A 576,716-nucleotide genomic window follows, 5' to 3' on the forward strand; every position below is an offset into this window, starting at 1 on the left:
CCTTCATTTATTAGTACAATTTTACCCAGAAAATCCATTCAATTTCTGTTTTATATAATAGCAGTTTGCACAACTAATACCATTCCTATATTCTTCACAAATATATATTTAAAAATAAAACCAATCACACATATTTTTCAGGAAATTAAACACTAGGTTTCACAAAACAATAAACACATGAGGACAATGCATTTTCTATTATAGGTAACCACACAGTATCACACTTTAACAAATCAAATCTTTTTACAGCACACACATTTTCAAATCACCCAACACAAAAGAAAATATTTTTTTAAAACAAACACATTTTCATATAACCCACAAAGCACTTTAATATACACCATGAGTGATTATAAAAGCATTATAGATAAAATCACATGTCTACTGCTATGTGATCATTATTGTATTGTTAAGTGACTTCAATCCAGCAATCCAACTAAGTCAATGCTTTGGATGGGATGCCCAATGGAAGCCCTTATTTATATATTGTTATGTCAAAGTTCTTTAAATCTGGATGACAAACCCTTATATAATGCCCCTTTCCTTGAATCCCCCTCACCTCACTGAGCCAAGAAGTAGGTTTGTTTTGCAAATTAAAAGATGTATTTGAAGTATTAAACAATATATATGTCACACTTTTATGAATAAAATAATATTTGAATAGCACACTTATGAATATGGATGGTAATCAACAATGGGTAATATTACAAAATTAACAATCTCTTTAATCACTTAGGAGTATGAATATGGAGGATACTGTAGTACAGAATACTTTATGTGATTCCAGGAAATGCAATAATGGGAAAGAATGCAACACAGAAATAGACTTAATATGATTTCAATCAAAAGATAATATGGTCACTTTTTCCCCTGTGATTACTCACTCCCCCCCTATGCAATATGAAGAGATGGAAATCAGGGCACACAGGTTTCAGGAATACAATCAAGAAGGCCGTTCACTTCCAGTTCCCCTAGCAAGCTTAGAGAAACAGGTATATTGTTTAAAGCAGGCAAAAATACTTTTGAATATGATTGCAATAAAAGGAAATATGCTAAAATGATTTTAATTCACTAAAGGAGATTCAGGATAAGTGATAGTTACTTGGAATTCGTTCAGGTCAACACTAGCAATGATTCATGAATGAATATCAAATTGAAAATGAATTTCAGCAATTGAGAACAAGGAGCAGCTATTTTGACAAAAAATGAAATTGAGCCAAATTGCAATTTGCGGCAATTTTTCTGCATGCATAAATCGCGATTACAGAAAAACTATAATGAATTGGAATGTCGTTTTGGGGTTGTTGGAAAGCTTTAAAATGACAGTTAAATATTGCTTCTAGGATGTGCGGTTCAAAAGTTACAGAGGTTTTTATGAAGGTAGATTTTGCAGAAATAAAGTCAAGATTTCAAATGACAGATTGCGCGTTACATATTTGGAATCAACAGGATGGATACAAGATTCTATAATGCAGTTCTGGACGGGTTGAAATGGATGGAAGAGGATTACTTTAAACTAAGAGCTTGGTTAAGGACAGTTCTAGACTAGATACTCACTCCTAGGGTTTGGAATGGAATGGGCCTCGTCAAAGATCTGGTCAAGGGGTTTGGCTTCACTATTGCCACCTGACAGGTCTCAGGCCCTCTGGGTTCTGTGTTCAGCACTGCATGGTGATATGCGGCCTCTTGTACTGGATCTGACAGGTCTTGGATTACAGCACTGCTTTCTGGGTCTGGACCTTGGTTCTAGGACAGGGTTCTTGGCTAAAATAGAACAGCTCAGCCGAGCTGTTGAATGTGAGAATCAGGTTTGCAAAAGATTCAGAAGCCTGCTGAAAAGGATTCAGCTTTTGGTTTAGGCCTCTCTGCTTCAAGGTTCTAGAGTTTGGGTTCTAAAGTTTTGGTCTCTGGATCAAGATCTGGAGTCTGGAGTCTCTGTCTGGATATTGTCTGGATCTGGTCTGGCAGAGTGCTTTGCAGGAATCAGTGAGTAGTGGAAAAAAAAGAATGTTCCTTATCTGTCCTAAACAGTCTCTTTTTATGTGTTTCCAAAGTGGGTGGGTAGGCTGATTCTCTATGCCCAACCCCCTAAGCATTTGATAGGTTAGAGGATTCTCTGTCCCCTGACTTGGAACGAGTCAGCGTGTCACCTGGTGTCATGTTTATAGCTTAACTGAAATCCCTTCCCTTTGCTTTTACAGAGAAAATCAATTTTACCTAAAAACATATTTCCCAGATACACAAGTTGTTCATAATACATATAGACATCACACATTACTTAAGGTACATTCTTGTCCAACTCTGATCTTCCTAAGAGATCTAGTTCAGAAATTACAACTTATTCGTGCTTTTGGTGGGTTTCCCAATGTTGGTTCTGCACCAAATTTGATACATTCATGCAGTTCCTCTCTGGGCATATTACTATAAGTTCTTATGTTCATAGCAACAACACTGCATCTGTGATATTAATAATTCTATGGTTTGGTCTCAGAACATCACACGGCGTCCAGCTCAGTCTTAAATTGTGGGTGAATTTTTCATTTGAAGAATCCCAAAGTTTCATATTTTTGTCAGCTTGGTAAAATGTGTTATACACAATTTTATAAAACATATATTTGCTGGGCTACCTGAATCCACGATTGTTTGTCCCAGCCCCCAGAGCTGGCTGACTCAGAGGGTCACATGTCTTGTTTCTCCCAGAGCAGTTGCTGACCAGTCACACCCAAATCAGCATATTCTGTTCATCCCAAAGCCCCCATTGTCTCGACTGAGAGCAACATGCCAGGGTGCCTTGGCCAGTTCCTGTTCACACCAGTCTGTCAATCTCTTGGCCAAGGGCAGAAGGAAGCTTCTTTGTCTAGGGATAAGGTGTGAAGGGTTCCCATGAACGGAAGGCCTCTTGAAGTTTTAACTAAATCAGATTACCTTCTAGTCAATTGCAACATAGTTCCTTGTAAAAAAAATACATTTATAAACTCAACTTAAGCAACCTATCTATAAATCAAGTATTTTTCAACAATGAAATAACTGTGTGGCACTCTATATGGCATTTTGATGGAATTCTCTTCTTTGGCATATTTAACTTCTGAAACACGGCTCTCCTGTCATAATTATAAATCGCCAGCACCTGACAGAGGCGAGTAACGGTACTACACCCATTTTGACAGCTGTCTTTCCATCAAATATCTTTACAAGTGGATTTTGTTCTAATAACACATGATTCTTTCTGACATTGGATTTATGTGGATTATTGCAGTATAATGATGTGGAACACCCAACAAGGAAGTTGGATCTTTTAGGTGGTTTGTGAGCCATGGTTTTAGCACATTTGACACCAAATAAAAATGGATTTTTGAGACAGCTCTGTATTTCTTTTGGCAATAAGCATTGCTATTTCCAAGTGGTTTCAGGCTGCTTTGTGGGTAGCCCAATAGTGGTTTTTGGCATTGATCTCCTGTGCTCACTAAGATAGGCAAAAGTGGATGGCAGCCTATTTTTCAGGTTTTCACAGTGCATTTTCTGGTGATTTCTAGCAAGCAGCATGCTTTCCAGTGGCCATTATGAGGTTTCTGCTGCCTGCAATGCCTAGTGATGTTGCAGGGCTTGGATGAATGGGTTAAGACATCCCACAAGCCCCCCTCTTGCAATGGCCATTGAACTTTCATCGATGGAACTTCGCAAGACTGGGATGTCCGCATCATCTCTACGGATTCCACAAATGGCAAAGTTCAGCATCTTGTCCTCCATCAGGGGTGGATCGATCGGTTCTCCTCGGCAGTCCTGATGGGAGTATTTTGCGATACCCCGGGCCCCTCGGATCTTTGCTGCTGGTCCCCGGGTCGTCCTCGTTGGTCAGTCTCCATGGTATCTCTCTCCTAGAATGACAAAGCAAAAAGGCAACAACATATTCGTAGACATTTCCCCACCACTATAAATGTAGTGGGGCGGGCATATACATTTTGTAAATCAGGAGACATTTGCATTCTTATTATTGTATTTTATAGACTATATGTGGAATATTTTAGGGTTGGAATTTTATTGATCTGGAGTGGCCCCCTCTGGGTTTCCAGAGGACTCCTCCAGTTGCAGCAGAGTGTGCCTGGGATGGCAACACTTTAGCTGATTAATATGGACCCACTTATCTTCCCCCTCTGCCAAACTGCCTTTGGGGATGCAGATCTTGTAGGCGACTGGTGAGATCTTGTCTACAATTTCAAAAGGTCCCTTGCAGGTAGGCAGAAGTTTTCACTGTTTGGCCTGGTTCCTTTGGAAATTGTATAGATAGACCCGGTCTCCTACATTGTATTCTTTCCTCGTAGTCTTCAAGTCATAGTGGGTCTTCATGCTATCGGATGATCTTTCTAGATTTCGCTGAGCATAGGCAAAAGCATGTTGAAGGTGTTTTCAACATACTCATGAGTTGTGGAGGCATTGATCAATGTCTGCTCTTGGGTCCTGTAAAGCAGATGCTGGGGAAGCACCATCATGCATCCAGTCATCAACTCAAATGGTGACATTTTAGTTGCAGATGAAGGGTTGATCTGATGGCCATTAGGACAAGAGGTAGTCGGATATCCCTACTTGGCCCAGAATCTGCCACAAACTTTTTTAAGATGCTCACAATGGTTTTATTGTAACATTCCACTGCACCACTAGAGGCTATCCGGTAAGCAATATGTAGCTTCCTTTTAACCCCAATTATCTCCCACATCTTTGTCATTACTTTGCTGGTGAAATGGCTACCTCTGTCTGACTCAATCCTTTGGGGTAGTCCAAAACGTGAAAAGATGTGATTGATCATCAGGGCAGCTGCCGTTTCTGCCTTGCAGTTTGGGGCCGGGAGACATTCCACCCATTTAGTAAACAAGCATGTCACGGTCAACATGTACTTATTCCCCCTAGAGAAGCGAATCACGGGCCCGATAAAGTCGACTTGTAAATCTGACCATGGCAGTGTCATCCCCCTCTTTTCGAGAGGCGCACAATGTGTGAGGGATGTTGGCTGAAATTGTGCACACACAAGACACCCCTTCAAGTATTGGTGGAGGTCCTGCCCCATGTGTGGCCAGTATGCAACCTCTCTTAAGATATCAATTGTTGTATGAAACCCCCTATGACCGGCTGTGGCCGCATCATGGGCGTGACTTAACATCAGGCTTCGGAATGAGGTAGGAACCACCCACTGATCATAGCCAGCTAGGGATTTCCTTACCAACAGACCGTCTTGGATTCGGACATTTTAGTCAACACTCTGAGGTCCTCTTTCCCAATGTAATTGGTATCCGTCAGGGGAAAGTTCTCAGTGTCCTCAATGTGTTGGTAAAACTTACCTATTATTGTATCCCCTTTCTGAGCCGTAATCAAATCAGCATCTGGGGTCTCCTTACTCCATTGTGCAGTTGAAAGATCATTGTGAGCATTTGTCTGGGACCTAGTGATAGGAGTGACCTGGATTTCCCCAACAGGGACTCTATCTCTATTAGATCCCCTTGGATGGCACCGGTTTTGGCCAGCTGATCAGCTAAGTCATTTCCAGTTTTGTTTGGTCCCTCTACTTTGGAATGACCCATGATTTTTTCCAATAGATGGTCATCCCATTCGAGGTGACCAGATCATCAATATTTTGAATTAACTTCCCATGTTTCAAGGGTTTGTTATTAGCACATAACATGCCTCTGGTTTTCCAATTAACAAGGTGCTCCACGAACCCATTCCGTACATAATCCAAATCTGTGATTATGACCAGTTCGTGGAGTTGATGTTGGACAGCAGTGAGGATGGCTTGATGCACAGCCATCAACTCTGCCACTTGACTACTTCGCGGACCAATCTTGTACCCAGCAGAGGGTTCTGGGGACTCATTCATCCATGCATTCCTTAAGGCTGGCCACAAGTTCTTTTTCCCCGTTGTTGTCATCATGGTAAGAGGATCCATCCACATAGACAGTGGGCATTCCCTCACACTTGTCTTCTTCAAAGACTTTGTGTGGGGAATTGAGGTATGCCTCCATGTTGTCCTTGATTTTTAGACTCTCGTCCTCGAGACAGTTTTCTCTGGCACAATCATGCAAGTCAGCCAGACCTTGCGTGAGGGGACTATTCTTGATTTGGCCATATCTAACCTCCACAGGAAAGCCTTGCATTGACAGAATCCAGGAAGTAATTAGGGAATTACTCACATTTCCGGCCCAGATTCTGTCACTTTGGAGATATTGCAGAGACTGGTGTGGAGTCTCCACTATGATTTGTTCCCCCTGGATAAACAGGTGGTAATTCTTCAATGCCCACACCGTTGCCAGGAGTGCCTTCTCACAGTCGTTGAATTTTTCCTCCACAGATGATAAAGTTTTACTCACATAGGCGATTACTTTATTGACCTTGTCATGCTTTTGGTATAATACTGCAGTCAAGCATGTATTAGAGAACCCTGTCTCCAAGAAAAACTCCTTATTTCTGACAGGGTAAGCTAGGAAAGGCGCTTGTGAGAGGCTTCATTTGAGCTGTCTTACAATAAAACTGAAAAGATCAATACAGTACAACACTAGTCATGTACTTAAGTAGTTAAAGATAAAGAAAGATGAGAATAATACACACCAGTAAACATTTCATAGCCACACAATATAATATCATGAGTGAGAATACACAATCTTAAGTACATTGTATGAGGCATCTCAAACTACAGTACGATTCCTCCTTTTTTTATTGATTTTGTCAAACTGTTTTCTTCTCTTTTTTCCAAAGTCTCACATATACAAAACTCTAAAAACACAAACCCAAAATTAAATAAAACTCACAAATACCTACTGTCACTGACCATGGCCTTTGACCATGGGCAGTAATTTTTCACCCCTGACATCACTATATCTATCAAATTAACTTAAAAATAAATAAAACACTGACACCCCAAAATATATAGCTGTGGGCATGGAACTACTCCTACCCATGGATATCTGTTGTCCTTAATAGCCTCGGACATAGCTGTGAATAATTTCAAAACAGGTGAAAAGCGGTTTTTACTGACGAGCCGGCTCGTCGCTGGCATTTAAAGGGTTAAACACACGTGAAAACAGGCAGTAGGGTGCCGCCATTTTGTGATAATCTTATCACTTGCCACATCGCCCTGGCTGACCTGCTTTTGCAGCACTAAATCATATCCCCCGCCCCTGAGCCTGACATTATAAAAACATTCATATTCCCTGCCTCTCTCCGTGACGTTTCTGTGCTGCGTAGGCAAACGCACCCAGTCATCTTCTACACGACTTAACACAGAACCCGGAAACTAGCACAGATCAACTCACAACACAGCGCGCCACAATTCGGAATATGAAAGTGTACTTTAAAATCAAACAGCAACACGGTACATTTGGAAAAGTACATTTATTTGACATTAAATGTTTATAGAATATTCAGCAATTGCCATATGAACTCGGAAGGCCATTTATTTTCTTTTATCTCTATCCGCAAATCCGTAAAAGTTTATTTTGAGTCACGCGCTGTTCCTTTATTGTACACAGGGTGTTGGGTTTTGTTAAAAGAAGCACTTTGGTCACACGGTGAACCGCAAGGCTGTTCCATCAAGTAGGCACTAGGCCAGCATAAAGGTTGATACGTTGCTTCTATCCGCTAGTACCGCGTAAGGGCATATGGGCCCTTGGCGATCGTCCCATAAAATCGTCAAAGTGGTGCAGTTGTTTACAAGAAGCTGCAGCTGGCGGTTGAAAAAAACATCTGCTGGGGTCTGAAACTGGTGGCAGTAGCAGTAGGGAAGGATATACCTGTTTTGAAAACATAAAATGTATAATTAGTCTCACCAGCCGATCTTTATTAATATTATTCATTTTATTTATTACGGCCGAGCTGAAAATATTTGCTTTCAAGGATAGTGCAATGGAGTATGTTCGGCTCTAAAATCAATGCGAAAAGTAACGAAATAAATCGAGGTTAGCACACAATGAGAAACGACTGTTTGTCTACATGCGTGTGGAATGTGGACCTGCACGCCCATGTGCCCGCTAGAAGAACAATGCCACAAAAGTTTTCCTAGCTCTTCATTCATTCATTTATTCATGCTTCCATTCATTAATTCTTCATTCCGGTATAAAAGTGTCTAAAGAGTTACTTACATTATATTTACAGTTTCCAATGTGTCTCTGGGTAATGCAGTCCGTAAATCCGACTGTGCTCTTGACAATGATTTTTCGTATACTGAACTAACATGAAACTCTGTCTAGTTTCAGAATGTTCTGCCTTATCGTCTCTTACGTTATTAATAATAATAATAATAATAATAATAATAATAATAATAATAATAATAATAATTGAGCATTTATATAGCGCTACGAACCCTCAGGCATCTGAGCGCTACTTGTCATTACCCAAGGTGTGTGGTGCTCATTTATCGACCTGGAAGGATAACAGGCTGAGTTTGGCCCTCCCGCGAATCGAACCTGTGTCAGTAGGCACTGCACAGATGTCAAAGCGAGCACACTACTCACTGTGCTATCAGACCATTTCGGCATTATTGCACCCCCTCCCTTCAAATGAAGTTCTTTCGGCATGGTCCCTGTCTCTCAAGGTCAAAAAACAGTAGAACCTTATACTGCCAGTGCGAATTGTGGGCCTCTTCTGGGCGCGAGCTGAAAATCAAAGCCGCTGACCTTCACTCGAAATGAGCATACATTCTTTCTTTGCAACATCCCGTAGTAAAGCCATCTGTGAGAACTTGAAGTTTCAAATCCATCCATGTACTGCGCCTCAAGTGCAAATGCGAACTGACTTCTCTCCCATCTGCAACGGCTCGCTTGGCGCGTTCTAAGGCCCCCAATTTTGTCCTCGTTGTCTGCGAGCTTTGAAGCACCAAGAACCATAACTATTGAGACTTTAAATTTTTTGGGGAAGGTCAGGGAATGTATAAAGTACCCGAGGAGTTGAGTTGAAATTGAGATTTATTGTTTGTTTGTTTTATTATTTGCAATATGCAAGCCTCCCCTCGGTTAACAGTGCGCAGCATTTACATGAGATTGCGAAAATTTGTTACATCAACAAAAATATATACATACACATATAGACAAGGTCAGCAATATGAGGTGAATAGAGAGAGAATTCAAAGATGACACCCAGGTTGTTTGCCACCCAGGATGGTGAAGGTAGGGGTTAGGGTTAGCGTACTTTGTATGTACACTGTACAATAATATTTATTCACAAAAAGACGATCGTATTACAATTATTTAAACCAGGATTTGTACTTCACAACCAGCTCTCCTTTGGGTGGACATGGCACAGTGGCAATGTTGGGTGGCATTGGATCATTGCTCTGCACAGAAACGTTCAAAATTCCTTATCTGTGCTTCTCTAATACAGCAACAATAAGGCTTTTGACAAAGTCGAACTCCACTTCCTCATAGACTGGTTTGATCACCCATTGCTTACTTCTTTTTGAAAAGGCCTTAGTGTAGCGAGGCATCCTTACATTACCCGTAGTCCTAGATTGTTCACGGCCGAGATTCTCGTTATGGGCCAAGACGGCAAGTAGAGTCCTATGTCTCATGCCTTGTATGCTGAAATGCAAACGCTTTGGCCTGTACTTTAGGCACATATTGTGGAACACCTCCAAACCTCCTGTGTGACAGAATTCTGTCAGTCCCCTCAAATCTCTTGATAGAGTTTTATCGAAAACAATCTTCTCAATGGCTTTGTGTGTCGGTGAAGATGGATTCAACCACTTCTTCTTCCGTGTCTCCACTGGGGACAAAGGGCCATGTTCACATTGGAGGAAATTTAGGTTTTCTGACCATCGGTGCACCTTGGTACAGTGGTGCATCAGTGACCGCCATTTTTCAAGTAGTATTTCCACTGACCCTTCACAAGTTTTGGAGCTCCACCAAAGATGGTTGCTGATAGACTGGGACCACTCTGAAATACTTTCCAAACCTTTTTTTTTCCCTGCAGCCGAGATTTTCTTATTGATTGATTTAGCAAGATGCCATACGTCAAATTGATGTTTAATATGTGGGAACTGCTCTCTCATCGTCTTGGCAATTGAAACGTGTCTGTCCGTGGCTATGAGGTCGATGTGCATTCCCCTCGATTGTAGATATTCCACTGATTTTATAAATCCTAGTTTCTCCATGGCCACTGAGGATGTACATTGTGTTATCTGCACGGCCACCGAACTCACAATTTTCTTACTATCCATGTCCTGAAAGTGGTAGGTGCAGTACTTGGCAGAAAATCCAGGGCTGTCGCACTGTCCATCGCTGGCTAGCCTGAATCGTTTGCCTTCGAATGTACTTGCTAGAGACCATTGTTCAATTTTCCAAGCATCACTAATGGCCGGAAACAGATAATCATGTTGGTATTTGTAGTACTGCGTTTTTAAATGAAATGGAGTCACTAAAAAGTGATGCAGCTGCACACAGTAGATTGCCTGCTGGCAGTTTCCCAAGCATAGGTTGTGCAGACCATGAGAACGTATTATTTAATCTACAGGCGGCATGTATTGTGACGTTACTGCCTTGTTTTTGACGAGTCACATGAATCAATGGCTTCCCACATACTTTCCCTTTGACGGAATGCCCACATTTCAGCATACTTATCCATCAAACAACTGTTGAATACTATGTATTTGCCCTCTTTCATTAGACTGTCATCCTGTGTCAAAGTTGTTTCGGCCTGTGACGTTGAAGACATATCACCACATTTGAAAGAAATATCGTTGCTATCAAGTTCTGATGCGTCGGTGAATGCTGCTGCTGGTTAATTCTCTGTCATTTCAACATCTGCTACTTCACCATTGATGGGAGAACACAACAATGTCGACAGCTTTTATGGTGGCAATTTCTTGGCGGCTGTAGATTGTGTGAATTGATCTGCGACTACTTCAGAGCTATCTTCAATACATCCAGTATCATGTTGTTGTGGTGGTGCGGTCGCACTGTAGCAATGGTCCTTTACAACTTTACTGGATTCTCCGGACACATTAATTTCATGTTCTGGCCATTGGACATGAGCATCTCTAGTCTCAACACACACCGTCTGAATTAATAGTTCCTCCATAGTGTAAATGGTCTGGCAAGCAACATCTCTCATTCGCTTCACTGTCTGTGTATGTATAGTTCGGACACCCACGGGTAACTAGAGGATAGATTGGAAAAGGGATGTTCAGTTTAAACACAAGATAAAGTATAGTACAAATGACTGGAAAAAAACATAAAATTGTCTAAAGTGATGAACTGTTTGTAACTAACCTTTTTTCTGTTTCTTTTCTTTGCAACTTTTTTGACTCGACCTTCAACATCTGCACGCTGTTGCTCCAATTCGTATCCGCATGTCTCCCCTTCCTCTTGCGCTGCAATGCCTATATTTTCTGTATCCGCGTAGGATGAACACACAGGTACATCTCAATAGCCAAACACGATTTAAACATTGTGTGGAACAATCAAACGACAAGTATTCGAGCTCTGATGACCTAGTTCGATGGAGCTTTCAGTATCCATACCTCTGGCTCTGCATGGACTGCGACAAATGATTGTATTGAAGAGGAGGCATCAGCAATTCCCTGAAACACAGTACTTGCGTTAGTATGGTTTTCAATATTGTAAACATAACACACACTTGGGGTCGACGGCACAGGTACATATAAAGAGATAACCACAAATGTTGTCTAAAAGAATCAAGGAATATTTAAATATGATCAGATTTAATCGACTTATTTCTCTGATTTCTTTACATCTGCATCATCTAAATGGGATCTTGTGATTGTAGTGGAAGCTCCATTGTCTCCCTGAAACACAGTACTTGCGTTAATAGGGAAGAAAGTATAGCAAATGGACTCATGTTATATGATCACGCTCGATGGAGCTGTCAGTATCCGTACCTCGTGCTGCTGAAGAATATCTATGGATGTTGTAAATGTGGTGCGCGCTTCCAAAAGCTGTTGCGCTGATTCGTATCCGCATGGTCCCGCTTGCCCTGGAATTACTTGAATGTCAGGCTCCGCATCAAGTGCGTGGGTTGACGCTTCAACAACTGCCTGAAACATAGTATTTGCATTAGTAAGGATTACAATTTTGAAAACACAACACACACTTGTAGTCAATCGCACAGGTAAATCTATGGCTAACCACGAATGAAACATGGTGTAGAACAATCAAACGACAAGTGTTCCAGTCCTGATGATCACGGTCAATGGAGCTGTCAGTATCTATACCTCGTGCTGCTGAAGAACATCTAGGGCTGTTGTCAATGTGGTGGACACTTCAGCATCTCCCTGAAAGACAGTACTTGCATTAGTATGGATAACACTAATTATAACTGAAAACAAACACCAGGGGACGACAACTAAGGTGTATATCAATTGGAAAGCACTAACCAAACAATTGGTAAAATAATCACACGATACATAAAAACTATTACTTGACATGCATAAAACAAGTCTGTAGCGGAATAGCCAAGTATGATTACCTGATATGCGCTAGAAGTGGTTGATAACTGCAGGCACGTCACGGATGTAGAATGTTCTTGCTTCAGATTCAGTGGATAGTCAAGCAGTTGTAAAGGTAAATTATTGTTTGATGATGAAATGCAAATATTAAAAAATTGCCATGTAAACCGACAGAATACTTGCGAATAATGCTATTGAAAATGCGCAATATAGTACAGTTCCCTGTGCCCATATATAGATTTCCTTAGGGGGTTATAAAATCGAAAAATAATTTATTGATTAATGTCATTATTCAAAAAGCTATACACTCATATCAATATCGAAAGTATTTCAAGGGAGTATTACAAGGGACACAACACCTAAAATATCAATTAATCAATTCGGCTACCTACACACTACCGCAAGGCTTAAAGCTAAATCTGGACACTTGACTCACAAGTGGCGGAATGTGGACAAATAGAGTTGGAATAGCGTTTGCGAGCAATTTACGTGTCGTTCGCTGTTTATTCTTCTTTGTTACCCAAGATGTGGCGTACATGTTTGAGGAAAAGTGCCGGCTGCAGATGCAGTATCGATCACCCCTCTTGTCCTCTAAGACTTGTAGGACTGTACTTTCCAGCTCATCCAGTGGAAATCCGCAATGTCTGACCCATTCTCTTATTCGATCAACAGTTTTCGGGAATACATGCATTGTAGTGCCTTCAGATTTAGCATGGGTCTTCGAAGGGCAACGGCTAGTCGAACAGGCAGGCATTGTTGAAAATTCTGAAAAGTAAATATCAAGATTATTATAAAACCTTGATGAATAAAAATGTCATAAAAAAGTAAATGAACCATACCATGCTCAATGCAAGGTTTGTTTTGGTCGCCGGAACTATACCAGTTCATCATGTGCGGCTTAGTATTTGCATAAGTTACAGACATTTTTTTAATTATGTGACTAAACTCTGAACATGTGACTCATCCCTTGGATGTTCTGTCTTGCACGAAAAGGAAACATGCTTACATTATAGACTGGACCCCCGAAGGATGCAATTCGATGACAATTGATACAGATGAAAATAAATAGATCTATTGATAGCATAACAATTGAAACTCAAGTCAATAGCAATGAGACCAATGACCATAGCTCTATTGGGTACTGTAATCGCAAATAGATAGAAATGTAAAAATGACCGAAATACGAATAGGATACATGGCCTTACCTTGACCAACAAACAGTTGGATTCAGCAGGCCGAGCAGTATGTTGTAGGAGAACAGGTAGATGGCGACAGGTAGCACACTGACGAGTTTGCTCGAAGCGGTCACAGATAGCACGACGACGAGCAGATTAGCATAGATCTCAGTGCTTCTCAGGTAGAAGGTTCAGGAGTTGACTTGTAAAGCACAAAGATGTTCTCATGAGACATATCAAGTGGTTTATAAGTATTAGAAACAGGGGTGTGTTTGTGAATGAATGAATGACGTGTGTATGTCGTGGTATTATGTGGTTTGCAGGGGGGCGGCCTGCCTCAGGGGAGGCCTGCCTGGAGACACGGGGTCTGAGGAGGCCATGTGAGCGGTGGCCCCTGGGTGCGGGATGCCTTTTGAAGTGTATATGCTGTTTGGCACCTTGGCCGTTTGCGCCCGTGACAGCCCCCCATGCCAGCGCTCATCCCCGGGTGCGAACCGCCTTTGATGGAGGGTGGTGGGATGGATGGGCCTGGGGCGTGCAGATAGGGCACAGGAAGACTGCTGAATGGAGACACACTTATGTGGATTGCAGGGGGGCGGTCTGCCTCAGGGGAGGCCTGCCTGGAGACACGGTGTCTGAGGAGACCATGTGAGCGATGGCCCCTGGGTGTGGGATGCCTTTGGAAGTGTACATGCTGTTTGGCACCTTGGCCGTTTGCGCCCGTGACAGCCCCCCATGCCAGCGCTCATCCCCGGGTGTGAACCATCATTGATAGAGGGGGGTGGGATGGATGGGCCTGGGGCGTGCAGATAAGGCACAGGAAGACTGCTGAATGGAGACAAACTTATGTGGATTGCAGGGGGGAGGCCTGCCTCAGGGCAGGCCTGCCTGGAGACACGGGGTCTGAGGAGGCCATGTGAGCGATGGCCCCTTGGCGTGGGATGCCTTTTGAAGTGTACATGTTGTTTGGCACCTTGGCCGTTTGCGCCCGAGACAGCCCCCCATGCCACCGCTCATCCCCGGGTGCGAATCGCATTTGATAGAGGGGGGTGGGATGGATGGGCCGGTGGGCATGCAGGCAAGTGTGTGGGAGCGAGGGGCCATCAGGCCCCTCTCATCCTTTACTTCTCAGTAGAAACTCGGACCAAGTGCCTCCAGTAGTGGGTTCGCCCCTTGCCCTTATGTGATAACTTTGGTTGACATTCGCGTAGATGGGACCACTGAGCAGGACACGGGGCATCCATTTTTGTACCCCCTTTCCAATCCATCTTGGTGACCAAGCCTCACTGCGCACAGCACATGGCCCCCACCCTCGTTCCCACTCTGACTGGAAAACTCCAGAGGTATTTGCAACAGCTAATAAATGTTACACATCACTCTTCCTCTTCGATCACTGTCCTGCATGTGAACCAGCCTGAACTAAGCACATAGCTCGTTCATCTCCACAAACGTGTCCTCAATACCTGCATGCATTATTGAGAATATATTATGTTAGCTTAGATAGTGACCACCCTGCTTCACAGCAACCTGACCTTCACCCATTCGGATCACAGATGTCTGACGTCGATCCTTGAATGGAGACACACTTGATTCATTTAAAAAATCGAAACAACCGTTGTTAAAATATATGTGGTGTTTTATTTTGTATCTTATTTTGATGACACAAAAATACAAAACTTTACACATTGTACAGGTCAGGTTGCAGCACAGTGAGAGAAAATCCCCTGTACTGACCGCTGTCACTCGGGAACGTTTCTCTTATGGCACGAACGGCACAGGCGGGTATTACTCTTCAAACGCGGTGTCCAAGCCTCCCTTGAAGCCACCATGTAAAGGAACGATAGGCCACTAGCCTGTACCACCTATGAAAAGGAATGAAACAAACTGTTTTTAAATGACCAAGATAAGTTTAATAAACATTGTTGTCAATGACAATTCTTGTAACTAATGGCATTCTGCTCGGACAAATGCTATCTAGACACTGCACACTATTGAACGACTTTCATGCGTTACAATGATATGTATATGTAATTTTGGATATAGTAGAAGACCATGAAATAGGAGTGGCATGACAAGCAGAGCATACTTACTCGTTACTCGGATTATGAGGACGAACAGTTGCGCGAAGTTCGTGCATAAGCACCATCATTATCCTCAACACGGACCGTGTGAGGCAGGCTGCCCTGAAGTCTGGCAGCTCGGTGATGCATTGCGGTCGTGGCTCGCCTTACAAAATGTAGGCCACGCATCCCGAGTTTTCACAGCAGCAGCAGTTCTCGTCCGCGGTTGGCATTAGCTCGCACCGACTGCATGTGCACCAGGTAGATAGACCGTCCATGCGACTAGGTCCAGGCTCTTCAGCTGTTGAATCGTCCTCCCAACTGCTGTCCGAAGACCCATCATTTTCGCGTGTTTCCCATTCCAGTAGTTCCTCCTCGGTATACTCGGGCTCGTACATGTAGGGCATTATTGTAGCCATTGTGTGTTAAACAAACTAAAATAATTTATAGCGGTGGTACTGGTATCTGTTCAAACGGGCTACAAGCAACGAAGGTAGCTGACCAGAGCACAGGAAGGAATCACAGAATACTCAAAGTAACACAGAGAGAGGAATGGAATCGAAAATCTGCTGCTGTGTGTTGTGAAACGGTCTGTTTATACTTATTGAGGAAAGAGGCGTCCTGCCATTTCCATGGCGACACGTCATTAGCTGAAGAGCAGCAAATGTTGACACGAGACGTGCTTTGGCGTTGTGAAATGGGCGGTTTGCGTCCGCTGATCACAGACTCAGGGGCGGGGCATATGATTTAGTGCCGCAAAAGCAGGTCAGCCAGGGCGATGGGGGAAATGATAGGATTATCACAAAATTGCAGCTCCCTTATGCCTGTTTTCGCGTGCGTTTAATGGACGAATACTCGGGTAAGGTCCATAGGAAATGTTTCTAAAATCAAGCGACTTAGGCTTAAAAACACATGGCCGACCTGTAGGGGCAATAAACATTTTTGACCATTCCTTTAAAGATTCTTGATGGACATAGTTCACCCATACGCGAGGTAGGTTTCTTTTTCCCGATTTCACATATCTGAGCATCTGAAGTGTGCATAAAGTGAAAGAACCTCTGTAAAAGATTTCCTTTAGTTATATGTAAGGATGCATCTGTAGGCTTGAATGGACATGATGCTGGGAAGAAATCTGATTGACCTGAGAGTCAATGGTACTTTTATGTCACAGCATTTTTCGATTTAATTCATTATGAATGAGCTGACACCAATTATTATCCTTTTGAACGGCTGGTCCTGCTTGAGTTTTGCCTTCAAATTCTTTGAGGATGGTAAATAGTTCATGCGTACTGTATTTGGCAGAAGCAATCCGATTGTTATAGCTTTCAGATGTGCCTGATATAATAGCTTGCTTTAGATTAGCTGTTAGACATTTGTAGTTATGAAGACGAGAAGGGTTGGCATCTTTTCACCATTCTGTTTCCGATTTCCGTTTATCATGCCGTAGGGCAGTGATGGAATCAGCAAACCAAGAATTAGTGTTAGCTTTATTTTTTAAACTGGACTTCTTGGGTGCAAAGGAATTAATAATGTGAATAATGGTTTTAGTGAGGTGGTTTGCAAGATTATCAGAGTTGGTAAACGTGTGACTAGGTTTAAGGAAGCGCAGCAAGTGAGAAGAGAAGAGTTGAGGGGAAAGCTTTTTAAAATTTCTAACAAAGACCTGTTCTCGGGTAGTCACTTTCTGAAACGTGGAGAGACTAGGCATGCGGAAATCAAATGTAATCTGGTAGTGGTGAGACCAGGGACACTGAACAATGTTCAGGTCAATCATAGACACTTAATGAGTCAGAACCTAGTCCAATGTGTGACCAGTATTATGTGTGGGAGTGTTCACGTGTGAAACCATTGTACTTGAGAGTAGCGAGCAGGGAGGTGGCATGGGTATCGTTGGGTTCATCAGCCCATTGATTAAAATCTCCCAAAACAAGCATGGGGTTCTTAGCTTTGAGTGATTTGGTAATTAGATTAATGAGCTGTTCTTCAAAGGCAGGTGTCTCGGATGGTGGCCGATAGATAGGTAGCACAATCAGAGCGTAGTTATCATGGAGTTTAATTTTAGCCAGAAGGCTCTCTCAGCCTTCAGGAGTATCATGGAAATGTACATGTATATTTAAATGAGTAAGGCAACTCCCCCACCACGGCGATCCAGGCAATCTGCTCTAAACAGGGTGAATCCAGGGAGAAGGGCTAAAGTAGCAGCACTGTCGGTGTTAGGAGTGAGCCATGACTCAGTAATGGCCATGAGATCACATCCTTTGGTGATAAGGGAGTCTGACACTTCAGCTCCATCCTTTACCAGTGACCTGGTGTTTAAGAGTGAGATGCGCAGTTTGCAATGGGGCGAGCTAGTATTACTTTCAGTGTTCAAGGAGGTCATGCTGGTAATAATGCAAGCTCTACCTGTTTAGAGGCCAACAATGAGCTTGCTTCCACACATGGAAACAAACCGGCACTAACCGGCTTGTCCTCATGCGTCAGCACTAATGCGCCTCTTTAGCGTGTAAGAGGACACATGAAGGACTACAATTTTGCAGGGAATTGTAGTTCAGTTGCGTGCTGGGTGGAGGACTGTTTAACAGGCAAGCGTTGGAGCAGAAAATTAGTAAGGTTAATGTACAACAGTCACAATTTCCGAAAAACTTTATGTTAAAAGTAGTTTCAAATTAAATAACAAGAATAGAATCAATTCATAAAATTAACAAAATTTAAATAACTTCAAATCTATAAAGCCTAGGTTTTGCTGAGATGCTAAAATTGATCAAATTCGATTGTAGAGGATTAGGTTGTGCTAAAATACTAAAAGCAAACAGTATCTATCACACGTTGAGAGCGCTATCTGAAATAAAGAAAGAAACAGACTGGGTGTTGTTTAAATATGCCGGCACTAACCGGCTTGTCCTCACGCGCCGACGCTCAAGCGCCTGATCAGCTTATAAGAGGACACAAGAAGTTCTGTTGCATGCTGGGAGGAGGACTGTGTAACAGGCAAGCAGAGGAGCAGAAAATGAGTAAGGTTAAAGTGCAACAGTCGCAATTTTAAAAGTAGTTTCAAATTTAATAACAAGAATACAATCAATTGATGAAATTAACTAAATTTAAATAACTTCAAATCTATAAAGCCTAGGTTTTGCTGAGATGTTAAAATTGATGCTTAACTACAGGACAGCGACACCCGGCCTGTAATATGTATTTATATATACATATATTCTATAACAGCGTCTATGAACTACAAATACCCCCCGTTATTATTATACCTGTGGCTATCTCTAGTCCATACTAAACTAGGAATTGAGGTCTCTAATCCATGCAGTAACTGGCACCGACCCTGCTCAGCTTTATAGTGAGGAAGGTGCAGGCCCCCTCAGACCATGTTGCTCTAAGTGGTCTTGTAACTTGCGTTCATTTATGAGGCAACATGACTGAGTGGACTGACAACTTCCTTGCCTTGAAGCGAAGCTGGGTCGTTCCCTGTCACTGGATGGATGGGTGTTCCAGATGCCTATTTCCAGTGATGAACCACAGTTAACCTTGGCTATGTGTAGTAGTATAGCTGGGAAAAACAGATTTTTTTAGAAAAATGCATTTTTTGCCCCCCAAACCTCTCGCCAAGTGCCCCCTCCAGCCCCTCACCAAGAGCCCCCCTTCTGTGCTAGCTCGTCCCACTCCCCAGATGACCTCCTCACCTCCCCTGCCCTCTACAATTGCCCCACAACACAGTGTTTCTGTGACATAGTTTGCTTTGAGATATTGGCTATTCGTGGGAATAGCCGAGGTTAGAGAAAAGCTTTGCGTTGCAAACTCAGACACTAGACCCCCTCCAACTCCCAATGTTCAATTGGGGTTCTCTTGCCCCCCCTCCCCAGCCTGATGGCATGTGAATCTTTTTTTTACCTGTGTTTCATTTTCCAATATCCTCTACTATAGCTGCAGCTATCTCTCACATTGAGAAGAAAAAAAAAAGTTGGTGGCAGTTTCTTGGCAATTTACCTGAGAAATAGATATCTATTTTTTAAAAGGACGCACCCCCTTCTCCATCAAATATTTTAAAAAAACTTCTGGACAGAATAACCCCAAACCACAAAAAGGATGCGAGTCAACGCTTTGTGCCCAAGTCGTTTTGCACCTAGTCCAAATTCGTCCAGCGGTTTTGTCTTTGCGGTGGACCAAACATTGACCTTTTTTGTCTATGGGAAAATGAATGGGAACTAAGCCGCAATATCGTTTTTTTTGTTGTTTTTTTATTTTATTTACTTGTATATCAAAGTTATGATTTTACAAGGCTGCAAAAATCTTCTTAGTCTTTAAATAAATAAAGAAGTTCCTTAGAGCAGTGTACTTTGGGAACAGCAGCAGATACTGGGCTCAGCTGTGTCGCTTACTGGTGGGCCTGCAAAGGGGCAGGCATTTTCTTTATACTTTTTATATTTTTTAACAAATCATTCCCAAAATGAGCAGTCTGTGGGGACCAGGCATGCCTAGTTGTCTTCACAATTTCGACCAAATCCGTTGCACACGTCAAAAGTTATTAGCATTTCTTTTTTGGGGGTTTCGTATGGGAGTCAGACTCTCCTTTGCTATAGTGCGGCAACTGCCACCCTATAATATATATAAATTATATTTTAATGGACTATCCACTGCATCCTACAAGTTATTTTCACTTTTGCTTTTATATGTCATGGCCTTCAATTCCCAGCATGCACAGTACTCATAACCGAAAATCCAGGATTGCTGCACGGTGACTCTTCTGACATGGAACAAGTTGGACACAATGTCTCAGGTTCAATATTGTCCTCCATACTAGATGTCATGGAAGTCTCCATACGGGATACATTTTTTCATATATTTTTTTAGAAACGTTGTTGACTAATGGTCACTTCAGCTGCCTCCATAAAAACAATATTGGGCTTATAACTTTTTCAGCTACACAAACGTCAACGACAAACGAAAGCCCCGGAATTTAATAGCCGTGCTTTGTGTTGCTGTAGAGAAGCGATAGGCGCCCTACTCGAGCGCGCCCTCTCTACGGTTCAGCTGCGGCTCTAAACTCCAAAAAGCCGTTTGCATTCCATCTGGCGCGGGTTCGCTCGGAAGACACTTTCCTGTCAATCTCTCCCGCCACATTAAAAATCTGTCACTGCCACAACACTGCCTCATGGCTCCTGAGACTTGTGTGACTGCTTTATTGCGCCTCTCGTGTTTTTTTTCTTCTTCTCCTCGGCTGCAGCCAAGAAGGAGGAAAGAAAGGTTTGTTGTTGGAACATGGCCGCGAGGAAAGTAGGAGGCACACATCTGTCAAGGTATTACCTTTCTCCAACCAGGGATTAAGGTGTTTTACTGCCTTCGCTACTGAACAGTCACACTGAATACATTTTCACAGTGTAAAAAAAAAAGAAATTAACTCATGCGTTTGCAATTGGATCTTTTTCCTCCAAGCCAGCTCAGATAATTATATAACGGTGTTAGTGTTTGAAATTACCCACAGAAAAATAGAAGTTTGTGTTTAGGTGTGCAATATTTTAATGATCCCAGGAGCACAGGGAGCAGATCACCGGTCCTGGCAGGTGGAGAATTGCAGTGGCTGTTCACACTGCGCCCCATTGTTGTTTCTCTTGTAAAGGCAAGCTAAGAGGGCTGTGTTGTTTCGGCTCCTTTCTTTGTCATTCTTTCAGAAACAATGTGCTAACTGTCTGTTCGCAAAGGATACAGCTTCTGTGAATGTGGGTTTCCTAGTGAAAAAAAAGTCAGGCTAGGCACAAAAATAAATGAAAAACATTTTTGAAAAAACCCACATTGAGTGCACTGAAATCTAAAATGCTCAACATTTGTAATTAGTATTTTGTTCACACCGTCATGTTTCAACAATTGTTAAATATTCCCTTTAAAGTAGCTCACATTTCTTTTTGGGAAAACAACGTTGAAAAACGCCCATTATATTTTCCATTTCCGCAATTATTTCGTAAAATGTAAAGTGTTTTCCGCTTATAGTAAGCACCTATGAACAGCTATGTAAATTCAAGTCCTGTTTTTGTCTCCATGACGAGCACCGCTTGGGCAACAGCAGAACGCCTCGCCACACTGCCCGGCCAACATGGCCCAGTCAGCTCCATGTGGAGCACAGGCAGCAAAAGGGTAGCTATTTTCCCACGCCTATTCAATTCTTGACCTTTGTGTTGAGACTACCAACTGCGGGGCCACTTAGCACCAATTGTGGTGGTGGTTTTAAGGATGTAAACACCTGCCCACTGGGAACCGGACGGAGACCGCAGACTCCATCGATTCTAGGCACTGAAGGTCTGGAGGAAGAACACAGCACGGGTGCAAACAAGATATTTTATTTTGTTTGCAATAGTCAATAAATGTTTACTCTATTTGCATATACACAATGTTTATGTATATGTCATTATGCTTTGGATGTGTGAATCTTTGGAACATACCAATGGTATATAAGGCGCTATATAAATGCAAAATAACAATAACAACAATAACATGTTTGTCTATGCACATGCATATGTACACTGTGTACATACACATTATGGTCTCTAAGTAGTGACACCACAGCACATGTTACATGACACTTTACATAGGAACAAGAGAAAACATGTTCCTATGTACTATATGAATGTGTCCATCCCACGTCATCAAACTTGGCAAAGGAAGTTTATCGAAACATGCATTTCAGATTTGGTGACATGTCATGCATGTTTTCATGTTTGAAAAGGCATTGTTTTTAGAAGGTGTTTTTGCAAGGTTTTTCCCATAATCAAGGCACATATCTCAAAATGGTTTGCTCAATTTTAGACATGTTTGATGACTAGAGTAGCATGATGCATGCCACATATCGGGTCAGGTAATTCATATTTTAGTTTTCAACAGAATCGCTGAAACACAGAAAAGCATGGAATCCACATGCATAAGTACATGAAAAACAACTTCAAAGCACAAAAAACCTATGCACAATGACACAGATCCACAAACACACGAGTCAGACTTCTGGGATGACAGCACTGCAAGGCTCCAGGCCACGCTGCAAAAGTATGTTTCTTTTTCTTTTAAAAATAAAAAAAAGACACCATTAGCTCCCGCGTAGTTAACTACACGGGTGCTAATGGCGATATTACCCAAGGTGGTGGGTCGACTATGTCGGTAACAGCAACGATGTCAGTGTTAAGGGGCCCACGCTTTGCTCGGACCCTTAACATGCCCAGTAGCCCATTAGCCTTGGGTAATATCACCTCAATATAGAATCCCTTTTCTTATCCTCAAGATTACTAGGTATTCTACACCCAGCGAAGAGTCATTCAAAGCAGTTGCTTTAAGCAAGTGTGCACACATCTCTGCTTATTCATTGTAGATTAACCCAACAATGTGCAGACCACTTGGTCGCTGTAGTATAGTGGCACACCCTAAGAAGGACAAGACTGGTCAGCCTTCAATGTTTACCAGACTCTTAACAAAGCCTATCAATTCCCCCTTGCCTTGATTTGAATTGTATCTAAACCAACCTGGGTCTTTTTCAGGCTTCAGTCATTATAGCACTCACAGCCAATGGCTGCTCTACTGTGCTTAAGCCATTGTAGGTTCTGGTTATAGTCTCAGGGTCAAAACTACACTTTAGCTTTCATGACACTGCAGCCAAACATGATCTGGATTAGTAACCATAGCAGTAGAGTCTTGTACTGTTTCCCTTCAGTATCTTCCTGCTCTTTCAGCTTGAGGATCAAGGCCCCAGTAGGATATGTTCTCTATTCTCTCCTGCAAGTTTGACTCCCTCACAGTTTGGCTCATTTGGCCTGGTCACCTTTTGGTCTTTCTGTCTCTTTTGTTCTCTTCACTGATCCATGGAATGCTGCCCTAATTCCTCACAATTTTGAGGTTCCTGTCTCTTTTTATGTGTTGGCTTGGGCGTTAATTATTCCATTGAGATCTCACATTAGTCAATCTGTTTCACCTTCAGCTTGGCTTTGAGTGATTGATGCATGCATAACGGTTCCACCACCAGCCCATGTGCAAGTCCCGTTTCCAGCAATAAGTTCAGGTGTTGAAGTTTCGGAAACAATTAAACTCGGATAGTGCCCTGACCTCCACACAAATGACTCAATTAGCTGGCCTGCCATCTTGGGATCAGGATCCAGCTTTATGGTTGGCCGGAAGGCCCGCGTTCCGACTGCCAAGGCTGTACGTTTGCTTGCTTGCTCACAGTGAATTCGTACACACTTTCTACCTTTCCGCACTGTGCCTATTTCTCATTGTTCTCATTCTACGACTGTCTCCATTGCTTTTGGACCCAGGGTGGTCTTGTCAAAGAAGTCTGCTCCGCTGGAAGATTTGTGAAGGAGGCCCGCAGCTAGCAGCACTTTTCCCTGCATATACTGTAATAATGGCAAACCCTCCCTGGGGTTGATTTCATAGGTGTTTCTTCCCCTAATGCTGTTTACCTCACGTCCCTCCTACCTTATGAGATACATTTACCTTCGGATACATTATAGACCCTTCCTCGAGGAGCTGTCTACAGAGCATGTGATTGGGCGATCGAGAGGCGACTGAGGGAACCCTGGGCAATTCTCCATTTCTCCATGTACCACCTCCTGGAATCACATTACGTAGCTGCTGGTACCCAGAGATGCCCTGCCACTGTACCCTTACCACCCCCCCTGCCTCCGTGTAGTGACTATGTCACAACTGTGGAATTCAGGATGCTCTTCAGTGGGGCCAGTGGAGGGTGTTTAGATGGAAGAACCAAGGACTGCCCAATGGGTCAGAGCAAACACTCTCAGTTTACAGACAACCTCAGTGCTATTCAGCCTCTGTGTCAGGCGTTTAGCATTAGTTCAGAGCACTTACACCTGCTAGTCCCCATCTATAAGCAAAACACAATCAAGGTACTGTACACCTAGACACCGCCTAGTCATACACTTCAGCTGTAAAGCAAACACGCGCTCTGAAAAGAATGCAGTGCTACAAAACCACAGCACTAGCAGCTCTGTGCTATACAAACCACCATAGAGGTTGATCGTATAGAATTTAACATAGTCTTAATGGAGAACGATAGCTGTTAGTTATTTATTTATTTTTTGAGAACTCCAATGTCCTTTGGTGCTGAATCATTTCTTGATGGAGGAAACACAAGCAAAAACCCTCACGTAGCTGTTCCTGCTGTTTACTGTTAACAAAGCTTTGGCCTTTGCTACTTTGTCACTGCATGTGTAGGAGGTTAAGGACCAGCTCCTCACTAAGGAAGCAGTTGGCTGGCCCTGGCACTGAACTCTAAACACCAATCTTGCAAGTCGATACCATTATTGTCGCTCCATGCCTATTATCCATAGATTTTATAGAAATGTCACCCAACGTCCGCTATATCTCTGTTCATCCAAAAGAATTTATATAGCGCTTTTATCCAAAGCGTTTTACATAGAACATATTTGCATACTTTATCGTAACACAATCAGAAGTTGTGCTCACTTTATTGACCTCAGAAGGATGAAAGGCTGAGTCAATCTTGCAGGGATTTGAACCTGTGACCTCCAGATCAAACATGGATCACATCAATGAGTGATCAACCTGCTGATCTATCTCACCGGCTGTGTAAGTAGCCATGCAAACATATTCCTATGGAGTTTGAATATCCATGGGACTTCATTAATGGTTAAGCAGAAACAGTAAAAAAGGCAACATACCAAATGCAGCCTGTTTCTCCGTCCACCTTATTAAAGCAAATGAAGTGTTTATCTTATGCAGTATTCCATGGAATACCACATACAGGAATTCCTGTGTGTGTACATCTACAACGGATTTACTCCAATGTGCTCCAATGTCTATCTTTTTGTTTGCACTTTAGCTGAAGTGGTGCACCTATGCATACTTCACTATAAGAGAAAGAAATCTGCAGGCGGACCTTCAAAGTCAATCTAATGTGCAAAAGGGCAAGGATGATCCTTGTGTACGTTCGTGCACATAGTGCAATTGCAGTATGATACACCATGGTCTCCAATCAATTGTTTACCCCACAAACGGGAATGAAAATCGTTTTTTTTAAATGCTGAAAAAAATAATTGAAGGATTTTCTGAAATGCAGCATGCAGTATTTTCAGGAAGTCCACAGACTTTACAGTCAGTAAATTGGTAGAAAGCTAATCAGGGGGTATGTGGTAACAACTAATTACTCAGTAATTAGTAAATACTGCACGCAAAATTGTGGTAAAACATTCTGATATTGAGGGCTAAGGTAAGGGTTAACAACACCTTCTGCTTGGATCTAATTAGGCCTCTTACATGTGATTTAATTGAATCTAAAATAACTAATCCAATTACAACTAATACCAAAATAACGAATTCCAACATAACAAATTCCTTTTTCGTTTTTTTGGGGGGTCCCCCCTCGAAAGTCACCCTTATTTTTCCTAATACTTTTTCCCAACCCCCAAAACCACTATTCCCACCCCCAACACCTTTTTTAGTTTAGTCCAAATTCGTTATTTTGGAATTTGTTATTTTGCATGTGTTGTAATTGGCTTCATTATTTTGTGATTCGATGTAATCACTGCATACCACTTAGGCGCTATAATGCAGCGTATGCTAATTCTGGTCCTTGACCAGTTCATGAGCTGAATGTTGGAAGGCTTTTTTGACAAGTCTGCTCCTGCACATTGCTCGTTATGCCGTTTGCCCCAACTATGCTCTGGCACATTGCTCGTTATGCCGTTTGCCCCAACTATGCTCTGGCACATTGCTCGTTATGCCGTTTGCCCCAAGTCTGCTCTGGCACATTGCTCGTTATGCCGTTTGCCCCAAGTCTGCTCCGGCACATTGCTCGTTATGCCGTTTGCCCCAAGTCTGCTCCTGCACATTGCTCGTTATGCCGTTTGCCCCAAGTCTGCTCTGGCACATTGCTCGTTATGCCGTTTGCCCCAAGTATGCTCTGGCACATTGCTCGTTATGCCGTTTGCCCCAAGTCTGCTCTGGCACATTGCTCGTTATGCCGTTTGCCCAAGGAGATTTAGGGGGTTGAAGCTAAGTGAGTTCATGCTAACAGACATGATTCACCGCTGCTCAACATTGCATTTCGGCCAGAAATCTTCTTTATTCATGTATTGGGCAGGGGTCCTAGCATAGGAGTAACATTATTGGGATTTATGTTGTGTTAGTGGGTTTTTTATACAACACTATGCTGCCATTTGCATAGTCTCCGGGCACTCTGGCAGATCCAAAAGAGAGGAGGCATAGTGGGAGCGAGAGAGGGGAACCAGCAAGTTAGTTTTGCTGTTTTGTTAATGCATACAGTCTCTCTCTCTCTCTCTCTCTCTCTCTCTCCCTCTCCCTCTCCCTCCCTCCCTCCCGTAGGTATATTTTACCGTTAGTGCTACAAGGATCTAGAAACTAGTAGATGCGGGTCGAGCGCTGTCTGGAGAAACCACTTATTACCATACGCTAGGTGCAAAGGGTTCTGGGAAGCAAGAACTTGGGCAGGTCAAAGGCAACCTAGGGCCAATTGGACGGTCATGCACGTTTGTCTTTTCTGAACAAAATGGCCGTTTGTTGTGATTGGATAAGGCTGTTGGTTGTGATTGACAAGTCGGGTCAGGCAAGCTACCATGTTACTAGAGGAAATATCAAAGAGCACTCATGTTTGCAACGGGTCAGCATGGAAGCAGGTCATGGAAACGGAACAAGCGTAAATGCTCAGTTCTAATTGGCTCAGTATAGCGAAGGTAGAGCATCTGCATTCCTGTGGTATGTTCGCCAGTGAATGTTCTATTTCCATCATTTGCACATCCATCCCTAGCTTGCATAAATTATTTGTTTTTTCAATAATCTATGTGTTGGGATGGTGCAGTGTCTCTTTAATGAGTTGTGCACATGTTCAGCGTGGACATGCATTTCTAAGACACTGAGGTCCTAACTCACAGAACGTTTTCCAATGCTGTTTTTCCCATTATAAAGCGCTTCTGTGAATTAGGCGCTAAAATGACTTAATGAATGGATATGACATCTGCACTGCACACATAGGTGCACTTTGTGTGGTGTACGGCTGTATTTCTCAAACTTTATCCTGGCATCAGTACTATCATTCGTTTTTATATTCGCATACATTAAAAGGGATTACCGCATGTACACTGTTTTTTTTTTCTCTGCAGCTTGAAAGGAAAAAAAAATCACCCCATCTGGAGTCTAAAAAGAAGAAAATGAGTGATGCTTTTGAAAATTAATAACCATCTCTGCATTGTCGCATAGTCTCCAAGTCACAATGCTTTATGGAAGAGCAGCCTCTTTGAACCATGCTTCATTAATTCAGCACGAGATGCTGATTTGAGTGAGTGAGGATATGTCTAAGGCACACACATCAAGCCTAATTTGGCAACAAGCAAAAAAAGCCATCAGTCACTCCTGAAACCAAATCCCACAAAAAGAGATACAGGGAGAGAATGGTTTCCTCACTTAATGAGTTTTCTGGGGCAGGTGATAAGGGTATTGGTCTGTGTGTCATTAAGTTTCAACTAGTTCTGTTTCCCCCAGGTCTCAATGCCATGGAGACATAGCCCCGGGGAACTATGAGACAGAGTGAACCCATTAATCCTCCCATAGAATTGAATATATTTCTGTACAGTGAATCGAAACAATGGGACTACGAATCAGATGCAAAAATGGAGTCATAAAAATGATATAACGCCAGGGGGCAACCAGGGCTTCTCTACGGCTTCATACATATGAAAAGATGGACGAGGAAAGAAGCTGCCCAAAGCCCCAGTCAGCACCCTGGCTTACAGGTGAGAAGGAAGCCTAGCAGGGACTATATAGGAAGTATAAACCCGAGTTTGGGGGCGCTTACACTCTATATGGAGACCAACAGCGGCAAAAGCCTGAGACCAATCAGGTTGGACCAGCAAAGAGGGCCATACCTCATCCTCTGTCCTTGACATGCCATCCAACACTGCCAGCAAAAGCCAAGACTATCAACAAAATAGTCTTAAAGGATGGGGGTTACCATTGCAGTGACCTAATTGTACAGCTTATTAAACACATCAACAATGCAAAACATAGTTATAAACATTGCTAAAACACTCAAAACGATACAATCATAGAAGTTTTGTGATTGTCATATGAAAAGGTCTGTAACACATGGATATACAAATAATAATAATGCCAATAATTAAATAATTAAATAATTGAAATTAGTGACTTATATATACATAAGGTGGAACAAATAGAATCCTCAAAATGTATGAAGCTAACCACATTTGATCAAATTTACATTTCTAAAACTCGAACAGGTAGAATTTAGAATGGTTCGAACAGATCGAACTGTATGGGTTGTCCCTGAGGCTTGAGATACGAGGTTCCACTGAATTCAAACGTGTGTCTCTATAAAGACAGATGTGTAGAAACTCGAGGGAGTCCCCTGTTGGCATTGGAAGAGGCAGCAGTGGTTACGGGTTATTAGGCAAGAGGCTAGGAGAGTGTAGCTAAGAGAATGTGGGATAGAATAGAATTGATAATACAGCCTCAGTAGAGTCAGGGTTTTAGGTAGCGATGCTTTGGGGGCAGAGGGGGGGTTCTGAGTGCAAAATTTGTTGATGGGTGTGAGTTGTGATTGGAGGTTCAGCAAAACACACTTGCATTTTGTAGGCGTAAGAGAAGGCCAATTCAGTGAGAAGCCCACATGCATTTATGATGCATAGGAGCAGGCCAATGCAGTCCGAACTCAATGTGCATGTTGTGGGCGTAGGAAAATGTCAAACCACTGCGATTCCCACCTGAATTCATTAGGCACAGCAGATGGCCAACATTTTCCACCTACAGCATGTTAGGGAGAATTCTCCTCTATAGCTAATTTCCCTTACCTAGTGAGTCCTGCAGCAGCTTTGCTGGACTTCTGGAGTAATTTTTTTTTCTCCACTTGGTAAGAGTGAGAGCTTTTCCCGCACTCTTACCTGTGTTTTGCTATGTGTTTCTACCTGTTTTTGTGATTGTGGACTCTAAAATACACCACTTCAGTAGCCCCCTTCTTTTTGGTGTCACACTGCACCTTCAGTGCCGTGGCACAGGGTTGTCTTTGAGACTTCCCTCGACTCCATTTCGGAGGCGACTACCGTCCCCCAGAAAAGGGTAAAGTTACCATTAACTTTACTTAGTCAATCTATCACAGATCCAGTACACCCCATCTTCCATGGAGTACTGGAAAGGGTTAATTTGTATCCCTTTTTATCTGTACTTCCTAGAACATTGTTTCGCTCTTTTAACATTTAGACTTGGCAGGTGGCAGTGGTATCTACCTTAACTTTTCTACCGCAATTATATTAGACAAACGTGGTACTGTTCTTGGCTATTATATTAGCCTCGAACATAAACCCGCTTGACCAAATCGTCTTTCTTTTGGCTCAGGTTGGGTTTATTCGACATTTCTTTTTGTTAAAGCCCTTCTTGTGTTTTACTTTGTGCGGCAAACTAGGTTTGCCTTCTTTGTTCACTGTCTTTTGGCAGGCTTCTGCTCAGAAGCCCTCCTCAAGGCACCTGGTGTCTAAGTGGGCTGAATGTGAGGGAGGGGTGTAGTCACCCCCTGCACAGGGTAGCCCAAGTCACACTTTGTCATGATTGGCCAGGGTAGTTGTCCCGGCCGGACAACCCCCTGCTGGGTGATTGACAGCCAGGGTGTGTGAATGGGGTTTTTGTTTCGCATAGAAGGCAAGTCTCTTGGGCTAGAAGTCAGAGAGTTGCCACTGGAACTACAAGGAACCGAAGAGAAGCTGAGAGAACGACGGCTGCTGCAACTATCCCGTCCCGGTGAAGCCCTGCTGCAGTCCTGAGCTATCTTCCCTTCAACGACTTAGAGAAGATCCAGTCCGGAGTCTTCTTCCCTTGACCTTAGTAGGGATAACCAGCTCATCTTCTACAGCCAGAGGAACCTCTACCTTGGTCGAAATCGCTGCACGCTGATGTAGTGGTCCCGATAGCACCTGAAGAGCCTCTCCTGTTTTTAAGGAGCACCCCTTTTATTCCTCGTCGCTGCTGCCGGCTTCTTCCCTGTGTGGTGCAGACCCCCTTCAGACGTCCTCCTTCATAACAAAGCTCCAGGAGTCGTGGGTCTGCGGGAAACCAACTGGAAAAACTACCAGGGCACCAGCTGCACCATTGGAAGAAGGTACTGTGTTCTACTTGATGAAACTGGGTGACTCCCTTTTCTTCATTTCCAAGGCTTGCCTTTGTCTTCCCTCCTTCTTATAACTTGTGATTCCGAACATTGACAATATTGAAGTACTTTTGGCTACGTTGAATCATGAACTGTCTGACTGTGTGATCTTCGGCAACAGGCCTTAGTGTCTTTCGACCCTGGCTTGGGCCCTTTGACTTTTGAACTCCTGTCTCTGAGTGTTTCTTTATTCTGCCTGCCTAACCAAAATATTGCCTGTGATTTCTGCCTCCAACTCCCTCTGGGTATCTCAGGTGCTAAGTGTGTTTTTGCCCCGGTAGCATTTCATGTCACGGATACACGTTTATTTAGTAGACCGAACTGTCAAAAAATGATTGCAATCGTATTCGCGGTAACATGTTTTGTTCGTAACACTGGTTCATTCAAACACAGGGTACTTACCTTGAGACTTACTGTACAAAGTGAAATGGTTAGTTGTAGTATATTTAACATATTGTTTTTATTTAAGTTTAATAGAAGTGTTGTGTTTACAAGAATGGTTTAAAAATAAATGTACTTATATTTTTCTTCCTTGAACCTTGAGTCAGTGTTTGCTTGAGCCACAGTAATTGTGGTTCCTTTGTGTAATCTCTGCTACTGCTCACATACTCTTGAGATAAGCCTGGCTGCTCCGCCACTGCTACCACTCTGACATAGTAGTACAGGCTTGTACCAAAGGTAAAACTTGTATTGCCACCTGTAGTCTTAATTGTGTGTAGTGGTCCTGGCACTGCACAGGATTCTGCCTAACACTGGTGTACAGCGGTGAGGATTTGGAAGTAGAGTGATTACACCTAGAGTGCTGCTATTGCTTGGGTTCAACTAACCACAAGGCTAACACCACTAATTCTATTTAACTAAGAAATCATGTCAAATATGGAAAGCTACACTGAAGAGAGTGTTTTACTCTATACTGCTGAGGTTCTGAGAACCATGTGTAGGGATAAGAATATCTCTGGTAAAGGAAAACAAAATCTGAACTGGTTGCACAGTTAATGGGAAAAAGCCTGGAGAGTGGGTCAGAAGGACCTACCACTCCAGCAAATGTGGATTTTGATGTTTCAGAGTGTTAATTGTGAAGAAGTAGATGAGTCCTTTCTAGGAAACCCTGCAACTCCCTTGCCTGCTGAGAATGCACAACCTCTGTCCACAGGGACCCCCACAGGTCCTACACTTACTCCTGAGTTTATTGCACTTGAGAAAATGAGACTTGAATTGGAAGTGAAACGTATTGATGCACAAGCTGCCATGAAAAATCAAGAGTTAAGGCTCAGAGAAATGGAGCTGAACCATGAACTAGAAATCAATAAATTGTCTCTAGAAAATGCTTCTCTCCCAGAGTCCTCTAGGTCTTCCAGCCCTAAGAGACCCCGTATGCCAAAGGAAATGATTAGTATGTATGAGACTAAACTTGATATTTTGGATTGGTTAGCAATGTGTGTGTAGAATCATGGGATTCAAGGTATCTCAGGGAATCAGTTGATTCCTTGGCTTTTTTCTAGGCTCCACCCTGTTGCAAGTGATGCTGTAATGGAGTTGGGGGAGGAGGATAAACAGGATTATGAGTGTGTGAAACTAGCATTAATAACTAGGTTTGGGAAGACCCCTTCCCAGTATCTTAAGAGGATTAGAACCCTCAAAAAGCATGATGGTACCCCTTGGGCTACCTAGGTGTGTGAATGTTTGAAAAACTTAGATGGTTGGGTTAAGGGTTACAAAGTGAACACTTATGAAGGTTTGAGGAATATTGTAATGTTGGAGTCTATTTTTGATGTCTGCTTTCCTGAGCTTAGACAGCACTTGGCTGAATCGAAGGAGATAGAGCCTAAGCAGCTAGCTAAGGCTGCTGACTTGTGGGTCGCCAACAGGGCTCACAAGGATTCTGGGGCTACTCAGAAGAAGGATGAGGGGAAGCAGCCAAAGAAAGACAACAAAGAGAATTCCAATAATTCCAATCCAAAAAAGTGTCCCAAACATAACCAGGGTAAGTCACAATGTAAACCGAATCAGGCTAGTGTACTACCTTGTTCCACACCAGATGGCAAACCCCATTCCAGAGAGCATTTGGAAAATGCTTTGTTTGTGGGTTGTCTGGCCATGTGAAAGGAGATCCCAAGTGTAAGGGTAAACCTTCAGGGATCAACACTGTCTCCTTAGCCTTCTGCCAGGTGGATGAATTACCTATGACCAGTGGAAACTTTTAGCTGCTTGCTGATGAGCCCATGAGAGTCTCAGCTAGTGTTTCTTTAGTGTCCTTGGGTCTTTGGGAACAACAGAACTTAGATGTCTATAACTCAATCCCAGATAATACTAAAGAGTATTATAAAGATAGTGTTCTTGTGAATGGTCAGGAGACCCCTGCCATCAGAGAAACTGGAGCCAGCATAACTGTGGTTGATTAATGTTTTTTCAAAGTGGAGGATGTTGCTAAGGCACCCAAACACTTAACCAAGTTAGCTGGAGGCCCTGTGCAAATGGTTCCCCAGTTACCAGCTCTCATCCAGTGAAATGACATGACTGTCAGAATACCTGTAAGTGTGCAAAATAACATACCTGGGAGGGTCCTGTTGGTAAATGACCTTAAAACTATTAGAGTTGTGTCTAGCACCCCCAGACCCTCCAGCAGAAGGAAGCAGGAAATCACATGGTCTGCAAGGGAGAGAAACCTAAGAGGCTCTCCTGGGGACATGATAGAGGAATCTAACACCCCAAGTCCACAGGACTTACATACTGCTATTGCAGGACAAGAAAGGACAAAGGGGAAACCTAAGTCTGCCAGCAAGAAACCAACAAGCACTCCTGTGCACAGAAGGACATCTCTGGGACTTTCCAAAGCCACACCTGTGACTCCCACACCAGCTGAGGCTGAGTGTGAGGTTCAACCCTGTATGGTCAAACTAGATACTGAGGAATCAGATCTAGAAGAGGATCTTACCTTGGTAGGAGATCTTGACACTGTTGACCATCCTGAGCTGCAGTCTTTACTAGCAGAAGGTGGGCCCAACAATGAAGATTTCAGTAAGGGACAAAGACAGTGTCCTACCTTGGAAGGTCTTCGCCAACAGGCAGCTTCTCAGCTCAATGGGACTGAGCCTGGGAAGTATAGGTTGCACTGGGAAGATGGCCTCTTCAACAGTGAACCAACTGAGTCAACCCCTGGAGAATACAAAAGACTTGTAGTATCTCTAGTGAACCAACTCCAGTTTCTGCAGTAAGCCCATGAGGTACCTTTGGCTGGTCACTTAAGTTTTAAGAAGACCAAAGAAAGGCTATATCTGCACTTCTACAGGCCTAAGATGTGTACAGAAGTAGACAAATTCTGCAGAAGCTGCCACACTTGCCAAACCTCTGGCAAGAGTGGATCCAAGAATGTGGCACCCTTAGTGTCTCTCCCAGTGGTGGGAATTCCTTTTGGGAGGGTTGGGATTGACATTGTTGGTCCTCTTGACCCTCCCACAACTTCAGGCAGCAGGTTTATCCTGGTTGTAGTGGACCATACCACTAGATTTCCTGAAGCCATACCTATGAGGACTGTTACGGCTCCGGCTGTGGCTAAGGCCCTACTTGGTATTTTTACCGGAGTAAGTTTTCATAAGGAGGTGATATCTGACAGGGGATCAAATTTTATGTCCCACTACATGCAATCTATGTGGAAAACCTGTGGAGTCACCTACAAGTTCTCAACTGCCTACCACCCCAAACCAATGGACTGATAGAGAGTTTTAACAGAACAATGAAGAGCATGATAGGTGCTTTAGAAGAACCCCTTAGAAGAAAGTGGGACTTTCTACTGCCATGCCTTCTCTTTGCATATGGAGAAGTCCCTCAGGAGGGAGGTGGATTCAGTCCCTTCGAACTTCTCTATGGCCATCCAGTCAGAGGTCCATTGGCCCTGATTAAGGAGGGGTTGGAGAGTGTTCCTTCCCCCAAGCCAATCAGAGTGACTGACTATGTGATAGGTCCCTGGAGGAGAATGTCACACATGATGGCAGAGGCAAGTGATAACTTAAGGCTGGTCAAGCTCTGGTCAAACATTGGCATGACCAGAAGGCTAACATGGTTGAGTTTTCTCAAGACCAGCTTGTTCTTGTTATGGTCCCGACAAGGCAGAGGGCTTTGCAGGACAAATGGATAGGACCCTTCAAGGTTGTGGGTAAACTTGGAGAGGTGAACTATCTGGTGGACTTAGGCAAATTATAAGGAGGCTCCCAGAGTCTTTCACACCAACCGTTTAAAGGCTTATGTCTCTAGACCTGACATAGGAGCTTTGCTTCTAGCTTCAGCTCAGGAGGAGGAGGAGAGTGAAACTCTGCCTGACCTCCTCAGAGGCTTACCTTTAGATGAGCAAGTGGAAGGAGTTAATCTCTCTTCCAGTCTCACATCTGACCAGCAGGATGAGTGCAAGTTACTGTTAAATCAGTTTGCCTCCCTGTTCTCACTTTCACCAGGCTGGACCCCTTGGGGCCAGCATGACATACACACTGGTGACTGTTTGCCTGTCAAAAGCAGGGGGTACATCATGTCAGACAATGTCAGATCCCACATAAGGAATGAGGTCAAGAAGATACTTGAACTCGGGGAGATAGAGACCTCTACTAGAACCATGGTCTAGCCCAGTTGTGCTTGTAACAAAGGCAGGATCCAAGCAGTTGAGATTCTGCGTGGACTATAGAGCTCTAAATGCAGTCACCACGACTGTGCCCATCCTTTGCCTAGGACAGATGAGCTGATGGACAAACTTGGTGCAGCCAAGTACCTCAGCACATTTGACCTAACGTCAGACTATTGGCAAATAGCCCTGACCGACCATGCCAAGGAGAAAACTGCATTTTCCACCCCAGCTGGCCTTCACCGATTCAAGGTAATGCCTTTTGCATTAAAGAATGACCTGCTACATTTCAGAGGATGGTCAATCAAGTTCTGAATGGGATGGAGGACTTCTTCATAGCATACTTGGATGACATTGCAGTGTTCAGCCCTACATGGAAAGAACATGTTGAACACCTATGTTATGTATTGCAGGCTCTTGAACAGGCCCATCTGACCATAAAGGCAAGCAAATGTCAAATTTGTCAGAGTTCAGTGGTCTACCTTGGACATGAGGTAGGAGGAGGTGAAATAAGGCCATTGCCTAGCAAAGTACAAGCTGTATAAAACTTGGCCACCCCTACTAATCAAACCCAAGTGAGAGCCTTCCTAGGTCTCATTGCGTATTATAGGAACTTCATAGAGAACTATGGAACCATAACTTCTCCCTTGAATGTCATCTCTTTTCCCAAATTTCCTAAAAAGGTCAGGTGGAATGAGGAGTGCAATCAAGCCTTTGAAGGTCTAAAGAAAGCCCTTTGTCAAGCTCCATTCCTAAGAGCTCCTGACTATCACCAACCCTTCATTGTACAAACTGATGCTTCTAATGTAGGTATAGGTGCAGTCCTTAGTCAACTGGATGAAAAAGGTAGGGAACACCCCATTTGTTTCATCAGCAGGAAGTTAAAGGATGCTGAGACAAGGTGGACAACAATAGAAAGAGAATGATTTGCTATTGTGTGTGCACTGAATAGGTTAGGCCATACTTGCATGGATCTACCTTCACTATTCAGACTGACCACCAACCCTTTTGATGGCTGATGCAAATGAAAGGGGAAAACCCCAAATTACTCAGATGGTTAATCTGCCTGCAAGGATTTGATTTTTCCATTGAGCACAGAGCAGGAAGTCACCACCAAAATGCTGATGGTCTCTCTAGGATGTTTGTAACCGACTAGAGGTATGAGGTCCATCCAGGAGTGGATTAAATCCTCCTGTCCCTTAGTCTGGGGGGGGTGAGTGTTAGGGAGAATTTTCATCTATGGCTAATTTCCCTCACCTAGTGAGTCCCCCAGCAGCTTAGCAGCTTTGCTGGACTTCTGGAGTTTATTTTTTTTCCACTTGGTAAGAGTGAGAGCTTTTCCCCCACTCTTACCTGTGTTTTGCTATGTGTTTCTACCTGTTTTTGTGATTGTCGACTCTGAAGTACACCACTTCAGTAGCCCCCTTCTTTTTGTGTGTCACACAGCACTTTCAGTGCTGTGGCACAGGGTTGTCTTTGAGACTTCCCTCAACTTCATTTCTGAGGCGACTACCATCCCCCAGAAAAGGGTAAAGTTACCATTAACTTTACTTAGTCAATCTACCACAGTTCCAGTACACCCCATCTTCCACGGAGTACTGGAAAGGGTTAATTTGTATCCCTTTTTATCTGTACCTCCTAGAGCATTGTTTCGCTCTTTTAACATTTAGACTTGGCTGGTGGCAGTGGTATCTACCCTAACTTTTCTACCGCAATTACATTAGATAAACGTGGAACTGTTCTTGGCTTTTATATTAGCCTCGAACATAAACCCACTTGACCAAATCGTCTTTCTCTTAGCTCCAGTTGGGTTTATTCACCATTTCTTTTTGTTAAAGTCCTTATTGTGTTTTACTTTGCGCAGCAAACTAGGTTCGCCTTTTTTGTTCACTGTATTTTGGCGGGCTTCTGCTCAGAAGCACTCCTCAACGCGCCTGGGTGTCTAGGTGGGTTGAATGAGAGGGAGGGGTGTAATCGCCCCCTGCACAGGGTATCATAGGAAACCCAAGTCACACTTTTTCATGATTGGCCAGGGTAGTTGTCCGGGCTGGACAAACCCCCTGTTGGGTGATTGACAGCCAGGCTGTGTGAATGGTGGTTTTTCCATAAAAGGCAGGTCTCTTGGGCTAGAAGACAAAGAGTCACCACTGGAACTACAAGGAACCGAACAGAAGCAGAGAGAACGTCGGCTGCTGCAACTATCCCATCCCGGTGAAGCCCTGCTGCAGTCCTGAGCTATCTTCCCTTCAACGACTTAGAGAAGATCCAGCCCAGATTCATCTTCCCTTGAGCTTGGTGGGGATAACTAGCTCATCTTCTATAGCCAGAGGATCCTCTTCCTTGGTCGAAATCGCTGCACGCTGCTGTAGTGGTCCGGATAGCCATCTGAAGAGCCTCTCCTGTTTTTAAGGAGCACCCCTTTCATTCCTCGTCGCTGCTGCTGGCTTCCTCCCTGTGTGGTGCAGACCCGCTTCAGACGTCCTCCTTCACAACGAAGCTCCAGGTGTCGTGGGTCTGCGGGAAACCAACAGGAACAACTGCCAGTGCACCAGCTGCACCATTGGAACAAGGTACTGTGTTCTACTTGAGGAAACTGGGTGAATCCATTTCCTTCATTTCCAAGGCTTGCCCTTGTCTTCCCTCCTTCTTATAACCTTTGCTTCCGAACATTGACAACTTTGGCTACGTTGAATCGTGAACTGTCAGACTGTGTGATCTTCGGCAACAGGCCCGGTGTCTTTCGACCCTGGCTCCGGCCCTTTGTCTTTTGAACTCCTGTCTCTGAGTGTTTCTTGATTCTGCCTGCCTAACCAAAATATTGCCTGTGATTTTTGCCTCCAACTCCCTCTGGGTATCTCAGGTGCTAATTGTGTATTGCCCTGGTAGCATTTAATGTCACGGATACACGTTTATTTTGTAGACTGAACTGTCAAAACGTGATCGCAATCTTTTTCGCGGTAACATGTTTTGTTCGTAACACCGGTTCATTCAAACACATGGTACTTACCTTGAGACTTACTGTACAAAGTGAATTGGTTAGTTGTAGTATATTTAACGTGTGGTTTTTATTTAAGTTTAATAGAAGTGTTTTGTTTAATACGAATGGTTTAAAAATAAATGCACTTATATTTTTCTACCTGAAACCTTGAGTCAGTGTTTGCTTGAGCCACAGTAATTGTGGTCCCTTTGTGTAATCTCTGCTACTGCTCATATACTCTTGAGGTAAGCCTAGCTGCTCCGCCACTGTTACCACTCTGACACAGTAGTACAGGCTTGTACCAAAGCTAAAACTTGTATTGCCACCTGTAGTCTTAGTTGTGTATAGTGGTCCCTAAGGGCACTGCACCGGATTCTGCTTAACACAGCACAGGTCAGAATCTGCTAGTAATGTAGCTCAGCAGGTTCAGCGTTTGTATCTGAGATCTCACTGCAAACAGCAATCGCAGGTTCAAGTGTCACTACAGATAACTCACCCATTGATCAATCTGTGGTCAATATATTGAGTGACGTCCACTTAGTAGAGAATATCATATTTTGTTAATGCATTTTGAGGCTTGACCTGGCTTGAATACTGCATACAAAATGATTTTGGTATTACACACGCAGGCACAGGTGCATACCGTTACACACACAGACACTGGTGCATACCATTACACACACAGACACATGTGCATACTGTTACAGCTTTTATTTTGGAACTATCCAGAGCAGTATTTGATTTTTACAAACCTACACAAACATGTGTGCATGATTGTTTAATGCTGACCACATTCTCCTACTGTCTCAGTAGTATTGCATTGCAACTTTCTACCTTCGTTCACCCTCTTCAACCCATTAAACGTTTTTCCCCCAAGTCCCAGTTGTACTGGAGATGATAAAACAATATTTTTTTCGATTGTTCTATACATCAGATTTTATAATGAAAACCACACCAAGATCCCAATAGCGGACAATTGGCCAGCACAGCAGACCTTCTGCCTGAATAACCCACAGCAAATTAAAAGTGAAAACTGTGCTAAAGGTGCACGTATACTAAACCTTTTGTGATGATGCATAAATAAGCCTCCACAAGCTGGTAAAACAGCTTAGAGCAGTGCTGTCCAAATTTGGGCCTCAAAGGCCGGGATCCTGACAGGTTTTCAGGATATCCCTCATTAATGTTCATGAGGACAAATGTGCTTACATTTAGAATCATTGTATGCAAATGTATCTCATGAATATTAATGAGGGGTATACTGAAAACGCAGCATGGATCCGGCCCCTGAGTTGGAAACACCTGACTTATAGACCCTTCTGTGAAGCCAAAAAACTTGGTGTCATCTTAGACTCCTCTCTCTCCTCCTCTCCTCACATCATGGACCTTGCCAAGAAGGCCCACTTTCAGCTGCACCTCCTCAGAGGCATTCTCCCTTTCCTCACCTTCCCCCAGAAACTCAAAGTCTCCAGAGCTCTGGTCCTCTCCAGGCTGGACTACTGCAACAGCATCTTCGTCAATCTCCCTAACTCCTGCCTTCGCCTGCTTCAACTATTCCAATATTATATGATATGATATGATATGGCATTTTTAAAACGCTTGTATACAAGTGTTTCTAGGTGTGACAAGACAAGGAGAGGGAGAAAAAGGAAGGACAAAACAACAATCTTATTAGGCCTTGTGTCATTCAGATTGCACAAGTATAGCAAAGGGGGGAGGGTAAAAGTGCAGAAGGCGGGATGAGGATGGAGAAGTGCCGGACAACAAAAAAACAAGAGTGCAGCCAATGGGTGGGAAGTACGGGTACTTTTAAATGCAGCCAACGCCTGGCAACAAGTGCAAGAGAGGGGACTGTAGGGTTACAAAAACAGACCACAAGTGAAGAGGAGCCAAGAGAAAGGGCAGGATTGCAGCTTGACAGGCAGGGACCTGGGCCCAAGTTCAAAGGGTGACCAGTGCAAGGATCAGGCAGGTGATCAGCAAGGGAGAGGAAGAGAGAAGGCAGAAGCCAAGAGAAAGGTCTTGAGTTAGTTTCAGAATCAGAGATGGTTCTGCTCAAGTTTCATAGAGGTAGGAAGGCTGTTCCAGAGGGAGGCCCTAGCCGAAGAAAGAGATCTGTCCCAACTCTTTGCTTGGAAAAGTGACTGACCCTCAGAGAGTTGGAAGTGGATGAGTGGAGAGCTCAAGAAGGCAGATATTTGGGAAGAGAGAGTTGGAGGTAGTGTGGTCCCAGGCCCCAGAAAGCCTTCTGGACAATGGTGATGGCCTTGTTCTTGATCCTTGTTGCCACTGGGAGCCAGTGAAGAGATTTCAGAGCTGGAAATATATGATCTCTGGGCTTGAGGCTGAGGTCAAGTTTTGCAGTCCTGTCCTGGATGAGTTGTAGAGGACGGGGAATAGAAGCAGGAAGATTTAGAAAGAGGCTGTTGCATACGTCCAGTAGAAAGGACCAAAGCTCTGGAGACAGTGAGCTTCCGGGGGAAAGTGAGGAAGGGAAAAATATCTCTGAAGAGGTGAGGCTGGTAGTTTGACTTCTTAGAGACATCAGAGATGTGAGGAGAGAATGAGAGTGTGGAATCGAAGATGACCCTGAGGTTCTTAGCCTCACAGTTAGGAGCTGGAAGAGGGCCCAGTTTGGGCAGGCAGAGAGTGAGAGGAAAGGAGAGAGCTGGTGTTCCAATGAGGAGGATCTCAGACTTAATAGTATTAGGGCATAGATCATTGGCGGCACACAACTCCTGAATTGTGGAAAGGCGGTCAGGAATGAGAGAAGGAGTAGAGGCGGCTGAGGGGAGCCTGAAGGAGGGCTGAGTGTCCTCCGCATAACACTGAAAGTTGGAGCTGAGGGCAGCTTTGCAGTGGGCAAGAGGTACCAGGTATTGGTCGAACTGCCAGGGAGAAAGATGAGACCACTGGGGGACACCACAGGTAGAGAATTATATAGAAGAGAGGAAGGATTCCAGTTGGACTTGCGAGGGTCTATCAGTGAGAAAAGAGGTCAGGCAGGCCAGGGCCTGATCAGTGATACCCAGATTATCACAGAGGCAGTTGAGCAGCATGGCATGGTTGACTGTATCAAAAGCAGAGGTAAGATCGAGGAGAATGAGGACAGAAGTAAGGTTAGAATCGAGATTTGAGAGCAGGCCTTCACGGATGTTCAGGAGAGCAGTTTCAGTGTTTATTGCTGCTCTGAAGCCAGACTGATGGGCATGGAGACAGCCAACATATTCAGTGCGAAGGTTAAGCTAGGTGATGGCCAGCCTTTGCAGGAGTTTGCCCAGGAAAGGAGATCGGGCAGTAGGTGGCAGGACGGGAGGGATGAGCAGAGGGTTTCTTAAGAAGGGGGTGCAAAGGGGAATGCTTCAGAGGGGACGGGAAGATTCCAGTGGTGAAAGAGTGACTGCAGACATTGGCCAAGGCTGGAGTCAGAGTGTCAATGTGGTCCTTGATGATTTTGGAAGAAGAGGGAAGAACCTGTTCTGACAAGACTTTCATTGATCAGACCTGTCTAGAAACATTGTCAGGGGGTGAACAAAGGAAAGGAGGAGAAGGAAGGAGGAGAGACGGCTGCAGGAAGACCAGGCAAGGAGGATGAAGAGGAGGAGAGGGTGGACAGGATGTCCTGAGTTTTAGTGATGAAATGAGATGCCAGGGCCTGGGAAGGAACAGAAGAAGTAGAGACTGCAGCAGGATTGGCCAGCTCCATGCAGATTTTAAAGAGTTTGGACAAGTTGTTAGATGCCGCAGAGATGCTGGCTTGGATGTGTGCTCTCTTCTTAGCAAAGACAGAGAGTCTCCTTTGCCTTTGGAGGAGGTGACAGGCCAGTTGGTCAGAGGGTGTTCCTTTTGCCCTCCACTTCCTTTCAGCCACCTTAGACTTGAGTTTAAGGGTGACGAGATCTGAGTCATACCAATAGTTGCACTTGGATTTGGGCTTCAAGCAGCTCCTCATGGCAGGGACAAGTACATCAAGAGTGTCAGAGATCGAACAGTGAAGGTTAGAAAGGACTTTGTCAGGGTGTGAGTCAGTCAAAGGTGCAGAAGGAGGAGAGAAAGTGGCAGCAAAAGCCTGACACATGCTTCCTGGGTTGGATGACCGAGAATGTGGGTGGCAGAAATGGAGTTGGCTTGGCATGAGGGGTAGAGAGAGAGAATGAGAAAAAGGAGAAAGTGATCACTCCAGGAGACAGGAGTGGTGAGAGGGTTAGAGAGGGGGAGATCTGAGGAGATCAGAACATCCAAGATGTGCCCTGCAGAGTGAGACAGGACAGACAGCTGAATAGAGAGAGAGAGAGAATCGCATGCCCCTCTCGCAAATTATAACAATGCTAACGTGGCTCATTGCACAGCACTGCAGTGCATCAAGGCCTCTGCCTTCCCACGCCCCCTAAAAGGAGTGGTGCCCATTGGCTGGTGCCTACTTGGCCTAATGAATAATCCAACACTGATCATTTACAATTGATCATTCACTAGACTTTCTCGAACCTGGGACCCTGATACATCCAACCTTCCCTCCCCGAATACTTCTTTTACCTCTGTATTCCGAGGGCTGCAGCTTGATCTTGCGATCCTATCATTTAAACCGCTGGATCCCTTCAACAATTCGCGCCTGCTCCCCACATGCCCTTTTGCAATTGAAAATCCACTGTAATTTGCCACGATTACACTTTAGTGTAATATATTACTGTGCTTGCCACGAGGCTTGAAGCCACTCCAAATTGGCCACTCGCCATATTTCCCAATCTTCATTGCCTTGAATAACAACAACAGGCCTAAGGCACGTCCTGATTGGTCACCAGCATCTTTATTGTACCCAATAGCGAGCCGGCAGGCTGAAGCCAACCCACATTCCAAGGCACACGGAATAAGGCACCTTCCCTGTCGTGTGCTTGTCAAGTGACTAAAGTGGCCAGAGCCGGAACCCCTGCCTGTTTGTGTCCTGCTCCCCCCCTTCCTTCGCTGACATCTGATTACTGGTAAGCCACCTCCCTTTTCGGACCAACTCCTGCGCCAATACTATGGCCCATTAACAGCATCACACTGACACTCCCTTGTCTTACTCAACTCCATTTCGCACCGTTTTCAGGTGTACTCTGATAATCTTCTTGTCTTAACAGCCAGCTATCTTCCCACACGCACGGAAGTGCTACCTGACTTTAAACTTGCTTTGTATGACCTGCCAAATTCTCACTTGTTGATTTGCTTTATTGTCACACGTAATATTGCAATTTCCCTCGTGCTGCTATTTTAATGTGATCATAGCTGCTCCAATTCATAATTACTGTAAATTCATTGTATGGCGCTACCTACAGTCTTCATTACCTGTCTAAAGTCTTATATCGTATGAGAATATCGCTTCACTGCATTTGTTGTGATTGTGCCGATGTCTTTCGTTGCACCTAGCTTAAACAACCTATCTGTCTGCAGCACTATGCCCTCGGGCGGTATCCCACCATACGTGACCTTGCATCCTGTTATTTTCTAGATCCCCTCTGTTGCATTTTTGTCCTGTATTGTGTTTTTTAATGCATTCCATTCCAGTCGAACATGCCTGTGTAGCTTCACTTTTTTAACCACACAGTGACTGACATTAGCACTGTGATTGAAGCTACCCTGCCCCAGGCAACCAACGTTTACCTCAGTACCACTGCAGCCAACTGTTTACCTATGTGTGGTACAACCTGTCGATCACAACGCCTATCTGTATAACTCAAAATGTTGTCTGCTTTAGTGTAACTGGCCTTGTAACTTGAATTCTCTGCCCTAACTCTACATACCCAGTTATACCCAAAAGTTACCCAAAAGTTAACACATGCATGTGCCTCATTTTGCGCCCATTCTGAAACCGGTACATCAGCCTGTGTAGTGTACTATCTCTACTGCTCTCTCTACCCTGCATTGGGATCTTAATTCGCATATGTCTTTGCTCATCCACCACCTTTGTTACTGTATTGTACTAGCTATGATATCTGGCCACTAGCTACTTTGACACGGTCTTATACCAGCGTAATTACATATGCTGTTATTCAGTGTCCTTGGACTTACCTTTGCATTTATGCCATGGCTCTAACATGCCTCAGCACATTTACTATGTTCTATTACACTAGCACCAGCCCATGATTTTGCCAGCTACTTATTAGCTGGTACCTGCCGTTCCTATTACCTTCCTACTACATGCTGATTTGTGTGCCAACATCAGCAGCTACAACATACTCTCACCTCATCACTACCTCTATTTAATCCATGCTTAGGAGCATCCTAGTTGCTTACCACGCACGCTAATCATACACCACTATGTATTGGATCTTGACCTCTTTCATTCATATACTGCATATCAGTATTTTGACTAGCCCTGCAACTAGTACTAGTAATAGGACCTTCCAGCCTAATACATCCCCGTTCACCATCAGAACATCTATCAGGCCACATACTTTTCCTCTTACTCATACAACAGTCAGCACCCACATGCCTTGCCTTAACACAGTCACCATGTCTCGTATTTACCCCTACTTGAACGACCCTGCCCTCTGTCTTCAACATTTCACCACAAAACCAACACCCAATCAACCTGGTTCTAGCCCCATCAGAAATACTAGATTAAGATCTAGAGTTATCCCAGCAAAATGGTGCTCATGCTTGGGGACGAATAGCAGTATGCCCTCATATCATGATACCGCTAAATGTGACATTATCGTGGCTAAACCATCACCTAACCACCCTAGCACTTTCCACAGAAACTTAAGACTAGGATCTAGACTGTGCATAAAAACTCCACTCCCTCACCTACGTAAGAGAAGCAAACACCATTGCACCAATCCTACAAACATTGCCGATGCAGGTACCGCCCCTGTCACCAATGCTATGTCTGCTAGTCACCCATCCACGCTCAATACTAGCACGAAGGACTCCTTGATCAAGGCAGCCCTTATCAATGCTAGGTCCCTACCAGCCCATGCAATGGACATTGCAGACTTTATAACTACTGAGCTTGTTAGAGGATGCAAATATTATCTTAATCGATGGGCCAATAGATATTTTTACAATTTTGATAACAGTGAACATTGTTGCAAGCTGTACTCAACTAATGGCTCCCACTGCTAATGTGAATTGGGCTTGCTGATCCACTAAATAGTAAAATCCAGACATGTTTTTCCATTTTCCACAGTGAATATGCAGGAAAAATGTTGATAATCCGCAAATTTCAGTATAGGTCAATCCCCCTTTATTTGCTGGTAGTGAACACCAGATTTTCCTATGTGCCAATATGCAAAGTGAAGCTATCGTTATTACAATAGAGAGTAACCTTTTAAATCCCAATTTGCCAGGTGCCCAAAATGCTGGCCCAAAAAATGTTTTGCCACTCCGGGTTCACCAGGACGTTTGATAGGCGTAGTCTTTTTGTCTTTTGACCCCCATCCAAATTAGAAAATATATATATTTTTTTAAGGTGTATTGATATGTCCTAAGGCACATAAACTGTTAAAATGCAACAAGGCCAGTGCAAATGTGTGCATTGCATTTAAGTCCCCATGCAATGTAACCTTTCCTGGTAAACCACTAAGTCTTTCAGCCCACTTGCATGTACTTGGAACAGCTGCGACCAAGTTATAGCACAGCATGTCCCTCATCTTTTTAAACTTTTTGTCTGGAAAGTGTAGTTACTCCATCTGTGCACAATACCTATTGGCCAGAATTTTAAAGTATTTTTCTAGAATTAAAGAAATATATCGCAAGCCTCGAATTTAAGATGGATTAGCAGGAGCTAAAAGGAGCTCCTGGTTATCAAGCATTAACCAGTGCCTATGAGCTACCACTGGGGAACGAGGAACTAGAGTGTAGCATCCCCAAAATGCAACTTCCACATAAGATGCAACCATGTAACGTTGTCCATTATTTATACCCCCTTATGATGTATATGGTCTATAGATGTGTTCTAATGTTTATCTTTAGATTGTCCCAAATGTCCACAGTTAAATTCATACATGTGTGTTGGTCTGGCATTTGTGTGGCTGGGGAGCCAATCGTAGCTCCTGGTACCTTTTGCTGTCAAGCTACCCAGGCTCTTTTAGGCTGCAACCTGGAGCTAAACAACTCCCCTCTCCCCTCAATTTTGAACCCTGATATTGACATTGTGGCAAGCAATCTTGCAGACCTTCTTTGCAACATCAGTTCCATGATTTTCCATGATTAGCTACATGTATACAATTTGGGCTATCTTAGTAGAAAGCATTGTTTTATTTGAATGTCTAGCAATAACGATAAGAATGACCAAACATGTCAGATACATAAAATGAAAAACAAATGGAATACAAACCACTCACACTCAATGGGGACTGCAACATAATAGTCTCCATTGGGTCACATTTTTTGGTGGGAATCTATTGACTGATAGATTTGTTCACCCATATGATTAGGGTGGAAATACATTGGGCCTCATTACGAGTTTGGAGGTAGCCATGCCCTTAATACTGGGCCATTCCGACCTTGGAGGGCCTGGTATTTCCCCATTCAGGGGAATAGCATGCCGTTGTTAGCATGCTGGGCCGCTCGCGGGACCCGCTAAGGACGTCTGGTAAAACCAGGCATCCTGAGCGGGTCCCACGAGCGGACCCCATACCGCCAGGGTCGTAAAGAGGCCCATTGTGCTTAAAAGAATATTGTGCCTATAAAGGTGCTTCATGCACAATTCTTTTTACTTCTAGGCATTGTAATAACAGTTGTTACCATTAATGAACTCAATGGTGATCAAGTGACTGATGTGAGATGACTGAATGACAGAAACACCAACAGATTTTTCAGCAAGCACTAGACTCACTAAGCTATTTTACTGGACCAGAGCCCTTACGCAGGTCCAAGAAATGTTGTTTTAAATTCTTTCCATTTAGCAATTTGTGTGTTTGCTTATTAATAAAAAAGGATGTTTAATAGTCTCACTAGGGAAAGAAGCACCGACCAAACATGAGGCCAGGAACAGAGGGCGTGAATCAATGATCACCACCTGCGTTTGCTTCTGGCCTCTGATTCCTCCTCACCAGGCCGATCCATTTATTCACCTTCCACTCACTGGGCCCTTTTCCCTGTCCCCAAACCCCTGTTCATGGCTCTGCAAGACACAATCCTGACAATTTACCTTTAACAGCTCCTCCTCAATGCTGTCACCATGGAAATAGAAAAGGGACGTATTCCCTTTTCTGTTTTGCATGTCTGCAGCCATCTTTGTTTCTCTTTTGTTCTGGGAAATTGGAGATGAGGACTATGCACAGCATCTATTTCCTGTAAAACATACTTTATCAATATTTACAAACAAGTGAAAGTCCTGGGGTACAAATAGTGAGGAGCCTTAAGTGCTGTTACAGTTTAGAAATGCCTTTGAGACGTATCTGCAACCGCATTAGATAGTCTTTCCTGCGTCGCATAACTGATATGGAATTACCAAAGCGTGTTCCTTTGCCCTATAAAGTCACTTCAGTGGTATCAGTGCACTTAACAACAAAAAAACATTGTATTTTCATATTTATATGAAGAGAAAGGATGTCAATTTCTATCATAAATGACTTATACTACGTTTATAGAGTTCTTTGAACAATTTCTGAATAAAATGAATGAAAATATCATGATTTCGGGTGGGGATTTACCCCCACCTGAACTCTAAGGCCTTTACCCTGCCTGTCATCTCCCATGCTGGTGGGCAGTTCTATTAAATTTGGGGTTTTCACTCCTGAGCCCCTCATCCCTCCCTCGCCCTTTCCATTTTCCAAAATATACAGTCGCCTCCTCCCCCAAAATAATATACACACATACACAAGCACAGAGAAACGTACTCACTCCCCCATCCCCTTTCACCACACAGACAAAAACACACTGACACCCATCTTCTCCTGCCTCCTCCCCTTCCCTCAAGGCAAACATTCCCCTAAAACAGACACACAGACACATAGACACACACACACACTTACCTTCCTCATCAACTACTTCAGTTTCCCAGCCCACCCATGCCTGTTGGCTCCAATGTACACTCGTGTGAGGCAAGGGCCATGACAGGCCACTTTAGAAAGTCCACTCTGAGTGATCTCTAGGCAGTCTTTGTAAAGAGCCATTTTATTCCTGTTATGTTGAAAAATAAACTTTTCCTTAACACCCATTTACAGATGGCAGAGGTCTTTCTCAGAAAGGGTGCCTGTACAGTGTAGCACAAGAATGAGAGCAAGTGGTGAGCACGTTTTTGAGCGTGTGCACAAAGATGAAAACCATTAACATACCAATAGAGAGCTTGCAATGATCATTGTGGGTGGGAAGACATGTTATGACTAATGCATGGGCCCACTTTCTTAAATAACGAAATGCATTTGTGGAGCAGTTCGTTTGGCATTTTCATGGCCTCATTGCTCGGATGAGTGCTTGGGTGGGTGAGGGGTTTTTTGGCGCAAGATGGGTTATACTCAGGAAAGGTTCTAAGGGTGATAGTGTGTGTAGGGAATCTGTGTTGCCCCTTCCACAAAACTCTGAAGCAGTTGTCCTGTATGGCTGTGGGCACATGGTGGCCAGGCTGAGTGTCGCAGTTGGGGCACATATTTTTCGTCAGGTCAATCCTGTTTTGCAACCATCTTTGGTACTCAGGAGTGGTGTGTGTGACACATCTAGCAGTTGTGTTGTTTATCTGAGTGTGCTGATTCTCCGACATATTAGTGTATTGTATTGTACTTCTCATTTGTATAGCACCTCATACCATTATAATAGTTTCAATGCGCTGTTAGTGGGTACACCCTTGGAGGACCGAAGTCCAGAGTGTTGGAGGTCATGGAATACGAATAGGATGCAAGTGTACATTTGGCCAAAAAAGGCTTTGGAGGGCTGGCCAGGCTCCAGTAGAGAAACAACCCATGTGGTCACGCATGTGGATGGGTGCCGAGAGGAGTTGGGTGGCGTTAGTGCTAGCGACTCGCTATGTGCTCAGTGTTCCCGAATTTGTCATAGGTCTACGCTGCATTCTGCTGTCAGAGGTTTTGTGGCGTAGTCTGGTGTAAGTGGGCAGAGAATGATGTGAACAGCACGACCAAATGTTGTCATAGTCCTTGCTGTATACTGATATGTGTGGATAGCCATGCCCGCTGCCAGTGCAGTGGTGTATGATACGTACCTTGCCGCCATTGATGGTGTTTTGTTGTTAGGGCGTCTGCTCAGTTACTTGGCTTCTTCTGTCGGTTCTTGTAAAATTTCAATATATGCAAATCAGAATCAAAGTCACCCATGGATGGACAGATGAACTGAAATGATAAACTGCACCATGTCCAGGCATTTTTCTAAAGTGTGCAGAGCAACGTGAATAAGAGTTGGGGCCCGCGAGAAAGACCAATGGTATTTTAAGAGATAGACGAATGTTATTAGGTGCCGGGCACAGTGCGAACGTAGTGCTTGGGGATTGCGTTCCAGTCTTTAGGGCCAAGAACTGCAAAGTGTCAGCCTCTTTAAACGGCCTATCTCTCTCAGGAGACCGCTGACCTTAGTGTCGCCTCTGGGCGAGTTTTTAGAAATATAAGGGGGCCCTTCAAAAATACACTTGAAAACTCTGCACACGCCTTCCTCTGCAAACTTAAAACTTTAGAAGCATAAAATGGAAGCTCAGCCAAGCAGCACACCACCACCTATTGGCCGAGGTCAGTTTAGAGAGGTAAATATGTGTTGTTGCTGTTGCGCTCAGAAGGTGTTTCCAGAGGGAATAGTGCTTGCGAGTTGTTTATCTGCACACCGTTGATGCTGTCCTGCAGGGCATATTAAAGCCCATGAAATAATGATGAAGCAGAGGGGTAATTAAAAGCCACGGTGACATTGATCTTGCAGAAATTTCCGAGGGAGCCGGGGGCCCACAGCGAGCCTATCCATCTTGCCTCACGCAGGGCGAGCCTGATTGGCCTTCTGAGTATTGCAGATGGCTGGGAACCTCACCTGTGGCCAAAAGGGTCCCCAGTGCCGCAGCTCAACTGGATTAAGACCTTTGCAAAACAGGAGGTGTGGGCGGGGAGGGGGGGAGCTTGGTCCCAGCTGTTGCTCTCTGCCCTTTAGTAGTATTAGCAGCGTTTGATTCAAGTACTGTACAAATGGCTTTTAACTTATTTAGCTTGTGGGGCGAATGCACACATCGATCCATCATCACAAATCGACATATTTAAGCGAAGTACCTCATCTAAAGTATCTGGCCAATTACAGTTTACTTGTAACTAGGCACATTATCAAACATAGAAATATGTTTACTGTATGCAGACCCGCTGTCCATGTCTTCCCTCTTCTTGTCATTTCTTTCTCCACTCTAGCATTACACTTTCTTTTCTTTCATTCTCCTCCTCCCAGCCCCCCAACGCTTCCACACTTCATTGGTTCCTTCCTTCTTCCCTCATCTCTCCTGTGTTTCATTATGAATTCCTTTCTTTTCTTTATTCCTTTCTCTGCTCTTCCTTACATCCTTTATTTTCGTCTGTTATTTCTTTTTTATGTTTTTTTTATTTCTTCACTTTTGTTTTCTCTTTTCTCCTCCCATCTCATCTACATGTATTCTCCACTCTGCCATTTCTCTTTCATTTCGTTTCACTCTCTTTGCTTGTTCACTACAGTTCCCTTCCTCTCCCTTCGCTTTCCTTCCATTGCCTTTTCCCCATCAGTGATCTCTCTTTCTTGACTTTGTACTATATATATAGCTTCTTGTTTCGATAGGAGGCACAATGATCCGCTTAAATAAGCATGGTACTTTATTTTCTTCTGTTCGCCCACATGTCATGACTTGGCACGCGTGTGTGTGTGCGCGCGCGCGCGCCACATGGGTAGTGACTCAAGTGGCCATCTTAGTAAAATACTGCAGCTACTGTCTCCCACTTCCCTACTCGCATTTCAGCTCCCCATCCAGCCACTGTGTGCTGTTGGGTTCCTGTGCCTTCGCACACTCCTCCCCTCTTTGGTGCTGTATGGTTGGCACTGCACCCTGCACATGCTCCCTAGTTGGAAGGGCATGGATGATGAGATATGATCATTAGCTGGCTCGCCTCCCACAGCAAAGCACGACTCACACTATATTCTGCTTTCCTCTCTGTGGGAAAGATGGCTGCCTCTTTGGCAGCAGGTGGCTTCAATTTCCTGGGCAATGTTTTGCTGTTCTCTGTGAGTTTTGTGAGGTAGCTGCCCCAGTTAATCCTATCCAGCTGTTTTACAGGCACTCACTCACAAGTAAGTACTGTCACCTTCTTAGCTCCACACTTTCCTTCCCAATTTTCTACTGCTTTGGTGTCCAGCACCTATTATTCATCATAGCTTCTCTTAGAAGTATTCTTGTCCTCCATTCACGTTGTACCCTTGGGGCAATGGCCTGCAAGCTTTGACTCCCCAAATACTTTGGACTACAACACCCATCAACACCATTCAGCACAGTCAATAGTCGGAGTTCAAAAAATCCGGAGAGCCACAAGTTGCAAACCCCTGCCCTGAGGTACACCACACTGTGAAGGTTCCATGTGATAATATTCCTGCAAGAATGGCGCCATTATTTTGTGGCAATATTATCATATGGAACCTGCGGGGGACACCCCCGCAACAACCCAGATTTTTTTAAAGGGAGCATGGGACGCCCGCGCAACCCCCGCTCTCATTTACCCCATATATTGTCCCCAGATAGAATGTCACCTCTGCCGTTTTCCGGCGACTATATGTATGGCGACATTATACATGGGGACAATATTACCTGATACCACTGTGAATCCTACTGCAGGAAAGATGGTCAGGGGCATCGGGTTGGTTGGGGTTTTCTTCCCCCAGGATACATTGATCTGGCCTTTTGGCTTTTATTCTGTGTGTGGGGTCGGGGGAGAACTCTAGAATTCGACAAGTGTAGGTGCTGCATTCCCTTGAGTATTGGGTCTCTATTATTTCCTTGGCTGCCCATCAGGTTGTCCCTGAAGTCCCCATCTCCCTATGTTTTACTGATGGTACAGCAACACACTGGCCATTCCCTGAACAGTCACTGTGAATGAGCGTGGATGGATGGTGCTTCAACTTTGCAATCAGTCATCAAGCTTCATTAAGGCGTTTGCCAAAGAGTAACAAACAGATACAACAACAGACCTTCAACTTTGTAATGCGACAGCTTCATTAGTGCCCCATCCTAGAACTTCCCACCTGTGATGAACCAAAAAGCGGATTGAAGATCAAGTCGTTTGGTGGGGCTACCGTGATATTGCTCTGTTCTAGGAGACCAGACTTCTCCTGCACCCTACTCTCATAACCCATCGTCTGTGTCCTTCGGCCCACCCTTTGAGTTGCCATCGCCTCCTAGTCCACTGTCCTCTCCCTTGCACGGAGTCACACAAAGGGAGGCAACTTCTGGCATTCTGGGGGCAGTCATTCACGTTTTATAGTAGAATCTGAACATTTGATTGCACAACATATTGGGCGCATTGAGGCGTATGACTGCACTACCTGCCGTAGCGTGTGTGTAGCATGTGCGTGATTGCATTGCATAACCTAAGTTAACATAACTCTTGCAAATAGAGCACCCTCACCGATATATATGCATATTGGCACTGATAAAAGATGCTCATTGTTGCCCAACTCGTAGGTACTTATTTTATCCACCTAAAGCATTCAAACATGTGACTATAGAGTCCAGCACAGACAGATCCCTGCAGTGGATGAATGAGTTCACCAAGCCACATATCCGCTTACTACACCTGCTGTTCGACGTCAAAGCTATTTGATGACAATTACTCGGTGTTTGATCACAGTAGCTGTGCCAATGATGGATGGCCAAATGCAAGCACGCATAGGCCTCCAACAACTCTAAGTGACTAAGCTATTAGATGCCAATAAATTGTCCTCCTACAGTGAAACAATGCACCCTCACTAATCTGCCTGTCTGCTATTCCCCGATACACCACCCCTAGTGTTTGGGCATCTGGTGGCACTACCTCCATATTTGGCGAGTAAATGGGTATTTTTGGCCAATTCCTGCCATTATGTTGCAGAACCTGACCATGTATTTTAGGTATCTGGGCACTTGATGACAATACTTGCACTTTATTCCACCACCTGACCTATACCGTGAGTACCTGGGAAAGGGCAGCACAGTCTGTCAACTTATTTGAGTAATGGACATGTTGTTTTAAATATAAGGTTTAACTTATAATGTTATGTTATGATGACATTGCTTAAAGGTGGGTGGAACATAATTTGATATGATATGATAGGTTATTTATAACACGCTTAATAACCAGAGGTTTCTAAACGCGGACCCAGGGTCGAACCTGTGGTGTTCCGTGTTGTCTTGCTTCTAAGGTGAGCACGTTGCCTCTGAGCTATCACTCCGAGACTACATATGGAAGTCTGATGATCAGAAATGTCTGTGTCTAATGAAGGGTGTAAAAACAGCCTACCATTGCTTATTTGTCTAGCCACTGCATTAAGCACCATGCAGTCATGTGGCCTTAATAGTTGAAGAAATGCACCTTTGCAGGTTTTTATTATGATGCTCCCTCAAGGATTCCACGAGGAAGACCAACCCCTTCAGCTGCCCAAGGTTCTCTAACATGTCATGGGGTTCTGTGAATTGCCATGTAAAGAGTGTAGTTAATGTTTACAAGTAGATAGGGGCACGTTTCATGGGATTAATCATAATGAAAACATACGGGATCTCACTAGGCATTCAGAAAACTACTATGAACTTTGAGTCATTCACCCCACTGCTGAGACCATGCACCAGCTGACTGGGGTTCCGTATTGACAGCCATGTCTCTTTCAAAATACACTTAGCAAAGAAAAAAACCCAGACAGCTTAGTATCAACCCTCTCTTTTGCAGAGCATTATAGCCTTCCTTCGATACAAGACATCAGATCCACAGTACAGGCCCCAGTCCTTTCTCAACTAGACGGAGCAAATGCCCCCCCCCCTTGCCTTCAAGACCAGCTGCACCATTTACAAATCAAAGACTTTCTATGTGCCCTCGTACCTAGTTGGCAGGGTGCACCTTCTGACGGTCAACACTTCGCAAGAAGCCAGGACCTGGCGTAATAATAGGTTTGAAAAGCCAAATACAAAGTAAACAGGATATCGAATGTTGTGTCCCAGGCCGTGGAACCATATACCCAACACAATTTAGCTTAGAACCACTCTCATGCAATTCTGAAATTATCTCAAATCCTTCCTCTTCAAAGAGCAACTTTGTATGCACCATAGACATCCTTGAGCCCTCCCACTGGACGACCCTATCTTACCCCTGATTACTTATCTGGTTGCTTAATTGTAATGAACTACTGCTACTTCTGCACTCAATAAATACCCACAGATAAATAAAACATGTAAATACATACTTTAATGATGACTACAATTTTACCAGGAGACCTCGTGATGCCCATGCCATGCCACAAAATGTGTTGTGTTTCCCACCTAAATACGAATCTTTCGAGTTGTATATGTTTACCCCTTTTGTTATGGATTGCAAGGCTTTATTTGGTCAATTCAATGTTTAAACCATGTTAATCGCCTTTGCACGTTATCTTTGAAATCAAATTAGTCTGGAAAGAAAGTAAGGCCATCATGCTATTTGGTTACAGCAAAATTCTATGTAACCTCTGGCATATACTGAATTCTTTCATGGCTGTACCTATACATATTATAGTAGCCAGAGGATGGAGGAAAATCTTGAACAGAAGATAAAGGGGTCACCTGAGGATGTGCCAATGGGAATTTACACCATCTTAAAAATAAGGCCAATTATTTAAGCATGCAAATGGGTCTTAATAGAGAACCTTAACACTGTTAATAATTAAACATACACCGTGGAAGTGAACTGTGCTATGGATTCTAAAATTGAAAGCTGTTATCCAAAGTATTCTCATCAAATGTGCATGTTTTGCATACATTCAATCCACTTTGTAGTGCCATTCTTGTTCTTATTATATATTTTGTTTTATTGTGTAATGTATACATGATGCCAAAACAGCCTCCTTAATTCATTCCTGATTAAGTGGGGGTTCACTGACATTGAAATTCCAAAAACTGCACTCATTTATTTTTCTTTATCAGGAGCTCAAATGTCACGGGTAAAGGGTCTCATGTAGGTGAGCACTTGAACATACATATTCTTATTTATCAGGCAAGCCAATGGCTGATTGGTGAATTTGAACACATATTTTACTAAAGTTGATTTTTCTCACACCTGAAATCATAATTGCCATTTCACATAATCAATAGATTGTTCAGGAATCAAGTTCAAAATCAGATGGTGAACTTCGTTTTGCTTAATATCTGCCACACAAAATGTTTTAAAAAAAAACTTTCAGCATCACAATTAATGATCAATACATATAACAACCCACTAATATATGCAATAACACACTACAACCTGCTCAACTTTGTAACACCTAAACTACCAAACAACACTCAAACAACCAAAAGATCTCTCAGCACATAATTTTTATAAGTCCACACACGCTCTGAACACCGCACAATGTCAGGTTACTAAGTCATGAATCCACACTTCCTCAACCCACTGTTTTCAAGAATCAACACCAACACAGACTCTAGCCATCACAAAAGGCCTCAAGCAATGACTACCTCTGAGCTAATGATATGTTATTTATAACGTGCTAAATACCCAGAGGCTTCTAAGCACGAACTTGGGGATCAAACCTGTGTTGCTCTGTGTCGTTTTGCTTCAAGGCGAGGATGTTGCCCCTTAGCTATCCTCCCAAGACATAGTCAAAGCATAATCTACGGTGTTGGGGCTGTAGCACTTCCTCCCTGAAGAAACCATATCTGATTGCATCACATCCCTGGTGAAAAAAGGTCACACCTCAGTGACTGCCATCAGGGCTACATGGTGAATGTTTGTTTTGCAAATACAGGTTAACATAATAAGTATGGCTGCAACAATCATTCACATACCTAATGATATGTTTTGATGAATACTGTTTAGTTGTAATCTACCAGTTAGAAATTTCTCCTCCAAGTTATTGAGGGGCGTTTACCTGTGGTTTGACATATGTTGCAGAAAATAGCTGAAAAGTGAGAGCCAGGAGTTTGGTATTCTCACTGTAGCTCTTCCTTTTGCCAACATTTTGAATGCATTTCTGAAGTCTTTACTATGCTAGTGGCTCACCTGCTTTCCTTCATCACTTCCTATTGTCCCTTTGAGACTATGAATGCAATTCAAGACTGTTTCCCTAAAGCAAACTGATGCCAAAATAAACGTTGTGCCCATGTTGCTTCTTTTGCATGTGAAGCAGAGGGCTTAGAGTGTGGAGCATCAAAGACAAATGGAGATTGTTTCTAGTTTAAGTAAGAGAGGCACCAGAAACATGCCCAATTGTAGCTATGATTTCCACCTCTTACTCACTACCATGACAAGGTTGGCACCTAAGAGATAGAACTCAACACATGGGAATACTGCCACATACTAACCAATCCCAAGAACAACATTGGGCTTTTGAGTACATTTCACCCAAAGACTGGGGTTTTGCCAATGCCAGAATAAACACTTTGCATTCAAAGCCTCAAGGTGTCACCAATATTTCAATATAAACAGTTAAGTTCTCTCACAAATTTCAGATTGTGCAAATCTTCTATTAATACAGCAGATTTTTAAATAATGTTTTACAGTGTACATATGAAGAAAAAAATGGTTGAATTTTGGCTTGAATGACACTTGTATTATTGTCAGCCCTATATTGTGCTAACTTCAAGTCGACCTTAGTGTTAACTTGGAGAAACCTAATCCGCCCCCCCCCCCAACTTTGGGAATCTTTGGGTTGATATTCTTATAAAAACAAACTGATATATTAAGAATATGAAATATGTAGGCTTAACAGTAGATTAACATCTAGAGTGGCCATATTATCTATTTTACAACCCAACCACAAAGGAGTTTTATACATAAATCAGAAATGATTAAAAAAAGAAAAATGTGTAACTGTATCAAGCCACAGGCTAAATAGTCATGTCAGTTCTCTAGACATGCGTCTACACCAAAGGATTATAAGAATTGCAATTTCATTAAATTTAAAGATTGCTGCCATGAATTAATTTACAAAAATGTATTTGCTGGTAAAAATACTAGGAGTTGGTTTTGGCCCCCACATTTTTTGGATCACAAATATAAAAATATGAAACCCAAATGAAGATTGGGTATGTGCATTCAATGGAAGTTTGTAACTATAGGGCAGGCCAATGGAAATATCAGCCAATCACACAGTGTGACATAATTAAAGCATACGTATCAGAATATGGACACTACAAACAATGTGAGCACAGAGGAGAACATTTTAACATTGAAAAAACAGCGGGTAAGAAAGACACCTGTCCTCATTAGTCGAGATCTGAATCTGTTTACTATCTGGAGAATTGGGACTTGTTCGTTTAGGAATCTGAGCAAAAGAAGGTTCACATAGCAAGGGAACCTCCGATCCCCTGCACACTTTCACAAGCCAATAAATCAGCCAAATACACTAAGAAAAAATCTTTAGATTGTACATAAACAAGTAAAGTAATTCAATATTGAAATGTAGTCATTGTACGAGATATCTCAACCGTAGTCCACAATTTAGTTAAGTTTAGTAAGTACATTTAATGCAGTGATCCAACACGTTTTGAGAGAAAATCTTTTCTTCAGGGGTCTTGACAAGATATTGATTCTATAAATGATCAAATAAACAAAAAATGAATCAGTTTCTTTGTGATTATCAATTATTAAATAACAACAATCATTAGTAATATCATTCTTCCGTAATCAATTTCAATGAGAAAATACCTTCAAAGTCTCATAATCTTGGTCACATTGGTGCTCAAATGTAGCTCCAATCAAGAACTAAGTGATTTACGTAAGAAGCGATCATTCCCTGTTCACCTGGAAAATGATAACACTGGTATCAGGTCTGTGTTCCTCCACCTACGAAATGATAACTGAATCTAATGTACAATGCAATTTTGTAAGGTCTCATCTTAATCATGAAGAACAGAATTCTATTCATTCCACAACATGATTCAAGCTTGAGATAGGGTATTGAGTTCCTAATAAAATGTCAACCATGTGTGGATGTGATTTTCCTCCGAAAATATTGTAAATCAGGAGGTGAGGTTTCAGATTCTGGTTGAATATAAGTCACCTTATATTAAAAGATGAAATTAAAATCATGTGTACACACCCTGTGGTTGAGTTTATGTGTTTCTGGTAGAAGATATTAGATGAAAAGTGAGGTTATGTAATCCCTATTTGTCTTCTCCTATTTGAGCGTTGGATACTAGGGTATTCAGATGTGGTACCCTAGGTATTAAAAAAATGAGAATAATGGTCAGTAAGTGTAGGTTCTTAAGGGATATGTTCCCCTCTGATCGTTTAATGGTCAAAGACCAAATATAAAGAATTGACAAATGGCGAGAAGTCAAAGGTTTTACCTAATTCCTTTTGTGTCATTTACATCTTTTACACCAGGCAAGGAGCAGTCCTTGTGATCCACGGTCTCTCCCCACTGTTTGAAAAAACAGCTGGGCAAGATGGCCTCTTCAAACAGTGACGTCTGCTGGCTGATCGTGTCATGACGTCATGCCGTAATGACAGCAATGATATCACATCTGTAAATAAACCCATTGCAGGTGTGTACGATCTGTAAATGCCTGCTGATCGCATTATGATGTAATGCCGTAATGATGGCAATGATGTCATATTTGTTAATAAGCCCAAAACTGCAGCGTAACTTCCAATATTCAGTCAATACCTACATTAGTCTGCCCCATAAGTGAGGTGTAGTCTCAACATGGTTAGCGATGTATACCCCGTTAGATATCAATAATCCTAGTAACTCGATATTTTGTAGTAATTATTTCTAATCACTTGAATGGGTTCCCATCTGGACTCGGATGGTCTTAATAGAGGTATTATGTAGAGATACATTTGGGAATATAACTTTCATTTAACCCCATCCCGTGCCAGTCTGTGTCATATAATTCACTCGCTCTGACTCTTGTTGTGATATATATATATATATATATATATATTTTCTTTTTTCTTTTAAATTATATGAATACAAGTAATGAGGTCCCCCTCAGAGTGGTAGCTGCCTTTCAGTAACTTGGTATCTACATCATATGATTCTGGAATCTCTTGAGACTCCAGAATCATATTCCATCACCAGTGACATACCGAGGCAAAAGAAACATATATAACACTCTGGGTGTGTCACTATAATGCCAACCTTTATCTGGGTGTCTTGTCCTTGTCCCCTGTAGGGCGCACATTCTGTGGGTGACAACATTTCCTCTAGCAGCTGTTACATTCATTATAGCTCGAGCAGCATCCTTACATGAAGAGCTCAATCTGTTTAGATTGGTTAGGAAAATGGAATTAAAGGGTTTATTTGAGGCACTACCGAAAGTACAAGAGAGATCCATCTCTTTTGACTACTTAGATAGAAATCCAAGAGCTCCTTTCATCCCCAAATTAATCATTCAGTGATTGACATGTTCAGACGTAAAACCACAAGGGACCTGAAAAAGATCAACTATAGTCCTTATCATCATTGCACCATCAGGGGACACCAGATACAGCTTTTGAAAGAACTGGCAGAGGATATGTCTTTTATTATGAAACCAGCAAACAAGGGTGGAGCCTTGGTGATAATGGATACTCTCCTCTACCACTGAAGTTGTATGACCCTACTACAAGATCCTATGACATATCTGGTACTGGATCACAACCCTATCGGTATGATCAAAGTTGCAATTGAAGTGATTGTCAACAAGGCTAGTGATCTTGAATGGATCACACCACGTACAGCAGACTATCTAATGAAAAAACATCCAGTGACACCAGTTTTTTATGCACTTCCCAAGGTACATAAAAACCACACTAATCCACTGTTCCGTCTCATAATGGCAGGGACAGAAAGTGTCTTTGAACCAATGGTGGTATATTTGGACAAAGCTTTATGACCACTGGTCCATTAAATAAAAAAAATAGATTCTGAAGGAAATGCTCCAACCCCTGCCACAAGAAAAAAAGGTGGAGTTAGTTGTGTCTTTAGATGTCTGTTGCATCCTCACTAACTCTAAAAGACCAGACATAAAAACCATGTATTCCCCCATCCATTTCAGGGCAGCAATTCAATTCATCCATATCTAACGTTCCCATGTGTGTGTTTCCTCACTTGTAAGTTATCAGCCCCTCCATAATCCCTCTATTATCCCTCTCTAGCTGGGCTGGAACTACACCTTGAACCTTCAGAATCACGCCTCCCTAGTTATACTGCCAGACATAGCTTTTTATCATTTCGTGGTAACACTGGTAACACTGCTCACCTTGCTCTCTCTGATTACCAACAACTAGAGCAAAACTGAAGAGTGGTCACTGGAAGGTTTTGAATTAATCATAACCACAGGCATATCCCTAGTCAACCCTCCAGACCATCGTTTTTCAGCCTCCATGCCATCACAGAATAGGAAGGTTCATATGCAAACCAAGCTTGGTACTTCCCCAAGCGGTGCACCGCAAACTGCAAGGTCATATTTCTTCTGCACAGGACCCCAAGCAACCACAGATTTTATTTATAATATTTATTGAAACATTTCATGATACATATTAAAATGTTGTAGCATGAACATTATACATAGAAACATTTTACAGATATATCTTTATCAAACAGGTTTTAAACATCGGCTCCAATGAGTTTGATTGGGGAAAAATTACATACATATATCAAAAGCTCAAGTTGTCTTTGTGCAAAACCTATTGTATAAAAGTTATGATACTACATTAGTACCATCTGCAGGTGTGGCAGCCAATGAGGTTGCTTCAAACCTGCGATAAAACGTACTGGAGCAAACCCGAGTGGTTGCTGTGCCCTCTGCTGCTGTTTGCCATCCTCCCCTTCCTCTGGCCCCCAACTGTTGCCTCTCAGCACCCCTCACCCCCACCATCGCTAGCTCCGTACCTTTAATGGTCTCCTCTGGCTGGGCCGCACCATCGTTACTCAAAACCTCCTGGTTATTGCCATGTAAATGGGATAGGGGCTTCGAGCGGAGCCCCTCCTTTCATTCCCATGGCAACCCTGACTCGCCCTTGCCACTGCTGTGAATGAAGCGAAGCAGGCATTTATAAAAAAAAATAGCTGTTAGCACCTCAAAAGTTGGAGTGCTAATAGAAATAATCCCACATTCTGCGGGCTTCAACGTCCTGCAACGGCACCGGGGCACAGCGTTAAGGCCCTTGCTTCGCTCGGGCCTATCAGTGTGGTCCTGGGACGTTACCAGTCGGTGAAGCCCACAGAACGCAGGATTATTGCTTAATTCTACCATAATTAATTACCTGACTAAACAATCCTTTCAGTGATAAAATATGCAAAGAGAGAGAAAAAAGCGTCTCAGCAGTAGACAGTGGGGCTCATTATAAGTTTGCCGGTCCAGTAACTATGGTAGTGGTAAGGTTGCCGGTACCGTAGTTATCGGACCGGCAAACTATGAGTTCTGCTCGTGGGTGCGTTTACGCTCACCAGGTCTGACCGGGCGGGGGACCGGCACCTGCGAGCAGACCATGTCGGATGCACCGGTAACATTCAGAAAGGTGCCGGTGCATCCGGCCTCCCCATTCCCATTGAGCCCTAGCAGGTTCAATGGGAATGGCGAGCATTTTTTCCGGCGCCTGGGAATGGGCAATTACTTGGTCCGGCGGGGTCATAATGAACCGGTTATTGCCCGGTCTCGGGCACCGAAAATAAAATGAGGTCCAATGTTTTAAAATATTCTTCTCTTTAAAAGTCTAAACATTTACTGACTTCTAAAAGGAAAGGTGCCATTGTTAAAAAATATGAAGGAAGCATATTTGTATACGAAAAAAATACCCACATAAAAAACAACGGAATGACAAAGGATGAAAACAACTTAAACCTTATCATAAAACACAAGCATAGGCACTTCGTGCAATTATCAACATAAGCCTCCTAAAAAGCTACCTTCACCCCAAAAAGGCGTCTGAATTCTAGCCAAGATCCCAACCAGCCGGCTGTAACACAGCCTGCTTCAAAAGCTGTTCCGATAATGTCATATCCCGGGTGTTTCCCAGTATTTGCAGAAGTAGAATATCATATTACTGTGTCCATCAGCCACTCCACATACCAACGATGATTATCTGCACCATGGGAGAGACATTAAATGGATTACAGCATCTGATAACCAGGTACAGAATGAACAACAGGTCACAAATATACAGTCTCAACATGTTCACTACATCCAGTTAAGGGTCTGGAATCACCCTTAATATAATTATTTGCAGTCCTCTTTTCAATTATATTGTGCTTAGTTCAATCCATATGTCCTCATCTATGTGGAGAGGTAGTCCTGGCTACAACTTACAAAACAGACTCAGATGTAAGTGACCTGTTCCCAAGTACCAACACATTTCTTTCTGACCAATAATTTTGTTCAATAGATGTCAATAAACACCTTATGATAAATAGCGGAGACGTTTTCCATTGTCCATGATTGCAAGCAAATAGCAATAGAGCCTCATATACTTCACTCCACACTCTGGACAGTCCAACATAAGGTGTGCAGCTGATTCCTATTCTGTACAGCATTCATGTGGACAGCACGGATTGCAGGCCAATGAGCAATGAGACACAGTGCGCTTACTTGGGAGGATTTTGTGTGCAGCCTGCCAGTTCAAATCCTGGTGAGAATTCAAGAGCCTGGGGCCAGACACCATGTTCCAAGTCACCTGCACTTTCTCCAATGACATCTGTCTCACTCGGGATATTTCAGCTCTGTCAAGGACAAATAAAATCACACATTTACTTTCTTTTTAAAAATCAAGATACTGTTTGAATATATTATAGGGAAGCAAACTTTTTTAACTAGTCAGGTAAACAAAACATATAAGCACCGTAAGATCAGGACTAAACATTTTTATACTATGATAAATCCCACCCAATACATATTTTACAAAGAGGGATGCTTTGTTTTCGAACAAGAAAAAAAGTTTCAAACATCTACCCATAAAACCAACAGCATATGCAATTTGGAACACCCTTACCCCATGTTCTGTGTTCTAATGAACACAACTCTCCTTAACTTTTCAAGTTTATCGCTTCACAAAACGACACCATTTTTTGTGTAAAGTGTAAGATGTCATATCGATGGACTGGAAATACTGTTAACACATACAGTAATAGATGCGCAATTACAGACTTCAGAATTAACACATCTTCTTCATATGTCTCAAACTCCAATACCCAGCTTTTTGGCTACCTTTATAATTTTCTCAGACCAATATCTTTGAATTGATGCCAGTTCTGTCAAAATGAACCTCTGACATTGTTATACTGTCACATACAATGCTTAACTGTTTGCCCATTCCATATATCATGCATGGGCTGCTAGCCATGTTTAACTTACTACCAGATGCCTCAAAAACCACAGTTGTATGTGACAAAGACTTAGGAACAGAAAACACATCCACACAACACATTCACATCATCCACATACATTAGACCCTTAACCTAACACTATGAAGGGTTGCCATCTGTCGATGGTGTAGAAGACCTGGCTTTTTTTTATTTTTATTAAATGATAAAATAATGTGGGTAATTCTGTCTCAGAAAGGGTAGCCTGCAAACAAGGCCTCCCTTTCAGCAAACTCCATGGCAAAAACATTGTATTCAACGTGCCCTATTGAATGAGATCCTGATCTGTAGCTCCTGCTCTGAGCAGTACTGAGCAGGTTCAGGGGTCACAGATGCCCTCTTGACAGCTTCAGTGACAGCCAAGTCACCTCAGTCAGGGGCATTTTATCTGAATAGCCGTTTTTTAAGCTTCTTCTTAAACACATCTTTGCAATCTGTCTCTCTCAGATCCAGAGGGATGACATGCCATTCTTTCGGTGCAGCTGCAAAAAATGTGCACCTGCTAACATGTGTGAGCTTACATCTAGGTACCGTCAACTGACCAGTGGTGTCGGATCTCAGTGCTCTCGCAACTGGTTTTCTTTTTAGGGCCTGCACCAGATATGCTGGGTAGCACCTGCCAGGCATTTGTGAGTGATCAAGAGTAAACGATGTTCGATCCTGGCCTCTATGGGGAGCCAGTACAGTTCTCGTCTAGGATCTGAAATATGGGTTCTTTGTTTTAGGCTTGATATAATCCTTCTGGCACTATTTTGTACCAATTGTAGCCTGGTAGAGTCCTTTTTTTACAAATTCCAGTTAGGAGACTGCTGCAATAACCTATTTTAGGGCCAATAATGGCCCCAGCTACCATCTCACTATTAGCTTTTGTGGGAAAGGGCTTTACTCGCCCTAGTAGCTTCGTATAATAAAAGGATGCCGAGGCCAGACCATTCAACTGAGCCCGCATATTGAGGTTGTGATCTAGGGATATGCCTAGAGTTTTTACTTTTGTTTAAGTGGCAATTGTGCACCCGGCCACTTTTAAACACAAGTAGTCTGCTCCTAGCATAGCAATTTTATTTTCTGTGCCTCCAACCATCAGAATGGTCTTTTCATCATTGAGTGTTAATCCACAGTTGACCACCCAATCCTGTAGTAAACCACAAACATTGTTGACATTCTTGAGATCCTCCTCATCGCTGCCTGATAAGGAGATGACACATTGTGTGTCATCTGCATAATTCGAGATCCACACACCTTTTTCTACCAGCATGTTAAAAAGAGGGACTGTACAAATATTATGAGGGGACAACGAAAGACATGCCACTTGAGGAACCCCAAAATGTGACCGGGTTGGGAGAGCCTCAGCAGAGTCGCTAGATACCCTAATGAGGAAAGACTATCTAGGCTGTGGCTATATCCGAGAAGACGGCCACCTCTTTTAGCCTTGAAACCAGGAGAGGGTGGTCCACTAAATCAAAAGCCGCAGACAGGTCCAGCAACATGAGCAAAGCTGTTTGTCCTTAGGCCATTATTTGCAGCAATCTGGATATTGAATCCAGTAGCGCTGTTTCTGTTCTGTGTCCTTGGCTGAAACTTGACTGCCATTTATTTAGGATGTTCTGCTTATTCAAATATTGTATTTGATTATAAGCCACTCAATCTAATATTTTTTATCAAAAATGGCATATTGGTGATGGGCCTGTAATTTGTTGGTACCAAGGGGCTTGATCCTGTTTTTTTTTATTTTTTAAAGAGGGTTGGTCAAAGCGTTTTTTTACTGATCCGTGACAAGACTCTCCTTAAATGAGGCATTCAAAAACCTAGTCAAGGTCGGTTTGAGAGAAGGGGTACAGACGTTGATTGTTAATGCTGGACCTATATCCCTTTCACAATTTGTTGACTTTAGTCTGCCAATAATATCAAATAGCTCTGCTTCACTAATAGGGCTGAAGCGGAACGTATGCTCAGCATCTTTCTCCACAGATGCGTTAGTAGGTGGCCTAATGCCTTCCTCTGAATGTCGATATTGTGTTTGATCAAAATCACTTTCCCCACTATGACCTCTTGTATTGATGTACACCATAAAACATCTTTCTTGAGTTCACCCTGATCCTTGGGGACAGGATTTTCAAGTTCTTTTAAAATCTTGAAAAGTTTTTGGACTTTGGACCACATTACGAGAGTTATTATTCAGGTGACAGTTGTAAACTTTAAATAAAAGCCATACCTGACTTTAAGGTATGGTGTATAGTATGTCTCAAACTTTTTAATGCCACATACATTTGATATCATACATCTGTCAGCACTATGTGTCCAGCTCAGGAAGGGTGTATTCTGGTCAGACAGCCTGGCTCTGCCAGCTTGCATGGCAGGAGACCGAATGTCTGGGCCTCTCCTTTGATCCTTTGTGCTGAGTTTTTGTAAACAAAGGGAGCTCAGCATAGCTGCAGGAATATTGTACCATCTTGTTTTTCTCTACATCTCTTTTTCCTTCTGGCCCCCTCCACTTCATTTAGCACAAATAATTTTTTGGAGTGATCTCAGAAGGCAAAGACCACTTGTCTCAAGGATAGGGACTGGACCACTTATAGCAAGTCCAATCACCTGGACCACCACTTAAGGAAGAATTTATTTGGACCTCTTTTGGGAGGGTTGACCTTTCCAAAGCCCTCTTCCAATGACGTGAAGAAGGCGCAAGCTCAGCTTTCTATCCACTACCAGGGCACATGAGAGAGACTCTTGCTGAGGAACAGGACCTGGCACTTTGCACCCAGCCTCACTGAGCTGGGAGACACTCCAGTGAACTTGAACTACTGTTACATCACCCCGGTCAAACTAGCTCACTACTGCATTGTGCCAAGCAGAGGATATCACCTGTTCAGCTTGAACTACCTGCCTGCCACTGTGAAACATCTCGAAACACAGTCTCATCAAGCCTGCATCAGAGCACCAAGGTCACCTCATCGAAAAGACAGATCCTGACTTGAACTGCTGTAGCATTGCATCACACGCTGACCTGAAGGAGTGGTTAACAATATCTAGAGCCAACTCCACTCCCAATCTGACCCTTGTGAACCATTCCAAATTCCGGACCCAAACAGTGCACTCGAGATGCACCAAGTGCCTGATTTGAACCGACTAAATGTCAACTGGCTGTTTGACCCAGCGCAGCACGCCTCACCAGAACCTGGGTCAACCTGCAATGCAGTACAGCTCAAAGCCTGGTTCAATGCTGCAGCACTCTCTATGAACAAAGGAAAGGTAGTATTGGCCAATAACTGCACTGTGGTTCTTCTTTGGTGCCTATAGGCTTGTTTGGTCATATTTGCTACTTTTTCCACTAAAAGACATATCCTTAATATTCATTGTGATTGATTATTGGTTCATCCCTGTTTCATTGCCCAGAGTGCGGCATCCTTCTATCTATTGCATATTCTGTGTGCTCTCTTACAGGGGTGGGTTTTTATGGTACTGAGTCCAAAAATAGTTCTATAAAAATCAAGTACAAAAAGATTCATTTAGAAAGACCGCTCTGTGACAGCACATGGCGGTCTTTCTAAATCAAACTGTCAGCCCCTGCGAAGCACACAAGTGTGCGCAGGTGCTGACAGACACAGAGAGACTGAGTGGATGAGCCAAGAGAGTGACAGAGAAGTAAGTGTCTGTGTGTCTCTGTGTGCGTGTGTATGCGGTGGGGCATCGGGGCATGGGGTGGCAAGGAGTAAAGGGGGGCACAGGATTGAAAACCCTGCGAATTAAAACAAAAAGAATGCCTTGTTTGCAGCGCTTGTCCCTTCTCAATTGAAGACTCACAACCCCTTTGGTATGTTTATAAAGTTTAACAATGGAAACAAAAAGCTTTTTAATACACGCAAGCACTTCAACTTGCTTTAATTGCATGCATGTTACATCTCCTTTGTTCAGGAGACTTTCTCCAACAGCAAACAACTTCAGATGACTTCTACTCGCTTCTGCTATTTAGTGAGCAATTGTGGAGTTGGTAACAATTACCGGCAAGAGCTTTCGAGTGATTCTGAGTAAAGAGCTTCACTCATCGGATCTAGAAACACTGCGGTAGCAGACTGCTTCCATTTCCCAACTTTCCTTCCTCCTGCTACCACTTCAGGCACTCTTGGGACCCACACCCCTGTGCAGAATGGGTGTATGTGTGTCTCCATTCCAGCCTCGACCACAGCAAGTCTCTCTCACTCCCCAATCCCTCATCTTACTTCTGCACACAGGCCTTGGGCTGTAGCACAATTTCTGCTCTGCAATCACAGATACTAGGCGCACCTGGGAAGACCTTTTTGTCTCTCTCAGTGCAGCCATGGCCTGACAAGGTTTGTGAACTGAAAACCAACTCAGAACCTGCAGTTGAAATATGCTCTTCTCTCATCCCGGCTCTACTTAAGTGGTCACACTTCCTTGTGAATTGACAGCCTCATGCTCTTCTCCTTCTGCTACTATTGCTAGCCTCTCAGCTCCTGCACCTGCTCCTTCCTTCTGCTCCCTCCTGCTGCTGCCTTTTATTCCTTACAGGTAGGGGAATTAGTTCAGGTGCAGGCCTTTAGTGTTAATTGCCTGACCTAGGCAAAGGCTATTTGGCCTAATTGCCTGTCCTTTACTTCAACATGCCTACTGGGCCCACTTCTTTATCCCAGTGTTTGGGGCATTCTGGGGGATGTAGCTCATTTTAATGAACTTTGTTTTTTCTACTTCTTTTGATTGGCAAAAAGCCATCAAAAGGGAGGAATTATGGGGAACATTAAAAAAGGGGTTCCTGCCAGTCTTCCTGGTCTGATTATCGCCACCCCATGTGATCCATCAACAGTACACCACCCCCCAGGGTCAGGATCAGAAAGTGCGTGCCTTTTCCCGGCCACATGAGGAGGGTCCCAGACCAGGTTCCTGAGGGGGAATGCCATTGGATTCTCCACTCTGCAAACAAATTGTATATTTTTATAGTGTTGCATTCTATGACTGATGGTCCCCATTTTTTTGCAATTGAAACAATCATTCCTTACACATTCTGCTTGGCATGACCCAGAATACAATGTTGGCTACATGTCTTTGGCTTCCTGGTATAAACAAACACACCTCTATTAAAACTCAGCATGACGGATGGAGGCAAATGATTTAATACACCATAACCCTCAGGATACAAATCAAACTTAACCAAGGATTTCCATATCCCATTCCATATCTTGTCATCATCTCTGAGGGGTCAGAAACGTGAGACAGACACAAAGGTATAGTTTTCTCAATGATTGCCATTTTATTAAAATAAAAAGCATGAGATAAATGCCTATATGTCCCTATCCTAACGAGAATGTCCCTACCTAGCAAACTAAAACTAAAGAAAGATGACCTAGTGTCCAAAAAGCATCTGGCCCTCACACTAATGGATACAACACAAATATATATGTATATATATGTATAAGGAATATTTGGCTGTCTTCTGTTCGACATAACAGTGCAAAAGGTCAAACTTACAGTTTTTTATAAGGTACTCTTTGTGACTAGGGTTGGGCTCAATTTCCCTGGATCAATTCAGTAATACTCTTAGACAAGTTCTAATTCCACAAGGATCTCCTCGACAATATTCTTCTTGGAAATGCAAATATCTCTTTCACAAAACACCCGTTCATAAAACAAGGCAACTGTTTTCCTCCATACAATTGGCCTCATCAGGATTCTGGCAATATCCCAGCAATAGTACTGCAAGGATACCACTAGGGAAAATAGTGTTGCCACTACTCGGTCTGGCACTATTAGCGTCAGATCATAAGTAGCGGTACAGTGGTAAGTTCCCACTCCCCATTGGGTCCACAATGGGGTTGGGAGTGCTATTAACACAGATGGTAATTGTGCCGGCAGTAATAGCACCGAAAATGGCCAGAAATGGCCAGTAATTGGACATTTCTAGCTCCAACAAAAAGCTGGAGGTAAAACTCCCACATAACACCTGACTCATGATTGGGCTGACCCTTAACCGAGGCAGTAATAGCATTACCACTGCTTTTAAGGGCTAAGGCCCAACTCATGATGAGGCCCAATGTCTTTTTCAGGTTTCAAAGTAAATCTTGTCACAATTATTCTTTCAATGGATTGCTTTGTCAGATAGCACAACCACTACCTTTGGTGATGCAACAGTTTGTAAAAATTATATCAATGTCCCTCCACAGCACCTTTTTACCACAACCACATTTCTTTCAATCAGATGTTTCTTTCCCCGTCCATTCACCTGTCACTCTCCTGCCAGGAAAAAAACTCCTACTACTACAGTTGGTCCTTTTAGTGACAGGTTTCCCCAGGTTGACATCTAATACATGAAGAATTGTGCCCTTCCTGCACTTTCACTTCTTCTAGATAGGCTCTTGGCTGTTGGCAAAGTGGGTTACAGGTTGCCCCACGTTGACATCTCAGAAATGGGGAATTGTGCCTCTTTACATTTTGCCAATAAAGGGATTTAATTAGGCATTTATTGAACTCTCTCTGCCTCACCCTCCTTCCTTCACTTTGCTCTCGGGCTACCCGTGGCTTATTTGTGAGAGCGGAAAATGCTACGAAGCACCCAGGTGCCCTGTATCTATTCTGAGGCTCACTGGTAATGGTTGGCAGCTTTGGCAACCTCATGGTGTGCTGCATGGCACAGCAGTACTTCTCTTCAGCGTCTCTGCATCTGGGGGCCCTTCGGTTCTCTCGCTGTTTGGGTCTCTCTATCTGGGGGCCACTGCTGCTCTGCCTTCAGTGACCAACGCTCTCCCAGACTCCAGACTTCCTTGCAAACGCTGCCACATACGCTTCCTTGCCTCTCTGCACACCTGCTGCTCTGCACATGATTCAACCCCAAGCCAGAGCCTGGGAGAGTGGAGTCTCTCCTGCACCTTCCTCTTCTACCTCCATCTCCACCCAGCTGTGGTCTAATTTTAGATTTAAGTGTCCTGCTCAGGTGCCTTCCATTCAAACAACTATACTGCACATTCTCTTCAGTGGCACTTTTGATCCCAATTAACTCCTGGTCCTTCTTCCTCATCCAACTACCACAGTCATTATGGATCTTTAAGTCGATAATGGATTCAAGTGTTTTAGGTCTACTTGTTTCTGTTGGATTGTTGAACTAAATGTTATACAGGGCTGCTGAATGGAAGTGGCACACTTCAGGCTCACGCTCTGACAAACTGGCCTGCTGACTGATCCAGAGACACTACAGACTATCCATCCGTGTCAAAAAAAGAGCTGACATTCAGGCATGAGTGTCCAATGTGTCCAACAACACAGCTGAACTCTTCAAAATCTGCAGCTAACTTGCCAACCCATCTGCAGTACCTTCTGCCCCTACTCCTTCCCAGGCCCTTTGCAGTGCACTCACCTCTCACTTAAGTTCCAAAACCCAGGACATACTGAATGGGCTTGTCACACTCTCTATCATCCCTACCCTTCCCCCTCTGCCCTCCTACCACTCACCCTCCTCCTACCTCCTTCTCCTCCTTCGCTCCTGTCTCCCCTGAATAAGTCATCAGAGTTGGCAACTCCATGAAGGTCTCTTCCAAACTGATTGCCCCATGCTCTGGCAGAACCACCAACCATCCTCTCTCGCCCCTCCTCTTGCTGATCTCTGCAACCACTCCTTCACTACTCATTCTTTTTGTACCTCTCCCAAGCACTCCCTTGTGCATACCTCCTTACAAAACCTTCTGCAGACCCTTCCTGCCCAGCTAACTACTGCCCCATTTCCATAACGCCCGTCCTGGGGGAAACTGATTGAGAAGTTGGCCCTCCCCCAAATCAACTCTCATGCCGAATTTGAAGGCATTCTACATGACCACCAGTCTTGATTCTGAGTATCCAGGGGCACATAAACTGCTCTTCTGAACACCCATGAAGGACTGCTCAGAGCCTTTGAGTCCACCTCCGCATCCTCCTTTATCTGTCTTGTGCATTTAACACAGTGAACAGTTCCATCCTCATAAAAAGGCTCCATGATACCATTGGTATCTTGGAGTGGGCACTGGAATGATGTACCACCTTCCTAACTGACCATTCCTACAAACCACTGTGGGACCTTTCTCCTCCCCTACATTCTTCTCCACCTGTGGCATCCCCCAGGGCTTCATTTATTTGCCCTGGCTTTTTAGCACATACCTTTCTCTGCTGGCACGCCTCATTTCCTCCTTCTCCCTCAACTTCCAGTGCTACGCTGATGACACACACCTCTTCTTCAAACTTCCTACTGAGACCCTTCCACCTTCCTTCATCCCTGACTGCCTTTCTACCATCCAGGCCTGGGGCACTGCTAATTACCTCTGCCTCAATGCCAGTAAAACAGAGATTCTCCCCATTGGGTCCCCTCCACCCTACTTTTTCCCTTCACTCTGGCCGTCCTCCATCTTCGAGTCCTCCCTTTCCTTCTTCCCTCACATTCAGGACATTGTCAAGAAGTCTCACTTTCAGCTCTTGTCCTCACCTTCCCCCAGAGACTCAATGTGACCTGTGCTCTGGTTCTCTCCAGGCTAGACAATTGCAAAAGCCTCCTCCGTAACCTTCCTTTGTCCACTCTGCGACCCCTCCAGTTAACCCAGAATAGGGCAGCAAGATTTATCCTTGGCCTAAAGCCCAGGTACCACATCTCTCCCGTCCTACAAAGCCTTCACTTGCCCCTGGTCTCAGCACAGATTCAATCCAAATCCCTCGGTATCATACATAAGGCTATGTGGGGCCAGGGACCACTCTATCTTCAACGCTTCCTGACTAAATACTCTCCTTCTAGGCTCCTGCATTCCTCTGGCACCAACTCCCTGCATGTGAAGCGGTTTGCTAAATGGAGAGCTTGTGGTCGATCACTTTCCTCGGCAGGTTCCCTCCTGTGGAATAGCCTCACTCTCCCTCTGCGTCTTGTGCAGGACCTCCTTAAGTTCCGAAAAAGCCTCAAGACCTTTCTCATTACCTCTTCCTTCTCCTCCTCTCTTTCCTGTTAATCATACAGTAGCCTGACTGATGTGCAGGGCCATTATGTATCCTTTATTAGCACTTCACCCCGAGCACTTCTCCATGAGCACCACAACACCTATCCCATATGCCCTTTCCCTCTGTACTTGACTGTTCTCAACACTGACAAGGCACCCTGTTGCCCTGTGGGTGCTTTGAAACAGTTGTTGCTAAATGTATGAGTGCCTAACAAATGACCAATAAATAAATAAATACATAAATAAATTATTAAAGTCAGGAGATGTTATATGAGGTATGTGCGACGTACCACTAGGGCTTCTATTTCTACCTAAGGCAGAATCATGGCCGTTAGAGGATGTCACATATAATTAAGGAATTCCCAAAGCATATACCTTATTCTGCCTCAGTAACTCTTCACAAAAAGCTGTTTGGGTTTCTTCTTGAGAGGGACTTTTACAATGACAGCATGCCATTAGATATTTGGGATTACAGGACTCTCATCGTCACAGGAAGATGAATACTGCGTCCCTGCCAAAGGAGCCACCACTTTCCCCTGACAGCTGTCTCGTCCCATGTGATCCTCGCTCATAATACCACCTCAAGGGTCAGGATCAGGCAGCGACTGCCTTCCCCTGGCCGCATGGGATGGGAGGAGATCTTAGGCTGGGGTTCAGTGATGCCTCTGCAGGATTCATTGCACATCCCAGACTTTGGAAATGCTTGTTACAGATTCCACTTTTTTGCACAGTTTTCATTGAAACCTGAAATCACAACTGTGGAGAGTACACTTATTTTCTCGAGATTGAACTTTAGCAAGATTATCATGCAGAAAACACTGCTGGTGGATGGATTCTTTGTGTTTAAGTGCTTTTTAGTGACAATGCATAGGAGGCCCATTTGTATTGGTCTGTCTGAATTTGGTGGATTTTGGAACAGCTTTTAGAAGAAGAAAGGGAATTTGGATTTGAGGAAGTGTAATGTTGAATCTCTCGCTGAGTCTAGTCCAAGGTTACTGTGATAAAGATGTTTAATTAAACTTTCAGATCATGATCAGTAACTTAATCCAATACTGCAATGATATATGCTATCATTTTGATCTGTTTACTTCATCACACAACCCTGCATACTAGTACTCACGTAAACCACACCCTGCCGTCCCATCTGGTCATGTTGCCCCCACAGCATAGTAGTCTGACCTACTCCAGAACATGCTCTAAAGGTGCCTACATCCATCAAGGCTCAGGCCTGGCCCATATCTGTTGCCTAAGCCATCACCCTCTCCCTTGCCCCACGCCATTCCTGCCCAAAAAAGCAGCCTTCCCCTCCACAGTAAAAAAAAAAACACTACCGCTCCACTAACTCTCCCAACAGGCTCAGTAGTCAAAGAATTCACGCTTGCTCCCTGCCACCCCACTTTAGTAAGTTCTGCCAGCCCTAACGACACCCTCAATTTTACCACCCCATGCCTGGGATCCACGCGTCGGATGCGCCTTTGCTCAAGAACCCAAGTTCAGACCCTTGTTTTCATGAGTCCTATACTGGGGGCCACCAGGAGACTTAGACTATCCACACACACCCACCAATGCCCTCCTGTAATTTGGAACAGAGTAGCCTACCATTCAATCATCCCTGTACCTCTAACAACAACCCACACAGGATACGCAAATCCCTGACCCACAAATCAACCACTTTAGCTACCACATTTCAACCCAAACTCCAGCATTCCCACTCCATAGCCCGGCCTGCTAACACATTGCACACATATCCAACCCCACACCCAATCTACACAACTCCTCTACAAAAAAGCACCTAAAAGGGGCGCTAATAAATGTGTGATCCCTAGGTGCACATGACATTGATGTATACAACCTTATCTTGGAACACCAACTCGACCTCTTAGCAATGGCGGTAGCCTGACCCCACCTAGCCCCAGGTCCATTACTGACTCTAGCCATCCCACTGGACTACACCATTCTCGGAACTGACTGCCAAGATGCTACGGTAAGAAGAATAGCCATTATTGCCAAAACCGCTTTACAGTTCAGAGCCTGTAACACAGATAAAATAGACGGCTACGAACTTCTAGCCCTTAAATTATCTACTGACCCAAAAACAACTCTCAACTTCCTCATAGTCTATAGAGAACCTAGCTCTTCAAATCATCAGGATATAGCTATCCCCTTACTTGTTATCCCTCTCCTTAAATCTAAAACTAAATTTATACTGTTAGGAGACATAAACTTGGGTTCCAGTGACGCTCATGATCATAAAGCCTCAGCCTTCCACACTGCATTACAAGAAATGCAGCTCTTCTAAATTGTCAACGCACCTACTCACACAAAAGGCAGAATCCTAGATTGGATTTTAACCCTGAATACTAAAGTATACCTTGAAGATATCCTAAAAATCTCCTGGTCAGATCATTTGTTAGTTTGATTCATGTATCAACAACAAAAGCCCAAGAACCATCCTCACCACCACCCATTCCAATATTGGTGAGAATCTAACGTAAGTCATTAATAAACTGCTCGATGCACAGCCTAAAATGAATTTTAATCCTGACAGCATGTCCCTCTTATACCACTCCTGTTTGAAAACCGCTATCGACGAAGTAGCTCCGCTCAAGTCTAAACTACCCAGACCTAAACGAAGTAATTCCTGGTGCGATGATGATGACGAACTTATCGAACGTCTACCTAGAAAAAACCCTTCCATTGAGTCCAAAAAAGAGATTCAGTTAAACTCACAAAAATATAAACTTACAGTTATTACACACAAAGCCATTACCCGGAACGTACACATTACCAATGTTACTTCCAACAGCAAAGAACTGTTGGCAATTCTTAGAGAACTGGAAACACCCATCCCTCCTCCTAGTCCAGCTATTGCCAGCAAAACATGGTGTATGACCATACAGAATGCCCTAGCCACCAAAATTAAGTCTCTCCAAGTCAAAATCATTATGAAAAGAAAACTACTGATCCACAGCACTGACACCGCCCTAATTGTCTTGACTGATAACAAAGTATCTGCAGCCCAGTTTAACTTCACCCCAGTCACCCAAGATCAATTACTCAAGACTACCGCCTCCCTCTAACCGTCAAATTGCAAGGAGACAACTTTCCTGCCAAACTAGTTAAGACCTGTGCTCCAACTCTAGCACTGGCACCTATCATCACCAAATTCATAAACAAACCCTTCAGTATCAACTCCATTCCATCAGACATAAAAGAAGCCTGGGTCACGCCCCTACTGAAAAAACCCACTCCGGACCCCACTATTCCCACTAACTACAGACCCCAAAGTCCCTTTCCTCCTTAAAATAATTGCCAAAATTACATACACTCAAGTACACACAAACCTAGAAAACAATCACCTATTAGGCGATTATGTCTGTACATTTTCGCTTGATCCCATTTCAGTATGTCATCACCATGCAGTTTGCCTACAAGACTTTTTGGTGGGAATGCGTTATTACGTTGCCCACAAGTCCTTTAAACAGGTTCGTAAGTCTGTGACTGTTCCCATGGCAACACGATACATTGACGTTCTGGGAACGCTTTGCAGTATGGCCACGTGATTGGTTGGCACGTGCTAGTGTCATGCACTAACAATCACTTTGCCCAATAGTCCTGCATCATGCAGCCCGATCACGTGAGCCGATAGAACGTGCTATTTATACGCACAAACAATCCAGTTGGTTAGATGCGCGGCTACGGTTCCTAGAGCTAATCCGAGGAAGTCAGAGTGCCTTGTTTCCACCGCAGACCTTTATGAACACCTTGCCAGCGGTCGTCAGCTCCAGGTAAGTAATTTTCCACACAGCCATAGGGTTTGCAAACACATTAATGCTAATACAGCTTTATTTAAATGAGGCTAAAATAATATATGGCTATTTATTTACTCCTCCCCAGATGATAATGCCACCAATTGTGACATTCTCAGGTATAAGTGTTCTGGGTATAAAATGGCCTTTGTCTTTATTAACACTACCTTTGGTAGTTTTCATTAACACTACCTGTGGTTGTTTTTCTTTATTACTACATGTGGCAGTTTCCTGAAATGCAGCTAGGACCTTTTGATATGCTATTTACACTCACATAACAGCCCTTCTTTCTCAAATTGCCTCTGGGATGGAGTACAACCATTCATGAGTTTCCTCTTTGCCTCCCAGTCTTGAAATATTCAGGTTCCATTCTTCCTGAATTACGGGCTTTGCTAAAGATATCTTGTTGAGGTGCGCAATTATTTCCACCAGCACCTCCCACTATCCAGATTGCCTGGGTAAAACAACATCTCATCTTTGATTTTTTCTGATTTTCTTTCTTTCTCAACGCCTGTTTATTCAGTTCCTTTTGAAAAACATGCCCGGGCGCTACACCATGGTAATTGCTGACATTTATGTTTAAAAACTTCTCACAGATTGGAGTACCTAGCCCAACCATCTGCTACGCAGGATCCTTTTCTTTTGAACACTGCCAATTTAGATGACAGTACTTCCAGTTCCATATACAATAAACACAACAGATTAATTTCAGTTAGCTGTGCCAAAGGTCAGTGTGTAGACCCTTTAGAGGTGCTGTAATACTACACTTTTGGTTTTTACTTCATGTATGGGTTGTGTCTCTTTTCCATCTTAATGGGTTCATTCATAGCCATGATACACTTACGCCTTGCCCAGGGACACTTAATTTCTATGGTAGCATTCCCTGCTTGACACCCATGGTTTACCCCAGATATACATATTTGAGGGTATGAGCAGCAGAATATTAGACTATTCTATTTTTGATTTTGAGCACTGTTAAGTAATGTATCTGCACTCCTTCCCTTTTTCTTTCTCCCTCTTTCATTGTCCCTTCACTTATATAGGGAACTTATGGTTCAATGTTTGTATTGTTTTTTAGAAAACCAATCGTTATCTCCTGATGAAGACGTAACACAAACAACGTTAATACGTTGAAACTGGTAGAGAATTTCAGGATAAGGCCACCTGTGAAGATCTTCTAGTTTTGGCCTATCCCAATTGTGGACCACCTACAAAAACCCATTGTGGCCATGCAACTTGTTTTGTACAAAAATCTTTTTGCACAATAATTGGATTGTCAATGAATTGTTATATTTGTTAAATGGTTTTAGCTTGTACCTATTGTTGGTTTGTATGAGTGGACCGATGTATGTGGAATGGATGTGGATGAATGCTTTTGATAGTATGAATTTTATGAAATGATGATGTTTTTAAATTCATTCCTGCTATGTTAAATAAATGATTGCTTGAGTCAAGATTAAATTGTGATTAAACTCACACAGTAAAAATTGTATTAGGTATAATAAAATCCTTAATACAGCATTCCCAAATTGTTTCCTCTGGATTTTCCTTCTGAGATAACTGTTATGATAATACCCTAAATCTATAGAGTGGGGTTCCCTGTGCCTTTCAGAGACACAACATTTCGATTCAAATACAACACAGAGACAGCACTACTTGACCTAAAAAGTCAGATGGACGCTATCAGAGACTAATGTAACCTATGCATCCTACTATTACTCGACTTGTCCGCTGCGTTCGATCTAGTGGACCATGACAAACTATGCCTAGAATTATCAAAAAATGTACAATTTTCATACAACGCAACCACATGGATGAAATCATTTTTATCAGACGTACGTCCAGAGTAGTCATTGGTGAGGAGGCTGCAGATCCCATTACAGTCCCTATAGGCGTACTGCAAGGATCGTGCCATTTCTCCCACTCTCTACAATGCGTACACAAAACTTCTCTTTGCAGCATTAGATGCCATGGGAGTAATCTATACTAATTTTGCGGATGATACACAGATACTCATACAAATCACTGGCAATCAAGAACAGGACTCTATTCTCATAAACAAAATGGGGTCTAGCATCCAGAATTGGATGGCAACAAACAGACTTTGCCTTAATGGTGACAAGACCGAGATCCTCATTGTAGGTCCTCCAGCCCAATTGAAAAAATTACATCAGGACCCTACCTCTATTGTCATAGATGGTACTCCTATTCCCATCTCCAACCAAGTTAAAACCCTAGGGGTTTATGTATATTCTAGCCTCACCATGAGTAAACATATCAGTTGACTCGCCTCATCCACAGCCTACACGGTCAAACTCATTGCACTTAGTCAACAATTTCTCACTCCACAGAACTGCATCACATTAGCAAGAGCCCTTATTCTGTCTAAATTAGACTATTGCAACATACCTTTGCTAGGCACTACTAAGAAAAATCTAGCCAAATTGCAATTATTGCAAAAGAAAGCATTAAGAGCAGCACTTGGAATCAAAACAAGAGATCACATATCAACGACAGGAGAGAGGTACACTGGTTACCCACACAAGCGAGAATACTTCACAAAACACTTACCACCACTCATAAATGAATCACCCAAAATGCCCTTACCTATCTGAATCAATGTCTCACTCGAAAAATATCAACCAGATCTCTCAGATCTAACTCTAGCACTCACTTACTCATCCCCCGTTTCAAGAATTCTAGAACAGGAGGGTCCAGCTTCCTTGTAGTAGCTTCCAGAATCTGGAACTCACTCCCCTCTAACATAAGCAACACGCCTTCCCACACTCACTTTAAGAAACTTCTAAAAACGAGGTTATTCAACAAATTCTAACCTGACTGCCTCATAAGCCATGTTTGCAATCTCATGTTTTGCTAACTAACTGTAAGTGTACAATGTTGTCAACCGATTTATGTCAACTGATTTTTCTCTATAACTACCATGCCATTGTCCTAATAACCAGGCATTTTTTCTCTGTAACCAGAAAGCATTACTCTAATCCTGTAACCTACGCCGTGATACCCCTGGGTTTGAGCGTATAATGAAATGCAATAAATAAATAAAAATACATTATCTGAAAATGTGATTATTAGTGCTCTCTAAGAGACACGCTGCCCAATCTGACTAAGGCCATCAAGCTAGAACCAAACTGACTCTGCCTCATTGGGAGACATAAGTTAAGTGTAGTTTGGGTCGGTAAGCCTGGGCCTACCCTTGGAACTCTGGGAGACATAACAAAAACTGAAAGCAGGTGGCTGGAAGGTTTTCAATTAATTCTAACCATTCTCATAGTTGCTGGCAATCAACTCACCCCCACCTGTCCCACCATTACAAAAGAGGAAAGATCACAGCCAAATCAATCTTGCTCCCAATCCAAAAGGGGCAGTCCAACCCACACCACCGAGTTGTGCCTCATGCAGAAGGGATGGGACATTGTAGCCTAGGAGAGAGTTCTAACTGACCCCTTGGATTGCCAATTGATACCCTCTTGGTCTCCCTTTCCTTCCTGTCCCAAGGGCCATGAGGCAGTGGACAAGGGACCTGAATCCCCTTCCTACAGAGGCCAACATAAGACATTTCCAAGAGTCAATGGTCAAGGATTAAAGCGCAATGAACCTTGCTAAAATATTCACCATCTAGTTCTAACGGTGTGCTGCCTGGTGGTGATGTATTTATTGTTCGCTTGTTAGGCACTTATACAGCAAGTAAAATAATGTTTCAAAGTGCAAGGAACAGAACGAGTATGAGGCTTGTTTCGAAATACCAGCCTATTTGTAATGTCCTGTGTACTCTTGCTTTAGTGCAGAGTATAAAGAAAATGAGGGCATTAGTGTTTATCATGCGTTTTATAACATTGTCATACCATTTTAGTGTGTGTATGCCTTATGTTGAATAGTATGCCAACCTAATATATCATAGTGCCTTTTCATGTTTATCTAGTGTTTTATTCCATGTTGTCATTATCGTTTGGAGATGGGGTAAAACAAATGGCAGTAATTCCATGAGTGGCACTTTTCTTGGGCTGTAACGAAATGACTGCCAATTTGACTGCACCACCAAGACACTTGTTTCTCGTCGGAGTTGAGGATTTAGCTCCAGCAAAGTGCTGGAGGTGAAGCCGCCACTTTAATTCCAAAGAGTGAAGTGGGGGATTTATTTTGGGCAGAATTACCATCTGTGGTAAATCTGCAAAACGCCCAATGGATTCCAAAAATGGGGATTTACACCGACATGTTCCAGCAGCAACTCCACCGGACCGAGTGGCAGAAACTGAACTGAGTTTGGTGGTAATTGCTGCTGGGGTGTCATTATAATCAGAGTGAGGTCCATAGCCTGCTGATTAATACATTTTGACTTGATGACTTGAAATGCCACTATTTGTTTAATTGATTTAGCTAAAGATACACCATGGGACATATCCAAGGGGATGTGCCAACCTCTGTTATATTACATGTTATGTATGTTTGATTAGGTGCATGGTTGTGTCCTGTTACTGCCCGGAAGAAGATTTATCTGTTGCAGTTGGTAGTTGCAGATTAAATGGGAACACACTGATATATTTGATGTGTCCTATATTCCCATAGGGTTTCAAACACGATTCTGCCCAATTGTTTGTTATTTCAAATGACTAGGGCCATGGTCCTCACACATGAAATGTAGTATCACCAATTTCCATGCCATTTAACCATGCATTTTCTTAAGGTAAAACCTTGTCATTCAACAGCAACTTGATTTGATTAACTACGTTAATGCTAGGAGACATTCGTTTTTCTTTTCACAAAATGTAAATAGGAAATAGTTTCTAATAAACACAATAATTGCTTATTCAGCTTCAGATCACTTTGGGGAGCAGTGAGGAGTATGTACTGGCAAATGGATATTAGCAATGTATCTTGTGTCATATCTTCAGTCCAACACCAAGAGTAGATGCAAGCAGTGAACAGTCACCATCACCTACATGTATGACGATAATGAGCTGATCAACTTGTTAGGTACAGTTTATCTCATATGAGTGTCCCAGAGCATGTGCAGGGGCTGTGAAATACCTGAAGGTATCTCACATAGCAAAGATCGAGAATCCCTTATTCAGGTGGTGAACGAAGCAACGGCCCTCTCTTAATCCACCCTGAAGGCCGATGAGCAGGGAAAGATCACCTGGGTAGGGGAGTCCGGGATTATGCTCAGGGTAATGCCCAAAGGGAGACATGGTATCATACCGGGGGAGGAGGAGAGGAGGGAGAGATCCCTGAGATCTTTGTGGGCTGTACCACATCTACCCCCTTCACCCATAGAATCTCTCCTACCCAAATCTATCATCCCCTCCGTATATAACCAATCCCCTAGGATCCCACACCCTGTTCCATTTATAAACCATCTCTCTCAGAATCCCTGCCTTCCGGTTCCCTATCCGAATACTCCCAATCATTCTTTTTCATGCCCCTCTGATCATCTTGTCCCGAACACAAGGCTACTCGAACTAAAAACTACCGTTCCCACAATCCCCCCGGTTCCTTTTACAATAACAAATCCCAGTCATTTCTATCAACCTCCCCCTTCTAAGGTCATCAACCCTCCTGATACAAGGGTTGTAATTCCCTTTAACACCTTTTCCCCATCCTACCTGGGAGGATACTCTGATATTCCAACCCTTCCCTTTCCTGACCCAGACACTTATTTACACCATGGAAAACACCAGACTAATCCTAAAGCCATTTATCTGACATGTCCCGACACGAGGGTCAGGAAATTAACCTGTATCACACACACCCGAGGGCCCTTTCCTTTCCTCACAGGGGTAAAAGGTGGAGCAAGAGAGCACAGGACGAGCAAGGCAGACCACATGAAGAGACAGCTATCCAGGTCCGGCAGATCAAGAGGAGGAGAAAGGCCGCGAATATCGAGAGGCTGACAAGGAGATACACAACCATATCCTTTCTGACGCAGACCCGCCAAACCTCTGCAGAGAGAATCATAAAACTGAGGATAATAGGCCAAGTGTACTGCAACACATGTCAATGGTACACAGAGCGTGTCAACACTGATAAGCACAAGCAAGAGAAACTCCTGCTACCATGGTATCAGCCTTGTCGCCAGTTATGAGGAAAGCCAAGCGGTTCATCACAGCTGGTGAGTCGAGAGGAGAGCCGATAAGAGCCGTGCCATAGTGAATGGATGGCAAGTTGAACTAAGTTCAAAGAGACCAGCTGCAGAGGGAACCGGCACGATGTGGGTTCTAACTCGAGAGACTCTGGTCGATCCCCATCAGAGTGAAACTTCAGAATAAGAAGGCCATAGGAGAGCCACCAATTTAGGTCAAAGTGGTCATACAGGAGGTCAAGCAAAATCCCTGTACAGTCAAAAACCTTTGACCTAAGAACTGTGAGAAAGCAAGGGAAGTGTATCCCGCCAACAATTGTGTATGTGAAGCTGGCAAAAGTGTACCCGACTGAGGAATTCTGATGAGAAGGAGGCAAGTCTGAAGTCCTAAGAAACAGTGTGTTGACAAACATCAACCCGGCTGAAGGATGTCCATTATGAACTGTTTAAAAAGACATGGGGCCTCATTACGAGTCCGGCGGTAGCTGTACCTGAAAAACTGGCAGGCTGCAGCCAGCCTCCGTGATTGCTGGAATCACCAGGGCATTACAACCTGGTAATTCCGAAGGCCGAATTCCATAAATCCCCATTCCCATGGAGTCCTATAGGACTCCATGGGTATGGGGACAATGGAAACACTGGTTATCTATGACGGAGCCAGTGTTTCCATTTCCGCCTGCAGGCGAGTGGCGTAACTCCTGCCAGGTCATACCTGGCGGGAGTGACGCATCCCGCCTGCGAACTCGGAATCAGCCGGTCCGGAAACAACGGTGGCAGCGGATTTACCGCCACAGTTGTTTCTGGCCCGGCTGACTCATAATGAGGCCCATTGACAATTGAGAAGGGTCTGAGCCCGAACAAGGGTGACCCAGGGGTGAAGATATCACCCAAAGTTCATGGTAAAAAAAACAAAAACAGTCGAGAGGGATCCAAGCCAGAACAATGGAGAGCAAGGTGTGAAACCACCACCCAAGAAATATGTAGAACAGAACTTTGTGTTTGTTTGTTCTTTTGGTTATTTAAAAATCATTCAGGCCCTCAGTTCCAGGGGAAACAACCACTGAGGCCTTAATATCGATAGGAACCGGGGTCAGCACCCAAAAGAGGGGGAGCCATGGGTGAAGAATCATCACCCTAAGTTAAACCAGGAAACAAACGTTCATTTTGTTAAAGGAACTTTTATTTTTGTGATTTGAAGACACCAGGCCTTCAAAGGCAAGAGACCTCTGGTACAAGAGACTTGGCCATCGTGGCTCCTGCTAAGCTTACAGAGAACTGTTGATTCATGCTGGGAAAGCTTGAGTGTGTGCTGTGCTCCAAGATCCCAACTTGCCCTATGCTCAAAACGTGGGGAAGGGAGAACCAAGCTAATGCATCCTGACATATTATTTGAGAACACTTCTTTCTTTTATTGAAAACCAACGCACTCCCTTTTTGAATTCGTTGTAAGGTTTGGCAGTAGGTTTATTAGTATCAGCCCTTTTTATTTGACACAACACCACTAGGACTGCCTGGTTTTCATTTGATGGTCGACGCTTGCTCCCATATTAGATTTAGGTTTAGATTAGGCATTTTTCCAACCTGAATACAGTTTAATAAACACCCTTGAACTGTGATCACTTGTGTCTGTCTATGCTGTTGCCACCATGAGTTCCTTACAGGCCCTCCCAGCCAAATGGGAGGGCGAAGGGGCCTGCCAGACAATCAGTTTGCTCGGAATGTGGGCTTTACCTCATGGTAAATCTAACGTTCCAAGCCCCCCTGAGCAGCAGAAGGCTGCCATTTCCCCCAATAAGCAGCAGGTAAGTACCCTTTTCCCCACTCCTAATTTCCACATCCACTGATAACTGCCCCCTAACCCCTACCCCACTTAGGTGAAGCTGCCTGGTTCCTCGCCAGAGCCTGGAACACTATGTGTTCCGGCGCTTCCCCGCTACAGCAATGGCCTCAATAGAAAGGGAGATGAGAGTATGGGGGTCATTATGAGTTGGGCGGTAAGGGATACCGGGCACCGGTAAGGAGGCCGGTGCCGGTAATCCCTTACCGCCCAATTCCGAGGTCCCTTAGCGGGAACCGTAAAGGACGTGTGGTCTGACCACACGTCCTTTACGGGTCCTGCTAAGGGACCAGGGCGCTAATAACAGGCCTGCTATTCGCAGGCCCGTTACTAGGGCCATCCCCATTCCCATTGAGCCCTATGGGGGCTCAAATGGGAACTGGGAATGGTTTGTTTAATGGGGACTTACCGGGTCCTCCAGGGTCGGAATGACCCGATAAGTCCCCATTCAACCAGACCGGTGCCAGACCCGATATTGGAGGCAGCCATGGCGCAAATAGCACCATGGCTACCTCCAATATCGGAATGAGGGCCTATGTGTATCTCCCTTCTCCCTTGACCATGGTGGCCCTCTTAGTTTATAGTTTTATTTGTAAATTGAGTCATATTAGTACCCCATTAAGCATGTTGGGATGCTAATAGCAATTAACCCCTCCAGGCAGGGATTATTGATTAATTAATGACATAATTCCTTCATTTAAAAATAATGCTCTGTAAAAAGTTCTTTTGAAACAGCCAACGTTTAAAGATTGTTATCCTGAATCAAGTGACCAATGTAACTATCTTTGTAGCTGATTTCGATTCTCTTTATTGGGGAAGTGGAATTTCTTGGAGAGTTATGACGAGTGAAAGGAAAGAGACCAGATTGAGTTAAAGTTTTTATTTTTGTTAAAATCATACACTAATTACAAGCTATTGTAGGTCACCATCACTGTCAAAATGTATCCTCTAGGGATCAACCTTCATGTCCTCCCATGTGCACATCATTGAGTTTGAAATGTGGTCATTTGCAAATTCCCAATAAATTCTGCTGTGGAAAAAAACACAAAATACTCAAGGAGTAACCAAGTCGCATGATATGAGGAGCTCAGCAACTTAAAATACAGCTGGTCAAATATTCGACTACAAGAGAACAGACAGAGAACATTGTTCTTTGGCTATGGTTACATTTGAGCTTAGCATTTTTGCAGCCTTTTCAAAGGTCTTCAATAGGGTTACTACTGCCTACCTTCAGGATAGCATTGCACAGTATATCCCAGGATGGAGCCTTTGGTCTATGGAAGATCACAGACTGTTCATCCCTAAAACTCTGTCAGGTCAGAGGAGATAAGACGTTCATGATTATGAAGGGAGGATATGCTCATGGGCAACGCATTTATCTTGGAAGCAAGACAATGCAGAGGAACACAGGTTCGAATCCCAGCCTCATGTTCAGAGACTGATTTCCGGTATTGAGCGTGTTAGAAAAGATCAATAAATTAATGCTTGGGACCCAGGATTTGGAATAAAGCAACACAACTTTCATGACACTACAAGTTTTGTGTAGTTTCAGGCCCCTGTTGAAGTAACATCTGTTCAGGGGATAGCTCAGGGGCAACACGTTTGTCTTGGAAGCAAGACAACGCAGCGCAACACAGGTACGAATCCCGATCCTGCACTTAGAAATCGATCTCTGGTATTAAGCGCATTATAAAAGAATCATTATAATTTATTAATTATAATCTCCTTTCTGAAAAGGGAAACAGAACAATGCACAGATATACATTTCTCATTGGGGCTCTACCAAAGCAGGCCAGTTGACATTAGGCACCTTATAAATTATCCTTAAATATATTAAAAAAGACAGTTTGATTTAAACACATATACCATGAACAAGAAGAAAAAAAGCCAGCAGAAGAAATGGGGGCAATGTTGGCCTGCATCTGATGGCATGGAAAGCACACCCCTTCCCTCGTTTGTCAATGAAAAACCCTAGTCTCAGGAAGGCACGCCTTTTAAAGGGTTCACGTTTGTGCAAAAGTTGTCCTTTGGCTCACCACGTGAGGTTGTGGTTAAGGTGGCGCAGTGAACTGCAAGGCTCTGAAGGTTATAACCGCTAACTTCAATTTATATGGGGCGCTAATAGAGCCAAGGCAGAACATGCAAGTTGAGATATGGAATGGTTCGGATCATTTATGCAATCTATGTCAAATATAAGCCAAAGGTCGAACTCCTAGGGTGTAGGGAAGTATCAAAAATAATTAATACAGTTGTAATCCCTAATGTGGTCTACATAGGGATAAATCGCCAAAGTGCAATACCTGTGAACAGCCTTTAGTCTACAGTGCTGAAGAGAAGGAGCCTGTGGTGTAGCTCTAGGAAGACTTCATGCTTGGTTCAATTAAGGAGGTTCACCCACCTTGCTGAATCCTGATCCTCCATGGCCGGTAGCCACCTTTCCCGAATAGTGCCTGCGTTTTAATCGCGAGAATCGGGGAGCCATGTCCTGCGCCACTTTTTAATTATACCATATTCTTTACATCTGTCCTGCTAAATAACTCTAATTGAAATAGCACCGGCGTGAATTTTAGTAATGTTCCCCCCAAGACATCCCGAAAGTGGCTCACGCAAGAAAACAGACTGAAGTCACAGCTGGAAGCGCGTCAAGGATCATTTCCATTTTTACATGATTAATTTGAATTTAATATCTTAAATCAAAACCTGATTAATTTAAATAAAATTTTGATGGTGCCCTGCTTCTAATATACATTGCAGTAATTAGATCCGGCTTAATGTGATTTTTTTACATAATTAAAAAAGAGGGGAAGTCAAGTGGAACAGTGTAGTGTTGGTACAAATCTGTCTAAATATATAAGGGATTATTGCATGGGCCATTACCCAGGTGAAAAAAGGTTGTAAATAGGGAGATATGTGAAAGGTTAGCCATATATCATTCATTGCCTTCTGCATAATCTACTTCTAATGAAGAACATATTTTGTGATAGAACAACATGAGGCGCAGTACGAGTTGAGACTGAGTGGCTGTAATTAGTAAATGTCCAACAAAAAATTATATGATAAACAGACTACTAGTGCAAAAGGCACACATACATTGATATGACGTTTGCGTTCACAGGAAGTATGCACATTTGCAAAGGACTTACTTCAACGTCTAATTTGATATGACATAAATATGAATTTGGGCATATGCCCTAAAACCCAGAATATATATATAGATATATTTAATTATGATGATTTACATATATTTATTCAGCGCATTGGGGAAGCCATGACCAGCTTAACTCAGCGCACTCCCATTGATGTCACCCATAGTGCTATTTTGTATGTTATTGTGAATCCCTTCTCTTACAATATATATGTGCTTTTGGGCTTTGGAACGGGAACACACCGAGTTAAGCCAGTAATGACCAAAGCGTTCGATTTCAAGGGTTTTGTTGCAAAAAATATGATCAACTTAACTAAACATTAGCTACTTTTATTCAATGAATGTCAAAGCTTTTGTTATACTATAGTTGTTATCGGCCACTGGCCATGGTACAGAGAAAAAACAGTACCTGGACGCTAGCCATGGCCTTCGGCCATGTCCACTGTATTCGACCCATCGACATGTTTCTTTGGGCCACGGCCAGTGGCCATGGCTTTTGCCCGTTTCCACTGCACAAGTACCCCCTCTCTTTTGAGACTACTAGCTGGGGCCTCCCGCCCTGCCACTCTCTATTTTAAAACACAATCATGTGAAATGAGCACCTCCCCCTTCTCTAGCTCTGCCACACAGGAAGGCACAAGCAAACCTAAAAGTAGAATGGAACATTGTTGAAAGTATGTTAGTGATTCATTGTTCTGAAGGTTGCGCCACAAGCATCACAAAATCTGCTTCAATTCGCACTCCAAGCACCTCAACAAATAACCTCAGTTGACTGAATTACACATCATGTTCTCAAAATGCTGCCCGGTACTACTCTCAGGGTAATTCATGGAAATTCGCACAAAAGTGGCGCAGGCGGATGGCGCACAGTGTTCCCATGCAATAGACTGCGCCAGCCGCGTGCAATAAAATCCATTTCATCGCACAGCGTATTCATGGATTTTAGCCTCCAAAACCAGTCGTGGCGCAGAGTGGCAGAGCGACCCTGCAGCAGCGCCAGTTACGCCACCAAGAACGCCCTCGCGCAAGGAAAAGGCATCAAAATGCCCAATCCAGCGCAAAGGTCTGCGACAACCCAAAACCAGTTTACCGGACTGCCAAACAGCAAACGCCAAGCGGGGAACGTGTATTACGGGTTTCGCGGTAACTTCCACACGCGAAAGGGCCTGTGCGAGCGGGTCCATGTATAACTGGGGTTTGCGTGAAGTTTCACACACGATTGGCCTGGGTACGTGTATTTCAGGGGTGTGCGTGTGTTTTCACATGTGACTGGCCTGGGTACGTGTATTTCAGGGGTGCGCGGGTGTTTTCACACGCGATTTGCCTGGGTACGTGTATTTCAGGGGTGCGTGGGAAGTCTTACATGCTATCGGGCCTGGGGGAGCAGTGTACGTGTATTCCAGGGGTGCGCGGGAAGTCTTACACGCGATCGGGCCTGGGGGAGCAGTGTACATGTATTCCAGGGGTGCGCAGGAAGTTTTACACGTGACTGGCCTGGGTACGTGTATTTCAGGGGTGCGCGGGTGTTTTCACACGCGATTGGCCTGGGTACGTGTATTTCAGGGGTGCGCGGGAAGTTTTACACGCGAATGGGCTGAGTATGTGTATTTCATGGGTGCGCTGGAAGTTTTACACGCGATCGGGCCTGGGGGAGCGGTGTACATGTATTCCAGGGGTGCGCGGGAAGTTCTACACGCGATTGGCCTGGGTACGTGTATTTCAGGGGTGCGCGTGTGTTTTCACACGCGACTGGCCTGGGTACGCATATTTCAGGGGTGCGCGGGTGTTTTCACACGCGATTGGCCTGGGTACGTGTATTTCAGGGGTGCGCGGGAAGTCTTACATGCGATTGGGCTGGGTACGTGTATTTCAGGGGTGCGCGGGAAGTCTTACACGCGATCGGGTCTGGGGGAGCGGTGTACGTGTATTTCAGGGGTGCGCGGGTGTTTTCACACGCGATTTGCCTGGGTACGTGTATTTCAGGGGTGCGTGGGAAGTCTTACATGCTATCGGGCCTGGGGGAGCGGTGTACGTGTATTCCAGGGGTGCGCGGGAAGTCTTACACGCGATCGGGCCTGGGGGAGCAGTGTACATGTATTCCAGGGGTGCGCAGGAAGTTTTACACGTGACTGGCCTGGGTACGTGTATTTCAGGGGTGCGCGGGTGTTTTCACACGCGATTGGCCTGGGTACGTGTATTTCAGGGGTGCGCGGGAAGTTTTACACGCGAATGGGCTGAGTACGTGTATTTCATGGGTGCGCTGGAAGTTTTACACGCGATCGGGCCTGGGGGAGCGGTGTACATGTATTCCAGGGGTGCGCGGGAAATTCTACACGCGATTGGCCTGGGTACGTGTATTTCAGGGGTGCGCGTGTGTTTTCACACGCGACTGGCCTGGGTACGCATATTTCAGGGGTGCCCGGGTGTTTTCACACGCGATTGGCCTGGGTACGTGTATTTCAGGGGTGCGCGGGAAGTCTTACATGCGATTGGGCTGGGTACGTGTATTTCAGGGGTGCGCGGGAAGTCTTACACGCGATCGGGTCTGGGGGAGCGGTGTACGTGTATTCCAGGGGTGCGCGGGAAGTTCTACACGCGATTGGCCTGGGTACGTGTATTTCAGGGGTGCGCGTGTGTTTTCACACGCGACTGGCCTGGGTACGTGTATTTCAGGGGTGCGCGGGTGTTTTCACACGTGATTGGCCTGGGTACGTGTATTTCAGGGGTGCGTGGGGAGTCTTAAACGCGATCGGGACTGGGGGAGCGGTGTACGTGTATTCCAGGGGTGCACGGGAAGTTTTACACGCGATTGGGCTGGGTACGTGTATTTCAGGGGTGCGCAGGAAGTTTTAAATGCGATTGGGCTGGGTACGTGTATTTCAGGGGTGCGCAGGAAGTTTTACACGCGATCGGGCCTGGGGGAGCGGTGTACGTGTATTCCAGGAGTGCGCGGGAAGTTCTACACGCGATTGGCCTGGGTACGTGTATTTCAGGGGTGCGTGTGTGTTTTCACACGCGACTGGCCTGGGTTCATGTATTTCAGGGGTGCGCGGGTGTTTTCACACGCGATTGGCCTGGGTACGTGTATTTCAGGGGTGCGCAGGAAATTTTACACGCGATTGGGCTGGGTACATGTATTTCAGGGGTGTGCGGGAAGTTTTACACGCGATCGGGCCTGGGGGAGCGGTGTACGTGTATTCCAGGGGTGCGCGGGAAGTTCTATATGCGATTGGCCTGGGTACGTGTATTTCAGGGGTGCGCGGGAAGTTTTACACGCGATTGGGCTGGGTACGTGTATTTCAGGGGTGCGCGGGAAGTTTCATACGCGATTTCAGCAGGGTACGTGTATTTCGGGGGTGCAGGGGAGTCCTACACGTGACTTGGCAGTGTGGGTCCTCCCAGGTGTTCCCTGTACACCCTCCATGGCCCCTGCAGGCAGCCCACACCAAAGGGGACTACCCTGCATCCCTGGTCATGTCCCGCAGGCAGCCCACCCAACATGGGCATGCCCCCCTGCAAAGGCACATGTCTCCTTGCACTACTGATCACCAACTCATGTCCCCTTGCACCCCCACCCCCCAGCATTGCAGGGTACCTGCCACCAGGCCCCCACTCATGTCCCACTCATGTCCCCCTGCACCCCCACCCCCAAGCATTGCGGGGCACCTGGCCTCCACTCATGTCCCACTCATGTCCCCCTGCACTCCCACCCCCCAGTAGTCAGGGGCACCCTCCACAACGCCCCCACTCATGTCCAACTCATGTCCCCCTGCACCCCCACCCCCCAGCATTGCGGGGCACCTGCCAGCAGGCCCCCACTCATGTCCCACTCATGACCCCCTGCACCCCACCCCCCAGCATTGCGAGGCACCTGCCAGCAGGCCCCCACGCATGTCCTACTCATGTCCCCCTGCACCCCCACCCCCCAGCAGTCAGGGGCACCCTCCACCAGGCCCCCACTCATGTCCAACTCATGTCCCCCTGCACTCCCACCCCCCAGCATTGCGGGGCACCTGCCAGCAGGCCCCCACTCATGTCCCACTCATGTCCCCCTGCACCCCCACCCCCAGCATTGCGGGGCATCTGCCAGCAGGCCCCCACTCATGTCCCACTCATGTCCCCCTGCAACTCCACTCCCCAGCATTGCGGGGCACCTGCCAGCAGGCCCTGACATATCTCCCCCAGCCAACACGTCATCACAATCTAGATCCCTGGCCCTTATGGGCAGCCTCCACATGCCAAACACCCACCCAAGTATTGCATCCACCCACTTAGAAATGCCAATTACATGATACAACCCCAATGGCAAGTATGTAAATGAACACATGCCCCTCACATACACACAATGGGTGTGTGAATGTCAAAACCCATATCATGATATGCATGAAACCAATGAGATGATACTACACATTGAAGTTTGATGAAAAAAATGTATTAAAAGCAACATAAATGGAATTAAAAATAAAAAAAACGACAATGGGAATTAAAAACCAAAAGCAGCATGTCCGTAAAATAATGAAAAACCACAAATCATAATCCAAAGGAAAGGTGTCCAAAGTCACAGTTCAAAAAAGTAAATCCAAGGGAAAAACAAAACCGAAAACCATTGCTCCATGGGTAAATCCAAAAAAATACTAAAATCCAACAGTCAACTATATACAGATAAACAATCCAGGGTCCATGATCCCAACTGAAGAAATTAAACCTATCTAATAATACTACCTAATAAAAAAACTATATACAAAAATGTGGTCCATTGTCCAAAAGGTCCAAAATAAATAAAAAAGCAAAGGAAACCTAACACTAACTACATAACTATTTACAAGGGCAGCGGGCTAGTCCGACGGCTCACTGGTTGTTGTCATGGGCCAGGGCATCATCAAACTCCTGTTCAATGGCTTGGAGGCGGGCAAGTTCCCTGGCCCCAAGGTCTCGCAGGGATAATGCAGTGTCCAGCTCCAACTCCCTGCGAATACCCTCGAGGCACTCAGCCCGCCTCAGCGCCCTACGCATGGAGTTCTCCGCCCTGACCATTGTGAGCCGTTCCTCCTCTGCCCGCTGCCGCTCCGCACCTATCTGCTGGCCCAACCGCTCCCACACGGAAGACACTCCCATTCCAGGGTTCTCCTGCCCTCCGGCCGATGCCTGCCCCCCTGATGTTGATGGCCCGAGCCATGATGCCTCTCACGTCGAGCCTGCCGCTGCCTCCGACGCAACTGCCTGTGCCAGCACGACGGCATCCAGGCTGATGGAATCCACCGACGCCGTCGTGCACGTGCCCTGCCCGATGATGCCGTCACATCCTCCATCTGCTGGGGTCCAGTTGCTGGTGTGTCCACGCCTGCTGGACCTCCAACTCCCGACTGTGGCAGGGATGGGATCCCCACCGAGTTGGCTGCGTTGGTCGGGGCAGGTCCACAGGGGGCCCTGGTGGCATCTGGGCCGGAAGACGGCATGGAGAACGACTGGCGCATAGCCTCCACAGAGGAGGAGAGGGTCGCCAGAGTGCCCGACACATGTACGAAACCCCCGACCACGGCCACTCCCAACTGGGCCACGTTGGCACGGTGCTGTTCGTGATGACGTGCGTGCTCCCCCCAGGAAGCACGCACCTCATAATGAATGACACCCGTGCGCAACGCGACACCAATCAGGACCTTCTCCATACGGCCAGGGGTCCCCTCGTCCGCAGGAGGAGAGGAGTCAGATGACATGGACATCCCCCCCTACCTGTGGACGGGCCTGGGATGGGGCATCCCTGCTGGTGCATGGTGGTGCAGTCACAGTGTCAGGGACAGTGACATGCACAGGCACCTCCACGGCGACCTGTGCTGCCTCCTGCCCCTGCCCCTGGACTGCACCACTTGCACCAGCAGGGATGCCCCCACCAAGCCCCATGTGCGGCTCAGTAGCGGCCTCCTCATCCTCTGTGGAAACCACCAACCTGGATGGCTCCACCTGTCTTCCGCCATTGCAAGCCCCTGTGGGGGCTCACCCACCCCTTCCGCTGCAGCCGTGGGGGCATCCCCGCCGCTTTGCTCCACAGCGCCGTCTCCGCCCTCTTCTTCACTTTGCGCTGTGTAGAGGGAGACATAGAACACAAGCATCAGGGTACTGTACAATGGTCCCCTAGACAGGAAGCAATAGCAGATGAGTGGCACTGTCAAAGATCACTTCATCATGTCCCTCCACAACACATGGGTCAGTGCAGGCAAAACACATGCAGTAACAGGCATGGCGCATGCTATGGACATTAGCAAACATGTCCGAGGGACTCTTGAAACATACTCTTGTGTTTTTGAACTCACATGCATCATGGGTCATGCCTATCACATTCACACACTTCACCGTACTTTCATCCATCTGGACTCGTACACCCCAGACACAGTGGATGCAAGGATAACTAGGCTGCATCAGTGATTCTGAACATTGTCACGGGCATGTGTCATGCATCCATGGCATTCACAAGTCACAGACACGCAGATCAGACACACAGACATGGACACCATACATGTACATAGCATCAGCACCCATCCCTCACCCCCACCCATGTCCAAGAACAGAGACTGGCATGCTCTCATGTGTCCATTCTGCAAAGAGCTCCCCATGTTGCATTTAAACACATACACCAACCGTGTGCTTCACACATTACTGGTCTCACATGCATGACCATGATGTCCCTGCACACACACACGCGTACATGGCCTATGTCACACATGCAGGCAAGTATCAGACAACCAGCACACTGCAACATGCCCTGTCTCACACTGTCACACGCTTGGCCACTTACCGCTCGACTCCAGACGGGTCTGCCTCTCAAGGATCTGGGCATGGAGAGCTGGGCGTACGCGTTCCAGGACCCTCAGCTGGATGGTACTCATGCTGCCCCGGCCCCACTCCACGAGGCGCTGGGCCTTTATGAGGGTCCTGTACCTCAAGTCCTCCCAGCGCTTCTTGACTTGCTTGATGTTGCGGGTTGCCACCCCCTCCACGTTGATGGCAACCACAAAGTCGTCCCAGATCCTGTTCCGTCCTTCCTTGTCGGCGCGTGATGATCCGAAGAGGGCATCATAATGCCCCAGGACAAGCTCCACCAGGACACCAACTTCCTACTGACTGAAGCTGGTGGCCCTCTGCCCCTCTGGCTGGGGGTCGCCAGTGGTCTCGGATGGTGTTTGCCCCGACATGGCGACCCCCGAGGCAGGCGTGGGTGGGCAACTGGGTCCTGGGGCTGGGCTGTGGAGCGATGGTATCCCAGTTGGGAGTCTTCTGTTCCAGCAGGGGTGGACACAGCAACTGGACCCCTGCAGATGGCTGATGTGCAGGCACCAGATGGCAGGGCACGGTGGCAGCAGGCAGGCAGGCAGCAGCAGATGGCTCGTGGGAAGCTGCTTGGGGTTCTGGGGGGCAGTAATGCGGCCTTCTGGGCAGGAGCGTGGTCTTCCGTGTGCTTACGCGTGGCCAACTTGATACGGAGTGATTTGGCACGTGAAAATCCAGCACGTCTGCGTGTAATTCGAGGAAAGGGCCTTAGCGTGTAAGCGCGTCAGCACACGTACGCGAATTTATTGGCCTAAAGGCCCCCAGCGTGTAGGTGCGTCTATGACGTTACGCGCACGTGCGTTTTCCATGGTGCATAGAAAAAATAAGCACGTCATCGTGTCATAGCGTGTAATTGGTGGAAAGGGCCTCAGAGTGTATGCGCGTCTGTGACTTGCATGCACGGGCGTTTCCCTGTACACGGGTGCATGTTACACGTCCAATGACTGCACGTCAGAGTGTCAGCTCGTGTAATTGGAGGATAGGGCCTTAGCGCGTACACGCGGAAGTGACGCTGTACGTGGGCATGTTTAAAAGGTACGTGTAGAACGCCATTTCCTTGTACGTGCTTTTCGTGGAAATCGAGTGGGTGAAATCTGTACTTCTTGTCGGTTCACACCCGATTTACTTCACAACGTTCCAAGTTCGTACTCCCTGTTACCTCTGACAGCTTTTTCTTTTTTGTCTTTTTCCTGGGCCTGTTTCCTCAAACAGCGTTCACTTCTTCTTTTGTCCTGTCTCCTCAGACAGCGTACAATTCTTCTTTTGGCGGGGGTGTTGCCAACGCGCACACGTGCGTCTTTTTCCCTTCACAGATCATTCTAGGCTGCGTGTCACACGCATACGTTCATTTTTGTGTTTCTGAGTGCCACAGCGTCGTGCAGGTTTGTTTTTCCACGCACGTGGTCTAGGAGGGGTTGCGTGCACATTATCTCCCTTTTGGGGGTACCTGTGCGTTTCGTGACCCGTCATCTTCCCCCAGGGGTCACATACAGCCTTGCTAGAGCACTAGGGTACAAATTCCATCGAGTACCCTACCCCTTTCACCCCCAATTGACCAGGACAATAATTTACTGCAACTCCCATACGCACAACAACATCAGTGCCATGGTTGGGAGGCGAGCACGCGGTAAGGGTGGCAAAGGTGGCCGAGCCTCAAGAGGTGGGTGTGGTGGATACGGTAGGGGACGTGGCCGGGACTTGCAGGGTGCACCTAGCCCCCCATGTGTGGGTGACGAGTCAGGGACATCCATGCCCCCCCCTGGTTGAGGGTAACGTGGCTGACACCATCCCTGCTCAGCCCTTGTTGGACCAGCCCATTGTGGCACCAGACCTGGCACAGGGTGACTCCATGGCTGACTTCAAGGTCAGCAGGTCTAGGCCACTTGTGGCGGTGCACGTTGGTGTCACCAGGCCACCTGGATCAGGGGCAGCTATGTCATCTGCTGCCCCGAGTAGGCAGGGTGGGGAGGCTGCAGGGGCAGCTGCGGCTCCATCCACCCGAGCTCTGAGTCTCCCAGCCAGGACAGTGTCAGTCCCAGTCCATCCTGCTGACTTTCCCCCTGACTACATCACACTTCAGCTAATGCCTGCACCAAGTCCCATGGTGAGTGTTCATTCCCACACTCCTAGTCGACAGTCCACTGGGGCTCCTGCCCCTAGTGTCCAGAGCGGCGTAGGACACTCAGGATCCCCACCACCTTCCAAGCGGAAGAGGAAGAGTGCTCGTCCAGTACAGGCTGATGCCCCAGACACGGCTACACAGTCCGGCCCGCCAAGGAAGCCCAGCTTCAATCAGGCCGAACTTGATGCACTTGTGGAGTATGTGTCCGCACATGACAGCGAAATGGTGATTACTGCAGGATGCAAGACCAAATCTGCACAACGTCTGGCACACTGGCAGACCATCGCGGACATCATAAGTGCCCTTGGATTTGTGAGGCGCACAGCTAATGATTGCTACAAGCGCTGGAATGACCTGAAGCGCAGGGCAAAGAAAAAGCTGGCCTCAAGTAATGCTGCTACTCTAGTGACTGGAGGTGGGTCTCCAGCAGAGGACATTGAACTCACTCCACATCAGTATGTTGCTGGAACCTACATCACGGAGGGACAGATCCAAGGCGTGGGAGACCTGCCAGATTACGAGGCATTGTCCGGTGAGTGCACATGCATGTGTGTGTCATCCATGTGCATGGTGTGTGTGTGAGGGCTTCTGATTGAGTGCCAGGTGAGGGTGTGTGTGCCTGAGTGGTTTGGGTCACCCATGTGCTTCATCCAATACATTCTGTGCACCAGGATTTGGGTATTGAAGTATCCCTTCTGGCAACAGTAGACATTTAGCCCAACCTCACGCCAGTTGCCCTTGAAGTGTCATCTTGCCACAACATTGTTGCGTATTATTCTGTGTTCATTCAGGCTGATTGTTTGCATTCCACCACTTTCACTAGGCATTTCTCAGTCATATATTCACATGTGTGACATGGCTATGGTACATGCCATCTGTGTGATGGCATGTGTCATGTATGTGTATTGGACATGCCAATCACAGGCCAATGTGTGATGGCACTGCTAGCCAGCATGCAGCAAATGTGTTGGTCTTCCATCTTGGTGTCATCAATGTGTGCCATTTGCCTCCAATTCATACGCAGTGATGGTGCATGCATGGGAGGGTTATAGTCATGTGGGACATGTGTCAATGAAGTACTGGTTCTGTTGCTTCTCAGCCCTAATTGTGTGCCATGCTGCTAATGCCTGTTCCCATTTCTTTTCTTTCATGTCTTTGCAGGGGATGACGCACTTGATACTGCTGGGGTTGTGGAGATGGTGCAGACCCAGGAGGGGTCTCAGGCCTGACCGGGCACCGGTGAGGGACGTGGTGTGGTGATGGGTGAGAACCCACACTTGCTGCAGACCATTCTCTCAAGGGGTGTCTCTGGGTGCACCTCCCCCGAGCTCTATTCAGGTGTTGATTCGGATGATGAGACCTATGTGCGGTCGCAGGTAAGTGTTTCTGGGAGGGATTCTGTACTGTCCAACCCACCTGCATCATGGGTAGAACCCTCAATGCGGATGTCAGTGTTGGTAGGTCCGCCTTTGGTGGTTACGGATGCAGTGTCACACTCCGCAACATCTGATCCTGTTCCTGGGCCAGCAGATCAGAGGGGGAATGCAGTCCTGCAGCCTCAGGCAGTGTCGGCACAGCAAGGCGCAGTTCGCCTTGCCCCAGACAGGTGTGGTGCCCGCCGACGCGGTGGCCGTACACCACCTGGCAATGCCGCATGGGAGCAATCCATATACGGTATGGCAAACCAACAGGCAGCATCATCTGAGATGATGGCTCAGGCCATGGATAGGGTGGCCACTTCCATTGTCCCCCAAGAAAGGCTGATGGAACAACTACAGCAGGCAACAGACTCCATTTGCCAGTCACACAGGGAGGACATGTTGGCGTCCAACAGGGACAGACGGGCTGCACTGGAGACTCTGCGGAAGCCATTTCTATTGAGTCCCAGGGCCACAGGGAAGCCCTGAGGGTGGAACTCCGTCAGCTCAGGGTGACTCTTGTTGAGCTGGAGGCTTCAACTGACACGAGGACAGAACAGCAGCTGGAGCGGCTCACACATACGCTCTCAGCTGAAATGCAGGCAACTCGGGAGGAGGACCGGGCATCCCGTGAGTTGTTGCATGGGGACCGCTGCACGATTATCCTCCAGAACCAGACCTTCCACACCCGCATGCTTGCTGCCATGGAGGACCAGACTAGGGCTTTGCGTGGGCTGCCTCCCATAGTACCACCACCTCCTGATGCAGCTGCAGAGGGTGATGAGAGCGACAGCAGCGATTCTCTCACAATAGGGTAGTCGTGCAGGCCATGAGCCCATGGAGGTGTTTTTTTTTTCCCCAGAATCCACACAGGTGGGTTTTGGTGTGCACCCTGTCCTCGGACCTTCTGGGTGGCCTCCCCCACTCCCCCTGGCCCATACATGGCCATTTTTGATTTTTGATTTTTGATTTTTGATTTTTTTTACAGTGTGTTGCCTTGTGTGGCTCACGTGGGCATACGCTGTATTGTGGCTGGGCACATGCAGGCTTGTCCTGAATTTGGGTTAGATGCTTGGGTTTGTGTGACACACCCCTCGTGCTTCCCGTTTCCATGTGCTTGCAAAGGGTGTGCCCAAGTGACATTGACTTAAACAGTGACGTTGAACTCCCATTTGATGTGTGGGCAGTCTGTAGTCAATACTGTGTATACATTCCTAGTGCATATTGTTGTTGTATTGTACACTGCATGGTGTATTTATATGTGCCTCTGCATCCATCTCATCCTCCAAATTTGCAGGTCCATTCCTCATGTCTTCACAAGGTAGTCTACTTTGGAAATGGAGTCCATGTTGTAAGCAGTGCACCTACACTTTTGCGTGGCGCTAACACTGTACAGTTTGAAGTGGTCGAAGTGCTGGCATTATCAGGTAGTGAGACTACCAATTTTTTAAATCTGTACTGTCATGTTAATGGTAGGTTTGAGGTTGTGTTGTTGATTTGTATTATTGCTAAATATTTGGTAATGTGTGTTGTTGGTCCTGCATTACTGTGAGCATTTCATGTGTGGCCAGTTTCCATTAGGGATACTGTACTTTGTGACACTTGTGTCCTGTTGTGGGGATTACTTTGCTCTCACATAGCATGACATTCCATGGTGTGTTGTGTGGCAGTGCCGGGGAGGGGTTGGGTGACATGGCACTGCTCTCATGTTGTATTTTGCAAGTGGGTATTCATTTTTGCTGCATAGAAGTGTGTCTTTTGATGACACTGCATTGGTGGTGTTTGTGTAGGTAGGGATGCACACATTGTGACACTTCCAGGTGAACAATCTCAGGCTGCTATGGTTCTGACAGTTGACTGTCCCTTCATTCATCATAGATTGTCAGATGGTATGTGCCAGGGCTGTGTGCACTCCACAGGGGTGTGATTTCTATGTGAAGTAATTAGCCACCAGCTGCGTACGGGCTGCCTCACCCTGTGCCCTTTCCCCTCCCATGCGCAGCGGGCGTGCATGTGATTGGGGATGTGAGGGCACCACCATGTCCACAGCCAGGCCCCGGCGTGTTGCAACATTGTGCAGGACACATGCTGCCACTATGATCCTGCACACTACTGGGGGAGCGTATAACAGCTGCCCGCCAGAACAGTCAAGGGAGCGAAAGCGTGACTTGAACACTCCGAATGTGCGCTCCACTATGCCCCGGGTTGCAATATGGGCTGTGTTGTATCTTACCTGGGGAGGCGTGATGGGGTTCCGAATTGGCGTCATCATGTGGGTGCTCAGAGGGTAGGCACTGTCCCCTGGGGAGGTGGTGATGGGTATCATTAGTGGGGTAGTGACATTATTCTGTATCTGACATGCATGCGTGTGCTGTGGCATTTATACTCACCAAGCAGCCATGCATCGCCATGCCGCCCAGCTTCCGTGTACCGGTTTAGGGTTGACATCCTGTAAATGAAGCTGTCGTGGGTGGACCCTGGATAGTTGGCATATAGTGAGGTGATGATTCCATTGGCATCACATACTACCTGGACGTTGATGGAATGCCAGTGCTTGTGGTTTCTATAGATGTGCTCAGATGCCCTGGGGGAACGTAGAGCCACATGGATGCAATCAATGGCACCTAGCACTTTGGGGAATTGTGCCTCCCCGTAGAAATCCTGGATGACAGCCTGCCTTTCTGCAGGTGTTCTGGGCAGGTATATGTGCCTGCGGACTGATGGCCGTGCAGTGATGATGGCCAACACCTGGTGTAGGCACCGTGACTGCGTGGCCTGTGACACCCCCCCCTATGGCACTTGTCCGCTGAAATGATCCGGTAGCCAAGAAGTGCAGTACATTGAGGACCTTCTCCAGGGGCTGAGTGCTTGGGAGCACAGGGTGGGTGATGTGAGGTCATCCTCCCACTCACTGACCAGGTCGAGTATTATGTGAGGTGGAAACCTGTACCTCCCATACACCTGGTCATCAGGCATACCAAAAAGGCTGGTTCTGGGTGTAAAGATTCTGGCCCTGACTATCCTACTCCTCCTCCTGCGGTATGCCACGGCCACTGCTGCTAGGAACGGTATATTCATCCTGGCGTCTGAGCTTGTTTGTTGTTTGCGCACACTTTTATGCTGCGCGGGTCGACGTACGCCTGCTTCATGTTTCCGGATTGGACCGTCTTTTTTGCCACGTTGTAGGCGACCGTGTAAATCTTCCCGCCCACCCCAGGAATACACGTAACACGCTCTCCCAGGCCCAGTCGCGTGTAAATCTTCCCGCCCACCCCAGGAATACACGTACCCCACTCTCCCAGGCCCAGTCGCGTGTGGAAGTTCACGCGAACCCCGTAATACACGTACCCTGCTGATATCGCGTAACAAAGTTCACGAGAACCCGTAATACACATACCCTGCTGAAATCATGTGTAAAACTACCCGCGCACCCCTGAAATACACGTACCCAGGCCAATCGCACTGCTGGGGTTTGGGGGTGCATGAGTGGGGGCCTGGTGGAGGGTGCCCCTGACTGCTGGGGGGTGGGGGTGCAGGGAGACATGAGTTGGACATGAGTGGGGGCCTGATGGCAGGTCCCCCAGGATGCTGGGGGGTGGGGGTTCAGGGGGACATGAGTGGGGGCCTGGTCGAGGGTGCCCATGACTGCTGGTGGGTGGGGGTGCAGGGGGACATGAGTGGGGGCCTGGTGGAGGGTATTCCTGGATGCTGGGGGGGTGGGGGTGCTGGGAGACATGAGTGGGGGCCTGGTGGAGGGTGCCCCTGGATGCTGGGGGGTGGGGGTGCAGGGAGACATGAGTTGGACATGAGTGGGGGCCTGCTGGCAGGTGCCCCTGGATGCTGGGGGGGTGGGGGTGCAGGGGGACATGTGTGGGGGCCTGGTGGAGGGTGCCCCTGCACTGCTGGGGGGTGGGGGTGCAGGGGGACATGAGTGGGGGCATGGTGGAGGGTGCCCCTGGATGCTGGGGGGTGGGGGTGCAGGGAGACATGAGTTGGACATGAGTGGGGGCCTGGTGGAGGGTGCCCCTGGATGCTGGGGGGTGGGGGTGCTGGGAGACATGAGTTGGACATGAGTGGGGGCCTGGTGGAGGGTGCCTCTGACTGCTGGGGGTGGGGGTGCAGGGGGACATGAGTTGGACATGAGTGGGGGCCTGCTGGCAGGTGCCCTGCACTGCTGGGGGGTGCTGGGAGACATGAGTGGGGGCCTGGTGTAGGGTGCCCCTGGATGCTGGAGTGTGGGGGTGCAGGGAGACATGAGTTGGACATGAGTGGGGGCCTGGTGGAGGGTGCCCCTGGATGCTGGGGGGTGGGGGTGCAGGGAGACATGAGTTGGACATGAGTGGGGGCCTGGTGGAGGGTGCCCCTGACTGCTGGGCGGTGGGGGTGCAGGGGGACATGAGTTAGACATGAGTGGGGGCCTGCTGGTAGGTGCCCTGCACTGCTGGGGGGTGGGGGTGCTGGGAGACATGAGTGGGGGCCTGGTGGAGGGTGCCCCTGGATGCTGGGGGTTGGGGGTACATGGAGACATGAGTTGGACATGAGTGGGGGCCTGGTTGAGGGTGCCCCTGGATGCTGGGGGGGTGGGGTGCAGGGAGACATGAGTTGGACATGAGTGGGGGCCTGGTGGAGGGTATCCCTGACTGCTGGGGGGTGGGGGTGCAGGGGGACATGAGTTGGACATGAGTGGGGGCCTGCTGGCAGGTGCCCTGCACTGCTGGGGGTTGGGGGTGCTGGGAGACATGAGTGGGGGCATGGTGGAGGGTGCCCCTGACTGCTGGGGGGTGGGGGTGCAGGGAGACATGAGTTGGACATGAGTGGGGGCCTGGTGGAGGGTGCCCCTGGATGCTGGGGGGTGAGGGTGCAGGGGGACATGAGTGGGGACCTGGTGGAGGGTGCCCCTGGATGCTGGGGGATGGGGGTGCTGGGAGACATGAGTGTGGGCCTGGTGGAGGGTGCCCCTGACTGCTGGGGGATGAGGGTGCTGGGAGACATGCGTTGGTGGGCAGTAGTGCAAGGTGACATGTGGGTTGGCTGGGGGCATGGCCATGGTGGATGGGCTGCCTGCGGGACATGCGCAGGGGTGCAGGGTAGTCCCCTGTGGTGTGGGCTGCCTGCAGGGGCCATGGAGGGTGTAGAGAGAAAACCTGGGAGGACCCACACGGCCAATTCACGTGTAGTACTCCCCGGCACCCCAGAAATACACGTAGGCTGCTGGATTCGCGTGTGGAACTTCCCGTGCACCCGAAGTGCACGTACCCTGCTGAAATCGCGTGTGGAACTTCACGTGCACCCCGAAATACACGTACCCTGCAAATTCGCGTGTGAAACTTCCTGCGCACCTTGGAATACATGTACCCTGCTGAAATCGCGTGTAAAACTTCACGGGCACCACTGAAATACACGTACCCAGGCCAATCGCGTGTAAAATTTCTCGCGCACCCCTGAAATACACATACCGAGGCCAATCGCATGTAAAACTTCTCGCGCACCCCTGAAATACACGTACCCAGGAGTATCGCGTGTAAAACTTCTCGCGCACCCCTGAAATATACGTACCACGCTCCGCCAGGCCCAATCGCGTGTTAATCTTCCCGCGAGCCCCTGAAATACACGTACCCCGCTCCCCCAGGCCCGATCTCGTGTTAAACTTCCCACGAACCCCTGAAATACACATACCCCACTCCCCCAGGCCCGATCACATGTAAAACTTCCCGCGCACCCACGAAATCCACGCACACGCTATTATTCACACAGCAGGTGTCCATGTTTGTCGCGTACCCCTTTGCACGTCATTTGTCCTAGAGGGCCACAGTATGGGACTTTCATCAGAGCTGTGTATACGTGCTTTTTGTTAGCGCACATTTTGTCGCACATTTTTTTCATGCGCAGGGACGCTACCGCCTGCTTTCGTGTGGCGGACGTGTATGGGCCTGTGCGCGTCTTTGCCCGTGCACTGGTTTGCCCTATTCGATTCCATGAATACGTGTTGTAGGTCAGCGTGTGTTGTCATTCCGCGCACTTGCCTCCTGTACTTCCCCCGTGACTCCCATATTTTCACGAGTTGTTCCCCATTCCGCGTGTCACGCCCCTTGTTCCGCCTACTTTTGTTATGTGCGCCGCACTATGTGCGATTTCGCTGTGGCCGTGGCGCACGCCATTAGATGACCTGTGCGCCGGCGTGCGCCGCGAACTGTTTCAGCGCACATCCAATATTTTTCTCGCGCACGGACTTCCATGAATCGATGTGCACTGGTTTCCCTGCGATTTTCGCACTTGCACTGCGATTTTCGCTTTTTCACTGCGAATCGCACGTTTTCGCACGCATTAATTCCATGAATCGGCCTGTCTGTCTTCATAAGCATTTAAGTTGAATGTTTTCTCTCTTCGTCCTGCATTGATGCTGTTAACCCGATTGTTGCATCGTTTACTGATAAGTTATGACAGTAGGCCTTTTGGCTTATATCTATCAAAAGCTCTCTGAAGAGAGGCTTGAAGCATTAATGGGTTAAGACTATGAAGACAGGGCTTTCTAGACAAGGGCCATTGTTATTCTTTTGATCAGACAATAAAAGTTTGGGATCCATTTTCAAAGGCATCACCTTCTGTGGTTACCGCTTCCCTTTTCCCCTTGCATCACCTGCCCTAAAGCCACAGGTCACCCACATTGCACAAGGAACATGTCAATAACCTGGTTTTATTTTTCCTTTTTTTGTGGCTTACAGAAACTTTTGCAAATTGACAAGGGGGGTCCTGGGAGTCTCTCTGCCAGACATTAGTCCTGGTTACGAGAGACTTACCCAGAGTCTTTAGCTCACTATCTTTCACAGAGAAGAAATATCCCAAACATATCAGTCTTTGTCCTGCCCTGGGGCAGTCCAGCACCGAAATGCTAGGCAATTCTCCTCTGAACAAGAGTACCAACAGCATCCCCAGACACGTGTTTCGGTCTGGTTGGACCTCATCAGTAGGGAGGAGCTGTGCCTCTCTAAGAATAGTGAGCAAGGGGTCCACGTCTGGATTCCCCTAGTAACTTAGGGTGAGACCCAAAGTTACTTGAATCTCGTAACCAGGACTAATGTCTGGCAGAGAGACTCCCAGGACCCCCCTTGTCAATTTACAGAAACTTTTACCATCTAAAGATATCTGCTATAAAGTGGCAAGGTCTAAATAATAATGACAATAATAGTTCTTCTACTACTACTACTACTACTACTACTGCTTCTACTACTAATACTAATACTACTACTACTACTACTACTAATAATAATAATAATAATAATAATAATAATAATAATAATAATAATAATAATAATAAAAAATATAGTCTGGTTTGCATATAGTGTTTCCCGACCACAAAACAATTAAGGGTTGAAACATCCCTGCCGGGACTAAATAGTGACTGCAGGTCACACACAAATATCGGAAGAGTGCACTTATATCTCTGAGGTCCATTACCAGCAACTGATAGGCTCATCATCTACTACTGCCCGGCAGGTCCATGCATTGGATTATGATTGGACCACCACACGTTAATCAGGAAATGCAGACCAAGAGTAGTCAAATCCTGCAAAACTAAAGATAGAGGTGGCCATGAACATATGACCATCAACTGCACAGAATTATAAATGTTTCCAAGTCTCAGCTATTTCAATACATGATACACCTGAGGATCCAGTCATGATATCAGCAGGCTACCACAAACCCAGAGCAAGGTATGTATGCATATATTGAAATATCGCTCCCAACCTGGTCCACTTACACAGGCACCATAAAAATAACATTGGGGGTCATTACAAGGTTGGAGTTAGCCATGGTGCTAATAGCTAATAGCACCATGGCTACCCCCTTACCGCATACCGGGTCCGGTTTCCTTGAATGAGGAATCACCAGGCCATTCTAACTTTGGAGGACCCGGTAATTCCTCATTTAAGGAATCTGGACCCTGTACCTCCCCATTCCCATTTGAGCCCCTATAGGGCTAAATGGGAATGGGGAGCATGCTAATAACGGGTCCTTTAGCGGCTCCCACTAAGGGCACCTGGTAAAACCAGCCACCCTTAGTGGGACCCGCTAAAGGACCTCGTAATGCGGCGGTAAGGGGTAACAGTACCGGCACTATTATCAACGCCATTAACCCCTTACCGCCAAGGTCGGAATGAGGCCCATTGGGCCTCATTACACGGAATGTGGTAAACCATGGTGCTATTAGCACCATGGTTGTCGCCGGTACCATACCGGTACCACCATGGAGAAAAGGGGAATTACCACCCTATTCTAAGGTTGGCGTGGCGGTAATTCCCCCTTTCTCCATGGCCCTTACCCATTCCCATTTTTGCTCCATAGGGCTCAATGGGAATGAGGAAGGGGCTAATTACGGAACTGCAAATTGCGGTACCGTAATTAGCACCAAGGTCCCTTTGCGGGTCCCAACTTTAACGGCTGGTCTACACCAGCCGTTAAGGTCGGGTCCCGCAAAGGGACCTCGTAGTAAGGTGGTAAGGGTTTACTGGTACCGGTGCCCTTACCGGTACCGGCAAAGCCTTACCACCTACCGTGGAATGAGGCCCATTGGGCCTCATTCCGGGTTTGGAGCTAACCATGGAGTTATTAGCTCCATGGTTGCCTCCGAAACCGTCCCAAATCCGGCATGGTGAATGGAGTAAATAACGGTCCATTCTAGAGTTGGAGGGACCGGTAATTCCCCATTCACCTTTTGCCCTTCCCCATTCCCATTTCTGCCCCATAGGGCTCAATGGGAATGGGGAAGGAGGTAATTACGGCACCGTAAATTACGGTACCGTAATTACCTCCGAAGTACCTTTGCTGGTCCCGTACTTTACTCCTTCTAAAAACAGGAGGTAAGGAAGGATCCGCAAAGGGCCCTCGGAATATGGAGGTAAGGGATTACCGGCATCGGCACCCTTACCGGTGCCGGTAATTCCTTACCTCCAACCTCGGAATGACCCCCATTGTCTTTAAAACCAGGGGTGTTGCATAAGGAGGGATGGGGCAAAATGGCCACTTAGCTTTGCTGCATCAATCAATATATGTTGTTCACTGACTCTCTCTATTCGAAGATAATCTGAAAATCAAGCTGACGCAGACCCACAGAACAGTGAAAGGGATTGGGAAAAGAGGGGATTTTCTGGTACTCAGTACCATAGTGGGGTTGGTATCGGCATATGAGGGCCCAGTTAAGCCTGTTCTTGTCTTTCTTTCAAGATGAGCTCCATCAAATACTTTCAACAATCACATCTACACCTCTATCTGGAGTAGGATTTGGAAATTCAGTTCAGCAATAATGTGAACCGCCCGCATTCTTGGTGGCACAAGTTTTCCAGAGCGTCTCCACCTTTTTCAGGTTCATACAGAAACGTTTGAGGTTCACCCAGGGGTGAATGTTTTAGACCATGAAGGGGGGTCAGGCTAATGACATTGCCCACATGGTGTAGTGACCTACGGAGACCAGGACAACTCTCCCCAGGGCAGTGGTGGCATTTTAAACATGTGTTCTATTACCAGCACGTCATTGCTGTAAATAGGAGAAATGTGTTTGTCTCTGTGCCGGGAGACCTAGGGTGCATTTGTGGGGTCAAGATGATACTTTGGGGGTGGTTGTGGTGGCTATTTAATTCCCCCCAAAATGACTTGTGAATATTTGCATGTCACTTTCCTTTGGAGCGGGGGCTTCCCATTATCGAGTTAGTGAAATAAATTGGTGGGAGACAGGCCTTGATGGATTTCTGTCATTGTTCAGCTGAAAGTATATTGTAATGATCTGAAGTGTGTATTTATAAAGACAAACATACTTTAATGATATTACTGAATAGTACACTGCACTTAGTATGACTGGCTGTGATGTATTGGTATAGAATGCTCAGAGGTCTGGAATGCTACGGTGAGAGGACTCGAGGAACGAATGTTTGGAGGAGTGTGAGAGAGGAACATCAGATGATGGGGCTGGTGGGTGTTCATGTCTCCGACTTATCTTAAGCTGTAAACTAAATACCGAAGACACTAGAAATCAATAAAAGGTGCTTCACATAAACAGAGTTTCGATCTCGGTATGTTAAATACCCACTTCGCTACATTGGCGACAAGGATGTTGGCAGTGGCAGGCAGCGGTGACGCGGCGAGGAACTGACGAAGAGGTGTGCTGTTCTGAAGTGATCAGCGTGCGCTGCAGCAACATAACCCTAGCCGAACCGGTACGGATCCTGGAAGGGGTTGTTAGCAGTTGGGCACCTTCAGTGCGCTGCGCTGCTGATCTGGGAGGATCACTCCCAGAACACTGACTGAAAGGAAAAAGCCACATCGGAGGGTCGGAGCCGGGCAACGAGTAGCAGAACACCCACCAGCAAACCCCTGCTCCTCGGAGGCCCCAGGTGAGCGAAGGCCCGATCAGTGAGGGGTCCGATCGGTAATGACCGTGAGGCGGGCAATCGCGGGGGTGGAGTGAGACCCTCAGAAATATACACACGGTGTGTATAAGTGGAAATTAAGGCCGTGGTTGAAGTGTTACACAAGGCGTGTACGGACTGTCATGTGGACATAAGCAATGTCGCAAGACGTGACGGAGGTGGTACACAAGGCGTGTACGGGCATGAGAAGTGTTGCAGGTCGTGGCCAAGGTGGTACACAAGGCGTGTACAAATGGTACTGTCACAAGAAGTAAGGCATGAAAAGTGTTGCAGGTCGTGGCCAAGGTGGTACACAAGGCGTGTACAAATGGTACTGTCACAAGAAGTAAGGAAGTGCACAAGGCGTGTACAGGGATGTGATTACGTGAGGTGCGTACAAGTGGCAAAGGACATTTCGTACAATACACAAGGCGTGTGCGTATGAAATAAGTGTACAAGGCATGCACGCTTACAGTTGTGACAGTTGGTCCCAAGTTTCTGTGGTGTTTTCTCTGGAGTTATGATGATGTCGGCAGGAGCGCAGGAGTTGGACTTGGTCTCGAGAGACGCAGAGCAGGTCCTTTATTCTAATGAGAGGAAGTACGAGTTATCAAGGAAGCGGATGGAAAGCACAAGGAAATGGTGTTTGTGTGAAGACACAGCGGAAAAGGAGAATGTTGGGACAGCAAACGGAATCGTGGGGACAATGGGAGTCAGCGTTGACTATTTTTTGAGCTAGAAAAGGATAAGACTGGCGACGGAAGAAGCGTATGATGCAATCGGTGAAGATGAGAGGGTTTCATTAAATGGAAATCCGAATGAACGCGGAAAAGCGGAAAGGCATTTTAAGACTGAAGGAGAACATGAAGCAGTGAGGGAGGAAATGGCACAATACCCGGTGAGAGAAGTGGGTGAGGTCTGTAGTGATCAGATGGAGGACTGTAAGGGAAAGGGAGTAGCTTTGTGCAAAGGTTGTTTCAGTGCACACAACGGATTTAAGGTTCAATGGAAAGAACTTTGGGGACACTGTGGGTCCTGCGGAGAGTTGTTGAGTGAAGTGGGTGACAGCTCAGAAAAAGTTCTGGAAGAATTAGACCCGGACTTTATAAGATTTTTTTAGGAGTTTGCAAAGCTATGACAGAGAGTATTAGAGAAATTCAGTGGTGTCATGTGAGGCCTGGTGTGAATGGATGAAGCGGTAGTGAGACGTGGCCTTCATTTGATAGGGAATTTAGTGAAGTTAAGTGGTTATGTTTGTGGGATGTTTTTACCCATGCATCCAAGCCCTACCATAAAACTGTGCAGTACTGGCATGGAAAACGTCATGATGGACAGAACTCCCCAGAGAGTGCACAGGGAAAACAAGAAGAATAGGCTGCCACCCATTTTTGCCTATGTTGTGAGCACAGGAGGGCACTGCCTAAAACCACCATTGGGCTACACACACAGTAGCCTGAAACCATTGGGAATTGCAATGCTGATTGCCAAAAAGCAATTCAGAACTGTGGGGAATTCATTTTCTTAATCCCAAAAATGGTTGCATTACCAGTACTCACCACTATCAGAAAGCCGGCGTTTTAAAACCACCAGACTTTTGTGTAAAACTGAACAAATGAAACAAAACCAGGCCAAGGAAAAACTTGCTAAGAGGTGGATACAATGTAAAACTATATTCTGAAATGACTTAAAGGAAGTAATTATTTAATGTACATGTAAAAATTGTAAGTTTTGATTTAAACTGGGAAATAAAGTGACATTTAGCTGAAACCTGGCTTAATGAAACTGGATTCTGCCTGACAACTACCCCCGACAGGAGTTGAAACTGGATCAAAAGCCACTCTTCCCAGGCCTAGCTGCATCCTGCTGCCCCTTGCCAAAAGGAGTTCACCTCTCGGATTAGATTAGGGGTGGAGCACCTGGGAACTGGAAGGGACAGAACAATGCAACTTCCTTGACTCAGGCAAATGTTATATTGCGGGCGTCGTAAAATAGCTTCCCCTTGGGAGAAACTGGGGGGCAGCTGTGCCTCTGTGAACAAGCTGGCTTGGGGGAAGTGAATAAACCAGTTATTCCACCCTGTGATGTGGGAAGCCACACCCCTTTTTGACCAGAACATAATTTTAAAAAGATAGATAACTCATAGTGCGGACTTGTCAGAATTATATAAGTAATATCATTATTTTTGTGATTTTTCGGTGCACATTTCAAGAGGCGTTAGGACCCTGTGGTGTATTCCGGGGGGTTTGCTAGCGGAAAATAGGGTCTCACTCCAAATTTATGCATGTTAAAAATCTGACACTTTATCATCTGTAACCCATATCCCTGGTGCACATTTGTGTAAAATCTGGAAAGGTTTAGAGGTCGTTATCTGGATGAAAAGGGGAGAATTCTGTCATCAGAGGACACGACATCGTACAAAGACAGGGATCGGATGGTTTGGTGCTACAGAAAATATGTTAACTGGACCCATAATATTAGAAAAATGGTACATAGATAAATATGTATTTGGGTCAGAAATAAATTTGTGTGCAATCTGACAAGGGGAGGTTCCTCTGACCATAAAACCTACAGCATCACTCTGACTCACATTTCCTTCCCCCAATCAAGGGAGAGAGGAGGAATTGGCCAATGATAAGTTAGAGGGGCAGGTTTAGTTATGACCAACGCACACACCCACTTTCCAAAACACATAAAAAGAGACTGCTGGGTCAGGTAGAGACATTCAATTCCATTTGCTGCGGCGCATGCTGACCGACGACTTCAAATCCAGAGATCCAGACTTCAAATCCATCAATCTCCAGAACCTGTAGCAGAAATTAACTCCAGAATTTGTAGCAGAGTGGCCTGAATCCACCAGCTGAATCCTCTTCAGCAGGCCTCAAAACTAACCAAACTATTCAACAGCCGGGCGAGCTGTCTGAAGTTTTGCTGAGAATTTTTGCAAGAACCTGTAGCAGTTCCCAGAAAGCAGTGTTACATCCAGAATCCAGAGAGGCTAGACCAGCAGAGCAGAGCTGACCCAGATCGCTGTGAGCAGAACCGGTGCCTGATTGACCCTCCGAGCAGACAGAACCGCAGCCGGACGTGTTGACCAGATCCGTGACGAGGCCTAGTTCAAATTTATATTGTGAGTACCTAGCAGAACTGTGCAGAACCAATCTCTTAGTTAAAATAATCTAATCCAAACTATTTTAACCTAAGTAGAACTGCCTCCTAGAAATGGTGTCATCTGTCATTTTTAAAGCTGCACAACTGTCAATTCTGCAGCTGCAAGCTGTCACCTGTCATTTTGCGTTTACTTTAAATCCGAAAAACTACCTTTATTTAATCGTCCGTATCTCTGGAACCGTTTGGGCTAGGAACGAGATTTAACTTTCCTCTGAAAGCTTAGAATCTAAGCTTTCCAACAAGCCAAGAACGGACTCCTTATACTTTTTCCGCTATCACGATTTACGCACTCGCGAAATTTACCGCGATTTGCGATTTTGGCTCAATTTCTCCACTTGTCAAACTGGCAGCTCCATTCTTTCTTTTGTTAAAATCCGTTGCAACTTGGTAATAACTCATAGAGCATTGCTAAAGTGATCCTGAACTAATACCAGCACGCATCTCCCACTCACCCTGAATCTCTAGAGGGAATTAAAATCAGTTGGCACATTTTCCCATCCATTGCCGTCACATTTAAAAAGCATTTTGGGCCTGTGTTTCAAACTCCTACCTGTTTCCTCTAAGCTTGCTGGGGGGGAACTGAATTTCGTATTGTATTTGATTGCATTCCTGAGAACTGTGTGCTCCTCTTTCCATCTCCTTCCATTTCTTACATTGCATAGGGGAGGGGCGTGAATTGCCAGAGAAAAAGTGATTATCTTATCTTTTGCTAAAATCATATCAAGTATTTCTGTACTGCATTTTATTCCTCATTGCTTTTCCCTTGAAATCAGAAAAGTATTTTTGCTACTTTATCCATCCTATACTAACTCCTCATTGATTGTAAAGAAGTGTGCTAGTGCCAGATTACCCATTGTTGATCAACATCATATGTCTAAGTGTACTATCAGATATTAATTTATTATAAAGTGTGATATATATATATTGTTTAAATTCTCAAATAAACCTTTTAATTTGCAAAAAAACCTACTTCTTGGCTCAGTGGGGTCAGGGGGATTCTAAGAGGGGGGTGTTATACAAGGGTGGTCATCCAGAGTACTGAACTAGACATAAAAATACATTAATAAGGGTTTTCCTCAGCATTCCAGACTAGGCATTGACTTGGCTGTAGTGTTGATAGAATATCGCTTACAAAAGTGGGGGCTCGGAGCCGGGATATTCTAGGTTAGAATTACCACTTGTGCAGATTAATACAGTGTGCCAACTGACCAGATACACATATCTGGTTAGATCACCACGCTGTTTTACACTGTGAAAGCATCCCTCAAAGGAACGCTCTAAGGAAACGGTCTGTTTTGCAAAATAAAATACAAACTTCTGTAAGTCAGGAAGGAACTCAAATTCCAGAATGACGACCTTGGTAGATATGAAAATAGCCAGAGAGCACTTCTTACATGAGCTATTTGTGAGAGGTGAGTGGACTCATCAGGACCAAACGGTTGCAACAGGAAAAGGCGGGCCAGGATACCAGATTTCTGGCCTTGCAGAAGGAGTACCAAGAAGGTTTGGACTCCCTACTGCAGAACCAGAAAAAGCTGGAGCAACAATTAGATTTCAATAGGGCATGTGCCGAGCAGGTAGTCACACTGCAAAGCCACCTAGATAGATAGGGAGAAGGCAGAGAGCAATAAACTGATTTTGAAAGACCTGGATACCCAGGCAGAGTTTGACCAGGAGCGCCAGAAAGCTGGTGTCTTCCAAAGGCAAAGGGACGACCTGGTGGCACAGATGCAGGCTCTTAGCCAGGAAAGGGAAACCTTAGGCCAGGAAGTCTGCCACTTAAAAAGGAAAATGGAAGAAAATCACCTGGCCCTCCAGGGACTGGGCGACCTCCAAAAAGAACACCAGAACTTGTTAGAGCACACCAGGAGGGTGGAGGATGCTCTGGCAAGAAAGGAGCAGGCCAATAGGGACACAGCTCAGGAGGTAACCCTCCTGCAGCAGAAACTGGCCCAGTACTCCAGGACCAATCAGGAGGCACAGAGAGAAAATGAGGCTCTCTGTCAGCACAATGATAGGCTCCAGCAACAGGTAGCGATGCAGGAGCGACTGATAGAGTCTAGTAAGGCCTTAACTGAGGAACTGAAAGCGCAGGCTCTTGCATTGCAACAGAAAGCAGGGGCTGATAGAGACGAGGTGCGCTAGGAAAGGGAAACGCCTGAGCATAACCTCAGGAGCCCTGGTACCAGAGGCCTTCATCTCTCCCAGTCCCTGGACTCTGACACCCCCATGTCCCCTCACGCACATGAGCCCAGGGCCAAGGAGATGGCAGATTACTATCCTGCTAGAAGTATGGGGCTCATAGGCCAGTACCGCCCAGGAATGGATGGGCGGGCATCCGGGTATGGGCACCCAAGCACAGTGCAATTTAGTGGGGAACCCCAGGAGAGTAGGCCCATTAAGGGCATCCTGAAAACCTCTGCCCAGTTAGGTCAGTGGGGGGGGGTACCCATCAAATCCTGGCAGCAAGGAGCGGTCTGAAGACTCCTCTGAGCATTACAGGACACAGGAGACCAGGTCCCCACATTCTGCCAGCCATTCCCATGCTCGCAGAATCCGGGAAAACCTGGAAGTTCAGACGGGCACCTCTGGGAGCAGCGCTTCTGAGTCGGAGGATGAATGGACCAGGGTTACCCGAACCAAAAAGGCCAATAAGGCAAAAAGGGCCTTGCTTAAGGACCCATTGAAACTAATAAAGGCAATAATGAGTGTCATCACGCCTTATCATAAGAACGCCAAGTATTCTGTTTGGGAACACTTGGAGCTCTAGGAGCAAATGATGGAGACTTTCCATTTGAAGGACAGCCAAAGCTGTATTCAATATGTAAAGTGGACCTTCTCACCAGAATACTCCAGTTTCTTTGCGGGGCTGGTGGATCAAAGCCATTCAAGGTGGTCCACATACAGGGCGGCCATCTTGAAACATTTTTCTGTGCACAGAAATCCTCAAGAGGCTCGCAAGGCAGCCTACAATTTGCAATGTTGGGAGGATCAGGCCCCACAAGAGTTTGTGCAAGAATTAAAGCGTGCTTTTGCGCAGACCACCATAAGGGTGCGCACGGATAGCAGAGAATTTATCAATACGTTTTTCCATGCCTTACCCAAATACATAATGACCCAGCTCGTGAGAGATTTTCATGAGAAAAGATCTTTAGACTGGGTCATTGAACAGGCTACCCGGATCTATGAGGTGCAGAAGCCCATCGAAAATAAAAATAATGCGCAGAAAAACCCCAAAACCAACAGCACCCCTGCTGCTGCCAAGGTGGCAGAGGTAAAGGTTGCCCCCGTTTTAGATTTGGAGATGGGGGGGCCTAAAAACCTGCCTGCACCAAATGATTCACAGCCCAGAAGGCCCTCGGGCCAGTCACAGACAGGGAGTCGAGGAGGTAGTCCCACAAATGGGGTCCCCCGCTCCCCTGACTATGTAAGTCCCCGCTACAAGGGAAACCGACCCATCCTGGGTTATGTGTGGACTCCTCCAGCCCAATGGGGGGGATCCAGCCAAGCGCCTAATCTGGGGAACTTCCCTCCTAACTTCCCCCAGGAGGGCAGAAATTCACCAAATCCTGGGCAGAACTTTTTTCCCAGGTATCCACCCAATTTCCAGCCCCAAAATCATCCATCCTTCTTTCCCCAATTCCCTGAGCCCAGACAACCTAATCCGGGAGAGGGGAGGCCAAGGGTGGAGGGGTACCAAAATCTTCCCAACCATTGGGACGATACCCAGCTCATTTTCAGGCTACCCTCGGCCTCCTCCTCTCCTTCCCTCATCTCCGACTGTCTGTCTGCTATCCAGGAATGGTGTGCCGCCAATGACCTCTGCCTTAACGCCAGTAAGACCGAGATTCTACTCATCGGCACACCCACTCCCTCCTTCCCTGCAGCTCTCTGGCCGGCCTCCCTTGGCCCCCTTCCTGCCCCTACCTGCAAGGCTAAAAACCTCGGGGTCATCTTCGACTCCACACTCTCCTTCTCTCCTCATATATCTGACGTCTCTAAGAAGTCACACTACCAGCTGCACCTCCTCAGAGGTATTCTTCCCTTCCTCTCCTTCCCCCAGAAGCTCACTGTCTCCCGAGCCCTGGTTCTCTCAAGGCTGGACTACTGTAACAGCCTCTATCTTAATCTGCCTGCCTCCACTCTCCGCCCTCTGCAACTTATCCAGAACAGAACTGCGAGACTTGTCCTTGGCCTCAAGCCCAGGGACCGTATCTCTCCAGGACTGAAATCTCTTCACTGGCTCCCAGTGGCTGCGAGGATTAAGTTCAAAACCCTCTGCATTGTCCACAAGGCCTTCTGGGGCCTGGGGCCTAAATACCTTCAACTCTCTCTTCCTAAATATCTTCCTTCACGAGCCCTTCGCTCATCCGTCTCCAACTCCCTCATGGTCAGCCGCTTCTTAAAGCAACGAGCTGGGGGTAGATCTCTCTCCGCAGCAGGGGCCTCCCTCTGGAACAGCCTTCCTGCCTCCCTGAAACTTGAGGAGAACCATCTCCGGTTCCGGAAGCACCTCAAAACCTTCCTCTTCGCTTCTGCCTTCTCTCTCCCTCTCCCCTGCTAAACCTGCTTAACTCCCCACTGAATTTCTGCACTAAACCTGCATCTGGGCCACTCTCAGCGACCTTGGTCAGGGCCCAGCCACTCTCCACTTGCACTGCCTCCCTGGCTCCCCCTGCACTGTGGGACTGTCACTGTATCCCTACAGCCCCCCTCCCAGCACTTGCTCTGCACTTACCTCGCACTTGCCACCAGCTGGCCCTTTTATTTATTGTTTATTATTTATTATTTTTTTTACGCTACTTACCTTGTACTGCACTTTCCCCCCCCACCTCCCCCCCCCCAGCACTTTCTCCTTTTCCCCTTACCTCTGCACTTGCGCGATCTGAATGACACCTGGCCTAGTAGGATCGTTTGTCTGTCTTCCCCTTGTTTCCCTCCCTCCCTGCCTCGTCGCGCCTTGAAACACTTGTGTATAGGCGCGTTACAAATACCATATCATATCATATCATATCATATCATATCAGGGGTACTACCAGAGAAGGGATAGCTACCCTTCCTGGGATCAGCCCAGGGGAGAAAATAGAGCCCCGTATCGGCCTGAGCGGGTTTCACAACTTGAGCGCCAGGTCCAAAATATGGCACGAGATCTGGGTCACATACTGAGGGCTCAACAGAACCCTCAGATGAGCATGCCACCGCAGAATGCCCCAAACTCTGGACCTGGTGCTCCAGAACAATGACGGGGGCAGCACCCCGATAACCCACCGGTTCCCAGGGAGGAGGCACAAGGGGAAGAGGGGTGTAAAGCCTTGGAGGAAGCTTCCTTCCCAACTTGTAATTAGCCCCTGGAAAACCAGGAACAGGAAACAAAATCTCCTGCCCCTGAAAGCCTGCCTCCCAAGGAGCAGAGGGGGGGTTGGAGAAACCAAGGACCCAAACAGACCCACTTTGTGGAGGAGGTACAGGTCTTCCAATTTGAGGGAGAGGGATCCTCAGAAGATCCTGGGAAAAGGATCTTCTCCTTTGGAGATGGGGGAACTCCTCCCAAGGAAAAATGGGTCCCAAGGGATGCCAATTCAGACTGGGGAGATGTGGAGACTGAGCTACCGCCACCCATCATCTCATCCCAGAACCGACAATACCAAAATCCCAAGGGTCAAACCCATCCTGATGACTGCCTCCAAAAGGGGGGGGGCGGCCCAGAACCCGAAACCATTTCCAGTTGCCAACTTTTTCTTTCAGATTCCCCAGGCTCTCCACAGAATTCTGCCCAAACCTCTTCGCTAGCAATGTCCAAAACCATAAAGTTAGCCCACCAGTTGTCCAAAAATGTGCATTATCTGTGCCCCCTTGAGGAGAAGGAGGGAAGATACTATGCCCCGGTACAAGTACAGGGGCAGGGTACAATTTTGGCACTAGTGGACACTGGATCCCAAGCTACCCTTCTGTCCAAAAGGGCCTTTGAGGAACTAAATGCAGGAAGGGGGGAGAATTACCGTATTCCTCTCACCTCTCTTCCTGGACAACTGCAGAACTTTGACGGGAAAGAAATTCCTGTCGAGGGGACTGCAGATTTGGACATCAAAATTGGGCGACACAAGGTGAAACACCCGGTCATAGTAGTGACTCCAGAGGGCACCCCTTGTTTACTAGGGAATGACCTCCTGAGAAGGTTGTCACCTCTAATAGATTGCGTAAACAAGGTCCTCTGGACCCAGACTAGCCGACCAATAAAATTAAAACAGAGTGTCAACCATGCTAGTTTAAATGGCACCTGCCACATGGTTGAACAAAAATCTGAGTAGAATTTCACTTCCAGAATAGCCAGATTCCAGATGTGACAGTAATAGCAGTAGGACAACGGACTGGTGATGGGGGGTCCTCTCTATTTCTGAAAATCAACCTTCCTTCCAGTTTGAGGTGGTATTCCACACTGGAAGGAAACACCCTGAAATTCTTTACTAATCCACAATCAGAAACTCCCACTCCTATAGTCCAGAAAGATGTGAAATCAGCTCAGAGCCTGGCTGATATTCAGCAAATTGGAGAGCAGTTGTTCATCCCTGTTCAGTTAAATGATGGGAAGGACTCTGTTCTCGCTCGAGTGTGTGTGAACAACGATAAGAGCTTCATCAGCGAAGCCATGTTCCGCCAACTCCCAAAAGATCCAACCATTCCCACATTCAAACTGATAGACAAATGGGAAATGGACCTGGAAGCACCCAATTCCAAACATCTCCTGCCAAGCAGGTGTATGCTCAAAATCTCCATTGGCAACAAGAGCATAGTCCATAATTGTTGGGTCGTGCGAGACGTCACTGCCGCCTTTTACTTAGGCAGTGACATTCTCAATCGCTTTGCCATTAGTTTGGACCTAATAAACTTCAAAGCTTGATCACGATTAGCAGATAATCCCATGGGCTTTGATGATCCAGAAAAAGCATTTAGGTCAGCTCAATTGCTACCTTATGCAGTTGAAATTCAGATCAAAGAGGAAGTCACCATCCCCGAAAGAACCCGACAATTCTCCCTGGAAGTGAAAGTTAAAAGAGGACAAAAATTGAAAAACCCTGATGCTTATTTCCATCTAAATGCTTCTCTCCAACAGCAAGGGTTAGGGGTAAACCCAACACCATTAGTCAACATAGAACATGACACCATTCCAATAGAGGTGGATAACAGTGACTTAAAGAGTATTACTCTAGCCGCAGGCACCATTATTGGAATGGCGATTGATGACTGACATTTCTCCATTGATTTAGGAAATGAACTGTTAGGACCAATCCCCAAGGACTGTTTTGACAGTGACAGTAAGGACAATACAACACCAGACAGCATTTTCACCCGGCATGGGGGGAACTTCCTGGTGTACACTTCTTGCCCTTATGATAAGGAAGATGTGACTTGTGACTTCAGGAGGGATGAGGTGATTTTCCAGGTCCATGAGGGCTGCCTTTCCCACCTGAAGCCCCCAGTCCAAATCAGCACTCTGACCAGGGACTTCTCCACCCAGCTGGAGGGGGCCGCTGCGATAGCAAAACCAGAAGTCTTTCCAGGCTTCAGGCAGATGGTGGAAGAGGGAGTCAACCTAGCTGATGCCTGTGTGACTCTGGAACAGAAGCAAAAGTTGAAACAAGTTTTCTTGGATTTCCAAGATCTCTTTGCGGTAGACTCATATGACTGTGGTCGCACCGACATCCACACAACAACAATTCCCACGGACCCTGGCATGACTCCAGTGTTTGTAAAGCAATATTGTTTGCCTCTCGCATCCATGGAGTCCCTTACTGAAATAATTAAGAACCTTGAGTCCCGGGGAATAATCCGTCCAGTCCACAGCACTTTCAATAATCCGGTGCTGGGAATATTGAAGCCAAACGGCCAGTGGAGACTCTGCGCCGACCTTAGGGAGCTCAACAAACGGGTCCATACTTCCCGATGACCTCTGCCCTACATTGACTAAGGGCTGGCCCAGATTCAGGGGTCACAGGTATTCACAGCAATAGACCTGACCAATGGATACTGGACCGTGCCTGTCAGTAGGGAGGACCAATACAAACTGGCTTTTACCTTTGGGGGCCAGCAGTACACATGGACCCGGACTCCCTTCGGATACCTCAACTCCGACAATGAATTCAACATTTTCCTACATAAGGCCAGGCCCGACCTGGGTGCGAGGGGTAACCTGGCTTATGTAGATGATGTCCTCATCAAAAGTTCATCTGTGGAGGAACACATAGCGGAGATCCGTTATGTTCTGACACAGTTGAGGGACGCCGGAGAAAAACTTTCCTTTCAGAAAGCACAGTGATGTAGAACCCGTGTTAATTTCTTGGGGCATGAGATTACTCCTCAGGGTCTCTGTCCCCAAGAAAAGAAAGTGGAAGCACTCCAGAAACTGAAAGACCCCACAACTCTGCGGGAACTAAGGAGCCTCCTTGGACTGACTAATTACAGTAGAAAGTTCATTGAAGGCTACGCAGAGATCACTAGACCCCTGATTCATCTCTTAAAGGGGGGGGTCAAGTGGGAATGGGGTCCAGAACAATCCGAGGCAGTAAGACAACTCAAAAGAAGCGTTTCATAAGCGCCTTGCCTAGCTTACCCTGTCAGAAACAAGGAGTTCTTCCTGGAGACGGGGTTCTCTAATAAATGCTTGACGGCAGTATTATACCAAAAGCATGACAAGGTCAATAAAGTAATCTCCTATGCGAGCAAAACTTCTTTATCCTCTGTGGAGGAAAAATTCAACGATTGTGAGAAGGCACTCCTGGCAACGGTGTGGGCATTGAAGAATTACCGCCCGTTTATCCAGGGGGAACACATCATAGTGGAGACTCCACACCAGCCTCTGCAATATCTCCAAAGTGACAGAATCCGGGCCGGAAATGTGAGTAATTCCCGAATTACTTCCTGGATTCTGTCAATGCAAGGCTTTCCTGTGGAAGTCAGATATGGCCAAAACAAGAAGAGTCCCCTCGCGCAAGGTCTGGCTGACTTGCATGATTGTGCCAGAGAAAACTGTCTCGAGGACGAAAGTCTAAAACTCAAGGACAACATGGAGGCATACCTTAACTCCCCACACAAAGTCTTTGAAGAAGACAAGTGTGAGGGAATGCCCACTGTCTATGTGGATGGATGCTCTTACCATGTTGACAACAACGGGGAGAAAGAACTGGTGGCCGTCGTAGGGAATGCATGGGTGAAGGAGTTTCCAGAACCCTCCGCTGGATACAAAATTGGTCCCCGAAGTAGTCAGGTGGCAGAATTGATGGCTGTGCATCAGGCCATCCTCACTGCTGTCCAACATCAACTCCACGAACTGGTCATAATCACAGATTCGGATTATGTACAGAACGGGTTCGTGGAGCACCTGGTCAACTGGAAAACCAGAGTCATGTTATGCGCTAATAACAAACCCCTGAAACATGGGAAGTTAATCCATAAAACTGTGCAGTACTGGCATGGAAAACATCATGATGGCCAGAACTCCCCAGAGAGTGCACAGGGAAAACATGAAGAATAGGCTGCCACCCATTTTTGCCTATGTTGTGAGCACAGGAGGGCACTGCCTAAAACCACCATTGGGCTACACACACAGTAGCCTTAAACCATTGGGAATGGCAATGCTGATAGCCAAAAAGCAATTCAGAACTGTGGGGAATTCATTTTCTTAATCCCAAAAATGGTTGCATTACCAGTACTCACCACTATCAGAAAGCCGGCGTTTTAAAACCACCAGACTTTTGTGTAAAACTGAACAAATGAAACAAAACCAGGCCAAGGAAAAACTTGCTAAGAGGTGGATACAATGTAAAACTATATTCTGAAATGACTTGAAGGAAGTAATGATTTAATGTACCTGTAAAAATTGTAAGTTTTGATTTAAACTGGGAACTAAAGTGACATTTAGCTGAAACCTGGCTTAATGAAACTGGATTCTGCCTGACAACTACCCCCGACAGGAGTTGAAACTGGATCAACAGCCACTCTTCCCAGGCCTAGCTGCATTCTGCTGCCCCTTGCCAAAAGGAGTTCACCTCTCTGATTCGATTAGGGGTGGAGCACCTGGGAACTGGAAGGGACAGAACAATGCAACTTCCTTGACTCAGGCAAATGTTATATTGGGGGCGTCGTAAAATAGCTTCCCCTTGGGAGAAACTGGGGGGCAGCTGTGCCTCTGTGAACAAGCTGGCTTGGGGGAAGTGGATGAACCAGTTATTCCACCCTGTGATGTGGGAAGCCACACCCCTTTTTGACCAGAGCATAATTTTAAAAAGATAGATAACTCATAGTGCGGACTTGTCAGAATTATATAAGTAATATCATTATTTTTGTGATTTTTCGGTGCACATTTTAAGAGGCGTTAGGACCCTGTGGTGTATTCTGGGGGGTTGCTAGCGGAAAATAGGGTCTCACTCCAAATGTATGCATGTTAAAAATCTGACAGTTTATCATCTGTAACCCATATCCCTGGTGCACATTTGTGTAAAATCTGGAAAGGTTTAGAGGTCGTTATCTGGATGAAAAGCGGAGAATTCTGTCATCAGTGAACACGACATCGTACAAAGACAGGGATCGGATGGTTTGGTGCTACAGAAAATATGTTAACTGGACCTATAATATTAGAAAAATGGTACATAGATAAATATGTATTTGGGTCAGAAATAGATTTGTGTGCAATCTGACAAGGGGAGGTTCCTCTGACCATAAAACCTACAGCATCACTCTGACTCACATTTCCTTCCCCCAATCAAGGGAGTGAGGAGGAATTGGCCAATGATAAGTGAGAGGGGCAGGTTTAGTTATGACCAACGCACACACCCACTTTCAAAACACATAAAAAGAGACTGCTGGGAGAGGTAGAGACATTCAATTCCATTTGCTGCGGAGCATGCTGACCGACGACTTCACATTCAGAGATCCAGACTTCAAATCCATCAATCTCCAGAACCTGTAGCAGAAATTAACTCCAGAATTTGTAGCAGAGAGGCCTGAATCCACCAGATGAATCCTCTTCAGCAGGCCTCAAAACTAAACAAACTATTCAACAGCCGGGCGAGCTGTCTGAAGTTTTGCCGAGAATTTTTGCAAGAACCTGTAGCAATACCCAGAAAGCAGTGTTACATCCAGAATCCAGAGAGGCTAGACCAGCAGAGCAGAGCTGACCCAGATCGCTGTGAGCAGAACCGGTGCCTGGTTGACCCTCCGAGCAGACAGAACCGCAGCCGGACGTGTTGACCAGATCCGTGACGAGGCCTAGTTCAAATTTATATTGTCAGTACCTAGCAGAACTGTGCAGAACCAATCTCTTAGTTAAAATAATCTAATCCAAACTATTTTAACCTAAGTAGAACTGCCTCCTAGAAATCGTGTCATCCTTCATTTTTAAAGCTGCACAACTGTCAATTCTGCAGCTGCAAGCTGTCACCTGTCATTTTGAGTTTACTTTAAATCCGAAAAACTACCTTTATTTAATCGTCCGTATCTCTGGAACCATTTGGACTAGGAACGAGATTCTACTTTCCTCTGAAAGCTTACAATATGAGCTTTCCAACAAGCCTAGAACGGACTCCTTATACTTTTTCCGCTATCACGATTTACGCACTCGCGAAATTTACCGCGATTTGCGATTTTGGCTCAATTTCTCCACTTGTCAAACTAGCAGCTCCATTCTTTCTTTTGTTAAAATCCGTTGCAACTTGGTAATAACTCATAGAGCATTGCTAAAGTGATCCTGAACTAATACCAGCACGCATCTCCCACTCACCCTGAATCTCTAGAGGGAATTAAAATCAGTTGGCACATTTTCCCATCCATTGCCGTCACATTTAAAAAGCATTTTGGGCCTGCGTTTCAAACTCCTACCTGTTTCCTCTAAGCTTGCTGGAGGGGAACTGAATTTCGTATTGTATTTGATTGCCTTCCTGAGAACTGTGTGCTCCTCTTTCCATCTCCTTCCATTTCTTACATTGCATAGGGGAGGGGGGTGAATTGCCAGAGAAAAAGTGATTATTCTATCTTTTGCTAAAATCATATCAAGTATTTCTGTACTGCATTTTATTCCTCATTGCGTTTCCCTTGAAATCATGAAAGTATTTGTGCTACTTTATCCATCCTATACTAATTCCTCATTGATTGTAAAGAAGTGTGCTAGTGCCAGATTACCCATTGTTGATCAACATCATATGTCTAAGTGTACTATCAGATATTAATTTATTATAAAGTGTGATATATATATAGTTTTAATTCTCAAATAAACCTTTTAATTTGCAAAACAAACCTACTTCTTGGCTCAGTGGGGTCAGGGGGATTCTAAGAGGAGGGTGTTATACAAGGGTGGTCATCCAGAGTACTGAACTTGACATAAAAATACATTAATAAGGGTTTTCATCAGCAGCCCAGACTAGGCATTGACTTGGCTGTAGTGTTGATTGAATATCGCTTACATGTTATTATGATAAGATATCCACATGTTTTTGTGCAGATCTCGGTAGCAACCAGAAGAAATTATTCGAGCAATTCAAAGACTGTAAAGGAAACAAAGGAGAGAAGTTACGATGAGAAGTTAAAAGTGTAACAAAATTTTGCATTTCAGCTCTTCGTGAAACTCAGAGTCTTTATAGCACGGTTAAAATATATTGTAGTAGGAAATGCATAATCTCTGGGTTGTACAAAGTGTATGAATGGAAATAGTGTGGCTTATAGAGTGAAATAAAGTGAGTGTGAATGGTAGTTAATTGTGAGAAAAATAGGAAAAAAGTGCTTTGGGAGCGGACGAGTTTGTGGATCGCTTCCTTAAAGACGTTTATCTGGTTAGTTGCAGTACTGTGTTTGTTTGCTGTATTGTGATTGCTGTATTGTGATGAAAGCAATTTATTAGTTACAAGTATTGGAAAAAACAAGTAGTCAGGAGTGTAAGAGACACCACCGAGTTAAAAGAGACAATGAGATTGAGTTTCAGTTTAGTACGTACCATAAAGAGTATGGATTTGGTTTAATTTAAGGAGTTAGTTGAAGAACTTTTCAATGAGTTTTATTAGGATTTTAAAGACTGTTTAGTAGCATATGATATTTGTTGGAGTATTAGATTCAAAGAGTATTATTAAGCATTCTGGAACTAGAATGATGTTGAGGTGAATTTCACTTAGAGTACAGTGTTGATTGAAAATTAAATGTTACTGGGGTCATTGGATGTTATCCGTAGATCTCGTTGTGCCCCTTAAGTAACATGGGGGAAATCAGGATGCGAGGGCATATGAGTTTCTCCTTGGGGTTTATCACCAAGTCAAGTTTGAAACAATTATATAAGGTGGGGACAGAAGTAGTTGTGTGGTTTTGTATTGTGAAGGAGAAGGATAGAGCGGATCTCTATACAGAAATTTACTGCAGGGCCCGCAGTTTGTTGAGGGAGTTGAGGAGGATCAAATTCTATTGTGTAGGAAAGAGTTTACTTTAGGTAGAATTGATTTTAAAGGATTTCGTTTTTGTGATTCAGAAAGAAGATAAGAGTTTTGCTTTAGGTAGAATTGATTTGAAGGGATTTCATTTCTTTTATGTTTTATAAGGAAAGGAGATATGTAATGATCTGAAGTGTGTATTTATAAAGACAAACATACTTTAATGATATTACTGAATAGTACACTGCACCTAGTATGACTGGCTGTGATGTCATGGTCATGGTATAGAATGCTCAGAGGTCTGGAATGATACGGTGAGAGGACTCGAGAGACGGACGTTTGGAGGAGTGTGAGAGAGGAACATCAGATGATGGGGCTGGTGGGTGTTCATGTCTCCGACTTATCTTAAGCTGTAAACTAAATACCGAAGACACTAGAAATCAATAAAAGGTGCTTCACATAAACAGAGTTTCGATCTCGGTATGTTAAAGACCCACTTCGCTACATATATCCTGTCTAAAAGCAAACACAGCATCACACTGCATCACATCACTGCAGTGAATGTATTTATTTATTTATTGTGCATTTGTAAGGCACTTATGCAGCAAGAAATTGTGTTTCAAAGTGTCCACAGGGCACAGGAGGGTACTTGGGACAAAGGCAAAAGAATACAATAATTAACAGGATAGAGGTGGTCCTACTAGGCCTTGCGAGCATTCAGATCTTGCAAGTGCAGAGAGAGAGAGAAAGGAGGAGTGTGGAGGGAAAGTGCCAGGGAGTAAGTTGCCGGGAACCGTTAAGTGCTTGGCAGAGGTCACATAGTACAGAGTGGTCATCTGCTGACATAATAAGTGCAGTCCTATGAGGGAACACAGGCCAGTGGGGGCCCAGGGGCAAGTGCTGGGAGCAGGAGGTCTGAAGGTGATTGGGAGGAAGGCCAGGACTCAGAGGACACATAAGGGCCAAGGCCACCAATCTCAACGACTGAGGGGTTTAGCACAGGAAGGTGGAAAGAGGAGGTGAAGAGGAAAGCCTTAAGGCACTTCCGGAATTTGAGGAGATCCAGCTCAAGATGGAGAGGGAGGGGGAGGTTTGTTGCAGAGGAAGGAGCCGGCCGGGGAAAGAGATCAATGCCAGAACAATGACCGTTTTCCAGTCATCAATTTATATTTGGTTCCACACAGGATTGAATTTGAAGTTCACTTTCGAGGCAATTTTCCATAATTACATGTGGTCTAGTGCTATTCTTTAAGGTGCCGCCCATAATGATTTCAATTAATGTGATACATGAAACCACTCCTTTTTGTCATGTATTCCCTAGACTTAAACCTGTGTTCCTCTTCTTTGTGTACATGAATAACACTTGTAAGAAATAAAATACCTCATCATAAAAAGTCAGGAAGGTGTTGGTACAGCAAGCACACTAAGATTGTTTTATAGATTCCTATGAGTTGGCTGTAATTCATATACGCTCAAACATATATAAAGTTGTGATGGTGTGATGTTTTCAGCATCTTCATCAAACGTGCAAGGTGGGTGTTTTTTCTTGCATACACAGTTCACTATTGAATACCTTCCTCAAGAAGAGGTGAGATGGGTCAAAACGGAATGCTCATTAGTTGCCAGAGATATGTAATGTTATTTATTGAGCATTTGTAAGGCGCTTTATTCAACAGAATTGTGTTTGAAAGTGCCTCAAGGCTAAATGGGAAGGAAACAGAGGAAATAATAATGGCAAAACAGTAATATACAGTTGTGGTCCTACTAGGCCTTGTGAAATTCAGCCATGCAAATGCAAAGATGAGAAGTGCAGAGGAAGGGGATGCAAGGGGCAACAGAGTGAACAAGTGCTGAAGGAGTGCCTGGGAGGGAAGCGCTAAGGGGAGCCAAGGAGGTGAACCTCAGGCTAAGTGTTGGCACAGGCGACTCTCAAAAGGGGGATGTGGATCCACAAAGCAGGGGCCATCAGAGCAGTGCAATGGGGGAGAGGGGTGCTGGTATTCACTGGGAGGAAGTGCCTGGGGTCCTGTGAGATTCATGAGTATCAGGCCGCCAGTCACAGCGCCAGTGGGATAATTAGCAAGGAAGGGAGAGAGGGAAAGAGGTAGAGAAGAGCAGAGTTTTGAGCAGTTTCCAGAATTTAAGGAGGTCCAGCTCAAGTTGAGAGGAGCAGGGAGGCTGTTCCAAAGGGAGAAAGGGAGACACCAGCCGAGGAGAGAGACATGCCCCCACTCTCTGCTTGGAGAAGCGTTTGACAGTCCAAGAGTTGAAATTATAGGCTTGTAGGGCTCTAGCAGTGGAGAATTTAAAGAGAGAAAGTTGGAGATAGCATGGTCCCAGGCCCCAAAAGCCTTGTGGATGATGCAGAGGGTCTTGCATCTGATCCTTGCATCCACCAGGAGCAAGTGGAGATATTTTAGGGCTAGAGAGATGCAGTCTCTGGGCTTGAGGCAAAGGTTAAGTCTTGAAGCCCTGTTCTGGATTAGCTGCAGGGGCAAAGGGATGAAAGCGGGAGATTGAGAAAGAGGTTGTTGCTGTAGTCCAGCCTGGCGAGGACCAGAGCTCTGGAGACATTGAGCATCTGGGGGAAGATGAGAAAAGAAAGAATGCCTCTGAGGAGGTGGAGGTGGAAGTGGGACATCTTGGTAAGGTCCATGATGTAAGGGGTGAAGGATAGAGCAGAGTTGAAGATAACCCCAAGGTTTTTGGCCTCACAAGATGGTGGAGGTAGAGGGCCCAAAGAGGGTGGCCAGAGGATAGGAGGAAAAGAGGGCACAGGTGTCCCTATGAGGAGGATCTCCATCTTACTGGCATTTAGACCGAGAACATTTGCTGCACACCATGCCTGAATGGCAGAGAGACAGTTGGGAATGAGAGAGGAGGAAGAGGGGGAAGCAGAGGGAAAGTTAAAGGAAAGCTGTGTGTCATAGACATAACATGGGAAATGAGGAGAGAAGGAGGAGATCATGTGAGCAAGAGGGGCGAGATAGATTTTGAAGAGCTATGGCGATAGACTAGATCTCTGGGGATGCCACAGATAGAGAGGGTGGCGGTGTAGGAGAAAGGGCCCAGTTACAGGCAGGAAGGGCGGTTAGTGAGGAAGGAGGTGTAGGGAAATGTAATAGGGAAATGATTTTCCCTATTCTGAATTCCAACAAGGGTAGCTCCACGTTTCAAATCCACATTTTAGCAAAGGTCTAAATTCTAACTAGGGCCAAGGGTGTGAGACTCATGTGTCTGACTCATGTGTGAGACTCCGGCTGAATCTAATAGATGCCAATTTTGGGAATGCACAGAACACATGCTAGAAAATAATCACATTGCTCCATGATACCACAGTTGTGGGCTGAGTTGCACTGAAAATAAAAGTAACAGAAAACTAACATACTAATTTACCTTATCCATTTAACATATAACAGATTCCCATACTAACATTTAGTGCAATCCAGTCCATGCTGGTTACACAAACTTGGTGCAGATTGATGGAAATGCATGGTGGTTTGGAAATGAAACAAATTAAAAGTACAGGCTTAAAGCTCGCTGTGTCTGAATGGGGATGTGACAAATCACACGTGTGGAATGTGAGATCCGTTCTGCTAAAGACATCGCAATGTTCAAAAAGCTTTCAGAGCAAGAAAGACAGCACTGAGATGTAGCTATTACTTCCACTTCTAGGCAGTGAAGATGGACACATTCAGAACATTCTTCTTTTGGCTGACTGACAAAAAGGAAGGTGGTTTGAATGACACATGAGGTCTTAGAAAAAGGCTTGCAGCAGAAAGGGCTGGGTCATTCCCTCACTCACTGTCTCGGGAGCAGAACGACTAGTAGAGGTCTGGTTCCAGGCATTCTTTTCCTATGGCTGACTTCGGGAGTAGAAAGGCTGGCTCATTCGTTCCAGGCGAAAAAGGGAGTGGATGTGATAAGAATTCTCCTGTCCTGTCCAGTAGACAGAAAAAGGGAATATCGCCAGCTGAAGCAGTGAAGGGCTTCCTGTCCTTGTGGTCCGAGAATCCCCTGACCCCAATAGATCTAGGTAATTATGCAGTAATTGAGAAGCGCGTAATGTATGAAAGAAATATTTTACAGGCTGTTGTGAGATAGAAATATGTTTGTTTTCTTAAAGTAACTCACAATCTATATTTTACATTGATTCCCCATTTATGAATCAAGCTTTGGTTACGACTAGTGGCTCATAGCTGCCAAGATTGTGAAAGAAACATTCAAGCTTACAGATAGCTGCAGTAGGCCGCCAGCTCCAAATGTGTAGTTGCAGCTTATTAATAGAAAAGCTATTTACTGTGTATTAACTCTCTACTGAAAGACATGTTATTAATGTTCAAATATGTCAAATGTAGCACAGTATAATGCATCTGTTTTCTGAATTTTAACCTTTCATAAATCCACAAAAGGAAAGAACAAGTTCACTTCAGAGTTCTCATTATTTGTCTGAATTAGTGTGCTTGCACATAGATTGAGGTCCAACAGGTGGTAAACTAATCTTACTGCAGGTGGTAATTCACATTACCACATGTGGTAAAATATAAGATGAATTGATTATTGTGAATTGAGTTTTTCAGAAGTGTTATGCGTGTGTGCAAATATAACTATTTTGTGATGTGACACGATAAATGTATTTTAAAACACTGCCAATATTGTACATAAGATACCATGAGAAGATAAGTGTGTATTAAATCCAGTACTTGCTTACCATTAGTGACCCTGGTAAAATAATTATTAGGCAGTGTTCAAAAGGTAGGCTCACCACTATACCAAAAATACCACTTTACCAAAAATACCACTATACCACAAAAATACCATGAGATGTCAAAAATAGAGCCAAAAGGATCTCTATCAGAGCTCAGCCAGTCCAGTGCCTGGTCAGTGATGGTGAGGGTGTCACAGAGTAATATTATGATGATGGAATGGTTGACCATGTCAAAGACAAGGGAGAGATCAAGGAAAATTAATACAGCAGTCAAGTTTGAGTCGAGATTTGTGAGAATGGATTCACGGGTGTTCAGGAGAGCAATTTCTGTACCTCTGGATGCCTGGAATACAAATTGATTGTCATGAAGGCAACAAACAAGATCAGTGTGGGGGGTCAGTTGGGAGAGGACCAACTTCTCTAACAGTTTAACCACCTTCTCTCGAAAAATACACTGGGTATGCCACTATTGACTCCCAAGTGGGGTACTAAAACAACTGTATATTTAGAGACATTTTTGACCAAAGAGAATGATCAAACTTTTGGTGATAAAGGCCAGGTTCACAAATATGTATTCATCTGATCTAGAGACTCACAACTGATACACAAGAGTAGACTACTTAATTATGTCTAAGCAGGACTTTCAGTAGTACCACAGACTTGAATACCAACCAATATTGCTTTCAATTACTGGTACTAGCCCATGTGTTCATGATCCATTTGTTCAAGTTTTTTTTACACATTTTGATGCAAATGTAGATGGTGTTAGGTTTAGGTATGTATTTAGGTGAGGGATGTGGGGGGCTACAGGGGGTCTCCGTGCATTATTTTGCAATGAAACGTGTAAAGAAAGAAAAAGAATTTGAGCTAGTGGGCCTCAAAGAAAATTTCTTGAAGAAACATCATAGAACCAATTCATGCACCGCTTTCCTAGGAGTATAATATCAAATGTAAGACTAGACGAGATACAGCTATGGAATGCCATGCATGTGCTCTGTGGGACCTGGCCCTTCCTCATGTGTTAAGGGATCATGTGACACATTTTCTGAATGTAATACAGTTTGACCACGAGAATGAAACTGCTCTGGGAATTCTTTCAGATCTTTGTCCATTGCAAATGTGTAATCCAAAGAAAAAGCAATTTGTAGAAAGTTAGAAAGAAGGATTAGGCACATTGAGGAAGGCTGCCCGGCTTGTCAGTGAGACAGGAACACAGAGGTCTGGAAGTTGATAAGGGAGGGATGAACTTCATACACCGTTTATATGCCTCACTCTGTAACTAAGCAACATATATACCTCACTGTAACAGCGCCGGGAGGCCTAAGGGCTGTTTTGTGCTCTATACAAATGTAAAATATAAATAAAATAAAATGGAACAGCTGATGGGTAAATATATCAGTACTGCAGGCCATCTTGCTGTTAATACCCATTTGACTACCATTTTGAGGGGCTAAATCTACTCATTAATTATTAGAGGGTACCAACTCATATAGTGGAAATTGTGGATTAGAACTGCAAACAATTACTCAAACAAAAATACCTTAACAACCAATTACAGGCATATTGTCAAAAGCCACATGGTCTGAATGGAGGGGAAGACATGGTCACATGGAGGAATTATTGAAAGAGGTGCAGATAATAACGGTTGACCCTAATATTAACCAGATGCAGATGATACAGAGCTGGAAACGCTTAATAATAATTTGCAATCTTGTACAGCGGTTCATGCCAGATTCATCACACTTCTAAGTGCTGTAATAATTCTATGAAAAAATCTCATTTAAAATATAGAAAACAAATTGATATAGAAAGACCATTTAGAGACTGCTCAGAGTGGTCTTTCTATTTTGAATTGCTGTGCCCTTCACTGCATCCAGTGTGCACAGTGAGTGACAGGCGTGGGAGAGTGTGAGACCGGATAGGAGATCGGCTTTCAGGGTGGTTGGGAGGAGAGCCTCTGCACCCCTCTGCTGGTCTAGAAAATACCTTACCATGGCATGGACGATATATTATGTTGGCCGTAAACCAACCGCATCATATGACTAGCATCGTCAGTACAGAATTGTCAGCATAACCATAGAGCGTCCATTTTAGAATTCACCATTTTGCAATTTCGCTTCGTCCTCGCTTCTGTTCAAGTGCTTTGCTAAGAGTGAATTCTATTTTGTTCTGTTCATGTACAGAGCAAGGCCACAAGTTACATGTTGAGAGGCTAGCCCAGACAGCGATGCACTGTTTTCCTTTCTCCCTCCCTCACAAGTCCTTGGAAGTAAGAGGAAGGCATTTAATCATTAAGCAGGTGCCAGCTAGTCTTGCTGAAATGGCAGAAACTGTAGAAATAGGCAGTTAATGGCTTGAATTATACTCTCTTCTGCGGTCCCCCTTTCCTGGACCCTGCAAGGCCCTGCAAGACCGAGCCGACCTCTAACTCACAAATAGAAACCAAGAGATAGTAAGGCTTGGAAGGTGTCCCTCCTAAATACACAGTTGCTTGCAGAACAAGAGCACTATGTTCCTGGTAACAAGGAATAGTGTCTGCACTTTTAGAGATTGCAAAAGTTGTTGAATGAATGTCTTTGAGGGTGTCATATTCATCATAATTGTCAGTCATCGAACCACTGCAAAGAAAGATACAGTATGGGCGGTTTGGACGTGTCACTACTGAAAATATGATGGTCATTTTGTATATATGTAACTGATGTAAATTTTTAACTTTCTTGCGTCCCACAAGGTCTGGGTGGCACACGTTGCAGGACGTGAGACCCAGTCGGCCAACGGAGAATATTTGCTTTGCAATAAACCCTAACTTTTGTGAATTGAACCTTTTGCCTGGCGTATCAATTTGTGTGTGGTGATTGTACCTTGTTTCCATACGCGAGGGTCCCCTAAGGGCCACGTCAAAATGGCGCATGAACAGGGACCCTCCCCCACTTGCTCCATCGTGTACGTGGTAATTTGAAGAAGGCTGGAAAAACAAATCGAGGACGAGACCGTCGAGTCGGTATCGAGAGGTGTTCGGGGTGCCCCTGTGAAAGTGATGAGAGACTCCTTTGCAGATCTGTGCACAACTGGTCCCTGATCGACGTGTCCGACTAGAGAGCAAGAAGGCGAGGGTCCCTTAACGAGGCAGAGTGAGCCAGATACGCAGACACAACGATTCTTGGTTGCGTCAGTATACGGACGAATTGCGTCTTTTTGAGACGACTTGGTTGATCAGGTGAGTCGTGCCCCGATTCTAATAGCCCTGATATTGGTTGAGTGTTGCTCTTGCAAGAGCAAACGCCCAGGGTAAGGTACGAAAAAAATTAAAACATGCCCGGGAAATTGTCTTCCTGTTTAGTGGGATTTTTCCACTGCGGTAGACAATCTTTGGAAACTGGCCAGGCTGCGCCACCCATAGGGTCTCCAGCGTTTGAAATGTATGTGAAGTATGGAATAGGGGCAATTATGTTTTGTGAAATTTGGCACAGGGAAACCAGACACGAAGAAGACTTGTAGTGGCCTAAAAATGGAGCTATGAGATGGCTCGTATAGATTATTTGGAATCAGTATTGTTGTGCAAGAAAGCACGCCCTGCAACATTTGACGTCATTAGAGACTGGAGGAAGGAAGCTATGCTCCGGTTGCGGAGCAGGGAGAAACATGCGCGTAAGCACAAATCAAAAGAAGATAGAGCGTTAGATCGGGAAGAAAAAGAATGGGATGAGCAAATTAGATAGGCGGATAGTTTCCAAATAGGAATAGATAAAATATATCCCCAACAATAATTACACGTATCAGACAAATTAATCAATAAGATATTGAATGAAAAGAGACAAGAATGCCTCAAAAGTAAGACTGACATAATTTCACCAGTGCCCATTGTACAGCTTTTGCCCGAGTCCACCCCCGTCATTCAGCCTCCATTACAGCCGCAGCAACCACTCCCCCTTCCAGTTGTACCATCTACAGCAGTCCCTCCTTTGCCCATAATTTCACTCCCCTCTCCGCCTTCCGAGCTTGAATCCACAGTAATAAGAGAAGACAGTATGGGAGGAGCAGGGCCTGCACAAAGCGTGTGTGCTAGAATAACCGTAGTGCGGTCAGCAAAGAGAGGAAGAAGGAACTGAAAGAACAAGCAGAAATATATATTGAGGGTAATGATGAGGCATCAACGATGGTGTCGATGTATGACTATAGGAAGCTCAGTGAAAAACAGGTATTGTTGGAATGCATGGGGGAATATCTGATGGAGAGATGGAACCAGTTAATTGGTATGGTGCCGCCGCAGAAGATACGGGACTTGAATGCCTTTGCACGTATAAGAGAAAGTGAATCAGAAAGGAAGGAACATGTGGTTAGGCTTTTTGAGTTTAAAAATGAACTTGATGAATTATATTCTTATATGTTCTCTATGCCTGGGTTTCGAAACAGGGACGTAAGGAGAGGTAGGCAAGAGGCGATACCATATGTACAACGGCGATTCTTTCCGCCGTCAAAGCATACTAGTGAAGAAACATAAATATGCACACGGGAGGTGCTTAGATGGATTACAGATGCTAGCATTCCTACAATGGAAGTGCGTGAAACATTTGACCAATATACATTAGGAATGCAGGGGAAGGCATTGCAAGTAATGGTTGAATATCTACAGGATACATATGTAGATAAGAAGCAGAGTTGTCCACCTGAATTAATGGCAGTGTATAAGAGAGCATTTGCACGAGATACAGGAGAAACTGCCTTATCCCTTGATTTGGCAATAGTGCTGCATATGAGAGAAGGAGAGGGAAAAGCGAGTGTAATATTTCCCATGAGGGAGGTTCCACCCACTTTTGTGCCAAAAGTCAAAATTCCTGCCACAGGTGATCATCCAGCACAGGTGACAGAAGTACATTATACGGCACAGTATGTACATGTCTCTTTCTCCAGACAAGAGGTGACCAATATAAAACAAACGATCCCTGATTTGAGGAAAGATCCGGTGGGATTCTATAAAGAAATCAAGTCCTATTTGAAATTGTCAATTTTTACTATGAACGATATTGACCTAATATTCCCAGTAATTTTACCAGCAGACATATGGAAACAAGGAAAGTAGATGATCAGGATAGTTTCGGTGATACATGGGAGAATATAGCAAAAGAGGATGTGGATAGGAATGCAGGCGAAAATCCATTGTCAAATATGGCAGCGTTACCAGCACGGATAATACAGAGATTAAAGGATATAGTTCGAGAGAAGAGAATTATATGGGACAAACTAACTGCATGTGTACAAGGCAAAGATTAGTTGGCTACACACTACTTCAACAAATTTATAGTGGGCAAGATTTAAGTACTGAGGCAGGAAAAAAGCTGTTTGTTGACAAATATGTGAGAGGATTGTTACCCCTGATCCAACACTTGATAATGTCATCTGAAAGTGCATGGCAACCTAAATCACTGAGTGAGGTATTACACATTGCCCAGTATTATGAGAACAGAGTAAATACAGAGAAAGAAAAAGAAGTGAAAGACAGAGTGAATCTAAAAACAAGGGTGTTACCACAGCAGATAGCAGGTCATAATAGAGGAAGAGGAAATGCACAAGGGAGAGGAAGTAATTGAAATATGCCTGGTGGTCCACTTGGGCTAAACCAGTGTGCATACTGTAATGGAGAAGGTCATTGGCGAGCACAATGTCCACACTTGCAAAATAGGAATGGGTACGGACAGAGAAGACAGAATAGGGGTCGGCCGGGAGCACATGGGCAGCATAGAAATAATAGTATGCAGCAAACCCAGAATAATCAAGGTAATAGCAACCAGAATCAGAACCAAAACCAAAATCAAAATCAGCACAATGGAGGTGGGGACGGGAATATTTTTGATACTCAACCAAATACATACTATTCTAGTGAGTATACATCGGATGACATATTGTTCCCTCGCTAGGATAGTCCAAGACAGGGTTCGGAACCAGTGCCTATTCCCGTTGACCAGAAAGGACCCTACGTAGAAATGAAAGTTGGGAATAAGAAGCACACTTTTCTCATGGAGACAGGTGCACAGAAATGTTCAATAGACCATCACTTGGTTCCAGGGATACCACTGTCAGGGCTCAGGGCAAAATAATGTTTCAGTAGGGTTTACAGGCACCCCAGTAATTAATCCTGTGTCCCAATCAGTACAGATAATGCTAGGACCATTCACTGAATATTGCCATTTCTTGTTGACACAAAATTGCGGCGAGAACCTGTTAGGTTTGAATTTGTTAAAGAAATGAAGTGCGATAATCCATTGTACTCCTGATGGAGTGTTTTTGACAATAGCACCACAAAATGTACCAGTGTCTGAGTTCATTCCTAAACCGCTGCCAACAGAGTTAAGTAAGGTACCAACTTGCATATGGGCAATGAATTATAATGATGTTGAATGTCTGAAAATAGAGCCAGTTAAGATTGTTCTGAAAGAGGGAGTAACATTGCCATGGATTCCCCAGTATAAAATTTCAGTTGAGGGTGAGAAAGCATTGAAGTGTATTGTCTCAGATTTGATTAAAAGAAACGTGATTGAAGAGATTAGTGGTAGCACTTGTAACAGCCCTATTCTTCCAGCTTATAAGAAAGGAGGTAATGAAATACCGTTCTGCTTTATAAGATCTACGTGCGTTGAATAAAGTAGTTGATCCCCAGTTCCCATTGGTCCCAGATGTCACTACCATTTTGACAATTATACCAGCTTCGGCTTCATATTTTAGTGTAGTGGATCTTAAGAATGCATTTTTTAGCATCCCAGTACACCCAGATAGCAGATACCTATTTGCTTTCACGCTAGGAGGGCGTTCATTCACATTCACACAAATTACACAAGGGTACACTGAGAGCCCAAGTTTTTATAGTAGAGCATTAAAGGAACAACTAGATATGCTAGAATTACCAACGGGGTGTGTTCTATTGCAGTATATAGATGATTTGTTAATTGCTGCTGAAACAGAGGAAATTTGTAAAAAAGGAACGGTTTTGTTATTATCGCATTTAGCAGAACATGGACATAAAGCATCCTTAAAAAAATTCCAGTATTGTCGAAAGGAGGTGGCCTATTTGGGCTACCTACTTTCAAAAGATGGGAGAAGACTGACACCGGAAAGGATAGAAAGTATCTCTGGTATGCCTGTTCCAAAAACGCAGAAGGGAGTTAGAGCCGTGATAGGCATGGCTTCCTATTGCCGCGAATGGATAGCAAATTTTGCAATGATTGTGAAGCCATTGGTGGCATTCACGAAGAAGGATGTTGTGTTGCCTTTGCAATGGAGTGAGGAATGTCAGAATGCATTTGATCTGCTCAAAGTTGCTTTGTGCTCAGCTCCAGTTTTGGGCACACCAAATTATTAAAAAGTTTTTAAACTATTTGTGCATGAGAATGAAGGTTGCGCCTTGGCTGTTTTGACACTGGAACAAGGTGGAAGAAATAGACCCTGTGGCTATTTTTCCTCTGCGCTTGACCCCGTAGCATGCGCTTTGCGGTGTTGTTTGCGAGCTGTTGCTGCAGCTGCTGCGTCAGTGAACCAAACCGAAGGAATGGTGTTGGGGCACACTCTAATTTTGATGGTGCCACACGCCATAGACGTTCTATTAAACAGAATGCAGACGCAACACCTTACCTCAGCTAGATTGACTAGATATGAAATTGTCCTGTTGGCACCACATATTCAGATTCAGAGGTGTTGCACTTTGAACCCTGCAGAATTAATGCCCCTGCCCAGTGAAGAAATAGGTGAAAATTAATCACCTCCCCATGATTGTTTAATTGTCACTGAGGAAGAAACGAAGGGGAGAATTGACCTAACAGACACCCCACAGAAAGAGCCAGATGGAGAACTGTTTTGTGATGGTTCCTGTTTTAAATTACCTGACGGCACATCAACTGCTGCCTATGCCATCACAACACTAAAAACGATTGTACAGAGCAAAAAGATTACACACAATTCAGAGCAGGCAGCAGAGATAATAGCCTTGACAAGAGCATGTGAAATATCTGAAAATTTAAATGTAAACATACAGTCAAGTCAGTCAAACAAGTTTATATACGGATTTCAAATATCCATCAAACACAAAAAAACAAAATCACAACACATAAAAGGAATTACAATCTATGCTCCATATCCAAATACAATAGATCAGAAGGTACTGGGAGGGAGAAAAGAGTCACCCATAAGGTCCCCATTACATCCCACATTGTCCCTTTACTAGTCCAGAGAGTCACAAGACTGATTACCCACACTTGGCACTCAGTCACAACCCACTGCGGACCTTTTTCCCAGAGGTGTACAATTTGCTCAATACAGGACATTACTATGGGTGACAGTTCCAGGGGGAGCAACAGCACCCAGATAGGGGCGAGAGCTTATTGCAATCCCACTATACGGGGCCCACGTATAGACCTCACATCTCTTCAGGACTTCCTTGGCCATTAGATAATTCCTGAAAGTCAGTTTAACAGAATCGGAGGGGTTTGTCCCCTCGCAGGCCAATCTAACACACACCACCATAGCTTCCCTGGCCATAAAGGGACAATTCCCAACTGTACGAAGCCAGTGGAGACATTTATTGGAAAGGGCATCCCTTGGTTCTCGCCTGCCCACGGGCAGCTTAGGTACCCCATGCAGGAAAACAGTAGCAGTTCTTTGCCCCCCATATACATGACTCTTGGGGCTGCGCACCCTTGAATAATTGCCACATACTCCAATCCCTCCCTCCCTAAGGGGATTGGTTATCAGGGAGCTTGGTGGACAATCCGCCAGCAGAGTTGACTTGATACACCCATTGGGGTGTCCCCTATCAGCATCGGGGTGCATCGACTGGTCATCCGGAGTAGGGCTCATTAATGCATGAACAGTCCTTTCGCAGGTTGCAGAGTTCAAAGGTTGCTGTGGGGGGTTGGGTCCCATTCCACCTGATATATGCTGGTAGACTCTCCCAACAAGTTCACTCCACCCTTCCCCTCCCCTGGGCATCAATCAGTACCAGAAGCAGTTCTTTAATGGCTGCTAGTTCAGAGAGCACATGTGCACAGGGGCAGCTTCCGGAAGTGTGCTCCTCCTTGCATGATGGAGCAGAGGGGGGATAACTGCCGTGGGTGGTGGACTTGAGGGCCCTAAATGGGGTTAAGTGAAGATAGGAACTGGACCCTGAGATCGTTGCAAGTAGGTTCTCGCTCCAGGAGCTGCAGATGGGACTGGGCGGGAGCTTATCTTCAGTTGCTCCAACAATTTCTGTGTCCATTTGATCCAGAGTGGCAACAACAGTGACTGGGGGAGGACAGTCGAGAGTAGGTCCTGCTATGGACGAGAGAACAAGGGGCAAAAGTGGCCTTACATGGGGCGAGCTAAGTGGGGGGGTGACAGGTACAAGAGGTGCCAGGAATGCGGGTGGGAGGACTAACACATCGCAAGCCCCCACTATGCCAGTGCCAGATTTATTGGCCGAAGGCAAAGCATATGGGTTCCCAATGGTGGTGGGCAATGTTTCTTGACAAGCAGTGTCTACGTGGTTCAGACTTGGGACGCTAGCCAAATTACTGGAAGGTTCCTCCCCACATTGGGTTCCTGGTGTGGGTGCTTTCATGCCCTCCATGGTGTGGATGGACCCTCGGTATGCAGGGTCAATATCAGGGCATGGGGGAACCGAGATATGGGTCTATGCTTTGTCTTTTGCTCCCAGTTGACTTCTTCTCTTAACCCTCCGAGGATATGGTGGCCCTCCTGGGCTTCAACAAAGAGGAAAAACGGGCCGCAAACACCCGCGCCCTTGCTCCCCATACATATATACTGACAGTCAGTATGCCTTCGGGGTAGTGCACAATTTTGTCCGACTCTGGCCTGAGAGGGGTTTCCTAACATCACACGGAACTAGAATCCAACATGGCCCTTGATAGCACGATTGCTGTCTGCACTTACGTGTCCAAAGCGCATAAAAAAGTAACATGTAAGGTGGGGGAAGGAAACGCATTTGCAGACAAAATTGCAAACCAAACTGCCACTGACTTAAGTACAAGAATGTTGATAGTACAGTCAGATGAAGTATCCTGCATGATAGAGAATGGGATTGCAACAGTCAAAGAAATGCAGGCGGATGCACCTGCTGATGAAATAAAAGGGTGGGCTGAGGGCTCTGCAGAATTAGACTTGGAAGGCTGCTCGGTGGATAAGGAGAGTAGAAAATGGATGCTGCCCAACTCCTACGTAACTGCAATGGTCACCATGGCTCACAGTCCCACACACATTTGTGTGAAAAAAATGGTTCAACATTTAACTACGGTATGGCAGAACACGCAAATAAAAAGCAATGAAGAAAGACTAGTTCAGAAACTGTGTAACATGCCTGCAACACAATATCAGTAAAGGAACAGCTACTCCAACAGGGAGTTTTGGCCCCCCTCCATGCCTTTTGAGGTGATCCATTTTGATTTCATAGAAATGGAGAGATGTCAGAACCTGAAATATATTTTGGTGGTGGTATGTGCGTTCAGTAAACGGGTGGAAACATATCTACTGAAGGATTGCACAGCCATGAGCACTGCTAAAGTGATGTTAAAAGAGTATTTTTCCCGATTCGGCCTGCCACGAGTCATATGGTCGGATACCGGCCCGCATTTTGTTGCCACCGTAATATTACAGATTTGCGCAGGCATTCAAATTGATACGCCAATCCATTGCGCCAGACACCCGATGTGTGTGGGTCTTGTTGAACGCCAGAACGGCATTCTGAAGAGTAAGATAAGCAAGATCTGTTCAGGAAACAAATTGAGATAGACGGATGCATTTCCCTTAGCTTTATTATGTATGCGCACATCTGTGCAAGCGAGGACTGGACTCTCCCCATATGAAATTGTGATGGGGAGACCTGCTAATGTTTGGTGTGCGCCACAGCTGAGGCGGTTGAGTGAGATAGAATATCCTGTGCTTAGTACATATTGTAACCTTTTAATACAGAAGCTTTGTTTGATTCATCAACAGGTGTAGGAGGCTCTTCCTGTCAGATATACTGGTCCTGGGCATTGTCTGCAGGCGGGAGACTGGATCCTCCTCAAAAACTTTGAGCGGAAATCATCGCTTGCACCCAGATTGCGAGGGCCCTATCAGGTTCTCCTAGCAACACAAACAGCAGTCCGTGTGGATGGGCGGAAAGCATGGATACATGCCACTCACACTAAGAAGGTTCCATCGCCATTGAAAGAACTGCCTGATCCAGATAACGAGAAAGAAGCAGCTGTCTCCGACATGAAGAACAACATTGCCAGTTCTTTGCAACAAAATCTGCCTGAGCTTGAGACAAAGCCTGTAAGAATTGCTAAAGAGGAGGAAGGGCAGAGAGCACCTCAACTTTGCCGAGTTGAATATGCAGCACCATAGGCTGGCACGAAGCCTGCATCAATGCTTTGGCGCCCGCCATCACTTGCTGCGCCGCAGGCTGACACTTGACCTGAATCTGGAAGTGCACCTGCACTCTTCATCGATCACACAGTACCTGGAGCAATGCGGTACAACCTACGTTCTCAAAATCGAAGGTGATCTGATCTTGGTGTTTCTTTTGTTGCCTCTGCTTCCCATAAAGGATGAAGTGGGAATTGGAGGCCTAGGGGAGAGGAGCGTGGGGGTTGTGCCAATCTGACAACTTCTGAACGCGGCTTCCCGGTGCTATCTCTGGGAAAAAAAATCCATGTGTTGATCACCCCGTGCGAATGAGCGGGGCTCATATGGCACAAAGGCAACTGATGTTTGCTCTGAAGTCTTATGAGCAAAGTGCAGGAGCACGATAAATCTTGCCACACGTTTTAGCAACCTAGGTTGTTGAGAACTGGCCTAAACACTGTATTTACATTTTTCAAGAACACGTGAATTTCAACGGGTGCAGCAGTGAAAAATATTCACGACGAACATTGTTGGAGGAGAAGAATCAAGAAAATGCCCATACCTGTCCCCTCCTGCACCAATGCTGATAATGTAGTAGATATAGAGACTATAAATTTGCTGAAAAAGAGTTGTTGGATAAAATGTATGCTAACCACTATGATATTTATGTGCATTATGAGTGTACTAGCACCAATAAGAGTAGTCCTGGTATTATGGCATTTAGAGGAAATATATCCAATATGGGTGTTTTTGCCTATTAGTAATGTTTCTGTCACTGAGAGCCCAGTCCATGTAATCTCTTATACCTTGTCCCCAATGGAAGAAAGACACAGGGAAGGCTATGGGAACAACACGTTACTTTTGATAATGAACATGACACACTCAATCTTGAGAAAGAACAATTGTTGGGTGTGTACCGCAACATGGTGGGAAGGGAATAGGTTGGTATGTGCAGCCATTGCCGTTAAGTTCAGCCTGATATGCATCATTAAGTGCGCTATATTATGGGAAGTGGAATAAGAGTGAAACGGGTTGATTAGATAAGACAAACATGGACAAATTTGAAGAAGTGGTAATGAAACCTATAGGTTGCTCCATATTTCACAGAGCACGAATGATAACACCAGTAGTAACTCCACAAGATAGATTATATGTGCCATATAAATCATCTGTAACCACATTTCACATGAACCCACTAGGGAGTAAAGATGCAGTGCCCCCCTCGTATGCAATAAATTACAGTCCTCGCACTGTTCCATTTTGCTTGCGAAAGAAAGGCTCCTATTTTGTAGGGACATACAATAGATGCATGAATATTGCAATCCTTGAGAGGGAAGAAGAACCAGTGTATGTAGGTGACCCTGTCTATTTTGTATGTGGGGGAAAAAGCTTATCCATGGCTGCCTAAAAATTGGGGCACATGTTATTTAGGGATTCTTTTCCCTGGGGTATTCCTTTCAAGAACGTCAGACATAGCCAAATTATCTAGGTCAGGGCCACGACGAGATGAGGGAGGATTAATTGCAGAAGATATAGCAAAATCATTTATACCATTTTGGGGTCAGGCAATTCATTTGTATAATATAAGACAACTGTCCAGAACTTTAGAAAAAACAATAAATGGAAAAACTGACATATTATATAATATGACTCTGGAGGAAAAAACAATCAGGTTAATGACACCTCAAAATAGAATGGCTTTTGATATAATTCTGGCTGACCGTGGAGGTGTTTGTAAAATTGTGGGGTCATCGTGTTGCGTATTCATGAGTGACTCCTCCTCTGTTTTTTTGAGGCAATAAAAAAGTTACACGTCCTGAGTTCTGACCTCAACCCACCAGAAGGTGGTTGGGAGCTGTACATAAGCTCCTGGTTTTGGGAATTAGTACACTCATGGGGATGGGGATGGAAATTAGCTGCAATCCTAGCAGCAGTCCTCGGAATCTTCCTAACATGTTGTTGTTGCATACACTGTCTACCAATAATTTGCACTGAAATAAGCGATGAATGTATACACATGGTGACACAGAAAAGAACTCCCAAAGTAAATACAATCACGAAACAGGAAACACGAAATACAAACTGTGAAGGAGTTGATGTCTATTAATATTGATGATGAAGATGACGATTATAGCAGTATGCAGAGTTCAGAATCAGACACATGTTCAGAGGAAGACGTGTTGTATGGTTGATGCGTTTGGCTTACGGCCAAGAGGAGGGTTTGTTAGTCTAGAAAATACCCGACCATAGCATGGATGATATATTATGTTGGCTGAAAACCAACCGCATCATATGACTAGCATCGTCAGTACAGAATTGTCAGCATAACCATAGAGCGTCCATTTTTTAACACTAGAATTCGCCATTTTTCAATTTCTCTTCATCCTCGCTTCTGTTCAAGTGCTTTGCTAAGAGTGAATTCTATTTCGTTCTGCTCATGGACAGACAATGCCACAAGTTACATGTTGAGAAACTAGCCCAGACAGCGATGCACTGTTTTCCTTTCTCCCTCCCTCAAAGGTCCTTGGAAGTAAGAGGAAGGCATTTAATCATTAAGCAGGTGCCAGCTAGTCTCGCTAGAATGACAGAAACTGTAGAAATAGGCAGTTAATGGCTTGAATTATACTCTCCTCTGCGCCCCCCCCTTTCCTGGGCCCTGCAAGGCCCTGCAAGACCGAGCCGATCTCTAGCTCACAAATAGAAACCAAGAGATAGTAAGGCTTGGAATGTGTCCCTCATACGAACACAGTTGCTTGCAGAACAAGTGCACTATGTTCCTCGTAACAAAGAATAGTGTCTGCACTTTTAGAGATTGCAAAAGTTGTTGAATTAATGTTTTTGGGGGTGTCACATTCATCATAATTGTCAATCATCAAACCACTGCAAAGAAAGATACAGTATGGGCGGTTTGGACGTGTCACTACTGATAATGTGATGGTCATTTTGTATATATGTAACTGATGTAAATTGTTCACTCTCTTGCATCCCACGAGGTCTGGGTGACACACGTTGCGGGACGTGAGACCCAGTCAGCCGACTGAGACTTTGCTTTACAGTAAACCCTAGCTTTTGGGAAGTGAACCTCGTGTCTGGCGTATCAATTTGTGTGTGGTGATTGTGCCTTGTTTCCATATGCGAGGGTGCTCTAGGGGCCCACTCACCTCCACTAAAAACATTAGTTTTGCCTGGCCGATTTGAAGCAGCCTCCAATTCAGGGATTATAGTATTTTTTTCTTTTGGCCTGCAATATTCAGAACTACCACATGGAACAGTGTAATAATATGTGGTATTACTACCCCAATTGATAGCACTCTATTATCAATTTTAGAAGGATGGAAGGTTGATTTTGCCCTGCCGCGGTGTTTGACGGGCAGGCTGACCAATTGAGAGGTAGTCACATAACTTGTGAGCTCAAGCAGTTGAGGGGGGGGCGGGTGAATAGAGGTAATGCACATATGTTGATGAATAGTTGAGATTTATCAAGAGTAACCAGATGTTCGAGCACCATATATGGTTTGCTTTTTATGAGAACTGAAACAGAAAAGGGTGCTGAGACGCACTATGATGTAGTCTCTAACTAATGTTATTCTGAAGCGTTGGGAAGACCGCACTAAGTGAATTGTGTATGACAACTCATTTTGGTACCAACATCCTAGTGAAGGTGTTGGCCAACAGTTTTGAGAATGTTCTGTGTATTTGGTACACCAGAATACAAATGAAAATATAATGGTTAGGAGCACCGCACATAGAATATGTAAAATGACAATGGTGACGGCTGAGGGAACTGAAAATAATACCAATAGATTAAATACAACACCTGATGCCAAAAATACCTCTGGGGTCTCTAAGTTGCCAATGGCTAGACAAGTTACTGGAAAAAAACATGTTTCCATCATCCCAATTGATGATTGGATAAACACAATATGGAACGCCCCATTAACATGTGTATGAACGGACAGGAATTCCTCTGATCCATTCCTATTGCATTGTGGCACTAGGCACCATCACGCACTCCCCGGAATTTATTATTTTATTACTGAGCCTTTAAGAAGTGTTATGATGGCATAGTGAAATATGTCACGTGGTATTCATATAGGTGGCATTTAGGAGTTACTGCGTGGACTGCTAATATGATTCTGACAGTGTGCAACTCTGCCTGTGCCTTACCTGCAGAATTAAGGACAGTACAGGAATTCAATTCCATAGTGCATAGTTCTGAAACCTGTTGCTCTCCAGATGTTTGGACTACGACTCCCATGATCCCTCACCATGGACGATGCTGGATAGGGCTCATGGCAGTTGTAGTCTAAAACGTTTGGAAATCCAATGGCTGCAGACCATGGCTCTAGTGAGTATTAAGGTTAACTGACAAAAAGTCTGAGCTGTTCCCACTGTAATGTAGTCAACGTTTGAGGAGTTACATATCAGACTAATACAGTCCCTGGATGCTTTCACTTACCTAGAGAAGAGAATTACAGAAAAGATGAAGACATATCAGTTATATACTCTGCTCTGAATACTTAAATAACGACCTAACATATTAACAACTTGGTGGTACATGCTCTAATCGATAATTTGGTGCATCTCAGTTGTGGAGATGGAAATACTCCCCGAGTTCCTGTATGTATTTTCTAACACGCCATATTATGTATACAAAACTACTACAAAGGCATAAAGAAATTGATCAATCATGTCATCTTGAAAAAGAAGCAGTCACGGGTTCCCTGGGTGATAATGCAGGGAAATCCTGAGCTCATAGTATGCAGAATTATTACTGGGCGGCACAGCTGCAACACCTTCTGGACTGCTTAATTGACACGACTAAAATACCTGACTAATAGACAGACTACCTCACACTGAAGAAGACACCTCTGCCAGTTCCCACCGCAAAAATAATGCAACTTGCAATCTAGGACTCAGTAAAAGGACATATTATAGCTCTATATTCGAATATCACATATATGAGCATTACTGCATTTCCATATTGACCACCAAACTTAAATTATTACACTCTAAACTGTTGTATGTGCTTCGGTATAGATACAATTTCTGATCTATACATAGATAATGAGCTAATGGATGTGGACACAGACAACTGACTTAAAGGGTTTCAGAGCAGATATGTACATATTGACCTAACAAATGGTAATAGGCTGAGGGTGGTCACTACAAATGTTCTGTCTAAACATATGCCCTCTTGGCTTTTAGACACTATACACACCAATTGGCTAGGGTGAAGGTGGCAGAGTCGCGCTACTCAACAAGAACATCCGAAGGTATGTGTTCTATGTCATTTCATAGAACACAATTACCTCAGGGTAATTTGCTCCGAAGTGATTAATTCGAAATTTTACTTCGATTTCTTTTTTATTTATTTTTGCCACCCCCGGGACTCCCGGTTCGCCCCCCCCAGTTCAACCATACCCTCTTTCCCCTTCATCACTACCCCTATCTGAAAACCCTCCCCACCCACCTTTTAACCCTTAACCCATAGCTATATATATATATTTCAAATTCATTTTGAAATAATCACTTTGAAGTGAATTACTTTGAAGTAATTACCGTCGTTAAAACCATGGGATACTGAAGGTATGATAATAAGAAAACTTTGGCAAAAGTGCTTTAGGTTTAATTTGACAGGGGAACCGTACATGTGAATTGTCCAAATTTTTATCCAAAAATATGAACGATAAGTAATTAAAATTGAACCACTGACACATTTTATAAGACCCCACTAGGATCACAAGTTCCATGATGATATTCTAACAAAGTGCATTGCATGTCCTGGAATACATAGCGCATTTAGACTTTTATTATCAGAGTACCCATGAGTTGGCTTTATCATGAAAACTTGACGTTCTCTACGTTTGAGACCGGTATGATCCTGGGGTCTGGGGACCACCACTTTATCTGTGATTCAGGTTCTGGCGGAGGAATTATCCGTCCCCCCAGTCTATACTTATCCTTGTTTTCTCCCAAGCTCAGTTGGCCCTCAACCTTCTTGGAGGTACAAGTAAACTAGTGTCTGGGCAAATTATCACAAGCTTTATGGCGTCACCACTGCAGACAACCACAAACCTTTGCACGCTGATAGCTATGCATGGTAAACGTCATGACAAAGGTCTGCAAGCATTAGTCCCAGTTTAATTCATAAAACATAATGGGCCTCATTATAAGGGTGGCGGTCACGGTATGAACGGTGCCGGTAAGGCACTGGCACCATTCATACCGTGCTGCTGAATTACGAGTCCTGCTCGCGGGTGCATGACAGCGGGCTGTGTGGCACTCGCGAGCAGAACCTGTAAGTGCCGGTGCAAGCATGCTCCCTCCCCATTCTGCCCTATCGGGCACAATGGGGATTGGGAGCCCGGCATTACCGCCACCTGTGAATGGGCAATTAACAGCCCATTCAACTCGTAATGGGCCCGTTACTGCCCAATCGCAGGTGGCAGTAACGAGTTTGGCGGTAGGTGTGCCTGTAAAACAGGCACGGCTACCGCCAAACTCGTAATGAGGCCCAATATGTCAGTAGTGATCCATTAAAAAGCCCAAAAATATCACTTCAAAGTTATTTAATTAAATACTAGTTCATAATATCGAGCCCACTCTTGGGAAATTATTAGCCTAAATGAACATCATAGTGTCAGCTGCAAACATACCGACTTAAAATTGTGACTTCTAATATAATTATTATAATTGATACATTGGGCCTTAATAAGGGCATGGCTGCCTCCAAACTCGGGTTCGGGTCCCACAAAAGGGGACTTACTGGGCCATTCCGACCTTGGAGGGCCCCATTTTTGACGGGCCCGTTGTTAGCATTCTGGACTGCTAGCGGGTCCCCCTCTGCACGTCTGGTCTGACCTGGTGTGCAGAGCAGGACCCGCTGCAGACCTCGTAATGTGGCAGCCCGGAATGAACGGTGCCGGTCCCTTACCGGCACCGTTCATTCCGCGACACTGCCAGCCTCCAAATGAGGCACATTAAGCCTTAACAATGTGTAGGTACTAGGTCTTGGTGAACTAAGGAAGCTTCTGATCAAAGGCAAACCACCATGGAGCTAATTTTAAATAATTGTGTAAATTGCCTGGCATGGTAACTACACATTAAGTTGTGTGACATAGTCCCATTTAAGAAGCGGTTTGGAAAGGAACAGGAGCTTCTGGGTGTCAAGGCTCCCAGTCCGTGTTGTGCTTCTGGGTGTGGTATAATGAGGATCCCTCATGGATGCCTTCCCTCCCTATCTCTTATGCTTTGTAAGGCCCCAAACACCCACACATCAACAAGGACCCTATGAGAGGGTAAGAGTCTCCCGCAGGCCATAGCCACGCAGTGTGACTATCATTGTCCTATGGGATACACCAGAGATTGGCAAGAGATTCTGATGAACAGAAGAAGAGAAGAGTTGCTACTAGCTTCATGGAAGTGATTACCCTGGCCCTGGAAAGAGACCAACATACAGTTAAAGGGACGTTCCCCCTGTTGTAGGCCTCAAGCCCATTTGGAAGAACCTTAGCTTGTGGATTAGAATACCTTCAACTTGCCAAGCACCCAGGCATGTGTGTAGGCATTCCTGCTACCGTGGGTAATATTAAGCAGCGCTCAGATACCTGAGGGTTTGTAGCGCTATATAGATGCTCAAATTATTATTATTATTATTATTGGGTATCCGCAATTCTTGAATTCATAAAGCACTCTGAGCCCAGAGGCATCAAGGCGCTGGTTATAGAAGTGGAACAGCAGGTGCACGTTAAGAGAAGAACTCGGAGTCGGATGAGTGAATCAGAATGATTTCGGTCCTTGCGAGAATAACAATGTCTTAAATTATTTTCTGAAGACCCAGTAAGATTGTTCTGCTCTCAAAGCTGGGAGTAGTGAGTTCCAGTTTTTGGAGGCAATGACCGGAAGCTTAGCCTTACGATTCTCTTTAGTCAGAATTTTGGAGTATTAATTTGGTGGGCATGAGTGGAGCGTGTGGGTCTTGAGGATTGTGCTTTTTTGAGTTTGTTGGAGAGGTAGATGATGGAGAGTTTGAAAGGCCTTTGTGGGTGACGGCTAGAGTTTTGAAGATTATACGCAATAACATAGGGAATAATCCATTCTTTCTGGTAAGTGTTTAGTATAACAACCTTTAAGGATCTGGGTAGGCGGCATGTGATCAGGACACCAAGAGACTGTCAGTAGGATCCATGAAGGAGAGCTAGAAGTTCTGTGCAAGAGATCGTGGGACTTGAGAATTGAACACGATGGAATTACAACTTGATCACTAAGTGTGTGACAGGAAACATATGCTTAGCATGCGCTGTCCCTCCCTCACTCTGATGTTGCTTTCCCTAGTGATTGTTGCTTGACTTCATCTCTACTCAGAATACCAAGTTCATCCAACCCCTCCTTATGAGAAATAAAAGCTGTTTAAAGTTAAAACAAAAGCCGTGTGTGTTCTGGTGCGTTCACATGGTCACATTAAGTAAAGTCTCAATGAGATAATGTCATCAAAGGTCAATGCTCGGAAGTGCCAGTATGGCTGGGGCAGCGTCAGTCACAAGAAACATGTGCCTGAATTCGGCTTTCATTTTTCAAAAGTCATTAAAAGGAACACGATTACGTTAGCTAATACCATCTTTGGACGAATTTGAAACAGGTTGTGCTCAGTGAGTGCCAGTTTCTGATAGGGCATAGTCAGGGACACTTTGGTGTCGTTTACCCAAATAGTATTTTAGTTTTTTCTCAGGTATATAAAATGTGTAGCATTGAGGTGAATACCTTTACAAATGGAATAGCTTGCGGTGGCTCAGTGCCTGCAGGAGAGACTTAGGGCTGAGTCAGACTCAATCATATGTCATGTGTTCATACCATACCTGTTCATCAATCATGAAATTAATGGAAAAAAGTGCATACAAGATAGTAATGTTTAAAGTAGGAGACCCCCTAACTGGCCTATATTTCTTTTGGGGAATCTTTACAGCATATGACAGGTGTGTCTGACTCAGCATTTCATCCTTAACCGGTCACTGGAACAAATTCTAAGCTGAGTGATAGCCGGCCTATTTAGATATAGTGCCAGTACCAGTACAAAATTCAATGTGCCAGCACTTTAAGATGGGTTATTGAAGCTGGTACTCATCTTCCATCCTATCCCAGATTCAGTACCTCAGTATGTGCATTTGGCTTCATATAATATTGGTAATTATATTTCACAACCATTTTCCCCTTTTTTTGTCGCTTTTTTAACCACAAACTTACAGATGTTAATTTGGGGTAAGGTATATAGAATCGGGGGTTGAGGGGTGGAAGAAGGCGGAGTGGGCGGATTCTCCCCCACTGTTTGCAGTAAAAAAAAAAAAGGTGAACAAATCAGCCCAAATAAATTCTGCCAAATTGATATTCGGCAAAATAAAATCTGCAAATGTTCATAGATCTTAAAATATTCAAGTGTGATTTGTAGAACCAAAAATTCAAATCGGAGCTGGGGTAACGCAGCCTTTCACCATTGTAAACTGTGTTCTAACTCAAGATAACTGAACAATGCTGCGGGAGGTGTGCATCACACTTCATTCTCCCTTCTTTAGAGGGGGGCATAAGTTGTATACTATCAAAAGGTTATTTCAAATTAATTTCCCCATGGGCATTGTATGAGACACAAGGGCGTGGCAACTGATTTAGAGAGCATTGCTTGCAGTCAGAGGTCATGGATAAATAGACACACTTTTTAGTGTTATTTATTCTGCTAGACATCAATTAAAAAAAAACACAAAAATGTATATCGTTTAGTCGTAGCATTGACAGGGTGCATAATTGTAATACAAAATTCTAATACAAAGCACAATTTTATAATGGTGGTATCAACTAAACATTTTCTGAATCGCCGCCATTTTAGGTGTATGAATTTCCGCCCCAAAACAGACATTGGCAGCTTCGCCACACAGTGGATATGTTTTTTTCAGCAGATTGTTTTATCAGTGTCAGACATCATGGTTAAAAGAAAACTCCAAATTAAAATGAATTTACTTGGATCGGGTAGTGTCCAATAATTTCTTTGGGAATGACTTTCCCTTGTGGTGTTTCCATAATGAATTTTGCTAAAGATGTTCTGCATAATTGAAAACCTTAACCCCACAGAACAACACGCACACAAGACAGATGTATCACACACACAAAGAACAAGTTAAATTAGTAAAATCTGCATCACGTATGTGACATGACATGTGTGACCGTGTGACAGTGTCATACCGAGGTGACAATATACTTTTTCTGCAGAGTTTCATCTGGGGGAGGGAAAGTTATGAGACACCCACAAAGTGTTCTTTTTACTTGGAGCGGGTAGTGCCCAGAAATCTCTTTGGGAATGACAAATCCTTGTGGTGTCTTCATCCTGAATATTTCTAAAGATGTTCAGCATAATTGAACACTTTATCTCCACAGAACTAAACACACACAAGACAGATGTATCACACACACACACACACACAAAGTACAAGTTAAATGGGTAAAATCTGCATCATGTATGTGATATGACGTGTGACAGCAGCGATAAAATGGGGGCTATTATGGGACCAAATTACTCTCGGCAAGCCAAACCTAGGGAAATGGTCTTTGCCGTTGACATTGCTGTGGCGTCTTTTAGTGGGAAAGCCTCAACCCATTTGCTAAATGCACAGATCACAACTAAGACATATTTATAGTTTTGACAATGTTCCATCTCAATGAAATAAAAATGGATCACCTCAAAAGGCATGTAGGGGGGACCAAAACTGCCATTCGGTGTCGGTGTTCCCTTCCCAATGTTATGTTGCAAACATATCATGCAACTCTGGACCAAACAGTCAGCAGTTTTCTGGATATTAGTGTTATACCAGACGGGATCTAATTGTTGACAAATCTTTTTAGCACATATGTGTGTTAGGCCATGTACCATGGTGACCGTAGCAGTGACATAGGTATTGGGTAGCATCCATCTTTGCTTCTCATTATCCACCCAACAACCCTCATCTTCTAGACCTGCTGGACACTCAGCCCACTGTTTGATTTCTTCTGGAGTAGCTTCAGCCTGAATTTCTTTTACACTGCTAACCCCTTCGTCCATCATACATGTATCAGTAACCCATTTTGCTGAATCAAGCAAGTACATTTTTGAGTACAAATCAATAGCAGTCTGTTTGGCTATTCTGTCAGCAAAAGTGTTTCCTTTTCCTACATCGTCTGTCACTTTCTTGTGTGCAGCGCACTTCATTATTGCTAGTTGTGTAGGAAGCACAAGTGCTGATAGCAACCGGACTATCAGAGTGCCATGTTGAATTTTTGTTCCATGTGAGGTCAAGAATCCTCTCTCAGCCCATAGTCAGTCAAAATTATGAACCACCTCAAATGCTTATTGGCTATCTGTATATATGTTTACACTAAGCCCTTCAGAAATGTCACAAGCTCTGGTTAATGCAGTAATCTCTGCAGCTTGCACAGAGTTATGTGGAATTTGTTTACTCTCCACAACAGTGCTTAATGTGGTGATTGCATAAGCAGTGGTAGATATACCATCTGGTAGTTTAAAACAGGAGCCATCACAGAATAGCTCCCCTTGTGGAGTCCTTAAATGTGTATCATTTAAATCAATTCTGACTTTTGTTTCTTGTTCTGTAATAAAGAGGCAATCATATGACATTTTGTCACTGCAATCCTTCTCTTGTGGAGAAGGCAATAGTTCAGCCGGATTCAATGAACAACATCTCTTAATTTGAATATGCGGAATTCGTTTACACTCCACAAAAGTGCTTAATGTGGTGATTGCATAAGCAGTGGTAGATGTACCATCCGGTAGTTTAAAACAGGAGCAATCACAGAATAGCTCCCCTTGTGGATTCCTTAAAGGTGTATCAATTAAATCAATTCTGCCCTTTCCCTTTGTTTCTTGTTCTACAATAAAGAGGCAATCATGTGACATTTCGTCACTGAAATCCTTCTCTTGTGGAGAAGGCATAGTTCAGCCAGATTCAATGAACATCTCTTAATTTGAATATGCGGAGCAAATAGAATCACCTCATACCTTCTGAGTCGAGCTGATGTGAGATGTTGTGTCTGCTTTCTGTTTAATAGAACATCTACGGATTGGGGTACCATCACGGTTATAGAGTGACCTAAAATCATACCCTCACTTTGTTTCACGGGTACAGCAGCTACAGCTCTCAAACATCTCAGCAAAGCGCATGCAACAGGGTCTAACGTGGAGGAAAAATAGTCACACTGTTTATTCTTGCCCCCATGCTCCTGTGTCAAAACAGCCAAACCACATCCATCACGTTCAGGCACATACAAAACAAAGCCTTTTTCATAATTTGGTGTGCCCAAAACTGGTGCTGAACACAACGCAGCCTTAAGCAAATCAAAAGTGTTCTGGCAATCCATGTTCCACGCTAAAGGCAAAGAAATTTCCTTCTTTGTCAGTGCCAACATAGGTTTTATCAACATCGAAAAATTTGGGATCCACTGTCTACAATATGAGGCCATGCCAATTAAAGCTCTGACCTCTTTCACTGTATTTGGAACAGACATATCAGAGATGCTTTGTATCCGTGCAGGCGCAAGTCTTCTTCCCTCCTTTGACAGGAGATAGCCCAAATAGGCGACCTCCTGTCGACAATACTGAAACTTCTTCAATGAAGCCTTATGCCCATGTTCTCCTAAATGAATTAGCAGCAACACTGTGCCCTTCTTTGCAGGCATCTTCAGAATCAGCAGCTAGAAGTAGATCATCAACATATTGCAACAACGTGCAAGTGGAAGTCAACTCGAGCGTATCAAGCTGCTCTTTCAATGCTCTACTATAGATACTTGGACTCTCAGTGTACCCTTGCAGCACACGAGTAAATGTGAATGAGCTTCCCCCTAGAGTGAACGTGGACACATATCTGCTATCAACATGTGCAGGGATACTAAAGAAAGCATTTTTTCTAATCCACGACACTAAAATGTGTAGCTGTGGCTGGAATCATAGTCGGAATTGCGGTGCCATCGGGTACTATCTGAAACTGTGGAGCAGCCACCTTATTAATTGTGCATAAATCAATAATAAAATGAAAAGGAATCGCATTATCCCCTTTCTTATAGTCTGGTAAAATCGGACTATTACACACACTCCCCGCAATTTCTTCAATTACACCTCGGTGTACGAAATCAGAAATAATACTTTTCAAAGACTGTTTACCTTCCACCGAAATCTAATACTGCGGAATACGCGGCAATTTAACACCTGGTTTGAACAAAATTTTAACTGGCTCAACCTGTAAAATTCCAACATCATTGTCATTAACAGCCCATAAACATGTCAGAACCTTATTCAATTCAGTTGGTAAAGGCATAGACAAATATTGTGGGGCGAAATCATTTTGTCGTCAATAGAAATGCACAAGAATCAGTAAATGGTCCAAGTGAAATTGGTACCGGATGAGAGACCGGACTAACCACTGGCGAGAACCCTACAGAAATGTTGTTCTGCCCTGACAGTGGAATAGCTGGAACCCTTGAATGATCAATAGAACACTTCTGAGCTCCTGTATCTATCAAAAAGAGATGCTCCCTATTTCCCACCTTCATTTCAACGTAGAGCCCTTTCTGATCGACGGGAATAGGTATTGGTTCCCGACCCTGCTACGGGCTGTCCTAATGGAACAGAATATTGTCAGATGCAAAATCCTCAGAAAAATAGACATCCGAAGGATTATAAAAAATATTTCCACTACTAACAGTCTGTTGCTGATTATCTTGTGATGGTGTCTGTTGGTTCTGTGCAACTGATTTTGGTTCTGTGCAAACTGATTTCTACCAGGACCCTCTATCCCAGGATGGCCTCTGGATCGTCAACCCATGGCACCATACATACTATTTGATCTCTGCTGTAGGATTGGGCATTGTGTTCGCCAATGACCCTCCTGTCTACAATATGCACACTGGTTTCTGTGTAGGGGACTCAGTTGTGCGCCACCTATGGTGTACATTGGCCGCTGAACTGTGTATCCCTACCTCTGGCTCCTCTAGCTATCTGCTGCAATAACACTCTAGTCTTCAGGTCTCCTTTTTTCTGTTCCACCTTCTGTATTAACCCTATTTTCATAGTACTGTGCCATGTGCAACACTTCAGATTGTGTTTTCGCTTGCCATGCACTCTCAGAAGTCATAGGGCCTCATTACACGGTAGGCGGTAGGGATTTAACGTTACCGGTAATGGAATACCGGTAACGTTAAATCCCCATTCTAATTACGACCCGGCTCACCGCTATTAGCGGCACCGCTAAGTACGGTGCCACTAATAGTGGGCAGTCCGCATGCGCGCGACCATCCATCCCGTAAATAACGCCATGCCGCTAATAGCACAGCATCACAAGGCGAGCAGACATGCCAATAGCGGCATGGTAAAGCCCCCAAAACCCCTTACCGCCATGGTGCTAATACCACCATCGCGTACCACCCGTTAAGAGAACTGAGCAGTGTTCCCACCTGCCACAGGTGGACACAATCAGCACAGGTGGAGGCAATGGAGACTTTGGCAGCCCAAAAGGAGCACACCACACCCCTTCCCACACCCCTTCCCACACCAAGATGGTTCCAATACTTGCAGCATTACATGGGCTGGAGGACATGATTGCAGCGCAGCAGCAACAACAAAAGGCAGCACAGAGGAGACGCAGGAGGAGGAGGAGGAGGGCAAGACAGCCACAGCAAACACCACCATGGCACCTAATCATACCACAGAGGCACCCACCAATCCCCAGGATCAGAGCCAGTCCATTTAATCCAACCCCAGAGCAGATACACACCCTGTACCGTCTGGACCGGGATACCATCACCAGCATCGTGGACATGATACACAACAACATTGTGAGCCTCATAGACATCCGAACTGCCATCCCCCCTCTACTCAAGGTGGTGACTGTGCTCCACTTCCTGGCCACAGGCACCTACCAGCATACAGTGGGCCAGATGCATGGCATCTCACAACCAGTATTCTCACGCACTCTGAACCATGTACTCGATGCCCTCCTGAAGCATGCACCTGAACACATATTCATGCCACGGACTGCCCAGGAGATTGCAAACACCAAAGTTGGCTTCTATTCACGGGCAGGCATCCCAAGTTGCATCGGGTCCATCGACTGTACCCATGTGGAATTGGTTGTACCACATCACAATGAAGTAGTCTACCGAAACAGGAAGCAATTCCACTCCATCAATGTCCAAATGGTATGTGACGCCAACAAGGTATTTACACATTGTTGTGCCCGTTTCCCCGGATCAACCCATGATTCCATGGTCCTGCGGAACTCAACTATCCCACGCTACATGGAGCGACAAGCCGGACAACGTTCGTGGCTGCTTGGTGAGTTGCAGGGCAAGCACATGTCAGTGTGATGAGGGGGGGAGATACATACTCCAACTGGGTGTGATTGGGGGGGAGAGATACATACTCGAAATGGGTGTAGCTTGTCGTCCGTCGGACGAATGCCCATACAGATGTACGCCAATGTCCATTTGGGAAGCCCGCAACGTACTTGAGATGAACGGACATGCAAGTATAAGCTACACAACTTAGATGACAATCCAGGTCTAGAAACCTTATACATCCATCCACATCCACATTGCACAACATTCCACGCCACAAAATACACAAATGTCATACATGCCGTCAAGATAGTCATACAGAATTAGTCCAGCACAACAACAATAATGCAATGTGCCCTTGAAAGCATGCAAAGGGATCACCCCTAGCCATAGCATTGCACCACGCACCTATAGCACCACTGAAGTGATGCCTCTCAGCATGAGAACATCAATGTTGGAATGGCATAACACTAGCAGTGTGGTACCAAATCTGCCTGGGCACAGGGACACCTAAGACCTGGCCTCACCCAGGACATGTCAATTACTGTTGGAGACATTAATGGGGCATGTCTACTTGCATGGTCGAGCTCACCTTTGCACATTGCAGTCACACAGACCATCTGCATGTATACTGTTAATTGTGTACTTCAATCACAATGCAAAGTCCATTTGTGTGATATGAACAGGCCGCTCTTGAGTTGAACAGTAACAGGACCCCATTCGTCCCCCCATACAGGTGATGCTGGCTATCCCCTGAAGAGGTGGCTCCTCACCCCTGTACGGAACCCTCAGAACAGGCACGAAGAGGAATACAATAGTGCACATACCCGTACCTGCATTGTGATCGAGCAGACTTTTGGCCTTTTGAAGACACGGTTTAGGTGCATTAGCAGGTCTGGTGGCGCTCTGTTGTATGGCCATGAGAAGGTGGCCAAGATCACCATGGCATATGTCATGCTGCACAATATGTGTATCATACGGAATGTGCCACTGCCCCCTGACGTTGAAATAGAAGCTCCTGATGAGGATGATGATGGTGATGAGGACGGAGGTGAAGGGGATGCAGGTCATGCAAGAGCGGATGGCCAGGAGGGACGTGCTGTGAGACAGCATCTGATCAACCAAATATTCTGAGTAAAATGGTTTCGTACTGTCACATGGATATGGGTAGTAATGCACTGGTGTCTGTTTGGAAGCGCACAATGGACCATGGCGTCAATAAAGTACACATACACAATGAAGAAGTCCAAACCTGTGTTTTATTCAAACACCAGTGTATTAAGGAACGTAAAGAAGGAAATGTGCATGTCCCCAAACATCCCACCACCCTTCCCCTCCCACAACAGTCCCATAACACCCTTCCCCCACACCCCACCTCAGTCCCATAACACCCTTCCCCCCACCCCCCACAACAGTCCCATAACACCCTTCCCCCCACCCCCCACAACAGTTCCACATGTGTCTTGCCCAATGTTTCCCTCCAGCCATGCACGCGGAGGCTTCACCATGCACTCCCTATTAGCCATTGCCAACACCAGCATTGGGAGGCTGACTAGAGGTGCGCCTGGTGGTGCGTGAGGAGCGGCGGAGGGGGCTTGTCTGCCTCGAACTGGCAGATGAGGATGTGGCAGACTGTCCTGGTGGTGGTGGGAATTGGCGGTCCAATGCGTCCGCTATCCGTGTGAGGACCTCCCTGACTCAGATGATCTCCCCACACAGCCTGTCTGTACATGCCTCCATCCCCTCCCTGGAGTGCCTTGCTGTCTCCGTCATGTCTGCCCTGGGACGGGCAGCCTCCTCAACATGCTGCCCAACCAGCACAGTTATTTCTTGTTGCCGCTGGCTGATGCTGGCCAGGTCGAGGGCAGTGTTGGGTTCTGGTGGTGTGGCTGCTGTGGCCTGTGATGGTACCAGGTCAACAGATGAAGCCACCGGGGGGCTACTAAAAGCTCCCATGTTGTCATCACCAGTGACATTGGACCCAGGTATGTGCTGTGGTGATGGCTCGGTGGTTCCAGGGGGGGTTGGGGTGTGCATCTCCATGTGGAAGTCGGTGGGGTCCTCCACATCTGATAGTGGGGCAGTGGCTGCCGCCTCTCCTGCTGAACTAGCTGGAGCTGAGGGTGGGCCCTCTGTGGCCGGGATCGGTGGTGGTGGGTTAACCTCCGGAATAGGGGCAGTTGTTGGTGGTGTGGCAACTTGTGTCTTGGAAGTGGCGCTCCACCGATGGTTCGCACTCTGCATCTGGACCCTTCTGCCTTTGCCCCTTGATGTTGTGGGGGTGTCCTCTGTGTCCAAAGCCCTTTATTTCTTATGTGCAGGGGGTGCCTGTGATGCATTGCCAGCATCCTCACTGTCTGTATGTGAGCCTGTCAGGGACAAGAAGGGGGATGTCATTGGTTACGGTTCAATGTACTTAATGCAGTATACATCAATGATGCAGTTGTTGCCATTTTGACTACATTGTAAAGGATGCAGGTGATGTGACAGTTCAGTGGCTCATCCATGCATGGTTGTGTGTGGCACTTGTCAATGGTGATGTGTGCATGTGTGTGTGTTTGGGTCTGACACTGACATGGCCAGGGTGTGATGCATGTGTGGATGTTTGGCCATCTATGAGCTGATTCTGGGCTCACATTTGGGGGGACCAGTAGATTCACATTGCATGCTTTCATGTGTACACTCACCTCCATCTGCAGTGGTTGCCACGCCATGCTCCATCGTGCCGACTCCCTCTATGCATTCCACTCCAATGAGGTTGGCGCATGTCTCCTCCCATTCTTTAAGTTTTATGGGCGACCTAGATCCACCTGCTGTGGCAATTTGGTGGTTTCCAGCAAGGATGCTTCTCACCCGGAGTCTCAGGTCATCCCACCTCTTTCGGCACTCACGCACTGACTTTTAATGCAACCTCAGCCCAGATTGCCTTTTTTTTCATGACAGTCTCCTGCCGCATGTCGCTGGCAAAGACCACGGCGGCATTGTCAGCTAGGGTCTGGGTCAGCATGATTAGCTCCTCTGAGGTAAATTTTTCTTTCCGCTGCCGGTCGGTGGTTTTTTTCAATCCCTTGGGCATGTTGAGGGTGTCCCTGATGATTTCCAACTGCAAGCTACTCCAAACAGGTCCAGGGGGCAGAGGTTGGCAATGGATTGTGTTTTTAAAGGTGGCTGCCGTGTTCTTTCCCGTTCCTGTGCGATGACGCTATTTCCGGTTCCGCAATTTAACGGTCACCGCTGGTTTATAGTCATAATCTCGAATACAAATATGTCAAATGTCATAATGTCGAAAAAATAAAGTCGAAAACAAAAATGTCGAATTTCTTTTTTTTTGTTGATTTTTATTCGAAATGGGGGGGTTCCCCCCCAACCCCCCTTTTTTAATTTTTTTTTTTATGTTTTAACCCTTTTTTTACCACCGGAACCCCAAAAAAACATGTAAATTAAAAAAAAAAAATTCGACATTTTTGTTTTCGACATTATTGCTTCGACATTATTGTAATTCGACATTTTGTTTTCGAGATAATGACTGGACACCGTCACCGCTAATAGCGGTGACCGCTATTTGCATGCAGCGTGAGGGCCGAGGTGCTATCTGCACTTTCGGCGAAGGTGGTAAGAGACTTTTTGGGGTCTTTAGCTGCATGGCAGTATGGTAATTACCGGCATGGCGCTATGCTCATGTCCGCGTACTTGTAATGGTACGCTATTAGCGCCCTCTTGCGAGGGCGGACACGTTAAGTGCGCCATGCCGGCAATTTGAGAATTTTAGCGCACAACGTGTAATGAGGCCCATAATCTGAGATTGGATTTCAGGCAACAATCCACACTCACACTTATCAACAAATAACCTCTTTCCTGGCTCTGTACTCAAATCTTGACCACTAAAGTCTGAAAATATTTGCTCAAATCTGTTAAAATACTCTGTTGCACCTTCTGCCTTCCCCTGCATGCAAGCTGTAAGCTTATCCCATATAATTCTCTTTTCAGGAACCAGAGTTTTCAATTAAGCCACTATTCTGTCTGGTAACATCAAGATCAACTATGGCGGTTTTTCACTGGCATTCCTTGCCCCTTCTGGTCATGCTAAGGCATACCATGTATCACCAATCCCTGCCTGATCATCTACAATTCTAATCTGCCTCCATAAATCAGCAGGTAGGATCACGGGAAACAACAAATCTATATCACCCAGCATGAAAACTGGCGAATGCAAGACAGATTCAATTTTTTAATAAAATCCTGTTGGATTCTTCCTAATGTCTGGATTTAATTGCCTAATGGTATTCACTTCCTGTCTAGAAAACGGGACATGGACAAACTGTGAGACATAATGTGCTTCAATAGTGCTGGCAGTTGTTCCTGCTGCAGCATTAGCAGGAATCTCTACTTTCAGAACAAATGTCGGAGGAACCTCCCTCATCGGCAATTGTAAAGTAGGAAAATCTGAACGTCTATTAAGCAACAAGGCTAAATCAAGTGACAAAGAAGTTAATGCAGTATTGGGCGAAAATGCTCTATTATAAATAACCATCAAATCTGCGGGACAACATTCCTTTCCCTTCATAAATTAATCTTGGAAATATTAAACCATCACCTGTAACACTTTACTTTGCATTGCTGGAGCATACTGACTAAACGTGTCATGCACTTCAATGGGAGAAATTGAAACATCCGAAATCCATCTAAGAGCATCTCTTGTGCAAATGCGCATTTCTTCTCTCAATGGTTTCAATGGAGGAAGAAATCACTTCTGCACATATGAAGCCTGCCGTACATTATCATCCATCTCATCTTTCTGTAACTGATCTAGCTCTCTTTTAAACTCAAATACCTTCTTTACATGATCATATACCTTCGCTGCAGTGTCCCTTGAGCGGGCAAGGACATTCAAATCCCTCAACCCCTGTGGGACATTCATGTCCGCCAAATCACTCCATACATGAAATAAATACGTTCCCAACCGTTCTATCAAAATATTCTGTTCAGGAATACCCCCTTGATCAGAAATCTTAACTAAAACAGCTGATTCATCACCCTCTTCTATGTATTTTTTAGCCCACGTACACAATTCTCTCTGTCTGTCTTTAGATACTGTGCCACGAGTAACTATTCTTGGATCAGCTCCCACCCCTTCAACTTCTACAGGTGGAGCAGAACTACCTGTTTCATTCAATTCTTGTTCAATAGGTACCAGAGGCAATACCGCTGCCGGTGCAGACGGAATTATGGGCACAGCAACTGTTGGCACATGTGGAGGTGCAAGAGGGGGAACAACAATGGGAGGAAGAGGAACAACAATAGGAGGAGGAGGAACAACAACAGGAGAAGGCACATAAGGAGGTGGTGCAGTTGAAACAGTCCTACGTTCATTCAATATTTTATTAATTAATTTGTCTGATCCATGAAAATCCTGAGAGGGATATATCTTTTGCACATCTAGTTGAGAAGCCCTGTCCATATTTCGAATGGATTCTGACTGATTCTGCTGATCATGCAATAATGCTTTCTCAGCATTCATCATGTGTCTACACACATGCTTTTCTCTAATTTTGAGTTGCTGCATAGCTTCCTTCCTCCAATCTCTAACTGCATCAAATGCTGCAGACCTAGCCTTTTTTCTCAACAATACAGATTCTAAATATTCTAGACGGGCAATTTCAAAACTACCATAAACTGGCCATCAAATCATCATGGCTGGCGTTTTGACAAACAGGCCTCGTTATGTGGACCCTCGTTGTGATGCCCACTAAACGCTGCTCAATGTCCAGGGATTGGGCGTGCAGTACTGTGGAGGAATCGCGTCTCACTTTGGTGGGCACCCCGTCACTTTCCGATCCCGGTCTGGTAGTCTCATTTTAGGCTAGCGATGTGGCATCGATCTAGAGGGTCCCTATTCGGGCGCCATCTGAAATATTAAAGAATGTTGAGGCCTAATACCACATACTAGAAATACGCCAGTCATGAGTCCAAAGGTACAATGTACTATTTATTAACAGGCAGCTGCCTGGCTCTCAACATCCCGCAATGTGTGCAAGCAGATACCGTGAGATAAGAGAGTCCTGGACATTTCAAAAACACAAGTATTTATACAAGTTATGCACAATCCCGGACAATCGTCCAGCCGCTCTTTGTGTAAGACATTTACCTAGGTTTCATGGCCTATCCACATAACTAAGTCATGCTTAAACATCTTTGAATAGTTTGTTGTTTTCCTTTAAACATTTCACATGTTTTCCAAACATAAGACACAAAGGTAACATTCCTTATTTGCTTGCTTATATTTGTCTATCATTTGTTCTTGAGTGTAAAGTCATCTTAGTTTCAAGGAGCGAAAACAAAGATTTCTGCAAGAAGAGCACGTTCAACTATTCATCATTCCACTTTGCTGTTTGAACAGAGAAGGCACTATTGAAACAGATGGTATCTAAATTACTGATTAGTTTTGCTTTTGTTTAACTCCAAGGTTTCTCAGTGTAGGACAAAACAATCCACTTTAGCACTTTAGTACTTTTTAAGTTTGAAAAATGTGGACATGTAGCTTTTGTGTTTCTTTTTAATGCTGAAGGTTCCTTACATCATACCTTTTGTACTTGTAATGTATTTTGAGCTATGAATTACTTGTAGGTGCTTAAAGTGTTTTTTGAGGTAATTCAATTGCTGGCGTTGTGCAAGTAAATTTTGTAATGTGCTTATTTTTAAAATAATGTGTACCTGCATTATCATCATCCCAGTGGATATTTATTGGATGTTGTATAGTCAACATAGTGGTACTGTCAAATATGGGAGCAGTACATCTGTACACTCTTCATGAAAATCCTCCTGTGTAACCTTTCTAGGCCCTCATTACGACCCTGGCGGAAAGTGACTGACCGGACCGCCACAGCGCAAATAGCGTTTCCGCCATTGTACGAAGGAGCAAAGTGCGGCCCATTCCGACCCATCGGGCACGAGCACCACGGCATGGCGGAAGTGCAAAGTCCGCGATGGCGGAAAAGACCCCAAAATGGCCCACACCGCCGCCGTACGGCGCCCTAGGTGCAATACCGCCACCCATCACAGCGGACACCGCAGTGTGCGCCTACCGGAAAGTACGGTGACCGGAAATATACGGAAACGGAAGTTAAAACATGGGCCCGGAACGGGAAACATCCCGCGTACACCTATAAAACCACTAAAACCACACAACCACTAAAAACACTACCCTGAGACACACCCCAACCCGTCATCCACCCTAGCGAAACCAAGAAAAATGGGAAAAGTAGCGAAGAAAGCGTGCGACCGCAAGCGGCAGGTCCACTTCTCCCGTGAGGAACTCACCGTGCTAACAGAGACCCTCCAGGAGAATGCTGCCGTCGTCTTCTGCACGCAAATGACCAGGACGGCACTTGCAAACAAGAAGGCCATATGGGCTCTGGTGGCACAGCGGGTAAGTGCGGTGGGGACCGCACCCCGCACCCCACAGCAATGCCGAAAGCGATGGGACGACCTGCGGATACGCGTCCGCAGCATACTCTCTGCCAACCGCAACATTGCCACAGCCACCGGGGGAGGTCCTGAATCACCCATCAAGTTGACCCCCTGGGAAGAAATCTGTGCCTCCACCATCGGAATGGAGAGCATAGAGGGAGTCGGAGGGATGGAGAAAGGAGTGCAGACATCCGAAGATTCAGGTAGGTGGGCCAGATAAAACAATGCCAAATCCACAAAGTCCAACCATGTGAAGTACCATGTGTCCACATAGTGCAACAGAAACACATGTCCAGGAGAACGTCCACACACATCGGCCTGATAGCGCACGTTAAAACCCACAATAAATACATAAATAATTAAAAACCCCTAAAACACGCACTACACGTGCAGCAGGCACACCCTAACTGCAGGCTGCCAAACAACTGCACCCTCACTCCACACACAAATGAAAGCACCTCCAAGGCCCCGACCCAAATCACCCTCAGGTACCACCCCAATGCATGTGATACAATGCCATTCCAATTCCCACAGACCCATCAATAACCCTCGCCCTCCTTTACTCCACCACAGGGTCCGATCCAAACGACGAGCTACAGGACACCCCTACCAGCACACCTGCAAAGAGGGCCAAGACCAACGGCCAAAGACCCTCCACCTCAGCTGCACGCATCAAGACACGGCAGCAGCACAAATCAGGTGGCGGCACAGAGGAGGGAACATCAACAGGCACCCCAGCAGCCAGCATGCCCACACCACCACCACCACAGGTCCCCCCAATGGATGCCACAGAAGGCACTGCCTCTGGTGGCAGCAGCACCATAGGTGACACCCCATTGATGGCAGCATGCTCCGACACAGAAGACGGGGATGTCGAAGACAGATCCATCCATGACCTGTCCCAATCCCCCTGTCTGTCCCATCCCGTACAACATGAGGATACCACGCAGGGGCACCCACAAGACGACGACTGGCCATCCCCCACAAGCCCTGTGGCAAGGCAACATGAGGTCAACAGCCCCTCTGTGACACCCCCGCAAATGGCCATGGCCCAGCAGAGGCAACAGTCCCTCGACCAGTTAATCATGCAACAGCAGCAACTGGCCACGCTCCTCAAGGACCATGCCGATGAATGTGGGGGCACTAAGGCAGACATAGAAACATCAACTGAGACACTTAGGGCAGAAATGGAGAGAGGTACAGAGACACTAAGGGCACAAATGGAGAGTAGCACCGAGAGCCTGGGAGTCCAAATGGAGAGAAGCACCGAGAGCCTGAGGGGGGAACTGCATGCGACGTCCAAGGACGTATGTGCCGAACTTGCCGCAGTGCGCCGTGTGCTCACTGAGCTCTCGCAAACCCTTAGGGACATGCATGGACGTGAGCAGGCAGAGACATCATCCGTTGCAAGTTCCGTCCAGGGCAGCCCCCAACGTAGATCTGGGAGGAACCTGCGCTCCACAGGCAGGGGTGCCCCTGATACCCGCAGAGGGGGCTTGCAATAGCGACAGCCCACTGACAATGAGCATCTTTGGACACTGGTGTTCGGGGGGGAGGTAGGAGGGTGGAGGGGGTGTGTTGGGCTCACTTGGGTGGCGGGTCGATAGGGTGTTCAACATGATATCACATATGCCATAAACAGTGCACGATCAACCAATGAGATGTGTGGACATTGATCTTTGTGTACTAGGCCATCATAGGCGTACAGTCCATATTGTGCATGTCCCAGACACACACAGTGCCACGAGTCCCGTGTCCATGTATCAGCCACCAGGCGTGAGTGCTAGAAGCATACATCAATGAGATGCTGACGAATGTCACGGCCCTCCGGTGCCTCGCAGACTCCTTGAGGTGCTGCCACATCCCCACCCTCATCATGACCATCATCAGGTGCTTGCAGTTCTGCGTCAGGGGGCATGGGCACATTTCTACGTACGCACATGTTGTGGAGCATGACACATGCCATCACCATCTTTGCAACCTTCTCATGGCGGTACAGGAGTGCCCCGCCAGACCTGCTGAGGCAGCGGAAACGACCCTTCAGTAGGCCGAATGCCTGTTCTATGACTACACGGGTACGTGAGTGGGCATGGTTGTAGTCCTCCTCATGCTGGTCCCGTGGGTTCCGGACTGGTGTGAGGAGCCATCTCTTCAGTGGATATCCAGCATCACCTGTATGTGGACGAGAAACGTATGATGTGGAATGCCATTGCTAAGTACGCACACCCCCCCCCCCCCTTCCTGCCAGGTCATTGCCGAATCACATACCCCACATTATCATGCATGTAATGAGACTCACCGAGTAGCCAGGATCTGTTCCCTGCGTGTCGCTCCATGTAGCGTGGTATTGTAGAGTTCCTCAAGACCATAGAATCATGGGTTGATCCAGGGAATCTGGCACAACAATGTGTAATGATCCTGTTGGAGTCACACACCATTTGTACATTAAGAGAATGAAATTGTTTTCGGTTGCGGTACTGGGCCTCCATGGCATGTGGGACGACCAATTCCACATGGGTGCAGTCGATGGCACCAATGCAACCCGGTATGCCGGCAAGTGCATGGAATCCCACTTTTGTGTTGGTAATTTCCTGCTCCGAGCGTGGTAGGGAGATGTAGTCGTCTGCGTGCTGCAGGAGGGCATCGAGCACTTGCAATAGTGTCCGTGAGAACAGTGGCTGAGAAATGCCATGCAACTGTCCGACTGTGTGCTGGTAGGTGCCTGTGGCCAGGAAGTGTAGTACAGACACCACCTTCAGTAGGGGTGGGATGGCGGTTGGGCTGTCTATCATGCTGACAAGGTCAGCCTGTGTCATGTCCACAATGGCGGCTATGGTGTCCCGGTCCAGACGGTAGAGGGTGTGGATCTGCTCATCAGTGAGGTTGAACGGATGTGCTCGGAGGCGTAGGATTGCGGGCTGCCTGCGTGGTGGTAGTGGCTGTGCTGGCGGCCCTTGCTGGCCCTGCCTTGCCCTCCTCCTCCTCCTGCGTCTCCTCCGTGCGGCCGGTTGTAGTTGGTGTTCGTCTTCTTCCTGGAGTTGGAGTACTTGCAGTGCTATCAGGTCCCCCAGGGCCAACATCGCGAGTCCTGCCGGTAGCATTTCGGTGTGGTTGTGGGAGGAGAGTGGGTGTGCAATTTATGTGTTTTCAGGCTGTATGGCCTCCACCTGTGGTGATTCATTCCACCTGTGCAAACTGCTCTCCCCTTTGGCCGAGCACGTCCCGCACACAACGCTGCAATTCGGGGAATGGCATCTTGCTATTGCAATCATGTATTTGTACCCGATGGCCGTGTAACATTGGTTGATATGTTCATTCTGCTATGGTCCCATTGTTTCACATACTATCTGTGCAGTCGCGAACAGACTTGTGAAGGGTCAGTGGTACGTAGTACTCGAGTAACGGTGGGCCCTCATGCATCACTGTACCGAGTTGCAACGACGGGCGGGGCGTCCCATTTGTGGGTGAAGGCAGTTGCCATTTTCACACACAGCCGCACTTGATGGATTAATTAGTGATTTCAAACGGCCACAGATGCTTCTTCGACGTGATGTTGCAAATGAGGAATTCGAAGGGCGGCGCTTTCGGTTTTCAGCTAGCGGCGGGGAAATGCCCACAGGTCTGTCTGCAAATATAACGTACTATTGTTCAATGTCCTTGGGACAGGGGCCATGGCGAGGATGCAATGATTGATATGAATGGTTTGGGATGCGCAATAGCGACGTGGGCGATGAGGCCGGACGTTCCCAAATACATGTTACTTCACAACACTGGCATTACGGGCTGGGGCACTGTGGATTTTGCAGGCTGCATAACGCACAGACTCCATGGATATTTCTAATGTTATGTGAGTAAATATTCAGGCGTTTTAATCCCGGGATGAGGGAATGATGAATGGATGCATGGGCAGGTGATTTGATACAGAGTTTGCCATGTACAGGGCTTCTTGGAATCTATCCGCCTCCCCTGCGCTATGTGATGCAGGGCTGCCATAGTGGGACCATTGTCTATCTGGCCTTGTTGAGCCCTCCCTGTCTCGACGCGCCCTCAGACACTTGTGTCCATGCACGTTACCAATCCCATCTGATGGATTCTGTTTTGACAGACGCATGCACAGGTACACTCGTTTGTGATGGTGTTTACACCTCGATATAGATAGTTATGAGTCGCAAGTGGTTTTTGGGTGGTGATGAACCTTTGGAGTGGGCTAGCATGCATATGGCTGTGGATTTAGTGTGATCATTGAAGTGAGTTGTTCGAATGTAGTTCTGATGGCCATTCTGTTCTTTTTCTTTTCTTTTGGTTGACAGGTATCTCCTCCCCTTTTGCCACTGCCATCTGTATGCCACTCCTGCAGATGGGTTTTACTCCCGACACCTGCTGCTTCGTGTTAATCAGTGGAGCAGCATTACGATCTTATGGGACGATCGCCAATGGGCCACATGCCCTTACGCAGTACTGGTGGCTCGGAGCAACATTTCGGCCTTTCAGCTGGACTAGTGCCTCCCCATTGGGACGGCCCTGCGGTTCTGTGCGCTTCCATGTTGCCTTTTCGTACGTGAATGTGGCTCTGTGTACCATGATGGAACAGGGCGTCACACAAGTAGTGGCTGGTCATTTCTTGCGGATGCAGCCCACAATGGTGAAATGTGTTTTGGAGTTCATGGCCTGATGGCTGTATGGGCTTGGTGATTTTGTTGTGCATTAAATTCCTATTCTGATTTGGCCCGTGTAGCGTTCTTCTTTGCAAGTGATGTGGCATATTCCTATTTGGGGAGCGATGTATTGTGAGGAGATCTGCATTGGGTTCCAGCTTCGGAGTTTAGTTGCGTGGTACTGTACTGGACGCGTTTGCCTACGAAGCCCGTGAGGTCAGGGATGGGGGCTGCCAATATGACTGTTTGAATGTTGTCATGCTCAGGGGCGGGGGATTGGGTTTTGTGTAACAGATGCCGGTCAGCCAGGTGGACTGGTGGAATGATGTGATTTTCGGAATATTGCTGGTCACAGGTGCCTGTGTTTGCGTGCGTTTCTTGGTGGGGGACTGTGGTCATGTCCATTGGGATGGCTTCTGTATTCGTGCCATCTGTGCCCTGCAGCTCCCATTGGCCCCTCTTGTGTTTCATTTGTTCGTTGGCATGCATGGGTGACTTGTACATTTCAATGGTTGCATTGTGACTTCATTGCACCTACGGGGAGTTGTACTTTGTGGGCAGGGAGCGGTGTACAGGCACTCAGTGGGGCCGTTTACGGTTGATTCGCGATGCCGTACTTCTCACCATGGCGGAATGGTTCATTCCGCCATGCTTGATGGCGTTAGGTACATGTCCGCTAGGGTCGGAATTGGCGTACCCTTGCGCCATGGTGGTGTTTACGGTTTGGCATGGCGCGCGCGCGCGTGCTTGGTGCAGTTTGCTTTGGCGTTCACTACGGTGTCGCTAATGGCTTCGTACTTTGCGGTGACGGGTCATAGTCGCACCGAGCGCTATTCGATGGCGGTATTGCATTTCCGCCATCGTTTTCCGAATTCCGCCAGGGTCGTAATGAGGGCCCTAGTATTTTGGATGATTCTTTAAATGCATTGGTTCAGGTATTTTAAGACTCTGGCTGTTGGTGGCAGCACCTTCAATGTGTGGTGGATGATTTTGTACAACCACTGCACACAGCTCCAGTGATGAGGGAAGTTGGTAAAAGAGGAGTCTTTGTATTTGATACCACTGTTGACGTTGTTGCATTAGTTGATGGAGGTGCTGTAGGTAGTGCTGATCTCTTGTCTATGTAAGGAACAGGACCCATGCATTTTCTTTTATGATGGATTCATTATTGTTGATGTTCCTAGACTTTGATTTGGAACATTGGACATTCCACGGTGTAGAGTTTTATTGTAAAAGATGAAGAGTACCTCCTCTACCTCTTTTTTTGCACAGTATTTCTTGACTTTGAAGAAGCACCAACTGAAAATGACAACATGAAAAAGACAATGCTGCCAAAAAAGAAAAAGTAAAAAGAAAGTAGTTTGATAGACTATATTTGTATGATGACTTGTTCTCCAAGTTTATTTATGCCCTACTTTTTCTTGTTCTCCAAGTTTACTTATCCCACCCTATTTTCTCTTGTTTTCTCTACCTTCTCAAAATTTGTTCTGCATGCTACCAGTATACTCGCTGATTCATGGAATTATTTGCGCCGAAAAACGGGCATTTGTGTGCCATTTTGCCTGCAAATCCCCATTTGTTAAACAGGGATTTGCGGGCAGAATGGTGCATGAATCTCTGTTTTTCGGCACAAATAATTCCATGAATCAGCCCCATAATGTTTGTTGTTTACTTTCAGCAAGTTTATAAATCCCTGTTTGTTTTTTTGTAGTGGTGTGTTCTTATAGTTTTTTATGTTGCTGTATGTTTTTTTTACATTTTTTATCCAGGTTATATTTTTTTCCCAATTACCCAAAGATTAGCATGTGCAAACAGAACAACAGTGTACTGTGCACTAATGTTGTGTCTGCTATATAGTGCATGTGATGCACTGCATGTAAAATATGAGGGTCATAAAAATGTGTGTATTAATTTGTGTTTATTAAAGTGTATGTGTCATTTAACTGATTCTGTTTTCTTTTTTTCAGATAGAAAGGTATCATATATCTTTTTTAAACATAGATGTATAGACATGGCTAGGATCCTGCCCAATAAGTCATCAGCAGTTGAAGGCACGGGTAACATCAGCAACGACTGGGGGGTTTCCCAGGTGCTATTTCAATGGCACAGTGTGATTGGATATTTTGATAGCCACTGCTAAAGATATATATTTGTTTTATATGAGATTTTGAATATTTTTAAAATATGTATTGAGTGTAGTGTTTGCAAACAGTCAATGTAACATTTAAAATACTTTGTAATCAATGATAATGCATATAGGTGAAAATATTTAAAAGGGGTACATAAAAATTCAAACAAAGTTTGCTGAAAACAAGTTTATTTGGAGGCAATGTGGTTATGCGTTTTCTTTCCATTTTAGTTGCAATACATGATATATCTTGTTCTATAGCCCCATTTTCTGTATTTATAATCTATATCATTATTTTAAATGTTTAATGTACTTTTTCATTGCTTGCATGTCTTTTTGTATATTTATCATTATTTCTTTGAATTCTATCAAGGAATCCATAATCAGGTTGGTGGGTCCTTGTTGTGGTGTTTCCTTTGTGAATCTTCTAGACAATTTAATCACTTCTTCATCTGTTAGAAAATATTTGAAATATGTTTGAGCAATTGAAGATATAATACACCTTCAAAATATGTGGGTTGGTTGTATACACATTTGATAGTTTGACAATAGGTAGATAAAGTATATGTGTTTGGTGACTTATATTTGATAATTTAAATGTAAATGTTAGTCACATTTTACATTAATATATAGAATGTACTTACAAAATGCTGATTGTGGTGTATCTTCTTCTGGAGCATTGTTTTCTGTGTGTTTTTTTTCAAATTTCTTCTTCCGTAGGGTAGATCTCCACGAGCCATTCCAAGTATTGTTCTATTGTTCTAGTCGTACAGATACATACTTCTTGTCATTTCAGAGTTAAAATTTGGAATGGAGGAAGATTAATCAGGGAAGAAGGTGGAATGTTTGTTTTTGCTTTGTGATCAGTTGTTCATTGTTTGTGTGGTGGGTGGGTGCCAATAGGATTTCATTTAGCTCAGATGCTGTTGAATTGTACATAGTCTTGGAGAGAATTGATTTTTTGACTGATGTTTGTATATAACAATACAATTGTAGATGGGTGAGGCAAGGAAGGGTGGGAAACAGTGCTGTTTTGTGGTATATGTATTGTTGCATTTGATATTTGAAACATGGAGCAAATTCTAGAAGGAGAGGGATGTGTTAGTTCAGAAGGTTGTGGAGAATTCTTTGAGAATCGGGTTAATAGTGATGTTGAGGACATATGTGATAAGTTCTCAAAGCATTGGCTTTCAAGGATTGTTTGGTTTTATAATATATTAGATGGAGTGTTTGAAATGAGAGGCATATGCTGCGATTGTGGAGAAATATTTTTGACAGGGAGAACAGGTTTTTTTCTCATTGGAAAAAGAAAATGTATTAATCATCTAAAGAAAGAGCACAGACACGTTTTTCAAAATGTTTTGAATGATCATGGAGGGGAAGAGCATTTCTCTGATTGAAAAGGTTGGTGATGTGTTGGTAGAAGAATCCAAAGGCTCTTTTTAAGTATATTGGAAAAGGAAAATGTGTTTGTTGTTGTTTTTTAGTCACACCTAGGGTAACAGCCAATTCAACCTTGGGCCCTGTCAGGCGCATTGCAGCCACGGGTACCAATCATGGGACATGCAACAGCTGTGAATATGAGCAGGCAGATGGCAAGTCATCTTTTTTTGGTGGGTGCATATAACTGTCACACTTTAGCCATGGGTATAAATGCACCAATTGCATGTTGCAGTGTTTGATAGCCGTGGGTACCAAACACAGGATAGACATGGGTACGGGCAGGCAAATGATACGTCATCTATTTTTGAGAGGTGCAGCGGAGGCTATAACTGTTGTGCTTTAGCCATGGATATGTACGCACCAATCACAAGTTGCAGTGTTTGGTACCCATGAGTACCAAACACAGGATAGCCGTGGGAACATTCAGGTAAATGGTGCATTGTGTATTTTTGCCGGGTGTAGTCGCGACTATCACTAACGCTTCACTGTAGTCGTGACTACAGGCGGCTGTATTTTGGTGCAGTGATCATATTATATATTATGAACGTTATAGCTCAGATTTGTACATGTGTTTTTATTTGGATATTGTCACTTGCAGGCTAATGTGAATTGATTTTGAAATTTGTCTGATATGTGTTGCTGAGCGCGTTAGAAAAATGTGCATGTAACCGCGACTATAGTTGGGTTTTCATTGTGTAACCGTGTTATACCTGCAGGTATGTTATTGGGAAAAATTAGGAAGAAAATAAAAGGTGTTTTTATGTAGTGTGGAAATATTGTATAAAGTATTCTTTGAAATATTATCTTCGGGTTTATTGATTGATATAGCTTGCAATAGAAATGTGTTTGTCATTTGACTTGTTTGCTTTCTACAGTCCTTTTTTATGTGCTATTGAATTGTGAAAGCTGTGCAAGTGACACTAGTTTGAACTTTTGACAGTGTGATTCGAGAACTCAGAGTATGCATATGTTCTGTGTTTGGCTCTGGTGAAAATCTATTCAATATTTGTAGCAGCTGAAGGTGAGTGATAGTGTGTTTTTGTATATTTTATGTACAGTTCAAATTATTGTATTTGTAAGATAACGAAGTATATTTAGGTGTCTCATTTGGTCAAGTTTTGTTTGCAAAGTGGTGTTTTCTATATTTTGCTTCAGTGTTTTTAGGAGAGTGATGAAGCAGCATGACATGGTATGCTATGCTTATGTTTGCCAGAAAATATATTTTCAAATAAAGGTGGTTTTTTATTGACATTGGAAAATGTGATATGAATGAGGGTGCAAAAGAAATCCTAGTGTAAACTAAGCAGTATAACTCTACCCTTGATAAACTTTTTGACTGTGTTTATATTAAGCAGTTTTTTTGTGACCCTATATTGATGATTAGGTTTATCATTGAAAAGTGTATGGTTTCAAGCGCAGATATATTAGAAGTTGGCAAAGTTAATGGCCAGTTGCACCTCTGTTTCCTTTCAGAGCACATGGCAGTCATGCCCACCTCTTTAATGTTGGAGGTTATTTTGGTGGTTTAATGTTTTATATTTGGCATTGCACATAGACCAAACTGTTGATTTACGAGCATCTGTTGTGTCAGGTTATCTACATCTTTTTATCTAAATCATGTTTTCTCTGGCATGAATTGGGTTTTGATATATCACACCTTTTTTCTGGATGTGGTGTGGAGGTTGAATTGATATGGTATGTAAGAAATGAGTAATGTGGTGTATAAGATGTCAAATAAATGGGGTTGCATAGTGGGTTGGGGAAACAGTATTATTGATGAGGTTTGTTAAGACAGTTTTCTGGGGCTGGTTAGGGTATATGGCCATTGACACTTTAGTACAGTGGGGATAGACAGTGAAGGGAGGTCATATATGCTGATATCTTTTTTTTTTTTGATTAGCAGAAGTAGTTATTGTTTGTAGGGGAAAGGCAGGATAGTGTTTAGGCTACTGTGTTATTATGCTGAGATGGGTGGAATCAGGTGAGGTAGTTAGTTGTGTGCTTTTTGTTGAGTATGGTTAAGGAGGAGTAATTAAATGGGTGCTGGGAGAAGCAAGAGTGTGGTAGGGCCTAAGATGTTGTACAAACAAAAACGTCTTTATACAGTATTTGATTATTTATGTTTTTTTTATGTGCATTTATACTGTATTTGTTAATGTGCAACATGGGTGAGTATGATGGGCATAGAGGTTTTAACCATAAATGGTATCCTAAAGAGTTGTTGTTTAATGTACACTTGCTAATCACAGACATCTAGACAGACTATCCTGAAAAAGGGATGCCTTTCCTTGGCTCTTATTATTGATGGATTGAACTATGGTGGCTGCCCTCTGAAGTGTCTACTTGAGCATATGTGGTGTTTTTGCTTCTGGTATGAGCGTTACTGGAAGCAATGATAAATTACTGTTTTTTCTATAATGCAATTGTGTTGTGTTTTTATATGCAGTATTTGCTATTACTGCATGTGTGGTGGCAAAGGTGTAATCATCGAGGACAACTACCTTCAACCCATATGGTATTAGTATTTACCAGATTGAATTTCTGCAGACATGTTATCACTATCATGTTTGAGTAAAGCACAGAGTACATTGTTTTCACCTCTCTTCATGAACAGATGTTCAAATTCCTGAAAATAATACCAGTGAACTTGAAAGAGCATAAGCAGTTAGTAGTGTCCTTACACTACCCAGAAGCGTGCTGCCCTGGGTGTGCTTACTCACAGCATTTGTGTCTTGTTTTCCCCTCCCCTCTCCCTTGCACTTCCTCTCTGATTTTCTGTTTGAACTTTTCGTTCTTGCACTTGTATGATCTGAATGGCATAAGGCTTACTAAGATAATAGTTCTTGTCTTCCCTCTGTCTCCCCTCCCTTGTCTTGTTGTGCCTAGAAATACTTGTGTACATGTGTGTTATAAATGAGTTATGATATCACACCTTTTGGGATGTTTTTGGGGATATATTTGATAATTGTCGGTTATATGATAACTGTGCACCTCCAATCAAACTTGTTCCATCACCCTCACTGTCACATGCAGTGGTATTTGGGCCCTCTACTTTAAGAGGCACTTAGTGTTGAAGTTCTGAGTCACTCCTTTGTCACTCTGTATGTTTCAACTAGCAAAGCAAGGAGACATGCCAGTTGTCCCATGTGTGTGGCCATGAATACATCCAGGGTACTATTTTACAGTACCTTGATGTCCTGTGTGGACCTAGAGATCCTGGTGAAACAGGGTGTGCAGGTTATGTCTGTATCACATGTAATGTGTACAGTTAGGCTTTGCTATTGTTTATAGTTCTGGAAGGCAAGCTTCCTCCCAATCAGTGACACACATGGCATATGGCACATGGGTGCAGTTCAGGAGACCATTGGTGTTTGTGTACTGGTCAATGGTGTAAAATCATCTTTTTATATTATCTTGTTGCCCCTGGGATTTTCGTTAGCCATGTGTATTGTTGCATGGTGTAGGGGACCTATTACCACCTTTGTCAGTATGTGTGGAAATGTTGGCTGTATCAGGTCATGAACCATGCCAGCAGTGTATTGGGAGAAGTGTGTTTAAAATAATAGCATGTAGCTACCAACTTGAAATGGTGTGACATGTTAGTGTGTATATTTCCTTTGCATTCAAGGTCTCTCTCAATGAGTTAATGTATGTAGATGATGGTGAGCTGGTGCAGGTAATAGGGTTTCTTGATTTTGTACTCTGTCTGTCCCTATGGGAACAGTGTGACCCTGGATATGTGTGGCTATCATGTTCTTCTCCTTACGTGCAGGTCCATGTGTTGCATGAATGTTAGTATGCCTATATCAGTAAGGACAGCTGCACAAGATACAGGAGTAGGGTTCAACCAGGTTGTAAAGTACTCTGAGGTGCAGGTAGGCTTGTTATGTCCACAGTGGGTGAAGTGGATGCATCTTTGCTTCCTTTCAGAGCATGTTTGTTTGTTTGTTTGTTTGTTTATTTATTTATTTATTTATAGTGCGCACCAGACCCAGGGGTATTAGGACGCAGGAAAAAGAAAAGAGGGCTGTTCAGTTTAGGTTATATTGCTGTGCGTAGCATTACAAAATATTAAAAGAAACATATCATACAAGTGATCAAAAATGATCAGAAAACATCGAACAACGGTTATATACAATATATACAGTTATGCAGATACAAATATGTAAACAGTTATATGCGATAATGCAAGGAAGTCTGACAGTGTAGTATGGGGTCAAATGTCATGTTCCTTAATCCATTGGATGAGGTTAGATCTGAAGCGTGGGTAGGGCATATCTTCTCTTAGGGAGTGCGGAAGTGAATTCCAGTATTTGGCAGCTTTGACCGGGAAACTGCTGCCACCAGTCTTCATATGTTTGAATCTAGGCACTTGGAGTAGATTGGTATTGGCTATTCTGGAGGGGCGGTTAGTGGATTGTCACATGAATCTGGAAGTAAGGTACAGGAGTGCGGCCATATGAAGGCATTTATGGGTTAGGGAGGCAGATTTGAGGAGAATTTTGTCTTTGGTGGAGAGCCAGTTGTTGGCTCTTCCGAAGTCAGAAATGTGGGCTTTCTTGGGAATGTTGAGAGCTGCTCTTAAGGCATTATTTTGTAAGATTTGGATCTTGTTGGTAATATATTTATTGCAGCCTATGTATAGGGCATTGCAATAATCAAATTTAGATAATATCAAGGCTCTTGCTAGGGTAATGCAATTGTTAGGTGTAAGGAATGGCTTAGCTGCTCTAATTAAGTTACACATGTACGCGGTGACCGAGACCATGGAATTAACTTGTTTTTTGAAGGTAAGAGTGGAGTCCATGTAGAAGCCAAGAGTTTTCACTTCCTTGGCTACTGGGATGTTGATGTTATCTATGGTGAAATTAGAATATAGATCACCTAATTTATTGAGATTGGCCGTGGTGCCCAGAACGAGGAGTTCCGTTTTATCATCATTCAGGCATAGTCCATGAGAGGCCATCCATGCCTGGATAATGAGATATACTCTGTTCACAAAGGCCAAATCCTTGTTGTAATCTCCCGTCAACGGGATGAGGATCTGTGTATCATCTGCATAGTTAGTGTAGGTGATACCCAGGCCATCTAGATCATTAAAAAGGGGCTTTGTGAAGATATTGTACAGAGTGGGCGAAAAACATGAGCCCTGAGGCACACCACAAGTGATGGGAATGGGGTCTGTGGCTGCTGAGGGGGCGAAGACCTGCATTGTTCTATTGTCTAAGAAGGATTGAATCCAGCCTATGGCTTCTTGTGAGAAGTGGGTGGCTGAGTCTAGGTGGTGGCAGAGAGTCTTATGATCAACCAAGTCAAACGCCGCTGAGCGGTCAAGCAGCAGGAGTAATGCTGTGTTGCCATTGTCTCTCAGGGTGTCTATTTGAGCTTTACGGTCAATCAATGCCGTTTCCGTTCCGTGTTGCGGTCTAAAACCTGACTGGCAAACTCCAAGGAGGTGGTTACATTCCATATATTGTTGAATTTGGAGGTACGCTACCTTGTCCAGAATTTTAAGCAGGAATGGCACTGTCGTAATTGGACGATAATTAGTGGGGATGGTCGGGTCAAGTGTTTATTTTTTTAGAAGTGTGAGGACCCACGATTGTTTCAGATTGTTGGGAATGGTTCCGGAAGAGAATGAGGCATTTATACGTTTGGTTATGAATGGGGAAAGGTCCCTTGCGGCATCCTTTATAATTTGTGCGGGGCAAGGGTCGCCTTGGCAGTTGGAATGTTTGAGGGTTAAGATGACTTTTTCAACTTCTACAATGGATAATTTCTTAAAGTTGAAAAGGGGTTTAGGTTGTTCGGACAAGGAGGGAGGTGAGATCTTCGAAGGCACAGGGGCCGTAATAATGTTAGGGTTGGAGGCGAGGATGAGGGATTCTTTTTTGTTGTTGATTTTAGCCTGCAAGGTTGTTATTTTATTAGATAGATCACTCTGAATACTAGTGCACCATGTTTTGTCCTTAAGGTGTCATGTTAAGGTGTCAGGGGCTCGGATAAGAATTTCCAATTCTTTAAGGATTGGGAATAGTTCTTTTGTGTTAGAGTTGGCTTGGGTGATGCATGAATTGTAGGATTCTTGTTTGGCAAAGATTATTTCTTTTTTATATAGGGAAGCTAGTCTTATGAGGTTGTTTTTGTTAGTTTCAGAGGGGTTTAGTCTCTATGTCTGTTCACATTTATGTTTTTCAAGTCTGATGGCTTATAGATGGGGAGAGAACCATGAGTTAACATGTTTTTTTTGTTTGCTTTTTCTAATTTTCAAAGGTGCTATGGTATCCAGAGCAGATAACATTACCTTGTTGTACTCTTAGACCAAGGTAAATGGGTCTGCAGAGTCAGGGAGTGAATTCAAGGTAGGGATGATCAGAGGAATTAGTTTGTCAGCTGTAATGTTCTTTATGATCCTTGTAGGAATGGCAGGAGCTATGTTAATGGTAAAATAGGGGGCTGAGATATCATGGGCAAAAGAGATCAGGTGGTGGTCAGACCATGGCACGGGTGTTATAGCGTTGATGGACATTACACAATGGTGTTCCGCTATCCAGTCAAGGGTTCTGCCCTTAGTGTGAGTAGCATCTGTTACCTTTTGGGTGAAGCCTAATTCCTCGATGGAATCGATGATCTGTGTGGCATTGGGGTCTGAAGGGTCTTTGTAGCCAAGGTTGAAGTCTCCTAGGAGAAGACTTGGTGAAGTGTTTTTGAGGTTATCTGAAAGGATGTTGGTGAGATCTTCTTCAAAAGATCCTAGAGGGCCTGGAGGTCTGTAGATATGGTGGATAGATATCGTTTGAGTGTTTTAGGTAGTTAATTTGGCAGTCAGGAGTTTGCACGAGTCTACCATTAGTGGAGGAGCAAGTCTAAGTGCTAGGCTTGTTTTAGCAATTATGGCTGGGCCGCCGCCTCGAGAGGAAGTGCGGTCTATTCTTAAGAGGGTGTAGTCTTCAGGAATAGCAAGCATAATTGCGTGGCCAGCTGCTGAATGCAGCCAGGATTCCGTAATGGCATGGGAATCCATTTTTTCAGTAGTGATAAGGTCGGCAATTTCTGTGGCATGTGCCACCAGAGACCGGGCATTTATTAAGGCTCCTCTTATACCTGGCAGTGTAGGCTTAGTAGATGGTAACTCAGTATTAAGGAGGGGTTTTAGGTGGGTGGGAGGGTCTCGAGAGAGTCGGCTGTTGAGCTGGAGTGGGTGCTGAGTATTGGTCGAGTTGTGCGAGGATATTTTAGTATTAGGCTGGGCATTACTTTGGTTTCTAGACAAGAAGATAGAATAGAGGTCTAGAGATTTGGCTGTGGGTTCATAAATTTTGGGGAGTCTAGCGCGAAGTTTAAGGTTTCTTTGGGAAAGATTACATGGTCTGGTGATCAGGTCATTTAAGTTTTTGGGAGCTTTCGGGAGTGTCGCAGACTCCAGGGAGGGCAGAGAATGATGCATGTTAACATCTATTGTGATGAGTAAATGTAGGATAGTCCTCAGTAGGACTGTATAAGTGACTGGCAAGTACATAGTTTATGTGGATGTGGGCTAACTAGTGGTAGGGGTACCATATATAATGAGTAAGCTCAGAGTGGGCGCTAGTGCCTGTGTTTGGGGTGTGCAGGTAGGTAGCGACACAATGGTCGCTACTCTATGAGGCAGGCAGAGAGACAGCACGTGTTAGCGCACATAGGCTAGGAGTGCGTAGATGTGACAGGCTGGGCAAAATATGAGCAGCGTTGGCAGCATGGTTACAATGGTATTATTTATAGCAGGAGTGCACCTAAGTTCAAAATCACAATTTAGGCTAAAAGGCAATGTGCAAACAAGTGGGACAGTTATAGCTGTAAGGTCCAACTAAATTCGAAATTCACAGTATGAGCTATAGTACAATATGCAAACAAGTGGGAACAAGTATAGCTGCAAGGTCCAACTAGATTCGAAATTCAAAGTATGGGCTAACGTACAATGTGCAAACAAGTGGGAACAATTATAGCTGCAAGGTCCAACTAGATTCGAAATTCACAGTATGGGCTAAAGTACAATGTGCAAACAAGTGGGAACAATTATAGCTGCGAGGTTCAACTAAATTCAAAGCTCACAGTATGGGCTAAAATGCTATGTGCAAACAGGTAGGAGCAAATTTAGCAGCAGGGGTTCACCTAAGTTCAAGAATCATAGTATAGCCTAGAATGCATTGTGCACTGTACAGACAGGTAGGAGCAGTTTAATACAGCGCAGCGGGCAATAGCAAGCAGTAGCAACAAAGGGCATTCTATTCCAGTCAAGTGGCAGTCACGCCCACATTCATAGTGTTGGAGGTTGTTTCGGTTGTTTAAAGTGCACATTTTGGCATTGCAGATAGAGCAAATGGCTGATTTTCCAGCATCTGCATTGTTAGGTTATCTACTTACTGTTTTTTTTTCTAAATCCTGTTTTCTATGTTATGGCACGTATTGGGTTTCAACATATTGCACCCTTTTTTCTGGATGTGGTGTGGATGCCAAATTGTTGTGGTATGTAGGAAATTGGTAATGTGGTGTATACAATGTCAAATTAATGACGTTGCATAGTGGGTTGGGGAAACAGTATTATTAAGGAGGTTTGTTAAGAAGGTTTTCTGTGGCTGGTTAAGGCTTATAGCCATTGAAACTTTAGTAGAGGGGGATGGACAGTTAAGGGAGGACATAGATTCTGATATCCATTTTGTTAATTAGCAGTAGTAGTTCTTAGTTTGTAGGGGAAAGACAGAATAGTGCATTAGGCTAGGCTATTGTGTTATTATGCTGAAATTGGTGGAATCAGGAGACGTAGTTAATTGTGCATGTTTTCTATTGAGGATGGCTAAGGAGGAGTAATGAAATGGGTGCTGGAAGAAGCAAGGATGTGGTAGGGTTTAGTTATGTGAACACTAATGTACTTAATGCTGTTTATTTGGCATTGTCGTTTAGATGTTAAGTAGAGGTTTGTGAGGCATTTTATGGTGCTACTAGGGGACTTAGCCATTCAAACTGGTAGTGATATTGGGGATGGGTAGTGGAGGGAGGGTGGACATGCTAATATGTTTTGTAGAGTAGTAGTAGTAATTTTACTTTAAAGGTTTCTTAATTATGATGGCCAATTTGGAACAGGTTTTTATGTTTGCTGTCATCTGAAAAGGGAACAAGTATAATTTTGATTTAAATCGTGGTAGTATATTTTTTTTTCTGCTGGGAGGTGTACTCACTTTAGAATATATTTTCTCAGGAATAAAAAAAATATATATATGCACACACGACAAATCCCAGGGTGCAAATAACTATTACAATTGTGCTGATGGGCAGATACAGGGTTTTCTTTTCTGCATCTTTGAGTGAGTGTCTTGTATCACTTGGGCTTAGAAATCCTGGGTTGGCGGGGTCTTAAAGTGTATCTCCACCAGTTAGCCTGGGCTTGAAACATATATTTTATATTGAAAATATAAAGAAAGGAATGTGTGAACTTAATCATTTCAATTTTTTTCATATACAGCTTTTTTTGTAAGATGCCTTCAGGAAAAGAACAACAACGAGCTATAAGAAAGGGGCATCTGCAGGGAAGTAGAGTTAAACAGTATAGTTTTTTTGAAAGTAGTGTTTTCAAATCTGTAGATACAAATCCTATAGATAAAGCAAAATTTCTAGTTTGGAGGATAGTTTTAGAAATGTTAAAGTTGAAATAAGAGATATGCCAACACAAAGTTTTGCTGGAACCCATAATCTTTTTATTGAAAGTACAAAAAGAAAAAAAAATCAAATGTGTTAAAAGCTAGTAAAAAGAAAGATTTTTAGAAAAAAAGGTAGTGAATGTGCTATCAATTTGAAACAGAGTAATAAGGATATATATATGGGAGAATGTATCACTCCAGTGTTTTTACCAATCTTTGTAGAAGCGTGAAACCAAAATCTAGATATGTGGTAAAACGTTTTTTGCAAATGAAAAAAGTAGAAGTAATTATTAAGAAAGCTTTTGATATGAAAAGAAAATTGTTCATTTTCATATTAAATAAACTTAAGAAATTGCTTAAGGTGACTACACCATTCTATACAAATATACAAACAGTTCATGTGCTTACACGTGACAACATTTGTGACATCTTTGGTGAAGAGTGAAAACACACTTCTCATACTGAAAGATTTTTTAGTGAGGAGAGTTACATTCAAGGAAAGAATGTTCCCCTAGCCATTGATGAGAGTGGACTTTGTTATTAAGTCCGAAATGGTGTGATTTCTAAAAAGGAAGAAATCATACAGTGTAATAATACGGAAATGGGAGGAAGGATAGCTCAGGTGCAACACGCTCGCTTTGGCAGCAAGACGACGTGGAGCAACACAGGTTCGATCCCCGGGTCCTGAGAAACCTCTGATATTAAGTGTGTTATAAATAACCAATTACAATAACAATTACAATTGTAGGTCAGTCAAAAATGAATGAAAGAAGGATTGTGAGGTATGGACATGCAGTTTTAAAGAGATTTTGCAAGAATTGCACACAAATGACAATATTCAAAGACAAATCAAGATGCTACAAAGAATAGATGACTGTGAAGTTCATGAAAAAATAGGATTTTTGGGTCACCCTTTAGCTTGTCTTGATAAAAGTAGATGTAAGAGTCAGTTTGATCATTTACGGATGCTGACTGCATATCATACCAAAATGAGATACCTTTTAGTTAAACTATGAGTGCAAAACACCAAGTATGTCTCTTGCAGTTTTAAATCAAATACATTTGAGTGGAACTGTAGAAAGTTTAGTTTCTACAATGCAAATGATAAATGTAATACATTTAAAACAGTATGCGTATATGTAGATGAAACACTTACAGGAAGTGGAAATGATGATCCTGTGCTTTCAATGGATCAGATTTTTCAACAGTATAAAAGAAGAATTGCAATGTTTGAGTTGTCTTCAACTGAAAGACCTGGCATTGTTTGTGTTGAGGTGCATTTTATAAGTCTCATGTGCAACTAATGTATGTTGAGAACAAAATTAAACACACTGTAGAAGATGTTTGGAATTAACTTTATCTGTTTGTGTTTGTAGAAGAAAGATTTGACACAAGTGAGGCTCTTTGTTTGTAGACACTGTGTTGGATTTTATAATCAAACACATATTCTGCCAAGAGGTGTCTTAAACGATATGGTAGTGCCTGATATCCCTCTTGTGCTTCAAAAATTGAACATATTTGAAGTGTTTGTATTGCAAACTGTTCATCCTTTTCTAGTTATTGTTAGACTGCAAACAAAGATGTCAAATCTGCCTAAGAAGTCATTGGTGCAAGGTGTGAGAGGCGAGGTTGTGTATTTACCACTGTATTTGGAAGAACATGTTAATACTCTAGGTGTGAAGTATGACATTGCAGATTCTTTGTTTGTTTTAGTAAATGGTGTTGCCACTAAAGATAAGAGGATTTGGCAGCAAGTTTTAGAGGGCAAACTTACGAATATTCATGCTACAATGAGAGGAGCTAAAGGATATTTGTATAGAAGACATTCCGAGGTTAAATGCATAATCAGAAACTTGGGATTTCCAACCTGGTTTGTGACTTTAAGTTACGCTCAGTATGGTTGGGATGATCTTGCAGAGTAGATTCTGGAAAGTAATGCAGAGAAAGACAACACAGAACATATGACAATGAGAGAATTGTGTTCTATGGACCACAGATTTTTAACAGATGTTACACTTTATATATAATAAAGAAAATGGCCGACTAGGCCCCATAGAACATTTATTTTGGAGGGAATAGTACCAGGGATGTCGGGCTCCATTTATACATATGCTGTTTTGGATAAAAGATGCTCCTCAGTTTGGTAAGGAAAGTGATGGCGGTGTGATGGAGTTAATTGAAAAATATTTTACTTGTTCTATTCCAGCTCAGCATGTGAATGCTGATCTAAGGAACAAGGTGGGAAGGTTTCAAAGGCATTAATGTGGAAAGTATTGTCAAAGAAAATACAAACCTAATGACAAGTACTAAACTCAGTGCAGATGTGGCTTTCCAAGGCTTGTGACACTAGTTGCTCGAGTGAATAGTTTAATGTCATATGTTCGAGACCATGTTACTGGTAAGTCTCTGAGAAATACCTATCATTTAAAAAGAAATAAGGAATGCTAATATGTTAATGATTACAATGCTGTCATTGTTCAGCTATGGAGTGCAAATACTGATGTACAGTTTATTACTGATAATTCAACAGTTGTTGCTCGCTATGTGACAGCATACATGACAAAAGCAGAACAGAGCAATGCAACTGAAAAATGGGCAGATTTATATTTATTGTCAGATAAAAGTCTCAGTCAGAAACTTTTAAGCTTTGGTTTGAAGATGCTTTCACATAGAGGGTGTGGTAGATATGAAGCTGGAGATCGGCTAACTAGTTTGCCTCTGGATGGATGTAGAATTCATGTAGTTTGGTTAAGTCTTGGACCGGCTAATACTAGCAATCGGGTATTGAAGCCTTTGGCTGATATTGAGCAGTTAGCTGAATCAGCACCTGACAGTACAGAGATTTTGAAAAACAACTTGATTAATAAATATCCAAATCGATCTGAATTGTGGAGGATCTTTGTTTATATGAAGTAGCACAACACTACTCATATCAAAATATTGAAGCAAACGGTGACAGAGGACGGGTTACAGTACTTGGATGTAGTGGTTGTCTAGTGAGACATGAAAAGGGAAGTCTCATTAACCACATGGAATTTTTATTTTTGTATTTTGCAGTCAAAATGGCGTGCAGAGAGTGATTTACTTGGAAGTTTTAAAACTTTTGAAAAATAATTTTTTGCTAAAAAAATACTTAATTACATATTCAAAATCTGAGCAGTATTTGAACTTACTGGAGAAAGAACTACATCAAGAAGAACCGTTGCCAGCTGAATTGGCAAAAAAGACTCCTCAGCGCAGTCAAGAATCTGCATCAGGAAGTCAAAATGTTCTTGGTGAGCCAATTCTGATATTGAGCTTGCTATGGATGAAGTAGAAATTGCAATGGAACAAAGTAAAGCTGCAGATGTGAATTGTGATGAAATTGTTAGTACACTTAATATAGAGCTGAAATAAGTTTATAATAAAATTAAAGATAGTTTCTTACATGGTTTACTGCATGACAAGCGTGAATGCTCTTGTGTGCAATACAAACCTGTTTTGTTGTATGTTAGTGGACATGCAGAAACAGGTAAACCTTTTTTAAGTAATGCAATAAGAGCTATCACCCAAAATCTAACAGATTCCTCTTTGTCATGTATTGTAACTTCTCCAACAGGGTTAGCAGCATTTAATGTAGGAGGTGTTACTATACATTGCTTGTTAATGTTACCAGTGGAGCATGACAACACACTAGAATATAGGAACCTTAGATCAAGTGCTGCACAAGAAGTAGGAAAAGTTATTAGAACATTAAATACCTTGATTGTAGATGAAGTAAGTATGGTGTCTAACTTGATGCTAGCTTTCATTCACTTGCAAATTCAAGAGGTTTTGAAGACTGACTACAACATTTTGTCTGGAGGTAAACATGTACTTGTTTTTGGAGACTTGTTACAATTAACTCCTGTGAAAGGTCAACCAGTTTTTAGAATGCTGCAATCTAAGGATGCTCAAAAACGTATAGGAGTATTGGGCTGTTGAACCTTTGGAACTGTTTTGAATTCCAAGATCTTACCATTAATATGAGGCAATCTGGAGACGTAAAGTATGTAGAAATGCTTAACAAGATTTGTATAGGTGTTTTCAAGGAAAATGTGAAAGCAGTCTTAAAGGGAAGATTTCTAACATGTTTCAAGTAGATTGCACTCAGTTTGATGTCATATTGATTCTTAAGGAAAGCAAAAAAAGTTTGTTTTACTTTGATGTGCACACTTGCACAGTGTAACAGGTTTAACTCTACAATGGTACTGTCAGAGAAACAAAATATTGTAGAGATAGAATCATGTGATGTTTTAGATGGTCATGTGATGCCTTTAGAGTTGGCAAAGATAGCAACAGCTCAATTAGGTCAAATATAGAATTACATTTCTATAACTGCAGGTCTGGAAGGAGTTTTAAAACTGTGCATTAATGCACAAGTAATGTTGAAGAATTTGAATGTAGAAATTGGTTTAGTCAATGAAGCAATGGGAAGAGTAATTGCATTTCAAACTTTTCCTGCAGTACAACTATTGAACGTGTTGAAGTTAAGTTTGATTGTGTTGAAGGAACTCATTTGATTTCTTGGAGCTCTGCACATTTCATGCTTTGTAAACATACCGTTGTGAAAAGAGCACAGTTTCCATTGTGCTCCGCTTATGCAATAACTATAAATAAATCACAAGGGTTGACGTTGGAAGCAGCACTTATTGCCATTGGTCATACAGTATTTAAAGAAGGAATGTCATATGTAGCTACGTTACGTGTGAAAAAAAGGTTTATTTTTAATAAACTTTGATGAAAGCAAAGTGACAGCTGACGTTTCTTGCATTCAAGAATGTAATAGGTTGCATTTACTGTATGCTCCTCACCTGAACCTTATACCTGTCTCTGTTTAGCAGTTAACCCGGGAACCATAAGGAGTCAGTGAAAGCACATTCAAATGAAATCAGTTCTTCTAAGAGTGAAAAACAACATAATTTAATGGAGTTGGAGAGTCGTTCAACTGTAACATACTGTCATTGCAGCTTTAGTAATGAAACAGGAGATGAATGCTATTGTATGCATCTTTGTTTATGTTGTTTCAAATGATTCCATTGAAGCAAGACAAAGTTTCAACAGCAGAGAAACAGCTATGTGTTGAACTTTCATTTCTTAAAATGTCTGCAGATGAAAATCCACACAGTTTACATTTGGCAATATCAATCCGAAATGTAGTAGCTGTTGCAAGTGGAAATGAACAATTGTCTCAAAATACACATGAGAATTGTTAATAATGTTTAATGAATGTCTTTTAGATATTAGTGAAATAAACTGTTAATAAAGATAAGTATGCTGGAATTAGTTAAGAGTGGAAGCAAATGTTTTTTGAAAATGTAAGGAAGGGTATTCAATTCCAGATCTTTGTGAAAGATTTCTGTATCTGCATCTGCCTGAACAGAAAAGTGTAAAATGTTCTGATCTTGTAACTAAAGCATTCCTTAACAAGCAATACAGTGACTGTGGTTGTAATTTACAATAAACACTGCAAAATCTAGTTTTCAACAAGAATGTATTGATTATGTTTCAAAGATACAATGTAGATGGTAGGAAAATTAACACGTCAATAATGAATTTTGTAAATAGGTTTCTGTTAGTAAGAAAACGTTTAAAACGTGTGCAATTATTTTACATGAGGGGGCATTCATTGAATCTGGACATTTCACAACATGTGATTTGTAATACCATCAGTGTTCTCATGCAACATGTAATTAGTGATGTCATCAGTGATGTGATCTGTAATGTCATCATTGTGGTCATAGGCTGCACAACAGGGGGTGCAAAGTTAAGGTGGCTTTAGCTGAATTTCAGGGGTTTTGTTGCATTACGTTCTCACCTTAACATCCCTGCAACTTAAGATTTTTCCTTGCAAATATATATATATATATATACATATATATACATATCCTATGAAAAACCTTTGTTAAAGGGACATTGTGGTTACAAGTAAAACCGATAAACCCCATAAATTTGCCAGTTATGGTAAGCTAAGCAACCATAACTCGCGACACCACCGTGCACTGCTAAGACTAACACCCAGGACATCAAAGATGACATAACAAATGTCATTGATAACCATAACGTCCCTTTAACAAAGGTTTCTCATTGAATTTCATAGATTTTTATTAGTCCAACTTAACCATAACGTCCCTTTAACAATGTTTTTTCAATGAATGTCACAGGTTTTTAATAGTGCAATTTAACCATAATGTCCCTTTAACAAAGTTTGTCCATTGATTTTGATAGGTTTTTATTAGTCCAACTTAACCATAATGTCTCTTTAACAAAGTTTTTTCAGTGAATTCCATGGGTTTTTACCAGTGCATGCTATTTTCCTACAATTTAATAATATCATACTTACCCAATATAGCAATATTTGTATCCAATTTACAAAGTGTCAACTTAAAATTCTGCCATTTCCCACCTTCTAGAATAATTTTCAACACTTATATACACTTTTTGCAACTAATTCAACTAGTTTTGCATCCTTAGACGTCTAGGAACATCTGACTTCATTGCGGACCTTTCAGACAGTGCCACATGACCATACGCTGTCACGCGGCATGATGACGTGTCCGAGTACCCGTCCACACTTCACAATAAGATCTGTGCTTCGCGGGCAGTTCGGAAGTGCATTTTCTACTGATCTAGGAACTTTCAACTTTCCATTGCACAGCTCCAACACCTATTCCTACTCATTATCCATTAACTATCTAGTACACCGTACATACTTTTAGCAAAACTGCTATTTATCTTAAAACGGCATCAGATAATGCCATTCCTCTGCCCCAAGAGCGACCACCTCTGCTGCAATCAAGGAGCATGAGAAACACTGCCCTCTACCTTAGAAATGACACATGCACAACATTTTTCCCTGTCCACCTACCTCTCCATATTGGTGTTTGGTGCCTCTTCCCTCATTTCCCTCCCCACCTTTCGTTCTTAGCTCTCCTGACAAAAAGAAAAAATACATCCAAAAACAACTAAAGAAATGTTCCTTTAGGAACCACCTTTCACAGTTAAAAATTAGAACAAAAAAAAGTATAGACTCCATCTACTTTATATTTCTCAGTAAAGAACATAGACTCAATAAGATTTTCTAACATTTCCATTTGCATTTTGTATTAAGCTAATGGAAATATTGTGGCGTTCATCCTCCGTTCCTGGGACTGGAACGGTGGATACCGGCCCGGCAGCCCAAGTTATAAGCCCAAGCGAAGCAAGGGTGGATAACAAGGTCTCTGGACCATTATCCCCCAATTCCAACCCCTGTAATGGGGGATGAAGGCATTTAGCACACTAGGTTCCCAAAGCGGGAATCCGGGGTGCTAAAAAAAAAGGATTTTTCTTCCTACACCTTTTCCAAGATGGCCACCATGGAAAGGGAAGGCGGGGTTCCCTCATCGCTTTCCATGGCAGCCTGCAGAAGGCAAAAAGAGAACTCTATGACCATATTACCACAAGCAAATGTATCTTCCTTTTCAAATATATCCCAATTTCGAATAACTTTACCACAAAGCCAGTCCCAAATGGACATGGCCACTTTAACCCCATGGTTTGTCCCTCATGGTCATGGCCAGTAGCCAGATTGTCCGGATTATGACCTTATTCCATGACCCACACAATGTGGCCACTGCCCAGTCACCAAAGGTATATCACTATTTTGTGTACCTAGATTATGACACTTGTCAAAAAATAAAACACAGACACGTTTGCAAAACCATGATTTCAGGTCCTTCTCAATGCTCCTTACACAAGTTTGCTGGAAATCCACCCATGTTTTATTTTTTCAAAAGTGTCAAATGTATGCACATACAATCGTCATATAGCTTAGCCCCCGCTTGACAAAATCCATTCAGACTTTACGAAAACGTTTATGTCTAGATCTATAATCTTTTTGCAAACCTTTGTGTAGATTTGTCAAATGGCACCACATTTATAAGCCTTTACAATATTTTGGTACTCCCCCCTCTAATTCTGCCCCCTCTTGAGAAAATCCCACCAAACTTCCCAAAATCCTTTACATCTAGAACTATTATCAGTTTGCCAAATTAAGTGTAGATCAGTCAAATGGCACCTCATTTATAAGCTTGTACATTATTTTGGTACCCCCCTAATTTTGCTACCTCTTGACAAAATCTCACCAAACTTCGCAAAAACATGTATAGCTAAAACTATTATCAGTTTGCCAAATTAAGTGTAGATCAGTCAAATGGCACCTCATTTATAAGCCTTTACATTATTTTGAGACCCCCCTCTAATTTTAACCCCTCTTGACAGAATCCCACCAAACTTTGCAAATGTATTTGGGATCAGGTCAAGAATATAATTGCAACATTTCATGCAGTTTCATTAAGTGGCGCCAAAGTTATAAGCCATCCAAGAACTGCTTTTCACCAACCCTATGATGCAGAGGTGACCGCGAACTTCACAGGACTATCTGCAAACATCCAAACTGTTTGCGGACTTTCGCAGTGAAAAACACCTGTTTTTTTTTTGCTTCTTGCAGCATTATTCCATCCCATCCTTATCACCCCTCACCTCCCCAGAGATTATTTGATAAGTTTGACAAGTGCAATGTTGTGTTTTTTATATGTTTTTACTGCGATGTTCGCCGGACACCGGTAGCTGTCCGCGATTGCAAGATGGCGGGCGTTTCCAAAAATCTGACTCAACTCAACTTCACTCCAACCAATCAGTGAACATGTCACGTATCCGCGGACATGACACAAGCCGATTAACCAATCAGTGTCCTGTCCGCGGAAAGAACAGGGAAGTGTGTCCGCAGAGCGAACATAGATATCACACATTTTTTTAGAGCTACTTTTTGGTCGTTTAAAAAAAAACTACTGGATGGATTTTCAACAAATTTACAAAAGCACGGTTTTGGGACCAAGCTGCTGCTCCTGCCACAAATTTGGTGAAAATCCGTCCAGTGATTTGGCCTTTAGGCGCAACAGAAATGTTTTCTCCATTCAGTCTATGGGAAAAAAAGAAATTTTGGGACCCCTCCTATAACTTTGCCCACCCAGACCAAACCTCACCAAACTTTGCAAATAAAATCAGAGTGGGCCATATACAAAGTTTGGTGAGGATTCGTCCGGGGGGGGCAAATTTATAAGCCGCTCGAAAAGTGCTCTTCCTATGGGTTTAGCAACTTAACCATAACTACATGGCCGCTACAGCAGGCCATGTAATATATGTATTAAAAAAATGAATGAGCATCAGTACCCACTGCCCAGTGTGCAGATCTATTGGTGGAGTGTTCATACACAGAGGGGAAGCTGTCCCCTCATTACTTTATTTGGGTGAAGATCAGCCTCCTGAACAGTACATGCTATATCCTGTGACAGAGGCTTCATTCCAGGAACTGTTCTCAATAAGCCTTTGCCAATGTTTTGTCTTCTTCTGATATATCTACCTGATTGGAAAGCCAATCAGCCTGTCTCAACTTTCATCTACTTTGCTCTCCCTGACATTAGTGCCCCCTTTATGTTCAAGGAGACACTCTTAGCACTCCTGTTTCCCACTATTTCTTCAGATGGAGTTGCTGACAGCAATAGCCCTACCTTGGGCTGAGCTCTGTCCCTCCTAGTGTTGTGTCCACAATTATTCCTGTGGAGGGATGCAGGAGTTTCTTTTTCTTCCCATCTCCTGCCTCCTCCCTTGTTTCATGTGCTTTTCATGGCAGTTGCGTAGATTTTCCCTCGAGGTGTATTAAATGCCTCTTCATAACGTAACACACTTGCCCACCACTGCGTGTTCACTGTGACGGTGAGCATACTTTGTTGTGGTGCTTTACAGCACGCATGGAATGGAAGCCCTGCCTGCTGCTTTGATTCCTTGCAGGAAGCTTCTCTCTGTGGATCCCAGCTCTCACCTGGGGGTTGATCCTGTGATGTACAAGTCTATCTACCTCTCTGTCGGTTGGTCACTTCAGATGTGTTCATTTCAAATCCCCAGATAGTGGCTTGTATAACTGCAGGAGCAAGTGCAACATCCAGAGCCATGGAGACAAGTGTGCTGTGGACCTTCATGGGCCCCAGTACCTACCTACCGGTCCAGGACTCGAGCTTGCCATTGCAATGGTATGGTCAGAACCAGGCCTTGCTTGTTTCATCTTCCAGTCTTGGTCACCAGGGAAGCACCTCTTGGCACAGAGAGGCAAAGGAGGTATGTATCATGACTGCAATATGCTATTCACACCCATTGCACACAAGTCATGTAATGCATATATTTGACTTGTATGTTACGTGTACTTGACACACGTACACGTCAGATCGCAAGTGACCCCCACTCTCCAATTCGCCCATCAATGGTCTAGAATCTCCTTTGCAGTGCCAAATGCCCCCCTCTGTCCAACAAGTCCTAGGTTAGGAGTGACCAGTTTAGCGCATAAAGACATTGGCTGTAGTGCACCCAGACGTGCTCCGCATAGGCATGGCTGCATGCCACTCCTACAAGGAGGTGGGAAGTGCCCGCAGACCAGGCTCGTACTGGCCTTTCGGGCAATAAGGCAATGCCCAAACCAAAAAACACAAAATGCTAGTCTGGGCCAGATGTCTTGGTCAAAGTGTGCCACTTTTTGGCCCATGTGGGCCAGTTAGATAAGTTATTTCACCCTGCGGCTAATAGTTTTGACCAGTGTTACTGAATAAATATTCTTTAAAGTGCACAATTTGCATCACATTTTATCAAAAACTCCCCCTTGGGTACTACTCAAACTGTCACAAAAGGAATGAATTACCATTTGCAACGGTGGGCCAACTTTTCATGTCCCAGTCCGACCCTGCCCCAGACATTAGGCTCATGCCAGAATGCCTGTGGGGCACAGCTGCAGAGCCTGGCCACAGGCCAAGTCTTGACCATAGTTTCTTAGCTTGGACTAATTTCCCTAACAGCATAAGCTACATGCAAAAGTCAGAAAGCGAAATCTGTATTCAAATTCCACAGACACAACCACGTGTATTTTTTATGATGGAAAAGGCATTCCCTATGCATCAAACAAAACCTTGATGGCAATCAGCAATTGAAAGTTCCCCAGTTCAGGCTCGATTCTGCATACAGGCCTCGCCAGACACAAGCTAAAAATAGCGCTGGAGTGTCTGTCTGGGGTGCTTGCATCCTTATGCCAGTGTCAAAACAAAATTAATCAGAAAAGGGTTATCTATAATGAATCGCCATTCATTGCAAAATATCTGCTGGCAACAGGAAGAAGGTGCTTTCAAGCACTTAGACCGCAGACTCCCAGGAAAAGATTACAGATCAGATCCCCTGCGCCGGGCAAAGTTACTTTCTTTCATTAAAAGGCACCGAGGGAGGCCTTTTCTACGGGCTCTGGTTTATTTGTGTAATTGACATTAAACAGTGAAAACATTCTTGCTTGTTAAGATATTATTGTGACAATGTTATCTTCTTTCACAGAGTTTTTATTTTATGTCAACGTGTATGTATGGTGTGATTTCATTTTGTTATCATTTAAATAATGAAACCACTTTCAAGATTCCAACTTAAATATGTGCCTGGTTTTCTATGCAAACTGCCCTCCCATGCAAACACGGGCAACATGTTGTCCATTGGGATTCCTGACTCCTGTGATTTCGCATCTTGCCACAGAGAGGAAGGTGGGTGCCCTGAAGTCACCGGTTCCGCTCAAAGCACGGCTGAGTCATCCTTTCATCCTTCTGAAGTAGATACCTTGCGCATCGCCCATGTATGTAATCAGTGAGCAGCCGCTGTGTTATAAAAGCACTTCGAAGCAGGAGTCGCGTACGAGGCAGTATACATCAAGATAATAATATTGTTATGGAACACTACACCCTCCCCCCTAATCAAACCTCTATCAGGCTGTCTCCACTTAACCACCTGCTGCGAGATATTCGCTTCTCTTAATGCACACAGCACGTCTTTTGTCCTACATCTACCTATTGAGAATATCACCTCTCGAGAACTGCCTTTTTTTATCCCAAAGTGAAGACGATCCCACGCCCCGCTTCTCCATTACACTAGATGTAAATGAATGTTTTACCATTGTCTGCTGCTGTAATCATACCACCAAGTACATGTTCCTAACAGTTATCTTATTTTCAATTTGCAAAACACACTGGGCCTAATCCCAGGAGGCAGCATGTGGCTTCAGACATGAATTTGGAAACATAATTAGGCCAGTGCGAGGGGTTCTCCCTAAGATGGGGAAGGCAGGCGGATGACGGGTCCAGAGGGGTCTCTTCGTGGTCCCAGGCTGGTCACAGATCTCGTGCTGATGTATTACCCTGTTTCATGCCTGCTTCTTTGTGTGAATCTGCTTATTTCTTCTCGAAAATGTAAATCGTGTTGATACTAGAAACGGTTTCCGAAGGCACTGAAGAAGGTCAGCGATTGACCTTTTTTGGTATGGAATCCGAAAATGCCTCTGCCTTCTGACAAATAAATGAGGATAGGATGCTGATATTATTAATCAACGAATGTCTTTTTTTGCAGGGAGCAGCTAGTTATACTAAATTTCATGTATTTATCTTCACGGTGTACTAAAATGTGATAGGAAGTTCTTTGGAAAGGAAAAATAGTGGTTCAACAAAAACGGTGAAACCAGAGTTGCTTTCAAGTGGTCTTCTCGCCAGGTGCTCTTTGGTCAATGTCACAAAGAGGGGTTCACTCACCCAGGCTGTTCATACAACCTTCTCCACAGGGCCCCTACAGTGACATTGAATTCAAATACCTCCAATGTCCTTGAGTTCCTTGGGGTTCCCTTCCCCAAGCTTTAACTTATTCATTTTCAGATTACAATGCAAAACACAAAGTCTATTTTTCTCAATAGGCCAATCAGATGTGCCTTTTCTCATGAAAACATTTTCCTGCAGGTCATCCTCTTATGGGGTAGAATCAGAGGCTTTCAAAAATGCTACGCTCTTTACCTCAGCGTGACCACTCTGACCCTTATTTTCTCTTCCTTTGGCACTCTTTATCCTCAGGTGTTTCTTGCACCATTTTCCTATGCTCCTTCAACTTTTCTGTACACACTTGCACAGAACTTTAGACCTTATCTTGTTTGTGCCTCTTGCATGCTTCTTTCAAGCTTTTGCAGACTCTTGCACTTAGTTATTGCTTTTCGGGTCCCTTGAACCCTTTTTATACTGTCCTTTCTTTTTGTGCCTCTTACACCCCCTTTTCCATGGTCTTCTGGCCCCTTTCTGGGCACTTGCACCCTCTTTGTGCGGTCCTTTTCTTAGTGCCTCTTGCACTTCTTTCATGGGCTTCTAGCACTCTTTCATTCATTTCATGTCATAGTCCAACACACAGATGTGTGTCTCGCTGTTACGCTCGTTAGTTGCATCTTTGTTTGAAGAATTCTTGTTAGCTTCAACGAAAACCCATTCAAACGCAGTCCTCCTTCTAAGCTTTTGCGGCATTACCTTGTATCCCGCCCATCGCAACCCGGCTTGGTACATTTTTCTGACTCACTGGGCTGACTTCTGCGCCGCGGCTTTACTCTAGCTCTTCGTTCCGTGGTGAGGGTATCACCACCTGCAACTGAGACAATCCTGGGCTGTCTCACCAGCCAACGGGAATGAGCATTAACGATAGCAGGTTCTGTGGGGCAGCAGCACATCTCTCAGCCCCAGCATAAGGACCCTTCTTGGCTCCCTGGAGACACAGCTCACTCGCCAACCTTGTGCCCTTATGCATAGCAGTTCCTCACCATCTCAGTTTACCACTCCCTGGTATCTGGTCCTGGGTAACTCTGATGTTATGGCTCTCCTCCCAACTCGTTTTCCTGCTGGCTCTCCCACTCACTCATAACTTTGTGACAGACTACACCTTTTTTAGTGAAAAGACCAGTCAAGTGGAGTCAGGTGTGAATGGCCACTATTGAATGCCTGACCCTGCCTGACTCTATTAGTGGGACAACTTGAGTTCTTTCAATGGTAGGTTTCCCTTACTTTCCCCATGTTATTCCTACGGGTAATCTTTGCTGATCCTAGTTGCCGCCTCCTCGTCTCAGTATTTAGTGGAAATGGGGAGTGGGGGATGGGACTTGGCATTGGTGGGTTAGGTTATTACAAGGCAATTGGTAAAGGCTAGGGGAAGATCCCTTGGCCCTACTTTCTTAAGCAAGAGATGAATCCATCTGTGTTAATTTATTCCCTATGTTACTCCCTCGGATATTCGAACACTGGCCTTTATGACCCCTCCTATGATTTTAAGGGGAAAAATGAAAGGAGACGTTGGAATTGAGACTTTGTTTTTGTCTCACCCTGTTCCTCTTTTCCCTAGGGTTGCTCTGGGACAATCTGATTGTCTCTTTCTTGGGTTGGGGATAATGGGGCCTGCATAACCCACAAAGGCTTCTGGGATTTCTCTATCTATTGTCCCACTGGAATACTGCATCTCCCTTAGGGTATTCTCCTGAGACAGGTGATCCTCCCTTGCTTATCCACCACCAGGGTTGGGATCCAAAAGCCATGGCCCTCCCCTGGTCACCTGAATAGAGCATTCTCAGAGCCTAAATGGGGGGATACCCTTGGGTTACTAACACTATCTAACATGTAAAGTTAGTGTTGTGAAATAGTATTGTATCACGAGATAACGTTTAATGTGCCCTGTTAAAGGAGTATGTTTATGTTTGAGAAATATTTACTTTCTTCTAAGTGTTTGCTGTGACCTTAATATTTGCATTCTCAACATTTGTAAATTTCAATTGTTCAGGTATTAAAAACGTAACTGTATTAAACATTTATTTTTCCACTGACTTCCTCCTTTTTATTCTGTTTCAGCTTGTGTGTGAGTGTGTTTTCCTCAAAGTTTGTGTGTGTTTGTGTGTGTTTCTGTGTGTGTGTGTGTGTGCGTGTGTGTGCGCATGAGGGCGTACGTGGTTCAGGGTTGTGTCTTGACTGGGGGATTTATGCTAATTCATTCAGATTCTTTGTCATTCACTTATATTCTGTGCATATTATATTTATGGATGTAATGTAATGATGTGGCCCTGTTTACGGGCTCTAATAAGTCTTTTCTTTCAATTTTCTGGTGACACAACCATGGTCCCCTGTGAGACCCAGTGGAGGCTAGTGATTTTCCTAATTGGAGGGGTGTACATTTTTCCCACAAATATGCCCGAGTGACCACGTATAGCAAGGGAGCCCAAACCAACGTAGAATCTCTCTGGGGTGTTTTCAACCGACGATATTTTTTTGATATTGGATTAACAGGGTGCATTATTCAGCAGACTTTCTGTGAAAAACTGGGTAAAAAGCCAAACAGTTTGAAATTGATTTGGGGGTTAACTCCAATCCAAAAGTGCAATAGCTGCAAGTAACTAAAGGTACACAGGAGCATTTCCAAACACATTTTCATGATGGTTTCGCCCACAATATATGCCACTATAAAATTATGTTCACACTGGCTGTGCCTTTACATTTCCATACTGGCTGCAGCAATATATGCCAGAACTCCTTCATAAGAACATACCCATGTTTGCTTTTCACACAATGGCAGTATTGATACTTTAAGAAAACATGTCCACAATGGCTCTGCCAAAATATGGCAGAATCACCAAAAAAGAACATATTCCTATTTGCTTTGCCTTTAGAAATGTCAAGACACAATAAGAAGACATGTCCTAACTGGCTACGCAGTGTAGCCCAGTTTACAAAAGTCATGAAGCTTGTTTTATCATAGATGCCCAGAATACATTTTTTTTTAAAAAACAACATGACATAGTAAGAAAGGGCTTGGCTTTTTTTTTTTTTTAGAAGGTGCGTAATACCCAGAGGTTCCTAAGCGTGGATCCGGGGATTGAACCTGTGTTGCTCCGCGTCGTCTTGCTTCCAAAGCGAGTGCCAAAATGCCAGCCTAGCCAAGTAACACATACCAGCCTTGGTTTTTCATAGATGCCCAGTAAAAAAAAGTTTTTCCACAGCATATAAATGCTATACAGCCAACACAGAAAGGCCACTCTAGCCAAGCAATAGCACATACCGAGGTTGGTTTGTCATAGATGCCCAGAAAAACAGTCATGAAAAGAAAGAAAGGGACTAGGCTAGCTGCCACAAAATGCCAGTCTGACCACGTAATAACACATCACCCTTTCTTTTATCAACCATAAGTAATACTTGTGTTGTTGCATGCCCCCACCAACCCCTGCACACCCGCCCACTCCCTGGCCCAGCACAAACAAAACACACACATTCTCACAACAAATTCACACACAGAATGCACTCAGTCATTCACGAAGGTATCCATAGACTATACACTCACTGCTGTGGCCTTCAGAAATCCCTCTGGTTCCTGTGCACAAGAACAGAAACCAGGAAACATGGAGCACTTCTTCATTTCTGCTCATGTATGTAGGAGCCAGCGCTGATGACCCAGCGCTCCTCTCAGTTTGTATGTGCGTGGAAGAGCAGCAGCTTCCCACTTGCACATACAAACTTGCTCTTCCCCAGCTAACATCCCCAATGGGCTCTGGAGAGCTTATGGAAGCAAACCGCTCTGTCCTTGCATGGCCCATTGGACATGAGTGGCTGGGAACACAACTGTGAAAGAGAAACTGTGCTCCCCTTATACAGTTCAAGCCAGCCCACAAGAGCTCCCTCAACGTTCCTGAGCTTGCGAGGCTCCTCTATGAGGGGCGAGGGATTTGGTGGGTCAGCACCCTTTCACCCATTATGGACAAGCCATCCCTAGTGAAACCTATAAGATGTGTACAGAAAAAAGTAGAGAGGGGATTGGAGGGAGGATGGAGAGTTCTGAAGCTACTGTAACACTATAGACAGTTCATTTGCCTTGAACTACTATCTACGATTGGCACAGTCTATGACATAGGGAAACTTCTGGGGATCGGCTTGGATGATAAAGATCCCTTTCTTGTGCCTTAAGTAGGAGGCTGGCTGCCCGCACAAGCAGAGGATTGGGTGCTATCTACAAAGCCAGTATCTCAGAAGTTGGAGAAACACTAGAGAAAAGAGGCTAGAAGTACCAGAATAATAACAAAATGTAGCCCCAAAAATCTGACTTGTTCATTACTGCGCCTTTGAGTGGTAATCAAATGCTGACCCCCCACCACACTGACTAATGGGAGTGGGGGTGTCCCTGTCCCTGCTACCCTTTCTCAGTGTAGTGGGGGTCGGGGGTTGCAGGGGTGTCCCCTGCTTCCATTAGATGATAGCCGGGGACAATTAATTAAATAAATACATAAATACATATAAAATAAAAAGGACCCTGCAACGCCAATTCAGATCCACATTAGTGGGTGAGAACTGAGGCTGCAGGGTCGGAGGAGAGATGGAGGCACACTTCACGGTGTGCTGCCGAACAGGTAAGTGGGTAATGGGGGGATGCGGTTATCAGAATGCAGGGCACAGTGATCTATGTGATCACTGTGCCACGCCATAATGAGAGTCAACAATTTAATTGTCAACATTATGGGTGGCGCGGTGATCACATAGTTTCGAAGAACCCCTAGATGTTCCACATAAATGTTAGGTAGAAGCACAGATGGGAAATGTAAAGGGGAGACAGCTTGGAAAATAGAGATCAACAACGTAGCTAAAGGATCAACAGTCCAGCAACCAAAATGTCCACCAAAGTAGGGCAGAGACAGAACAACCCTTCAAAAGGCAAAACATGGAGTTTCTAACTGGGAAAATCAACCAACTATACATGGGTTTGGTCTGAGGAGGAGGCAGAAAAAATAGCCAAAGGAGAAACTGTTGCAAGCTTGAATGTCTCATTAGTAGAGGCACTGTTCAGTATATGACTGGAGAAACCATTAAACAAATACAGCATCAGTGGTGAAACTGTTGTGAATGTGTGACAAATTGACTTCTTCCCTGCAGGGACACATCGATGAGTAGTAGCTAAAGTGCCTACTCAGCCCTCACACTTCTACAAACCAAGAGCCAACACAATCATAAAGGTAATTGTAATTGGTTATTTGTAAGGCGTCTTTTACCTAGAGGTTTCAAGCCGGAACCCGGGGATCGAAACTGCGTTGCTCTGCGTTGTCTTGCTTCCAAGGCGAGCACATTCCCCCTGAGATATCCACCCGGCTGGTAAATAAAAAAGGCCTAGTTAGGAGATATAGCTCCTTCACTTTTATGGTAACGTGAACTGAGGGAAGGCTATGCTCTTAAGAGAGTGATATGTGGTATAGTAGTGACCCAAAAAACAAAGTAACACAGTCCAAAATAAAGGGAATGTCCAATCAATGTTCTATAAAAATATATATATGTTAATGAAACATTCCATCTGGAAAAAGACTAAGATAGAACACACTCCCACCCCTGTGGAAAGAACAGAGAAGATGCAACAGCTAGAGAAATGTAGCACTTTCAGTATGAATATTGGGGTGATCAGCAATTTAAACCACAAAATGGATATGTCTTTGGGTGTAAAAGGTGCACAAATGACCTAACCAGTCTCAGTGGCCAAAAATTGAAATGTTGTCAGTTATTGGTCAATAATACATTGTTCAGCTTCTTTGTCGGTTACAACAGAATCTGCAGTAGAAATGGCATTTGTCGAACTGACCATGTGTTTAAAAGTCCACAATTCAAAAGAGGTAAAACCGATGTATGGCAATGGGTAACCTTTTTAACCATTGGAGGATCATTAAACTGAAATGTTCTAATAATATGATGCAAGGTTATTATCCTCCATGACTGTTTTGAGATTTTCTTGTCCCTATTTTTCACTTATATTGTACATCCTTGGTATAAGTACAAATCTTATGGTGGGCAAGATAAGGAGACAGAAAAAAACACACATAGTAAACTGAGTTGCAGTGTGCAGTTGAGTGCACAAGCAAAGACCAGCAGGCAAGAGAACCTTGGGGAAACAAAAGCCTCCCTCACCTGAATATCAGGCTAAATGGTGCTTCATTCCTACATAATCTTTTTATGTCCTCCACTGCTGAGTATTTATCAAAGACGTTTTGCGCATGGGGTAAATTGAGGCATGTAGTTCTAGAAACTATCACTTACGCCAGTGACATCACAATGAAGGAAATGTATCACAAAAATGTTGAAACCAAACTCCACAACAAATACCTAAAGGAGAATCTAAAAGGAACACATTTTTCTAAAGGGCTTCTATAAAATATAATGGACAGTGGTTAGTTAAGTTCCTGTTAGTGTTTTGTAAATAATACCTCCTAAAGGAGTAACACCATGTCAGAACTCAGAGGTCTACACATGTTAACATACATACAGCTCAGCACTTTGAAGATACTTTGTGGTAAAAGCATAGCCAGTCTCTATTATATAAGAATGTGTTTCAATGCTTTATGACCCCTGGAGAACATCAGTGAGTTGAGGCATCATATCCAGTTCACACATACTTCTGGAGATAGTTAGCATTCTCAGGTATATTTTAATATTTGACTGAACATTTGGTGCATTTCATCATGCAGTTTCTTAGTATTTTAAAAATGGTTGCCTTTCTTTAAGAATGATTGGTATCATCCTGATTAGAGTATTTTCAATTTTAAATTGGTAAAGTTTAAATAATTCTTGTTATTTCAGCATTCTGTTTATCCACTGGTTGCATTGCCTAGTTTATTTAATATAATCCTATCCCTGTCAAGGAAGACCTTGTGGGTGGTGACCTACTAACATGTTTCATTTAGAGGTCTGTTGACTGCAGTTAAACACGTTGGGAACAAACTACAGTACTGTAAATTGGAACACATTTCCTAATGAATACAAGGGCTCTGGCGTCTTAAAAAAAGTTGTGGGCCTCATTCCAAGTATGACAGTAGTACAACAAGTGATAGTAGCAGAATTACCACCACTTTTACCATAACTATATATTCTGAGTATGGAGGGAAAGTGGAGGAAATATCTCAAGCACTTTGCTCAAGGTGTTTCCTCCACTTTACTTCCACAAAATGGAGAAATTACCATGGGGAAAAATGACCCCTGGTTGTAGTTCACAAAAAGCTGAAAGATTTCTAAAGAACATTATAATGGGCTATACAACCAACTTTCAGGTCCCGCCTTACTTTCTGCGCTCCTCGACGTCCTCACGCACTGGTACCAACATGGCGCCCCCTGTGGCGTCTAGCAAGTCGGGCTGCCCAAGGCCAGTGTGGGTGTCCTGCTGCCCTTTTTAGAACATATATGCCGCACTAGGCAGCATTCCGTGGGCGAGCCACAACTTCCTTCTATAAGGCTTGTCAGGGCAACCACACTACACTTCCTGGCAACTGCAGTGACGGTACGCACGCTGTAACCTCACGTACACCACGTTACATAACCAGGAAGTTCGTACTTGTCTTATTGAACAGTCAGCGCTCCTCAACAGTATTCACTTCCTTTTTTGGGCAACGTTTCATGATATTTTGGCAAAATTCCCTGCTTTTCTAACTTCTGCGACTGTGTTTCTGGACTGCATCTCCTTGTCTGCTGGAACTGTGTCTATCTGGTTTACTGGACCTTGCATGTTCATGGGTTGGCTTTGGACACCCTTGCCTGCTGTTTTCCTGGAACTGTGCCTACTTGACTTTTGAACATTCGTTTATGTTTTGGATTGTTACCCGGACATTGATTTGCACCCCTTTGTTGTGTTGTTGTTCCGCGCGTGTCATGCCCCTGCATTTTTCTATGTGGACAATTGTTCCCTTTGGCAGCTTTGTCAGGCGGGTAACCCTGACCTATGAACTACTACCCCAAGATCAAATGCAGCTAGGTGTATCAGATTTTGCCTTTTTAGACCCAGATATGTTTGGAATTTAAGTGGCAGGGGGAAGGCAAAAGAATTTAGTTGTCTACCTGCTGTGTGTGATCCACAATTGGACTCCTTTCCTTTCTCTTCGCAGTACCAAACTATTCTTGCTGTTTTCCTGCCCTTTCACGAGAGCCTGTGTCCAAGCAATAGTTGTTGCTTTTGGGCTGCATTCTCTAGAGAAAGTATAGGCGGGTTTTACCTGGCTACCTCGCAGTATTGAATTTTGAAAAAGTAGATTTTCCACGCTCTTTGCATTAGTGGTAAGTGCAGGTTTATTCATCAATTACAGTGTGGATTCATAGTCCCAATTGTGGTCAGCCGACACGTGTTTCGACCTCGTGGGTCTTTATCAAGGCTAGCGTAGTGTTTGGGTCCTGCCCCTCGTGGGGGTCCCGTGTATTGTTTCTGCAGGTCATTTGTGTTCAATACCCAGAGTATATTGATAAATCATTTAAACTTGGTCATATACACCCTTCTTGAACCCCTGCAGCCTCTCCTATTTTCTTTGTGCCAGAGATGGATAGGGAGTTGTGGCCATGTGTGTCACTAAACTCAGTCAGGATAAATAATCAATAACCTCTGCCTTTGACATCCGAACTCTTAGATCAGTTGCAGTCTACAGTTATTTACACTAAATTGGATCTAAGTGGGGCATATAACCTGGTGGATATGCAACCTGGTGATGAATGGAAAATGTCCTTTAGAACAAATCATGGCCTCTTCGAGTATTTAGTAATACCATTTGGTCTGTGCAACGCTACAGCCATCTTCCAGAATATTATCAAGGACAAGTTTCGAGATATGCTCAACTGCCACATGGTGGTATATCTTGACATTCTGATATATTCAGGCAAACAAATCCAACATGTCCGACAAGTCTTACTGAGGCTGTGGGAGCATTCCCTTTTCACCAAGGCAGACACATGTGTGTTCCATTCCACTTCAGTGGAATTCCTTGGTTTCATACTTACTCGACAGAGAATCTGCTTGAGTGAGAACAAGGTGCACGCAATTCAGTTTTCAATTGGCCTGTCACTTCTACAGTAAAGGCATTACAATCTTTTTTGGGCTGTGCAAATTTTTAACAGAAATTCATTGCTTTGTTTTCCAATATGGTGGTCCCTTTGATGAGGCTGACCCGTCCCTCTGTTCCTTCTGTATTGACTCCTGAAGCCAAAAGGCCTTTCAGATTCTGAAAGAGGCACTTACTACAGCTCTTATCCTATGACATCTGGTCCCTCTCTGCCATTCATTGTTCAGGATGATGCCTATGCGGTTGCTATTGGTGCCATTCTTTCCCAGAAATGTCCAACTATGCAGAATTTGTATCCTGTAGCTTTCTATTTTTGCACTTTTTCCTCCTGTGAATGAAATTATACGATTACAGAACAAGAGTTTCTGGCAATCAGGGCAGCCTTCAAAGAGTGGCATCACCATCTCCTGGGAGTAAAATATGCTGTCCTTGTGTATTCTGACCATTGGAATCTACAGGCGCTGTCTCATGCCAAGTGTACTAATGCGCGACAGATCCTTTGGCATTTGTGTTTTACCATGTTGAATTTCACATTCACCTATCAACCAGGTTGTTTGTATGGCAAAGCTGACACCCTATCCAGATTGGGAACCACAGCTGAACCTGAGCATCTCGATTATCCAATCTTACCTAAGGAGGCTGTGGTGTGCATTTGTGCTGCCTCAACTTCCTTACTAGGGATTATTTGCCTCTGGGTTAACAACCATACCGCTGACCTGCAAACTATAAATGCACGTAAGATGGGTAACCGTAAATGCAAGATGGTCTGTTCATCCCTACCAAATCCTCAAGTCAAATAGCCTTGCAATAGTCCCATGATGCCAAACTGGCTGCCCACCCGGGGAAAGGGAAAACACTTGAACTTATGGTTCTTTAGTATTGTGCATGCAATGGATGGGGTTTACAGAATACCTCTGAATCCAAATAATCAAACCAACTCAGGAAGATGGCAAAGGTTACTGTTTTATTAACAATTATCTAAAACAGGGCGATTACAACTGACATCAATGGACGTTCGCTCAGCTCTTGGTAAATCTCACAAATAAATACACTTTATATTTAAAATACATCAGAAGTGATGTCATACTACATGGAAAATAAGGAAAACCTGCGCAGGATTGTGATACGTTCAGAGGGAACATCTAAGTATACTTTCTATAAGGGCTGGGATTGTGATTGGCTGTCTACAGTCAGATGGCAACTTATGCCTACCTCTAAAATATGTCATCTTCAACACTGTCAAGTACAAGGTATCATTGGTTCTCAAACTATAAGGCCCTTCATTATACGGCCCTCCACAATTGGTTGCCATGCTCATGACATGTCTGGAACATTCGGTTCGCTTAGCAGCACGTAAGCTCATACCCAGGTTTCAGGAGGTAGACTTGACTTTACCTGCCCGCCCAATTAGCCCAACATCTCTCATCACCCATGCCTTCTGCCATGCAGATTGTCTTTGAACTTGGCCTTGCAAAGTATCCTTGTCTGTGGGAATATATGGGAGTACAGGCTTTCACTATCGTTGTTCTAGGACTCCAAGCTCAACTCTATTTCCATCCTTGGCTCATGTGACAGGAAACCATGATTCTGATCTATTCTGCAGCATTGAAATGTCTTAAATGAATACAACTAACTTAACACTCTTGGTGTTCTTTCTTTGTCACTTAATAATAAAAATAATAATAATTTGGCATTTGTATAGTGCTACGAGCCCTCAGGTGTCTGAGCGCTGCTTATTATTACCCACGGTGTGTGGTGCTCATTTATCAACCTCGGAAGGATGAAAGGCTGAGTTTGGCCCTGCCGGGATTAGAACCTGCGTTAGCAGGATCTGCACAGATGCCAAAGCGAGCGCTCTGCTCGCTGTGCCATTTGACTGGCTGAGATGATGACCGGATAAGAGATGATTCATTCTTCTAACGTTTATTGCTTTCAAGAATAGATAACCAACCTTGGCTGCTTCTGTTTTGATGCCAGGCAAGACAGCCTCGAAAAGCTATTCCACGATCTCAGCTTATTCGGGCTGCGACACAATTATTGGCCTTTCCTCTCCATGGGTTTCAGCTTACTAAATTCATGACACCACTGTCCAGCTGCTATACAATGGCAGCTTCGCCTACATTCTTTTCTACCTTTTCTCGAATACTCGCTGCGGTATTGGCACAACTGCTGGTGTCAAACATGGAACAGTCTCTGAGTTCCAACATATAGGAGGCAGGGGGCGGGATTTCCTACAAAGGCATGAAGCTGCCCCCTCTGGCTGAGTCATCGATCACCCCTTCATTGGTTTCCACAGCCTGATATTTTCTTTTGAAGAAGGGCTTCTTTGGAGTCCAAATCTTCATCACCCCCTTCAGGGTGCCAGCTGATTTAACATGTTCCTCCACACGCCAGGTCATGTAGTTGCACTGTCCATTTGGATTACAATAGACCCATCATCCAAAGTATTTCTTCCTGATTCTTGTGATACAGGAACTGTGTACCCTCAGGTGCTACAATGCTGGCCTCTATTTATTTTCTGACATCTTTATTCATACATTTCTTGGGTCCAAACCCAGATTCGACATAGATCATGATCTTCATTCTTACTGCCTTCTTTGCTGTCTTCTTGCATTGGGCAATTATTATCCTGATCACACAGAATTCAAACATCACCATGACCAATATTGCTCCAAGTTTGTTAAATATGTTTTCCAACCACTACAGAATCCATGAGAATATGGAGGCAAACCAACTATCATCCATAATGTCCTCTGTCTCATCTGCCATCTTGTTATGCAGGTTTGTCAACAGTGTTATGGCCTCTGTCAAGGTCCCATTCTCGTCACCATGATGAAGGCCTGATTTTTTGAACTCCTCCTTCCATTGATGTGATCATGCCAAGGACATATCTGTTTTGCGGAGTCATCAGTCGTATGGCCCTCAACTCTTCCTTGATAGCATTGAATCCATTTATGGTCGTATTGATTGTCTGCAGGAGCTCCCATCTTGTGATTTGCAACCACTTGGAGTTGGCCATCATTTGTATCCCAGGCATGAAGATAGTTGTGTATATTGAAGCAGTCTTGCTGAACAACCTGTGCTCATCAGGAACGGCATCAAATTCCTCTATTGATTTGGCTAAGAAGTAATTCTCTCTCTTGGTCCAATTGAGAAACACAAGCGATCTTCTTTTTCTCAAATGGGCATTTGCTTTTGGAAATTCTCCAATGTTCAGTCACTCTGTGGAATCACTAATGCTGGAACAATCCTTGGGCAGCTTCATGTAGGTCCAGTAGGTCATGTAGCCTAATATCGATTCATCAGGACAGCTGTCCTTGCTCACATCCTGGAAACATCAACTGTTTTTTTGCAGTCTTTGGTGTCTCCCACATGCTTCTTTCCATATCTTCAGAAGCACCATGTTGTATTAGCCAACAGGATTACAGTCATGGGGCCTGATTCATCTTCTACCCATGTCAGCTGTTTGGCATGCTTAGCCCAAGACTTCAAACACCCATTGTTTACCCTCTGTACCTCTTGGACTGCTTCTGGTTTCAGTAAATGAGCTGCAGAGGACATTAGCCCTTCTTCCCGTCCCTTCTTGAATTTCACTCATCCATAGACTAAGACTTGGGTTCGCTCCCATCATCCAGGCGTTCCAACTATTTCTGTCACATTATGGCTATTCATTCTCTTCATTTCTTCAATGACCACCTCATCCTGTCTTGTTGCAGTACACACAAGCATCTTGTTCTTCCATCCAGGTTCCTTTTCCATCTGTGTAGTGTTGATATAATCATCATGGTATGGAAATGACAATTTTCCATCATAAAGTGGCCCACCTTCCTTGAAATTGTCCTCTGGTCATGCATGCTGCATGCTGCAAGATGGCGGAGGTAACTAGCATTGTGTTCTGGAACTTCTCTGGCAGTGAAAGATTGGACTGTCTTCATGACATAGGGTATGAAGGTGGCTCTCACCTTTGTAGGCTTTTACATCCCCTAAGTGAAACCAAGCTGGACTCCCTTCGACTTTCACAGCTGAAGGAGTTATATTCTCAATGCAAAAGGGACCATTAAAGTGTGGCTCATGCCACCTTTTAGTAAAATTCTTGATTAGGACTAGGTCTCCAACATATAACTTAGGTGCTGATCGTAATTGAATTGGGTTGGTTGTTGAATTACCTTCTTCTGTGTTTTGAAACAAACCACCCTTGTGCTTGACTTGATCTGAAAAGAGAGAGATGCTAGAAGTCATACCTGTCAAATATTCATGCATTTCATCACCTAAGGTTCTGGCTACACTCTGGGCAACACTTCTACTCCCAGATGGAGATGTAAGGGGCGTTCTCATATGCCTCCATGTCACTAGTTCATGAGGGGTGAGAGGATGGTTTGATCGTGGCTGATTTGAAAGGCATATAAAGCTAAAGGTAGGCAATATAGCCATTCCTTCTTCAAAGTTGCTTTAACCTTGGCAATCCTTTCCTTAAGGAGGCTGTTGAGTCTCTCACATAGCCTGTTCTCTTACGGGTGATAACGTAGAAGAAGACTTATGTTTAATATTCAACAGAACCCCTATCTGTTCAAATAGCTCATTATCCAGATGAGGTACATTATCGGATCTCAGCACTTCACACACACCCCATATTGGAAAGTCTATGTGCACTAAAATCTTTGCTGCACAAGTGGCATCAGGTTGTGTACACGGACCTGCCTCGATCCACCTAGAAAAGGGACACACCACCACTAATAGATACCCATATCCATTGCACACCTGCATCATATCGATATAGTCGATGTGTAAATGCTGAAACTGACCATTTAGTCGAGGTATTACCCTTCTAATCATTCTCAATGTATGCCCATCAGTAAACTTTTGACACATGATGCAGTTTACCATAAATAGTGCAACGTGTTCCAACAAATTCGGAATGAACCAGTCTTCCACAATCGTAGCAGCAAGACTTTCCCTAGTTGCATGGGCAGGGTAATGCAAATGTTGAAGTGCAACCTTTAATAAGGCTACTGCCATCACCGGCTTTCCAATGCTGTCCTGTCGCCATAAAACTTCTGTGGGGGACAAAGAACACACCCTTCTTTTCCACAATTCCTGCTCTTCCTGTGGTGCAATACCTTAAATCTCCATTAATTGGGTTATCAATAATGTATTAAACACTTCTTGCACTATCATGGTTGTGACTTCTTTTTCTTTAATATTCTCAGTATCAAAACTTGGAATATCTGAAGAATGTGCAACCCTTTTGGCAGCCTTGCACTTGCTACATCTTCTAATCCTCCATTTAATCTATGTCCACTACTGCGGCACCTGAATGCCATTTCCCACTGATCAGTTTTTGAAGAACCATCAAAAAAAAGAGAATTTCCACTCCCGTCAAAACATTTTCCTTCACGCAGGGTATATCATCACAAAATTCAACATAACTAGCACAGTCATATACATTTTTGCTTTCTTCTATTGGCTCAGTTATAAACGTGGCAGGATTCACTATTTTACATTGTACAATTTTAATTGTTGGGTTCAAAATTATTAACTCATAAGCTGGAGCTCTTTGAGATGTAATTGTGTCTTTGGGTTTCTCTGAAATGGCAAACAGAGCATGCTCCACGAAGAGGGTTATAGAGCAGCTCATAACTACACTTATAGACTTCTCAATCGCGAACGTGACAGCTGCCAATGTCTGTTCACAAGGAAAGTGTCCTTTCATAACTGAGTCTAAAATCCCACTGTAATATGCTAAAGGTCTGTACCCCAATGTAATACTCTGTGTCAGCACTGCTGGCATGACTCTCCGATTTGTGTTCGAAAACAAATACAATTCCTGAGCATAATTGAGAATTCCCAAAACAGGGGCTGTACAAATTGTTTTTTTCAGTTCCTCAAACCCTTCCTCCATTTCTTCAGTCCATTCTATTTTTTTACTCTTTCCACCTGTGCTTTCTTTAAAGCTTTCAGAAGTGGTCTTGTATACATACTATAATCAAACACCCAGGCTCTCACATTGTTGCATAACCCAAGAACCTTTTCATCTGTTTCATTGTGTTTGGTTTGGACGTTTTCATAATCGCCTAAGCTCTTTCAGGCGTCACTTTCTTTCCCTTGTGCGAATTCAACTGACCTATGTATAACACCTCTTCTTGACATATTGCAACTTCTCCTTGTCTACCTTATATCCCTTATCTGCTAGAATAGTTATCAACTGAACAGAATCTTGGCTGCCTTCATCTTCTGTGATGCTACAAATTAAAATGTCATCTACGTGTTGTATCACTGCACTCTTTACATCAATATTGCCTAAATCCATCGATAGGACCCTATTAAAGATCGATGGGGACTCACAGTAAACTTTAGGCAGTTGAATATGTTTCAGTTGAGTTTGGTCAAACGTAAATGACGTCAAGTCTTGTGAGTCATTGTGCAACAGGCTCGAAAAAAACACATCTTCAAATAGATCAACAGGAAAGATCGAGCTTCCACCGGGATACTGCACAGTAACATCGCTGAATTAGGAACTAAAGGAAACTCTGCATCTACAATCTGGTTAATTGGTCTCATGTCTTGTATAAATCTCCACTACCCTCCCTTGAATTTCTTGATCGAATACCTAGCAGTATAACATGATGATTCCGATGGCACCAGAATTCCTTGTTTCATCAGTGCTGAGACAGTCTGAAATATACCCTCATCAGCTTCCCGAAATATGGGGTGCTGTTTTGCTCGAGGTAAAATCACTCCTGGCTTGACCTTTATTTTAACTTCCCCTACTCCCTTCAATAAACCTATATCATAAGGGCCTGTGGTCCAAAGGACGCTTGGCACCTTCTCCAAGTCTTCCTGAAAAAATGGTGGACATTGTCGCATTGTCGCCATTCTCTGTGGGACTTCCCTCTTTATCCATTATGTAATGCTCATGAAGTCACTACTTCATTGTATGTTTGGTCTTCCCTGAACATGTCGTCATCAGTGATGTCAGTCAATTTGTACCCTTCCTCGAGAGCTATCACTGTTCTTCATGGTCTACCCTCATCATCAACTCCTTAAAGCGTTGCTATTTCCTTTTGTACGATGGCCGCTTCCAATTCTATAGAGATAGTCTGTCCCCACTCTTCATCCATAGGTATTCTTGCTCTAAACAAAAACTCATCAAGTATCCTCACATTTTTTCCCACTAAGCCAGGTAGCCATGTTAATAGAATGCTTACTCGATACAGAAAAATCTCTGGATCTACTGGAATGGCTCACAGAGCACCTTGCCCTATAAAGGCCAGTATAAATTCTCCCCTATTCAAATAGTGTATTCCTGGAGTGGAACACACAATTCCTTGATCAGTAAAGGAAATCACCATGTTAAGTTTTGTCATTAAATCTCTTCTAAAAATGTTAACCGGTGTCTGTTGTGAATATAACAAAGGAACAGACATGTCACACTCTCCTATAGAGTGTAAAAGTAACTCACCTCGTAGTACCAGAGAAGCCTTGAGCATTTATGGAAATTCACGTTATTGGATATTTTGCGTCTCGTATACATGAACAAAGTAGCTCCATTGTCTACTAAAAAAGAAAAAGATTTGCCTCCTTTCGTCTCATCGACCCTTGGTTCCTCTTGGGGGTCCGGTGTCACAGATAGTACTGTGCACATCATGTCACCCTGTGAGCTATCCTATTGTGGGTACAGGCTCATCTCCATCCCTATAAATGGATTCCCTCGTACCACAGTGACACCTCCTATTCTGGGTGTCAGTACCTGTCCCGTGTTTGCATACTGCTGTGTTTGCACAGGGGCTTGTTGGTACTGCCCTTACGGTGGATTCATTTGCGCTCGTTCTTGCTCTTGCACTTGCTGCGCATCATGTCTGATACAATGTATGATCTTGGGCAAACCCTTCTCTAGTCTGTGGGCTGTATGGTGGAGGATAAGCTGTCCCCCTAATGAAAATTGCCCATTCTGTACATTCCCCTGGCTCTCACATAAGCGTGCAATCAACCCACAAGTCAAACATACTCGAGGTGTCCATCTGAAAAGCCCTCCTTGAGTATTCTGGTTCTCATTCTGTGTACCTTGAAACTTGATTATTTTGAAATCCTCCTCTTCATCTATAGCCTGTACCTCTTCCTCGTGGCACAAACCCATATCCACCTTGGTCCATCGGGCGCAAATTACTCGTCTCTGATGTACCCACTGCTTCCTGTATTCCCAATCCTCTGCTTGTCAATAGCGCCCCTTCTATGGCATATTTTGCCAATTTTTTCTGAACTTACTTGGCTTCCTAAATTTTCCTATTCTCATCTTTCTTCTTATTTTTCTCTCGTAATAACGGACAATGGTGCACTATCGTCAGCTGCATCACAGCCGAAGGCTTTGCTTCGATCACCACTTGTTTCTGCATCTGTCTCTATACTAGCTCAGGCAAAATGTGGTAAAATAATGCCACTGTCTTTTCCCATGGCTCACGAGTTTCAAGTTGCCATTTCTCGTGAATATCCTGAATATAAACAATATGGTCTTCATCTTCCTTCATTTTACGTGCCATAATTGTACACATATCTGATGAGTCAGGATACTGTACCTTGAGCGCTCTCCAAACATCTGCTCTACAATTATTAAACAGAGCTCCACCAGGCACTCTATTCTGTCCTATCACACTTGAATGCCACACTCTACTCCATATGTCATCAGCTCTCTCCCAAGAATAGCTGCGAGGAGACCTTTTATGTCCCATGTGGCCAACATGTTTCCTCCTGTCATTTTTTCTAATTCATAGTTCCATTTCCCAGCACCCGAAGTCAAACTTGGGATCTTACACTTTAAATTATCCTTGTCCTTCTCCAGCCATGGTCTTGCTATTGCAATATTGGCCCTCCCATCCATTCATTCTGCACAAGCGCTATCTCATCAGCCTTATCCTTCTCTCCTTTCCATCTCTTAATTTCCCTGTCTATTTCTGTTGACAATTTCGATCACTCACTCCTTTCTTCTTTGTCTTGTATGATCTTATAGATCTCTTCTTTTCTCTTATTTTACTATGGACTATCGTCACTATTGTAAGGTGGAGGTTTGTATATCAGATTACTATACAACATCGCTGCTTTCAACTCCTTTAAAAGAAACAAGCCTATTTCTTCCATGCTAGCGTCTTTTACTTCGGGCTTCGGTAATGTTTTACATAAGTGCATCAGAAGAGTATCTCCCATAATGACAAGTCTCAATTGACTGTCAATACTTACCAGACCTATGAAACAACCATTATATTTCTACTTAAATCACCACTTTTTAACGTCTTTAAAACAACAAATATGAGCACGCAACATTAATCGCTGCTCAAGCCTCTAATTTCTTGATTAGCTATCTCTACCTTTTGATTGGCGTCAATCACTTTGCTATGCTTAATCACGATTGCTACTCAACCTTTTTAATTACTTCGCAATTTCTATCGCTCTTTAATATTTTTACTCAACAAGCAACATACAGACTAGTCGACATTACATATTAATAAAGACTGTGATCACCTTTTTCTCTCTCGCGTTTACTTTATACCCTATACAGGGTTTGAGACGTCACCTTACGTAAACCTGTTTATGTGCCTCATTACGACCCTGGTGCTAATGAGTTAACGGCGCTGTAAAAGGCTGCGGTGCCGTTAACCCATTAGCGCCTTACTACGAGGTCCCTTTGCGGGATCCGACCTGAACGGCTGGTCTAGACCAGCCGTTAAAGTAGGGACCCGCAAAGGGACCTTGGTGCTAAGTACGGTACCACAATTTGTGGTACCGTACGTAGCACCTTCCCCAGTCCCATTGAGCCCTATGGGGCAAAAATGGGAATGGGGAAAGGCCAATGTTCAATGGGGAATTACCACCCCGCCAACCTTGGAATGGGGTGGTAATTCCCCATTGAACATTGGCGGACTCGTTACGATACCGGCATCAACCATGGTCCTAATAGCACCATGGTTTAGCGCCAGTATCGTAATGAGGGCCTATGTGTTATGTGTTTCTGATCTACCCCCTTTGGGAATTGAAACATCTCCTTTTGAAACTCTCGTGAGTCAGGACTCCTAAGCGCTACCTTAAAAATGATCACAATCCCATCCTCTTCATTTGCCATTCTCCGTAGTCTACTCACAATTCGTTCATTAATCGGCTTGAGTCTTTTGGTATCGAATCTTCCTCCAATCTGACCACTTCCCCTTCCATCCGCAGAATGCCAGTGGAAACTAGGCAGGGATTTTGTCAGAGGGGGACCTGCCCACCATTTCGGTTCTTCTTGCAAGTTTATTTATGTTGGCTGCTCTCCACAGAAAACCCCACAACCTTCCGGCTAATAGTGGAGGATACTGGATCGTCCAAAAGACTGGGGACTAACTGGTTTGGATCTTTTCCAAACATCTGCACCGCTACTACGTGAATTTATGGTTCTTTAGTATTGTGCATTCAATGGATGGGGTTTACAGAATAACTCTGAGCCCCAATAATCAAACCAACTCAGGAAGATGCTTTATTAACAATTATCTAAAACAGGGAAGGTTACAACGGACATCAATGGATGTTGCCTCAGCTCTTTACAAATCTCACAAAAAACATACACTTTATACTAAAAATATATCTGAAGTGACATCATACTATGAGGCAAATAAGGAAAACCCATCAGGGATTGTGATATGTTCATGGGGAACATCTAAGTATACTTTCTATAAGGGATGGGATTGTGATTGGCTGTCTATTGTCAGGTGGACAACTTATACCGACCTCTAAAACATGTAATCTTCAACACTGTTAGGTACACAGTATATCATTATAGGTCCAAAATACATTCAACTATCCCTCTGTAAATACCTCCCCTCTTGAGCCATTCGCTCCTCTACCTCTACCTCTAACTCCCTCAGGGTCAGTCATTTTTCCAAGAAACAAGCTGGGGGTAGATCTCTGTCCTTGGCTGGGGCATCCCTTTGGAGCTGCCTCCCTGTCACCTTGAAACTTGAGTAGAACCATCTATGGTTCTGGAAGCTCATCAAGAACGTCCTCTTCGCCTCTGCCTTTGCCCCTCTTCTCCCCTGCTGATCTGCTTTCTCTCTCGGCACTGTTGCACCTGGCCACCCTCCGTCCTTCGGGCCCAGGTACCTGCTCACCCTGCCACCCTCCTGCACTGCCTCCTGGCCAACACTTGCAATGGGGCCTGTATCTGTACCCATACAGTCCCCCCACTCTTCTTCTGCACTTATCAGATACACCCTTTCTGACCAACCTTCAATTTGCCACTCACAGGCTGCATGACCACTGTTTTTGATCACCTTATTTATTTATTTATTTACTTAAAATTGATCTTGTTCTCATCTATGCTCTGTACTTTCTGATTTCTCTCCCCTCCCATGCACTTTCCCCCTTTTCCCTTCCTCATGCACTTGCACGTTCTCAATGTCACTGGGCCTAGTAAGATTGTTGTTTTTGTTTTCTCCACTGTCCCCCTCCCTTTGCCTTGTTGCACTCTGAAACACCTGTGTATGAGCGCAATATAAATAAAATATCATATCATATCATAAGCTCTCAAACTATAAGGCCCTTCGCTATACAGCCCTCTACAATTGGTTGGCATGCTCGTGCCATGTCTGGAAAATTTGGTTCAACAACAGCACTTACGCTCATACACAGGGGCAAGGAGGTGGACGTGACTTTACCTCCCCAGCCAATTAGCCCAACATCTCTCATCACCCATGCCTTGTCCCATGCAGATTGTCTTTGAACTTGGCCTTGCAAAGTATCCTTGTCTGTGGGAATGTATGGGAGTACACGCTTTCACTATCATTGTTCAAGGACTCCAATCTCAACTCTATTTCCATCCTTGGCTCACGTAACAGGAGACCATGATTCTGGTCTATTCTGCAACATTTAAATGACTTAAATGAATAAAACTTGGCACTCTTGCTGTCCTTTTTTTGCCCCTTTATAAGGGATGATTCATTCTTCTAACATTGGTTGCTTTCAAGAATAGATAACCGACGCTGGCTGCTTCTGTTTTAATGCCAGGCCAGACAGCCTCGCCAGGCTCTTCCACGGTCTCAGCTCATTCGTGCTGCAACACAATTCTTGGCCTTTCCTCTCCATGGGTTTCTACTTACTAAATACATGACACCGATGTCCAGCACCTATACAATGGTGCTTCACCTGCAGTCTATTCACTACATATAGCCAGCTTCTGTGATAACTTAGTCTACTTGTGTTTCTGCGTCTGTACAATTTATTGAATGGTTGCATTTCTGTAGAATGTGCATGTGGATGCGTGCAATCTTCTTTTCTACATATAAAAGTTTACTTGATTCTTATCTTCGTCATCAGTTGCCATAAGATCCATACATTCTCATCAGCCAGTATTCTCAGTACGTCACGCTTGTCTCTTGTGACGTCACTAGCTTCTCTTTCACTCTTTTTCATATTCCTTCATGGGGTTCCTCCCTCAGATTGCGTCTCTTTGGGGATACATTCAATATGGTTTTCTCAATGGGTACCTTTTCTCGAACACTCGCTGCAGTATTGGCACAGCTGCTGGTGTCAAACATGGAACAGTCTCTGACTTCCAACATATAGGATTTAGGGGGTGGGATTTCCTGCAGAGGCATGCAACTGCTCTTCTACACACTTGAATTCTCACAAAGTTGGTGTTGGTGGCTTAAAATGAGTCAGAACGTGGTGGGCTATCTTATGACCTGTGCGGTTTGTTCCCAATGTAAAACCATGCCAGACAAGCAAGTGGGTCTTTCACAATTCATGCCCATTCCACATGAACCCTGGTACATGGTCTCAATGGATTTTGTGGTGGAAATGCTGCCAGTGCGTGTAATGACAACAATATTGGTTGTGAATGATGCTTTCACCAAAATGGCCCATTTCATACCCTGACAGAAAATACCTACCGCTGCTGAATTGAACTCTCTTGTTTACAACATATTCTCAGTTTAAATAGCTTAACTTGCATCATTGTTTTTGATAAATGAGCTCAATTCATCTTACGTTTTTGGTGTGCACTGATGAGTTCCTTGATGCACAAGCACGTTTCTTATCTGCATACCACCATCAGACTAGCTGACAGACCGAGAGGGCAAATGCTATGATGGAACAACACCTGCTTTGCCTTTGTCTTCAGTTTCAAGATGATTGGCTCTCAGTGTTAGGGGTAGCTGAGTTTCCCTACAACAACGCTGTTCATTCCTCAGTCAAATTTTCTCCGTTCTTTGCATTTTCTGGACAACATCCTCTTTCTTTTCCCTATGATCGGATAATGCCCAAGGCAGTTCATGCAGCTGGTACTCTTGTACAATCTTTATGACAAATGTGTTCATCTGTATATCAACACCTGACAAAAGCACAAACGAATACTAAGTATTTTGCAGATAAATAAAGGGACTCTGACTATATTCTGAGCCCTATAGAGGAACAAACCCTCAACAAAGGCTTGGACTTCATTTACACCAAAGAGCAGGATCCATTGAGTTTCAGAGTGAATTTCATATATTTATGAGAAAGATACATAATAAACAATTTTTCATGAATACAGACATCCCTGAATCCACAAACCGCAAAGGTTTACAGGAACCTTCCAACCTCTGGCCACTGGCCAACAGTCTCTCTCCTGAATCCATTGTGTTTGAACACAAAGTTATAGCAGATGTAGAAAAATTGGAATCTAAAAATATCAAAACTTTCCAAAACCTTAGTTTCTTGCAGATAATGAGAATATCCAAATTAAAAGAGCCGAAAAAGGGGGAGGTATAGTTATTCTCAATAAAAAAGACTACATAGATGAATCACTCAGTCAACTTCAGAAGACAGATTGTTACAAAGCCATTACTACTGATCCCACACTAGACTTGCTAAAAACCATAGAAACTAAAGTTATGAAAGCAGAGGAGAGGGGGTGGATAAGTAAATAGGAAGCCAGTTTTCTTATTAACAAAAAATCCTCAGTTCCTATGTTTTACTGTTTACCTAAAAAACACAAAACCACCCGGTAGACCAATTGTAGCAGGAATTAATTCGGTATTGGAACCTATCTCAAAATTTGTGGACCATGATCTAAACGGTTTTGTCACCAACTTGCCATTGTATTTACATAAATACAATGGATGCGATAAGAACATTAAAAAAAATATGTATTTCAATCCAGATACCAATTTTTTAAAAGGGCTAGACATAGTGTCACTCTATACCAACATCCCCGAACAAGCTACACTAGAAAAGATTGAAACAATACTGTACAACCGAACAGACCAAGATCCAGTCCCAAACTCTTATAATGTGGTGCACTGAAATGGTCCTCACTAAGAATTACTTTGAATTTATGGGCATATTTTATCAGTAGATAGAAGGCACAGCTATGCGAGCAACTATGGCCCCTAGCCTTGCTAATCTATATGTAGAGATGTTTGGGAAAGCTACTATATATGCCTCCACCAATCCCTACAAACAACATATTATGAAATGGACAAGTTATATTGACAACATTCTTATTATTTGGGAAGGTACTAACGAGACCGCAGACAAATTCATTGAGTGGCTTAACAAATAGATTTGTCACCTTAAATGAGTAAAAGCAATGGATCCACTAACTTCCTCAATATTATCATCTTTCATGAGAACAAACAATTGTCAGTAAAACCATTTCACAAGCCCACAGATTGCAATTCATTGCTGTATTATAACAGCCACTATGTTAAACACTTAAGAGGCAATTTACCCTTTGGCCAATTTATTTGTTTAAAAAGAAACAGTAGTAAGAAGGAAGCATTTGAAGAAGGAGCTCCTACTCTTAGAAAAAAAACTGAGAAACAGAGGATACCCTAAAAAAACGGATCAAAAAAGCAGCTAAAAGAGCCTATAACAACAATAGGGAAGCTCAACTGGAAGAAAATATATCACAACAGAAAGACGAAAGTTTGATCCGTGTGTCAACGTTCACCAATAAGAGTCTAGCCATTAAAAATATCATTAATATACACTGGAAAGGTTTTGCCCCTAATGAAGAGAACAAGTCCAGACCAATCTTTGTGTACAAAAAAAAGCACTTCTATTGGAAACTGTGTCAGTAAAAGTTGCTTGTAACGAAGACCGTGAACAGAGAAAGCTTGACATCTAAATGGGGCCTTAACCCTATAACAGAAACAAACCCTGTGGAAAATGTACAATATGAAAATTGACCACAAAGCCAAAAGAAGTCGACATAGGACTCACCAAAGCATGGAAACAAAATTATTTTTCCAATTGCAACACAGACCATGTTATATACATGATTACCTGTCCGTGTGATTAAAAATACATCGGCAAAACTAATAGAATAATCTAAATCAGAATCATTGAACACAGAAGTTGCAATAAAATAAAATAGAACAGGCCCTGATGGTAAAACATTTTATTCAAAAGAATCACAACTGGGAAGATTTTAAATGGACTGTAGTACAAGTGATCAAAGGCACTCAACAAACAATTAGGATAGAAAAACTGTTTAAAAGGAACAGGAACTTGTTTTTCTCAGTAAAAGTGACAAAATGGGTCTTAATTAAGGCTGTGGAATGGCACACAATTAGATAAGCTTCTACATAGGAATGTGCTACTGCACAGTTTCCTAATATATCCTATCCTGGTGTAAACTGAGGAAGTAAGTTACATAGATCTTCATGCACTTTATTCTAGTAGTAGATATTTTAATTCCTGTCATTCTCCACAATGAGCTAAACCCACTATTTGTTTTCATCCTAATACTATAGCCTCTTAAGCTGTGTTCTTAGCACTAGCTACTCCTTTTCAAAATGGCTGGACTATTTTGACCTTCCGGAGTCCCTTTTTGGTTTCTATGATATATTCCCATAGCAACAGCCACACCAGTGCAACTATTCTGATGAACGAGAAAGTTCCACGAGTTTAGAAGCATCTGGGGGTAAAAATAATAATGTTTACTTCGTATGGAGAGCTGCTTGAGGCTCTGATTAGGGCAGGAGAGTAATACTAGTTCAGAAGAGATTTATAAGTGAGCTATTCTCTAGCTAGATTAAATGCTACATGCTAGTGTCAGTAAATCATGCTAATTCATACCGATACGACGAGTGTCCTTCATTTAGGTGAGCTCGATACACTTTTTCACAATCCCCACCAGGGAATATAAGTCCGGTATAACATATAGATGAACAGCTACATTTTAAAATGTATGCCCGCTATATTAGAATATTTTATTTTTGTATTTTATTGAATTTATATAGCATTTTAATCCAAAACGCTTTACAACAGGTAAACAAGCAAGATACAACAAACATTTGATACAACAAACATTAGATAACAAATTGAATCAAACCAGAAAACAGTACAAGAAACAATTTACATTATAGATGAGGATTGGTGAGAGAGAAGAAGGAACATGCCACTGCAGGCTGCTCAGAACCAAACGGAGGACGTCCTCCGAGAATAAGACTCCAGATATAGAATGTAAACCAATATTTTGTCAAGCAAATAGCCTATATATTTACCAGTTAACAAGAGCTAAAACAGAGTTTACTTTCTCTTTCACTATGATCGCTCCCTGCAAGACTATAAATTACCAGTATTCAGACTGAAAATACACTCCATCAAACTACTAACAGTAAGTATAAGCAGTAGGCACCATGTTGGTCCTTTTACATATACCCTCATGTTGTAGATGAACCAACGGTTGCAACCATTCTACATTTTTTTATAGAGAGCCACACCAAATTCCCAGCCAGCGAGAAGTAACCCTTTACAGATGAATTATTTAAGGTTACAAGATCCTCTTTAAGAGAGTGCCTGTCACAGGTAACATGTTTTCTCAATTACCCTATGGAAGATAATAGAGATGAAGCAAGTAGTGTATTACTTATGGAGGTTTTCAAAATGTATTTATCCATTCATTTGTTTGTACCCACAGAGTGTACTCGGAATTGAGTCTATTTAAAAGACGTCCACCCAAAGACAGCCTCACCCACCTAACCAATCGAGGTAATTTTTCTAGTTATGATTGGATAATATTGAAATAATAATAATTTCAGACTTTAGACATAGCATTTATAGCCCCTATTGTCTTTTAGCTTTTGTGTTTATCACAGCCTGTGATCCGACAGCAGCTATAAATTGTTGTACAAGCAAGAAACAAAATTATATCTAATTTTTAGAGGTACTAGACTGTGTGCATTTCTAAAGAAGTGACCATATATTTGCCGCCTACTGACGAATGTTCACCATCAATCGGAACAAAACTGAAACATGTTGAGCTGAATGTCTAGGCCAAATAGCTTATACAATATACGTGTTCATTATAATAACACAGAGAAAATATCATGTTAGTTTAGAACATAAATTACATATGTCTGAAGTACCATTTATATCACCTATCAAAGTGGATTAGATGTTTGCTAAATTACAATTACCCCTTTAGATTTCTATTTAACTTTTTTAGATTGCTCCATACTTATGGATATTTTAATTGTATTGGATTTAATAAATGTATACTTGTTTGATGAATTAATTGTCTGTAGACTTGGCTGATCACCATTACAGACTGTGATTTCTCAAACCCCTATCGTTCTTCATAAGTTATCTTATCGGGGAAGGGCTTTGAGTGCTTGTTTGAGTTTCACACAAAGATAGCAACCCGGATGTTCCCTTGATTTATCTAAGTAAGATATTGGTCTCGCCACCACCAAATATGGATCCTGCTACCTTGCTTGACCTGTACAATCTCTCTCTCACCCAGTCAATCGATATGGTTGCAACCCACACACTGCAAAAAGCAAAAGCCACAGTCCATCCCAACACCTGGTTCTCTGTGGACCTTAAAGCCCTGCGCCTCCTCATACATTGGCACGACAGCTGCCAATCTCATAATATTACCGGCACCTGGCAATGGGCAATAACAGGAGTAATTACCCATCGCCGGGTGCCGGTGCCCATTACTCCCCATTCCCATTGAGCCCCATAGGGAATGGGGAGGTCAGATGTACCGGCACCATTCAGAATGGTGCCGGTGCATCTGACATGCTGTGCTCAAGGGTGCCGCTCCCTGCCTGCCAGGTCACGGACCGGCAAACTACGAGGTGTGCTTGCGGTACCATAGTTCCCAGACCGGCACACATATAATGCGCCCAATGAATGGATAGAAATGGACAGCGGTCCTCCTAGGCCTTGTGACATTCAGAGCATGCAAGTGCAGTGAAACAGAAGGAGAGAATAAAGGGGGTTGGGGAAAGTGCTATTAGGGTCCCCTAGAGGAGAAAGTGCCAGGGTGCCCGTTGGGGAGGCAACAGGTAAGTGCATGGTTGGAGGTATCCCAGGCGAAGAGGGGGGTGTTCCTCCCAAAAGGTAAGTGCAGAGCAGAGGTATACCGGCCGGCAGGTGGGTGTGGGCCCAGAGGGCAGTGCAGGTGGCGTCTGGGGCAGGGGAGAGGGATGGAGGAGGAGAAGAGAAAGGTTTTGAGTTGCTTGCAGAACTTGAAGTGGTAAGATTCAGGATGGAGAGAGAGAGAGAGAGAGAGAGAGAGAGAGAGAGAGAGAGAGGCAGTTCCATATGACGGAGCCAGCTGAGGAGAGACATCTGCCCCAGATCTCTGTTTAGAGAAGAGTTTGATCAGTAGAGAGTTGGAGCCAGAAGACTGAAGGGATCTGGATGAAGAGTATTTAGTGAGAGCGAGTTGCAGGTAGTGAGGTCCCTTGGACCCAGACATCCTTGTGGATGATGCAAATGGTTTGAGTTTGATCCTAGCAGCAACCAGGAGCCAGTGGAGAGATTTTAGAGCTGTAGAGATACTGTCCCAGGGCTTGAGGCCAAAGATAAGTCTTGCAGCACTATTCTGGATTAGTTAAAGAGGATGGGGTGCAGAAAGAGGCAGATTGAGGAAGAGGCTATTACAGTAGTCTAGCCAGGAGAGGACCTGAGTTAATAGACATTGAACTTCTGGGGAAAGGGAGAATGCCCCTAAGGAAGTGAAGTTGAAAGTGAGCCTTTCTGGCAAGGTCCAACATGTGAGGAGTAAAGGAAAGTCAAGAGTTGAAAATAACCCCAAGATGTCTGGCCTCAGTTGAAGGAGAGGGAGGTGAACCCATAGACGATGGCCAAAGTGCAGGGGGGAAACGGGGAGCAGGTGTCCCGATAAGAAGGATCTCGGTCTTACTGGCATTAAGACAGAGATCATTGGGGATGCACCAAGACTGAATAGCGGACAAGCAGTCAGTGATGATAGAGGAGGAAGAGGGGAGCTTGAAGAACAGTTGTATGTCATCTGCGTAACACTGGAAATGAGCATAGAAGGAAGACATCAGGAGAGCAAGAGGTGCAAGTTAGATGTTGAAAAGCAACAGCGAGAGGATAGAGCCCTGGGAAACACCACGTGTACACAGAGTGGTGTGGGAGGAGAAGGAGCCCAATAGCAACTGAAATGGGTGGTCAGTGAGGAAGGAGGTAAACGAATCCAGTGCCCCGTCTGAGATACCAAGATTGTCTTGGAGCCGCTTTATGAGAATAGCATGGTTGACTGTGTCAAAGGTGGAAGAGAGGCCAAGGAGAATAAGAACAGCAGGAGAGTTAGAGTCAAGACTTGCATGCAGTTCTTCACAGCTGTTCAGGAGAGCAGTTTCTGTGCCTCTGGAATGTCAGAATCCATGTAAACCACCAACAAGCTCAGTGTGTTGGGTCAGTTGGGGGATGACCAACTTCGTTAAAACCCAGGGGGCACTAGAAGTACAATGTACAGAGTGAAGCCCTAACAGGCTAATGTTTTAACACGGAAAAAGAGGGCAACACACAACTGTATGTAGTTACGAAAGGGCAATGCGGAAGTCCCTCAAACACAGTGAGCAGCGCATGTACAGTGACCAAGGAGATACTGGGAAAATAAGAAAGACAGAAAAATAGATGGAAAATAACTTCCTGTCCCTGTCTGATCCCAGCCGTGGGGAAACTTTCCTTAGAAAAAGCTGGTGCAACGCTAACAAAAACGGTGACGGTAAAAGAAGGCAAAGAGAAGCCATTTTTGAAAAACCATAACAATGTAGAAATTGTTAGACTCCTGTATGTCCCGGGTCACTGAGATCCTCTTGGAGGACTAAGGGCAAACATAGGGGGTGTTAAAATAGAGTTTACACCTAGGACTGAGAAACGGAGGACCAAAATGTCTACTCTGGGTCAACAGTACTTTAATATCCGGTAGACTAATCGGGCCATCCCAGGGTAGCTCAAAAGTAAGAACTAATAAAAAGCTTAGGACACTGCTGCAGTTTGTAACTAATAATCTGCAGAAGGTACTCCCTAGTGTGGGTGAGCTAGATTTCAGGTGAAGATAAACAAAGCCTGCATCACCCGTCCTAAAAAGATACTAGATAGTAAGGCGGGACGTGGGACAAACATAAAAAACATATAACAGGTTGTTCATGCTATAGGTAGAGCAAGTTTATGGCCTCGACCATGTAACAACCTCTGTCTACCGGTTTCAGTGGTGTGTATTTAGGTGGAACCACTTTCATCAGGACAGTCTTCTAAAAATGAGGATACTTGGTGATTCTCAATAATCAGTCACCATTGTATGCCACAGGGTGCATACTATACCCTGTTTCTTTGCGCCAATGCAGGGAAGTTCTGGAGGAGAACCTATGGAAAAACAAAAGAATATATTCCATGGTCACTCCCCAAACACTGCCACAGGCACAAGTGCTGTGGGATGTTCTGACCCACTAGGCTCTGCCCTACAACATCACTGTTTGCTGCTTTAATCAGAAACAACAAAATAGCCGCCAAAAAGCCCTATGCGCTAAAGATCTCTGAGTAGTGCGCAGGGAAACCGGAAAAATAGGCTGGCAATCTATTTTGCCTGTGTCAGTAGTAGAAGAGGAGACCGCACTGCCAAAACCTTTGAGTGGGCTGCCCACAGAGTGAAATGGAATTACCTGAAAAGGCAGGGCTGCATTGCCAGAAAAACCCAGAAGTGCTTTAAAATCAGTTTTTCCTTGGCTGTTGAAAGTGAAAAAACATGGTTCCCAAACATCAGAAAAGATCCAACATTCTTGTTGGGTGTAAAACATCACTTTATTTAAAGAATCCAGCTAAGCACAATGTCAGGAGAAGCACATTTCATCACAAGAAAATCCACATTCAAAAAGGTGCTTGTCTGGAAAAAGCTGTCAGATATGGGCGCAGTACCGCAGCTCGCCTGTGTCAAAGCTGTCATTTACTTATACTGGCAGTTTAAAAAAAGAAAGGGAAAGACTTGCCATCAAAAGCAATATAGGTTGATACAATTCAATCTCTATGTTTGAAAAAGACTGGAATTATGAGATCTGTGGGTATATTTGTTGAAAATGTAAGTTTATTTAGAAAAGACAATTTTAAACAAGGGGTTTTAAAAGTGAACTAATGTTAGCCACAGTACTTCAAAGGCACATTCCACAGTATGACCCAAACAAAGGCATCTTCCCCTACTCTCTGCTCAGGAACTGTCATTGAGTTGTTAATGGAGATGGGAGGAGATTTTGGCCTGTTGCTCTGAGGAGAGACAAAAAGACTCCCTTGATTGAAAAGATATGCAGATTCAACTGTCAACAGAAAACAACTGCCAGCAGGAAGGGAGCCTGGGAGTGCTCTGGGCCCAGCAAAGCATGGAGGCGGGACCAGACAGATTTGTGTACAAAATATATTTTTGGAAAAAGACTCATAGAGAACTGTAAAAAGAATGTGTACAAATCTGTAAATTATAGGTTGTTAATATGAAAATGCTGCTCACAGTTTGAAACTACTCTGAACCCTGTGCGATGTTCAGAGACAGGACTACCAAAATGTTGATATTATAGCAATTGTGATAATACTAGAAATATGAACCTTTACAGGATTATGCCCAGATGTCATGTGCATGTATGGAGAAAAATGTGGATAGATCTGACACTGGGTACCCCACTAAAAGTGTGAAAAACTGTCAAATTTGAACTGAAGCTCTCACTAAAATTGAACTCGGACGGATATGTGCTATACTAAATTTGTAATGTGAATATGTATTATTAGCAAGTTGGTGATATTGTAAATTTGATTTGTGTGAAAAATAGATTTACTGTACTGAAACAAAGGGGAGGTACTCCCTGGGTTGTAAAATACAGCATCACTATCACACTAGATTTCCTTCTCTAATCAGGAGAGGGGAAAGACTCTAACCAATAGGATTCCTAGAGGTTGTGCTTAGTATAATTCAGCCTACCCACCCCTTTGGGAAATACATAAATAGAGACTGCTTAAGACGTAGAGGGACACACACAGATTCACCCATCAACTGATTTACTGGCGAAGCACTCTGTAGGAGGAACCCAGATCCAAGACTCCAGAACTCTGAAAGCACATGGCCCAATTCCAAAGCTGAACCCTTCTCAGCTGGCCTTTAAAATCTTGAAACCTGATTTTAAGCCCAGACTTCCAAGGGGCACACCAACAATTGAACAGCCTGGCTGTGCTGTTTCTGATTTCTTGCCAAGAACTCTTGCTAGAACCCAGAGATCTAAACCAGTAGAGCAGAGCTATAACCAGATAGCTGTAACCCAGAACCAACCCATCAGATCCAGTCCAGAGGCTGTGCAGAGACCAGAGTGCCATGCTGAGTGTAGAACCGGGTGCCTGAATCCTGTCCGGTGGGCTAGCAGAATTCCAGTCCAGAAACCTTTGACCAGTTCTTTGACAGGCCTATTCCAAAACCATAGTTGTGAGTATCTATAGCAGAGAATTGTCCATAGCCAACCTCTTATCTTTAAGTAATCCCATCCAACCCATTCTACCATATCCAGAACTGCATTGTAGAACCTTTCTTGTTTTTCTGAATCTTTCCCTCATCCATATAGTCCTTTTTTAATTGTTGTGATAAATTCATTTTTGCGCTAATATATCTGCTGAAGTAAGACAAGTGTCTTGGCGGGCAAAAGTCATAGCAGAGGCGCCGCTGTTCTGGTGGCTGTCCGTTGGGTATCTTGCATCTTCATAGCCTCCTTATTGTAAAGAAAATCTGTTTCTAATTTCAAAAGCACATCTTTCATTTGAAAATCTTGACTCTTTCTGAAAAAACAACCTCTACTAAAACCTTCATAACTTCTGAACCGTGCATGCTAGAAACGAAATTTAAGTGTTAAATTGAAGCTAACCTACCAAGCCTTCAGACAAATCTAAAACCGCATAGTTGTGCCGCAATCGCGTTTCTCGCGGGCTGAAAGGTTTGCCGTGGATTTGTGTTTGGCTCAATTTCAACATGTGTAAAAACAGCTATTCTTTGCATCTGACCTCAGAATTCCGTTTTCAATCTGCTAGTTATTCAATCGGCATTGCTAGTGTTTACCTAAAACTATACAAAGCGACTCCCACTAGTTTTGAATCTTATTTAGAGAATTAAATCCATTTTTCAGTATTTTTCCCATTCATTCAAAACCACATTCAAAAGCATTTGACCTGTTTTGAAATCATTCCTGTTTCTCTCTGCTTGCTGGGGGGGAATTGGGATTGAAACTGTATTGGTTGAGATTGTATATTCCTGAAACCTATTTTCTCTCCTTCCATCTCTATATTGCATATTAGGGGGGATTGAGTAGTATCAGGAGGAAAGAGTGACATTGCATTTGATTGAACCTACATCAAATATTATTCCATGCTGCATTGTTTTCCTATCCATATCAAGTATTATTCCATGCTGCATTATTTTTCTTATCCATACTCATTCTGATTAATGAGATTGTTGATTGTTGTGATATCACCCAATGCTGATCATTGTATAAATATTAATAGTGTGATATCTAGATATTGTTCAAATTCATAAAAGTGTGACATATATCTTGTTCAAATTCATAAAATAAATCTTTTAACTTTGCAAAACAGCCTGCTTCCTGGTTCAGTGTGACCGGGGGGATTCAAAGAGAGGGGCATGATATAAGGGTATATCATTCAGAAATAAAATAACTTATAGACATAAAATATATAATTAAGGATTCCAACTGTGCATCACACACTAGGCATTGACTTAGGAGGTGTACCGGGTTGAAATCACTTACAAGATTGGGGGCTCGTAGCAGGATTTCTGAATTAGATATACCACCTGTGACAGTCTAATACAGTGTGCTAACTGACAGGGTACATAAATCCTGTTGGGCTACCACGCTGTGTTACACTGTGAAAAGCACCCCTCAATAGGAACGCGCTAAGGAATCGGTCTGTTTTGCAAAAATAAAATAAAACTTCTGTAAATCAGGAAGGAAATTAATATTTCCAGAACGGCGACTTTGGTAGAGATGAATATGGCTAAAGAACACCTATTGCATAAACTATTTGTAAGGGGTGTATGGACAGAGCAGGATCAGAATGTGTGGTTGCAGGCAATCACAAAACAGATCACTGCAACAGGGTTAGATACATGGCAAGACCAGGGTCCATTACATATGGCCCTGAGTGAACTATATATGGCCCCTAAGGCAAAGGAAGAGCAAAACAAGATTGCCAAAATAGCAGCATTTCTATACCTATATATGGGAGCCATGCAGGATAAATATGCCGAGGGCCAAGATCTGGCAAACAGGCAACTGCAGGCATTAGAAAAGGTCCAAACTGACCTGGGCTCTTCTAAGCAGAGGCTACAGAGGAGCCAGAAATCAAAAAATGAAAGTAGGCAGTACATAATCAAAATAAAAGAGTTCACGGGTATCCTGCAGCAGGAAAAGGCAGACCAGGATACCAGAATGCTGGCCCTGCAGAAGGAGTACCAACAAATAAATGTCAACAGGGCATGTGCAAAGCAGGTAGTCACCCTGCAAAGCCTCTTAGACAGAGAGAAAGAAGAGAGCAATAAATTAATCCTGAAAGACCTGGACACCCAGGCAGAATTTGATGAAGAGCCCCAGAAAGCTGGTGTGATTCAAAGACAGAGGGACAACCTGGCGGCACAGAGGCAGGCTCTTGCTCAGGAAAGGGACACCTTAAGCCAGGAAATCTGTCATTTAAAAGAGAAAATTGTAGAAAATCACCTGGCCCTCAAGGGACTGGGTGAACTCCAAAAAGAGCATGACAAATTGTTAGAGCACACAAGAAGAGTGGAAGATTCCCTAGCAAGGAAGGACCAGGCCAGTATGGACAGGACTCCGGAGGTAACCCTCCTGCAGCAAAGACTGGCCCAGTACTCAAAAACAACCCAGGAAGCACAGAGAGAAAATGAGGCTGTCTGTGAGGACAATGACAGGCTCCACAGAAAGGTAGCTATGCAAGAGCGATTGATAGAAACCAGCAAGGCCTTGATAGAGCAACAGAAAGCTCAGGTTCTTGCATGGCAACAGGGAGCAGGGGCTGTTAGAGATGAGGTTCGCTGGGAAAGAAAAACACCTGAGCATAACCTCAGGAACCCCAGTACCAGAGGCCTTCACCTCTTCCAATCCCTGGACTCTGCCACACCCATGTCCACTGGCGCACATGAGCCAAGGGCCACGGGATGGCAGATTTCAATCTAATAAGAAATATGGGGCTCATAGACCAGCACCTCCCAGGAATGGATGGGCGGGCATCTGGGTATTGGTACCCAAGTACTGTGAGATTTAGTGGGGGAACTCCATGAGAGTAGGCCTACTAAGGGCATCCTGAAAACCTCTGCCCAGCTAGGACAGTGGGGGGTACCCATCAAATCCTGGGAGCAAAGAGGAATCAGAAGACTCCTCTGAGCGCCCAAGGACACAGGAGACTAGGTCCCCACATTCTGCCAGCCATTCCCAGGCTAACAGAATCCAGGAGAGCGTAGAAGACCAGACGGGCACCTCTGGAAGCAGTGCCTCTGAGTCAGAGGAGGAGTGGACCAGGGTTACCCGAACCAAGAAGGCCAATAAGGCAAAAAGGGCTTTGGTTAAGGACCCCTTAAAGCAAATCAAAGCGATAAGGAGCGTCATCAGGCCCATCAGAAGAACGCTAAGTATTCTGTTTGGGAGCACGTAGAGCTCTTTGAGCAGATGATGGAAACGTTCCATCTGAAGGACAGCCAAAGCTGTATTCAATATGTGAAATGGACCTTCTCACCAGAATACTCCAGCTTCTTTGCGGGGCTGGAGGACCAAAATCATTCTAGATGGTCCACCTATAGGGCGGCCATCTTGAAGCATTTTTCTGTGCACAGAAATCCTCAGGAGGCTCGTAAGGCAGCCTACAACTTGCAAATGTGGGGAGGATCAGGCCCCACAAGAATCTGTGCAGGAATTAAAGCGTGCCTTTGCGCAGACCACCAGAAGGGTGCGCACGGACAGCAAAGAATTTGTGAATACTTTTTTCCACGCTCTCCCCAAGTACATCATGACCCAGCTAGTGAGAGATTTTCATGAGAAAAGATCACTAGACTGGGTCATTGAACAGGTCACATGAATTTATGAGGTGCAAAAGCCCATAGAAAACAAAAATAATGCAAAAAGCCCCAAAACAACCAAAACCCTTGCTGCTGCTAAGGTGGCAGAGGTGAAGGTTGCCCCCATTTTACACTAAGAGATGGGGGGGGCTAAAAACCTGCCTGCACAACAGAATAATCCCAAGCCCCAAAGGCCCTCGGGCCAGTCACAGACAGGGAGCCAAGGAGGTAGTCCCACAAATGGGATCTCTCACTCCCCTGACTACATAAATCCCGGCTACAAGGGGAACAGACCCATCCTGGATTATGTGTGGACTCATTCAAACAGCAGCTAACCCAGGGAACTTCCCTCTTGACTTCCCGCAGGAGGGCAGAAATTCCCCATATCCCAGACGTGACAGTAATAGCAGTAGGACAACAAACTGGTGATGGGGGTCCTCTCTATTTCTGAAAATCAACCTTCCTTCCAGTCTAAGGTGGCATTCCACACTGGAAGGAAACACTCTGAGATTCTTTACCAATCCACAATCAGACATTCCCACTCCTATAGTCCAGAAAGATGAGAAATCAGCTCAGAGACTGGCTGATATTCAGCAAATTGGAGAGCAGTTGTTCATCCCTGTTCAGTTAAATCAAGGGAAGGACTCTGTTCTCTCTCCCGAGTGTGTGTGAACAACGGTAAGAGCTTCATCAGCAAAGCCATGTTCCGCAAACTCCCAAAAGATCCAGCCATTCCCACATTTAGACTCATAGACAAATGGGAAATGGATCTGAAAACATCCAATTCCAAACATCTCCTGCCAAGCAGGTGTATGCTCAAAATCTCCATCGGCAACAAGAGCATAGTCCATAATTGTTGGGTCATGCGAGATGACGTCACTGCCGCCTTTTACTTAGGCAGTGACATTCTCATTCGCTTTGCCATTAGTTTGGACCTAATAAACTTCAAAGCTTGGTCCCGATTAGTGGATAATCCCATGGGCTTTGATGACCCAGAGAAAGCATTTAGGTCAGCTCAACTGCTGCCTTATGCAGTTGAAATTCAGATTGCAGAGGATGTCACCATCCCAGAAAGGACCCGACAATTCTCCCTGAAGTGAAAGTTAAAAGAGGACAGAAATTGAAAAACCCTGATGCATATATTCATCTAAATGCTTGCTTCCAAGAGAAAGGGTTGGGGGTAAACCCAACACCACTAGTCAATATAGAACATGACACCATTCCAATAGAGGTGGATGACAGCGACTTAAAGAGTATCACTCTAGCCGCAGGCACCATTATTGGAATGGCGGTTGATGACCGACATTTTTCCATAGATTTAGGCAATGAACTGTTAGGACCAATCCCCAAGGACTATTTTGACAGTGATCGTGATGACAACACAACACCAGACAGGATCTTTACCTGGCATGGGGGGAACTTCCTGGTGTCCACTTCCTGCCTTTCTGGTAAGGAAGATGTGACCTGTGACTTCAGGAGGGATGAGGTGATTTTTCCAAGTCCACGAGGACTGCCTTCCCCACCTGAAGCCCCCAGTCCAAATCAGCACTCTGACCAGGGACTTCTCCACCCAGCTGGAGGAGGCCGCTTAGATAGCAAAACCCAAAGTCTTTGCAGGCTTCAGGCAGATGGTTGAAGGGAGAATCAACCTAGCAGATGCCTGTGAGACTCATGAGCAAAAGCAAAAATTTAAACAAGGTTTCTTGGATTTTTAAGATCTCTTTGCAGTGGATTCATATGACTGTGATCGCACCGGCATCCACACAACAACTATCCTCATGGACCCTGGCATGACTCCAGTGTTTGTGAAACAATATTGCTTTCCTCTCGCATCTATGGAGTCCCTTACTGAAATAATTAAGAACCTTGAGTCCCGTGGGATAATACGTCCAGTCCACAGGACCTTCAATAATCTGGTGCTGGGGATTTTGAAGCCAAACGGTCAGTGGAGACTCTGTGCCTACATTAGGGAGCTCAGCAAACGGGTCCATACTTCCCGATGGCCGCTTCCCTGCATTGACCAAGGGCTGGCCCAAATCCAGGGGTCACAGGTATTCACTGCAATAGACCTGACCAATGGGTACTGGACTGTACCTGTCAGTAGGGAGGACCAATACAAGCTGGCTTTCACCTTTGGCGGGCAGCAGTACACATGGATCCGGACTCCCTTCGGATACATCAACTCCGGCAATTAATTCAACATTTTTCTACATAAGGCCGTGCCCGACCTGGATGAAAGGGGTAACCTGGCTTATGTAGATGATGTTCTCATCAAAAGCTCAACTGTGTAGGAACACATAGTGGAGATCTATTATGTTCTGACACAGTTGAGGGCTGCTGGAGCAAAACTTTCCTTTCAAAAGGCACAGTGGTGTAGAACCTGTGTACATTTCTTGGGGCATGAGATTACTCCTGAGGGTCTCTGTCCCAAGGAAACGAAAGTGGAAGCACTCCAGAAATTAAAAAGCCACAACTCTGCGGGAACTAAGGAGCCTCCTTGGACTGATTAATTACAGCAGAAAGCTCATTGAGGACTACGCAGAGATCACAATACCCCTGATTCATCTTTTGAAGGGGGGGCAAGTGGGAGTTGGGTCCAGAACAAGCCGAGGCAGTAAGACAACTCAAAAGAAGCCTCTCACAAGCGCCTTGCCTAGCTTACCCTGTCAAAAACAAGGAGTTCTTCTTGGAGACAGGGTTCTCAAATACATGCTTGACGGCAGTATTATATCAAAAGCATGACAAGGTCAATAAAGTAATCTCCTATGCGAGTAAAACCCTATCCGCTGTGGAGGAAAAATTCAACGATTGTGAGAAGGCACTCTTGGCAACGGTGTGGGCATTGAAGAATTACCGCCCGTTCATCCAGGCGGAACACATCATAGTGGAGACTCCACACCAGCCTCTGCAATATCTCCAAAGTGACAGAATCCGGGCCAGAAATGTAAGTAATTCCCGAATTACTTCCTGGATTCTGTCAATGCAAGGATTTCCTGTGGAGGTCAGATATGGCCAAAACAAGAAAAGTCCCCTCACGCAAGGTCTGGCTGACTTGCATGATTGTGCCAGAGAAAACTGTCTCGAGGAGGAAAGTCTAAAAATCAAGTACAACATGGAGGCATACCTCAATTTCCCACATAAAGTCTTTGAAGAAGACAAGTGTGAGGGAATGCCCACTGTCTATGTGGATGGATGCTCCTACCATGTTGACAACAACGGGGAAAAAGAACTTGTGGCCGGCGTAGGGAATGCATGGGTGAATGAGACCCGAGAACCCTCCGCTGGGTACCAGATTGGTCCCCGAAGTAGTCAAGTGGCAGAGTTGATGGCTGTTCATCAGGCCATCCTCACTGCTGTCCAACATCAACTCCAAGAACTGGTCATAATCACTGATTCTGATTATGTACGGAACGGTTTCGTGGAGCACCTGGTTAACTGGAAAACCAGAGGCATGGTATGTGCTAATAATAAAACCTGGAAACATGGGAAATTAATTCAAAATACTGATGATCTGGTCACCTCGAATGGCATGACCATCCACTGGAAAAAGATCACGGGTCATTCTAAAGTAGAGGGACCAGACACAACTGGAAAGGACCTAGCTGATCAGCTGGCCAAAACTGGAGCCATGCAAGGGTATTTAATTGATATCGAGTCCCTGTTGGGGGAAATCCAGGTCACTGCTATCACTAGGTCCCAGACGAATGCTCACAATCAACTCTCAACTGCACAATGGAGTAAGGAGACCCCTGATGCTGATTTGATTACGGCTCAAAAAGGGGATCCAACAATTGATATGTTTTATCTACACATTGAGGACCCTGAGAACTTTCCCCTGACGGATACTGATTACATAGGGAAAGAGGACCTCAGAGTGTTGATGAAATGTCAAAAATGTTCTGAATCCAAGACTATTTATTGGTAAGGAGATCCCTAGCTGGCCATGATCAGTGGGTGTTCTCTACCTTATTCCGATGCCTGATGTTAAGTCACGCCCATGATACGGCCACAATCGGTCATAGGGGGTTTCATACAACACTTGAAATCTTAAGAGAGGTTGCATGCTGGCCACACATGGAGCAGGACCTCGACCAATACTTGAAGGGGTGTCTTGTGTGTGTACAATTTCAGCCAACATCCCTCACACACCGTGCGTCTCTCCAAAAGAGGGAGATGACACTGCCATGGTCAGATTTGCAAGTCAATTTTATCGGGCCCGTGTTTCGCTCCTCTAGGGGAAACAAGTACATGTTAACCGTGACATGCTTGTTTACTAAGTGGGTAGAATGTCTCCCGGCCCCAAATTGCAAGGCAGAAACAGGAGCTGCCCTGATGATCAACCACATCTTCTCACGTTTTGGACTACCCCAAAGGAATGAGTCAGACCGAGGTAGCCACTTCACTAGCGAATTAATGACAAGGATGTGGGAGATACTTGGGGTCAAAAGGAAGCTACACATTGCTTAAAGGCTAGCCTCCAGTGGTATAGTACTGAGATACAACAAGACAATTGTAAGCATATTAAAAACGTTTGTGGCAGATTCTGGGCCAAGTTGGGATATTTGAGTACCTCTTGTCCTAATGGCCATCAGATCTACCCCTTCAAATGCAACTAAAATGTCACTGTTTGAGCTGATGACTGTACACAGGATGGTGCTTCCCCCAGCATCTGCTCTACAGAACCCAAGAGCAGACATTGATCAATGCCTCCACAACTCATGAGTATGTTGAAAATCTAAGAAAACACCTTCAACATGCTTTTGCCTATGCTCAGCGAAATCTAGAAAGATCTGCCGACAGCATGAAGACCCACTATGACTTAAAGACTGCTAGAAAAGAATACAATGTAGGACACCGGGCCTACTTATACAATTTCTAAAGGAACCAGGCCAAACAGCGCACATTTTTGCCTAGCTGGAGGGGACCTTTTGAAATTGTAGACAAAATCTCACCAGTCGCCTACAAAATCTGCATCCGCAAAGGCAGTTTGGCAGAGGGGGAAGATAAGTGGGTCCATATTAACCAACTGAAGTGTTGCCATCCTAGGCACACTCTGCAGCAACTGGAGGAGTCTTCTGGAACCCCAGAGGGGGTCACTCTAGCTCCCTAGAATTCCAACTATAAAATATTCCATCTATATAGTCTATAAATTGCAAATAGAAAAATGTGTCCTGATTTGTCAAAATGTATGTGTCTGCCCCACTACATTAATAGTGGTGGGGAAATGTCTACAAATATGTTTTTGCTTTGTCTTCCTTGAATTGGAAACCATGGATACTAAAACCAAGGAGGACCACCCGGGGATCGGAAGGAAAGATCCAAGGGGCCCGGGGTATCATTCATACTCACATCAGGACAGGGCGAGGAAATGGTCGATCCACCCCTGATGGAAGAAAAGATGATGAACTTTGCCATTTTTGGAACCAAAAGAAATGAGACTGATCATCCCAGTCTTGCGACTTTCCATTGCTGGATGATTAACGCCAAATCGCAAGAGGGGGGGGGCTTGTGGGATGTTCTGACCCACTAGGCTCCGCCCTGCAACATCACTGTGTGCTGCTTTAATCAGAAACAACAAAATAGCCACCAAAAAGACCTAGGCACTAAAAATCTCTGAGAAGTGTGCAGGGAAACCGGAACAATAGGCTGCAATCCATTTTGCCTATGTCAGTGGTAGAACAGGAGACCACATTGCCAAAACCTATCATTGGGCTGCCCACAGAGTGAAATGGAATTACCTGAAAGGGCAGGGCTGCATTGCCAGAAAAACCCAGAAGTGCTTTAAAATCAGTTTTTCCTTGGCTGTTGAAAGTGCAAAATCATGGTTCCCAAACATCAGAAAAGATCCAATATTCTTGTTGGGTGTTAAGCATCAATTTATTTAAATAATCCACCTAAGCACAATGTCAGGAGAAGCGCATTACATCACAAGAAAATCCACATTCAAAAAGGTGCTTGCCTGGAGAAATCTGTCAGTAATGGGCGCATTACCACTGCTCGCCTGTGTCAAAGCTGTCATTTACTTATACTGGCAGTTTAAAACTTGTGTCTTAAAATCAAATTGTGGAAAGGAAGAGACTTGCCATCAAAACAATATAGTTTGCTACAATTGGATCTCTATGCTTGAAAAAGACTGGAATTATGAGATCTGTGGGTATATTTATTGAAAATGTGAGTTTATTTACAAAAGACAATTTTAAACAAGGGGTTTTAAAAGTGAACTAATGTTAGCCACAGTACTTCAAAGGCACATTCCACAGTTTGCCCCAAACAAAGGCATCTTCCCCCTGCTCTCTGCTCAGGAACTGTCATTGAGTTGTTAATGGAGATAGGAGGAGATTTTGGCCAGTTGCTCTGAGGAGAGACAAAAGACTCCCTTGATTGAAAAGATATGCAGATTCAACTGTCAACAGAAAACAACTGCCAGCAGGAAGGGAGCCTGGGAGTGCTCTGGGCCCAGCAAACCATGGAGGCGGGACCAGACAGATTTGTGTATCTGAAACTGTAGAAAATATCTTTTTAGAAAAAGACTCATAGAGAACTGTAAAAAAAATAGTAAAAATCTGTAAATTATAGTTTGTTAATAGGAAAATGCTGCTCACAGTTTGAAACTACTCTGAACCCTGTGCGATGTTCAGAGACAGAACTAGCAAAATACGAAACTTCACAGGATTATGCCCAGATGTCCTGCGCATGTATGGAGAAAAATGTAGATAGATCTGACACTGGGTACCCCACTAAAAGCGCAAAAAACGGTCAAATTTGAACCGAAGCTCTCACTAAAATGGAACTCGGACGGATACGTACTATACTAAATCTGGAATGTGAATATGTATTATTAGCAAGTTGATGAAATTGTAAATATGATTTGTGTGAAAAATAGATTTACTGTACTGAAACAAAGGTGAGGTACTCCCTGGGTTCTAAAATACAGCATCACTATGACACTAGATTTCTTTCTCAAATCAGGAGAGGGGAAAGATTCTAACCAATAGGATTCCTAGAGGGTGTGCTTAGTATAATTCAGCCTACCCACCCCTTTGGAAAATACATACATAGAGACTGCTTAGGACATAGATGTACACACACAGATTCACCCATCAACTGATTTACTGGCGAAGCACTCTGCAGGAGGAACCTGTCAGTCTAGGAAAAATGGACACCTCTCATGATGGACGGCAAACGCATTTTGGTGGCCGAAGGCCAACCGTCTCATGTACGAAACGATAGAAATACAGATTTCCGTGTTTGACCAATGAACGGCCATTTTGATGTAACAAGGATCGCCATTTTGTTTTCTAACGATTGCTCATTGCTTTCTGTTCAAATTGCTTTGCAGCACATTTCTGCTTACACTGCTCGACTGTTAACATTGTTGTCTGAACATGAGAGGACAAGGCCGCAAGGCCGCGAGGCTAATAAGAGTTCATTGAAACACAGCATAGGCAGCTGCGGAGAGGAATGCCCAGCTCCCTCCCAAATGTAGCCTTGAAGCAGAGCTGCAGGGCATTTAATCATTTCACAGCTGCCAGCCAGTCTAGTTATATGGTAGAATATGTTAGAATAAAGCAGCTGAAGGCTTGAATTATGCTCTTCTTACGGCCTCCCTTTTCCGAGCCCTGTAGAGCGTGTCGGCTCCCAGGACATGAATAGCACCTCATAGATAGCAAGGTCTGGAATGTGACTCTTCCCCCGTATGTAGCTCGCTTCAAGAACAGAAGCACTGTGTTCTGTTCAACAAAGAAAAGATGTCTCTGCACTTGCAAGGTTGCATATTGTTACTAGAATAGATATTTTAAGGTGTCATATTCGTCGGAAGTGTCCATCATCAAACCGAGTTCAAAGAAACCCAATAAAGGGGGGTGTCACAGCTGATTGTATGATATGCATTTTGTATATATGTAACTGATGTACGTAATTCACTCTCTTGCGTCCCTCGAAGTCTAGAGATACACGTGGCGGGGCATGATACCGAGTTGGCCAACTGAGACTATTTGCTTTGCAATAAACCCTAGCTTTGGGAATACAACCTCGTGTCTGGTGTATCTATCGTGTGTGGTGACTTGCCTTGTTTCCATAATGCGAGGGACCCCTAGGGGCCCCTTTCAAGATGGTGCCCGAAAAGGGAGCCTCCCCCACTTGTTCCATCGTGTACATTGTAATTGAGTAAAGGCGGAGAACGACGAGGAAGGGACGATCGAGCCGGGATCAAGAGGTGTTCGGGGCGCCCTGTAGAAGTGATGAGAGATTCCTTTGCAGATCTGCACACATCTGATCCCTGATCGACATATCTGGCTAGAGAACAAGGAGGCGAGGGTCCCGAAACGAGGCAGAAGCCAAGAAACACAGACACGACGTCATTGGTTGCATCAGTATACAGACGAATTGTGTCCTGGAGGACAAATTGATTTATCAGGCGAGTCATACCCCGATTCAAAATAATCCTGATATTGGTTGAGAGTTGACATTGCAAAATCAAACGCCCTAGGTAAGGTTGATTAACCAGGGGGAAGGTTGAAACATGCCTGGGGTATTGTCCACCCTAGCAGGGTTTTTCCGCTGCGGTAGACAATCTTTGGAAAATGGCCAAATTGCACCACCTGGGGGAACGCCGGTGTATGAGATGTATGTTTAATAATATTCTGTGCGACTTGGCATAGGCAAACCAGAAAGCAACAAGACCATCAGTGGCCGATAAATGGTAGTTTTGAGATAGCGAGAATAGATAATTTGGAAAGGGTGTTGATGAGAAAGAAAGCACATCCCGCAGCATTTGATATCGTTAAGGACTGGAGAAGGGAAGCAATGCTCCGATTTAGAAGTAGAGCGAAGCATGCACGCAGGCATAAATCGAAAGGTGAAGTAGCGGAAGAAAAGGAGGAGGCGGAGGCGGAGTGGACTGAGAGTCTAATGAGGTCAGGTAGAGGTGACCAGTTGAATATAGAAAAAATATACCCACAACGAGAATTGAACATAGCAGATCAAGTGATGGGAACATGTTGATCCATACAAAACAAGGCCCAAGATCAGAAGCGAGGCCAAACACGTCAGTAACTATTGCTCAAGCCCCTCCCGTAGCTCAAACTCTCCCTCCCGTAGCTCAAGCCCTCCCACAGCCACAGACCGCGCATGTAACACTTCCTATTAGCCAACCAGGCCCACAGCAGACACTCCCCGTTCCTATTGTCCCATCCGCACCTCCCGCCTTAGATACAGACTCGGTACCGTCCGTCCCTCCAAGGGTTGAAGTTGAAACCACGGGGGCAAGAGGCGGGACTGAACAAAGTGGATGCACGACGGTAACTCGCAGTGCGATCAGCAAAGAAAGGAAGGTGGAATTGCAGCAACAGGCAGAAATGTATATAGATGGGAATGATGGGACGGCAGCATTGGCTTCGATGTATGACTTCTGAAGGAGCAACGAAAGACAGGTAGTGTTGGAATGCAAGGGTGAACATCTGGTGGAGAGATGGAAACAGTTAATTGGGAAATTACCACTGCAGCGATTGTTAGACTTAAATGCATTAGCACACTCTAGACAAAGAGATGAAGAAGTGAGGGAACATGTGTATGGACTTTTTGAGCTTAAAAATGAATTGGATAATGATTTTGCTGAAATGTTTACTGCACCTGGGTACAGGGGTAAGGATATCGGGAGAGATAGGAAGGAAGCGGTACAGCAATATATACAGCGCCGACATTCAATGTCGTCAGTACAGAGGAGCGACAAATTGAAAGTATGTATACGAGAGGGGTTCAGATGGATGTCGGATCCCAGTATCCCCACAATGGAGATACATGAGATATTTGATGAATAGTCCATGCCCATGAAAAGAAAAGCACTGCAGTCGATGGCTGAACATTTAATAGACAAAGATATAAAAAACGGCAAGGCCAGCCCACCCGAAAAAATGACAGTATATAAGAAAGCACTAGAGCGAGGGACAGGAGAAACAGCCCTAACGCTGGCGTATAGCGCTATATACACTTAATAAATACAAACAGACAAATATGTGTTACAATACCTTATGGGCCACATCTGACTATCATCACAATCTAACAGATAACATTAATAAGCAACTGCAGAAGTAATGAGTCACAGCGGGGACCTAGCCTAGTAGCCAAACACAAAGGGAGGCACCATTCCCTCGACAGGTATTGAAAACACATCAGGAACAGGGTCCCCCACAAATCCAGTGAAACACAACAAATGGTTAACTCTTCCTTCTGCATCAACTAATGATAAATACAGCTAAACCCCTCGATTCATTCGGCCTAGCTGCACACATAATATACTCCTCCATGATCACCTCAACAGTCTTTAGAACACAGATATACCCTTCAAAAATCGGCCCAGCTGCACACACAATCCCATTCACAAACTCAGCCTCCAGAATGAAGCTACCCAAGTCCAGCTATCTTTGCTGCACACATTCTACTGATCTCACACAACCACTGCACCACTCCCAACAGAAAAATGCAGCAAAACACCACTTATTCCGCCACGGCTGCACACATACCGCGTGGACCCAAGCACTTTACTACACTACTCTCTCCCCTGACCTGGACTATGGTCCCCGAAGGCATTCAACCCACAGCGCTTTGCAAACATAGCAATGGTAAAAGGTGCTATACAAATGCCCAATAACATAACATAACTCACAAGCCAATACCACACTTTCTTAAGTAAATGTCCTACAAAACCTTCCACTTGTGTCTCCTTCTTCAAGTCTCTTGGTCATTTATATACCCCTCCCCTTCTCTAGCTTGGCCTTCTGTCCCTGCCCAATCTGGCCCTGTATTTACCACCAAACACAGTTTTCATGTGACCAGGATTATAAAGAAGGGACTAAGCCCACCCACTACCTGCACACAGCCCCACTGTGGAACAGCGATGATGGCCCAGGAGGTTGACAGCTGGAGTTTGGGCCTCAGGTATCTTAACGTACAGGTAAGTTCTGATGTTGAATGGGCGTTATGCCCTGTTACAGTGCCTGGTGGTCTACCGTCATTAAGTACAGCTCTGATTGTTTGCTGCCTAGCTTCCCTGGCACAGTGGAGGTGCCATAGCTTCTCTCTCTCTGCCAGGGAAAGGTGGACTGCATAGAAACAGGAAACATTCCACAAATGAGGGAATTCGTCCTGTCTCAACTGCCAGCATCCTCAGTGTTAAAACTGGCTTTGGAGTTCCGGTGGGCCCCCCAACCCTGGCTGAGAGGGTTTCCATCCCCTCTTGACAAAGCCACTGTACTGGCCTTGTGACACTAATTGGAGGGCACACTGGAGTTACATTGAAAATGATAGGGGACATCTCCTAGGCTATGAAGAATGGTGCAAATGTGCTTGAAGTTGATCAAGTATTTATTGCATTTTCAAATACTAAATAATGAATCAAAGTCGCAAGAATTGAGAGAAACAGCTTTCCTTGCCTTTATAATTGTTATTTTATAAAGCGCTAAGCACGGGAGTGGGATTCGAACCTGTGTCGCTGTGTTGTCAAATGCGTTGCCCCTGAGTTATCCTTCCTCACTGATAAGGTGAGTCAGGTGTATCTTTTTCAATGAAGAGGGTTGTGTTTCATAAAAGAAGAACACTCGCTGACAATACTAATGCGTCCGTAAATATAGTGGTATCCTGATGCCATGCACTGATGATTGCTAAGGGTATCACTCTGGAATCATGGAAATACTCACAACAATCAAAAATAGAAAAAAATCCTAAATGATCTGACAAAGAAACGGCTATCGAGTAAGAACTACACGGGAGGATAGCTCAGGGGGAACGTGCTCGCCTTGGAAACCGGACAACACGGAGCACCACAGGTTTAATCCTCCCGTCCGAGCTTAGCAACCTCTGGGTATTAAGCGCGTTATAAATTACCTATCATATCCCAATTAGAGGACATATTGATATTCAGCTGCTCTTCCACACTGTCTATTAATAAACCATTCCTTCTATACTACTCCCCACTTTCCCAAAAGTATATATATTTATTTAGTTTACAGTAGAGTTGTATCGACCTTTTAGGACTTTCTTATACGGTCTCTGTATAATATCAAGCCATCTACGCTGTATTTGATTCAAGGGAACAGAGCTCATCGTATCTATGTTCTGTAGATTGATAATGGTTTTGATAAAAAACCCTAAAAGTGCAATTTGTTTCACTATGTTATGTGCATGAATGAGTGGGGGGCCATTGTCCTATCTTCAGGCGCAGGAGCAAACACACTCAGGTGCACGTATTTCAGAACTTCTGAAAGCATTTGCTTGATGAACTACACAATCAACAACAATAAGCATACTATTACTAATTATTCAACTTTCAAGTTGTTATATAGAGCCTCAAGATGGAGTCCTTACATGTCTAAGCGCTGTAATAATTGCTGTCATTCTTTTGCCCAATAAAGGTTCACAATTTACTAAGGTTGGAAGGCTAGAGCACAGGTTTGGCCCTGCCAGGATTCAAACCTGTTACTACAGGCTGGCAACTTGCTGAGCCATTTTACCAACCAGCAATCTACAAGGTGTACAGCAAAGTGGAGTAAAGGATTTAACCTATAATGGCAATTCACTCACATGTTATGTTAATTTATATTGTCCAATAATTGTTTATTATAGTGCCCGGTTTTCCTTTATACTGTTATAAAATTAATGAAACATCGCTAGAGTTTTGGCTGCAAACAGAAGTGACAAACGAGGCTTTGTCTAATCGGGTTCTCCCAGTTTGCTGACATGATGGAGGGCATAGAATGTGACCTGGTTCTTCTGCAGCGAGTTCTGTCAGCTGTGCTGTTCCTTTGCCCTCTTAGATCATCTGAACCCAGTGGCCCGGGCTGAGGACGGTGTGGCATCAGCCGGACCCAGCACAAACACGCCTGAGTGACCCGCTCCATTCGGCGAGCAGCCTCCTGTGACTGAATGCCTTGCATCTCATTATGTGAATACGGTTACGAAGAGTTAAACAGAAAAGACTGAAAACATTCAGTGAAAAACAACATCCGTTCTTTCAATTTCCTGGAAGTGAAGTGCGGTTGGGCAGATGGCGCTTTTTTTCTCATCTTAAAAGACGAAAGTGATTTAATGTTAAATATGCAGCGATCAAATTAAGCAATTATGTGCTGGTGCCGCACACACTGTGTCGTGCCTTAGTAATGTACAATATGACGCTGGTCGAACTGTGGGGAAAAACATGTGATGGGCCTCAACTAGCAAAGTTCTAACACGAAGTCAACAGACCACGCGCACGCTTCTTCCGCCAGCCGTCTGCCAATGCTCATTCGTCGATTCATTTTAAGCATCAGCTGCAGGGACAAGAGTGCAGGTGTTGTTAATTGGCTTTGAAATCGTTTGGCGGCATTATTGGCATGCATCAATCCACAGTCAAGCCCTTTGCATGGTCGCCATGCAATGATGAGGGTAACACTCCTGAAGGTGGAAGGCAAAGCGGGATCAACACAGAAATACTCTAGGTTCCTCTGACTCTTTACTAGTTCTGGAAGAGATCCTTTTTCGAAGACCAATTAACCCAGAGAAAGGTTTGGATAATATTGCTGCATATGGATATCAAAAGTCTTGAAGCCAAAACAACAAAGGGTTTCTATGGGCCTCATTACGAGTGGCTGCCTCCAAACCGGGTTCCTTTTCCGGGTTCCTCCAATGGGGACTTACCGGGTCATTCCGACATAGGAGGACCCACTACAGTGGTATTCAAACTGTGGGTCGCGACCCCCTAGGGGTCCGCGGGTGCATCCCAGGGGGGCCCTGAGAGCTCAGCATGAAAAAAGATTTTTTTTTTTTTTTTTTTTTTAGATTGGAAGAAATGGGCAGGGGTGGCCCACATGGGCGGGCTGAAGCATGAAACTGTCTCAGGCAACAATGAAAAAGTGGCCCACAGTTGTAAATGGATATTCATTCCTTTAGTCACAGAGTGGGCCTCATTACTACTATGGCGGACCAGTAACAACGGTGCTGGTAAGCTACCGGCACCGTTGCTACCGTTCCGCCATAGTAAGAGTTGTGCTCGTGGGTGCTTGACAGCCCCCGCCAGGTCTGACCTCAGCTCGTCAGATGCACCAGCACCGTTATTAACGGTGCCGGTGCATCCGAGCTCCCCATTCCCATTTGAGCCATATGGGGCTCAAATGGGAATGGGGATCTACCGGCACCTTCGAAAGGGCAATTATCATGTCCGCCTAACTCGGCATGACCTAGTAATTGCCCATTCGCGGGTGCCAGACCCGGATGCAACTCCAGTGGCAGCCGTGCCGGTTTTACCGGCACAGCTACCGCCAGAGTAGTTATGAAGCCCACTGTTTCAATAGTACCCAAAGGGGTGCTTTGTGTTAAAATGTAAGTAAATTGTGATATATTCAGCAACAATGGTCAACATTACTAACTGCATAGTTAAGTAACTCATCAAAATGGTCCACATTGGCCAAAATGGTGGCCCATTTTGATTGGCCCAAACTAGCATTTTACATTTTTGGTACAGGCATTGCCCTATAGGCCTGTCCGAGCCTGGCGGCTCATCCATAATGTCAAGAGGCGCCCACCCAGTGGCCCCTCACCCATTATGGAGGAGCTAAGGAGCCAGCCCAGTGAAACAGTGAGCACTCCCTCAGCTGCTTTATCCAGCTAATGGAGTGCTCCTGGGCTGGCTGAACTGTCAAAGGGAAACACTGTTTCCCTTTGACAGTTCAGTTTAGTTCCCCAGCCGCACATGCTCACTGAGCCATGCAAGTGCTGGGGCGTTTTGCTTCGCCAGCATTGCATAGCTCATTGGAAATGCTGGCTGGGGCACTGCATGTCTGTATGTCCGAGGGGGAGCTCCTGCGCCTCCTCGCACATACGGACAGAGCAGCTGGAGCAGGCCGTTTCAGCACCCACACACAGGCCAATGCAGAAGGTACGTTTATGTTCATTGTTTTTATTTAAACATGTGTATGGATGCGTTATGAGTGAGTGTATGGTGATGGATGCTCATGTGAATGATAGAGTGATTGCTGTATGAATGTGCAGCGCCTTGCATATACACATAATCATGTTCATTGTGTTAGGACCAGTGGGGCCCAGGGGACAGGGATGGTATCTTTTTACCGGACATCTATCATTCAAAACCCTCTGCCTTGTCCACAAGGCTTTCTGGGGCCTGGGTCCAAAATACCTTCAGCTATTCCTCCGCAAATACCTCCCCTCTCGAGCTCTTCACTCCTCTACCTCCAACTCCCTCAGGGTCAGTCGTTTATCAAAGAAACGAGCTGGGGGTAGATCTCCGTCTTCGGCTGGGGCCTCCCTCTGGAACAGCGCCCTCCCACTCTAAAACTTGAGGAGAACCATCTTTCTTCCTGCACTTATCAGACCTACCCTGTCTGCTGCCTTAAACGTAGCACTTGCAAATTGCTGGCTGCACTACCACTGTTTGTTGCCTTTATTATTTATTTATTGTTATTTATCTGTTTCTCCTCTGCTTCGCACTTTCCACTTCTCCCCCCTTCCATGCACTTTTCCCCTCACACTTGCGCGTTCTCAATGTCACTGGGCCTAGTAAGATCGCTGTTTTATTCTCCTCTGTTCCCCTCCCTTGCCTTGTCACGCTCTGAAACACTTGTGTACGAGCGCGATAGAAATAAAATATCAATGCCTGCCTCCTGGACTCCCAGCAACAATTGCAAACTGTTTGGCTATTTACCCATTTTTTGTTAAAAGTATGCTCTACAATGCAACATTTTAACCTATTATTTAAAAAAAATTCACAGGGGGAAACCCCCCCGAACCTCCCCTTAATGCCCCTCCACTTAAAAAAGATTCACCAGCCGCCACTGGCCCTCAGACTGTGTTGGGAACGGGATGGGGGAACCGAGGGACTATGGTGGGAGCACAATGGGCGGGAACCATGGGATAGTGATGGGAGCAGAGTGGGGAGAGCCCTGGGTGTGTGATGGGGTGGGGAGAGACCAGCGAATGGGTAGGAGTGGGATGAGGGAGCCCAGCGACTTTGATGGGAGCAGGTGACGGCGCGCAATATATACTGTCCATTTGGCATTTCTGGGGGGTCCCGACCTGCCCAAATTTTGCTCAGGGGGGCCCTGGCCAAAAAAGTTTGAAGACCACTGCGCTAAGTCCGCCTTGCAGGAACCATTCCCCATTCCCATTTGAGGCCTCATAGGACCCCTCACCTCATGCCCCCTCCCTCCCATTTCCTCCTTCTTCTCCTTCTCCCCTGTTACACCTGATGAAGTAACCAGAGTTGTCAGCTCCATGAAGGCCTCCACCTGCTCATCCAGGACCATCAAGGATAACATTGGCTCTCTTGTCCCCGCTCTCGCTGATTTCTACAATAACTCTTTTGTCACGTGATCTTTCCCCTCCTCCCTTAAGCACTCCGTTGTGTGTCCACTCCTGAAAAAACCTTCATCATACCCTACCTGCCTGCCAACTACCGCCCTATTTCCAATAGGGCCTTCCTGGGGAAACTGCTGGAGAACTTGGTTTGCCCCAACTCAACTCACACACCAAACTTGTTGGTGGTCTCTACGACAACCAATATGGATTCTGCGCATCCAAAGGCATGAAAGCTACTTTTCTGAACACCTGTGAAGACCTGCTTGCATCTATGGACTCCAACTCCCCAGCTGTCCTCCTCCTTCTCAATCTCTCCTTCCCCTTTGACACAGTCAACCATTCTATCCTCATACAAATGCTCCACAATACCCTTTGTATCTCGGAATGGGCACTGGACTGGCTGACATCCTTCCTTACGGACCACTCTTCCCAAGTCATCCTGGGCACCTTCTCCTCTCCTACATCCCTCTGCACGTTTGGTGTTCCCCAGGGTTCTATCCTCTACCCCTAGCTCTGTAACATCTACCTTGCTCTGCTTGCACACCTCATATACTCCTTCTCGTCCACCTTCCAGTGTTACACAGATGATACACAGCTCTTTTCAAAGTACTTGCCTACCCGCTTGCACCCCCCATTGTCCCTGTCTGCCTATCTGCCATACAAGCATGGTGCATCTCCAACAATCTCTGCCTCAACGCCTGTAAAACTGAGATCCTACCCATCGGGATCCCTGCTCCCTCCTTCTTCCCTTCACTCTGGCCTTCCTCTTTGGGCTCCCCCCCTGTGCCCTCTTGTGAAGCCAGAGACCTTGGAGTCATTTTCGATTCCTCTCTCTCCTTCCTCCATCACACTCACGACATTGCCAAGAAGTCCCCCTGTCAGCTCTTCCTTCTGGAAGGAATTCTCCCTTTTCTCACTTTCCCCCAGAGGCTGAATGTGAACCAAGTCCTGGTTCTCTCTAGGTTTGACTACTGCAACAGTCTCCTCCTAAATCTACCATCTTCCACTCTGTGACCCCTCTAGCTAATCCAGAATAGGGCAGTGAGACTTATCTTTGGCTTTAAGCCCAGGGACCGCATCTCTCCTGCACTAAAAAGTCTTCACTGGCTCCTGGTTGCTGCACAGATTAAATTGAAATCCTTCTGTATCATTCACAAGGCGTTCAGGGCCTGGGGACCACACTACCTTCAACATTATCCCACTAAATACTCTCCTTCTAGACCACTACATTCCTCTGGCACCGACTCTCTGTGTGTAAAGTGTTTTGCCAAACAGAGGGTAGGTTGGTGGTAGCTTTCCTCAGCTGGCTCCTTCCTATGGAACAGCCTCACCCTCCCTCTGTGTCTTGAGAAGGACCTTCTTAAATTCCGGAAGCTCCTTAAGACATTCCTCTTCACCTCCTACTTCCCTTCTTCTCTCCTCTGATAATCCCACAGTTCCTCGATCAGTGTCCTGGGCCTTTATGCATCCTCGGGCCCCTGACCTTCCACGCCCAAATGGCCCAGCTCTTGTCTATCCACTGCACTTGCACTTACACCGCCCATCATGGAGGCTCGCACTTACACCTCTCGCGGCTCCGGGCCATGTAGCACTCAACATTCCTAGCATGTCATCTTTGGCTCACCCATGAGTTCAGACTCCCCAGCACTTAACCCATCTTCCCTCTTCTTTTCTGCACTTGCACGTGCTGAATACTCACAAGGCATAGTAGGTTTGTCCGTTTTCCTTTTCCCCAAACTGCAGCAGAACAGGCCATTTCATCCTGCTAACAAGGAACATATGACACAGCTCCTCCCTATAGCATACCTGGAAGTTCCCTTCAGGTATGCGCTACTAAGCAATGCATAGTGGACATAAAAATGGACTCAGAAGCATGCATGTTGTTCTAAATGCTTGTATACTGTACTACTATTTTAAATATAGCTTTATCAACCTACAACAGACAATAGTCAAGTCTGCAGAACAACAAATACGTATTTCACCATCACTAGGGATCACTGATGTTGGTAAGTCTAACAACCTTCTCATTGGAGAATTGGACTATGCTCAGCAAACACTATAATTGTTATGGCAGGTTTGGCACATATAAAAAACCCTCTACCTGAAAGGAGAAAATAGAATAGGCCATTGCAGCTAAGTAGTCACACATGCCACATTGACACCCCTTAGCCATCCCGGGAAGCTCCATCCCGGTTCAGAACCAATGAAAACCACATTGTGGGTATGAAAATTTACTCAAAAACTTGCATTTTGTAACATAAAAGGGCATTTGTCTAAAAGGGCAGCGCTGCTGTACAAATCATTATCAACCCAAGGCTCAGGGCGTTGAAGGATGGCGACAACCACGTAAGCGTTTCACTCTTGTTAGGGCTCATAGTCCGTGCTGCTAGGATGTGTCACGTCGGTGAGTAATCAAACACTAAAATGTATTAATATATGTGTTTGTGTGCTTACCATGTGTTCATTTAGGATGTGTAGCATGCGACTCAGGATTTCCAATTTCTAAGAAGCTATTCTGTTGGACACCTTGCTACCTCTATGAATGGGGTCTGCAACCCTTGGCTCGCCAGATGTTTTGGACTACAAATCCTATCAGCCCTTGCCAGCATAGTGAATAATGCGGGCTTAAGGGAGTCATAGTCCAAATCATCTATAATTCCATAGTTTGAAGACCCCTGTTATGGTGTGTTTTATCTCACAGTCTTGCAGGATGCTGGAATTCTGTGTTGAACTACTAAGTCTAGCATCACAAACCTGCTCACTCATTCATTGAATATTACATCTTTGGGTCATCATGTATTCACCCCGGATCTCCTTAAACTCACATTAGGCTTGTCCTCATGCGTCTGCCCACCAGATTACAGGGCGGCAGAGAAATTGAAGGACATGAATTCTTTACTGCCTTCATTAAACACCATTTGACATTTTTGGATCTTCTTTAGACTCTCTTTCTCACACTTCTAACCCTGCTCAGGTCTGCCATTTCATCTCTATGATCTTTGCCATGCTAGTCCTTTTTTAGCCTTCTCTGCTACCAATCTCCTTATTGTCTCACTTATATTTTCCTGTATTGACTGTTATTCTGCCCTGTTAGTCGGAGTTCCTTCCTCTCGTCGTACACCACTGTATTCTATTGATAATGCTGCTATTCGTCTTCTCTTCCTACTTTGCCCGCGCACCTCCATCACTTCCTCTCTTTTGACCATGGCTTTTCTTCCTTGTGACTCGTGCATCTTTTTCCACTCTTTAGGACATCGTCTTTAAGTGCTTTCATGGTCTCGCTCCTCCCTACCTTTGGTCACTTACTTCTCTCTATACTCCTTCTCGCACCCTGCGGCCACAGTCGCAATTCCTCCTTAATGTTCCTGCTTCTTCTCGTTCCCACTCTTTCTCGTTCCCTGCACTTAAACGTTGGAACTCTCTCCCTCTAAGCATGTGCTCTTCTCCCTCGCTGCATCTTTCCTGCACCCGCCTTAAAACCCATCTTCTCTCTACTCTCTGGAGCTAAACTGTACTCCTTTTCTGTCTGCATCCCTTCCCACGAATGGTATTTCTCATAATGTTGTACCATTATGATCAATTGCGCCGCTCCTTGGCGAAAGAGCAACATATGCTCAAATGCATATAAGTACAAAATGCAACTACCATTTGGAAGCCCCTGCTCATTTTAAGATAGTTGTCATTAACCACAAAGAAGTTGATTTCATGAGAATGTGTTATCTGGCTGAAAATGTGCATGTAGCAAGGGGCTAGGGTTACGCCCACTTCTCAGAGTAAAGGGCGTACGGAACAGCGGCAGCACTTCACCAGAATCCAAGGGCTAACAAATAATTGTAATTCGCGTGCAATACATAACTTCACAGGAAGGGACATCACATGATCTTTGATACCCTGCATGTGCTTTTTAAAGATTTTGTATGGAAAACTGGTGGCATCGGGCTCGCAATAAACTGGTTTTGATCGCAGGCATGCAGAAATAGTAGCTAGAACTAGATCAGGGCACGACTCACTGGTATTTTTGCCACGCTGGCGGAATTTATTTATTCCCAGTTTCTTTACTTTTGGGGGATCTTTTTTTCAGTGCTTATGCTTTGGGATTGAGAAATTTCAGATAAATTGGTGTTCAAATTATTTTGCACTCCCGCTAAGAGTCCGAATTTCTGCCCCAAATGCAGAAGCGAAGCATCCAATTTTGCTCGGGGGTTGTAATGGAAAAGCAGGAGGATTTTGCCAATCATTTACCATTTTATTTCTGTGCCGCCAAATTTGGCGGTTAAATTTGAAATGTATTGGTTGTAACATGCTGTGGAAATGTATGTTCCTATGGCCGGGAGGATAGCTCAGGGGCAACACGTTTGTCGTGGTAGCAGCCCAGCAAGACAGGTTCGAATCCTAGTCCCACGCTTTGCTGGTATCTGGCATTAAGCACGATATAAAGTTGAATGAATATGAAGTGAATTGCAATACTTTCCCTATGAATTTTTTTTTTTACTTTGTTGCTGTTGTTGCGAACACATTTACCTTGATAATAAGACTGTGTTCTGAAAAAATAAAAGTGAAAGAAAAAAACAAAGTGGGGTTTCCACATTTCAGCTCATGGAGCTTGCTTTGGGTTCATAGCCGTGTGTGCAGTTTTTTTTGTCCCTGTGGCATTAGTAAAGCCCACATACTGAAGAAAAATTCTGGCATTACTTGTGCCAATTGTGACTGGGGGCATCCTGGGAAATGAAATGCTGGTCCTTGTGTTGAGACAATGACGAGTATCTGACGGAGCTAAAATGCAAGCTTTTCATTTAATCTTCATGCCCATAATGCAGTGCTTTGTGGCTCTTACTCGAAGTGAGCTGCCAGGATTGCCCACTAGGTGGCACTGTGTCATGTGTGCCTTGTGACTAAAAAAGGTTATGTTTATTTGTGGCTCAACAGTGTCCACAGTGGTGTTGGGCATTTGTCATGGTTTGGATGTGTAAGGACTGGGTGCAGCCTTGTGCAGTCACAAGATGTAGGCTTGTCTGAAATATTCAAAGGGTTCTCCCCTTCTCTTATAATTATTGCTGTTATTATGGTATTTATGAGCGCGCGCCTAGCTTTGGGAACCTGCACCCAGCTTCGGGAACTTCTTGCAAGTCCTGTTGTCGTTTTGACTCCTGCTGTGTCTCTGAAGTGCAGCTGGTTCCACTGAAAGGACATTCTAGGAGCTTGCCTTGAGCAGAGTCAGGAGAGGATGCCAAGGGGTTCCCTCGCCAGCCTTAAAATAATCAATCTGGTCGCATTGCAGGGGAATGTGGGTTGTAACGTGTCCCTTGACTGAAGCTGCATGCATACTTGCACCGTCACTACATTAAATAAGGGATCTATGTGATCACTGCGCCGCCCGTAATTCCACTGACCAAAATGACGACTGCAATTACTGCATGGCACAGTTATGAGATAGATCTCTTAGGCCCGCATGCCCCTGCCCGCAATCCCTAAAAACACAAAGCCCCCCAAACTCCCAAAACGTACCTGTAACTCCTATGTGCGCCGCTGGCATCCTTGCACCCATGTGTCGTCAGCTCCTCCCACTTACGTGGATAGGTGCTGATGCTGCAAGGTCCTTTTAATAAAAAATCTTATCCCTGCTTACCGTACTGGTAAGCGGGGGGGCACCCTGGCAACCCCCAAACCCTGTTACTGAGCCCAAGGAGAGTGGGGGACACCCTCCGCAACCCCTGCTCTGCTTGGGCACAGTTATGGTGGTCGGGATTTGTGTACCGTGCTCCCGCGCAATTGTAGTAATATCGCCACAATGGTGGCGACATTATTGTACAATTCCTTAGATAAGAACCTTCCACACTGATATCATGTTTCTGCAGCAACTGAGACTTTCAAGGACTTCTTCATTACTCTGTTCTTTGTCTTTCGATTGGGCCGATTGTGGCAGAAGCTCAAGCGTTCAACTGTTGTCATGTGGATGCAGAGGGTTTGGTCCAGGGGTCTGAAACCTTTCGCTCGCCAAATGTTTTAAATTACAACTCCCATCACATCTATTCAGCAAAGTCAACGGTGAGGGGTCTTGGGAGTTGTAGTCCAAAACACCTGGAGAGCCACAGGTTGCAGACCACTGTGGGCGGATCGACTGGGCCAAGTACTGCATGCATTTTGATGTGGGCATCCTTCGGCCCGCAAAGTATGGCTTTCGCCAGTGTTGAAATAGCATGGACAGATGTGAGGACATGCTGCGTGAGACAGGGACGGGATGGATGCAGTGGTCATCCACTATTGAAGGCAAGAGGAGTTCTGCACACACATTCATCCACACAATCTCCAAGTGCACAGCCCACGCTGTACATCTCGTAGCGCTGGACACCGCCGTCCAGACAGTCCTATAGAATCTATACTCGGGAGCTCAATACATTGGCCATCTCAAGGCCTGTTATTGTCACGGGCTGTGAGACAGTTGCTTTGATCATTTGGAACCCCTATTGTTTGCACAGGATTGCAGGTGTTAGGGTGACCCACGAGAGGCCTGTATGTAAGATCCAAGAATTATAACTTTGAATTAGCAGTGTTCTTTTTTTGACATGTTCGGTTACATCATGTACATATGTCCCATGTAAAGCGCTTTAGATTAAAGTGCTACATCGAAAAAAACAAATTATAATTGTTATTTTTTCTGGGGCAATTGCATCAACTAATATAACGAGCCGTTCTGATCTTTCATGGTTATTATTACTATGTTTTGGCAAGACCTAAATAAAATACACCAACATCTCCTGCAAGCTTTTGTATTCTTACACTGAACTGGATTCCTTGCTCAGGTTCTAGTCTAGGGGTCTGCTAGGGGTCTGCAACCTGCAGCTTTCCAGATGCTTTGGAGTGTGACTCCTATGATCCATCACCATTCACTATGATGGGTTGGGCTGATGGTAGTTGGAGTCCAAAACAACTGGAATGCCACAGGTTGCCTACCCCTGGGATGGCCTGCGACGTGCCATCACCTATTAGTACAGTGCTTAGAAGTCCCAGGAATCGATAAGAGCCCCTATATGCAATCCATTGTATTGCTAGGATTATGAACTCAGGGAAAGGCTAACTAAGGGCTGCAAAACACAAATGTGTTTAGTCGTTGCAAAATGTTTGGGTGGAAGTAAACTGGAGGGACGTAACAGATTGCACAATGGAACAGGAGGACTGTGTTCCACCCCTCTTGTTTTGCTCAGGCTACGTTTCATTCCCGCATAGTGTGTACATAATGCAACGTATTTTCAGCTTTCATTGATGTTTTTGACTGATTGCCCATAGACTTGTTTTCTGCTGCCTTTGTCTAGGTTTGTTTGTGTTTTGTGCGCCCTGAGACCTATGGGCTTGTGGCGCAATATCAAAATTAAATATATAAGAAATGTGAATAGGTTTGAGTGCACTTGTTGATCAGTTCTTGGTGCTAATAGTGTTATGTTACGTTTTGTCTCTTGCTATTGTTGTGATATTGAGAATGCAGCGATTGGCTTGCTATCTTATTCGCATGTCATGGCTGGCAACGCGAGCCAGTCCTCGTGTTTCAGAATGCATGTTGGAATTGGCAATCACAGTACTGTGACAACCCCACAACATCCCAGGAAAAGCATGTGCTCCTATGTTACGTCAAAAAGTGCTCAAAAGTTCAGGAGTCTAAGGCCCTGATTCACAGAGCGTTTCCCAATGGGGGTTTGCCATTATAAATAGCTAGTATGTTGGCTCCCCAAATGTCTGGACTACACTTCCCACCATCCCACGCCAGAACAGGTAATGGTTAGGGATCATAGGAGTCAAAATCCAAAACATCTGGGGAGCCGCGGGTTGCAGACCCCTAACATGTACCGTTTAATGTACCAATCAGCGCACTCAAACACTTTGCACCACATCGAAATATTAATATAATCCAGACACTGCACTATTTGGACAATAATGGCCCTTTAAATCGTGTTGCACTAAGAGAGGAATCACGCTTAAAAGTACCCCATTACGCTACCCCTGATTCCATTCCTTGCTGGTTGCCAAGTGTTCGCACTAATCAATGAAGCAATCACACACATGTGTAACGTTGTCACTTGTGGCATTCAGTGAAGTAGGCACGGGCCTTATCTAGTTATTACATCCCTTCCTGCATCAGCTAAACTGCTCCCACTTCCCCTGTTAGTGCCGACACAACGATCTCACAGACAAGGGGCATCTGCCCATTGGCCACGGGAGGCCCGGCATTATCCTCTGCCCACGCGAGTTCCAGAAATGCCTGCTCTGTCTCAGGCCCGTGCAAGCGCTCTTATCTTTGGTTGAGATTTTCGGAGCAACAGCGGTTAGTTTTGTGGTCACAAAACAGTTCTGTGCAGTCCCCTGAGGTGTGTGAATGTCTGCAGGTGGCTGGCAGGCCATTCAGTTTGGTGTAACTGCCTCGCTCTATCTCTTTAAATGGTCACGATAACGGTGGGCACGTAACCCTGCAATGGGCTAGAGAGTGCAGTTATGAGGTGGGAGGAGGGTGCAGGGGTGGGGACTGTGATTTCATGCAAAACAACCTTTAGGCTTGAAAAGTATTTATGTAATGCTGGCGGCGCTTTAAATCCCTATTGTGTGATAAGTAAAGGCAGCAGCTTTTTTAAAGCATGACCTCAGGGGGCATGGTATCAGAGGGTAATGAGTGTAATTTCTCAGAGGGCATGATCTCAGAGGGCATGGTATCAGAGGATAATGAGGGTGATATCTCAGAGGGCATGGTCTCAGAGGGCATGGTTTTAGAGGGCCTGATCTCAGAGTGCATGGTCTTAGAGGTCATGGTCTCAGAGGGAAATGAGAGTATTGTCTCAGAGGGCAATGTCTCAGAGGGCATGGTCTCAGAGGGCATGATCTCAGAGTGCATGGTCTCAGAGGATAATGTCTCAGAGGGCATTGTCTCAGAGGGCATGATCTCAGAGTGCATGGTCTCAGAGGGCAATGTCTCAGAGGGCATGGTCTAAGAGGGCATGATCTCAGAGGGCATGATCTCAGAGGTCATGGTCTCAGAGGGAAATGAGGGTAATGTCTCAGAGGGCATGATCTCAGAGGGCATGGTATCAGAGGATAATGAGGGTAATGTCTCAGAGGGCATGATCTCAGAGGGCATCGTCTCAGAGGTCAATGTCTCAGAGGGCATGGTCTCAAAGGGCATGATCTCAGAGTGCATGGTCTCAGAGGATAATGTCTCAGAGGGCATGGTCTCAGAGGGCATGATCTCAGAGGACATGGTCTCAGAGGGCTTCATTACAAGTACAGTGATGCAGGGAAAAACAGCAGTAATTCAGTGGTTACCACTGCATTACCGCTGCATTACTGTACCAACATATTACAACTTTGGTGGTAAGGTGGAGGAAAACACTCCAGCCAAATGCTGAAGGTAATTCTGCCGGCTTACCGCCTTACCGCCAAACAGTGGCCATTTTGACAGAATTAACACCAGCAGTAACTGGGGACTGACATCTCCATACCACCACTTGCAATCCGGCCGTAATTCCGCCAGTCCAATGGCGGTAACAGTAATTACATTTGGCATCATTCCAGCAGATTCATCGAGGGAATACCGCCAAACTTGTAATGATATGATATATGATTGGTTATTTATAACGCGCTTAATAGCCAGAGGTTTCTAAGCGCGGACCCAGGGATCAAACCTGTGTTGCTCTGTATCGTCTTGCTTCCAAGGTGAGCACGTTGCCCCTGAGCTATCCTCCCGAGAATTGATTTTCAAAGACATAGCAAAGGATACCTGCACGTTTAGGGCATCTATGTTGTAAGATAATCTATTTTGAATCTTGTAAAAATAATACTTTCAACACAATAGCCAACTGGCACTTGGCCACCTGGAGGGACCCTTAGCTGCTGCATGCACACACGCATTTTAACACCTCCAATGTTACCATGTTCTGGACTTCGATCCTTCCGAGAGTGATCATCAACCTACAACACGCTGCCCATAGTGAAGGGTGCTACACGAATGATGCAAACGAAACAATGCATGACCGTAGAACAACATCAACACTTGTTAAAAAAAAATTAAAAAAACATCCAGAAGGCCTTGCAGAAATGTGATCCTGAGACTTAATTTAGTTGGATTTTGTTTTGTTTACATATCAGGAGCGCGGGCACCGCAGAAATAACACATTCTGGCTCAAATCTCCCATGGGCAGGTTTAGTAATCCCACTTCCATCAGTGCCCACTTGCAGGAACCTATCCACCAGGGACAAGGGGCATGAATATCGGAGTTCATGATTCTCACGAAGCACAGGGTAAACCTGGGCACCAATTAGCTGGCATTGAACCCAAGTAATGTGACACATCTGCTCCGAGCCTGACCACTAACTACAGGGTTCACTTCTCACGTGCAGAATTTCATAGGCCGACCCGCACAGAATGCGACTGCTCAGGCCGATTCCTGGCCTGCCTACTACATTACCGCTCTGGCTGCAGCATATGTGGCGGGCCTTGGTTAACACCAGTTTTTATATGGATATGTGGATACATTCAAGTGAAAATCTGCCTATTACGAGATGTTTTACAGATATTGGCAACATTACAGCAAATAGCACACGGTTTTGTCTAGTTCCGAAAGATCTGCACGGGTGTAAATAAGTAGCTGGTAAGATAGCTCAGAATGTTGAGCGCTTGTTGCTGTGATTTGTGTTTGATCTGCAGGTCGCAGGTTCAAAGGCCAGCAAGGTTCACCCTGCCTTTCATCCTTCCAATATAGAAAACATAAGCACCAATTTCGATTAGGGAATAATAATGTATGTAAATGTGATCTATGTGTAAAGCCCATGGGATACAGGCGCTATATAAATAAGTGATTATTATAAATAAAGAGCTGCATGTGAGCAGCTCAGCTACATAAATGCAAAGGCCTGTCTGACTCACCAAGCCTTACTCTAGAGCAAATCTCTAGATGCCTGGAGCACCTCTGAGATGCACTTAAGGACATCTTTGTGATTCCCATCGCACTTTAGCATGTCAAAGATGCTCCAGAGGTCCACGCGTTGGCTCACATTTTTACCTTTGTGAATGAGGTATAAGGAAGAAGTTGTATATTGGCCCTGCTCACGGGCAACTCCCGATTCGCTCAAGTGGAAATTCTTCTGAATTATGAACGTTTCTGCAATTTTATATTTTTATATTTCATTTTATGCACGATTCCTCCCTTTTCTGCGTGTTGGCAGCGCATCTATTATTTCCCCATTTATAGCTTCCAAACAAACCAAATTATGTAGGATGATGGGCTGAATTCACATTGCCTGGATTCGAACCTGTGGCTGCAGGTTGCAGAAAGGTCTCTGAATAGATCAATGTTGTAACTGCTCCTGCAGGTTAGCTTGTTTGCCTGTCATGCAATAGCTGGATCGCTAGCTGCACAGAGAGAAGTATCCTCTTAACCCACCTCTCATCTGCCTGCTAGCCAGCATTTTTCCCTTGCCTCTAAACTGCCTCTGTCTCTCACTTCCTCGGCCTCCACTCTAGCACTTCGCCCATCATGGTCACATCCTGAGCACAGCTGGCCATGCCGCCTACCTACACTTACAAATGAACAATGATGGCTGTCCTGAATCTATGTACATCCACTTATGTATTGTCCCAGAGACTGTTCCATTGACTCCCCTCCATAGCCTGGTCAGAATTTCCCTCAAACTCACCCCATTGTAAGAAGCTCACTGCTTCCTTTCTAATCTGATTTCTCATCTATGGTACGTTCTTTTGGGAGCAGAGGAGCATTGTTCCTCCTGTATATAAATAAATAAATAGAAGGTGGTGTTCGATTCTTAGAAACCTGTTGTTAAAAATGTTAAATTTCCTGCGAGCTTCTTTTCCCATTTAAAGGAAACTCAAACTCATTTTTTTTCTTCATTTTAAATGAAAGGAAAATTGTTTGAAACTCCCCTTCATTTGTTCATATATGAAAAAGAAAAATGAACCCATTGCAATATATTTGTCCATGTGTTCTGATTTACCTCAAAATATGTTTTCTAGAGCACATAATGCATAATATATACCGTGGCCATGTAGTTATGGTTAAGTTGCTGTTTCCATAGGAAGAGCACTTTTTGGGTGGCCTATAACTCTGCTCCCCCAGGACGAATCCTCACCAAACTTTGTAAAAAAAAGTATATGGGCCACTCTGAATTTATTTGCAAAGTTTGGTGAGTATTCGTCGAGGGGAGGAAAAGTTATAGGGGGGGATCCCAAAACATTTTTTTTTTTTTCCATAGACATAATGGGAAAAACCTTTGCTCATGCCTACAGCCCAAACCGCTGGACGGATTTTAACCAAATTTGCGGCAGGACTGGCGGCTAGGTCCCGAATGTGTGCTTTTGTTAATTTGTTGTAAATCCGTCCAATAGTTTTTTTTTAAAATGACCAAAACATAAACCAAAGCATTTAGTGATATCTATGTCCGCTCCACGGTCACACTTCCCTGTTCCCAGTGATGTCATCAATGACATTTGTGATATCATCTTTGATGTCCTGGGTGTTAGCAGTGCACAGTGGTGTGGGCAGTTATGGTTGCTTAGCCTACCATAACTGTTGAATTTCAGGGGGTTTTCGATTGTACTTTGAACCATAATGTCACGTTTATAAAGTTTCTTTTGGTGAATTTCACAGGTTTTTAGTAGTGCAACTTAACCATAACGTCCCTCAAACAAAGTTTTTATAATGATATATATATATATATATATATATATATATATATATATATATTTCATTTTAATGTTGAAAAATCACTAAAAACAGACAAAACGGAGAACAAACTATTGTTCACATAGTTTGAAGACAATATATTACTAGACAGCCAGAACTGTTAAACAATGTTAGCACACCTGTTCAAAACAATGCAAATGGAACATCATCGTGTTGTTTCTGTTCTCAGAAGAAGCGGAACATAATGACTTTAAATTCATCGATCATAAAGTAATGGTGTGGAAATTGACCCATCTACTTAGTCCCTGGTCCAATTGGGAAAGTTGTTTTGGTGATGAAATTTGGAGTGGGGCAGATCAACTGAGTTTCGACTTTCAAGGGTCAACATTTATCCCTCAGGCTTCCTCAGAATCAGAAATTACGATTGGGCTGACCTATCAGCATCAATCTGTAAAACATTGTCGGTGTAGCAAATGAATCCCTCTGACTCTGTCTGTGGACAAATTGTCATAGCAAATCTAAATATTGTATTTAACAAATATATACTCTCACGGACTTTGAGATGCAAAGTCTTCATTGCTTTCGCCTGGTATTGGATTCATTCAAACCTTGAACCCATGTGTGTTCTGATTAGGCATTCGGTTTATAGTACAACCATGTTTCAATGAAATTTATTTTGAAAGGCATAAGAGAATATCTGATTCCATTTTTCCAATTATAATTGCCAGTTGTTTCTTTCATGTATGATCTTCTATATTAAAAACAGCATCCAAGGGCTACAGGGACACACTTGATCATGTACAATCTATCGGGTGAGTAGCACAATCAAACAAACACCCACATGGTGTGCGACCCTCCTCACATCGTATCTCTCTCCTATCTTTACTTTTCATGACAATAGGTGTGGATTACCATTGGCGCTTTGAAATTCCGTCTTGTTGTATTAACGCCTCATAAAAATCAAATAAATAAATGGCTTTCTCTTCCCATCAGGGTTTGTTGATGTTTAGGCATTACAAGACCTTCCTGGTCTTGACTCAGAAGTATATTGGCTCTAGGATCCCTTTGTGTTGGTACACCGCTACATAAGGATGATCAATCATTGGCCAGTCCTATTTTGAGTAAGTATGTATGTTTACTATAATCTGCCGTTGAATTAGTTTGATCCCTCTCCTTTACTAGATCCAGACAAACACTTCACAGTGCATGTAGAGCGCTCCCAGTGAATTGACATCTTTAATTATCCAAGTGAGGGACCATGAGAGCTGCACCATGGCTTACTGTATTTGTTTGTTCCATTGAAAAACGCTTTGTGAATAAGGCTCATACTGGCTTCTGCGCCCACGTTCCATGATGACGCCAGCCATTGAGTTCAAGCCCTTGCGCATTAACATTCTTTATAAAACGCCTGCCTTTATAATAGCCCATTCCGAATACTCCAGCGATTACACGTGCCGGGCAGTGAACCGGGCCGGTCACAATCTATGTGTGATTAATATAAGGCAATCTAGGTTTCCTTCAGTGCAACTTGGGCCTGATTGCTTTATTTCACTATTCAAGCCGTCTTGATTTTCCCGGCTGGAAAGAAATGCTATTACATTTGGCTTTAAATATAGGTGGTAATATTTTAAAGACATTATCCAGTCAATTAGACAAAGAATGACATCCTCTTTCCATGTCGACTTAAATGCTCCCATAAGGACCTGGGCCGACAAGTTTAGTCCTGCTGTTTTTTCAACTAATCATCTATGCAATTGAAAAAAAAAAAAAGCACTTCGGGAAGGTGAACCACAGCAGGGCAATTAGGGTGATGCTGTGGAGGTAGACATCTGCTCCCAGTCAGATACTATTCCTCTCATGCTATCTATAGTTACATTCCTTCCAAAAAGAAAAACAACCTGTGAGAGCAATGGAGACGAGGAAGCTCATCAGAGAGTAGCCTTGTGGCCCTTGTGGTCTGGCACCGGTGACTCAAAGGAAAATAAAGAATGCCCACAAGTAAGAGGAATACATGGGTGCCAGGGTGGCGAAATACATGTACACATACAGAGCTTATGATTTCATATATATATGTTCACTACAAAAAAAACTTTGTTGAGGGGACATTATGGTTAAGTTGTCCTAGCAAAACCCTGTGTACTTCATTAAAAAAAAAATATTCTACCTCCCCATTATGGTTCAAATTAAAACGGAAAACCCACTGAAATTCGCCAGTTATGGTAAACTGAGCCCTCATACTTGCCATCACCACTGTGCACTGCTAACACTAACACCCAGAACATGAAAGATGCCCTCAATGATATTTGTGATGTCATCTTTGATGTCCTGGGTGTTAGTCTTAGCAATGCACATAGATGCTCCGAGTTATGGTTGCTGAGCTTACTATAATGGGGGAATGTGCAGTGTTTTTTGGTTTCACTGTGAAGTATAACATCCCTTTAACAAAGTTTTGTTACTGAATGTACATATATATATATATACATATATATACATATATTGGGGAAAAGGAGGAAGAGATGAAAACGCACTCGCCGCAGGCACAGCAAAACAAATGCCAGGTTCTGTGGGGGGTCAAAAGAAAACACCAGAGACACAGCATTGAAAGTTACTGGTGTCTTTTAATATTGATCCAAGAAAAATTATTAAAAAGGCCAAATGCAAAATGCAAGGCACAAAAACGTACAGAGCAGCACATACATACAGGACAAAACAGCAGGACGCCTAGGCAGGGCAGCCTGCAAACTGATATATATATATGTGGCAGGGAACGAAAACAAAGGGGCTAAACATGTGATGTCGTCAGTGATGTCATCACTAACATTTGTGATGCCATCTTTCATGTTCTGGGTGTTAGTGTTAGCAGTGCACAGTGGTGATGGCAGGTATGGGGAGGTAGACATTTTTTTTTTTTTTAATGACGTACACATGTTTTTGGTAGGACAACTTAACCATAACGTCTCCTCAACAAAGTTTTTTTTGTAGTGAATTTTTCAGGTTTTTGGAAGGGGAACTTAATCATAACATTGTTCCGATGAAGTTGTTGTGCTGAATATACACTGTCATCATGTGATTGTGGGAGATATGTAGTATAATGTACATACTTGATATACATTTAACATAGAACATACAGAACCCCCTTCCTATTATTAGAAAGGGACGGACTGAGCGCCTGTTTGCGGACAGGGGACGGACGGGATGAACATTACCCAAAGATGCAGGGGGTATCTGAAAATGTAATATTGTCTTACACAAAAAATCTGCAATCTAGAAGAAGGACATAAAGACATTATAAGTAGTAATAAGTAAATATGGAAACCTAAAGGTGTGAAATGAAAACGACACATTTAATAACCATGTAGAATGAAATGGTTGGTACCATAAATAAAAAAGGATGCCTCCAGCGTAAGCAATTCACAGAACCTCTGCAGCATGGACCGACAGTGGACGGACGCAGTAGGACGAAGGGAAATTACATCAAAAAAGTGAGTGAAGGTCATTTTTTTGTATGTGTGTGTAATTTTTTTAGTATGTGGTGCGGAAATAATAATTTCTTTCTGTTGTTTTGACACAGAAATGGCTCGTACTTTGGAGTGTCTGGAGGAGAATTTTCCACATGTGGAAATGTCTGAAGACAGTGACAATAATGGTACACACTGCTCTGCGTAGGCAAAATACTGATCAGTATTTTATAGGCATTTAATATATGCATATTTTTTTGTACAGACCAGGAAAGAAAAGAAGAAAGGCCAACAAACGAGACAGAAAAAGACAGCAGGAAAAGGATTGAGCAGAAAATGGATGTCCTGAATGACAATTTTAAAAGTTTAAGGGAGTTTGTGGAGGACTGTGTGAGAGGAAAAGTATGTTACCATTTTCCCAACTCTACCTTCCTCGCTTCTCCATTCCCTAGTGAACCATCCCCAAACCTTCAAGAAGAAAATAGACGTTTTGACGAAATATCCATCCCTTCTTCCCCTCAGAAATCTTCTCCTCATAACCAGCCCGTGTTGAATCCTAATTCGCCTATATTTGTGTCCGTATCTGCTTCCCCCGCTACTTCTTTGGATTGAAGTGTGTGTGTTTGGAATGTTTTTGTGTAGTAGTTGTAGTTATAGAGTTTTGTGGATTTTTTTTTTAAGAGACTTAAAATGTTCGCGAACAGCGCACCTGTTTGACCTATCCGCAAGGAATGGAATGTGGGTGTTGTAAAGGCAGTACACCTACCCTTACGAATGTCAAGTAAGATGGAGTTGATGTTTGACCGCAACATCTGTACAAGTTGTGCGCACATAAACAGAAAGGAGCATCCTAAGGACATTATACCTCACTGTGCCGCTTACAAACGAGATGAAACATGTTCGTAGAACACACCCGGTGTCCGGGATCGTGTAAATGAGAAAAATGGGAGTGTGTTAAGGACAGTATACCTGCACGTATCGTCCGCAGCCAAAATGGTGGCGTCCGTAGAACAGGCGCGGTGGCCGGCAAGTTCTAAGTCAAACAAAATGGAGTTGTCCTAAGGACACTGGACCTGTCCTTATAGTGTGCATATCTTGTATGAACATGCGCAGTACAACCATAAGTATAGCGAACACCGCGCCTGTCCCTAACTGTCCGTCTCACTTGTGTCGCACTTTGAATTAGTTTGAGAACCCGAACACTGTCTGTAGGACATTTGCGTGCATGCGCACGTTTGTTACTCTGCATTTGCAGTCCAGCGGACTCCCATTTATGTTGTGGATGTGTTCAGGACGTCATCATGTGACCACACCCACGCTGAGCGTGTGGACTAATTTGCGCAGTTTGTGTGCTTCCGCAGCAGTACAAAAGAACGTGTAGACACAAGGCAAAATGTTGTAGAGTGTAAAAATATCATTTCACATATCCCAGACAATAGCTTACCTGAAGACTTGTTGTGTAAAATTTTCATACTGCTTTGCAGGGATGAAGACGGTCACGAGGCACACCCCTCCACCCCTATAAATGGCCACACCCCCAAGCGCATCTTCATTGTCCTTCTAGCTATAGCAGATTGAGGTGTATTGCTTTTACTGCTGTAGTGACCAAATGGAAAGTAATCAGCATGGCTTCCATGGCTGCTGTTGGTTCATTAGCCCTTCACCACCCCCAAACCCGCCACCACCACCACCACCTCCCCAAGGGCCTGCAGAGAGATATACGGGTGAGGATGTAGGGAGCGAGGAAGAAGAGGAGGAAGAGAATGAAGTGGAGGAACTCCGCACTAGGAGCACTCGCCGGGAGTCGTGGGTGTGGCAGTTGTTTTCCGTTTATGGGAATGTACCAAAAGCACGTGCAAACCTGGTGAGGTGTAACCAGTGCGAGGTGGTGCTGAGTCGCGGGAGACCTGGTGCGTACAGCTTTGGTACGACAACCATGATTCGACACCTCACTTCGTTCCACACTGCGGACATTCGCAAGGTGGTGTCATGTGAAGAGCGTAGTCGATTGAGTTCCTCCACAGCATTCTCCGAGTCCGATCCTCCCACCACAAGAAACACTCCTGTGGGGGAGCGCCTCCCTCCAGCTGCCTCACAAGTCATTTACAATACTGTTGACCCTTACCTTTCAAAGGTGACAATAGTGTGTATGTATTGTGACATAGTACTCTGCAGGGGGGAAAGTTTTCGAAGTGCTTTTGAGGCAACGGTCATGGAGCACCAGAAGATCTGCTCCTTACCTAAGTGAAGCTCACCCTATATCTTTCTCTGTCCACTTGCCTTTCTTATCCCCATGGCTGGTGTCCCTTCCTTACCCTACTTTGGCCTCCTCTGCTAGTGTGTCGTGTGCTGAGAACCAATAAACGTGAAAATAACAAAAATTACAGAAAAGGATCTTTTCAGACCCGCCTTTCTCAGTTTAACAATAGAACTATGAAGTGACCGTTGTAGACCCCGGCGGAGTTGCGGAAAAGTTTGCGGACAGTCGTAGGGAAAAAAAGGAGGGTGCAAGGGGAGCAAACACAATGAAGTGTACGCTGGGAGTAAGTGGTGGCTCTGAAAAGAGCCTTTCGGTGGTGTGTTGTGTGGGTCAAAAACTGTGGATTGGAGAAAACGGATTGTCACATAGGTTATTGTGAATCCAAAAGAGGTCGCAATGCATTTTGTACATTACAAAGAAAAATCCAATTGCCAGCATATGTGAGATGGACTCCATCTCTGCGGAAAATGAAAGAGCTGCAAAACAAAATGTTTTCATTGTGGAATGAGGACATGCCAACATCTCTTAAAAAGGCACAAACAATCTTATTGACATTGTGTCTCGCTTTCTCCATTTGTGGACCAAAAGCAGAAGAACGCAGCCATATTTGTCTTTGTGCAATACGGGAAAAAAGTATTTGATAATTTGGAAACATGTCCATGAGCTTCGCAAGTCCTTCCTTCATTGCAAATTGCAAAGAAATTCCAGAGACATGGCCTAAACTGTTTCCTCCGCAATGAATGATAAGTATATCTGGAGGACGCTCTGTCAGTAAAGTAACACAGAGGTACCAAGTCCAGCCACCTCATGCCACGCACGCCATGCCAGTGCACTTCCACATGAGGAAATCCGAGATCTGCAGATAAACTGCAGCTTTCTGCATGCACCTTCAACCAATGTATCCATGAGTCTCCCAAAATCCAGATAATCTGTTTGCGAGCACGCAAAGCCATGGCTGTGTGGTCTCCTGTCAGGGAGAAGACGGTCTTACTAAATCTTGCAGTTCAGAACACACCCACTGAACTTTATTGACCAATACCTAGGTCCACTCATTTTCATTTGTATGCGTCTCCACCCCAGAATTCCCGTTGGTGATATGTGCTGGCTGCAAACTACCGCCATGTCCGCGGACATGTATAGGATCAGAGCGTGACGACGGTACATTAAAGTATCATTCCCCTTTTTCCCCTTTAAGGTGGTCTCTGAAAAGAGCCTTTTTTTTTGTTTTATTTTTGGGCAGATACCTTACAGACATCTGTTACTTTGTTTATTTTTTTGTATTTGTTGTCCTTACTTTACTCCTACACACATTACAGAACATTCTCTAAAGCAAGCCTTATGTTCCAAAAGAACAGCGCATTTCCCAAAGAGGATAGCGCAACACCATCTGCTTCAAAATAATCCACATTACTTGGAACAATGTTTTTGTGGCTGCAGAAAAACATACCAGCGTATCACATAAACGCACGCATGCCGTGATTAATGATGCACCTCCCAATACTGTGATCTGGACAGAAAACATAATTGTTGTCCTATTGTACACTAGGGAGTAAACCAGAATAAATTACTTTCGCAGTTGGAAAGATGTTCATGAGTGCTTCAACCAACTCTCCCAAATCTGCCAACAAAGTACGTGTAGTCACGTAGCCCAAATGGCAAGCACCATAGTGCAAAATTACCACATGAGGAGAGGTCATCCTACGTATGTGTCTGCAAAGTTGCAGAATTGCCGCAACATCAGCATCAGTGTCAGCGTTCCACACCACCTCCACTCCTCTCACATCGAAATGGTGTGCCACATGCCTACTCTCTGCATAATGTTGTAAGCCATGGACAAAAATGTCTCCAAGCACCAAAACCCTGACCCTCTCCACCTCTGCCATCTTCAGGGTCCGCACCGTATTTGGACACAAAAGACTAATGTGAACATCTGATTGGCTGATGCCTACAGTCCCCTTTCCATGCAGGATTTGCTGTAGAAACCCGTATGTGACACGCCCTACCCGTGGACAAGCGTTGCCTACGTGCAGCACGCAACTCTTACCCAGTCCTTTCACCCTTTCCACAGCGGTAGCAAACCGAGTCCCTCATTGGACACAACAAAGCAGTCACACAACCATCCACCAATCACATTGTAAATTGCTAAATGTCACTCTGTCATCAACATTGCGCACTTCAAAATTACTGTCGATAATTCTGAATGCAAGTCGCATATCATTGCAAAGCACCTACTTCAGAAGCTACTGTGCAAGTGTTGCAAATTTCTACGTACAGCTCCATGCATGCGCACATGCATGAGTATAGAGTACAGGTCTTTATATTTCAATCGGAGAACATATGCAACCTTTATGATTTAATGTAAAACAAATTAATGCTGCTAAATGTGCATAGGTAATACATACCAACGGTCCCCCTTTTAAGTGCAAGAAGTCCGATTTATCATTGACAAACCGCACAACTTCTTACTGTCTTCTCTTCCGCATAACCAATACAAACGTTGCAAGGATGTCTATTTAGGGCGAAACTCGATTTTGTATTAGAAAATGTTTGAGTTGTATACTGTGCACGACCTACAGTAATGCTACTTACAATGTAATTGTATGATAAAAGTAAATGCTCCCAATTGCTGTGGTGACATCTCCCTCTGAGGGTCTCCCGATTTTTCGGCATTGTGCTTTTAAATTGCAAGTAGAAAATGATTTCCCATCTACTACTATGCCCTATTGCTTACTAACCTCTCTCCTATTGATAGTACACCTTGTAAAAAACAAGGCTTTTTCATAACCTTAAAAATTTTAGCAATTTTGAAGGACTTGCAAGTAACATATTGCAAATACCATGCAAAGCCTGCACAAAGTGAAGTGAAATGCGCACATGCACTGGGTTCAAATATGAAAGGAGAATGCTCTGACAAACGATGCACAATTAATATGTGCAGTATGAGCACTGCTGTAAACACACAAATTAATTAGTTTTGTGTTTTTGAATCGCAGTGAAGTCTACTCTCCTGAGAATCAACAGCATCTACATTGCAGATGACATATCCGAAGAAACCTGGTCATTTTGCAAAAAAAAATTAAGTACAGTACTACTTTTATATTGTAACTACTCCTCAAAGAGGCTGCATGGGATATTTGTTTAATTTGGGCACCAAAACAAACATTGATTTTTGAACCATTCTACCTACAAATATCCATTTATTGAACAAAGAATAACAGGCAGAATGGCTCACAAATCCCTGTGTGTTTGGAACTCAAATAATGTACGTAATCCTTAGAAGGTTAGATTTAGAAAAGTAGTTGCTGTTGCAAGTTTATGGCATTTCATTTATTAATAATGCTTCTCGTCACCACTAGCCCACTTTGTAGTCTCATCTGAAGCACATTGTACTAGTATTCAAACAGTAAAATAGCCTTACCAAATTATTGCAAGAGTCCAATACACATTCACACACCATAACAAAGAGCTTCCCCATTAGATCATGCACGCATGCACACAGTACACATACATTATACAACAGACCACATGCCTTCTTTTTTTCAACAGACACCAAAGAATGCCTACCAAAAAGCAACTCCATAGAAAGGAACGCAGAAGTAGAGCAAATAAAAATAAAAGTGCCCAATCTAAGCATCCATCTGTTGTAGAGTTTGTAGAGAATGTTGGAAGAAACCAGCTAATGCAGTCGGTTAGCAAAACAAAAGAAGCTTCAACTACCGAAACTTTACATCCTCCATCAAAATGTGTCACAAAACACAAAAATGTTGGCAAAAAATCGGCTATCAGTACAGGTAACAATGCTCCTACTAATTCTGATAGTGTAACAAGAACCCATAGTAAAAAAAGTATTTTATCAAAAAATGTTCATCACAGAGTCCTTCAGAATCTACTAAGAAGAGGACTGAAATCATCTTCAGCTCTTAAAACCTACCGTAGAAAGTTAATCCTACAATCTCTCGTGGACAGTGCAATCCTTCTGAAAAGGAAGTTGTTTATATTAGTTTAAATAGGATGAAAACACTAACAAAACTAAGTACCAAACTACAAAAGAAGCTCAGCAATAAACAGAATGTGAATGAAAATAATTTTCTAAATGTTTGTGGTGGTGAATGGAGTCACACAACAACCACCGAACCATATTTTAATGAAGAAGCATACAAACAAAATCAAACAAACACAATTGCCATCCATAGCAGGGAACGAGGGTATGATAAAATCAATACTACCATCATAGAACAAGAAACACTGCTTACAAAAGTATCCTCTGTAAACTCAGAATTACCTCTCGATTCAGCAGAACTACACCATCCAGTATACAAATGGCTTTGCACTTCAATGTGTGCCATTCCAAACAAAGCTTTCAAATCGTTACTTTAGTTCCTCAATCAGTATGTAAAAGGTAAAGACAAAAGTAAAATGAAAGTGCTGCAAAATATGGATATTTGTCCAGTGCGTAAATACACAGGACTACAAGGACATTCATTAGCCTGCATTTCTGGGCCTATTTGCAAAAGCACCTTCCATGATATCAAAAGGATATCAATATATCATTCAAGTGTAAGAAATCTAGTGTATAAAATATACTATGCAACAACTCCAGCTTCAGAATTAGGCAATTTAAATAACACTCTTCTGCATGGTATACCCAAATACTTACAAGAAGAAATTGACTGTATTTAGAGAAAGTATTTTGGAAGTGAAAGCCACTTCGAAAATGCAATAGTTCTAGAACATAGTAGCAACAATTCTGCACATAGCAACCTTCTATTACACACATACGAAAAGAAATCGTAAAATTTAAAAGGTAATTGGCTGAAGTACCAAACCATGTGTGTGTGTGTTGTTGCAGAACCTTTTACAAAAGGCACATAAAAAATGTAGACATACCATACAAAATAGAAGAGAATGAAGACTCTAAATGGTTTGAATTAGCTCTCTACCTTTTAGCAGAAAATAAATATGAACTAAATGAATGCCTAATATGTTGCAGTTACTGTACTACAAAATTAGACAACAACCACACTCCTTCACGTGCTTTTACAAATAATTTGGAAGTGTTCCCACTACCAAAAATCCTGCAACAACTCAATTTTTATGAGAGCATAATAATTCAAACAGTTGACCCATTTAAAGCAATTATACACCTTCATCCAAAAACAGCAACATTACCTTCCTCTGAATTGGTGAAAGGCATTTGTGGCAAAGTAGTTTATTTGCCATTAGATCTAACAGAAAATGTGCACACTCTAGGAGTGCAACGTTCAATAGAGCATTCTTTAATAGTCTTGGTAAACAGTGTTCAAACAAAGGACAGAACAATTTGGCAACAACTGGTGGACTTACATAAAGTTAGACAAGCATTGCAATATCTAAAGGACAATAACGAGTACTACAAGGAAATAAATATTGATGAAAGCTTAAGGGAAACAACTGAAATAATTGAAGAGGCATCAGAAACTGGACAATTCGAACTTCTGGATCCTGCTACAGTATCCACTCTTTTGGACCATTACACAATTCATCCATTGCATTCCAATGAAAGCATAGATGATACAGTAGAAACGTACTAAATGCGACAAACCAAAGGGTCACCAATGAGTATATGGGAAAAAAGTATAGAAGCACGTGCTTTTCCACTGCTATTTCCTACTGGCAAAGGTGGAAGATACGATAATAGAATATTGGAGCATCAGAATACCGCTCTTTACGAATGTATTCACAAGATCCCAGATTTAGACAAAATGTGGAATACATATTCCACCTACTCTATGAAAGTGAATTAGTAACACTATGTTACGGAGTTGCACACAATTTGAAATCTCGAACCCACTTTCAAAATATGTCAGCTACGCAGTTAATACAAAAAGTACAGGAAAAAGATGAGGTTTTACAAGCAAGTATAAGAAATTTGTTTGCAAACATGTGTGGTACAAAGGAATACTGGTTCCGACGGCACAGAGACGTGCGTTGTATGATCAGAAACCTGGCACCACTGACTTGGTTTGTTACGCTAAGTTGTGCAGAATATGCATGGGAAGATTTACATGAGTTCCTACGCATAGCAAACAGCAACACAAACAACATAGATATATTAACTTTGCTCTCTAGATCCAGTAAATGTGTCAAGATATTTCCATCATCGTTTCTTTGCCATGCTACACTTTATTTGCAGTAAAACTGTTCCTCCCCTTGGAGAGTGCAACACTTCTTTTTGAGAAAAGAATATCAAGCGAGAGGAGCACCACATATTCACATGCTGTTATGGATCAAAGGTGCACGGAAATTTGGTCACGACAGTGATAGCACTGTTTTGAAGTTTATCCAAAAATATGTCACTTGTAAAATCCCTTCACAACAGACACATATTGAGCTGCGTGGGCAGATTTTACAATTTCAAAGACACACATGTGGCAAATATTGTCGCCGCAAATACAAAAACAAAGGTAAATACTACACCAAATGCCGCTTTGGTTTCCCTAGACCAGTTACAGAAAGAGGTGAAGTAAACAACTTCATGTCTTCAGTTCGACATAGTGTTAAAGGTAAATCACCTAAGAACACGTATTACATAAAAAGAAGGGAAGAATCAAAATATATCAATGATTACAATGCAATCATTGCCTTCTTATGAAATGCAAACATAGATGTGCAGTACATTGCAGACAATTCAACTGCTGTTGCACGATATGTTACTGTAACGCTCACCTGATTCCCACGGAGGCGCTGGTCCCGACTGAACTGTTATAGTCTCTTCAATTGAGAAGCGTAGAGCTCGGATGACTCTCTGGACTGGGCTTCCTCTTATTGACCGTCTGGCTTGCAGGGTAAGGTTTCTGCAGACGGAAGAAAAAAGGGTTAGTGACCGTTTGGCTGGACTTCCTCCTCACTAATCGCCAACTCTCCGAAAGTCCAATGTGCTGGTGAGCTCTCACGTTAGGCGTATAAATGCTGGGCTCTCCATCCTGCGACTTATGCAGGGGTGCGTGGGTTCCAGTTACGTCACTGGAGGTCCTCAAAGTCTTTTGTGGCCTTAGAAGTGGCACAGGTGCTGAGATGCCAAAAGGTGATGCCGCTGTTACTGCACAAGCGGATGCCAGTAGGTATAAAGAGTTTATAGTCTTGAAGAGATGGGCACCTTTAATGAAGTCTTTGCATTGTCTTTTTCAGGTGCCTGGATGCTGAGGGCGTGGTCACTGAGAGCGCGACACGTGCGGTTGTACGTAGGTATGGGAATTTCAATGACACCTCAATAATGTCCCTTGTTTTCTGTTTTCAGGTCTTGAGATGTTGCGGGCGTTGTTCGTCCGTTGCCGTTGCACGTGCGAAGTACGTGAGTATAATGATCTGTGACCTTATTATAGCACCTCTAACAATGTTCTTTTCTTATTTGCAGGTGTCGGGACCTTGCGGGCGTTTTCCCAGTCGCGGATGCACGTGGGGAAACACGTAAGTGTTAGGCTTTCTTGCAGTCTTTAATGGCACTTAAATAATGTCTTTTCTTGTTTTCAGGTGCCGGGCTGCTGCGGTTGAAGAGATCGTAATACGCGCAAAAAAGCAGGTAAGAAAAGTAAATGCGGCCTCCTTCACCCGATTCCTACTTAACAATGTTCTTTGTCTTTACAGGTGCCGTTAAGCTGCTGAAGAGAAGGCCGCGAAAGAATCCGTGAAAGCACAGATGGATCAGGTAAGCGAGCGCGGCTGCGAACGTGTTGCAACTTGCTAACCTTATGTTTCTTTTGCTTGCAGGTTCTGCCGGTGTCTGGATTCCTGGATGGTAAGTATAGTTCTCGTGTCTTTCTTCCACAGGTTGCTGAGCTGAAGCTGGAGATGTCACTGGAATGCTGGAGCTGACTCGGTGAGCGTCCTGCTGCAGTTGCAGAATAACGCGAAGCACGTTTTCCCAATCGGGTGTGGTTTAAATAGTGTTGGAGTGATTGGTTGTCTTCTTCCTCAGCCTCGCCCAGGTAAAAGAGTTCCTGTGTTCCAGAGCTAAGGAGTGGCACCAGCCCCACCCAGGTAAGAAAGTAGTCCCAGTTCAGGGAATAGTTTCTCCCAGCAGAAGGCTGGGGACTTCATCCTGCCAGCATTTGCAAAGGTGAGTATGCAGCATGGTCTGCTACAGGTAGGTCCACCCAAGCACCTTTGCAAGAATTATGAGCCCGGCGCCCCTGGCGCCGGGACTGAGGTTCCTTATGAGCCTGGCGCCAGAGGCGCCAGGACATGGTCCAAAGGGCCCCAATAGGGGTTTGCTGCAGCCAGGGACGAGGGTCGTGAGCCTGCTTCCGGGGATGCTGGGCTTGACTTGGCTTCTCGGGAGCAGTGCTCATGACAGCACCCCCCCTCAAGGCTCTCCCAAACTTGTCTTCCCCGGAGGTATTGGCCTATTGGGAAAAGTTTGGTGGAATTTTCTGACTAGACGAGGAGCATGGACGTGGTCAGAGGGTTCCCATGATCGTTCTTGAGGTCCGTAACCCTTCCAGTCGATCAGATAGTATCATTTTGACTTGATGATCTTGGAGTCCAGGATGTTTTTAACCTCAAATTCAGGTTCTCCATTTACTTGAATAGGCTCTGGAGGTTTATTCAGTCTGGTTCCAGGTTGCATAGGTTTTAGTAGAGATACGTGAAACACCGGATGTATTTTCATGTGGGATGGCAAACCCAATTTGACAGCCACTGGGTTTATTATGGCTGTAATTGGATATGGTCCCAAATATTTTGGGTTGAAGGTGTGAGGTCCTTTAAGTGATAAATGTTTGGTGGATAACCAAACTTGATCTCCAACCTGGTATTGAGGGGCGTCTCTTCGGTGTTGGTCTGCTCCCCTTTTGTACCGTTCTTTAGCCTGTTGTAGGTGGATTGTCGCTTCTTTGATAGCTTGAGTGATAGCATTGTGAAGTTGATCCAAGGCAGGCGTTCCAAGATCTTGGGGTGGGTCGAGATTGGAGGTTCGAGGATGAATCCCATATAAAATGTAAAAGGGACTTTTTCCGGTTCCTGAATGGATCGAGTTGTTGTAAGCATATTCGGCTATCCAAAGGATATCTTTCCAATTACTTTCCGACTGCTGTAGCATACAACGTAAATATTGTTCCAGAGTTTGGTTTGTCCTCTCAGTTTGTCCGTCGGTCTGGGGATGATGGCTGGTTGAAAGTCTCACATCGATTTGAGCTAAACGACAGCAACTTTGCCAAAAGTGAGAGATAAACTGGCTCCCCCTATCTGAGATCAAAACCGAAGGGAAGCCGTGCAATCTTACAATATTTTCAAGGAATTCCCGTGCTAGAACTGAAGCTGAAGGTAAGCCCTTTAGTGGAACGAAGTGGGCCATTTTAGAAAACAAATCTACAATTACTAGAATAGTGTTGTATCCGGAACAGGAGGGTAAATCGGTGATGAAGTCCATGGAGAGGGTATGCCAGGGATGTGGCGGGATGTCTAGCGGATGCAGGAGACCCGCTGGTCTTTCCTTCTGACCTTTGTTTTGGGCACACACACCACAGGACATCACAAACTCCCTTATGTCTTTTCTCCATGATGGCCACCAGAAGTGTCTCTTGACTTTTTCCGAGGTTTTGGCAATGCCTCGGTGGCCCTCCATCAAGGAATCATGGTAGCAAGAGATTACCTGTTTTTGTAAATCGGCATGTGGTAGGAATAGTCGTCCCTGAAAATAAGGCAGGTCTTTTTTTATGATGAAGTCCTTTCCCTTCAGTTGCCAGTTTTGTAAGTCCGAAGGGGTCACAAGTTGTTTAATTTTTGCTTCGATATCTTCGATGGATTGTGAAGAAATCAGGCCCAGGATTCTCTGTTCTGGAATTATTGGCATAGGTTCAGGATTGACAATATTATCTCCCATCCCAATCCGAGAAAGGGCATCCGCTTTGCCATTTTTGTTGCCGGGGCGATAAGTAATTACAAAGTCAAATTCGGCAAAGAAAAGTGCCCAGCGAAGCTGTCTGGAGGACTGAGCTTTGGCGGTTTTCAGGTATTGTAGGTTTCGATGATCGGTGATTACCGTGACAGTGTGTTTGGCTCCAAGGAGATAGTGCCGCCAGGCCTTGAAAGCGGACTTAATTGCTAAAAGCTCTTTATCTGTGATGGTGTAGTTAATTTCAGGTGCCGAGAACTTGCGAGACCAGAATGCCACGGGGTGCAATTGGTTAGTTTCCGGATCTCTCTGTGATAGAACCGCCCCCATTGCTAAGCTGGAGGCGTCGGTCTCAACGATGTAAGGGAGGTTTGGGCGTGGGTGTTTCAGTATGGGTGCTGAGGTGAACTTGGCTTTTAGCTCTTGAAAGGCCTGTTCTGCTTCTGTTGACCACTCGAAACGTTTGTTTTTTCTTAAGAGGGCGGTGATGGGCTGCACCACTCGTGAAAACTCTGGAATAAACCTGTGGTAAAAGTTGGCGAAACTTAACATGCTTTGGACACCTTTCACGGAAGTAGGTGATGGCCACTTGATGATAGCGTCCAGCTTTCTTGAGTCCATGTGGACTCCTTTGGGTGTCAGAATAAAGCCTAGAAATTCGACCTCCGTGACATGAAAAACACATTTTTCGAGCTTAGCAAAAAGCTTATGTTGGCGGAGTTTTTCAAGGACGGCTCTAACATGTTTCCGATGATCTGCTTCTGAAGATGAGTACACAAGGATGTCATCTATGTAGACGACTACGCAAACATCTATGAGTTCTCTGAGGACATCATTCATAAAATACTGAAAAGCGGCTGGTGCATTGCATAGTCCGAAGGGCATCACTTGGTATTCAAATAGTCCATACTTGGTGCGAAATGCCGTCTTCCATTTGTCGCCTTCTTTAATCCGTACCAAGTGGTAGGCTCCCCGGAGATCTAGCTTTGTATAAATGCAGGCGTTCTTAACTTGGTCAAGGAGTTCCGGAATCAGAGGTGGGGGGTATCTGTTCTTTACCGTTATCTGGTTCAGGGCACGATAATCAATACAGGTTCTAAGGTCACCTTCTTTTTTAGGTACGAAGAACAGAGCCGAGGATGCAGGAGACTTTGATGGGCGGATAAATCCATTGGCCAGGTACTGGTCCAGATACTGTCGCAAATGAAGATTTTCAGGCTCGGTAAGGGCGTAAATTCTACTACAAGGGGGAGTGGCTCCGGGTATCATGTCTATTTGACAGTCGTAAGATCTGTGGGGAGGCAGGGTATTAGCCTGTTCCTTCTGAAAGACATCTTGGAATTCTTGATACTCTGGAGGCAATTGCGGTCCTTCGGATGTTGCTACCGCTAGGCCAATACTGGGTCGAGGATAACTAGTAGGTGCACACTCTGGGAACTGTATCGTCTTTGCTCGCCAATCAATTTGAGGATTGTGTTTCTCCAACCAAGGGATCCCCAGAATTATTTGGAACTGAGGGGCCTTGATCACATCGAACACGATTACCTCCCGATGTCCATCTTGGCCTAATAACGTCACTTCTGTGGTGGTATGGGTTACCGGTCCGGAGGCTATTTCCGTACCATCCACTGTGGTAATGACGTCTTTAATTACCTTAGGACAAAGGGGTAGGTTCATCCTGGAAGCCATCTCGCGGTCTATATAATTTCCAATCGCTCCGCTATCAATGTATGCTTTAATGGCATGCAAACGATCCGGTCGTTCTGGATTTATGAGGACCATTGACATTATGAAGTGCGAGGTCAAAGAACTGCTTTTTACGCTCGGCAAGCGGACCTCTACACTTGTCGGGCGAGGTCGTTTCCCAGCTCGGGCTTTTCGGAATTCTTATCAGAAGCTCCCACTGTCTTCTTCAGAGGTTTCACCGGGCAATCTCGGAGGAAATGTCCTGAATTTCCACAATAGAGACATAGCTGCAATTGTCGTCTCCTGTCGCATTCTTTCTGGGTTAGGGGACCCTTTACGACCCCTATTTGCATAGGTTCTACGGCTTCAACTCCTTTGGTGTGAGGTAGTGGCTTAGAGAATACTCAAGTTTCGAACCTGGAGCAGTCTGCCTTTCTGTTTTGTAGTCTGTGATCCAATTGGACCACTAAATCAATGTACTCTGAACAATCTTGAGGGGGATTCACGACCTGGGCTAGGACGTCTTTGAGTTCGCCACGCAAACCCCTGTGGAAAAGCGTGATCCTCTTGTCCTCGGGTCATCTGGTTTCTATGATTAGTCTGTTAAATGACGCAATATAAGCCAGAAGAACCTGATTGCCCTGCCGTAGGGAAAGGAGTTCGTTGTCCAGGGCCTGCCACTGGGAATGTCTTGCAAAAAGTCTTTCCATATTGGCCTGGAAGGCCTGGAAATTGCGAAGAATCGGGTCATCCTGTGTAACCAGAGGGATCGACCAATCAGCAGCGCTGCCGCTAAGATACAAAAGCACAAAGGCTACTTTAGTCTGATCAGTCGGAAAAGCAGCTGGTCTACAAAGAAAGTGCAATCGGCACTGATTTATGAACACTGCAAACCTCTTAGGGTCACCAGAGAAGCGTTCGGGCGGAGCCAAAGGCACATTTCCGGACAGATTGATTTGAACAGGTTTGGCTGAAGCCGCCGGGGTATAGGTCCCTCCTGAATTAGGTAGAGGGGTTTTCCCCGCTTGTGTTTGTAATAACTGCCTGGCGAGGTCATCAGTTCGTTCTTTGGACATAATCAATTCCCTCCTCAGGGCATTCGTTTCCTGGCCGGCAGCATGTACTTCAGCTCTTAATTCCCCTAGTAACTGGGCCAGTTGATCAGTGTCGGAAGTTTCCATAGCGCCTGGGTAGGAGGTTATTGGAGGGCTTCGCGTTCTGTAACGCTCACCTGATTCCCACGGAGGCGCTGGTCCCGGCTGAACTGTTATAGTCTCTTCAATTGAGAAGCGTAGAGCTCGGATGACTCTCTGGACTGGGCTTCCTCTTATTGACCGTCTGGCTTGCAGGGTAAGGTTTCTGCAGGTGGAAGAAAAAAGGGTTAATGACCGTTTGGCTGGACTTCCTCCTCACTAATCGCCAACTCTCCGAAAGTCCAATGTCCTGGTGAGCTCTCACCTTAGGCGTATAAATGCTGAGCTCTCTATCCTGCGACCTATGCAGGGGTGCTTGGGTTCCAGTTACGTCACTGGAGGTCCTCAAAGTCTTTTGTGGCCTTAGAAGTGGCACAGGTGCTGAGATGCCAAAAGGTGATGCCACCGTTACTGCACGAGCGGATGCCAGTAGGTATAAAGAGTTTATAGTCTTGAAGAGATGGGCACCTTTAATGAAGTCTTTGCATTGTCTTTTTCAGGTGCCTGGATGCTGAGGGCGTGGTCACTGAGAGCGCGACACGTGCGGTTGTACGTAGGTATGGGAATTTCAATGACACCTCAATAATGTCCCTTGTTTTCTGTTTTCAGGTCTTGAGATGTTGCGGGCGTTGTTCGTCCGTTGCCGTTGCACGTGCGAAGTACGTGAGTATAATGATCTGTGACCTTATTATAGCACCTCTAACAATGTTCTTTTCTTATTTGCAGGTGTCGGGACCTTGCGGGCGTTTTCCCAGTCGCGGATGCACGTGGGGAAACACGTAAGTGTTAGGCTTTCTTGCAGTCTTTAATGGCACTTAAATAATGTCTTTTCTTGTTTTCAGGTGCTGGCTGCTGCGGTTTAAGAGATCGTAATACGCGCACAAAAGCAGGTAAGAAAAGTAAATGCGCCCGCCTTCACCCGATTCCTACTTAACAATGTTCTTTGTCTTTACAGGTGCCGTTAGGCTGCTGAAGAGAAGGCCGCGAAGAATCCGTGAAAGCACAGATGGATCAGGTAAGCGAGCGCGGCTGCGAACGTGTTGCAACTTGCTAACCTTATGATTCTTTTGCATGCAGGTTCTGCCGGTGTCTGGATTCCTGGATGGTAAGTATGGTTCTCGTGTCTTTCTTCCACAGGTTGCTGAGCTGAAGCTGGAGATGTCACTGGAATGCTGGAGCTGACTCGGTGAGCGTCCTGCTGCAGATGCAGAATAACGCGAAGCACGTTTTCCCAATAGGGTGTGGTTTAAATAGTGTTGGAGTGATTGGGTGTCTTCTTCCTCAGCCTCGCCCAGGTAAAAGTGTTCCTGTGTTCCAGAGCTAAGGAGTGGCACCAGCCCCACCCAGGTAAGAAGGTAGTCCCAGTTCAGGGAATAGTTCCTCCCAGCAGAAGGCTGGGGACTTCATCCTGCCAGCATTTGCAAAGGTGAGTATGCAGTATGGTCTGCTACAGGTAGGTCCACCCAAGCACCTTTGCAAGAATTATGAGCCCGGCGCCCCTGGCGCCGGGACTGAGGTTCCTTATGAGCCTGGCGCCAGAGGCGCCAGGACATGGTCCAAAGGGCCCCAATAGGGGTTTGCTGGAGCCGGGGACGAGGGTCGTGAGCCTGCTTCCGGGGATGCTGGGCTTGACTTGGCTTCTCGGGAGCAGTGCTCATGACAGTTACAGCCTACTTAACAAAAGCAGGAGAAACAGAGCTTCAAGACCTCTTGGATGACCTAGCATCAGAGAAAACATTATCACAGAAATTGTACAGCCTAGGCATAAAAATGCTCTCTCATAGAGAATGTGGCGCCTATGAAGCAGCAGATCGTTTAACCGTTACTGCTTTGTATGGTAAATCAGACAACATAGTATGGCTACGTCTTGGTCCTACAAAATCTAGAAAAAGAGTGCTGAAATCATATGAGGACATAGAAACAATTGCCAGAAATGATCCCAACAGCCAAGACATTCTATTACAAAACAATTTACTGGACACATACTATCCAAACAGGAGTAGCACATTGGAAAGCATGTGTCTATACCACATAGCTAAAAACATTGCATACAAAAATAATGTAAAACCCGATGAAAGCAAATGTAGATATAGAGTGACCGATCGTCAAGGGAACTTAGTGAAACTTAACAAACGAAGCTTAATTAAATCATGTAAAATTGTCATTAAAAACTCTTCAACAGAAAGAACCATATTACATGTCTCTGTTACAACTTTTCAAACCATGGAGAAAAGAGAAAGACATACTAGAAAACTATGACTGCTATGAAGATGCTTTCAAAGCAAATGAAAGCGCTATCACCGATGTGAACTTTACGCAGTACAAAACAATGTTACACAATGAGCAGCAACAAGAAGAAGAACTTCAGGCCCAACTAGATAAGGACTGTTCCGACAGTAGTCAACCTTCTGTAACAGGAAGTCAAGAACCACTAGGACAACCACTAATAGCAAATGAGGCTGAAGTAGCTATGACAGAAGTAGAAAACACCATGTATCAGTATCAAGAAGATACAGAAGACTTAAATGTACAACAAGCAAAACTTAACAAAGATCAGCGCACCATTTTTGAAGACGTAACAAAACAAATTGTACAAGTTGTACAACACGAAAATAAAGAATGTACCTGCCAAAATTACAAACCTATACTGCTGTACGTGAGTGGTGAAGCTGGATCAGGAAAAACATTCTTAATCAAAATCACCAGCAACTTCCTTAAACAATTGACAAACAACAAACTATCAGCTGTTGTAACGGCCCCCACAGGTTTAGCTGCCTACAACATAGGCAGTGTCACTTTTACACCGATTACTACTGCTTCCAGTAGAGCATCAAAATAAATTAGACTATTACAAACTATCTGCAGAAGCTGCAATGGAATTACGCAGAGTATTAAAACAAATGAAAATGCTACTAATAGATGAAGTGAGCATGGTCTCCAACCTAATGTTGGCTTTGCTTCACCTCAGATTGCAAGAAGTACTTAAAAGTAACAGCAAAGAAGTCTTTGCAGGGAAACACATTATAGTTTTCGGAGATCTTCTACAATTGACACCAGTGAAAGGTGAACCTATTTTTAAAACCTTAGGCCACAAACTCTGCCGGAAAACTGTTGGTAATGTCAACCTTTGGCAACATTTCCAATACAGAGAATTAACTGAGAACATGCAGCAATCTGCAGATCTCACTTATGTCAACATCTTAAAAAGTATTAGAGTTGGTGTACTATCGCAAGAAGCACAAGTTGTATTGAAAAACCGGCACATTCATGCACTTTATGGTGATAATGCATGTGCAACTGATGTTATGGAACAAATAGGGCACAAAAATGTCAATTGTATGGCCTTAATGCCAACTCTTGCAAGCTGTTACAAATTCAATGAAACAATGTTAAATAAAGAAATGCAACCAATAATGGAAATTAGCGCCACAGACAAACTAGACGTACATGGTATGACGGTATCCATGTGTGAGCAAGCCACAACAAGGCTAAATAGTTTAGAAAATTCAATCTCCAACACAGCTGGGTTGGAAAGAATATTAAAATTATCCTTAAATTGAAGAGTAATGCTTAAACGTAACCTTGACGTCGAGCAAGGGCTAGTTAATGGAGCACTATGTACAGTGTTGGCTTTCAATCATACCCACGTGACAGCAACATTCAGTTTGTCATTATTCGCTTTGATAAAGTTTCAGAAGTGAAAAGGAGAGGGCGCTCAATTGCTCGATTCCTTCTCTTCAAAGACATGTATGTACGTAGAGAGCAATTTTCTCTAACCATGCATAAATCCCAAAGTCTTACCCTAGACAAAGCATTGATAGATATAGGAAACACAGTCTTTAAAGAAGGCATGAGCTACGTAGCATTATCACGCTTACGTACACTTGACGGTCTATTGCTAATGAACTTTGATGCAAGTAAAGTCAAAGCTGATATTCCTTGCATTCTAGAATACAATAGACTGTGTTCACTGTACACCCCTCATCTGAAACAATATCCTCTTCCAGATAAAGTAAAACGTGGTAAAAGAAAACTAAATGAAACAGAAATGCAACAGAATCCAACAGCAAATTCCTCAAAGAAAAGAAAGAAGCTAAAGTTTCATCAATTACCACAAACAAAGAAGAACCTATTAGGGAATGTAAACCAGGGCCGTCGGCAAAGAAGGAACAGAATTCCAAAAAATGCACTCAGATACAGAACTAGCTGGTCCATTCAAATTTGCAAATGAAAGTGGGGTAAGTTGCTATGCAAATGTAGCAATGAATATTCTATTTCAATTGCAACCAATAGTTAACAATATTCAATTGCACAGTATAGACCAATTGTGTTTGCAAATGTTAGTGCTTCATAGAAATGCAACAAGCAATCTTGACAACACATACAGTGTTCATGGAATACGGCAAGAATTGGAATGGTGAGATTCACTCTGAACTCACAAGAAGATCCACAAGAATTTGTAATATACTTACTATTAGTATTGGAAAACAAAAGCATACCTGTAAATTAAATCTTCCATATTTCGTACATGTGGAAACATACATGCACTCTCTGTAGCAATGTGATACAGGAAGATATCCCAGATGAGCGATTTGTGTATGTTTTCATACCAAATTGTGAAAGCATTCCACTTCAGCAACTTTTACAGAATGCAAACCATGGCAGATTATGTACTATTTGCAATTCAGACAATCGCTCCACCTTACTGATACAATCACATAGTGCCTACATAATACTTATGCTTCTATGTTATAATGCAGATGGTACCAAAAACAACTGCAAACTGACTGGATTCACACACGGTCAAGTGTCACTTGGAAAGAAAACCTTTACAACAGTAGGAATAATCTATTATGCAGGAACTACAACCAATGCAGGTCACTACACTGCATACGTTAAAAAGAAATGTGGATGGTTCGAATGGAAAGATAGCACCATTATTCTAAAGCAGAGATTGCCAGCTAATCTTACAAATGCGTATTTAATCTTCTTAAAGCCAAAATTTTATAAATAATGTGTACTTTAAGATTGCCAAAAAAATATGTGAAAGACTACAAACAGTTAGAATACGCCAATAGGTATATAACTGCCCAAGAGATTATAACAATGACACAAATAAATGGATATCACAGATTTGTAGGAACAAATGCACAGTTAGAATACGCCTACAGGTATCTAACTGTTGTTAAAAATCAGAAGGAAGGCAACAAACATAACATTAATCAGAAAGTTGAAGGAAACACTCAAAGGAAACAAGGAAGTAGTTAGTTCCATAGCAAAAGAAGGTTTTTTTTTAATCTGACAAGGATTATTTTTCCCCATGCCCTAGGATTAGAAAAGCAAACACAGAAACTGAGCTCAATTCACAGTATACTGGTTTGTAAACTAAATATGAGGGTAAAAAAAAAGGCAAACTGTCCATTATGCAATGTAGTAAGTGTTCATAAAATGCAAAGACTAACATACCTTTTTCTTTTATCACAGAAATTAAAAAAGGGATACTTCCGCCAAGTACAAAAAGCATTTAAAAAATATATGTGGGTTCTGAACAAAATAAGGGGTAAGTATAATGGCAGTCATTTTCTACACATGCAAATCTACACGTCTAATCTATGGAAGTAATATGCTGCAGTGGCTGGAGGCTGGCCATTGCATCTTCAGTGTCTAATCTACGACCTACGCCTTACGACCAAACTACAGACAGTATACTTCCTAGCCACAACAATTTCTGGATATCGAAACCATGGTCCTTGTAAATTAGCTACTTATATAATTACTGTTGGGACCATCGTCTGCAGCCATGCAGCCAAGACATTAGGGTGTGCACACAACTAGCACATTACACCACTCCCATATTCACTTATAACTCAACTACTTATGACTTCAGTCTTGGGTGCATGGCCTTTGGGCATGCAGTCAAGACTCTGGGTCCTGGATAGAAACACCATAGCCTATCGGAACCATTGTGCCTTCTCATTTCACTATATACAAAGTTGGTTTTGGGAGTATGGCCTTTATCCATGCTCCCAAAATGCTACACCCTTCCCACAACCATCTTAATGATGTTGCATAGTACAAGTGTACCAATAGATGTGATATGTTGCAGTAGCTTGTAGCCACACGCTACAGACGTGAGTTAGAGGCCATAGAATTATCGAAGTATGGGTATACAGTATATAAAATGCACAGTTGCTTACAAATGCAGTTCTTATTACTTTGTTCAAATACTCTGCATCCTGGCCACTACTACCACACCATATGACATCCATTGCGGCATATAAGTACTCTACATACAAATGTGCTTTTGGGGGAATGGCCTTCGGCCATATACCCATGATTGCAGCCCCTCCCCACAGTCGCCTGAGTGATGCACTACCACACCATATCACACCCATTGTGCCTTGTAAGTACACTACATACAACTGATCTGTTTGGTGCATAGCCTGCGGCCATGCACTCATGACTGCAGACCATCCCCAGAGCCATCGGACTGATGTTGAATACTAGGAGTGTCTCTGTAGCTCTGAAATGCTTCACTGTTTATGGGCAGGGCCTAAAATGTTAGGTGTATGTCCATCCATTTCAATATATGGTTGTGAAGTGGCTTATAACTGCAGTGCTTACAGGTTTCCTTTTGGGTGCATTCTTGGGTGTATGGCATACCGCCTGCAACCATGCACCCAAAAGTACACATCTAGGCCAAAACAACCACACTAGATAAAACCCAGGTGGGCTTGTAAGTGAAGAGGTTATATCTTTGTTGTTGGGTGCATGGCCTTTGGCCATGCACTCAAGACTGCACACACTCCCCACAACCAGGCAATCGATACACATTACTATGGGTGTATCCATAGGTGTGACATGCTGCAGTGTGTGTGGCCAGGGCCTAGAGTTTTGGAGCCAAGCATCCAAGACTCTAGGCCCTGGCCTCAACCACCGTAGCATGTGACACCCATGGCGGCGTACTAATGAATACAATACCCATAGGAAAAAGTAATGCATGTTGGCAATTTCAATGTGATGTGTGGTAGTGGGGGGTTTTCTATAAGTGTGATATTCTTCACTGATTCTGGCCAGAGGCTTCACTCCTACCTGTATGTCCATAGATATTACATGGGATGGGTGTGCAGTGGCTTGCACGTCCAGAACTTATAACTTTGTTGTTGGGTGCATGGCCTTCGGCCATGCACCCAAGACTGCACACACTCCCCACAATTTAGCAATCGATACGCAATACTACGGGTGTATCCATGGGTGTGACATGCTTTGGTGGTTGTGGCCAGGGCCTACAGACCAGGGCCTACACCCATGGTGGCGTACTTATGAATATAATAATACCCATAGGAAAAAGTATTGCAATTATGGCATGTTGTCAATTTCAATGTTCGCTACCACTACGTGTCTCCTTACAACAGTAACAAGTTTCCTGTGCACTGCATGGACTGAAATGCTACCGTTATTACATCCCTCATTTTCTGTGTACAAGGTGGCCATAGAAAATACATTGTGAAGACCGACCCCCAGAAAAAATGCATTGATCACCCATGTCTTACTGTCTGAACCTGTCCCAATGCTCTGTGACACAGCAAAAGAGTTTTATAAATATAGCATGTGTACGCTGGTTGTAGCTCTGTTATCGGCGGATCCAAGATGTTGGGCGCAGCCAAACAATCTGATGCAGAACACATCTCACAGCAGCCAATCGGCAGAGACGTCGCGTGTCCGCGGTCATGACGCGAGCCCATTAGCCAATCGTTAACTTGTCCGCGGAGCGAACAGGGAAGTGTGACCGCGGAGCGGACATAGATATCACAATTTTTTCAGACATACTTTTTGGTCGTTTTAAAGAAAAATACTGAACGGATTGTCACCAAATTTACAAAAGCACGCTTTCTGAACCAAGCCCCTGTACCTGCCACAAATTTCATGAAAATCTGTCCAGCGGTTTGACCTGTAGCCGTGCGTAAAGTTTTTCCACCATTCAGTCTATGGGAAAAAAGACGTTTTGGGACCCCCCTCCTATAACTTTTCCCCCCCTGGACCAAAGATCACCAAACTTTGCGAAAAAATTCAGAGTGGCCCAATATTTCTTTTTGTTGCAAAGTTTGCTGAGGATTTGTTCAGGGGGAGCGGAGTTATAGGCCGCCCAAAAAGTGTTCTTCCTGTGGAAACAGCAACTTAACCATAACTACACGGCCACTACCATGGCCGTGCAATATATATATATATATATATATATTACACGGCCCACGGTAGCGGGCGTGTACTTATGGTTAAGTTGCTAAACTCATAGGAAGAGCACTTTTTCAGCGGCTTATAACTTTGCTCCCCCTGGACGAATCCTCACCAAACTTTGCAAAAAAAAGTATATGGCCGGCTCTTAATTTTTTCGCCAAGTTGGGTGAGGTTTCGTGCGGGGGGGCTCCCAACATTTTTTTTTTCCATTAACTGAATGGGGAAAAACTTTGCGCACCGCTACAGGCTAAACGGCTGGACCTCGATAACATGAAAATATACAGGAACAAGGAGGAACACAGGAATGGATGGAATTGTGTGATACTTTTGTAAAAATTGTTGTACAATTAAATCAAATAAATAAAAGGGGGCATCTTGTAAATAATGCAAGCCTGTTTTTAGTAGCACATAAATGTGTCAGGAACTGGTGTTAAGCAAATGCTGACCCCCTCACAAACCGCCAAGTCTATAGTGGGATCAGCACTGAAGGATTGTGCCATTCGACTGCGGGCACTAGAAAGGTGTTGTGGAAAAAGGCAGCCCACACCGATGGCATGTAAAATCAACCAATCCCACACCCTGAGGCACATGTGCCGGAGAACACACCCCCCTCGAAGGTGTCCAGAGTTCAGAAGAGAAAGAATTTGCTGATAATGGGATGAAATGTTGTGTGTGTAGATTAACTAGAAAACTAAATACCACCCATCTGAATATGGTTGGGATGCCCAAATAGTTCTTAAATCTTGAGTACATTGTCCACAATTCCATTAAAAAAAGTAGATGAGAGTCCAGTTCATGCACTCTTATGAAACATAGGTCTAAAAAACAATCCACATTCAGGCGAATGACTGCGTCAAGATCCACACATAGCAAAGGTTCCAGGCGACACAACAGAGGAAGAAGCAAGACAACCCCACAGGGATGATAAGCTCCTGATACACTGGAGAGCCATACAAAAAACTGAGAGGCAGGATAGGGATGCAGAGTCTAAAACAGAGTCTAAGTGGGGTGGGAGGACCGGGAAGGGGAATTAAGGTGCCTGCAGGCCTGAACAAAAATAAGCGGGAACAAGATACAAAGAAGACAAATAATGATGGAGCCAGGAGTCCACAGAGAAAAGTAGCACAATGCTCTTTTGCCAGCAACAAACTGCCGGGAAGCGTTATGCCCGGTTGTGCATCTATGCCGTGCTTGCATTGTGATTTCTGGGAAATGAAGTTCTCGTGAATTCCGCGATGGAACATAATCACCCGGATCATCCTGTGCAAAGGCTCGATTGAGGGCAGTAATATCATGAAGCTTGCACCCAATAGGGGTTAATACACCAATAGGGCTGCACATTATTTTTTCTGTCTGTTGTCAAACTGTGAGACACAGGCTATAATCCCTGCAGTCCTTCATCCACTGAAGGAAGAAATTCCCAGTAAGATAACATGAATTGAGTACTTAAGTGATAAGGGAAAGTATGCTCATCACATTTATATAGGAATCTGTAAGAGCACAGCAGTTAAGGTTGAACTGGATAATATTACCTATTATAAAAGCACTTAGAAGGAAAAATTTGACTCGATTTGTAATATATAATAAGGCGTTAGTAACGTGTTCCATGGGCTATCCGATGGGCTATCCCAACGGTACGCGAAGCGAGGGCGGTTAACAAGGGCACTGGGACGTCTACCCCCGTTATAGTTAGTCCATGGAACATGCTACTAACACTATTAGCACCCCAGGTTACCAAAGCGGTAACCCGCAGTGCTAAAAAAAAGTATTTTCATTCATTGAACAGGACACAATGAGCGTCCCGTTCAATGAATGAAAATATTTTTCAAAGATGGTAGCCATGGTATAGAAGGCAGGGCTCCATGTTGGAGCCCCTCCTCCATTTCCATGGGGGCCGGAAAAGCAGAATGAAGGGAAGAGGCTGTGGCAGCAGGGGCTGCCACCACAACTATCAGATAATACCGGCTGGGGAGGGGGATTAGAAAAAATAATTAATAAAGGGAAAGCAGGGTCGGGACAAGATGGCAGTCTGGGGTGGGAGAGGCAGCCTGCGGGCTCTTCGGAATGTGGGATGAGATCAGAGGTTTCAGCCTGTGATCCGCAGAGCCTGATTGGCTGCCCCCTCCACCCCGAGTTCTAATATGACATCTTTACTTTTTCGAGCCTTTTTGTTATTTTCCAGATATGTGATCATATCATCGTTTTGGTAAATATGATTATTGAATGTGAAAACCATTCAACGTCAGAATCACCCTCATGCAATTCAGAAAAGAAATCAAGACCCTACTTTTCAAGTAGCATCTTCTTCACACACTGCAAGACACGCTTTTGCTTAGAACCACAAGGCACAGTATCCCTCCTAGTCCTGATGATGTAGCCTCTGCAGCTAACCACCCCCCCCCTTGCTCCAACTTTGACCTCCGTTTCTGCCCTGTTGCTTTACCCCCTGTAAACGTTGACATTTCCCTGCAATGATGAATACGATATCAGCAATGAACGCCATGTTGTAAGCACTACCTGCGCCATTTTAGATATCAAATGAATAGCTCATAACTACTGATGTAGACTGTTCTATACCTTTCCTGATGCAAGTTTGCTTTAAAAAGTACCCCGAATAAAACCAAGCAAATAAAACATAGAAAGAAACACTGAACATGAACAGCTTACACACCCGTGCAGATAAATGCCATTAAAGCAGTCACTAGGCGTAACATATGCATTTAAGATTCGGAAAGCTATCTCACATGTGCCTACTATTAAATGCAGGGATTTTTCCCTGCGGAGTTTCAAGGCCCCTTTTTAAGCACACATTCCATTATTGCACGCTCTGTAAAGATGATGCACCATTGATAGAACCGAATGTGTTTGACAACACACTGACCTCTGCAGTTTTGGACAACATTGGAGCGGCAGTGTGTGCACTCACCTGGTAGGCTGTTTGCCGCCCACGTGGCCTCACACCTTCAGAGGCGCAATTACGCCTCCCGATCCTTGACCACATATGTTCCTAAGGCGCACACAACGAGGGAAGCAGCAGATGTCAGCGGGTTCAGATCTGCGACACCCCCTCCCCGTCCTTTTCCCTCGGGTTGAATAATAGGTGCCACTGGTGCCAGGCCTGGGAACCAGAGTTTCACACTAATCCCAAGCCTCGCGGGCACAGGGAGAAAGACTGCCGACGTGCCCGTTGACCGTCTACTGCGTGCAATCCTAGCTGTACCGTTGATTTAAAAGAGGGGCACAAGTATACGTGACATTTATTTAGGAAATAACTATTAGCTGATGCTCTTCTGTTTGCTTCAGCTAAATCAGTCAAATTAAATACCTGCATATAACATCCAAGGGTATTTTCCAATAGGGTTGATATATTTGTGTTAGTATTTCCGGGTTAGCTCATACTTTAATTCCTTATGTTTCCGTCTTATCTTTCTTGGTCTGTTTCTGCTTCTCTCATCCTGTCTCTCCCTATCCCACTTATTTATTTATTTGTTTGTTTATTTATAAAGCGCCGCAGCCCATAAGCATCAGGGCGCTAACAAAGAGACGTAGAACAACAAAAATTGATGGGACAAGCTGGTCGCATTGGTCAGGTGACTGGTCAGAATATTTCTCTTTCTCTCTACCCAGTGCTTAATTTGCCAAAAAATAAGTGCCAGAGCCCTAATATTTCCTAGCTTGGCTGTGAGACAGTGGGGCAGGCTGCTCTGACCATTGTTGCCACCGCCTGCAGCAGGGGAGTTGCTAGGTATGGAAAAGACCAGGGGCTAAGCTGATGTCGGAACTGTTGGGACTGGGGGCTAGCTAGTCTTTTGGCTGTAGCTCCTGAGATTCTATTCGGGGCTACCACCAAAAGATCAGGGGCTATAGCCCCCTTAGCCCCCCCCCTAGCAACGCCCCTGGCTTGCAGTATCATCATATTTGGGGTTAAAGCTGCAAGTCACACCGGCACATTGTTGACATACTGACTATGTCAGATATGTCATTTTCAAATAAACATCTGCAAAAATCTTGCATGCTAGTTAGGTCTTGAAATGAGACGCATGATTAAATGCTTCTTTAAACACATTATCGTGGTTATCATTCTTTAGGTGGTAAAAGGAACTTATAGACTGTCTCGCCACAGAAACAGCAGGCATGCTTTGCTCCTATGGTTAATTGATGTATAAAATGCAGGCACAACTTGTCCCGGGAGGGTAGCTCAGCGGTAACGTGCTTGCCTTGGAAGCAAGACGACACGAAGTAACACAGGTTTGATCCCTGGGTCTGCGCTTAGAAACCTCTGGGTATTTAAGCGCGTTATGAAAACAACCAAGACCAAAAAAAAAAAAACAATTACACACAAAAAAAAAAAAAAAAACAATTCCTGTAACAGCGCCTTCCGCGGGCTGTGTGAACGCTTTAAAAAATGCAAAAATAAAACTTCAATTGAACTGTCCAACACTGCAGCAACATCTTCTTATGTGGACGGCACTCCTCCTCGGCATTGGCCATTGCCCTGAAGTTGGTACTGCTGTCTTTCCTGTTGTTTGTCAACCCGCCCTGCTGTGGCATTGCTGCTAGGTATTACAGTAGTGGCTGCATGAATGTTATGCTGACTGACTGGAGCTATGCACAGGCATGGCCAGCATGAGTGCATGCCATTGGCACTTAGCACCTCATTGGTATGCACATGAACATTAATAACTAGCACTGCCGCTCCAGTGCGTGCCATCGTGTTCATGGGTTACAATGATCCAGCTCAGGATGCAGAGACATGGGACCTAGGTAAACTGGTGTTGCTTGTTTTGTGACTGCCACTGATTGACAGTTAAAGTAATAAAGTTGTTAAAACAGCACATAATTATTAAACTGAGTCTGGGAAAATAAGTGCCAGGGCTCAAAACGAAGTGCAAGGGCTAAGCCCTAGCAACCCTCTGCACCCTGCAGGTTAAGTACTGTCTCTACCTCTCCCTCTCATTCGCTCCATTCTCTCTTGCCTTCAATGCACTTTCTCTCTCTCTCACTACATGTCTTTCTCGCTCTCTCTACTTTCCCTGCTTTCTTTCCTCCCCTGGCATCTCTATTTCCTTGTCTGTCACTAGATCTCGATTTCTCACTGCCTTTCTATTTCTATCTCACTTTCTCGCCTCTTCCCTTGCTCTCTTTCTCTCTCTCCATAGCCCAATTTTACACACTCTCTGTATGTCTATCTATCACACTCTGTGCCTCTCATTTCTCTCTCTCGCCTTCGCTCCCCCTTCCTTCCAGTGGTGGGTGATGAACATTTATCAATGAAGGGTCATAAACAGTCTCCACTAATGACATAGTGGCCAAGCATAGCAAGGTAGCACAAACCAACCAAAGGGGTATCAGGCAGTTTCCCCGCCACATTTTTAAAACAAAGGGTTCAAATGCTGCATTTTATAATACACTTTCCGTGAAAAAATTGATAAAAAGGCATACATTTTAAATGGGTTCTGTGGATTAATACATGAACAAATATCAAGAGATGTCAGGTCACCAAAAGTCCATTGAAGTATCTATAATACATTTTCAAGAAGCCTGTTGCCACTATACTAGCCAGCGCTGCCACTTCAAGTACACAATCATAATGAATTTGTAGAATTAATCCCAAACTGCTACTGCAAGTAAACACTGTCAATGGGTTTGTCGAAGAAGACCAAAACGTATAATAACGTTTTCCAATAAGGACAGTAATGCTGCACTCCACCCCCAAACCACACACACTCATTTGACTTTCCAATTATGCCAACAGTGCTACTGTAAGAACATAGTCATGATTGCTTTCTCCAATAAGGTCAGTGCGTCTTCTATAAACGCATACTGATGATGACTTTGTTCAGTGAAGCAAGTACTGCCACTATAAGTAAACACACAGACAATTTGGTTTCGCAATAATGACAGTACAAGACTGTAAATACCCAATCAGTTCAAACCTGTGGCCTTGAGACCAAACAGATATCTTTCATGTCGAATGCACTAATCCACTAAACCACAGACCCAACCTACAAGTCCCCATGTTGGGTGGGGAGTGAAATAGGTATGGGGGTCTTCAGATCAATAGACACCATTCAAAATATTCCACTTTGTCTAGGCCACCACTATGTGACCTGGTCTGGGGCAGAACCAGGTCAATGAGAGTGACATCGTATAGATTTTGGGACAGTTTGAGAGCGCAGGCCAGAACTGGAGCAACAGCGGTGCCATAGGGCCAAAACAGGATCCCGACTTTATATTGTCGAAATTGCGACTCATCACTTACCTCATCAGTAACGCTGGACAAACCTCTGCCCAGACTTACTCACGGACGGAGGTGAGTTTGAGGCTCTTGGTTTGGTGATCCTGTGACAACCTGCAGGAATATCTGGCATCCCAAAACAACACCCATACCTGCCACATGGTTATGGGGGGCTAGGGTGAGCATCCTTTACAGTAGGCAAATCAAGTCCGTCAAACCTTCAAGCATGATTCAGTGTGCTCTAGGAGGTTTTGGGTGCCATATTGGTTTAAAAGAGCACCATTGTCTAGGACAAGAAAAAACATTGTATTTTAATGAGTTTTATTTGATTTTGGAACAGTTCATGTATAGGGCCAATATGCTTGAATATTAGTGGTTGTGGAACTCTCTTGGCCAGATTTTGTATACACGTGTGTTTCTAAGGTCACCTTTATATTTCCTTTTTTAACACTTACTGTCCCATCACAAAAAACCGCCTATCTGTCCATATTCTAATAAGAATGTTCCTTCCTTGCCAACTAAAACTTAAGAAAGATGACCTAGTGCCCAATATATCGTACCCTCACACTAACATATACAACAAAAGTGCATAAAGTAAATACGCCTCATTATGTGTCTGCCGGCGTCCGGCATTGGGGACTTATAGGGGCATTACAGCCCCGGCGGTCCCGATAATTACCCATTGCCTGAAAATATCACTCCCCATTCCCATTGGAGTCCCATTGAACTCAATGGGAATGGGTAGGAACAGATGCACCAGCACCATTCATGAATGGTGCTGATGCATCCGTCAAGGTCTGCAAGTGGGTGCCATTCCTTCCGCCAGGTCAGAACTTGTAGTTTGCCGGTCCAGTAACAACAGTGCCGGTAGCTTACCGGCACCTTTGTTACCGAACTGGCAACCTTGCAATGAGGCCAAATGTATCTGTTTTCAGTTCAACAAAAAATGTGCAAAAGTTCAAGTAAAGCTCTCCTTGTGATCAGGGTGTCATTCCCTCCCCCTGAATCAATTCAAGAGAACTTCTGAGTAAGTTCCGTTCAACAAAATTCTGTTCTGTTTAATGAAAATGTCTTTTCCTTTCGATACATCTTTCAACTTGGGAAGGTAAATGTCTGTTTCACGAAACACTTGTCGAGAAACAAAATTACTGTTTCTTCCACAAAATATTCTTCCCAAGATGTAGAGTGGTTATAAGAACATCACAATTATTCTTTCTGTATAATACTCTTGTCAGACCAGCACAGCAAATGTCTCTTGTTATATAATAGTTTGTCAGGAGGATAAAGTTAATAGTTTCTTTTCACAACACATTTACCAAAACCACATTTCTTCAAAGTAACCATTTCTTACCTGGTTTACTCATCTGCGAGGTATAACTTCTGCTTTCTACAACCGGTCCCTTTCCCTGGTTTACTCGCCTGCCAGGAATAACTTCTGGTTGAAAGAACGTGTCCCTTTCCTGGTTTACTCACCATGCCAGGTAAAACCTCTAGTACTGTAACACAAGACACAGGAGCAGTGTGGCCGTATGAATCCCAGAGGTGTAACGTCTTATCTGCTGGGCTATTATGAATGTCTATGCAAATAGAACGAGCACACTCTTCCTCATAAACGAGACAATCACATGGAAGTAAAGATCTGAAGCAAAGACCTGAAGAAGACAGACAGAGGGTGTTGCAGAGGAGGTATAGCCTTGGAAAAACACTGTCAACACCATCAACTCGACAAAACTGATGAGTTATCCAGATTCTCATTTACCTTTTGTTTTCGTGTACCTTGCGCCATTGTAAAGTCTTGCATTTGGCTTGTTAGCCGACTTTGCATGCCTCATATGCCGTGCATTGTAGATGTAGTTATTGTTAAATATCTCCAGCACAGTGAAGTGCAGACTGTGCTGGAGGTCCTTGAATAAGACAGGCGCTGGATGTTTACAGTCAACAGTGGCTGAGTTGTGTCAGGGGCTATTCGGACAAGCCAGAAGGCATTGGGGAGAAGGATATTGGGGTAACAGTGGCCAGGAGTCTTAGGTGACGTGCCAAAGGGGAGGTAAAGGACTACATGACCCATGGCGTTATGAAGTACTTACCCCATTGCCCAGAATATATTATCAGAGGAATTTATTGTCAAAGGACGAGCGTGGGCACAAGGAAAGATACACATAGCCGCCTGCAAAGAACAGGAGCACGTCTAGCAGTATCCCTGAAGGGCACAAGGGGGAAAGGCCCTAATCCTCTTTGGATTCCTACAGGTAGCAAGTGAGACTGCATAAGCTTAACCCATTCCCTTACTGTTCGAAGTCCACAAGGAGCTTATGTATCCCCTTGTTTTTATAACATCTTTATGATTCTGTTATTTTACATGCTGGAACAGGAGGGTATCTTCTTTGTAAACTATGCAGATCACACTTTGGGGCCTCATCACGAGTTGGGCGGTAACGCCGGCGCTAATAGTGCTGGTGCTATCTGCCCTACCGCCAAATTTAGCACCGGATCACGGGTTTGGCAGTAATGGAAGTCCCCATTCCCCAGTGAGCCCATTAGGGAATGCCCCATTCCCCATTGGGCTCAATGGGGAATTTTCAGCGGATTTCTCCCCAGCTTATAGCTGGGGAGAAATCCGCTGAAGCCCTGATTTGGCTGACCCTTAAATCCGGCAGTAATAGCGCGACCGCTGGATTTAAAGGTTAACTCGTGATGAGGCCCAATGTGTCGTCCCCATCATAGGTTCACATAAGGAAAATAAACAAAACATCAATAGGGTTTATCAAGCCATTCAAACATGGATGGTTATGAACGGCATGGCTTTGAACAGCTCAAAAAGGGAGCTTCTGTTGGTCGGGCGGATTCAAGGTTGGCCAAACTTGACCCATCATACAAAGATTTAGTATAGATAATTGTACAATTGAGTTTATGTCGAAAGTTAAGACCTTGGACATCTATCTGGAAAATAATTTGACCACCATGAAGGCCCAGGTTAATAGCCTGCTCTCATCCTCATCATACTTCATCAAATTGCTTAGGCATCTTCGTCCACTCATTTCCGAGAAGAACGCAGAGATCTTAGCCAGAGCCATTATTGGCTCCAAATTGGATATATGATATTTTGATATTTTGTTTATTCATAAAGCGCAAACCAGGCCCAAGGGCAACTGGGCGCATAATCTTGCAAAAAGGTTACAGTAACCAGTAAATGCACAGTAAATTTACAAATATACGGAAAGTACAGAAAGAAATACCATTAACAAATTGAGATACAGATACAATAAGAGGTGTGTATACACATAATTATATTACATGTGGCAGGCAGGTCTGAGAGAGGCGCCTCACTGAACATGAGAGAACAGCCACATTTTGGTGTTGTTCTTGAAGGTTTGGAACGACGGTTCAGCTCTGATAGGAGTGGGTAGAGTGTTCCAGAGTTTGGAAGCTAAGACTGGAAAGCTCACGCCACCCGCTTTTTGGAGTTTGAATCTAGGCAGGGTAAGACTGTGAATTTGGGCCCATCTTGTGGGTCAAGAGGAGGTGTGGAGTGTGAGGCGGGAGGAGAGGTAGGGTGGGGCATTATTGTTCAGGCATTTGTGGGTCAAGGCTAGGGTTTTCAGGGCAATTCTTTGTTTTATTGGGAGCCAATGTAGGTTAGATCTGACGGAGGAGATATGTGAATGTCTCGGGATGTTTAAGGCTGCTCTTATAGCATTATTTTGAATGGTTTGCAATTTATTAAGGTTGGACTGACTATTCCCCAGGTAGAGAGCGCTACATATGGCTGCTGCCTCTTTGTGGGCATTGCACAAAGTGATCTCCACTGGCTCCAGGTTATTCAGAACGGAGCGGTGAGAGCAGTGAAATAAATGTTTACCAGAATGCAGCCTAGATGAGACAAAGGCAAATACAGTAGTGCCATTTATCATGAAGGCTACTAGTTGAAGTACATGCTTGAAGCATTATAAGAGAATTAACAACTTGTGTTGTAACTGATGACTCGTGTTTAATGGACAATTCATTATCCATAATTATTCTCAAACTTCTCACTAATGACACGGATAAAGGTCAAAGCCTGGATATTTCTAACCAACAGCTACAATCCCAGGAGTCTCGTTTTTAGATTATTTCCAATACTTCATTTTTCTTAGGGTTGATTTTAAGTGTTCATGTATCCATCCAGCCCTTCATTGGTGGCACATATTCCCTGGGAGCACTAGTTTTAAATGCTCTATTACTAAAGAGCTTCATCAGGAGTTGGGTGTTGTCAGCATAGTACAAAAACCAGAGCCAGCTGTTTCAAAGAAGCTTGGCTAAGGGGCGAATATAGCGAGTAAAAAACAGTGGCAGCAGAGTCGAACCATGTGATCTCGGGAAGATAACTCAGGGGCAACATGCTCGCCTTGGAAGCAAGACGACATGGAGCAACACAGGTTCGATCCCCGGGTCCATGCTTAGAAACCTCTGGGTATTAAGCGCATTATAAATAACCAATTCAATTACAATTACACTTTTTCAGTTGTCTTGGCACTAATGAATAACAGCCTGACTTAACTGACTGTGTGCAGTTTGTAAAAAAATAACTTGCCCATTTTAATACTGTTCCCTAGAAAACCAACTATTTCATGCAGGACAAGAGGATTTGGTGGTGTACGGTGTTGAATTCCGTTGACAAATTCACAAGGACCAAGACACTTGTGTCCCCATCATTAACTTCTTCTCAAAGATATAAGATCCAATAAATCAAAACGATTGGTAAAGGATAGAAAAATGTCTACTGATCATACTGTCCAGCTGCTTGCTTAAATAGGGCACTTGGGAAATAGACCAATAGTTGTCAAGGCCCACTGCATCCAATGAAAGTGCCTTCAAAAGCAGGCGAGAAATCGCTTGTTCACATGCAAGGTACAATACATGATTCTAAAGGCAAACTAAAAGATCATAAATTATGTTATTGAAAAGCAAATCTATTTCCATAGATAATGTTTTTTTATGTTTAATGATTTGTATAGCGCCTAAGGCCCAAAGGCAAATGGGCGCACAAATAACATGAACACAAACAAAAATTAAAACTACGACAATTAGGATTGAAAAGAAAATTACAAACAAGAGTAAACACAGTAAACCGAACAGTGCAATAAAAACACTATGAGACAGCAGTAAATAGATAAAAACCAGTACAAAAGATCAAAATGGCAAATAAGACAATAAAACACAGACCAAAGAAATCGTAAAACAACAATATGAGCCAAAAAGTGAGCAGGAGACAGGCAGAAAACCAATAAAAATCAAGTAAAAAAGAAAGTCTTCAATGCTTTCTAAAAGACAGGAATGAGGTTTCCAATCTCAGAGAGCTTGGCAACTTGTTCCAGTGGGAAGGTGCAAGAAGCTCAAAGGAACATCTACCTACCTTCTGCAGTTTGGTGCATGGGATTTCATAGGAGTGTGAGAACATTACATAGGATAAAGTTATTCATTGAACAAATGGTGTCTTTTGGACTGTACCTTTCTATATATTGGTTTACTCAATGCTATGTTTAAGCCATTTGAAGATGCGCCTCGAAACACTTGTGTATAGGCGCGTTATAAATGCCATATCATATCATATCAAAGATAACCTCTGAATTTGAGAAATGTAGTCTAATCAATGAAAAAGTATTAATTTTATGTTTTACTGCATCCCTTGAAATTAGCTTCCACCATTGAAAAAAAAGGCATGGCGGTCTAGGTTAGAGATAGTACTTCTTTTCCTGAACGGGGGCAGAAATGGAACTCCCACCTGGCCTGACTAAAGCACAACAAAATGGTCCAGAGTGTTTAATAAAGGTGTGTTGGTTTGGCCCCAAACATCGGCATCAAAACTGTCAGTAAGTAAAACAATGGTCAGGATATACTAAAGGGCTTTTCAACACATTATACATTATTCCTGAAGGTCATCAACACATAAAGGGATGAATACCTGTACCACCCCATTACATTGAGGAAAAAGATATATTTAGAGGACCCTTAACCCCAGCGGTCCGGGCTTTATCATGTCAGCCCCACTGAAATAGGAGGGTGACTGTGGGTACTTGGACATGTCTATGGGTTAATGTTTCCTTGGCAATTAAAACAGTAGGAGGTCCCATGGCAACATGTAACTAGCACAACGTTCAATAGCCTGCTGTCTTGTTCAGAGTCTTGATTTGTAAAGGTTTAATTGGCAAATGTCTTATTTCCTCCTAGTTATCGGATTTGGATCCACGTAATCCAAACAATACATTCTGGATTGTTAGCTGGCTTTGAAACTGAGCTCCCGCTATCTATCTGTCTGTTGTGAAAGTGTACTCCCCTATATAATTCTGCCTGGTTATTTTAATTAAAGGTACAACAATATGTCTGACCCTAAATAAATCCCTTTAGTGATGATTTGGGCATCACTGTGATTGTAACATAGCCTAACCACCAAGCAGCTCACATTTGTGAACAGATTTTCTGCACCAGACAAAGAATAAACACTCTGGACCCTTTAGCTGTTACTAGGTTCAACCATGTGGACATTTTTTGTCTGCCTAGCACCCCAAAATGGCACTGCCAGATAAGTCGGGGTTATAAAAAAAAAAAAAAATAGTGGTGGGAACTCCCGTCCCCTGCACACCTTGATTACTGTCCCTAAGGGTAGTCACGTTTTGATAAATTTCAATTATAAAATCAGTTACCAATTCAATTCAATGTATCAATTTTTAATAAACATTATTTTGAAAATAAAGTATGGACAGAAACAAAATTACTCTACGCGTTTCGGGAGGTCACCTAATTCAGGAGCAAAATAATATTATTTATGTGCCATCAAAGTTTCAAAAGTATTCTAAAGAATACGTTAACATTTATAATCAGTTATGCTGTGTTAACGGATAAAACCTTTTCATCAACTTCTCACATGAAATCAAAATGTCAATAACCTAGCTAGGTCATGACATGTACGTTCTTGTGAATAATTGCCAAAGGCTGCCTTCTTAAGGTCACTTCTAATGTGTAACCGCCTTAAACGCTCAGGTGAAACAATGGGTAGAGGAGAAGAGCTATTGCGTGTTCTCAATTAATGTGTAAAACTCCAAGAGTTATCAATCATCTTGGTAATAGCTTCATGATGACCTATTTGTGTATAATTGAAGCTCACATATATTGCTGTCTTCAATTGTATTCCCAGTATTCATCTACACCCGACCCACTGCACTGGACTGTTGCCACGCCCTATGGCACCTCTAATGGCTGCACACACAACACCTATCCCACTTGCAGCATTGTTTGCGGCAGAAAGGCACACCTCTCTACTGGACATCAGCACCCCTGTAACACTGAGTCCTTTTGTGAAGTCCTTGACATGATTGCTCCCAGGCTAAACAGATCCCACACCTACCCCATGGTTCCAAGGAAACTAGCATTGGTGCCCCTTTAACTGAGTTTCCATTTCCGGCAAATACACCTTATGAGGAGGACGTCATCATTGAATTAAGACATTTGCCATGCACGATGATATGCATGCTGTCCAAACACCAGGTGTTGACTGAGACATTTCAAGAGTGGCATGAGAAAGTTGATTTTGAGGGCTCACACATTAAGACATGGCTGCCTCTTTTTCTAATGAGCAATGTAATGAACTTTGTACACCCACGTGTCATGGGGATCACACAAAGCAGATTAAAAGCAAGATTAATTAATTCATGGGAGTGCTCCACCAACATTTCTGGCTGTCTTTGGGTCCCCACTTGCCTTTTCCCCCTATTAATGCAGGCCTTTTTCACCACTGCCTTGAACCAACACACAAGTACTCTCCCAGACACACCAACCCAACCCCCAGACTGAACTCTCCTGGATAAATGCAAATTCATTTTTTTAATCAATATCAGAAATGAAGAACATTAAAAACAGTAAACAGCAATTTACATGGAGCCGGATTTTAAGGTCTAGTGTCAAGTAAAGAATTGATAAGGGTGGACAATGCTTAGATAAAGAAACTGCTGGTATTATCTGCATGGCCCTGAGTACTTTAATTCAGCTGGAATTGAATTAAGTTAATATAAGGAGTTGGTTGACCACCAAGCTATTGTTATACTCGATTATATGTAGAGGCAAAGGTGGGGATGAAATGACAGATATTTTAAATAATGATGGGATAGGTCATTTTAAATGGGGGTTCCTTTTTAGAAATGTGGCAATCAGCATTGTGCTATAAGTGTTGTGGTCTTGCCAAAGAGCAAAACCAAAGAGGCAACACAATGGGTTAAAAAATCAAAAGCTAAGGGTTTACCAGTGGAACAGTTGAATATAGCTGACAGTAGCTCAATTTAAAAAACAGTGTGTTGATAGATCCACCAACAAACTGGAGATCACTGTGGCAGTGCTGTAAAATAAATGGGACCCTACATTTTCTATGTCTTGCTATTCTGGCACAATGAGTTTGAAACTAGACAACATTTTATTTATTTAATGTCTTGCATAAATGAGATTATGTAGTAAAAAATGAAAGAATATGCTACGTTAAAATGGGTTAAAGTCACTTGATACAGCCGAGATGCGCTGAAGATCCACATAGAGTTAATTGATGACATTTACATGGGCACACGTCTCAGAAATGGCTTGGAAGATAAGAGGCAAAGAGAAAAGACAACTGCTTAGTGTAGCATCCAGTTGAAAAAGGAAGTGGACTAGAAATGTGTGTTTGGAAAATGCTAAATAAAGTTTGTTAAATAAAAAAAATAATATGAAAAGCTCATTTGATAACTTTAATTGAGGTGGCACTAATCAAAGGGTATATGATCATAAAGCGATTATGTAATATATTATAAGTTGTAATTTTGTTATAGTTTTAAATGTATTATGGTACAGAGTTGAAACTTTATGTGAAAGTAATTATATGTGTTGGATTGTTGTATAATAATTTGAATGTTGGATGTGCATGAATTTTGGATTGATATTTAAATATGATGTATATGAGTTTTAAGTGTGAATATTGTATTTGAGAAATGTTTATTTCGGACCAGAGAGCCATACAACGTATTCAAAAACACACATCACACATTAAAAACATATACCAGTTCAATTGGTTCATGCATCTTCCCAAACGAATCGCACACCATATAGTACTAACTATAAGTTAGTTCGAAACCCCATGTCCCAGTCCATAAAATCGGTTAAAAAAGTGTATAAAAGCATAAAATAAATATGCATTCCACAGTATCCAATCACAAGAATAGCTGTAATAAAAATGAGCACGGTGGACAGGTTAACACTACTGATGAAAAGTAAGAGTTAAGAACTCAGTGGCCAGGCACGCAAATACTCTGGCATTATATGACATATATGATAGGTTATTTATAATGCACTTAATACCCAGAGGTTTCTAAGCGCAGACCTGGGGATCGAACCTGTGTTGCTCCATGTCGTCTTGCTTCCAAGGCAAGCGCGTTGCCCCTGAGCTATCCTCCTGAAATAGTGATGATTTTGTAACAGGTGTATATTGTAGTTCAAAGATGGAGATGTATATTTTATTGGATACTAGAAAAAAAGTACCCGTACTCCGCACAGCTTATGTAGGCAGGCATAATAACACTCTGATAAATTCTTGAAAATCAATGATCCTGTAGGCCTCTGTTCCTAGTTGCTTATCGATTGATGTGCTTTGCACTCTGAAGTAAACTGCACTGAGAATGGGTGTGTGTGGCTGGTTGACCTACCCCAGAGCAGACATGGAGGGGAGGTGAGAGTTCCTTTGCTGCAGCATACTGGGACCTTCTGTGCTCTCTCAACCTCTGTCGCCTCACCCTGTTGCAGTGCAAATGTTTCAGAAACGGTGCAGCCTAGTGCCTTGAAACGTGGTATTCAGGGACTTCGAATTTGGTTCCTCGCGTCAAGATGCTTCAATAGAGCTGTGTCCAGTTCTTCTATGACCACATTGATGTTTCGCTGATTTCAGGCAACCATCTCATGTGTGAAGGGGCTCAAATCTGGGGAAAAGGGTGGAGTGTCCAAATGTTATGTAGACATGAATGTCCAGAGGGTCCTAACAGGTAGCTATGCAAAATGTGGTGCAGATTGGTGGAACAGTATGGAATTGTATAAGGAACAAACTAACAGATTTTCTGTTTTATGACACGGTCCGTGGCAGCGGCCGTGAAGTTATGGTTAAGTAGCTAAACCCATAGGAAGAGCACTTTTTCGGCAGCATATATCTTCGCTCCACCTGGAGGAATCGTCACCGAACTTTGCAAAAAAGGTATATGGCTGGCTCTGAATTTATTCACCAACTTGGGTGAGGTTTCACGCATGGGGGCAAAGTTGTAGGGGGGTCCCAATTTTTTTTTCCATAGACTGAATAGGGAAAAACCTTGCGCACGGCTGGATGGATGTTCACCAAATTTGTGGCAGGAGCGGGACTTGGGTCAGAAAGCATGCTTTTGTGTGTTTGGTGGAAATCGGACCAGTACCTTTGTTGAAAAGAACTGAAATGTATGTCCCAAAAAATAAGTGATATCTTGGTCCGCTCTGCGGACCCATTTCCCTGTTCGAAGTCTCATTGGACTGCAGTACAATGAAAATCAATGATCCTGTAGGCTTCTGTTCCTAGTTGCTTATCGATTGATACCATCAGTGAACATTGGACGCAGCCCGTGGTTGGCTGGAGGGAAGCGTGCTGTGCATCAAAGGTTTTGGGAAACGCCACCATGGTGTTTCGGAGAATAGTGTTGTGGTGTGTGTGGCAAGGCTGTAAGCCATTGTGTGCATGGCTGGGCCTCTTGTACATAGCAGTGTGCACAGTAAAATTAGTCATAGCTGGCTCCGCTCTGGTGTCCCATTTCCCTTTTTGCCATGCAGTCAAAATGTTGATTGCAACACAGTGTGCGGTGACGGGATGTGTGTCAAAAGTGTGTAAGACATAGCGTGTACTGTGGTGTGCTGTGTGAGGTAAGTCTGTAGCTCCATCGATGCATGGCTGCAGCCCTAGCACAGTAAAGTATGTCCACTGGTTGAAAAGGAATGTCCACTGGTTGAAATTAGGTGCCACATTGTTGCTTTTTTTGTTTGGTTTGGCTGCAGTGCACACAATGTTGGTTGCATGGGTGTGGTGATTGGAAGAACAACCTACAGTTGTCAGTGGATGGGTGGAGATGCTGCAGTGACCAGTAATGCAGTGTGTCCACTGGTTGAATTAATGGACTAGTCTACATATGGAAGAGGTCACGGTTCAACTGGTTCTTATATGTGCTTGCATAGTGTGCATTGCGCAGATTAATAAGTGTTGCAGTGCACTGCGCACCATTGGTTTTATGCACGTACTAGAGTGTTGGGAGCAGGCCCGATGTTGTGAAGATTGTCTTGTTTGGTTGGCATGCTTATAATGCTTTGTGATTGGAAGTGGATAGCAGTGCCAAACACATAGATATGTTTGGGCATTACAGTAAGTGTAACATGTGTCCTTCCCTCACTGCTTTATGGTATGGCGGTTGAGTGGAAGTGATGGTGCGTATGATGTCTTTGTGATTTCTTGCACATGCCTACATGGTCACCTGCATGGCTCGGTTATGTTGTGGTGAGTGTGCCCAAGGCCTAGACTGTTGAGTGCAAGGCCGAAGGCCATGAACCCAACTGCCTAGGCCTTCATCACAGCCACCACAACATAATGCAGCAAAGCAGTTGTCACTGTACATGCATTTGAAGTTGGTGAGTAGCACACAATGGTTGCAGAGGATATTGTACACTTGCTCGATCAGCAGAAGTGAGCTGCTATGTCTACATTAGCATATGGTGTTCACCATTGCCCCTGTTGCACAATAGGGAGCCACATGTCACTGTTTGCGTTTTCGATGTTTGGTCCTTATAAGCATTTGAGAAAGTGTTTGACCAAATTGCCCCCTGAAAGGAAGTCATCAACATCAGAAAGTTGCAATATGGACAATGTACAGAGGCACTTTCATACCGTTCAGCACAGGCAACCCAATGTCATGGAGTCATTAATGCAAAGATGTGGCCAGGGAGAAAGTTGGCAGGCACAATTGCAGATGGGGAATGCATTACACATGACATTAGGAGTACAATGTGGGTTGCACAACGGAGTGCTGTGTGTGGTGAGGGCCTAGCGTCTTGGATGCATGGCGGAAAGCTTTAGATGAACAGCTATGTGGGTTGCTTGCAACTACTCCTCAGATTGTTGTGCTTCATGTGTGGTTTTTTGAGTTGTGCATGCATTGTTGATTGCATGGGTGTGCTCATTGTTCGCACATGATACATTTTCCAGTGCATGGCAGGAGTTTATGGAGTGACCAGTTCTGCAGTGCGTTTCCTGAGTGCTGTGGTGAGAAAGTGTGTGTGTACTAGTGCATAGGGTCCAACTGCATAGTGTATGTGCGTGGGTAGTGTGCATTGAGCAGATTACTTACTACTGTACTGCACTTTGAAGTATTTTATCATTGGAGTTGGTGGAGTGCTGGGAGGAAAAAAACTATGGCTACCTGCAGTTTGTGGTGTTGAGTGCCGCTCTGGGTGAATGTGGACACTGAAAGCGTGCATCGGTTTGGAGAGCTGGTACCTGGAGGTGCTTTTACATGACACAAGACCTGTACTGTGAGTGTGTACCTCGTCTGCAGTTCAGTGTAGAATTGATAGTGTTTGATGCGGAGGTCTTGGATGTGAATACTACATGCATGTGTGACTATTGCATACTTCCTAATACGGGAGTGTTGCATGTACAATAGTGGAAACGGAATAAGGAGTATCTGTGCTTTACTGGGATGTGACCCTCGCTGTAGCTGGGAAGGCGCACATGCTACAATCTGCCCCTTTGAGCATGGTGCCTTTGCAAATGGAACTGTGGGGATTACCAAACAGTTGTCGAGGGTGTGGGTTACAGGAAGGGGCAGTGGTGTATTTCCCCAAACCTCGATGCATTGAGGTTGACAGAGATGGAAAGATGCAGAGTGCTCATCGTGGGTGATACCTTTCTGCAATATCTGCACAGGTATGCAGTGGAAAGAGGCTTTGATACTAACTTTCAGTTGGAAGGAGTGGAGGCTTTTTGGGCGAAGTGTATGAATGGGCTTTCGGTACCATGGTTCTCCTTTGTACATGTGTGGCATCTGTCGGCAGTGTGGATGTTGTGGTTGTGCATTATGGAGCACTACATTTGGGGTATATGTTGTGCTCATGTTTGCTCTGTCACCTCAAGAAGTTGTTGACAGCAGTGATGCAGATTTTTCCCACTGCCAAGGTGATTTTCTCCTCCATGCCACCAAGAGGTGTATGGGACCGTGCCAGTGAAAATTGCCAACAGCCAGAAGTCGGGAGGTATTTCATAAAGAGAAGCATGTTTGACTTTAAGTGCAGTGCTGGGATGTTCTGCACCAACTACAACAGCATTAACGAGCAAGATTTGCAGTGGCTCCAGGGAAATGGCATTTTTTTCCTCCATTGGCAATGCTGTTTTGTTTGTCTCTCTGCACGCAGCATTTCAGACAATCCTGTAGAACTAGACGAGAAGCAATGACGTTCAGTCCTTACAAATGTGAAGAGGAGAAGGAAACAGAAAGTCATCAAAAGTGATAAAAAAGAATTGTATGCAAGCACGTACATAACATAAACAGGACAAAAAAAACCCTTTGTTTTCTGAGACAGTACAACAGACCCAAACTCCTACCCTGTTTTACATTTACCCCCCAAACCCCTCTCCCACCCGCTCTCCCTCCCTAGCACGAAAACTCAGCAGATTACGTTGTACTTTCAAGCTTCCACGTTCCACATCCAGCCCTTTTCTGGATCGGAGCCATGGAAATGAAATTATTGGACAAAAGACACTGCTCTATAAGATTGGTGGGTCTGGTGTGTATGCAAACACTGTGTCAGAAGGTCTCTTTGCACAAAGAAGTGCAGAATGGTATGGTGAAGTGTGCAAGGTGAGGGGCAGGCATCCTGGGTGAATGCATGAACTGTATGTATTTATTTGCAGTTAGTAATATGCATGCTGTGGTGCATGCACACAATATTTTTTGAAAAGTGTGCAGTAAGTTGGGGTACTGAGGAAAACAAAAAACAACTTTGCAGCATACACAGTAAGTGGCAGGCATCCTACTGTTGTGCATGCATTCTGTGTATGATATCATATGATGTGCAAATGTATGCTATGGCATTCGTAATGCGCCTCCACACATGTCTACCAAAGCGCAGCAAGGCAAAGGAGTGGAAACACAGGGGAGACAGAGACAACGGTTTCACAAAAGGTAGCAGGCCCTACTAGAACAGATGTGACTTAGATCGCCCAAGTGCATGGTTGGAGGGAGGGGAAGGTACCATACATGGGAAGAAGAACAAATAAGAATAAGTAAAAATAAGGGCCAGTTTTGCTAAGTGCACGGATAAGTGCACACAACAGGTGGTGGGTGCACTGTTAGGCATACAGAAAACAGTGCTCAAGTGTGGGGTTTGCTAGAAAGCCATTGTGGGGGTTTGCCTGGTGGGGAGAGGTGACATGGGCCCGACATAACAGAGTTGCCAGGTAAGTAGTGCAGAATCAGTTTACGTCAGGCAATTAGCCAGTGGGATCAGCGAGAAACAGCAGACGTAAGAGGAAGGCTTTTTGGTGCTTCCGGAACCTGCGATGGTTCCCCTCAAGTGTCAGTGAGCCTGGGAGACTGTTGCAGAGGAAGGCCACAAGCAAAAAAGCACTACTACCACCAACTGTTTTTTTGCAGAAGCGCCTGACTCTGAGGGAGTTGGAGGCAGATGAGGGAAGAGCTTGCACACGCAAATATATAGGGAGTTACAGTTGAAGGTATTGAGGTCACAGAGACCAGAAGGCCTTCTGCATTATGCAGAGTCACCTCACTTTATTCCTCGCAGTCACTGGGAGCTATTGGTGACATTTCAGTGCAGGAGAGATACCATCCCAAGTCGCGCACTACTCTTCTGTATATGTTCCAGAGGGCAGAGAGTAGAAGAGGGCAGATTTAAAAAGAGCCTGTTGCAATAGTGCAGCGTAGACAGAAGTACAGCTGTGAAGACAGTGATCTTTTGGAAATTTGCTTTCACTTAGTACCATACATTCATTGCTGCTGTTGGTGGCATTTTTTTATGATTTATATAGGAGGTCGGTTAGTGGGGAAAACATTTGTAGCATCGTTGGAAGGAAAGCCGAGAGTTCCTGTTTCGATATTACACTTTATGATATGGCTAAATGAGAACGTTGCAAGCACATATCACTGAAGTGCCACTTCATGGTAGGTGATGGGGGAAAAAAACAGTATGCTTTTAAAGAACGTAATGGCCGTTCAGTGGCAGATACCGTGCACAGAGGCACTTATAACACAGTCATAAACATAGTGCAGAAAAAGTTTCCGTACCTCCTTTTTGTGGTGATGGTCACGCAAGTGGATGAATGTGGAAGCACAAATCTTGCAATCTTTTACTGAACTTTCTATTGGACGAGATGTCCAGCGACAGCACACTAGCAGGCTGAATTTGTAACGGTACCTATGAAGTGTTGTGCAGAACTGACAGTGTTAGAGGGTAACCTCTTGGATGGCATTGGTGGAATCGTGTGTGCCCTTTTACCCGTACCCAATGAGGTTGTGCTGGACAAAATGTAGTGGAAAGGGAAGAAAGACTGCTCCTGCTTTACTGGGGTGCGGCCCTCGCGGTACTTTGGGCACCGTAGGTGCCACTATCTGTGCTTCTTACCTTGCTGGCCAATCGACATGGAACTTTCGGGATTATCCAATCAGGTACTGTGGGTGTGGTTCACAGGAAGGGGCGGTCAAACTTTTGTACATTACACTCTGTGTAGTGAAGCTGGCTGACATGGCAAAATGCACTGTGTTGCCTATAGGTGATACCTTTCTACTAGATCTGCACAAGTATACCCTGGAAAGAAACATTGATGACAATTTCGAGTTGGAAGGAGTGGTCACATTGTGGAACAGTGTCTACGAGCGGTGTTTCGCCAACATGGATGCACTTTGCAAAGATCTGTCCACTTTTGCTAGAGCCAATATTATCGTCATCCACTATGGTGGCATTCATATGGGTTACGTGTCTTGTTTAGGCTTGTTCCGTCAACTGAAGAGGTTGTTAAATCTAGTGAAGAGGCTTTTTCCAACTGCCAAGGTGCTTTTCTCATCCATAACACCATGAAGAGTATGGGACATTGCTCCTGAAAGTTATTCCGAGCCAGAGGCAGGAAGCAGAGGCAGGAAGGTGTCTCATCAACAGAAGCATGTATACTTTTTTGTCCGCTGCTGAAATGTTTTTCAGCAACAATTGACCTCATTAGTTGTTGAAATGTGGAATTTTTCAAAGCAAATGGCATTTCTTTTTCACCCATTGGTAATGCTGCTTTGATTGCTTGTCTACAAGATTCAGTGAAGAGTTTACTGTAACAATGTCTGCACCAGAAAACACAAAATCAAATAAAAAGTGAAAAAATGTGTTTCTCTAGAAGCATCTAAAAAAAAAAGCTCTTTTCAGAGCTGCCCCTTACAATCAACTTCCCCTACCCTGGTTGCAAGTTGTACCCTCATGCTCAACCCCGGATGCGGCAGCACGAAAGCCACATCTGGGGATTTTCAGGATAGCACCCATGGAAATGGGATTGTGGATACACAGGGATTGCGCAACAACGTTTCTGGCCGTGGTATGTATGCAGAGGACTGTTATACAGAACTGATACTGTTACATGGAGAGCTCTTCAATGTCATTGGTGGAAGCGTGTGGAACTTTTTAACAGTGCGCAATGACACTGTGCTGCAAAGAAGACACTGGAAAGGAAAGAAGGAATGTTTCTGCTTCATTGGGACACGGCCCTCGCCGTCTTTGGGGAAACGCACATGCGCAAACTCTCCTTTACCGCTAGCTACCCATGAGATTGGGACAATGGGGACTATCGCAGCTGTGTGTGTGTGTCACAGCAAGGCCTGTTCATAATTTTCTCCATTACTGTGCAAACTCAGCCAGACTGACATGATTACTACTAGTTGAAGACGCACTGTAGTGCAGCAGAATTCGTGCACCATTACTTACAGGGCAAACCTATGCGGCCTGCTACTCTGTTCTGAAAAGCTGCAAACAGATTGCACAGCACCGCTGTGGTTTGTCCTGTGGACAACTTTCAACTGGAAAGCAGGCCTACATTGCTCCAAAACATACATGTGCAACTGCACATTGTGGTGTGTTTGTAAGCCTGTACTTTCTGAAAAACACTTCATACATTGCTCAACCCTGGGTCCGGCTCCTGTCCCTGAAATAAGGGCCCATGCGCAGCATGGGTGAGGTTGCATGATGACGTTGCCATGGTCTCCTTTGGGACGGCTGTCCGCTGGATGCGTTTTGGGTATAATGCATTGTGCGCACGTGCATGTGTGTCCTATGCACACCGTTGTGTCTTCTCTACTGACTAAAAGTGCACCACACATGTCCTGACCATTTTGGGAGATGCTGGCTATTTATAGGGTACAGCAGGTAGGATCTATATGTGTATAGCTACCTCTAGGGCAGGGGTGGACACCCCAACCTAATTAACGTTCCTTTGCATATGCTGTACAGTGGCGATGTTACCAGGACATAGAGGAAAAGATACACATGGGTTTACTTGCACTACGCACAAACATCCACTCACACACGCATTGATAGGTGGTGGACAACAGGCAGACATGCAGAGCATGCTGGTGGCGTACGGATGCCTCGTTTGTCACTGTGGATAGGCCGGATAGCTGCGGTGTCCATAGGGCACCTACCTTTTTCTTACTTGTGGTCATTGCAACGAGGACTGAGTGCCGCTGAGTCACAACCTCAGTTCAGGTAAAAAAGAGAATACCACACAAACACTCAGCAACATTCTCATTATTACTGTTTACTTGTACACATGCATACACCCCATTTGGAAAAGTGAAGGGTTAGCAGAAGTAAATTCTTATTGTGAAGAAATGGGGATTTGCACAACTTGGTTGTGAGGGGAGGAAGAGATTGATGTATTACCGTAATGTCTCCCATGAAATAGTTTTTGAGGAAATGGCAGGCTCTGTCATGGGGAAGGAGTACACCTGCAGGTGTGCCAGTGCTGTTTCATTTTGTCCAAAATATATCCTTATACGCAACATTTAAGACAGCACAATTGTTCACCAATTTCTCCACTTTGACTACCAAGCAGTCCATTTCCCTATGCACAGAGTTTCTTTCCTTTCCTATGCCTGTATGCTGCTGCGGAAGGGTTTCTGCCTGTACTGCTTTGCTTTCCTTTCCAATATGTGCTCTTACCTAAAAGAGAATATGTTTTGTGTACATGAATCAATATATATTTACATAATTTGTGGTTCACAGCACTGTGCGTACCAATGGGGTTACTATAGAAAGTCATTGGGCCTCATTACACGGACGGCGGTAACCATGGCGCTATTAGCGCCATGGTTGCTGCCGGTTTTTTACCGAGTCTGCCATAGTGAATGGCGGAATTACCGCCCTATTCCAAGGTGTGTGGCGGCGGTAATTCCCCATTCACCATGGCACTTCCCCATTCCCATTCTTGCCCCAATAGGGCTCAATGGGAATGGGGAAGGCGGTAATTACGGTACCGCAAATTGCAGTACTGTAATTACCTCCTTGGTCCCTTTGCGGGTCCTGTCCTTAACGGCTGGTAAAACCAGCCATTAAGGTAGGGTCCCACAAATGGACCTCGTAGTAAGGAGGTAAGGGTTTACCAGCACTGGTACCCTTACCGGTACCGGTAAGCCCTTACCACCATCCATGTAATGAGGCCCATTGCGTCATGAGGGAAATATTCATCCAGCCGCTCTAAGGTGCTAGCCATTGCTGTGTTACAAAAATACACGTTATGCTTCTGTACTATTGCATACTGCAGCACCTGTGCAATTATTAGATAAACTTTAGGGTCCTTACTACATTGTAGTGACATTCAGTTCTTAGCACTTTCCAGTCGTTAATCTGGCCATTCGTTCTTTGTTCCCCTTTACAGTAGCAGTGTGGTAAGGTTGGTGAATGCAGGCGTCACTTCTGTTGTTGGTGCATTCCGTTATGGTGCACTCCCTATGCCTTTGTCCTGTTTTCTTCATAAGTACACAATTTGCAAACCTACTCTATTGTCCCTGGCAATTCTTGCACATGGTGCTGTTCCTCTATGTTCATTGCTTTTAGTGATTGGTACCACTATGTAAGAGAGCAACTGCCTTCCTCAGCGGGTTGGATGCCACACGATCTCCGCAAACAGACGCATAGTCCACGAATGCTGTCCGCATTAACATGGTGCCAACCATTGCAATATGTTGCACAATTCTTGTTTACAAACTAAGGGTATCCTGCTAAAATAATTCACTGACAAAAGACATTGTTAAAAGGACGTTATGGTTACAGGTAAAACCGGAAAAGCCCAGAAATTCACAAGTTATGGTCAGCTAAGCAACCTTAACTCGCTCTACCCCTGTGCACTGCAAGGACTAACACCCATGACATCAAAAATGACATCACAGTTCAGTGACCTATGTACACCGGGTGCTTGTCTTCACTGGGAGTCAGGAACTAAAAGTGGGAAAGGTGCTATATTTGTTGACCTTACCCTTCTCGAATGTTTTAACACTACTTTCCTTAGGGTTGCGTGACATCATAAGATAGATATACATAGGGGAAGAAGCAAACCAAAAAACACAGCAATCAGTTCTGTGCATGAACATAAGCAGTGAGGGTATGAACACTTTCTGGTGGTACTCCTACTTTTTTGTTGACTTTACTTTATGTATGCTCATATTTGTATACATTGTGGTCTCTTTATGTGTTGTGTATAGTAGTACAGTAATGTAGTAAGAGAGGCTTTTGTAGCTATTCATTGCATGTGTCACATGGCAGAAAGGTCTCAGATGAAATCATTCATCATTGTACGATCCAATTTACGAAGATTTTGATTATTACACCTGTATGATGCATGCTGTAGACAATTACAACGTTTCTACATGACTGGGCGCATATATTGGAAAGAACTCTGCAATGCCATGTTGTTTGTAGGAATGCATTCCTTAAATAACTATATATCTCATGATAGTTCTTCCAATGATTTCTGATAGTTTTCTGCCAACATTACAATGACAATCCCTTGTGGAGAGTGTTTGTGAAAACGATATACACATGTGATGTCATCAGTCATGTCATGAATGACATTTGTGATGTCATCTTTGATGTCATGGGTGTTAGTCCTTGCAGTGCACAGGGGTAGAGCGAGTTATGGTTGCTTAGCTGACCATAACTTGCACATTTCTGGGGGTTTTCGGTTTTACCTGTAACCATAACGTCCCTGTAACAACACTTGTCCATTGAATTGCATAGGTTTTTACGAGTGCAACTTAAGCATAACATCCCTTTAACAACGTTTTTTTGTCAGTGAATATAGATATAGATCAATATAGATACATAGTTTGTTAGATGTACATAACATTTTAAGAATGTATTTAGTATATAGATGTTTTATGAATTGTTTTGTACATTTTAGATGACATCTTATTGTAATTAAATGTTTGTAAGTAAGAATGTATTATGTGATTGTGTGTAAACTTTTAAATCATAGCAAAAATAAAGTTATAATGTATATTTAAAGGCTTGCATTTTTGCTATATCATGTCTTGCTGACGTCGCTCACAACTGGAGGTGAACTTCCAGCAATGGCTATTTGGTGATGTTGTGGAATATATACATATATATATAATGTTTTTTTTTCAGTACAAAAAAAACTTTGTTGAGGGGACTTTATGGTTAAGTTGCCCTACGAAAAGCCTGTGAACTTCACTAAAAAAAAAAAATGTTCGCCCTCCCCATTATGGTTCAAATTAAAAACGAAAAACCCCTGAAATTCACCAGTTATGGCAGACTGAGCCCCCATACTTGCCATCACCACTGTGCACTGCTAACACTAACACCCAGAACATGAAAGATGTCATCTCAAATGTAACTTATGACATCACTGACGACATCACATGTTTAGCCCCTTTGTTTTTGTTCCCTGCCCTATATATATATATATATATATATATATATATATATATATATTTGACAAAGAAGGGTGCGAGAGGTGCACTCTGGGTCCCAGCTAGATGTACCTTTCCACAGTCCAATTGATGTTCTCCTCCTAGCGCGCTTTCTTGCCTCTTGCAATCATCAGGGAGGCAGTCTGTTCTGGTGTTTATTCAGGTGTTGATGGTAACTACCAGTGATGGCCTCAGGGGATTCTGGTTGCTGTAGTCATTCAAGTAGCCAGGAAACAACTCAACCTCCAATTACAAAGTGTAAAACCTCAGTTGGGGGGAGGGGGGAAACCAACAGTGTGGCTCTCCTTAGTTGGGGCATGGGGCAACCCTGGTGCCGCCGCCTCTGGAGCCCGGGACTCCTAAAAGATTTGACAAAGAAGGGTGCGAGGGGCGCATATATATATAACTAGCGTGGCTGTGTAATATATTTGTATATATATATATATATATATATATATATATATATATATATATATATATATATCAACAAAGAAAGTTGCTAAAGTAGAGTAGTGGTGTTTTTAAGGACACACTCTTTTTGTGGTTTTTATAGAGATTTTTATTTTACTGCTCACTGCCCATAGTGACAGTAAGCTTCTCACCACATCCTGCAGATGAACGACAAAACACCATTGCCAATATTTAACAAAGAAATGCCATTGTCATGGAATAACTCCACATTTGTGGAGTCAATGATGTCATTGTTGCCGAAGAACATTGCAGCATCATACAAAAAATTAGACATGCTTCCATTTCTCATTCACCTTCCGCCCTCTCGCTGTGAACAATCTGCATTAGAACAGGCGCATACTCTTCTTAGTGGTATGGATAACGAAAGGTTTTTTTGTTTACTTTATATACAGATGTTTCCTTTTCTGTACTGTGCACATTCTTACAGAAAGCTCTTCAGTGCATTTTGTAGATGGAGCAACAAAATGCCATTGCCAATGTTGTTATTGTGATGGAAGAAAATCACATTTTTAGAACCAATGATGTCATTGTCACAGAAGAACATTCCAGAATTGCACAAAAAAGTAGCAATTTTTCCATTGATGACACACCTTTCGCCTTCGGGTCTGAAGAAACTTCATTAGAACAGTCCCACCTTCTTCTTGGTGGTATATATGAGAATAGAATTTTCACAGTGGGAAAAAAACGCTTTCACCAATCTCTTGAGTACGGTGAGGGCCGGGCCCAAGTGAAGCAGGAGTCCTACTTCCTATTGCCACACAGTTGATGCAACACATATGAACAAGGGGTTTAACCCAAATGCTGAGTTCCGTACTGTACTACGACAACATGAAAAGGCACAAAAGTGACCACTTCTTTGCAAAGGTCAATGACAATGCCGAAAGTGCAGACATCGGCAGCGCATCACAATGCCTTGATTCCTTCCAACCCGAAATTGCCATGCAAGTCACTTTCCTGGGCATATCTGTGCAAATGTACCACAAACGCATCACCCAGTAACAGCACTCTGCGTCTCTCGATTTCTGCCAGTCTGAGTACATGAAGTACAGTTAGAATTTGTTACTGCCCCTTCATGTGAGTCGGAAGCAGCTAATTGGATAATCCCCACAGGCACATTCCCATTGGCCAGCATGCTTACAAGGGCAGAATGTGTCACGTGTGCTTTCCTAACTAGCACAAAGTCTGTGCCCCAGTGAAGCAGGAGGAGTCCTTCTTCCTATTGGTGCGCTTTCCTGTGATGCACACCCTGAACACCTGATAGGGCAATCCCTACAGTCCCATTTCCATAGGCCAGCATGGCAAGAAGTGCAGAATGTGGCACATGTGGTTCCCCAAGTACGGTGAGGGCTGGGCCCAAGTGAAGCAGGAGTCCTTCTTCCTATTGCCACACACCCTAATCACCTGATTGGACAATCCCCACAAGCCTATGTGAATTGGCAACATGGTAGGAAGGGCAGATTCTAGCATGTGCGCCTCCCAAAGTTCCACGAGGGCTGCACCCCTGTAAAACTGGAACAGTCCTTCTTCCCTTTCCACTATCTTCTCTACAGCACTACCTCATCGGGTTATGCGTAAATAGGCACGCATGCATTCACCAATTGCATCGAAGCCACCATCATCCAACACTTGAACTCCTGTACAACACTTCAAACGTACCGTTACACAATTACAGTACAAGTGTCATGCCATTCCAAAGCACGTCCGCTGCAAACTTCAGTAAAATTATGCACAATTTATCCATCTGCATACATCCACATTGAAGAGGGAAAATGGGACGATCCCTTCCTTCAATTCTCATCCAGACCATGGCCCAGGACGTCATGACCCAAGCACCCACCACGAGAGGAATTCAACCCACTCACGGCCACCCCAGACGTCAAGACCCACTGTGGCCATGCTCCACACAACCAAGGAGGCTGCCCATCAATCAAACCACGTGCCGGAGCCTCAGATGAAGCTGATATTGACTGCATGAATCAACTCGATTAGACAGCAACCACTAATACCGCCATCATTAGAGATGCCATGACGACATAGCCAGCGGACAATAACACACGTGCCACCAAGCACATTGGTCATACACACACCAATCCACACGAAGAACACACTCAGTGCAGTGACATAGGGGACCACTTACACTCACACATGCATTGTTGTTATTTTCCACATAGGCCAGCTACAGCACCGCAGAAAGGCAAGAAACCAGAAGAGCTTGTGTACATGCTTGCAGATGCTTCCTCACCACTAAACCCATGAAGATGTAACCACTCTATATGGACTAATGCATATGAATCTCCGTCGCCGCTCGCGACCCACATATTATGGATGAAGTACTGCCACCCATAAACCAAACCGTGGTAGGCCACAAAACCAGAGGGTCCAGACTGGAGCAGCTCAGACAAAGCTGAAAGGTGCTGATCAAGTGGAACAAGGCCCCGACAAGAGCCCCACCCAAGGCCGCAATGTTGCAATCTACATGCCACGCTCCACGTGCCAAGGTTACACCTACCACTGCTAAACACTCCCCGAGCCGAAATACAAATCAAATGCTCATAATTCTGCTCCAGCCACCGGCCCGCAACATGTGACCAGACTGACCTGATATGATGCCAAGCTCCAGGGACCAGAGAAGCGCTGGGGTCTCACATCTGGGACACAGACTGCAACAATGAAGTGACAAATCAGACACCAATAGCGATGGGAAAGACATGCACACCAGCTAATAGTCAGACCAGTCCATTGTCTGCCACTGACACATAGTTATACTTTGTCGCCAACACCAGTTACACGGGAGCTGGGAACAACAATGGTCCCAGGCTTGGGGGCTCGCAAGTGAACCAATCAGAATACGAGTGGCACACCACTGATGCCATTATAGCTTAGCCAATCGCTAATCGCCCCCATGTAACAATTCACTTGTAGCTATTATTAGGGACGACCCAAGCGTACCACCTGACCCTTTCTCAACCACTAACTATCTTTCCTATGTGTGCCTATACTAACCCAACCACTCGGAAAGCCTATCCAAGGTGGCGTTAGGTATGGGGGATAGTTCTCCCAAGTGACATACGTAACCATGTCATACAGCTAGAAAAAGGGCCTGCAAGCCCACTAAGGGCGAGAGGTATCTCAGATGTCTACGACCTGTGAGCCCGTCCCTGCCTGCTTTGTGTAATAAACAGCAGTAACTCCTTACTCTTTTGTGTGCCTCATAGTCTGTTGGGACGCGGGAGGAGTTGGAGCCTCCCCAACCCAGAGGTCTGCGGACGGCCCTGCCGGCCCCCGGGAAACTACATTGGCAAGTTGGAGGCACTGCTGAGATTTGCTGAGACTGGCTGAGATCACAGCGAGGCTGCTTGTGTCAAGGTGGCCCAGCAACGTGCCCCCCTCTGCCATTGTCCCCTTTGGAGGACTACAAGACCATTGCAGAACTGCGAGAAGAACGGACAGCGCAATCCAGAGATTGGCCGTCGGGAGCCGAATTGAGATGTATTGAGCCGACCGAGCAGCACCGGCAGGCGAGAACTCGATGTTAGTATGGCACACATAACCAGCAATACAATGTTGTGTGGTAGGTGGGAGGAATTGTAAACAGGGTGGCGGGTGGCTCTTACAGGGTGTTAAGAAAAGATCTTGGCCATTGAATGGCGATCAGTGTGTAAGGTGTAGCGGGGACTGGCATGAGGGCCGTCCCCTCTAGTCTTACAAAGCAGGCTGGGTGGGGCTTCAAGCACCCACGTGTGGCTGGTAGATCGTGCAGATTGCTGACACCTGTATAAGGGGGTGTGGCATTCCTATGAGTTGGCGTTGTAGATCAATGAATAGATGGAGATTCCTACTGATTGAGTGTTTTAACTCTGTGAATAGATGATGTATTCCCGAAGGAGGTAGCTAGATTGTTTGTCAGTGCGGAAGATAATTGGCTGGTTAACCTCCCCTAGAGGGGCGTCGTATCACACACGAGGTGACGCAGCATGCGCAGTCCGATTGTAATAACAAAATAATTGACGGATACTCCACTCCAGGTGTGGTGGGAAGACAGGTGTGGGGCTAACGGGAACAAGTTTATAAAATATGGCATGCATTTATCCTTTGTTGTAATTGTACGTACCGGAAATTCTTTGTAGTAGTTGGTGACATCACCCATAGAGCTTGTATAGGATACTGCGGTCATCTTCCTCCAAGAGTGAACGGGGATTGAGGCAGGGATACGCGATAAGGGAGTGGTGAAGGGGGAGAGGCGGGTGTGCACAGAGAACACCGGCACGCGCTCGACAACAGGGGTGGGAGGGGATCAGAAGAGTGTACACTGTGCAGACAGTGAGGACAGAGGAGAAGGAGGAGGAGTTAGAAGTACGTTGCAGGTGCGCCAAGTATCGGTGGCACAGGAATGACGGGGCAGCTCAGAAGCATGCTGCGCAGGGCACGCACCCGCAGGGGGCTGGTGCGCCACAGGTTGAAGGCGGCCCTAGTTCCGGAAGGAGAAGCATAAAAGAAGGTGACACTGCTGTAGGAATAACGAGGGCGGTGACGCCCAGCATAAAAGCATTGTAATAAAAATTGTTTTCATTGCAGCAGAGAATTGGAAGACCCCATCTTATGGGGCCAGGTAACGGTGGTACTGAGAAAGTAAAGTTTTAAAGATGTCTGCGTATTATGGGATAGGGGCAGGATATAGGGTCAACACTTTAACAACACCACTCCAACATATCTGCACAACACTAAGACCGCACAGAGATAAAATAGTAAAGCACAGCATCGAATGGACACAAGGGTCGGATAACAAAATAATGATACCATGGCCCCCCATCGGCAGTTTTGACATGACCACCCAATATTCACTACTAGCATATTTACATAACACATACAAGGGGAAGAAGTTGGTGAGCCACCTAGAAATTTTCGACCTCTGGAAAATGTTCTAGGGGTGTGCACCAGGGGTACCAGGGATGTTCACAATTCAGGGAGTAAAAGAGGAAAAGGTGAGTGAAGAGGGCCGGTGCAGAGAGCCCGGGAAAGCACCCAATTGCTGAGGAGAGTGAGGAAGAATCAGACAGATCGTTCACTGTTTCAGAGATGAAGAAGGAAAGTGGGGAAGTGACACCCACAAATAAAGAAATAAAGAAAGGATCAGATTGGCTGCATCCGTTGAGAGAATTGAGGGCAGCAACACAAGCACAACTAACAGCAGCTGAGGGATATTTCAACCTTGCATACAGCCCACCACCCTACACGCCAGCATACAGTTACCAAAAGGGGGTGAGTTCGAGGAGCGCAGCGGATACGAAACAAACACAGGTAAGCACCGGAGGAGAAAAAAGCGTGCAGCTAGACTTAGCAAGCATAGGACCAGATGAATGGATAGCAGCACAGGTGCTTCTGAAGCTTCAAGGGACATTAACCTGGGAGGAAGAAGAAGTGGTAAAGAAGGCAAGTAAAGAAGAGAGAATACACACAGAGGTTTGCAAGGTAAGTAGAGAAGAGGAAGGGAGACTGACACTGGAGGAAGAAGAGATGCTAGAGGTTAGATTAGCGGAAATGAGGGAAGTACGGAGCGCGCTGATCAAACAGTTCGAGCGGGAAGAGCGGGAAAGGAGGTGGTGGAGGAAGGGAAGCAAGGTGGACAAGGTAGGGGTAAAAGGGCAAGAAGAAAACAGGAAACGAGAAGAAGATCGTATAAAGGTGATCACAGAAAGGGTGGCACGCATGGAGCAGCGGGAGGTTAGAAGAAAAGAAAAGGAGCGAGAAGAAAATGACAGAGAAATGGGACTGTGGAGAAAGAAGATTATATCAGAAAGCACACAAAAATATGAAGAGGGGAAGGTTATAGAAAGTATACTGGCAAAGGAGGGCAGAATATGGGGCAACAAAGAGGAAGAAGAGAGGATACTAGAACAGAGAAGTGACGCAATAATGAATGAGCTCTGCAGAGTACGAATGGAAGTAGGTGGTGAAGTGGGCAAACAAAATAATACAGCACAAGGCGAGATGCTCAAGGAACACAGGGCCAAGACATACAAGTGTAGCAATAAGGAGGTAGCAACAACACCGCAGGAGGGGGGCATGGAGACGAAAGGTGAGTACACAGACATAGACTTAGGGACAGTTACAGTAGGAGGAAAGCGCTTAGGCTAAGATTGACATTTTCAGATGGGTTCTGCAGTGAGGAAGAGGAGGGATCGTGTGGAGGACGAAGTGATGGAAGCGGGGAGGGGTTAAGCAAATTAAACATAACACGCACAGACTGCGGGTCATCGTGGGAATGTGAAATGCGGGAAGAAGAAAACACAGGGAAGGAATAGAAAAGGCAACTAAAAGGGAGAACGCCACGGCCATTGACACCGCCAGCGCAGCACACGCCATATGTTAATAGACTCAGAGACCTACCAGGATGCAGAATGGAGGAGCTAACTGATAAATACAGGGAGAGTCAAGTGGGTCAACAGAGAAGAAACAAGAGCATAGGAGGTGACAGAGTAACACAACACATTACTGATTTTGTTGAAGAACTTTCTGACATGAAAGAGGACAGCGAATACACTCACACATCCCCACACAGACAAACACCAGGGGAAATGAAGGAGTACACCCTAATGCCATTACTAGAGAGAGGGTGAGCAAGGCCACAATATGTCTCATGGAAACATGCAGACAAGGAAAACATCAAATGCAGACTCCCATCACTGAGCAGAGGGGCCGGGAAATGGATACATGAAATGGAAAAACAAACTGCAGGGCAGAAACTAGCGGTGGGTGATGTAAAGGGGTTACTAATTTCAATTCTGGGTGACGCAGCAGATGACATTTCGAAGAGTGTGGGGATCCCTGGAATAACTATAAGTGACACATCACATGATGGGGTGCCATTTGCAAATTGCCGACACGCACTGTAGCAGGTGCTGAGTGTGCAATACCCAGACACTTCAGACATAGGAGAAATAACGTCACGCAAAATGCGTGAGAATGAAGATCCTGTTGATTACATCCAGGAAATTCAGGAGAAGTGGCGCCTGGAAACGCAGGAACCATGGGATAAAACACTGGCAATTTTATTTGTCATATATTGATTTAGGGTCTTTGAGAGCCAGTACAGAGACAATTAAAGAAATTAGTAGGGATGGAAGCTAAGGCATGGCCCGAGATACATCTCACAATAGTGCATCATTGTAGAATATGGCAAGAAAAGATGAAACAGAAGGAGGAAGACAGAAAGTCAGAGGAAGCGAAACTGGTCCAAAATAAACTGTCCAAATATGCCATGGAAGGTGGACTGATCACAGGCCCCACCCCGGCCACACTGCAACAAGACACTACACAATAACAAACAGCATCACTACAGCAAGCCCAAATAACGACACAGCAAATGCCCCCAACCCCACCATACACAGCACAATACACAACAGAAGTGGGAGGTGGATACACTAAAATGGGAAATGGATGCATGAACAACTACAGGGGGAGGGGCAGATACATGAGAGGGAGGTGATTAGGGCAAGCAGCACCACTACAAGGGGGAGGGTTCCGGGGGCAGAACCAATATGGGCATCAGGGAAACTCAGACAGCACTGGGGGATACCCATGGCAAGCACGGAACCACTAGCGTGCTGGACATGCAGCATGACAGGACACATGTCACGCACGTGCAGAGTAAGACTGACACAAGCAGGATGGGAGAGCAAGGGCAACAGGCTTACAATGGGAGACAACAATTATACCAACAACAACAGCCGCAGCAGGGGACAGAAACACAAATACAACGGCAAGCACCACCACCGCCTCAGCAACCACTACAAACATACACACAACCACAGCAGGAACCACAACAAACAGCAACATCACAACAACACGTCCAGGCAGTACAGCAGCTCACTCAAATACAAGACAACAAGTTACTACCCGCAGACACGCCAATACAACAGACGCAACTGGGGAGGGTGACAATACTGGGTCACAACCCATACACAGGGAACAGACAGTCACTGTTCCCACAATAGGACAGCCCACAGACATCTTTGATGTGTCTCATCCTACCAGTAACACCTAACCCTGTGGAGGAACCACACATACAGGTGGCGATATGTGACAAAACATTTTCCTTCTTAGTTGACACAGGAGCAACTAGGTTCTGATTCGGGGAAGGAAAGTTCAATTTGAAAGGCGAAGCTATGCACACTCAAGGATTCTCTGGGGCTCGAGCACTGGATCCTTTCACTGATAACATCTCCTTATCTGTCGGAGATCACGACCTGTCCCTTCCACTGCTATACTCAAAGCAATCGCCAGTAAATATACTAGGGAGAGACATAATGAGCAGGTTGAACATGACTATATCCTTTACCGATAAGGGAATAGTGTGCTCCACACCAGGCATCAATATGCTCACAGCACGACACATACTTCAGGCTTATTGTGGCAAAACAGTAGCGAGGGCAGAACCAGTAGATGGGGAACTCTTACAATATGGCACGGACATGGCACTGGCATGGCTACTGGGAATTGAGGGCAAGGTTTGGAGGAGACCAGCAGCTTACCTTTTCAGACCACAAACACCCACAAGTGATGGAGAAGGAGTTATAATATCAGTGGACATAGAAAGCATTGTGGCAACCAAAGACTACATTGCAGTTCACACACAGAATAGGGAGGGGAAAGCATGGAGAGCAGCAGTAGCACTGGCAGAAGGATGCAGGGTAACACAGGTGTCAGATGAGGAGTGTTTTCAGATAGTGCATTAGTTGGGGGGATTGTGTTCCAGATGAACGTCTATATTTGCCTGAGAGTGACATAAAAAGAGGTAGCACAAAAAATGGCAATGGCATTAGAAGCACCTACCACTACCCAGGTACCCTTCGACGAGGAACATTTAGCTGCAGTGCCCGCCTCTCTATGGACCACTAGTACATATGACATAGGCTGTATAAAGAGAATTGGAAGAGTAAAAATAGAGCAAAAGAAAGGTGCAATGCTGCCCAGGGTGAAACAGTATCCATTATCCAAAGAAGCTGATGAAGGGATCTATGAAACAATAACTGCCCTAGTGGATAGAGGAATATTGGTACCATCTTAATCAGTGTGCAACACTGCGGTGTATCCGGTACACAAGGCAAAAGCAGGGTCATGGCGTTTTATACAAGATTTGAATCCCCTCAACAACATTGTAGAGGCAGAATATCCCATAGCAGCTAACCCAGCCACTAATCTGTGCAGGATACCAGCAGAGGCGTCACGTTTCACTGTGATCGACCTCAAGAACGCCTTCTTCTCAATACCGCTACACCCTGATTCACAAGATTTAACAAGTTTCACATATCGCAACACAAAGTGGAAACACACTAGATTACCCCATGGGTACTGCAAGTCACTGTCCATCTTTAACAGAGTAATACAAATGGATCTAGGAAACATAGAGTTGGAGAGCACGGTGCTGCTATACGTAGATGACATCATCATCTGGAGCACCACCGAGGAACAGTGCAGAAGGGACTCTGTAAAGATGCTCACAGTACTGGCTGAGAAAGGATACAAGGTTGACAAGGGGAAGCTGAAGTATTGTCAAGAACACCTGCTCTATATCGGGCAGATCGTTTCACAAAAAGGAAGGAACATTGCACCACAAAGGGAACAAGCAATAACAAACACACAACAGCCGCAGACAATAAGAGAATTGCAGCAGTTTTGGGGCCTTTGCAACTACTGCAGGGAATTGGTCTTTGACTACAGCTCATCCATAGGACCACTGCTTGAGGCTCTTAGAGAAGCACAGAGTGGACAAAGGAAGTTGGGATGAACAAGAGAAATGATTTAAAACATGCCATCTCAACTGCATCAGTACTAGCTACCCCTAACTATGAAGAACAATTCTACATATTTTCACATTGTGATACTGCAGTGATGAAAGCAGTATTGACACAAAAAACAAGCATGGGACATAAGCCAGTGGCATTTTACAGTGGCCATTTAGATTCTGTAAATATGGGTAATTTCCCGTGCAAACAGAGCCTGGGCACAGCAGCATTTGCGGTAGAATAATCCTCCTCAATAACGATGGGATGCCCTACAACACTGTTTGTGGAGCACGCTCTCTTTGCAATACTGAATAAGCCAAAATCAACACTGACCACACAAAGAGCTACAGGGTACGAGATTATACTGTCCAGACCAGAGCTCAAAATAGTAAGATGCAGTAATGTTAACCCAGCACGATTCATAGCAGAAGTGGTGGAAGATGGAGAGTATGCACATGCCTGTACACAGGATATTGAAATTTATTCAAGCACCAGGAAGGTGGAAGAAAATTACCTAGATGGGGGAGAAACCATGTACATAGATGGGTCATCAACAATTGACCAAAGCGATGGGATAAGAAGAACAGGAGCAGCAGTAGTACGTTTGAGGGAAGACTGGTCCTATGTTCCAGTGAAGTGTGTACAATTACTACAACACTATTTAGCGCAAGCAGCGGAGCTAGTACCACTCATCTTAGACTTAGAAGAAAGCAATGAGAAAAGAGTAACTATATAATCTGACAGTGCATATGTTACATCAACAGTACACTCAGGACTAATAAAATGACAAAGAAGGGGATTCAGAAGTGCAGACGGTACCCCGGTACAACATGCTCTCATACTGGCTGAACTAATTGAAGTAATTAGTTACCTGGAAGAGGTGGCATTGGTAAAATGTCATGCCCACACTAACGAAGATGACCCAATATCAAGAGGTAACGAAACAGCAGATGCACATGCAAAACATGCTGCGTATTTTGGCGAGACATGGACCCTCCCAGAAAAACAAAAAGATAAGGAGGCGTTAGACAGATGTTGATGAAGGATGGGTATACACACATCCCAGAGACACAGATCATGGAATTAAAGGCAGCAGCGCTAATGGCAGAAAAGGAACTATGGCTTAAAAGAGAATGCACCATGTCCCCCACGGAAGCATTATGGCGACAGAATAATACCGGAAAGGGTGTGATGCCCCTGGCCCTATTGAAAATAGCCCCGACCCAATTACACTGTCCCACACATACAGGGAAAGAAGTAATTGCTGCACGAATAAAAGAATTGTGGTTCTGTCCCGAGCTAAACTCACATGTCGCAAATTTCATTAGCAACTGCCTCGCATGCCAGTAATTTACAGCCGGTCACATGCTGTAAGTGATCAAAGGCACAATACCCCGGCCTGAAGGACCCTTCCTGCACCTACACATCGACTACGTTGACATGATCAATGTATGTCAAGGCTACAGATACATGATTGTAGTAGTATGCCCATTTTCAAGGTGGATCGAGGCCGGTCCCTGCACCCATGCAGATCCATTCAGAGCAGCCAAATTCTTGGTGAGGGAAGTGTTCCCGAGGTGGGGGTATGCAAAGTATTATGGTCAGACAATGGCCCACACTTTGCCAATTAACTGTTCCAACACGTAACTGGTCACTTGGGAATCAAACATAAGTTTGCATGCACATGTCACCCGCAAGCAAATGGCATCTTCGAATGTCTCAGCGGTCCCCTAAAGGAAGAGATAGCAAAGATCTGACAAACAACAAAAACGAGTTGGCTGTATTTCCTCCCTTTGGCCTTAATTGAGTAATATTTGAGAAATAGGCCAGGGTCGGACCGCCACCTCACACCCCATGAGGTGGTGACCGGACGGCAAATGCACCTCCCACTCACACCACTATCAAGGGCCACAACTGACTGCCATGCCACAAGTACTGTTTTTGGTGTAGAAATGCATAAGTATGTCTCTTCCTTGGTTACTAGTGCCATGTTTATCTCTCAACAGATCGAATGGACACAGGGCGGGTCGAAGAATCATCAGCAAGGAGAAGCAACCAACGAGGAACAAGAACAACCAACACAGTGGACAGTGAAATAGGGAGACCAGGTTCTCCTACGAAACTTCCGCAGAAGTTGGAACAATCCTAGATTTACAGGTCCATACTTGGTGGACAAAATAGCCCCTAGAGCAGTGAAGCTCAGGGGAAAAGACGTGTGGACGCACATCCATGACATCAAGCCCTACAAAGCACAGACCCACCCTCACCTCAGCAAAGGGGCCAATGCTTCCGCAATGACAACTGACAATGACAACGAAAAAGTACAGACACTAGATACCACAAAGGACATAACCAACCAATCACCCATAGCCCACCCCATGATCATGAGATCCCAGACAAAAGCATATGAGCTAGCTAAAAATTAACTCGCACCACCACCAACTAATGAAGAACATTGTCAAGCAACTTGCAAAATACACCACACTGTGTAAACACATGCATGTTTTCTTCTCTTTTTGTCTCTCACATGCAGGTATTGCGTATTACTGCTGTGTATATAAGAAAGATAAGAAATATACGTCACTACCCAGGAGTAAATGCTACCCATGGATAAAGAGTGCAGCACTGGGGACATGGTTAGGTAAAAAGGAGGAACCTATAATAATACTTCCACTCACTGCTCCCACACTGTGTTACAAGCATGATGGAAAAGTTGACATTGGAGTAAATGCAGGTTGCAAGAGAACTATAAAGATTCCTGAGCGGGGTGCAGGAACAGCAATTTTGATGGCTCACTATTGGGCCTGTGGATCGAAGGCATACAACAGCCTGCAACGTTTGTGGAATGGAGTGTGCACGATGGTGCACATCAACGTACCATCACTGGTAGTACTGCAGAAACATGTTAACATGGAGAGCTTCCCTAAAATGGATGAATGGAATAAAAGGAAGAAAAGGTCACTAAAGATGGGAGGAGGAAAGAAACTGAACGACACTGCCCCTCTATCAAGAGTTAAAAGACAAGGAGAACCACTGACAGGGAACTATCTGTGGGGAAAGTCAGAAACTGCCCTCAGTGACATCCCACCAGTACATTGACTATTTAGCAGAGCTGCTATGTTCTTTTCCTCCATCATACATCCAGGGGTACAGGCATATGCAAATGCGAAGTGGCTTCAGATCACTAGATGGGAGCTAATGATGACAATAAATTCAACGGTTAACAGATTCAACGCAATAAAGGAAGAGCTAAGAGCGAAAAGGAACGTGGCCCTGCAGAACAGATATGTGCTGGACCTCCTAACAGCAATGGAAGGAGGTGTTTGTGCAAAAATTGGAAGCTTGTGTTGCACATTTATTCCTGCCAATGACGAGGACAATGGCATACTATCTGAGGCAGTGTCACAGCCGGCCAAGATGCACAACAGGATGGAAGAAGAAGCAAATGGAGTGAAGAAAGACGGCAGGTGGTTCGCTTACATCTGGTCATGGATGCCATCTTGACTCTCAGATGGTCTTAAGGTTATGGCAGGATGCATAATTCTAGGAATGGCTTTTGTGATGGGGATAAAAGTATGGAAGGAAAGGTCCAAACGTACTGCTGAAGAAATTATTGGTATGCACGTCCTAATGCCAACGGAAGATGAAAAACACACAGACGTCATTATTAAGGAATGTGAACGGATGCGCCAGCAGATAGTAGAAGCAGACTTGTACCCTCTATCAATAAAGGTTGAGAACCCAAGGAACTCGAAAAGCTACGTAGGGAAATGGGTTTATTGCAAACCCGGATGTGTTTATATGTATTGGTCATTTGAATATCATGTGGACCAGCACGGCACTTGGCCGGAATAACAAAGGTATTGCGAGTACAAGGAGACAAGAGAGTGGAAGATTTTGTGGTCGACAAGTCGACCAGAGGGGGGACTGAAGAGGGAAAATGGGATGATCCCTTTCCTCGATTCTCATCCAGACCCTGGCCCAGGATGTCACGACCCAAGCACCCACCACGAGAGGGATTCGAACCACTCACGGCCACCCCAGATGTCAAGACCCACTGTGGCCATGCCCCACACAATCAAGGAAGTTGCCCATCAATCAAACCACATGCCAGAGCCTCAGGTGAAGCGGATATCGACTGCATGATTGAACTCGATTAGACAGCAACCACTAATACTGCCATCATTAGAGATCCCATGACGACATCGCCAGTGGACAAGAACACATGTGCCACCAAGCACATTGGTCATACACAAGCCAATCCACACGAAGAACAAACTCAGTGCTGTGGCGTAGAGGACCACTTACACTCACACATGCATCATTGTTATTTGCCACATAGGCCAGTTACAGAGGCGCAGAAACGCAAGACACCAGAAGAGCTTGTGTACATGTTTGCAGACGCTTCCTCGCCACTAAAACCATGAAGACGTAACCACTGTATATGGACTAATGCATATGAATCTCCGTTGCCCCTGGCGACCCACATATTATGGACAAAGTACTGCCACCCATAAACCAGGCCATAGTAGGCCGCACCCCAGAAGGTCCAGGCCAGAGGAGCTCAGACAAAGCTGCAAGGTGCTGATCACGTGGAACAAGGCCCCGACAAGAGCCCCAGCCAAGGCCGCAATGTTGCAATCTACAAGCCAGGCTCCCCGCACCAAGGTTACACCTGCCACTGCTAAACGCTCCCCGAGCCAAAATACAAATCAAATGCTCATAATTCTGCTCCAGCCACAGTCCCACAACACGTGACCAGACTGCCCTGATATGATGCCAAACTCCAGGGACCAGAGAAGTGCTGGGGTCTCACATCTGGGACACAGACTGCAACAATGAAGTGACAAATCAGACACCAATAGCGATGGGAAAGACATGCACACCAGCTGATAGTCAGACCTGTCCATTGTCTGCCACTGACACATAGTTATACTTTGTCGCCAGCACCAGGTACACCGTGAGCTGGGAACAACGATGGTCCCAGGCTTGGGGGCTCGCGAGTGAACCAATCAGAATACGAGTAGCACACCACTGACGTCATTATAGCTTAGCCAATCGCTAATCGTCCCCATTTAACAATTCACTTGTAGCGATTATTAGGGACGACCCAAGCGTACCACCTGACCCTTTCTCAACCATTAACTATCTTTCCTATATGTGCCTATACTAACCCCACCACTCGTAGAGCAAATCCAAGGTGGCATTAGGTTTAGGGGCTAGTTCTCCCAGGTGACGTATGTAACCGCGTCATACAGCTAGAAAAAGGGCCTGCGAGCCCACCAAGGGCCTGAGGTCTCTCGGATGTATGCGACCTGTGAGCCCGTCCCTGCCTGTTTTGTGTAATAAACAACAGTAACTCCTTGCTCTTTTATGTGCCTCATACTCTGTTGGGACACGGGAGGAGTTGGGGCCTCCCCAACCCCGGAGGTCCGTGGACGGCACTGCCAGCCCCCGGGAAACTACCCGGACAACATGGCCACCCAGGATGTGGGACGTGTAATCCTGAATGGAAGTACACGGAATCCGCTACCTTTTCGTTATAGTGAGGGGGCGTGGTGGATGGTGGGGGAAACAATGTCAAGCTGGGTAGGGGATTGAGTCTTCCATCGTAGATTTTTAAAGGATTTATTTTTATTTGCAAGCAACTTTTTTTGTTTTTTCTCTTTATATGCATTTCTGTTTGCCTCTCCTCACATTTTTACAACATTCTGGTCAATGCTTCTTGCACAGTGCAAAATAAAATGGCATTATAATCACTGCATATTTTGCCACCTCATAATCTCATAGTGGATGGAGAACATGCCAGCAGTCTGCATAAATATACACATGCTTCTGTTTATAACACACCTTCCGACCTCTGGCTGGGGACAAATTGCACCAGCATGGGCCCACACTCCACTTGGTGTTTGTTATGCATGAGAAAACGACCTTGGCAGTAGGAAAAATCTGCATCACTGCATTCAGAAACCTCTTCAGGTGACGGATTAAACATCCACACGATATGTAACCCAAATGTAGACTTCCAAAGTGCACCCCTTGATAAAGTCTAAGTTCATGACGGAGGCCATATATCTGCAAAGCCTAACCATCCCGCCGAAACTGCAGTCACTCTGACAGCCCCAGAAAGCGTCCACTCCTTCCAACCTGAAATTACCAGCAACTCCTCTTTGCACACAACACCTGTGCAGATGGCGCACAAAGGTATCACTGACGATAAGCACTGTGCGTCTCTCCATCTCCACCAACCTCACGACACAGTATTGGGAGGATATGCTACCGCCTCTTCCTGGCAACCACTCCCTAAACACTTATTTGCCTATTTCCCACAATTCCATTTCCATGGCCAGCATGCTCATAATGGCATAATGTGTCACGTGCGCTTTGCCATCTACTGTGAGGGACACGACCCAGTAAAGCAGACACAATATTTCTTCCCTTTGCAGTGGCATTTTTGCAGCATTCCCTCATTGAATGTTGTCAAAGTATAAAACATGCATACAGCTATCACATACAAAACCTCTGCACTTTACACTATCATTTCTATACATCACTCCATATTTACCTTTACACACTGCCATTGCACGTTCCATTTCATTCCAAAACCCCTCCGCCAGAAACTTCTGCTAAAGAATGTAGGATTGCAGCATCCACAAAGATCCTGAGGCACACCCAGCACACCTTTAGCCATGCACACAACAGTGCAGCCCTTACCCACACACACCAGAACACTATGGGTACATGCATGCAACCATGTGGGAAGCCAACAATATGCACAAACATAACATATGTACTGGCACTTCTACCCAACTTCCGCACACCATAGTACATCCATTCACGAAACCGTGCCACAATTAGCAGAATCCACAAACATACCACAGCCTGCACCACACCTACCAACTCCATTCACAAAGTCTTGTGTCACTGGCACCCTAAGCACAACAGTTTTACAACACTGGGCCTACTGCAATAAATCTGCACACAGCACACTAACCAAGCACATATAAACTGCACTTCAACCATACCATCTTCCATACTCACATTATATACACACTACACCCTGTAGCCACCCTGTACACCTTCTCACTGCACCATCTCCTACTGCACACCAAATACTGTAGCATGTTGCAACTATCACCACAACCATGGAACGCACAATCAGCACTTTTCAACTACCTTGTGCTGCTGTAGCACCTCTACAATGTGCTCCACACGCATTCTCCAAAGATCACGACCCTGTGCCTCATACACTGTCAAGCCTGCATTGCTGCAGTGGGTGTGCTCCTTGCAAACAATCCCACACCATAATGCACCCATGCATGTCAGCATGTCACCAGCTACCACTGTGCACATACGCCCCACTGGCACCAGCACTCCTACCCATCCTCTGCACCGCAATGGAGCTAAACGGTATCCGGTTATATTTTCAAAAACATATTTTTGAAATACCATTTTGTTGAAAACAATTTGCCGAATTCTTTTTTTTTAATGTATTGTTTTTATTTTATATGTTTTTTTTTTCATGAGTAAAAAAAAAGTGTCAATAAAAAAAACAGGGGGTTGGGGGACCCCCCATTTAAAAAATAAAATAAAAAAAATAATTGACATTTTTTAAAGACAATTTTGTGCCGACAAAATGGCTTTTCGAAAATATGGCATTCGAAAAAGTCACTATAAGCCGAGCTATACAGCGTTAAATTTGACAGTTACCATATTCTACAAACATTTCACTGTCTCTGGCACCCCTACACCCTTTGATTCACATACTATTATCTTTCCAACTTCCACTCAGAAAATATTGTGTCACTGCCAACCTACCCACAAACTGTTCACAACATTGCCCCTACTTCAAGCAATCTGCACAGAGCGCACTATCCAAGCACATATAAGGTACGCTTCAACCATACCCTCTTCCATGCTGCCAATATGCAAAGACTGCACCCAGTGCCCACACTGCGTGACGTTTCACTGCACCATTTCCAAACACACAGGAAAACTTTACCATGTTCTAACAGTGACCTCACCTGCAAACGAACGTACCCGCATGGCAGCTCACTTCTGCTGCTCTATTGTGTCTGAAATGTGCTCCACAACCATTCCGGAACAAGTCGCCACCCTCTAACTGATGCAGAGTCACAAATGCATCACTGCCGTGTGTGTGCTCAAGCCCTAGGCTCTTCAGTGCAAGGCCTATGGCCTTCAGCCCTGCACCCAATAGTCTAGGCCTTAAACCCACCCGCTGCAAAATAATGCCACTATTTAGGTCACCATATCACCAAACGTGTCACAATTTGCAGAATACTCAAACATACCACAGCCTGCACCACCCCTTCCCACTGCCATCCACAAAGTTTTGTGTCACTGGCAACCTGACCACAACAGCTCACCACAATAGCTTCACAACTTTGCCCCTACTCCAAGCAATCTGCACACAGCACACTATCCAAGCACATACAAGCTACACTTCAACCATACCCTCTTCCATACCGACAGTATGCAAACACTGCACCCAGTGCTCACATTGTGTCACTTTTCACTGCACCATCTTCAACCCCACATCAAAAACTTTACCATGTTCTAACAGTGACCTCACCTGCGAAACCAAACGTGCACACATGCCAGCTCACTTCTGCTGCTCCATTGCTCCACACCCATTCTGTGCAAGTCACCACCCTCTAACGTATGCAGAGTAGTATTATGTCACTGGCAACCTAATCACAACAGCTTCACAACATTGGGGCAACTTCAATAAATCTGCTCACAGCTGCACTTCTACCATACCCTTTTCCATACTTACTTTATATAAACAATGTGCCCTGTGTCCACACTGCACAAATTCTCACTGCACCATCTCCTGCCACACACCAAGTACTGTATCATGTTGCAACTATCACCAAAACAATGGAACGCACAATAAACGCTTTTAAACACACTTGTACTGCTGCAGCATGTCTTCAATGTGCTCCAGACCCATTCTCCAAAGCTCACCACCCTGTGCCTGATGCACTGTCAAACCTGCATTGCTGCAGTGGTTGTGCTCCTTGCACACATTCCCACACCATAATGCAACCATACATGTCAGCATGTCAAAACTACCACTATGCACATACGCACCTCTGACACCAGCACTCCTACCTGCGCATGGCAATGGAGCTACACAGCGTTAAATCCAACATTTACCATATTCTACAAACATTACACTGTCTCCGGCACACCTACACCCTTTCATTCACATAGTATGGCCTTACCCACTTTCACTCACAAAGTATTATGTCACTGCCAACCTAACCACAAAATATTCACAACATTGCCCCTACTCCATACAATCTACACACAGCACACTATCCAATCACATATAAGCTGCACTTCAACCAAACCCTCTTCCATACTGACACTATGCAAAAACTGCACCCAGTGCCCACACTGCATGACTTTTCACAGCAACATATCCAACGACATATAAAAACTTTACCATGTTCTAACAGTTACCTCACCTGTGCAACCAAATGTATATGCATGCCAGCTCAGTTTTGCTGCTCTCTTGCATCTGAAATGTGCGCCTCCCCCATTCCACACAATTGTTAAATGCTCACGTCATGTGCACTGCACTCCCCATCTGCAAATCAGCCTGCCAGCTTTCACCCTGGGCACATATTTCCATGCATGGCTGCATAATGGTCCGTTGGGTGTGCTGAACGGTATGTAGGGGGCCGTATAGATTAGCGATAGGTTACATGTGTGCTACTGAACACGTGCTTTTATGCTGCAATATCTGAAAGCACTCTGTGAAGCAAATGAAATGCACATGGTGGCATGTGGCGGCCTATTGTGCAAAAGGGGCAATGATGTATGCCATATGCTAATTAACGCATAGCGGCTATCCCCCAGCTGGTCGACAAAGTGCACAATGTCCTTCACAACCAATGTGTAAAAGTCACCAACTTCAAATGCATGCAGATTGACAATTGCATGGCTGCAATAGGTTTTGGGAGCTGTTATAAAGGTCTACGCTGTTGGGTGCAGGTGTGGTGAACGGTATGTATGAAGCTGTGTGCATTGGCCATGTTTTACATGTGTGCTGCTGAGCATGTCCTTTCATGATGCCATAACTTACAGCACTACCTAACGTATTGGTCTTCTAACTGTCATGCACCCAACAGTCTAGCCTTGCCCACACCCACCACAACTTAACGAAGCCATGCAGGCGAACATGTAGGCATGTGCCACTAATCAGAAAGCCAACATAGGCACCAGCACTTCTACCCAACCTCCGCACCCTAAAGCGGGAATGCATGCACACATGTTCCACTTACCGTAATGCACAAACATAGCACAGGGTTTGCCACCGCTGCCCACTTCCATTTAGTAGGGGGCGCTGTTGTGCAACGTGGAAAATGTATGCCTAGGTGAGGAGCTCTGCTAACACTAAAATCTTACCTGACAAATCCAGTGGTTTGGGACAACTCTGGAAGCTGCAACAGCCAGATTTGGGCGTCAGAACACATACACTGCTGATAGCTGGATTCCCAAACAAAAATGCAGCACAGAAGCATCTGTGCGACCCGTGGCAGTTTTTCGCGCCAATCCAGTCCAGCGTGGCCAGACCGGGTGAGCCCAACGTCCCCTGAGGCAGCGCCCCGTAGCTATTCTTAATAGGATTGGAGCCACCGCCGCAATAGCAGCAGCAGAAAATCCAGATGGTGAGCAGCGGCCCCGGGGAAGCACCCGACGGGTGTGTGCTGGGAGTCACTGAGACCGTATGAGCGCTTCACCACAGCTGCGGTGTGGGGTACTGCGAAGCAGGTCCTGCCGCACGGTGCTGCGGACTGAGTTCCTTTGGTCCGGCTCCACATCCCGCCTCGACCCCGGGTGGCTGCCAGCATGGAAATGAACCTAAATTAACCCATCCAGAGTGGGTCAGCAGGGAAACGCTTGAAGGAGAAAGAGAGCTGCTGGCCCTGGAGCAGGGAGGCGAGGCTGCAGCAGCCGAGCCCCCGCAGAGTGCACACAGCCTGGCTTGCTGAGCAGATCCACAGGAGTAGGCACTACCATGCGATTCAAGCCAGCTGATAACAGATGCCTCCTAGGGAGTGGAAAAGTCAGCCAGGAGAGCAGCAGCGGCCAGACCTGCCATCCCGTCAGCAGCACATGCACTCTGACAACGAGGATCAAAACAAAGTAAGTGCTAGCAGCGCATACTACCTCCAATACCCACAGGCTGTGCTGCCTATCTGGGGGTTGTCGGATGGGACCCCCTTCCAATGAACACTGAACACTGTTACCTGAGCCAGGCCATAGGAAGAGTGGTGCTACAGGAAGAGTGGTGCTACTGCCCCCTCTGTTACCAGCAGGGTGCCCAAGATAGTACTGTAGAGCATTTTTGGGCAATCTGAGAACAACCAGTGGTAGCTACCACGTCCCCCCATGGCCCACAGGCAAATCAACACTGGGCCGCTGGAGGCACAATAAAGAGGCATATCCCACAACACCACAAGACAGGGAGACAAGCACACTGCGGCACCCGCCTGACATTCGAGAGTGTACAGCTTATGCAGACTGAGCCGCCCACTGGGAACAGACCACGCAGAACGGTGTTCCGGTGTGAGGGCACAATATGGGAGTGGGACATAGCTCATCCAAACACCCAGCTAGACCAGTGTAGAGACCGCATGCCAAGAGGGGCCAAGTGCCCGAATAAAGGTCCCATGGATGCCTTCACAAGTGCAAATGCAGGAGAGATCGAGGCAACCCCCTCACTCACCCTCGCCGCCCGACAAGCCACGAGCAGGAGGCAACTCAGATCAATATATGGTAGCACTGAAAGCTGGTTTTGCGGCAGTCAACAGCATAATGGTTGATATTGTGAGCAACATCCCTTCCATTAGTGTGGACCTCCAAGTGGTCAGCCACAGACTAGCTGAGGCAGAGACAAGAGTGAGCACACTGAAGGACACCTCGGTGGATCATGGCAAAGATATCAAGGTCATTAAGAAAAGCCTTAAGGCAGTCCAGTCCAAGTGCGAGGATCTGGAATCCAGATCATGCCGTAATAATATATGGGTGGTGGGACTATTGGAGAAAGAGCTAAACACCACAATGGAGTTTTTGTTTGGAATATGCAATCCGCACACTGCTACCAGGGGCACAATTGTCCCAACAGTTCCTAGTCGAACATGCACACAGATCCCTGGTGCCCCCCTCCTAAGTCGTGACCTCCCCATCACACTGGAAGAGCTCACACAGACAATCAAAGATCTCACGGCCGGCAAGGCACCAGGGCCCGATGGGCTCCCAGCAGACCTATTCAAAAGCTTCAGTACCGAGCTAGCCCCCAAATTGCTAGCAGTGTGGGAGGAAACCCTGAGCGAAGGTAGACTCCCTTGTAAAATGAGGAAGGCCATCATAACGGTATTACTTAAACCTCATATACCCCCTCACAACCCATCATCATACTGCCCCCTCTCATTAATGAAGGTGACACCAACATTTTCGCGAGGGCGATTGCTAACCATCTGCTCCTATACATGAACAAGCTGATCCAGCTGGATCAATCAGGTTTTATACCCTTGAGATCCAGCAACCTGAATCTCTGCAGATTCTTCGCCATAACTTCCCAACTAGACCCAAAGGTTAGTACTGTGGAGATCGCGCTTGATGCTGAGAAAGCATTCGACTCAGTATCCTGGAAATATATGTACGCCATAATACGCAAGATGGGGTTTGGGCCTGGTTTCTTGAAATTTATACAAGTGCTATATAACGATCCAAAAGCCAGTGTCCAAAAAAACAACACCCTTTCACCTGCATTCTCACTGTACAGAGCGACGAGACAGGGATGCCCACTATCCCCCCTGATTTTTCCACTCACTATTAAGGGTATGGCTTCAAATCTGAGGAATAAACACTCATGGCGTGACATCCGCATCAGGGGTCCCCCCAATTGATATCCCTTTATGCCCATGATAATATGCTATACCTGCTCAACCCTTAGGTTAACCTCCCCCCGGTAATGCAAGAGATAGACAAATTTGCCAAATTCTGTGGATACAAAATGAATAGAATCAAAACGGAAGTCATCCCACTAACACCAGGAACAAAAGGATCAGCATCCACAGCACAGCTCAGGTGGTCCCTGAATACAGCCCGCTACCTTGGTATGATCCTAGCCATAGACAAGCATACTCTATACAGCAATAACTATGACCCCTACATAGCTTCACTGGAAACTAAACTCAGTGTGTGGGACAAGCTACCTATATCCATGTACGGCAGAGTGGCCCTTCTGAAAATGATTGTGGTGGCCGAGTTAATATATTTATTCAGTAACATCCCGCTATGGATGGGACACCAGTTCTTTGATAGACTACAAAAACTTGCATCCAACTTTGTGTGGGGTGGAGGCCTAGTGAGACTCAGCTGGCCTAAGTGATTTGAACCGTTTGATACCGGCAGCCTAGCCGCATCAGACTTCCAACTATACTATCTGGCTGCACAGGCACACTTTGCAAAGTATTGGGCACACAGCTCAGAACAATACGCACATATTCAGGCCAAAAATTGCGCAGCCTCACCGGCATCATTACAGTCCATGATCTTTGCAAAAGCAAGGAGAAACGAGAAGGAGGAGGACCCCATGGCTTGCACGACTCGAGTCTGCATGGCCATTTTTCGCAGAGTCGGCTGCGAGGAGCCATACTGGCTGCATACCCCACTCTGGCAGTTCCAAGATATGATACCCACATTCGACACCACACTGCAGAAAAGTTGGGACCCACACAATTAACTGTGCATGGGGACCTATTTCCGGAGGGATGGTTTGTTCAATTAGAGGAGGTCCAGGATAGGGTGTGGGGTGGCCTAATCACAGCAATGCAATACCACCGTCTTAGGGCCGCATGTAAGAGCAAGTGGCCATCGCTCCCAGAAGCCTCAATCCCACATCCGTTCCTGGTCTGTATCATGCCAGAAATGGGATTCAAAGGAAGCATCTTCTCATTATATAAAGCGGTCCAAATGCACACCCAATCCAGAAACAACATGAGGTGCAAATGGGAAAAAGACCTGAACGTTACCATGGATGATACCAAATGGGCTAAATACTGCAACTTCACCAAGGACGTATCTATCTGTGGCAACTTCAGGCTAATACAATTCAAGTTATTGAACCATCTACACATCACACCTATTAGTAAATTCAATCTTGCTGAACAAGCTCTCTGCCCAAAATGTGACTCCCCACAAACAAACTCGCTGCATATGTACTGGGCATACCCCCCCACCCCCCGGATCAGGCAATTTTGGGAGGAGGTGTCCGGAACACTTAGTGATGTACTGGAAATACGAATCACAGCCACTCCTCAGAAGTATCTTTTAGGAGACATTGGAAAAGTCCCAATTAAAGTGCGAAGGCTCTTTTCAGTGGCGGGTGCGGTCGCCAAATGGAACATTCTAATGCGCTGGAAAGCAAAGCAGGCCCCAACCATACAATCATGGCTCAAAGACTTGATCTCAGTTCAAGAATGCAAAGAAAGGTATATTAGAGGGGTGACAGCTGTTTTCAGGCCAAAGGTCATATGGGCACCATTGCGCAGATACCGCAAGGCCCCATCTGTAATTTAGCAACGGTCTGAGAGAGTTGAGATGTTGGTAATTTGTTATTCTAAATACGATATGTAATGTACCATGCTCATGATGTAATGTAACTGTCAAATGAAAAATAAAGGTTTAAAAAAGAGAAACCATTGTAATAATGCCAACCAAACAACACAACCGTTGCAACATTGGTCCTGCTCTCCACACTAGACTACGTACACACAAGCAGTACTGCATAGTGCACTACAACACTTGCTAATCTGTGCAATGCACACACACAAGCACATATAAGAACACTTGCACCGTAACCTCTTCCATATTTATACTATTCCATTAGTGCATCCAGTGGACACAGTGCACAACTAGTCACTGCAGCATCTCCACTCATACACCGACAACTGTACGATGTTCTACCAATCACCACACCCATGCAACCAACAATCTGTGCAATGCAGCCAAACCACACACACAAAGCGACAATGTGGCTCCGACTTTCCACCAGTCCACATACCTTTTCAACCAGTGGACATATTTTTTTGTGCAAGGGCTGCAGCCATGCATTAAAGGGGCTACGGACTTACCACACACACAGCACACCATAGAACACCCTATCTTTAAATGGGCATGTCTTGTGGAATGCACTCCCCTTCTGCAAATGTGTCTGCCACCATTCATCACAGAAAGACATTGCCGCTGCAGCTGGCATGCCATAACGAAGGCTGCCTGCAATGACCACACAAGATTATTGCCTCTTCAGATAACTGCAAATTGGCGCAGTATGCACGGATACTGCTGGTACACCACCGTCTTCTTCTAATGAGTTGTGTCACCTACATCACTTCTCAGTCCCCCACCCTTTCCATTCCTTCTTCCCACCAACAGATGCCATACACTACATTTTCCAGGCCCGTTCGCCACTGCCCTGCCCTCGGAAGCAAAATGCCGGTGTTATCAAAACTATTCACGCACAACACGTCACTGTACACTGCAGAGCAATCACATTTTTCACTGCACGGTGAAAAGGGAAAAGGGACGCCGCAGTGGAGGCAGATATGAGTACTTTTAGTGGCCACACATTTACATACTAGAAGCCCAGCCATACACACAATGCATTAGGGGCTTGCCACACACACCACAACACTGTCCTGCGATACACCAATTTCCCAAAACTTTGATGCACAGCACGCTTCCCTCCAGCCAACCACCGGCTGCGTCCTCTGTTCACCACCAGCACGGCATACCACAGGCCAATGAGACTTCGATCAGCGAAGCAAACAGGGAAATGGATCAGCGGAGAGGACCCAGAGATCACACATTTTTTGGGACGTACATTTCAGTACTTTTCAACAAAAGTACTGGCCGATTTCAGCCAAACACACAAAAGCATGCTTTCTGATCCAAGTCCCGCTCCTGCCACAAATTTGGTGAAAATCCGTCCAGCCGTTCAGGCCCATGGCCGTGCGCAAAGTTTTTCAGCATTCAGTCTATGGAAAAAAAATGTTTGGGACCCCCCCTATAACTTTGCCCCCCAAGCACGAAACCTCACCCAACTTGGCGAAAGAATTCAGAGCGGGCCATATACTTGTTTCACAAAGTTTGGTGAGGATTTGTCCAGGGGGAGGAAAGTTATAAGCTGCCAAAAAAGTGCTCTTCCTATGAGTTTAGCAACTTAACTATAACTACATGACCGCTACCGCAGCCTGTGTAATTAATATACTGATATATTAAATATGTGCACATGTGTCTATATAAAAAAGATGCTCTATGCACGGTTTTAAACTGCATCTACGTTTTTATTGTAATATATAATTTGTATTAAGGTGAATATATGAAATAGTTTTTTCTTTATAGCATTATTCATATTGTATTTAGTGCATTTATTTTAAATATTTTATAATATAGTTCTATAACACCTTTTCTAACACATTTTTCATGAAATAGAATGTTTGCATTGCTTATTAAAAACACATGTTTTATACTTATTTAGCAATGCTGAGATATAGATTTTATTTAACTGAAACACTGATTAACATTGAAATAAGTAAAAGGCAATGCATGATAAGAGAAACTATAAAAGTATTTTAGCACATTTTGGCACACCTTGCAGCTTATCAGCTTCCTCCAGTCAGTTTACCCTATTTCTTTGTTTTTCTTTTTTTTAAAAGCCTTGCACAACCTTATTGTTACAACCTGTGAGCAAACTCCGGGGAGAGGCTAAACGCGCAAGGGATTTTATTTATTCAGCTTGCTGCAATAACCTAATTGCCATAACTAAGCTACCTTAGCTAGTATGCTACTCATGACAGCTTTGTAGATAGTACAAGCTGTCTTAAACAGTTTCCTAGCCTGGCGAGGATGCCAATGTATTTTGTGATGGATGGTGGTGATTCGTTCAAATTTACGGGCACCCATAAAACATGCTGAAGCATGGTGGACTGGTAACAAGTGAGAATCTGGGAGCCCCGTCAGGAGGGATTTTCCCACATCAATGTGCAAGAACACAAGGGCTTGCACTACTGTCCAGAAGTCCTATGGTGTGATAAAGGGTTTGATTTTAAGAAGGGTGGAGAGTCATAGACAGGCTGTTTGGGCCTCCTTGGTTATGTGTTTGTGGAAGGACATGCAGCTGTCAATAGTGAAGTCTAAGGATTTTTTTGAGTCTGAGAAATGTGGATACAATATCATTTAACCATTGTTGGACAAGTTGTTTTTTAATGGGCAGCAAAATGAGGATGGATTTAGTTTGAGGTAGGTAGTCAATATTCAGGACTGGATGATGGCTAAGTAATCACAGAGATGAATTATGTTCTTTGTGCTATTTATTCTCATGTACAAATGAGTATTGTCTGCGTATTGGTGGATGGCTATTGTGAGAAACCTGAGGGTATTCTCCCAAGTAGATCTCGAGAATCCCTTATTCAGGTGGGCAGGGCAGGGCTGGCACTCTCAGATCCCAACCAGGGATTGGACGAGTGAGGGAGGTTCACCTGGGTAGGGGAGCCCGAGGTGGTGCTTGGGGTAATACCCCAGTTGTGATGCAGTATTATACCAGAGAAGAAGGAGAGGAGGACAAGATCTCTGAGACCTTTTTAGGCTGTACCACATCTGTCTCCCTTCCTCCCTATAAATCCCTCTTGCCCAAATCCCCTAACATCTCCGTATTTAACAAATGCTCTAGAATCCCAAACCCTGTTGCACCCATAAACTATCTATACCAGAATCCCAATCGGTCTTCTCCACGTCCCTTTAGCTATTCTTTCCCGAACACCCACTCTACTTTAACAAAACACCATTGTTCCCACAATCCCCTGGTTCCTTTTAAGATAATAATCCTGGTCATTCTTGTGTGTTTACCAAACTCTACCCATCGCATCCAGTTTATCAGACCCCCTGTACGAGGATTGTAATTCCATATAACACCTTTTCCCCATCCTACCACATAGGACAATCAGATACACTGACCCCTCCCCTTTCCGACATGAACACTGTCTTACCACACGACTGACAACGGACTAATAACAAAACTATTTACGTGATATGTCCGACACAAGGGTCAGGCAAATTCAGGCAATTGACCAAAACCTCACACACCTGACAGCCCTTTCCTTTCCCCACAGGCCTGTGGGATGTTTTTATCCACGCATCCAAGCCCTACCTCAAAACTGTGCAGTACTGACATGGAAAACATCATGATGGCCAGAGCTTCCCAGAAAATGCCCAGGGAAATGCATGAAGAATAGGCTGCCACTCATTTTTGCCGATGTTATGGGCACAGAAGGACACTGCCTAAAACCACCATTGGACTACCCACACAGTAGTCTGAAACCAATGGGAGTGGCAATGCTGATTGCCAAAAGCAAACCCATAACTGTTGGGAATTCATTTTCTTAAATCCCAAAAAGGGGTGCAGTACCAGTACTCACCACTATCCAAAAGCCGGCGTTTTAAAACAACACCAGATTTTACTTTTTGTAGAAAACTGAATAAATGAACCCAAAACATGCCAAAGAAAGACATTTTAAGAGGTGGATCCAATGTAAAGTTATATTCTGAAGTGACTTGAAGGTTTATAACAAGACTGGCTGAGCTGTGGATTTCAGCAGTTTAAGTAAATTTGGACTGAAAGACACTACAAATATAAATGTTTAAAAGAAATGAGAGACCTACTTTGAGTGTCACATAGGTTGCAATTGTTTAAATGTCATAGTTTTAAACTTAGAATCAGCATCCTAGCTGCATATGTAAAAAAATGTCTTGACTTAAACTGGGGAACAGAAATGACATGTAGCTAAAAACTGGCTTAAAGAGATTCCAATTTTGCCTGGCAACTACCCCCCATCAGGAGTGAAACTTGAGTCACAGCTGTGTTCCCAGGCATATCTGCCTTTTGCTGGCCACACTAAGGATATGCCATCTCTCTGATAATTGAATTAAGGGGAGCCCCCACAGAATACAGGAGCTCTGAACAAAGCCCTGTCCTGACCCAGGCAGATGGTTTATTGCAGATGTCGTAAATGTAGCTTCCTCCTGGAAGTAAAGGGGAGGAGCACTGCCTGTGAGAGCAAGCTGGCTTGGCAGAACTGGAAAAACCAGAAATTCAACCTTGTGCTGGGGGGAAACCACACCCCTTTGGGGCCAGAACATAACTCTAAAAAGATGAATAACTCATAGTACGGACTTGTGAAAATTATTTAAACAACACCATAATTCTTGTGATTTTTCTGCCCACATTTTAAGAGGTTTTTAGAACCGGTGGCATGTTCAGGGGGGTTTTAGCGGAAAAGAGGATATTACTCAAAATGTGTGCATGTGAAAAATCTGACACTTCATCAACTAATGTCCATTCTCCTTGCGCACATGTGTGTAAATTTGGGTTAATGTCCGATATTGCAAACCAGTTAAAAAGTGCAAAATATTGCCATTTCTGAATGCAAGCCCCCAGGAAGAGCAGAGTTGGGACAGGGGATACCTCCTGTGATATGTGATGGGTGCATGTAATTTCAAACCACTGTGTAGCTATGAAATATGTATTTGGTTCAAATCTAGATTTGTGTGCAAGTTGACAGGAGGAGTGGACTTTCTGCAGGCTATAAAATGACATCACTCTGACACAACTTAGCTCCCCCAATCAGGGGAGAAATGAAAGCTTGGCCAATGATAAGTGAGAGGGGTAGGGTCTAGTGATGCTGCACACACACCCATAAAAAAAACACATAAAAGCAGAGAGACAGGACAGATAGGGACCTTCAAATCCATTTGCTGCGGGACGCTCTGCTGGAAAACCCATACTTTACCTCCATCAATCTCTAGAGAAAGCTGTGCAGAAAGATCCAGACTTCAAATCCATCAGGCCAGAGCAGAGGCAGAGCAGAGCTGACCCAGATCACTGTGAAGTGCAGAGACCAGAGTCCAGTCTAAAACCTGACCAGATCCGTGGCGAGGCCCATTTAACTCAAGAATATAGTGTGAGTACCTAGAAAACTGTGCAGAACCAATCTCTTAGTTAAAATAATATAATCCAAGCTATTTTAATCTAAGTAGAACTGCCTCCTGTCACCTGTCATTTGTAAAGCTGTCACCTGTGATTTGCTAGTCGCAAGCTGCACTTGTCTTTTTGAACTTTAAAATTTCAATCTGAAAAACGACCTTTATTTAATCGCTCATATCTCCGCGACCGTTTGTGCTAGAGACTTGCAGTAACTTTCATCTGGAAGCTGAGATCCTAGGCCTTCCTAGGACCCCGAAACGATATTGCTAGCCCTTGTAGTTCCTCTGTAATCGTGCCAGACGCATTCGCGAATTTTGCCGCGATTTGAAAATTTCTCCACTTGCAAAAAGATAGCTGCTTTTGCTTTCCTCTAAAAAAAATCGTTTGCCTGATAAAAACTATCCCTGCATCACTGCTAGAGTGAGCCTGAGCTAATATTAACTAGATACCACTCACCCTAAACCTCTAGAGGGAATTAAAAGCATTTTTAGCATATTTTTTTTCCTCATTGCCAGCACATTTAAAAGCATTTGGGCCTGTGTTTTCAACTTCTGTAGTCTAAGTTGCTGGGTGAACTGAATTACGTTTGAATTGCATTTCTGAGAATTGTGTGCCTTCCTTCCCTTTCCTTGCATTGCATAAAAGGGGGGGTGAATTGTACAAGAAAGTGATTACATTGTCTTTTGCTGAAATCCTATCAAGTTATTTTCTGTACTGCATTTCATTCCACATTGCATCCATTGGAAACCATAAAAGTATTGTTGCTATCTTATCCATTTCATGTCAACTCCTTAGTGATTATAAAGAAGTGTGCTAGTGCCAGATTCTCCGTTGTTAATCTTTATCATATCAGATTAAGTGTGATATTCAATTATTAATTTATTATAAAGCGTGATATATATATATATATTGTTTAAATTATCAATTAAACCTTTTAACTTGCAAAACAGAACTACTTCTTGGCTCAGTGGGGTCAGGAGGATTCCAAGAGAGGGGTGTTATATAGGGGTAGTCATCCAGAACGCATGAACTGGACATAAAGTTATATCAATAAGGGTTTTCATTCAGTATTATAGACTAGGCGTTGACTCAGCTGTAGTGTTGAATTGAATCCTCTTACAAATTGGGGGCTCGTGCCGGACGTTTGGATTAGATCTATCACTTGTGCAGATTAATACAGCGTGCCAGCTGACCAGATACACATATCCGGTCGGAGCACACGCTGTGTTACGCTGTAAAGCACTTCTCAAAGGAACGCTCTAAGAAAAAGGTCTGTTTTGCAAAAATAAAATACAAACTTCTGTAAGTCAGGACAGAGACCAATCTCTAGAATGACGACCTTAGTAGACATGAAAATAGCCAGAGAGCACTTCTTACATAAGTTATTTGTGAGAGGTGAGTGGACTCACCAGGACCAAACAGGCTGGTTGCAGGCCATCACACCCCAAATCACGGAAACAGGGTCAGATACATGGAGAGACCAGGGTCCCTTACATGTGGCCCTGAGTGAACTATATATGTCCTCTAAGGCCAAGGATGAGCACAACAAGATTGCCAGGGTAGCGGCATATTTATATTTACATATGGGAGCCATGCAGGACAAATGTGCTGAAGGCCAAGATTTGGTGAGTAGGCAACTGCTGGCATTACAGAAGGCCCAATCTGATCTGGACTCTTCTGAGCAGAGGCTGCAGAGGAGCCAGGAGTCAGAAAATGATAGTAGGCAGTATATCAATAAAATAAAAGAGGACATGGATATACTGCAACAGGAGAAGGCTGACCAGGATACTAGATTTCTGGCCCTGCAGAAGGAGCACCAAGACAGTTTGGACTCCTTACTGCAGAGCCAGAAAAAGCTGGAGCAACAATTAGACTTTAACAGGGCATGCACGGAGCAGGTAGCCACCCTGCAAAGTCATCTAGATAGAGTGAAGGTAGAGAGCAACAAGCTGATTATGAAAGACCTGGATACCCAGGCAGAGTTTGATGAGGAGCGCCAGAAAGCTGGTGCCTTCCAAAGGCAAAGGGACGACCTGGCGGCACAAATGCAGGCTCTTAGTCAGGAAAGAGACGCCTTAGGCCAGGAAGTCTGCCATTTAAAAAGAAAAATGGAAGAAAATCACCTGGCCCACCAGGGACTGGGTGACCTCCAAAAAGAACACCAGAACTTGTTAGAGCACACCAGGAGGGTGAAGGATGCTCTAGCAAGACAGGAGCAGGCCAATAGGGACACAGCTCAGGAGGTAACCCTCCTGCAGCAAAGACTGGCCCAGTGCTCCAGGACCAATCAGGAAACACAGAGAGAGAATGAGGCTCTCTGCCAGCACAATGATAGGCTCCAGCAACAGGTAGCGATGCAGGAGAGACTGATAGAGTCTAGTAAGGCCTTAACTGAGGAACTTAAGGCACAAATGCAGGCTCTTGCATTGCAACAGGGAGCAGGGGCGGATAGAGATGAGGTTCGCTGGGAAAGGGAAGCTCCGGAGCATAACCTCAGGAGCCCTAGTACCAGAGGCCCTCATACCTCTCAGTCACTGGACTCTGCCACCCCCATATTCCCTGGCGCACATGAGCACCGGGCCACAGGGATGGCAGACTACTATCCAGACAAAAGTATGGGGCTCATAGGCCAGTACCACCCAGGTATGGAGGGGCAGGCATCCGGGTATGGGCACCCCAGCACAGTGCAATTTAATGGGGAACCCCAGGAGAGTAGGCCCATTAAGGGCATCCTGAAAACCTCTGCCCAGTTAGGTCAGTGGAGGGGGTACCCATCAAATCCTGGCAGCAAGGAGGAATCTGAAGACTCCTCTGAACTGCGCAGGACACAGGAGACCAGGTCCCCACATTCGGCCAGCCATTCCCAGGCTCGCAGAATCCGGGAAAACCTGGAAGAGCAGACAGGAACCTCTGGGAGCAGTGCCTCTGAGTCAGAGGATGAATGGACAAGGGTTACCCGAACCAAAAAGGCCAATAAGGCAAAAAGGGCCTTGCTTAAGGACCCCTTAAAGCAGATTAAGGCGATCAGGAGCGTCATCACGCCTTACCATAAGAACGCTAAGTATTCTGTTTGGGAGCACTTAGAGTTGTTTGAGCAAATGATGGAGACTTTCCATTTGAAGGACAGCCAAAGCTGTATTCAATATGTAAAGTGGACCTTCTCCCCGGAATACTCCAGTTTCTTTGCGGGGCTGGAGGACCAAAATCATTTAAGATGGTCCACCTATAAGGCGGCCATCTTGAAACATTTTTCTGTTCACAGAAATCCTCAAGAGGCTCGCAAGGCAGCCTACAATTTGCAATGTGGGGAGGATCAGGCCCCACAAGAATTTGTGCAAGAACTGAAACGTGCTTTTGCGCAGACCACCAGAAGCGTGCGCACAGACAGTAGAGAATTCATTAATACATTTTTTCATTCCTTGCCCAAATACATAATGACCCAGCTCGTGAGGGATTTTCACGAGAAAAGATCTTTAGACTGGGTCATTGAACAGGCTACCCGGATCTATGAGGTGCAGAAACCGGTAGATAGCAAAAGTAATGCCCAGAAAAACCCCAAAGCCAACAGCACCCCTGCTGCTGCCAAGGTGGCAGAGGTAAAGGTCACCCCCGTTTTGGATTTGGAGATGGGGGGGCCTAAAAACCTACCTGCACCTAATAATGCTAGGCCCAGGAGGTCCTCGGGCCAGTCACAGGCAGGGAGTGAAAGAGGTAGTCCCCCCAATGGGGTCCCTCGCTCTCCTGACTATGTAAGTCCTCGCTACAAAGGTAACAGTCCAATCCTGGGTTATGTGTGGACTCCCCCAGCCCAAGGGGGGGGATCCAACCGAGCACCGAACCCAGGGAACTTCCCTCCAAACTTCCCACAGGAGGGCAGAAATTTACCAAACCCTGGGCAGAACTTTTCCCCCAGATATCCACCCAATTTCCAGCCCCAAAATCCTCCGCCCTTCTTTCCCCAATTCCCTGAGCCCAGACAGCCTAATCCGGGAGAGGGGAGGCCAAGGGTGGAGGGGTACCCAAATCTTCCCAACCAGGGGTACTACCAAAGAAGGGATAGCTACCCTTCCCGGGATCAGCCCAGGGGAGAAAACAGGGCCCCGTATCAGCCTGAGTGGGTTTCCCAGTTAGAGCGCCAGGTCCAAAATATGGCACGGGATCTGGGTCAAATACTGAGGGCACAGCAGAACCCCCAGATGGGCATGCCGGCGCAGAACGCACCCAACTCTGGACCTGGTGCCCCAGAACAATGACAGGGGCAGCACCCCGATAACTCACCGGTTCCCAGGGAGGAGGCACAAGGGGAAGGGGGGTGTAAAGCCTTAGAGGAAGCTTTGAGGAGGAGGTACAGATCTTGCAATTTGAGGGAGAGGGATCCTCAGAGGATCCTGGGAAAAGGATCTTCTCCTTCAGAGAGGGGGGAACTCCTCCCAAAGAAAAATGGGTCCCTAGGGATGCAAATCCAGACTGGGGAGATGTGGAGACTGAGCTACCGCCGCCCACCATCTCCTCCCAGAACCAACCGCAAGAAAATCCCCTGGTTCATACCCATCCTGGTGACTGCCTCCAAAAACGGGGGGGCGGCCCGGAACTGGAGCCAGGGGAACCCACAATGGCTCTGATCTCCAGTTGCCAACTTTTTCTTTCAGATTCCCAAGGCTCTCCACAGAATTCTGCCCAAATCTCTTCGCTAGCGATGTCCAAAACCAGAAAATTAGCCCACCAGTTGTCCAAAAATGTACATTATCTGTGCCCCCTTGAGGAGAAGGAGGGAAGATACTATGCCCCGGTACAAGTACAGGGGCAGGGTACAATTTTGGCACTGGTGGACACTGGATCTCAAGCTACCCTTCTGTCCAGAAGGGCCTTTGACGAACTGAATGCAGGAAGGGGAGAGAATTACCAAATTCCTCTCACCTCTCTTCCTGGACAACTCCAGAACTTTGACGGGAAGGAAATTCCCGTCGAGGGGACAGCAGACTTGGACATTAAGATCGGGCGACACAAGGTGAAACACCCGGTCATAGTAGTGACCCCAGAGGGCACCCCTTGTTTACTAGGGAATGACCTCCTGAGAAGGTTGTCACCCCTAATAGATTGCGTAAACAAGGTCCTCTGGACCCAGACTAGCCGACCAATAAAATTAAAACAGAGTGTCAACCATGTTAGTTTAAACGGCACCTGCCACATGGTTGAACAAAAATCTGACCAAGTAGAATTTCACTTCCAGAACAACCAGATTCCAGACGTGACAGTAATAGCAGTAGGACAACAGACTGGTGATGGGGGGTCCTCTCTATTTCTGAAAATCAACCTTCCTTCCAGTTTAAGGTGGTATTCCACACTGGAAGGAAACACCCTGAAATTCTTTACTAATCCACAATCAGAAACTCCCACTCCTATAGTCCAGAAAGATGTGAAATCAGCTCAAAGCCTGGCTGATATTCAGCAAATTGGAGAGCAGTTGTTCATCCCTGTTCAGTTAAATGATGGGAAGGACTCTGTTCTCGCTCGAGTGTGCGTGAACAATGGTAAGAGCTTCATCAGCGAAGCCATGTTTCGCCAACTCCCAAAAGATCCAGCCATTCCCACCTTCAAACTGATAGACAAATGGGAAATGGACCTGGAAGCACCTAATTCCAAACATCTCCTGCCAAGCAGGTGTATGCTCAAAATCTCCATTGGCAACAAGAGCATAGTCCACAATTGTTGGGTCGTGCGAGACGTCCCTGCCGCCTTTTACTTAGGCAGTGACATTCTCAATCGCTTTGCCATTAGTTTGGACCTAATAAACTTCAAAGCTTGGTCCCGATTAGCGGATAATCCCATGGGCTTTGATGATCCAGAAAAAGCATTTAGGTCAGCTCAATTGCTACCTTATGCAGTTGAAATTCAGATCAAAGAGGAAGTCACCATCCCAGAAAGGACCCGACAATTCTCCCTGGAAGTGAAAGCAAAAAGGGGACAAGAGTTGAAAAACCCTGATGCTTACATACATCTAAACGCTTCTCTCCAACAGCAAGGGTTGGGGGTAAACCCAACACCATTAGTCAACATAGAACATGACACCATTCTAATAGAGGTGGATAACAGCGACTTGAAGAGTATTACTCTAGCCGCAGGCACCATTATTGGAATGGCGGTTGATGACCGACATTTCTCCATTGATCTTGGAAATGAACTGTCAGGACCAATCCCCAAGGACTGTTTTGACAGTGACAGTGACGACAATACAACACCAGACAGAATTTTTACCTGGCATGGGGGGAACTTCCTGGTGTACACTTCTTGCCCTTATGGTAAGGAAGATGTGACTTGTGACTTCAGGAGGGATGAGGTGATTTTCCAGGTCCATGAGGGCTGCCTTTCCCACCTGAAGCCTCCGGTCCAAATCAGCACTCTGACCAGGGACTTCTCCACCCAGCTGGAGGAGGCCGCTGAGATAGCCAGACCAGAAGTCTTTCCAGGCTTCAGGCAGATGGTGGAAGAGAGAGTCAACCTAGCTGATGCCTGTGTGACTCTGGAACAAAAGCAAAAGTTGAAACAAGTTTTCTTGGATTTCCAAGATCTCTTTGCGGTAGACTCATATGACTGTGGTCGCACTGACATCCACACAACAACAATTGCCACGGACCCTGGCATGACTCCTTTGTTTGTGAAGCAATATCGCTTGCCTCTCGCATCAATGGAGTCCCTTACTGAAATAATTAAGAACCTTGAGTCCCGGGGAATAATCCGTCCAGTCCACAGCACCTTCAATAATCCGGTGCTGGGAATATTGAAGCCAAACGGCCAGTGGAGACTCTGCGTTGACCTTAGGGAGCTCAACAAACGGGTCCATACTTCCCGATGGCCTCTGCCCTACATTGACCAAGGGCTGGCCCAGATCCAGGGGTCACAGGTATTCACTGCAATAGACCTGACCAATGGATACTGGACCATGCCTATCAGTAGGGAGGACCAATACAAGCTGGCTTTTACCTTTGGGGGCCAGCAGTATACATGGACCCGGACTCCCTTCGGATACCTCAACTCCGGCAATGAATTCAACATTTTTCTACATAAGGCCATGCCTGACCTGGGTGCGAGGGGTAACCTGGCTTATGTAGATGATGTCCTCATCAAAAGTTCATCTGTGGAGGAACACATAGCGGAGATCCGTTATGTTCTGACGCAGTTGAGGGCCGCCGGAGCAAAACTTTCCTTTCAGAAAGCACAGTGGTGTAGAACCTGTGTTAATTTCTTGGGGCATGAGATTACTCCTCAGGGTCTCTGTCCCCAGGAAAAGAAAGTGGAAGCACTTCAGAAACTGAAAGACCCCACAACTCTGCGAGAACTAAGGAGCCTCCTTGGACTGACTAATTACAGCAGAAAGTTCATTGAGGGCTACGCAGAGATCACCAGACCCCTGATTCATCTCCTGAAGGGGGGGGTCAAGTGGGAATGGGGTCCAGAACAAGCCGAGGCAGTAAGACAACTCAAGAGAAGCCTCTCACAAGCGCCTTGCCTAGCTTACCCTGTCAGAAACAAGGAGTTCTTCCTGGAGACAGGGTTCTCTAATACGTGCTTGACCGCAGTATTATACCAAAAGCATGACAAGGTCAATAAAGTAATCTCCTATGCGAGCAAAACTTTATCCTCTGTGGAGGAAAAATTCAACGATTGTGAGAAGGCACTCCTGGCAACGGTGTGGGCATTGAAGAATTACCGCCCGTTTATCCAGGGGGAACACATCATAGTGGAGACTCCACACCAGCCTCTGCAATATCTCCAAAGTGACAGAATCCGGGCCGGAAATGTGAGTAATTCCCGAATTACTTCCTGGATTCTGTCAATGCAAGGCTTTCCTGTGGAGGTCAGATATGGCCAAAACAAGAAGAGTCCCCTCGCGCAAGGTCTGGCTGACTTGCATGATTGTGCCAGAGAAAACTGTCTCGAGGACGAAAGTCTAAAAATCAAGGACAACATGGAGGCATACCTTAATTCCCCACACAAAGTCTTTGAAGAAGACAAGTGTGAGGGAATGCCCACTGTCTATGTGGATGGATGCTCTTACCATGTTGACAACAACGGGGAGAAAGAACTGGTGGCCGGCGTAGGGAATGCATGGGTGAATGAGTTCCCAGAACCCTCCGCTGGATACAAAATTGGTCCCCGAAGTAGTCAGGTGGCAGAATTGATGGCTGTGCATCAGGCCATCCTCACTGCTGTCCAGCATCAACTCCACGAACTGGTCATAATCACAGATTTGGATTATGTACGGAACGGGTTCGTGGAGCACCTGGTTAATTGGAAAACCAGAGGCATGTTATGTGCTAACAACAAACCCTTGAAAAATGGGAGGTTGATCCAAAACATTGATGATCTGGTCACCTCGAATGAGATGACCATCTATTGGAAAAAGATCAAGGGTCATTCCAAAGTAGAGGGACCAGACAAAACTGGAAATGACTTAGCTGATCAGCTGGCCAAAACCGGGGCCATCCAAGGGGATCTAATTGAGATTGAGTCCCTGTTGGGGGAAATCCAGGTCACTGCTATCACTAGGTCCCAGACAAATGCTCACAACGACCTTTCAATTGCCCAATGGAGTAAGGAGACCCCTGATGCTGATTTGATTACCGCTCAGAAGGGGGATCCAATAATTGGTAAATTTTACCAGCACATTGATGACCCTGAGAACTTTCCCCTGACGGATACCGATTACATTGGGAAAGAGGACCTAAGAGTGTTGATGAAATGTCCAAAAATGTTCCGAATCCAAGACGGTTTGCTGGTAAGGAAATCCAAAGCTGGCCACGATCAGTGGGTGGTTCCTACCTCATTCCGAAGCCTGATGTTAAGTCACGCCCATGATGCAGCCACCGCCGGTCATAGAGGGTTTCACACAACATTGGAAATCTTAAGAGAGGTTGCATACTGGCCACACATGGGGCAGGACCTCGACCAATACTTGAAGGGGTGTCTTGTGTGTGCACAATTTCAGCCATCATCCCTCACACACCGTGCGCCTCTCCAAAAGAGGGGGATGACACTGCCATGGTCAGATTTACAAATCGACTTTGTAGGCCCCGTGATTCGCTCTGCTAGGGGGAATAAGTACATGTTGACTGTGACATGCTTGTTTACCAAGTGGGATGGGAATGTCTCCCAGCCCCAAATTGCAAGGCAGAAACTGCAGCTGCCTTGATGATTAACCACGTCTTTTCCCGTTTTGGTCTATCTCAAAGGATTGAGTCAGACAGGGGTAGCCACTTAACCAGTGAAGTAATGACAAAGATGTGGGAGATACTGGGGGTCAAAAGGAAGTTGCATATTGCTTACAGGCCAGCTTCTTCTGGAGCAGTGGAACGCTACAACGGGACAATTGTGAGCATATTAAAGAAGTTTGTGGCAGATTCTGGGCCAAGTTGGGATATCCGATTACCTCTGGTCCTAATGGCCATCAGATCTACCCCTTCATCTGCAACCAAAATGTCACCATTTGAGTTGATGACTGGGCGCAAGATGGTGCTTCCGCAGCATTTGCTCTATAGGACCCAAAAGCAGACACTAATAAATGCCTCCACAACTCATGAGTATGTGGAGAATTTAAGGAAACACCTTCAACATGCTTTTGCTTATGCTCAGCGGAATCTAGAAAGATCAGCTGATAGCATGAAGACCCACTATGACCTGAAGACTTCCAGGAAGGAATATCAGGTGGGAGACCTGGTCTATCTATACAACTTCCAAAGAAACCAGGCAAAACAGCGGAAATTTTTGCCTACGTGGAAGGGACCCTTTGAGATCATCGACAAGATCTCCCCTGTGGCCTACAAAATCCACATCCCCAAAGGTCCTTTGGCAGCGGGGGAAGACAAGTGGGTCCACATAAATCAGTTGAAATGTTGCCATCCCAGGCACGCTCTGCAACAACTGGAGGAATCCTCTGGAATCCTAGCGGGTACTGTCTCAGACTAATTCAGTTCCAACCATAAAACATACCACATCTAGTCTCTAAAATATTGTGATTTGCATGAAACTGTCTCTTAGTTATACTGTTTTTTTTTCAAAATAAGAATGTAATGTTTTGTTATGATGAAATGCATATGCTGCCCCACTATCTCAACAGTGGTGGAAAAATGTCTATGAATAGGTATTGCCGCTCTTCCTTTGTCGTCCTAGGAGAAAGAAAACCTGGAGACGGGCCAAGGAGGACGATCCGGAGACCGGGAGCAGAGACGCAAGGGGCCCAGTGTACCGCCCAATATTCCCATCAGGACCGGCGAGGAGAACCGATCGATCCGACCGGATGGAGAAAAAGATGCTGAACTGTGCCATCTATTGGAAGAAGATGAGGAAACATCCCAGGTCTTGCGAGTCCCATTAGTGAAATAGAATGGCCATCGCAAGAGGGGGGCTTGTGGGATGTTTTTATCCACGCATCCAAGCCCTACCTCAAAACTGTGCAGTACTGACATGGAAAACATCATGATGGCCAGAGCTTCCCAGAAAATGCCCAGGGAAATGCATGAAGAATAGGCTGCCACTCATTTTTGCCGATGTTATGGGCACAGAAGGACACTGCCTAAAACCACCACCATTGGACTACCCACACAGTAGTCTGAAACCATTGGGAGTGGCAAAGCAAACCCATAACTGTTGGGAATTCATTTTCTTAAATCCCAAAAAGGGGTGCAGTACCAGTACTCACCACTATCCAAAAGCCGGCGTTTTAAAACAACACCAGATTTTACTTTTTGTAGAAAACTGAATAAATGAACCCAAAACATGCCAAAGAAAGACATTTTAAGAGGTGGATCCAATGTAAAGTTATATTCTGAAGTGACTTGAAGGTTTATAACAAGACTGGCTGAGCTGTGGATTTCAGCAGTTTAAGTAAATTTGGACTGAAAGACACTACAAATCTAAATGTTTAAAAGAAATGAGTGACCTACTTTGAGTGTCACATAGGTTGCAATTGTTTAAATGTCATAGTTTTAAACTTAGAATCAGCATCCTAGCTGCATATGTAAAAAAATGTCTTGACTTAAACTGGGGAACAGAAATGACATGTAGCTAAAAACTGGCTTAAAGAGATTCCAATTTTGCCTGGCAACTACCCCCCATCAGGAGTGAAACTTGAGTCACAGCTGTGTTCCCAGGCCTATCTGCCTTTTGCTGGCCACACTAAGGATATGCCATCTCTCTGATAATTGAATTAAGGGGAGCCCCCACAGAATACAGGAGCTCTGAACAAAGCCCTGTCCTGACCCAGGCAGATGGTTTATTGCAGATGTCGTAAATGTAGCTTCCTCCTGGAAGTAAAGGGGAGGAGCACTGCCTGTGAGAGCAAGCTGGCTTGGCAGAACTGGAAAAACCAGAAATTCAACCTTGTGCTGGGGGGAAACCACACCCCTTTGGGGCCAGAACATAACTCTAAAAAGATGAATAACTCATAGTACGGACTTGTGAAAATTATTTAAACAACACCATAATTCTTGTGATTTTTCTGCCCACATTTTAAGAGGTTTTTAGAACCGGTGGCATGTTCAGGGGGGTTTTAGCGGAAAAGAGGATATTACTCAAAATGTGTGCATGTGAAAAATCTGACACTTCATCAACTAATGTCCATACTCCTTGCGCACATGTGTGTAAATTTGGGTTAATGTCCGATATTGCAAACCAGTTAAAAAGTGCAAAATATTGCCATTTCTGAATGCAAGCCCCCAGGAAGAGCAGAGTTGGAACAGGGGATACCTCCTGTAATATGTGATGGGTGCATGTAATTTCAAACCACTGTGTAGCTATGAAATATGTATTTGGTTCAAATCTAGATTTGTGTGCAAGTTGACAGGAGGAGTGGACTTTCTGCAGGCTGTAAAATGACATCACTCTGACACAACTTAGCTCCCCCAATCAGGGGAGAAATGAAAGCTTGGCCAATGATAAGTGGAGAGGGGTAGGGTCTAGTGATGCTGCACACACACCCATAAAAAAAAACACATAAAAGCAGAGAGACAGGACAGATAGGGACCTTCAAATCCATTTGCTGCGGGACGCTCTGCTGGAAAATCCATACTTTACCTTCATCAATCTCTAGAGAAAGCTGTGCAGAAAGATCCAGACTTCAAATCCATCAGGCCAGACTAGAGGCAGAGCAGAGCTGACCCAGATCACTGTGAAGTGCAGAGACCAGAGTCCAGTCTAAAACCTGACCAGATCCGTGGCGAGGCCCATTTAACTCAAGAATATAGTGTGAGTACCTAGAAAACTGTGCAGAACCAATCTCTTAGTTAAAATAATATAATCCAAGCTATTTTAATCTAAGTAGAACTGCCTCCTAACTGTCACCTGTCATTTGTAAAGCTGTCACCTGTGATTTGCTAGTCGCAAGCTGCACTTGTCTTTTTGAACTTTAAAATTTCAATCTGAAAAACGACCTTTATTTAATCGCTCATATCTCCGCGACCGTTTGTGCTAGAGACTTGCAGTAACTTTCATCTGGAAGCTGAGATCCTAGGCTTTCCTAGGACCCCAAAATGACAGCCCTTGTAGTTCGTCTGTAATCGTGCCAGATGCATTCGCGAATTTTGCCGCGATTTGAAAATTTCTCCACTTGCAAAAAGATAGCTGCTTTTGCTTTCCTCTAAGAAAAATCGTTTGCCTCATAAAAACTATCCCTGCATCACTGCTAGAGTGAGCCTGAGCTAATATAAACTAGATACCACTCACCCTAAACCTCTAGAGGGAATTAAAAGCATTTTTAGCATATTTTTTTTCCTCATTGCCAGCACATTTAAAAGCATTTGGGCCTGTGTTTTCAACTTCTGTAGTCTAAGTTGCTGGGTGAACTGAATTACGTTTGAATTGCATTTCTGAGAATTGTGTGCCTTCCTTCCCTTTCCTTGCATTGCATAAAAGGGGGGTGAATTGTACAAGAAAGTGATTACATTGTCTTTTGCTGAAATCCTATCAAGTTATTTTCTGTACTGCATTTCATTCCACATTGCATCCATGGGAAACCATAAAAGTATTGTTGCTATCTTATCCATTTCATGTCAACTCCTTAGTGATTATAAAGAAGTGTGCTAGTGCCAGATTCTCCGTTGTTAATCTTTATCATATCAGATTAAGTGTGATATTCAATTATTAATTTATTATAAAGCGTGATATATATATATATATATTGTTTAAATTATCAATTAAACCTTTTAACTTGCAAAACAGAACTATTTCTTGGCTCAGTGGGGTCAGGAGGATTCCAAGAGAGGGGTGTTATATAGGGGTAGTCATCCAGAACGCATGAACTGGACATAAAGTTATATCAATAAGGGTTTTCATTCAGTATTATAGACTAGGCGTTGACTCAGCTGTAGTGTTGAATTGAATCCTCTTACAGGCCTAAAGCGTGGAGCACGAGAGCACGGGACGGCAAGGCAGACCACACGATGAGTGAGCTAACTCAGCACAGCAGTTCAAGAGGAGGAGAGAAACGGTGCAAACTGAGAGGGTAACAAGGAGAGAAGCGACCTTGCCCTTTCCAAGCCAGGTCTGTGAAACCTCCACAGAAGGAATCGTAAACCACAAACAATGCCCACGTGTGTTGCAGCAGATGCCAATGATTCACAGAGCGTGCCTTCGCAGATAAGTAGGACAGAGGGAGACGCCTGCTACCGCGGTACTGGCCTTGACTCCCGATACAAGTAAAGCCAATCGTTCATCACAGCCAGTAAGTCGAGTCGGAGAACCAATAAGAAACCGAACAGTGTTGAATGAAAGTCGCAAAGTGGCAAATTAAAAAAAGTACAAAGAACTGTTAAAATGAGAGGCAAAAAACAGCTGCAGAGGAGTGGGTGCTCACTCGAGAAACTCTGGGCAAACACCCTAGTGTTGAAACTACTGTTACCTGAAGGCCTTGGAAAGAGGTGTGAAAGCAGTCAAAGTGGTCCTAAAGGGGTCTAGTAATATCCTCTGTACAATCGAAACAGAAGGCTGTAATGTTAAAGGAAATTAATCCTGCATCGTAGGAAAGTAGAAGAAAATGTGTGATTAGAAAAAGTTGGAAACCCGATGGAGGGACGCTGACGAAAAGTGGTGAAGTATAAAGTCCTGATGAACACTGTGTTGACAAAGGTGAGCCCGGCAGCGGGTAGTCCACAGTGAACTGTTTAAAAAGACACTAAGAATCTAAAAAGACACTAAGAATCGTGAATGTAACAGGAGACATTGATCTTTTCAATAGGCTGTAGTGAACCGACGGAGGGAGGCTAATGTTGAAAAAGGGTCTGAGCCCAGAAGAGGGGGATCCAGAGTTGAGAAGCCATCACCCCAATGACATGTGAATGCAATCGAGAAACTATTTGGAATATAAGACAGAGCACACCTGATTGGAGCTAGGCTGATATTCGAGAGGCATCTGTTCCCAGAAGAGCGGGACACAGAGGTGAAGAATCATCACCTCAAGTGCAATCCGAAAGGAACATTTTGATTATTATAATTGAACCGATCAAGCCATCAGATGTATGAAAGCTAACCATCGAAGGTCCTGATATTGCTAAGAACTGTTTTGGGATCTGAGCCCGGAAGAGGGGGAATCCAGAGGTGAAAAGTCATTACCCAACGTGTATGCAAACAGGAACTTTTGTTTGTTCCTTTGGCCACATCAGATCCTCAGAGAAGAGACGTTTGTAGAAAAGACACTTAACCACTGACGACTGTTGAATAGTGCTGGGGAAAGCTCAAGCATGTGCTGTGCTCAGGAGTCCCACCTTGTCCTGTGCTCAAAATGTGGGGCAGGGAGACCCCCGGCTTTCACATCCTGACTTATCATTTGTGAGCACTTCTTTCTTTCTTTGAAATCTTATCCCACACACTTTTGTATTAGTTGTAAGGATTGGCAATAGTTTTATTTAAGTATAGGCCTTTTATTTTGACACAACACTACTAGTCACCTTATTTGTCATTTGAAGGTCTTAGCTTGCTCCCATCTTAGATTTAGGTATAGATTAGACGTTTTTCCAACCTTCACATACAGTTTAATAAACCCCATTAGCACAGATCAAACTGGTGCACTGGTGTGGTCGGAAGCGGCTGGGTGATTGTCAGAAGCGGCTCAGTGATTGTCGGGAGCAGCTGCTTCTGCCATTCAATTCAGTCCAGTGTGCGGCTTGACGATTCTGTGTTCAGTGTGCTCAGCGTGTATTGTGTGAGGTTCTTTCCTTAGATTCACTCCTCTGATGGTATTGGCACTACTGGTAGGCAGGGGCGTTGCTAGGGGGGCTAAGGGGGCTATAGCCCCTGATCTTTTGGTTGTAGCCCCAGATAGAATCTCAGGAGCTACAGCCAAAAGACTAGCTAGCCCCCAGTCCCAACAGTTCCGACATCAGCTTAGCCCCTGGTCTTTTCCAGACCTAGCAACTCCCCTGCTGGTAGGGAAGCAGGCAGTGAGACTAGGCAATTTGAGTCTGTACAACTACAAACAGTGCTGCTGCTTCTATGACTGCTAATGGCCGCTTCAGCCTTCTCTCCCCGCAATTTTGCCGATGCTGACAGCAAGATGGGGCAGATTCACTGGCTGCCGAATGAACAGTGGTCGGCTTGTTGAGAGAGTAAGTGGAGGGAGTGTCATTGGGCTTTTTGTTTTTTGGTGCGGCCTAACATAGATTAGCACGGCACGCAGAGGGAAGCCTCACTGGTGTGGTGCCCGACCGTTTCTGTCTTACTTGCCTGACTGTATTCGACCTGTTAGCAGTAGCTTATAGCCTCTATTGCTGGTGTGCTCTGAGTCTGTTCAATCCAGGAATTGTGATTTCATCAATGTTTCTTGAATGCAAAGAGGATTATTTGTGTTAAAATAGCTGTTTTATGTAACATACGCTCCTTGACAAACTTCAATTTATGACCAGTATTGGAAGGCACTACATAATGTAAACGCTGTGATTGTTGCTCGATTTGCAGCAACAAAAACACAGTGTGCACGTTTAGCTACATGCCCCTTCATAGAACATGAAGCGGGCAGCACATGGCAAATACGGCCTGCACAGCGCCTCAGTACCGTCAACTAAATGACAAAGAAGTCCAGAATCCTCATTTAAACTACCGGAAAAAGAAATCTGTTCTAACGCTGCCACTGGCACACAGGCCACTATCACTAAATTCACCAGCATGCTCCCCCCGAATCTTGGCCCCTCCAATAGGATGCAAATCCCTCTGCTTCAGCGACCTCCTAGCAAAGCATCTTCCCTCATGATCGATAATAACCACTCCCTTCTTAACAGGTGTATTGGATTACAGAGAAACTATGTTGATGTTACAAGCAATGATACTTCTGCACTAGGAGCCCAAGACAGCCTCCCCTGCACCAATATGTCAGCTTCCCCTGACTTGATGCAGCTGCAGGCTACATCGGAAATGGCTATCCTGACACCTTCCTCCAATTCCTCTACCCCTTAACCATGGTACGTCTAGGCAGGCTCAATTGCTTGGCCCTATGAACAGTTGGCTTTTGGTTCAGCCCTATCATTATAAATATTCATCAGCACATTTCTACCACGAGAATTCAAGAATTCCCTCAACACCTTCCGGGGATCTGATTCAACACTCTGTTAATGCTGCCTCGCATGCTGACATTCAAAGTTCTTCACAAGCAATTTCCTCTACTTTCCCTAATTTACATAAAAAAAGACTGCAGGGTGGCACCAGGGGCGCATTGGTGCAGTCGTACTCCACGTGAGCTCCTCGCCTAATGGTCCCAAAAGTGGCTTGAGCCCCCACTCTAAGACCCCCACCCCCAAAATAATTTGATTATAATGGTGTGGGAACCCCCCTCCACAAGGTGAGAAAGAAACGGTGTTAATCATACTAAAGCGACCCCAGTTTGCTGTGGAACACTGAGAAGACCACCTGGTGGGGGAAAGTGAAAACGAAAGTGGCATTGGCGCCGTGTGAAGACGGGGATCTGCATTGCCCACGGCCCAACCATGAGGCACAGCTGAGCGTGATCCAAAAACCGAGTGGGCCGAACACTATGGACTTCCTCCTTTTCACCCACCCGCCAGTTTGTGGCAGGCTGTGGATCCCAGGGAGCGCTCGTTGCAGCTCATCCTGGAGAGAGCCGTGAAATGGAGGTAGGCCGAGAGGAGGAACCGCTGTCTCAGTGCGCGTCTGGATTAACACCCCCTGCAAGCCCCGTACCTCTGAGACTCCGTCATCGCAGTAGGGATGGACTGCATCCCCCGAGACAGCCTATACATTCGAGTTGGTGAGGTGCTGTCTGTTGAAGCGAGGAACGTGGGCCCACCCCCACCTCTCCTCCACAACGCAGATCGGGGCGGGTGGAGACCGTGCTACATGCCCTCACATAGCCGCTCGATCCCTGCGGGAGCGCCGCATCGGGCCCCCTCGGTAGGTGAACCGAGCGGGTGAGCAAGCATGGAATGTCAAGAAGTAAAGGAGTGCATCTGCAGCATTAAGAGTGCAGGCAAAGGGGCCCGGGCATGGATCATCACACGTGCCCCCACGGAAACAAAGCATTGGGCCTCAGATACAGTAGGGATCATCTTAACTTCTCAGGGGGCCCACAAATAACCAGACAGGGCCCCATAACTTGGATTTCGAGGTGTCAAGGGGCTGGCTGTGTGGGTGGAGAAGGGGATGCCCCACACACAGTTCAAGACCCAAGGAAAAGAGTCAGGAAACCTCAACCTGAAGCCCTCTAGCAGCCTGGGGGGATATTTAAGTGGCCCAGGGCTGGGGTGCTGCAGGGGATCGGGACCAGTGAGGTTGATGACACATTTAGACACTGCGAAAAAGGCACAACCCCACCCAAAGGAAAAGAGTGGCACCTAATTAGGAGGGGTTGGCCACGACCCTCACAAAAATACAAACTCATGCAGTGGACTCCACCCTAAGGAACCAGAGGAGGTCCGTAGCCCTGACGGGACCATCGCAGGGCGGGACCTCACCCTTACCCCGAGGACCTGAAGAAGTGGAGCTCCAAAGGTGCAGGGGAGGATAGGCGCTATCACATAAACTAGTCAAGGAACATGTAAAAGGCAGCTGCTCAGGACTCAAACAGCACTCTGGTGAGCAAGTGGTATCCCGGCGGTACAAGAGGCTAGGAGAAGGAAGCTGGGATCCAGACAAGAGCCCCACAAGGCTGCACAACCCTTGACCGATAACTGGTGCTAATAGTAAGAAGCAACGGGGGGGTGCACCCCTGCCAGTAGGGGCACTGGTGACTTCAATTACCTTAATTTGGACGTCATAGTCTGCCTCCTACCGTATACCAGGCCAATGCCAGTGAGAACTCTATAGTACCCGGACACACTCCAGCGTATGTACTTATCTCCTCATAAGAGATAGACACAACAAAGGGTTGGGCCCCAGTCTTGGGGCATGTGCCCTCTTTTGGGACTATGGAGAGTGGTTGGGGTCGAAGCAGCTGCAATCATGACCCTGTAAAAGGCAGCTATTCAGGACTCAAACAGCACTCTGGTGAGCGAGTGGTATCCCGGTGGTACAAGAGGCTAGGAGAAGGAAGCCGGGATCCAGACAAGAGCACCACAAGGCGGCACAACCCTTGACCGATAACTGGTGCTAACGGTAAGGAGCAACGGGGGGGAGCACCCCTGCCAGTAGGGGCACTGGTGACTTCAATTACCTTAATTTGGACGTCATAGTCTGCCTCCTACCGTATACCGGGCCAAGGGCAGTGAGAACTCTATAGTACCCGGACACACTCCAGCGTATGTACTTATCTCCTCATAAGAGATAGACATAACAAAGGGTTGGGCCCCCAGTCTTGGGGCATGTGCCCTCTTTCGGGACTCCGGTGAGTGGGGGGGGGATGAAAGCAGCTGCAATCATGACCCGGGAAGTGTGGAAGGAGTGCTCTATCTGCAGTTGTCCGCTCCTATAGGGAAAGATCTCCATCAAAGACTGCAAGGTCCTCGCCATCAAGGATAGACCCCCACTCAACAAACCAAGTGGAGAATACCGAGAGACCGTCTGAGAAACGCAACAAACCAGAGCTGTGGGAGGTTTGGGACCCCAGCCTTGGGGCGTGTGCCCTCCTCCCAAACTCTGGCCAGAGAAAAATAGATGCAATTGGGCCTGCTCCCTGGAAGAAGTGAGGTGGGAGCCTTGCTCTCCATGGTGCCCCCTGGAAGAAAAGGCCCCAGGGATAATTGGCAGCCAAGTACTGGTGGTGCACAGAGGAGAGAAAGGTGACCTGAAGCGGCGGGGACCTGGTTCCTCCCCTGCCCAGGACTGCTCCCCTTTGGGAAAGACCCCCGACAGAAGGGAGCGTGTCCACCACAGAGGTGGCAGCACCGAAGAGCTGAGTTTGTGAGAACAACTGGTTCCAGGGACATGTATTGTTTAGAAGAGAGGGACCCCGCCTGCACCCTGTCCTGGCCCTTGCAGTGTTGGCCCCCGGTCGATGGAAGTGTGCCCACCATAGAGATGATGGAACAAAAGTCTGAGAACTAGAGGAAGCCAGAGTGTAGATTGAACCACTGAATCAAGAGCATTGACACTTTTCAAAGGAGAAGGGAAGCTACACTGAGAGGACAAGGGGCTGCTTAAATGTGCCCGAATTGGAGTGCATGGACATACGGCAGAAGTTAGCGACATACATATACACCTCACTTCGCCCTGACATTGGGACCCCTTGCACACACATCATGGCGACCTCATGGACTGACTCTGCGGCAACCAAGGAAGAAGTGGCAGCTTTGCAGGAAGGAATCAAGAACATGAGGGCAGACATTGGTGGAAAGGTCAACAGAATCACCCAGAGGATCGACAAGATGGAGGAGAGACATGAAGGAGTCGAAAGCAAGCAGACCTCGTTGAACACGTTCGAGACTCGGATGGATCAGAGAATAACCAAAATAGAGACCCGAGAGGAGGAATTCCGCCTAATGATGGATGATTTGGAGAACCGTGAACAGCGAAACAACCTAAGATTTTTTTGTATTCCGAGTAGAGAGGGAGAGACGCCAAACAAGATCTAAAAAGGACTCTCCATTACATCATGAAACTCTTTGTGGACGATTCCATTGATGAGGCAAAGATTGAAAGGATACATAGAGCACGGGGAGCTGCCGGAATACCGAGGACCATCTAAGCTCGGTTCCACAATTACAGCGACAAGGAAAGAATCCTGGAGAAAGCAAAATGCAGTTGCCCATTTACCCTTGACAGAGACAGGGTGACAATCTTCCAAGACCTCTCGTCGCTGACACTTGCCTTGAGACAGATGTGCATGCCCTTCACAAAATGGTAAAAAAATCGAGGAGTCCACGACAGATGGGGCTACCCATTCTCTCTTGCATTTGAACCTGAAGGATGCAAGGAGAAGCTGAAAACGGAGAGGGACATAAAAAATTGCATGGCTGCACTTTTGGGAACCAGGAGAATGAGCAGAACCCAGACGGGGAAGATAACAGACAATGGCATATTCAAGGGCCGAGACAGAGACGTATACCGGGCTCCAGAAAATACAGGAGGATGAATGCCTCCCCAGGGATAGAAGCTTAAAACGACCTCAGGGTTGCAGGAGCACCGACGAAAGGGAGTGTGGTGCCCCTCACGAATCTCGAAGCTGCTGGCCTGGATCCATGTGTTGATTCTGGCGGATAGACCCCGGGATAAGACCTTTTCTAGAGTGTCCCGGACCCGTCAAGAGGGGATTGGGTCCTGGGGCGCTCTGGGGAGATTCAGTTTTGACGCCTGAACCCTGAATAATTGTGGTAAAATTGGGCAATGGTGAGTTCAGGGAATCGAGTCACCCAGGAATGAGTAACTGTGCGAGTCCGGTACTTCTGCAGTCCTGGTGGCGTATCGATTTACTGGGAAAGATCATTGTGAAAATTTTTGGGGACTGTTGTGTATGTGTGAGGTGTTTGGGGGGGGCGGAGGGGCTCAATTGATTGATTTTGATTGATTGTTTATTTGCATAGCGCCTATACACAATGTGTTTCAAAGCGCTTCAAGGAGGGAGGGAACGTGGGAGAATACAGTTACATTCTTAAAGGTCCTTGAAACAAATCAGAATGTGAGAAATACTATCATATCATAACAGATAGTACAAGTGCATGGAACAAAAAGGGAGAGGAGAGGAAGGAAAAAAGGAGACAATACTAGCAGTACCATTACTATGCCTGACGACAATTGTTGCAGCGCAAGAGTGACAAGAGGAGGGGAGGTATGGGGGAGGGGATAGAGGGGAAAAGTAGAGGAACAAAACAAGTGACTATCTTAAAGGGTCAGCGACTGATCAAGGTAGTGCTGGGTGGGAGTGGGAGGAGAAAACAAGTAGGAAAAGGGGTGGACAGACAAGCTGTTAACAGAGGACAAGGGACAATGACAAGTAAGTGCTAAAATAATTGAAAGGAGAAGAGGGGATGGGGGAGGGCAAGATGGCTGACGGATGGACTCTGGGGCAGGTGGGGGCACACAGACGGACACAGGGGCAGGTGGGGGCACACAGACGGACACAGGGTCAGGTGGGGCACACAGAAGGACATAGGGACAGGTGGGGGTACACAGATGGACACGGGGCAGGTGGGGACACACAGCCGGACATGGGGGCAGGTGGGGACACACAGCCGGACATGTGGGCAGGTGGGGGCACACAGAAGGACATGGGGCAGGTGGGGGCACACAGACAGACACAGGGGCAGGTGGGGCAAAATGTTATGGAGATTGCATTAAGAGGGGACCGAGGGGTATCTGGTTCCTGCTGGTGGTCTGTACTCTGCCTGATGATGTTAACCTGGCAGTATCGGACGGCTTTAGGGGGAGAGGGAGGAGGGAGGGCACGGGTGGGGGAAAAGGGTGGGAACGGGTTCTTTTACGAGCAGAACACAAGTTGTGACAGGTGTGTTGAATTATGGACTAGGCCGCTGGGGCCTATCAAGGGCTCATTAGATGCACTAAAGATAGAATGGCGGTTGACCTAAGCCCTCAAGGGGATAGCCTCCTTATGGTGGAACACTAAATGATAAGGGGTGGAACTCGCTCAGGAAAAGGTCCCTAGTGGCCAGGGAGTTTAGAAGGGCGAATCTTGATGTGCTATTTCTGCAGGAAACCAAATATGCACATGGGGAGGAATGTAGGATCCTGGGTCCGAGACTTGGGTGGGGAACACTGGGGTTCAGGCACCCTGACAAAGGCTGGGGTGGGGTTCCTCGTCAGGGCAGACATCAAACTAGAAAGGCAGGTGGGCAACCCTGTAACTCAAGACCCGATAGATGGGGGTTGAGCTGGGGTCTTGGGAATGCTAGATGTCTATGGGTTGCAGGATGTATGGCGAAGTTTTCATCCAGATGAGAGGTGGAACACCTTTTACTCGACACCCCATGGTACTTTCACCAGGATCGACTATTTGTACATCACGGGCAGCCTGTGGGAGGTGGCGATGCACTCTGAGATCTCACCGATCACATGGTCTATTCACGACATGGTCCTGGTGAACTTAGACTGGGCAGGTCTCCCACGGAAGGGATTGAAGTGGAAGTGCAATGATTTGCTGTGGAACGACCCTTTCTTCTGAACTGAGATGGAGGGGGAAATAAGGGAATACTTAAAAACGAATAATACGGGAGGGATATCAAAGACCACGGTATGGGAAGTGGGAAAAGCAACATGGCGGTGGATTCTGATAGGGAAGGGGCCCATAAAAATAGAGAGCAGACTCTGGTAGAAGGCTAACTGAGGGAGGAGATAGCCAACCTGGATAGAGAGGCAGGCACGGTACGCCACAGAGGAGAGGGAGAGCAAGGTCCAATAAGTCAAACGTAAGAGGGAAGAGCTCTGAATCCTAGAGAAAGGTCAGATAGTTGAAACAGGAGATAAGGCAGACACACTGTTAGCCACCAGACTGCGCAGACAATGTGCTGAGAGATTGGTGGTGCCCATAGAGGGGACAGAGGGTACTCAGAATTCAGGGACAGGGGATAACCCAGAGGCATTCGAGACAGTTTATGCAACCCTATATAAATCTGAAGCCGGCCAAGAACGGCTGAGAATATACGAATACATAGAGAATGTACAGATGCCAGATCTTTCCAGCGATGCCCTGATCACTGCGGAAGAGATTAAGATGGCTGTGAAGAGGCTGCCATTAGGGAATGCCCTGAGGGAAGATGGCTATACAGCAGGTTTTTACAAGTCTTTCCTTTCTCCTCTCCTTCCCTTCATGGTGGAGCTGTTCAACTATATACTTGAGACAGCGGTGGCCCCAGACTCTTTCTCTAGAGCGCTCATCACGGTGATCCCCAAGGAAGGTAGGGACCCCAGAAAGTGTGGCTCCTACCACCCCATATCGCTACTAAACATCGACGCCAACATCTACACAAGAGTACTAGCAGCGAGGCTCGAAACATACATGCCAAATTTGACACACGCGGACCAGGTCGGCTTCTTAATGGGGCAACAGGGTGCAGACACAATGTGTAAGACACTACACCTGATGCACGAGTCACGGAGCATGGCAGGGGACCCAATCCTCCTATCCCAGGACACGGAAAAGGTGTTCATTAGGGTGGAATGGGCTTTCCTGGCGGTGGTCACAGACAAAGTGGGACTGGGTGCAAGATTTTGAAGGGGGATAAAGGCAGTTTATACTTCCCCCAAGGCGTCAGTAGCCGTTAATGGTGATTACTCCCAATTGTTTTAACTGAGTAGAGGCACGCAGCAGGGTTGCCCTCTCAGCGCTATTGTTTGCTCTCTCCCTTGAACCCCTGGTGCAAAGACTTAGAGGAGACAAACAGGTAGAGGGACATGAGGTGGGCGGAAGAGAATACAAAGTAGCTCTATACGTGGCCGAACTGCTGTTACATGTGAAGGACCCTATGACATCCATACCTAGGGTGATTTGCATGATTGAACAATGTGGGGCACTGGCAGGCTTTAAGATTAATAGGGCCAAATCAATTTTATTCCCACTGCAATAGTCCGGCCAAGGTGAGACCGGTAGATTTGCCCAACTGGGCCTAATGATCGGAAGTGACACCCTTCGCTATTTGGGGATAAATCTATCAAGAGATCTAAGCACCCTTTACAATGCCAATTTTCCTGCTCTTGTCTCGGGATTTCGAGCGGACCTGGAAAAATTGGGAAAACTCACTACATCCTGGCTTGGGAGACTTAATGCAGTAAAAATTGTGTGTTTACCCAGATTCCGGTACGTGTTCCAGATGCTTCCGATTCGCCTCCCGAAACCATTTTTTTGTGAGGTAAAACGGGCAATTATGAGGTTTCTGTGGCAAGGGAAGAAAGCAAGAGTATCTTATGAGATCCTAACATTACCAAGAGACAAGGATGGTGTAGGTCTACCAGACATACAGAAGTATTATGATGCAGCACAGCTAAGGGTTCTTATCCCCAACCTCAGAGGGCAGAGAGGACTTCAATAGATAGACCTGGACAACTTCAATCTAGCCCCAGCCATGGTTGCAGAATGGCTATGGGTTCCGAGAAGTAAGTTCATACGCAGAATTAGGGACCACCCAATATTGGGCACCATATGGGAAATCTGGCGGGAAGGGGCTCACATGCGGGGATCACTTCATGGCTGTTGCCACTGAGCCATATTTGGGCTCCCGGAGGCTGAAAAGACATCCCTAATCACAAAAGATTCCAATCCTGGTTTGAAACGGGTCTTGCAAGCACAAGTCAACTTTGGAAGGCAGGCAATTTTGTTACAATCACTGACCTTGATGAGGCATTGTAGATGGGTCCCCTACCGGTCTTTCTTTTACTTCAACTTAAAGGAATCCTTATGAGGGACAAATGGAAGAAGTTGATCCAGAGGGACCTTACCCCCTTCGAAGAGCTTCTAGACAAAAGGAGTGACTATAAGGCCCTGATCTCTGCCATGTACAGGGCCCTGATAGATGCAGAAAAAGAATCCACTGAACCTCTGAGGCTCAGATGGGAAAGGGATCTTGGATCGGAAATAGATTCCGGCATATGGGGGAAAATATGCAAAGGACCTCCGCAAATGTCAATAGTGAGAAAGTACAAACTGCTTCCCATCAAGCTTTCACGGGTGGCAATATGGCCCACACAGATTATCCAAGATGCTCCAGTCAACCAGTTCCCTGTGCTGGCGACAATGTGGCGAGAGGACGGATTACTGGCATATGAGGTGGGGATGCTCACATATCAGGGTATTTTGGAAAAAATTCTTGGGTTGGTTTAGAGAGCTGGACGGGGTCTACCGCATTAATGATCCGTTCTTCATACTATTTGGGCTGGAAGAGTCTGAGGAGGAGCTCAGGAGAGTGACGGGGTTTTGGCGCTTCTCCTATTGTCATCACAGGCTTGTCTTGTGATGCTGTGGAAAGGGGCAAAGGTACCAGGAAAGAAAGAATGGATTAAAGTCACCACCAATATATGCATAATGGAAAAGAGAACCACAGCTCTCCATGGCAAATCTACCCCATATGAACTGCTATGGGGAGAATTTATGGACAATTATATACCTAATACCTAGGAGACTGAAGTGTATGATGATCGTAGACTCAAAACCTTTGTAAACCAATAACCACATCTGGAGAATGTTACCTCATACGTGTGGGGAATCCCCACACGAGCAGGCCCATGGATCTTATCAGACTGTGCCTCAATTAAGCGGCCAAAACCATGGACTGATTTTGAAGGAACAATTGTACTACACACCACAACAATGGAATTAATATGCAGTGATAAACCCAGAGGAAGACTCTGTTCCATAGGGGAGGAGGGAGGGTGGGAGCGTTGCAAAGAGGGTAATAAGGTTTTTGCTCAGGTAAGGGAGGGGAGTGAGATGTTGACGTTCATACTGTACTCCAAGCAATGCTTTTTATGCATGTAATGTTTTTGAAAGCCTTAATAAAACGAAATAAAAAATAAAATAAAAAGTACTGCAGAAAAGCATTTCACCAACAAGGAAGATATGCATGTGAAACGGTGTGAGCACTTGGTAAATGGGTTAAACTGGAGGAAGTAAACCACAACAATGCAAGCCAGTTTTTGACCAGAAGAATCATCAGACATCCTCCGCACTGAGCTGTCTAAGTTTAATAGTCCTTCTAATTGGGCAATACTTTCAATGAACGTCAACCCTGATGGTGGCATTAATAAAATCTTGAGCCAATGAACTAGAATTCTTGGGTTTTAGACTGACTATCTGACGACAGCAGCTTAAAGCAGAACAAGGAGAGTCATCTAATATGGTTATTTCATCTCGAACCCTGAAGATTCCCTATTCAGCTAAAACAACTTTACTGAATACAGAACCTTCTCTGCTATTAGCTTCATGCTCACACGTTACTGTCAGCCAGATTCCCATGAAACCCATCTTACAATGGCAATGTGAAAATGTGTCTTCTAACAACTGTTGATGACATGCCCTATCTAATATACTATCCTCGATAACATGGAATACTCATTTCCATAGCACTTTTTTCAAACAACTTCGGGGTCGTATAAAAATTGATGCCTGTGATATATTTCTTTTACAAGAAATGTGGCTTACTTCTGAACTTTTTATAGATGGATATACTGTTTATTGTAAGCCTGGTGTTCCTCCAACAGAGGTCATCCTAGTGGGGGACTGGCCATAGGGGTGCGTTCTTATTTTAAACAAATTCTCTTTTGTGTAGACACTTCTCTTCCACAAGTCTTGTCAACGGTTGTATCCGTCCCAGCTATAAAGGAACAGATATTGATCATTAATGTATATGACCCCCAAAAGGTGGCAAAACTAAAACAATCCAATCATTGTTATCTAAGATCCTGAGAATTTGGTGTAGCAACAACCCAGAGAGTATGAGAGTGATCTCTGGGGATCTTGATGTGCATGATCTGCATTGATTTGCCCATAATGACATATAGGGGAATAACTAAAATACTGGGAAGCTCTATATTCCACCAGTGTCGGCACGTGGCTGGACTAATTTTGCACATAACTACGATCTCACACACTTGGTCAGTGCAAATATACTTTCTCCAACCATTCCATTCACATGGTGAAACGGCAGAGCCAGGTCATACATCGACCATGCGATAATCAACGCTAACATGCTTAGGCTCTGTTCGCAACTTAAAATTGCACATAATTCCCACAGCGATCATGCAACACTTACTTGGTTGACCATGCTAGATAAACCCAGGGTTACGTTACCATGCTCGTCAGTAGTTAGTGTGAACTCAGCGGGAAAATGCTTTCATTGGACAGTGGGGAAAACAAGTAAATTCAACAATGTTATGTCATCCAATTAAGCTCCCATAGAGACCTGATTTAAGTCCAACAGCTGGAACCTTGAAATGCTGATAAGTTAGGCCTGATGATAATTTCTCTGGGCGCTTGCCCATTTGGGAGAACAAAGGAAATGAAGCTGAACAATTTCAACCCCCAAATCCTTCATACAAATCTGCAGTATCGGAAGGCAAGGGCACAGGTCCGAAGTCAGTTGTCTCTTGATATCAAAGACAAACACATTTTGTTGTTATCTATAGGAACCCAATATAAAAATTGGCTTGAAGAGCACAGGCACTCATTGAATAGAATTAACTGGATTGCTGTGTCACAAGCACTCAAAACTAATTATAGTAATAGATTCTGGTTGCATTTTAGAGAGCCCATGGTATCCAATGACCCGATTGAATTAAATCCCATATCTGAAGCGCAATGGATGAAACATATCTTACTTGTCTCCTGTGACCTCATCCTACTCCCCTTCCAACAGTTTTTTGGGGGGAAATGTTGGCATTGAGGACATAGTTTACATTATTAAGAGGTTAAAGTCTTCTCGTGCTGCTGGACCCGACGCAATGGCAAATGTCACCCTGATGGCCAATCCTACATTCTCGGTGAAATTTTTACTTAACCTATACCGTCAGAAAGAACGTACTGGAAGAGTCTCTGAAATCTGGAAGCAGACTGTATTAATACCAGTCTATAAACAAGGAAGTAGGGACAATCCCTCTAACAGCAGACTTCAGGCCATGCTGGATTCAAGCATGAAAATATTCTCCATGAACCTCCTTAAAAAGTGAAATGCCTGGACTCAAGAAAATAAGAATGTACTAAAATGCCTGCAAACTGGCTTCAGGAAGTCACTTGGTAGTCTTAATAATATATGCACAATTTAATCTCTTATGTGAGACACATCCTGGCATATTAGCCCAAATCTCTATTGTTGTCTGATAGATTTTAGAAAATCCTTTGACTTGGTTTCCCGCTCACGCCTTTGGTGGTTGCTCATACTTTGGAATATTGATCCCAATCTACTATATTTTATACAAGTTTTGCACACCAACACTCGGGCATCTGTATCCCTTAGCTTGGATGATATAACAACCGGGTGGACACACACTCATTTGGGTTTGAAACAGAGATGTGTCTTCGACCCCCTGCTATGCAATCTCTACATGGCTGACATGGAGGGTCAGTTGGAAGCAGCCAGAAATTATCCTCCCAAGATGCATGGTGTTCCAATTCCCTGGCTCAGTTATGCAGACGACATTGTCCTTTTTGACCAAACTGCCATCATCCTTCAGCGCTCTATTGCCACATAATTGTTCTTTGCACATGGGAATCATATGGTCATTAATATCAATAAAACCAAAGTCATGTGTTTAGGTTCGGTCCTTCTCTTAGGACTCAGGATTCACCTGGAAGATGAGACAGCCCTCCTGGAAGTAGTTGATTATCATGTCTATCTGGGATTCCCTCTGAAATTGAATCCCTCATCACAATTTATAAGGGACTATGTAAGTAGTAAAATAAGGAGGAAATGGCTTGCTAATAACACAGACGGTCTTCTGCCAATCTATTATATGAGCCTTATCCCATCAATCAGTTCAACTGACTATTTTAAATCTTAGAATAATTGCACCAAAAGAGGATACTAACGAACTATGCAGTTCCCTGGGAACCAACAGTCGGACACACAGGGCCACGCAATTCATTTGTGAGCTAGAACATTCAGCAACATACCTCCTAAGCTCACTGGATATGTGTATGAAGCTTGCCACTACCCTACCCAATGTAGATACTGTCCTAAAATCAATGACAGAAGATTGGGACAGAATTCAAAACTTGAAAGAACTTGCAGGGAAAAAGCATTATCAAGTTTACGCTTTGCAGGGCTTCAAACCTAACTCGATATCATGTTACCTTATGAAGTCTTGCAACCTCGACTTGCGATGCTTTACAATCTACCTTCGCATTACCATATTGCCTATTTGGGAATAGCGGGGTGCGTGGCATGAAATACCTAAGGCTCTAAGACTTTGTCAACTATGCAGTGAGGATATCAAAACAGATCGACAAACACTTACATAGTGTTCAGTTCTAACGAGCTCTTACAGAAGCTTGTACATAAATAGACAAAATGAGAACTGACCAATTCTGGATCACCTTATATGGTGCTTCATCGTTAGTGATTACAGCCGCAGCATAGTACGTATGAAAAAAGTCTCTGGCCCTCATTACGACCCTGGCGGAGAGGGGTTTACGCCAGCGTAATGCATGGCGTACCTCTCCGCCAGATTAGGACTTTCCGTAGCGCCATGGTGATTTTTACGCCCGGATTTTCCAGGCGGAAAAATCCATGGCGCTACGGGTCCCCTCGTTAATTACGCCACCGTATTCTACGGTGGCGTAATTAACGCCTTCCCCACTCCCATTATACCCTATGGGGCAAAAATGGGAATGGGGAAGGGTAAATGCGGATTGGGGATTTACCGCCCCGCCAAGGTCGGAATGGGGCGGTAAGTCCGCCAACCCCCATGGCGGAGTTGGCAGCTCTGCGCCATGGTCCATGGTGCAAATTGCACCATGGACCTCCGCCAGGGTCGTAATGAGGGCCTCTGACTTTAGTGCCGGATGTCCCGTGAGGACCGAGAGAAGCCCTATAACTTTGATTTTTGTTTTGGATATACCATGAATTGCCCCCTTCCTCTGCACATATTGCAGTGGTATGAATTACAACAGTTTTTTTTAATAGAAATTAATTATATGTGCATAGATTTTCTGTTGCTGCTTTTACTATGTTGAAATGTATGGAAATGTAATTTAATGTTTACTTTATGTAAATGTGCTTAAGGTTTATCAATATTTTAACCAAATGCACAATAAAGTAAAACAAAATAATAATGACAATAATAATAATAATAATAATAATAATAATAATAATAATAATAATAATAATACACACCCTTGAACTGTGATCACTTGTGTCTGTCTATTCTTTATACTATGTCTTCCTTACAGTATGTTGGGATCTTTGAAGAGAGTGCCCTCAGGATCCAAACAAAGGTTAACAAAGATTAATGAGAACATGGAACCTTGGAGGACTTTGAAGGAGACCTATGTTCAGTTAGAACACAAAAAGTTAATCTGGACGGCCTGGTGTCTGCCCGAGGGGTAGGAGATAAACCTATTTAGGCGGTGCCAGGGAATCCAGTCCTGTTGGCAAGGATGATGAGGAGGATGCAGTGGTTGACAGTATCGAATGTAGCTGAGAGGTCAATGAGGACACAGAGGCATGAGTCACTCTTATCCATGATTTGGAGGGCATCATCCACCACATGGATGGTGATTGTTTCGATGCTACACTTAGGGCGGAACCCTACCTGATCATCATTAATATGGCCAATTTATGTAAAGTGCTTTGTTTGTGTTGGTGTGTGGGCTGTGTTTCATGGTACATGGGCATAGACATTACCTTTGGTACTATAAGGTTATGCCGGTCATACAAGAGTGTTTGTAGTAGGGTGGGACAGTTTTAAAAATAAGATTGGAAGAGTTAGCATTTTATTGAATACAAATCTAAATTATCAAGTGGGTGCTGTATTGTGCCTACAAATGTTGTAGGTATGCCATTGATCCTGGGCAGTGTTTGTGGCCCAGGTGTTGATATGCAAATTTTCTTAGGAGAACTGAGACATGTTTTAAATATGATGGGTAAGGTGCTATGCAATGGTAGGGAGTGTTTACTTGATGATGGATGCAAAGGAGGACAGGATGCTGCAGAAGGATTCCGAAGAAACCTATTGCTTATATTTTTCTTTCAGGACTACATGATTCGTATTCCAGGGTCGATAATATTAAAATTTCTGGTTGAGTTCCAAATTGGTTTATGATGTGAGTTTTGATGAGCAGGCTATTATGGCCATGCTGCAGTTCTCTTCAGGTTCAATATGAACCAGCTCAAAATAGAAAGAGATGATGCCTACCTCCCCATATTTTCAGGGACCAGATGTATTTGAAGGGAAATAGGTGCAGCAGAGAACATTTTTATCATAGAGAATCAGGATACTACACTAGTGAATACAATCTGGGACACCATAAAGACGACTACGATGGATGAATTTGGAAATATCAACTTCTTCTTGAAAACGTTGAGGGGTCCAATTATTAAGAAATTAATCTTTAAAGAACACAGAGAAATCTAGTCACTTGTCTATATAATATCCAATCTATATTGAATTCAGAAATCGAGTGGCAGCCCGATAGTCTGTTCAACCAACTCAAAACAAATTCTCGGAATAAGGCTGCAAGATGTTGAGGTTTTTGGTGGGCATGTAGAAAAAGCAGAAGCAGGGGAAATCTATAGGTGCCATAAGGAAGGGGATGGGAAGTCTGATGTCAAAATTGACTGATATAAATGTTTGTTTTCTAGATATACATTGTCACCTGTAGAAGTTTGATGATTTACCTTATCTGTAAGAGCTGGTATCCTTTTTTGTGAGCCTAGATTTACCCTGTCTGAGACGGGAACCTTGCGGTCCAGATGTCTATGCTTGAGGTCTGCATTGCCATTTGGGCCATCAATCCTGGGTTATCACTTGCCCAGATGGGCTTATTATTGAGGTGTACACACCATCTGAGGGTTCAGTAGCCCCTGTGTTTAGTAACCTCTATACAAAATGCATTGAAAAGGGAGAATGATGCAACTCAATTCAAAATTTCCTCCAATGTGTGTGATCTTGGGGGGTGCACGTACTAAAGACCAATTTGTCTTCTAAATGTTGAGCTGAAGAATAAGGCAAAAGTGTTTGCCACAAGTTTGAACTTCTGTATTGGATCTCCAGTTCACGCCTCTCAACTAGGATTCATGAAGTGTAGGTTCAGTCCAAATAATGCCAGGACAATCCTGGGTATGATTACTCTAATTAAGTTTTTTTTTATGTGACTCGTTTACTAAGATATTCTGTGTGCTGTACAATGTGGGTTTGCTATGATTTTATCAAATGGCATACTTTCAAACTCCTTCCAATCTGAGCAGTGTGCCAGACAAGGCTGCCCATGCTATTTTCCACTGTTTCATTGTATTCTTTCAACTGAGCCCTCTTGTTCTTTTGGGGTCTGTAGCCATTTTGGCCCTACCATTTTGTAGGCTCACCACAGCTCTCCACTTTTCCAGTGCTAGTACTCTTTTTACGCCCCATGTTGGGCACACTGGTCTCACTGTCTGCAATTCAGCACACTTGTTATCTGAAGATTTACCATTTTTGTTTTTCTACTTTGGACCTCTCTGTCCACCTCTGATTACTCTCTGACCATCTTCCATGTTCAAACCTCTGTCCCTCCTCCAGCGTCTATTGGCCTCTTCTTGCTCTGTTCATATCAATCCTCTAAACTGCATATTTGTACCCTCATTTTCAATTTCCCTTTTTCCTCCCCTGTCCCTCCTCCAGGTTTGTCCTCTCGTGGGTATTTTTCCTTCCAGCTCCTCTCTGATCTCACCCATATACAACTCCATCCTCTGCTCGGACTTCTTCACTCAACCTCCTTTCTGATATTGTTCTATTCATTATTTATTCATCTTTTATTACAAGCTTAACACCTGAGGCCAGTCTCTAAGTTTCCCCTGAGCAATCCTCTGTGGCCCTACTCCATCAAGCGTCTCCCCTTGGTACTTATCCCTCCTGTTTCCTCTCTGATCCTACTGTCCTGTAATTCAGTACTCGCCTTGTTACATTTTCCTTCCAGATCTAATCTGGTCTTGCCTTTCAACAAACATCCTTCTCTCCCTGGCACTTTCTCCCTATTTCTCTCTCTCTCCCATGGCTCATTTCACACACCTCTTGGCTTTCCACCCATCTCCAAACTGCCCCACTTTGACCTTGTCCCGACCCGCTTTTAAATATGTGCTTATGCTGGTATTGGGGCTATCAGGGTCTTGTTGCTGACCCCTTGGTCAAATTGGTGTAATAAACTTGGGATTGGATGTTGGCCATTGGTAACTCCTCCTGCCCATGTGTGCCTAATGGTGTTCAGATTACTTGGTATGGCCACAGCAGTGAGGGTCAAGACCTTTGGAATCAGGTAGCCATGTCATGGTGTTTGCCTGATTCCACTATGGTGTTATGGGGACTCTGTGAGTGTTACTCAACCTTCCTGAATGGCTGCCTATAATTCCTGTGTATATCCGCAGTGTTCCCTGTGTGTTATGCTAGAGAGAATACTCAGTAAAACCACAATTGTGTCTGCGCTTTAACCCACAGACTGTGCTCACCTGAATCTCTTTCCACACTGTCCTGCCTTAATATTGTAGTCCAATCTCGTTGATCATGATTACTTTTTATTTTGTTCACGGTCTGAATCTTGTGTTCTGAACATCTCTAGGACTGATGTATATGCTCCAGGTGATGAAATTGGTCAGAGGCCACTGGGGAGTCACCATATACTGCCTCTGTGACCAGCATCCTGACACAGGTGGCTTATCCCAGCCTCCAAGTTATCCAGTTTGACAGAACCCACTTGTGACTTCAGAAAATAAGGTATACTATTTCCATGTGAACTGAATTAAATATAGTATTCTGGATCTTTCACAAGAATACATTCACATACTATCATTTCATATCTTGTGTCCAGTGAGCACCCACCCCTTGTTATTGCTTGATTGATGTCCCCTGAAAGTAATACAACGTTTCTGCAATAATGTTGTGACCTCTTGTCTTCCCTGGATTTATAGGGCAGATATCTAATGTGTATTAGGGAATATGTCCTGACAAAAACCCATGCTTGAACAAAACTGACCTATATTTATGAATTTGATTACAAGGGGTGAGGAGTTTGGTGTTGGGACAGCAAGGTCCCCTGCGCAACTTGTCGTCTGTGTTCAAGGTTTGGCCTGCAGGCTAGCACATGGTTTTGTCAGGGAACCAAACTCCAGGGTTCCCAGGAGGTTGAGGAGAAGTGGGTGCGTTGACAAAACCTTGTTGGTTGGTGGCGCTGGCAAGAGGATTGGTACTCCAGTGCTGTCACTTTTATTACACAATTCAGTCCTGAGTTTTGGTTGTGCATGGATATTTATTGTTTCAAGTACAACATAACACCAATGCACAATGTACCAGGTTGGTGAACCATAAAAACAAAAAGACAGCCGACGCGCGTTTCAACCAAAGTCTTTCTCAATGCCTTGAGAAAGACTCCGGTTGAAATGCGCGTCAACCCACCCACTATATTTATGAATTGTTTAGTTAAAACATGCCTTTAAATGATTTTATAAGGAAAAATTACTCTGACAAACAGCTTGGAAGCTTATGTGCCGGGAACTTAATGCACTAATGTGCTTTGTGTGCTTAAAATAAAGTAAGGACACAGTGCATCATTTCCCTTATTTATTCTGTACCCAGCATGTTGATGAACCCTCTGGAGTCATCACTGATCCCCAGCCTAAGCTCTTCTCCCATGTGGCCAGGGAACAGCAGCCACTACCTCATCCTGTCCATGGGGGTGGTGTTATGAGGGAGGATCACATGGGAGGAAACGTCTGTCGGGGAGAAGTGGTGATTTCCTCAGGAGAGACACAGTAATCTTCTCTTTCCTGTGAGGAAGACCCTATAATTCAAAAATCCCTGATGGCCCATTGTCATTATACACATTCTTCCAATTGTAAAATTCCCAGAACATTTTCTTGTCAAATACCCTAGATATGATATTATTCATACCACACAAGTACACACAGAAAACACAAATCATATCTCCTTTTCATGATGATGTTGTATTAGGCAAGAATCGCAAACAGAATCTCCTTAAAAACTGTTAATCATATGGACTTCAACCCCCAGAGTACCTCAGGCACTGAGATGAATGAGAGGGACAAGAAGTTAATGTGGATTGAAAGAAGCCCTAAGCACAATGTGTGGGCTAGTTGTTGTAGGAGGAATCCACTGCATGGGACATTTAAAGATGACTTTCACCAGCAATCATAAGTTGTGCACAGAGTTGGGGAGAGAAGGCGCAGCCTGGACGAAGCAAAGGGCAGAGCCACAGGTAAAGGCAGACATGCTGGAGCAAACCATGCTGAAACATGTAGGTGTTCCAGGGCTGCCATTCCTCATCCTTTCGCACCAGCATGGCGAAAGACCTAGCAGAGCATGGCAGGCTTCGGGGAGAACCCACGAGGAACCCAACAGCAGCGGGGAAGCTGTACCAGGCGTGATGAAGGTGGGAAGCAGCCACGATATCCGTGAGTGAACGCAAGGCTGAGGAAAGATCTGGAAACAGGTCTGCCAAGTGCGGGTGCCACTCTTGCATCCAGACATCGCCTCAGCAGTGTGACAGAGATTGGGGGCACAATCAAACAACAGTGAGTTGGCACAAAGATAATGGGAACCCCAGGGCATACCGAAAAGAGGATGGACAGTTAAAAGTGCCATTTCAATACCGACTTAGTAATTTAAAATACTGAATTTGCACAACTGCGCATGCCTGAAATGTCAATATGGGGAAAGCAGGAGGAAATATGATTATAAGCAAATGGATGTTAATGCAGAAGCTGAAAGACAAGATTTGCGCAAGTCTCTGTGCATGAAGAATTTATATGGGAAAAGTTGGAGCAAGCATTGTAATGCGCAAATAAGTGTTGATGAAGAAATTGAGAAGTGGAACTTAAACAAGTCATCATATGTCAGAGGTCCACATGGGGGAGCTCTGGACAATTGAAAGGGAGAAGTGGAACTTGACAGGTCTTCATATGTGAAAGTTCCATATGGGGGAGCTTAGGACAAGTGAAAGCGAAAAGTTGAACTTGAACAAGTCTTCATATATCAGAGGTACATATGGGGGAGTTTGAGCCAAGTATAATCCAAACTCAAGTAAGTATGGAGAGTATTAGAGTGTTACTGTGCTATGCTAGAAGATAAAGAAAAGTAAAGAGAATATTGAAAGAAGACCTCATAAAGAGGACAAATCAGGCAGTGATCCTTTTGGGGGGAGAGAATATACATTTCAAGAGGGATCTATGAAACCCAGAAGAGGATATCTGGCTGGGGAGTATACCAGGGAATCCACCCAAAGTGGAATGAAAATATACATTGTACAAGGATACCTGGCAGGGGAGTATACCAGGGGATCTGAGGAAACCACTGAGGACTTTCTGAAGTCATCTTTAATGCAGTTGTATGAAAGAGAAGCTTTTCCATCTTTAATGTAGTTGTGTAAAAGAGACTGTCCACCCTTCATGAAGCCATTGTATGGAAGAGACATTTTTCCATCTTTTGAACCAGCTGCCTAAAAGAGACCATTTACCATCTGTGGAGCAGTTGTATGGAAGAGACACTTTGGCGCCATCCTTGAAACAAACGTTATGTAAAAGAGACACTTTACAAACTGTGGCACAGTATACATAAGCTAGTTAAGTCAGGGACCCTTTTCCTTACACTTTTTAGTTGTGTTTTTTAGTGTCAGGGTCAGATATGTTTTGGACACCAGGACAGTTGTTAAACGTTTGATGACAAGACACAGATTTAGGTTCCTAGGCAGGGAAACTCTTCTTAGGATAGGGACAGAGAGGCATTTATCCAAACCCTTTTTTTTTTATAAAGATGTCTGATGTTGCAAATATTACCACTTTGTGTCCGCCTCTCATTCCTGACCTCTCACAGTACCCTCAGTGATAAGTTCCAGGTCATTTTCAACACTTGTGTTTTTTTCCCCTACACTGATTTTCTTTTGGTAACACAGCAAGGGATTTTGAAAAGGTGAAATGCGTTCCCTTAGTTACAGACTTTTCTATGAAGCTAACAAAGCTAAGCGGCATACCTGTACAACCAACATGAACATTAATCCATCAGAAAAAATGAAGAAAATAGAGCAGGCCCAAACTTCTTGATAATGTAAGCTTAAATGGTATTTCTCGTAAACCAGTGCCCTCACCGACTCCTTTCTCTTTACTATTTTCTCTTCTTCGGGAATTAGAAAACCTGGATTTCATAGACTTGAAAAAATTAGTTCAGCTTTTTTAAATACCTCTTTTACATTATCACTTGTGAGTCTTTAAAAACTGCTTATATCTTCTATCACAAAAATCTGTAAATAATTCTTACATAACCAGACCATATAATTAAGCCATTGGCCAATTCAAATCTGTGTAGATAGCCTGCACAGTCTGCCGGATGATTCCAAGCCAGGCCATGAGCACAATGCACAGACTCGTAAGAATTATAAACCCTTTACAAGTTTGGAGAGACCTACAAGTGACTTTTTTCGAATGCTGCATGTAACTACACTAGCTAATAGCTGCCAGTGGGGACTCAAAGTGTGTTGTATCACGATGCAAACTATGAAATAAAAGATTTGAGTCTACTCACAAGACACTCCCACCGGGCCGTTGAATATTTTACAATACAGTACCTCCACGCATATGAGAAGAACACCTGAATTGTGTTTTTAATTTTTGAAAATGAAGACAGTCTGTACTATCATACATATATGTTGCGTTCCCCTGATGACCTTCTTGTAGAATGTTTGAGAACAACTGAAGAACGAAACATGTTGGGTTTCAAATAACGCTGTACTGTTAAACAGTTTTAGCTACTAAGATATTAATCTTGCTTAGAACCGTTTGTGAGCATGAGAAGGATTTGCCCACTTATCTACGTGTATGAGAGGGTAGAGTAACATGTATTGAAAGGGGTGTCCTATCCGTTACGCAGTTTGAGAGGAACGCACCTTTATTGGCTTCTGTTAGTCGGGAGCGGTTAGAAGTCTCCATTTTTAATCTCTATGCAGCTTTGCACTTGGTGATTTATACTGCACTTGCCACTTTGCCCAGATTATGTGTACTAGTATGCTAGATTGTATGTGGTTTTATGTCAATGATGTATGTTTATAAATAAAATGTATTGTATTAAGAAGATGTAGTTGTAAAACACACAGCTCTTTATTTGCTGTATGGACTGTGTAAGGGGTGTTTTTGTTCTTATCGAGAAGAGACAGCACAAAGGCAGTGGGGTTCTTCAGTTTAGAAATACGTACGCAAGCTTTTCTGGGGATGAATCCCATTGCTGATAAAACTCCCCCCGTCTCTGTTGGGTTTAATGATCGCCTGTACAGAAGCATCATGACCAAGTTTTAACAGAGAGTCCTTGCAGCTGCAGGGAATCCACTTACTACAGTGCATCTTAACCCAAAGTGATTTTATGACTTTTGTATAGTACTTATTGAGAATGGTGCTAATAAATGGAGCTAATAACTCATAATACTGAGTCAGTATGTTTGCTTCAAGTATATAAATTGTGCTTCCAATGCTGTATTGATTGTACTCCTCTAACAGATCCCTGCCCTGAAGAAGACATGAACCCCAAGCAGGGTATGTGCTGAAACACATTGTGACTTGTTTATTGCTTGTTTTTGCTCAACAAAACCAATGACCATACCAGCAGTATTACTTAAACTCTTTTCGATGACATATATTCTACCAATCTTATTTATACAAGCACCTCCTTCATGGTCCTGCTTACATATTTTTCTATAACACGCTTCCCACTACTCTTCCATTTTCACCTTGGACTATTTCTTTAGATGCAGTTCCAGAATGAACAAGCATTTTTAACGCCAGCCCATGTTTTGATAAAAAACCATATTTTTTCTGTTTTCTCTGCTGTTTGCGTTCTGATTAATCAACTGTATCTCAAAATCATACTTGGTTTATGAATGACTGGCTATATAGTAAATCATAATATCCACATTAATTCATGTCTAGAACGTAGAATCCTGATGTCCTAAGTGGGTGATGCCCATCACCTAGTGATTGATTCTTCTTTTCCATTAAATCCTTTTTGAGAAGTTGTAGTGCCTTATGAGCAAAGACTTTCTTATGTGTTTAAGACAGCAAGTCCGATAGCACAGCGAGTAAAGCGCTCGCTTTGACATCTGTGCAGAGCCTGCTGACACACGTTTGACTGCAATGAGCAGAGGTGGAGGGTTACAACAACCTTTAGTGTTATTTGTTAAGCAAATTGGAAAATTGGGGTAGCTTAAGCTTACCCCTACACCATACACAACAAACAAAATATTCACATATACATTTTATTTTTTACAATACACAATAATTAATAATCACTGGTTAAAAAGACAAAAGCCCCTTCGAACATGAATACAATTCTTCAGAAAATTACGATTGGAATTGCAAAAAGAAAAAGCAAAAGAAAAAGAAAAAGCACATGGGGCAGAAAGTGTAAATAAACCAAAACAAGGCAGGTTTAAGAACAGGGGCATATGAAAGAATCACTACCTATGGGCAAACTGGAATTAATAAAGTTGACCGATTTCGAAACATACAATACTCAATTAAACACTAAATCTCACACTTCATCATCCCATTCAACCCAACATGTTTCATTCCTCATTCATTCAAAATACACACAGTAAAGGGAAATTCATCAGGGGTATGCACTTATATCTAAAACAGTTCACACAAATGTTATTTTACAATTTTGAAGGGCTGTGAAAACAGCAAAAGCCTTTTTTCTAATTCAAGAGTATTTCACTCTAAAGAAAAGTAGACAACCCAACCAAGCACTATTGTTGTCGAGTGGGGGTTGAATGCTGGAGAATTACTGGCAGCTCATTCCTGCACTGGCAATCAGCTTGGATTTTAATCCAGTGGGAGATAGACAAAACACACCTGTGAACAAACGGAAAATAAAAAGACTAGTAAATGGTCTTTTTAAATATACAGACTATACAATTACGTAGTCTGTGGAGCTCAAAGTAGCTCAAGGTTCACGCATCATAAAGGCTCACTGTTACAGAGAGCTCATATTTAAAGAAAGGGGATAGCCAAGGTCAAAAAGAGTCATGTAGTTGGACACATGTACAATTACTTGTTCTGCTAGTTCGAAAGGCCATCTGCATAGATTTCTCACCTAGAGAGAAAGCAGCCAATCTAATTGCACTTTCCACAATGACATATATTAAGTGGACACTTGTGGTTTGCAGCCAAAAGAACACACACAAATTTGGACATGTAGAAATAGACAGCGTTTTGAGGCGTGTCACTCGGAACAAAGAACAACCATGAAAAAATGATATAACACGGTAGAATTCCTCCCTCTCTAATCAGTTGTGGAACCTGTGATCAAAGCAGGGTATATGCTGTCAGCAGGGCCTGGGGCATGGGGAGGCTACAGAGTATACATAAGCTAGTTCAAAACCCAGCCCCCGCCCAGCAAAAAGTGCTACAAAGTTCATACCTCGCTCTACAAATCAAGTAGGAAATCTTTAATGTTCGTACATGGAGGGGGTCACCTTCAGTCGTCAATCACTGGGTTTTCTGCGGGTGAACGTCAAAATTCACTAGAAAATTGACGGAAATGCAAATTATTCCTATCTTAGCAAGGCTGGGAACAATTAAGAGCAGCTGATTGAGATTTAATAAACAAAAAACTCAAGTGGACACAACGTTCAGTGTGTACCTGTAAATACAAGTGTAACCAGCCTGTATGTCGCTGCACCACGAAGTTCGTGGTGCTAATTGCGTGGACTCACTGATCACCTGTTCGATCCACAATTAGCCGCCTGGCAGGTTTGAATCCCGGCAGGGCTAAGCTCAGCCTTTCATTCTTCCGAGGTCTATAAATGAGCACCACACACCGTGGGTAATAATAAGCAGCGCTCAGCTGCCTGAGGGTTCGCAGCGCTATATAAATACTGAATTGTTATTATTATTATTATTATTATTATTATTATTATTATTATTATTATTATTATTATTATTATTAAAGGATGTATCATTTGCTAAAGTATTGATTTGCAGAACATGAAAATATGTCCCCACGTCTCTGCCCATGAGGTCACACCCATCTTTAGCAGGGTCAGAACTAAAGATTCCTTACTACAATGTTTGTCCATCACTCTCTTCCACCTGATACTTTGTTTCCCACACATTACCAAGAATTGTTACCACAAGGAATTACTTGAAAAAACTATGAATTCACAAATTACTTTAACAAACATGCTAATGTGTTATTTAACGTCAATCATTGTTCATGCTATACCTATTATTAGTACCCCGGCGAGAGACAATCAGAACGAAACAAGCATTCTGATTTGCTCTCGCCAGGTCCATACCCGGCCGGGAATCCCTCCGTCGGGATTCCACAGCCTTTTTCCCCAGCGAGGGCCGTGGCAACCCCTCAGCCTATGGGGAGTCTCGAAGCGGGGCCTCCCCGCGGCTGAGAGGCTGCCTTCGTCCCCCGCTGGGGACTCGGGTAAGTATTTTTTTTTCTCCCTTCCCTCTCCTCCCTCCCACCCGCCCCCCCCAACTTACCCTCTTGTTTCTGCGTCCCCGGCGGGGGACGAGGGAAGTCTCGAGCCGTGTGGAGACTCGGAGCGGGGCCATCCCCGCGCCTCCACATTGCTGGGGGCTTTCCTCCTCCCCCGCTGGGGACGCAGGTACGTTTTTTTTTTCCCACCCTCCCAACCCCGCTTACCTTTTTCTTGATACTTTTTTGCGTCCCCGGCGGGGGACGAGGAAAGTCTCCAGCCGTGTGGAGACTCGGAGCGGGGCCATCCCCGTCCGCGCCTCCACACGGCTTGGGGCTTTCCTCGCCCCCCGCCGGGGACGCAGGTAGGTTTTTGTTTTTTTTTGTCCCCACCCAACCCCACTTACCTTTTTCTTGATCCTTTTTTGGGAGCGGACGCGCTGGGAACACATGTGTTCCCAGCGCGTCCGCTCCCGATGACCGCCATGGAAAGGGAAAACGGACTCGTTTTCCTTTCCATGGCGGCGGCCATTTTCTTGGCCGTTTCTTTTTTTCTGTCCCGAAACGCTGCAGCGTTTCGGGACAGAAAAAAATTGCTTTTAGTACCCCGGTCACGCAAATATTGCGGGCCGGGATACTAATAGCAATATGACCCTTGCGGCGGCCCCCGCTGCTCGGGTCATATTGCTTAAATATGTACATGCGCTGCCCTCATAGTTTAGCCTACATATCTAAGGCCACACAGGCACTCTATACAGTATACAATTTTAGTTCTCGTACAATTTGTCATATTTCTTAGTTCCCACATTTTTTCACCAACATAAAAAGAGTTATTTTTTTGGCTTAACTTGCACACCGTGCATGAACTACATTGGAAATGGCCAGCTAATTGTCACAAGTCCCATAATGCAGGTTTCGGGTGATGTTTCGTGAACTGAGAGTGCACTAAATAGTCCTGTAACTTCTTTGATCTTTTTAAAGCAAATATAAGGACTCCTCACTTGACATGCTCAATTGGACCACTGGCCAATATTTCTTAATTGTTTTTTTAAGGTCAAAGGAGTTCGGACAATGGGTAAAGACAAGCAATTCTCTCCTGTGTGTTGGAAGTAGCCAATGTTGTAAGCAATGTTTCTCTTGGGGTATAGCAGGCCCATTTTTTGGGAGTGACATCAATTTTTTTGGGTAGCCTCTGGCTCTCAACTGTTCGTCCCAACTGTTGGCATGAGAGTGGAAGTCGGCCAAAGTGGTACAGTTACGTCGCAGTCTCAAATATTAACCATATGGAAGATTCTCTTTGAGGCTATGAGGATGGAAACTGTTGAATTGTGGTATGGTGTTGTGATCACTGAATTGTCTGAATAGCGAACTGCTAAAAGGCCATGATCATTTTTAATGACAAGATCCATGAAGTTGATATATTGTGTGATTATGTTCAGTGGTGAATTGAATGTTCCTATTGTGCTCATTGACTCACAGAAAGAATTCCCTTAGGCTACAGTTGGTGCCATGCCAGGTGAAGATGATATAATCTATATGGAGCTTACAACACGTTTAATGTTGCTTTGAAAGGGATTGCCATTGTAAATAATAAAGTGATCCTCAAAGGTTGCCATATAAAGAATAGCTAAATTGGGTGCAAAATAGACCATCAAATGCAAAACAATTCTTTTGAAGTGCTATCATCATTAAGTAGATGATAAATTCAGTGGGGACTCTGTCCTGGATATTGTGGTGGGTGAGAGGGTCCCTTATGCAATTAATAGCATCCTCATGTGCGATGCTGGTATAGAAAGATTTAATATCCATGGTCACCAATATTTCAGTGTTGTGATTGAAGGAGAAACCTTCAGAAATGTAAATAACAGGAATAGTGTCACTGAGATCTGTTTTGAGGTGACTTAATGACTTAAGAAAACGCTCTTAACATTTACAGAGAGGGTCTCAAATGGTGCCCAGCCAGCTACCATCTCTCTACCTGGTTTGTTACTTTCATCCTTGTGGATCTTAGGCATAGCATACATGGATAGAATGCATTACTGGGAGTTATTCAGGGACTCAAATTCGTTGTTTGTTATCAAATGTCTCTGGAAACCATAAAGCATTGTTTCTGAGATGACTTGTTGAAATTTCTGAGTAGAATTCTTTCTAAGTAGGACGTAATTTTCGGAATCATTGAGTAAATCCATCATCATCTCTTTATACTGTTTCATATTAAATACAAAGATACCTCCTACCTTATCAGCTGGTTTGAATACTACCTGAGGGTTGGTTGTTAAGGATTTGAGTGCTGCTTTCTCAGTGTTGGTCAAGTCTTGTCTAATGCATTTACTGTTGGCCTGTATTGTGTTGAGATCCCTTAAAATGCATTTCTCAATGGTGATTTCCCTCGGCACCTGATTTGGTAAATGTGTAAAAGCAGATTGGGGATGAAGGGCTGTTTCTTCATCCATTTCCGACTTACTGTGATCTTTAAAGTACACTTTGAGTCATACAATACGGAAAAAGCGTCTACTTTACATCTCTGTCTTGAACCAGTCTGTGGGGTTTGAAGGTACAAACGAAAATAATTAGCATTGTACGTAGCTGATTTATCTCCAGAATGCCCTCCTGCGTGGTCGTTGGTATCTCTGACCCCCTCATTTCTGGAAATCTGGGTAGTAGAGGGTCCCATAATCTGCCGCTTGGATCTCCGCCTCCCAAAAAAGGGTGGACCGCGATTGGGTAGATGTTGATAGTCACTACACTCGTAGGACTCCTCAGGGAGTGAGTCACTGCTGTTATCAGAGAATGTGACCCTGCAACGTCGTCCTTGCTGTCAATTATACAATGAGGTGATTGCTCAGTATTGTGTGTTTGGAGGATTTTATTTGCAAGATATGTATATACTAAACTTTCCTTAAGGATGATCAATTAATTTGTTCTCAATTTCTTTTAAACAAATTGCCCTTCCTCTTCCTCTTATTGGACTGGACTTAGTGTCACTGCCATACTTTTCCACTTTACCCATATGTATATCTATAACAGGCACTCAGCTGTTTCTTTCTACCTTTTTTGACTACATCTATATGCTTAGGTGAATTTCAGGGAAATGTGCTTATTTGTTTTCAGTAAATGGATGCATACCACAGAACATCATTTTCCTCATAATAATCATTTTCATATTCTGTCTCCCGCCACCTCAGTAATATTTTTCCTGCTTCATGACCAACAAAAATACATTGCTGCTTTTAATACATATAGTCACATGCAATGTTCATAACATTAAAGGAAGCCAATTGCAAAGTTATCTTAGTGACCAAAAAGTATGTTATCATAAATGTAGTGCCATGAAAATCTCACACAAGCAAAATTTTCTAAACCCTTAATTAAACTTGTTTAGGCAAAAAAGACCATTTAAATGGCAGCATTCCTTATTAGAGACGAATGATGACTTGTTAATTGTGAAACTGAATTCAATGCCATTGATGATTATAATGAAACATTCCCACATGTCAATTATAGAGGTCTAAGATTCACTCGGTTATGCTAACAAAAATAGTAACAATAACAGGAGATAGTTACCCATTCTTTCAAACCTGCCCATTGTTTTGGTTTAATTTTAATACTTTTATGCATGTTTTTTTTAACAATTATAAAATCACAAACAAGTTGAGTAAAAAGAAAAATCGTCTGTTAGACATTTATTTTGGAAGAAATAAAATCACGACCTGCAATATATAGAAATCCCATAATGTTTTACTTTTTATGAATAGTATGGTTGAAGCCGTGAACCAGTGTGAACAAGATGTTTATTCCAGTGGCTCAGAAAATCCTCCTCCCACCTGATCTTTCAAAGGCACATCCTTTCGCTGAGACTCAGCGCGGAGGTCTCCGGAGACTGCCGGCGATGATACAATAGTCCGCCGTTGCCATCATTAAAAAATTACTACTTTTATGAGTATATTCCTTTCTGATACCTAGTGGGAATCCAACGACAGACAACCTCCTTGCTTGTCATCCACTGGGGAAGCAGTGACACCATTCATTATTTATCGCTGCCAAAGCCGCAAGAACTATAGCGCCAGATTGGAGTGACTTTTTAACTCGTTTGATGAATAATACATCGAGGCCTGGGTATTTGAATTGGTTGGGTGCTAACCTGTTAACAAAAAGAGTACAGGCGATGAATGCTCTCGCTCCTCATAAGTTATTCTGCTTAACACGTTGGACAAACAAACCAACAAATGAAACCCTGCACAATGGTCTTCGTTTTGTCAATACAACATCAATAATTGATAACCCTTTAGCGTCTGGAATGGAAAGAAAAACAATATTTCCTTGTAGAACTCTGCAATTTCCCATACACGGAGAACAATATATTGGAAGCAAATGATAAGGCTGGTCTAATCAGCAAGGCTCTTCCTCTTGGTACACCAGATAAATAGGTTTATAAGATGTTAATATGCGTGTATCATTGTGCTGGAGTATGTTCTAAAACAGGCAGGGCTTCAAATGGTTAAATAAATCTTAAAAGGGTGATATTCGTGTTATTATAATACCACAACTGTGATACAAAGAGTGAGATGACCTCTTTCATTTGGGTTTGATTACAGAGCTTGAAAAAGCAGCTTTGGTGTATATCGACTGCTGTCATGGCTGATGTGCTTTGGGAGGAGGGAGTGAAGCGGCACGTCATCCGGCATCCCCCTCCTCCCCTCCTTTGGCCATTTTGCCCACGCACATACCAACTCTTGCTTCATCTGTTCTGTGCATGAAGTCATATGGGGTTTCCCCCCTTGTAAACTAGTTTCTTCTGCCAACTTTTCCTTAGCTCTGTCCCCTGTGCTTGGCATCTTTACTTAATGACTGTGAGGCTGGGCCTAGGCACAGAGAGCGACGTAGCAGAGGGACAGCAGCATGGGAAAGAACTAGGGGACCATGCAACATGAACATGTGTTTTACAGTGGATATGCCAGTATATTTGTCCACAAAATGTGTATGTTTTTCATGGGGTTCAGTCAGCCTGAAATTGGAGCAATTCTGCCATAACGTATTGAGACAATACTCATGATTTACTTTAAGCCCGTCCAGCATACAAGTGATTGTGAGTTAGGGGGCAGCACTAGAAATAATTGTTGGAAAACGACACATGACAATATTTGGACACAACCATCATGTAATCGGGATTTCCAAAGGCAATTGTGGCATATATTTTTGAGACGTGTGACTTCCTTTATTAAGCACAACATGATCATCCATTTTGAAGTTTTAGTGCCTGCATGTATTGTTAAACCAACATGCAAGCGCGAAATGCCAGCGTTGATTTTCTTTGGGCACAACCAGCATGACATTGTGATCTCCCATGGCAATTATGGCATATAGTTTTGAGAAGGGCTCCTGCTTTATTCTTCAGTGCACACGGCATGACCGTGTTTTAGAGTCACCGCGATGGCATGGATTGTGAAAAATAAGTCGCATTATTTTCATTTGATGAAACCAGCATGAAAGGGTGAAATGCCAGAATATTTTGTTGATTTTCTTTGGGCACAACCAGTATGAAAATGTGTGGCAACAGGCTCACGTTTACTGATGGCAAGCTGACAACTTCTGCAGTATTGTATGCAAATGTATTTCTATTTTTATGCCCATGTTTTCTCACATTTTGCTGTAAAATGCATCATTCCAATTGGTTTATTTTGGAAATGCTCTTTGGGCCTGACCCATCCAGGAAAGCATTTACAAACAACAGATTTAAAATTCATAATCAACCAGTGCTAGAAGTGCTCTCAAATTCAGATGTTAATATTCTGCCAGGGTTAGAATGAGGGCAATGCAAAGAAAAATACACATGATACTACAATTAAAACAGATGGACAAAATAATAAAATATACACAATATGCTATGAATGGTAACTCATACTTGCTTTCTGGTTCCAAAAAAGGCACTGCAAAGTTAGGCAATACGGTGCCTCTCCACCCCGCAATCGAGCTATGTGTCAATGATTGGATTGATCAAAACACGTGGAACCTGCAAAAGGCAAGTCTTCCATTCTCACCGTGAGTGTGAATATTATCTGCCATGTGGGATTTTGTAGTGAGACTAATACCCCCACCATATCTCAGGGCACATGCATCCAGGAAATGCATTGTCTAGTCTATGATGGGGCGGCACAATGCAGAGGAAAATGCAATATCGCAAAAGAGTTATGACATGATTAACAGCTGGCTACTATTGTCACTCATGGATACTGTCTTTATTGGCAATATGCCTGTTACCTGGACCGCTATTTCATCATTTCTTTTTAACCTGTAATTAAGTCAAGAAAGGATATTACAAGTTCATACAAAACTAATCCTCTGGCAGGCCTTTACTCATATTCGAGGATTCTACCTTCAAGATTAGCAGATCAAGTGGCTGGATGTGCTTTATGAGCTCAGGAGTCCTTAGAGACAATTTCAATATGAAGAGCTGCATTACAATTTCAAAACAGTAAAGAAATGCAAAGGCCACCATAGAGTGCTTTTTTAAAAAAAAAATCAGAATGCTTCAGAAAAGGAGACTTTTGTTGTGGGGCAAGTCATTTACAATGCATCTATGTAACTGCATGATGTATACAATAAACTACAGAAATATGATCCAACATGCATCCAAATATATATTATGCAGGATATATCCCATCAGGTTTGGGTATCTCACCTTTGCACGTTGTTGCCCAAAGAAATTACTACAAGATCAGCTGATCAACCAATTGAAGACTTTTCATTAGCATGACAATGATGGTAGTGTGATGGTAACGCAACAGAATTGACAAAAAGAAAACACACAGCTGGGCAGTCCATGCCTTTCATCCTCTCCCCTTCAGGAGAAGAGGAGCACCCCTGAGCGGCATCTCAGTCATCAGCAATGAATGATATTCAGGTGGGGAGGAGGTTCTGATCAACAGCAGTGAACAAATGCAGTTATTCATGGACTCATGGTTCATAAACCTCGATCAAAGACAAAAGGAGACCCACTTGGCTGCAGGTCAAAGAAGTGTTAATCCACGTAAATAAATGTAGCCTCAAATTTATGGGAGTTTCAAAACTACTCAAGGCAAGGCCAGGCATATTCAGCAAATTCTCTCTCTTCCAACAATGTATCATGGTTTTATAAAAGGTTGAATTGAGACAGACCACTGTGATAAAACACCCTGGCAAGGCTTCAAACTTGATTGCAGAAATAAATGTGAGGACGGTGGGATGATGCCATCCCACCACCTTTGCGTGTTTGTTCAAATAAGTGTACATTTCTCCACATTTCAGTGTCCATCCTGGACTCACAAATGGGATGCGCTTTGAAATGCACAGAACGGACACACATTCCCCAATGCCTATTCAGCTCCAGCCACCACCACTGCCCACCTGGACCTCCATGTGCCGCAGAGAGGGAGAGCCCAACCCCTCCCTGTCATCACTCTGAGGGGCCTTATGCTCCTGAGAAACCCAGTAGATGGCCAAGAAGAGGAGGAAGCCCTCACGGAGGAGGAATGGGGGGAGGGAAGAACTAACAGGGAAAAGAGGCTGACTCCTCCTCTCCAACTACTCCAGGAAAGGACACTGCAGCTGCAAGAGTAGAGGCACTCCCACCCACCACCACTGCACCGCCACCAAACTTAATAATGTACGCATATTATAATTTTGTGGATTGCAGAACCACAACTACTTCTCTTCCCTGGAGGAACTTTTGGGGTCTGAGGAGCTCAGCATGCGTGAGCCCTCTCCTATTTTAGTGCTGCCCTCACTGAGGTTGCATCACAGGTCAAGTCCTGGGTCAAGATTTCCAGGAAGATCAGTGCACTTGGGGTGCTCCAGCACAATGTCATGAAGGTGAACAAGTCTTGGGATGACCTCAGATGTGTCTCTGGGAAGAAGGCATGCAAGATCCTTCAGGTTGGGTGTAGACAACCGCTGCAGAGCCATGTAAGTGCCTGTGCCATGCTGCTGGAGCTCAGGGCACTCCAGAAGATCAGCCCAGATGAATACTATAGGGTTGTGGATGGCAAGAACCTCCACCCTTGCCTCAAAAGTTCAATACAGTTTGCCATGCCATGTTGTAATGTTATCATAATCATAATGTGTACCAACTCTTGTGCCCTGTGGTGCAGCCTTTGGTGCAAGAGGTACTGTGATGCTAATTGTGTGGGAAATATGTTTGTGTTCATTTTTGGTACTTCTATTTTAATTAATCATTCACTTGAGATGGCATATTTTCTGCATACAAATGTTAGACAGCCTGATTTTTGGCACAGCAACAATGAACCGACAGCCAACAAGCGCCACAAATACAGACCCACCAGGACACCGAACAAAATACGACAACTAATAAACCATCCCAAGTCCGTCTTCGCCATGGACAATACCCCAACCAGAATCAAGGACAGGTTGGAATCCATCACCCTGTACACACCCTACATCACCAGAGACTAGGACAACGGACAGTTACCTACACATTTCACCACCGAGAACAAACCAAAACCAACTAAACATGCCAGAAAACCCACCAACAACGGAAACCCAACTGACAACACACCAAGCCAAACAAACAATACAAACAACAACCCGAAAGGGAATTCAAACAAACTACACTGCAGCCTTCCTCATGTCAGATCCATGACAAAACACTCAATGGAAATTCATTACCTCTCAGGTGAAGGAGGCACAGAGGTGCTCTTTCTCACAGAACCCTGGTTATGAGACAACTATAAAGCCATCGCAAATAAAGCAATACTGGAAAACTACAAATTAATACACACCAACAGAGAAAACAGAAAAGGAGGAGGAATCGCATTCATGCACAAAGAACACATCCGAGCATCTCGAATCATCACAACTGACTCAGAAGTAACCTAAGATATGCACCCAGATGCCTTTGGGCCACGCGAGATATACAAATAAACAAAATAGAAATACAAATAGAAGACTATGAATCCCTCATCAAGGTAGAACTCAGCGACCAATCCAACAAAATATTCCTCCTGATCTACAGACCACCTTCTTACAACTCCAACTTTGCAACAAAACTAGTGGATGAGACCACCATACTAACATCCCACCACAACAACCTAGTCATACTGGGAGATTTCAAAATGTGGTTTGAAAAAGAAAATAAGCATACAGAAAACTCACTCTACACACTCCTGGAAACTTTGCATTTCAAGTAAATAGTAAACAGATCCACAAACAACGCCGACACATACTGGATGCAATTTTGTGCAGGGAAGGACTATGCACATCTGCATCCACCTAAACCAATGGTATTGAGCGACCATTAATGAATACCCTTCTACATCACATCCCAAAACTGTCAGCCGGCTGGGAAGGAAACACTCCATACCAGCAAGAAAACAAACTGGAAGAACCTGGACCTAGATACCCTAACAAACTTCCTAGAATCAACCATCCCAAGTGAAAGAGAAACCACTGAAATAAGCATAAACACATAGACACAATCAACAATTGAATCACCAATACCCTTGACCAATTAGCACCAGCTTAAACATGCAAAGCAACGCCCCCAAAACCTGGAAGCAAAATGGTTCACAGAAGAAATGAAAGAAGTGAAAAAAAACAACTGCAGAATGGAAACAAAATGGAGAGAACAATACACCCAAACAGTCAAAATCAAAACCTAAGACAACTCGAACTATACAAATCAACAGTCCTCAAAGCAAAAAAGTTCCACTACGCCACAAGAATAGAATCAGCAAACAATCCACAGAATGAACTCTTGAAAATCATCAAATAGATTTTAAAAAAACGTCATCCTGCAAGAACTCCATCGCCCGACATAAGCACTTTGTGACAACATCACCAACAACCTAAAAGCAAAAATAGACACAATCCAGGAGACCATAAACCTAGCCTGGGCAAATACAACCACGACTACCGGACCACAGACACCGGGCGAAACACAGTTTACAGAAAAACTCATCTGCCTCGATACAATCACAGAAGAAACCTTTGCCTCACTGATCAAGGACACCAACCTTGCAGGATCTGTCCTCCGGACATCTTCAAAGAAATCCTTCAAAACAGATACCCGGCAATGCATTTCTGGGACATAATGAATGTATCACTCAAAAGAGGAATAGTAAGGTACTCCTTCAAATCAACATACATCAAACCGCTGATAAAAATGGAATCAGAAAGCACAGAAGAGCCAAGCAACTACATACCTATATCCAACCTGCCCTACCCAGCAAAGATCCTTGAGAACCATGTGTACAAAATCTTCCTTAAACACGTTGAAACAAACAGAATACTCGACCGGTAATGAGTTGGCTTCTGACCAATGTGAGGAACAGAATCAGCACTTCTATTGATATGAGACGACCTGAAAATAAACAGAGACGACAATGCCCAATTGGCCCTCATACTATTGGACATATCAGCGGCTTTAAACACAATCAGCCATGCAACACTGATAAAAAGATTGGTGGGATGAGGCATAAAGGAATCTGCACTCAAGTGGCTTACCTCATTCCTAACAAATGGAACTGAAAGATCCTACTTACAACTGTTCACTTGAAACACCCAAAATAAATCCTGCAGTGTACCACAGGGATCCAGCCTCTCCCCCATACTATTCAACATCTGCATGTGCCCACTGATGAAAATCATTCGAGCCCACAGGCTTACTGCCTACAGCTATGCAGATGACACACAATTGATTGTGAAAACTAACAGAAAACAGAAACAAGATAACAGCCTCAAAAACTGCCTCACAGACATCTACAATTTGATGACAATGAACAACCTCAAAATGAACCTGGCAAAAACTAAAATAAAACTCTTATCCATAGGATTTGATGGAGGGAAGCCACAACTGGACTTGCCGATCGGCTTGGGGACGCAAACATAGACTACAAATGTACTAAATAACCTAGGAATACTCATGGACAATGGACTATCACTGGAACCGCAAGTGACCACAATCGCCCAAAAAATGCTTTTCCTCTTACAACTGCTCAGAGGTTTTCTTCCCTACCACAGAACCCTCACAATCATATCACTGATATTCACAAGAATTGACTATGCAAACAGTCTCTTATGAGGAATGCTGGAAAGCCTTACCAAGAAACTCCAAAGAGTGCAAAATACAGCAGCCAGAATCCTATTAAGACTAAACAGAAGATATGAGAGACCACATCACTCCAGCACTGAAAAGCCTATACTGGTTACCAGTAAAAAAGTGAAGCAAATTCAAAGCACTCGGCATCCCCCACAAAGCCTTGCATAGACAAGGAGCAGAATACCTCAATGACAAGATTAGCCAATATCGCCCAAAAAGGGAACTAAGATACTAAGATCCAGCTACAAACTACAAATAGAGTCATTTCACTATGAAAAAAGGAAATTTGGCAGAACAGCATTATCAAGTCTAATTGCTAACATCTGCAACAACATGCTCAAAGAAATTAGAACCCCAGAAGACCACCTCACCTTCAGAAAACTGCTCAAAACTTGGCTATTCAGCAGATGATGGCAACCCCAAAGGGACACCAGCAACAACAACACCACAGACAAAAAAAACCACAAACAATTAGAGAGGAGAAGGGATGGGTCAAAAGAACCACAGATAAGACCCTGGCTGAATACCGCCAAGCGGCATTCATAGGGCTGCGCCAGAGTCTACAAACAAACAGACCGATCTTACAAACCCATTTTCCTTTCCTGTTCTTCTTACATAACTGACTCCACTACACTAGACCTGGACTAGCCACTCTTTCACATGAACATACAGAGAAACATTACTATGTCCTCACCTAGAGTGAACCACCCAAATACTCAAAAAAACCATCAACAATGCAACTACACAACATGATGCGGGATTATCTTACAGTTATGACCACCTGTGACTTTGGACCCCTTATGGACACTATGTAACCAGTGCACACGACCATCCCTTCATAAACCACACAACACACTAACACCAACACAAAACACTACCAGACACCTGAGACACCAAACCTTACCCATATGGGTACAATGCACAAGACCTCGCACAATACTACCACATGCAAAACAACACTGACAGATGCTAGTTCCTCCTGGTTCTGAATCTATCCTCTCACTGTATCCCCACTAATACCCGCCCCCTTCTCTTTCAGAGCCACACAAGCACCTGTAGGCTGCCCCTGAGTGGTAGCGGTGCGCAGTACAAACCAACATAACATATGCATGCATTCCTACTTAATCAGATGAACGTTACACCAGCATGTGTGCCTCCTGTAACTGTCACTATTTTGCTAAGTCAATACCATTTGTTTTAAAACCTTACACCATACATAGTTAAGAAATGTCATGGTGTAACTTAAACAAAAATAAGTGCAGTCAGTGAATCAGGCTTATGCATATATTTATATAGAATGCATGTTCTACACTGATTTTTATAATTGTACGGTCAATTAACTTTGATGCCTAAAGTAAACGAATACCTGTTGTCAGTTTTATATCATGGATTATGTTTTAAAAAATAGTTTTGAATGTTATTTTTAGTTAGTATTACTATTATTATGTTTTTCTTCCATCACTATTTTTAATTACATTGACCATTATTATTTAACTAATCAATACCAGTTTTCAATACTTACTACAATGTGGCAATAAGAGCTGAGGCGGCGGGCCAATACCATCCCAGGTAATGCCCCCAGGGCGGTAGTTACAGGTCCGAGCATAGCAAGGGTCTTAACGAAGCCCTGGGGTCATTACCGTGGGCGGTATTGGCCAGCCGCCTTGAGTCTTATTGCCATTAGTACCCCAGCCCGTTAGACCGGGGTACTAATGACATTTTTTTTCTGTTCGCGCATTTCCATGGGGAGGCTCAGAGCGGGGATTTCCCTGTTTCGAGCCTCCTCATTGGCTGAGGGGCTGCGACGACCCTCGCTGGGAACAGAGTACCCGACACGCACGGCGTACAAGGGAATACTGTGTGGTATGGCTCGCAAATGAGCCAATCACCACGCTGCATTCCCGTTGCGCAGCGCGTGCCGGGTACTAATGTTGCATAACCTTGATTATTTCATATCAGTTTAATTTTTGTTTCATGAATTACTATATTTTGTATTCACAATGATTATGATTTCTTAATGATATTATTCCTTTTTGTAACTGTGGCATTTTTAAATAATGTAATACATGTATTCTTCATGTTGTCATTATTATTAATGCTCATTATATTATGCCACTCTTATATTTTTCATTTTTTATGATTGTGGTACTTATCATATAGTACAGCAATGTTATGTTCATCTTGGTTATTATTTTGTATCAATATTACATTTTTGATCACTGTGCTAATTGTTTGCATACTTACTAACATAACATTTTAGGATTTCATATCAATATTATGTTTGTATCTGATATTTTACATGAAGCAATTGCCACCAGGTTTGAAAGTGTCTGTTTGCGCAACCAAGTTTTTGATATCCAGTTGGGTTTCAGAGTTTAGCATGTACATGACTTGGTGATACCATTCCAACCTAAAAGTATATTTTTGAAAATCAAGTTCACTATATGTCCAAGTCACATGCGCTCTTCCAGATCAACAAGAAATATAGATACATCTTAAAAAAAAACACACCTGTCATTTAATAATCAGGTTCCTTAGGGCAAGTTCTACTCTTCATAATTCATACACCTTTGTATGTCAGCATGTGTTTCAGCCACTATGGGCTTGTTCAAGGCTACAACATTAAATCTAAGTAGTATCCAAACAATTGTTTACAGTTCAGTAAGACGACGATTGCAACAGAAAGAAAAGGAGAAAAAAACACAAAAGGGAGAAAAAGAGAGAACAATAATTGAATTAGAGTGTTTTTTAAATAATGATGCCTGTCAGTATGTTTTCAATATTTTATGTACGGTGACAGCTGGTGACATGTAAAATGGATTTAACTTTAGTACTTTTACGAAAGATTCTGGTATGGATTTTGCTCTCAGGAATATACATTTCTAAGTCTAGGAATAAGATTTGTGTTGAACTAGGATTTTCCGTGAGCTTGATTCAAAAAGTGTTGTCATTTAAATATTTTTGTGAACTCTAATAGTTCCATTCCATATCATTGAGACGTCATCCATGGATCTGCCCCATTGTACAATACGCCTGGGGTGTATATTGGAAGATAAGCCATGTGTTAGAAAAAACATACATTGATTAGCTAGGAAGAGTGCAAACCATGCCCCTATATCAACCCCTGAGGTTTGCTGATAAAATTAATTGTCAAAAACAAATATGTGTTCTTTAAGATAAAAGTCACCATCAAATTGTTAGAAAGAAGGTCACTAAATTATATTAGGTATTCTTTTGTTGTTATACAGAAATAAGAAATGTAACTAACAAAAAGAAAATGTGAGCTACACATTCACTTGCAAGAATGTACCTACCAACAAATTAGTTGAATAGGTACAGACACAGGTATTTTTTACATGCAATATATTTGGAGCTAAATATATATATATATGAGGATATAGAACAGTTGATAATTGTATAGCAATCAAAACATTACCCAATTGCTATTATCAGGCTATGATCATTTCATTAATGTCAGTTAATTATTTCAGGTGCACAGGAGTTATGGCTCAGGAAGATTGGACTTGTCCTTAACAAACTATCAACATAATGTTTGGGATAATACTTTTATTTAATGATCTAGCCTTGAAAAAAGCCCACAGTCAGTTAAACACGTGTTGGCATACAATGGTGTAGGATTCACAAAGAGTAGACCTTGCACTAATTAACCTGATTAATACATGACAGTTGTGTTTTTTAAAGCTGTATCTATATTTCTTGTTGATGGGGAAGTGCACATGTGAACTTGATATTTTACATGCATGTACTATTTTGCTTAATTCAACTTGATTATTATATCATTGATATTATGATATGTCACTGCAGTATTTTTTATAAATTACTACAATTGTTTTACTCATTTTGATTATCATTTCTGAACAATATATTTAGTGTCACTATTTTCTTGGTTTTCTAAAAATGATTAGTGCATTTGTGGACTGGAGTGGGTACAGTAAACAATCAAGGGAGGATGTAGCTAGCAGTGGACAATGTCACCAGATAAAGCAATGATTGCTACTGCAAAATGTGAAAGAAGAAAACATATAGACTGCCAATGTATGTACAATCTAAACTCTTACACACACTTATACAACATGGGTATGGCCCGTAATTTGTCCCATGTGGCTTTCTCTCATCCTTTGTTCTAGCCATACCCAGCAGCCCAATCAGATTCACATGCATCTGCAAAGACTTTTAATTAGAATATGAATAATATATGTCCCAGAACATTTATATGGTTTCTACCAAACCCTGTCCATTGTAAATGCAAACAACTACATTCAGCACAGGCATATTGAATACACACACTAACATGTTTATGTTTTCCATGCATGTACACCTATTAACATATCAAGAGATGTCAATTTGCTCAGGAGCCATCATTTCCTCAAGAATCCTCCAAAGAAGCAAGCTGGCACGATGCCCACATTTCACCACCTCAAAAAAAGGAGCAGTGTGGCACAGTCTGAAATCAAACCATCCTAAGTTTTCAGCAGCCACTATATGGTTCCTTGAGTAATGGAATAAGTAATAAACAAGTGAGTATGATGAATCAGAACCAAATCATCATTCATTTTGAATTGTCAGGGAATGAACGTGACTGGTGCTGTACTATTAAGGAACATCTTTGCTGGTGAAGCTCAGTCAGTGGCAGAGGTGCAAGCACTGGAAAAAGGGCAAAATGGTCCAGTTATTATTACAGATAAGGCAATTCCTTCAGAAAAAGGTTTGGAATTCTAGTGAAAACGAGTAAAGACCAAAGGCACTTTCTGCTGTCTGGTGATGATGAAGTTAGTGACACAACTGAACTACTGCAGGTCCTGGTAAAAGAAAATGCAAGAATCATCAACACACTGTGATGATGATAGTGCTGCTATTAGTCCGGAAATATTAGTGCAAGTGTGACTGAGCAGCAGCAACATAGCAAAAAGCAAACTGCATCTATGATAGCAATTAGTGACATTGGGCCTCATTACAACCTGTCAGGTTTGGACCGCGTTGATTCCGTGACGGCGGTAACAAAGTTTCCGTGTCCGCAAGGTTGTGGAAAAACTGTCCGATTACGTGCTGTCGGTCGCGCACACCACATGGATGCGGAAACGTTGTTACCGCCATCACGGGAGAAGCCACGGAAATGGACATAGCGGTGCCACAAGTAGCGCAAAAACCGTGTCCGCCTCCGTCGCCACGGACACGGAACCGGAAATACCATGATCGCCAAAACAGGAAACAGAGAGGCGGCCATCATATAAAGCACAATCCATTGCCATCCAGAGTCAGCACAATCAGAATCCACACTGTGAGAAGGCAAAAGGGACCACCAGCATGTCTGCCAGGATTCCAGCTCATATGCAGCGCAAACAGCGCTTTAGTGAGGCGGAGCAACTGTTCTGGTGGAGCATATAGTGGAGCATGCAGAGATGCTGCTCAGTGCCGATCAGTGGCATGCCACACAGCAGCGGAAGAAGGAAGTGTGGGCGGAAGCAGCACGCAAGTGCACTGCTGTGGGCGTGACTGTGAGGAGCGTCAAGGACTGCCACAAGGGGTGGGACGACCTCAGGCTGAGGGTTCGGAACCTGATCTCCACACACCGCCAACGCAGCAGTGGGACAGGTGGAGGACCCCCTTCCCCACTGAGGCTGCAAGCATGGGAGGAGCATTGCAGCAGTGTCCTCCACCTTGAGGGTACCATGGGATCGGGGAGGCTGAGGCAGGAGTGAGCCCACCTGCAGATGCTGGTAAGTGGTGAAACATGAATGCCACATGAGAATATGTTGATGGCATGACTGGGCTAAAGGACCCATTAACAACCCCCTGTCCCCCAAGCAGTGCATGACTGGGCCAAAGAACCCATTAACAACCCCCCCCCAAGCAGTGCATGACTGGGCCAAAGGACCCATTAACAACCCCCCCAGCAGTGCATGACTGGGCCAAAGGACCCATTAACAACCCCCCCCCAGCAGTGCATGACTGGGCCAAAGGACCCATTAACAACCCCCCCCCCCAATCAGTGCATGACTGGGCCAAAGGACCCATTAACAACCCCCCACCCCCAGCAGTGCATAACTGGGCCAAAGGACCCATTAACAACCCCCCCCCCGCCCAAGCAGTGCATGACTGGGCCAAAGGACCCATTAACAACCTCCCCTAAGCAGTGCATGACTGGGCCAAAGGACCCATTAACAACCTCCCCTAAGCAATGCATGACTGGGCCAAAGGACCCATCATAATCCGTATGGCAACCAATATCACAACAATGCATACCCCCAACAATCAGATGCATGTAACTAACACTATTGAATGATCAACCTGTGTGATGCATGTGATGCACCCATCAGCCACCTCCACAACACTAATTGCATGTCCTCTGTGTCCCCACAGCCGTGTCAAGTGACAGTGATACTGCACAACAGGCTAGGCAATCTGCACCGGCATGTGTCCAAGCCACCGCCCCTGCACAAGAGGATGCTGCCAGCAGTTCGGCATCTCTGCCCCCAGTACCAACTGCAACAAATGTGCCAGCCACCACCACCAACATCCCCAGCGTCTCCACTCTGCCTGAGTTAACACAGGTGCCACGGGAACCCATCATGCCCACCCAAACCAACACAGAAGGCAGCTGCACTGCAGAGGAGGCGGCCTGTAGTGAAAACAGTGCCCCGGCAGAGCACTCTGATACTGGGCCACAGGGGGAGATGCCCACATTTGATAACCTGGGATCCTTCCATCAGCTGGAGTTTAGTCCCACATCACTCCCTAGTCCCATGAGGTCACCCACCCCATCTATGGCAGAGCTTAATTCCCGCATGCAGCGCATGGAGGAGCAGCAGGCTACCCTCACCCAGATGGTGGAGAGGCAGCTCGAGGAATCTGGGCTGCAGCGGGAGTGCTACAGCACGTCAGTGCGTCGCCTATCAAGGTCCATTGGACGCTTTGCCAGCACTATTGTCACTCTGGCACACCATGTGCGGGAGGGTAATGACAACACCTCCAGGCTCATAGAGTCCATGTTGATTGGGCAACAGGCAAATATTGCATGTATGCCATCTATACCTGATTCAGTGCCATCCAACACCACCACCCCATCCAGCTCCACTACTGCCAGTCCAAGGAGGCGCTTGAGTCGGCTAACGGGGCTCTTGGACAAGGATGCACAGGCACAGAAGCGCACACGGAAGTGATGGCATGTGTGTGGGGCACTGCAGGACACACGTGGACTTGAAGGGTGTGAGGGGTGGGTACGTTTGGGTGGTGGAGGAGGTTGTTTTGGGTGTTTGAACATTGGGGCCTGGGTGGGGTTGGGTACGTTTGGTTGATGGGGGAGGTTGTTTTGGGTGTTTGAACATTGGGGCCTGGGTGGGGGTTGGTACGGTTGGGTGGTGGGTGGGCACGGGTGTACAGCTTCCCTAACCATTGCACCTCCTTCCCTGTTGTTAATTCATCAATATATCATCATTTGAAATCAAAACATACATGTGTGAACATCTATCATTTCATTTGCAGTACAACAAATCATTTATTGTCATCACCATGTCCATGCATTGCTGTGAATATGCGGTGTCTCAAAAGTAAATGCGAATCAGTTCATCCCATGCTCTTTGGCCATCAAGTGGACCCCCAGGGGGAGGTGGTGCCATCCCATCCCATCCCCATCCCCATCTCCATCTCCATCTTCTTCATCTGCGTCTGGGGGCATTGGGATGTTCCTGCGCAGGCAAAGATTGTGCATCATGGCACATACGAGCGTCATTTTACCCGTCTTCACTGAGCTGTACAGCAGTGATCCGCCAGATCTGCTCAAACAGCAGAACCGGGCCTTCAGCAGTTCAAATGTCCTCTCAATCATTCCATGTGTGCGTACATGTGCCCTATTGTACTCCTCTTCATGCCTGTTCCTTGGTCTCCGTACAGGTGTCATCATCCATGGCGTGAGTGCATATCCAGCATTACCTACATGGGATGTAGATGGGGGGACATGTCAGTGTTTGTGGTATCATGTCTTAATCTGATGCTGTGCTATTTTGTATCATTGTTCATTCATGCATGTGTGCCATGCAGTGGTTGGAAGTGTTTATCGGCCATCACAGTGGATGTAGCCAAATGGATATTGACTTACAAATTTATGTGCATGTGTACTCTGCCCTGCGGGTGACATTTGATTGTGAGTATGGCATAGTGCAGTGATGTGCGCACATGGCAGAGTCACTCCACTTAAATGAAGTAGTTAATGCAGGACGTCTCAGTTACTGGCATCATGTGCATTGGGAGGGCAGTGTTCCATTTGTGGGTGGATGTTTGCAGTGGCACAAGGCATATGGGAAAGTGACAGTATCGGCTGTGTGTGTCATGTGGCAGGGTGTGTACGGGCACACTGTGTTGACCTGTCATGTCTTCCTTTGTGATGTTTGGGATCCGCTGTCTATTTGGTTGATGGCAGGAGGGGTGATGCATGTGCGGTCACAGCGGCACAATCACATTGCTCATTGGCCTGCAGACACACACACCACTTCAACAGGGTCAGAGCATTGTCAGCTGTACTCACCTAATAGCCATGCGTTTTGTCCAGCATAGCGTTCCATGTACCGTGGCAACGTGGAATTCCGCAGTAGCATTGAGTCATGGGTTGAGCCTGGGAAACGTGCGCAGCAGTGTGTTATCAGTAGCGTGGCATCAGATACCATCTGTACATTCAATGAGTGATACTGTTTCCTATTGCGGAACACCATCTCAATTGCACGTGGTACTGTCAGCTCAATGTGGGTGCAGCCAACTGTACCTATGCAATTTGACATGCCTGCTATGGCATGGAAGGCCAACTTGGTGGCAATGACCTCGGGGAGGGTATGGGGTAGGGCTATGTGTTCCGCCACATGGCGCAACATGGAATCCAGTACCTGTACCAGGATTTTTAAAAAACAGGCTTGTGATATGCCGTGCAGCTCACCGACTGTGTGTTGATAGGTGCCAGTGCCAAGGAAATGCAGCACAGACACAACCTTCAGGAGGGGGGGATGGCGGTGGGGGTGTCTATGTGGCTGCTGATGTTTTCCTCAATCATGGCAGTGATGTAGAGGATTGTTGGACGGTCCAGCCGGTATACTGTGTGGATCTGTCCTGGGGTAAGGTTCCAGGGTGAGGACCTGATGCGTGGTATTGCTGGCTGCATGCAGGGTTGTGCCGGCTGGACAATGGGGTTTGCCATAGGTGCAGGGTTGGCTGGTTGTCGCCTGCGCCTCCTCCGCCTCTGCCTCCTACTCTGCACCATTACTGCCATCATGTGCAGTGCTGCCTGTTGATTGAGTAGGCCCAGTCCAAGTGCAACTAGAGCTGCTGCCTGCATGGTTTTGTGTTGTGTTGGGCTGGATATGGTTCTTTTGTAGGCTCCCAGTGTGCTGCTGGGTGAAGCTGGGCTGATTTGGTGCACCTGTGCCCTGATTCAGTTCAGCAGGCACTGTTTAACGTCATGTTCGCTTTGGCGGCGGTACCGCCACCGTGATCACGGTTTTAACGCCATTTCTCTGGAGGTGTTTCCGTGTCCGCACTAGTTGTGATGCTCGCGGTGTTTCGTATTGCCGGTAACGGAGGGGTTTCCGTGCAGGTGGAGTTTACGGGACCCTTAAATCTGCGGTGGCGGTTGGGGGAGGTGCTATTTACGGGCCGCGGGTCATGATTGGGCGGACGCAGAAATGGTGCCGGTATGGTTATAATGAGGCCCATTGTCTTGCCCGTTTTATAGTGATCACTTCGAAAACAAAGGGTCGACTTTCAAAAGCATCGAATACAAACTGTCGAATAACAAACCATCGACACACTATATTTTACATATAAAAGTTCAATTCGATCGAAACCAGTCCATCGACAATATACATGGACTGATTTCAATGAAAATGCACTTTTACATGTAAAAAGTAGCATTTCCATGTATTTTTGTGTAACTTTTAAAACGTTACATGGCGCTGTCCAGTGCTGAAATGTCAGCACTAGCCTGCCCCTTTTAACATTTTTTTTACCCCTTTTTTACGTCTACCCACCAACCCTAACCCAAGCCAACCCTAATGTAACCCTTAAACTAAACCAAGCCCCAACCCTAACCCTAATTTAACCCTTAAACTAACCCTAACCCCAATCCCAACCCCAACTCTAACCCTAGCCCCAACCCTAACCATAACCCTAACCCTAATTTAACCCTTAAACTAGCCCACGCCCCAACCCTAAACCTAGCCCCAGCCCTAACCCTAATTTAACCCTTAAGCTAACCCAAGCCCCAAACCAAACCCCAACCCTAACCCTAGCTCTAACCCTAATTTAACCCTTAAACTAACCCAAGCCCCAACCCAACGTCTTAAACTAACCCAAGCCCCAACCCAAACCCTAATACTTACCATTACATGTCGATGGAACCATCACATTTTTTCAACGAAATGGCCATTCTATCAAATGGTATTTCAATTGAAACAATTGTATGGTTTGGGTTTCGATGGTTTGGGATTCGATAGAATGACCGGATACCGTCTTGCCCATGAAATGAAGCCACTGTTGGGGGAAACAGTCCAAATATGAGAGTGGGAGAAACAGACAGCTAACAACCATGTGCACCACAGATTCTTCGAGCTTGTACATTGCTTAATCTGCTAACTCCCCTGCCAAAATAGGAAGCTTTCACACTGACTATGCCAGTGTGACAAAGTAAACATCAACGGTCTGAGATTTGTTCAATATCGCTAAGAAGGCCATCTGCAAACTTTGTTTGCAGCACTGAGTTACTGTGGGGTCACTTGGACAACAATCACAGCAGGGATTTGCAGGGTCATCAGGAAAGGAACATATTTGCTGCTCATACTTCTTCTGAAAGGACAACAAATGTAGCCAAGGAAGAAGGACATGATGCAAAGGGCCGTGAGCATGGCATCAAGCCACATGCCCCTGTACTACTCTGGAAAAAGGGACCCTAGGGCATAATATCTGATGCTGCAGGGGTATACGAGAAGCGGCGGCGGCCAGCAAAAATGTAAGTGGGGGGTTAAATTTGGTTGAATTTAGCTTTTTTAGCAGTTTTGGGTTGCTTTACCGAAGTCGAATTGTGGCGAAATCGAGTACGGTCAATTCCTCTGCGATTCTTTCTACTTCAGTAAAACAACTCAAATCTAGTTCTCAAAAAACATAGTTGCGTACTGTGACAAAATGAATACTGCCCTGCAGGAGTGCAGTGATGAATAGTGGCTAAACTGCCTACTCAGATCCCAGTAAATCATCAGTTATCCCAGCCATAAGGTAAAACAGGCACAGCTTAAAGGGTATACCTGCTTTTTAATTATTATTATTAGATGTTTTATTGAGTGCAGACCTACATTTGGGATGCAATGGACCACTTTACAATCATATTGGGAAGAACACAGTAGGGGAAGCAGAGAGAAAGGGAACAGGGATCTAAGAGTGGGGAGGGCAAGGTTGGGCATTTGGATGAAAGCGATCAACAAGCAACCAGGGTAGAAGACAGTGGGGAGCAGATCACTGAGTCCCTGGTAGGATGGGGAGTGCAGCGTGTGTGGACTTAGGTGTTAGATAGAATGTATTCCTTAAAGCAGAAGGTCTTGAGCTCTTTCCCGAACTGTAGAAGCAATGGGGCAGACCTGATGTTGACGGGGAAGAGGTTTCAGAGTCTTGGAGCATGGACAGAGAAGACCTGTGTGCTGGTTCTTTCTTCCTGCACTGCCAGAGTTCAAATCTGCACATTCCCTTACTTTTGGTGGATCTCAGGCCTTTGGGGATGCTGAATTTCTCAGTGAGGTAGCTTAGGCACTTCAGGATGATATCCTATGGACAATGACACATGATTTGAAGATGATAAAGGCTTGCAGAGGGGGGCACTGCAGTTCAATGAGGGTCGGGTGATGTGATAAAATTTGCAGAGTCCATTAATGACTCTTGCTGCATCAAGACCCATTTTGCAGTAAAGTGGACTGAGGTCAGGTTGTACTATTCAGTAGGATTATGAGATGATAGCAGTATTAATCTAAACACATTAAGTACAATAGACTTCTGCAATCAAGTAAGTTAAAACACTTACCAAAAAGCACACCCCTGTGAAGAGAACACAGACTGGTGTAATATGTCACACTGGGTACTTAAGCAGGGGTATGGAGGGAAGAAATTGTAACAATGTCACTGTTCAAAAAGGAGGGACAAGGGGCTAGTGTTCCATAAAGTGGGCCATAAAGTGGGCCAGCAGGACAGGGCCTCTTAAAACTCCTTGTTCTCGTGCCTTTGGAGGATTGACAGCATTGAGACAGGCTTCCTTTCAATTTAGCAGCAGTAGAACAGATGTCGAGATGTTTTGAGTGTGTGTGTTCCCACTGATTGTTGGCACCTGCAGGGGTTCATTTACCTGCAGTGACAGGGTAATGGTGCGAGTTCCGCCAGCAGTTTACGTCTTAGTCCAATAGCAGCTCAACCAAATGTGCCCTAAGGTAGTTAGATAATAGAGATGTTCTCAACGTTGGATACCTTCTGTCTTCACATGTATGGCAGAGAACTCTGGAATGGACAGCTCTCCCAAGACAGTTCCAAAGGTGTATTATTCATATGTTTGAAGTCCAAAGATGATGCAAGGATGGAACTAATTTTTGGTTCTAATGAATTAATGACATTTTTATAATTATTCCTCTTTTTTTAATGTATTTAATATCCTGATGTATATAGGCAATGATGTTTAAATGTCAAATATAACTTATGGAGTTAAAACCACAGATGGAAGAAGGAAAACCAACTACCCTTGAACATTTTAAAACGATATTTGAATGTTCATATTTTAAATGAGTACTTGTTTTGTATTCCTGCCATTTAAGTATGTGATTTGTATTGTATTTGTAATGGTTTTATGGACGTGGATCTGAAATAAACTTAATAACAAATCAGGAAGGAGTTAGTGAACCCTTCCTTATAAAACCAAATGTCACATGGGTTTGGCCCAATACAAACCTGCTGCAAGGGTCTGTTCTTCTAACATGTCACCCTTGCCTTCTGACATCATACCCAGAGTGAGGATGGCAAGAGAGTGGTCAATAATTATTTTCACAAAAATATATTTCTTTCAAGTTCTAACAATCATTTAGTGGGAATAGACCAACATAGGTTTGCAACAATCATGTATCCATAACATAACAGAAAAACTCCATTCAATTCCCTCCATCACACATACACACTCAATCATTCATACACTGCTCCTATTTTTCACATTAACAATTGGTTTCATAATATATATATAACAATATGACAAATTATTTGCAAAACATTTTTACACCCCTTTCTTGTAGAAATGTGTCTATCTGTTCAACAACAGATGGTACTAGTCAACACGTGTTTCAGTTGGTTTCTCTGGGTTTCGGTGTATAGCCCTCTATTTTCCCAACCTTCTTCAGGATGGAAGTACCACTAAATGATTGTTAGAACTTGAAATAAATATATGTTTGTGTAAATAATTAATGACCAGTCTCTTGCCATGCTCGATCTCACAGTGCATATTTTGTATATGCCCTGTTTCTTACCTGGAGGTCCGTACAGTATCTCAGGTACCCTTTATTTTTTAAAACTGTTAGCACAGCCGTGGCTGCAAGGGAATTTATTATATTTGGCAATTAAGATTGCTTAAAAGTTGGAGAATGTAAATATATATTCATTCTCGGATGCGCACTCCAAAAAATGTATTGATACCAAAGCACTATGAACAGATGGAAAGGTAATTGAGCCCAGAGCAGGGGCTAATGAGGACCTGGAAAAAATCACTCAAAAAAAGAAAAAATTAATACGTACAGACCTGCATGGGAAATGTATGCTGGAATATCTAAAAGCAGGCATAATACCCGAGGGACTCCAAGTAAGAAATATCTAGAATCTTTACTGATAATTCTAAATTGCAAAAAAAACTTCAGTGGGGTGGGCAATAAATGCTCACACGATTGGATTAATTCAATAATTGAAACAGCTGAGGAGGAGTAAAAACAGAGGGGGATGAATTGGCAGGTCTAGAGAAGCAGTTTGCTTAGAATAAAGCAGTCCAAGACACGAAAACCTTGAGGAGGAAATAAAAAAATTAAATGTAGACCTGAAGGTACACAATTTACAAACAGATAGAAGTAATTATAAAGAGGAAAAAATATATTCCCATTTGAAGGATGGGTTTTTCAGAGACAACTAGCGGTTCTAATTACTAACGACCCAATAGATATGTAACATTCTCAAATACTTCAGGTTCATTAAGTGACTCTGACCAATCCTCAGGAGGAAGAGCAGGGCCCAGTACAGGAGGAGTGAGGGGACAGCAGCAACAAATTGTTTTTTCAAAGGAGGTCAACAGGGATGCCAACGACAGAGACAACCCCAGTTTGCACACGGCACGCGAACCAGACAATTGTATTCCAACCAGTAGGTGATGACAGGATACCCATTGTTAACCTCTCCCCACATATACTCAATACATCAGAACTGGACCTCTTATCAAAAGGACTCTCCTATGTGCCAGTAGCCGAAGCAGACACATTTACGTGCTAAATAGTATTGCACCGTTTCTTTAGGAACATTCGTTTAAAGCACTTCTTTGAAGTATATTTGCCCAGCCAACAATCGGAGTGAAGCAGTGAATTTGGCAGCCCAGAGGGAGTTAGGAATATAACCAGTCTTAAAGTCAAATCGAATTTCAACCCTCCACTGCATACTTGTCCTCCAGAACTCCTTGCGTTTGAAAACATTGTCAGCAAACAAACACTGAATGCCATTAAGAGGAGTAATTACCAAAGGGATTATTTGAACCATGTTTAGAGATCTAGTCTAAAGGAACTGTGTGAGAAACACAATATCACGTTCAACCCCGCTGATAAAGGCAGAGGGATAGTCGCTATGGAGACACAATAATACGAGAAGGAATGCATGTGTCTTTTGTCAGACGAACACTCATACAAGAAACTTGAACACCAAAAAAGCAGCCTTCTATATTCTACCTAAAGTGCACAAGATCAAAACCAAGGCCCCTGGGAGACCCATTGTATCAGCAATAGACTCTCTCCTAGAGCCACTATCTGTGTACACAGAATTCTTCCTTAAACCATTTGTCTTGAAGATGCCATCATATGTAAAAGATACAACCGATATGATCAAAATGTCATTATCCAACCTGCCAACATCTTGGTCACTATGAATGTGGAGTCTCTCTATACATCCATGCCCCAAATGAAGTGACTTAAAGTTTTAGCGAGCTGTCTGGAACAATGCGAGATTCCACATACGTCACCCACCGGATTTATCTTGGAATGTGCTAGACTAGCAATGACAGAAAATGTCTTCCTCTCTAAACAACAGCTCTTCAACAACAAGCATGGGGGCTACATTTGTCCTGCATGTCGCGAACCTCCATATGGGTAATTTTGAGGAGCTATTTATTTCAGGCCCCAACAACCCTCTGAAAAACCAGATGGAATTCAGCAATCATTTAATCACATGGAAGAGATACATCGACAATGTGTTTATGATTTGGAGGTGGGCGGTTAAAACCCTCATGAAATTCCAGGAATGGGTGAATGAATGCAACATCAATATTCATTTCACAACTGAGTGGAGCATGGACCAAGTGAGTTTTCTAGAATGAATGATTCGCAAATCTGGTGATAGATTGCAAACAGCCCTATATAGAAAACCCACAGATAAAAAATCACTACTTCATTTTTCTAGCTTCCATCCAGCAGACTTCAAACACATTCTTCTATGCAGGCAATTTCTAAGGATTCAGAGCAATTGTTTGGAAAAACTGGAATTTGAATTAAGTGCTGATCAACTGAAAGATAGGCTAACCGAGAGGGGTTACCCCAGGAAAATGGTGGAGACCATTTTAAACGTGCCACGAATACACACATGGATGACTGTTTAACCCTGCATGAGACAACAACAAATGACAGATTGATTTATGTTACTACATACAACCCCATAAGTAACAGCATTAAAAGAATTGTCAACAAGAACTGGACTTGGTAAAACAACCGGGGAGTCTATTTCACAAACCCATGTTTGCATTTAAACGGAATGGTAACCTGAGACAAAAACTGGTCCATACTTAGAGTTCTGAATCAATGGCATCTCCCTCCAGTGACAGGGCATCACAAATGTGGCAACTGTGTAGCATGTCCATATATGGAAATTAAACATCAGTTTGACCATGGATCCATCAAATGGCAAATGAGACAACATACCAACTGTCATACCAAAAATGCCATTTGTATTATTCAATGCCCATACAATTTCAGCTATTTGGGCCAAAACAGCAGACAAGTACGACAAAGGATATCTGAGCAAATATCGTGCTCAGAAACAGGGTAGCCGATAAGCCCCTGGTGGACCATTATGTGAAACTAGGAAACTCAGTCAAAGACCTCAGGTGGCTTGTGTTGCAGACATTCAAAACACAAGCACGTGGGTGTAATCAGGTATTATGTTACATAAAACCGAACAGAGATGGATTTACTCACTTGACACGGTACGGCATGGACTTAATATCATGGTTGAGTGGAACAACTTGATTGTGCCTGCTAGATGAGATGCACGATTTAGGAGGCACATAAGACTTCATTCTGATAATTGGTTCAGCCATCTCCCATGAGAGGAACATGTCAAAATAAGGTATAGTATGAGCACACTGCTTTTGCAGTGTGCGCAATAATATCTAAAAACTCAGGCATAATCTACTAAAGTATGCCACATGTGAGAGGAGGTTTAGACACTATATTGGGCACCTTTGATGGCCTGCCACTGTTCTCTACACCAGTACACAGGGGGACTGACAGCAACTGGGTCCAATTAGTATTTTATATATGGCAGCTAGGTCTAAATTATGTCCATGTGTCAAATATGGGATTACCATCCTGGGCCAGGTATAGAGAAATACATGAACAGCTCCAAGCATTAGATACATTTATATTATGTGTGGGATTGCGGTATCATGCTCTCCTGTTTATATTTATTTTATGGGCAGGTCTACTAAGCACTAAATAGCTGAGACAGTCAGGACAACACTAAATCACATTGGATGTCAATATCGTGTCACCCATTACAATAGGAGTGCTCTATACATTTGCTCCAGTATCAGCACAGCTGCTCCATTAGAGTGATCGTTAATCATAGCGGGACATGAGAGAGCATCTGGGAGGCGGAATATATATATATATATAGATAGGAGATGGCCCCAATACTGAGTTATGGTGATTTCTAAAAAATGATAACATCAGATAATGTGCACTACATTGCCCACAAGTACCAGAGACACACTTGTTTGAATCTATTCTTTAAAATATGGTTGTAAGCATATTAGGCAGATGAATATTGATGTTGGCACTATAATCTTCAATAGGAGGCGTATAGAATGACAATTGTAGTCCTGTTTTTATGTGCATGAAGTCTAAATACTCTCCCTGCACCAAGGGGCGGAATTTGAGATCTCCAATGTGCGAATGAACACAGAGTGGTGAAATGCGAATTGGTAAGCAGCTGTTAAGCCTTCCCTCTCCCTGCGATCATGTGTTTATTGAAGGCTTTAATGGTTTAGGTGAAAAACACCATTTCGGGGAGACTGCTTGAGTTTATTGGCCTCGATACAGAATGGCCAGTCTCCAGCAGGGGTGTGGTGTAATATGCTGCACCCGTGATCAACCTTTGCGGTCCCCTGAAAGAAATCACTATAGATGTGGGACTAAAATCTAGTGTCGCAAGATGATTGGTGACATATGATGTATGATGTCAACTTACTACCGAAGGCCAGGCAGTACTGACACCTCTGCCTTTGCTTCTTTTTCCAAAATAGGAGCATGCTTGTGTGAAATTTGTTACCCCCTCACATCTTGATTGTTTTCCGGCTAGAGGGTAGTCCTGGTCATTGTGCAGTGGCCACTACAGGCACTATAACCATGGCACTTCAATTAAGAATACAAAGTGGCACCGATTGTCACCGCTCTGCATAGCATGAGAGAAGGAAGTACCATCTCTCTGTACCCTGTGTATTAAAAGAAAGAGGGGGTCAATGGACAAGTGACCAATGGATAAAAGGTAGAGGGGGTATATTTTCTCACCCTTTGGCCTTGTTCAATATGCTCGGCATAGAAGTAATCGACTCACCTGAGCATTTAGGATTTGGCCCACAGTTTGGAACTACCTCCAAGATACAAGTTGGCAGTGAGTCCAATTCATGTAACAATGTAAAGTTTACATGCACAAATGACTTGTGCCTGATGTAGAAGAAATGAGAATGGCAAGAACCTAGGAGGTAACAGGTTTCAAAAGTTCTCCCATTCGATGTACCAAGAAATGAGGAATAAGTTGTGCTCAACTTCTGTCCTGAAGAAGTTTGGGATAATAGAGGGCTGTACACCGAATCCCAGGGAAACCAACTGAAACACGTGTCGACTAGTACCATCTGTTGTTGAACAGATAGACACATTTGTACAAGAAAGGGGTGTAAAAATATGTTGCAAATCATTTGTCATATGGTTATATATATCATGAAACCAATTGTTAATGTGAAAAATAGGAGCGGTGTATGAATGATTAAGTGCGTATGCGTGATAGAGTGAATTGAATGTAATTTTAATCTGTTATGTGATGGATACATGATTGTTGTAAACCTGTGTTGGTCTAGTACCACTAAATTATTATTAGAACTTGAAACAGATACAGTTTTGTAAAAATATTTATTGACCAGTCTCTTGCCATCCTCAATCTAATGATCCATTTTTTGTATATGCCCTATGTCTTACCTGGAGGACTGTACAGTATCTCAGGTACCCTTTATTTTTGAAAAAATCATACCCAGAGAGCCTTGTCCTGCAGGAAATGTAACAGATAGGAATGACAAGAGCCCTGACAGAAAACCAAGATGGTAGGACACCTTCTCAGACTTACCTTTCCTCTCCACCTCTTTCTCATGCCTGTTGGTTTTAATGGCCAACTGTTGTTCAGCCCTCTAGTGTGAGGCTGGCTTTGTTATGTCAGTGCTTCGTTTGAAGCACCAATACCCAGAAGATCTCCTACTGAGAGGTCCTTCACCTTGAGGGGACGTATTACTCTTCCTACTTGATGGTCAATATGGGAGGCATCCTGGCTACTGTCCCCCTTAAATGCAGGGGGACAGCCAGGCTAACCATGAATAAACATTGCTCTGATATATCATTGACCTGGACTCACACAATGGGCATGTATACAGTGACACTATCACATTGGTGTGACATTGATAAGTGTGTGTTCCTATCAGTCACCATACCACAACTAGGCATGTCTTATATTTAGAGATTGAGAAGCGGCTGTGTGAGAAGCAGTGAGAAGAAGTTACCAGTGCACAGTGCAGCTTGACTCTGATTCGCTTTGGTTCTTTGCTCGAATTTTTTGGGAGGAAGTTGCCGGAGGCATTTGAGATTTCAGGGCTGCCGTGGGCTCTGGGGCTCAGGAGCTACTAACTCTGAACAGTTAAGGCGATTGTGGTCTATGACTGAGATGCTGTGTGCCTGCAAGGAGATGCTGCATAACTTAGTGGAGCTGAGGCGTCTATTAACCTGCTGCCCAGCTGCCGTCTTAGAGCAGGAGTGGCGGGCTTTGGAAAAGGCCTCTGCACCATCAGTAAGTGGAGCAAGTGTGTTTTTGTGAGAGTAAGCAGTTAGTAATTCTCCGCATACCGACTTGCGCGAACACTTTGTAAAATAACATTTCTTGACGGCTAGTATCCACGTGGCCAGCATTGATCTCTGTACTTATTTGTTCAGGACGTGCAGCATTGAGGAGTTTAACGGCCACAGGGTTTCAATCCCTTCTGTGAATTAATATTGAGGCATTTCTGGACTGTCTGGTGCATGAGCCCTGATTTGAGTATAAGTATCATGGGAGTGGCTCTCTACGCACAGCATTCTGTTTAGAGCGGATCTCCTTTCTGTTAGATACAATAAACTATAGACAGTTTTAGAGACCAGGCGGTCTCCATGAGGGGGCTACTGCAGGCTGTACTGCCTTTGAGCCACTGGTGGTAGCCTACAGGTTGAATTGAGTACCACTATTTTTCTGATTGGACATTGAGTGGTGCAGACCTGCCAACTGTCAGCAGGGAAATTGAAGGGACTCTGGTGTCTAAATTGGTGTTAAACAAATGAAAACACAGGGAAAACATGGCAGAAGCCTGACTATAAATAAATCAGGATCTGCAGCAGTGCCTTATAAAAAAAGGTGGTCGATACTCGGCACTTAGTAACCTCCTCAAACCAGCAAAAAATAAAGTCCTTTTTTACACCAAATGAGCATGACACTGAAGCACTTGGCACCCCGGCAAACTCAATGCTCCCTTGAATCGTAGAACAGGATTCAATTATATCTATAGACAACAATGGGTCACTCCTCAAACTATGTAAAGGAGCTAGGAGGAATTCCATGGCAGCAAGGGACCAGGAGCCCAACAATCTGATATCCTCTAATCTTTCTCGCACGCCTGACCTGGAAAATGTTATGACTTCATCGGAATCAGCACCAGGTGAATCTGACAGTTAAGGGGACATGACTGTAGAAGTAGGGGGAAAATAACCCATAAAGTATGGGAGTAGTCCACCTGATATGAAGAGGGGATTGGACACCTCAGAGACAAAAATGGATGTCCTTTTTAAGATATGTGCTAGGATGGCGGAGAAACAAAAATCCCTAAGAGAGGAATTGGCTGAAGTAACATTAATACTAAAACACTCTAAATCCCCGACATTCAAGGAGTTGATTAAGAAAAACGTAAATCATACAATACGTGCCACTTTGTCACCTAGGAAAAACAAGCCCACCCATGAAAGTGCATATGTGGTGGTGGAATCAGATAGCGGGGCGCTTGAAGCTATCTGTGCCGAACTTTCCTTGTTAAATGCCTGTGAGTCTACACCTAGGAAGCTCTGATGTATAATGAAGGTAAGCAAGCCCAACGAAGGATCAAATTTGCCCCCGAAGGAAGCAAAGATGGAAGCCAAGCTCAAGCAGAAATGCTTATTAAAGGAAAGGGGGTCAATCAGAGTCACAAACACTTTTCCAGATGACAAGATTAGACAAGTTCTATTAAAGGTCCTAGTGGATGGCTGGATTTCTAAATCCTTGAACCAGCCACTTAATGATGAAAGCTGTGGGCTGGGTGGACCGGTATGGGTGGATCAAAGGCCACATTGACCAGCATGCACCGGCAGGTGTGACAGCCCATTGATTTGACTAAAGAAACCGGGCGAAAGCCCCATGGCTGGGTCTGAATGCAGGTGATCCTCCCGCTGCATTGAATGTCTAAAAGGTGAGCTTGGTACCAACTTCAGCTCCCGAAAACCCTGAAGGGGGTGGCTTCAATAACCTAGGTGGGACGGGTTGAGCAGCTAAGACCACGACCTAGGATTAAGGAGACACACATGAATGATCCAAAATGGTGTGCAGACCTGATCCATATCAAAATTGTGGAGAAAAGTGTGTCGACAAATAGCCAAGGTTTAAATAGATCCTGGCTCCTGGAATTATTCCATATGATACCGTAACTAGCCTTAATCACCACCAATGATCTTTTAAAATTGGATTCTCAATTTTGTCCCGGAACTCGAGAGGCCATGGTTCTTTCCTACCAAATGCTGAATCAATGAAGACACTGAGAGCTATGTCATGTTTAGCTTACAAGAGACATGGCTTTGTAACTCATTTGCAATGGACGGGTATTCCCTAACTTCTTCAAACCCCCCCTGTGAAGGGAAGACCTAAAGGTGGTCTGTGCATGGGGGCTCGGGTTACTCTTAACATGGTGGAATTTACCCTCAGTCCTCCCCACCCAAAGTTCTTGGCGACATCCGTGCTGAACCCTGGAGACAGTTCCCTACCTATCCTGTTGGCTAGATTGTATGACCCCACCTGGAGGAGTTATGTAATTGAAAATTATGGATACCATGATGGAAACCTTAAGCGCTTGTGTGGACGAATTCCCAGGAGGGATGGTTTTTGTAACTGGGGATTTCAATGTTGACTGTGTTCAATCCCAACAGGGAAGGAAGGAAGGAAGGAAGGAAGGAAGGAAGGAAGGAAGGAAGGAAGGAAGGAAGGAAGGAAGGAAGGAAGGAAGGAAGGAAGGAAGGAAGGAAGGAAGGAAGGAAGGAAGGAAGGAAGGAAGGAAGGAAGGAAGGGAATGAATACAGACCCCAGATCAAGGGATATGGCGAGGGCAGAGGAATGCTTACGAGTAATGGCAGAGTTTGACCTCACACCCACACATACAGGCAATGTGTTAGAGATGTTTACTTGGTCAAATGGTTGTCACAGCACCTGAATAGATGCCATCTTCATGAATAATCAGGTGGGGGAGTCTATTGCCCACGCTAGAAATCAGAGAAACAGAGGCAAGTGATCATTCAATGTTAATAATGTCCACTGAGAAAGTAAATCAAATAGGTAGAAGCAGGCTGAAGTGTCAGGTAGAGGTCAATCTAGAAGGCAACCGCCTCCGTTGGTCATGTTCTTCTCAGAAATCATGACTTGGCAGGTGATGGGTATAAATCACAGAATACCATTTTGGAAACTATACTCCAAGCCATGATGGACATAATGTTAACTGGGCAAGTGGCCTGTACAAAATGGCCTCCATAAACCTGGCCGTCGATTTGACCAAAAGATTGCTAGAAGGAAGAGAGAATTAAACTCTTCCCTTCGAGCGGTAGGAAAAAATCATTTTTGGTCAGAGGCTGAAAGAGAAAAATTATAGCCACCCTGAAGACAAATTATAAAATCTGAGTAACAAAACCATCGGTTTTCACAAAATGACATGGGCTGGAAATATCTTAACAGGCTAATTAGAACAAATGACGCTAGACAATGTGGTACTGGCTGGAGAGTTCCCAAGTATGTCCCACCAGCAAGGGAATTAGTGACTGTAACAGAAGCCCATAGTGGGCCCCGGGAAGTTAGACCATGGTAAATTCCATGGTTAGTGAATACATAAAAACGGTTGACGTAGAGGCTAACATTAATCAACTAAAAGCATCTAATGCCACTGTCCCAGATGGCCTTTCTAACTTGGTTCTGAAGACAGACACTGAATTGTGGGCACATATCCTAAAACAATTGTTTGCACGTGTGTCAAACGGGTAATATCCCAGAGACATGGAATAATGCCATTCTAATTCCAGCCTTCAAAAAGGGACGGCGTGACCTCCCAGAAAACTAAAGACTTTTAGCTATTCTTGACTGTAGTGGAAACATTTTTGCTTGAATTCTGCTAGAAATACTATCAGCCTGGGTAGCCCAAAAGGGATTGATAACTTGCCATCAAACCGGTTTTTGGAAAGGGTGTTCAACAATTCACCCAATCTGTGCATTACTCACGCTAATATCAGAAAAACAGCTCAAGCCTGGTACGGCACTCTATGCCTGTTTTGTGGACTTTTCTTGATAGTGTGGACAGAGAGAAATTATGGGAGATGTTGGAAGAGTAGCAAATTGTTAAGTATTTCAATTTGGCGATACACCCTGGTCTCAGCCTAGTATGCAGCACACAACCAAAATGCTTATTTTGTTTTATATATATATAGGCTCAATATTTTTAGTGATACACTACACATATCACACCCCTTTTCAAATGCCCCGGGTAACGATGGACCAGGAATCAGGCTGGTTGATAAAGGTAATATTTATTTATGTTTTAAAAATTCAAAACAAACATATACTTTATAATAGGAGCAGCAATCACCAATATGGTGACAATAACAGATAGGAAGGTATGCAATGAAGTCTTTAGCAACACGGATGGAAAACACCAGAGAAAATAACACTTTTGGCTTGTTTGGAAAGATAGCACTTAAGTTAGGATTTCCCCCTGCAATATTCCTCAAGCCACAAATAAGCAATTCTAAATAGATATAAGGAAGCAGAAGGTAATCAGGAATAAAGAACAAGAAACATAATTTGAATCCAACCCCCCCAAACAAGAGAAAAAAAGGATTTAAAAACCTACTGTTTAAAATGACCTTTCGGAAATGGCTGAATAAAACACTGAAAATGTGCAGAAATACCTAAACCAGTACACATTTCTATGGGAGCAACATTGGCAAGATACTAGCAGTCATGAGCAATAGTTTGAGCAAAAGTAAACAATTTGAATTTGAATGGAAGGTTGAACATAATTTAGAATAAAACTTTTCAAAAATGTTGATTCCCGCCTAAAATTAACCAAACAGTTTTTAATAAAAATGGGTGAAATACACTGATTGTGGTTCTTGGTTTGGGATGTAGCTATAGGTTTTATGTATAATCTAGAGTTGAAATGAGGTCTCTAGCTATTAAACTGAGGTATATATGCATTGTAGAATGAGAGGCGTTTTTAGAAAAATAGGGTAGTGAAAACAGAAAAGAAACTTAGTTTGGACAAGACAATATTTACTATAATTTTACTCTAGGCTAGTGCATTCTGGCTGGAATACCAAAGAGGGAAACAGTAAGCGCTGAAATTGATTCATGACTCTAACCCCAGATCCCCAGCGCCCGCTCTGGCGGAACCAGACCGATCACTCGAAATAGGATTGATAGTTTAGGATTTACACAAGATAAAATGACTACAGAAATGGCGCTTAGCAAGATAAATCAAGTCAAGATTGCAATAAGGATTCTGACAAGGTTACAAGTTATTAAGGTAAGGATAGGATGGTTTAGAGATTGGGATAGGACAAGGCAATGCAAGGTATGCTATGGTTTTCTATGATTCCTATTAATACTTACAGTCCACTTTAATTTAGGTTTTTGGACCATCAAGGGTTCTGGTCATCGCACGGATTGGGTCTAACCAAGGACAGCTGGGAAAATCTGGTGGGACAGGATCAGGTGGGCCGTTCTGGTCACCGGACTGCACTAGACTGGCCCTTCTGGTTACTGGATATTACAAATCAGCGTGATGCCAAGTTTGGAGTAGGCATGCATTTAGTAGCAGCAAGCCAGGCTGGATCAGGAGGCTTCCCTTGGGTTTTTGGGATTTGTTTTAGAATTTGGGATTTGTTTTAGAATTTGAGACCTAGCTGAAAAGGGATGAAATAGGCCTTGGTTTTGCAATGAAAATCTGGAATCAGGATCAAGCAGGATGAAGAAATCCGGAACAGGACGCCACGCACGAATTCAGGAAGAAAATCAGGAATCAGTGTGTACCCTGTGTGCTGTCAGGTGCCCTTATTTATCATGCCAGATGACATCAATACAATATATAGCAGGGGCTGGCTTCCTACCCACACCCATAATGCTATATTTGGGCAAGGTAGACGTCTCCTCCTAGCTGGATCACAGAAAAAGGATGTTATGTTTATGAGGAGATTTTTACAGGGATCAGAAACCTCCCTTAGCTACTGGAACCAAAATCTAATTTTGCCACAATTAGATATTTATGCAGTTATAACCTTTGAGAAAATCAGATACACAGGTTACATATTTGGTGTGTCATATTTCAATCCAATCCCCAAGTCTGTGGAACCTGGTTTTTGCCTTTCTGCTACATTTTGGCAATATTAACCCTGAAAGATTTGGCCTAAAATTACCTGATTTTGTACACAGATGTGTCTTTACCCCCGGAATGTTTGTACAAAATGTTATGTTCGCAACATCAATATTTTCCCCGTAATCTGTCATTTTTTGCAAATTCTGTTCATTATGCAGTAATGAGTTCTACCAACTTTTCAAAGAAAGAGCATAAAATTAGATTTAGAATTACAAACATTTCATATTTTTCCTCAGTATTGCTGCAAAGTTAAACACCTTTTAAAGTTCAGTTACAAAATAACCTTTAAAACCAAATCTCACTTTATCCGTTTTTTTTTTCTTTCCCCCCAACTGCAAGCAGCTGTCAATTCCTTTGAAGCAGGATGAGGGGCCCCTCTCTTGATTGAAGGTTGTATTGCCCCTCACACTTGACAGGTGAGAGCCTCAGCCTGCTATTGTCCCAACCTGGAGCAAAGACAAAATCATGATGAGCTTGTGAAGTCCCTTTGTCCTGGTGCATTCAAAGTCCTCCAAGCTAGCAATTAGTGCTTTCCTGTCCCAAAAGTTTATGAGGTGTTACCCTTTCTCAGGGCTGGTAACTGGAAAAGCAGTTTTTTTAAAATATAGTTTGCCAACCTAGCCTGAGTTTTAGCTTTTATTTTCTCATTTTACATCTTGACTTAAACCTATGGAATCAAAACAGTTTATAGGTGCACTTTTACCAGCAACAAATCCTTTTACATTTCTAAGTATGCAGGCCTTTACAAAACAATTTACTTTTAAATAGGCAATTTTCTCTCTTCAGTCAGAAAAAGCACATTTTACTATTTCTTTAAATTCAGTTTTCATCTCCAGCAAATACACACTTTCTGCAGCTATAGTTATTTTCTTGAGTGCTGGAGTTGTTTTGCAGCAACTATTTAGAGTCTTTCTCTGAACAGCTGATTCTTGATACTGTTGCAAAGAAAATATAGGCGTTTTCTGTGTAAAATGTAAACAAAGACCCTGGTTGATTTTTCAAAGATACTTTTGACTGGAGCTGTCATTCAAATGAAGCCTGGTTCCTCTGAGACACAAGGGATGATCCTCGGCATTGCAGGGCCTTTTTAATCACAGTGGGTCAGGGTAAATAGATGGATTTAGCGTCAAACAACACCTTCAAAGGTTGAAAAGGGTGTCATTTTAAAGAGTCATTTTAGGTTTTCAGCAAAGTAATGCTACCTCTTTCACGTCACTCCATGTTAGATGTTGCACAGCACACTGGCTCATTCCTGCAGTGAGTACTCTGTTCCACCCCAACTAAAATGTGTGTGGCAGGGTGGTGCAGCCACTTTCTGGTTGTTGCAAAAATGCAGTTTAGAGATCTTGGCGCACACAGGGGTCAGCATGGCCATTTTTCTGTTTCTTGCCCCAATGCAGCAAGTGATGTGGTAAGGAACATCTGAGTGGGTCAATATATCCCACAGATCCCCCCCCCGGACTTCGTCTGGACTTTCAGTCATGGGGGAGTCGGGCAAGTGTGATTTCTTTTTCTTGAAAAAGCAGGTTCAGTCGGGTATAAGTCCCTTTTCCATCAGCGAACGATGCAACATGCTCTCCTCGCTGCCTCTGGATAGTATGTGGAACGATACCCCCAGACTTCTCTTAGGTTTTCTTTTCTGTTGTGGAGCAACACCCCGGATTTCCTTGGGTTTTCTTTTCAGTCCCCTGAGGAGGTCTTCCTTGGTAAGGACGGTGCAACCAGTGCAAATCTATAAAAGAGAACACAAACCGGTTATAACAATTTCCCACTAACTGTCCTCCAATTGGGACGACAGCAGTGGGATACTCATGTTTTCAGTGACAATTGAAATATTTCTACACTTCATATGTATCCCTATTGGGTTTTCTATGGACTCCTCTGTTCACTGCAAAGTGTGCCTGGGGTGGCAAATCTTTAGCTGATTGATGGGGACCCACTTCTCATCTGTCAAGTCACTTTTGGGGATGCGGATTCTGTAGGCAACTGGTGAGATTGTGTCTACAATTTCAAAAGGGCCCTGCCAGCTAGGCAAACATGTGCGCTCTTTGGTCTGGTTCCTTTGGAAATTGTACAAGTAGACCCGGTCCCCTACTTGGTATTCCTTTTTGGTTGTCTTTAGATCATAGTGGGTCTTCATGATGTCTGCAGATCTTTCTAGATTCCGCTGAGCATACACAAAAGCATGCTGAAGGTGTTTTCTCAGATTTTCAACATACTCATGAGTTGTGGAGGCATTTATCAATGTCTGAACACAAGTTCTATAGAGCAGATGCTGGGTTAGCACCATCCTTCAGGGGAAAATGTTCAGGGTCCTCAATGTGTTGATAAAACCTACCAATGATTGGATTCCCTTTTTGAGCCATGATTAAATCAGCATCGGGGGTCTCCTTACTCCACTGGGCAGTTGAGAGTTCATTGTGAGCATTTGTCTGGGACTGAGTGATAGCAGACCTGGATTTCCCCCAACAGGAACTCAATCCCAAGTAGATCCCCTTGGATGGCTCCGGTTTTTGGCCAGCTGATCAGCTAGGTCATTTCCAGTTTTGTCTGGTCCCTCTATTCTGGAATGACACTTGACATTTTTTCCAGTAGATGGTCATCCTACTAAAGGTGACCAGATCATCAATATTTTGTATTAGCTTGCCATTCTTGAGTGTTCTGTTGTTAGCACATAGCATGCCTCTGGTTTTCCAATTAACCACATGCTCCATGAACCCGTTCCGGACATAATCTAAATCAGTGATTATGACCAGTTAGTGGAGTTGGTGTTGGACGGTAGTGAGGATGGCTTGATGAACTGCCATCAGCTTTGCCACCTGACTACTATGGGGACTGATTTTGTACCCAGCAGAGGGTTCCGGGGCATCATTCACCCAGGCATTCCCAACGTCGGCCACCAGTTCCTTTTCCCCATTGTTGTCAACATGGTAGGAGCACCCGTCCACATAAACGGTAGGCATTCCCTCACACTTGTCTTGTTCATAGACTTTGTCCAGGGAATTCAGGTATGCCTCCATGTTGTCCTGGGTTTTAAGACTCTCGTCTTCGAGACAGTTTTCTCTGGCACATTCCTGCAAGTCAGCCAGACCTTGCGCGAGAGGGCTCTTCTTGTTTTGGCCATATCTGACCTCCACAGGAAAGCCTTGCATTTACAGAATCCAGTATGTAATTCTGAAATTACTCACATGTCCGGCCTTGATTCTGTCACTTTGGAGATATTGCAGAGGCTGGTGTGGAATCTCCACTATGATGTGTTCCACCTGGATGAACGGGCGGACATTTTTCAATGCCCACACCGTTGCCAGGAGTGCCTTCTCACAATCGTTGATTTTTTCCTCCACAGAGGATAAAGTCTTGCTTGCATAGGAGATGACGTTATTGACCTTGTCATGCTTTTGGTATAATATTGCGGTAAAGCATGTATCTGAGAACCCTGCCTCCAAGAAGAATTCCTGGTTTTTGACAGGGTAAACTAGACAAGGCACTTGTAAAGAGGCTTCTTTTGAGTTGCTTTACTGCCTCGGTTTGTTCTGCGCCCCACTCCCACTTGACCCCCCCTTCAACAGATGTATCAGGGGTCCTGTGATCTCTGCGTAATCCTCAATGAACTTTCTACTGTAATTAGTCAGTCCAAGGAGGCTCCTTAGCTCACGCAGAGTTGTGGGGTCTTTTAGTTTCAGGAGTGCTTCCCCTTTCTTTTCCTGGGGACAGAGACCCTCAGGAGTTATCTCATGCCCCAAGAAATTGACACAGGTCCTGCACCACTGTGCCTTTTGGAAGGATAGTTTTGCTCTGTCAACCCTCAACTGGGTAAGAACATAATGGATTTCCACTATGTGTTCCTCCACAGTTTAGCTTTTGATCAGGACATCATCTAGTTAGGCCACGGTAGACCTTTCACCCAAGTCGGGCATGGCCTTGTGTAAGAAGATGTTAAATTTGTTGCCGGAGTTGATGTATCCGAAGGGAGTCGGGGTCCATGTGTACTGCTGCCCTCCGAAGGTGAAGGCCAGCTTGTATTGGTCCTCCCTACTGACAGGTACAGTCCATTACCCATTGGTCAGGTCAATGGCATTGTATACCTTTGACCCCTTGATCTGGGCCAGCCCCTGGTCAATGTAGGGGAGAGGCCATCGGGACATGTGGACCCGTTTGTTTAGCTCCCTTAGCTCAGCACAGAGTCTCCACTGGCCGTTCGGTTTTAAAATCCTCAGCACCGGATTATTAAAGGTGCTTTGGACTGGACGAATTATCCCATGGGACTCAAGGTTTTTTATAATTACCTTCAGGGACTCCATGGATGTGAAAGGCAAGGGGTATTGCTTCACAAACACTGGAGTCATGCCAGTGTCCGTGGGAATTGTTGGTGTATGGATTTCGGTGCGACCACAGTCATATGATTCCACTGTAAAGAGATCTTGAAAATCTAAGAAAACTTGTTTCAACTTTTGCTTTTGCTCCAGCGTATCACAGGAATCAGCTAGGTTGAGTCTCTCTTCAACCATATGTCTGAACCTCAGAAAGACTTCTGGTTTGGCTATTTCAGCGGCCTCCTCCAGCTGGATGAAGAGGTCCATGGTTAAAGTATTGACCTGGACAGAGGGTTTCAGGCAGGGGAGGCAGTACTTGTGGACCTGGAAGATCACCTCATCCATCCTGAAGTCACAGGTCACCTCTTCCTCACTATAAGGGCAGGATGAGTACACCAGGAAATTCCCCCTTTGCCGGATGAAGATCATGTCTGGTGTTATGTCACTGTCGCTATCACTGTCAAAACAGTCATTGAGGATTGGCCCTACCAGTTCATTACCTAAATCTATGGAAAAATGTCGGTCATCGACCGTCATTCCAATAATGGTGCCTGCGCCCAGAGTGATACTCCTAAGGTTGTTGTTATCCATCACTATTGGAATGGTGTTGTGTTCTACATTGACTAATGGTGTTGAGTTTAACCCCAACCCTTGCTGTTGGTGATGGGCATTGAGGTGAACATATGCGTCAGTATTTTGCAGTTTCTGTCCTCTTTTAATTTTTAATTCAAGTGGGAATAATCGTGTCCGTCCTGGGATGGCGATTTCCTCTCCAATTTGAACTTCAACTGCATACGGCCGCAATTGGGCTGACCGAAATGCTTTTTCTGAATCATCAACGTCCATGGGATTACCCCCTAATCGGGACAAGGCTTTGTAGTTTATAAGGTCCAAATTAATGGCAAAGAGATTGAGAATGTCACTGCCTAAACAGAATGCAGCAGGGACATCTTGGACGACCCAACAATTATGTACGATGCATTTGTTGCCTATAGACATTTTGAGTATTCACCTGCTAGGCAGGAGATGTTTGGAATTGGGAGTTTCCAGGTACATTTCCCATTTATCAATCAATTTAATTGTGGGAATGGCTGGATCTTTTGGGAGTTTTTGGCTTCGCTGATGAAGATCTTACCGTTGTTCACGCACACTCGGGCGAGAACAGATTCCTTCCCCTCATTTAACTGAATAGGGATGAATAACTGTTCTCTAATTTTCTGAATGTCAGCTAAACTTTGAGCTGGTTTCTCATCACTCTTGACTATGGAGCTGGGATTTTCTGATTGTGAATTATTATATAATTTCAGAGTATATCCTTCCAGTGTGTAATGCCACTTGAAACTGGAAGGAAGGAAGATTTTCAGAAATGGAGAGGAGTTCCCATCACCAGTTTGTTGTCCTACAGCAATTACTGTCACGTCAGGGATTTGGTTGTTCTGAAAATTGAACTCAATATGATCTGGTTTTTGTTCAACATTGTGGCATGTGCCATTTAAACTAACGTGATTGACACTATGTTTTCATTTTATTGGACGGTTAGTCTGGGTCCAAAGGACCTTGTGCACACAGTCGCCACCCCCTTTTTGGAGGCAGTCACCAGAATAGGTTTGTATAGTATGATTTCCTTGATTATCATTCTGGGGTTCAATAATGGGTGATTCTGACTCAGTTCCCACATCCTCACACCCCACTCCCCAGTCTTCAGTAGGATCTCTTGAGGCCCATTTTTCTTTGGGAGGAGTTCCCCCATCATTGAAGGAGAAGATCTTTTTCACACAATCTTCTAAGGATTCCTCTCCTTCAAACTGGAGGACACTAACCTCCTCCACAAAATGGGCCTTTTTGGGTTCTTTATTTCTCATACCCACCCTCTGTTTCTTGGGTGGCAGGTTTTCTGGGGTAGGAGATTTTTGTTCCGGTTCCCAGGTTTCCAGGAGCTTTTCATGAGCGAGGAAGGAAGCTTCCTCTAAAGCTTTACTCCTCCCTTCCCCGTGCCTCCTCCTCTGGAACCGGTGAGTTGTTGGAATTCTCCCCCCATCATTGTTCTGGAGTACCAGACCATTGGTTTGTGGGGTTCTGAGCCGCCATGTTCATCTGAGGGTTCTGATGAGCCATCAACATGTGACCCAGATCCTGGGACAGGTCCTGGACCTGGCGCTTCAGTTGGGACACCCGTTCCGGCTGGTACAGGGGTCTCTGGTCAATCCTAGGTGAATCACGGGAAGGGTAACTATCTCTTCTCCCATAATACCCTGGGTTTGGAGAATTCTGGTAAACCTCCACCCTTAAGCTCCCCTCTCCCGGATTGGGCTGTCTGGGCTCTTGAAAGTGGGAAAAGAAAGGAGGGTTGTTCTTAGGTTGGGGTTTTGAGGGTCCCGGGGAAAGAAATTCAACCCGGCATTTGTGGGATTACTGCCCTCCTGGGGAAAGTTAGGAGGGAAGTTTCCTGGGGTGGTACCGACCTGGTTAGATCCCCCCTTGGTCTGTGGGAGTCCACACATACCCCAGGATAGGTTTGTTACCCTTGTATCAGGGGCTGATGTAATCAGGGGAGTTAGGGGTCCCATTTGTGGGATTACCTCCCTGACTACCGCCTGTCTGGGACTGGCCCGAGGGCCTTCTGGTTCTTTGATTGGATGGGTTTGTACAGGTATATTTTTAGCCCCCCCCCACCTCCAGATCTAAAATGGAGCAACCTTTACCTCCACCACCTTAGCAGCAGCAGGGGTATTGGCTGTTTTGGGGTTTTTGTTTGTGTTTTTGTTATCTGCCGTTTTTTGTACCTCATAAATGCGGGTTGCCTGTTCTATGACCCAGTCCAGTGATCTCTTCTCATGAAAGTCCCTCACCAGCTGGGTCATTATATATATGGGGAGTGCATGGAAGAAGGTGGTGAAGAACTCCTGACTATCTGTGCACACCTTCCTGGTGGTCTGCGCAAAGGTGCATTTCTGTGTGGCCTGATCTTCCCCACACTGCAAATTGTAGGCCACCTTGCAGACTTCTAGGGGGTTTCTGTGTGCAGAGAAATGTTTTAAGATGGCAGCCCTGTAGGTGGACCATCTTGAGTGGTTCTGATCCTCCAATCCTGCAAAGAAACTGAAGTATTCAGGGGAGAATATCCACTTCACATACTGTATGCAATTCTGGCTGTCCTTCAGATCAAAAGTGTACATCATCTGTTCATATAATTCGAGGTGTTCCCAGACAGAATACTTTGCATTTTTATGATATAGAGTTATAACACTCCTAATGGCCTTGATCTGCCTAAGGGGAATTTTGTGCATAGCTCTCTTAACTTTTTTGCCTTCTTGGTTTTAGTCACCCGTGTAAACTCATCCTTAGACTCAGAGGCACTGCTACTGGAGGTGGCTTCTTGATCCTCTAGGCACTCCCTGATTCTGCGAGCTTGAGAAGGGCTTGCAGAATTTTGGGGACTAGTTTCCCTATTCCTGTGGTGCTCAGAAGAGTCTTCTGACTCTCCCCTGCTCCCAGGATTGGTGGAGTACCCCCCCCCCCCACTGCCCTAACTGGGTATAGGTCTTCAGGATACTCTTTCTGGGCTTTATTTCCTGGAGTTCCCCACCAAATTTAACAAACTGATCTTTGGAAGGCAGTATTTTTGTGGATCCAATTCCCTGACTCTCCTCTCATAGGAGTCTCCCTGGTCAGAGATATCAACCCTAACATTTGGGGATCTGTACAGAGATGCCCGTCCATAAATTTCTGGGGGGTGCTGATCTGTCAGTCCCATCTTACCAACCCTATTGACCTCTGCCATCCCATGGCCCCCAGCTCATATGAGCCAGTAGCCATGAAGCTGGCAGTGTTCATGGTATTGACGGTGTTTGAGTCCCCGAGTACAAGGTTCCTTATGCTATGATCCGGGGTTGCTCTGTCCCTCTCTACCTTTTCTTTTTCAGCCCCTATTTCCTTGTGATAAGCAAAAATCTCAGCCTTTTGTTCCTCTATCAAGGCCTTACTGGTCTCAATGATTCACTCTTGCATTGCTACTTGTTGGTGGAGCCCATCATTATTTTCACAAAGAGCTTCATTGTCTCTATGCGCTTCCTGCATGGTCTGGGAATACTGGGCCAATTTCTGCTACAGGAGACTCACCTCCTGAGTTTTGGTATCTTTGGTTGGATGTTCTCTTCCAGAGCACCCTCCACACGTATGGCGTGCCCCAGTATCTTCCCATACTCTGTCTTTAGTTTGTTGAGCTCCTGGAGGGCCAGCTTTCTTCCCTCTAACTCGGTTTTAATTGGCTTACTTACTGGCCTAAGACGTCTCTCTCCTGACTTAGGGTGCCCATCTGTTCAACCAGGTTGTCCCTTTGTTTTTTGATGGCATTACATTTCTGGTGCTCCTCATAAAATTCTGTTTGAGAGTGTAGGTCTCTCAATTAATTTATAATTTTCCTCTTTCCAGGTTTCTATCTGGTTTTGTGGGGTAACTATCTGTTCTGCGCAGGCCTATTATAATTTAATTGTTGCACCAGTTTCTGTTGACTCTGTTGCAGAGAGTCAACCCTTTCCTGACACTCCTCTTTTAGTGCCTGCAATTGGGTGTCTTGCTCTGCATTCTCTTTCTGTAGGAGAGCCAGATCCTCTTTTATTTTGGTGACATAATGTTTAGATTCTGCCTCCAATTCTTGGCTCTTCTGTAGCGTTTGTTCTGCAGAGTCTAGATCATTCTGGATTCTCTCTAGTGATTCAATTTGATTCTGTTCCAGAACTATGTTTTCAGCGTGCTTTTCTCGTAGCATTCCTATGTGGAGCTACAGGTAGGATGCAATTCTGGCAATTTTGCTTTGCTCCTCTTTAATTTTTGGGGCCATGTACAATTCACTAAGAGATTGGTGTAATGGGCTGTTGTCCTGCCATGTATCCAGGTTCATGGCACTGACCTGTTCTGTGATTTCCTGCAGCCAGACATGTTCATTCTGTCCTGGCCGCTCACCCCTGACAAAAAGCTTGTGCAGGACGTACTCCCTAGCCATTTTGATTTCTACTGGGATAGCCATTTAGAGAATGTTCTTTGTTTATTAATTGTTTCAGGGTTGATTTACCTTTACTTTTACAGGCCGGCCTGGTCTTGGTGTATTTGTTTTGGGAGGCGCTTGTATAGTGTAGCAGAGTACACCAACCAAGCAAAGTGTCATTACCCTGCAGATTAGTCTGCTGAGCCATACTGTCACGGGTTCTAATCGAACTCAAAATCACAGCACGAGCCCCCAAATCTGTTAAGTATTTCAATCTGGCGATACACCCTGGTCTCAGCCCAGTATGCAGCACACAACCAAAATGCTTATTTTGTTATATATATATAGGTTCAATATTTTGAGTGATAAAACACTGATATCACACCCCTTTTCAAATACCCCGTTTCACAATGGACCAGGAATCAGGCTGGTTTGTAAAGATAATATTTGTTTATTTATTTAAAATTTAAACCAAACATATACTTTATAGTACCAATGTGCTGACAATAACAGATAGGAAGGTATGTAATGCACTTAAATTCACTCTTTAGCAACACAGGTAGTGAAAACAGAAAAGAAACTCAGTTTGGACAAGAAAATATTTACTATAATTTTACTCTAGACTAGTGTCATGATTCAGCGTTTGCACCCTTTCTGGACTACATGGTCCATCAAGCACCGCAATGTTATGTCAGCTATTCTACCAACATGGCCGGCACCATTGAGAAGCCCGCTGTCTAGTGTTTCAGCTAGACCTGCCGCTTCCTAGAAAACAGACACCCCCCGTGGCTCTGCATGTCTCAACGCTACCTTTCCAAGTTACCGGCAAGTGCGTACCTAGCTTTTTCCTCTACTCCCGTACCATTCCCTTTTTGTCAGAGGTTCCCTAATTCCTTCCTGGTATCCATCTGTACCGCTCCTTGTGCTTCCCGCTTGTGGAATCGCTCAAACCTCTTCCTTCCCGGGCCTTTGGTCCTGATTGTACCATTCTCACATTTTGCCTTAGGCACTGTGCGAGTACCTTGATTCCTTCCTGGTTCCCAGTCCCTTCCTGGACTTAAGATCACTACTCACCTGATCCTTCCTGGAATTCTGAACGTCTACCATCTCTTTGAGGCTGGTATCTGGTCTAAACACTGGTGACAGAGGATACTCGTCCGTACTTGTACAAGTCCCGAACGACCATAAAAAAGAAAAACCTCAGAGAAAGAAGACTTCAAAGGACAAACAGGTGAGACAAGAGGCAGAGTGTGACAACTAGAACATTCTGGCTAGAATACCTAAGAGGCACACAATAGGTTCTGGAGTTGATTTATGACTTCAACCCCAGATCCCCAGCGCTCGCCCTGGTGGAACCAGTCGGATCACTCAACATAGGATTGATAGTTTAGGATTTACACAAGATAAAATGACTAAAGAAATGGTGCTTAGCAAGATAAATCAAGACAAGATTGTAATAAGGATTCTGACGAGGTTACAAGTTATTAAGGTAAGGATAGGATGGTTTAGAGATTGGGATAGGACAAGACAAGGTAATGTATGCTATAGTTTTCCATGATTCCTATTAATACTTACAGTCCACTATAATTTAGGATTTGGACCATCAAGGGTTCTGGTCATCACATGGATCGGGTCTAACCAAGCTAGGGCAAAACTGGTGGGACAGGATCAGCTGGGCCGTTCTAGTCACCGGACTGCACTGGACTGGCCCTTCTGGTTGTGGATACTACAAATCAGCGGGATGTCAAGTTTGGAGGAGACATGCATCTAGTAGCAGCAAGCCAGGCTGGATCAGGATGCTTCCCATGGGCTTTTGGGATTTTTTTTAGAATTTGAGGCCTAGCTGAAAAGAGGTTCAGCAATGCATAGGACTTGGCTTTGCAATGAAAATCTGGAATCAGGATCAAGCAGGATGAAGAAATCAGGAACAGGACGCCACACAGGAATTCAGGAAGAAAGTCAGGAATCAGTGTGTACCCTGTGTGCTGTCATGTGCCCTTATTTATCATGCCAGATGACATCACTACAGTATATGGCAGGGGCAGGCTTCCTATCCACACCCATAATGCTAGAATTGGACAAGGTAGAAGTCTCCTCCTAGCTCTTCGCTGATTGGTTCACAGAAAAAGGATGTCATGTTTATGAGGTGATTTGTACAGGGTTTAGAAACCTCCCCTAGCTACTGGATCCAAAATCTAATTTTGCCACAATTACATATTTATGCAGTTATAACCTCTGAGAAAATAGGATAACAGGTTACATATTTTGTGTGTCATATTTCAATCCAAACCCCAAGTCTGTGGGACCTGGTTTTGTCTTTCTGCTACATTTTGCAATTTTAACCCTGAAAGATTTGGCCTACAATTCCCCGATTTTGTACACAGATGCACATTTACTCATGGAATATGTGTACAACATGTTATGTTTGCAACATTAAAACTTTCCCCGTAATCTGTCATTTTTTACAACTTCTGTTCCTTATGCAGTAATGAGTTCTACCAAGGTTTCAAAGAAAAAGCATAACATTAGATTTAGAACTACAAACTTTTCATATTTTTCCTCATTCTTGCTGCAAAGTTAAATGCCTCATAAAGTTCAGTTATAAAATAACTTTTAAAACCAAATGTCACTTGATCAGCTATTTTTTTCTTTCCCCCCAACTGGAAGCAGCTGTCAGTTCCTTTGAAGCAGGATGAGGGGCCTCTCTCTTGATTGAAGGTTTTTTTGCCCCTCACACTTGACAGATGAGAGTCTCAGCCTGCTATTGTCCCTGCCTGGAGCAAAGACGAATATCTGATGAGCTTGTGAAGTCCCTTTGTCCTGGTGCATTCAAAGTCCTCCAAGCTAGCAATTAGCGCTTTCCTGTCCCAGAAGTGTATGAGGTGTCACACTTTCTCAGGGCTAGCAACTGAAAAAGCAGTTTTTTTTTAATATAGTTTGCCAATTTAGCCTGAGTTTTAGCTTTTATTTTCTCATTTTACATCTTGACTTAAACCTAATGAATCAAAATAGTTTATAGGTGCACTTTTACCAGCAACAAGTCCTTTAACATTTCTAAGTAAGCAGGCCTTTACAAAACAATTTACTTTTAAAAAGGCGATTTTCTCTCGTCAGTGAGAAAAAGCACATTTTACTATTTCTTTAAATTCGGTTTTCATCGCCAGCAAATACACACTTTCTGCAGCTATAGTTATTTTCTTGACTGCTGGACCTATTTTGCAGCATGGATATATTTAACAGCTGATTCTTAATACTTTTGCAAAGAAAATAGACGTGTTTCCCGTGTAAAATGAAAACAAAGCCCCGGGTTGCTTTTTCAAAGGTACCTTTGAGAGGAGCTATCATTCAAATGAGGCCCAGGTCCTCTGACACACAAGGGATGATCTTGGGCATTGCAGGGCCTTTTTAATCACAGTGGTTCAGGGTAAATGGATGGATTTTAAACCGAACTTTTAAAGGTTGAAAAAGGTTTTATTTTAAAGAGGCATTTAGGTTTTCAGCAAGTAATGCTGACTCTTTCACTTCACTCCATGTTAGATGTTGCAGAGCACACTGGCACATTCCTGCAGTGAGTGCTCTGTTCCACCCCCCCACCTAAAATGTGTGTGGCAGGGTGGTACAGCACTTTCTGGTTGTTGCCAAAATGTAGTGTAGAGATCTTGGTGCGCACAGGAGTCAGCGCACCCGTTTTGCTGTTTCTTGCCCCAATGCAGCAAGTGGTGTGGTAAGGCACATCTGAGTGGGTCAATATATCCCACAAAATCGACCCCTCGCTGCTGCATTTTATCAAAGATTTATACAGTGGGACGGAGGTCAGAATCCAACTCTCCCACGATGGTGAACTCTCTGACCCTATAGTGAACATGAGGGGATTGAAACAGGGGTGCGCCTTAGTACCCCTGCCTTTCAACCTGTACTTGTGACTACTTGAACAGAGATGGAGAAGTGGCACATTTTCCACCGTAATATTGGAATAAGGGCCTGCTATGTATATCATATGCGGATGGCTTTGTTATCCTCGCTAGAACTAAAATTGGATTGAGTATTTTTGGTACTTAGTGGTGTAGTGGCATTTTGTGGTATAGTGGTGAGCTTAACTTCAGAGTACCGCCTGATAATTTTTCTTTTACTGGAATCATTGACTGTAATCAAATACTGGACTTAGTACACTTTAAACAATTAACTCAATCCCTTCTGTGGTATCTTATTTACAATCAATATACTATAAAGGTGGAAACCCAATTTTTACTACTAGTGTAGTAACTCTACCTTTTATCGGGAGTGCTATATTATAGAACAGAAGAGGTCAATTATCAACAGTCAATTTATCAACAGCTTACAGTCAAACTTCATTAAATTGGCGCTGTAAAACATATAATTCATTCAATTGTTTATATTCATATCAATGAAAAAACACATTATAATCTTAAAAAGCGATAGGAAAATCCCATTCACTTTACATAAAACAATCGTATATTGTTAAAAAACAAACAGCATTGTTGTGACACTTCAATTATTGCCAGAGAAGTTAATGGCTTCCATCTAAGTGACCGAAGTATGGTTCAGTGATAAGTGTGGGAAGCTGTAGCTATCTCACACTGGTCACGGGACCTTAATTAGGGTTGTTAGATCGTCATTCTAGTGTCAATGCTAGATGGCAAAACTCGACATGTTTCAGTTCTTATAGTTAATCATAGAACTTTCTTCAGGAGAAGTATCATATTCTAAAAAACAACATCAACTTAGACAACTAATTTAGAGTTTGCTATTATTGCACATCTCTTTGGTTGGTGATTACAGTTGCCAGTGTTAGGTAGTAAACTTGATTGTTCTTGTTGAAGCTGTTGATAACAAGAAAGTATAGAAAGTGTAAGCTTTAAATGCTATTAATACTTTAGAAATAAATTTAATTTATCAGCCATGGCTAGGTTTATTAATTACCCAGTCTAGTCAGTGATGAGTGGTTCTGGATGAGGAGTCTTCCTGAGGTAAATGCAGGCTCTAGTCCTCTAGGTCCGTAGTGGATAATGAAATATGTCCAATGGGATCTGCAAATTTAATTTCCACAATTTAAAAAAACTACTATAGTCGGAACAGGCCGGCTTAGTCTCCTTTAGCATGTGTAGTGTAATCATTAATTGCTTACCTTGAATGAGGGAGCAATTCTCAGCGATATAAGCTGAGTATGAGCCAGAGTTTAGCAATTGAAGCTCTTCTAATGTAGAAAGTGTTTAGCATACGAGCGGTCAGGTCAGTCTGAAAAAGATATGATTTCTCTTGTAACCTTAGTTTAGGTAAATAGATAGAGGCTGGTAGATATAAACATAGTTTTGAGGGCTCACCTTAATACTGTAATGGCTGGCACTCGGTGTGGTCCAGCAATGCTAGTAATATCTCTATGTAGAGTCTTCTTTAGATTCAGTCGTCGTGTAAACCATACACGGATTTCTAAAAAATAGGGTGACATCAGTATTAACAACTTATCGTATGGGTCGATATATTCAATAAAGACCTTTGTTCTGGGTCTAACCGCGTGCATTGTATCCCTATTGTTGTAAAGAGGTTACGGGATGGGAGAAGTTGAATACTCACCTTAGTATGTTCGGCTCTGTGAGTTGAAAGTAGCTCTCTTGATCCCGAACCTCCTCACGGCGTTGTTCCAAAGTGGAAAACAACCGCCATCTTGGGTGTGGAGAGTTTAAATAGATGACATAGTCCTTCTTTTGTTTCTATATGCTCCGCGAATATTACTTTGCTAGAAACCCAATTTTGGCTGATCATTAAAGTGTAGTGAGCACAGACACAACGTGATAAGTGTTAGTAAACAAAATTAAACAAAGTAGCAGTCTCTTCCTTGAAATGGAAGAGAAAAAACGTGTGTTTACTAAAACAAGTGGGGAAGCCCTAAAAATCATGATTGTCCCGTGTGATTCTTGGTCGAGTATGTAATAGGCTGTATTGCCTTTTTATTTTGATCCTTTTGGAATGAAAAAATATAAAGAAGGATAGTACTCCCGATAGTTAGATGTTGATGTCTAGCATGTGTATTAATATGGCTAGTTATAATTAGGTACTTAGTATTCATAAGTGCTGGGCAAATCAATGTGAGATATTCCTACATGGGATTAGCGGCTGGGAGACTAGTTCATGAATAAGCTCTTTAGTATGTATCGATGTTAGATTACATTTTATGCCATTCTATGGCTTCGTTGAGCCCCACGTTATCACTTTTGGTCTGAAAAATAAGTCTTTGTTCCTTTTCCAAAAGTAGTCTTTTTTTTGTCAATGAGTCTTTGCCTTTTATCATCAGTAACACTGTCCATTTGAGGTCTTCACTAGAATGGTTATATTCTAGGAAGTGTTTGACCATTGGTGCCTTATTTACAATACCACATTATGCCTTTATGGCATGCATCTCAGAATACATTTACCATGTAAATGAAACACAAACATTCATTCAGAGCCTCTCAGAGTAACACAATTTACAATGACTAATTTGGCTTTTCTATTTTACCACACGTTCTGCATCTCCCTGTATGCTAACCGAATTAAACTGAGCACAGAATAAGTACACTGAGGCTAATTCACCTTTTTCAAATTGTTATTGTTTGCAGAAGTCAAAAATACACAAGTTACACAGAATGACATGTGCATCCACGTTCTAATTCAAACATGAGCGAAGCCTTTCCTAGAATGGGCTGCAAAACTTTCATTTTGCGATAATGCCCAGAGTTCTGCAAACATTGGCCTTGAACTACGCAACAAAATTGGCAGAGTATGGGCTTCTGTTACATCTGAGTTTTATTGCAGCATAACCTGGAGAAACATGAACAGAGTTTTACAAACACATTTAAAATGTCATTGTACAGCACCTAAAAATGAAATGACTTACCCACCATACACTATCTAATATCAAGCATTCACTCATCAGTACGCTCGTCAAATTGAACTTAACAAAGGAATCTTTAATCGTGTGTGTCTTGAACTGCTAGTAACCCCAATCTAGTTGTCTGACAGAAGAACTCTTTATCTGGTCTACTCCCCTTTTGCCTTCAACAAACAAACCTGCCTTAAGTGAGCCAGAGGAAAAGAACACCTGGAACAAACCCTCTTTAGAAAGCTGCCAGCTCCCGAGTCAGTAAGTGAGTGAGTGACCCAGCCCTTTCTGTTGCATGCCTTTTTCTAACACCTCATGTGTCATTCACACCACCTCCCTTTTTCCAAACCAAGAATGTTCTGACCGTGTCCATCCTCATCTCTTAGAAGCAGAAATAATATGTACATCTGAGTGCAGTTTTCCTGCTCTGAAACATTTTTTAAACAATCAAATGTCTTTAGCAGAACGGATCTCACGTTCAACACGTCTGATTTGTCATGTCCCCATTCCCACACAGTGCAACTTTAAGCCTATTTCCCTATTACATTTCCCTACAGGCTATCATTAAACCCCACATAGTGAGGGATAATGGGGTCTGCAGTGAAAAACACCTGGAGAGCCACATGTTGTAGACCCCCTCTGAATGTTTTGGGCAAAAATACACATGGGTAAACAAGGTAAACACACAACTTTGTGTAGCTGCGAAGTCGAGAACTAAGCACAATCATTCCACTGAGGGAAAAAAGCTTCATGCACCCCATACATGGAACATGTCTTTCACACTTAATTACAGCCACATTACATAATCCTATGCCTTTTTCGTCTGTACCAGTTACTGTCAAGAAATGTCCCGTGTGTTTATATCAAGCAACGTGGTCACACTGGGATTCTCTCCCCCCTAATATCGACAAAAGATGGTCTGTTCCATTTCAACCACTCTGTCAAATAAACCACGTTAGTTTCCTGCATCACAATCAATGACATTGAATTCCATTTTTCTACTTCCTTCTCAAGTATTCCATCTAGCATCTTCTACAATTCTGAATGAGAACTACAACCAAGTTTGCTTTATTTTTAACCTTTGAGGCTGAACTCCCTGAAACCTATGATTTCAGAAATGTTTCTTTTGGTTTGGCCGATTCACCTGAAATTCAAGTGATTCAGAAGTGAGCTGAATAGGTTACCCATAGATAAAAAAAAAAAAAAGAAAATAGCCACATATTACACAAACTGTGCACCATTAAAGAGGGATTTTTCACGAGGCATAAATTACGCTGCTTCAAATATATATTCCAACAAAACATTTTTGACCTTGGGCAGGTATTGTTCGTGTGTACTCGGTACAAACGGACACTGCTTATGTGCAAAGTGTTTGTAATGTGTATCCGCTGTTAACAACGTGCATCTCTTTGGCCATCACTACGATCTACAGTATGAAACAGTATTACAAACAATTAATCTGGGTTGTTTGTTTTGCAAGTTACACACGTGGGTGCAGCAAAATCAAATGCCTTGAGATTGTGCAACTGGCAAAGGTGGGCTTTAGAAACACTATGCAACACAACATAACTGTATGATAAGAAACCTGACATGCAACATACCATGACAGAATCCAGACAGGTTCACAATGTTTGGTAATACCACCTACAACCCTGAGTTATCTTTTAGATATTTTATGACTAGGTGCTTGCCCATTAATGGGTAGTTATAATATTACATCAGTAGTTGTAACATTACATGCACATATATGTTTTGCTTTCCTATTCTGAGTTTGGAATGGTTACATCCTTGGAGTGAGTACTCAAGGCGCATATAGAATACACTTGTCATTGGTGATGTTCACATTTTCACATCATTTGCCCTGGTGCAGAAATTGATTGCTGCGATACATATCTGAAATGTGCAACATTTGCTGTGGCGCAAATGCACCAGTGCAAAGTGGACACAATACTGTTCCAGATGTCAGTGATAGCTTCGTGAAAAATAATCGTTTACAACATTATATTGCAAACATATGTATTCTCAATGACAGCCTACAGTAAATAATATTCACTAAAATGCAATATGGCCTGTTGTTAAAAGAAGGAAGGGACACTGTCATTCACAGTGCACTCTTTATCCCCAGGTAGAAGCTAACAGGAAATGTGTTTATAACTTGTTAGAATGCAATCATAGTGTAAGGTGGACTGTTGCATCAATTTGAGAAACTGTATTTAAGGTACACACGTTATCTTCCTCCTGGAAGCAGCAATTTCGGGTTTACACAGGGCCCAGGGATTGCAAAGTCTGGCCATGTTAATGGGTCTTCGCTAGCTCTCTGATGTAACACTCCTTTTTTTCATCTGGGATTAGGTGTGCAAATGATCAGCCTCTAATCAATTCCTGCTCGTCTCTATCCTTGCATGTTCATGTGGCACCATTTGCAAGTGCAACAGAGAGATCCTTTGGAGATAATGTGGTGATTATTACAAATTCAACCTCTGAAACTGGAAGCAGTCGAAGATGAAAATTGCCTCAAGTCCACTGTTTGCAGCACATCTGTGCCCCTGGACGCCAGTCCTGGGGTGAAAATGCAAACGGAGGGAATATTTAGAATCATTTTGACAGTTCTTGAAATTAAATAGGGATTTAGGATTCTATTTGCAACAAAAAAAAGAATGCCACAGGGTTGACTGAACGTTAATCACATTTCACGGTAACAGGCTCTTCTGCAATAGACTATTAGAGAGTTTAATTTCATTATCAATTAAAATCTGCTACAAAGTATTGTCTTTAAAAACAGTGAATCATCTTTGATATTAATTTAGAGGTTAATGCAGTATTAATATAAGGAATGTGCCTTGTGTGTGCTGTAATATTTCTACCTATATGAACTTGTATTGATATTATATATATATATATATATATGTATATATATATATACTTTTTTTTACAGGGCCTGTGGTAGCAGCCCTGTCGTTATGGTTAAGTTACTCAACCTATGGGAAGAGCACTTTTTGGGCAGCTTATAACTCCCCGCCCCCCCCAACGAATCCTCACAAAACATTTCAAAAATAGTGTATGTCCCTGTCAGATTGATCCTGCAAAGTTTGGTGAGGTTCTGTCAAAGGGGGGCAACGTCATAGACACAAAGGACAAAATGTTTTGCTCACGCCTACTGCCCAAACCGCTGGACGGGTTTTCACCAAATTTGCGGCAAGAGCAGCGGTTTGGTCCCAAAACTACATTAGTGATATCTGGGTTTGGTCCGGGCAATTCCTTCCCTGTTTGGTGTACGGACGGGCCTCCGATTGGCCCAGGGGTCGGTCGTAGGTCGACGGTGGAAGGTAAAAAGGGTGAAGTGCGTCTGATTTTTGGAAACGCCTGCAAAGTTGGATGCACGGACAGGCGCTGGTGTCCGCAAACAAAACGATAAAAGCCTATTGAAAAACACAACATTGCACTTGTCAAACAATTTTTGGGGAGCTGAGGGGTCATGAGGATGTAATGGGATATGTCCTCAAAAAGGCAAAAAACAGGCGTTTTTCTTCTCCAATGTCCACAAACAGGCTGGGGACAACCCTGCAATGATTGCGAACATCTCAGATGTTGGGGGCATCTATGCTTATTTGTGCATTACAGGGTTGCTGAAAAGCAGTTTTTGGGTGGCTTATAACTTTGGCGCCACTCAATGAAACTGCATGAAATTTTGGACTCTCATCCTAGACCTGATTCTGAATGGTTTTGGAAAGTGTGGTGCTATTTTGTCAAGAGGGAACACACTTAGAGTGAGGGTCCCAAAAAATTGTAAAGGCTTATGAATGTGGTGCCATTTGACCAATCGCCACAAAGGTTTGCAAAAAGATTTTAGATCTAGATACAATATGTTTTTGCAGTGTTTGGTGGGATTTTCTTAAGAGGGGGCTAAATTAGAGGGGGTGTCTCAACATTTTTAGATGGCTTATAACTATGTTGCCATTTGACGAAAGTGGACAAAATATTTCCGAAAGTTTAGAGACCCACCCTTGAATGTTTATGAATGGATTTTGTAAAGTGGGGGCTAAGTCATATGACTATTGTACATACGTACATTTTGACACTTTAGGTACAATAATAGCTATAGCCTGTGGCCATGGGCAGTGGGCAGATTGTCCAGGTCAGGGCATAAGGTCATGACCTGGACAGTCTGGCTACTGGCCATGACCACGAGGGACAACCAATGGGGATAAAGTGACCATGCCCACCAGAGACTGCCTATGTGGTACCATTTTACGAAATTGAGATAGGTTTGAAAGGGGAAAAAATGTGCTTGTGGTAATAGGGTCATAGGGTTCTCGCTTCGCTTTCTGCAGGCTGCCATGGAAAGTATGGAGCCCCAGTTTCCCTTTCCATGGTGGGTATCTTGGAAAAGGATTTTCCTTCCTACAGCGGGAAGGAAATTATTAGCACCCCGGGTTACCGCTTTGGCAACCCAGGGTGCTAATGGCCTTCATCCCCCATTGCAGGGGCTGGAACAGGAGATAACGGTCCTGAGCCCTCGTTATCCACCCTGGCTTCGCTTGGGCTGATAACTTGGGCTGGCGGGCCATTATACCCCATTTTAGTCCCTGGAGCAGAGGATGTACGCCACATTATTCCCATCAGTGTAAAACAAAAATGGAAATGTTGGAAAATCTTATTTAGTCTATGTGCCTCACTGAGAAATGTAAAGTAAATGGAGTCTATAAGATGTTTTTTGTTCTACTTTTTAACTGTGAAAGTTGGTTCCTAAAGGCACCTCTTTTTTCATAATTTCTTTTTTTTTTGCAGGAGAGGTTAGAATGTAAGGTGGGGAGGGAAATGAGGGAAGAGGCACCAAGCATTAATATTGAAGTGCTGGTGGACAGGGGAAGATGTTGTGCGTGTGTTACATCTAAGGTAGGGAGCAGTGTTTCTCATGCTCCTTGATTACAGCTTCAAAAGCACTTTGAATTTGCTCCCCCCTGCAGAGTGGCCTGTTGCAGTGTATACAGAAGACAGTAGTCTTTGAAAGATATGGATCAACAGCCGCTTTTATTTTTTGCAAGGTAGCTGGTGGGATTTTGTGTCCCACAGAAGTAGCTTGTGTGGTTACAGTATTGGTTGAGGAAGAAGAGGTGGAGGAAGACAGCGTACTACTTGCTAAGAAAGGAATAGCCTTTCTGGGAGCATTGCGCTGGTTGGATTGGGTGTGGTGGCGCATATAGGTGGTTCCGTAGGAGTACTGTCCAGTTAGTCTGCGATTGAGTACAGCGCATTTCACTTTGGTACCTTTAGCCTTTGGTACATTCCCAACAGTGGTAAAGAACTGCCACACATGTGATTCTCTCTTGGTGCTAGAGGTAGGCACTTCCTCTACCTCATGTTCTTGGTCCTCTTCATTCTCTTTGGAAGTACTGCACTTTTTTATTGTGTAGATCCTCCAGCTGGTGGTGGCCCTTGGGGAGGAGGGATGGCAATAGCTGATGCCATTATTAATATAAATAGCAGTTTTGCTAATATTCTTCCACTTATGTGCTTTGTACAAGATTGTTAATGGATAAAGAGTAAGAATAGGTGTAAAAGCTGTGCAACGGGAACAGTTTGAGCTTGAAAGTTCCTAGACCAGCAGAAAATGCAGTTCTGAACTGTTCGCGAAGCACGGACCCGATCGCGTGTGCCTTCACGTGACACTGTCCGAAAAGCCAGCAATAACGTCACTCTACCTTCATAAAGAAATTATTTTTGTTACAGTGTATCAGAAATAATTTCTTTATGAAGACAGAGTGACTACAAAAAGAAACTATTTATTTTTGAAGTCTGAGGCCTCCCCTCTTCCCATGACATGGAAGCCTCTAGGCTGGAGACCTCCATGTCATGGGGTGGAGGAGCTCTTTGACATCAAAAAGAAATTGTTTGTTTTTGAAGTCACTCTGCCTTCATAAAGAAATGATTTACATTATGGTTCGGTCCTTAACGGAAATAATTTCTTTATGAAGTTGGAGTGACTTCTAAAAGAAACCATTTCTTTTTGAAGTAATAGAGCTCCCTCAACCCCATGACGTGTGCGCGTGTGAGTTTATGGTCAAAGGGTGCACACTTAAATGTATGGGTGGCTGCCTGGGTGTACCTATATATGTGGCTCTGAGCTCCAGCTGAGATTCTTGGATCCTATCCTGTGTGCAGCGTTTATTTTATTTTTTTCTAGATTCTGAAGAAATCTCCAGGATGAAGACATCATTTCCCCCACATATACCGCAAGTCCGGCTAAAATCGGGGCTGCAAAGGCTTCGGAGAAGGTGTTGGATGTTCAGGACTTGTGTTCCCAAGATGGCGGCTGCTTGGGTTGCAGTGTATCGCACAGCTTGAGTGTGGCAAAGGGCAAGCGCACACACTGATTGCTTTTTGCCTCATCTCCACTGTGGACTGACAGTGAGTAGCCTGACTGCATGAAGTCCTACTTTTGATCTGTGCAGGCCAATGTGTGGGCGCAGGGAAGAGGTCGGTAGGCAGCTGACAGCATCCACACAGGATTGAGGACCTCTGCTAACAACGAAATGAACAGCTATCCCTGCCTCCCTCCCCAACAAATTTGGCAAGCCTCGAAGGTATTGGACGCCGGTGGATACTGTAATAGATGTCTTGGTTGCGGGTGCAGTGTCACATGCAATACTCCAAAGCTTATGTTGACAGCAATTGGATCTGCTGAGGAACACCGAGCACACCGGTAAGAGAAGCACAGAGCCAGAGATTGCCCCCTTCCCTGCAAGGCACTGCCTGATTCCTGGTGCTCAAGCACTTTGCAAGGTAGTGGAGTGACTTGTCCCTCTACTGCTGTGGTGCCACAATCATTGGGGATTTGCCACTGCTGATCCCCAGGCCAGTGAATCATACTTTAGGGTTCTTTACATCATTGTTGCTTTGCTGTGGCCCCCGCTCTTATACCTACTGTGACATCTGAGCACATGTAGCACAGCGATTGTCTGACTGACAGACGCAGCCAACTGCATTTTGTACGTTAGGACACTGAAACCCCCTGAAGCTGACCACAACACCTATCACGTGCTTGATTGTTAAGTGACATTGGCTGCGCACTTGTGATTTTGGACCCATTGTTATAGATTGTTATCCTTTGTGTACACTGCCCTACTCCGGCCTGGGAATATTGGACCCCTTGACATATCTTTGTTGTGCTGGTACGATCTGGCTCTCAGGGCACCTCAATATTCTATTGGTTCATTCTCCCTGTCCTGAACATGATTTTTCCCAGGTTGCACACCAAAAATTAGAACACGGGCTTAATAATTGACTCCTTTGCGAACCAGGCTAAGCATTAGGATTCCACACAGTCTGGAGCTACTGAGAGAACTGACAATTTGCCACCAAAATTGGATTCGCAAGAAAACAAAGTTCACCATAGCCACTCTTAGGTCCTCACTGGAACCCAAGATTGACGAGGTGAAGGTGGATGTTCAATTGCTCATGCTGGATGTGCGATCGCTAGCAGAGAGAGTCACCACAGCACAATCACTGATGAATGAGACCCCTTCTACGACTTGAGAGCTTGCGACTCGAATGAAGGTGAGGAACGCCATCCTGTAATAATGGGCTGAATAGGCTGAAGGTAGTTCTCACAGGAACAATATTAAGGTACTTGGGCTCCCACAGGGCAAAGAGGGTTCGGACCCGACTGCCTTTATTGAGAACTTGCTACTTCAAGAAATTGGCCCTGGGAAACTGTTGCAGGAATTTGACGTGGAGACAGCCCATCGTTCATCTTCAAAATAAAGCTCCTCCGGGGTCACACTCCAGACAAGTCACAGCTAAAATCTTCAACTTCAGAGATAGGGAGGTAATCCTGCAGTTCTCTCAGGATGGTGGTGTAATCCAGAGAGGTAGCTCAAAGATCGCGGTATACCCTGATTACACACATGCTGTTCAAAGAGCGTGGAATACATTTGTGCCTACTAAAGTAAGACTTAGTCACTTGGCACTGAGGTATATGCTTATGTATCCGGGTAGATTGAAGATCTTGTTCAATGGCAGAGCACATTTTTTTGATAGCCTGGAGACAACGAACATGTGGATTGAACATAACAATTTAACCTGTAAAGGAAACGGTAATATCCTAGAAGAAAAACTTGCTACTCTTTAAGGCTCATATGATTTTGGGTGATTTGTAGTTTTGCTACTGCTCTAAAAACCTGTTGTAGCTCTTGGCCATGGCAGACACATCTGGATATTGGCAAACTGATTGGAACGTACCTTACGCAGGCTGATCTGGGGAGTTCGATGGACGCACTGTGCCCTGAGAGTTATTAGCCACAAAATGTCCTGGAGTATGTACTATTATTTTGTTCAATGCTGCACATAACATTTCCTTTTTTATTCAGTAGGGGACGGAGGTCTGCTGCCCACTGGTGGTTTCAGCCAAACTTGACTTGGTAATTACTTGGTGCCGGCCAGTTGCTGGTGCATGACCTGCTGGCTCTTGGATGTACGGATTTGTCTGAACAGAGTAGTCCTTTTGGGATGGGTGGGCTATTTGTTACCTGTTTCCCAAGACAGTTCCTGCTGGGATGCTGCCTTGCTGGGGATAGGTGCCACCTGACCTCACCAGGATTAAAGGAGGAGCATAGCCATCCAGGCTCATGCCTTGCACAGTTGAGAAGGACAGGCTGCCTGGCCAGAATATACATAATCCCTACACTGCTGAGCTTGGCTCTCAGTGCTGACACTCTTATGCTATCAAATTTTGCTGGCTTCAATAGGTATGAGAGGTATAAGCCACCATACCTTAAACTCAGGTAGGCCTATATTTAAAGTGCATAACTGCCACTAGGATAGCAACTCTCACTATTTTGTGGTTTTGGGAACAGAGGTGCATATCTTAAATGCCACCGTTGCACTACAGTGACGTGGCTGTCACCGCAGCGGTCAGGAGGGCCCCGGTGACCTGAACCTGCTCTGTGCCATTTGGGATCAGGTGCTGCAGATCATCTAACTGATTTAGCAGGACACAGGTGTACACTATGTTTTTGGTCTGGTGTTTCCTGAAAGAGGGGCCTGTGTAATTTTATTATTAATAAAAAGAGAACATCTGGGGCTTATGCACACTTGCTGGATGGCAATCCTTCACAACTACCTTATTCAATGATGAGTTACTTTCTGTTTATGTTTCATAGGTCCAGACAATTTTCAGCAACACAAAAAATGGGGATTACATGAAATTGCCTGAAGAGAACCAATATGTTTAATAAATGTGTGTTTCTGATCGTGAAACTACATTTCAACATATAGACTACAATCTCTTATAAAATATGCCCGTACATACATTAGCTGGTCCGATAGCTCCCCAATAGCATACGGTACGCTAGTCTCAGTCCTCATATGTCTGATAGTCTTACCTAATGCTCACTATGTTAACTGAAGTGATAGGTGTTTTTCTGTTCTGGACCCGGTCCTTTAAATTCTCTTCCGGCTACTATTAGAAGTATTGACTTTTTAACCCTTTTTTGGATGAATAGAATAGGATGTAATGTTAGATGGAACTCAAAAAACAATAGAATTACTGAACATTCTAAACTTCATCGAACCATACAAAGAGTTAAAAAGGCAAACTAGGAAACACACTTCACAAACTATGTTTTTACTAATTTCCTGAACATCAGCTACTCAGGAATCATGTGTAATTTTTGTGGCTATGAATTCCAGGACGACAATACTGGACCTGAAAAGGATGTTTTCAAGGAAGATACATGTTTGAATTTCAGAACTTCCAAGCACAGAGCGTCCCGGCTGCAAAGACCTCTATCACCCACAGAAATGTTCTATATTTCAGCTAAATAAGCACGGGTCTGAAAGAGAATGCTTTGTAGTAAATATATATCAATTTAAATGTAATCCTGCCCTCCAACGGCAACCAATGAAGAGACTGCAAAATGGGGGTAATACCATCACAATTCTCTGCCCCATAAATTCTTTTGAATAAAAGTTCTTCCATTATTTGTAGATTGAACACAAATCGACAGTTTTAATTGGAGAGAAACCCATATAAATGAGATATTCTAACAACTGTGTACCCTCTTAAGTAAGTACTTCATTCTCTGTTTTAAATAACACATAACTCAGAAGTAACAGTTTGGTGATATGCGGAAAACAATTTAATCATGTATTTATCAAACTTTCCAGGCAACATTTTGTATCTAATGAAAAAGAGATAGGTTCTTGATACCTCACAACATACATTTGAAATCGTTTGCACTAAGTGTGGCAAATTGTGTAGTAAATGTATGGTGGTTTGGGAAAATGACTTTTAGGTCAGCAAAATGGATAAGGCTTCTGGGAATGACTCAGTTTTCCTGTTGAAATATGTTGAAATCACTTCTATGAAGAATATCTTATTTTGGAGCCCAAAACACAGCTATCAGTTAAAAGGTCACACAAGCATGTGAGTATACACATTCGAAATAGAAGAATCAAGCACTAATTTGAGTTCGCTTTCAGGTTTCCACTTAGGGAAATCCTTCCATTTCTGCACAAGGTTACGTAGAAAAATTAAGCTGGTCATTTAAATTGCCATTATTTTCTTGTGAATATTTATATTTATTTAATTACATTTTTAGTACTCTTCAAAAAGAAGCACAACTATTTTCATAATATTTTTCTGTAAACTGTGTTTTTCAATTTTCAAGACAGTTTATCAATCCCTGTAAGTTCACGATTTATATTGTACACCACCTTCAAAAACCCAAATATGCTTTGTGCCTTTGAAAATTAACAGAATTCTTGGAGGGTTTGTTCTTGGCATATTCAAACATGTGCTATAACATTCTAAAACAAAAATTCTACATTAAAGGGCAATATTATTTAAATATGCTTTCACAAAGTTCAATTTATGGGTCGAGTCCCCCTTTCAGAGTTCAATATTTAACTGAATTTCATTTAAATACAGTGCGGCATGCCTCACTGTCATCTCGGAATTGTTGAATTCAATCGTGTTGACATGATCAGAATCTGTGTTATCTCACAGCCTCTCTCTGGATATGGAATTGCCCACTGGCTGTCACTGGGAGTGCACTAGGACTCCAGTTCATCTGATAATCCACAGACCCATAGGATCAGGTTAGTGGAAGGTGTCTTCTGTCCTGGCTCAATTCTGATAGAGCTAGGAAATCCTTTTGGGCTCAATCCGTCCTCCCTTCTTCAAATTAAAGTGTCAGCAAAGTTGGGTGTATGTCCCAAGCAATGAGCAAATACACTCTAGTTCCAATTTTGGGGTCGATTCATGGAATTAATGTGCGCCGAAAATTCCCGCGCAGAGGTCCCAAAACGTGTGAATCGCAGGAAAAGTGCGAAAATCGCAGTGCAAGTGCGAAAATCGCAGGAAAACCAGCGCACAGCGATTCATGGAAGTCCGTGCGCGAGAAAAACATTTGATGTGTGCTACAAATGTGCGCCACGCACGCCGGCGCACAGGTCATCCAACAGCGTGCGCCACGGTCACTGCGAAATCGCACATAGCGCGGCGCACATCACAAAAGTAGGCGGAACACAGGGCGTAACACTCGGAATGGGGAACAACGCGTGAAAATATGGGCGTCACGGGGGAAGTACAGGAGGCAAGTGCGCGGAACGCCCACACGCTCGCCTACAACCCGTATTCATGGAATCGAATAGGGCAAACCAGCGCACGGTCAAAGACGCGCACAGGGCCAAACAAGTACGCCACAAGAAAACAGGCGGTAGCGCCCCTGCGGCTGAAAAAAATGTGCGCTAACAAAAAGCACCCATATACAGCCATGATGAATGGGCCATACAGTGGCCCTCTAGGACAAATGAGGTGCAAAGGGGCACCGACAAACACGGACACCCGCTGTGTGAAAAATAGCGTGTGCGCGTGTTCCTGGGTGCGTGGGAAGTTCCACACGCGATTAGCCTGGGTACGTGTACTTCGGGGTGCGCGGGAAGTTCCACACGCGATTAGCCTGGGTACGTGTACTACGGGGTGCGCGGGAAGTTCCACACGCGATTGGCCTGGGTAGGTGGGGGTGCGTGGGAAGTTCCACACGTGATTGGCCTGGGTACGTGTGCTAAGGGGTGCGCGGGAAGTTCCACACGCGATTGGCCTGGGTAGGTGGGGGTGCACGGGAAGTTCCACACGCGATTGGCCTGGGTACGTGTACTTCGGGGTGCGCGGGAAGTTCCACATGCGATTGGCCTGGGTACGTGTATTCCGAGGTGCGCGGAAGATTCACACGTGATTCCTGCAGGGTACGTGTATTTCGGTGGTGCCGGGGAATGCTACACGTGATTTGGCCATGTGGGTCCCCCCAGGTGTTCCCTCTACACCCTCCACGGCCCCTGCAGGCAGCCCACACCACAGGGTACTACCCTGCACCCCTGCTCATGTCCCACAGGCAACCCATCCACCATGGCCATGCCCACCAGCCAACCCACATGTCACCTTGCACTACTGATCACCAACACATGTCTACCACCACCCACACCCCCCAGCCACCAGGGGCATCCTCCACCAGGCCCCCACTCATGTCCCCTATTACCCCCACCCCCAGCAGTGCAGGGGCAGCCTCCACCAGGCCCCCACTCATGTCTCCCATCACCCCCACCCCCCAGCCACCAGGGGCAGCCTCCACCAGACCCCCACTCATTTCTCCCATCACCCCCACCCCCCAGCCACCAGGGGCAGCCTCCACCAGGCCCCCACTCATGTCCCCTATTACCCCCACCCCTCAGCAGTGCAGGGGCAGCCTCCACCAGGCCCCCACTCATGTCTCCCACCACCCCCACCCCCCAGCAGTGCAGGGGCAGCCTCCACCAGGCCCCCACTCATGTCTCCTATTACCCCCACCCCCCAGCAGTGCAGGGGCAGCCTCCACCAGGCCCCCACTCATGTCCCCATGCACCCCCAGCCCCCAGCAGTGCAGGGGCAGCCTCCACCAGGCCCCCACTCATGTCTCCCATCACCCCCACCCTCAAGCCACAAGGGGCCGCCTCCACCAGGCCCCCACTCATGTCCCCTATTACCCCCACCCCCCAGCAGTGCAGGGGCAGCCTCCACCAGGCCCCCACTCATGTCTCCCACCACCACCACCCCCCAGCAGTGCAGGGGCAGCCTCCACCAGGCCCCCACCCATGTCTACCACCACCCCCACCCCCCAGCAGTGCAGGGGCAGCCTCCACCAGGCCCCCACTCATGTCTCCCATCACCCCCACCCCCCAGCCACCAGGGGCAGCCTCCACCAGGCCCCCACTCGTGTCCAACTCATGTCTCCCACCACCCCCACCCCCCAGCCACCAGGGGCAGCCTCCACCAGGCCCCCACTCATGTCTCCCACCACCCCCAGCAGTGCAGGGGCAGCCTCCACCAGTCCCCCACTCATGTCCAACTCATGTCTCCCACCACCTCCACCCCCCAGCCACCAGGGGCAGCCTCCACCTGGCCCCCACTCATGTCCCCCTGCACCCCCACCCCCCAGCCGTGCGATTTGCCTGGGTACGTGTACTTCGGGGTGCGCAGGAAGTCCCACACGCGATTAGCCTGAGTACGTGTACTTCGGGGTGCGCGGGAAGTCCCACACGCGATTGGCCTGGGTACATGTACTTCGGGGTACGCGTGAACTTCCACACGCGACTGGGCCTGTGAGAGTGGGGTACATGTATTTCAGGGGTGGGCGGGAATATTCACACGTTTGCCTACGACGTGCCGAAAAATAAATGGTCCAATCCTGAGACACGTACGCCAGCATGAGGCAGGCGTACGTCAAGTGCGTGCAAACAACAAACAAGCTAATACGCCAGGATGAATATACCATTCCTAGCAGCAGTGGCCGTGGGGTACCAAAGGAGGAGGAGGAGGATAGTGAGGGCCCGAATTTTCACTCCCAGAACCAGCCTTTTTGGGATGCCTGATGACCAGGTGTATGGGAGGTACAGGTTTCCCCCACACATAATACTGGACCTGGTCAGTGAGTGGGAGGATGACCTCATATCACCCACCCTGTGCTCCCAAGCACTCAGCCCCCTGGAGAAGGTCCTCAATGTACTGCACTTCTTGGCCACAGGATCATTTCAGCGGACAAGTGCCATAGTGGGTAGGATGTCACAGGCCACGCAGTCACGCTGCCTACACCAGGTCTTGAACATCATCACTGCACGCCCATCAGTCCCTAGGCACATATACCTGCCCAGGACACCTGCAGAAAGGCAGGCTGCCACCCTCGATTTCTACGGTGTGGCACAATTCCCAAAAGTGCTAGGTGCCATTGACTGCACCCATGTGGCACTACGTCCCCCCAGGGCATCTGAGCACATCTATAGGAACCGCAAGCACTGGCATTCCATCAACGTGCAGGTAGTATGTAATGCTAAGGGAATCATCACCTCAGTATATGCCAACTATCCACGGTCCACCCACGACAGCTTCATTTACCGAACGTCTACCCTAAGCCGGGACCTAGAAGCTAGGCGGCATGGCGATACATGGCTGCTTGGTGAGTATGAATGACAGTGCACATGCATGCATGTCAGATGCAGAGTTATGTCACTACCCCACTAATGATACCCATCACCTCCTCACCAGGGGACAGTGCCTACCCTCTGAGCACCCACATGATGACGCCAATTCGGAACCCCATCACGCCTCCAGAGGTAAGATACAACACAGCCCATATTGCAACCTGGGGAATAGTGGAGAGCACATTCGGAGTGCTCAAGTCACGCTTTCTTGACCGTTCTGGCGGGCAGCTGTTATATGCGCCCCCAGTAGTGTGCAGGATCATAGTGGCAGCATGTGTCCTGCACAATGTTGCAACACGCCGGGGCCTGGCTGTGGACATGGTGGTGCCCCCACATCCCCAACCACATGCACGGCCGCTGCGCATGGGAGGGGAGAGGGCACGGGGTGAGGCGGCCCGTACGCAGCTGGTGGCTAATTACTTCACATAGAAATCACACCCAGTGGAGTGCACACAGGCCTGGCACATACCATCTGAAAAGCAATGATAGCTCGACCTGACAATTAAGACGAACAAAGGGACTGTCAACTGTCAGAACCATAGCAGCCTGAGATTATTCATGTGGAAGTGTCACAATGTGTGCATCCCTACCTACACAAACACCACCAATGCAGTGTCATGAAAAGACACTTCCATGCTGCAGAAATTAATACCCACTTGCAAAATACTACATGAAAACAGTGCCATGTCACCCACCCCCTCCCCGGCACGGCCACACAACACACCATGGCATGTCATGCAATGTGAGAGGAAAGAAATTAACCCCCACAACATGCCCCAAGTGTCAGCAGCTAGAGTGTCCCTAATGGAAACATGTCCACACATGAAATGCTCACAGTAATGCAGGACCTACAAACCACATTACCAAATACTTACCAAGAATACCAATCACCTACACAACCTCCAACCTACCTTAAACATGACATTACAGACTTAAAAATTAGCCAGCCTCACCACCTGATGATGACAGCCCTCCGAACACTTCCAAGTATACAGTGTTAGCGCCACACAAGAGTGTAGGTGCACTGCTTACAACATGGACTCCAGTTCCAAGGTGGACCGCATTGTGAAGACATGAGGAATGGACCTGCAAATATGGAGGATGAGATGGATGCAGAGGCACATATCAATACACCACGCAGTGTACAATACAACAACAATATGCACTATGAATGTATACACAGTATTGACTACAGACTGCCCACACAGCTCATGGGAGTCCAATGTCACCATGTACTTCAATGTCACTTGGGCACACCCTTTGCAAGCCCATGAAAACGGGAAGCAGGAGGGGTGTGTGTGTGACAAAAACCCAAGCATCTGAACCAAATCCATGACAAGCCTGCATGTGCCCAGCCACAATGCAGAGTATCCACGGGAGCCACACAAGGCAACACACTGTCCCAAAAAAAAAAAAGAAATTACCATTAATGGGCCCGGGGGGGGGGGGGGGGGTGATGGGGGAGGCCACCCAGGAGGTCCAAGGACAGGGTGCACACCAACACCCACCTGTGTGGATCTTGCGAAAAAAAAACACCTCCATGGGCTCTTGACCTACACGGCTACCCTATTGTGGGAGTATCACTGCTGTCGCTATCCTCACCCTCTGCAGCTGCATCAGGAGGTGGTGGCACTATGGGAGGCAGCCCACGCAAAGCCCTAGTCTGTTCCTCCATGGCTGCAAGCATGCGGGTGTGGTAGGTCTCGTTCTGGAGGATAAGTGTGCGGAGGTCCCCATGCAACAACTCACGGGATGCCCTGACCTCTGCCCTAGTTGCCTGCATCTCAGCTGAGAGCGTACGGGTGAGACGCTCCAGCTGCTGTTCTGTCCTTCGGTTTGTTGAAGCCTCAAGCTCAACAAGAGTCGTCCTGAGGTGAAGGAGTTCCACCCTTAGGGCTTCCCTGTGGCCCTGGGACTCTATGGAGATGGCTTCCTGCAGAGTCGCCAGTGCCGCCCGCCTGTCCCTGTCGGACGCCAACATGTCCTCCCTGTGTGACTGGCAGATGGAGTCGGTTGCCTGCTGTAGTCGCTCCATCAGCCTTTCGGGGGGGACAATGGAAGTGGCCACTCTATCCATGGCCTGAGCCATCATCTCTGATGATGCTGCCTGTTGGGTTGCCATACCGTAAAAGGATTTCTCCCATGCGGTATTGCCAGGTGGCGTACGGCCACCACGTCGGCGGGCACCACACCTGTCTGAGGCAAGACGAACTGCGCCTTGCTGTGCCGGCACTGCCTGAGGCTGCAGGACTGCATTCCCCCTCTGATCTGCTGGCCCAGGAACAGGATCAGATGTCGCGGAGTGTGACCCTGCATCCGTAACCACCAAAGGCGTACCTGCCAACACTGACATCCCCATTGAGGGTTCTAACCCTGGTGCAGGTGGGTCGGACAGAACAGAATCCTTCCCAGGAATACTCACCTGCGACGGCATGTAGGTCTCATCATCCAAATCGACACCTGAATACAGCTTGGGGGAGGTGCAGCCAGAGATACCCCTTGAGAGCACGACCTGCAGCAGTTGTGGGTTCTCACCCACCACCACACCACGTCCCTCACTGGTGGTCGGTCGGCCCTCAGACCCCTCCTGGGTCTGCACCATCTCCACAACCCCAGCAGTATCAAGTGCGTCTTCCCCTGCAAAGACATAAAAGAAAACAAATGGAAACAGGCATTAGCACTATGGCACACAATTAGGGCTGAGAGGCTACAGAAACAGTACTTGATTGACACATGTCCCATATGACTAAAACACTCCCATGCATGCACCGTCACTGCGTGTGATGGGGAGGCAGATGGCATACATTGATGACACCAAGATGGAAGATGAACACATTTGCTGCATGCTGCCTAGCACTGGCATCACACATTGGCCAGTGATTGGCAGGTCAAATACACATGCCATCACACAGATGGGATGTACCCTAGCCATGAAGTGAAGAGGGAGAGGAGGTCACCAATTGTTCATTCAGTCCAGTTTGCTCATATAATTGATTATTTTCATTGTAATGGTTCAAATGTTTAACCTGCAGCTGCCAGTCAAAAATGGTCCTATAGCACAGGGACATGTCCAAACTAATCATGTCCACGAAACTGAGCCAGTCCACTGTACCATAGCCATGTCAGACATGTGACAATAGGACTGCGAAATCCTGAGTAAAAGTGGTGGTATGCAAACAATCTGCCTGAATAAACAGAGGTAAATAAGCAACAGTGTTGTGGCAAGATGACACTCCAAGGGCAACTGGCGTGGTGTTGGGTTGGATGTCTAATGTTGGCCGAAGGGAAGCTGCTATACCCAAATGCTGGTGCCAAGAATGTATAGGAAGAGGCACATGGGTGAGCCGAACCACTGAGGCATACACACCCTCCCCTGGCACCCAAACAGAAGCCCTCCCACACACACCATGCACATGAATGACACACACATGTATGTGCACTCACCGGACAATGCCTCGTAATCTGCCAGTTCTCCCACGCCTTGGATCTGTTCCTCAGTGACGTAGGTCCAAGCAACCTGCTCATGTGGAGTGAGTTCTATGTCGTCTGCTGGAGACCCACCTCCAGTCACTAGAGTTGCGGCATGACTTGAGGCCAGCTTATTCTTTGCCCTGCGCTTCAGGTCATTCCAGCGCTTGTAGCATTCATTAGCTGTGCGCCTCACGATTCCAAGGGCACTTATGATGTCCGCAATGGTCTGCCAGTGTGCCTGACGTTGTGCAGGTGTGGTCTTGGATCCTGCAACAATCACCATTTCGCAGTCATGTGCGGACACATACTCTACAAGTGCATTCAGTTCGGCCTCATTGAAGCTGGGCTTCCTTGACGGGCCGGACTGTGAGCCGTGTCTGGGGCATCAGCCTCTACTGGACGAGCACTCTTCCTCTTCCGCTTGGAAGGTGGTGGGGATCCTGAGTGTCCTACGCCGCTCTGGACACTAGGGGCAGGAGCGTGGGATTGCACACTCAGCATGGGAGTTGGTGCAGGCATTAGTTCAAGTGTGATGGTGTCAGGGGGAATGTCAGCATGATGGACTTGGACCGACACTGTCCTGGATGGGTGTGTGAGAGGTGGGGTGGATGGAGCCGCAGGTGCCCCCTGCAGCCTCCCCAGCCTGCCTACGCGGGGCAGCAGATGACCTAGCTGCCCCTGATCCACGTGGCCTGATGACACCAACGTTCACCGGCGCACATTGCCTAGACCTGCTGACCTGGAAGTCAGCCATGGAGTCACCCTGTGCCAGGTCTGGTTCCACAGTGGGCTGGTACAACAAGGGCTGAGCATGGATGGTGTCAGCCACGGTAACCTCAACCAGGGGGGGAGGGGCATGGGTGTCCCTGACTGCTCCTCCACACATGGGGGGCTAGGGGCACCCTGCAAGTCACGGCCACGTCCCCTACTGGATCCACCACGGCCACCACTTGGGGCTCGGCCACCTTTGCCACCCTTACGGCTTGGTCGCCTCCCAGCCATGGCACTGATATCATTGTGCGTATGGGAGTCGATGTGAACTATTGTCCTGGGCAATTGGGGGTCAAAGGGGTTGGGTACCAGATGGTAATTGTACCCTAGTGCTCTAGCAAGGCTGTATGTCACCCCTGGGGAAAGATGACGGGTCACGCAATGCACAGGCACCCCAACAAAGCCAAGTAAGGTGCACGCATCCCCTCCTAGACCACGTGCATGGAAAAATAAACCTGCACTACGCTGTGGCACCCAGGAACACAAGAATGAATGTATGCATGTCACACGCAGCCTAGAATGACCTCTGAAGGGGTACGCGACACACGGGGCAAGCACAGATGTTAAAAACGTGCGCGACTCACCACCTGCCAGGAACAAAAGCGTGAAAAATATGCGCGTGTGCGCATTGGCAACACCCCTGCCAAAAGAAGAATTGTACGCTGTCTGAGGAGACAGGACAACAGTAGAAGGGAACGCTGTTTGAGGAAACAGGCCCAGGAAAAAGAGGAAAAGAGAAAAAGCTGTCAGAGGTAACAGGGAGTACGAACTGGAAACGCCGTGAAGTAAATCGCGTGTGAACCGCCAAGAAGTACAGATTTCACTCGCTCTCCACGAAAAGCACGTACAAGGAAATGGCGTTCTACACGTACCATTTATACACACGTCACAGACGCGCATACGCGATGAGGCCATTTCCACCAATTATGCGTTTTGACATTCGGACGTGTATCTCTTCATTTTTACACGCGACATTCTCTACGGCCATGCGCGTGATGTCACAGCTGCGCATGGTGGCCTTTGGGCCAATGAAATCGCATATGCGAGCACACGCGGTAAAACTGCACGTCCGAGTGTCATCGCGTGTAATCGGAGGGAAGTGAGTGTACACGCGATTGGCCTGGGTACGTGTATTTCTGGGGTGCGCAGGAAGTTCCACATGCGATTGGTGGAAATCCAGGTGTGCTCTGTCATCACGTGTAATGATGGAAACACCCGCGCGCCTCACGTCACAGACGCGCTCACGCACTAAGGGCTTTTGGTCCAATGAAATCACATATGCGTGCTGACATGCATACGCGCTAAGGGCCTTTCCTCGATTTACACGCAGGATTTTCACGTGCCAAATCACTCCGTATCAAGCTGGCCACGTGTAAGCACACGGAAGACCACGCTCCTGCCCAAAAGGCCGAATTACTGCCCCCCAGAGCCCCGAGCAGCCTCCCACGAGCCATCTGCTGCTGCCTACCTGCCTGCCTGCTTCCACCGTGCCCTGCCATTTTGGTGCCTGCACATCAGCCATCTGCAGGGGTCCATTTGCTGTGTCCACCCCTGCTGGAACAGAAGACTCCCGACTGGGATACCATCGCTCCACAGCCCAGCCCCAGGACCCAGTTGCCCACCCACTCCTGCCTCTGGGGTTGCCATGTCGGGCACTGCAACATCTGGCACCACTGGCAATCCCCGGCCAGAGAGGCAGAGGGGCACCAGCTTCACTGCCACCGAAGTTGGTGTCCTGGTGGAGCAAGTCCTGGGGCAGTATGATGCCCTCTTCGGAAGTAAGCGCGCCAGCAAGGAAGGACGGACTCGGATCTGGACGGACATCGTGACTGCCATCAACGCGGAGGGGGTGGCTGTCTGCGACTACCAAGATGTCAAGAAGCGCTGGGATGACTGCAGGTCCAGGACCCTCTTGAAGGCCCGGCGCCTCATGGAGGGGGGCCGGGGCCGCATCAGTACCATCCAGATGAGGGTCCTGGAACACGTAGGCCCAGCGCTCCACGCCCAGATCCTTGAGAGGCAGACCCATCTGGAGTTGAGCGGTAAGTGGCCAAGCATTGCTGTGTGAGACAGGGCATGTCGCAGTGTGCTGGTTGTCTGATACTTGCCTGTATGTGTGACATAGGCCATGTATGCATGTGTGTGTGCAGGGATGTCATGCATGTGAGACCAGTAATGTGTGAACCACACGGTTGGTGCATGTGTTCAAATGCAACATGGGTTGCCCTATGCGGAATGGCCACATAAAAGCATGCCAGTCTCTGTTCCTGGACATGGGTGGGGGTTAGGGATGGGTGCTGATGCCATGTACATGTATGCTGTCCATGTCTGTGTGTCTGACCTGCGTGTCTGTGACTTGTGAATGCCAGGGATGCATGACACATGTCTGTCACAATGTTCAGGTTCACTGATGCAGCCTAGTCATCCTTGTATCCACTGTGTCTGTGGTGTACAAGGCCAGATGGATGAAACTAGGGTGAAGTGTGTGCATGTGATAGGCATTGCCCATGATGCATGTGAGTTCCAAAACAACAGTGTATGTTTCAAGAATCCCTTGGACATGTGTGCTAATGTCCATAGCATGCGCCATGCCTGTTACCGCATGTGTTTTACCTGCACTGAGCCATGTGTTGTGGAGGGACATGATGGAAGTGATCTTTGACAGTGCCACTCATCTGCTATTGCTTCCTGTCTAGGGGACCATTGTACAGTACCCTGATGCTTGTGTTCTATGTCTCCCTCTACACAGCACGACGTGAAGAAGAGGGCGGAGACGGCTCTGTGGAGCAAAGCGGCGGGGATGCCCCCACGGCTGCAGCGGAAGGGGTGGGTGAGCCCCCACAGGGGATTGCAACGGCGGAAGACGGGGTGGAGCCATCCAGGTTGGTGGTTTCCACAGAGGAGGAGGAGGCCGCTACTGAGGCGCACATGGGGCCTGGTGGGGGCATCCCTGCTGGTGCAAGTGTTGCAGTCCAGGGGCAGGGGCAGGAGGCAGCACAGGTCGCCGTGGAGGGGCCTGTGCATGTCACTGTCCCTGACACTGTGACTGCACCACCATGCACCAGCAGGGATGCCCCATCCCAGGCCCGTCCGCAGGTAGGGGGGATGTCCATGTCATCTGACTCCCCTCCACCTGCGGACGAGGGGACCCCTGGCCGTATGGAGAAGATCCTGATTGGTGTCGCGTTGCGCACAGGTGCAATTCGTGATGAGGTGCTTGCTTCCCGGGAGGAGCATGCACGTCATCACGGAGAGCACCGTGCCGACGTGGCCCAGTTGGGATCGGCCATGGTTGGGGGTTTCCTACATGTGACGGCCAATCTGGCGACCCTCTCCTCCTCTGTGGAGACTATGCACCAGTCGTTCTCCATGCTGTCTTCCGTCCCAGATGCCACCAGGGCCCCCTGTGGACCTGCCCCGACCAATGCAGCCGGCTCGGTGGGGATCCCATCCCCTGCCACAGTCGGGAGTCGGAGGTCCAGCAGGGGTGGACACACCAGCAACTGGACCCCAGCAGATGGAGGATGTGACGGCATCATCGGGCAGGGCACGTGCACGACGGCGTCGGTGGATTCCATCAGCCTGGATGCTGTCGTGCTGGCACAGGCAGTTGCGTCGGAGGCAGCAGCAGGCTCGACGTGGGAGGCATCATGGCTCGGGGCCATCAACATCAGGGGTGCAGGCATCGGCGGGAGGGCAGTAGAACCCTGGAATGGGAGTGGCTTCCGTGTGGGAGCGGTTGGGCCAGCAGATAGGTGCGGTGCAGCAGCGAGCAGAGAAGGAACGGCTCACAATGGTCAGGGCAGAGAACTCCATGTGGAGGGCGCTAAGGCGGGCCGAGTGCCTCGATGGTCTTCGCAGGGAGTTGGAGCTGGACACTGCTTTATCCCTGCGAGACCTAGGGGCCAGAGAACATGCCCGCCTCCAAGCCATTGAACAGGAGTTCGATGATGCCCTGGCCCATGACAACATCCAGTGAGCCGTTGGACTAGCCCGCTGCCCATGTAAATAGTTATCTAGTTAGTGTTAGGTTTCCTTTGTTTTTGCACATTTTCTTTGGACCTTTTGGACAATGGTCCACATTTTTGTATATAGTTATTTTTTATTAGGTAGTGTTGTTAGATAGGTTTCATTTCTTTTGTTGGGATCATGGACCCTGGCTTGTTCACCTGTACATAGTTCTCTGTTGGATTTTCTTTTCTTTTTACAATTTACCCATGAAGCAATGGCTTTCAATTATAATTTTCTTTTGTGGACTGTGACTTTGGACACCATTCCTTTGGATTCTGATTTTTGGTTTTGCATTTTGTCACGGACATGCTTCTTTTTACTTTTTTTACATTCCCATTTCTGTTGGTTTATTTTTGATTCAATTCATGTTTCCTTTAATACATATTTTTTGATCAAACTTCAATGTGTAGTATCATCTCATTGGTTTCATGCATATCATGATATGGGTTTTGAGATTCACTGACACCCATTGGGTGTATGTGAGGGACATGTGTTCGTTTCCAAACTTGCAATTGCTGTTCTATCATGTTATTGCCATTTCTAAGTGGGTGGATGCAATACTCGGGTGGGTGTTTTGCATTTGGAGGCTGACAATAGGGACCAGGGATCTAGATTGTGATGACATGTTGGCTGGGGAACATGAGTTGGACATGAGTGAGGGCCTGGTGGAGGCTGCCCCTGGTGGCTGGGGGGAGGGGGTGATGGGAGACATGAGTGGGGGCCTGGTGGAGGCTGCCCCTGCACTGCTGGGGGGTGGGGGTAATAGGGGACATGAGTGGGGGCCTGGTGGAGGCTGCCCCTGGTGGCTGGGGGGTGGGGGTAATAGAGGACATGAGTGGGGGCCTGGTGGAGGCTGCCCCTGCACTGCTGGGGGGTGGGGGTAATAGGGGACATGAGTGGGGGCCTGGTGGAGGCTGCCCCTGCACTGCTGGGATGTGGGTGTAATAGGGGACATGAGTGGGGACCTGGTGGAGGCTGCCCCTGGTGGCTGGGGGGTGGGGGTGATGGGAGACATGAGTGGGGGCCTGGTGGAGGCTGCACCTGCACTGCTGGGGGGTGGGGGTGGTGGTAGACATGGGTGGGGGCCTGGTGGAGGCTGGCCCTGCACTGCTGAGGGGTGCAGGTAATAGGGGACATGAGTGGGGGCCTGGTGGAGGCTGCCCCTGCACTGCTGGGAGGTGGGGGGTAATAGGGGACATGAATGTGGGCCTAGTGGAGGCTGCCCCTGCACTGATGGGGGGTGGGGGTGGTGGGAGACATGAGTTGGACATGAGTGGGGGCCTGGTGGAGGCTGCCCTGCACTGATGGGGGTGGGGGTAATCGGGGACATGATTGGGGGCCTGGTGGAGGCTGCCCCTGGTGGCTGGGGGCTGGGGGTGATGGGAGACATGAGTAGGGGGCCTGGTGGAGGCTTCCCCTGCACTGCTGGGGGGTGGGGGTGGTGGGAGACATGGGTGGGGGCCTGGTGGAGGCTGCCCCTGCACTGCTGGGGGGTGGGGGTAATAGGGGACATGAGTGGGGGCCTGGTGGAGGCTGCCCCTGCACTGCTGGGAGGTGGGGGTGGTGGAAGACATGAGTTGGACATGAGTGGGGGCCTGGTGGAGGCTGCCCCTGCACTACTGGGGGGTGGGGGTAATAGGGGACATGAGTGGGGGCCTGGTGGAGGCTGCCCCTGATGGCTGGGGGTGGGGGTGATGGGAGACATGAGTGGGGGCCTGGTGAGGCTGCCCCTGCACTGCTGGGGGGTGGGGTGGTGGTAGACATGGGTGGGGGCCTGGTGGATGCTGCCCCTGCACTGCTGGGGGGGTAGGGGTGCTGGGAGACATGTGTGGGGGCCTGGTGGAGGGTGCCCCTGACTTCTGGGGGATGGGGGTGCTGGGAGACATGAGTGGGGGCCTGGTGGAGGCTGCCCCTGCACTGCTGGGGGGTGGGGGTGGTGGTAGACATGGGTGGGGGCCTGGTGGAGGCTGCCCCTGCACTGCTGGGGGGTGGGGGTGGTGGGAGACATGAGTGGGGGCCTGGTGGAGGCTGCCCCTGGTGGCTGGGGGGTGGGGATGGTGGGAGACATGAGTGGGGGCCTGGTGGCGGCTGCCCCTGCACTGCTGGGGGTGGGGGTACATGGGGACATGAGTGGGGGCCTGGTGGAGGCTGCCCCTGCACTGCTGGGGGGTGGGGGTGGTGGGAGACATGGTTGGACATGAGTGGGGGCCTGGTGGAGGCTGCCCCTGCACTGCTGGGGGGTGGGGGTAATAGGGGACAAGAGTGGGGGCCTGGTGGAGGCTGCCCCTGGTGGCTGGGGGGTGGGGGTGTGTGGGAGACATGAGTTGGACATGAGTGGGGGCCTGGTGGAGGCTGCCCCTGGTGGGTGGGGGGTGGGGGTGATGGAAGACATGAGTGGGGGCCTGGTGGAGGCTGCCCCTGCACTGCTGGGGGGTGCAGGTGGTGGGAGACATGAGTGGGGGCCTGGTGGAGGCTGCCCCGGCACTGCTGGGGGGTGGGGGTGCTGGGAGACATGTGTGGGGGCCTGGTGGAGGGTGCCCCTGACTGCTGGGGGTTAGAGGTGCTGGGAGACATGCATTGTTGATCAGTAGTGCAAGGTGACATGTGGGTTGGCTGGGGGGCATGCCCATGGTGGATGGGCTACCTGCGGGACATGAGCAGGGGTGCAGGGTAGTCCCCCGTGGTGTGGGCTGCCTGCAGTGGCCGTGGAGGTTGTAGAGCGAACACCTGGTAGGACGCACATGGCCAATTCACGTGTAGTACTCCCCAGAACCCCTGAAATACACGTACCCTGCTGAAATCACGTGTGGAACTTCCCGCGCACCCCTGAAATACACGTACCCTGCTGGAATCGCGTGTGGAACTTCCCGCGCACCCCTGAAATACATGTACCCTGCTGAAATCGCGTGTGGAACTTCCCGCGCACCCCTGGAATACACATACCCTGCTCGCATGGAGCCAATCGCGTGTGGAACTTCCCACGCACCCCTGAAATACACGTACCCTGCTCGCACGGGGCCAATCGCGTGTGGAACTTCCCGCGCACCCCTGAAATACACGTACCCTGCTGAAATCGCGTGTGGAACTTCCCGCGCACCCCTGAAATACACGTACCCTGCTGAAATTGCGTGTGGAACTTCCCACGCACCCCTGGAATACACGTACCCTGCTCGCACGGTGCCAATCGCGTGTGGAACTTCCCACGCACTCCTGAAATACACGTACCCTGCTCGCACGGGGCCAATCGTGTGTGGAACTTCCCGCGCACCCCTGAAATACACGTACCCTGATGGAATCGCGTATGGAACTTCCCGCGCACCCCTGAAATACACGTACCCTGCTGAAATTGCGTGTGGAACTTCCCGCGCACCCCTGAAATACACGTACCCTGCTGAAATCACATGTGGAACTTCCCGCGCAACCCTGAAATACACGTACCCTGCTCGCACGGGGCCAATCGCGTGTGGAACCTCCTGCACACCCCTGAAATACACGTACCCTGCTGAAATCGCGTGTGGAACTTCCCACGCACCCCTGAAATACACGTACCCTGCTCGCACGGGGCCAATCGCGTGTGGAACTTCCCGCGCACCCCTGAAATACAAGTACCCTGCTGAAATCACGTGTGGAACTTCCCGCGCACCCCCTGTAATACACGTACTCTGCTGGAATCGCGTGTGATACTTCCCGCGCACCCCTGAAATACATGTACCCTGCTGGAATCGCGTGTGATACTTCCCGCGAACCACTGAAATACACGTTCCCCGCTTGGCGTTTGCTGTTTGCCAGCCCTGTGAACTGGTCCAGGGTTAGCGCAGCCCTTTGCGATTATTTGGGGATTTTGAAAGCTTTTCCTTGCGCGAGGGCGTTCTTGGGGGCGTAACTGACGCTGCTGCAGGGTCGGTGCGCCACGCTGCGCCACGGCTGGTTTTGGATGTGAAAATCCATGAATACGCTGTGCGCGGAAATCGATTTTAGCGCACGCGGCTGGCGCAGACATTCACACGGGCACGCTGTGCGCCAGTCGCGTGCGCCACTTTTGTGCGAATTTCTATGAATTACCCTGTTTGTGTAGAATGTGAGTTTGTATGAGCTATGTTACCATTCAACCAGAGAATCATTTGACACTATGTTGTGGATTGTTTCTGTGATTTGTTCCCTTTCCATTCTCACACCAAGCAGGAGACAGCAGCACAGGTTAATTGACCTTTATATGTCATTTCACAAGTGGGATTTTTCTGTTGAAATCTAATCTCCTCTACAGGAGTGGGAAACAATTATTAAACTTGAACTTGATTATTCATTTTGCAAATACTTATCTACATAGAAAAGTAATATGTTTGAAAATAACTCATTTGAAATATATTGAAATATAATAAATAAATACAAATATATACATATATGTATTACATATATTTTAAATATAACTCATTTATATTTCTGGTGTTTCATGCATGAACGAGTTATACAAATATCCAGATTAGGCACCAGTCATAGAATGTATATAATAATTATTTTTATTCTGTTATAGCTCAATGAGCTTTACACAAATAAAACTTCACAAATAAAATAAAACATAAACAATAAAGTCAATACACACAGTCACCTAACACATATCAATGTGTTTATCAAAAGAACATTTCAGTAAAAACAAATACATTGAACTCCTGTTTCCTTAGTTACAGCACATTTCTTAAACATTCAATATCTTTATCAATATATTGACAATCAGTTACCCAAACACAGATTAGCCAAAAATTAGAGTACTTGAGGATTTTTAACGTGTGACCAAACGCCATACAGGGTCAACTGAGAAGAAATTGATTTAGTATTTAAGCAGTAGTCCCAAAACGATTTTGTCATGATTGACTCATTTGTGGACCAGTTCACCAAGGTAACACTTGTTTATTGGAGCCAGTTTTACACACTGCATCAAGGCGTGTTTTGCAGTTTCAATTTTATTTGTTAGCTTACAAATAATAATAATTTGGCATTTATATAGCGCTACGAACCCTTAGGTATCTGAGCGCTGCTTATTATTACCCACGGTGTGTGGTGCTCATTTATCGACCTCGGAAGGATGAAACGCTGAGTTTGGGGGATTTGAACCTGTGTTCGCAGGCTCTGCACTGATGTCAAAGCGAGCGCTCTACTCGCTGTGCCACTTGACAATACGTCAGTAACGGTCCTTAGCGTCCATACGTAGCTGAGGGCCACAAACAGCAAGTAGAGACAGTTCATTCATCCCCAATAACAGTCAGAAACATCTTACTTCTGGCTCAGGGCACAGCAATAAGTAAGGTTGTGTCTTCCTGTATTGATGTACAGTAGCTACAGTTTCATAGCACTTTAAATTTGCTATATGCACACACATAATTACTGTACCAAACCCATCTGCTAAATCTTTTCTCAAAAGCCAGTTTTTTCTTGCAATATTGGTCCCCAGCAGTGAAATGGGGATGCCACTCTATCTTTGACAATACATTGGACCACAGTACACGGTAGGTGTTAGGCTACCCCCTTACCGCATTTTGGGTCTGTGTTCCCGGAATAGGACTTACCGAGTCATTCCAACCCTGCAGGACCTGTTAAGTCCCCATTCCGGGAACCATTCCCCATTTCCATTTGAGCTCCCAAAGGGCTCAATGTGAATGGGGAAGGAGCTAATAACGGTAACGCAAATTGCGGTACCGTTATTAGCTCTGAAGTCACTTAGCGGGTCCCTTCCATAACGCCTTATAAAACCAGGCGTTAGGGGAGGGACCCGCTAAGGGACCTCATAGTAGGGCAGTACGGGATTACCGGTGCCGGTAATCCATTACCACCTACCGTGTAATGAGGCCCATTGTCATTCAAAGCTGCATAATTCCTCCCACTCACCAATGCCTCCCCATCGCAGTTTACTCCAAGACAAGTTAATAATCTACATGTAGGGTTAATTCGGGATTTGATGTAAAGTAAGCCTCTGGATCTGAGTGCCATACCCCGCAAGGAGGCTAGACCCAGTTCCAAACTGTAAGAGGATTCAATTCAACACTACAGCTAAGTCAACGCCTAGTCTATAATACTGAATGAAAACCCTTATTGATATATCTTTATGTCCAGTTCATGCGTTCTGGATGACTACCCCTATATAACACCCCTCTCTTGGAATCCTCCTGACCCCACTGAGCCAAGAAGTAGTTCTGTTTTGCAAGTTAAAAGGTTTATTTGATAATTTAAACAATAGATATAGATATCACGCTTTATAGTAAATTAATAATTGAATATCACACTTAATCTGATATGATAAATATTAACAACAGAGAATCTGGCACTAGCACACTTCTTTATAATCGCTAATGAGTTGACATGAAATGGATAAGATAGCACACTGGTACATAGGAACAAAAGAAGACGGTGGTAAAGAATGCTTTATGTAAGCTCAGGTGGATGCACTATTCAATGAATGCAGTACAGAAAATACTCAATATGATTTCAACCAAACAATGTAATCACTTTTCTCTGGCTATTCACTCCCCCCCTCTTTATGCAATGCAAGGAAATGGGAGGAAAGCACACAGTTCTCAGAAATGCAATCAATGTAATTCAGTTCAATCCCCCCCAAGCACGCTTAAAGAAAAAAGATAGGAGTTTTGAAAACACAGGCAAAATGCTTTGATATGTGCTGGCAATTCAGTGAAAAGTATGCTAAAATGCTTTTGATTCCCTCTAGAGGTTCAGGGTGAGTGGTATCTAGTTAATATTAGCTCAGGCTCACTCTTGCAATGATTCAGGGATGATTAGCAGGTTGAACAATTTCTGGCAAATGGAAGGCAAGCAGCAGCGGATTTTTTTACACGTGGAGAAATTTGCAAATCGTGGTAAAATTCGCGAATGCGCCGAGCGCTATTACAGAGGAACTACAAGGACTATCACTATCGTTTTGGGGCCTAAGAAAGCCTAGGATCTCAGCTTCCAAATGAAAGTTACTGCAAGTCTCTAGCACAAACGGTCACGGAGATATGAGCGATTAAATAAAGGTCGTTTTTCAGATTGAAATTTTAAAGTTCACAAAGACAAGTGCAGCTTGCAACTAGCAAATCACAGGTGACAGCTTTACAAATGACAGGTGACAGTTAGGAGGCAGTTCTACTTAGATTAAAATAGATTGAATTATATTATTTAACTAGGAGATTGGTTCTGCACAGTTTTGCTATGTACTCACACTATATTCTTGAGTGAAATGGGCCTCGCCATGGATCTGGTCAGGTTTTAGACGGGACTCTGGTCTCTGCACTTCACAGTGATCTGGGTCTGCTCTCTCTGTGGATTCTGAAGATTGAGGGATTTAAAGTCTGGATCTTTCTGCACAGCTTTCTCTGGAGATTGATGGAGGTAAAGTATGGATTTTCCCGGCAGAGCTTCCAGCTGCAAATGGATTTGAAGGTCTCTACCTAAGTTTCAGTGATCCATTTATATGTTCTGCAAGTGGGTGTGTGTGTTGGTCATAACTAAACTTGCCCCTCTCACTTGTCATTGGTCCAGCTTTCATTCCTCCCCTGATTGGGGGAGCTAAATTGTGTCAGAGTGATGTCAGCCATTTATGATCTCTTGAAAAAATCCCCTGTCATCTGTGCACCCAAATCTATATATGATCAAAATACATATTTCAGAGTTACACAGTTGTTTGAAATTACATATACATGGTGTGGCTGAATTTAGCCATGTCTCTGTCCAAATCTGCTGTTTCTAAGAGCTTGCATTCAGAAATGGCAGATAATTGACTTTTTAACTGATTTTGCAATTTCTGACATTGACCCAAATTGACATACATGTGCGCAGGGAGTATGGACATTAACTGATGAAGTTTCAGATTTTTAACATGCACACATTTAGAGTAATATCTTCTTTTCCGCTAAAACCCCCCTGAACATGCCACTGGTTCGAAAAACCTCTTAAAATGTGGGCAGAAAAATCACAAGAATTATGGTATCATTTAAATAATTTTCACAAGTCCGTACTATGAGTTATTCATCTTTTTCTAAAACCATATTCTGGCTATAGAGGTGTGTCTTTTCAGGTCACATGGTACAGAAACCAGTCTTTCCAGTTTCTGCCAAGCTCAGAGACCCTGCCACTCCCAGCTTCTGCCAAGAGGAAGCTGTTTTACGACATCTGCAATAAAACATTTGCCTGAGTCAGGACAGGGCTTTGTTCAAAGCTCCTGTATTCTGTGGGGCTCCCCTTAATTCAATTATCAGAGAGATGGCATATCCTTAGTGTGGCCAGCAAAAGGCAGATAGGCCTGGGAACACAGCTGTGACTCAAGTTTCACTCCTGATGGGGGTGGCTGGTGGGCAGAATCCAGTTCCTTAAGCCAAGTTTCAGATAAAATGTCACTTTTTGTTCCCCAGTTTCTGCATTCAAATAAAACTAAACATTTTTACATATGCAGATAGAATGCTGATTCTAAGTTTAAAACTATGACATTTAAACAATTGCAACCTATGTGACACTCAAAGTAGGTCACTCATTTCTTTTAAACATTTATGTTTGTAGTGTCTTTCAGTCCAAATTTACTTAAACTGCTGAAATCCACAGCTAAGCCAGTCTTGTTATAAACCTTCAAGTCACTTCAGAATATAACTTTACATTGGATCCACCTCTCAGTAAGTCTTTCTTTGGCTTGCTTTGGGTTCATTTATTCAGTTTTCTACAAAATCTGGTGGTTTTAAAACGCCGGCTTTTGGATAGTGGTGAGTACTGGTACTGCACCCCTTTTTGGGATTTAAGAAAATGAATTCCCAACAGTTATGGGTTTGCTTTTGGCAATCAGCATTGCCACTCTCAATGGTTTCAGACTACTGTGTGGGTAGTCCAATGGTGGTTTTAGGCAGTGTCCTTCTGTGCCCATAACATCGGCAAAAATGAGTGGCAGCCTATTCTTCATGCATTTCCCTGTGCATTTTCTGGGAAGCTCTGGCCATCATGATGTTTTCCATGTCAGTACTGCGCAGTTTTGAAGTAGGGCTCGGATGCATGGGTAAATACATCCCACAAGCCCCCCTCTTGCGATGGCCATTCGGTTTCACTGATGGGACTCGCAAGATCTGGGATGTTTCTTCATCTTCTTCCAATAGATGGCACAGTTCAGCATCTTTTCTCCATCCGGTCGGATCGATCGGTTCTCCTCGCCGGTCCTGATGGGAATATTGGGCGGTACCCCGGGCCCGTTGCGTCTCTGCTCCCGGTCTCCGGATCGTCCTCCTTGGTCATTCTCCATGGTTTCATCTCTCCTAGGACGACAAAGGAAGAGCGGCAATACCTATTCATAGATATTTTTCCACCACTGTTGAGATAGTGGGGCAGCATATGCATTTCATCATAACGAAACATTACATTCTTATTTTGAAAAAAAAACAGTATAACTAAGATACAGTTTCATGCAAATCACAATATTTTAGAGACTAGATGTGGTATGTTTTATGGTTGGAACTTAATTAGTCTGAGACAGTACCTGCCAGGATTCCAGAGGATTCCTCCAGTTGTTGCAGAGTGTGCCTGGGATGGCAACATTTCAACTGGTTTATGTGGACCCACTTGTCTTCCCCCGCTGCCAAAGGACCTTTGGGGATGTGGATTTTGTAGGCCACAGGGGAGATCTTGTCGATGATCTCAAAGGGTCCCTTCCATGTAGGCAAAAATTTGCGCTGCTTGGCCTGGTTCCTTTGGAAGTTGTATAGATAGACCCGGTCCCCCACCTGATATTCCTTCCTGGAAGTTTTCAGGTCATAATGGGTCTTCATGCTATCAGTCGATCTTTCTAGATTCCGCTGAGCGTAAGCAAAAGCATGTTGGAGGTGTTTCCTTAAATTCTCCACATACTCATGAGTAGTGGAGGCATTTATCAGTGTCTGCTCTTGGGTCCTGTAGAGCAAATGCTGGAGAAGCACCATCTTGCGCCCAGTCATCAACTCAAATGGTGACATTTTGGTTGCAGATGAAGGGGTAGATCTGATGGCCATTAGGACCAGAGGTAATCGGATATCCCAACATGGCCCAGAATCTGCCACAAACTTCTTTAATATGCTCACAATGGTTCGGTTATATCTCTCTACTGCCCCAGAAGAAGCTGGTCTATAAGCAATATGCAGCTTTCTCTTGACCCCCAGTATCTCCCACATCTTTGTCATTACTTCACTGGTGAAGTGGCTACCTCTGTCTGACTCAATCCTTTGAGGTAGACCAAAACGGGAAAAGATGTGGTTAATCATCAAGGCAGCTGCAGTTTCTGCCTTGCAATTTGGGGCTGGGAGACATTCCACCCACTTGGTAAACAAGCATGTCACAGTCAACATGTACTTATTCCCCCTAGCAGAGCGAATCACAGGGCCTACAAAGTCGATTTGTAAATCTGACCATGGCAGGGTCATCCCCCTCTTTTGTAAAGGCGCCCGGTGGGTGAGGGATGTCGGCTGAAATTGTGCACACACAAGACAACCCTTCAAATATTGGTCGAGGTCCTGCCCCATGTGTGGCCAGTATGCAACCTCTCTTAAGATTTCCAGTGTTGTGTGAAACCCCCTATGACTGGCGGTGGCCGCATCATGGGCGTGACTTAACATCAGGCTTCGGAATGAGGTAGGAACCACCCACTGATCGTGGCCAGCTTTGGATTTCCTTACCAACAAACCGTCTTGGATCCGGAACATTTTTGGACACTTCATCAACACTCTTAGGTCCTCTTTCCCAATGTAATCGGTATCCGTCAGGGGAAAGTTCTCAGGGTCCTCAAGGTGTTGGTAAAATTTACCAATTATTGGATCCCCCTTCTGAGCGGTAATCAAATCAGCATCAGGGGTCTCCTTACTCCATTGTGCAATTGAAAGGTCGTTGTGAGCATTTGTCTGGGACCTAGTGATAGCAGTGACCTGGATTTCCCCCAACAGGGACTCAATCTCAATTAGATCCCCTTGGATGGCCCCGGTTTTGGCCAGCTGATCAGCTAAGTCGTTTCCAGTTTTGTCTGGTCCCTCTACTTTGGAATGACCCTTGATCTTTTTCCAATAGATGGTCATCTCATTCGAGGTGACCAGATCATCAATGTTTTGGATCAACTTCCCATGTTTCAAGGGTTTGTTGTTAGCACATAACATGCCTCTGGTTTTCCAATTAACCAGGTGCTCCACGAACCCGTTCCGTACATAATCCGAATCTGTGATTATGACCAGTTCGTGGAGTTGATGCTGGACAGCAGTGAGGATGGCCTGATGCACAGCCATCAATTCTGCCTCCTGACTACTTCGGGGACCAATTTTGTATCCAGCGGAGGGTTCTGGGGACTCATTCACCCATGCATTCCCTACGCCGGCCACCAGTTCTTTCTCCCCGTTGTTGTCAACATGGTAAGAGCATCCATCCACATAGACAGTGGGCATTCCCTCAAACTTGTCCTCTTCAAAGACTTTGTGTGGGGAATTAAGGTATGCCTCCGTGTTGTCCTTGATTTTTAGACTTTCGTCCTCGAGACAGTTTTCTCTGGCACAATCATGCAAGTCAGCCAGACCTTGCGCGAGTGGACTCTTCTTGTTTTGGCCATATCTGACCTCCACAGGAAAGCCTTGCATTGACAGAATCCAGGAAGTAATTCGGGAATTACTCACATTTCCGGCCCGGATTCTGTCACTTTGGAGATATTGCAGAGGCTGGTGTGGAGTCTCCACTATGATGTGTTCCCCCTGGATAAACGGGCGGTAATTCTTCAATGCCCACACCGTTGCCAGGAGTGCCTTCTCACAATCGTTGAATTTTTCCTCCACAGAGGATAAAGTTTTGCTCGCATAGGAGATTACTTTATTGACCTTGTCATGCTTTTGGTATAATACCGCCGTCAAGCACGTATTAGAGAACCCCGTCTCCAGGAAGAACTCCTTGTTTCTGACAGGGTAAGCTAGGCAAGGCGCTTGTGAGAGGCTTCTTTTGAGTTGTTTTACTGCCTCGGTTTGTTCTGGACCCCATTCCCACTTGACCCCCCCCTTCAGGAGATGAATCAGGGGTCTGGTGATCTCTGCGTAGCCCTCAATGAACTTTCTGCTGTAATTAGTCAGTCCAAGGAGGCTCCTTAGTTCCCGCAGAGTTGTGGGGTCTTTCAGTTTCTGAAGTGCTTCCACTTTCTTTTCCTGGGGACAGAGGCCCTGAGGAGTAATCTCATGCCCCAAGAAATTAACACGGGTTCTACACCACTGTGCTTTCTGAAAGGAAAGTTTTGCTCCGGCGGCCCTCAACTGTGTCAGAACATAACGGATCTCCGCTATGTGTTCCTCCACAGATGAACTTTTGATGAGGACATCATCTACATAAGCCAGGTTACCTCTCGCACCCAGGTCGGGCATGGCCTTATGTAGGAAAATGTTGAATTCATTGCCGGAGTTGAGGTATCCGAAGGGAGTCCGGGTCCATGTGTACTGCTGGCCCCCAAAGGTAAAAGCCAGTTTGTATTGGTCCTCCCTGCTGACAGGCACGGTCCAGTATCCATTGGTCAGGTCTATTGCAGTGAATACCTGTGACCCCTGAATCTGGGCCAGCCCTTGGTCAATGTAGGGCAGAGGCCATCGGGAAGTATGGACCCGTTTGTTGAGCTCCCTGAGGTCGGCGCAGAGTCTCCACTGGCCGCTTGGCTTCAATATTCCCAGCACCGGGTTATTGAAGGTGCTGTGGACTGGACGGATTATTCCCCTGGACTCAAGGTTCTTAATTATTTCAGTAAGGGACTCCATTGATGCGAGAGGCAAGCGATATTGCTTCACAAACACAGGAGTCATGCCAGGGTCCGTGGGGATTGTTGTTGTGTGGATGTCAGTGCGACCACAGTCATATGAGTCTACCGCAAAGAGATCTTGGAAATCCAAGAAAACTTGTTTCAACTTTTGCTTTTGTTCCAGAGTCACACAGGCATCGGCTAGGTTGACTCTCTCTTCCACCATCTGCCTGAAGCCTGGAAAAACTTCTGGTTTGGCTATTTCAGCGGCCTCCTCCAGCTGGGTGGAGAAGTCCCTGGTCAGAGTGCTGATTTGGACCGGAGGCTTCAGGTGGGAAAGGCAGCCCTCATGGACCTGGAAAATCACCTCATCCCTCCTGAAGTCACACGTCACATCTTCCTTACCATAAGGGCAGGAAGTGTACACCAGGAAGTTCCCCCCATGCCGGGTAAAAATCCTGTCTGGTGTTGTATTGTCCTCACTGTCACTGTCAACGCAGTCCTTGGGGATTGGCCCTAACAGTTCATTTCCAAGATCAAAGGAGAAATGTCGGTCATCAACCGCCATTCCAATAACGGTGCCTGCGGCTAGAGTAATACTCTTTAAGTCGCTGTTATCCACCTCTATTGGAATGGTGTCATGTTCTATGTTGACTAATGGTGTTGGGTTTACCCCTAACCCTTGCTGTTGGAGAGAAGCATTTAGATGTATGTAAGCATCAGGGTTTTGCAAATATTGTCCTCTTTTAACTTTCACTTCCAGGGAGAATTGTCGGGTCCTTTCTGGGATGGTGACTTCCTCTTTAATCTGAATTTCAACTGCATAAGGTAGCAATTGGGCTGACCTAAATGCCTTTTCTGGATCATCAAAGCCCATGGGATTATCCGCTAATCGGGACCAAGCTTTGAAGTTTATTAGGTCCAAACTAATGGCAAAGCGATTGAGAATGTCACTGCCTAAGTAAAAGGCGGCAGTGACGTCTCGCACGACCCAACAATTATGGACTATGCTCTTGTTGCCAATGGAGATTTTGAGCATACACCTGCTTGGCAGGAGATGTTTGGAATTAGGTGCTTCCAGGTCCATTTCCCATTTGTCTATCAGTTTGAAGGTGGGAATGGCTGGATCTTTTGGGAGTTGGCGGAACATGGCTTCGCTGATGAAGCTCTTACCGTTGTTTACACACACTCGAGCGAGAACAGAGTCCTTCCCATCATTTAACTGGACAGGGATGAACAACTGCTCTCCAATTTGCTGAATATCAGCCAGGCTCTGAGCTGATTTCACATCTTTCTGGACTATAGGAGTGGGAGTTTCTGATTGTGGATTAGTAAAGAATTTCAGAGTGTTTCCTTCCAGCGTGGAATACCACGTTAAACTGGAAGGAAGGTTGATTTTCAGAAACAGAGAGGACCCCCCATCACCAGTCTGTTGTCCTACTGCTATTACTGTCACGTCTGGAATTTGGCTATTCTGGAAGTGAAATTCTACTTGGTCAGGTTTTTGTTCAACCATGTGGCAGGTGCCGTTTAAACTAACATGGTTGACACTCTGTTTTAATTTTATTGGTCGGCTAGTCTGGGTCCAGAGGACCTTGTTTACACAATCTATTAGGGGTGACAACCTTCTCAGGAGGTCATTCCCTAGTAAACATGGGGTGCCCTCTGGGGTCACAACTATGACCGGGTGTTTCAACTTATGTCGCCCAATTTTAATGTCCAAGTCTGCCGTCCCCTCAACGGGAATTTCCTTCCCGTCAAAGTTCTGGAGTTGTCCAGGAAGAGAGGTGAGAGGAATTTGGTAATTCTCTCCCCTTCCTGCATTCAGTTCATCAAAGGCCCTTCTGGACAGAAGGGTAGCTTGAGATCCAGTGTCCACCAGTGCCAAAATTGTACCCTGTCCCTGTACTTGTACCGGGGCATAATATCTTCCCTCCTTCTCCTCAAGGGGGCACAGATAATGTACATTTTTGGACAACTGGTGGGCTAATTTTCTGGTTTTGGACATCGCTAGCGAAGAGATTTGGGCAGAATTCTGTGGAGAGCCTTGGGAATCTGAAAGAAAAATTTGGCAACTGGAGATCAGAGCCATTGTGGGTTCCCCTGGCTCCGGTTCTGGGCCGCCCCCCCCTTTTTGGAGGCAGTCACCAGGATGGGTTTGAACCAGGGGATTTTCTTGCTGTTGGTTCTGGGATGAGATGGTGGGCGGCGGTAGCTCAGTCTCCACATCTCCCCAGTCTGGATTTGCATCCCTAGGGACCCATTTTTCTTTGGGAGGAGTTCCCCCCTCTCTGAAGGAGAAGATCCTTTTCCCAGGATCCTCTGAGGATCCCTCTCCCTCAAATTGGAAGACCTGTACCTCCTCCTCAAACTGAGTCTGTTTGGGTCTTTTGTTTCTCCTACGCCCCCTCTGCTCCTTAGGAGGCAGACTTTCAGGGGCAAGAGATTTTCTTTCCGGTTCCTGGGTTTCCAGGGGCTGTTTACAAGTGAGGAAGGATACTTCCTCCAAGGCTTTACACCCCCTTCCCCTTGTGCCTCCTCCCTGGGAACCGGTGAGTTATCGGGGTGCTGCCCCCGTCATTGTTCTGGAGCACCAGGTCCAGAGTTGGGTGCGTTCTGCGCCGGCATGCCGATCTGAGGGTTCTGCTGAGCCCTCAGTATGTGACCCAGATCCCGCGCCATGTTTTGAACCTGGCGCTCTAACTGGGAAACCCGCTCAGGCTGATACGGGGCCCTGTTTTCTCCCCTGGGCTGATCCCGGGAAGGGTAGCTGTCCCTCCTCTGGTAATACCCCGGGTTGGGAAGATTTGGGTACCCCTCCACCCTTGGCCTCCCCTCTCCCGGATTAGGTTGTCTGGGCTCAGGGAATTGGGGAAGAAGGATGGATGATTTTGGGTTTGGAAATTGGGTGGATACCTGGGGAAAAAGTTCTGCCCAGGATTTGGAGAGTTTCTGCCCTCCGGTGGGAAGTTAGGAGGGAAGTTCCCTGGGTTAGGTGCTTGGCTGGATCCCCCCCCTTGGGCTGGAGGAGTCCACACATAACCCAGGATGGGTCTGTTTCCCTTGTAACGGGGACTTACATAATCAGGAGAGCGAGGGACCCCATTTGTGGGGCTGCCTCCCTGGCTCCCTGTCTGTGACTGGCCCGAGGACCTTCTGGGCCTAGCATTATTAGGTGCAGGTAGGTTTTTAGGCCCCCCCATCTCCAAATCCAAAACGGGGGTGACCTTTACCTCTGCCACCTTGGCAGCAGCAGGGGTGCTGTTGGCTTTGGGGTTTTTCTGGGCATTACTTTTGCTATCTATCGGTTTCTGCACCTCATAGATCCGGGTAGCCTGTTCAATGACCCAGTCTAAAGATCTTTTCTCGTGAAAATCCCTCACGAGCTGGGTCATGATATATTTGGGCAAGGCATGGAAAAACGTATTAATAAATTCTCTGCTATCCGTGTGCACCCTTCTTGTGGTCTGTGCAAAAGCACGCTTTAACTCCTGCACAAATTCTTGTGGGGCCTGATCCTCCCCACATTGCAAATTGTAGGCTGCCTTGCGAGCCTCTTGAGGATTTCTGTGAACAGAAAAATGTTTCAAGATGGCTGCCTTATAGGTTGACCATCTTAAATGATTTTGGTCCTCCAGCCCCGCAAAGAAACTGGAGTATTCCGGGGAGAAGGTCCACTTTACATATTGAATGCAGCTTTGGCCGTCCTTCAAATGGAAAGTCTCCATCATTTGCTCAAACAGCTCTAAGTGCTCCCAAACAGAATACTTAGCGTTCTTATGGTAAGGCGTGATGACGCTCCTGATTGCCTTAATCTGTTTTAAGGGGTCCTTAAGCAAGGCCCTTTTTGCCTTATTGGCCTTTTTGGTTCGGGTAACCCTTGTCCATTCGTCCTCGGACTCAGAGGCACTGCTCCCAGAGGTTCCCGTCTGTTCTTCCAGGTTTTCCCGGATTCTGCGAGCCTGGGAATGGCTGGCAGAATGTGGGGACCTGGTCTCCTGTGTCCTGCGCAGTTCAGAGGAGTCTTCAGATTCCTCCTTGCTGCCAGGATTTGCTGGGTACCCCCCCCACTGACCTAACTGGGCAGATGTTTTCAGGATGCCCTTAATGGGCCTATTCTCCCGGGGTTCCCCACTGAATTGCACCATGCTTGGGTGCCCATGCCCAGATGCCCGCCCATCCATTCCTGGGAGGTACTGGCCTATGAGCCCCATGCTTCTGGCTGGATAGTAATCTGCCATCCCTGTGGCCCGGTGCTCATGTGCGCCAGGGGACATGGGGGTGGCAGAGTCCAGGGACTGAGAAAGATAAAGGGCTCCTGAGTTTATGCTCCTGAGTTTTCCTTTCCCAGCGAACCTGGTCTCTATCCGCCTCTGCTCCCTGTTGCAATGCAAGAGCCTGCATTTGTGCCTTCAGTTCCTCAGTTAAGGCCTTACTAGACTCTATCAGTCTCTCCTGCATCGCTACCTGTTGTTGGAGTCTATCATTGCGCTGGCAGAGAGCCTCATTCTCTCTCTGTGTTTCCTGATTGGTCCTGGAGCACTGGGCCAGTCTTTGCTGCAGGAGGGTTACCTCCTGAGCTGTGTCCCTATTGGCCTGCTCCTTTCTTGCTAGAGCATCCTCCACCCTCCTGGTGTGCTCTAACAAGTTCTGGTGTTCTTTTTGGAGGTCACCCAGTCCCTGGTGGGCCAGGTGATTTTCTTCCATTTTCCTTTTTAAATGGCAGACTTCCTGGCCTAAGGCGTCTCTTTCCTGACTAAGAGCCTGCATTTGTGCCGCCAGGTCGTCCCTCTGCCTTTGAAAGGCACCAGCTTTCTGGCGTTCTTCATCAAACTCTGCCTGGGTATCCAGGTCTTTCAAAATCAGTTTATTGCTCTCTACCTTCACTCTATCTAGATGACTTTGCAGGGTGGCTACCTGCTCCGTGCATGCCCTGTTAAAGTCTAATTGTTGCTCCAGCTTTTTCTGGCTCTGCAGTAAGGAGTCCAAACTGTCTTGGTACTCCTTCTGCAAGGCCAGAAATCTAGTATCCTGGTCAGCCTTTTCCTGTTGCAGTATATCCATGTCCTCTTTTATTTTAATGATATACTGCCTGCTGTCATTTTCTGACTCCTGGCTCCTGAGCAGCCTCTGCTCAGAAGAGTCCAGCTCAGATTGGGCCTTCTGTAATGCCAGCAGTTGCCTACTCGCCAGATCTTGGCCTTCAGCACATTTGTCCTGCATGGCTCCCATATGTAAATATAAATATGCCGCTACCCTGGCAATCTTGTTGTGCTCATCCTTGGCCTTAGAGGACATATATAGTTCACTCAGGGCCACATGTAAGGGACCCTGGTCTCTCCATGTATCTGACCCTGTTTCCGTGATTTGGGGTGTGATGGCCTGCAACCAGACTGTTTGGTCCTGGTGAGTCCACTCACCTCTCACAAATAACTTATGTAAGAAGTGCTCTCTGGCTATTTTCATGTCTACAAAGGTCGTCATTCTAGAGATTGGTCTCTGTCCTGACTTACAGAAGTTAGTATTTTATTTTTGCAGAACAGAACTTTTCTTGGAGTGTCCCTTTTGAGGAATGCTTCACAGCGTAATGCAGCGTGGTGATCCGACTGGATGTATGTATCCCGTCAGTTAGCACACTGTATTAAGCTGCACAAGTGGTATTCTAACCCAGACGTCCGGCACGAGCCCCCAATTTGTAAGAGGATTCAATTCAACACTACAGATAAGTCAACGCCTAGTCTATAATACTGAATGAAAACCCTTATTGATATATCTTTATGTCCAGTTCATGCGTTCTGGATGACTACCCCTATATAACACCCCTCTCTTGGAATCCTCCTGACCCCACTGAGCCAAGAAGTAGTTCTGTTTTGCAAGTTAAAAGGTTTATTTGATAATTTAAACAATAGATATAGATATCACACTTTATAGTAAATTAATAATTGAATATCACACTTAATCTGATATGATAAATATTAACAACGGAGAATCTGGCACTAGCACACTTCTTTATAATCGCTAATGAGTTGACATGAAATGGATAAGATAGCACACTGGTACATAGGAACAAAAGAAGAAGGTGGTAAAGAATGCTTTATGTAAGCTCAGGTGGATGCACTATTAAATGAATGCAGTACAGAAAATACTCAATATGATTTCAACCAAACAATGTAATCACTTTTCTCTGGCTATTCACTCCCCCCCTCTTTATGCAATGCAAGGAAATGGGAGGAAAGCACACAGTTCTCAGAAATGCAATCAATGTAATTCAGTTCAATCCCCCCCAAGAACGCTTAAAGAAAACAGATAGGAGTTTTGAAAACACAGGCAGAATGCTTTGATATGTGCTGGCAATTCAGTGAAAAGTATGCTAAAATGCTTTTGATTCCCTCTAGAGGTTCAGGGTGAGTGGTATCTAGTTAATATTAGCTCAGGCTCACACTTGCATTGATTCAGGGATGATTAGCAGGTTAAACAATTTCTGGCAAATGGAAGGCAAGCAGCAGCGGATTTTTTTACACGTGGAGAAATTTGCAAATCGCGGTAAAATTCGCGAATGCGCCGAGCGCTAAAACAGAGGAACTACAAGGACTATCACTATCGTTTTGGGGTCCTAAGAAAGCCTAGGATCTCAGCTTCCAAATGAAAGTTACTGCAAGTCTCTAGCACAAACGGTCACGGAGATATGAGCGATTAAATAAAGGTCGTTTTTCAGATTGAAATTTTAAAGTTCACAAAGACAAGTGCAGCTTGCAACTAGCAAATCACAGGTGACAGCTTTACAAATGACAGGTGACAGTTAGGAGGCAGTTCTACTTAGATTAAAATAGATTGAATTATATTATTTAACTAGGAGATTGGTTCTGCACAGTTTTGCTATGTACTCACATTATATTCTTGAGTGAAATGGGCCTCGCCATGGATCTGGTCAGGTTTTAGACGGGACTCTGGTCTCTGCACTTCACAGTGATCTGGGTCTGCTCTCTCTCTGGATTCTGAAGATTGAGGGTTTTAAAGTCTGGATCTTTCTGCACAGCTTTCTCTGGAGATTGATGGAGGTAAAGTATGGATTTTCCCGGCAGAGCTTCCAGCTGCAAATGGATTTGAAGGTCTCTACCTAAGTTTCAGTGGTCCATTTATATGTTCTGCAAGTGGGTGTGTGTGTTGGACATAACTAAACTTGCCCCTCTCACTTGTCATTGGTCCAGCTTTCATTCCTCCCCTGATTGGGGGAGCTAAGTTGTGTCAGAGTGATGTCAGCCATTTATGATCTCTTGAAAAAATCCCCTGTCATCTGTGCACCCAAATCTATATATGATCAAAATACATATTTCAGAGTTACACAGTTGTTTGAAATTACATATACATGGTGTGGCTGAATTTAGCCATGTCTCTGTCCAAATCTGCTGTTTCTAAGAGCTTGCATTCAGAAATGGCAGATAATTGACTTTTTAACTGATTTTGCAATTTCTGACATTGACCCAAATTGACATACATGTGCGCAGGGAGTATGGACATTAACTGATGAAGTTTCAGATTTTTAACATGCACACATTTAGAGTAATATCTTCTTTTCCGCTAAAACCCCCCTGAACATGCTACCGGTTCGAAAAACCTCTTAAAATGTGGGCAGAAAAATCACAAGAATTATGGTATCATTTAAATAATTTTCACAAGTCCGTACTATGAGTTATTCATCTTTTTCTAAAACCATATTCTGGCTATAGAGGTGTGTCTTTTCAGGTCACATGGTACAGAAACCAGTCTTTCCAGTTTCTGCCAAGCTCAGAGACCCTGCCACTCCCAGCTTCTGCCAAGAGGAAGCTGTTTTACGACATCTGCAATAAAACATTTGCCTGAGTCAGGACAGGGCTTTGTTCAGAGCTCCTGTATTCTGTGGGGCTCCCCTTAATTCAATTATCAGAGAGATGGCATATCCTTAGTGTGGCCAGCAAAAGGCAGATAGGCCTGGGAACACAGCTGTGACTCAAGTTTCACTCCTGATGGGGGTGGCTGGTGGGAAGAATCCAGTTCCTTAAGCCAAGTTTCAGATAAAATGTCACTTTTTGTTCCCCAGTTTCTGCATTCAAATAAAACTAAACATTTTTACATATGCAGCTAGAATGCTGATTCTAAGTTTAAAACTATGACATTTAAACAATTGCAACCTATGTGACACTCAAAGTAGGTCACTCATTTCTTTTAAACATTTATGTTTGTAGTGTCTTTCAGTCCAAATTTACTTAAACTGCTGAAATCCACAGCTAAGCCAGTCTTGTTATAAACCTTCAAGTCACTTCAGAATATAACTTTACATTGGATCCACCTCTCAGTAAGTCTTTCTTTGGCTTGCTTTGGGTTCATTTATTCAGTTTTCTACAAAATCTGGTGGTTTTAAAACGCCGGCTTTTGGATAGTGGTGAGTACTGGTACTGCACCCCTTTTTAGGATTTAAGAAAATGAATTCCCAACAGTTATGGGTTTGCTTTTGGCAATCAGCATTGCCACTCTCAATGGTTTCAGACTACTGTGTGGGTAGTCCAATGGTGGTTTTAGGCAGTGTCCTTCTGTGCCCATAACATCGGCAAAAATGAGTGGCAGCCTATTCTTCATGCATTTCCCTGTGCATTTTCTGGGAAGCTCTGGCCATCATGATGTTTTCCATGTCAGTACTGCACAGTTTTGAAGTAGGGCTCGGATGCATGGGTAAATACATCCCACAAAACGGACAAGTTCAACAAGGCACGATGGACGGAGGCCAAGCAAACTACGCCAGAAAGAACCCTCAATTTTACCTAGCCATGTGAGATCTTGAATTGCTAAAGCATTTAGCCCATAAACATAGCCATGCAGAAGCCCTGTTTGTATAGCAGGATAATGCTGGCAAGTAAAAAGCCAGCTTTTTCTCTTGCCACTTTCCTTATTTGATAGGCAAGCTGCCTGGCACTTCTAATCTTTTTCTCAAGCATATTTCCATATCCTGATCCCCTCAGTTGGTCACCCAAATACTGATAGGCTGCTGTATAGTTGATTACTCCCAATTTGGTGACCAAATTCACTCTATTGACCTTTTTATTATATATCAACATAGTATGTGTTTTGTTGAGAGTAATGGCGAAATTGTGCTCTGCAGCAAATCCTGACAGTTTGTTCAGCATGTTTTTCATATCCGCAATAGTTTGGTCAAACATTTTCAGGTCGTCAGCATATAGCATAGCGACTAAGGGAACATTACCGATCTTCGGCGGGCGTGTGGATTTACCCTGCAAACGTTATGGCAGAACTGCAATATATAAGTCAAACAACAGGGGAGACAAGACACAGCCTTGCTTGACTCCTCTGTTGATCTGTACAAAGGATGTCACAGTGCCCTCATTGTCTAGACTTACACGCGCCCAGTTGTTATGGTGCAGTTCTTTCAATATCTGCAGCAGCCAGTTTGGCCCTCCGAACTTCATTAATTTAGCCCATAAGGTATTTCCATTCACTTGGTCAAACACTGATCTATTAACAACAAATGTTACATATAGTGCACGTCCATCATTGCTGTGTTCATCTTCTCCCAGGTAATTAAGTTCTCTAATATTATGGACTGTGGCTGAACCGGACTGAAATCCCCTCTGGAAAGGATGGAGGATGACGTTGGTCTCCACCCATTTCTGCATCTCCTTTACAACCAGAGGCAAGAAGCTTGCCTGTGACGTCCAACATGGACAGCAGTCTGTAATCGTTAACATTCAGCCAATCTCCTTTTTGATGTATGAGCACAAAGACAGACTGCTGCCATGAGGACAGCACATTATGTTCCCTGCAAAACCTGGGCCTAGTTAACAGGGTCACACTTTATGACCACATTAGCGAGGCGATTAGCATCCAGTGATTTAGAATTCTTCAATTTAACTATGACCTCTTTAATGCATTCCTGTTTCCAATGCAACAGCCAGGTAGGACCTGTACTGATGTGTTCACTCGGGGATACAGGGTTGAGATATTTAGTTCCTACATGTGCACACCATGCCTCTCCAGAAATGGGATTTGTACGTTTTTTCTGGTTCTCACCTTTGTTCTGGGTCAGCATTTCCCATATTGCATGAGTATCTTACTTTTTAAAAATATGAATGAATTTTTTCCAGGTGCTCCTAGTCTTGTTGAACTTGTACAATTTTAATCAGGAGCGAAATTCCTTAGATATTCTTGCTATTTCCCCAGCCACTAGTGCTATAGAGCCCTTTCACTTTCACTGCCCTAATGTCCTTCCGATTAATATGTTTGGCATTACCTTTGTTGATGTCAAATACTGCAGAGTTCAGATTCCTACTTGTCATGTTAGGCACCCGATTCCCCACCTCTGTTCGGTGCGCAACTTCACTCAACCACGCCTCAATCTCATTTGTGTTTTACCCTTTAAATTAATCCAGTCAAACAGACCGTGGGAGAAAACTATCCTACTGAGTTTCTCTATTTTGGTCTTAGTCCATCTCAGGCAGTTTCCTGCCTTGTTTGAGATTAGATCATCACATGCTACTATCCCAGGTTTGCTTACTACGAAATGTACATCAAGGACCACCATAGCATGATCACTCTATTCGTTAAATGTGATCTTGAAAGAGCTCAGTATTTCCAATAAGGAATTGTTTGCCCCAAAATAGTCCAGCGTGGTTTTCCTAGTTCCATTGAACTGCGAAGGCCCACCTGGGTTATCGCCCACCGTCCGTCCGTTCAACAGAGCCATATCTCATTCCCTGAGGTAAGAGGGCCACTGTGTGCCCCGAACATTTGAGGTGGAGCATGGCATAGTGCTATATTCAGTTATATTCTCGTATTTGGGACACCTTTTTTTGTCAGCACATTTGGCGTTCCAGTCACCACATATCACAACTGGGATATTAACTGACATTTCTACTCACTGTGTTAAAATTGTGTCTAAATAATCAAACACTGACTCAGTGACACAAATATATGGGGGTCATGGATGTTATGAACCAACAAGCATGTTTGAACCCCACCGACTTGAGTTCGAAACTCAACAGTCAAAACAACAGCACATTACTAAAGAGGAGGTGAGGTCATTCCTGACTCCTATCATAAGACCGACTGTCGGTCAGCCTAGTTTACCCTTCACTGCTTTCATCTGATATATTACAGAACCATCTATCCCAATCTCAAATCTTGCCCAGGTCACTTGTTGGGCAAATATGTCACTATACAGTATTTTTTTTTACCGTTGATTCATCCTTTCTAAACAGGTTGGAGAAACTCTGTGAATTCCAACTCAAAATCATAGTGCTTCACTTGATAGGAACGGTTGTGAGTAGAAAACGCTGAAGCCATTCCCAGCCCTATGTATTGTCGTATTTCCCATTGGACGTGGGGTTAGCTTTTAAATTCTAGACTTTGATCATGGGATGGGGTCTTGTGCATTGAGAACAACAAGTAGGTTCCTTCAGTCTATTTAGTTTTATATCCAAAATGATGCCCAGATATTTTAGTGATGCTTGATGTCGGCATAATAATGTCACTGTTTCAGGTAAACAGCAATTTATTTTTGAGATTTTCCAGGTAAAGTAATCAATGGTTCAACAAAGTCAAAGTCACAAGCTGACAACAATCTCAGTGATGGTATCTAATGAAAGATCACTATAAAAGTTTTGTGATTTAAGTTCTGTTTATCTTTAATTGCTGTCACCGGGCCAATGGTAAATATTTTAGAATCGAGGTCCTCACAGTTCAATGACATCTCTTTCTTGAGATTGCAGAGACACTGTGAGTGTACCAACAGCACTTTTGGTTTGTGCATCCACACAGTAGGGCTCGGCTGCTCCAGCCAACTGGTCCCTGGCTTCAACTTCACACTCAACAAGGGACTCAAGGCCTGGTGCCCGCACTGGATCATTGTCTCTTTACCTGTATTTTGTGCAGACTTTCTTTTCCTACGTATTTATTTGCCTAAGTTTTTTTGATTTAACTTCAGATGCAGGCCTTAGAGTACAATTTAAGGGCTGTTGGACTGTGAATTCAATTAAGGATTGGTTACCCACCTGTTTTTAAGGACCCGCTCCTGTAAGCGTTTCGCGAGCCTTTGCTGCTTGCACGTTGGGTAGGAGGCCGGAGAAGAGCTGTCGTCATCATCCAAACTGCAGACTTCAAGGTTTCCCGGTAGGATGTCCTCTGCATTACTGTGGTTTAGAGCAAGGTCTAGGTTTGCTGGGCAAACCGCAAACTGAGGCGCAGTTGAAACTTTGTCAACAAACAAGTAATGTAGTTGCACCATTGCTTCTCCATGTCACTTGAGCTCTTCCTGTATGGCACCACACAATTTAAGTAGTATCTTCACAGCAAAGTTTAATACTCCTGCGTTTGACTGAGTCACATTCGCATTGTTACCATTATTGTTTGAAAACAAACTGTTTGACATGGGCTGCGCTGACTCCCCGCTAGTATCATACACCAGCTTAGGGCTCCGTGCCTGGATCTTGTTGTGAAGTGTGTAACACATATTCAATAGGGAATTATTGTCAATATCTTGCAATGAAGTGTTAGTACTCTCATGTTGGGTAACCATCACCTCAGTGGTCACAGCCGAGATAGGGTTACTGCTCTTCTTGGAATAAAAGGCAGTGATTTTTTCCCTTGCTTTTTTGCTGAGTCATCCACCGCTTGCACAGTATTTCCTGCTTCCCTTTCAGGCCTTTCGTCAACTATTGCCTTATTACTCATATTTGATTTTCCCGGCCTTAGGTCGTATGGTTTTGCGTTGCGGGACTAGCTGGCTTTGCTACGCAGCAGTGCTTTCCCAGGCATCCCAAGCTTACAAGACTTGTGTAGAGTGTTTGTCAAGAACATTTAATAGTGTTCTTTTTTTTTAATGGGCTCACCTTGATACAGGATTTCCAGACTCTGCGTTATCCACAGCCTCCAGAGAAGCTGCATGCCTACTCCTTGTCCTTCAAAACAATGGGGAAGTCACTTTATCGAAAATCTCTTCACAATGGCAGAGCCCTTCCTCTCCTTCCTCCCCTGCCAAGAACTGCCCAACAGCCTTTGCGCTGTGCCCTGTCTTTTGAAGGAGCTTGGTCATTGTCTGCAAGGTTGCAGATACTGTGGAAAGACTGTAGCCAACGTCCAAAAAAGCTGGGATACTGCCAGACACTGTCCAACGCACTATGCAATATATCAATTTTAATATATCCTATTGATATGCCTATGATCTAGGTTTTATTTTCTGAATTAAGATCTCGGTTTGTTTTTTCTGCGAGGCAAGCAGTTTGGATATGGTAAGTAATGGATCCTTTTTAAGTTGACTATGTGCTCAACATTTCAGTTGTACGTCATCTGTGTGTGGCTTCACCCGTTAGCAACATAAACCAGTTCAAAGAGGTATTCTCTTGAACAAAGAATCATTCTAATAGACCTTTTTGATAGACAATGTTTCAATAGCAAAGGTTTTCTAGACTCGACACACACAACATAATGGTCTCCCATGTCAGAGTTTCAGGAGCTTTGTAGGAATCTGCAATTTGAAGTTGCACTTAATAGTCAACCAGAGATCCATCAATGAAATGTCAGGGTAATCATATAGATTAGCTAAAAAGCAAGACCATGTTCTAGTCTAAATTTCCAATACAAAGCTTGCATCTAATATTACTTGTGAGGTTTAGAAATAGGGGCTATTTTCATATGTAAATAGAGGTCCTCTGTTTATCATGCCTTGACTAGGTGGTGTATAAATGGGGTATGGTGATTGTTGCTTCAGAAAGAGGTTAACTAATGGTTATGTTGCATGTACATCTGGTTTGGGTGAATTAGATTGCACAGCTTAACATGTAGAATGAAAGGTTTGTTTTATCCCATGTAAGAACATTTTTTACAATTTACAGTGATTGTACTTATAATAGTTATCTAACTATAAATCTATCAACAGATACCATCTTTATTCTGTGATTTAAAACATATATTCTAACCTTGTAAATAACTTTGCATTTTTCCTTTAATTTAAGTTTGTTTCACAAAGGTGCATGCATGGTATACGACTGTCCAAGAGGGTGGCCAGGTGAGGGAGTGTAACATCAAACATCCTCCATTAGCATATTAGATTAGGTTTTGGAGCAAAGGTTTATGACACAAATCACACCCAGTCATTGATTTGCTTTCAACTGGAAGAAAAACTAATAGAAACTGATTGATATTGTCAAGACCTAGGTACTCAACTAGGAAGTCCCCCTCCTCTAGCCCTGGACTGATTGAATGTCACTTCCGATTTTAGGTGTAGGTCATAGTAGGCAATGGAGTGGTCATTGACAAAGCACTGATCCTTAAATGTAGCTCCTGCGAGCACTTCTTCTCTGATCATGGTCAGATAACCATTAACTCTTGCCACAGGGTAGAGATCTGGAGCAGAAGCAGATTTGTAGCAACCACTGTTTAGAATGCCTGCAGTGTCATCAGGCTCTGTCTACCTTTCCATCACAGACAACTCCATTTAGGAAATAATATAAGTGGTCATCTACCTCCTGCTAAGGAGTCAGATCAAGAATCACACCAAGCAGCCACATCAGGTCATGTTCCATTTTTATTTGAATGTATAATTTCTAAAGCGCATAGGCGGCCTGAGGCATCGCGGCACTGTTACAGTAGAGCTTACTTAGTTACAGTGGTCAGACATGACATACATTAACATTTATAATGCTATTTACAAGATATGACATTTGCAAGATATTTACAAGATATTCCACTTATGTAGTCAAAAAACAGGTTCCAAGGTAACCAGCTGATCTTCGGTTTTGGAGGGCAGGTCTAGTTAAAAAGCTTGGTTTTGAGCGCTCTGCGGAAGGCTGTGAGGGAAGTCTCATTCCTAAGGGAGGTGGGTAGGGCATTCCAGTTTTTTGGTGCTAGGAAAGGAAAGCTGACATCTCTGGCTTTGGCTCTCTTGACGGTAGGGATGAGGAGATGATTGGAATGCTGGGCCCGCTTGGGTCTTTTTGAGGTGGCAAGGTGGATTTTTTCTGATAGGTAAGGGTGTGGTGTGAGGGAGAGGCACCTGTGTGTGATGGAGAGGGTTTTAAAGAGTATACATCCCTTGACTGTGAGCCAGTAGTTCTCACGTTTAGCCTGGGAGATGTGCTCCCTTTTAGGAATGCTTAGCGCTGCTCTGAGGACATTATTTTGGGTGATTTGTAGTTTGTTAAGGTTATTAGCTGAAGTGCCTAGAAACAGAACATTACAGTAGTCCAGCTTCACCCCAATGGTGGCTCTAGCCATGGTGAGGCCATTTTTGGAGGAGAGGTATGGTTTGACTGCGTTTATGATTTTGGTGGTAAGTGCTGCTGATGATGAGATGGCGCTGACTTGACATGTCATTGAGAGGGTGGAGTCGAGGAAATCACCCAGTGCTTTTACTGCTACGGCAGCAGTGAAAGTGGTATTCTCAATAGTGAAGGACCTGTATTGACTGTCAAGTTTATTGAGAATTTTCTTTGGGCCAACCAGAAGGTTGTCTGAGCAAAGATGCCCAGAGACTTAGCTGCTTCCATACACACCCAGAAAAAATAGAATAATAAAATTGAGAGTACAAAAACAAGGGTTCCCCCAAATCTGCAACTTTCCAGTGGCAGCAACATTGGTGCTTATGCAGATGTATTGGCAACAGTTTCATAGAACCATAGCATCAACACCACACCACAAAACAAAAAACACTCCTAGTGACATATGTGAATGTCAGGAGGACAATTACTGTAATTTGCCAGCAACACCAAACACAACAGTAGTCAGCAGGAACCATCGAGGATGGAAGGACATTTTCTCTCACTCTCTCTCATCCCCTCATTCTCTCACACTCGCTCTCCTTTTGCCGACTGCATCACAATGAACAATAGATATATTGGAAAGGGAAGGTTGCTGTATGTTTTGTTTGTGTGTAAAAAAGCTATTATGAAAAGCTAGAATAAATATATACATTATTTTCTGCTAGAATATTATCATTGCCAGATGGTCCGGCAGGTAAATTCCAATGAATTATATTGTTTTGAAATACCCCTTTTACAAAGGGCAGGGTGGCAAACAGGGACGTAATTTCCCCAAAATGCCAGGGGTAGCGGAAGCGAGATCACACGACCCTTGACCTCCTGATGACATCATAGGAAGTGATGTCATTTGACCCCACCCGAAATGATATCGCAGGAAGCGATGGAACACGACCTTTCACCCGTTGACAAAACAGGAAGTGGCATCACATAGCATTTAATACTACGAAAAATATGTTTAAGATATCACTATAATATGATGCCCATTTCATACAAGAATGGATCGCCATATATATCGTTAAGATCGGTTTGTATAGGCCCATTTTACCAAATTACTGTGAATGCAAGCACACGTCCATGACCAAATGATGATGATGTGTTATTATATAGCACTTACGCTTAAGCGCTTTAAATAGAAAAAATATACACCCAATATCACAAACCTGTGTTGGTACTCATTTATAGACCTCAGAAGGATGGAAGGCTGAGTTGAGGCATTTAAGAACAGACTAAATCATTGACTCACTCCCTGAAGGGTGCCTGAAATAAACCTTTAATGAGTCTAGCAATTATTGTATAGAATTCCAGAAAGACACATTATTTGGTATTCCTATTCTTTCTTATTTAGGGTCAGTGCTGAAAGTGTTAGACTTGTTCTTATTTGTCTTCTTTTTTTAAGGGGCCTGAACAAGAAAACCAGCCACTCCAGAAGTAAAGAGCCACATGGTGCTTGCCACAGCCAAGGACCTTGCATTACAACCAAAAAAATGTTGTTGTTTTTTTAGAGGTCACAAGGGAGACCTCAGAGGTCGCAGTTGCGACTTCTGGTGACCCCTAAATGATGCCCCTGGTGGCAAATACAGCCAATGAGGGTTTCTGGCTGCAATTAATAAAATGAGAGTGCAACTTGGGAATATAAATAAAACAAATCTGTATATTTGGCAAATATGTCTTTGATAAAAATGATTTCATGTTTGTATTACCAAGTATATAACACACAGGACTTTTCACCATACCCATTCTGCCAATATAATGTTTGCAACAAGGACACATATCTAGCCTTGCAGGAAGCATAGGGATTTGGATTTTATGTTAAAGAAGATGTGATATATGGGGCCTGATTCATGGAAGCGTTTTATAATGGCGCAATCCCACAGGAAAACGTTCTGGGAATCATTCCATTCGTACCCTAGGATTGTCTTGTTTTTTGTCCCCTGCTAATTGTATGGTGGGTTGTCAGGCTCTATGTTGGAGCATGCCCGGTGCCGAGTGCACAGCTATACGTATAGAGTACCTATAGGAATTAGTGATAGTTACAAAGGCTAATATCCAAAGTGAGTTAATTTAAAAATACTGCTTGAGTCAAATTGCGTTCATGTCAGCGTGATGGCATATTCTGAACGTTCCAACAGTCATATACAGAATACAGTATCATACTTTCTTTAACATAACGGTCTGGTATTAAATATTACGACCTTCAGCCATTAAACTCCACTGCCTTCAGCTTTTTAGAAACCGGATGCTTGCTCCAAACTCATTCCACCTTTCTTTTTGTGTGTTGAAATCGAGGCATTTTGGCCTCTGAAAGCCTCTGTCATGCAAGAGTTCACAAGCAGTGCAATCAGCTGGAAAGGCTACATTAATTTAAATATGCATGAGCTGCGTAGCAAGGGTGAAAGGCACGGCATTGTGGCGATCAGTGCTATTTGCATATCCCATTTAGCCCCGAGGAAAAATAGTGGCAGGTGATTTTGTCCAAAGATGATTTCTCACTACAATTATGAGACCAGCTCCCTATTTCTAGGACAAACAATAACACCTGCTTGTGTACAGCCTCCCTAATTCTGTTGAGAGCTCTTGCCTTATTTTCGTCCTCCATTTTCTTTGCTGGCAGCAGATGCTGTTGGTGTGATTTCATTGTGCAGTGGCCAAAATGCAAAATGTATTTATTGGGGCATTCTTGGGTGTCATAATAGCTTGGGACAAGGGCACACGTTTTTCCAGGCTATTGGTATGCTGGCCAGAAGCACATTATGGATGAGCTGACTCCATCCTTGGAGATATGTTTAACACGTGTCGCCGGCAGTGATTTTCTGCCAGAGTCACCTTTGGTCACTTAATGCTCATTCGGGAAGAGGACGCACCATTTGAAAATGCATTTTGAGAATGTTTACATTTTTTAAAAAAATCGAACTATTGATGTTTTACCCACGATAAAGAACAACCTACGTTGAACATGTAGCAGCCAAGTGGCGCCATGTCACGAGGCACACCCTTGTACAGTTATAGTGAACGGGGGATAGCACAGGGGCAACCTGCTGGTCTTGGAAGCAAGCAAGGCCAGGTTTGAATCCCGGATCAACGGTTAGAAACTGAACTGAGGTAAGGTATAGTCGCGTTATGAATAAATAAATAAACAATTAAATAAATAAATAAATAAATAAATAGATGGCATTTGAGCACATAGAGTTTTCCATTGCGGCGTCTGCCCTAGGTCCACGAGACTAACGGTAAGTGTGTGCCTGGAATCATGCTGACCCGTGCTCATTGTGGTTCTGCGAGTGCCAGCATTCTAAGTCTTATCCCGCTGACAGGTCAGGATTTGGGGTCATTTGTCAGACAAGTAGTGTACACGGCCATTAAATGCCACTAGTGTCTACTCTACTGGCAAGCGACTCAAAAAATCACAGCTGCTCACTGGCTCCCCATGTCATGATGCTACCTTCAACCAATGGCAGCTTTTCAGGCATTACGACTTTACATGCTGTGACGTGTAGGTTTACTATTCCCATGATAAATAGGGGCCTACAAAATCAAGTATTCAAAGTGCTAGAAGCTACACACAAAAAAGGGCCTGGGAGAGGTTGGGCTTTATGATTCGGGGCCTTTTACAGCTGTTCATGTCATTGTCAGTCACTTGTAGGGTAGCCACTCTTGAGTCATTCATTGCAGTGAAGGATCCATGGCAGTGCGGAAGATTGGAGAATGCACAGCACTCTGATATAACACACAATGCCAGTATATGTAGATACCATAGTGCCTCAGGTCACCCGTAAAACATTCAGCTGCCCTCGCTGCACTATGCGGCTCATTTTGGAGTCCCATCGAAATTTGTTGGCAGGGACCTGTACGTTTACTCGTTTGTGTGAATGAGGACGCCACTGAATTTTGCTCCTTTGCACAGCAGAGGGCGAAAGGTGTCGGATACACTTGTACGCCGCCTCTGGCACACTCCACCGTGCAAATTCAGTAAACGCTGCCTGCCATGCACACAAGGCAGGCTGCATTTAGAATAGACTCCAAAGGAGTCGGCCTGTTTTTTGCTGCTGTAAACAGCTCATGGACTCCTTAGGAAGCACCAGAATTTGTGTGGCATGAAACCCATGGCGGCGCAGATGCTGGAGTATTTATATGGCGGAGAGGAAGGGAGCGGTGGAAACATAAGTTACGTTTGATCCCCTCCTCTGCGGCATACAAAACAATGAAAATGGGGTGTAAATGCGTAAAAAACCACACTCAAGGCTTTTGTGCATTTTCTTTCCAGTACACCTAGCTCAAAATGACCTTCTATGCCTTAGGATATTTGTGATTTTCTCTTTTCCAAGTCTCAGCCTCCGAACGAATAGGGGTTTAAGAGCTGTAACTGGCTGAAATTCTGGCCTACTGGTTAGCTTTGAGCAGTTACATTATTGTGCCATCTTGAAGATTGTCTTCCCAGATGTGTTGGGCTACAACTCCCATCTTCCCTAGCCAGCATAGCCAATGAAAAGGGATAATGGGAATTGTAGTCCAAAACATCTGGAGAGCCAAAGATTGCAGGCCCCTGGTTTAGCAGGGTGGTGGCATCAGATCAGGGGCACCAATACGTGTCCATTCATTACCAATAATGGACCTGCTAGACATGTCTTTCTTTCCAGGAAGCTTTCTAAACTAGAACAGGAAGAATATTTACTAAAGCATTATCCCACGCTACATGGAATGCATGGATGGGATGCTTGGAGGAAATACCAAGCGGCACTGCCAGGCAGTAACTGCATTCGAGAGAAGGGTAAAGAGAGGTGGTGTACACTACCGAATACGAAGAGCATGCTTATGGTACATTGCACAGGCAGAAACTGCAAAGGGCATTTGAACCTGCACAATTGATTACTCTGAATGCAATATATATGTTACTATTTAATGTGGCATTGGAGAACAGTGTATTGTGCATCTTTTGGCGAAGATGGATTTTAAGGTGAGGCGACACCTTAATTCTGAATACCTAACATCTGTTCTTCATCTGTTCTTCATGGACGTGCATATACATTGGTTGCATTTCTGAGTTATTTTGGTTCAGTGGTGTTAAATTGATTAAGTGTTTTTTGTGCCCAGAACGATCTCAAGTTCAAGGTCTTTGTTGAGTTCCAGTATTCAGACTCCAAGGAGATGAATCCAAATTGCCTCATGACAGTTGCGGTTCAAGGTTCTTTTATCTGTTCTTCTCTGATTACATATATGTTAAATACTAAGACATGCAACTTTTGACTAAAGGCATCGAGCCTCACTACAGTAACTTTGCACATGTGCAAAATAAATTGTGCATGGTATTAGCATAAGTGCAAATGTGTTCCTATTTGAACAGGACGTGCATTAATGCACCAGGAAAATGTTTTCACTAGTACAAATAGGACCTGCTTTTTTTTTACTAGGGCCAAGATTTCCCTGATGTGAACATTTATTGTTTTCACACAAGTGTATTTTATTTCTCTAGTTCGAATATCATGCTTAATTGCAACTTTTGTTTTGTACTGTTAAAAGTTTCTCTACTTTTTAAAACCATATTTGCCAGCACTGACTGGACTGCACTTTTTGAAGTTTACTATCTTATTGCAGTTGCAGCTCAACTTAAATCTGGCCGTACATTAATGAAGCCTAAATGACTTAGCCTGGATGCACTATAGATCTGGCTTCATCCTAGCCAGGGAGCATAGATGAGATTGTGCTAACACTAGGAAGGAATCTCTCCTCGCATTCCATCTCCCCCATGTTTGGAAATCTTGTCAAGTTATCATCGAGGGTAAAATGCTAAGACATAGTTTCTAAAGGTCATGCCACTTTTTTAATATCATGTGGTTATATACGATGTGTCCATTCATGCCCCTTGTGGGGTGCATTAAAAGGTCCCAAACATAGATCCCTTTCACATGAAAAGCAGGATTTTTAAACACTAACCCCAAAAATGGCTTGAAAGGTGTATCTGCAGTTTAAATGTGAAAATATATCACTGCTAACAGGAAAAATGTCAGGGAAAAAGACATGGGGGCCAATTCATGGAACAAATGTGCACTGAAATTCGTGGCGCAGGCTTGCGCAAGTTTGAAAAAGCAAGTGCACATGCACGCGTGCGATTCATGGAAGGCCCTGCTTGTGTTTTCCCCGGGATGTGCGACAAATCCGCGGGTGGCGCACAGGGTCGCACACGTCTCTGCAACATCCCGAATGCCGTGCGTGACGCACACAGCGAAAGCGCACAACGTGTAGTGCACACACCAAAAAAGGGGCGGACAAGCAGAATGGGGAACAACACGTGAAAATAAAGGCGAAACTGGGGAAGTACTGCTGGTAAATACACGAAAAGCCCACACACGTGCGAACAAGAAGTATTCTGGAATCGAATACGGGAAACCTGCGCACGCCAAAAGACACGCACAGGCGTAAACACGTCCGCCACACGAAGGCAGGCGGAAGCGTCCCAGTGCATTATAAAAGTGCGCGCAAACAACAAACACGTATATACAGCTACAATGAATGTCCCATTTCTCGCAGCACTGATCGTGGGACACCGCAGGAGGAGGAGAATAGCCAGACCCTGCATTTTTTTCCCCAGGACCAGCCTTTTTGGGATGCTTGATGACGAGGTCTATGGCAGGTATAGGTTTTCACCTCGTATCATCCTAGACCTGGTCACTGAGTGGGAGGATGACCTCACATCACACACCTTCTGCTCCCAAGCACTGAGCCCCTTGGAAAAGGTGCTCAATTTCCTGCATTTTTTGGCCACTGGGTCATTTCAGCGAACAACTGCCATAGTTGGGGGTGCCTCACAGGCCACGCAGTCACACTGCCTACACCAGGTGTTGGCAATCATGACTGCGCGCCCCTCAATCTGCAGGCACATATACATGCCCAGAACACCTGCAGAAAGGCAGGCCGTGGTCCAGGACTTTTACACGGTGGCACACTTCCACAAAGTGCTCGGTGCCATATATTGCACCCATGTGGCCCTACGTCCACCTAGGGCCACTGAGCACATCTATCGAAACCGCATGCACTGGCATTCCATCAACGTACAGTTTGTATGCAATGCCCATGGAATCATTACCCCTGTCTATGCAAACTATCCTGGGTCTACCCATGACAGTTTCGTATACAGAATGTCCGCCCTGAGCTGGGACCTGGAAGCTGGGAAGCATGGCGAAACATGGCTCATTGGTGAGTACAAATGTCTGTGCACATGCATACACACACCCAACTAATGACAACTATCCTCACCTCCCCAGGGGACTGTGCCTACCCTCTGAGCAACCACATGATGCCGCCAATACGGAACCCCACGACACCACACCAGGTAAGATACAACGCTGCCCATATTACAAACAGGGGCATAGTGGAGAGCACATTCAGAGCGCTCAAGTCACACTTCCGCTCCCTTGACCGCTCTGGCGGGCAACTACTATATGCACCCCCAGTAGTGTGCAGGATCATTGTCCTGCACAATGTTGCAACATGGTAGGGTGTACCGGTGGACATGGTGGTGCCCCCATATCCCCAACCACAGGCACAGGCGCTGCTCATGGGAGGGGAAAGGGCACGTGGTGAGGCAGCCCGGACCCAGCTTGTGGCCATATGTTTCACCTAAACTCCCACCCCTGCAGAGTGCACACAGGCCTGGCACATACCAGGTGACAATCGATGATGATAAAGAGACAGTCAACTGTCACAACCTTACCACCCTGAGGATGTTGCCATGGAAGTGCTACATTGTGTGCATCCCTAGCTACTTAAACATAACCAATCCTGTGTGACCAAAAGGAACACATGCAAGGTGTACATCACACAACCCTCCTGCAAATAAGGCCATTACAATCACTGGTATGTCACCTAAACCCTCCCAACCCACATCACCCTTGTCGGCCACACAATGACATGGAATGCAACAGCAAAAGAGCAAACCAAAAGCACAACACGTGACCAATTAGAAATGAAGTGACACGTGATAAATGGAAAGAGGCCTGAGACAATCACACCTGACATGGAATCAGATGAAATGACTGACCAACAACCTCCCACACATACAAAGTCATACACAAATGCATGCCACCAGTGGTACCATCAACAAAAGACTGCTTGTTGGCCAATCCAAATCTGCAAATCCCAAACCTGTGTGCTGTGTATGTCTCCTGCAACACACTGCTCAGCACACAGCACAGTGAGCAGCCATTGTGTTGGGGATACACCTTGAGCATCATATAAAAAGGACAAGCAACAAAAATAACCTACTGACGCATGTTCACGATCCCCAAATGGTAAGTGATCATTGGCTGCAGGGACACAGCATGCCAGAGAAGGCAATCTGTGTGCACGTGTGGGCATGGAAGGATGGTTGTATGTGTGGTGGTGCATTGTGTAAGTATGTGTGTCAATAGGGACATGCACTCAATACATGCATGTGAAATCAAGTGACCCTCAGTGTCCTGTACAGATCACATGTGAACATTGGCCATGTGTACACCCCAGTATGTCAAACCACAACAATCCCCGACACCTGAAAAGTAAACCAAACACAGGAACAGCCATTGACCAGCAGAACCCATCATGAACATAGTACCCAACAATGAGAATGTCAGAGAGTGCCCAAACACTGTAGCCCAAGTTTACTGTCCAACAACAAAAGTCCCTCCCTCATTTACTCATCACCATGACCTTCAGAAGAACTGTCTCTAGGGTCTGTTGGCTTCTTCCTTCTAGTCTACCTGGCTTCAGGATCCCCCTACCCCTTGGTTTCCTTGTTCTACCTTTTGTGTAAATGGGGTCCAGCCCCCTCAGAGGCCACCTTGACTGGTAAAAATACCAAATCGCAGAGAACTCTAAGGAGCCAAACCCCCAGACAAGGGAAAAAGCCTGTAGCCACCAAAAAAAACCTGGAAGAGTCTCCAGTAGATGACTTGAAGTCACTGAATATGACCAAGCACATGTCCAAGCAGAGTGATAGAATAACTACCAGGGTAGCACAGTTGACCAATGGTTCAACAGGATGGGTAGCAGGATGGGTAGCAATTCCAGTACACAAAAATCAATGAGGATGCAACAACTGATGGGTAGTGTCACAGCTCTGGTCTCCAAGCACAGGAGTGGCACAAGCCAACCACCCCCTCCGCGATCTGGCTGCCTGCAAGATAAACTTACACAGGCCTCTGAGACCCCGGTGGGGAAAGAGGGTTAGGAATCTGTTGGTTGGATAGGCATCAGTATTTAGGATAACTGGAAAGAGGGTCAAGAGAGAGGAGGTGGATGGGCAAGGGAAAGTAGTGAAAGTACAAACTACACCTATTGACAATTACACATACTCAATCAAAGAAACCATGTACTTCATGCACATTGTACAAAATGGCTCAAAGGTGAGCAAAGAGAGACTTATCTCATGGGTGAGTGCTGGCCGCCTGCCTGCGCACTCTCAGGTCCGGTAACAGGAGCAGTTCAATGCTGCAAAGAGAGCGTGAGTTACTATTCTGTGTGTGCTTTCCCCACACACACATAACCCCTCCTGAGCTGTATTAGTTTGTGGCTAGGAACGCTACTGCGCTAATAACTTAGCTTCTATGGAGCAGGAGGTCTCGAGGATATGGGGGACACCCACTGTGTGTGCCCCTGACAACTCGGAAAGCTTCTTGGCATTTGCTCCTCAGCATGGCTTAGCTGTCCTGTGTGCATCTTCCCCATCGCCTGGCTAAGCTCCCCAGCACTGGCGCTACTTAGCTTGCATGTGCAAGGGGCCTGGAGGAAGGTCGGCTGGGGTGTGGCCCCTCGTGCTTCTCACCTTGTTCGGAGCTCCTGGAACACGTCTGCTTCTGTTGGACGCCTGAGCACAAGCCATGTGCTTCTGCTTGTGCACGCATGCACATGTGTGCACCACCCAACGTGGCCAGGGTTTTGTAGTTCTTGGCCCGGTGTCTGCTGGGAAAGGTAGTCTGCAGGCTCCTTTTCCTGCAGAAAGTGCATAAAAGCCTTTAACAAGTCTGGAAAGTTTCATGTGTGTGTGTCTTTATGCTGCTTATCACTGGGCCATGCTGAGAGCTACATCTGACCATCTGACCTCCTCCCACATAACCCCAGGTTCTGTACCCTGACAGGTAGAGATGGAACTTGAGTTGAAAATAACCAAGGAGGCTGGCACAACTGGATGGTTGAGCTGAAACCCAATCAATCCCTAATAGCGTGAACAAAGAAAGGCAGAGACAGCACAAGGCCGGAAAGGCACAGAGAATGCGAGATAGCCGGAAACAGCTGACAGCAAGTTAACAGTCACAACAGTTGAATAGCATTTGTAAACGCCAACAGTCAACATAAAGGCATGGATGTAATAGATGAAAGACAGGAGGAGCGACAGAAAGATGCTGTTGAACAGAAGTGTACTGAGGCAAACCAAGGCAGTGTAAGAGTATGTGGAAATAACAGCCCAAGAGACGGTTGGACAGATCTGCAACAAGGACAGTTGCAGAAAGAAGAACAGGGACTAAAGGCACCAGAGTGTGAAAAACAAGTAAAAGAGCAGTAGTCCAGTAGGATAACAGCATCAAAGTCCAAGAGGGAAGACAGTTACAGCATGCCGTCCAAACAGAACGGGGCGTAGTAGTAGTAGTATAGGCGGACATCTCAGGTGAGGACTGGACCTTGAGTTGTGCCTCTTGGGTCACATTCCTAATACATCCTCCTTTGCCACAATCCCCAGGGACTGAACTCAACACGTACCAACTTGACATTGTCACCACCCGGCCCCCTCCCACCATCAGTGTGACTATGACAGTCGAAGGTTGCAGGCTACCGTCTACAGCTTGAAGTGCATCAAGCACGTATACAGGCAAGAAAAGAACATACATCACAATCAACATCAATAAATGGACAGTTCAATAATGTACTCACCAAAATTGATTGCAGACATGCTGTGGAGAAAACATCAATAATCCCCATAGGGGTGTTAACACAAGTAGTACAGCAGCAGACAGGCCACAGATATGACGAAATTCCATTGCCCTTGTGTAAACGGTTGTCGCACCGAACCATCCAAGCGAGCCCATGGATAGGGGAAGCAGGAGTGGCATATGTGCCAGGACCCCAAGCCGCAAACACATACACAAGGCAAGCTTAAATGGGCTCAGCTGGAACAGACAGTGGGTGCTTTCAAAAGTCACAAAGCACCACACCGTCACATGAATGCACAATAGACAGACAATTTTAAACTATATTAACTAATTAAACTAACTAATGAAATAAAACATGGCCACATACGACCCGGGGGGCAGGCACCCAGGAGGGGGGAGGTACAGGATGCACCTCAACACCCACATGCGATGATATAGAGATAAAAAAAAGAAAGACTCCATGGGCTCAACGCCTGCACGGCCGACCTTTGTGGGAGATAAGTCGTCGTCCGAGACACCCTCTGGATGGAAAGCAGAAGGTGGACGTGGCACAGTACCATGACCACGCCTATGCGCAGCTTGCCCTTCACCTTCAGCAAGTCTGCGGAACTGGTAAGCCTGGTCCTGTGTGGCGATGACACGTAGGTCAGCATGCAGCACCTCACATGATACGTGTGCTTTCTCTTGCAAGGTAGCACGTGTAACACAGAGTTCTTCCTGCATGGCCTTGCATGACATCCAGAGCACCTCCAGGCATGCACGTAGCTCAGCCGAGATGGTATTTTCAAGCTGCTCCTACCTCTCCTCTGTCCGCTGCCTCTGGGACATGTTGAGCACACCTAGAGTCAATCTGAGGGATTTAAGGTCATCCCTCAGGGCCTCCCTGTGTGCCTCTGCGTGAGCAGCAAGTGCTTGACGCAGAGACACCATTTCAGCCTGGTGTGCCCTGTCTGAGGCTGCCATGCCCAGCCTGAGTGAACAGGCCGTGGACTGTGCTGCCTGCTGTTGGAGCTCCACCTGCCTCGCCGGGAGGAGCCCGGATTGGGCCACACGTTCCATGCTGTGAGCGATCTTATCAATTGCTGCCCCCTGTTGTTCTGAATTGGCACACATGAATTGCTCCCACTCAGTATACCCCGGCAGAGCACGGCCACTGCGTTGCCGGGCTTGGAGCTGTGGTCCTCACTGGGTTGGCACCGCCCGCGGCTGCAGGACTACATCCCTCCATTGACGTGATGCCCCAAATAGATCATCAACTTTGGTGGAGTGTGACTGTGCGTCCCGATCCACCACAGGCAGAGGTTCCAACACCGTCTGGCCCCTCAGTGCAGGTGTCGCGGACAGAAGATCCTCCACATCAGAATCACTCACCGTCAACAAATGGACATGACGTGCATCCAACTCAACATTGTTGTCAGAGTGATAATCCGAGCTACACTCATTGCCAGCCCTGCAAGTGGGTTCTCGTGGCCTACCACCCCACGACCCCCACTTGTGCCGGGTTGCTGATGTGAAAGCTACCCCGTGTCAGGATTGACATCACCATCCTCTGGCTCCATTGCGTCATCATCTGTAATGTGGAAAAAAAACATGAGTACATATGTCAGAAGCACATAACCCACACACACATAGACATCACATCGACAGCCAACACAGGAAGCAGACATATCACACACAAATTAAATTCCAGCATGCATCCAGTGACATTGATATGCAAAAACATCCCAAAAGCAGAAATGGATGTGTGTAAATAGCAAAGCCTACACAGGTACAGAATGTAATATATCACCTCCATCACACACCAATTCTGTCAGGCACATGTCACAGGCAGAAATGACAGATGGCAACAAAGAGATGGCACATACCATAAGCATGTCTGAACTGCAAAATGGCCACAGCTGCAAGTGATTCCAAACACACCATGACACACGTTATATGCATGTACACATGCATCACTAAACCATCTTAACCAATATAGCTTCATCCATTTGCAGCTCGGCCCGTACCGGACATCACGGGCCATGTAGACATAGTGAATATCACGAGCAAAGTGAGGACCTGCAACCACGCATGAGGGACCATAAGGCCCAGTACGGTCCGAGCCGCCAGCCATGAAGCCTCCAGAACACCCCTCAGGGCCTGATTGAGCACATTGTGCATTGATTGTGCCCTAAAACATTATTCAGTGTGTCAAAACATCATGACCAGGCCCCACCAGATTAGCTAAGTGGGCCTGGGTGTACACATACTGCACCACAGTCCACCTTCAGGATTGTGCCAGTTGAACATAACGGGCAGAATCCTGAAATCGCAGCAGCATTAACGTTAATCAACTACATTTTAGTCATTGAACAAAAAAGCTGCAGAGAACACATGTGTGAATGAACACCTTCACATACACATAAGTGAGTAGCTGCAATGTTGCACTACACAACGTTGAAGCTGCTTGCATATGTACATGTGAAAATGTTCAAGAACAACATATACACCCGTATGGTGATTATGAACAGCAACCTATACAGCAAAGCAAGCAGCTACAACGCTGCTAGCTTCGATGTATGTGAAAGTGTACACATACACACGTGAAGGCAGCTCCAGAGTCATTATAACCCGATTATTCAATCTGCGGCCTATACCAGTTGGTATAGGCCGCAGATTGACCAAGCAACTTTGATAAACATCCACTAGGGTGTTCCAATACTGAGTACAGGTGTCACAGGATGCACCTGTGCCCGTGCCTTTCATGACAGTGAAGGGATGACAATCTGACCATACATGCCAGGTCACTTTGACATTGCAGCAGTGAGTAAGCATGTAGAATGGTGTAACATGGCTCAAAAGTGGTTTGGTGCAGTGCAGAACACGTGTACATTACCATCTATCTACATCAACAAGTACATTATGATGTCAATCGACAAACATGAAGGCAGTGTAGGGCAAGTTCAGGCATCACGTGCAAAGTGCATGCAATGGGTTGCATGGCTACAGGTAACCCCCCGCTCCACCCTTTGTGAAAATGCAGGGAGGCATTGCATGGCAGTGAAAGGTTGATCAGATTGTGCAGTGGCAGTGTTAACTAGCGTCAATTGCATAATCTGAGTCAACTGACAACACAGCAGATGAGCAAGGGACAGTAAGCAGGACACATGATGAACCCTCTGAAGTACACCCATTTGTGCAGAAGACACTCCACCAGTTGAACAGAGTCAGGGGGCCTGAAACAGGGGGAGGCCTGTGCCCCACACAGACTATGACACCCTAAACATGTGCATGATGCAGGACTGAGCCAGAGTGGGCATGGAATGGATGATCAAATGCCATTAAATGTATGTCATCCTGGACACATACTACAATGATCATCCTGCCAAGGACAAATAGGAGCATGCATGGAGTGCACATGGAGCATGAATGGGCACTCATGTCCCGGCGAACTATCTGCCATCTGCACAGTCCGAGTGAGACACCCTGCATCAAGGACAAAGGATGTACCCCACAGTATGTGTCTGGCAGGTTGGCAGGGGGAAGTGTGCATGTACACAGGAGCTTTGAACAGGCCATTGCAGTAGTCCAACATGATACACACCAGAGCCATGGTGAAATTGGGGTGCAGGGGGGTGGAGGGGCAAGGGAGCATGCCTACGTGGTGTACCCACATGCAGGCAGAACACACATGCACGTCAGTCATGCGATGACATAGTCCCAGTGCTGAGTGGAAAGACATCCCAGGCTAAATGCATAAGGGCCACTGAGCTGGAACATGGACCGGAAGGGCAGCCCGGTGACTAGCATGTGAGTAAGGTGCAATTGTGGTGATGAGGACAGTCCCTGTCTGCTCTACATGTCCAGCATGCTGCACAGCAGGCACGCATCAGTGAAGCATTGCATGACTCTCACATGAGAAACATGTACACATAGCATGTAGTGGCAGTCAAGCACAACACATCACACAAGCAAACCACACATGGGCTGGACAAACACGCAACAATGCTCCCTGGACGGGCATCAAAATCCAGCATCTCTCCCACTCCTTCGTACAATTCTGTCGGTATGAACTCTGCAGCGATCAACTCGTGTGAAGTGAGATCTTCCTCCTCAGGTGGTGGCCCACTGCCAGTCACCCGAGTCATGGCATAATTGGAGGGACGCTTTAGCTTAGCACACCGTCGGAGGTCATCCTAGCTCTTTTTGCACTCCCGAGCTGTGCGCACCTCATGTCCGAATGCACTGACACACTCTGCAACATGCTTCCAGTGGTTCAAACACTGGGCAGCCATAGTGTGACAATTTGGGCCCACTAGCATATCACAGTCGTGTCCTGACATGTAATCCACAAGGAAGTCCAGTTCCTGCTTGCAGAAAGGCTTCTTCCTCGACGTGCCAGAGGCTGGAGCCATTTCTGGGGTCCCAGCCTCTTGTGCAGGTGCAACCTTCCTCCTCTTGGGCAGTGATCTGGACCCTGACTAGCAAATGCCACCCTAATAATTAGGGGCAGAGGTGCTCGTGGATTGAACTGAGGGAGTGGCAGGTGGAACTAGGACGGAAGCCCTGACTTGCGTCAGTGGCTGCTGGGTGCCCTTGACTGGACCCTGCGCCGCAACTGTTCGCTGTGACATGGTTATTTACCGAGTCTGCCCTGGATGGCAGACTCACAGCCGGGGTGGTGTCGGCTGCATCTGCCCATGCAGTTGCCAACACCCAGCTGCTCGGGGCAGCAGATGACAATACTGCCCCAGGGACATGTGCCTCGGTCAGGGCAGCCAACCGTGCACTTACCACATGCCTCCTGAACACCTGGAAATCATCCTGAGACTCTTCTGGTGCCAACCAGCATGCGCTGGCATACCCTCAGCCTAGGTGGTGGTGGCCACAGCTGCACCTGCAGCTACCACTACCCTTGGGCCCGTTGCAGTCGATGAAACAGACTGCTGGGTCACATGGGCGCCAGTTCCAGATGCAAGAGCTGCCTCTCCCGAAACCACAGGGGGTGGTGGCATGACTGCAACAACACGTGGCAGAGCATTCTTCCGAAGTGGCACACCCCTGCCTCTTCTCCCTCTGCAGCCACCCTGGACACCCTGAAGTCCCCCTACTCCCTGGTCACCCCGGCCACTTCCATGACCATGCCCGCCATGTGGAGGACGCCCAGCTGAGGTGCCCCTCACTTTTCGTGGCCTCCCAACTAGTGCACATATGTAGTAGTGCCAATGGGAGGTGTACACGACAATTGTCCTGGGCAATTGGGGTGCAGGGGGTGGGGTAATCGATGTTCACAGCACCCCTGTGTGCCTGCAAGGCTGTATGGGACCTCGTTGATAAAGTGACAGGTCATGCCAAGTCCAGGAACCCCAAAACTGCAGTACAACCGTGCACGCAACCCCCGGTAGCCCACGTGTGTGGAATTACCCGCCCACAGTACACGGTGGCACCCAGGGACATGAAAAACACATGCGCGTTGGACACGCAGGCTACTATGACCTCAAAACTGGGTACGCGATACACAGGGGGACCCGCAGTGGGAAAAATAGCACGCGCGACTCACCGTCTGACTAGCGTGGTAATAAAAAACATGCGTAGCCAATACCGCTGCCAAAAGAAGAGATATGTCCTTGATCCGCTGTGAAGGAGTGTTGGCGCATGAAACAACCAGAAGTAGCAACACACACGTCCGTCTCCACGAAAAGCACATACAGGGAACTGCTGGCCCCGCTCACCTTTAACCCATGCTTACTTATGCGCTTAGGCCCTTTTCTCTAATTACACACTTTAACACGCGGGCATGCTGTTTTTTCACGTGCTGAATAAGTATGCACCCATGCAAATGACTGGCAAATGCCGCCTTAATCAGTTGGGGCAGAGGCGCTGGTGGATTGAACCTGGGGAGTGGCAGGTGGAACTAGGACAGAAGCCCTGACTTGCGTCAGTGGCTGCTGGGTGTCCTTGACTGGACCCTGCGCAGCAACATCCGCTGTGCCATGGTTATTTACCGAGACTGCCCTGGATGGCATACTCAGAACCGAGGTGGTGTCGGCAGATGCCCATGCAGTTGCCAACACCCAGCTGCCCGGGGCAGCAGATGACATCCTGCCCCAGAGACACGTGCCTTGGTCAGGGCAGCCCAGCGTGCACTTACCACGTGCCTCCTGAACACCTGGAAATCATCCTGGGACTCTTCTGGTGCCAACCAGCACGCGCTGGCAGAGCCTCAGCCTGGGTGGTGGTGGCCACAGCTGCACCTGCAGCTACCACTACGCTTGGGCCCGTGGCAGTCGATGAAACGGACTGCCGGGTCACATGGGCGCCAGTGCCAGATGCAAGAGCTGTATCTCCCAGAACCACAGGGATTGGTGGCATGACTGTAACAACACGTGATAGAGCATTGTGCCGAAGTGGCACACCCCTGCCTCTTCCCCCTCTGCAGCCACCCTGGACACCCTGGAGTCCCCCTACTCCCCGGCCACTTCCCTGACCATGCCCGCCACATGGAGGATGCCCATCTGAGTTGCCCCTCACTTTTCATGGCCTCCCAACCAGGGCACAGATGTAGTAGTGCCGGCACAGATGTAATAGTGCCAATGGGAGGTGTACACGACAATTGTCCTGGGCAATATGGGTGAAGGGGTGGGGTACTAGATGTTAACAACACCCCTGGGCACCTGCAAGGCTGTATGGGACCCCGGTGATAAAGTGACAGGTCACGCAATGTTCAGGCACCCCAAAACTGCAGTAAAACCGTGCACTCAAACACCAGAAGCCCACGTGTGTGGAATTACCCTCCCACAGTACGTGGTGGCACCCAGGGACATGAAAAACACGTGCGCGTCTGACATGCAGGCTACTATGACCTCGAAACCGCATACGCAATACACAAAGGGGACCCGCAGTGTGAAAAATAGCGTGCACGACTCACCGTCTGACTAGCGTGGTAATGAAAAACATGCATAGCCAATACCCCCGCCAAAAGAAGAGATACGTCCTTGATCCGCTGTGAAGTAGTGATGGCGCGTGAAACAACCAGAAGTAGCAACACACGCATTGGTCTCCACGAAAAGCACGTACAGTGAACTGCTGGCCCTGCTCACCTTTAACCCGCGCTGAAGGTAACTCCTGCGTGCGTCATGTCACTTATGCGCTTAGGCCCTTTCCTCGAATTACACACCTTAACATGCAGGCGTGCTGTTTTTTCACATGCTGAATCAGTATGCACCCATGCCAGGGGAAACGCCTGCGCTTGTTACGTCACATACGCACTTATGCGCTAAGGGCCTTTCCTTGAATTACATGCGGACGTGCTGTTTTTTCACATGCAAAATCACTCCAGATCAAGCTGGCCATGCAACAACACATGGACGACCACACTCCTGCCCATAAGGCCATTGTCCTGCCCCCCAGATTCCTGAGCTGACTCCCAAGAGACATCTGCTTCTGCCTACCTGCCTTCTGGCCACGGGCCCTGCTCTTTGGTGCCTGCACATCAGCCATCTGCAGGGGTGCAGTTGCTGTGACCACCCCTGCTGGAACAGAAGACTCCTGACTGCAGTTCCATCGCTCCACAGACCAGCACTAGGACCCAGTTGCCCACCCACACCTGCCTCGGGGGTTGCCATGACGGGGGAAACACCATCTGAGAGCACTGGCAACCCACAGCCAAAGAGGAAGAGGGCTGCCAGCTTCACAGCAGGAGAGGTTGGCATCCTGGTGGAACAAGTCCTAGTGCATTATGATGCCCTCTTCAGAAGAACACGCGCCGACAAGGATGGACGGAGGAGGATCTGAATGGACATCGTGGTTGCCATCAACGCAGAGGGGGTGGCAACCCGCGACCTACCACATGTCCATAAGCGCTGGGAGGACTTCAGGTCCAGGACCCTCAGGAAGGCCCGGCGCCTCTTGGATGCAGTGGATGCAGTGGGGTGCCGGGCCCACCTTACTAATGACCAGATGAGGGTCCTGCTTCACTGCCAGGTCCTCGAGAGGCAGACCCGTCCGGAGTAAAGTGGTAAGTGTCCATGTGTACTGAATGGACGCAGTGCATGTTGAGGTGTGCCAGGAGTGTGCAGCTTGGACATATGTCTGGAAAGGCCCATCTATGGATGTGTATGTACAGGGACATGAGCCTGCTGCATGTGAGTCCAGTCATGTGTGATGCACATCAATGGTGTATGTGTTACAAAGCATGATGCACAAATGCATGTGGAGACGCACACGTGTTAGCATTTCTGTGTATGTACTATGCCATGGTTGGGGTCAGACACATGAATGCTGGTTCCACCTTCATGTACATGCACGGTGTACATGTGCGTGTGTGTGTGTTTGACAAGTGTGCGACTGTGATACACCATGGATGCATGTGACACAGACATTTAAGGAACCGATTGACAGATGTGACATAGTTGTTGGTGATTGCACTGTGACAGGTGGTGGAGATGTATAGATGCATGTCTGTCTGGTGGCGTGTGTGCATGTGTTTGGCACTCCCCATGTTGCTTGTGACATCATGCTGACCTTCGGATGTTCATGCTGTTGTTTGTGTATGGATGCTGCTGCCTGCTGCACCATTCCTGTTAATTTGTGCATGTGTGTGGGTTCAAATGATATGTGTGTCGGGGAGTGTGATGCCATCTGTGAAGTTTGACACTGACACTCATGTGCAACTGTCATGTGTGTATGCGACCATCGTACAGTGCCCTGATGCCTGTGTTCTGTCTCTACCTGTCTGCAGCGTCAACTGATGAAGAGGGCGGAGACGGTGCTGTGGAGCAGAGCAGCAGGGATCCCAACGGCAGCCGGAGACGCAAGGCCCAGCTCCCCTCCTGAGTAGCCATCTCTTCGGGGCGTGAGGAGTGCGGTGCAGTGTCCATGACCGCAGCTGCCGAGGGAAGGTCCAAGAGGCGGCGTTTGGAGGTGGACTCCTCGGCAGCAGTAGGGGCAGCTGAGCCCCCACAGGGGCCTATGGAGGAAGATTGATTGATTGATTGATATTTTATTTCTATTGCGCTCGTACACAAGTGTTTCAGAGCACGACAAGGCAAGGGAGGGGAACAGGGGAGAACAAAACAGCAATCTTACTAGGCCCAGTGACATTGAGAACGCACAAGTGCATGGGAGAGGAGGGAGGGGAAAAGTGCATGGAAGGGGGGAGAGGTGGAAAGTGCGAAACAGAGGAGAAACAGACAAATAACAATAAATAAATAATAAAGGCAACAAACAGTGGTAATGCAGCCAGCAATTTGCAAGTGCTAGGTTTAAGGCAGCAGACAGGGTAGGTCCGATAAGTGCAGGATGAAAAAGGGGGGGCTGTATGGGTACAGATACAGACTCCAGTGCAAGGGGTGGCCTGGAGGCTGTGCGGGAGGGTGACAGGATGATCGGGTACTTGGGCCCAAAAGACAGAAGGTGGCCAGGTGCACGGTGCCAAGAGAGAACAGATCAGCAGGGGAGAGGGGGAGCGAAGGCAGAAGAAAAGAGGAAGCTCTTGAGGTGTTTCCGGGACCGGAGACGGTTCTCCTTAAGTTTAGAGTAGCAGGGAGGCTGTTCCAGAGGGAGGCCCCAGCCGAAGACAGAGATCCACCCCCAGCTCGTTTCTTAGAAAAACGACTGACCCTGAGTGAGTTGGAGGTAGAGGAGCGAAGAGCTCGAGAGGGGAGGTATTTGCGGAGGGATAGCTGACGGTATTTTGGGTCCGGGCCCCAGAAAGGCTTGTGGATAATGCAGAGGGTTTTGAATTTAATCCTTGCATCCACTGGGAGCCAGTGAAGAGTTTTCAGAGCTGGAGAGATACGATCCCAGGGCTTGAGGCCAAGGACAAGTCTTGCAGTCCTGTTCTGGATTAGTTGCACAGGGCGGAGAGTAGAGGCAGGTAGATTTAGAAAGAGGCTGTTACAATAGTCCAAGCTAGAGAGACCCAGAGCTTGAGATACCATGAGCTTCTGGGGGAAGGAGAGGAAAGGCAGAGTACCTCTGAGGAGGTGCAGTCGGAAATGTGACTTTTTAGAGACCTCAGAGATGTGGGCTGAGAAGGAAAGGGTGGAGTCAAAGATGATCCCGAGGTTCTTAGCCTCGCAGGTGGGGGTAGGAGGAGGACCAAGGGAGGCCGGTCAGCGAGTGAGGGGAAAGGATGGTGAAGGTGTGCCGATGAGGAGGATCTCCGTCTTGCTGGCATTCAGGCAAAGATCACTGGCGGCACACTAATCTTGAATGGCAGTTAGGCAATCAGAGATGAGAGAGGGAGAGGAGGTGGCAGATGGCAGCTGGAAAATGAGTTGAGTGTCGTCAGCGTAGCACTGGAAATTTGAGCAGAAAATGGCAATGCAGTGGGCGAGAGTTGCCAGGTATTGATTGAAAAGCCAGGGCGAGAGGTTAGACCCCTGGGGAACACCACAGGTAGAGAGGAAGATAGATTAAAGGAAGGACCCAAGTTGGACCTGGGAGGGTCGATCTCAGAGGAAAGAGGTCAGCCAGGCCAGAGCCTGATCAGTGATACCCACGTTTTCACTGAGACTATGAGCAGGATGGTATGGTTGACCGTGTCGAAGGCAGAAGAGAGATCGAGGAGGATGAGGACAGAGGGAATGTTAGAGTCAAGGTTGGTGAGCAGATCTTCAGGGATGTTTAGGAGAGCAGTTTCCATGCTTCTGGCAGCTCTGAAGCCAGACTTGTGGTCATGGAGACAGCCAACAGAATTGGAATGAAGGTTAAGCTGAGAGATGGACAACTTTTCCAGGAGTTTGCCAAGAAAGGGAGTAATGGAAATTGGGCGATAGTTAGCTGGACAAGAAGGATCAGCTCTGGGTTTCTTGAGAAGAGGATGCACAAAGGAGTGCTCAGAAGGGAGGGGAAAGATCCAGAGGCAAAGGGGTGGTTGCAAAAATAAGCAAGGGCCGGACCGAGGGTGTCAATGAGGTCCTTGATGGTTTTAGAGGAACAGGGATGAACCTGTTTTGAAGAGGCTTTCATAGATCGGAATTGTCTAGCAACCTTGTCAGGGGTGAAAAGAGGAAAGGATGAGAAGGATGGTGGGAGGGTGGCTAAAGGAGGGTCAGCAAGCACAGATGGAGAGGGAAGAGGAGGAGTGTGGGTGGAGAGGGTGGACAGGTAGTCCTGGGTTTTTTAAATGAAGTGAGAGGCAAGGGTATTGCAAAGAGCCTGGGAGGCAACATGAGTGGTAGAGACTGCAGTAGGGTTGGCCAGGTTGGTGGGGGGTTTGGTTGAGGAGGAAGGCGTGGAAGGCCCACACACAGGGCCTGGAGGGGGGATTCCATGGTGCTAGTGGTACAGTCCAGGGGCAGGGACAGGAGGCAGCACAGGCCACTGCGGTGGTGCCTGTGTATATCCTGTCCCCAATCTTGTGACTGCATCATCCAGCACCAGCAGGGATGCGTCCGTCAGGGAGGGGATTTGCATACAACAACTGGCCTTCCTCTCCCTGCGGACATTGCAATCCATGACTGTATTGAGCCTGTCCTATCTGGGATGGCGTTGCTCCAACGTGGTACTTGGGATGACGCGCAGGGTTCTCGTCTGGACAATGCTGTTCATTTCTAAATCCTCTTTGGCCGCATCAACCTACTAGGACAGGTCGTCGGCACTGGGTTCATCTGTGTGCTGGAACTTCTTGCGACCCCCTCCTCAACTGAGCCCCCATGCGCCATTCGTCCTCCGTGCCATCTTCCAGCCCAAGTATCACCTGGGCCCCCTGTGAAGCTGCCCCTGAGCCAGAAGCCGGGCGGGTAGAGGACACATCCCTGCCACAGTCGGGAGTCAGAGGTCCAGCAGGTGTGGCCACGCCAACAACTGGACCCCAGCAAGAGGAGGAAGTGCAGGCATCAACAGGCAGGGCACGGGCACGGCAGCAACAGGCTCAGGGTGGGAGCGATCATGGCTCGGGGCCATCAACATCACAGGCACAGGAAGGCATCGGCCATTGGGCAGGAGGACCCAGGATTGGGAGTGTCTTCCGTGTGGTAGCGGGTGGGCCGGCAGATAGAGGCGGTGCGGCGGCGGGTGGAGAGGGCACGGCTCACAATGGTCAGGGCAGAGATCTCTATGCGCCGAGTGTTGAGGCAGGCTGCGTGCCGCGAGGCAACTCGCAGGGAGTTGAAGGAGGCCATTTCGCTTGCGCAAGTGGGGTAGGCATAATCTGAAGGGTGCGTGGGGAGTTTTCCACGCGATTTTGCTGGCGCGAGCGGGGTACGTGTATTCCAAGGGGTGCGTGGGGAGTTTAACACGTGATTTCGCTGGCACGAGTGGGGTACGCATATTCTGGGCGGTGCGCAGGGATTTTAACACGTGATTTTGCTAACGCGAGCGGGGTGCGCATATTCCGAGTGGTGCGCAGGGAGTTTTCCACGCGATTTCGCTGGTGCGAGTGGGGTGCGCATATTCTGAGGGGTGCGCAGGGAATTTTCCATGTGATTTTGCTGGAACGCGTGGGGTGTGCGTATTCCGAGGGGTGCGCGGGGGTCTTCCGCGTGATTTCGCTGGCGTGTGAGGGCTGTGTGGTGTTTTTAGCACGTTTTCATGGTTGGGGGCTGTATGCTGGTCCACTGGTCTTTGTGCCAAGTACAGGATTTGTGCAATGTTTTTGGCATGCAGGGCGGGGTTGGGGGTGTAACTGGCGCTGCACCACTCTGCGCCACGGCTGATTATGGATGTTAGTATCCATGAATATGCTGTGCGTCAAAATGGGATTTGGCGCACGCTCCCTCTGTGCGCCAGCCGCGTGCACCAGTTCTGCGCTAAATTCTATGAATTACCCCCATGGTGCGTGTTGACGAAGAGTAATTTATATAATGTTTCACATACAAAATATCAGTGACATTTGAAAAGTCACTTTGTTTTCATGGAAAAATGTCAGCCCAAGGCAAGCCGTTTTTCCTGGATGTAGGCAAACTTCACAATGAAATTCCCCACTGCTAGTCTGGATGTTACATCTTCCATCTAATTACTAACTGCAATAAAGTGTCCTGCTAAAGGCGTGGAAAACCGGTGTTGGCCCAGACTGGCTGGCTCTGAAGGCAGTTACTGCAGGACAAGTTCCCCTTGGCTGGAGCAGGACCAAAAAGTGTGAACATGGAGGCAACCAACTTCAAAGAGCAAGCTGCAAACACAAAGAGAATATTAACTCTGGTTACGTGTTGACCCAGTGAGACCATGTGGCATGAAGGCAGGCGATTGGCCATTTATTCCACATAAAGATTCACAATTAATTTAAAATGACTATTATCATTTAGGCCTTTTCCTCAGAAACCATAAGTAATACTGACTACATGTATGTGTTATTTTTAATGTTTCTTTCCAGGCGATTGTGGAGATATAAAATGAATCCACATGCGACTCCGGGAACTGTAATGGTCATCTAAGATGTTTTCTGGCTCATCTTAAAAGGTTCCAAATATGAGAGTTGGTGAACGGGTGGAGGGAAAATGTATGAATATTGGTAATAAAATAAATGTTCATGATGATTATGCTTTTTGTGAAAATGGCAGGAAATGACTAGAGTTTCACTCGCAATTCTGAGCAATGACATAGTTTAGGTGGGTTGAGGTTCTGCAATAATATCATAGGTGCTCCCACTTTGAGAAGAAGTTTGTGTTCGGGAGGATTTAAAGTGTTCAAGAACTCAACAGGTTTGTGGACTCCATCATCACTTTGAACCACTGTGTTTACAGATTTGTTGTCCATTTGGACTCCTCCAAAAGAATTAATAAGTTTCTTATTAATTACGGATGCCATGATGTTAGTTGGCGTTAAAATGTCATGCTTTCTTAACCATTCCATAGATTTCTCCATTAGATTTTTTATGCCAGTACATTTTGGATGTGAGGTCTGCTAGGGAATTGATGATGGTGCCTAGGATGGAAGGGATGACAATTTTGCTCTCAGATACAGGCTACTCTCCATTACCAATTTTAAGAAGCAATTCGGAAAATTACTTTATAATGAAGATTTAAAATGTGAATGTTTACTTTTCTAACATGTTCGATTTGTGAGAAATGGGTATGCTTAAAATAAAATGCAACCCCTTTTTCCACCTCCATTTTTGGGAAATGGTTAAACACGTGTTTCTCTATTTTTGAAGAAGAATCTAAATATAAAGTTTCATGTCTGTAACAACTTCAGTTTTTGAGATACAGGTATCCTCATAAAGAAATTACTCCCACCCCGTTTTACTCCATTAGAGACAGAATTTCCAAAAATCCTTCCTAAGTGGGTACCTACATCATGAAAACAATGTACGTTCCAAATTTCATGTTCCTAGGTTTGGGTCTCAAGTTGTGGATAGACCTTGGCAACAGTGCAGCTATGTGATTCATCTTTCTTGGAGTACTCATCTTCGCACAGGCTTTGGGAGTGGGTTGTTTCATAAATGTGGGCGATGATGTAGAACATGTCTGGAGAACAGACTATGGGAGAGCTGGCATTGGAATGATTTTTGTTTGGGGAGTCTGTAACTGTCTCGGTCTGATGCCTGTATTCGTGAATACACTGGGTAATATGTGTGGCAAATTAGACTGTCCAGGTACTCTCATTCCATTAACTTATGGACTAGGGTTTGGAAACGCCTTTGTCGAGTGGCTTGGGTTTTGTTTGATGAAGCTACAATAACTTTTTTCTTAGTACACTGTGGAAATCTTTTTTAGTGCATGGTAAAGAATTTCAGTTATTGTAAGGTGTGTGTGGAAAGTAGAGAAGGTACTGCAGTAATGTAATTCACCATAGGCAATGCTTTCTATTAGTGTTTTAGAAGAACATTAACTTTGGAAAAGGATGTCACCTGCATCATTTCACTCTAAATTCTTAAGTTAAGAAAATGGATATTGTTTTCCCACAGCATCAATGTAATCTCTCAATAAATGATTATCTAGGATTTCAATATATCAATGGAAGAACTCAATGCCTCCATCCAAGGTGAATAGAAAATAGCCAATGTTTCTTACAGCATTTTGAGGTTGGTTGCCAGGCATGTTGGTTTTCACACTAGTCCATGTGCATGGTGGCAGGGGATGTTCTAATTCTCCTCCCACGGCTGTTCCTTTTGTCCAACTTTACAAATATAAGCTTCTCTCTGGTTCGTATCCTAAAATTAGTGATTGTATTACTGGATTACTAGTTTCCTTTTGTAAAGAAACTGTCATCCATTTCTATTAAATATATTATTTTATTTTAATTAAGCTCATCAATGTATCAATGTGTCTACTTGTGAGACTATGTACAAAGATATTACTTTTTTTGCATGATAATCAACTTGGATGCAGCACAGTGTAGTATAGTGTTGCTCTTGGTAGCATGTGCCTTCCTCCTCCTCTGCACAGGCTTCCTTGCCTACTGTACCTTTCTTATTCTTTGCACATGCTCCCTTGCCCACTGTGCCTTCCTCCTCCTCTGCACAGGAACCCTTGCCTTACCTCTCTGTCCTGGCTCCCTTGTCGGCCTTGGCTCCTCCACCATCCTCCACTACCTCCCTGGCTCCCTTGCCACCCTCGGGGGGCTGGGGGAGGTGGGACTACATCCCCTGCGCCCTCCCACAGAAGACCTTCAAAGATGGCACGCCGTTCCATATTGCCACGCTTAACTCTCGCTCTGCTGTCAAACACTCGTCTGACATCTGCAATCTCCTTGAATGAATGGACCCAGTTCTGCTTGCCTTCATGGAGACATGATTCAAGGACAGCTCTGTCATGAGTTTTGACACACTCCTCCCTGAAGGATACAAGATCCTCTCTGTGCCTAGGCCCAAGGGGTCAGGAGGGGGAGTGGCGTTGATCTTCCCAGAATCCATATCTGTGTCCATCATCCCCACTCAGGCCTACTCATCCTTCGAGTGCCTAGTCTGCAGGCTCTCACAGTCTCCTAAATCTTCTCTTCTTATGGCCACCTTCTATCGGCCACAAGGACAGTACACTCTCTTCCTCTTGGAATGGACTGACCTGTCCTCCTCTCCACTCTCCTCTTCTTAACTCCTGTGGCTGAGTGACATCAACATACATCTGGACTCTCCTGACGACTCATGACCTTTCCAGAACCTATGCGATTCTCTATCCCTCTCCATCTTACCCTCTGGCTTCACGCACACAGCGGTCCACACTTTGGACACTCTCATCTCTTCCGACATCCCTCTCTCTATTCCTCTCACTACCTCTCTCTTTTGGATGGACCACTCTCTTCTCTCTTCACACTTGAAGCTCTCCTCTCCTCCTGCATTGGCACACCCAGCGTGGTAACTCGGATTCAAGAGTCACCAGTCAGAGTGAAACTGCTGCCTTTCTCTCTGCCTCCTACTTCTCCGGCTGATTCCCACCCTGACACAGCCCTCGTTAACTTCAATCTCTCTATCTCTAACACCCTCGATACACTTACCCCTGTCATGAGAGTCCGACTGAAGCCTTCCAAAAAGTGCAACTGTTGGTACGACTCTGATCTGGCTGCCCTGAAACGCAAGAGTAGGGCAGCTGAGTGGAATTGGAATTCATAAGGCGGACCCTCTGACAAACTGGCCTGCTGCCTCCATCAAAGGCATTATCGACTCTGCATCCACACCAAGAAAAGAGTATTTATTGAAGCCTGCATCTCTGCCCCATCAAACAACACTGGCAATCTTTTCAAAGTCTATAAGTAGCTGGCCAATCCTACAGCAGCCTCTTCTTCTGTCACACCCACCCAGGACCTTTGCTCGGCCCTGAAAGTACACTTCACCATAAAAACCCAGACATCCTTTACTCTCTCACTTCCACACCACATCAACACCTGTGGAGCATCCCTTGGGCACTCCACCACTTCTCCTCTCTTCTCACACTCCCATCACACCTGATTGGGTAACCAGACACGTACGGTCTATGAAGGCCTCATCCAAATAGGTGGACCCCTGCCCCACCAAAACCATTAGGGACAACATTGACTCTCTCGCTCCAGCCTTTAACTGATTTCTGCAATCTCTCTTTTGCCACTGGAGTTTTCCCAACTGCTCTTAAGCACTCCCTTGTGCACCCTCTGCTTAAGAAACCCTCTGCTGACCCCTCCATTCTGGCAAACTACTACCCCATCTCTATCACCCCTTTCCTAGCCAAACTCATGGAGAAGCTGGCTATCTCTCAGCTCACCCTCCACTCAGAATCTGATGGTTGCCCCCAAGACCATCAGTCTGGCTTTAGAGCACACAGAGGCACAGAAACTGCTCTTCTGAACACCCATGAAGACCTGCTCTCAAATCTTTACACTAACACTCCCTCTGTCATTATTCTTCTTGACCTTTCCTCTGCCTTTAACACAGTAAACCACAACATCCGGATCACACATCCACATGACACCCTGCGAATCATAGGTCAGGCAGTGGGGTGGTTAACCTGCTTCCTTTCTGACCGCCCATCACAGGTGGAACTTGGGGCCTTTCTCCCTACTACCACTATTTCAACCTGTGGTGTTCCCCAGGGTTCTAACCTATCCCCCTGGTTCTTCTGCTGTCTACTTTTCTTGAATCCTCTCGTTACTTTGACCTGTTTCAGTCTGGGTTCCACCTAGTAGGGGCACTGAATCAGTTCTGAACTTGATTTTGGATGACCTGGCTCGCTTGGTGGGTCAGGGAGGTGTCGGAGCAGTTCTATTATTAGATCTGTTGGCTGCGTTTGACACAGTTGACCATCTCACCCTGATCTCCGGTCTTTCTGCGGCCGGCCTATCTGACAGGTGCTCAACTGGTTCATGGCCTTCCTGGCCGATCATTCCCAGTCGGTCTCTCTGCCTCTGTTTTTTTTCAGTCCTGTTTCACTCTTCTGTGGTGTCCCACAGGAATCTGCCCAATCACCTATTTTGTTCAACATTTATATTAAGCCTCTTTGCTTCTTATCCAGTCCCATCACTTTTGCTATTATTCCTATGCAGACGATACTCAAATTTTGGTCCACCTAGATTTGTCCCAATCTGACGCTGCAAGTCGGCTCAGGCAATGTCTGGAGGAGGCGGGGGCCTGGATCACCACTAATTGGTTAAAATTAAACAGCAGCAAGACCAGGATGTTGGTTGTCAGTACTACTTCTCCCCTCCTTTTTTGGACTGCAGAGTTTTGGCCCCCATCTCTTGGCCCCCTTCCCAGGCCAGTGTCTTTTGTCAGGAATTTGGGGGTTAAAATCTTATATTCTCTTGCCATGGACGAGCAGGTTGCGGATGTTTGTAGGGCCGGCCATTTTAAGCTCTGCATTCTTCGGAGAGTCTCCCTTTCATTCCCATAAAGTATCAGGCCTTGCCGGTGGCGGTGCTTGTTTTGAGTGTGTTGGACTAATGTAGATCTCTCTGTTTAGCACAGCCCTGCTGTTTCAGTCATCGGCAACAGCTTTTACAAAATGCTGCGCCCCGTTCCATCTTCTGACTCCCCCTTCGGAGCCCATATGTCTCTGATGTTGAGACAGCTACACTGGCTTCCTGTTGGAAACCAGAATTTGTTCAAGTCCATGTGCATTGTGCATCGGCCATTTTATGCCCTGGGGGTGGAATACCTTAAGGACAAAATTGTGCGCTACGTTCCCAGTCACTGTCTCTGTTCCCAGTCGGCCCTCCGTATTGCAGTCTCTCGGATTAGGCGGTCACACATGAGGGGGCCTGCCTTTTCGGTGGCGGCCGCAAAAGCTTGGAATGACCTGCCTATGGCCCTATGTGAGACTGCTGATCATTTTACTTTTCGGCAGGCACTGTAAACTTCCTTTTTTTAGATTCTGGTCATTCTTTTCTGGTTCACACTACTAGCGCCATAATGCCCTTGGGCGTACGTGCACTTAACAAATTTAGCTAACAAAACATAACATAACATAACAATATCTACATGGCTGCCCTGGCACGTGTAATTGCCACTTTCATCTCTAACTTCCAGAGTTATGCGGATGACACACAACTCTCCTTCTGGCTACCCTCAGCCACTTCCTCTACCTCGCTCATATCTGACTGTCCGAAATTCAGTAATTGTGTGCTGCAAACAACCTCTGCCTCAATGCCAGTAAGACTGAGATTGTTCACATTGGGATTCCTGCTCCCATTTTCCCACTCTCTCACTGCCCGGCCTCCCTTGGCCCTGCACCGACTCCACCCAAAAAACCTTGGGATCATCTTCGACTCCACTCTCTCCTTCTCTATTCACATTTCGAACATCTCTAAAAAGTCCAACTACCAGCTGCACCTCCTTAGAGGTTCTCTCCTTTTCCCACCTTCCCTCAGTGGCTCACTGTCTCCAGAGCCCGGGTTCTCTAATGGATGGACTACTGTAAGAACCTCTTTCTCACCCTCCCTGCCATTGCTTTTCACCCTCTGCAACTCATCCAAAACAGAACCGCAAGATTTATCCTTGGCCTCAAGCCCAGGGACTGCATCTCTCTGGTGCCGAAATTCCTCCACTGGCTCCCTGTGGCTGCAAGGATCAAGTTCAACACCCTCTGCATTGTCCACAAGGCTTTCTAGGGCCTGGGACCTTCCTATCTGCAACCATGCCTAACTAAATACTATCCTTCCCGATCCCTCTGCTCATCTACCTCCAACCTTCTGCATGTGAGCTGATTCTCCAAGCAGAGATTTGGAGAGAGATCTGTGTCCTCAGCAGTGGCCTCCCTCTGGAATAACCTCCCTGCCACCCTCCGTCTTGAGCCTGAACTCCTTAAGTTCCAGAAACTCCTTAAGAAATTCCTCTTCTCCTCCTTCTCTCTCTCCCTTTACTCTGCTAGCCTCTCTCCCTCCTTTTCCACACAGCTTGCTGAATGGCTGTCAGGTGTACCTCAGAGTCTCACATGTCCCTGGCACCCTCGCCATCCTCAGGGCCTGCACTTGCCTCATTGCTACTGCACCCAGTTTCTGACTGACTGGGTGCACTTGGAAACCCTCCCTGCACTTGTCCCCCCTCCCCTCTCCTGCCCACTCAGGAACCAGCTGTGAACACACAGGACCTGCACAGACCACAAACGGACACCACACCCGGGGCCAGACCCGCCAATTAACCTCTAGCCTTCATAAAGACCCACAAGGTCGAAACACGTGTCGGCTGACCACTACCAGGACTATTAGTCCACTCTGAACTGTTAAATAAACCTGCACTGTTTAAACCGCAAAGAGCGTGGAGAATCTGCTTTTCCAAAAATTTAAAATTGCAAGGTAGCCAGGACCCCTTTTCCTAGCCATACAAAGAGGTGTGGGCTTCACCTCAACAAAACGCTGTGACCTTGCATCAATATCTTTAGCAACACAAAATTACCAGAGCTTAGCGCATGAGTGTTCCAACTCTAGGGCCCAGTCTCTTCTCTCTAGGACCATAACAAGACATTGCTGATTGGGCGAGCACACTGGCACAGAGGGACAGATATAGCTGATTGGGCGAGCACACTGGCACAGAGGGACAGACATAGCTGATTGGGCGAGCACAATGGCACAGAGGGACAGACATAGCTGATTGGGCGAGCACAATGGTACAGAGGGACAGACATAGCTGATTGGTCGAGCACAATGGCACAGATGAGCCATAGCTAGCACATATAGGTACACCAGGGAACCCACATGAAGCAAGCAAAAAGAGTGGACAGAGCGAGGGACTGGCCGGACAGAAAGGAATTCAGTCAGGTGGAGCGAGGTTGCTTATGCAGGTAGAATCCTTCCCTTCTTGAAAAAAAAAGTAATTAAAAAAATGCACCGTGATAGAAAAAGAGGACCCAGAGAGGAGGTAGAAGTGAATACTGAAACTGCCCGGAACAATTAAAGCATACATAGTTCATCTCTCCAAGTGAAGCCCGGCTAGCAAACTTGACTGAAGCAATGGACCTTTTAGGTATTTAGAAAATCGGGTAACAGATACTTTTATACCAAAATGTCATTTGTAGACAGTGCTTCATGTCAGATTTCTATCACTTCAAAGCACTACTGAGAATCAACTGTGTATTGCCGTAAATGGATATCTAAGGTAATCGCTTAACTCTATGATCTCTCTTCTACCTGCAATCAGGACATCATTTTCGGCGGAACGTTGTTTTAATTGATAGGACAGCCAGATATCGCGCTTATAACATTGAATATTTAACCCTAAATGACCTCGATTCATGTTGTTAGAAATCACATAGGAATGTTGATATCACCAACTGCACTTGTCACCAGAACCAATGTTCAGTGATTGCATACATCTTCACTGGCCCTTTAAAAATCAGAATTACTATTCCGAATTCCGAATGTACAATTCCAGGTGAATTGACATGGTGGCGCTGTTGCATGACTCCAAGTGAGGGCGCGCTTTCAGATGTGACAGTTAAATGCTAAAGGTTCTCTATATGTCCGTGTCTTGCATCATGTCATTCATAAATGTTAATGTCAAACATGTCCTTGACCAGAGATTAAAATGATCAAGACAGCTTTGTCCCCCAAAAAGATCATCTCGGCGTCTTAAATGTAGCTGGCTATAAGCTTATAATTACAGCAGAACGTTCGAGGAAAGACTAATCTCTTTTTAGCCACTGACAACGTGGCCTTCAGACACAGAGAGGGGCCTGCTCAAACGATTAGGTGAGCAGGAATCACGGCTGTCAGAAGGCCCGTAAGCCTGCGCTTATTAGCCGCCTCTTGAAGGGTTTGCTTCACTTGTGATATATTCAGGTTGCCTCTCTCCTGGCATTTAAGCATCCTCGAGGGATGTTTTCAATATTAAGATTAATTGCAGGTGCATTCTGTCATTTTCGCTTTCTTATAAACCGAGGGGAACGCGTTCGTGGAATATTGCTCATCGGTTGTCCACGACGCACCTTGTTTCAGAGGACAGTTTACCTCAAGCTGATGCTTCTCTAAGTTAGTTGACCTAAAATATCCTTAGAAACAGTATGAATTTCGGCTGAAACTATGGGCTGTGATATATACTTAGATGTTTTGTACTACCACTCCCATGACCCGTCACCATTGGCTATACTGACTGTTGGGGGGCGGTCGTGACCCCCCCCCGCTGCGTTCCCGTAAGCCCCAGCCCCGAAAGGAGACACTGACACAGCCTTTTGGTTCGAGCTTCCCGGTCGCTCTGCTCGCGGCCGGGAACGCCCCTTTATTTATACATTAGGCGGCGGCGTGCTACGTCACGCCGCCGCGTAAGCCCGTCACTGCGGGCAACGCCACACTTCTCCTTTTTCGGGAGGAACCACAAAACAGTCCTTTTAATGATCATTATGTTTCGACACACAACTATGCTATAAAACTCCACTGCACACCCAACGCCCCTTTATTTTCAACCACCCGGAACCCTGCTTCACAATTTACACGCTAAGTGTCCAAGAACATACTCGTTGAGGTAAGCAGGTTTCCCTCGCCCAGCCCTCTGGGGGTACCTCATGCCTACCTCCAGCCCGTGGTGTCCCTCAGCTGCGGCTCCCCGGATTGGGGAGTCCGGGACCTCATCCCGGAAGTCTCCGGCGCCGGGGTCCTCTGGTGGGTCAGGTTCCGGTGGAGTGTCAATCCGTGGATCACCCAGTTTATTGAAAAAACTCACATTCCGGGTGACGGCAGACCGCCCATCCGAGGCCGTCACCATGGACCCCTTGACAGCCACCACATCCAAGGGCTCGGGTTCGTAGGGGAGCGAGAGCTTCCCGTGGGGTGTCGGTTGCGGACCAGAACTTTGTCTCCCGGCTCCAGCCGTTGAGGCCGGAGACCCCGTCGTAGGTTTTCCTGGTCAATCCTTATTCTCCTCTCCGTCGCAACCCGCTGATCGTCAATCACTCCCGGTTCCTTCTCCCTAACCTCAGGGAGCAGACCTCGGGGACATCTTTTGAACAGCGCTTCCGCGGGAGCCACTCCAGTTGAAACATGCGGGGTGGTTCGATACACCCGCAGGAATTGGTACAGGGCCCGTTGGAGGGGTTGACCCTGTCCCTGGGCGATCCGGAATGTCTTATTAAGAGTCCGCATGAGTCTCTCTGCGTCGCCAGTGGCTCGGGGCCACAGCGGGGACACCTTCCTGTGCTGCACCCCGCAGCTCTCCATTAGCTCGGAGAACGGCTCACTTTGAAAAGGAGCCCCATTGTCTGAGCACAGGGTGTGGGGAAACCCGTGGGCTGCAAAGATCTTCTCCACCGCCACCACCACATGCTCAAACGCCACAGATTCGACGAACTCCACCTCTGGATATCTAGAGTATTCGTCGACAATGGCCAGGATTTGGGTGCCCACCGACGTCGATCCAAAATCCACGTGGACGACCTCCCAGGGCCGGGTACCTCGAGGCATCACTTCTATTTCGGGCTCCCGTTGCAGAGGAGAGGCTGCCTGGCACCACATGCATGCCGCTACAAAGTCATCAACCTTCCTTTCTAGTTCGGGAAACCAGACCTTCAGCCGGAGTCGCGCCTTGGTCTTGGCCGCGCCTTGGTGTCCATGGTGTGCCAGCGTGATTACCTCCCTCACTTTTGACAGGGGGACGACAATCCGGTCACCGCGGAGCAGAAGGCCCGACTCCGAAAACGACAACTCATCTTTGACCTTCCACAGCTGCTCAAGCGTTGTTTTGGCCTCATGTGTCCGCCCTGCCACCGCCTCAAGGACGGACTTCCAGGAGCCGTGTTGCATCGAGTGCCTTAATACTTGAAAGCACTCATCCTGGGCCGCCGCGGCCTCCAGCTCTGCCAGCGGCATCGCGTTTGGTGTGGCCGCCTCCACCACCATCTGCACATGGCTATCAGCCTCCTCCTCACAGGCATCGTGCCCCTCTCCCCCGCGCACCCCCGGGTGGCGGGACAGGTAGTCTGCCGCATTATTGGCCCCAGGCCGGTACACCAGGGTGACAGAATATTCAAGGAGGGCAAGCATCCATCTCTCAATCCTTGCCGGCGGCTTTGACGAAGACCCCACCAGAATCGGGAGCAACGGCTTGTGATCAGTTACCACTGTCACCGGACGACCCAGGACATAGAGTCGAAAATGTCTGCAGCCCCACAGCACCGCCAGGGCCTCCCGCTCGATCTGGGAGTACCTCTGCTCAGTCTCTGATAGTGCTTTACAGGCATATGCCACTGGTCGAACTCCCCCGTTGCTGTCCACCTGAGTCAGCACGGCCCCCAGGCCAAAAGGACTGGCGTCAACAACGATCTCCGACTCCAGGGCTGGGTCAAAGAACGCCAAGGTGTCTTCCGTTGTGAGGGCTGCTTTAATGTCCTCGAAAGCGGCCTGCTCAAGTGGGCCCCAGTGCCACGCTGACTCCTTCTTTGTCAGTGCCCGGAGTGGTTCCGACCTGGAGGCAAGGTTTTGGATGAAACGTCCACAGTAGGTCACCATCCCCAGAAAACTCCTCACATCTGACACTGACTCTGGGGGCTGTGCCGACTTGATGTCCTGGACCTTTCTTGGATCAGGCGATACCCCTCCTTCCTTAAACACGAACCCGAAGAATTCGATGGAAGTACGCATGAACTCGCATTTTTCCTTATGCAGGGTAAGGCCCAGAGATTGGAGTCGTTCCAGTGTCTTGCCCAGCCTCCTCATGTGAGCAACTTCCGTTTTAGCAAACACCAGGATGTCATCGCTGATGTTGAGGACGCCCTCGAGATCTACCAGGGCGCCCCTGATGATATTCTGGAACACCTCCGCTGCAGATGACACTCCAAAACTCAACCTTTTGTACCGGTACAACCCCCGTTGGGTGGTAAACGTCGTTATGTACCTGGACTCCGGGTGAAGAACGACCTGGTGGTAACCAGCTCGGAGGTCCAGTTTCGAGAAGAACCTCGCCCCCTGCACTTCCGCAATTATGTCGTCGATCGTGGGGGTGAGATGCCGCTCCCTCTTTATTGCCTTGTTGGGGAGCCTCATGTCGACACAGATGCGGACCGAATCAGGCTGCTTCGGCTTTCTGGCCACCACAATCGGAGACACCCAGGGGGTCGGGCCCTCCACCTTTTCGATAATGTCTAGGTTTACCAAACTGTCCAACTCCTTGTCCACTTGCTCTCTCAGATGAAACGGTACCCTGCGATGTTTCAGGGCGATCGGTTGGACCGACTCATCAATGTGAAGCCTAACCGGTTCGCCGGTCATCTTCCCGATCCCACTGAAGAGTGCTGCGTACTTGTCCAGGAGATCATTGATGTCTTCCAAGTATACTGAATAGGCGAAGCTGACGATCCCCAGGGCCTCGGCGGCCGCACAGCTGCGCAGGGTGTTGTCACTCACCGGGGTAACATAGAAGCGAGCCTTAATCTGTGCGCCGCCATGCTCCACACGGGCTACAAAGGCACCATCCAGTGGTATCGGTTCCAGCCCTCCAAACGCAAAGATGCAAGTTTTCGGTGCGTCCAGACCCGGGAGGGGATCAAGCTTGTCATAATGTCCTCTGGCCATTACATTCACAGAGGCCCCCATATCCACGAGCACCGGGACTGGGGAGTGGTTGACCTCCACCACACATCTGGGCTGTCTCCGGCTCTTCCTTTTCAGAACCTCCACACTCGAGACGAAGAAGATGTTCTCCTCGTCCTCCTCCTCGGCACCCTCCACCTGGGGATCCACCTCTCCCTGATCCACCTGGGCCACATTTGGCGGCGGGTTCTGGCGTGGAGTCCACGTCCTTGGCTGGCCTCTCGGCACCATCACGGGCAGGGCTGCACGGCATACCCTCGAAAAGTGGTCGGCCAATCCACATCTACCACAGGTTTTTCCAACCGCCGGACACTCTGTTGGGTGAGGGAGGTCGTATCCGCACTTCTGGCACGACTCCGCGGCTCTGCCTGCCCTGTCACGGGGTCCTCCACCAGGTCGTCTCATGCCTCTGCCGCCTCGCCACACAGCACACACCTCCTCCGATCGCGCTGACCGGGACCCTGCCTCCATCTTGTTGGCCCGAGCCTCTGCCACCTCATGGCACCGGCCGAGCTCCAGTATGCGGGGCAGAGTGATGCCTGGCTCTCTGAGGACCTGCCTTCTGAGTTTGCCGGATGAGCATGCCTGGATAAGCATCGTGCGCATCATGTCTTCTGCGTCCGTCCATGCACATCCAAGGGAGAGGCGGCGCAAACTGCCATAGAAGGTGTCCAGTGTCTCATCGTCCTTCTGTTTGGCCGACAGCATGACAAATCTCTCATAGTCCACATTAGCAAGGGGGAGGAAATGTGCAAGGAGCGCCGCCTTAGCCGCATCATAGGAGGCATTAGCAGGTGTGAGGGATTCAAATATCTCCTGGACCACAGGTCCTGCGGAATACAGCATGGTGGCCACTCTGCTGTCATCATCCGTCACCTGAGAGGCTCTGAAATACATGTCCAGGCGACTCACCCACCTTCTCCACCGGGGGCCCATGCTCGACGGTGGCCCTGATGCATCAAACTCGGGAATGGGCTGCAGAGCAGCGTGGGCCGTAGGAGCTCTCGCCTGAGCCATGATGGGCATTCCAGGTTGGGCAGCTGGCAGCACTGCTTGAGGTCCTGGCAGGGGCAACTGTGGAGCCGGTGGCGGCTGTTGCATTGGACTCACTGGAGGCTGCCCAAGCAGTTGAGGAGTTGGCGCAGCCCCTGCCCCGTCATCCGAGTCTCCAGAGTCACTCATAGGTCTGAGCGCACAGGCACCCCCACCAGTTACCCTGGGGGCCACAACTCAGCCACGCTTCACCACCCACAGTATGAGTGCCTTCAACAGTCACATCTGATGTCAAGTCGCATTTGAATCGAATTTCCCGCCGGCAGGCGGATCCGACGGCGGCGCACACGAAGGCCACACAAAGGCCTGTTCCTGCGCCCTGGACCCTCATTCCCGTCCCCCTCGCCAAGGGAAGAGGGCAGGAGCCCCTTCCTCTTCACAGAATCCAGGTTTACAGCTGTTAGCTGTGCGGCATCATCCGAGGCAAATTACAAGGCCTGCCTGACCTTGTCTCTTCGCCCTGCCTGACACCAGCATGCCGGGCGCTTCGCGGCGCGAAAACGAGGCTGAGCCTCGCATTTGAATCGAATTTCCCACCGGCAGGCGGATCCGACGGTGGCGCACACGAAGGCCACACAAAGGCCTGTTCCTGCGCCTGTTCAGAGCATTCTGAGCTTGGGCCAGAGACCCTGCCCCTCACGAGATCCTTCTTGAACACCACCTGAACATTCTGTCCACAACCATATAACTGCCCAGGGCATCCGTTAAATCCTGCATTCACCGATGAGGCGCCAGCGGTATTCCATCACAACCATGCATCTGCATATCCAGTCGGCCATGTGAGTAAACTGTCACCCAATCCCAGGCGCTACCTAACGCACGATGCACTACTCTGGACCTAGTTGCTGCCACACTGCATCATGTGCTGCAGTTGATTTGTGTTGTGCCCTATGGTCACTAATAGACCTCATTTGACCTGTGTTGTGCCCTATGGTCGCTAATAGACCGCATTTGACCTGTGTTGTGCCCTATGGTCGCTAATAGACCTCATTGACCTGTGTTGTGCCCTATGGTCACTAATAGACCTCATTTGACCTGTGTTGTGCCCTATGGTCGCTAATAGACCGCATTTGACCTGTGTTGTGCCCTAAGGTTGCTAATAGACCTCATTTGACCTGTGTTGTGCCCTATGGTCGCTAATAGACCGCATTTGACCTGTGTTGTGCTTATGGTCGCTAATAGACCTCATTGACCTGTGTTGTACCCTATGGTCGCTAATAGACCTCATTGACCTGTGTTGTACCCTATGGTCGCTAATAGACCTCATTGACCTGTGTTGTACCCTATGGTCGCTAATAGACCTCATTGACCTGTGTTGTACCCTATGGTCGCTAATAGACCCCATTTGACCTGTGTTGTACCCTATGGTCGCTAATAGACCTCATTGACCTGTGTTGTACCCTATGGTCGCTAATAGACCCCATTTGACCTGTGTTGTGCCTTACCTGTAGCCATTAGAATGGATAAACAGATTTGCCCGCCCACCTTCACCATGCATACCCTGTCCCACACCCCTTAGAAACACAAGACTAGGCTCTCGCCTTGTTATACCCTCTACCACATACCTGAACGCAGCCCCACTGACCATAACTAGAAACGATAGATTCAGCTATCGGACGAATCTTGTCACAAAATTAACTAGAATGCACACCACTCAGACTACGAACCCCAAGCAGCTTACCTCACCTTCTGAACTCCCACCCAGTCACAACCCTACTATACCGCACTCGCCACCACACACGAAAACTAACCCTCCACAGACTTCTATCAAGGGAGCCCTCATCAACGCTCGCTCATTGGTTGCCCACGCGACTGATGTCGCAGACATTATCTCCACTAACCACCTAGACTTTATCGCCATCACGGAGTCATGGCTACACCCAGCAGCCGGTCCCACAATAGCGCTAGCCACTCCAGACAACTACAACATCATCCGAGCTGACAGGAAATGTGGAATAGGCGGAGGAATAGCAATTATTGCAAAATCCACCCTTAACATCAGAGAAGTAACCAGCGCTACCCTACCCTCTGCCGAACTACTATCTGTCAAACTCCCATTATCTGACACACAAACCATCTTGCTCCATATTATATACAGACCCCCAGGACCCCCTTCTACCTTTGAAGGGGATATCTCTCTCCTACTCACTACCAATTTGAAACCGAAATCCCAAATCATCATTCTGGGAGATTTCAACCTGGGACTCAACGACCCTAATGACAACCAAGCCACTTCCCTAAATGACACGATTGCTCATCTAGACTTCACCCAACACATCAACCAACCTACACACACGAAAGGAAGATCCCTGGATTGGTTGCAGATGCTAATTGCAACCTTTCACTGACCGACATCACACCCTGTGCTTGGACTGACCATCATCTCATTACCTTCTCCTTACCCAGATCCCTACCATCTATCACACAACTCACAAAGCTACCTCAAATAATCTCCAGAAACAACCGCAACATCACTATAGAGAACCTCACACCTCTTCTCGTGCCTATCAGTAAAGCTAATCTACCCACGCAAAAAAATAACCCGGCAGCCATAGTAGACCTATATAACAAGACTTTAGAACTAGCCCTTAACCAAATAGCTCCTCTCAAACAACGAAAAGCCAAACCTATTGCCCATTCCAACAAATGGTTCTCAGCAGAATTAAAATCTCTCCGCAATATTAAAAGAACTGCAGAAACCAGCTGGAGAAAAGCCCCTTCTCTCTCCACTAAAGACAAATTCGCTTCAGCTGCCTCCACTTATAAATCCGCCATCTTAAATGCTAAGAAAGAGACCTACAATTTGAGAATACAAAATGCCAAATCTGGCACCAAAGAACCTTTCTCTATACTAAGAGAACTTGAATCACCACTGCCCCCTACAGAGGACTGCATCAAAGACAAGGCCTGGTGTAACAATATCCAGCACGCCCTTGCTAAAAAAATTGCCCTCCTACAAACTAAGATAGAAGCAAAAAAAGCTTACCTTGCCTCTAAACAGAACCCCAGCAGCAAAATTAACCACACCACCCCTATCTGCCCATCTTTCCACTTCTCACCAGTCACAGAAGAGGAAGTAATCAAGATAATCGCCAGCCTCAAACCATCCAACTGCAAAGGTGACATTTGCCCAGCATCCGTCATCAAAGATGGTGCTAATGAGTTAGCCCCTCTCATCACCTCTCTGATCAACTCCTCCTTCAAAAACTCAGTGGTCCCCAATAACCTTAAAGAAGCGTGGGTCCTACCCCTGCTCAAAAAACCTAACCTAGATCCCAACATTCCTACAAATTACAGGCCCATCACCACAGTCCCATTTCTTCTCAAAATCTTGGACAGGGTAGCCTATCTCCAAATACAACAACATTTGGAAGATAACAACCTCCTAGGCCTGCGACAATCCGGATTCAGACCAAGGCACGGGACTGAAACTGCCCTCTTGGATCTAAAAATCCAAATGGATGACACCAAAGACAAGGGCAAACTGGCCATTTTGCTCTTGTTGGATCTCTCTGCTGCCTTTGATCTGGTTGACCACCAGATCCTCACTCATCACCTCTCCTCGGCTGCTGCATTCTCCCAGAATGCCACTAAGTGGATCCAGTCATTTCTGTCTGACAGGACAACTAGAGTCTTCTCCCCCACTGCGGCTGCGGACCCTATCCCAATCACATGTGGAGTGCCACAAGGCTCCTGCATTTCTCCCACACTTTACAACATCTTCACGAAGCTCCTATTTGACCGTCTTGACGATTTGGGTGTCAGTTACACTAATTATGCTGACGACACCCAGGTCCTCATCACGCTCACTGGTAGCTATGAGGAAGATGTTGCAAAGCTTAACAATATCTACTTAGAAATCCAAGCCTGGATGGCCACACACAGCCTTTGCCTTAACAACGATAAGACAGAATTGCTTATCGTAGGCTCCCAGGCGCGCCTCAATAAACTGGACCAAAGGTACCATTCCTTTACTATTGATGGCAACATCATAAAAGTCTCAAAAGAGGTTAAAACGCTAGGTGTATACCTCGACTGTACCCTATTACTAAAGAAACAAATAAACTCTACCATCGCAGCTACCTCATACACCAATAAATTGATCAATGCCTGCAGGCCTTTTCTCTCCACCTCTAGCTGCCTCACCCTATCTAGAGCACTGATATTGTCTAAACTAGACTATTGCAACACACTCTACTTAGGCACTACCACTAAAAATTTGAATAGACTCCAGATCCTGCAAAATAATGCACTAAGATGTGCCCTCAACCTCCCGCGCAAGGCGCACATATCTACGGCTAGAAAAGAAGTCCACTGGCTCCCGATCCGTGACAGAATTAAGCTAAGAACACTGGTCATCACCCACAAGTGCCTATCACACACTTCCCCACGGTACCTTTCTGTCAAATTTTCTAGACACTGCCCCATTAGACCCACCAGAACACCTTACCTACACCAACTAAAAATCCCGAATTATAACCTAAAATCAGCAGGGGGCTCCAGTTTTCCAGTGCTCGCAGCACAATATTGGAACACCCTCCCCACTACAATTAGATCGGAAGCCGCATTCTGGCCATTCAGAACCATGGTAAAATCATGGCTATTAGCCTAAACACCCAGATTCTCACCGTCATGACCTGCTAGCCACCACTCTCCACCTGTAGTAATGTTTATTCTACATACAGTATAGTCAGGACCAACCTGTAACCCGGTCCGCATTAGCCACTGTAAGTTTTATTCCTCACCCCATATTCTCTGTATATACTTTTCTTTTCTTGGTATATTCGACTCTTGTATGTAAGCACTCAGAGCCTGGACTAATGTACGCTCTGTCTGTTGTTATATGATGTTCGTGCAACTATATGTAACCCTGCTGTACACATGATTATGCGCCCAGTTACCTGAGGGTTCGGATGCGCTTTATAAATAAACAAACTAAACTAAACTAAACTAAACTAAGTACACACCTGGGACGGGCACCAGCTCCCAAGACCACTACCACAGCATACAGGTGTGAATGGCTCCCAATCCCAGCCTTCCCCGATGATGAAGAGGACGAAGAAGAAGCCACAGCGACTTGATGATGAAAGGGATGAAGAAGATTGCAGTCTCCATCCACTGGCATCCACCAATATCTTGGTAGTTCCAAAAATTGAGCCATGAGCATTGAGTAGGCTAAGCAGGTCCAGCCATATTAACCCTTCTCCTGGCTTTCACACGACGTAGTTACACCAAAACTACATAAAAATCCACAATCCAAACATGGGTGTGCAGATCAAGCTGCCTGCAAGCAGAATTGCCAAAAATTAGGCCCGGATTCACTTCCCCTTTTCAACCGGAGCTCGGAGAACATCCGCGGCCTGTCACACAAAATGGCCGTCGGCCGCGTGTACGAGTCGCAGCCACGGCGTAACACGGAGCATCCAGGCGCTCCGTGTATGCAGAAAAAAATTCGGAAGCCTGCACCGCCGGGCCCGGGCATCCGCACTCGCTCATCGCCACTGTTGGGGGGCGCTCCTGAGCCCCCCCCGCTGTGTTCCCGTAAGCCCCAGCCCCGAAAGGAGACACTGACACAGCCTTTCAGGCTTCCCGGTCGCTCTGCTCGCGGCCGGGAACACCCCTTTATTTATACATTAGGCGGCGGCGTGCTACGTCACGCCGCCGCGTAAGCCTGTCACTGCGAGCAACGCCACACTGACTAGGGATGATGGGATGTGTAGGCCAACATTTGCAGTTTGCCCACGCCTGATTTGAGGAACATTGATTAGATTATATAAAATAAACACGCACACAAATAACTCGTTGAATGCAGCTTTAATCATGTTGATGGGCCATTGTATAAAATGCCACCCAATATACATTAAAACACATGAATGCTGCAAAGTGATTCACCACAGGCTCAAACAAGCAGCTTCTAAAGTTACGAAATGCTAATTGGGCCCAGTTATTTTATAAAATTATTTGGCAGATGTGTTGGATTTCCAGAATTAACAATTGCTCGACCAAACTCCCCCAGCAAAAATTAAGTGAACAACAAATCTGAGAAAGAAGTGAAGGTCAAAGCGGATGATGCTCAGAGGAGAGCATTTCAATGCATTTTATTTACTTTTTATAGTGTTCGCCCTGCCGGAAGTCAGCTTCTGAGCACTGGCCAAGATTATTTATTTATTTCAATTCTTATAGGGCGCTACTCACCCAAAGGCCTCAGAGCGCTTTACAGAAAACAAGACGAAACAGACATGAGGAAGAAGAAGTGGCAATTAGTCAATCCCTGCATTAAAAAGAAAGGTCTTTGGCTCCCCTTTTAAACTTCAAGAGGAACGGAAGGTTGTGCAAGGCACCAGAGAGCTCACTCCACGCTTTGAGTGCCCGAACATCAAATTTTGTAGCACCAAATCTTGTGAGTTTGAAGCATGATTGAGCGAGACAGATGCCCTCATTAGAGCGAGCAACTCTCACAGCAGTCTTAGTATCTATCCAATCCTTCAAATATCTAGGGGCTGAACCAGTGATACATGTGTGTGTTAAGAGATAACCCTTTATGATGTAACATAGTTGTACCGGAAGCCAAAGAGGGGACTGCCACAGGGAGGAGACGTGTTCTCTTCGCTTTAGGCCATGAATCGACCTCGCTGCACCATTTTGTAGCTTCTCTATATTGCATTTTGATGTACCTTTGAGAAGACTATTACAATAATGCAGGCCAGTTGATCAAGGCCGTGGCTAAAACTGCCCCATTTTCCATAGTTACAAAATGGGCTGATTTGATGAGACAGTTTGTTTATATATGTGCAAGATGACTTGACAGAGACTGCATGTTTAGCAAAGGTAATCTGTGCGTCAAAGTAAATCCCCAGGATCATAACATACGGGCAGCCTGGATGTTACACCCTGCAATTATAAAATGAGAATAGCTAGGTGGACGTTTTTTAAGCCTAGGACCGAAGTCCACAATGAGAAGCTCTGTCTTGCCATCATTCAAGGCAAGCGAGTTGTTAGCCATCCCATGCTGCACAGTCTAGTAGATCTCATTTATAGCTTTGTACAGCAAGTATTCCCGATAATTTAAGAAGGATTTGTGAATCATCAGCGTAGTTGGTGTCTGCTACACCAATGTTATCCAGATGGTTAAAAAGGGGGCCTTATATAAATGTTGAAGAGTGTTGGAGAGAGACAAGATCCCTGAGGGATGCCACACTGCAACATGATGGGGTAAGCCTGTGAATCTACCACTGTCACTCCCACTAACCTGGGACTCTAAAAAGAGTTAAGCCCAGTGGCTGAATTTTCCCAAAAATGTGTTACTCAACCTGACCAGAATGGTCAACGATATTGAAGGTCGCCGAATCCTCTACGAGTAGGAGTGCATGGTCAATAATTTTAGTGATGTTTGCTTTAAGATCATGTAAAGCCGACTCAGTGTCATGATGGGCTCTGAAGCCTGATTGCTGATACCCCAGGATATTGTGTGTTTCAATATATTCCTGCAATTGTATATAGGCAACTCTATATAGAACTATCATAAGGAATGGCATGTTAACGATGGGCTTATAATTACTGGCCATCCCCTGATCCAATTGCTCCTTTTAAGCAGAGGAGTGATCCATGCTTTTTTGAGAGACTCCAGCGCACATGCCTCCTGAAAAGATGTGTTGACCATTTGCGTGATGGAAAGAAGCAGAAGATCAACACAGTCTTTAAATGTTTGTGCTGGGCAGATGTTGCTAATACAAGATGAGGGTTTAAGGTCAATGTTAACAGTACACATCTCCTCTACCAAATCCTGACGAAAGGAGAAGTGTGGGATGTTTACTGCAGCCCTCACATTAGCAATAAATTCAGGAGATTGCACACTGGCAGCATTAAGCAAAGTTCTGTGTGAATCTATTACTTGTTTGTGCTTCACAACTTTATTCATAAATTCCTCTTGAACTGCTTGCCACCAGGTATCTGTGATAGAGGGCGTACCTTTTGAAACATTCTTGCCTTCAAACTCTTTGAGAATAGCAAAAAGCTCCTTGGAGTGTAATTTAGCCTCTATAGTTCCTTGATTATATATGTGCTGCTTTTCAGTGAAGATATATTGCTTATAACCCTTACTGAGGATTTGTAAGCATGCAGAGATACTGTGCCAGAGTCCTTCTGTGTCAGCAGTTGAGCTCAACTGAGGTTTCCTGCACAGCAGAGCGCTGGAGACTTACTGTGCCGGTCCGTCCAAAGAGAGCGAGCGTCTCGGATATAAGGTCGAGCCTCTCTGGTAGCCACCCTGCCTGTTTAGTGGGATATCCAGGCCAGCAAGCCCCCAGAGCAAACTGCCGAAAAGGAGCAGGAAAAACCCTTCAACAAAGGGAAATAAACCAGAACAATCCCAGTATCCAGAGTCTGCAGCAATCTGAGCAGCAACAAAGAAATGTGAAGACCGGTACGTACAAAGGAGAAGGCAGGAAGAATGAACAGTGTAGCAATGATAAGGGGGAGGAGAAAGCAAGCCACAGGAGACGGGGAACGCGGGCTAACAAGTAGGAAAGTGCTGAGCAGGGTAATTACCTAGCGTTGAGACGCGAGGCAACAAGGTCGGATGCTGGTATATGATTTGTGGAAACCGGAAGTGTTCCAAGAGGACTGAAACAAACAACTAGAGCAAGAAAGGCCGTTTTCTGCAGGGGCTGGCGGTGCCATCTTGGAGAGGGAAACAATATGAAGCAATTGTGGAAACAAGCACCAGGAGGACCAAAAGGACCATGGACGATAATTTGTGATATTTCGCAATGATCTTTCTGCCTGTCTTTTTGTTTGCGTGAGTTCAATTATAGTCATTAAACCATACATTTTTACAGGGTTCGTATTTAATGCTTTTCGATTCAATGGGTGCAAGTATATCCATTGCATAATCCAGTGCTTGTTGGATCTGGTTGGTGGTAGTATTAACATTGAAACTGGTGGTTATTTTTGAAAGCACAGGAGCTACTAAAGGAGCCATGACGATGATATTAGCTTTCTTAAATTCTGCACCTTTTTCAAATTGTGCGGATTGGAAATAACAATGGCGAGGGCTCTTGGAGTGATTACATCAAAAGATACAGCGTGGTGGTCTGACTAAGGACAGTGGGCAATAAGAGGATTGTCAATATCAATATTGTAAGATAGTACCCACTCTAGACAGTTTCCACCCATATGTGTGGCGGTTGTGATGTGTTGTTGAAGCCCCATGGTTTCTAATGCATCCACTATTGAACTTAGAGTGGAATCAGCTCTGTTATTAAGCCAATCATTGAAATCCTGTAATACATAAAGGTAGGAATGGGATTTCATATTTTCATTAAGGGCAGATAAGATGTGTTCCTCAAAATCAGGGGTTACAGTAGGTCTACATAGTATGCAGATGCTACTAGATCTGGTAGATTCCAATTGAGTTTGGTTAGTAATACTTCACAATTATCAATAAGCAATGTTTGTGAGAGGGGAATCTTTAAAGTATTATGAAAAATGATAACAACGCCACCTCCTCTAGACAGAGGCCGGTCAGTTCTTAATAAACAATATCCTTTTGGAGCAGCAATAGAGGCTGCATGAGTGGTATCATCACTCGACCAAGGCTCTGTAATGGCCAAACAATCAGTGTTCTGTTCAACATAAAGTCTGCTATCGTCAATGCTTGATTTCTTTTATTTATTTTTGTTTATTTTCATTTATAGCAGTGCAAAAAGACTGGAGGCATCTAGGCTCTAGTTACAGTAAAAGTGTGGTCACAGAGTCCACAGTGAGTAGGACCATGCAAATAGTAACAGCATAAGAGTAAATCGGAAAAACACAGTCCGGTAAAGCCTCACCTCGTGGTGCAGGGACTACAATGGTAGTACAAGCAGGCATAAGTTATGTTATGTTATGTTAAAGGTATTTATATAGTGCACCATCACCAACGGAATTGGTCCCCAGGAGCTCTGGTGGATCTGTAAACAGGAGGAGGGCGGGTAAGGTTAGTCGGGAGGAGGGGAGTAGGAGAGAGGTAGAGGTGGTGTGCTGTTGGCAGCTTCAGCTCGGTATCCACCGAGTGCTGGGCTTTACTTCAAGGATCGGATCGGGCGAGACCTTGTGTGCTGTTGGTGCTGTTTATGTGTTTTTGCTGTGGTGTGGTAAAGTGCATGCAGATTGCTGGGAGAGAAATGGTTGTGTGACTTTGTGTGGCTTAAGTATGCAGAAAGGCGAGGTTTGTGTTAGTAGGGTCTGTATCCTGGTGCCAGGTTTGTTGTCAGGTACTTCTGGTTCCATTCGGCTGTATCTTTGTGGGTGGGGTTGTTGCTGGTTCCTTATGTTCCATCTTGCTGAGGTGGTGCTGCGCTGATCCAGCTTTATCGTAGTGAGCATTGTATGGAGTGCCTACCATCTCCTACCATGGAGCGATAGGTGTGTCTGAACCTTTTCCTCAGGTGTGCAACTGGGTTGGTACTATCTATTGTCTTGTTGTCTAATGTGACCATGGTCGGTTGAGGCCTTGAATGGTTCAGGGTCGGAGTGCTGTTGATGGGGGGTCCTAGTTTATCTGTCTAGGTCAGCCTGTGTATTCAGTCATTAGTTTCCTCCTGCCATGACTATCTTAAACCTTTTTCTTTTTTTGGTTTCCGTGGGGTGACTTCCTTGGGCTGCTGTTTAGTTGTGGTTACTGTGTGATGACGCATTGTACTTCCCGCTATATCTTGGTGGCCATTGTGTAGCGTGGGTTGTTATTCTGTTTCTCACCCTCTGGGGTGGTGCTAATGGTACATGGTTTCCTGTTCCCTTGCTATCTGCCGTGATTAGGTCTGTCGTGGGTGGTTATAGTTTAGGGTCATGGTCGTATTTATGAGTCGTCCGGGTGTTTCTGTCCTTTGTCTTGCTTATGTAGTCAATTTTTGGTCCTATTATGGCTGCCATATGTCATATGTGAAGAATTCATTTGGGTCCCTCAGTAAAACCCTGCTGAAAGTTTCCTCCCAGGTGGCCAGGGGAGGGCAGATGCTTCCTGATCCCAACCCTGGGGGGGTGTACTGCGGGAGGACCTGTGGGTGGAGACAGGGCACAGGGTAGTGAAAAGATTATGTGGGATGTCACACAGTATTTGTCCTCTGAAAGGGACCACTATGCCAGAAGAGGGTATGGCTTATTGTCATTTAATGTTTCTAAACCTCATGGTAAAACCAAGATGGTAAATTCTAAGGTTGTTATGCCACAACATATTATATCAAAAGAACAAATATTTTGTATTCCTAAAAACAAATGCCCTCCTTAATACCAAAGGTACACTCCAAGGAATACCGGAAATGTTGCTTTCTCTAGACATTCTTCATCTAATAACGTTAAAGCATACAGTCCCTCTGTTCAAATGACTTAGGGAATTGAATCTTCCTTTAACGGTATACTAGAAGTGGAAATAACCTAGTTTCACTAAAGTGAACTACATGTCCTTGAATCCCATGGGAACTGAGATGAAGAAGACATAGACACTACACCCAGATATGTCATTGCACAATCCCTTAGCCTCCACAGTCCCATTTCCATGACCACCATACTCAAAAGCCCTGGATGTGGCTTTTGTGCTGTGTGCAGGCGTGGGGGAATAAATTGCAACCAGGTTAGGGAATTTCGTCTTCAGTGGTGGCCCTAAAAAGAGCCTTTTTTTCTTTTTTTAGATGAGTCTAGAGAAACACCTTTATTTTCGGTTTTTATAGGGTTCTCTGTTTTCTTCTCCTTACATTCTTACAGTAAACTTTTCAACACCAACTGTAGATGGGCAAACACAAGAGCATCACCAATGCTGGACAAAGAAATGCCATTTGCATGGAAAAACTCTGAATTTCGAGAATTAATGATGTCATTGTTGCATAAGAACATCCCACGAGCGGACAAAAAAATCACACATGCTTCTGTTGATGAGACCCCTTCCAGCCTCTGGCTGGGAACAACATATATTAGGATAATCCCATAATCTTCTTGGTGGTATGGCTGAGAAAACCACCTGGGCAGGGGGAAAAAGCCTCTTCACTGCTTTCATCAACAATGCAACAAACATGAACAAGCCAAGTAACCCAAATGCATGCCGCCATAATGCACGTCGACAACGTGAACAGTAGTGAAACTGGCCACTTGTCTGCAAAGTTGAAGCAAAATGCCGAAACTGCAGACATGGACAGCGCACCACAATGTGTTCACTACTTCCAAAATTAAATCGCCATCAAAGTTTCTTTCCTGTGCATACTTGTGGAGATCTACCACAAAGGCATCACCCAAAATCAACACAATGCTCTTTCTCCATGTCAGTCCACCTCACTACGCAGAGTAATGAAAAATAGTATTACCTCCCTTTCCTGTGAATCACACCCTCAGTACCTGATTGGATAATCCCCACAGTCCCATTTTCATTGTCCAGCATGGTGAGAAGCGCAGACTGTGGCACGTTGGCTTCCCCAAGTACTGTGAGGGCCACGCTCCAGTAAAGCAGGAGCAGTCTTTCTTCCCTTTTCCACTATTTTTTTCCAGCAATACCTCATTGGGTACTGTTAAATAGTCACACACGCAACCACCAATCACAGACAAGACCTCTGCACCCAACACTATCATTTCTATTCAGCACTCCATATGTACCGTTAAGCATTCAGAGTACAAGTTTCGGGTGATTCACAAGCACCTCCAGTGGAATGTTCTGTGGAATGATCCAAGACTTCTGCATCCAGATTCATCTACATCGCCAGGGGATTTTGTCTGGAGTGGTGGCTCTGAAAAGAGCCTTTTTTTTACATGCTTCCACAGAACCTTCTTTGTTTTTGCTCTTTATCTCAGTTTCTGTTTTCTTTTCCTCCTTACATTTTTACAGGATTCTCTTCAACGCTTCTTGCACAGTGTACAACACCACAGCATTACCCATGGCTTTCAAAGAAATGCCATTTGCATGGAACCAGTGCAAATTTTGCTCATTAATGATGTCAAAGTCGGTGGAGAACATGCCAGCTGTGCACATAAAGTGACACATGCTTCTGTTTATAAGACACCTTCCTACCTCTGGCTTGGGACAAATACACTGACATGGTTCAGTGCTCCTCTTGGTGGTATACTTGAGAAAACCACCTTGGCAGTGGGAAAAATTGGCAACAATGCTTTCATCAACTTCTTTAGGTGATGGAGCCAACATCCACATAACAAGTAGCCCAAATGTTCAGCTCCATAATGCACCACAACATCAACAGTACCGACAGAGGCCATACATCTGCAAAGGTCAACCAAACCGCCAAAACTGCACTCATAGAGAGTGCCCCAGAAAGCCTCCAATCGTTCCAACTCAAAATTAGCAGCAATGCCTCTTTGCACAGAATTCCTGTGCAGATCTTGCACAAAGGTATCACCCATGATCAGCACTCTGCATCTCTCCATCTCTGCCAACCTCACTACACAGAGTATTGGGAAAAAATAGTAGTGCCCCTTCCTGTTAAGCACACCTTCGACACCTTATAGGATAATCCACACAGTTCCATTTCCATGCCCACCATGCAGAGAAGGGCAGAATGTGGCACATGCGCTTTCCCCACTCCAGCGAGTAAAGCAGGGACAGTCCTTTCCACTATTGTTTTTGCAGCACTCCCTCATTAGGTACTATCAAATAGTCACACAGGTATTCAGCAATCACATCCAAGACCTCTGCACCGAACACTATCATTTCTGTACTGCACTCCATATGTACCATTATACACTCAGTGTACAAATCTCGTGTGATTTGAAAGCACCTCCAGTTAAAGTTCTCCAAAACTATCCACGCTTTCAGCATCCAGATTCAACTGGATCGGCACCCATCACCACTAAGTAGTGGTAGCAATATTTATTTTCCTGCCAGCACTCCACTAAGTGCAAAGAACCAATACTTCAAAGTGCAGTACAGCAGTCAGTAATCTGCGCAATGCACACTACCCAAGCACATAAAATATCGAGGTAAACCCTATCTACTTCTCTACACACAGTATTTCAACACAACACACAGTGGACACACTGCAGGAATGCTCACGCCATAAGCTCCAGCCATGGACTAAAAACTATAGGATGTGCTAACAATCACCACACCAATGGAACCAACAATGTATGCAATGTTCACAAACCATACACAGAATGCAACAATGTCAAACCTTCCTGAAAGTGGGCCACATATTTGTCGGTGCAAAGGTTACAGCCATGCATCCAAGATGCTACGGCCTCACCACACACAACACACCGTAGTGCACCCTATGTTTAAATGCTCATGTCATGTGCAATGCACTCCCCATCTGCAATTGAGCCTGCCAACATTCACCCTGGCCACATGTTTGCATGCATGGCTGCATGATGTTGCAATGGGTGTGGTGAACGGTATGTGGGTGTTTGTGTATATTGTCCATGTTTTAAATGTGTGATGCTGAGGACTTCCTTTCATGGTGCAATATCTTAAAGCACTTCCTACAGCAAGGGTGTTATAAGGGGCAAACGATAGCAAACGCAAATGCTCACATGTGGCTCCGTACATTTGCAACATATGCGTACATCACCATATGGTAATGAAAGCATATCACCTCACTTCTGGTTTTCTACCAAGCCTAAAATGTCCTCCACAACCTTTCTTTACAGGTCACCACCATTGTAGAAATGAAGAGTTAAGGCTGCATGGCTGCATTATGGTGTGGTGGCTATCCTCAAGGCCTAGGCTCTTGGGTGCATGGCCTACGGCCTTTGACCATGCACCCAAGAGTGTAGGCCTTGCCCACAACCACCACTATATAATAGAGTCATGAACGCCACGTACCACAATGCACAAACGTAACATAGGAAGGGTGTTATAAAGGGCAAACTATAGCAAACGCAAATGGTCACATGTAGCTCCCTAATGTGCAACACGTGCAATAACCTACACCGTATGGTAATGTACGCATATCAGCTCACTTTTACTGTTCTACCACATCTAAAAATGTCCTCCACAACCATTCTTTAAAGGTCACCAACCTCGGAGAGATGCAGACTTAAAACTACATGGCTGCATTAGGTTGTGGTGGCTATGGTGAAGGCCTAGGCTCTTGGGTGCATAGGTGAGGTTTCGTGCGGGGGGGGGCAAAGTTATAAGGTGGGTCCCAAACATTGTTTTTCTCTATAGACTGAGTGGGGAAAACCTTTGCACACAGCTACAGGCCGAACGGCTAGACAGATTTTCAGCACATTTGCGGCAGGAGCATGGGCTTGGGCCAGAAAGCGTGATTGTGTGTGTTTGGTGTAAATAGAACCAGTACATTTATTACAAAGAACTGAAATGAACGACCCAAAAAATTAGTGATATATGGGTCTGCTCTGCGGTCCCATTTCCCAGCTCGCTCCGTGGACAGAAGTTTCATTGGCTCCCGGTACGGCGTGCTGTCGGAGAAGTTTGGACGTGGCCGGTGGCTGGCTGGAGGGAAGCGTGTTGTGCTTCAACATTTTTGGGTATCACCACCATGGTGTATTGGAGGACAGTGCAATGGTGGAAGGATCTGGAAAATGTACCGTACGCAATGTGTTGGCAGCAATAATGGAGGGAACGGGTGGGGGAGTGTGAAGTGTTTCATGTGATATATGTACATAGGTGAAAGAAGACGGAGGAGCGGCTGCAGTATTTGTGCGTATTGCACAGGGGTGCAGGAGATAGTGTTTTCTTTGTACATTATGGTAACTGCTGCAATTTGTTGCTGCATGGCTCCATGGCAGTGTACTGCTAGTGTAGGGGTGCTGGTGCCAGAGGTGTGTATGTGGATTTGTGTAGTTGGTGACATGGTGATATGCATGGTGACATTACGTTGCTGTAGGTGTGTTCAGTACATTATGGTAACTGTTGCAATTCGCTCCACGGACAGAAGTGTCATTGGCTTGCAGTTCGGCGTGCTGTTGGAGAAGTTTGGACACAGCCGGTGGTTTGCTGAAAGGAAGCGTGATGTGCGTCAACATTTTTTGGTTAAGCCACCATGGTGTATTGGAGGACAGTGCAGCAGCGGAAAGGTCTGGAAAATGTACCGTATGTAATGTGTTGGTGGCAATAAGGGAGGGAACGTGTGGTGGAGTGAGAAGTGGTTCATGTGACATATGTATGTAGGTGAAAGAAGATGGAAGAGTGCCTGCAGTATTCACACGTATTACCCCAATTTGTGGGGTACTTAGACAGGAGAGTACTTTGTGTGGTGATTGGAGACAGCTGGCGGGTCAAAGCAGAAGCTATGGGGCCGTCCCCATAGCTTCTGCTTTGACCTGTTTGCAGCAACCTCTTTTCATGGTGAGTGATGGCAGGTCAATTGCAGAAGGGGAGTGAATTGCACATGACATAGTGTGGGTGGGAGCGCGGCTGGCTGTGCGTTGCGGATGGAATGCAGTAGTTGGGCACATGGTGCATGGGTGAATGAAGTTGCGGTGGGTCTGTGAAAGGATTATACTATTGGGTGCATGGCCGAAGGTCATAGGCCTTAGGCTGTAGGGCATGTACGCAAGAGCGTAGAGCTTCAAAATACCCACAGCAGGAATGCAGTTTTTACTCTGCATCCAGTAGAGGGTGGTGCTTTCATAGTGTGGTGTGTGCAGATTGGTTGCAGTAGGGCCAGTGTTGTGAACAGAATGTGGGTAGGTTGGCAGTGACACAGTACTTTGTGAATGGAAGTGGGCACACCCATAGTATGTGAATGAAAATGCACAGGGGTACAGCAGAGTCTTTTCTTTGTACATTATGGTAAAACTGTTGCAATGTGTTGCTGCAGGGCTCCATGGCAGTGCACTGCTAGGAGTGTTGGTGGCAGTGATGTGTATGTGGATTGACGTAGTTGGTGACATGGTGACATGCATGGTGACATTACGTTGCTGTGGGTGTGTTCAGTACATTTTGGTAACAGTTGCAATTCGCTCCGCGGACAGAAGTGTCATTGGCTCGCGGTACGGCATGCTGCCGGAGAAGTTTGGACACGGCCGGTGGTTGTCTGAAGGGAAGCGTGATGTGCGTCAACATTTTTTGGTTAAGCTGCCATGGTGTATTGGAGGACAGTGCGGCAGCGGAAGGGTCTGGAAAATGTACCATACGCAATGTGTTGGTGGCAATAAGGGAGAGAACGGGTGGAGAGTGAGAAGTGGTTCATGTGACATATGTATGTAGGTGAAAGAAGATGGAGGAGTACCTGCGGTATTCGCACGTATTGCGCCGATATGCAGGGTACTTAGACAGAAGAGTAGTTTGTGTGGTGATTGGAGGCAGCTGGCGTTACGGCCCCATAGCTTCTGCTTCGACCTGTTTGCAGCAACCTCTTTTCATGGTGAGTGATGGCAGGTCAATTACAGAAGGGGCGTGAATTGCACATGACATAGTATAGGTGGGTTTGCGGGTGTCTGTGTGCTGCGGATGGAATGCAGTAGTTGGGCACATGGGGGCATGCATGGGTGAATGAAGTTGCAGTGGGTCTGTGGAGGGATAATAGTATTGGGTGCATGGCCGACGGTCGTAGGCCGTAAGCTGTAGGGCATGTACTCAAGAGCATAGGGCTTCAACATATCCACAGCAGAAATGCATGTTTGACTCTGCATCCAGTAAAGGGTGGTGCTTGCATAGTGTGGTGTGTGCAGATTGGTTGCAGTAGTGACCGGTGTTGTGAACAGAATGTGGGTAGGTTGGCAGTGACAAAGTACTTTGTGAATGGAAGTGGGTATGCCCATAGTATTTGAATGAAAATGCACAAGGGTGCAGGAGAGAGTTTTTTTGTTTGTACATTATGTTAACTGTTGCAATTTGTTATGGTAACTGTTGTTGCTGAATACCTCCATGTCAGTGAGCAGGTTGGGTAGGGGTGCTGGTGGCAGTGGTGTGTATGTGGTTTGTCGTAGTTGGTGACATGGTGACATGCATGGTGGCATTATGTTGCTGTCAGTATGTTCAAGGCCTAGACTTTTGGGTGCATGGTTATAGGCCGTAGGCCGTGCACTCAAGAGCCTATGACTTGATGTCACCAACGGCAGTAATGCATGTTTGACTCTGCATAATTTATAGGGTGGTGACATGTAAGGAATGGTTGTGTAGCACATTTCAAACGTCATAGGCCAGTGTTGCAAACAGAATGTGGGTAGGTTGGCAATGACACAATACTTTGTGTATGGAAGTGGGTACGCCCATATTATGTGTTTGAAAGTGCACAGGGCTGCAGGAGAGAATGTTTTCTTTGTACATTATGGTAACTGTGGCGATTTGTTGTTGCATAGCTACATGGTGGTGCGCTGCTAGGGTAGGAGTGCTGTGGTGTGTATGTGGATTGGCATAGTTGGTGACATGGTGACATGCATGGTGGCATTACATTGCTGTGGGTGCGTTCAGTACATTATGGTAACTGTTGCAATTTGTTGCTGCCTAGCTGCGTGGCAGTGGACAGGTTGGATAGGAGTGCTAGTAGCAGTGGTGTGTATGTGGATTGTCGTAGTTGGTGACATGGTGACATACATGGTGGCATTACATTGCTGTGGTTGTGTTCAAGACCTACACTATTGGGTGAATGGCCGAAGGCCGTAGGCTGTAGGCCATGCACTCAAGAGACTAGGACTTGAGGAAACCCAGGGCCGTAATTCATGTTTGACTCTGCATCAGTTAGAGGGTGGCGACATGTAAGGAATGGTTGTGGAGCACATTTTATACGTCATAGGCCATTGTTGGAAACAGAATGTGGGTAGGTTGGCAGTGGCAAAATACTTTGTGAATGGAAGTGGATACACCCATAGTATGTGATTGAAAGTGCACAGGGCTGCAGGAGAGAGTGTTTTGTTTGTACATTATGGTAACTGTTGCAATTTGTTGCTGCATAGCTCCATGGCAGTGCACTGCTAGGTTAGGGGTGCTGGTGGCAGTGGGGTGTATGTGGATTGCCGTAGTTGGTGACATGGTGACATGCATGGTGGCATTACGTTGCTGTGGGTGTGTTCAAGGCCTAGAATATTGGGTGAATGGCCGAAGGCCGTAGGCTGTAGGCCATGCACTCAAGAGCCTAGGACTTGAGGACACCCAGGGCAGTAATTCATGTTTGACTCTGCATCAGTTAGAGGGTGGCGACATGTAAGGAATGGTTCTGGAGCACATTTTATACGTCATAGGCCATTGTTGGAAACAGAATGTGGGTAGGTTGGCAGTGGCAAAATACTTTGTGAATGGAAGTGGATACACCCATAGTATTTGATTGAAAGTGCACCGGGGTGCAGGAGAGAGCATTTTGTTTGTACATTATGGTAACTGTTGCAATTTGTTGCTGCATAGCTCCATGGCAGTGCACTGCTAGCTTAGGGGTGCTGGTGACAGTGGGGTGTATGTGGATTGCCGTAGTTGGTAACATGGTGACAAGCATGGTGGCATTACGTTGCTGTGGGTGTGTTCAAGGCCTAGAATATTGGGTGCATGGCTTAAGGTTGTAGGCCATGCACTCAAGAGCCTAGGCCTTGAAGGCCTTGTAATGCTTTGTTTAACTGTGCATCAGTTAGAGAGGGTGGTGACATATAAGGAATGGTTGTGGAGCACATTTTAGCCGTCATAGGCCACTGTTGCAAACAAAAATTGGGCAGGTTGGCAATGGCACAATACATTGTGAATGGAAGTGAGTATGCCGATAGTATGCCGATAGTATGTGATTGAAAGGAGGGAGTGTTTTTTTTGCACATTATGGTAACTGTTGCAATTTGTTGCTGCATAGCTCCATGGCGGTGTGCTGTGGTTGGAGATGCTGCAGTGAAAAGTCATGGAGTGTGGGCACTGGGTGCAGTGTTTGCATACTGTCAGTATGGTAGAGGGTATGGTTGAAGGGCAGCTTATATGTGCTTGGATAGTGTGCTGTGTGCACAATGCTTGCAGTATGGGAAATGTTGTAAACATGTTGTGCTTAAGTTGGCAGTGACACAATACTTTCTGAGTGGAAGTGGGTAAGACAATAGTATGTGAATGAAAGGGCGTAGGTGTCTCATCAACAGAAGCATGTATACTTTTTTGTCCGCTCATGGAATGTTCTTCTGCAACAATGACCTCATTAGTTGTGGAAATTCTGAGTTTTTCCAGGAAAATGGTATTTTGTTGCTACCCATTGGCAATGCAGTTTTGTTTGCCTGTCTACAGGATGCGGTGAAGAGTTTAGTGTACTAATACGAGAACAAGAAAACACAAAAGCTAATAAAAAACAAAAAAAAGGTGTTTCTGTAGAAGCATCTAAAAAACAAAAAAACAAAAAGGCTCTTTTAAGAGCCGCCCCTTACCATGAACTCCTGCTACCCCGGTTGCAAGATATTCCCCCACGCCTGCACGCAAAACAAAAGCCACATCTGGGGATTTTGAAGGTGGCGGCCACTGAAATGGAACTGTAGGGATTGTCCAATAAGATGCTTAGTGTGTGCGGCAATAGGAAGAGGGACTACTTCTTCACTCGGGCCTGGCCCTCTAAGTACTTGGGGACCCGCGCTTGCCACATTCGGCCCTTCTCACCATGCAGGCCTATGGAAATGGGACTGCAACAATTGTCCTATCAGGTTGTGCTCAGGGTGTGAGTCACAGGAAAGTGCACCAATAGGAAGAAGGACTCCTCCTGCTTTACTGGGGCGCAGCCATCGCTGTACTTGGAGAAAGGCACGTGCCACATTCTGTGCTTCTCACCATGCTGGCCAATGGAAATGGGACTATGTCCTTTGGTCAGTCGCTCAGGGTGTACGTCACAGGAAAGAGCACCAATAGGGAGAAGGAGTCCTCCTGCTACAACAGGGTGTGGCCCTCGCAGCAATTTGTGAATGACACATACAACATTTTGAGCTGCTCACCATGGTGGCCAATGGAATTGGGAATATGGCCTTTGACCAATTAGATGCTCAGGGTGTACGTCACAGGAAAGGGCGGCAATTATTTGTTCCATTAATTTGTGTAGTCCTGCTGGGAAACATGGCAGGATGCAGTTTTTCTCGTGGCTGATGCCTTTGTGGAAGATCTGGTTGTGTATGCCACCCAAGAAGGCTTTTTTGGCAATTTCGGTTTGGAGGGAGTGGAGGCTTTGTGTCGCAGTGTAGAATGTTAAGCAGCTTCACTTCAACACTACAGCTAAGTCAATGCCTAGTCTGGGATGCTGAGGGAAACCCTTATTGATATATTTTTAGGTCCATTTCATCTACTCTGGATGACAACCCTTATATAACACCCCTCTCTTAGAATCCCCCTGACCCCACTGAGCCAAGAAGTAGGTTTGTTTTGCAAATTAAAAGGTTTATTTGGACAATTCAACAATATATATATATCACACCTTATAATAAATTAATATCTGATAGTACACTGAGACATATGATGTGGATCCACAATGGGTAATGTTACAGTGGTACACTTGATTACTTAGGAGTAGTATAAAGGATGAAGTAGCTGAAAATGCTTTATGGTTTCAAGGAAATGCAAGGTGGAATAAAATGCAGTACAGCAAATAAACTTGATATGATTTCAACCAACAACAATGTAATCACTTTTTCTCTGGCAATTCACCCCCGCCCCCCCCCTATGCAATGTAAGAAATGGAAGGAGATGGAAAGAGGAGCACACAGTTCTCAGGAATGCAATCAAATACAATACGAAATTCAGTTCCCCCCCAGCAAGCTTAGAGGAAACATGTAGAAGTTTGAAACACAGGCCCAAAATGCTTTTAAATGGGATGGCAACGGATGGGAAAATGTGCTTATTGATTTTAATTCTCTCTAGAGATTCAGGGTGAGTGGGAGATGCTTGTTGGTATTAGTTCAGGCTCACTTTAGCAATGCTCTATGAGTTATTACCCGGTTGCAAACAAATTTTAACAAAGGAAGGAATGGAGCTGCTATTGTGACAAGTGGAGAAATTGAGCCAAAATCGCAAATCGCGGTAAATTTCGCGAGTGCGTAAATCGCGATTGCGGAAAAAATATAGGGAGTTGGAAGTCGGTTCTAGGTTCGCCGCGGGAAAGCCTAGAATCACAGCTATTGTGACAAGTGGAGAAATTGAGCCAAAATCGCAAAACGCGGTAAATTTCGCAAGTGCGTAAATCGCGATTGCGGAAAAAATATAGGGAGTTGGAAGTCGGTTCTAGGTTCGCCGCGGGAAAGCCTAGAATCACAGCTTTAAAATGAAAGTTAAACCACATTCCTAGGACAAACGGTTCCAGAGATACAGACAATTTAATAAAGGTAGATTTTCGGATTTAAAGTAAAACTCAAAATGACAGGTGACAGCTTGCAGCTGCAGAATTGACAGGTGACAGTTGTGCAGCTTTACAAATGACAGATGACATGATTTCTAGGAGGCTGTTCTAATTAGGTTAAAATAGTTTGGATTAGATTATTTTAACTAAGAGATTGGGTTCTGCACAGTTCTGGCGGATACTCACTCGTAATTTTGAAATGAATGGGCCTCGTCACGGATCTGGTCAACACGTCCAGCGGCAGTTCTCTCTGCTCAGCGGGTCAATCAGGCACCGGTTCTGCTCACAGCGATCCGGATCTCTGGTTCTGCTCACAGCGGTCTGGGTCTGGTCTGCGGTTCCAGCACAAGTTCTTGGCAAAGAATTCAAACAGCTCTCCCGGCTGTTGAATAGTTTGGTTAGGTTTGCTGGATTCTGAAGGCCTGCTGAGAATACTTTTGCTTGCAGTGGGCCTTCTTGGTTCAAAGTTCTGTAGTCTCTGTTTAGCTTGGAAGTCTCAGTGTTGGATCTCTGGATGTGAAGTCGTTGGTCAGCACGCTCCGTAGCAAAGGGAATTGAATCCCTCTACCTGTCCCAGCAGTCTCTTTTTATGTGTTTTGGAAGTGGGTGTGTGTGTGGCATAACTGAGCCTGCCCCTCTCTACTTGTCATTGGCCCAATTCTCCCCTCTCCCATGATTGGGGGAAGGAAATGGATTGTCATCATGATGAGGTCTGTTTATGGGTCAGAGGATCCTCCCCTGGTCAGTTTGCCCACAAATCTATATTTGATTCAAATACATCTTTCCCAGATACACAATTTGTTGAAATTACATGTACACATTATATATTCCTTATGGTCCATGCTTGTCCGCCTCTGATCTTCCTGGGGGCTTGCATTAAAAAATGACAACATTTTGCGCTTTTTGACTGGTTTACCAATATCGGACATTTACCAAAATTTACACACATGTGCGCAAGGAGTATGGACATTAATTGATGAAGTGTCAGATTTTTAACATGCAGACATTTGGAGTAAGACCCTATTTTCCGCTAGCAACCCCCCCCAGCATACACCACAGGGTCCTAACACCTCTTAAAACGTGCACAGAAAAATCACAAGAATAATGATATTACTTATATAATTACACAAAAGTCTGGTGGTTTTAAAACGCCGGCTTTTTGATAGTGGTGAGTACCGGTATTGCACCCATTTTTGGGATCTGGATCTGTCTTGAATTACTGCATTTCAATAGAGTGGTCTTTTGCTTGATAGTATAGGACCCTTGCTTAACATTGTTTTGATGGCATCCTTACAGGAGAGTGGTGATGTGGAACCCCCCACAAGAAGGTTGTATCTTTGGAGTGGTCTTGTGCCAACTGCACAGTTCTCCTGGATTCTGGCATGAATGTGGGCGGCGACAGCTCATCCCCACATCTACTCAGTCCAAGGATTCAACATGGGTTAAAACCCTTGACAAAACCCCCCGCCCGACTGTGCTTTGATTCGAGTCGAGGGGAAGTCGGGTGCCAAGGATGTTTTGAGCCCTGTGCTGGTATGTCCGCATTATCTTCTTCCAATTCTTAGATGGCACAGTTCAGCATCTTTTCCTCCACCCAGTTGGATCGATCGGTTCTCCTCGCCGGTCCTGATGGGAATATTGGGCGGTACCCCGGGCCCCTCGGGTCTCTGCTCCCGGTCCCCGATCGTCCTCCTTGGTCAGTCTCCATGGTTTCCTCTCTCCTAGGATGATAAAGCAAAAGCGGCAATACACATTCCTAGACATTTTTCCACCACAATTAATGGTGTGGCGAACATGTACATTTTATACATCCGAATGCATTTTGCAGTCGGATTTTAAAAACAATATATAACAGCGAACATTTGCATTACGTTACTATATTTTTGATATGTGGAATATTTTAGAGTTTGAACTGACTTACTCTGGAGCGGCCCCCTCTGGTATTGCAGAGGACTCCTCCAGTTGTTGCAGAGTGTGCCTAGGATGGCAACACTTTAACTGATTTATATGGACCCACTTGTCTTCCCCCTCTGCCAAACCGCCTTTGGGGATGCGGATCTTGTAGGCCACAGGGGAGATTTTGTCTATAATTTCAAACGGTCCCTTCCATGTAGGCAACATTTTTCGCTGTTTGGCCTGGTTCCTTTGGAAATTGTATAGATAGACCCGGTCCCCCACAGTATATTCCTTCCTGGTGGTCTTCAGGTCGTAGTGGGTTTTCATGCTATCAGCTGATCTTTCTAGATTCCGCTGAGCATAGGTAAAAGCATGCTGAAGGTGTTTCCTTAAATTCTCAACATACTCATGAGTTGTTGAGTGATTTATCAGTGTCTGCTCTTGGGTCCTGTAGAGCAGATGCTGGGGAAGCACCATCTTGCGTCCGGTCATCAACTCAAATGGTGACATTTTAGTTGCAGATGAAGGGGTAGGTCTGATGACCATTAGGACCAGAGGTAGTCGGATATCCCAACTTGGCCCAGAATCTGCCACAAACCTTTTTAAGATGCTCACAATGGTTCGGTTGTATCTCTCTACTGTTCCAGAAGAAGCTGGCCTGTAAGCAATGTGTAGCTTCCTTTTGACCCCCAGTATCTCCCAAATCTTTGTCATTACTTCACTGGTGAAGTGGCTACCTCTGTCTGACTCAATCCTTTGAGGTAGACCATAACGGGAAAAGATGTGGTTAATCATCAGGGCAGCTGCTGTTTCTGCCTTGCAGTTTGGGGTTGGGAGACATTCCACCCACTTGGTAAACAAGCATGTAACGGTCAATATGTACTTGTTTCCTCTAGACGAGCGAATCACGGGGCCTACAAAGTCGATTTGCAAATCTGACCATGGCAGTGTCATCCCCCTCTTTTGGAGAGGCGCACGGTGTGAGGGATGATGGCTGAAATTGTGCACACACAAGACACCCCTTCAAGTATTGGTCGAGGTCCTGCCCCATGTGTGGCCAGTATGCAACCTCTCTTAAGATTTCCAGTGTTGTGTGAAACCCCCTATGACCGGCAGTGGCCGCATCATGGGCGTGACTTAACATCAGGCTTTGGAAAGAGGTAGGGACCACCAACTGATCATGGCCAGCTTGGGATTTCCTTACCAACAAACCGTCTTGGATTCGGAACCTTTTTGGACATTTCATCAACACTCTTATGTACTCTTTCCCAATGTAATTGGTATCCGTCAGGGAAAGTTCTCAGGGTCCTCAAGGTGTTGGTAAAACTTACCAATTATTGGATCCCCCTTCTGAGCTGTGATTAAATCGGCATCAGGGGTCTCCTTACTCCATTGGGCAGTTGAAAGATCATTGTGAGCATTTGTCTGGGACCTAGTGATAGCAGTGACCTGGATTTCCCCCAACAGGGGCTCTATCTCTATTAGATCCCCTTGGATGGCCCCGGTTTTAGCCAGCTGATCAGCTAAGTCATTTCCAGTTTTGTCTGGTCCCTCTACTTTGGAATGACCCTTGACCTTTTCTAGTAGATGGTCATCCCATTCGAGGTGACCAGATCATCAATGTTTTGGATTAACTTCCCATGTTTCAAGGGTTTGTTATTAGCACATAACATGCCTCTGGTTTTCCAATTAGCCAGGGGCTCCACGAACCTGTTCCGTATATAATCTGAATCTGTGATTATGACTAGTTCGTGGAGTTGATGTTGGACGGCAGTGAGGATGGCCTGATGCACAGCCATCAACTCTGCCACCTGACTACTTCGGGGACCAATTTTGTATCCAGCAGAGGGTTCTGGGAACTCATTCACCCATGCGTTCCCTACGCCGGCCACCAGTTCTTTCTCCCCGTTGTTGTCAACATGGTAAGAGCATCCATCCACATAGACAGTGGGCACTCCCTCACACTTGTCTTCTTCAAAGACTTTGTGTGGGGAATTGAGGTATGCCTCCATGTTGTCCTTGATTTTTAGACTTCCGTCCTCGAGACAGTTTTCTCTGGCACAATCATGCAAGTCAGCCAGACCTTGCGCGAGGGGACTCTTCTTGTTTTGGCCATATCTGACCTCCACAGGAAAGCCTTGCATTGACAGAATCCAGGAAGTAATTCGGGAATTACTCACATTTCCGGCCCGGATTCTGTCACTCTGGAGATATTGCAGAGGCTGGTGTGGAGTCTCCACTATGATGTGTTCCCCCTGGATAAACGGGCAGTAATTCTTCAATGCCCACACCGTTGCCAGGAGTGCCTTCTCACAATCGTTGAATTTTTCCTCCACAGAGGATAAAGTTTTGCTCGCATAGGAGATTACTTTATTGACCTTGTCATGCTTTTGGTATAATACTGCCGTCAAGCATGTATTAGAGAACCCTGTCTCCAGGAAGAATTCCTTGTTTCTGACAGGGTAAGCTAGGCAAGGCGCTTGTGAGAGGCTTCTTTTGAGTTGTCTTACTGCCTCGGATTGTTCTGGACCCCATTGCCAGTTGACCCCCCCCCTTCAGGAGATGAATCAGGGTTCTGGTGATCTCTGTGTAGCCCTCAATGAACTTTCTGCTGTAATTAGTCAGTCCAAGGAGGCTCCTTAGTTCCCGCAGAGTGGTGGGGTCTTTCAGTTTCTGAAGTGCTTCCACTTTCTTTTCCTGGGGACAGAGACCCTGGGGAGTAATCTCATGCCCTAAGAAATTAACACGGGTTCTACACCACTGTGCTTTCTGAAAGGAAAGTTTTGCTCAGGCGGCCCTCAACTGTGTCAGAACATAACGGATCTCCGCTATGTGTTCCTCCACAGATGAACTTTTGATGAGGACATCATCTACATAAGCCAGGTTACCCCTCGCACCCAGGTCGGGCATGGCCTTATGTAGGAAAATGTTGAATTCATTGCCGGAGTTGAGGTATCTGAAGGGAGTCCTGGTCCATGTGTACTGCTGGCCCCCAAAGGCAAAAGCCAGTTTGTATTGGTCCTCCCTACTGGCAGGCACTGTCCAGTATCCATTGGTCAGGTCTATTGCTGTAAATACCTGTGACCTCTGAATCTGGGCCAGCCCTTGGTCAATGTAGGGCAGAGGCCATCCGGAAGTATGGACCTGTTTGTTGAGCTCCCTAAGGTCAGCGCAGAGTCTCCACTGGCCGTTTGGCTTCAATATTCCCAGCACCGGATTATTGCAGGTGCTGTGTACTGGATGGATTATTCCCCGGGACTCAAGGTTCTTAATTATTTCAGTAAGGGACTCCATGGATGCGAGAGGCAAGCGATATTGCTTCACAAACACTGGAGCCATTCCAGGGTCCGTGGGAATTGTTGTTGTGTGGATGTCGGTGCGACCACAGTCATATGAGTCTACCGCAAAGAGATCTTGGAAATCCAAGAAAACCTGTTTCAACTTTTGCTTCTGTTCCAGAGTCACGCAGGCATCAGCTAGGTTGATCCTCTCTTCCACCATCTGCCTGAAGCCTGGAAAGACTTCTGGTTTGGCTATCTCAGCGACCTCCTCCAGCTGGGTGGAGAAGTCCCTGGTCAGAGTGCTGATTTGGACTGGAGGCTTCAGGTGGGTAAGGCAGCCCTCATGGACCTGGAAAATCACCTCATCCCTCCTGATGTCACAAGTCACATCTTCCTTACCATGAGGGCAAGAAGTGTACACCAGGAAGTTCCCTCCATGCCGGGTGAAGATCCTGTCTGGTGTTGTATTGTCATCGCTGTCACTGTCAAAACAGTCCTTGGGGATCCGTCCTAACAGTTCATTCCCTAAATCAATGGAAAAATGTCGGTCATCAACCGCCATTCCAATAATGGTGCCTGCGGCTAGAGTATTACTCTTTAAGTCGCTATTATCCACCTCTATTGGAATGGTGTCATGTTTTAGGTTGACTAATGGAGTTGGGTTTACCCCCAACCCTTGCTGTTGGAGAGAAGCATTTAGATGTATGTGAGCATCAGGGTTTTTCAATTTTTGTCCTCTTTTAACTTTCACTTCCAGGGAGAATTGTTGGGTCCTTTCTGGGATGGTGACTTCCTCTTTAATCTGAATTTCAACTGCATAAGGTAGCAATTGAGCTGACCTAAATGTTTTTTCTGGATCATCAAAGCCCATGGGATTATCCGCTAATCGGGACCAAGCTTGTTAGGTCCAAACTAATGGCAAAGCGATTGAGAATGTCACTGCCTAAGTAAAAGGCGGCAGTGACGTCTCGCACGACCCAACAATTACGGACTATGCTCTTGTTGCCAATAGAGATTTTGAGCATACACCTGCTTGGCAGGAGATGTTTGGAATTAGGTGCTTCCAGGTCCATTTCCCATTTGTCTATCAGTTTGAATGTGGGAATGGCTGGATCTTTTGGGAGTTGGCGAAACATGGCTTCGCTGATGAAGCTCTTACCGTTGTTTACACACACTCGGGCGAGAACAGAGTCCTTCCCCCTCATTTAACTGAACAGGGATGAACAACTGATCTCCAATTTGCTGAATATCAGCCAGGCTCTGAGCTGATTTCACATCTTTCTGAACTATTGGGGTGGGAATGTGTGGTTGTGGATTGGTAAAGAATTTCAGAGTATTTCCTTCCAGTGTGGAATACCACCTTAAACTGGAAGGAAGGTTGATTTTCAGAACTAGAGAGGGCCCCCCATCACCAGTCTGTTGTCCTACTGCTATTACTGTCACGTCTGGAATCTGGTTGTTCTGGAAGTGAAAATCTACTTGGTCAGATTTTTGTTCAACCATGTGGCAGGTGCCATTTAAACTAACATGGTTGACATTCCGTTTTAATTTTATTGGTCGGCTAGTCTGGGTCCAGAGGACCTTGTTTACACAATCTATTAGGGGTGACAACCTTCTCAGGAGGTCGTTCCCTAGTAAACAAGGGGTGCCCTCTGGAGTCACAACTATGACCAGGTGTTTCACCTTGTGTCGCCCAATTTTAATGTCCAAGTCTGCAGTCCCTTCGACAGGAATTTCCTTCCCGTCAAAGTTCTGCAGTTGTCCAGGAAGAGAGGTGAGAGGAATACGATAATTCTCCCCCCTTCCTGCATTTATTTCATCAAAGGCCCTGTTGGACAGAAGGGTAGCTTGGGATCCAGTGTCCACCAGTGCCAAAATTGTACCCTGCCCCTGTACTTGTACCGGGCATAATATCTTCCCTCCTTTTCCTCAAGGGGGCACAGATAATGCACATTTTTGGACAACTGGTGGGCTAACTTTCTGGTTTTGGACATTGCTAGCGAAGAGATTTGGGCAGAATTCTGTGAAGAGCCTGGGGAATCTGAAAGAAAAAGTTGGCAACTGGAGATCAGAGCCATTGTGGGTTCCCCTGGTTCCGGTTCTGGGCCGCCCCCCTTTTTGGAGGCAGTCACCAGGATGGGTTTGAACCAGGGGATTTCGGTATTGTGGGTTCTGGGATAAGATGATGGGCGGCGGTAGCTCAGTCTCCATATCTCCCCAGTCTGGATTGGAATCCCTTGGGACCCATTTTTCCTTGGGAGGAGTTCCCCCATCTCTGAAGGAGAAAATCCTTTTCCCAGGATCTTCTGAGGATCCCTCTCCCTCAAATTGGAAGACCTGTACCTCCTCCACAAAGTGGGTCTGTTTGGGTCCTTTGTTTCTCCTACCCCCACTCTGCTCCTTGGGAGGAAGGCTTTCAGGGGCAGGAGATTTTGTTTCCGGTTCCTGGTTTTCCAGGGGCTGTTTACAAGTTGGGAAGGAAGCTTCCTCCAAGGCTTTACACCCCCCTTCCCTTTGTGCCTCCTCCCTGGGAACCGGTGGGTTATCGGGGTGCTGTCCCCGTCATTGTTCTGGAGCACCAGGTCCAGAGTTTGGGGCATTCTGCCGTGGCATGCTCATCTGAGGGTTCTGTTGAGCCCTCAGTATATGACCCAGATCTCGTGCCATATTTTGGACCTGGCGCTCAAGTTGTGAAACCCGCTCAGGTTGATACGGGGTTCTGTTTTCTCCCCTGGGCTGATCCTGGGAAGGGTAGCTATCCCTTCTCTGGTAATACCCTGGGTTGGGAAGATTCGGGTAGCCCTCCACCCTTGGCCTCCCCTCTCCCGGATTAGGTGGTCTGGGCTCAGGGAATTGGGGAAAGAAGGATGGATGGTTTTGGGGTTGGAAATTGGGTGGATACCTTGGGAAAAAGTTCTGCCCAGGATTTGGTGAATATCTGCCCTCCTGGGGGACGTTAGCAGGGAAATTCCCTGGGTCAGGTGCTTGGCTGGATCCCCCCCCATTGGGCTGCAGGAGTCCACACATAACCCAGGATGGGTCGGTTTCCCTTGTAGCGGGGACTTACATAATCAGGGGAGCGAGGGACCCTATTTGTGGGACTACCTCCTCGACTCCCTGTCTGTGACTGGCTCGAGGGCCTTCTGGGCTTGGCATTATTAGGTGCAGGTAGGTTTTTAGGCCCCCCCATCTCCAAATCCAAAACGGGGGTGACCTTTACCTCTGCCCCCTTGGCAGCAGCAGGGGTGCTGTTGGTTTTGGTGTTTTTCTGCGCATTAGTTTTATTTTCGATGGGCTTCTGCACCTCATAGATCCGAGTAGCCTGTTCAATGACCCAGTCTAAAGATCTTTTCTCATGAAAATCTCTCACGAGCTGGGTCATTATGTATTTGGGTAAGGCATGGAAAAACGTATTGATAAATTCTCTTCTATCCGTGCGCACCCTTCTGGTGGTCTGCGCAAAAGCACGCTTTAATTCTTGCACAAACTCTTGTGGGGCCTGATCCTCCCCACATTGCAAATTGTAGGCTGCCTTGCGAGCCTCTTGAGGATTTCTGTGCACAGAAAAATGTTTCAAGATGGCCGCCCTATATGCGGACCATCTTGAATGGTTTTGGTCCTCCAGCCCTGCAAAGAAATTGGAGTATTCTGGTGAGAAGGTCCATTTGATGTACTGGATGCAGCTACTGCTGTCCTTCAAATGGAAAGTCTCCATCATTTGTTCATAGAGCTCCAAGTGTTCCCAAACAGAATACTTGGCGTTCTTATGATAAGGCGTGATGACACTCCTTATTGCCTTTATTTGTTTCAATGGGTCCTTAAGCAAGGCCCTTTTTGCCTTATTGGCCTTTTTGGTTCGGGTAACCCTGGTCCATTCATCCTCTGACTCAGAAGCACTGCTCCCAGAGGTGCCCGTCTGATCTTCCAGGTTTTCCCAGATTCTGCGAGCCTGGGAATGGCTGGCAGAATGTTGGGACCTGGTCTCCTGTGTCCTGTAATGCTCAGAGGAGTCTTCTGATCCCTCCTTGCTGCCAGGATTTGATGGGTACCCCCCCGCCCACTGACCTAACTGGGCAGAGGTTTTCAGGATGCCCTTAATGGGCCTACTCTCCTGGGGTTCGCCACTAAATTGCACTGTGCTTGGGTGCACATACCCGGATGCCCGCCCCTCCATTCCTGGGTGGTACTGGCCTATGAGCCCCATACTTTTAGCTGGATAGTAATCTGCCATCCCTGTGGCCCCGTGCTCATGTGCACCAGGGAGCATGCGGGTGGCAGAGTCCATGGACTGGTAGAGGTGAAGGCCTCTGGCACTAGGGCTCCTGAGGTTATGCTCAGGCGTTTCCCTTTCCCAGTGAACTCCGTCTCTATCAGCCCCTGCTCCCTTTTGCAATGCAAGAGCCTGCACTTTCAGTTCCTCAGTTAAGGCCTTACTAGACTCTATCAGTCTCGCCTTCATGGCTACCTGTTGCTGGAGCCTATCATTGTGCTGGCAGAGAGCCTCATTCTCTCTCTATGCCTCCTGATTGGTCCTGGAATGCTGGGCCAGTCTTTGCTTCAGGAGGGTTACCTCCTGAGTTGTGTCCCTATTGGCCTGCTCCTTTCTTGCCACAGCATCCTCCACCCTCCTGGTGTGCTCTAACAAGTTCTGGTGTTCTTTTTGGAGGTCACCCAGTCCCTGGAGGGCCAGGTGATTTTCTTCCATTTTCCTTTTTAAGTGGCAGACTTCCTGGCCTAAGGTATCCCTTTCCTGACTAAGAGCCTGCATCTGTGCCGCCAGGTCGTCATTTTGCCTTTGGAAGGCACCAGCTTTCTGGCGCTCCTGGTCAAACTCTGCCTAGGCTCAAGGTCTTTCAAAATCAGCTTATTGCTCTCTGCCTTCTCCCTATCTAGGTGGCTTTGCAGGGTGACTACCTGCTCAGCATATGCCCTATTGAAGTCTAACTGTTGCTCCAGCTTTTTCTGGCTCTGCAGTAGGGAGTCCAATCCTTCTTGGTACTCCTTCTGCAAGGCCAGAAATCTGGTATCCTGGTCCTCCTTTTCCTGTTGCAGCACATCCATATCCTCCTTTATTTTAGTGATGTACTGTTTGCTGTCCTTTTCTGACTCCTGGCTCCTGAGCAGCCTCTGCTCAGAAGAGTCCAGATCAGATTGGGCCTTCTCTAACGCCAACTGTTGCCTATTTGCCAAATCTTGGCCTTCAGCACATTTGTCCTGCATGGCTCCCATATATAGGTACAAATATGCCGCTATCCTGGCAATCTTATTATGTTCATCTTTGGCTTTAGGGGCCATATATAGTTCACTCAGGGCCACATGTAGGGGACCCTGATCTCTCCATGTATCTGACCCTGTTTCAGTGACCTGTTGCGCGATTGCCTGCAACCAGACTGTTTGGTCCTGATGAGTCCACTCACCTCTCACAAATAGCTTATGTAAGAAGTGCTCTCTGGCTATTTTGATGTCTACCAGTGTCGTCATTCTGGAATTTGAGTTCCTTCCTGACTTACAGAAGTTTGTATTTTATTTTTGCAAAACAGACCGTTTCCTTAGAGCTTTCCTTTGAGGAGTGCTTTACAGCGTAACACAGCGTGTTGATCCGACCGGATGTATGTCTCCTGTCAGTTAGCACACTGTATTAATCTGCACAAGTGATAGATCTAACCCAGAATCCCGGACAAGCCCCCACTTTGTTAAGCGGCTTCACTTCAACACTACAGCTAAGTCAATGCCTAGTCTGGGATGCTGAGGGAAACCCTTATTGATATATTTTTAGGTCCAGTTCATGTACTCTGGATGACAATCCTTATATAACACCCCTCTCTTAGAATCCCCCTGACCCCACTGAGCCAAGAAGTAGGTTTGTTTTGCAAATTAAAAGGTTTATTTGGACAATTCAACAATACATATATATGACACTTTATAATAAATTAATATCTGATAGTACACTGAGACATATGATGTGGATCCACAATGGGTAATGTTACAGTGGTACCCTTGATTACTTAGGAGTAGTATAGAGGATGAGGTAGCTGAACATGCTTTATGGTTTCAAGGAAATGCAAGGTGGAATAAAATGCAGTACAGCAAATAAACTTGATATGATTTCAACCAACAACAATGTAATCACTTTTTCTCTGGTAATTCACCCCCCCCCTATGCAATGTAAGAAATGGAAGGAGATGGAAAGAGGAGCACACAGTTCTCAGGAATGCAATCAAATACAATACGAAATTCAGTTCCCCCCCAGCAAGCTTATAGGAAACAGGTAGAAGTTTGAAACACAGGCCCAAAATGCTTTTAAATGGGATGGCAACGGATGGGAAAATGTGCTAACTGATTTTAATTCCCTCTAGAGATTCAGGGTGAGTGAGAGATGCTTTTTGGTATTAGTTCAGGCTCACTTTAGCAATGCTCTATGAGTTATTACCCGGTTGCAAACGGATTTTAACAAAGGAAGTAATGGAGCTGCTATTTTGACAAGTGGAGAAATTGAGCCAAAATCGCAAATCGCAGTAAATTTCGCGAGTGCGTAAATCGCGATTGCGGAAAAAGTATAGGGAGTAGGAAGTCGGTTCTAGGTTCGTTGGAAAGCCTAGAATCACAGCTTTAAACTGAAAGTTAAACCACGTTCCGGAGATACAAACAATTTAATAAAGGTAGATTTTCGGATTTAAAGTAAAACTCAAAATGACAGGTGACAACCTGCAGCTGCAGAATTGACAGGTGACAGTTGTGCAGCTTTACAAATGACAGATGACACGATTTCTAGGAGGCTGTTCTAATTAGGTCAAAATAGTTTGGATTAGATTATTTTAACTAAGAGATTGGGTTCTGCACAGTTCTGGCGGATACTCACTCCTAATTTTGAAATGAATGGGCCTCGTCACGGATCTGGTCAACACGTCCAGCGGCGGTTCTCTGTGCTCGGCGGATCAATCAGGCACCGGTTCTGCTCACAGCGATCCAGATCTCTGGTTCTGCTCACAACGGTTTGGGTCTGGTCTGCGGTTCCGCCACAAGTTCTTGGCAAAGAATTCAAACAGCTCGCCCGGCTGTTGAATAGTTTGGTTAGGTTTGCTGGATTCTGAAGGCCTGCTGAGAATAATTTTGCTTGCAGTGGGCCTTCTTGGTTCAAAGTTCTGTAGTCTCTGTTTAGCCTGGAAGTCTCAATGTTGGATCTCTGGATGTGAAGTCGTCGGTCAGCACGCTCCGCAGCAAATGGAATTGAATCCCTCTACCTGTCCCAGCAGTCTCTTTTTATGTGTTTTTGAAGTGGGTGTGTGCGTGGCATCACTGAGCCTACCCCTCTCTACTTGTCATTGGCCGAATTCTCCCCTCTCCCATGATTGGGGGAAGGAAATGGATTGTCATCATGATGAGGTCTGTTTATGGGTCAGAGGATCCTCCCCTGGTCAGTTTGCCCACAAATCTATATTTGATTCAAATACATCTTTCCCAGATACACAATTTGTTGAAATTACATGTACACATTATATATTCCTTATGGTCCATGCTTGTCCGCCTCTGATCTTCCTGGGGGCTTGCATTCAAAAATGACAACATTTTGCGCTTTTTGACTGGTTTACCAATATCGGACATTTACCAAAATTTACACACATGTGCGCAAGGAGTATGGACATTAATTGATGAAGTGTCAGATTTTTAACGTGCAGACATTTGGAGTAAGACCCAATTTTCCGCAAGCAAGGCCCCAGCATACACCACAGGGTCCTAACACCTCTTAAAACGTGCACAGAAAAATCACAAGAATAATGATATTACTTATATAATTCTGACAAGTCCGCACTATGCGTTTTCTATCTTTTTAAAATTATGCTCTGGCCCAGATGGGTGTGGTTTAGGTTCCAAAGCACACGGGGGAAGCTTCTGCCTGTCCCTGCCTCCAGCTCGGGTGGCTCCCAGAGGCACTTCTCCTCCCACTTCTCCCAAGAGGAAGCCACGTTATGGCCCCCCCAATATAACATTTGCCTGAGTCTAGGACAAGGCTTTGTGCAACCTCCTGCAGGTGCCCCTCCCCTAATCTAATCAGAAAGGTGTCAACTCCTTTTGGTGGGGAAGCAGGATGCAGCTAGGCCTGGGAAGAGTGGCTGAGCAGGTTTCTCCTGTCGGGGGTAGTTGTCAGGCAGAATTCAGCTAAATGTCACTTTAGTTCCCAGTTTAAATCAAACTTACACTTTTTACATATACATTAAATAATGACTTCCTTCAAGTCATTTCAGAATATAGTTTTACATTGTATCCACCTCTTAGCAAGTCTTTCCTTGGCCTGGTTTGGGTTCCTCTGTTCAGTTTTACACAAAGGTCTGGTGGTTTTAAAACGCCGGCTTTCTGATAGTGGTGAGTACCGGTATTGCATCCATTTTTGGAATCTGTCTTGAATTACTGCATTTCAATAGAGTGGTCTTTTGCTTGATAGTATAGGACCCTTGCTTAACATTGTTTTGATGTGGAACCCCCCACAAGAAGGTTGTATCTTTGGAGTGGTCTTGTGCCAACTGCGCAGTTCTCATGGATTCTGGCATGAATGTGGGCAGCGACAGCTCATCCCCACATCTACCCAGTCTAAGGATTCAACATGGGTCAAAACCCTTGACAAGAAGCATGCTGTTCCAGCGGAGGACTTGTAGAATGTCAACACATGGCCACTTCTCGACCTGTACATGTTGTGGCCATGCACTTTGGAGCCTTCTTTTTGGGTTCCATGCCCTGTTCCCGTGTGTACCGCCAACTGAAGAAGATGATGAAATCAGTGCAGCACATTTTTCCCAATGCCAAGGTGCTTTTCTCATGTATACCCCGAGAATAGTGTGGAACTATTCCAATGATTCCTGTCGCCAGCGAGACGTCAGAAGGAGTTTCATCAACAAAAGCATGTGTGACTTCTTGAGTGCTGCTGGGATGTTCTCCTGTGAGAATGACAACATTTGTTCTTTCTATATACACCTGTTCAAAGGAAATGGCATGTCTTTATCGACCAGTGGCAATGACATTTTCTTTCAAAATCTACAGGCTGCAGTGGAGACCCTAATGTAAAAATGTGAGCTGACGTTGAAAACACAAACTTACTTATACAAACTGCAAAAAAAGGTGTTTGTATGGGAGCACTTTTATTAAAAAAAAAGAAAAAACACAAAGGTTACTTTAAGTGCCGCCATAACTAGCGACGTCCCCTACCCAGGTTGAAAGTTATTCCCCCACTCCCTTTCACGCCCAGCACAAAAAAGTCCACAAATATTGTGACACTTGCAAGGTGGCACGTGTTAGATATGCCGTTCTTGCAGATGACGCCCATAGAAATAGGCCTGTTGACCCTAAGGGATTGGTTAATATGTTTTCTGGGTGTGGTGTGTACGCACAGAGTATAGTACACAGTGTATTTGTCAACAGACATGAAGAGGGTGCGGTTATGGCTATGTGTTTCATGAGCCACAGCGTGCAGGTTTTAGGGGACCTCGAAATACAGTAACTGAAAGTGAATGGAAAACGCTGTGCAGTGCCTCCTCATTTTGGAATCTATCATGTGGATGTGTAGTGCTATGGAGTACCTACAATGAAGTGACTGATTTTGGTTTGTCAGTGTGACACTTTGGTGACACGCAATCAATGCCGATACTATTGTTGTTGATTGTGGATGGAAAATTGTACTGCATGTTACACAGGTTTCACTGCCCTTTGCGATAAAGGAGGCACTTGCCCAGGTCATGCAATTGTATCCGATCTCTTGCATAACTTTCTATAGTATTATGCAGACATTGATGTGGCTGAGTCATTTTCTATTTGGTTCGCAAATGGAGAAAGCACAGTAAATTGTGAAGAAGTGTATTTGTGTATTGGTACGACATGTGAAAATGGCGTACTTCACACATAGGATTATGGCGTTTCACAGCACAAACACTTTTCCCAAGCTATAACGTTCATCTTACTATGCATGCCATCCCGATTTCTGCACACCCCATCCAGATTGCCTTGGTGCCCTTCTTGAAAGTAGTGAAAAATATTTGTAGTAAGTGTTGCACGCTGAAAGTGTTCAAAATGCACTGCAACACCTAAAGAAGCCACCTTATACAGTGACTCCCTTTCCAACCAATTGAACTACAGTGTTTTACACAGTGCCACGCCTCCCGCCCTGCATCCGTGCATTGGCAATTCCATTGTTCATCTGGAAAAGGTGCTTTTGTTATTTTCCTTTATTTCTTTTCCCAGTTCATTTCCATTTCTTATGGTCTTCTGAAACACCCCACTGAAGGAACAGTATGAAAGAACCGGTACAGAAGGGGCATCACCTCCATGGATACCATAGGGGACGTGCCCAGAGAAAGAATTATTGGGTGGCCCTCACCTACATAGGCGCCAGTCATTGTCATGCTCCCGGAGGGACCCTTTCCACTTACTTACAAGTACCTTCCCTCTGTAGAGTAGCATGTTGCAGTACATGCACAATACAATGTCCTTTGCCGGTTATGAGTCTGTAGTGTGCCATATGGTATACAGGGATATTTTAGAGCACTGCTGCCCTACAGGAGTGCCCCTTTTGTTTCCCACAGCAGATGTGGAAAATGCTGTACATGCATTTATCCTATGTAATTGTTGGAAGGGCGGTACATTGTGTTAAGACGGATTTCTGAACTCTGTCCTGGTGGCGCAGAAGTTCAGAAGGCCAACCCAATTACTTGGAACAGGGTAACTCTGGACAAGCCAGACCAATCAAGGTAGCGATCGCGGCGGTCAAGACTAGGTCTCAAGAGGGGTGAGGGTGACTGAAAGCCCGCAATGAGCACACAAAGCAAGAGCGCTTACAAACTACTCCAAACAGTTGTTATATCAAAAATATAAACACATTTATTTTAAGGCCTTTAAAACAACGACCGTAGCGAGAAAATCACAATATCACAATATTAAACCAACACATACCATATCAACACAATATATATACAAATACACAGTCGCAAGCGTTTAAAGCACGAAATATGTAGTCCACCTGAAAGGAAAGGAAAACAGGCAGTGCGATAACGCTTTAGACTCAGTTCGCCTCCAGAGGCACCTAACTAGATGGAAGTCCGAGCCCTGCGAAGAGTGGAGCCTTGTGCTCAAAGTACCTGCCACGCCGGTGCCAACGTGCAAAAGGGGAAGCTCTTCGTAGGAAGTCAGGCAGTTCGGGTTAGTGCACAGCAGAAGGAGAACAGGTTCCGCAACTCAAGCGCAGCCTCCACAGTGGGCAGAAGCAGAGCGCGAGTACGGCCAAAAGGGGGCTGTTTTTACACAGCAGGGAAAAGCAATGGGATACTGCAGGAGGGCGACCAGATCCTAGCTAAACTACTCACCGGTCCCCGAAGCAAGCAGACCCAGGCTTCTCCACACTAGTTTCAGCAGCTGGCAGGTTCAGAAGAGCAGGGAACGCCTCGTAGTCGTGTAGAGCAAAAAGACGTCCCAATCGACGAAACCAGCACAGTTTTGTTGCCGCAGCAGGACAACGGAGCGGCCGTGTGTATTCAAGCCAAACGTACACTCCTCCCTTCAGACTTGGGAACGCCAAGTGTACGAAGCGTGGGAGAGTGACAAGGACTCGAAATACAACACAACCTGGCGGCAGTTACAGAGCATGACTCCCTTGTAAGCTGGTCAGTCAACTGGATGGCCCAGAGACACTTCCGAAGGCTTACTTGGCAGGAGATGATGAAGTCGCCGGGAATAGCTGTTCCTGCTATTCCAAAGGTCGAAGCACCAGTACAGGCCTTCTGGTTCGATCCAAGGAGGAAAGGGTTTCACAGGACGACAGCAGTGCAAAGGAGGATTCCTTCAGCGGGTCACCAGCGATTCCTCGGTCCAGCCTCTTGGTTGCAGGATACTTGGCTCCTGTATTCCTTCGTTCGTGAGAACTCAGGAGATCGACATGGCAGTGGTGTTTCCAGCTCCCTCTTATCCACGGTTCCCTTCGCGCCAAAACGGAGGGGAGCCAATGGGAGATCCGCTCATCAACACACATACCATACGTGGACCAATCACGGACCACGGTGGTCCCAGGCATTCACACCACCCTAGACTCTCTGGCACCCAGGATGTGTATTGGGACCAGACATCCCAGCCCACACACTGGAGGCACACAAAAGACATGTAGAAGCCCGCGAAAGCAACCACGTTTCGCGGGAAAGTACATGCCCAAATAAGAAAGGCCCCGGGTCGCCCGACCTGGGGAAGGTGAAGGGAGCAAGACGGTCAGTGGACAGGACAAAGGAGCCTCGTGGTCTGGCCATTTTGAGAGCCAGGCCACCATTTTGGGTTCAGTGCGAAAAACGCGCTCAGAACGCCAAAAGGAGCTCAAAATAAACAAAACGATCGCTGCCACCATTCCAGTCCCTGAATGACTTGCACCGATCAAAATACCATCCTAAAAGAGTATCTAGGGCCTGTAGAAGGCTAGAGACCCAAGAGAGCTGTAACTTAGCTTACAGTGCCCTCTTGTGTCATGTTGCACTAAAGCCGCAACATGATAAAAGAAACTACGGGAAACAGCGTTCCCCGGTACTGACTGTCTTAAGGGCATGTCAGTTTCCCCGTAAGAAAAGGAGCGAAAGCCCAGAGGAGTGCGGCAGAAGGCTGCACTTCTCTGGCAAAGTCAATAACAAGGTTAAAAACAATAGCAAAAAGCTTAGGGGTTGCCACATGGAAGGAAAATTCCCTACAATTACGAAATCTTTCCTAACACATTGCCCACTTGTCCCTTGTGCTTTCATTTTAGTAGTCGTCACATGCAGTACAAACACTTCATGCTATGCCATTACTCTTAGCGGTAGCATTCACGGGGATGCATACATTCTGGAATGCAAGAATGATTGCAACAATGCGAAACACAGCTTTGTTACGTGGAGAAGGAAGGCATTTATTCTGTGTGACCCATGCAGGTACAGTACTTTTTTAAGCACCACTAACATTGTTTGTGCTCTGCATATTGTACTGTTTGCTTACTTGCCTTTTCATGCACTTGTATGTGCATGAGCAAGCTGCACCAACTTTGCCATTTTGCAGACTGACTACAAACTGCCCCACCTGCAGTTACATGTCTTCTTCAACTGTACGACTCACAGGTGACCTCTTGACACTTTCCGTCACAGTGCTCAGTGCAGAAACAATGTGTCTGTTTCACGATTCATGGAAAGGCAAGCAGCACATCAATCAAATTCATGCGACATTTACCATGCCCATGTTACACTGCAAGATACTGTTCCTTGTTTACCAGTGGGCGACATACAGTCAGGCGTGCTTTAGCCATGCATTGGTAGGTTTGCAGAGCCACCCACGTAGTCAGCAGTAGTATTTGAAATGTGGTAGCCTACTGTATGAAACTGTAGGGTGGTGACAGGGGAAGTGTTACCAGCACACAGTGGATGACCTATGCATGGGTACAGGTGTGGAACGGATACACGTGCGCTTCCACAACTACTTAAAAGTGCATTAGAAGATGCAGACACTAATGGAGTCCTATGATACTTGCAGTCTGCTTGCACATACGCCGACCAGATGCAGTCTCCCTAGGAAATGTCCATATTGCCGTAGTCATCTTGGCCAGTACTGTGCGGCACAGATTCACCATGCAATGTTAACACAAAAAGAGAAAATACAGAAACACTCACCAACATTTACCATGTACATCTGTAATTGCTAAAATACACTGGCCCTCATTACGACCCTTGTGGAGATCCATGGTGCAATTTGCACCATGGACCATGGCGCAGAGCTGCCAACTCCGCCATGGGGGTTGGCGGACTTACCGCCCCATTCCGACCTTGGCGGGGCGGTTAGTCCCCAATCCCCATTTACCCTTCCCCATTCCCATTTTTGCCCCATAGGGTATAATGGGAGTGGGGAAGGCGTTAATTACGCCACCGTAGATTACGGTGGCGTAATTAACAAGAGGTCCCGTAGTGCCATGGATTTTTCCGCCCGGAAAATCCGGGCGTAAAAATCACCATGGCGCTACGGAAAGTCGTAATCTGGCGGAGAGGTACGCCATGCATTACGCTGGCGTAAACCCCTCTCCGCCAGGGTCGTAATGAGGGCCACTGACATTATTCGGAAAAGGAAGGGTTAGCGCAGATGGATAAATACACCACACAATCTGGCCTTTCCACATGTTTATCATGAGGGCAGTCAAGGAATCAGTAACAAACCATTGTTAACAGGACATTATGGTTCCATTGTAGTACCAAACAGCTATCTTCTTTACAGCAAAAACTATGCTACAGCAACGTACTAGTTACAGTGCCCTACTAAAAACCTATGAAATTCACTAACAAAAACATTGTCAAAGCGATGTTATGGTTAAGTTGCACTAGCAAAAACCTAAGAAATTCAATGAAAAAACGTTATTACAGGGACATTATGGTTACAGGTAAAACCGAAAAAAACCAAAAAAAAACATTTGATTTGTTACTTCCTGACTGGTAGAGAAGAAAAGCACCTGGTCTAATTATGTCAGTGAACAAAAAAGGGGCAGCCACACATGTGATGTCCTCAGTGATGTCATCAATGAGATTTGTGATGGCATCTTTGATATCATAGGTGTTAGTCCTTACAGTGCACACTGGTGGCGCAAGTTATGGTTGCTTAGCTTACCATATATTGAAAATTTCGGGGGGTTTCAGTTTTACCTGTAACCATGACGTCCCTGTAACAATGTTTTGCCATTGAATTTCATAGGTTTTTGATAGTGCAACTGAACCATAACATCCCTTTTACAATGTTTTTGATAGTGATATATATATATATGTGTATTTTGATAGTGATATATATATATATATGTATGTGATCAAGCACCCGGTATGGGTGCTAAATGCATTGCTTATCCTCCCTGGATTTTGATATTTTATCCACAACAAAATCATTTTTAATGGACTAATTTATGCTGTGTTGGGTGCTCATTTTCACTGTGTTGTGCGTGCGACTCTAATTGCTTTTGGAGTACTTAAATATGGATAGTGGTTGGCGTACCGCTGTGGGAATGCACAACCACCATATACATCTTTGTACCTAAAGTGCGCACAGCCATCCAGTATGCAGATTTGTAATTTACATATATTTATATATACATTTTTTATATGATGGCGAAAAGGTGAGCCCTGTGCACGGAGACTTTTCCTAAAATACTTATGCAAATCACATTTAACTCACTTGATTTATTTGGATGATATTTTCCCTCCAAAAACATAACCTGTACCCATACAAGTTCAACATTTTGGGAAGCACTTGTTAAAAGTTGGAAAAGTTATTCAACAAACAAACAAATCATGAAGGGATATGGATATCACCGGTAGGCTGTGGCAATTGACCATGACCAGTGGTCTTGCCTCTTAAAATCACTTGTGCAACATGCACAGTAGGACATGGCTGTGGGCCCTTCAGACAGTGTAGCATAACAAAACCCTTGAAAATCAGTGGAAAATCTTGATGTTTGTTTGTTTGTTTTATTATTTATATTGCGCACCAGACCCAAAGGTATTAGGGCGCGAAGGCATAAAGAGGGTTGTTAAGCTTATGTTACATAGAGGACATGAATAATACGTACAGCTCTGTTACAATGCTGTATACATGAACAACAGGCAGGTAGATAGGTATTATACAATAAATACAATGAATACAAAGAATAAATGTGAGACACATGTATATAACAAAAGCAGTGAGGTCACATATATACAATAAAGTATAGGAAGTTGCAAGTTGCAGGTGAAGTAAGGTCAAACGTCATGTTCCTTTAGCCAGTAAATGAGACTAGATCTGAAATGTAGGTAGGGTAAATCTTGAGTATAACTTTAGCGGGTGTGGGGAGAAATGAGCATCTTAACTCAGTGTCCTCCCATTACAAAGCCCATGATATGAGCACATACATGACATCACAGAAGGGTCTAAAAATGAAACACAAAAAAAATATTATCAGCCAAATCCGTCTTGCAAGTCAAAAACTATTAGCAATAGAATGCTTGCATTTCCTATGGATCAAGTCACTCACATTAACTAAAGTGCAGCATCTGTTGCCCTATACTTATAGTGCTGTGGTAGCGCACTATTACCTCATTACCTCATTCATTAATGCATCCTTTAACTCTAGCAGCGTACCCACCAATCTAAAAGATGCCTGGGTACTTCCATTATTAAAAAAGCCATCTCTAGACTCCACCAACCCGTCGAACTAAAGACCCATTAAAACTGTACCATTTCTTCTAAAAATTATGGATCGGGCAGCATACCGCTAGATCCAGCACTATTTGGAAACAAACAATCTATTAGGTCAATCTATTAGGTCTTAGACAATCAGGTTTCAGACCTAGGCATGGGACTGAAACAGCGCTTATTGACTTAAAGACTCAATAGATAAAGGTACATCTGCCTTATTATTACTACTCGACTTATCAGCGGCATTTGATTTAGTAAACTATGAAATGCTATGTCAACATCTGTCATCTGCTGCACACTTCTCAGACCAAGCTAATGATAATCCTGAGCAATAGATCCATGAGGGTCTTTGCACCTTCGGCATCTTCAGCACCTACTCCAGTAACCTGTGGAGTCCCCCAGGGATCATGTGTGTCCTGTACTCTCTACAATGTATTCACCAAACCTCTATTTCATATAGTTGACTATCTGGGTGTCACATATACCAATTACGCAGACGACACTCAGATGCTCATCCCCATCACTGGTGATTATTTTGCAGACAGTAAAACACTCAATGATATCTACAGCACTTTTCAAATTTGGATGGCCAAGAACGGTTTATGCCTAAACGACGACAAAACTGAGTTACTCCTTCTTGGTTCCCCCACAAAATTGAACAAACTAGGCCCCCTTTTAAAATCCTTCAACATTGACAATAACATCATCAAAGTAGCAAATGACATCAACACATTAGGAATCCACATTGATTCAGCACTATCACTGACAAGACAAACTAATGCCTTACCATCATCCACAGCATATAGGTGCAAGCTTATCACAGCAACCATATCTGACCACTCCTAACTGTATCACAGTAGCGAGAGCACTAGTACTTTCCAAACTCGATTACTGCAATGCACTCTACTTAGGAACTTCCCAACAAAATATTAACAAAATGCAAGTCATGCAAAATAATAGTATCCGCTCGGCTTGCAATATCCAAGAAAACAGCACATTACTGCAATTAGACAGAATATCAAATGGCTTAATATCAAACAAAGAATAGACCTTAAATCACTCTCACTCACTCACAAATGCCTTAATAAACAAGCACCCAGATATCTTTGCCACACATTCACATGCCACTCACCTCTGCGACCCAGCAGAGCAGTGCAAACAGACTGCACTGCTATCCCACGATTTAACCAACAACAAGCTGGTGGAGCTAGTTTCCCAGTTCTCGCTGCAAAAAAAATGAATGCACTTCCTTCTCTATAAGAGAAGTACCTACCTTTTCTCTCTTTGATAATAAGGTCAGGGCCTGGCTCACTGAGCAAGACCTCATCCGACCCTTACTATAATATGCGCATACTCACCCTCAGAATGTCTCCCTTTTGTCATTGCTGTGTCCTACTTGTTGGTAAAATGCATACTACTTGTTCTTAGAATAGTAACTTACATACTGTTATGTATACATTTGATTCTGTAACTCACTTATCACTGCCTATAACTTGTATCACCTTTTTTCTGTAAAGCATTGATTTATTGTGAAAACCTTTGATTTGCATGACGGATTTGGCTGATATTTTCCAAACACAAAGTTTGTCACAGACCTCCCAGACTGGAACCTATGGGAAAGATACTTTAAAAAATGAAAACGTTATTAAGAAAGCAAACAATATTCTGTTTCCAGGCTAGTCCCATTCATTTTCTCATATAGAAAAACTCCACATTTTATCAAGTCGGAGAGCAAAAAAAACACTGGAGGGAATTGGACCACATAAGAAACAACTTGGCCACGAAGCGTTGACTTAATTTCTGGGACAGGTTTGGGGTTATTCCCTTCAGTAGTTTTTTTATTATTTGACATGGAAGGGATTGGCCCCTTCCCCCAAAAATATATCACAATCTCCCCTGGTGCTTTGCAGCATAGAGGCTTTTCAGAAATGAAAAACCAAACATTTTTCTTGCTCGATGTAAGCGATTACTGCAGTAATAAATGGGGAATGGGAAAACAAAAAGTGCAAAAAAAGCTATTTGGCGGAGGAAGAAGAATGAAATTGCATCAGGCTAGATGTGGGTAAGGGGAAATAGGATACCATGCGAGACTGGTGGAGAGTTGGGGTGGTCTGGGAGCCAGTTACAGTTCAAACATGTTTGGATTATCGGGGCAATACCGGGGGAAACTCGCAAGATTACCAAGGTAATAATGCAAGACCCGCTCGGAAAAAGAAAATGTGTCACACAAACAAAGAAGTGAAAGGGGTAATTGGAGAGGGCCAGGGAGGTAAAATTCAATGTCATGGAGTGGAGAGAACATGGAAAAAGGAGGGGGCACTTGGTGAGTGCTTTTTTTTCTGAGCATTTTCACATTATAGCAGTAATACTGGGGTGATAACTGCAAACATGGGTAGTTCATTGCCATTATCCAGAGAATATCGGGGGATTCCCAAATGGAATCGAAAAGAATGAGAAAATAAATGTTATAAATAGTGAGCACAAAGGAACCTATTGGTGCAAATGCAACATGTTAAGGTGCAACGGCCAAAGGCCCAGGCTAGCGGACCCCAAAGAAACCTATTTTGCAACATGCACAGTGACCATGGCTGAAGAACATGGCTAATGAGCCCCAAAGAAAGCTATAGGTGCAACAGCCTCTTTCTAAATCTCCCTGCTTCTATTCTACGCCCTCTGCAACTCATCCAGAACAGGACTGCGAGACTTGTCCTTGGCCTCAAGCCCATGGATGGTATCTCTCCAGGACTAAAATCTCTGCACTGGCTCCCAGTGGCTGCGAGGAGTAAGTTCAAAACCCTCTGCATCGTCACAAGACCTTCTGGGGCCTGGTGCCTCAATACCTTCAACTCTCTCTTCCTAAATATCTTCCCTCTCGAGCTCTTCGCTCATCTGCCTCCAACTCCCTCAGGGTCAGTCGCTTTTCCAAGCAACGAGTTGGCGGTAGGTCTCTCTCTTCAGCTGGGGCCTCCCTCTAGAACAGCCTCCCTACCTCCCTGAAACTTGACGAGAACCATCTCCGTTTCCGGAAGCACCTAAAAACCTTCCACTTTGTTTCTGCTTTCTTTCCCCCTCTCCCCTGCTGAAGTCCTGGCTGATACTGAGACTGCACAGGTTACCTGTCTATCCATCTGATCTCGGTCCCAGGCCCTGCCAGTTGCACGCTTGCGCAGCCTTCCTGGCAACCCCTGCACCTGGGGACTGTTTTCTGTATCCCTTTAGTCCCCAAACCAGCACTTATGTCTGCGCTCACCCTGCACTTGCCACCAGCTGGCCGTTCTTTATTTATTTATGTTGTTATTATTTTATTATCCCATGTACTGCACTTTCCCCTTCCCCCTGCACTTTTCCTTTCCCCTTCCCTTGCACTTGCATGATCTGAATGACACCTGGCCTAGTAAGATCGTTGTCTGTCTTCCCTCTGTTCCCCATCCCTTGCCTCGTCGCGCCTTGAAACACCTGTGTATAGGTGCGTTATAAATGTCATATCATATCATATCATATTGGTGCAACATGTGCAGCGGCCATGGCCAAAAGCCATGACTAGTGGGCATGAAAGAAACTAGTGTTTTCAAATATACAGTAGGCACAGCCATAAACTGTGCTCCTTGGACCGGGCAGACGGCAATAGCTAGTGGGCCCTAAATAATCCTATTGATGCAACATGTACAGTGGCCCCGGCCGAAGGCCATGGTTAGTAGCCCTTCAATAAACTGTTTTACAATGAAACCCTTGAAATTCACTGAACATTTTTAGTTAAGGGACAGTTAAGGCATTCTGATTTAACGTAACAATTCAGCGGATGTGGGAAGTGATGATGATCTTAAATCCACATTCCCCCTATTGCAAAACCCATGAACACATATATAACAGATAAGATTCACAATGACATACAAAATTGGAGGCTGGCAAGATAGTTTACTGGGTTGAGCGTTCGCTGCTGCGATCAGTATGTGATCAGCAGGTCCAAATCCCGGCAAGGCCAAGTCAGCCTTTGTTCCTTCCGAGGTTGATAAATGAGTAACAACTCTGGTTGGGTGATATTGTGTGTATATTGGTTCTATGTAAAGCACTTAGGCGTAAGCACTATATAAATAACACATCATGATATCCTCTGGGTCATCCACCGGGGGACGGTGAGTTAAAATGATCATCACTTCCCACATCCGCTGAATTTCAAAGTTTTTGTTGTGTTAAACCTTATGACCTTAACTGTCCCTTAAGTAAAGCTTTTTCAGTGAATATATATAACAGTACAGGAGGAGGGGGCACTCTGGTTACCTACTCAACATACCTCTCAGACACTGGCAGTCTCCTCCAAACGTTTTTTGTGCTCATCACATCATGAGGGAGGTAGCATCAGTTTGCAGCTAGCAGTTAGTGCAGGTGGAACACATGTCATACTGAAGACAGCCACACTATTGGTTTCTCGCTGCCCCCACTATGTATCTTACATTATATAATAGGAGAGAGATTTGGTTCCTAGCTGCATTTATGGACTACAGTAACCAGAATAACTTCAGGCTGCAAACTTGGATTAACCAGCATCACCTGATTTGACTGCCTCCTCAATGAGTGCAAGAGGCACAAAAGAGCTTGGAGAAGCACACCAGTGGGACTGTAAGAGGCTGAAATGGAACCAGAGTGCACCGGTGGAAACTATGTGTATACCATGTTAAAGAGGTGTTATGTTTAAGTTTCTCCAACAGCAAATGTGACATTAAGTGTTTGCAGTTTGGAAGTCCGAGGTCGTTTTAGACAGAGCTCGTTTTACCAGTATCGATGACTTTGGCCTGTGAAATCGACAATCTACATCAGTGTCTGATTTCCACAAGTACTGCAGGCCTGCTCAAAGAGTACATGTGACAGCAAGTGTGACATTCAGATCCTGATTCACAGAGCATTTTCCAATGGGATTTTGCCATTATAAAATGCTTTTGTGAATTAGGCCCCAAGTTTTTGCAGTCAAGCGGGTCTGTGTCTCTGTGGGAAAGTCTTCACTCCAGCACTACAACTTGGAGGAGCATCTTAAGTGTGCCCTGTTTGAACCTAACAGGAAATATTTTGCTTTAAAATATGCCGACTTGATTAAAGCAAAAGAAAGGCACTTATAACCTTCACAATAGGAAAGCTGGGAAGGGCCTTGAGGAAGATGTGTTGTGGGAGGCGGACAGAAGGATAAGAGTGATAGTCAAAAACTGGAGGCTAATAGTCCCGGGAAAATCACAGACTACTTCGCGCCCAGGGTAAACGGCCTGCTTGGAAGATAAGCTGATATGCCATTTCTAGATGTCGCTGACAGATCTAAGTTCATAGCAATTGACAACAACAATTCACTTTCTAATCTATGTTACTGGTTGAAACCGAGATCGAAAAAAACCACAACGCATAGTGAGTAACACTCGGAAGTAGAACCCGTGGCCACAACAATGATACCTCTCAGCAACCGCCTGCCCAACACCCTTGACATTTTTCCCAATTGATATGAGAGTAGAGTGGACGACGGAAACGACAGCAGTAGAACTTCATGTAACATGGAGATAGGTATTTTACAGTTTGCTATCAAAATACTATTACAACTTCGACATAATATCTATGAAGACATTTGGATGCAAATCGACAAGATATTAAGGATTGGCAAAATACATGGCAAGCCAAAGGTAGTCGCTGCTGAAGAAAACTATTCAGGACAGATTATCAGAATGAAATAAGAGACACATCTGGGTTAGTAGTGAGAGACACTTCCCAAAGCCCTCCAATGGGAAAGGATTTGGAGGTAGATGACTTATCTAAAAGTAATTACAGTGAACATGATGATGACTGTGACGAATTCCACTATCCACAAGGGGAGAGTGCGCTCACCTGGGCTTTTTGATTTTTTGATAAATGAAATGAATGATGGGAGGCCAAACTCTGAGGACTGTGTGAGGCCATTCCGTCCAGGATTGGTTCATTAAGGTAGGCTTTGCCTGCACCAATCACTGGGGCCCATTTGGTTTTAAAAGAGGGCTGAACCCCTAAATTAGCAGATCATCTGACGACTTTGAAAGGAGTAAGAAGAGGGACTCATTTGGACCTAAGCTGAAGCTACAGTCTACCTTACATCTTGTGCCAGTGTAGGAAGACCAATAGTTCCAAGGGGGAAGCGAGATCCCTCCCCTAAACTTCTCGCATGGAACAGAGGGAGATACCAGACTCAGAGGACCTGTCCAACAGCTCCAGAAATGGTACCCAGCCAGATCACAGCGTGCCCTTCTAGGTTCTGCCAGAAAGTTTCCTATGTGGGAAGTGCAGGAGAGTCTCTGGGCGAAGGACAAGGCTGTTGCCTGCAATCATGCTCATGAGCTTTTGGACGTCCGCCTTAAAAGGACACAAGCCCTGCGGAGAAGCTAGGAGAAGTGCCACACAAGCATCCATCTTTTAAGGAAACATTCGAGACAATCGAGTCCTCAAACCGCATCTGGCTGCACAGCTTACTGTTGTCACGCTGCCGTCACAAGAGCTGTCCGAGTCACCTCGACTAGTATTCCCAATCCCCCAACCAGCACAGAGACAGTGATTCTTGGCACCGAGCCGCTGTGCCGGACAGCCTGCAGACGTCCATCCAGCATCGCTTGCCGAACTGCCTGTCGCTCTCTTACCCGCAGCTGTCTCCCACCACTAACTCTGTCTCAAGGGCTGCAGAGCATCCTGGAACTGCCTTGATGCTGTCGAGCACCGGGAACTTCTTCAGCACAGCTACTTTGCCATTCTGCCCCCGGGTTCCTTCTCCAAAGGCCCCTAGAGACAATTATGACCCTTTGCCCCCTTGGTACAGGAACTGAATATTCTTGAACTGTAAGACTGATTACTTTACCAACTACCCTCCTGTCAGTATCCAGAGTGCATCCCTTTCCTTCTTAAAACTGTCTGTCCTCTGTGTTCCTTTACAGGGTGGGTTGTATTTTGTAGTGTGCTAGAACTGTCTGTTGTAGTAATATTAAAGTAGATATGTGTATACAACCTTAACTGGACAGTCCCTTTTATCATTGGGTAATAATTGTATTTTCTCTGTGTTGCAACTAACCAACGATCCATGACCTTGCAGAGATAATCCTGCCATTCCATCCACGTTACCAAAATTGGACAAGGAGGTCTTATCTAATTCACTTGTATTCCAATCTGTTTGCATCCCTTCTGGTGTATTAGAGGTGTGGGGTTGATTGATGGTTTGGAAACCGATACTTATCCCATGACCACTAGTGCCCCAGAAGTTGATTTGTCACAATGACAATGGTACAAACCTGACACAAAGGAAAGGTAACAGATTAAAAAAATAAATGTCATCAATTTGAAAAAGAGCACACATAAGGGGAGGTAGGAAAATATAAATCCCAGATAACAAAAAAATCAAGGAAAAAGGCTAAAGGCAGCAGAAACAAGAGTGTTAAAAGGATGGTGTACTCATAAATTGAG

The sequence above is a fragment of the Ambystoma mexicanum genome, chromosome 14, assembly GCF_040938575.1.
Source record: "Ambystoma mexicanum isolate Mex_15411 chromosome 14, UKY_AmexF1_1, whole genome shotgun sequence".
Lineage (NCBI taxonomy): Eukaryota > Metazoa > Chordata > Amphibia > Caudata > Ambystomatidae > Ambystoma > Ambystoma mexicanum.